The sequence below is a fragment of the Drechmeria coniospora genome, chromosome 01 (assembly GCF_001625195.1).
Source record: "Drechmeria coniospora strain ARSEF 6962 chromosome 01, whole genome shotgun sequence".
NCBI lineage: Eukaryota > Fungi > Ascomycota > Sordariomycetes > Hypocreales > Ophiocordycipitaceae > Drechmeria > Drechmeria coniospora.
In genome coordinates, this window is record NC_054389.1 from 11,077,177 (window position 1) to 11,571,663 (window position 494,487).

General features: G+C 57.1%; 130 protein-coding genes and 1 pseudogene across 130 annotated transcripts; 58 read left to right on the plus strand and 73 right to left on the minus strand.

The window, feature by feature from the left end:
* Positions 1-581: 581 nt before the first annotated feature.
* Positions 582-2,476, minus strand: DCS_02947 (uncharacterized protein; the record flags this gene model as incomplete). The annotated part of the gene is made up of 3 exons (XM_040800272.1): positions 582-1,536; positions 1,643-2,010; positions 2,072-2,476. The coding sequence occupies 3 exons, from the start codon at positions 2,474-2,476 to the stop codon at positions 582-584; spliced, it is 1,728 nt and encodes a 575-aa protein (XP_040661155.1).
* A 3,523-nt stretch (positions 2,477-5,999) lies between these two features.
* On the plus strand, positions 6,000-8,101 carry DCS_02948 (Mediator complex, subunit Med1; the record flags this gene model as incomplete). Its single annotated transcript, XM_040800273.1, has 2 exons — positions 6,000-6,383; positions 6,440-8,101. 2 exons carry the CDS (start codon positions 6,000-6,002, stop codon positions 8,099-8,101), a joined length of 2,046 nt encoding a protein of 681 aa, XP_040661156.1.
* Positions 8,102-8,594: 493 nt separating this feature from the next.
* DCS_02949 (uncharacterized protein) lies at positions 8,595-10,328 on the minus strand (the record flags this gene model as incomplete). The annotated part of the gene is made up of 5 exons (XM_040800274.1): positions 8,595-8,888; positions 9,078-9,603; positions 9,665-9,780; positions 9,882-9,952; positions 10,028-10,328. The coding sequence occupies 5 exons, from the start codon at positions 10,326-10,328 to the stop codon at positions 8,595-8,597; spliced, it is 1,308 nt and encodes a 435-aa protein (XP_040661157.1).
* Positions 10,329-10,814: 486 nt separating this feature from the next.
* DCS_02950 (uncharacterized protein) lies at positions 10,815-12,035 on the minus strand (the record flags this gene model as incomplete). Its single annotated transcript, XM_040800275.1, has 2 exons — positions 10,815-11,948; positions 12,015-12,035. 2 exons carry the CDS (start codon positions 12,033-12,035, stop codon positions 10,815-10,817), a joined length of 1,155 nt encoding a protein of 384 aa, XP_040661158.1.
* A 922-nt stretch (positions 12,036-12,957) lies between these two features.
* DCS_02951 (uncharacterized protein) lies at positions 12,958-15,425 on the minus strand (the record flags this gene model as incomplete). Its single annotated transcript, XM_040800276.1, has 2 exons — positions 12,958-15,028; positions 15,100-15,425. 2 exons carry the CDS (start codon positions 15,423-15,425, stop codon positions 12,958-12,960), a joined length of 2,397 nt encoding a protein of 798 aa, XP_040661159.1.
* Positions 15,426-21,283: 5,858 nt separating this feature from the next.
* DCS_02952 (uncharacterized protein) lies at positions 21,284-23,323 on the minus strand (the record flags this gene model as incomplete). Its single annotated transcript, XM_040800277.1, has 3 exons — positions 21,284-22,971; positions 23,046-23,153; positions 23,209-23,323. 3 exons carry the CDS (start codon positions 23,321-23,323, stop codon positions 21,284-21,286), a joined length of 1,911 nt encoding a protein of 636 aa, XP_040661160.1.
* A 7,708-nt stretch (positions 23,324-31,031) lies between these two features.
* Positions 31,032-33,479, plus strand: DCS_02953 (uncharacterized protein; the record flags this gene model as incomplete). The annotated part of the gene is made up of 8 exons (XM_040800278.1): positions 31,032-31,387; positions 31,460-31,881; positions 31,976-32,084; positions 32,159-32,521; positions 32,596-32,962; positions 33,022-33,160; positions 33,250-33,371; positions 33,432-33,479. The coding sequence occupies 8 exons, from the start codon at positions 31,032-31,034 to the stop codon at positions 33,477-33,479; spliced, it is 1,926 nt and encodes a 641-aa protein (XP_040661161.1).
* Positions 33,480-35,918: 2,439 nt separating this feature from the next.
* DCS_02954 (myo-inositol-phosphate synthase) lies at positions 35,919-37,636 on the plus strand (the record flags this gene model as incomplete). Its single annotated transcript, XM_040800279.1, has 2 exons — positions 35,919-37,240; positions 37,339-37,636. The coding sequence occupies 2 exons, from the start codon at positions 35,919-35,921 to the stop codon at positions 37,634-37,636; spliced, it is 1,620 nt and encodes a 539-aa protein (XP_040661162.1).
* A 1,134-nt stretch (positions 37,637-38,770) lies between these two features.
* DCS_02955 (uncharacterized protein) lies at positions 38,771-42,768 on the plus strand (the record flags this gene model as incomplete). The annotated part of the gene is made up of 2 exons (XM_040800280.1): positions 38,771-41,679; positions 41,745-42,768. The coding sequence occupies 2 exons, from the start codon at positions 38,771-38,773 to the stop codon at positions 42,766-42,768; spliced, it is 3,933 nt and encodes a 1,310-aa protein (XP_040661163.1).
* Positions 42,769-43,244: 476 nt separating this feature from the next.
* DCS_02956 (methyltransferase domain-containing protein) lies at positions 43,245-44,261 on the minus strand (the record flags this gene model as incomplete). The annotated part of the gene is made up of 1 exon (XM_040800281.1): positions 43,245-44,261. The coding sequence occupies one exon, from the start codon at positions 44,259-44,261 to the stop codon at positions 43,245-43,247; it is 1,017 nt and encodes a 338-aa protein (XP_040661164.1).
* Positions 44,262-48,209: 3,948 nt separating this feature from the next.
* DCS_02957 (phosphatidate cytidylyltransferase) lies at positions 48,210-50,603 on the minus strand (the record flags this gene model as incomplete). The annotated part of the gene is made up of 6 exons (XM_040800282.1): positions 48,210-48,251; positions 48,312-48,773; positions 48,855-49,201; positions 49,273-49,872; positions 49,999-50,382; positions 50,585-50,603. 6 exons carry the CDS (start codon positions 50,601-50,603, stop codon positions 48,210-48,212), a joined length of 1,854 nt encoding a protein of 617 aa, XP_040661165.1.
* Positions 50,604-52,590: 1,987 nt separating this feature from the next.
* Positions 52,591-55,031, plus strand: DCS_02958 (DNA repair protein Rad26; the record flags this gene model as incomplete). Its single annotated transcript, XM_040800283.1, has 2 exons — positions 52,591-53,715; positions 53,775-55,031. 2 exons carry the CDS (start codon positions 52,591-52,593, stop codon positions 55,029-55,031), a joined length of 2,382 nt encoding a protein of 793 aa, XP_040661166.1.
* A 404-nt stretch (positions 55,032-55,435) lies between these two features.
* On the minus strand, positions 55,436-56,194 carry DCS_02959 (uncharacterized protein; the record flags this gene model as incomplete). Its single annotated transcript, XM_040800284.1, has 1 exon — positions 55,436-56,194. One exon carries the CDS (start codon positions 56,192-56,194, stop codon positions 55,436-55,438), a length of 759 nt encoding a protein of 252 aa, XP_040661167.1.
* Positions 56,195-56,882: 688 nt separating this feature from the next.
* On the minus strand, positions 56,883-57,845 carry DCS_02960 (uncharacterized protein; the record flags this gene model as incomplete). The annotated part of the gene is made up of 1 exon (XM_040800285.1): positions 56,883-57,845. The coding sequence occupies one exon, from the start codon at positions 57,843-57,845 to the stop codon at positions 56,883-56,885; it is 963 nt and encodes a 320-aa protein (XP_040661168.1).
* A 948-nt stretch (positions 57,846-58,793) lies between these two features.
* On the minus strand, positions 58,794-61,019 carry DCS_02961 (UDP-glucose 6-dehydrogenase; the record flags this gene model as incomplete). The annotated part of the gene is made up of 3 exons (XM_040800286.1): positions 58,794-60,068; positions 60,143-60,621; positions 60,884-61,019. 3 exons carry the CDS (start codon positions 61,017-61,019, stop codon positions 58,794-58,796), a joined length of 1,890 nt encoding a protein of 629 aa, XP_040661169.1.
* Positions 61,020-65,661: 4,642 nt separating this feature from the next.
* On the minus strand, positions 65,662-66,846 carry DCS_02962 (uncharacterized protein; the record flags this gene model as incomplete). The annotated part of the gene is made up of 2 exons (XM_040800287.1): positions 65,662-66,040; positions 66,116-66,846. The coding sequence occupies 2 exons, from the start codon at positions 66,844-66,846 to the stop codon at positions 65,662-65,664; spliced, it is 1,110 nt and encodes a 369-aa protein (XP_040661170.1).
* Positions 66,847-72,108: 5,262 nt separating this feature from the next.
* DCS_02963 (membrane transporter) lies at positions 72,109-73,878 on the plus strand (the record flags this gene model as incomplete). Its single annotated transcript, XM_040800288.1, has 3 exons — positions 72,109-72,279; positions 72,365-73,645; positions 73,750-73,878. The coding sequence occupies 3 exons, from the start codon at positions 72,109-72,111 to the stop codon at positions 73,876-73,878; spliced, it is 1,581 nt and encodes a 526-aa protein (XP_040661171.1).
* Positions 73,879-74,361: 483 nt separating this feature from the next.
* On the plus strand, positions 74,362-76,877 carry DCS_02964 (5'-nucleotidase; the record flags this gene model as incomplete). Its single annotated transcript, XM_040800289.1, has 4 exons — positions 74,362-74,989; positions 75,049-75,104; positions 75,162-76,221; positions 76,285-76,877. 4 exons carry the CDS (start codon positions 74,362-74,364, stop codon positions 76,875-76,877), a joined length of 2,337 nt encoding a protein of 778 aa, XP_040661172.1.
* Positions 76,878-77,340: 463 nt separating this feature from the next.
* DCS_02965 (chitosanase) lies at positions 77,341-78,877 on the minus strand (the record flags this gene model as incomplete). The annotated part of the gene is made up of 3 exons (XM_040800290.1): positions 77,341-77,787; positions 78,049-78,386; positions 78,460-78,877. The coding sequence occupies 3 exons, from the start codon at positions 78,875-78,877 to the stop codon at positions 77,341-77,343; spliced, it is 1,203 nt and encodes a 400-aa protein (XP_040661173.1).
* Positions 78,878-81,937: 3,060 nt separating this feature from the next.
* Positions 81,938-84,446, plus strand: DCS_02966 (uncharacterized protein; the record flags this gene model as incomplete). The annotated part of the gene is made up of 5 exons (XM_040800291.1): positions 81,938-82,296; positions 82,361-82,383; positions 82,589-82,917; positions 82,976-83,300; positions 83,392-84,446. 5 exons carry the CDS (start codon positions 81,938-81,940, stop codon positions 84,444-84,446), a joined length of 2,091 nt encoding a protein of 696 aa, XP_040661174.1.
* Positions 84,447-86,950: 2,504 nt separating this feature from the next.
* DCS_02967 (uncharacterized protein) lies at positions 86,951-87,589 on the minus strand (the record flags this gene model as incomplete). Its single annotated transcript, XM_040800292.1, has 1 exon — positions 86,951-87,589. One exon carries the CDS (start codon positions 87,587-87,589, stop codon positions 86,951-86,953), a length of 639 nt encoding a protein of 212 aa, XP_040661175.1.
* A 1,989-nt stretch (positions 87,590-89,578) lies between these two features.
* DCS_02968 (Transcription factor) lies at positions 89,579-94,032 on the minus strand (the record flags this gene model as incomplete). The annotated part of the gene is made up of 7 exons (XM_040800293.1): positions 89,579-90,664; positions 90,735-91,119; positions 91,184-91,819; positions 91,902-92,640; positions 92,713-92,995; positions 93,036-93,311; positions 93,715-94,032. 7 exons carry the CDS (start codon positions 94,030-94,032, stop codon positions 89,579-89,581), a joined length of 3,723 nt encoding a protein of 1,240 aa, XP_040661176.1.
* A 4,591-nt stretch (positions 94,033-98,623) lies between these two features.
* On the plus strand, positions 98,624-100,360 carry DCS_02969 (26S proteasome subunit RPN7; the record flags this gene model as incomplete). The annotated part of the gene is made up of 4 exons (XM_040800294.1): positions 98,624-98,855; positions 98,918-99,198; positions 99,291-100,052; positions 100,115-100,360. 4 exons carry the CDS (start codon positions 98,624-98,626, stop codon positions 100,358-100,360), a joined length of 1,521 nt encoding a protein of 506 aa, XP_040661177.1.
* A 414-nt stretch (positions 100,361-100,774) lies between these two features.
* On the minus strand, positions 100,775-102,888 carry DCS_02970 (uncharacterized protein; the record flags this gene model as incomplete). Its single annotated transcript, XM_040800295.1, has 4 exons — positions 100,775-101,098; positions 101,156-101,883; positions 102,356-102,416; positions 102,493-102,888. 4 exons carry the CDS (start codon positions 102,886-102,888, stop codon positions 100,775-100,777), a joined length of 1,509 nt encoding a protein of 502 aa, XP_040661178.1.
* A 243-nt stretch (positions 102,889-103,131) lies between these two features.
* Positions 103,132-103,524, minus strand: DCS_02971 (NADH:ubiquinone oxidoreductase 6.6kD subunit; the record flags this gene model as incomplete). Its single annotated transcript, XM_040800296.1, has 4 exons — positions 103,132-103,185; positions 103,243-103,358; positions 103,422-103,457; positions 103,512-103,524. 4 exons carry the CDS (start codon positions 103,522-103,524, stop codon positions 103,132-103,134), a joined length of 219 nt encoding a protein of 72 aa, XP_040661179.1.
* Positions 103,525-104,342: 818 nt separating this feature from the next.
* DCS_02972 (pre-mRNA processing splicing factor 8) lies at positions 104,343-111,938 on the plus strand (the record flags this gene model as incomplete). The annotated part of the gene is made up of 1 exon (XM_040800297.1): positions 104,343-111,938. The coding sequence occupies one exon, from the start codon at positions 104,343-104,345 to the stop codon at positions 111,936-111,938; it is 7,596 nt and encodes a 2,531-aa protein (XP_040661180.1).
* Positions 111,939-121,561: 9,623 nt separating this feature from the next.
* On the plus strand, positions 121,562-123,234 carry DCS_02973 (MYB DNA-binding domain-containing protein; the record flags this gene model as incomplete). Its single annotated transcript, XM_040800298.1, has 3 exons — positions 121,562-121,601; positions 121,791-122,956; positions 123,019-123,234. The coding sequence occupies 3 exons, from the start codon at positions 121,562-121,564 to the stop codon at positions 123,232-123,234; spliced, it is 1,422 nt and encodes a 473-aa protein (XP_040661181.1).
* A 247-nt stretch (positions 123,235-123,481) lies between these two features.
* Positions 123,482-124,864, minus strand: DCS_02974 (ketoisovalerate reductase; the record flags this gene model as incomplete). The annotated part of the gene is made up of 1 exon (XM_040800299.1): positions 123,482-124,864. The coding sequence occupies one exon, from the start codon at positions 124,862-124,864 to the stop codon at positions 123,482-123,484; it is 1,383 nt and encodes a 460-aa protein (XP_040661182.1).
* A 1,390-nt stretch (positions 124,865-126,254) lies between these two features.
* On the plus strand, positions 126,255-126,778 carry DCS_02975 (uncharacterized protein; the record flags this gene model as incomplete). Its single annotated transcript, XM_040800300.1, has 2 exons — positions 126,255-126,498; positions 126,585-126,778. The coding sequence occupies 2 exons, from the start codon at positions 126,255-126,257 to the stop codon at positions 126,776-126,778; spliced, it is 438 nt and encodes a 145-aa protein (XP_040661183.1).
* A 282-nt stretch (positions 126,779-127,060) lies between these two features.
* On the minus strand, positions 127,061-129,795 carry DCS_02976 (uncharacterized protein; the record flags this gene model as incomplete). The annotated part of the gene is made up of 4 exons (XM_040800301.1): positions 127,061-128,581; positions 128,669-129,089; positions 129,318-129,567; positions 129,657-129,795. The coding sequence occupies 4 exons, from the start codon at positions 129,793-129,795 to the stop codon at positions 127,061-127,063; spliced, it is 2,331 nt and encodes a 776-aa protein (XP_040661184.1).
* A 679-nt stretch (positions 129,796-130,474) lies between these two features.
* On the minus strand, positions 130,475-132,950 carry DCS_02977 (microtubule associated protein; the record flags this gene model as incomplete). Its single annotated transcript, XM_040800302.1, has 3 exons — positions 130,475-132,484; positions 132,538-132,762; positions 132,837-132,950. 3 exons carry the CDS (start codon positions 132,948-132,950, stop codon positions 130,475-130,477), a joined length of 2,349 nt encoding a protein of 782 aa, XP_040661185.1.
* A 4,082-nt stretch (positions 132,951-137,032) lies between these two features.
* On the minus strand, positions 137,033-139,364 carry DCS_02978 (Rho GTPase; the record flags this gene model as incomplete). The annotated part of the gene is made up of 6 exons (XM_040800303.1): positions 137,033-137,209; positions 137,310-137,447; positions 137,504-137,701; positions 137,782-137,809; positions 137,891-138,757; positions 138,925-139,364. 6 exons carry the CDS (start codon positions 139,362-139,364, stop codon positions 137,033-137,035), a joined length of 1,848 nt encoding a protein of 615 aa, XP_040661186.1.
* A 1,862-nt stretch (positions 139,365-141,226) lies between these two features.
* Positions 141,227-143,143, minus strand: DCS_02979 (uncharacterized protein; the record flags this gene model as incomplete). Its single annotated transcript, XM_040800304.1, has 4 exons — positions 141,227-141,641; positions 141,692-141,801; positions 141,850-142,857; positions 143,015-143,143. 4 exons carry the CDS (start codon positions 143,141-143,143, stop codon positions 141,227-141,229), a joined length of 1,662 nt encoding a protein of 553 aa, XP_040661187.1.
* Positions 143,144-143,199: 56 nt separating this feature from the next.
* Positions 143,200-144,259, minus strand: DCS_02980 (uncharacterized protein; the record flags this gene model as incomplete). Its single annotated transcript, XM_040800305.1, has 3 exons — positions 143,200-143,392; positions 143,476-143,868; positions 144,102-144,259. 3 exons carry the CDS (start codon positions 144,257-144,259, stop codon positions 143,200-143,202), a joined length of 744 nt encoding a protein of 247 aa, XP_040661188.1.
* Positions 144,260-145,149: 890 nt separating this feature from the next.
* On the minus strand, positions 145,150-146,839 carry DCS_02981 (monocarboxylate permease; the record flags this gene model as incomplete). Its single annotated transcript, XM_040800306.1, has 4 exons — positions 145,150-145,317; positions 145,512-145,950; positions 146,039-146,299; positions 146,370-146,839. The coding sequence occupies 4 exons, from the start codon at positions 146,837-146,839 to the stop codon at positions 145,150-145,152; spliced, it is 1,338 nt and encodes a 445-aa protein (XP_040661189.1).
* A 981-nt stretch (positions 146,840-147,820) lies between these two features.
* DCS_02982 (Nucleic acid-binding, OB-fold-like protein) lies at positions 147,821-153,291 on the minus strand (the record flags this gene model as incomplete). Its single annotated transcript, XM_040800307.1, has 3 exons — positions 147,821-148,363; positions 148,422-152,804; positions 152,866-153,291. 3 exons carry the CDS (start codon positions 153,289-153,291, stop codon positions 147,821-147,823), a joined length of 5,352 nt encoding a protein of 1,783 aa, XP_040661190.1.
* Positions 153,292-154,152: 861 nt separating this feature from the next.
* On the plus strand, positions 154,153-156,784 carry DCS_02983 (uncharacterized protein; the record flags this gene model as incomplete). Its single annotated transcript, XM_040800308.1, has 3 exons — positions 154,153-154,353; positions 154,443-156,203; positions 156,272-156,784. The coding sequence occupies 3 exons, from the start codon at positions 154,153-154,155 to the stop codon at positions 156,782-156,784; spliced, it is 2,475 nt and encodes an 824-aa protein (XP_040661191.1).
* Positions 156,785-157,468: 684 nt separating this feature from the next.
* On the minus strand, positions 157,469-159,326 carry DCS_02984 (uncharacterized protein; the record flags this gene model as incomplete). Its single annotated transcript, XM_040800309.1, has 2 exons — positions 157,469-159,037; positions 159,189-159,326. The coding sequence occupies 2 exons, from the start codon at positions 159,324-159,326 to the stop codon at positions 157,469-157,471; spliced, it is 1,707 nt and encodes a 568-aa protein (XP_040661192.1).
* Positions 159,327-161,091: 1,765 nt separating this feature from the next.
* On the minus strand, positions 161,092-162,914 carry DCS_02985 (FHA domain containing protein; the record flags this gene model as incomplete). Its single annotated transcript, XM_040800310.1, has 3 exons — positions 161,092-161,700; positions 161,789-161,891; positions 161,947-162,914. 3 exons carry the CDS (start codon positions 162,912-162,914, stop codon positions 161,092-161,094), a joined length of 1,680 nt encoding a protein of 559 aa, XP_040661193.1.
* Positions 162,915-168,447: 5,533 nt separating this feature from the next.
* On the minus strand, positions 168,448-171,293 carry DCS_02986 (vacuolar sorting protein; the record flags this gene model as incomplete). The annotated part of the gene is made up of 6 exons (XM_040800311.1): positions 168,448-168,699; positions 168,761-168,842; positions 168,895-170,137; positions 170,189-170,736; positions 170,781-171,045; positions 171,152-171,293. The coding sequence occupies 6 exons, from the start codon at positions 171,291-171,293 to the stop codon at positions 168,448-168,450; spliced, it is 2,532 nt and encodes an 843-aa protein (XP_040661194.1).
* Positions 171,294-172,308: 1,015 nt separating this feature from the next.
* DCS_02987 (uncharacterized protein) lies at positions 172,309-173,018 on the plus strand (the record flags this gene model as incomplete). The annotated part of the gene is made up of 3 exons (XM_040800312.1): positions 172,309-172,393; positions 172,452-172,798; positions 172,854-173,018. 3 exons carry the CDS (start codon positions 172,309-172,311, stop codon positions 173,016-173,018), a joined length of 597 nt encoding a protein of 198 aa, XP_040661195.1.
* A 169-nt stretch (positions 173,019-173,187) lies between these two features.
* On the minus strand, positions 173,188-174,755 carry DCS_02988 (histone H3 methyltransferase; the record flags this gene model as incomplete). The annotated part of the gene is made up of 2 exons (XM_040800313.1): positions 173,188-174,115; positions 174,163-174,755. 2 exons carry the CDS (start codon positions 174,753-174,755, stop codon positions 173,188-173,190), a joined length of 1,521 nt encoding a protein of 506 aa, XP_040661196.1.
* A 3,127-nt stretch (positions 174,756-177,882) lies between these two features.
* DCS_02989 (uncharacterized protein) lies at positions 177,883-179,280 on the minus strand (the record flags this gene model as incomplete). The annotated part of the gene is made up of 1 exon (XM_040800314.1): positions 177,883-179,280. The coding sequence occupies one exon, from the start codon at positions 179,278-179,280 to the stop codon at positions 177,883-177,885; it is 1,398 nt and encodes a 465-aa protein (XP_040661197.1).
* Positions 179,281-179,361: 81 nt separating this feature from the next.
* Positions 179,362-179,858, minus strand: DCS_02990 (uncharacterized protein; the record flags this gene model as incomplete). The annotated part of the gene is made up of 2 exons (XM_040800315.1): positions 179,362-179,776; positions 179,842-179,858. The coding sequence occupies 2 exons, from the start codon at positions 179,856-179,858 to the stop codon at positions 179,362-179,364; spliced, it is 432 nt and encodes a 143-aa protein (XP_040661198.1).
* A 3,774-nt stretch (positions 179,859-183,632) lies between these two features.
* On the plus strand, positions 183,633-183,919 carry DCS_02991 (uncharacterized protein; the record flags this gene model as incomplete). The annotated part of the gene is made up of 2 exons (XM_040800316.1): positions 183,633-183,793; positions 183,880-183,919. The coding sequence occupies 2 exons, from the start codon at positions 183,633-183,635 to the stop codon at positions 183,917-183,919; spliced, it is 201 nt and encodes a 66-aa protein (XP_040661199.1).
* A 3,542-nt stretch (positions 183,920-187,461) lies between these two features.
* Positions 187,462-188,040, plus strand: DCS_02992 (uncharacterized protein; the record flags this gene model as incomplete). The annotated part of the gene is made up of 1 exon (XM_040800317.1): positions 187,462-188,040. The coding sequence occupies one exon, from the start codon at positions 187,462-187,464 to the stop codon at positions 188,038-188,040; it is 579 nt and encodes a 192-aa protein (XP_040661200.1).
* Positions 188,041-188,405: 365 nt separating this feature from the next.
* Positions 188,406-197,297, minus strand: DCS_02993 (uncharacterized protein; the record flags this gene model as incomplete). The annotated part of the gene is made up of 1 exon (XM_040800318.1): positions 188,406-197,297. One exon carries the CDS (start codon positions 197,295-197,297, stop codon positions 188,406-188,408), a length of 8,892 nt encoding a protein of 2,963 aa, XP_040661201.1.
* A 2,377-nt stretch (positions 197,298-199,674) lies between these two features.
* On the minus strand, positions 199,675-200,503 carry DCS_02994 (uncharacterized protein; the record flags this gene model as incomplete). Its single annotated transcript, XM_040800319.1, has 4 exons — positions 199,675-199,964; positions 200,024-200,140; positions 200,202-200,315; positions 200,377-200,503. The coding sequence occupies 4 exons, from the start codon at positions 200,501-200,503 to the stop codon at positions 199,675-199,677; spliced, it is 648 nt and encodes a 215-aa protein (XP_040661202.1).
* A 1,201-nt stretch (positions 200,504-201,704) lies between these two features.
* DCS_02995 (RNA recognition motif containing protein) lies at positions 201,705-203,888 on the plus strand (the record flags this gene model as incomplete). Its single annotated transcript, XM_040800320.1, has 7 exons — positions 201,705-201,708; positions 201,779-201,835; positions 201,991-202,035; positions 202,099-202,104; positions 202,181-202,252; positions 202,311-202,592; positions 202,645-203,888. 7 exons carry the CDS (start codon positions 201,705-201,707, stop codon positions 203,886-203,888), a joined length of 1,710 nt encoding a protein of 569 aa, XP_040661203.1.
* Positions 203,889-204,631: 743 nt separating this feature from the next.
* DCS_02996 (G-protein coupled receptor) lies at positions 204,632-206,272 on the minus strand (the record flags this gene model as incomplete). The annotated part of the gene is made up of 1 exon (XM_040800321.1): positions 204,632-206,272. One exon carries the CDS (start codon positions 206,270-206,272, stop codon positions 204,632-204,634), a length of 1,641 nt encoding a protein of 546 aa, XP_040661204.1.
* A 3,007-nt stretch (positions 206,273-209,279) lies between these two features.
* Positions 209,280-209,792, plus strand: DCS_02997 (uncharacterized protein; the record flags this gene model as incomplete). Its single annotated transcript, XM_040800322.1, has 1 exon — positions 209,280-209,792. One exon carries the CDS (start codon positions 209,280-209,282, stop codon positions 209,790-209,792), a length of 513 nt encoding a protein of 170 aa, XP_040661205.1.
* A 491-nt stretch (positions 209,793-210,283) lies between these two features.
* DCS_02998 (universal stress protein) lies at positions 210,284-215,040 on the minus strand (the record flags this gene model as incomplete). Its single annotated transcript, XM_040800323.1, has 6 exons — positions 210,284-210,576; positions 210,775-212,212; positions 212,290-212,998; positions 213,160-213,657; positions 214,595-214,782; positions 214,825-215,040. The coding sequence occupies 6 exons, from the start codon at positions 215,038-215,040 to the stop codon at positions 210,284-210,286; spliced, it is 3,342 nt and encodes a 1,113-aa protein (XP_040661206.1).
* A 2,882-nt stretch (positions 215,041-217,922) lies between these two features.
* Positions 217,923-219,563, minus strand: DCS_02999 (Serine hydroxymethyltransferase; the record flags this gene model as incomplete). Its single annotated transcript, XM_040800324.1, has 4 exons — positions 217,923-218,913; positions 218,974-219,338; positions 219,409-219,459; positions 219,525-219,563. The coding sequence occupies 4 exons, from the start codon at positions 219,561-219,563 to the stop codon at positions 217,923-217,925; spliced, it is 1,446 nt and encodes a 481-aa protein (XP_040661207.1).
* Positions 219,564-220,551: 988 nt separating this feature from the next.
* DCS_03000 (Eukaryotic translation initiation factor 3 subunit L) lies at positions 220,552-222,729 on the minus strand (the record flags this gene model as incomplete). The annotated part of the gene is made up of 4 exons (XM_040800325.1): positions 220,552-220,968; positions 221,032-221,058; positions 221,114-222,151; positions 222,238-222,729. 4 exons carry the CDS (start codon positions 222,727-222,729, stop codon positions 220,552-220,554), a joined length of 1,974 nt encoding a protein of 657 aa, XP_040661208.1.
* Positions 222,730-223,595: 866 nt separating this feature from the next.
* Positions 223,596-226,843, plus strand: DCS_03001 (Protein synthesis factor, GTP-binding protein; the record flags this gene model as incomplete). The annotated part of the gene is made up of 2 exons (XM_040800326.1): positions 223,596-223,658; positions 223,709-226,843. The coding sequence occupies 2 exons, from the start codon at positions 223,596-223,598 to the stop codon at positions 226,841-226,843; spliced, it is 3,198 nt and encodes a 1,065-aa protein (XP_040661209.1).
* Positions 226,844-227,337: 494 nt separating this feature from the next.
* Positions 227,338-228,101, minus strand: DCS_03002 (uncharacterized protein; the record flags this gene model as incomplete). Its single annotated transcript, XM_040800327.1, has 2 exons — positions 227,338-227,493; positions 227,562-228,101. The coding sequence occupies 2 exons, from the start codon at positions 228,099-228,101 to the stop codon at positions 227,338-227,340; spliced, it is 696 nt and encodes a 231-aa protein (XP_040661210.1).
* A 1,551-nt stretch (positions 228,102-229,652) lies between these two features.
* On the minus strand, positions 229,653-232,678 carry DCS_03003 (lectin family integral membrane protein; the record flags this gene model as incomplete). The annotated part of the gene is made up of 5 exons (XM_040800328.1): positions 229,653-229,934; positions 230,006-230,173; positions 230,275-230,455; positions 231,298-232,500; positions 232,569-232,678. The coding sequence occupies 5 exons, from the start codon at positions 232,676-232,678 to the stop codon at positions 229,653-229,655; spliced, it is 1,944 nt and encodes a 647-aa protein (XP_040661211.1).
* Positions 232,679-234,246: 1,568 nt separating this feature from the next.
* Positions 234,247-236,275, plus strand: DCS_03004 (dolichyl glycosyltransferase; the record flags this gene model as incomplete). The annotated part of the gene is made up of 4 exons (XM_040800329.1): positions 234,247-234,323; positions 234,390-235,156; positions 235,218-235,858; positions 236,039-236,275. 4 exons carry the CDS (start codon positions 234,247-234,249, stop codon positions 236,273-236,275), a joined length of 1,722 nt encoding a protein of 573 aa, XP_040661212.1.
* Positions 236,276-239,350: 3,075 nt separating this feature from the next.
* Positions 239,351-242,812, plus strand: DCS_03005 (DDT domain-containing protein; the record flags this gene model as incomplete). Its single annotated transcript, XM_040800330.1, has 4 exons — positions 239,351-239,395; positions 239,560-239,618; positions 239,677-241,671; positions 241,720-242,812. The coding sequence occupies 4 exons, from the start codon at positions 239,351-239,353 to the stop codon at positions 242,810-242,812; spliced, it is 3,192 nt and encodes a 1,063-aa protein (XP_040661213.1).
* Positions 242,813-244,403: 1,591 nt separating this feature from the next.
* Positions 244,404-245,350, plus strand: DCS_03006 (glutathione S-transferase; the record flags this gene model as incomplete). The annotated part of the gene is made up of 3 exons (XM_040800331.1): positions 244,404-244,459; positions 244,525-244,907; positions 244,983-245,350. The coding sequence occupies 3 exons, from the start codon at positions 244,404-244,406 to the stop codon at positions 245,348-245,350; spliced, it is 807 nt and encodes a 268-aa protein (XP_040661214.1).
* A 1,129-nt stretch (positions 245,351-246,479) lies between these two features.
* DCS_03007 (glutathione S-transferase) lies at positions 246,480-249,059 on the plus strand (the record flags this gene model as incomplete). Its single annotated transcript, XM_040800332.1, has 1 exon — positions 246,480-249,059. The coding sequence occupies one exon, from the start codon at positions 246,480-246,482 to the stop codon at positions 249,057-249,059; it is 2,580 nt and encodes an 859-aa protein (XP_040661215.1).
* A 333-nt stretch (positions 249,060-249,392) lies between these two features.
* DCS_03008 (uncharacterized protein) lies at positions 249,393-250,524 on the minus strand (the record flags this gene model as incomplete). The annotated part of the gene is made up of 2 exons (XM_040800333.1): positions 249,393-250,382; positions 250,462-250,524. The coding sequence occupies 2 exons, from the start codon at positions 250,522-250,524 to the stop codon at positions 249,393-249,395; spliced, it is 1,053 nt and encodes a 350-aa protein (XP_040661216.1).
* Positions 250,525-251,470: 946 nt separating this feature from the next.
* DCS_03009 (uncharacterized protein) lies at positions 251,471-252,879 on the plus strand (the record flags this gene model as incomplete). Its single annotated transcript, XM_040800334.1, has 3 exons — positions 251,471-251,546; positions 251,595-251,782; positions 251,836-252,879. 3 exons carry the CDS (start codon positions 251,471-251,473, stop codon positions 252,877-252,879), a joined length of 1,308 nt encoding a protein of 435 aa, XP_040661217.1.
* Positions 252,880-253,229: 350 nt separating this feature from the next.
* DCS_03010 (Translationally-controlled tumor protein) lies at positions 253,230-254,103 on the minus strand (the record flags this gene model as incomplete). The annotated part of the gene is made up of 5 exons (XM_040800335.1): positions 253,230-253,314; positions 253,368-253,530; positions 253,597-253,734; positions 253,814-253,925; positions 254,089-254,103. 5 exons carry the CDS (start codon positions 254,101-254,103, stop codon positions 253,230-253,232), a joined length of 513 nt encoding a protein of 170 aa, XP_040661218.1.
* Positions 254,104-256,729: 2,626 nt separating this feature from the next.
* On the plus strand, positions 256,730-257,939 carry DCS_03011 (sphinganine hydroxylase Sur2; the record flags this gene model as incomplete). The annotated part of the gene is made up of 2 exons (XM_040800336.1): positions 256,730-257,438; positions 257,509-257,939. The coding sequence occupies 2 exons, from the start codon at positions 256,730-256,732 to the stop codon at positions 257,937-257,939; spliced, it is 1,140 nt and encodes a 379-aa protein (XP_040661219.1).
* Positions 257,940-264,027: 6,088 nt separating this feature from the next.
* Positions 264,028-265,545, plus strand: DCS_03012 (uncharacterized protein; the record flags this gene model as incomplete). Its single annotated transcript, XM_040800337.1, has 1 exon — positions 264,028-265,545. The coding sequence occupies one exon, from the start codon at positions 264,028-264,030 to the stop codon at positions 265,543-265,545; it is 1,518 nt and encodes a 505-aa protein (XP_040661220.1).
* An 882-nt stretch (positions 265,546-266,427) lies between these two features.
* On the minus strand, positions 266,428-269,140 carry DCS_03013 (YL1 nuclear protein; the record flags this gene model as incomplete). The annotated part of the gene is made up of 3 exons (XM_040800338.1): positions 266,428-266,613; positions 266,681-267,150; positions 267,223-269,140. The coding sequence occupies 3 exons, from the start codon at positions 269,138-269,140 to the stop codon at positions 266,428-266,430; spliced, it is 2,574 nt and encodes an 857-aa protein (XP_040661221.1).
* Positions 269,141-270,143: 1,003 nt separating this feature from the next.
* DCS_03014 (autophagy lipase) lies at positions 270,144-272,062 on the minus strand (the record flags this gene model as incomplete). Its single annotated transcript, XM_040800339.1, has 2 exons — positions 270,144-270,600; positions 270,708-272,062. 2 exons carry the CDS (start codon positions 272,060-272,062, stop codon positions 270,144-270,146), a joined length of 1,812 nt encoding a protein of 603 aa, XP_040661222.1.
* A 1,427-nt stretch (positions 272,063-273,489) lies between these two features.
* Positions 273,490-275,465, plus strand: DCS_03015 (FACT complex subunit pob3; the record flags this gene model as incomplete). Its single annotated transcript, XM_040800340.1, has 4 exons — positions 273,490-273,500; positions 273,645-274,370; positions 274,426-274,797; positions 274,874-275,465. The coding sequence occupies 4 exons, from the start codon at positions 273,490-273,492 to the stop codon at positions 275,463-275,465; spliced, it is 1,701 nt and encodes a 566-aa protein (XP_040661223.1).
* Positions 275,466-276,523: 1,058 nt separating this feature from the next.
* DCS_03016 (uncharacterized protein) lies at positions 276,524-280,061 on the minus strand (the record flags this gene model as incomplete). The annotated part of the gene is made up of 2 exons (XM_040800341.1): positions 276,524-278,794; positions 279,903-280,061. 2 exons carry the CDS (start codon positions 280,059-280,061, stop codon positions 276,524-276,526), a joined length of 2,430 nt encoding a protein of 809 aa, XP_040661224.1.
* Positions 280,062-286,636: 6,575 nt separating this feature from the next.
* On the minus strand, positions 286,637-288,843 carry DCS_03017 (DUF803 domain membrane protein; the record flags this gene model as incomplete). The annotated part of the gene is made up of 2 exons (XM_040800342.1): positions 286,637-287,895; positions 287,964-288,843. 2 exons carry the CDS (start codon positions 288,841-288,843, stop codon positions 286,637-286,639), a joined length of 2,139 nt encoding a protein of 712 aa, XP_040661225.1.
* A 1,255-nt stretch (positions 288,844-290,098) lies between these two features.
* DCS_03018 (Pectin lyase fold/virulence factor) lies at positions 290,099-296,029 on the minus strand (the record flags this gene model as incomplete). Its single annotated transcript, XM_040800343.1, has 13 exons — positions 290,099-291,427; positions 291,502-291,775; positions 291,853-291,945; positions 292,009-292,341; positions 292,430-293,000; positions 293,130-293,805; positions 293,868-293,918; positions 293,975-294,020; positions 294,077-294,606; positions 294,732-295,066; positions 295,138-295,238; positions 295,322-295,774; positions 295,905-296,029. The coding sequence occupies 13 exons, from the start codon at positions 296,027-296,029 to the stop codon at positions 290,099-290,101; spliced, it is 4,917 nt and encodes a 1,638-aa protein (XP_040661226.1).
* Positions 296,030-298,817: 2,788 nt separating this feature from the next.
* Positions 298,818-300,565, plus strand: DCS_03019 (CFEM domain-containing protein; the record flags this gene model as incomplete). Its single annotated transcript, XM_040800344.1, has 4 exons — positions 298,818-299,216; positions 299,254-299,459; positions 299,535-299,888; positions 299,962-300,565. The coding sequence occupies 4 exons, from the start codon at positions 298,818-298,820 to the stop codon at positions 300,563-300,565; spliced, it is 1,563 nt and encodes a 520-aa protein (XP_040661227.1).
* A 159-nt stretch (positions 300,566-300,724) lies between these two features.
* DCS_03020 (uncharacterized protein) lies at positions 300,725-301,556 on the minus strand (the record flags this gene model as incomplete). Its single annotated transcript, XM_040800345.1, has 2 exons — positions 300,725-300,972; positions 301,031-301,556. The coding sequence occupies 2 exons, from the start codon at positions 301,554-301,556 to the stop codon at positions 300,725-300,727; spliced, it is 774 nt and encodes a 257-aa protein (XP_040661228.1).
* Positions 301,557-302,683: 1,127 nt separating this feature from the next.
* On the plus strand, positions 302,684-303,793 carry DCS_03021 (uncharacterized protein; the record flags this gene model as incomplete). Its single annotated transcript, XM_040800346.1, has 1 exon — positions 302,684-303,793. The coding sequence occupies one exon, from the start codon at positions 302,684-302,686 to the stop codon at positions 303,791-303,793; it is 1,110 nt and encodes a 369-aa protein (XP_040661229.1).
* A 224-nt stretch (positions 303,794-304,017) lies between these two features.
* Positions 304,018-306,183, minus strand: DCS_03022 (RNA recognition motif containing protein; the record flags this gene model as incomplete). The annotated part of the gene is made up of 1 exon (XM_040800347.1): positions 304,018-306,183. The coding sequence occupies one exon, from the start codon at positions 306,181-306,183 to the stop codon at positions 304,018-304,020; it is 2,166 nt and encodes a 721-aa protein (XP_040661230.1).
* Positions 306,184-321,365: 15,182 nt separating this feature from the next.
* DCS_03023 (uncharacterized protein) lies at positions 321,366-322,645 on the minus strand (the record flags this gene model as incomplete). The annotated part of the gene is made up of 2 exons (XM_040800348.1): positions 321,366-322,517; positions 322,583-322,645. 2 exons carry the CDS (start codon positions 322,643-322,645, stop codon positions 321,366-321,368), a joined length of 1,215 nt encoding a protein of 404 aa, XP_040661231.1.
* Positions 322,646-326,826: 4,181 nt separating this feature from the next.
* Positions 326,827-328,737, plus strand: DCS_03024 (uncharacterized protein; the record flags this gene model as incomplete). Its single annotated transcript, XM_040800349.1, has 1 exon — positions 326,827-328,737. The coding sequence occupies one exon, from the start codon at positions 326,827-326,829 to the stop codon at positions 328,735-328,737; it is 1,911 nt and encodes a 636-aa protein (XP_040661232.1).
* A 1,073-nt stretch (positions 328,738-329,810) lies between these two features.
* On the plus strand, positions 329,811-332,985 carry DCS_03025 (Armadillo-type fold protein; the record flags this gene model as incomplete). The annotated part of the gene is made up of 2 exons (XM_040800350.1): positions 329,811-332,514; positions 332,576-332,985. The coding sequence occupies 2 exons, from the start codon at positions 329,811-329,813 to the stop codon at positions 332,983-332,985; spliced, it is 3,114 nt and encodes a 1,037-aa protein (XP_040661233.1).
* Positions 332,986-333,236: 251 nt separating this feature from the next.
* Positions 333,237-336,161, minus strand: DCS_03026 (GPI ethanolamine phosphate transferase; the record flags this gene model as incomplete). The annotated part of the gene is made up of 7 exons (XM_040800351.1): positions 333,237-333,811; positions 333,868-334,319; positions 334,376-335,257; positions 335,308-335,435; positions 335,486-335,777; positions 335,846-335,890; positions 335,950-336,161. The coding sequence occupies 7 exons, from the start codon at positions 336,159-336,161 to the stop codon at positions 333,237-333,239; spliced, it is 2,586 nt and encodes an 861-aa protein (XP_040661234.1).
* A 1,097-nt stretch (positions 336,162-337,258) lies between these two features.
* Positions 337,259-337,767, minus strand: DCS_03027 (uncharacterized protein; the record flags this gene model as incomplete). Its single annotated transcript, XM_040800352.1, has 3 exons — positions 337,259-337,413; positions 337,480-337,545; positions 337,605-337,767. 3 exons carry the CDS (start codon positions 337,765-337,767, stop codon positions 337,259-337,261), a joined length of 384 nt encoding a protein of 127 aa, XP_040661235.1.
* Positions 337,768-338,570: 803 nt separating this feature from the next.
* DCS_03028 (zinc finger domain-containing protein) lies at positions 338,571-341,318 on the plus strand (the record flags this gene model as incomplete). The annotated part of the gene is made up of 7 exons (XM_040800353.1): positions 338,571-339,154; positions 339,212-339,513; positions 339,608-339,955; positions 340,035-340,342; positions 340,417-340,522; positions 340,583-340,808; positions 340,874-341,318. The coding sequence occupies 7 exons, from the start codon at positions 338,571-338,573 to the stop codon at positions 341,316-341,318; spliced, it is 2,319 nt and encodes a 772-aa protein (XP_040661236.1).
* Positions 341,319-342,388: 1,070 nt separating this feature from the next.
* Positions 342,389-343,306, plus strand: DCS_03029 (uncharacterized protein; the record flags this gene model as incomplete). Its single annotated transcript, XM_040800354.1, has 4 exons — positions 342,389-342,762; positions 342,850-342,967; positions 343,022-343,114; positions 343,175-343,306. The coding sequence occupies 4 exons, from the start codon at positions 342,389-342,391 to the stop codon at positions 343,304-343,306; spliced, it is 717 nt and encodes a 238-aa protein (XP_040661237.1).
* A 325-nt stretch (positions 343,307-343,631) lies between these two features.
* DCS_03030 (uncharacterized protein) lies at positions 343,632-345,072 on the minus strand (the record flags this gene model as incomplete). Its single annotated transcript, XM_040800355.1, has 7 exons — positions 343,632-343,772; positions 343,843-343,987; positions 344,051-344,513; positions 344,573-344,660; positions 344,728-344,838; positions 344,927-344,958; positions 345,060-345,072. 7 exons carry the CDS (start codon positions 345,070-345,072, stop codon positions 343,632-343,634), a joined length of 993 nt encoding a protein of 330 aa, XP_040661238.1.
* Positions 345,073-346,198: 1,126 nt separating this feature from the next.
* Positions 346,199-346,953, minus strand: DCS_03031 (uncharacterized protein; the record flags this gene model as incomplete). Its single annotated transcript, XM_040800356.1, has 4 exons — positions 346,199-346,370; positions 346,435-346,559; positions 346,629-346,652; positions 346,732-346,953. 4 exons carry the CDS (start codon positions 346,951-346,953, stop codon positions 346,199-346,201), a joined length of 543 nt encoding a protein of 180 aa, XP_040661239.1.
* A 1,290-nt stretch (positions 346,954-348,243) lies between these two features.
* Positions 348,244-348,630, plus strand: DCS_03032 (protein precursor; the record flags this gene model as incomplete). Its single annotated transcript, XM_040800357.1, has 1 exon — positions 348,244-348,630. One exon carries the CDS (start codon positions 348,244-348,246, stop codon positions 348,628-348,630), a length of 387 nt encoding a protein of 128 aa, XP_040661240.1.
* Positions 348,631-349,224: 594 nt separating this feature from the next.
* DCS_03033 (C-5 sterol desaturase) lies at positions 349,225-350,408 on the minus strand (the record flags this gene model as incomplete). Its single annotated transcript, XM_040800358.1, has 2 exons — positions 349,225-350,014; positions 350,155-350,408. 2 exons carry the CDS (start codon positions 350,406-350,408, stop codon positions 349,225-349,227), a joined length of 1,044 nt encoding a protein of 347 aa, XP_040661241.1.
* Positions 350,409-352,350: 1,942 nt separating this feature from the next.
* Positions 352,351-352,806, minus strand: DCS_03034 (uncharacterized protein; the record flags this gene model as incomplete). The annotated part of the gene is made up of 1 exon (XM_040800359.1): positions 352,351-352,806. One exon carries the CDS (start codon positions 352,804-352,806, stop codon positions 352,351-352,353), a length of 456 nt encoding a protein of 151 aa, XP_040661242.1.
* Positions 352,807-353,383: 577 nt separating this feature from the next.
* Positions 353,384-353,974, minus strand: DCS_03035 (annotated as a pseudogene).
* Positions 353,975-355,093: 1,119 nt separating this feature from the next.
* On the plus strand, positions 355,094-359,599 carry DCS_03036 (uncharacterized protein; the record flags this gene model as incomplete). Its single annotated transcript, XM_040800360.1, has 9 exons — positions 355,094-355,250; positions 355,379-355,805; positions 355,879-357,005; positions 357,054-357,506; positions 357,910-358,081; positions 358,580-358,698; positions 358,833-358,984; positions 359,044-359,122; positions 359,202-359,599. 9 exons carry the CDS (start codon positions 355,094-355,096, stop codon positions 359,597-359,599), a joined length of 3,084 nt encoding a protein of 1,027 aa, XP_040661243.1.
* A 45-nt stretch (positions 359,600-359,644) lies between these two features.
* On the minus strand, positions 359,645-360,074 carry DCS_03037 (uncharacterized protein; the record flags this gene model as incomplete). Its single annotated transcript, XM_040800361.1, has 2 exons — positions 359,645-359,806; positions 359,877-360,074. 2 exons carry the CDS (start codon positions 360,072-360,074, stop codon positions 359,645-359,647), a joined length of 360 nt encoding a protein of 119 aa, XP_040661244.1.
* Positions 360,075-361,924: 1,850 nt separating this feature from the next.
* Positions 361,925-363,842, plus strand: DCS_03038 (CorA family metal ion transporter; the record flags this gene model as incomplete). The annotated part of the gene is made up of 2 exons (XM_040800362.1): positions 361,925-363,177; positions 363,263-363,842. The coding sequence occupies 2 exons, from the start codon at positions 361,925-361,927 to the stop codon at positions 363,840-363,842; spliced, it is 1,833 nt and encodes a 610-aa protein (XP_040661245.1).
* A 579-nt stretch (positions 363,843-364,421) lies between these two features.
* Positions 364,422-364,933, plus strand: DCS_03039 (Zn-finger protein; the record flags this gene model as incomplete). The annotated part of the gene is made up of 2 exons (XM_040800363.1): positions 364,422-364,539; positions 364,770-364,933. 2 exons carry the CDS (start codon positions 364,422-364,424, stop codon positions 364,931-364,933), a joined length of 282 nt encoding a protein of 93 aa, XP_040661246.1.
* A 472-nt stretch (positions 364,934-365,405) lies between these two features.
* DCS_03040 (60S ribosomal protein L25) lies at positions 365,406-366,205 on the minus strand (the record flags this gene model as incomplete). The annotated part of the gene is made up of 4 exons (XM_040800364.1): positions 365,406-365,493; positions 365,579-365,871; positions 365,962-366,017; positions 366,169-366,205. 4 exons carry the CDS (start codon positions 366,203-366,205, stop codon positions 365,406-365,408), a joined length of 474 nt encoding a protein of 157 aa, XP_040661247.1.
* A 518-nt stretch (positions 366,206-366,723) lies between these two features.
* Positions 366,724-367,605, plus strand: DCS_03041 (uncharacterized protein; the record flags this gene model as incomplete). The annotated part of the gene is made up of 1 exon (XM_040800365.1): positions 366,724-367,605. One exon carries the CDS (start codon positions 366,724-366,726, stop codon positions 367,603-367,605), a length of 882 nt encoding a protein of 293 aa, XP_040661248.1.
* Positions 367,606-368,259: 654 nt separating this feature from the next.
* On the minus strand, positions 368,260-369,278 carry DCS_03042 (enolase-phosphatase; the record flags this gene model as incomplete). The annotated part of the gene is made up of 3 exons (XM_040800366.1): positions 368,260-368,925; positions 369,098-369,138; positions 369,227-369,278. The coding sequence occupies 3 exons, from the start codon at positions 369,276-369,278 to the stop codon at positions 368,260-368,262; spliced, it is 759 nt and encodes a 252-aa protein (XP_040661249.1).
* A 7,220-nt stretch (positions 369,279-376,498) lies between these two features.
* On the plus strand, positions 376,499-378,361 carry DCS_03043 (serine/threonine protein kinase; the record flags this gene model as incomplete). Its single annotated transcript, XM_040800367.1, has 1 exon — positions 376,499-378,361. One exon carries the CDS (start codon positions 376,499-376,501, stop codon positions 378,359-378,361), a length of 1,863 nt encoding a protein of 620 aa, XP_040661250.1.
* A 655-nt stretch (positions 378,362-379,016) lies between these two features.
* On the minus strand, positions 379,017-381,434 carry DCS_03044 (transporter; the record flags this gene model as incomplete). Its single annotated transcript, XM_040800368.1, has 5 exons — positions 379,017-379,592; positions 379,666-379,731; positions 379,789-379,949; positions 380,007-381,157; positions 381,217-381,434. 5 exons carry the CDS (start codon positions 381,432-381,434, stop codon positions 379,017-379,019), a joined length of 2,172 nt encoding a protein of 723 aa, XP_040661251.1.
* A 1,304-nt stretch (positions 381,435-382,738) lies between these two features.
* DCS_03045 (uncharacterized protein) lies at positions 382,739-383,529 on the plus strand (the record flags this gene model as incomplete). The annotated part of the gene is made up of 2 exons (XM_040800369.1): positions 382,739-383,061; positions 383,103-383,529. 2 exons carry the CDS (start codon positions 382,739-382,741, stop codon positions 383,527-383,529), a joined length of 750 nt encoding a protein of 249 aa, XP_040661252.1.
* Positions 383,530-383,931: 402 nt separating this feature from the next.
* Positions 383,932-385,973, minus strand: DCS_03046 (uncharacterized protein; the record flags this gene model as incomplete). Its single annotated transcript, XM_040800370.1, has 4 exons — positions 383,932-384,624; positions 384,717-385,611; positions 385,697-385,778; positions 385,865-385,973. The coding sequence occupies 4 exons, from the start codon at positions 385,971-385,973 to the stop codon at positions 383,932-383,934; spliced, it is 1,779 nt and encodes a 592-aa protein (XP_040661253.1).
* Positions 385,974-387,846: 1,873 nt separating this feature from the next.
* Positions 387,847-389,930, plus strand: DCS_03047 (tRNA uridine 5-carboxymethylaminomethyl modification enzyme gidA; the record flags this gene model as incomplete). Its single annotated transcript, XM_040800371.1, has 3 exons — positions 387,847-387,876; positions 387,923-388,213; positions 388,281-389,930. 3 exons carry the CDS (start codon positions 387,847-387,849, stop codon positions 389,928-389,930), a joined length of 1,971 nt encoding a protein of 656 aa, XP_040661254.1.
* A 460-nt stretch (positions 389,931-390,390) lies between these two features.
* DCS_03048 (uncharacterized protein) lies at positions 390,391-391,482 on the minus strand (the record flags this gene model as incomplete). Its single annotated transcript, XM_040800372.1, has 4 exons — positions 390,391-390,481; positions 390,546-390,792; positions 390,848-391,269; positions 391,313-391,482. The coding sequence occupies 4 exons, from the start codon at positions 391,480-391,482 to the stop codon at positions 390,391-390,393; spliced, it is 930 nt and encodes a 309-aa protein (XP_040661255.1).
* A 1,974-nt stretch (positions 391,483-393,456) lies between these two features.
* DCS_03049 (Gti1/Pac2 family protein) lies at positions 393,457-394,986 on the minus strand (the record flags this gene model as incomplete). Its single annotated transcript, XM_040800373.1, has 1 exon — positions 393,457-394,986. The coding sequence occupies one exon, from the start codon at positions 394,984-394,986 to the stop codon at positions 393,457-393,459; it is 1,530 nt and encodes a 509-aa protein (XP_040661256.1).
* Positions 394,987-404,238: 9,252 nt separating this feature from the next.
* On the plus strand, positions 404,239-405,408 carry DCS_03050 (uncharacterized protein; the record flags this gene model as incomplete). Its single annotated transcript, XM_040800374.1, has 1 exon — positions 404,239-405,408. The coding sequence occupies one exon, from the start codon at positions 404,239-404,241 to the stop codon at positions 405,406-405,408; it is 1,170 nt and encodes a 389-aa protein (XP_040661257.1).
* A 594-nt stretch (positions 405,409-406,002) lies between these two features.
* Positions 406,003-406,659, plus strand: DCS_03051 (uncharacterized protein; the record flags this gene model as incomplete). The annotated part of the gene is made up of 2 exons (XM_040800375.1): positions 406,003-406,095; positions 406,252-406,659. The coding sequence occupies 2 exons, from the start codon at positions 406,003-406,005 to the stop codon at positions 406,657-406,659; spliced, it is 501 nt and encodes a 166-aa protein (XP_040661258.1).
* A 424-nt stretch (positions 406,660-407,083) lies between these two features.
* DCS_03052 (uncharacterized protein) lies at positions 407,084-407,332 on the plus strand (the record flags this gene model as incomplete). Its single annotated transcript, XM_040800376.1, has 1 exon — positions 407,084-407,332. One exon carries the CDS (start codon positions 407,084-407,086, stop codon positions 407,330-407,332), a length of 249 nt encoding a protein of 82 aa, XP_040661259.1.
* Positions 407,333-408,641: 1,309 nt separating this feature from the next.
* Positions 408,642-413,904, plus strand: DCS_03053 (Sec7 domain-containing protein; the record flags this gene model as incomplete). The annotated part of the gene is made up of 8 exons (XM_040800377.1): positions 408,642-409,092; positions 409,174-411,707; positions 411,761-412,050; positions 412,111-412,453; positions 412,510-412,898; positions 412,959-413,409; positions 413,447-413,512; positions 413,569-413,904. 8 exons carry the CDS (start codon positions 408,642-408,644, stop codon positions 413,902-413,904), a joined length of 4,860 nt encoding a protein of 1,619 aa, XP_040661260.1.
* A 965-nt stretch (positions 413,905-414,869) lies between these two features.
* Positions 414,870-415,996, plus strand: DCS_03054 (putative CAAX prenyl protease 2; the record flags this gene model as incomplete). The annotated part of the gene is made up of 3 exons (XM_040800378.1): positions 414,870-414,929; positions 414,986-415,360; positions 415,517-415,996. 3 exons carry the CDS (start codon positions 414,870-414,872, stop codon positions 415,994-415,996), a joined length of 915 nt encoding a protein of 304 aa, XP_040661261.1.
* A 122-nt stretch (positions 415,997-416,118) lies between these two features.
* DCS_03055 (mitochondrial outer membrane protein MMM1) lies at positions 416,119-417,405 on the minus strand (the record flags this gene model as incomplete). Its single annotated transcript, XM_040800379.1, has 1 exon — positions 416,119-417,405. One exon carries the CDS (start codon positions 417,403-417,405, stop codon positions 416,119-416,121), a length of 1,287 nt encoding a protein of 428 aa, XP_040661262.1.
* Positions 417,406-418,233: 828 nt separating this feature from the next.
* Positions 418,234-420,025, minus strand: DCS_03056 (uncharacterized protein; the record flags this gene model as incomplete). Its single annotated transcript, XM_040800380.1, has 2 exons — positions 418,234-418,839; positions 418,895-420,025. 2 exons carry the CDS (start codon positions 420,023-420,025, stop codon positions 418,234-418,236), a joined length of 1,737 nt encoding a protein of 578 aa, XP_040661263.1.
* A 788-nt stretch (positions 420,026-420,813) lies between these two features.
* DCS_03057 (uncharacterized protein) lies at positions 420,814-422,582 on the plus strand (the record flags this gene model as incomplete). Its single annotated transcript, XM_040800381.1, has 5 exons — positions 420,814-420,985; positions 421,036-421,131; positions 421,203-421,609; positions 421,698-422,147; positions 422,199-422,582. The coding sequence occupies 5 exons, from the start codon at positions 420,814-420,816 to the stop codon at positions 422,580-422,582; spliced, it is 1,509 nt and encodes a 502-aa protein (XP_040661264.1).
* Positions 422,583-422,640: 58 nt separating this feature from the next.
* Positions 422,641-425,730, minus strand: DCS_03058 (uncharacterized protein; the record flags this gene model as incomplete). Its single annotated transcript, XM_040800382.1, has 3 exons — positions 422,641-424,530; positions 424,587-424,687; positions 424,770-425,730. The coding sequence occupies 3 exons, from the start codon at positions 425,728-425,730 to the stop codon at positions 422,641-422,643; spliced, it is 2,952 nt and encodes a 983-aa protein (XP_040661265.1).
* Positions 425,731-428,207: 2,477 nt separating this feature from the next.
* Positions 428,208-429,233, plus strand: DCS_03059 (uncharacterized protein; the record flags this gene model as incomplete). Its single annotated transcript, XM_040800383.1, has 2 exons — positions 428,208-428,948; positions 429,015-429,233. The coding sequence occupies 2 exons, from the start codon at positions 428,208-428,210 to the stop codon at positions 429,231-429,233; spliced, it is 960 nt and encodes a 319-aa protein (XP_040661266.1).
* A 1,271-nt stretch (positions 429,234-430,504) lies between these two features.
* Positions 430,505-431,962, plus strand: DCS_03060 (uncharacterized protein; the record flags this gene model as incomplete). The annotated part of the gene is made up of 2 exons (XM_040800384.1): positions 430,505-430,564; positions 430,628-431,962. The coding sequence occupies 2 exons, from the start codon at positions 430,505-430,507 to the stop codon at positions 431,960-431,962; spliced, it is 1,395 nt and encodes a 464-aa protein (XP_040661267.1).
* Positions 431,963-433,119: 1,157 nt separating this feature from the next.
* DCS_03061 (threonine aldolase) lies at positions 433,120-434,298 on the minus strand (the record flags this gene model as incomplete). Its single annotated transcript, XM_040800385.1, has 1 exon — positions 433,120-434,298. The coding sequence occupies one exon, from the start codon at positions 434,296-434,298 to the stop codon at positions 433,120-433,122; it is 1,179 nt and encodes a 392-aa protein (XP_040661268.1).
* Positions 434,299-434,402: 104 nt separating this feature from the next.
* DCS_03062 (uncharacterized protein) lies at positions 434,403-435,036 on the plus strand (the record flags this gene model as incomplete). The annotated part of the gene is made up of 3 exons (XM_040800386.1): positions 434,403-434,426; positions 434,496-434,843; positions 434,911-435,036. The coding sequence occupies 3 exons, from the start codon at positions 434,403-434,405 to the stop codon at positions 435,034-435,036; spliced, it is 498 nt and encodes a 165-aa protein (XP_040661269.1).
* Positions 435,037-436,528: 1,492 nt separating this feature from the next.
* DCS_03063 (uncharacterized protein) lies at positions 436,529-437,743 on the minus strand (the record flags this gene model as incomplete). The annotated part of the gene is made up of 1 exon (XM_040800387.1): positions 436,529-437,743. One exon carries the CDS (start codon positions 437,741-437,743, stop codon positions 436,529-436,531), a length of 1,215 nt encoding a protein of 404 aa, XP_040661270.1.
* A 759-nt stretch (positions 437,744-438,502) lies between these two features.
* Positions 438,503-439,437, minus strand: DCS_03064 (NAD-binding domain protein; the record flags this gene model as incomplete). Its single annotated transcript, XM_040800388.1, has 3 exons — positions 438,503-438,698; positions 438,775-439,256; positions 439,342-439,437. 3 exons carry the CDS (start codon positions 439,435-439,437, stop codon positions 438,503-438,505), a joined length of 774 nt encoding a protein of 257 aa, XP_040661271.1.
* Positions 439,438-440,320: 883 nt separating this feature from the next.
* On the plus strand, positions 440,321-442,441 carry DCS_03065 (vacuolar segregation protein; the record flags this gene model as incomplete). Its single annotated transcript, XM_040800389.1, has 2 exons — positions 440,321-440,596; positions 440,675-442,441. 2 exons carry the CDS (start codon positions 440,321-440,323, stop codon positions 442,439-442,441), a joined length of 2,043 nt encoding a protein of 680 aa, XP_040661272.1.
* A 765-nt stretch (positions 442,442-443,206) lies between these two features.
* DCS_03066 (Swi6) lies at positions 443,207-446,010 on the minus strand (the record flags this gene model as incomplete). The annotated part of the gene is made up of 3 exons (XM_040800390.1): positions 443,207-443,820; positions 443,891-445,595; positions 445,879-446,010. 3 exons carry the CDS (start codon positions 446,008-446,010, stop codon positions 443,207-443,209), a joined length of 2,451 nt encoding a protein of 816 aa, XP_040661273.1.
* Positions 446,011-451,506: 5,496 nt separating this feature from the next.
* Positions 451,507-452,599, plus strand: DCS_03067 (uncharacterized protein; the record flags this gene model as incomplete). The annotated part of the gene is made up of 3 exons (XM_040800391.1): positions 451,507-451,903; positions 451,972-452,214; positions 452,295-452,599. The coding sequence occupies 3 exons, from the start codon at positions 451,507-451,509 to the stop codon at positions 452,597-452,599; spliced, it is 945 nt and encodes a 314-aa protein (XP_040661274.1).
* Positions 452,600-454,097: 1,498 nt separating this feature from the next.
* On the plus strand, positions 454,098-455,231 carry DCS_03068 (uncharacterized protein; the record flags this gene model as incomplete). Its single annotated transcript, XM_040800392.1, has 1 exon — positions 454,098-455,231. One exon carries the CDS (start codon positions 454,098-454,100, stop codon positions 455,229-455,231), a length of 1,134 nt encoding a protein of 377 aa, XP_040661275.1.
* A 36-nt stretch (positions 455,232-455,267) lies between these two features.
* DCS_03069 (acetyltransferase) lies at positions 455,268-456,062 on the minus strand (the record flags this gene model as incomplete). Its single annotated transcript, XM_040800393.1, has 2 exons — positions 455,268-455,761; positions 455,837-456,062. 2 exons carry the CDS (start codon positions 456,060-456,062, stop codon positions 455,268-455,270), a joined length of 720 nt encoding a protein of 239 aa, XP_040661276.1.
* A 283-nt stretch (positions 456,063-456,345) lies between these two features.
* On the minus strand, positions 456,346-457,958 carry DCS_03070 (transporter-like protein; the record flags this gene model as incomplete). The annotated part of the gene is made up of 2 exons (XM_040800394.1): positions 456,346-457,646; positions 457,724-457,958. The coding sequence occupies 2 exons, from the start codon at positions 457,956-457,958 to the stop codon at positions 456,346-456,348; spliced, it is 1,536 nt and encodes a 511-aa protein (XP_040661277.1).
* Positions 457,959-460,178: 2,220 nt separating this feature from the next.
* Positions 460,179-462,223, plus strand: DCS_03071 (uncharacterized protein; the record flags this gene model as incomplete). Its single annotated transcript, XM_040800395.1, has 3 exons — positions 460,179-461,687; positions 461,987-462,073; positions 462,137-462,223. The coding sequence occupies 3 exons, from the start codon at positions 460,179-460,181 to the stop codon at positions 462,221-462,223; spliced, it is 1,683 nt and encodes a 560-aa protein (XP_040661278.1).
* A 322-nt stretch (positions 462,224-462,545) lies between these two features.
* On the minus strand, positions 462,546-464,299 carry DCS_03072 (putative methionine permease; the record flags this gene model as incomplete). Its single annotated transcript, XM_040800396.1, has 3 exons — positions 462,546-462,957; positions 463,034-464,126; positions 464,212-464,299. The coding sequence occupies 3 exons, from the start codon at positions 464,297-464,299 to the stop codon at positions 462,546-462,548; spliced, it is 1,593 nt and encodes a 530-aa protein (XP_040661279.1).
* A 3,326-nt stretch (positions 464,300-467,625) lies between these two features.
* Positions 467,626-468,985, minus strand: DCS_03073 (uncharacterized protein; the record flags this gene model as incomplete). Its single annotated transcript, XM_040800397.1, has 3 exons — positions 467,626-468,316; positions 468,395-468,740; positions 468,784-468,985. 3 exons carry the CDS (start codon positions 468,983-468,985, stop codon positions 467,626-467,628), a joined length of 1,239 nt encoding a protein of 412 aa, XP_040661280.1.
* Positions 468,986-472,409: 3,424 nt separating this feature from the next.
* DCS_03074 (uncharacterized protein) lies at positions 472,410-473,390 on the plus strand (the record flags this gene model as incomplete). Its single annotated transcript, XM_040800398.1, has 1 exon — positions 472,410-473,390. One exon carries the CDS (start codon positions 472,410-472,412, stop codon positions 473,388-473,390), a length of 981 nt encoding a protein of 326 aa, XP_040661281.1.
* Positions 473,391-475,468: 2,078 nt separating this feature from the next.
* On the plus strand, positions 475,469-476,195 carry DCS_03075 (uncharacterized protein; the record flags this gene model as incomplete). Its single annotated transcript, XM_040800399.1, has 2 exons — positions 475,469-475,564; positions 475,794-476,195. 2 exons carry the CDS (start codon positions 475,469-475,471, stop codon positions 476,193-476,195), a joined length of 498 nt encoding a protein of 165 aa, XP_040661282.1.
* Positions 476,196-476,327: 132 nt separating this feature from the next.
* On the plus strand, positions 476,328-476,567 carry DCS_03076 (uncharacterized protein; the record flags this gene model as incomplete). The annotated part of the gene is made up of 1 exon (XM_040800400.1): positions 476,328-476,567. The coding sequence occupies one exon, from the start codon at positions 476,328-476,330 to the stop codon at positions 476,565-476,567; it is 240 nt and encodes a 79-aa protein (XP_040661283.1).
* Positions 476,568-479,071: 2,504 nt separating this feature from the next.
* Positions 479,072-479,575, plus strand: DCS_03077 (uncharacterized protein; the record flags this gene model as incomplete). Its single annotated transcript, XM_040800401.1, has 1 exon — positions 479,072-479,575. The coding sequence occupies one exon, from the start codon at positions 479,072-479,074 to the stop codon at positions 479,573-479,575; it is 504 nt and encodes a 167-aa protein (XP_040661284.1).
* Positions 479,576-494,487: the final 14,912 nt, after the last annotated feature.

The following is a 494,487-nucleotide window of genomic DNA, read 5'->3' on the forward strand; positions in this document are numbered from 1 at the left end:
GCGGCCTCGACAAGCTGACCTTGATCTTTTCGCAAGCAAAGACGGGCCACCAGCGATGAGCGATCGGGCCAACCTCTGCGCAAAATGGTCAACTGTTGCAGAAGATCTGCTGGTCATCATCACTTGCGCCATGCGAGCATACATGCACGCGCGATCACGCTTCAAGTCAGCTCAGAAATACCGTTACACACAAACCCGACACTACCTACCCACTACCCACGATCTAATACATGTACGCAACCAAATGAGCAGGGAACCAGCTTCGGAAACTAGCCGAAAAGTCGCAATCGCTCGACCGGCCCGAGATTTGAATCAAAAAATGCTACCGCTGTAAAAGGATGGCTTCGAAAAAAGGCGCGCCCATGGTGTCGGCCGAGCCGACGTCCCTCGTTCTCATCGTGTTCCTTCCTCGCACCGGCACGCCGACGGGGGGGGCGAGAGAATGCGTTCAAGTCATGCGTGCCCCCTTTTTCTCGCCGTTGGGCATTTTCCGCCGCCCCACGACGCGCAGCAGCCCGTTGCCGTGCCTCCCTCGCTCGGCCGTGTTTCGCCCCGGAGCAGGCACATCCGCGCCACGCAGCCTAGTCGGCCGTCGGCCAGCCTGCGTGGTATGCTGGGTCCTCGTTCGAGGCACCGGCTTCCTGCGGCTTCCTCGCCATGACGGTCCGCGCCTTGACCAGCAGGCCCTTGGCCTTGACGGGGTCCTTGGCGAGCTGGGCCAGCTCGCGGGCGGCCTTTTCGCACGCGGCCTTGCACTTGTCGGGGTCCCAGCCCATGACCTGGGTCAGGAGGCGCAGGCAGTTGGCCTCGAGGGCGTCGAGGCAGGAGATGAGCCAGAGCTTGCCGGCCGACTTCTCGCCGACGCGCATGGGGATCGAGTGCTCCGTCACGCGGACGTCGACGAAGCCGGCCTCCATGAGGAGCTGGGGGTCCATGTGGGAGATGCCGCGCTTCCGGCCGATCTTCTCGGCCGCAATCTCCAAGTCGCCGGCCATGTCGAATATGGGCGAGCCCTCGGAGAAGGCGGTGAACCAGATCTTGACCGACTCGAGACTGTCAAAGTCGATCATCTCGATCCAGCCGCCCGGCTTGAGCGAGTTGTAGACCGAGTCGTACATGGACCGCCAGTCGCGGAAGGCGCCCTCGAGGCACCGGAAGTGGATGAGGTCGTAGTGGTCGGCCGGCCGCTCCCACTCCTCGGCGTCCTCGATCTCGAAGAAGACGTTGAGCGGCACCCGCTTGGTGTCGGCCATGGCCGAGATGTCGGTGCCGACGACCTCGCAGTCGGGGTACATCTCGGCCATGCGGATGGCCCACTCGCCCGTGCCGGTGCCGACGTCGAGGACGAAGGTGGGGTCGTTGAGCTCGACGCACGTCAGCTCGCCGTCGAGCAGGTGGAGGAAGACTTGGTGCTGGAGCGACAGGCGAAGCTGCTCGATCTCGTCGTTGGGCATGTAGTACTCTCGCGCGTAGCGGCGGCCGTGGATGTCGCGATAGTCGAGGTCGGGCACCCATATTGATCGGGTCGAGGCGGCGCTGGGGCAGCGGTCAGCAGGCGGCGGCGGCGGCGGCGGCGGCGTCGTCGTCGACGTCCTCGCCCGCCTCGAGGACGGGGCGGCAAAGGTGGAGGGCCCGGACGTACATGTCGGCGTTCGGGTCGTCTTGGTAGTAGTGCATGGCAGTCCCGCGCGGACTCGCCGCGCGGGGGTAGTGTGACGCCGGGTAGATGGTGGCGGCGTCGGTCCTGTCGCCGTCGTCCGAACCGTTCTCCGCCTGATCAGGAGGAGCGTTCATGCTGGACCTCTCGTCGGCATCGACGGCGCCCGCCGTGGCCGTCGCCGTGGCCGGGGGCGCACCGTGGCCGGAGGCGCCTTCGCGCAGTGTGTCGTCGCTCGAGGTCGACGTTCGAGCCTCGTTCGCCGTCGGCTCCGAGGAGGAGGAGGATGACGAATCGGCCGTCGTCGTCGTCGTGGGACCGCATTCGCGGGAGGAGGGTTTTCTATCGCAACGCTGGTCGTTACCGTCCGCTGCTCATCGACGGTCCCGAGTGCCGGCGGGCGGGCTTACTTACAGCAGAAGGGAGGGACGAAGTCGACCGATGAAAGGCGACATGGTAGGTAGGGCCCTTTCTTTGCCTTGGCCCGAGGAGACTTCGCCGTCGCGGCGAGCGGCGTTGGAGCTGCGGCGGATGCTGAACCTTATTTCCGCGCTTGCGGGAGAGGGATGACGACGGCGCCGGAGGATGGGGGAGGAGACGTAGGTGCGGGAGTTGGAGCGAGCGGGTGAGCGAACATGACAGGTCCCGGCGACGGCGAGGCAGGCTGGCGACGACGGTCTTGATCAAGGCCGACCGGGCTGCATCCGCGTCTGTCGCTCTCGGGATCGGCCGGGGCGTGGGCGGCGGGAGAGCAGGCTCGATGATGTTGGGGGCGAGTTGTCGAGAGCCGAAGCGGACATGGGAAGCGAGAGCGAGCATCAGCTTGACGACATGAGCTGAGAAGATCCGAGAGAGGAGGGGGGGGGGGGGGGGATACGGCAGGCGGATAGGATCCAAGGCAGTGGGCAGAGCCGGGAACGGGTCGCTGGGACAAGCGCTGTGGAGTTGGCGGGGATTGGCATTACTCGGTACGTCTAGCACGAAAGAGTCCCTAGCACGCCGCCAGCGTCTGCCTCTTCCCCTCACCTGCGTGGCCACTGGCCGCCAGCGATGGCCCTACCGGCCAGTGGAAGAGTGCTAGGACGATGTCAGTACTAGCAGGTATCCCAGGTACAAGGGTAAGTACAAGTACGTACCGCGAGCACACCACCCACAACGTGTCGTTGCCGCGCCCGACATGGAATGTGCACGGTATTAGAGTGCAAGTACTTACTTACTTCAGTGCGTGGGCGTTGTGCACTGTGCTTGTGCACTGTGCTTGTGCACCGTACTTGTGCACCTACTTACAACGTGCATGTACAGTACTTGCGGTGTCGCATGGTCACGTCCTTGGTGGCCAAGAGGAGTAAGAATGTGGCGACACTCCGTACTGCCGGAGAAACACTCCGCAGGTACTCCGTACTTGCTTGTCCAAGTGTACAAACCTCCAGCCTGGTCCCGAGGAGGAGGGTACAGTACTTGGTTGTACTGTACAGTAGTGTAGTACTTACTTACTTAAGTATTTGCATACCTGCTTGCGCGTGCTCACTTTTGCGTACCGTACATGTACGTACATGTACACCTACTCCGTATCCCGGACCGTATTTGCGACATGTACGGAGTACTCCGTACATACGATATGTACTTGCTTGCCACGACGATACCTGCTCTCCTTGCATACGAGTGCGAACGCGAACAGCGAGTATGTGCACGCCTAGGTACTCTTCGCATGCACACGGCATGCATACGCCGCACTGCTGCAAGAGTAGGACTACTGTAGGTAAAGTACGCATAGTAGGTAAAGTACGCATAGTCTTAAGGTAAGTATGATTAGTTACCAAGACTCTGGGATACTATGTACTTTAGTTACCACAACTACTAGTACAACCAAGTACAAGTACAGACTGTACTTAAGTAGTGGTTACCAGGTATCCGACCAAGAGGCAGGGCTGGTTCCGCAATTATGGCACCTGGCGTGTTCGCATTCCCCACCGCCGGTCGCAACACGTGGTAGGGTGGCCTAGCAGCCGCAGGTCGGGGGGGCATTGAAATTCAGCAAAGGGTACGGAGCGGTACTTACGTACAGCTACTCGCCCGTGGCGGTGTACCCACGCAGTACCCGAAACTGCCCGTCGCCGGAAGTGGTGCGGAAGTACCGGGCATGTACTCGGTGCCATCCGGCTAACCCCCTACTCTGCGTCTCCATGTACAGTACTTGCTCGGTATGCTCAGGACACCTCGCCCACGTTCTTGCGAACATTCCAGTCGAGCGGATGCCGAGCCCATCGAAATGGCCAGCAAGTACTAGCGTGCGGAATACTTAAAATAACTTTCAAGGCCCTCGTGCGGAGTATTATTCGTTTTCAGACCCTCTTGTTTCGGCACTGTTTGTCTCCGTCTCGTTGCCTCGGTGATCGGAGGGCGAGCGAGCGACTCATTCATTGTCCGGGATGTTCGTGGCACGCACTCGGCACACCATCAGTGATTGAGTCAGTGGACAGGCGCCCTCGAACAAGCTTATCGCCCTGACAGGAGAGAAAGGGAGACCGATGCGGTAAGGCACTTTTAAGCGGCATTGGTGCTGCTGGATGAGGCGGGCGCATCGTCGACGGCGCCGGCGGCGAGCGAATGAGCTTCAGTACCGGCATCTCGAGGTGCCGACGGACTCGTACGTGTATTACGTACTCTGTACTCCGTACTGCCTGCCGCCATTACCTGTACAGTAAGTATAAGTACTTTGGCACTACGAAGTGCAGTACTTACAGTACAACAACCACTGTACACCTACGCCGCATGTACTGTACTGAAGGCACTGTATGTGGAAGCATGTCCACGTCCGTGTTTCCATTGTAGCAACGCCATATTCCGCCGGGCGTCTAATTACTGAATGCATTTGCCCTGCAACTTCGGGGGCCCCAAGACCGATCTGATGTGCAGTGGTTGGTGGCCTCCAGGCATTGCTAGGTGCTAGGTGTGGTGGAATCCCATTGCCTGCCTGCCTGTGCTCGCCGACCGTGACAGAGCTCTTGCGCCGAACATCATTACCCTTGCACAAGACTACCACGCACATCGCTCGTCGATCGCATGCGGATGTCGGTGTGGAAGCATCTGCGAACATGGGCGGCCGTTCCCGTACTTTGTGTTGCCATTGCTCAGCGGTGAGAGTAGAATAGGGCGGTCAAGTACGGAGTACAAGTACAAGTGCTCCGTACTTGGGACTTGGTACTTAGTCCGTACAAGGTAATTACAAGTAATAACAAGACTTGTAATACTCCGTACTTGGTTGTAAAATCATGCCCGACTTGGTACTTACTCCGTACAAGGTAATTACAAGTAATAATAAGACTTGTAATACTCCGTACTTGGTTGGTTTTCTAGCAACATTGCAGAGCACGGCGGGTTCCACTATTTTCTCGCTGGGTGGTTGACGAGGCATTAATACTACCTAGTATGGAGTACGGAGTAATACTCCTCCGTTGTGGTTGTGCATACTTATACAAGTACTTCGTATTCGTACTGTATTTACTTGTACTTGTAATTATAAGTGCTCCGTACAGTAGGCATACTTCGTACAACCACATTTACTTCGTACAGTACGGAGTATGTGCGAGCTTGTTCTACGTACTTCGTACAGTACAGTACAGTGCAGTAAGTAACAGTTGGCTTGCTACAATGTGTACTGTAGTGTGCTTACTACGAAGTGTACTTAAAAACGGTAGTATTTACATGTACATCCCTGTAATTGTACTTGAACTGAGGGTTCTATGCACTAATACGAGCACCAAGGACATGCAAGTACTTACTTACAGTACTTACTTATAATACTTACTTACACTACTTATTACGTGCTGCCTTAATTCGAATGCTGCAAAACCATTCAAGACTGTTCTACTGCATTGCTTGTATTACTGCTCCCCAAAGGTACATGTCAGTAATTACTGCTCGGAGTGCTTACATGTGCATATACATGTACAATAGCTTGCAAGTACAAGTAAAGTACTCCGTACTGTAGGGTAGGCGTGATTGACACCGTACTGTACTCCGTACTTTCGGTGCCATTGCTGCTCTTTCGCACTAACCGCATTTCCTCAGCTGCCGCCTCCACTCCAATTCTCCTGCCTCCGCTGCAGCACACCATCACCAGCAATCAACACCGCCAACAGTCAACACCGCCAACAGTCAACAGCTTGCCCTGAGCTCCCACTCATCCGCCAATTGCCCGCGCTCCTCGTGCCCTCGGCCGTCTGAAAAATCGTCCAGCAACGTCCCGAATCGTCCACGGCCAGCGGATGCCTCTCTTCCCTTCGATGCTGAGCCGATAGTTGGCCTTCTCGCCGCTCGGCCGCCTCGACTTCTCGTCACCATGGCGACTCCTACGCCCATGAAGCATGCACCCTCCCAGCAGGGCCGCACGCCCTCGCAGCTGGCCGCCGCGACGCCCCCGGTCTCGACGCCCTTCTCCAACCCTGCCCAAGCTGCCTTCTCGCCCCGGGGACCCAAGTCGTCGCCTCAGCAGGTCAGGAAGTCGCCGGCCACGTCGTCGACGCTCCTGGCACCCCCGGCCCTCGGCGCCTTCAGCTTCGACAGCCCCTCGACCGCCGCGGCCATGGGTGCCTTGGGCATCGGATCGGCCTTCGACATGGGCCTCGACAACGTCGCCGTCGCCGGCCTCGACGGCCTCGGCGCCGCCCTGGCGAGCGAGGACGACAAGCTGAAGCGGCTCGACACCATCCTGAAGCTGCTGGCCGTGGGTGACGTCCGTCGACCGCAGCCGCCATGCCGTGCTAACGTCGAGAGTCGCAGGGAAAGAAGGGCTTCGTCAGCGAAGCCGGCCTCGAGCGGCTCGCCCAGCACATCGGACTCGAACTCCTCGCCGAGGAGCAGACGACGCCCGGCGGCCGCAAGACGCGCACCCTCGCCATTGCCGGATCCGCCATCGCCCTCGACATCGTCCTCGACAACAACATCGTTCTCGGCACCGCCCTGGCCTACCACGGATCCGCCCCTGCCGTGGCGAGACACATGGACGCCGCCGGCCGCATCCTTCTGCGGGATCTGCAGCTGCTCCCCGGCCAGAGCCCCCTGACCAAGACGCTCGCCAGCTTCGCCTCCAACTTTGAGCGGTTGGCCCTCTTGGACAAGCTGAGCATCGCGCCGGGCCTCGACTGCCACGAAGCCCTGGCCGGCATCTACGTCAGCTTGGAACGGCTCCATCGCTGGGACCTGTCCCGGCTGCGAGAGGACCCGAGTCTGGCGGGAAAGTCGGACGCGTATCTATCCGCCACGGCCATGTGCACCCGCCACGGCTTGCCCGCCATGCACGCCCGGGGCAAGGTCGGACTGGCCGTGCAGTACTGGAAGGAACTGCGCTTCGTGCCGCCCCCGACCGAGGCCCTGGCTGGCTACGCCGAGAAGCGCGAGAAGGTCTGGTCCCTTCTTCTCGGCTGCGCCGCCATCAACGGCGTCGGTCTCCCGCCCGTGAGGGTATCGGAGAGCTGGATCTCCGACAAGGTTGTCAAGGATGACCCGTCCCTGCCGCCCGGCGGCTTCTGCCTCGACTGGCAGGAGCCCGAGAACATTTCCCTGCCGCAGTCGGAGGAGAACAAGGACAGCGGCATGGACATGCTCCACCCCGATCTCTCGACCACCAGGGTGCCCCGCGTCATGTTCACCGTCACCTTTGACCCTCCCGTCGTGCTGCCGCAGAACGAATGGTCCCGCCTGCACATGCTCGCCAACGTCGATCCGCCGAGTCTCGAGCTGAACAGCGGCGGCAGCCCGCCCACCTTTGACGCCCTGCTCTTCCCCCACAACCCGGCGGAGGAAGGAGAGCAGAGAGAGCCACGGATGGTCTCCCGCCGGCGAGATGTTGTCGTCTTTGGTCAGGACCTTGGTCAAGGCCCGGAGCCCGTGACGAAGCAGCACAGGAACACGCTCTACGTGTACAAGCCGATATACGCACAGGTCTTGTCGGACATGGCCTTTTCCCACCCCCGACAGCTCATCGACATGATGCCTGTTCTCAGGCAGTATTCCTTCCTGTCCGTCCTTCTCGAGAACAGCTTCGGGGCCAAGACTCGACGAGCCTCGACGAGCCCGGCGGCTGGGGGCAAGACGGCGGACGGTCCCTCGTCGAGGGTGACGACGGTGGAGCATCAGCTTGGGAACTTTGTGGCGTCCGACGAGACTGCCGAGGAGGCGACCGACAGCACGTTGCTGAGCATCATCCTCTGGGTCCATCCGGCGCCCCATCTCCAGGTGGTGTTCCCCATGGGAGAGGCGACGGCAAACGTAACCATCAAGATCCTCGAAGGTGGCATCGTCGAGATTGTCGACGAGAACATCACGGGGTGCCGCAAGGCAGACGGGAAAGAGTTTACGCGCCTCACCCTGGCGAGCGCGCTGGAGCACTTGGAAGACCTCGGTCGGTGGGTTGAATGGATCCGGACGCGGTTGGCGGCTTGAAGGCTTGGCCCCCCCGAATGATACCCCTAAAACTGCATTTACGCCGAAGGCTTGGGACGACATGACAGGTCCCAAGTGGATAGTTTGCGTGTGTGAATAGCCATAAGCCTTCCGTTAACCTCCATGTCCGTCCTGAGACGCGACTCTTCTTAAAGTCGAGCTTCAACACCCCTCATTAATTTCTCTCGAGGGTTATATTATTAGGCTTTCGTCTCAATTTCATTTTTCGCGTCGATTCACCACCATCCGCGATTTTACTTTAATCCTTTTCGCTGCTGTTACTCCTTGTACTGTACTTGTAGCCGCCCCCATTCCGATAAGACCACAGACCTCGTTCATGACATCGTCATGACAAGGCGCGTAAAGGAAGGGGTGCCTTTCAAATGATGGGAGTCGCAACCGTCAAGGTTCGTTCTGCCTGGAATCTCCTTTGCCTCTTCCGAGTCGTTTTCTGGCTTGCTGCTTACCTCGCCGGCTGCCAATCGGGTTGTTCTCACCCTCTCCCCGCCGCCAAGATGAGAGAGAGGTCATCGCAGGACATGTCGATGGCAAGAGGCTTGATGAGGGCGGCGGACCGGAAAACAACGACGGGGATTAGCGCGATGGCCTTGCTAGGAGAAGTCGGTGATGGCGGCAGTGAATGGCTTGCCGGCCGCGCCGGACTTGTCGCTGGACGGTATGGGTCGGTGAGGGCGGCGGCGGCGGCGGCGGCGGCGATGCCAACGTCATAGCTGGTCTCTGCAGAAGGTGCAGGTTGTGACGGCATATGTCTGGCGAACACTTGCCCCTGTGCATGCATGATCTTGATCCATGTTCATGATTCGCTCCGATATCCCGCGCGCGGCGACGCCAGGAACGGCGCGAGCCCCTTTGCTGCATCCTGGTCCCTTTTCCCGTCGACCCGAACCCTGCGGACACGAAGCCAGCTACGGGCGGCCAAGTGCAGTGTGCAGGACCCATCGGTGCCCACGCGCACCGTCCTCTGCGTCCTGCGCCCGTCTCCGTGCGCAAAGGCGATGGAGTACTCCTCTCCAGCCGCGGTGGCCTCGGTGACCTCCTCGGCATCGAGGAAGAGGAGCCGCTTCTCCGCATGCCCGTCGGCGAGGACGGTGCGCGTCCAGACGGAGGAAAAGACGCGAATTCGACGGGCAAAGTCGCCCACAGACGCCCACGCGTCCCAGTCGACCTCGGAATCGGCCTTGGTGACCTTGGGTGCGTGCGTCAGCGGTAGTCCGGGGATCGACCTGCCGGCGACACTTTGATGAGGCGGGATGTGCAGGCCGTTGCGCAAGCCCTGGACAAGCATCTCGGCACCCGCGGCGGCGGCGTCGTCGATCACCTCGTGGAGAGACGCGCCTGGGTGGATGGGCAGGCCAGGCGCCGGCGTCTGCGCCAGCACGGTGCCGTGATCAAAGGCCTTGTCGTCAAGCGTCTGGAGGGATATGCCCACGTGCGAGTCTCCGCGAAGCATGGCATGGTGGATGGGTGCCGGCCCGCGAAGGCTGTACGCGGGTTGGCTTCGTTGGCAACTGGAACAAGGGGTAGGAGGATGGGCCGACGTACTCTGGTAGAAGCGAGGGATGGACGTTGACGCCGCCGTACTTGGCCGAGCGCAGTATCCGCGCCGGCACGAACAGGCCAAAGGAGACGACGACGACGAGATTCGTTCCGTCTGGGAGCTGCTCGCCACAGTCAGCGCCCGAGTCAGAGGGCGGTCAAGGCACCGGTCCCGACGACGGACGGGGAGAGGCATGGACCGCCAGGTGGTTCGCTCACTCACATCCCATTTCCGAAAAGTCTCCCTCTGATGCACCCGCAAGCCGAGCTCCTCTGCCACGGCTCGACAGGGGACTGCAACTCGCTTCGTCAGCCCAACCTGGAATTTCAGGCCATATCGGAAAGAAGGGCGTAGTGGCATCAACTCACCCTCACGCAGCTGCTTGAGACCCCGACCGGTCCTTCGGGGTGGCAGGACCATGACCTCGAGCGCTTCGACGAGCTTGCTATTCCGCGCATGTTCGCTGTGCAACGCTCTCAGAGAGGCGCAGCTGAAGGTGTCGGAGCCGCAGAAGAGGATTCGCAGCGGATCCGAGACGGCGCCGGCGAGGTCGATGGATGAAGAGTACCGTCGCAGGTTGTCAAGCGACTTGGTCAGCGTCGGCCGGCTGATGAGGTCGGGGGTGAATAGACTGCCGAGCGACCTGCTGAGGAGAGGAAAAGCCTTCATCGTGTGCACCTCAGGGGAGCTCAATCGCGCCAGTTCCTGCTTCTTGCCGGGGCGCCGCCGTCTCTTCTCGTAGATCACAACGGAGTTCAAACTCGAAATAGAAATCGAGATTGACTTTCTTGCATGATTTTTTGCACCGAGCACCGGATCGAAAAGTTCAATCTGCCGATGGTTGTTGGCTTGATTCTTGGTGTGAGGAGGTCGGCAGCGAGGTTGGCAGCGAGGTCGGCCGTGAAGTCGGACCGCGTCAACACCGCTTATGTGCATACGAGCTGGGCGGTGAACAGCAAGGCCTGACGTAACCGCAACCCAAACTTTCGCTCACCCTTCTTGACAACGACAAGCAGAATAAAAACAGGGAAAGGCAGAGGGAAAGCGAAAAAAATAATCAAATTAAATCGCAGGATGGGCGACTGTATCCAAGGTGACGCAGCAGGACGACAAGGGTGCGGCGCCAACATGGCACATGGCCGTACACATGCATCATCACGACACCACGTTCCAAGCACAGGCAACAGTCCAGACCTCTTCCTCCAAGCGAACCTCCCACACAGGTTGCCCAAGCGCAACGACGTTGCCCACCTCCAGCCTTGCTCTCCTCTCGAGCCCAGTAAGCTTGCCTTCGCCGGCCAGAATAAACCCTCTAGCTGGCCCCTCGGGAGCGACACGCCCTCTGGCCAAGTACATACGGCGTCCCGGCCGCACCTCGTCGATGGTGATGCTGTCACAGGCCTGCCGGTCGTATCCGCCATCGTCGTCGAACCCCTTCCACCCCTTCACCTCGGAGAGCCAGGCTTGCAATTCAGCTGCGAGACCGCCCGGCAGGTACCTCGTGCCGCGCCGCGGTGGGGAAAAGGCCGCCGGTATGCCGTCGGCAAGGTCCTGGTCCGCCTCGCTTGGCTTGAAGCGCGGTGCCGTCTGAAAAACGGGCTGCTCGTGCGCGGACCTGCCTCCTGCTCTGTTTGACGGCGAATTCCCGTCCCTGTCGTACCCTTGCGAGCCTCTGTCGTCACCCCCGATCCTCATGCCCGAGTCTGTGTCCGACCCGGTTTCCCATTCCCGTTCCAGTTCCCGCTCCCGCTTTCGTTCGGTCGGACCAGATTCTGAAGCAGGCGAGATGGATAGCATCTTTCTCTTCTTGGCCGTCCTTTGATCCAGCTCTGGGTCCGAGTCCGAGTTCGGAGACCACGGTGCATCGGTCGGATCGAACGAGTTGGCCTCAATGTCATCGTCCATGACCCCTTTGAAAGAGAGCATCGCATCGCTCGGTGTCACATCGTCCAGCGTCGAGGTCACCCCATCCGACGCAGCCTCAATCGAGTCCTGCAGGACGCATGCTTCCCTCCCCACAACCTCGCCATCTCGTCGAGTGTCGTCGTCGATGTCGTTGTCGTCTTCGTCTTCGTCTTCTTCTACTTCATCCACATCTTCCAAATCATATCCTCTCGCCTGTGTCGGCCGCGGCACCGAGGAGGACCCGAACCTCGGTGTGGACCGGAACTGGAACTGCGAATGGAACTGCGAATGGATCGCTGGCGTCTGCGAGGAAGGGGGCTTCCCGCTTGTGATGGTATCCTTCTTGGCGGGAAGAAATCGTCTCGGCGCAGGCGTCTGCGGAGTCTGCCCAGCATGTGTCAGCCTCTATCCCCGCGACGTCCAAGTAATTCTCTGTCTGGAGAGGCGTACCGAAGGCGGCGGAGGCCTCATGGCGATGCGTCACGGCGTGCGTAGGCCGACATCATGGCGCACTGCCTTGGCGTCACGCGTAGCAACAGCTTGCGCTCAAAAAAGACTTCTTCGCAACGCTGCCGTCCAGTCCTGCCGAGTCGAGCATGGCTGGAAGAACGTGACAGGTGATGCGATGGCCAAACCTGGCGGAGGGCGGACCCGAGGCGGGAATGATGGTGGATGGGAGAACGGCTCTGGCACAAACTCCACACTGTGCCCAAACGTGCCCAGGTGTGGGGGATAAATAGCTAGGTACCTCGTGGCACCACCTTGCACCATAATGTTCCGCAGTACCTGGATAACGCTTCGTCTCACCCACCCAGCGTGATACTACGTTCAATGCACAGGCAGGGAGACTTCATGCCATCGATTCACATTTCGAAATACGTTGGACTCTTTGGAAATTAAAGTACGATTAGCTGGCTTCTTGTTCGGCCACTTTGCCTCGTCTTTCTATTTATCAGATGGAGTGAAAACGGGGGGGAAATGGTCAGCAGTGCAGCGCCGGACCCGTCCTGCGGAGAAACGACGTCGCGTCACGGCGCGTCCTTTCATCCCTTGCGACCAGCGGCAAGTCGCGCAAATGGCGTGAGCAGGCAAAGACACCTCGGACAACAAACGCCGGGCTATGCATTTCGTCGGGGCCACCCCTCCTCCGCCGGGATGGCATCGGCCTCGAAGCAATCCAGTGGAAACACCAAAATAGGGAGACGAAAGGTCTGCTCGGCGCAAGGATCATCTCGGCATGGCCCGCCGAACATGCCAGAAGGCGGGCACGGCATGCTCGCGGATGAAGGCTGCCGCGGGAGGGGAGGGCACCCTCGAACAGACGACGCGGCCGGTGGGCCGGCAGGGGGGGCGGAGGCCCGGGCTGGGGAGGGTGGTCGGATCGCGTCTCGCCTCATCCAAAGTAAAGGTTGAAGCCGGAGGCGTGGTCGGCGTCGGTCGGCTCCGTGTTCTTCACCTGATGCAGCATGATGGAGGGAAGGCATGGTCGGCCGTGGTGCGCCTCCCACTTGGTCCCTCCGATTCCCGTGTCGGGCCAGCCCATCCAGTTGTTGAAGAGGCGGTTCGGCGGCTCGGCGCGATAGTACCAGGTCGTGCCCTGATACCTTCGCTCGCGGCCCCAACCCATGGGAGAGCCGCGTCCGCCGCACTCGCCGTTGGGCCCCGGGTTGAACCACTTGTTGACGAAGTCGCCGTGCCAGTCCCGGTCCATGAAGATGGGGTGGGGCGCGAAGACGGCCTTGAAGCCGTGGAGGAGGGCGACGGTTTGGGGCGACATCTCCGACGCCACGTGGTTGCCTCGCTTCTCCTCGACGTGCATGATGTCGAGGAGGCGCTTCGACAGGCGCGACTGGGTGACGATGGTGGCGCGTCGGGGCAGGTCTTCCTTCTTGTGATTGTCGTCGACGTACCCCCAGATGTGATGGCCCATGACCCACTGGCTGTTGAGCGGGTTGAATATGGGACTGACGGTGATCAAGTCGGCATCCTCGCCGACGCCCCATTCGTAGTTGTCGTCGACGTGCGAGCTCACCGGCGGCTTCGGCCCGACGGGGTGGATGAAGGGCAGGGGTGGGGGGTTCCAGACGGTGTTGTTGCCTTGCCGCTTGGCCACGTCCTCGCGGAAGGCCGTGTCATAGTCTCCGTGGAACTCGGGAATGTACCACCGCTCGTTCCTCTCCCAGAGGTACTTGCGCGGCTGCTTCCTCGCGAACTCGTCAATCTTACTCAAGAGGTCGTAGTGGTGACCAATGTAGCGAACGTCCATCTCCCAGTTCCAGATGAAGTCGAACTGCGGGTGGTCGTGGCTAAACTTTTGGACGGAGAGCCACTGGGCCATGTGGACGCTCCGCTCCTCGTCGTCGCGGAGCTCCGTGTAGATGCTCCAGACCTGCTCGTCGTTCCAGAGGACGGTGATGCCGTGGAACTCGGCCGGCACGTTGTTGCGGAGGACGGTCCGGTACGTCTCCGGGTCGTCAAAGATGCGGTCTTCCCTTTTCTTGGACTGGACGAGCAGGAAGACCTCGTACTGGCCGCCCGTCTTCAGGCTAAGCTCGGTGATGAGGGCGCGGATCGTCTGCATGTCGTTTTCCGTGTACTCGATGCCGGTGTACGAGCGCAGGAGGATGGCGGTGCGCGGCTCCTTGACGACTTTGTTGACGGCCTCTGTCTCGCCCCCCTCGACGGAGCGTCTTTGGATCTTGGCCGTACTGGGCGATGCGGTGACGGCCTCGTTGCCCTCTGTCTGCTCCTTTTGCTGCTGCCCCTGCTGCCCCTGCTGCTGTTGCTGCTTCTCGGCCTGCTGCTGGTCCTTCTGCTGCGGCTCCTGCTTCTGTAGCTCCTTCTGCTGTGGCTCCTGGTCCTGCGTCTTCTGCGTCTGCGCCTGCTGCTGCTGTTGCTGCTGCTGCTGTTGCTTCTGCTGCTGAGAGGGCTTTGCCAGCTTCGCCGTCTCAGGGTAGGCGCCGAGGTATTCGTTGGTCTTGCTGCGCTTCATGTCGAAGCGGGCGGAGTTGAGGCCGAGGCAGCGCAGCTGCAGATCGCCCCAGTTGACGTTGTCCCAGTCTACGGTCGCGTAGCCGCCGTCAATCTTCTTCTTCTGCTCGACCAATCCGTAAGGGCCCAGACGGGTCTCGCGCTCCCAGCAAATGTTGGGGTCCATGCCCAGGACGTCGTAGGATCCGAACTTGGGCGACGGCCATTCGTCGGGACGGCCCTTGAAGACGAGCAAATCTTGGACGATCTCGCCCGTGTGGCCCTTGCACGGGACGTAGGCCGCGTGCCCAGCCTTCTTCCAGTCGTCGCTGTTGTAGTCGGGGTACGGGTTGAAACGCACGGGCTTCTGACCGGTGAAGGGGACGTCGGATTTCGGAACTTCCGTCAGCTTTCTCGCGAAGCCTTCGGTGCGGTTGTCGTGGAGGACGAGCATCTCGAGCGTGTTGCCGTAGATGCGTTCCGACGACTTGAGACTGCAGGCGGGCCAGGTCAGCAAGCTTCGGCCTCGAGGGGGAGCCGGTCCGGGTGAAGGCGGGTGGCATACTTGGCCGTCGTCTTGTAGGCATACCGCCACATCTTGCGCAGGTCCTTTTCTTTCCGCAGGCGGGCCACGTCGCCGGTATCTCGCTCGACGCCATCGCCCTCGACGCCTTGCAGGACATCGTTGGGGTCCTCGTTGTCGTCGGGATCGCTCCAGTAGCGGAGGTCCTCGATGTCAATGTCCCAGTCCGCCTTGGCATCGGCGGAGGGCTCGCTCCCCGGCTTGATCAGCGGGTTCTTGATCTTGTTGTGCAGGTAAAAGACCCTGCGAAAGTGGGGGGAAGGACCGTTGGTGACGAGGAAGTAGATTGACACCGTCACCAGGGCCATGGCGAGAAAGTTTCTCGGTTTCGAGAGCGACAGGATGACGCGAAGGAGGCCATGTTGATGGCGCATCTTGCGAATGCCACCAGCTGACACCGGCGAGCGGTAGTCGGGCGGGGGGGGGGGGGGGGGGGGAGGGGGGCAGATCGGCTCGATTCGACTCGACTCGACTCGACAGGAGGTTCGCTTCAATCGAGAGGGTGCGGAGGGCGTCCGGGCAACGACGAGAGGAGGTGGCAGAGTCGGCAGTGCAAGAAGAAGAGTAAAAGGTAAAAAAAGAAAAAAGGAAGCTCAAGGCGGAGGGCGGAGGGCGGAGGGCGGCAGAGGGTGGAAGCTCTCACAGGCGCATGATGCGTCCGAGGCGGACTGGCGGCGAGGAAGCGACAAGGTGTCACGGTACGCGTTGGGCGAAACGCACAAGCGAGGACGGAGGCAGCTGTTGCCGACGGGTTTCCCTGATTTCCCCTCCTGACCTTGCTCGACTCGTGTGTCGCACCGAACCCGGGCAGCACGATCTCGGGGTGTCGTAAGCGCTCGGGCTCGGCGTGCCGGCGTGCGTGCCAGTGACGAATGTGGTGGGCAGCACCGAGCTGCACTGCCAAGGAGAGGCTCGTGGACGTGTCGATTGTTGCAAGTACAGTACGTACAATATATCTTTGCAAGCAGCCGTATGCGTACTTGGCGAGAGGAGCGGAAATGGTCGACGGTGGATGGAGAACGGAGAAGGGGGGACGGGGAGGTGAGAACAGGTCGAGCAAAGGTCGATGGCGATGGAGGGTCGAGTGCGAGCGGGATCGTCGAGTGCGAGCGGGATCGTCGTCGAACCTTTCGACTCTACTTAACATTCGGCTGGCAACGCTGCTGACTCTGTTGCTGTGACGAAGAGAGGGCCGAAGAGGATGCAAAATCAACGGCAGCGACAAACCGTACGAAGAGAGGCCTGGGCAGAGGTCAAGGGGCCAAGGAAGCTGCGGCAGGAAGTGTTTTTGTCGGAGCATGGACCGACCAGCTGATAATAGCCAATACTCCGTACTCGTACAAGTGTTCGCCTCAGGGGGGCCCGGGGGGGGGGGGGAGGGGCTGCCCCACGAAGACGGCACGGCACAATGAAGTGTACATCTACTTGTAGTTGTAGGTGTAGTTGTAGGTGTACGGCGCAGAGAACAGGGCGAGCTTCCCATTTGCTGCCGTCAGAGTACAAGTACTCTGTGCTGTAAATGCCCAAGTACAAGTACATGCTGCATCTTGGGATGGTTCTGCGTCAACCACCGATCAAATCCCTGCTTGGTGACGATGCTGGTAATGCCAGTGGGGGAATCGGGGTGGGATCGGGAGAGGGGGGGGGATCGGGGGAAGATTGCGGACTCCTACCACTCCTTAGGTACCCTATCTTGGTGCTGCGTAGGTACCTAGTACCTAATACCTACGCTGTATTACTGCACTTGCACCTAGGTACTAGGTACTTATTGCACTTGCTTCCCTGGCAGGTCAGTACCTAATTTGTGGTTATCAACTGCCACTGCGGAGTACAGAGTAGGCACTCCGTACTCTGTTACGCCTGCATGTACGAGCTTGCGGAGTCCTATGCTTGCTAGTATTCGGAGCTGCCCATGCTGTGCAACGTGGCTACCGTCCTGCATGCAGGTACTCGCTAGTACCTGCAGTACTTGCAATACTTGCTTCAGTACTGGTACACTTTCAAGTTACAGTGTGATGTACTCCGTACAGTACACCTACGTTGTGCATGTACTTGCATCTACATGTGCGTGTACATGCACACTAACTTGCACAAGGAAGGTAGATGGGCACTTGAGCTAGGAACTACTAGGTAGGTAGTTAGGTACTGGGTAGCTTAGTACCTACACCTAGGCAGTAAGTACGTTGTGGTACAAGCTGCAGCAAAGTACCTTGATTCGTACCTGCATGCACCAGCACTGCACATTGCACGGTGCACAAGTACAAACTGACGCGCAAGTCGGGGTACATGAACACTTGATTCCGTTGGGTCTGGTAATAGGTCTGGTAATACGGAACGCTACAGTACGAGTACAAGTACAGTAGTGCACCTACAGCCAGTCGTTTCATTCGTACCTACTATTAGTAGGTGTACTAGTAAGTGTAAGTAGGCACCTAGGAGGCACGGAGTACGGATCGATACCGGCTGCCGGCAATCAGGTACTTGCTGGTAGCAGCCACTTGTGCCGACTCCATGCTAGGCAAGAAACGGTAATCAATCAGCAGCATGCGGCAGAACGGAAGGCGCTTGCACTGTTGTTCGGAGTCTGCCGCCGGCGCACCTGGTCCGTATTCCGTCGTCCGTATCGCTCGGCGACCCAAAGGTTGGCCTCGGGAAGAGGAGGAATACCGAGGACCAAGGTAGTGGTGCCGGGTACCTCGTGCCTTTGTCGCCGCCCCCCTTTGGACGAGCTGCGACGGGGGGGGGGGAGAAGGGGTGTTGGCCGGATGGATGGCAGCGGCTCCTGCTGGATGCATGGCACGTTGTCGTCATTTCTCGTCGCAACTCCCAGTCGCCTCTCAAACGGTCGAGCACTTGCAAGTACGTACTTGCTCTGTACCTCCTGCAGGCGTGCGAGTGCTCAAGTACTTACATGCAAGTACCGTGCATGTTCTCCGTACTGTACAAGTACTTGCAGATGCTTGTACCCAATACTCCGTATCGCTTGCTTCCGCACCTCGACTATTAGCTGTCCATTCGGTGGTAGGAACCTTGGCAGTCTCTCGCTCGTTGCTTTCTTCCGCCTTTGCCTTCCGATCGTCGTCCGTCTCTGCCTCCCCCTTTCCTTCTCCCTCCTTTCCTCGTGTCGGCGCACGTCGGTGCCGTAAGTGCTCTCTGGCTGCGCCCTCGTTGATTCGTCGGCCACTCGTCGGCTGCTCCTCTCCGCGCCGAGCTCGGTTCTGTTCGGACCTCCCCACCCCACTGAGCGTTGGAATGCGGCCCAGCCTTTACGCTTCCTGGACTGCCGAGGCGGCCGAGCGCCAGCGGACTGTCCACGCAAGCCCAGGGCGACGCCGCGTGCGCCGCCCTCCAGCAGCCAGCGGCCGTCTCCTGGAGCCCATCTCGGCGGCGGTTTCGCCACCGCGCTCGACGCGCCTCTGCCGGTAGTGTCTTGGCGGTTTTGCCTTGAGCGCCTCGTCACCGTCGCCGTCGATTCAATGATTGCCTCCTGCTGCTGGTGGGGGACTCTTACGAAGCAACACTGGTGGCCATCTGCGCCATGTTCCTTCATAAGTACACGGTAGTGCAAAGCGTGGAAGTGTACTTGTGCATGTACTCTGTACCTACGAAGAATTCCTTGCTCAAGTCAGAGTACATGCAGTACGTTGTGCAATGCCCCTGTACAAGTACTTGAGCACATGTACTTACTCCGGACTGTACTGGTAGTAATTACTGTACACGTATTGCTTGCCATGCCTACTGTAATATTACTTTGCTCATTTTACCCTTCCCCACGCGCGGACACATGAACTCCAAGTGCACGTACGGTAATAGGGCACGTTTGAGGTCGAATGCATGTACAGAGTACGGAGCAGGGGGCTCAGCTACTACTTCCACAGCAAGGTACGCAAGTGCATGAGTATGGCGTACTTGCGTGCTAATGGACATGCACACTGCAAGCACGGAGTACAACTACTCTGGAACGTCAAATATTACGAGCGATACCTGGAAAATGCAATACTAATACATGTAGGTAGAAGCCGCAGGTGCCTGTACAGTATGTGCTGCATTTACTCGGTAGGTGCTTACTGTAGGAATATTTGCAAGTACCTTCTGCTCCGTACCTTGGTGCTTAAGTAAGTGCAGTTGGTACGTTGATGGTACGGAGAACATGTATTACTCCGTACTCCGTACAGTACGGCACAGTATTATTTGATGGTGCCCACCTTCGTATCGCCTCCCACGTGCCGACGCATCCTTCTTGGCCTGAACGGAGATGGCACGCCAAGGTCATACCCGCGAATTAGGGTTTCGCCGCCACACCGCGCCGTTGCCCATTGCTCTGCCGGTGCTTGTCGCAGGCACTTGTACGGATGGGCAGTGAAGGCCCGGCCGCCCAATCACCAAGGAGCACAGCCGCTCTCGCCTATGACGCAAGTACTTGCGCTAGTACCCGGACTACCAAAGTACGTCTATCGCGGCCATGACGCTGGGGCCAGCCTTGAAGGGGACATTGGAACTCGCACATCGGCCACTTGTACGGAGTACGGACTCCGTGCTGCGAACTCCGTGCTGCGTACTCTGTACTGCGTAAATAACTTGTAATACTGTACTTGTGCAGATACAGCTAATGTGCGAGTGCAAATGCTTGTCATAACGGGGTTACTTTTGTCTGCAATCAATCCACTCAAGTAATACATGTTCTTACTGTATGTGTGTACTGAAGTAAGTACTTGCTTGTACTGTATGTGTGTAGGTACTTTAGTACTGCAGGCACTTGCGCTGTAGGCACTCGTACTGCAGGTATCTGTGCCGCAGGTGCTTGTACTGTACTGCACAAGGTACTAGGTAAGTACTAGGCATGTACTAGTAGGTATGTACTGGATACCTAGGCACGGTACTTGGACAGACCCAACACAACTCGCTGAAACGAGATTCGCCAACGTTCTGAAACCCGCCTGGACATGAACATGCTCATTCTTCCACGTGTTCCCTTCCACCCGAACCAACGACCGCAAGTGCATGCAAACTGTGCATGGCTTTTCATCATGCCTGCCGTTTGACGGCAAGTTGCCATCAATGCTACCCTTAGGCAGGCAGACCGCCGAAGAATCAAGACCACCTACCTTGTAATACTTGTAGGTTCATTGTACCTCGGTACGGAGCAGTGCTTACGTCAGCCGCCTGAATTTGCATTTACAGTAATTACTCCATACTCCGTGATTACCGAGTATTACTCCGTATTCTATCCGTACTCCCTATTACAACGTACAACGTGTACTGCAAATAAAAGCACTTACACCCAAGCACGGAGTACAGTATTACTGGCTATGATTTCTGTTGGCGCCGTCCAAGTATTGCAAGTACTTGCATGTAACGCATGCCAAGTGTACTTGTATAACCACCTTTTCTAGCTGCTTGGTAATTAGCGCTACCTCGGTTGTTCAAGCAGTACTACGCAGCCGGACCGCGCAGAGGAACTCAACCACCACCATAAACGAGTGGTTCGTCCTGTGACCCTACCTGTACTGAGTACCGACTATTACTCCGTACAGGATTCAGGATTAGTTGCACCGTCAGGCGGCGCGAGGTGCAGGGACAGCACGTCCTCCCTGGTGGACGAATCACAATCACAAGAGTGTCACGTCACTGCTTGGTGTCTTGACCCTCTTGGCAGCGTCACCATCACATCGCTTCGTGGAGATTACGGGCAACAGACGAATGCTTGGCACTTGGCAATAAAAGGGGCGGCTTGGTGGCTGCGTGCAACAGTGTATTACCGTACATGTGCATGTAATTACACCTTCTCACCCGCTCTGGGGAGTGCACGCAGTAGACACTGAAAACAAGCGGTTGTACTGTAGTCGCTTACAAGTACTCATCAGAGTACGGCGCAGAGTTGCGTGGGAAGAATTACATTATTGTATTATTATTGGTTCCAGTGCCTCCAAGATTCCTGCTTTTCAACACCAGCACCGTCATGAGCACGCAATGCTCGCTTGCTAGGGTATAAGACCGATCGGGCTTCGTCGAAACCCCTCCCAAAATGATGATGATGACGCTTCAAAAGATCATATGACGTCGATGCTCCTCCGCGACAACCGAGGCTGTGCCACGATTCGTCTCCCGCCGCCACCCCCTGCGCTCTTGTCCTCCTTGCTCCAGCGCAGGCACGTCGTTCCTCGCCTCACATCTTTCCGAAGCGCGTCATGCGCTTGCTCAGTGCCGGCTTCTTGCTCGTTTCGGATCCGCCCGGACCGGCAAGACCGCCGTACGGCAGCGGGGGAATGCCCCGATGCTGGCCGCCCTTGGCCCGGGCCGAACCGTCGTCGGCTCGCGGCGGGCTCGGCGACCGGCCATCCGACGACGCCTGCGCCGCCCTGCGGTTGGCGTCTCGCTCGCAGTAGGACCTGCCGTCGACGTCGTAGTAGCCGTCGGACAGGGACCGGCCGCAGTCGAGGCATTGGAAGCATCCGACGTGATACTTGATCCTCTCCTCGTCCTCGAGGTACTGTCCCTCGATGCCCCGCCCGCAGCCTCCGCACAGGCTGCCGTTGATCCGGTGGTAGTGCAGCTCGCAGTAGGGGCGGTCGTCGAGGACGTAAAACTCGGCCGACGCAAAGGGCTCCGAGCAGCTGGTGCAGACGAAGCAAGCCTTGTGGTACTTGCCCGTCAGCCTGCCGTCGGCAGACGAGACGCTCTTGCCGTAAATGGCTTGCCCGCAGCCCTTGCAGTCTCCCCTCGACGGCGCTCTCGTCTGGTCCCGGGAGCGGTTCTGGTGCCGAGCCGGCGAGGCCGATTCGTCCCGCCGCCTCGAGAGCATGTAGTCGGCCTCTCGGTTCGGCGAGGTGCCGTACCGCGTCCGCGGCAGCGTGTACTCGTGCTCGCGCTGAGCCGAGGCGCTGTTCGGCGTCAACGGCAGCAGCTTCTGGTCCAGCCCGGGCTGGATGGCCGGGTCGACGCGCGCGTCGGCAAAGGGCAGCGGCGCGTGCCGGGGTGCGTGCGCCGCCTCGGCCGACCGGTGCACGTTCGGCCGCGAGACCTCGGCCCATCGCTCGTCGCCGTCGCGTCCGCCGTTGGTTCGGTACGACTGCGCCGACAGCGCCGGGCTCGTCCGCGAGCTCGGCTGGCTCGGCTGGCTCGAGGCCGAGTACCCGGACGATGTCGAGTTGGAAGGCGTGTGGTAGGGGTTTCCGACGCCAAACTCGGCCGCCAAATCGACGGTGCCCGAGTTCTTGGGCACGTGCTTGGCCAGCAGGCTCGTCGGGGGCGGAGGCCTCCTCGACGTGTCGGGGAGGAGTCTCCTCCCAGGGCTTCTCGACCTGTCGTTGCGCGCCGCGGGCCCGTGGGACGAGCCGGGCGGCGAGGTGCCGAGGGAGGCCGCCGTCTTGTGCTCGTACCGATCGGACGCGTTTGACGGTCGGCCGAAGCCTCCGTAACCATCCTTCCTCGGCGGCTGCGGCGGCGTCGCCTCGGCGCGACGGGAGGGGCTCGCCTCCGGTCGGGACTTGGTTCGAGCATGGCCCCATCCGGAGGGCCCATCGTGGGCCGCCAGCGAGTCCTTGCGTGCGGGGAAGGCATTTCGTGCGGGTTCCGGCCGGTAGCTGCCGTCGACAAAGTCGGACGTGGTGGCATTTGTGCGGTTCACGTATCCACCGGCAGCCTGGCCGCCCTGGCTGCCGCTCGCTTTCCGAAATTGGGTCCCGAAGCCGCCGTAGCCTCCGAGGTTGGGCGAGTGGATGGGCGAGGGAGCAAAGTAATCGTCGTCCCGCGCGATCGGACTGTAGCTCCCGTCGGCAGATATCGGCGATACGGGGCGAGAGGCGAGCGATGGCTTCCGTGCCGTCGGCGGGCCGCCGTGGAGAAAGGTTCGGTCTGTGACGGGGGAAAACTCGACGTTAGCGGTGCCGCGTCGCCGATGGCGGACCATGGACGGGGGCGAGACTCACCCGAGGCGGCATCGGTGCCTACCAGAGGCGACGTGCGATGGTATCGATCGTTTGGTGCTTCGCTGAATTGGATGTCAAACTTGGCGTAGGCGTCCGACGGAGACGATGCTGGCGGCGCCGGTCAGCAAGGAAGGGCGGTGCGGGACGAGACAATGAAACGTACTCTCGTCCGTCGGCATTCCGCAGAGGTGGTCTCCCATCCTCGAAATCTCGACTTGGTGGCCGCATATCGAACATTTGATGGTCGGCAGGAACGTCGACTCCCTCGGCAGAGCCATGGCCGGTACGATGGGCCAGCCTTGGCCAGGCCTGATCTGGGCTTCTCGATGCTGCACGGGCAGGTGGACGCTTTACATCGGGGGGGGGGGGGGGGGGGAGGTGGATCGTGCCGTTTGTTTTTCCCTCTTGATGCCGTCGGCGAACGCTTCACGAGTCGAGCGAGGCTGGTTCCCGCCAGATGGAGTCAGTCGCCGTGTCGTCCAAGAAGATTTGGTGCAAACGCAAGAGCCGTCGTGTCTGCGGAGAGGCGTCCGTAGGCGTCGGCGGATGTCTAGGCAGCAAGGTTAGATGAGCGTGCGGGCGGCTTGCTTGGATGTGCTCGCAATGGTTGGAAATGTTGTTGATGGGAAAAAACTTGTCGCTGGGCGGCGGTGGGGGATCGTGGGTAGATCAACGATCGCTAACCAGCCAGACGCAGCCAGCGCTTTCTTCAGGGTGTGAAACGGCGGCAAGGATATGGCAGGCCCAGTGTCAGCAGGAGAGGAGTACACATACTCGGAACATTTTACTCGATACTCTTCCGCTCATTCTCGTGCAATGGTGGTGGTGGTATAAGAAGACGGGGGAGGGAGAGGGCCGTTTGAAGTACAGTGTGTGGTCGCCGTACTTGGATGCCCTGTAAGTACGAAGTAGAGGTGCTGTTAGTGCGTTGCGGAATCTGTCTCGAATGTGGAGTGGAGGGTGGGGCGGCGGCCCAGTGGCGAGGGTTCCCCTGTCCGCCGTCTGTCGCTGGCGTCCCGGAGGGGAAAGGAGATGGCCAAGGTGGTGGGGGGGCGGCGGCTGGCTGGGCTAGGCGAGCGACTGACACCAAGCCCGATTTCGCCGCCCCGCCTCGTTCGTTTGTCTCACTTAGCGCACTTGTAGATGGAACGAATGGGCCTGGCCTGGCCATTGGCGGGGGGGGCACCCGTACTGTCTGTCTGTCTGTACGATAATTAGCTCCCTCCTCCGTATGCCATCATGTTTCCGCGTCTTAGGGGACGAGGCTTTCCCGAACCGAACGGATGGATGGTCGTGTTTGCTGTCAACGTACCTGCTCGTTTCCCTTTGCTTCGAATGCCGCCCGTGGTGCGGCCGATGTTCTCATCCGTGTGCCGTGCGAGTCCACGGTCGAGCAGGCGATGCCGCCGCAAGGATTACTTGCTGGGTTAGCGGGTTACACCGCTGTACGTTCCACGCCACGATTCCACAGCAGGATCGCACTGCTCTGTAACCTTGCAGGTCGTGTACTGTAGGTACCAAGTCGAAATGCTAGCGCATGAACCTAGGGCCCTCCGCGCCTGCACCGTGGGTGCTGGTTGGTGCCTCGCCGCTCGGCCGACGCAACGACGGCTTCTTGGTAGGTCCCATAACATTGGTAGGGCGGCTGGTCGCTATGCGATGCAGACGTGAACCATCTGAAAAAGAGTCTCGACCGAATTCCTCTTTCGCAACACGCTTGCAGCAAGCACGCATGTCCGTCCACGGTACATTTCAGGATGCGTTGGGTACTTGGCAACACGAGCGCTCGTGACCGTGCATGTACTGTACTTGCTGTATATGCACAACTACTCGTACAGTGCTCCGTACTCGTACCCGTACCGGCATGTACTTGCAGTGCTGTGCTCATGCAATAGGCGTCCAGTAATTAGGCCCTTGTTTTTTTGCGCCCGGGTCCTGCATGCCGACTTTATTTTGGGGGCCGCCAAGAAGCAGGGGTCAAAAGGAAGTCGATGGATGCCGTCTGGCTCGGCTCGCTTGCCTCTCCCTTGGGCCACGGTGCCGCTCGAGGGTCTCTCCAGGGCCTACCGGACGGCGATGACGGGAACAGGATTGGGTCCGCGCTTGCTCCTTGCCGTCTGTGATCCGTTCCGGCATCGTCGATCGAATGTGACGTGACATGATGCGATGGAGAACAGTGCGTGGCTGCGTGAATGCACGTTCCTTGCGCCCGGTCAGGGTCGATCGATCGCTCGGCCGTCGTTGTTCCGTGCCCGAGGGCGGCTTCGAGCAACTCGATCATCCATGGCGTGCCGACAATGGCGGCAGCATTTTGCAGCGGCATCAGGCACTCACTCTAGCTGCTTTCAGGGAACGAGCACCTCGTACCTACAGTACATGCGAAGGCTTCGCACACGTGGCCTTGGAGCGCAACCACTCGTGTTCGGTGGATTTTGCAAGCACGACGTACGGAGTAGTGCTGTAACCTTGCCGCAGCAATGCAAAGCGTGTCGGTACCGTACAGTACTCCGTCCTTGCTTGCCTTGGTACCAGTGCCTCGTAGGTACCTAAAAGTAGCACGGCTGGCCTGTTCTTTCATATCAATGGACAATCGCTGCCAATACTTGCACGCATTCCGTACAAGGCACTAGAATAATACTAGGTACACCTTCCTCGGTAGTAGTGTGGTGCACCTGCAACGACTTCAACAAACGAGCAAGGGCTACCAGTACCTTGGTAATTAGTACTCCGTACCTAGCACTTGTATGTATGTGCAAGCAAAGTAGGTAATACCTACTGTAGTGCACTGTGAATAAATCTCGCCGTTGTGGTGGTACTAGTACTCTTCAGGTACCAAGGCGGAAAATATGCTGCACATGTACTCGGTAAAGTGCAGTACGGAGTACCCGACATATGGACGAGGACGTAGGTGTACGGAATACGAGCGCCAGTATTGATACCTCATTTTCCCGAATGCCGGTGCTTATACTCCGTACATGTGTGCAAGTACTCGCCGTGCACTGTATTACTGCACGCGCCCATTTACACGTTCGGGCGTCTGATATCGCCAGCGATGACCGCCCCATGGCCCCCTCCAGCTCTCGTCGCAAGCGGGCCCGAGCGGGAGAAGTGTTAAAGGTGCGGACGGCTGTCAAGGCGCACCGCACCAAACAACGGCTCGGGCTACCGCAGTGGCTGCCTGCCAACGTTAGTACGGACGTTGGCAAGTGTGGATGTCATCCCTTGCGTCTGTGGGCATGGAGCAGAGGCACCGCCTCCATCGGTAGTAAATACTGTCAGTACTCTGTGCTAAATACCATCAATACCAACCTAAAACTAGGTCCTGGGCACGGCACCTACGTCCTCCATTACGTGCTTAGACTGCTGGGTAGATTCCGGACGCCACACTCCTGACGCAGATGCGGACCGGCGCTCCTCCGTTTTGCCATAACAGGTACCTTCCTTCACAGCCACATGCGCACTCATACCTTGGCCGACAATGCGGCGGCGGCGAATGGATCATCGCGATTTTACCCACATCACGTGCGCCGAGGTCTTCTCGCCAAGTCGCAGGACTCAAACATTCACCGCTTTATTCATCATGCCTACCTTTTCGTCGTCTTCACCCCATGCGTGCACATGGGTGCAGGGTGAGATGGATCGGTCAAACGTGTGCGGAGTGCAGGTTGGGGCGGCAGATGGATCATGGGGACTCTGCATACGGAAGCGCCAAAAGGACCACCTCGCCGCTGAATGTGCTGCCTGCGAACATGAACCTCCAAACGGCTAAACAGCCGCATCTCATGCAGGCGTGCCAACTGCTTGAGCCGAGTGCCCACTGGTACGCGGTGCGGGTACCTGGCCGTGGTTGTTGCCCTGCATGATGCTGCCACCACTGCTGGCAAGTATGCACGACCGACCGCTGCGGCCACGGCCACCGAGGGCATTCGCCACTAAACGACCAACTCCGGGCAGTTTGCGGGAGCCAGCCTTCCAGCGGAGAAGAGTACTGTTTCGTTTTCCCGAAACCGTGCTCGCAAAAGACTGCGTTTCGCCGTCGGCGTGTCCTGTTCCCGTCCGGCGAGGCGAAAAAGTCTTCCTCTTCTCCCTCAACGATTGTATCTGCGACGGGCAAAACGCAGGCCGCAACCGCCTCGCATTTCGGTTTGCGTTGACCTCGTTTCAGACAAGGAGCCCCACCCGCTCGCTGCCTGTGTTGGCCCAGGCAATGGTAGCCTGGTGTGTGAGCGGAGTGAGCGAGTGCTGTACATGCAGTTGTACTCTGTACATGCAAGTGTTCTGCTATGCGTACTAATCTACACTTTGATACTTGTACAAGTACAAGTACACCTACACCTACAAGTACACGTGCATTTCTCCGTACCCGTACGGTGCCAGTCAAGGTACGTACTACTTCCATAAGTGCACTAGGTATCCTAGTAGTAATACGAGGTACCTAGCAGCATATACCAAGGTGCTTGTAGAACTTTCGAGCTACGCTGCGGTGGTGCAGTAGGTACCTAGGTAAGTGTACTAGGTAGGTAGGAAGGTAATTAATTGCTGAGAATCACTGTACATTACGTGCACGCAATTGCTGTACATAAAGGTGCCGCATACGCCAACACAAACCTCATGCCGGCAATCGCCGGTTGGATCGAACCCGAATCGGTGGGGGCCAACCCGTTTGAGATTGACTAGGTCCCTAGGCGTGGTTCGCCATCACAATGAAACGGCCTGCGGCGCACGTGTTTCCTACCGGCAGTTTGATGCCATTGCATGCATGCGCCTTCTTTCAACCCACTTGTACCTTGTGCCTGCGCGGAATCCGCTCCGAAAGAAGGATTACGGACGCAAACGAAAGAAAAACCTGCCATCACGTGAACCCCTTCTCTGACGTGGATGCCATTGTTGCCGATGCCAGTGTCGCCGAGTATCGGCACGCTAGGTGAACGTTTGGTTACCATCCACCAACATCTCTATGGGCCTTCCCTGTGTGCACGTACAGTACCTGCACGAATAAGTGCCTCGGTGCAATCGTGCAATCGTAATACTCTGTACCATTATCCATTTTCCCACTGCCGTGATGCTGTACTTACTGCAAGTACAGTACTTGGACCGTAGCTCCACCTGCCCAGTTGTTAGACCCAAGTACAATGTACTTGTACATGGAGTGCTTGCGTCTGCTCGAGAGTGCTGGTAATTAGAGATTTACGAGAACACAAATCATCCTTTCCTCCCCGCCTCCCCAAGCTGACAACGGCCATGCTGCGATCCGTCCAGGTCCATTTCGTATCGGCACGCTCGAGCTTGGCCATCGCATATGTGCCCCTTTTGTAGCAAGGTACAACAAGTACTTTATTGCATTCTGCTCCCCGTATCTGAAATGAACCGCCGCCAAACGGCCTGCCTTGTCGTGCACCGCGTCTGAACAAAGTGTTCCGTAGTTTCTCCGACCTCACGATACCATCACGACGTGTGTGCTCTGAACGGCAAAGAAGCCCTTCTCCGTCCGTCTTCCCCCCCACCTCAAAGGATCCTTCCTCGCAAGACGTCGCCCTCCTGCCAATGCCACGCAAGCTCGGAAAGGAAGCAAGGGGCTGGGGAAGCCAAGCAATCTGCTTCGCCCTGACGAGATTCGTTCTTGGTACACGTAGGCACACAAACAGGAACAGGTACGCGTAAGCATACTCGTAGCCAGATTCTATTTGCCATGGTTGCTTTCCTGTTCCGCACAATCAACATGTAATAAATAGGTTTAGTTGGTCGTACTTCAGTCTACTTGCACAGAGTACTGTAAGTAAGTACAGCTGCGCCTCGTCGTGGGGGCTTGGTTAGTGTGGGTCTCTATGACGTATGCGATCGGTTCGGAAGAAAAGTAAAGTATTTCGGAGACTTTGCAATACCTACGGTAGGTGTATGTACCAGGAGAATACCTGTACTTGCCTAGGCACTTGGAGACGAGTGCAGTTGCGCATCCCAACTGGCCATGGGTACGGAGGACTTGTATTGCACAGTAATAGCACTGGCAGGCAGTTTTCGCAATAGCTCCCCGCATCGCCCTCCCTAGTACGGAGTACCAGTCCTAATTGCATATGCAGTATTCTGTCGGTGTACTCTGTAGGTAGTACCTACTATGGGTGCTCCGTACCAAACTTTGTATTTGCAAGAACATCAGGGGAGCAACTTGCAAGCCGTGCATGTACTGTAGTTGTACGCATCATTCGTATTGATACGAGTCCGTACTGCGAATGCCGAGCTTCTACGGAGTAGCTGCCGCTATGCAGGTACGTGCAACTACCCAATAATACGAGCAATAATCAGACAATGAACATGGATACATTTGTGTGTGCACAGTGCAGAATACGAGTAGGTAATGACGAAGCTCGGAATGAAAGATACCCAAGTACACACCCATACGCACCCACCCACTTGTACAGCAAGCACTGAAAAGTGCGCAGCAGACCAGTCGCATGCAACATGTTCAACCGACTAATAATACTGAAAATCCCCTTTCTACCACTGTGAGCGGCGAGATTGGTCCGCATTCGTGGTAGTGCACGCTGCACAGTAGTACTGGTTCTATAAACCTTAATACCCCGTACGTGTGCGGTTTTTTTTTTTTTTTTGTACACGTATCCGTACTTCGTACAGTAAGTACCTGCTGCCCGCACTGTACTTGCGGCAAGTGCAACTACATGTACCTACTTACATATAGTCCAGTATTAATACTGTGCCTGCCCGTACTGCAGACGTACAGCAAAGTACACGTACATACCTATATATAGTACAGTAACTTACAGTGCTGCAAGTACTTGCACACCCGCGCCCTTTGTAACTCGTCCTCGCCTTGCCGCAGCCGAGCTCGTACGTGGATTCCCCGACATCGCTCCACGTCATGTTGGCCAGGTTCTTGTGCCCTGCCGCAACTCCATAACTGCTCTCACCGCGCTGCTGCGCCATCCATGATCGAACGGCCCCTACCCGAGTGACGAGTGGCAATTGTGCCATGTGCATACAACTACATGCCCGGTCGTGTCGCCCTCAACTAGTCCGAATCTGGTAATCCTCGATGACTCAGCCTTGACGTGTCGGCCTGCTGCCACCGCCACCTGAACATGACGAGACATGACGAGCATTCATGAGCAGATTTAGATCCCGTCTCTTACTCTCGCAAGTGTCGACATCTACCCTCGTTTCCCCATATCTTACCCGATTATTCCGAACCATCTCCCATTTGCCGTCTTCGGCATACGGCATCCATCACAACGGAAACGCGAGACACAGGCGTTTCCCTCGACGCCGATCGCGAGAGAAGAAGTCGAGAGTTCAACCGTTCCTTGTCCCTCGCAGCACGCCCCAGTCGCCCTCATGTCGAGATCAAGTGGCGAGCTGCCAGGGGATGACGAAGCACCTCCTCCGTACGAGCTTCATTCGTCGAGTCCTCTCCTCGCAAGCTCGCTTGCCGTCAACAGTAGGGCCTCCGAACGTGCCAGTGTTGCGTGCCCGTAGATGAGAATATTCACTTACATGTGCCTCTGTCGCCTCAAGGGTACGGAAGCATCGATGTCACCTTCTCCTCGACTGCGCCCGAGGAGCTCGACCGCCTTCTACCACCATGGCCCGTCGCCGAGACGGCGCCGACTCCGTCTCAGCCGTGTCAGCCGTGTCCGCCCATGAGCATCGTCGTTCAAGTGGTCGGCAGTCGTGGTAAGCATCGCGCCATGCCGTCTCGAGGGCGGCCTTGAGAGTGCCGCCGATTGTTTGTTGACGGACGCAGGTGACGTCCAGCCGTTCATTGCCCTGGGAAATGAACTGCAGAAGCACGGCCATCGAGTCCGACTGGCCACGCACGGGGTTTTTGCCGATTTTGTTCGGTCGTCGAACCTCGAGTTCTTCGATGTAGGGGGGAACCCGGATGATTTGATGGCTGTGAGTCCCGCCGTTGAAAGCCCCCCCCCCCCCCCCCCCCAGTCCCGATCGACAACGTATTGATTCGACGACAAGTACATGGTAAAAAACCCTGGCCTTATTCCGTCACTCGAAAGCCTTCGCGGCGGCGATATTTCCAAAAAGCGCAAGATGATCAAGGACATGCTGCACGGCTTCTGGCTCTCCTGTGTCGAGCCGGATGAATTGTCTGGCCAGGCGTTCGTGGCCGACGCCATCATCGCCAACCCCCCGAGCTTCGCCCACGTCCATTGCGCCGAGGCGCTGGCCGTTCCCCTGCACATGATGTTCACCATGCCCTGGACAAGTACCCGTGCCTTTCCTCATCCTCTGGCAACCCTCAAGACGGACAACATAGAGCCCGGCACGGCCTACTACATGAGCTACGGCGTTGTTGATTTCATGACTTGGCAGGGGTTCGTCTCCCCGCCGCTTCCATCCTAGCCTTGCCCTTTCTCTCGCTGGGCCAACGCTCACCTGCCATGCAGATTGGGAGACATCATCAACAACTGGCGATCGAATGACCTGAATCTGGAAAAGGTCCCCGCCTGCGTTGGACCAGGTCTCCTCGACACGCTCAAGGTTCCGTGGACCTATTGCTGGTCTCCGACCCTGGTTCCCAAGCCACAAGACTGGCCTTCCTACATCGACGTCTGCGGCTTCTTCATGCGAGACGAGCCGGAATATGAGCCGCCCCGCGAGCTCGCCGACTTCCTCGAGTCGGGGCCCATGCCGGTCTACATTGGATTTGGCAGCATAGTTCTTGAAAACGCGCAAGAAATGACGCGCACCATTTTGCAGGGCTGCGAAAGAGCCGGCGTGAGAGCCGTCATCTCGCGCGGTTGGAGCAATCTGGGCGGTGACTCGCCCAACACCAAGGACGTGTTTTATCTAGGGGACTGTCCGCATGGTATGCACTCCTTCCCCCAGTCTCGTACCCGTAGCCTCTCGTTCCTAGGCCCTCGGCCCCGTCCTGTTCAGTCGGCCGCTGATGCTGGTCGCAGAGTGGCTCTTCAAGCGCGTTGCCGCCGTCGTGCACCATGGGGGTGCCGGGACGACGGCCTGCGGCCTGCTCAACGCTCGACCTACTTTCATCGTCCCCTTCTTCGGCGAGTGAGTTGATGCCAGCTTCCCCCACCATCTGTCAACCCCGGACGCAGTCGCTCACACGAATGCGACGTACCTAGCCAGCCGTTTTGGGGTAGCATCATCGCCTCCAAGGGCATCGGACCGGTTCCTATCCGGCATCAGGACCTGGACGCTGATAATTTGGCCTCCGCATTGCGCTTCTGCCTCGAGCCCGAGGTGCAGAAGTCGACGCAAGCAATGTCCGAGCTGATACGTTTAGAGCACGGCGTCAAGTCGGCCGTCGAATCCTTCCACGCTCGGCTACCCGCTGCGAACATCACCTGCGACCTGAGTCACAATCATCCGGCTCGCTGGTCCTACTCCTTGCCACAAGCGCGCGGGACACGCCAACTCAAGCTCTCGGACACAGCGCTGGCCATTTTACTCCAACGGAAACTGGTCAAGCCATCCGATGTGCAACCGTAAGATGACCGGAGGCCACTTGCAAGCGTGCTGCGGGCGTCGCGAGGGCTGACTGACGTTGGGACTCTTTTAGGCTGCGAGCGGTTCCTTATCATATTGACATCAATCACTGGGACCCCCTCACGGCAGGAGCCGCTTCGCTTTTCGGCACCGTGTCCAACTTCACCGTCGCCCTCGGCGGCACTTTCGTCGATCCATACAAAAAGTATCGGAGTGCCCTCTCGAGCGGGAAAGACAAAAAAACGGCGAGCCTCGCTTCAGCTGCAGCGGCCGGTAAGGGTCTCGGCCAGGCGAGCGGTTCCGTCGTGAAAGGGGCGTTGGTCGACATGCCGCTTGCCTTGGCCGAAGGGTTGCGGGCCACGCCGAAGCTGTATGGTGATACCGTCGAGGACCATGGAAAAGTGACTGACTGGAAGAGTGGCGGAGTCGTTGCGGGCAAGGTATATCCCCCCCTGCCCTACTTCACCACATCATGCGGTTCTAACGAATGCTCATCTAGTCCTTTGGGTTTGGCATGTACCGTGGCCTGACGGAATTCGTGACGAAGCCAATGGATGGAGCGAAAAAGGAGGGCTCCTTGGGCTTCATCAAAGGTGTCGGAAAGGGTTCCGTTGGCCTCATCGCCAAGCCAGGTGCTGGTGAGCTGCCATCTCTCCCTCTTCCTTGTGCATGGCATGGTGCCACGATGGAGACGATCAGCAAAAACATGGGCTAACCCGGTGAACAGCCATGGTTGGCCTCATCGCATACCCCGCCAAAGGGATCTACGAAAGCATCAAGGCGCTTAATCGCAGTGGTCTGAAACGATTGGATATGGCGAGAACAGCAAGGCTAGAGGCTGCTCGTGAGGTCGGTTGTTCAAAGAAGGAAGAGGAGTCTATCCTGCAAGGTTTTGAGCAGTTTTGACAGCTCGAGCTCGGTCCGGAGGCCGCTTTGCTTGCTCCCGGTGGTGAATAACAGATCCTTTATACATACATGTATTCATCTACTGGGCCACCAATTTTGGGGGGATTGGCACGATGTTTGTTCAACCTTTTCCGTCGAAAGGTTGCATCGGAGGATATCAGCGCAAGTCCCGAACGGTCCTGCTAGAATCGAGGGAACCGGAAAGGTGTCCCAAGTTGCCTGGCTTCATCCTGGTATGGATGTTTCCACCCTCCCTGGCAGGAGGCAACTGTAAGTACATGCGTGACCATGTATTAGTCCATGTCCATACAGATCAGAGTACATTACATGCACTTGAGAATTTTGATGGCAGAGCACGTACTTGCATCTGCATGTACAAAACACCTACACCAACACTACAGTACGAGCGAGTGCCGCAAAATGCCGAGTTTAATTAATATTCACGTACTTGCAGGGTTGACGTCCTTGCTCCGTCCTCCGCAAGTACAAGTACGTTGTACTTGCGACAATTACTTGGGTGTACTCCGTATTAATTACCGCGCAGATACTCCGTACCTACAAATATTAATTTAGCAAGTACTATTTGTACATTACGCGCAAAATAACGCGATAGCAGTACGGCGTACGGAGTAATAAGTACATGTAATTACTTACATATTAATACTCCGTACTCCGTGCTTGTAAGTCGTTTGAGTACTTACCCGCTGGTACAGTTGGTGGTCACGGTTCTCCGTCGCTGTATTGCTTACGTACTTGCGCGTACATGTAGTAATATCCTGTTGGTATCAAGTACATGCATGTCCAGAGTACTTGCACGGGAAGGGGAACGGTATTCTGTACTCATGTTAATACCTACAGCATACGGAATACCTACTGTATTATAGTGGCGCGAGTCATCAAGTGGATTGAAGCCCCTTAAGTAATTTACCGAGGTATCGGCTAGATTATACTCGCTGTAATATTATAACTATTTACTTGAAAGTACACCTGCCTTGTACTAGAGTACTTCTGGAATTACTACTTAGACGGCAGAAGTACAGATACAGATACAGTGACTCGACAAAAGTGACGATTCAGCTTTGGTGATGCTGCTCGTACAAGTTGAATCGACATTTTTGCCACCCCATTGTACTATGCCAGCATGTACTTACTGTACTTGTATTGTACAGTACTTACAAGTTCGCGTACGTGACCTGCTGTACTGTACTGGTTCGCATTGTACCTACTAGGTACTTACTTATAGTGGTCTGTCTGTACAGTACCTAGTCGGTACGCGTAGTGAAAGGGGCAAAATATGAAAACGTACTTTGTACGGCGTAAGTAAACATTTATTATGTACTGTACTTATCATAATACCGTGCAACCAGTAGTACACTTCATGTACAGCAAATACAGTTCTTGCATGTACTTAACGTACTTATACAAGCAGTACTGTACTTGCAAGACAGTTCAAACCGCACCGCACTGTATATGAACAGCAGTGCTTTCGGGTTTACGCAGCCAAGTCCTGTAATTAATTAGCACTTGCTGACAGCACTTGTAAGAAGACGGATAGCCTGGATAGATGGCACGATCGCGACCGTGATAGGTAAATACACTCACTACACTCACAAGTATGCACACGAACGAGCGTAGGTGCAGTTTCAAGTGGCGCACTACTACCTTTTACATGTACCTACAGTACTTGTACAATGCGTCGTTTACTGTACTTGCATGTACTTGCAGTAAGTAGAAGTAGGACTGTGCGAGCAAGTACTGGTACATGTAGTCTGTGCTCGGTGCAGCCATACAAGTACTGTAATGCAGCACTCGTGTTACGTACTAGTACCTAAATAACGTGCCGTCCATACTTGAACCTCCATTAGCCGCGCCCTTGCCACTAGTATGGCAAGGTGGCCTGCCCCTTTTGGTCACCGCCTGTCGTTGTCGTTGGCAGCACGAGTGGGGTGGGACCTCGGAGTCAGCTGCCTGCCCCTCCATCCCCTCCCTCCCAACTCCCCGTCCATTTCTTCACCCTCCAAACAACCATAGACCATTTCTTCCAAACAACAAGAACACAACAAGACTCCTTTCGAACTGAACATCGCGTCAATCCCCCCGAAATTAGTAGCCCAGTATTCTCTGGCATATTTGCTTACCCATTGATCTCTCGGTCAACGCAAACCGACCCCTCTCCAACAAGACAATTAACCTGGTAGATCGAGGCATTTGATCCTCGGTCACTCAGTCGTCAAGACGTTTTCCAATCTTCTCAACTCGTAATTACCCCCCCCCCCGCCCCCTCCCTTGGCCCTCCGACCCTCTGCTGGCCCAGCCTAGCCAGAAATGCTGACCTTGCCGCCAGTGTGCACCACCCGTTCGCAGGAGCCCGTTGCTCAGCCGATTCCGGAGGAGCATCGGACTCGACCGAAACCCAGTAAAGGTCGACAGCAAGAACAAGCAGCAGCTCCCTACCCAGCACTTTGACCGCGCGTCTCCGCCAAGTCAACCATGGCTCCTCACGCGCAAGTCAGCACGGGCTCCTCGAACGGGCCGACGCAAGCCAACGGGCACGACCAGGCCAACGCCAAGGCCGCCACCTTTGTCGTCCGCTCCCCCAACGTCAGCTACACCGACGACGAGATCAAGTCCAAGTACACCTACCGCACCACCAGTGTCGAGACCGACGTCGACGGCAACCATGTCGCCACCCCCAAGGAGGTCCTCTACGACTTCAAGGTCGACCGCAAGGTGCCCAAGCTCGGCATGATGCTCGTCGGCTGGGGCGGCAACAACGGCACCACCGTCACCGCCGGCATCCTCGCCAACCGCCGCCGCCTCGTCTGGGACACCAAGGAGGGCCCTCGCGAGGCCAACTACTACGGCTCCGTCGTCATGGGCTCCACCATGAAGCTCGGAACCGACGCCAAGACCAGCAAGGAGGTCAACATCCCCTTCCACAACGTCCTGCCCATGGTCCACCCCGACCATCTCGTCATCGGCGGCTGGGACATTAGCAGCATGAACCTGGCCAAGGCCATGGACCGCGCTCAGGTCCTCGAGCCTACCCTCAAGGCCCAGGTGAGGAAGGAGATGGCCGAGATGGTACCCCTGCCGTCCATCTACTACCCCGACTTCATCGCCGCCAACCAGGAGGACCGGGCCGACAACCTGCTCGAGGGCAGCCGAGCCTCGACGGCCCACGTCGAGAAGCTCCGCCAGGACATTCGCGACTTCAAGGCCGGCAACGATCTCGACAAGGTCATCGTCATGTGGACCGCCAACACGGAGCGATACGCCGACATCGTTCCCGGCGTCAACGACACGGCCGACAACTTGCTCGCGTCGATTGACCGAGGTCACGACGAGGTCTCGCCCTCGACCGTCTTCGCCGTCGCCTGCATCCTCGAGAAGACGCCCTTCATCAACGGCTCCCCCCAGAACACGTTCGTTCCCGGCGCCCTCGAGCTCGCCGAAAGGCACGACTCCTTCATCGGCGGCGACGACTTCAAGTCGGGCCAGACCAAGATGAAGTCGGCCCTCGTCGACTTCCTCATCAACGCCGGCATCAAGCTGACGTCGATTGCGAGCTACAATCACCTCGGCAATAACGACGGGAAGAACCTGAGCTCGCAGAAGCAGTTCCGCTCCAAGGAGATCTCCAAGTCCAACGTCGTCGACGACATGGTCGAGGCGAACACGGTGCTCTACAAGAAGGGCGAGCACCCGGACCACTGCGTCGTCATCAAGTACATGCCCGCCGTCGCCGACAACAAGCGCGCGCTGGACGAGTACTACGCCGAGATCTTCCTCGGCGGCCACCAGACCATCTCGTACGTCGCGATCCCTTGCCCTTTCTGTCGTCGCCTCCCTCTCCCACCCTATCCCCTCCGCCCCCTCCCCCACGCGATACCCCGACTGACCAAGCTAGCCTCTTCAACATCTGCGAGGACTCCCTGCTGGCCTCTCCTCTCATCATCGACCTCGTCATCCTTGCCGAGATGATGACTCGTATCCAGTGGAAGTCTTCCGGCGCCGAGGGCGGCTACAAGAACTTCCACAGCGTCCTGAGCGTCCTCAGCTACATGCTCAAGGCTCCCATGACCCCCCCGGGCACCCCCGTCGTCAACTCGCTTGCCAAGCAACGCGCCGCGCTGACCAACATCTTCCGCGCCTGCGTCGGCCTCGAGCCCGAGTCGGACATGACGCTCGAGCACAAGCTTTTCTAGACGCCTCGCCTCGTTTGAGTCGTCGAGCACGTTGCATTCTTCGTTGATGGGAGGAGATCTCCGTCCGGTCCTTACCGCCACCGCCCAACGGCAAGAAAACAAGAAATAAAATAGGCAGAAACGGCACCTGCACTCGGACTTGACGAGGATAGAGTGGCTGAACCAAACATGCCCGTTTCTCCAACATGTCGTTTACATGTATGCAACGTGCCTGTTTGTGCCCGGACCTAGGCGCGTAGGTGTACATGCTGTCGAGGTTTTGGGCGAGGCGCTGGTGAGCGTGTGACGATGTGCCTCGTAGTAGAGTGGCCGAGTGCAGGCCGCACACGTGGTTCTGCCCGTGCTAGCCCGTCACTGTTTTATGCTTTCATTCATGACGACACCAGGAGCACAATCTTGACTCTGCAATGGCCAACCTGTGCGAGTTGTGCGCAATGTGTCGTGGAGAGTGGGAGATGGATGGATGGCAGCGGTGGCTGAACGGTGAGTAAAGTTGGAAGTATTTGCAAGTACTCCGTACTCGGCACTACTTACGGAGTACACAATACCTGTTTTCATTAGCACAAGTAAAACATATCATGCAGTGTAGTTGTAAGTACGGAGTACATTTACAGGTAAACGTAAGAGTGCAAGTAGGGGTTCTCACCACTTACTTTTACACAGATGTAAGTGCTTACTCCGTACTCCGTACAGTGAGCAGTAATAGTGAGCAGTAATTACTCTGTAATACTCTGTACCTGGTGCAGTATTAGTTACGGAGTGCTTGCAATTAACGTACTCCGTACGGAGTACCAGGTAATACCTAGTAAGTATTACCAGGCACTGTCCTCACGTGCTCCGTAGTGTAAGTACAGTAAGTAATAAGTAAGTACTTTTTCCGTACAGTACGGAGCAAGTACTTCCCTGCAGATGCGCAAGTATCAATTAGCGAGAGTGGCGGTGCCTCGCGCCACATCGAGTCGCGTCGGCGCGTCAAGCTCCCCACTCACTTTACCAACTTGCCTTCCGCAGACATACCATCCTCATACCTTGCCCAGTGCAAGCCTTGAGCATGTCATCTGCCATCATTTTTAGTCTTTCATGTTAAAATCGACATTTCATTTAGGCCATCTACGCCGTTGATCGCTGACGAGAATGGCTTCGTCGCCATCGCCCTCCCCCGCCTCGCGAGGCCCATCTCCCGAGCGATTGACCCCCCGATCCAAGATCAAAGCCCTGCTCGCGACGGTGGGAAGCAGTGATGACGAGGACGGGCTGGTATCGTTGGCTCGAAGGGAGGGAAGCAGCTCTCGCCGATGCACACCAAAAGCACATGCCCAGGATGATTCGGAGGAATCCGACGTCACCCTTCGGCCTAGAGGGAAGCTCGCGTCCCGAATGCGAAGGAACTCGGCAGCCAAAGATTCCAATTCCATGGAGCCTGCGGCCGAGAAAGCGGCAAGGCGTGTCGAAGAATTTCGGGAACGTGAGCAAGCGGAGGCCGAACCCGAGGCAAGCGGTGGTGAGGCGGCAGACATTGACGATGACGACGACGAACTACCCGTCGCTCCTAGACGTTTGAAGCGACGGGCCACTCGGCAGTCCACACCAGGCGTCACGGAGAGGTCTGCCACTCGCTCTCCGAGTCCCGGACTCTTCGTTTCGTCTCCAGTGCGGCCTTGTCCGGAAACGAGCATCGAGCAGGGATCCGACTCCGACGCTGAACTGCCAGCCCTCAAGTCCGATCGCTTCAGGGCCCTTGTCGAACGCAAGAAACAAGAACGTCTGGCGCGTGAAGCAGCCGATGAAGCCCTGAAAGCCGAGAAACGAGCGCGACAGGAGAACCTTGCCTCAGAACTCGAACAGCTGGAATCGGACGACTCTGGCATCACCGACGACGAAGCCGGACGCAAGCTGACGCAAGGGGATCGACCGTCACGAAAGGCCAGCAAGAAGGCCATGGAAGATATTAATCGGGAGACGCAGCGTATGGCGAGAAACATGCAGCTCACCCACGAGGCGCGAACGAGGAAGAAGATCACCAAGGCCAGCCTATTTGCAAAGTTCAACTTTCGGCCTGCCAGCATCGCACCGGAACCCAAGAAGCACAGTTCCAGCCGGCCATCCTCACCAGTTTCCGACGTGGACATGAAGGATGTCGAAACGCCGCCAAGCTCCCCGCCCGCCGCGAAAGCTACGAGGCATTCGCCAGCTGAGCATGCCACCGATGCCAAAGAGCATAACTCTGACGAGGGGCTTCCCTGCCCAGATGATGTCGTGAACTCGTCACAGCCTTCGGACAAAGTGAAGGGCAAGAGCAAGGACACGGCTCCATCCATCGACCTTGACAAGCCTGCCACGAAACCCCAGCGGCGCGTTCGCGTTCAATTATGCATGGTGAATGCGAACAACAAGGTTACCACTGTCAGCTCTGACGAAGACCTTCTGGTTACTCGGACTACCAAAGAAAGGACCAACGCCGTCTTCGACCGCATTCCGGCCAACGTGGACAGAGAATCGCGCTCTTTGAAAGCCCTTCGAGCTCTGGCCCAAGTCAAATCGCCAGGGAAAAGCAGCCGTCGCGGTGATGACCACGCAACCATGACTTCAGGCGAGCTTCAAGCCCAGCTCTATCTGAAGGCCAGACAGCAGGCTAAGCTTGAGCGCGAGAACCGGCTTGATTTGCTCAAGGCTCAAGGAATCATTGTCCCGACTGCCGACGAGCGCGAACGCCAGGAGCAAGAAGTAGAAGACCTCGTTGCCAAGGCCAGAAAGGAGGCTGAGCAAATCATGCAACAAGAGCGGGCCGACGCCAAGAAGGACGGGCAGGCCAAGGGCGAGGTAGACCCTCTAGCTTGGGACGACAGCGAAGAGGATGAAGAGTACCAGGACTCGACCAACGAAGCGGATGTTGAGGAGTCTGCCATTGAACTCTCTGGTTCCGACGAAAGCGAGGATGAGGCCGAGGACGAGGAAGAGGCAACGGTGGATGATGTTAAAGTGCTTTTTGACGAGGACGCCGATTCGGTATGCTCCGAGGCCGAGCCGCAAACCAACCACGACAGCAAGGAGGATTCTGGCGGCGATGATGACGGTGAGCTCCCTGCTCTCAAACAAAGACGGCCTCGCAACCACACTGCCATCCTCTCCGACGACGAAGCGGAGGTTGAGGCAACGCCGCGACCCCCGAGAACGGTTTCCCACACGACCCCTGGAGCACCCAAAACGGTCTCACCGGCCGTTCCCACCTCGGTTCTTCGCTCAGCCAGGAAGACATTTATTCCTGGGCTACCTGTTCAAGGTGCCGCAGGTCTCGGCCTGACGCAAATATTTGCCGGAACTATGGATGACAGTCAACCTGGCTCCTTCTTGGCACCGACTCAGTCCATGATGCCCGACTTTGACCATTTCCCCGACTCCAACTTCTCGGCTACCGCGAACGAAGGTGGGGAAGACGTTATCATGAATTCGCAATGGGATATGACCCAAGGCGCGACACAAGCGCAAGAGAGCCGCTCAGTGCCGTCACCGTCTCAAAGGTGCGGCGTTGATGGCATGACTCCTGGCGACGCCAATACACAAACAACCGAGATGATGGACCTTTCCCAAGACGGTGGACTGGCGACGCATACTCCCATCAGGGACAGATTTGTCGAACCTCCGATTTCTACGGTTGAAACTGTAGCCGCTGATCAGAACGGCGACGCAACTCACGAATCGCCGCTTGTTCGCCGGGGACGACTCCGTCAAAAGATGGCGATGCTAGAGGTCGAGGAAACCACCTCTGCTGTTGCCGACAAGGCTGCGGATAACGCCTTCGGCGTCATGGCGGAGCACGCAAGGAAGGGGAAAGGAAAGCGGCTCGTCGACAACTTTGATCGGAAAAAGACCAAAGCCAAGGAAATGGTGGAGGAACAGGCCGACGAATCCGAAGACGAGTACGCCGGTCTTGGCGGTGCCGATGGCGAGGACAGTGACAATGAGTCGGAGGGGTCGGTGCAAGAAATCATCGACGACGAAGCCGGCAACGACGTTGATGAAGGCAAGCTGGCAGCCTTTTATGCGTAAGCTCCCTTCTCCCCTATGATACCACATTAGGTTGAAAGAGCGAAGCGATGCTAACAATTAGAAGTGACCGGGCGCGAGCCAGCGATGAAAAGGAGGTGGAAAAGCTATTCAAGGACATTACAACGGGTATGCTGCGTCGCAAGCGCGGCGCAGACTACGACCTCTCCGACTCGGACGACGGCGGCGAGGCGCGCAGGAGAATGAAGCGTCGGCAGTTTGCCAAGATGCAAAAGGCCCTATTCTCCGATGAGCGCGTCAAGAAGATGGCCGAAAACCCGGGCAACCAGGCCTTCCTCCGCACCATCGAGGACCACGGCAGCGACGACGACATGGACATGCTCCACGTCGTGGACGGAAACGTGGATCAGCCACAGTCGCAGGATGATACTTCGTCGCAGCCGTCACGGGTGACGACGACGATTCCTGACAGCCAGCCTACCGAGCACCGGGCTCTCGCCGCTTCCGGAGCGAACAGCAGACCCGCGGCGCACATGCGACGCACCAAGGATGGGAGGAAGCCGTCGAATATTGGCGAGGTGCGCGAGACGCTCTCCAACCTCCTCGAAGAGCGCGAGGGGTCCATCGTTCCGGCAACACAGGCTGGATCCGACAGCGAGAGCGAGGGTGAGGCTCTCCGCAGCGACAAGGAAAACACGACAGCAAGGGCCAAGTCCTCCGAGGCTGTGGTGGACCGCATAAGGCTCAAGCGCAACGGCTCGTCGGCCTCGTCGGCGTCAGGGTCGCGCCTCGCTTTTGCCGCCAGCGCAAGCAGCTCGTCGTTCAAGGTCCCCGCGCTGCTTCGACGGGCGACGACCAACTCGTCGCTCATGTCCGGGTCCGGCAACAGCAGCGGCAGCAACAGCCCGTCGACGGCAGGAACTACCACGGCTGGCGGCTTCGGCGACGAGGCCAAGATCAAGAAGGGCGCTGGGAAGAAGAGCGGCATCGGCGGTTTCCACCGCGAGACGGAGCAGCGGGCGATGATGAAGGAGAGCGAGCGAAGGAGAGAGCAGAAGAAGGTCAAGGGGGCAGTGAAGAGGGTCGGCATGGTCGGGGGGCTGCTGGGCAGGGGGTCTTTCGAGTGAGCAGCAGCCGCGGACAGCCGCGAAAGCATGATTCTCCACCGCACCGGTTATCATCATGGTTCGGACGGCGTTTGGCATGGGGTGTGCACACTACGTGGTGCGAGGACGGCAGGTTTGGCGTTTCGGCATGCTTACACTACTTTGAAGATCATCATCAAGGAATGGCATACTTCTTCAATGGATGAATAGAATCACCTCACAAGGATGGGCATGCCGTGGGCCCCATACCTGCACTACACGCTCAGACTCTGCTTGATCCGCGAATACAGCGCCATGGATTTTAATGGGCGCGAAGATGGAATACCTAGGTACCTCTTGACATTGCTCAATGAGGGGATATTCGTAAAGTGCCACACAACTCCCCAGGGCATTGGCCACTGCCGACGGTATTCATTTCGAACTCAAGCTCGCATCCGTCGTAAACGTCGTTATCCGAAGGCGGCCACGGCCAGCTCGGGCGTGGCGGTTCGGGTCCATTAAAGCGGCTTCTGTGCCGTCACGGCCAGCAGGTCAAATATGGGGTGGACGTCCTTGCGCCTCGAGGCGGCCCTCACGCGGGCGTTCATCATCTCGACGGCGGCCGGGGTCCAGCCAAGGACATCGCGCAGCAGGACGTTGGTGAAGGCATCGATGCCCTCGAAGAAGTTGCAGCTCATGAAGGCGCCAATCTCCTTCAAGCGCGGGTCCTTGGGCCAGATGCCGACGGGCAGCTTGAAGCGCTGCTCCTTGATGCGGACGAAGCCAACGTCGCGGGCCCAGCGGGTGAAGTTGGGGGCCGGGTCCATGGGGCGGCCGAGGCGGTCGCAGGCGGCGGCGGTGCAGCGCAGGAACTCGACGAGGGGGTTGTCCGGGTCGAGGCTGCCGTCCTCGGAGTACATGGCGTTGTCGGACTCGTGGAACTCGACCCAGCCGCCGGGCTTGAGGCTGTCGAAGATCTGGCGGAAGAGGCGCGGCCAGTCGCGAATGGAGGCGGCCATGTAGCGGACGTGGATGAAGTCGTAGTGCTCGGGGTGGCTCCAATCGAGCTCGACGTCGTCGACGATGAAGCGGACGTTGTTGGGGACCCAGGTGGGCTGGATGGGGCTGAGATCGTTGCCGGTGATGTCGGCGCCGGGGAAGCTGTCGCCCATGCAGATGGGCCAGATGCCGGTGCCGGTGCCGACGTCGAGGATGCGCAGGCGATTGGGGTCCGAGAGGGGGGCCACGAAGAGGCGTCTGTTCATGGCGAGGGTGAAGGCGTGGTGGACCATGTCGAGGCGGTCCTGCTCGCGCTCGTCGTTGGGGAAGGAGTAGGTGCCCGACTGGTAGCTGTGGTAGCGACGGCCATTCTTCCACTCATACTGGACGATGCTGCTGCGGAGCGAGGTCGTTGTCGAGGCGACGTCGGTCCCGTCACCCTCGTAGGCCGAGTCCACCTCGGCCGGGTCGATCTCGACACGGCCCTCGACGGAATCCACGACGGACGGGGGCGCCGCGTGGATCGGTTGGTCCATGTCGACAGGCTGGCTCAGCCGGAGCCGGAGCCGGAGCTCGAGCGGGAGCGGGAGCGGCAGGAGGCGAGCAGGTACGCAGAGGTACGCGTTGACAACTTGCACGGACGGTATGTAGCACAGCGGTGACGAGTCCGTGTCAGGCCGGCCGCGCTGCGTCGAGGCCGATCCTGAAAGAAGCAGCCATGCTGGCGAGGCGAGGGGGGGGACGGACGGTATAAGTACGGGACGCTCGACGGAGCGAGAAGCAGGGTCTGGCCGTGACAAGGAGACGGCTGGCCAAAGCGCTGTCGACGCCGCCCACCCGAGCTCGTCGTTTTGTGGATGGCCTGCACCAACTCCAGGGGGGAGGGAGGGGGGGGGGGTTCCTCAAGTGGTGTCAGGGTCGAAGTCCGCTGAGCGGCATGCGGCGTGGGGACCAGAGTTTTTGTTGGAGCTCGCGACAATGGCGACAATGGCGGCGGGGGAGGATGATGGATGTGAGGATGAGAAGCGCCCGTTCAGCACTAGCCAATGAGCAGGTGAGCCGGAGGGTGCGGTCGCACTTGCAGAAGCCGAGATGGGCTAGGGCACGGGCACGGCAAGAGCGAAGGGGAATCGGCAGGGAAGAGGGAAGGCGGAAGGCGGAGCGAGGATCGAGGACGGGGACGGGAAGGGGATGCCCACCTTCCCTGCTGACGGCAGGAACGGTACCCGTACGTACCTAGATGTAGGAGTACGGGCACGGAGCTCGGGAGCAAGGTCTCTTCACGGCTCTTCACGGGCAGGCGCATGTACATGGACAGCATTGTACCGCTCGGTACGCGCTGCTCGATGCGTCGCTCATGACGGGCAAGCACGGTGCGAGGATTACGCGACTTTGGCAGGTGGGAGAGAGGGTTGACTGCCAGCCGTCATGGATGGACGGAGCAGAGGCAAGCAAGTACGAGCGGGTGTACATGTACTTGCTGTACACGATCTTCTTGGGTCTGTACGGAGTATACAGTACTTACTTGCATGTACGTACATGCCATCACACGCACCGCAAGTGTCCAAGGACCTAAATAGTGGTTACGGAGTAGACGCCATGGGAATTACTTGTAGAGGCGAGGTATGAATGAATTCAAAAGGTAATTCATCAGTATTCCGTGCATGCAAGTACACCATATTGGCGCAAGTACTTTTGGGCGAGGTATGTGCAAGCAGCTGCCCTGCCTGGCCGTGCTCGCAATAAAGAGTGGGATCTCACAAATCACAATCCATGCTGGCACGGATGCACCTGTCGGGCAATTGTCTGACGGACGCTGAGACACGAATGCCCAGCTTCGCCTCGCGACAGGTCCGGGGAAGCAGGAGGCAGCGGCGAGGTCAGGCCGAATCTTGCTTGCGACCTGCTGCCGCTTCGTCCACGCGCCTGCGAGTATGCATTTTTTTCCCAGCTGCTCTGCCGCGCTGGCCGATGCGGCGGCCATCCAACGACCCGTCATCCAGCCCGGTCGCCGTCCGTGGTGCGCCGAGAACGATGGGTCGGATATCCCTCGCCGCTCGCCGCTCGCAGCCGGACTGGCATTCTGCGGTTGCTGGTCCTGCCGCCCATTCACCTTGACCACGGCCATGATGCTGTGGTTTCATTTATTTCGGGGGGGCTGCGACTTTATTTTCATGCAGCTTAGCTTCTTCGATCCGTGCACCCGCGGCGCCTGACCTGCCATGTTCCATCGTAGTCTCGACTCTTCCGCCGTACCGCCCATCACCGCTCATTTCACGACACGCAAGCAAGCATTCGCCGCCCTTTTGCAGTCGCGGCATCAAATTTCGGACACGGACGCACCGCGTCCAGTCTTCCTTCTCGCCGGCTGAGTCAAGTTCGAAATGAGATTCCTCCCATCGGGAGCCACATTTCCGCCGTTGGCCGAGGGGGCGGCGGAGGAGAGCCTACAGCTGCATGGAAGTGCATGCAGGGACGGAGCGAGCAAGGGAAAAATACAAAAGCACAAGTCGAGCAGAAAGACGGCTAGAAAATGCCATGCTGAACGTCCACGGCCTCGATACGGTCAAGGCCATTGGTGGTTATACGACGAAGATGAAGATGGGGAGAAGAAAAGGCAGAGGTTCGGGAAGAGTTGCGCCGTCACGAGTATCAAATCGCCCTAGCGGCCTACTTTGGCACCTAGCGCCCGCTAACATGTAAGTACAGGTACGTACGCCCCGGCAGCGGACAGCGTGCTTAGCGCCGATCGAATTACCTTATTCATGGCACCTCTGTGACGACCAAGGTGTAACGTAAGTACATGTACTTGCTGCACGGAGTGGGCGGTTGACCGTTGTACACCTACCGTGGGGGGCAAAATGTACATGTACTTACTTACAGCATAAGTAGCATACGGAGTATTACTGTATTATACTAGGTATTACTTGCTTGCCTACCTACAGTAGTAAGTATGTACTTACTAAGCAGGTATGTGTTATGACCCTCGTAGTATACCTGCACCAACCATATACTGGTACTTGGGCAGTGTTCGTCTGGTGCAAACGAGGGCGCCAGTTCAATATATCAACTCTCCATCGCCTACCTGTGCCCGTGTAGAGACCAAACGAAGGCTAGCTGAGCCAAAGAAGACAAAATCCGTACATGATTCGCCCGTATACACGGGGATTCGGTCAAGAAAAGAATGGTCATGACGGAATGAACAATCTTCGGGCTGGTTCCCCGCCAAGCCTCTCGCTGCTTCAAAAGGCATTCCTCGATGGAGATGGCTTCATCGCGATGCTGCATGCAGGTTCACACGTGCCGTGACAAGAGCCCCGTTCTCCTTTCTGCAACGTACTGTGCCTCTCGAGCATCCCGTCCCGTCGGCCAAGAAGATGCTGACGCTTCGCAAAACGTCGTCATCTGCCCAAACGCTCCGTGCTCTCCGCCGTGGCGGAAGCGTCATGGCGCAACCGACCAGCAGGCTCCCAATCGTCAGAGGCAGTACATGTACTCCGTACGCGGATGCAAAGACCGATACATGTGGTTTGAGACCAACACATGTGGTTTTGGATCAACGAATGTGGTGCTTTGGAACGAAAGAGTTGTCGCAATCAAACGGGGCATGTCGGACCGCTGCAGGCTGACCGACCCCCATCGCACGCACCCCCGCACCTCAGCTGCAGCCTACATGCCACGGCCACGGGCACTTGCTGCCGTCGTCACGTCACCCTGGCCTGCACGAGACCTGTCAAGGACTCGCGAGCGTCAGCAATCCGTTCTCGCATCCTACACGTAGCCGTGCTCGTCAGCTGCCGCGAGGCGGATGAGATGGGAGGGGGTGTTGGCCGCAGCCTCTTCCGGCATCCCCGCCGGCCTTCCGACCCGTCTTCCCGCCATGTTCAGCTGGCATGGCAGCGCAGTCGTATCAATCGTCATCAATCGTACATGTACATTGAATAAGCCTCCATCGCCGGTGGCGCAACTGAAATACACGTGGTCTCTAGCGTCGACGAATCTATATGCGAGGTCCATGTCGTGGCCCTGCCGAGCGGCGCACAAGAGCGGCCGCAGGGGAGGGGAAGGGGGAGGGGGAGGGTGCCTAATCCGTAATTCTTGCCCATCACTCCGACACGTCGAGAGACGACTGGAAACCAAGGACCGATCGGCGGCGACCAAGACGACGACGACGACGACGACAAGAATCTATGCCGGCGGCTCTCACCCTCACATCACCGCATGCGCGCGCGCAGGATACGAGCGACCCCTCCCATGCCGGAGCTGCCGGCACCGCCATGCCCTTGTCCGTCAACCCAGCCACGGATGCCGCTCGGCTGGCCGGTCCGGGCACCAGACATGCACGAGCGCCTAGGCACGAGCACGCGCATCTGAATCGAATCCCCACACAACGCATTTCGGCCGGGGGCGGCGACGACAGAAACGACGTAGAGGTGGCCGTGAATTGGCGGCCGCGGCAGGCAGGCCAGGGGGCGGCCGCAAGCTCATGTGCTGGAGATGATCGTCTTGTCGATGCAGTCGAGAAACTAGCAGCATGGTCAGGTTCGCTCGTCCCGGCGTCGCCGCCGTCAAGGTCTCGTCCTCACCTGCTCCGGCACGATGCCTTGGTTCCCGAGATAGCGGGCCATGCCCTTGACGAGCTCGATCTGCTCCTCGGGGTTGAGGCTCGTGATGGCCGTCTCCAGCACGGACCCCAGCGTCACCTTGTGCAGGGCGATGAAGGTGTGGTAGTACATGTAGGCGAAGAATCCCATGATGAACTGGCAGTCCATGCGGTCCGTCATGCCGCCGTGGCCGGGGATCGAGTGGCCAAAGTCCTTGATCTTGAAGGTCCGCTTGAGGCCGGAGGCGAAGAAGCCGCCAAAGGGAGCGATGAGGGAGGCAAAGGTGGCGAGCACGACGGCGTGCAGCTGCATGGGCGCGAACCGCAGGCTGATGTTTGTACCGGCCGGGAGGAAGAAGAAGTGCGAGGGCAGGTGGTAGGTGCGAGGGACGAACACGGGGTTCGGGTCGCACTCGAGACCCGTGAAGATGGTGGCGCCGAGGTCCTGTCGTCCCGCAGGTCGGGCGGTTAGTCGCCGTCGCCGTCGTCGTCGTCATACCTTGACGTGGAGGGTGCAGGCACTTACGTTGACGGGGCAGATAAAGTACTTGGAGCGAAGCATCAGGTTCACGAGCACCATGGCCCAGACGAGGGTCATGACCCAGGCGCCGACGAAGCCTTCGACCGTCTTCTTTGGCGAGAGCTTGATGAGCTGGGTGCGGCCAAAGGCGATGCCGCAGATGTAGGCGAAGATGTCGTTGGTGATGACGAGGGCGGCCGGCAGGAAGAACCAGATCATGCCCTCGAAAATGTTGTTCATGACGAAGTGGGCCTGGACGACGATGAGATAGAGGGCCATGTGCGTCCAGGCAAAGTTGGTAAACTGAAACTTGTAGTTGCCCGCCTTGAGGGTGGCGACAAAGGAGACGAAGCCTGGGCTCGTTAGCCGTCCGTCCACCAGGTCGGCCGCCGCGCAGGCCGGGGGAGGGGGAGGGGGGGGGTACCAAAAACGTAGAGGATGAAGCTGATGAAGCGGTGGTGCGTGGCCAGCGGCAGCAGGACGCGATCGACGAGGACGACATGCTTAAAGTAGTAGATGACGCTTTCGCCGTAGAGAAAATACATGGTGGTGGCGAGCCAGTACCAGTTGAGGCTCTTGGTCGACCGGATGGAGCGGGCGCGGCTGGGCACGTTGGCGATGGCGATGACCTCCTTGAAGGAGATGATCTGGACGGCCGTGATGATGGTGATGATGTAGATGTGGCCCATGAAGAGGGCGCCGAAGAAGATGGCGAGCATGCCCAAGGTCCAAAAGGTGCGCGTCATGAAGTTGGCCTTTTTCTTCCGATATTCTTCCTCGGGCGTCGGCGGCGTCTGTCGGGTCCGTGGCTCGTGGTTAGCGGCATCGTCGGACAACTCGACGGGTCGACGCCGAACAGGACGCACCTCCTCGACCGACTCCATCGGTGCGGGCGCCTTGGCCCTCGTGCTCGTGGGGGAGCCATCCTCGCTGCCGCTCAAGCTCGACCGACGACCGTCGGCGCCGCCGGACTGGCCGTTGGCGTGCGGGAAGCGAACTCCCCTCCTTGGCCTGGCCATGGTCGCTGGTGCGGTCGGGTCGACGTGTCGGTGCTTGTCAGGTTCGGAGGCACGGCTGGGCGCCTAGGTCGAGACCGAGCGAGGAGTTGCAGCGACCGCACAGGGTCGGCTTCGTGCCTTTCGGGGCCTACCGAGGTTGCGTAGCGGACGGGAAGAATGACGGCGAGAGGGGTCGAGGGTAGAAGTGTAGAGGCGAGGCAAAGAGGAGAGGCCTGGCAAGAGGAGAGGCGAGGCAAAGAGGAGAGGCGAGGCAAAGAGGAGGGGCGAGGCAAAGAAGAGAGGCGAGGCAAAGAGGAGAGGCGAGGCAAAGAGGAGGGGCGAGGCAAAGAGGAGGGACGAATCAAAGAGGAGGGGCGAGGCAAACAGGAGAGGCCAGGCAAAGAGGAGAGGCGAGGCGAAGAGGAGGAGAGGGGAGGGGAGGGGAGGGGAGGAGAGAGGGAAGGAGAGACGACGAGGGAAGTTTGGAGGAGAGAAGGCGGCGCAGCAAAGGATGGTGCGTGCGTCGGGCGAGATGGCTGCGATGAAGCGATGGTCGCGTCGTGCAGCAGGATGACCGAAAGGAGTCGAGGCGTGGACTCGCGGTCTTGACGTCGGTGGTGGTTGAAGGTTTTACTGCTGACCGAGTGGAGGAACCGTCCAACTTTCTGGGGGAGTTGCTGGGGTGGGAGCGGAGCGGGTGGTGGGAATTTTCCGCAAGGCTTCCACCAACATTCGTACCATTGTCGTCGCTACGCATGAGTGCATGTACTGTACGAGACCTTTAGGTGTAGGCGTAGTGACCTAATGCATGCAAGGCGAGCTACTCTAGTACTAGCCTACAAGGCAATGACTGTGCACTTGGCTGTGCCCTTGGTGCGGCGTGCTCCGCTACCGTCCATGTACTGTACTTACTTGCAAGCCTGTGGTCAGCCTGCACTCCTTGCACTTACGTCTTATGGTCGGTCGTATGGCTGACCGCCGGACTGGTGGGTGGCTTCGGGGGCAAGCGGGCGGCGGCGACGTAGCACCGAGTTCCATCTAATTACCTTGATTAATTACATGTAGAGTGCTGTATTAGGTCTTGTACTACCGCACCTACGACCGAAGATAGTAGTTGTAGTTGTAGGTGCCGAGTATTACTCGGTGGTACGGATTAGAGTGCCGCCATGAACACTGTGCACTGTTCTTCGTACTCCGTACTCCGTACTCTGCACATGTTACGGAGTACGTAAGTACCAACACCCTTTGGCCTAGCACCGAGGTATTACCATCGCATAGTAAGTACTCGGTACTTTTACTGCACTTTTCACAAGATCCAGCACAGCCTTTGGCCGAGGGCCGTCATGGCAAAATCGTTTGTCAAGGGGCCAAAGCTGCTTCTTTTGCAGAATGCACCGTGGAGACTGCCGCAGGAATGAGCGAGCTCTCCGGGCTGAGAGGAGAACCGAACTGCTACGCCGAAACTAATGTCGGCATGAGCTGTGCTTGCTTCCGGATGATGGGCTCGTTGCGATGATGCCAGCTGGGTCACTCAGCGGCCGCCAAGTTTTCTGCTGCCAAGAAGTATTACCGATCAGTACTCCGTACCTGATACTGCAATACTGCGTGCAAGCAGTATTAATGGTAACAAGCAGTGATTAATGGCAACACTCAGCTTTGTACCCAATACCTTGGCATCAAACGGCTTTCGTGTTGGCTGCCCTCTCCAGCAATACCTAAACCAGGCACCAAGAGTAGCATGTTATATGCTGCCGTATGTCCCGCAGAGGTGCAGAGCACTAGTATGTTGTGTCCGCTCATCCGTTCATGCCTACACGCAGGTACCTAGATCGACGGCGGAGTACAGCACGAATATGTTGCCATACGCGTCATGCCCCCTTCTGCGGCCAGCTGGTGCTGAGCGATATCTTCCCCTGCCAGCGGTGTCGGAGCGCTCCGCAGCAGACCCTTCATGAGAAACAGCGTCATTCAGGGCCAGCCTCGTGAAAGTCGAATGGCATGCGGCCGTCTCGCCGAAACAGAATGTAGCTCCAAGTCTGCGTGCACAGATGCAGAAGAAAGTCGACGGACCGTTGTCGCGGATCGTGAGGGCAGTCAATTCGATGCGTGTCCATTTGGCCAAACGGCCAGCCAGCCAACAAAATCGTCACAGTCACATGCGATTGTCCAAATGTCCTCGTCGCGCTGCGGCAGCCGAAAGGGGCCGGACGGATACGCGCCGAGACAGGCAAAGGATGAGCCACCAGGTGGTTCAGCCGCTAGCGGCATCAGCCACGGGACATGCACGCGTGTTTCCACCACAGTTATGCGTACCCTGCAATTATGAATAATGCAAACATAATTGTACACATGCACGTACAACATAGGTGCTTGTACTCCGTACTGTACCGTACCTAAGTACTCCGTACTGCACAGACTGTATAGTTGTACTTGCTTGTACGTGTAGATAAGTAGATGTACATGTACCAGTATTACTTGCACTTAAGTATAGTATACTGACTGTCATACTCAGTGCTCAGTAACATAAGTACTTAGTACGGAGTACAGTACAGTAATAATACAACAAGCAAGTACTCCGTACTTGTACTGTACTTGGTTGTATACACGGGCTGCAGTGTGGACTGGATCTGGAAGCAAATCATCGCGACGTCTTCCAACCGTCCCCCTTCCACACTGCCCCCAGGACCCTTCCCATTCGAACCTCCTGGGATCCGGTCCAATGTCGGCACGCTCGACCTCGAGTCATGGACCTCGACGAGTTCTCGGATGATGGATTCGACGACCTGACGGACAACGCTCTCCAGGAGCTCGAGCGGAATGCCGTCCGCCTCACCCAGGCTCCCCCGAGCGAGCCCAGGGTGCCGTCGCAAGACGCGCAACAACCGTACTCTGAGTATGGCTGGGACGGAGAGGACGACGACCTCGATACGACCGAAGTCACCAACGATGTCGGCGTTCCCATAGGGCGACCCGTCATCGACAATACCTTGCAGCGGCGGCAGCAGCGGCAGCAGCAGCAGCAGCAGGAGCAGAGGCAGAGGCAGCAAACCCAACAGGAGCGCCAGCAGCAAGTTCCACGACGACCCATCCCTCCGGTGCCGAACCCGCGATGGAATCCCGCCGTCGACCCTGCCACCAGACCCGGCCCTGGCGCTCGCCTCCCGCCGAACCAACCCTTCCTCGGCTCACAGAGGTTCCAGCCGCGACAGAGCCAAGGGCAGGCGAGCCAATTTGCCCGGCCGCTCCCTGCACCTCACTTCGGCCCGTCGCAGGCCCCCTCGGGAGATGTCGTCTCGGCGCTGCAGCAGCGGTTGCGGGCGCTCGAAGCCGAGCTCAACGTCGCGCGCGGCGAAGCGTCCATCATCCGAACCAACTCGACAAAGGCCCAGCAAGAGTACGACGCTCGGATCGCCCGTCTCACCAAGCTCAACCAGGAGCAGCTGGCGACGCAAGAGCGCCGAGTCGAGGCCGCCGTCGCCGCCGAGAGGACGGCGAGCACGGAGCTGCAGTTCCTGCAGAGGGACATGAAGGAGGTCAGCGACCGGGCTCGTCGGAAAGACACCGTCGCCGCGCCCTTGACGACGCCGAAGAAGGCGGCCAAGACGTGGGGCATAGCCGATGGCTTCGACGAAATGGACATTGCCGTCAGCCCCAGCAAAGGCCAAGGTCGAGGCAGGGGCTCCGGTTCCGTCGCCGCCCACGTTGGGGAGCGAACGCCGAGCAAAGGCAAGAGGAAACGACCGATGGCCGACAGCCCGATGGCGGCGCTCGAGATGGAAATGGACCATGTCGTCGGCATCGAAGATCGACCAGCCAGCCAGGCGCCCCAACCGGCCACCGTCTCGGCCGCCCCGACGGCCCCTTTCGAGGTACGAGTGATGCACCATCCCCCCCCCCCTGGCTCTCGACGCCTCTGACGAGCCATTAGTTTCTTCCCCTCGTCCTCGACCACGGGGGCCTGCACCAACAACCGCCGACCTTTGAGACCTTGCTGCGCTTCGCGTTCCCCTCCGACCCGACCGGTGCCTCGTTTGCGACGGCCATCTTCGAGAAGCTGCCGCTGATGGGCAATCCTGAGCGGCCGATGCAGCTCCTCGTCGACTTCTCCGAGCATCTTGTCGCCATGTGGACGAGATGCGTCGAGGAGGAGTACTGGGAGCCCATCAAGTACCTCGTCAGCCTCATCGCCTTCGCCTTTGACCTCCACGCCACGTCGGTCGCTCCGCTCGTCGTCGCAAACCTCGCCGCCATCGGGCAGTCGACCATCGCGCCCCTGGCCGAGGGCCGCCGCCGTCTGCCGGACGGCAACCTTTCCAGCAGCGACGAGTACGGCTTCCTGGAGGAGCACGTCGACACGACGCAGATCCTGTCGCTGCTGCACATGTCGGCGTTGGCCTGCGCGACGACGCCGAGCGCATCGGACGGCGGGTTCGAGTATACGGCCGCCGGCTTCTGGAGGCTCATGTCGCTGGATTTGGTCATTCTGCTCCTGACGGCGAAGCAAAAGCTGAGTGACGTGATTGGCATGCTGGACCTGCTGGCATCGTCCTCGCTGCCGTCGTCGATCGGGCCCATCACCGACGAGGCCGAGCCGGCCGTCATCGCCCGGGCCGTCATCGAACGAGTGTCGGCCAAGCTGACGGAGCCTGCGCGTTCTGCCATGACACCTTCGGAGCGTCGGAGGGTGCGTCTCGCGGCGCTGCGCACGCTCATCGCGTTTGCGAGGTATCCGTTTGGTGCGACGCAGCTTGCATCCCACGACAGCGCCCTGCCGCGTCTCGTCACCTGCCTGAGCGGATCGATAGACGACCTGTACGACCAAGCGACGCCTTCGAGCATGACGCCTCGGCTGCCGGACGTCACGACCTTGTCATCCCTCAAACTCCCGGAGTCGAGCGCGTGCGCGGACCTGCATCGCATCATCTCGCAGGCGGTGCTGCTCATTCACACGCTCGTCACGGACCCGGCCACGTCCAACGTGGCCGACATCAGCCGAAAGCTGTCCATGGCGCATGGCGGCAGTCAGCGGTACCTCCTCGCCCTCGGTCGACTTACCTTTGCCGAGGAGGACCTGGTCATCGAGGCGGGCATCGAAGGGGAGGTGGTGGAGGCAGCGCATGAGCTGCTCGAGATGGCCGTGACGCCGGATGAGGGGCAGGCTGTGAGTGAGGCCTTTGGCGCGTGATGGAGCCGGTGCCGGTCGACCAAGGCGTTTGGGTTATGGCCTGGCAAGCGACGGCGTAGCATGAGGTGGTAGGGATGGCATGGAGTGGCATCGCGGCGAATTGCATAGCATGGGCGGCGTTTGGGAAGCAGCCGGAAATCAAGGGATGTTCGGGGCGTTCAATGCATTGTGGGCAAGAAAAGTCTGCGCTGGCGTCTTCGGGGGGAGTGATATAGATGTATCGTGATACCAGGGCATGTGTGATACCATGGGCATGTATGCTGCGACAACACTTGACTACTTTCTGTGTTTGGTTGGATAACAACCTCTTCTCGCTTCCGTTCGTCCTATCCTCTGCCAAACGTGCTTGCGCCCCCCAGGTATCTATCATGTCCGTTGCTGCTGCTTAAAGATAATCCACCCCCTTACAAGCCCATTATCCTCCTGAATCCCACATTCTCCACCACCCACGACGGCCCCAGTTGAAAGGCACCGGGACCCTCGAGTTTGCCGTCGATTTGCCCCATGGCCATCTGTGTCATGAAGCGGCCGAGAGCATCGGTGGGCGAGTGCATGCCCTGAAACCCCTTGCGGATCACGGGGCCCAAGGCGGTGGTGAAAGTGCTGTAGAGCACCCCCGGCTGTGGAATGTACGACTTGACGGCCTCGTGGCTTGACGCGTCCACAAACGCCGGCCGGACCGAGTCGGCCCTCAGCGTCGGCATCTGCGCCGTCAGGTCTGCCAGAGCCTGTTCCGTCTCCCCCTTGACGCGCGCGAAGATGGCAGAGAAGCGACCGGGCGTCTGGGTCGCGCCCTCGCCGGAGACGTATACGAACCGGAACGGCCGGGATTCTGATGATGAGAGGGTGGAAAAGGCTTTGGCGGCGGCGAGGGTGTAGTCCTTTGTGATCTTGACGTACTCTTCTTTGCCGACCTTGGTCTGGCTGATGCCGAGGGCCCAGACGCAGCCGTCGGCCCCTCGGAGCTGCTCGAGCACCTTGGCGTCGTACGTCCCAAAATCGCTGTGGAGTATCACGTTGACCCGATCATCCGCTTTGTCCTGGGCCATCTGGACGGGTTTGCGGCTGAGAATGGATATTTTGCTCACGTCCTTGGCCTTGATCATGGCGTCGAGGACGGAGGAGCCGACGAGGCCGGTCGCACCGGTGAGGATGAGATGCATCGTGGCAGCAGGAGGAAGAAGGGCGACTGTGAATGCGAATGTAAAGTAGCGGGTTGGAAATGGCAAGGGAGGAGATTTTATGGCACAAACTTGCGGCTATATACCATGATACAATGGCCTGCCGCTGCTGTCGGCGTCGGGGGTAGGCGTCGGTCGCAAACGGCAGTCGTCCGGAATTAGCCGCATTTATGACCGGGGAGCGGCATCTCCGCCCCGTTGCGGGGCCGATAGGTCCGCTCGTCCTCAGCTCCGCTCAGCTCCGCTCAGCTCCGCACACTGTCTGCAGCGGCTGTCATTATACATGTATATACGTGCCCTGACAAAACGAGGCACGATAGAGTGATGGTTCTAGTATCGATGCCTTGTTTACAGTCTTGACCAAGAAAAAAAAAGCCTTCAGAACGTCCCCGACGATAGTGTTGAGCTCAAACTGTACATGAACACCTGTCTCACTCACCCCCTTGTTGCGGCATTCCAGTCCCGCGCAGTGGCTCGAACGCAGGCAGAGACAAGACGGGATGAATTCAAGTGAGACATGGGTAGATTGGGTGTGAATAAGTGCATTCGTATGCATGTGCATGCTCTGTTTGTTATACTCGTCGGATCGAGTCAACCGCGAGGCATTCATGTGCATGCGACGAACTATTGTACAGCCAGCCGGTCTCCTTGAACGGACAGCATCACAGGTTCAACCCTCGGAGGCAGACCACAAGGCAGAGCACAGCGACACAACACCTACCACGGCGCCCCCGACGCCTGATGTCCGCGATGCACGGCTCACGACGACTGCCGCCTCCACGACGGGCCTGGCAGCCTCGACCACCACGTTGTTGACTACGCCGTCCTTGTCGGGCGAATACGTCGTGCTTGAGAAGGTGCATACTTTCATGATGAGGTCCATGTCTTTCACCTGTGTCAGTACCGAGAGATGTCCCAGCGGAAGAGAAGGCAACGGAGGGTGGAGGATGTAGGATGGCATACTGTTCATCTCGTCCCCCGTCTGCTTAATGCAGCTCGCGCAGAGAGCGGCCACCCGAGGGACGTCAAAGCTGCGATTCATACACACGCACCTCTCCTCGGCGCTCAGGCCATTGCTGGCGCCGCCTACTACTGGAATAGACGACGTTGGCGTTGCCTGCGCCGGACCCCCCAACAGGCTACCCGTCGTGGCAGGCGTCGCAGCGGCAAGGGGGCGGTTGCTGCTGCTGCTGCTGCTGCCGCCGCCACTGCTGCTGCTTCTACTGGAAGCGATGGCCGAGGTCGTTGGTGTCGTCCTCTCCGGCGATCCCCACGCGCCCATGGCGATTCCGGGAGTTGCGCGAGACGGCGATGGAACCGGCTGCTGCCTCGGAGGTGCGGCCACCTTGCTTGTTGGCCGAGTCAAGTCCGCCGTGAGACTGTACGGAAACGACGTCGGCGCCGGCACGAGCGTGACAAAGTCTCGCTTCCTCGGCCATCCTTCCCTGCTCCTCCACCGCCGCTGGTCTCCACGCTTTAGGAGTTTGGGCGTGCTGCAGAGCGCCGTGAGCTCGACCATGGGACCGCATATGGTCGCGCATCGCATCGGGATGCTGTTGGGCGGCAGCGCCTCCGTCATGGCCAGCGCAGCGAAGCCGCATAGGACGGCTACGCTGACGGGAGTTGACTTCATCGTCGCGGTCGATGGGTCGATTGGATGGACAGCGTCGAGGCCCAAGGAGCGACGTCTGGTCGAGAAGGGTAGATGTTTTTCTTATCTTATTGCCCGTGAGCCATGGAAGGGTACAGCTTCTCAACCTGTGCTCTTCAACGTGACATTGAGGCTAGCTAGGGAACGGAAACATGCTAACTCGGAATCTTTCCCGCGCATTGGATCCAAAGAGGGCAGGGGTAGGTGGAAGTGGAGGAGGGAGGTAGGGGAGGGGGGGGGGGGGAGGGGGGGGAGGGTGCCTACTTTATGGCACTCAGGGGCTGGTTACGATACTTATGAGACCAGTTTGATCTCCCTCTCACGATCTAAGCATGCTCATCACCCGTTTGTTCATGTACCCCCGAAAGCGAGTGCGAGATGTGACTTTGGATTCTCGCCCTTTACAAAGCGTGGTTTGCCCGTCGTTTCTCCTGCTTGACACTGAGACGAGGTGCGTGTTTGGACCCATGGGCTGAAACGCGTCTCGCCTCGACCCACGAGCATATGCGTGCAGAGGCTGGTATCCGAGTCCAACTGCCGTCTAGAAGTCGTCGCGGATTGGCAATCTCCATCTTCGTGAAACAGGCACAAAGGACGCCGACTACGGAGTGCTGCCGTCTCCCGCCAATCACGTCGTCACCGCAACGGTCCAACTTCATGGCACATGGTGTGAAAGTGGTGCGTACATGGAGGCAAGCTCTTGTCGTCGCATCTAGATAAAATACAGCCGCCTCAGGCCGGCGGTAGTCGAGGCGGGAACGGCGGGCGCAGGTGTCACCTCCCAACGCCGGCCGCGGTCTCGATCGGTCCAATCTCATGATCGTCCATGCCTCGGGGAAAATAAGTGAAATGAAAAAAGGAGCCCTGCATCGGCGCGTCGTCGAGGCGACGGTGGATGAAAAGACAAAGGGCAATGGCGTGTTCAGCCCATCAGAAGCGGTGCTGGCGGCCGACGCTCTCCACCCTCACGCCCAGCGTCTCCATCTCGCGTGCGTCGATGACGCCGCGGCCGTCAAAGACCCAGCGCGGCTTCGCCATGGCGTCGGCGATGCGCTCCCAGTCGAGGCGTGCCTTTGGTTTGTACTCCTCGGCGCTGCTCATGCCGGTCGCGTGCCAGCTCTGCAGGCTCTCGCGCTCCTGGATGCAGTCGGGGCACTTGTCGTCGCACGACGGCTCCTTCGTGAAGCGCTCCAGCGGGTCGCTACCAACCTCGCCGGGACGCTGGACGAGGTGCTTGTGGAGCGCGAGCAGCTCGTTCTCCGTCGGCCTGTCCTTTTGCTTGAACGGTCGCGGGTCCGATCGGGGGTTGGGCTTGCGGCCGAGCATCTTGGAGGCTTTCTGCGACGACGGCTTGGCCGCCGGCTTGGCCGCCGGTTGGTTTCGGAACTCGTCAAACTCGGTGGCGATGACGACGGCGGTGCTGCCGGCGCAGGCGTCGTAGCCGTTGTCGTAGACGTGCACGTTCCGGCTGTCGAGGTCGCCGATCAAGGCCCTGATCTCCTCCTTGATGACGAAGGGGTTGCAGCAGGGGTCGAAGACGGCGACCTCCCTCGGGCGCTCCTCGAGCAGGGTCCGGATCATCTCGAGCGCGGGCGCCTCGCGCGTGTCGGACGTGTTCTTCTTGAAGGCGAAGCCGAGGATGGTCACCTTCTTGCCGACGAGGGTGTTGTTGAGGCACTTGATGACGCGGTTCGTGAAGCGGTCGCGGGCGTAGTCGTTCATCTTGACCACCTGGCGCCAGTACTCGCCCACCTCGGGCAGGCCCATGGTGTCGGCGAGGTAGACGAGGTTGAGGACGTCCTTTTTGAAGCAGCTGCCGCCGAAGCCGATGCCGGCCATGAGGAACTTGTTGCCGATGCGGGGATCGACGCCGATGGCGCTCGCCACCTCGTCGACGTCGGCGCCGGTCTGCTCGCAGACGGCCGAGATGGAGTTGATGCTGGAGATGCGCTGGGCGAGCATCGAGTTGGCGACGAGCTTGGCAAGCTCCGAGGACCAGACGTTGGTGGTCAGGATGCGCTCGCGGGGGACCCAGGCGGCGTAGACGGCGACCAAGGCCTCGGCGGCAATCTTCCCCGAAGGCGTCGGGGCCGAGCCGATGAGGATGCGGTCGGGGTAGAGCAGGTCGTTGACGGCGGTGCCGGCGGCCAGGAACTCGGGGTTGGAGAGGATCTCGAAGTGGACGCCGGGCCGGTGCATGGAGAGCTGAGCGAGAGCACGACGGGCCGTCAGTCGAGGACTTTGTGCCGCCGCTCGGGAGGGGAGGGAGAGAAACGCACCGTGTCGGCCACCAAGGCCGCCGTGCGGCACGGGACCGTGCTCTTCTCGACGATGATGGCGCCCTCGCGGGCGTGCTGGGCAACGACGCCGGTGACGGCCTCGAAGGCGCCCATGTCGGTGGCGCTTCCGGCGCCGACGCCGCGCTCCTTGGTGGGCGTGTTGACGGCCACGAGGACGAGGTCGGCACCGGCAATGCCGTTGGCCACGTCCGTGGTGAAGAAGAGGTTTCCGGGTCGGCTCGGCACCGGCGTCCGGCTGTCGTTTTCGACGGAAGAGTCCTCGTTGTCCGAGATGGGCTCGTTGGAGATGGACGTGTCGCGGCCGCCATCACGGGCGATGCGGATGATGTCATGGAGGCCGGGTTCGTAGATGGGCGGGTGGCGCGAGTTCCAGCGTCGGATCCGCGTCACATCTCTGTCGACGACCGTCACCTTGATCTGGGGATTCTGGAAGGCAATGATGGCCGCCGTCGGTCCGCCTGTTGGAAGGGGAAGGAGAGACTTTGAGTCAGCAAGGTGCAGCTTGGGGGAGAGGGGAGGGGAGAGGGCCAGGTTGAGAGGAGGCGGGAGGAATTCTCGGGGGACATAAAGACGAGGCAGCGGGAGGAGGCAGCGGGAGGAGGCAGCGGGAGGAGGCATCAGGACAAGCCATCAGGAGGAGGCATCAGGACAAGCCATCAGGAGGAGGCATCAGGACAAGCCATCGGGAGGAGGCACCAGGACGAGCCATCGAGAACATACCAACGTACCCAGCGCCGACGCAACATATGGTGCGAATCTTGACGCTGCTTTCGAAGCCTCCATTCGCGTACTCTATGGAGCCATTGAGGCCGAGCTTCCTGATGGATTCAAAGTTGGCGTCGTGCATGTTGACCATTCTGGGGGGAGGCGAGAACGGCGGGAGCCACAGGGCCAACACGTGCACGCCGCAGGCCGGAAACCGGTTCGGTGGGTTCGCGGCTGCAGAGAGCGTGGCGCAGCAGCTGCAGCAGCAAGTGCTGTGTGGTGCAAGCACGGCGCTGCAGAGAAAGGGGGGGGGGAACGTAGCGCAGGGCTTTGCAGTTATCGGCGGCGGTGGGAGCGAGAGTATGTGCTCGGCTGCGTCCGAGCAACAGCGGGCAAGTTGGGTGCGAGGAGGAAGCGAGCGTGCACTCTGTCGATTCGTCGACGATGATCGAGGGGAAAGGAGGACTGGGTCGACGACGAGGACACGTCGGATCGGATGAGATGGACGGGGACGGGAGGGGATGGATTCGAAGGATGGGAGGCACCCAGATGATGGATGCCACTGGAATAGGGGTCGAGCCACTAAATAGGCTTGCATGTACAGTGCTCTGAATGAGCAGCAACCTTTTCGGCATCCCCTCGTACTTGTGGCCCCAAGCACGAGCGCGAAACTAAGAATTATTCATTCGTGACAACAATGCAAGGCAAGACGAAAGCCGACGGCAATCGAGGTCAGCGGCGCTTTGCTCCCTCCTTCACCGTACTCGGACAAGTGCTTCGCTGCGCAGATGATGCCGACGCACAGCGTACTTACTTACTTGCATACGAATGAATTATGGGTCGCGGTGCCTGCTCCCGCACACTGCCAAGTCGCCAAGAGGAGGGGCGCATACGGAGCACGTTTCGAGGCGACGGTGCACAGTGCAAGCAAGCACTTGGATGCACGGAGGTGGACGGGGTACGGCGTACTCGCCCGCAGATGTACATGTACAAGCATCCCGAAAATGACAAAGGACGGAGTACGGAGTACGGAGTACAACTACAGAGTACAGTATGGAGTACAGTACGGAGTGCAGTACGGAGCAAGTACTCGCACAACCATTCGCGCACCCAAGGGTACATGTACGTCTACCGACAGCACTGCATGGTACGTGCGGCAATGCTCGTAGGTACCTAGCTGCTTCGTAGCAAGTACTCCATCCCATGTACTTGTACTTGAGCACTCAGTCTCTCGTCGCCGCGTCGCCAAGCTGCCATGCCGCTCCAGGTCCTTGCCGTGGAGGCCTGACATGGCGAGGGCTCGTAGGTAGGTGAGCATGTTTGTGTCTTGGTGCTGCCTGCAACGTTCCTTGTTGTACGGAGTGCCTGCAGAAAGGACAGGGCCAGGTCAGAAGCCACGTGAGGGATTTGTGCAGGTGGGCATGAAGTGGCATGCTGTTCATTACCGGGTCGTCCCCCGAAGCTAGAAGCCACGGCGAACAGAGGAGAGTGGCATCCCGTCTCCCGCGAATACTGAGAAGCAAGCAGGGCAGCGTACAGGTAGTAGTTGGCACCTAGTGGCAGCACTAAGTCGGTACTAGGTACCTAGGTTCTCGGGCACTACAGTAGTTGGGTACGTCGTCGCATGCGCATTACGTGGCTGCCCACGACGACTCTCCTCTGCTCTCCATACCAAGCAGGACAAGCACTGCACTTGCAACCTGCACAGTACACCCAGGCACGGTAATCCAGCAAGGGCAGTAATTGATTCATACGGAGTACGGAGTACTTGCTGAGAAACTCAAACTGTAGGTATGTATGTACCTGGTACTTTTCTTTGGACACAGAACCTCGCAAGTACTTGCTTGTACATGGTAGTTGTCAAAGTGCCTAGTACCTTGGGTACGCTCAAACACATGGATGCACGACCTTTGCACGCCGTACCCGTACCGTACGTGGATGTGCATGTAATCAAGTGCATGTAATAACAGCATGTGGTAATGTTGGTTCTTGTCCAAAGTACATTACATGCACATGTACTTGAGTAGATTCAACCCCCCCCCCGCGAATGAGTGGATATATTCGATTTCACAATCTCTTGGCGGATGATTCACCTATTACGGAGTACGGAGTACGGAGTACTCCGTACAACGTACTATAATACAACTACTCCGTACTACCTAGGTACTTACTTGCAGTACTTGTACACCTACATGTACGGAGTATAGGTACATGGTTATTGTTGGTGCTGCGGATACACGGCGCGAGTACGGAGTATTACCTTGCGCATGCTGTTTGTGCAAGCACTGTGGCATGTGACCATGCCATTGTCGCAATTGCTCACCATCCTCGGCATCGACAAAGATAAGCACTTGGCCTACGGAGTGCTTCCTGTACACTAGCACACATTCATGCATGCGGAAAGAGTACGGAGTACTACTAGCAGGTATGCATGTGCGTGTGCAAGTGTCATCTGGTTTGCTGTACGGAGTACGGAGTACCGAGCTCAGCACGATGTGCCCAGCGTGCCTCGCGACGGCTTGCTGAACAGGGACGGGACGGCTCCTAGTCTACAAGTCCGTGTACAGGTACACTCCACAGGTGCACAAGGTCTACGATTACAGCCAGATTCCGGCACTATTACTTACTTTGGCTCATGACCCTGTTGCTTGGCGATGTTGCGACCGCTTGATTCGGCAACCGCTGTGTTTGCTGGCCAAAGAATGACGAGTGACGACCGCTCCAATCCACTAAATGACCCAAATCCTTGGCGGCGGCATGCGACCTGTGATGCATGCCGAATAGCCGAGCGTCGACTGGGCAAGCACCGGCGAAGAGCAAGCCTACGGACGGACAGTCGCACTCATTCTCGCCCTCGCCATGGACGATTCATGTCCGTCCGAAACAATGCCTGTTGGTCCGGCCAGGGTCTGTGTGGGAGAAAGGTCTCTCGGCTACGAGTGCTCGCACAGTCGTGCGTGTGCTGAAGGCTCCGTACTTGACGCTCGTGCAAGTACAGTGGGGTGGCAAAAATGTGGATTCAATTTGTACGAGTAGCACCACCAAAGCTGATTCGTCACTTTTGTCGAGTCACTATTGGCGTACTTGTACACCTATGTAAGTACTTGCTCCGTACACAGAATACAGTAAGTATTACAGTTCAGACTACAAGCAAGTACATGGTAATACTCCATACCTAATACCTACTACTCCGTAATTACTCCATACTCAAAACCTATGTCAAGGAACCCAAGTGCTAAACTAGGTTAGCGACTTCGGACCTCACTAGGGCCCGCTGGAACCAAGATCCAGCATCTTTGGGCAGTGGGCCGATCATCGTCCGAGTACAGACTCCGAGCCATTCCCAACACTGTCATTCCCGGCCACCCAAGGCTTGCACTCGGCCCCAAGTGATGCCGCGCGATATGCCAGAACAAGAATCTCTGCGCCCTCAAGTACGGTCGCGCACGATAGAGGATACCATGCTGGCATGCTCGATGGAGTTTCTCGGCATCTGAACGCCGCTGCCCTGTACGACAGTTGAACGGAATCGTGTCGCTCCAAATCGTCACAAGGGCAGATTCGCCGAGGCTCGGTGGGAAGAAAAGGTTCAAAATATACACTTGCTCCGGCAGTACATGACGCCCATTATCTCATCTCAATGTTTTGCACCGTGACCATCTTCCATCGATCCCATGGAGCCGGCCGAGGCCATGAAATAGCTTGTCCGGCCCGCGTCCGGGGCGACCAAGGCACGCCGTAAACGGTTGTCCTACCATGCTGCGCACGCCGAGAGTGACGTGTGCACGGTGGTGCCTTGCAGGTATCGGCCATGCTCGACGAATGCGACCGCTTCAACCATCTTCACGGAAGCGAGCGCTGAATCTCGTTTAACGGTACGCCTCCGACCTGTCACACGTGGTCCCGCGAGTATGGGACGACGTGCCTGTGTTGCCACGTCCAGCAGGCTCCTGGAACCGCAGTCAAGTGACATGGCTTTCAAAGCCCACCTAACCAACGGATGGCCGCCAATTTCGAGACGATGCTGCGCGGCAAGGCTCCGGAAAGGGTCCAGGTGCCACACGCGTGCCGCAAACGATGCTCCAAGCATGCAAGGAACCGGCCAAGCGAGGGCGTAGAGTGACTCTTGGTTCGTCGCCGACTGCCATGGTGTCTTGATGCCGTGGTGCCTCGGTGCCTTGATGCCTTGGTGCCTTGATGCCTTGGTGCCTTGGTGCCTTAATGCCTTGGTGCCTCGGTGCCTTGGTGCCGTCATGGCCAGTGCTGCTCGGTCGTCGGTCATCAATCACCCTCGAGATCCGACGCCAACCCGCTCCGAGCGTTGCCTGTGATGGCGACTCCGACCGCCACTTGCGCTCTGGCTGCTCCTGGCAACACTTTCTTCGCGGCTCAAGAAACAAATCGAAAGCAGCCTACCCAAAAATGACTACTCGCCCTCGTCGCGACTTGGCCTTCGACTAGCATGCATCCTGCCTACACTTGGTGCCGAGACCAGGTTGTACCTTGCGCGTGGCGGGCACGGATGTCTACGTAGGACAACATGTACGCTCGGGATTCCCCATACTCGGACAAGACTTTGGCATCGTTCAGTCAACATGGTGTCGACGGGCGGGCTCGAATGGGTAAACCAACGACGCCAAAGCACGCGTGGGCCAGCGGGTGCAAATGGCTCGATGGCATGGCTGCCTGCTTCGGCCGAGAGGGAGGGGGGCGTGTGGAGGGAGGCCCATGTGCTGCTGCCGACTTTGGGCGGCAAAGGTGTCAACGGTCGACGAGACGGGTGCATCGTCGTCCTAGATGGTGCGGCCTTTGGGGGCGACCGACTGCAGCCTGCGCTTGTACATGTCGGCGTAGACGATGCGCTCAAAGGTGCCGATGGTGAAGGCGACGAGGCCGAGGAGGAGCCAGACGGAGGTGATGATGAGGCCGATGGGGAAGACCATCAGCTGGACGCCGGGCAGGACGAAGGCGACGGTGCCGTTGCGCAGGCCGGCGAGCTTGGCGTCGACGGCGGCCTGGGCGGCGCTGACGTCGGACATGATGACCTGGTTGGCGAAGACACCGGTGAGGAAGGCGGCCTCGTTGAGGGAGACGTTTGTCGAGATGTCGCCGCCGCTTCGCGTCGTGGCCGAGAGGGTAAAGGTGGGCATGACGACGGCCTCGAATGCTGCCCTGGGCGGTGAGCCGTGTCAGTGGCAAGCCGACGAAGGCGTGCGTCGGACGACGCGGGCAAAGGTGGCGGCTTACATGGACATGTTGGCGCTCATCCGCTGCTCGTCGATCTGGCCGACAAACATGTACGTGTGGACGAGCTGCGGCCCGCCGTCGTGGGCGCGAGGCTCGATGACGACGGTCCTGTTCCGGACCATGCCCATGCCCATGAGCTCCTCCTCGCTGATCGAACTGACCGACGCCCCGTTGAACTGGACGCCGACCTGGATGTGGCTCTGCCGGACGTCGGCAAAGGCGTCGCGGGCTTCCGAGACGCGGAACAGGCGCAGGTCGGCCTCGAAGATGCCCGTGACGCTGTCGAGCGAAGGCAGGTTGTAGCAGACGCAGGTGCCCGAAGGGTTGGTGCTGCGCAGGATGGCGCGGAGGGCGGCGACGCAGGCGGCGTTTGTCTCCAGGTCCCAGGCGGTGACGTTGAAGGAATCGTTTGGGCGGAGGCGAACGGCCGATGCCGCGGCCGAACCCGTCGCCGCCGCTCCCTTTGTCGCCGTGGCCGCCGCCGTGGCGACGGTCGTGGCCGTGCCCGTCGTGGCCGTCGTTGCCATCGACAGGGTGGGAGCCGGAGGGGCGTCGTCCCGACGAAGGAGGAGGTGACGCGGAGGATGGTCGATGGACGTCGAGTTGTAGGGCAGGGAGAGGACGTCGTCGGCGCCCAGTTGAGAGTCTCTGGGGCTGACAAAGGTGCGGCGAGGGGCCGCCAGGGTCGCGGCTGCCGCGGCGAGGACGACGGCGCGGATGGGAAGGCGCATTGGAGGCGGGTGTCGGCTCGCCTAATGTGCGAGCGATTTTCGAGAATGGCAGGCGCGAGCGTGCGTGAGGAGTGAGTGTGGGAAGGTGCGAACGGACCGGCTCGAGTCTCGTGGCGGACGCGAACAGAGTGGCCGACTCGCCAATACCATCCCCTCAAGGACCCGACCGGCTGTCCTCGGACTCGACGATGAATTCCCCGGCTGTGAATGTCGAGCCCGCCGCGGGGCCGTGGTGCCGTCGTCGGTGCTGCACCGTCCCCGTCGTTGGCGGAGGCTGCGTGTGAGTGGACGACGGCGGCAGGCCTCGACAGGGTACGTGGAATTCACTGGCCGATGACAATCTCTTCTGGCAGCGAGATCACGAACGAGTGAGTGAAAGGGAGCTAAAGAAGGACAGTGACGGAAAAAAATGGAGAGGGGAATAGACGAGTGACCAGCACGACAAGGAGGCACGGGAGGGCGGCGTGCCATGTCCTGGTAGTCATACGAAGACCATGGACGGGCAGGGAGGGGGAAGGCGAGGTTTAAGCGCCCTCCGTTGTCGTTCCCTGGTCCGCCGCATGCGCGACGTCCAATCTGCCCGGCCAAGGTTGCACCCTCCCACCTGCTGACGGGGCCGCGCACCCACCTGTCGTACGGTTCGACGCATCGACGGGGTGGACAACGGTCGGCGGTTCGTCGGCATCGTTTGCTGATTGGGGGACCGTGTGTTGATGGTGTGGTTGCCGCTCCTCGCCACCGCCGGTGAGATTTCCCCACCCCCCTCTCAGCGTCGCCCACCCGAACGGTCGACGACTTGGCGACGGCGACGGGTTACAGTCGTCGTGCCAGATGTCGTCGCAAGCGTGCATCGAGCCGGGTCCAGGCACGGCTGCTACGGAATGCGCTTCAACACCAGCAACTTGCCGCGACGGTGACTTTTCCCGACGTTTTGGGCGGCGTCGTGAGACAGGGGCCCTGTCGATCAGATGGGGGTGGCCTCGCGGCGCGCTGCACAGATGCGCATGCAACGGTACGCCTGCTGGGTATGAAGACGCTCGCATGTACGGAGCGCAGAGCATGAGAATTTAAAATTGCCCAGCAACGGGAAGACTGGGCACGAACGAGCAGGTGCGCAGCGACGGGGGCTTCGTCGTCGTCATGTGTGCCGGGGGCATCCATCTACACTCCTGGTGCCGAGCAGGGACTGGCTGTGCGGCGGCTCCGTCGTCGACTTGTCAACGATTTTCTTCCGAGCGCCTGTCCTGATGCTGCCGATGGCACCGAGTCCTCGAGTCCTGATCCTCCAGTCTTGGGACCACAGCCGACCGTTCACGCAAGGGAGGGCCTGCTAGGCGGAAAGCAGCGGTCCGTCGTCGGGAGTAGGTCACGACGAAGCAAAGAGGCGCGCATGGTACCATCTCTGCCCTCCCGGGCGCTGCACTGGACTCGATGACACTCTTGCACGTGCTCTCAGCACTCGTACGGTAGGCTTACACTTATCCTGTGCACTTATCCTGTGCACCTCGCAGCCTTTATCGGTGCATGTACGGAGACGGTGTTTGCACTCGACAGGTTCTGGCGGCCGCCGCGCCTGTCCATGTCGGCCTTGGAGCCAATCACCGCCGGCCTGGTTGAACTCGGAACTCTACAGGTCGGTCAACTGCCGAAGCGCCGCCTGCAGCGCGGTGGGTTCCACGTCCGTCTCACGCCGGCGTTGAAACATCGGCGGCCAATGGCAACACCGCAAGCCTGGCCGGACGGACCGTGCCAGGGGCCCAGGTCCCGGTCAGCACACGTGCGGATTTGGCGTTTCAGGCCGTGTGATTGACTTTCGATGGTCGCAGGCCTGCCTTGAAGCGTCGGCCGATGGATGGAGCATGATTCCAGCACGCCGTGCTCCGTGCTGCACCGACCTGGTTGTAGGTTCCTACTCTCGCTCCCTGTCGCAAGTGTTTGGTGGCCATGCACAACTGAGGCAGGACCAGCGGCCATTTATTTCATCTTCATCTCCTCAATCCTGGGCCCGTGGGCCGGCCTGCCAAGGTGACGCTCATGTGCCGCAGGTGTGCGTGTGCGTACCCAACTCGGCGCTTCCTCGTCAGGTCGGTCAGTTCCGTGCTATTCCTCCTCGTGCTGCGGCATCGGAACCCAGCCGGGAAGGACAGGACACGGTAGATGGCCGATTCGAGTAGAAAGTACGGAGTACAGCTACCCTGAAAAGGAAATACATGCGCAGGTGCCCGGTGCGAGGGTATTGCTTACAGGTACTCGGTTCCACCGCATAACGGGCAAACGGCTCATGGTCCCATCCCGCCGGCGCCCCGACGACTCCCCGACTTTCTTTTTTCTTTCGAGACCATTCCGGAGCGCTCTTTGCATCGTTTGCGTGCGTGGCGCGTCATGAAATGGGACTCTCTCGTGTGTCGGTTGGCAATGCGACGATGGCGAAACCGGCCAGTGGCTTGTGGATGGCATGGCACGCACATCTGCTGCTCGGCGAGACCAAGGGCGGCGCCAGACGGTGCTGGGGGAGGCAAGGGAGCCTTTCGCCTTGCGCTTGGCATTGTGGACGAGGGACGCCCTTGAGCGCCGACATCTTGCGCCAGCGAGCGGGAGGGAGAAGAAAGAAATCAAATACTCTGTGCTCGGTAAGGAGATTGGAGAAGGCGATGGCCAGCGGAACGCATCCAAGCACAGAGTACCAAGTACGGAGGAATAATAGATGATTGTGTTTACAGCAGTCCCAAGTCTTGACCCTGTCATGCATGAACTTGCACCTACAGTAGACGTACCGTACGCCGAAAAAAATGCACTGTAATACTGTGCACCTACGGAGTACGGAGTACAGTGCATCTACAGGTACGGAGCACAGTGCATCTACTGGTACGGAGTACAGTGCATCTACAGGTACGGAGTACAGTGCATCTACAGGTACAGAGTACAGTGCATCTACAGGTACAGAGTACAGTGCATCTACAGGTACGGAGTACAGTGCATCTACAGGTACAGAGTACAGTGCATCTACAGGTACGGAGTACAGTGCATCTACAGGTACAGAGTACAGTGCATCTACAGGTACGGAGTACAGTGCATCTACAGGTACGGAGTACAGTGCATCTACAGGTACAGAGTACAGTGCATCTACAGGTACGGAGTACAGTGCATCTACAGGTACAGAGTACAGTGCATCTACAGGTACAGAGTACAGTGCATCTACAGGTACAGAGTACAGTGCATCTACAGGTACAGAGTACAGTGCATCTACAGGTACGGAGTACCGTGCATCTACATGTACGGAGTACCGTCTACACTTACATGTACTGCACACTTACACCTATTGTGTGCTGTACACCTACACCTACAAGTACAAGTACACCTACGCCTACATGTACCGTACACCTACCTGTACATGTACTGTACATACACACCAACCTACAGTACTATACAGGTGCTGTTCACCTACACCACCAACACCTTGCTTGTACACACTTAGTGCTCCGGAAGCGGTCCCTGCCATTGTATATAGGTGCACATGTAGTGCCTCGGAAGCGGTACCTGACGGCACAACGGAAATGCGCTGCACCATGATACACGGTAGATGGCTGGTACTTGTCGTCGTGCTTGACTGACCCAGTCGGCGACGATTCAAATGGTAATGCACCTACCTACCTTGGGGCTCCTTGCCACCAAACGTCCGCCCATTTCGATGGGTCATATTCATCGTCGTATTCATCGTCGCCGCCGCGAAACTCCATGTGCCTGCCCGCTCGGGTTGCCGGTGGACATCTGGGCAAGAACTGAACGCAGCGTGTCCTGAGCGTCGGACAGGAGCACGAAAAGTACCACTCCGAGCACACCATAGGAGGCAATGCGGCACCAACGGCCGTTGCGGCACTTGCCACCATGGCACTTGGCAGCTCGTGCCCGTTCTCGCACCATCGACGGCGCGGTTCGGCCGTGTGGTGTGCACGCCCGGCCCAAGTACGTCATCTATATCGCTCATCGTCTCGGCGAGGTCGGCGAGTGCGCTGGGGAGGCCCCGTGGCGTGGGGGATAGGGCGTGGCCGAGCAGAGGGAGGAGTCGATGGGGAAAGCCGCTTCGTTCACTGGACGACGTCGGCATGGCGTGTTGCGCAGAGAGCCGCCTGCCGGCCGCAACCAAGGGCACGGCGCTCGCCGCTCGGTCTCGGTGACTTGAAAACAGCAGAGCGGGACACCGTGGTGGCCGATGGGGTGAATGACGGAGGCGGCATGGAGCGAATGTGTCGATGCGGGATGGTCGTTGACAGGTCCAAAGCCTCCCGAGCCGAACCTGCGGCGGAGGCTCCAGCATGATGACAGCAGGACGAGTGCCTGATGCCTTTGTGCTGCACTCTGCAGAACCCGTGACAGCACATGACCCAGATGACAGAGTACTGTACCGAGTACTTGTGCTTGCTTACAATGCGTGCGCAATTACAAGTACAAGTACGTACAAGACAGGTACGATCAAGACAAGCACCGCTAGCATGTGCGTGCCGCTGCCAAACGGAGCACTGGCCCTCTGCCAGGCACCGCATTTTCAGGTACCGCAGGCACCAGCAGCACGAACCCACCCGCTGAGATCCGCCGAAATGGCTCGCTGGAACAGGACGTCAGGCGAACCCGAGCCCGCTGGCGCGCCTCGTAGCCCGGCCCTGCCGCTGTCCCGCGAGCCAATGGGCGGCATCCGTTTCGCCTCGCCCGTCACCAAATTCCCGATGGCGCCATACCCCTGCGCCGCCTCGCCTTGCCTTGCCTCGTCGTCCAGCTCTTCCGACTCCCTCCTCTCCGCTTCCACCTCCACAACCGTGAGCTTCGTTGGCTCTCCTTGGCCGCACGACGTGGTACCGTGCATCCGGCCATCCTCATGCTACTGCTCGTCCGCACCTACGGAGCGGTGCACGCATCAAGGCGGAGCACCGGCAAGCGTGCATGTGCAACCCGTCCATTAGGGCTCGGTATATTTGCCTGCATGCACATGGTGGCAAGCTCGTGCATGCACCTACTTGCAGTACATATACGATGCAACCCCATCGCAGCACCACGTCGCGTGCGTCCCGTGGCCGCCGTCCCATGCCATCGTCCTTTGCCGTACCGAGTACCTTTGCCGTTTGACTTTGCCTTTGGCCGGCTTTGCCTTCGACTCCGCCTTTGACTTTGCTCTCGCCCGTCTCCTCCGCTCCGCGCCTTGCCCCTCGAGAACCCCCCCCCCCTCCCCCCACCCGCCTCACCGCCGTCCGAGGGCAGACGCGCGTCATCATGGGCATCGACGACGACCGCGAAGTGGACGAGGCCGCCCTGCCGGCCTACGTCGAGCAGGCCTACGGCGGCTACAGCAGCGGCGGCGAGGCGAGCGGCGAGGAGTCCATCCTCCCCAAGGGCGCCCTCGACCCCGTCTACGAGGCCAAGGCTCGGGTCCTGAACCGCGCGGTACGTCCTCGGCCGGCCACGGTCGGTCGGAGCAGGCAGCGGCGAGGCAAGGCGAGGCAAGGCTAACGACCGAACGGCTCGGCAGGTCGGCGACATCGGCATGGGATGGTACCAGTGGCAGCTCTTCGTCGTCGTCGGCTTCGGCTGGGCCAGCGACAACCTGTGGCCCATCGTCACCTCGCTCATCTTCACGCCCATCGCCAACGAGTTCGACCCCGCGCGGCCGCCGCTCTTCACCCTCGCCCAGAACATCGGCCTCCTCGCCGGCGCCGTCTTCTGGGGCTTCGGCTGCGACCTCTTCGGCCGCCGGTGGGCCTTCAACCTCACCCTCGGCCTCACCGCCCTCTGGGGTCTCGTCGCCGCGAGCGCGCCCACCTTTGCCGCCGCCGGCGTCTTCGCCGCCCTCTGGTCCTTTGGCGTCGGCGGCAACCTGCCCGTCGACTCGGCCATCTTCCTCGAGTTCCTGCCGCGCTCGCACCAGTACCTGCTGACGGTCCTGTCCATCGACTGGGCCCTCGCCCAGGTCGTCGCCAACCTCGTCGCCTGGCCGCTGCTCGGCAACCTCAGCTGCTCGCAGGCCGAGAAGCCGTGCGCGCGCGCCGACAACATGGGCTGGCGCTACTTCGTCCTCGCCATGGGCGGCCTGACCCTCGTCATGTTCCTCGCCCGCCTCGCCCTCTTCCGCATCTACGAGTCGCCCAAGTACCTCATGGGCAAGGGCCGCGACGACGAGGCCGTCGCCATCGTCCACGAGGTCGCCAGGCGCAACGGCAAGACCGTCGGCCTCTCCGTCGGCCATCTCCGCGCCTGCGAGCCCGACGGCTACGTCGCCCGCACCGACGCCGCCGCCGCCGCCAAGCGCCATCTCTCCAAGCTCGACGGCCACCAGGTCCGCGTCCTCTTCTCGACGCCGCGCCTCGCGCTGAGCACGAGCCTCGTCATGGCCATCTGGGCCTTCATCGGCCTCGGCTACCCGCTCTACAACGCCTTCCTGCCCTACATACAGGCGACGCGCGGCGCGAGGTTCGACGACGGCGGCACCTACGTCACCTACCGCAACAGCCTCATCATCTCCGTCCTCGGCATCCCCGGCGCCCTGCTCGGCGGCTTCCTCGTCGAGCTGCCTCGCCTCGGCCGCAAGGGCACCCTCTCCACCTTTACCCTCCTCACCGGCGTCTTCCTCTACTGCTCGACGACGGCCCTCGACAGCACGGCCCTGCTGGGCTGGAACTGCGCCTTCAACTTCTGCAGCAACGTCATGTACGCCGTCCTCTACGGCTACACCCCCGAGGTCTTTCCCACGCCCCAGCGCGGCACCGGCAACGCGCTGGCGGCGACGTGCAACCGCGTGTTTGGAATCATGGCTGTACGTACCCAAACCCGCCACGGCCTTGCCCGCCGGCGTCCCCCGGGGCGACGGCCTGTCGACCGGGCCGAGTACGCTTGACTGACTAATTTCGTTGCCGGCAGCCCATCGTCGCCATGTTTGCGAACCTCGAAACGTCGGCCCCCGTCTACACGAGCGGTGCCCTCTTCATCGTTGCCGGCCTTCTCGTTCTCATCCTGCCCTTTGAGTCGAGAGGAAAAGAGGCCCTGTGAATAAGTACATAGATGGGTCCGGGCGAAAGGCGTAACCGTCAAGGAACCGCTGGGGTGAAGAGAAAGAGAGAGAGAGAGCAGCAAGTTATGCCTGCATTTGCTGGACGCCCGTCGTGTCGCTGTACGCCGCGCACAGCTGCCTTTCGATACGCCGGAGCCTCTCCGTTCGTCGTCCCTTTGCCACCGAGACGTGCAAGTAGGTCGGATGCGTGAAATGGCCCCACGGTTGCCTCGATTCGCGACGTCTTGGAGAGTAAACTTGTCGTGACGTGCGGTGTGCGGCTGGCTGGAGACGGTATTGTCCGCCATCACGTGCTATCGCCGGGCACACTGATCGAGGCACCTTGGCCACAGCGGACAGGGGCCTACTAAAGCTCCCCCGACGGCCATCCCCACCCACTGTTCGTCGCTCCCCCTCCCTCTCTGGCCCCCCTGTGACCCCGCCCTAGCTTGGACGGACCCCCGCCAAGGTCAGCACCTGTGATGATTCGTTACAGCGCCATCTTGGTCTCGGTACAGGGGCGGCCCGGATTATCCCGCCCGGCCCACCAATCCGAGCCACGCCGATGGCAGCTTGGGTCAGCAGCTATCAACGGTACGACCAGCTTCGTACCACCTACGAGCTTCATACCACCTACGACAAACTTCGTACCGCCTAAACTTCGCACCACCTACGACAAAGTTCGCACCACCTACGACAAAACTTCCTACTACCACCCACGACGCTCAACGCTCCGTCCCATCCATGTCTACGTAATAGTAGCTTGCGAGCATCTTGCATCCTGCACCTCAACTAGACCGCCTGGCAACGTCGGAGCGAGACATCCATCGACCATGGGCCGTGACAAGGAAAAGCCCACGTCGACGCCCCAGCTCGTCTACTCCTCCTCGCCGGCCGCACAAGCAGCCGCTCCCGACGTGCGGATCCTTCACTACAACGACGTCTATCATGTCGACCACGCCAGCGCCGAGCCCGTCGGCGGCATCGCCCGCTTCATGACCGTCGTCAAGGAGTACCAGGAAGGCGGTCGCTTTGCCGGCCAGCCAAAGGCCTTGACCCTCTTCTCCGGCGACGCCTTCAACCCGAGCCTCGAGAGCAGCGTCACCAAGGGTCAGTTGCCACCGTCGGAGCGTCGATGAGCGAGACGAGGCCGATGCTGACGGGACAAGGCCGCCACATGGTCCCCGTTCTCAACGCCATCGGCACCGACTGCGCCTGCGTCGGGGTGAGCCGATCGTGCCGTCTCCGCGCTCCGCCGAGCTCCCGCTGACGGGCAGACCAGAACCATGATCTCGACTTTGGCGTCAAGCAGTTCGGCCATCTCGCCCAGCAGTGCTCCTTCCCCTGGCTCCTCGCCAACGTCCTCGATCCCGCCCTCGGCGAGGACGTGCCCCTCGGCAACGCCAAGCGGACGCACATGCTGACCACGTCCAACGGCGTCCGCGTCGGCCTCATCGGGCTCGGCGAACGCGAGTGGCTCGAAACCATCAACAGCCTGCCGCCGAACCTCATCTACAAGTCGGCCACCGCCACCGCCGCCGAGCTCGTTCCCAAGTTGCGCGAGCAGGGTGCCGAGATTGTCATCTGCCTCAGCCACATGCGCGAGCCCAACGACGACAAGCTCGCGCGGCAGACGAACGGCATCATGGACGTCATCCTCGGCGGCCACGACCACTACTACAGCCACAGCTTCATCAACGGCACCCACGTCCTCCGCTCCGGCTCCGACTTCAAGCAGCTGAGCTACCTCGAGGCCCGTCGCCGGCCCGAGGACCCGACGCGCTGGCATTTCGACATCTGGCGCCGCGACGTCACCTCGGACGTGCCGGAGCACGCGCCGGCCCTGCGCCTCGTCGACGAGCTCACGTCGAAGCTGCAAAAGTCGCTGTCGCGCCCCATCGGTTGGACGGCCACGCCCCTCGATGCCCGCTTCAGCACCGTCCGCATCCAGGAATCCAACGTCGGCAACTTTGTCTGCGACGTGATGCGCCAGTACCACAAGGCCGACTGCACCATCATGGCCGCCGGCACCATCCGCGGCGACCAGATCTACCCTCCGGGCGCCGTTCGCGTCAAGGACATCACCAGCTGCTTCCCCTTCGAGGACCCCGTCGTGCTGCTGAGGGCCACGGGGCAGGCCATCCGGGATGCCATCGAGAACGGCGTGTCGCTGTACCCGGCCCTCGAAGGCAGGTTTCCTCAGGTGTCCAACATTCGCTTCGAGTTCGATCCGAGGAGGCCGAGCGGGAAGCGGGTCTTGTCCTTGTCCATCGGCGGCAAGCCGTACGAGGCCGAGAGAAAGTATCTCCTGGCGACGAGGGGGTACATGGGCCGCGGAAAGGGTACCGTCCCCCCCCCCCCCCGGGCAGCATCCGGTCGTGACGGTGTGAGCTGACAAAGCGTAGACGGCTTCACGAGTTTGCTGGTGAAATCCGCCGGCGGCGAAGTGGAGGAGCTCGTCGACGAGGAGAACGGAATCCTCATCTCGGCCATGCTGCGGCAGTACTTCATGGCCCTGCGGACGCTCGGCCAGTGGAAGAAAATTTCGGCCCACTGGGTCGGCGTCGCCGAGGAAGCCGACGTTCCCCTGTCCCCGACGGCGGGACGCGACGGCGACGAGGCTGGCGACGAGAAAAGCCGCACGCTCGGCCTGCATAAGCCCCCGCGAAGCCCGCACGAAGCCAGCGGGGCCACATGGCGCGGCTTCCTGCGACAGCGGTTGGGCTTTGGCAAGAAGCCGCTGAACGAGAACGACGACGATGACGACGACGATGACGACGACGACCGCCTTGACCCGCAAAAGGACGCCGGCGCCGTCAGCGAGGACCGAATGGACGTCGAGGTGCTGCTGATGAGGAAGTTTTGGTCGCGCTGGGCGCGCAAGGCGGGCGTCAAGTCGTGCGTCTGTGATCCGCTCAAGGAGGGCGAGTGCACGGTCGACTGGACGAGGGTCATTGCGCCTTGCCTGGAGGGGAGAATCAAAATGGTGGCATCATAGAGGCGTCAAGTCGTGCGTGTTTGATCCGCTCGGGGAGTGCGAGTGTACGGTGGACTGGACGAGGGTCATTGCGCCTTGCCTGGAGGGGAGACCCAAAATAGTGGCATCATAGAGGCATCATGGACGTCGTGGCAATGCGCTGGGGGAGGGTGAGTGTACGGTGAACTGGACAAGGGTCATGGCGCCTTGCCTCGAGGGGAGCATCAACATGGCGGCATCATCGACGCCGTGGTGGGCCACGAGGCCGTCAAGTGACCGCCACGGCCAGAACGGTCGCCTGCACGATGGAAGCGCAAATTGCGGCGCGCGTCAAGTCGACGGTAGTTTCGCTGGGCACATGCACAGACAAGGCTTCCCCACGATGCGTTCTCTTGCTCCCCTTTTCGCCTCCTCAGCTCAGTAGACCGGTGCGGAGCACTTGCCCGTCTCGCATATGAGATCATCGGAACAGTCGTGTTCCGAATTACAAAATGCTCCTGCATCGACCCGCGCCCGTTAGCATTGTCTCGTGCTTTTTCAGGACGCCGAGAAGGTGGCCAGAGTTTGAAGGGGAAGGCGAGTGCCCACCTGCACAGTGTCCCTCCCACGAGCAACGGCCAGCATGGGTTGGAGAAGGTTCGCATGTGCTCTGGTTGGCACCGCCATCGCCGATGCGGGTGACAAGCCTGTCGCCAAGGTCTGCGATGCTACTTTCAAATTCGTCAAAATTCTGGGCGTTCCACTTGGCACCGTCGGCTCCCGGGACGGCCTCGTGGCCACGGAAGGCAATGTACAGGACGTCGGCGTCGCCATGGCCAGCGTTTCCGTTCATGGCTTGGCCGAAGCAAGCGGTGGCGAGGGCGATGGATGCTTCGCCGACGACGGCTTGGGGCCCATCGTCCCCGTTGGTGTCACCCCAGACGGCGAAAAACTGAGAGTCGGCCACTCGTCAGTCTCTTTGGGTCAGGGCGAGAGGGAGAGCGAGAGCGAGAGCGAGAGTTGGAGTAAGAGCGAGAGTTTGGAGTAAGAGTTAAAGTAAGAGTGAAGGAAAGTGAGAGTGCAAGCAAGGATAAGGATAAGTGGTAGAGCCCATAAGTGAGAGTGAGAGTGAGCGCGAGAGTGTTGAGAGTGAGAGAACCCGCGAGTGAGAGTGACAGTGAGTATGAAAGGAAAGGAAAGGGAGAGAGCCCACCAGCTTGTCTTTGCAAACGACGGCCACGACACTCAGGGGTTCGATGCCATGGTTGCGGGGGTCAAACGTCTTCCAGCCAGGCTTGGTGCCGTCGTTTCCGAGGACAACGTAGGCGTGAGCGTTGGGGTCGAGATCTGGCTGGCCAGTGCCGTAGCTTCGGACAGTTTCGGCAAAGGCCGTGATGGCCTGGATATCGGCCGAGCTGCGGCAGCGATGGTCGTCGGCGGGGCCGTTCTGGACGCCGTCGCAATCAATGTCCATGTCGGCGAGCGCACCGTCACGGCCTTGGAGGTAGAGGACGCCATAGTCATCCATATGGTCGCCGCAGTAGTCAAAGGCTGAACGGGTCAAGGGTCGTCAGCGAGCGGGTGCCGGAGCGGCGCTTTCGAAGGAAACGTTGGACGGACGCACTGCCAGAGCCGCGGGTATCGCCGTGGGAGGCGTGAAAGCCACCGGCGAGCACTTCGTTACACCTCTGCCGTGCGCGGATGCCATGGTAGAAGCTCTGGACGTTTGACGGTACTTTGCGGCCGGAGCCGAGGGTGCCGAGGACGGCGGCCGAGAAGAGCAGAGAGAGACGAAGAGAAAGCATGCCGGTTCCATCCAGGCGGGAGAGAGCGCGTGAGTGTGGGCGACGGCGACGGTGCGTGGGGACGAGAGGCCTAGGTAGGGGCTGGGTGGTGAGGAGCGGCTGCTCGCGGTGGCGGTTGGGCGTGCCCTTGAGCATCCCCATCGACCCCTTAATACTTGGTCGCGACGTCCGAGATTCACCAACTGTCGTCGCTCGAGCATCAACGGTGAGAATGGCTTGCTTCCTCGCCGTCGTCATGGCTTCTCATGCCGTCCCTTGTCACCAAACCAACGGCCGTCGCTTCGGCCGCTCCTTGGTTGGGCTCGGACGGTACCGGGGCAATGTGTTGTGGCGAGTGTGCGAGAGACGTCTGCCGACTCCTCCGCTCGATGCGATGGCCTATCGACTGCCTCGGTCAAGAATTTTCGAATGCATGGACGCGTAGGCATATCGAACGGCGGGCTCCCTCGAACAAATCCAAGGCAAATCCAAGGCAAATCCAAGGGTCACCGCCTCACGTCGATGCGCATGCAGCGAGGAGGAGTGGGAGGGAGAGCGGAAAGGTTGATTTCTCGCCTTGATGGATTCGGGGGCACAGCAACCGCAGCGCTCGGCAATCTCGCCATGGATTTATTGTCACCAACACGCCACACCTTTCCCACCAGGCCGAAACCGCAGCTTCATGGAGTTTTTGGCGATCCTACGGAGTGCCGTAAAGGGAAATACGAGTATTATTCGTACGCGTAATGTGCGAGGATGTCAAGTACGTTGAACGCTTGGCGGGACATGCCGGGGTAAGCTCTTGGCAAGGGCGGGTGCTGCCGTCAGATCCTCTCGGCGAGCGGCACTGGACAACGTTGAGCTTGTTTGTCCCAAGTACAAGTACTTACGGAGTGCGGTAAGCACAGTACTCGGAAGTTGTTGCACGCATCCGAGGGCATTCAGATCCAGGGCGGACGACAACATCGCCTTCCTTGGGACGTTTGTTTCCCCATTCCCCAGGAACGGGAAGGCGAAGGGTACGAGTAATGCAGTTGCACTGGAGTACAGCATGTACAAGAAGAGATGAAAGAAAAAATGACGGAAAAATCAAGTACGGAGTAGGTGTGCGGTAGGACTTGGTAGAGGGCGTGCGAGGTTGCGAGCAGAGGTACATGGACATGCGTGTATTCGGTGAACGTAGGGGATGGGGCATGGGAACGGATGGATGGGGCGGTGTGGAGGTTGCGTGCTGCCGCGCGTATGGGGAAATGTCTGTTGGGGACGTACGGAGTATACGTGCACAATTAAGTGCAAGCATACTCCGTACGGTGTGCGGTAACGAGCACGGAGTACACTGTACTTTACATGTACTTGAGATGATGCACAAGTACTGAGAATTACAGTACAATACCTGTCGTCAGTGCCTTCACCTTCTTGTGGAAACATGTACCATAGAGTAACATATACTTGCACCTTCTCGTTACACGTTAGGTGTACTCCGTTCAGGTAATAATACAATAATAATGAGCTCCGTACTTACACCGCTGGGCAGTATTAAACGCTACCCTTAAGCGAGGCTGAAGTACAGTACTTGCATGCATTGCTGTACAAGTACTTGCGCCGTACTCACGAGTGCACGGTACGGTGCTCTATAAGTACTACTTTGGTACTAGGTAGCTTGTATGTGCAGTACAGGTACACCGAATTACAAACCAAGTACTGTACTTACGGCAAGTACTGCGCACAGCAAGTACCGTGCACTTCATTCACACTTGACAATGGCATGAGGGAAGTTGGGCGGTGTGCAGCGTGCGTGCGAATGAGCCTCGAGGAGGAGGCAAGTTCCTTGGTGAGTCATTTCATCCCTCCATCTGCACGAATGAGGCATACCACCTGTAGACAAGTTCCAATTTGTTCGACCGAAGACGAGACGAACGAGACGACGCGTACTTGCGAGTAGGGGTAGGCATCTACAGTTGCGGACGGGTTTAGCGTGCCACAAGTACAAGTAGATGCATCTGCAGTACCTGTCCTGTACATGTACAGTACATGTATACAATGGCTTCAGTCGTCTGGAGCACGCAAGTACTGTGTGCATGTACTTGCTGTTATTAATATCCCGCCCTTGGGCGTAACGTGCCGTCGAGGATGCCTGAAGTAGGCGGATCACGAGATGAAAAGATCATGCACATGAAGCATTAGTTTCTTCTCGACATGAACATGTACCGGGCTAGCGTACGCGAACATGTAAATAGCATGTAATTCTTAGCACGGAGTACCGAGCAATCATTACGTGACTCCAACTCTAATTGAACAAACTACTAGCATTATTACTAGCTAACTATTCGGCCCATATAAGTACAGTAGGTACCGCTGTACTTGAATGTACAAGTGTTTCGTGCCTGTGCAAGTACTGGCCCCAACCAGGTGTGCAGGCAGCATAAGTACAAGTAAGTACAATATGAAGTGATACCAGTGTACGGTTCTTGCACAGAAGGGAAACCATGGCAATTGCAACCTGTACCCGAGTATCCGCATGCATGTACTGTACTGTAAGTACTTGTAATAAAGTAGGCGTACGGAGTACTCTGTACAATAATTACGGAGTACCGAGCAATATGCAAGTACATGCTTGCACCTTGCTACGCCTTCATATTAATAACAAGGCAATACACGACACAATACTACGTACACCTAGTTGTACTCCCGACAGTATTATCATACAGAGTAAGTGTATTTGCACTAAAGTACTTACTTACAGTACTTCATACCACGAGTAAGCACTGCCTGGTAGGCATCTCGGCGGAGTTCTCGTATACCGCAAGGACTCCGAAGCGGTGTTTGTGCGGCGACGTACGGAGTAGAGCAAGTAAGTACTTGCACTTGAATGGGTACATGTTGGCATGTACCAGCAGTAACTAATTATTCGTAGATTATTACTCCGTACTCCGTAATTACTCCATACATGTACTCCGTGAGCACAGTACTGCAAGTACATGTAAGTAAACCTCTGTAAGGACAAGTAGTTTTCCCAAGCACAAGTACAAGTAATTGCCTTAGGAATCAATTCTCCAACACGTACTACTCGAGTACTGTCGGTGTAGAGGTGCCAAGTACAGGTACTTGCTTTCACTCACAGCTCTGCGCCGACTGTGCCGTACATGTACGCATTACTGACAGTCGGTGAAGAAACTGGCAAGCGCAGCCATGGGAGGATCGGATCCACCCCCTCCCATAGAGAGACGGACTCAGCATCCCGTAACCTTTTCCATCCCCAGCAAGGGAAACAAAACAGCACATCGATGCGTTCAAGCACAAACAAAACGCGAGGCCAACATGGACGAATCCATCCATCCGTCGGCTCCATGGCAGCCGTCCGGGGCAACCTCCCGCGGCAGCCTTGCCCCGCCCCGCGTCGCCGACGGCATTGGATCGAGTGGACAGGCGAGGGCGAAAAAATGTTGCCGTCGCGTGAAGGTGGACTTGGACGACGACGCCCGCCACGACGCCCTTTTTTCAGCTTCAGGGACCGTCGTGCTTCCGGTCGACAAGCTGCCTTACTCGTGCTTGGACCCGTCCACTCGCCATGTGGACTCTGTGTGGAGAGTGGCCAATCGGTCCATCCCTGTCCCGCAGAGGCACATTGGACGAGAGGGCATCCTCGTCCACTTCGCAGAACGCACCTGGGGCGAGGCGTGAGTATGTATGGGGTATGGGGGGCCCACGAGTCTCGACAGGGTCCGAGAGGGTCGCAACCAGCCGAAGGATCGTGGATTCCATGGGTGAGTGCCGCACATGATTGACCAGTGCAGCTGGGCGGATGTGCGCAGATGCGACTGCGTGCTTGCCTGGCCATGGCCCTGTCCATGTGCTATATGCGCGTCCGCGAACGAGTTACGTTTACGGCACATGGGCTCGGTGCAGCGCGGTGCGTGTCGTTTGCTGCACTCGCACGAGCAGGCACGTTATGATGCACATATATATCAGGTCGCGCGTCGAAACCTGCCGTCGGACGAACCGTTCGCGCGTCCTCGGTCGAGTCGGAATATCAGGCCTCGAACTCGACAGCCTCATCCCTCTCTCGCTTCCCCCTCGAGCAGCCTGAGCAGCCGCCAACGAGCACCATGGAGCAAAAGGCAGGCGAGAACGAAAAGAGCATCGTGGCGGTGACGGCCGAGCAGGATGCCGCCGCAGGCCACGAGCTCGCCGTTCGCAGCAGCGTTCACCTCGATTCCGAGCCCGACGTCGACGCCGTCCCGGTCCAGGAGGTTGCGGTGAGGCGGAAGCGCGAGTCGCTGTCGGCCGTCTTCACCATCGTGCGTGCAACCAACCCCCCGACGACTAGATGCGTCGACTGACCCAAGACCGTGGCAGTTCTGCTCCGGCTTCGCCCTCGTCTCCGACGGGTACCAGAACCACCTGATGACCATGATTAACGTCCTCTTCCGGAGGGAGTACAGGGACGAGTACACGTCCTCGGTCAGCACGCGCGTCTCAAACGCGCTGCTCGTCGGCGAGATCCTCGGACAGGTCGTCATCGGCCTCACCTGCGACTACATGGGCCGCAAGGTGGCCATCATCACCACCACCCTGCTCATCGTCTTTGGCGGCATCCTCGCGACGGCCTCGCACGGCGTCACCATCAACGGCATGTTTTGGATGTTGACGGTCGCGAGGGGCATTGTCGGTTTCGGTGCCGGTACGCCTCCACCCCTTGCACTCTTTCCCCCCTTCCATCTCCCGAGCCCCGACTCTCGGCCTTGTTCGTGCTGACCTTTCCGGCGCGCAAGGCGGCGAGTACCCGGCCGCGAGCACGTCGACCTCGGAGGCGGCCAACGAGCACGCGCCGAGCAAGCGAGGGCCCATCTTCATCCTCGTCACCAACCTGCCCCTCTCCTTCGGCGGTCCCCTCGCCGTCTCGACCTTCCTCATCGTCCTCTCGGCCTTTGGTAACAACAACCTGACGGCCGTCTGGCGCGTCTGCTTCGGCATCGGCGTCGTCTTGCCCCTCACCATCTTCTACTTCCGCGTGCGGATGCTCAACTCGAAGCTCTACCGCAAGAGCGCCATCAAGCGCAAGGTCCCCTACGGTCTCGTCGGCCGCTTCTACTGGAGGAGGCTCATCGGCACCTGCGGCGCCTGGTTCCTCTACGACTTCGTCACCTACCCGAACGGCATCTTCTCCGGCACCATCATCTCGAGCGTCGTCAACACGGCGTCGGAGAACATGCTCCGCAACACGGCCGAGTGGCAGCTCCTCCTCGGCGCCATCTCCCTGCCCGGCGTCTTCCTCGGCGCCTTCCTCTGCGACCGTCTCGGCCGCAAGAACGTCATGATGCTCGGCTTCTCCGGCTACCTCGTCTTCGGCCTCGTCATCGGCCTCTCGTACGACAAGATCGTCACCATCACGCCCCTCTTCGTCATCTTCTACGGCCTCATGCAAAGCTCCGGAAACCTCGGCCCCGGCGACATGCTCGGCCTCATCTCGTCGGAGAGCTACGCGACCAGCGTCCGGGGCACCTGCTACGGCCTCAGCGCCGCCATCGGCAAGACGGGCGCCGCCGTCGGCACCCAGGCCTTCCGGCCGATCCAGGAAAACCTCGGCAAGCGGTGGACGTTTATCATCGCCGCCATCTGCGGCGTCGTCGGCGTCATCGTCACCTACTTCTTCATCCCGGCTCTGACGGGCGAGGATCTGAGCCACGAGGACGACCGCTTCCGCGCCTTCCTGGTCGAGAACGGCTGGGAGGGCGAGATGGGCCACAAGGACGAGGACGAGGAGCACGAGCTCGACGCCAAGGTCGTCAGCGACGACGCCGGAGAGAAGGGCGAGGTTGCCCAGTAGGGCTTGGGCGGCCGTCGGCGCGCCCAGGCACGACAGACGAGCGACGGAGAAGGGGGGCAGGCGGGTACGGCCCCGAGCGCGTGAGAATCACCTCTCTGCGCAGCACGATGGGGGGGGGTCGGGGGCCCGCGAAAAGGCAAGACGGACCTCTGGCCATGATGTAATCTTAATGAAGAAGAAGAGCAGTCGGGTCGTACGTTTACGTGCGCCGCCGATGCGGGGGTGACGCCAAGTCCGATCCGACGCGAACGAACTCGTCGATTATCTAGCCGGCCACTCCAGCATGGTCTAACCTGAGCTTTGTCGCATATCAGTGCATGATTAAGAAGGGAAGCGGGCAAGCACCAGTCAGGCTCGGGTTCACCTTTGGGCTGGGGCCTCCACCGTCAGTCCGTCGATGTCGGAATTCGCCACTTGGGAGCGAGTCGACGGTCCGACTCGCCGCATTCGCCTTGGACGTTCACCTTTGGCTTCGTCCCCTGCCAAACCGACTGGCGTGCTCGGCCAGGTCGGCATAGTGGTGGGCTGCAGCAACCGAGGCGGGCGACTCTTCATCGGGGACGCTTGGTCGCCGACGCCTGGCCAGCCAGTTCTTGCAGGTCTGGACAAGAAAGACAGCGGCGGCGATGAATACCGCCGTGGCGACAACCGACAATACGACGGTCGTACCGCCAGCCGTGTACTTGATTTGGCTCATCGTCGGCTCGGCTTTCGATGTCTTTGATCGATAGGAAGGGGCTCGGCTCACGCAGCAGAGCAGCAAGAGTATGGATGGATGAAAGGATGGATGGATAGTTGGATGGTTGGATAGATGGGTGAGTGGTTCGTGGTTCAAGTCGAATCGGGGATTGGCATGGCAGATGACTTACTATCCAGTCTTCTCAGGCAGCAGCATAGACGAGCTTTTCGCATGCAGCGTACCGCCATCTGCACATGCAAACGCTGAAAGTTGGCCATGGCGGAGCCATGCAGTTGATGCTACATGTATATATCTCCCATATATCTCATTCTCACGGCAGAGCCAGGTCTGGACTTTTAACTGCCGGTTTCTCATCATCTCGCCGTCCCTTTCTCTCGTGCATCTCTTTTGGTGCATCTCTGTCCAGGAATCCACGTCTTTCCGTCCATCATCCGTCGGTGCTTCCGGCGCGTGGCGGACGTTGTCATCCCAGCTTTCCTCGGAATTCCATGGTGCTGCGTCCAACATGATCGATTTGCTCCACCTCGTCCTTTGGCCTGCCGGCTAGAAGCACCCGATGGTAGAGACAAGATTCGAGGCAAATATGAAGGAGAATGCCAGATTCGAACTGGTGCCCACGGACGGTGAAGGATAGTCCCCGTCAACTCCGGCGCGTCGACCGACTGGAGAGGGCACATCAAGTCAGTCACAGCAGGCACGTCGAGTCGATGACGGTGCGTCGACCTGCTTGCAGTGGGCATCTTCACTGAGCTACAGCATGCGCGTCGAGTCGGTCGATTGCAGCGCATCGAGGTACTGGCAGAGGGTCTATTCATGCAGGCGCCGCGGGCGCATGAGTCGATTGCGGTGCCTCGGCCTACCTGCGGAGGGTACAGATGCCAGCTGCAGCTAATCACAATTACAGCGCATCCACCTATAGACAGAAGGCCTACTCATGCCGCCACAGTGGGCGCATGAGTCGATTGCAGCGCATCGACATACCTGCAGCCGGGTACGTGAAGCCAGCTACAGCGGGCGGGTCGAATCACAATTACAGCGCATCGACCTACTGGCAGGGAGCCTATTCATGCCGCTACAGCGGACGCATGAGTCGATTGCAGCGCATCGACCTACCTGCAGAGGGTACGTGAAATCAGCTACAGCGGGTGAGTCGAATCACAATTACAGCGCATTGACCGACCTGCAGAGGGTACATTCATTCAGCCGCAGCGGCGGCGTCGAGTCAATTACAGCGCATCGAGCTGCGCATGGCAGGTGCCGCAGTCAGCGTGTAATCGATCATGGCGCTTGACCATGGCGCATCGAGTTCATTACAGCGCATCAAGCTACCCGTGGCAGCTACCGCAGACAGCGTGTAGAATCCATCATAGCGCATAGCCATAGCGCCTCTCGTGCCGTTGCGGGCGACGTTCGTGGCGGGCGATGGCGGCCAGCGGGGGGACGCACTTGTTACGTGTGCATGTGCAGTACAGTACATTCAACACATGGACAAGGAAGTACAGTACTCCGCACGGTGTGCCGGTACCGAATAATTAAGTACTTCAGTACGGAGCACAGTAGTAATACAGCACAAGAGGTATGTATGCCTATTACTACATTGCTATCATTATTGTTCTGCTCTGCGGAAAAACTATGCGAACAAATATTGGACAGAATGCTGCAGTACAAGGAGGATTGACTCGGAACGAATGCCAATCCATCTGCCCAGTAAATACACACGTGCTGTGCATGTACAGTGCACGTTCTGTTCCCAAACGAGCGGCTGTACGAGCCGTGGCTCTGCCCACGACCGGCCCGTTCCTGCTCAGCTCTCTTGGATTGCTTCTGATCCTTCGCACGCCTTCTCAATACGCCCATAGCCTTGACCGAGAACTTTCAAAAGGGGCGTGGGGGAGTCGAGGACGGTTCTCTGGAGCGGTTCGGGTGAAAAATCAGAAAGAATGGCTGCGATGCCGCGGATTGTCGACTCAAGGGCGCTCAGCGAAGTCATGGTCTGGTCGCAAGCACCGCTCGTCACGATGGCCGATTTTGCATGGGTGAGAGCCGATAGAACTGAGTCGCCTGCTTTCTCGAAGCCCTTGAGGGTATCCGCAAAATCCTCGGCGTCCTCGACATGGGTATTGGCCAGCCGCAACCGCGAAGCCGCCCGCACAGCCGCCTTGCCCTTTTCACGGGCGCTCGTGAACCTCTGTTTGAGGAGGTCCTTTTTCAGAACCCTGTGGTACATGGGTTCGGCCACCTCCAGAAATGCTTGCTCGAAACTGGCCAGGGACACATGAGCATCTGCGATTATCTTATTGGAGACACGAAGGGCCTCTAGCGTTGCCGAATCCATCGTTGCATCCTCGAGTTCGACGGGGGCAGCGCGAATAGGTCTGGTTCGAATGCCATTGACGCTCGTGGCAGCAATGGCAATGAAAGAAATGGCCGTTGCCAACTTCATTGTGGAAGATGAGTATGAGAATGGATGAGAAGAGATGAGAATAGGAGTGTTTTTTTGCTGCGGGATGATGGATAGTAGCGAGGCAGGTAGGCTGGAGGCTTCACTTATATGAATCTTGTACCACGAGAGAACGACCATGTACATCTAAGTACACTCACCTTACGGCACATGTACCGTACTTGTACGGAGTACTGTAGGTGTGGCCTAAGTACTATATTATACAAGGGCCCAGTATATCCCCATGGGCTCTGTACTGTAAGTACTTGCTGCAAGCACATAATTAAGTACGTTATAAGTACATGTACAACTACATGTTCGTACTTACAAATTGCAAGTATTATTACTCCGCACCTGGTCGAAGAAAACTCCGAGAATATGGCAGTGCATGTACAAGTATTGCACTGTGCTGTACAAGTACGGAGTACTCCGTACAGGAGGACTTGATGCATCTTGACTGGTACTTGTATGTACATTATGCACAACTACAGTAGGAGCAGTTGACCTGCAAGTGCACGCAGATACAAGTACTTACTTGCTGCAAGAGTAGAAAACCTCGAAAATTGGAATAAACATGTACTGGTACATGTAAGTAGGAAGCACGGAGAACTCTGCAAGTACGTAATATTCATTACTTGAAATCATTCACTACCGAATAACCACGGTCGCCCCCCATGGCGCCCCGCAGCTGAAGCTCACAGTCGTGCGAGTCCAGTATAATAAGAGCGCTTGTCCCCTGTAATTAAGTACAACTCCATGCAGGTAATAAGTGTGCAAGTACGTACAAGTGAACGACGAGTACAGTACGCCTAGGTGCAAGTACTTGCTTGTAGAACAGGCAGCTAAAGGCCAAGAAGTTGCCTCATAGCACCGTACAGTATAGTATACTGTAAGCGAGTACTTGCACGTCATGCTTGCTCCTACTGTACAAGGATCACCCTTCTCTGTGGCCTCCCGGTCGCCCTCTTGTATTATGTCATCGCATCCTCGATTTTACGTCACGTGACGCATCATTGCTCGTCCATGTCATCGTCCTGCATTACGCATCACGAACTTGATTCTCTACTCTGCACGGAGAACACGAAGCACTGTGGCCCTTGGTCATCACAATACGTACCTGTACTTGTACGAGTCGTGCTCCCGCTCGAGTCGGCATGTATTACTTGGGTGCGACTAAGTACACTCGTGGCTATCGTCGTGGCCCACGACAAGTAAAAAGCTCCCGTACACCTACAGTACACTTACGCTCGGTCAAGGGCAGTTCAAAAAGTGTATCCTGGTCCTGGAAGCCTTCAAAATACTCATCTGCAAGGCCGTCCGCGTCCTCCTCGGAGAGATTGGCGAGCCCGCTTCTATAGCCTCGCACATGAGATGGAAGATGGCTTCCACCCAATGAGAAGCGGTTTGCCATTCCGCGCCTGCATAGACCTATTTGGAAACAGTAGTCCTGTTGCGAAGTTTTCCATGCTGTGATGCGTTCCGCGAGCCTCGTCTGGTGCCTGTCTGCGCACGTGACCATGCGTGTGCCTCATCCCTGCCGTCGTCGGCTTCTTACTCCGTAGTCTTGGCACAATGGCACCTTGATGTGGGAAAAGGCGCGGCGGCAAGCATCTGAATTGCATGTAGGCCTCGGCCAATCGTGGCCATGAGGTCAAGTCAACAGGCTCGTTCTAGCCGTGAGCGGCGGTCAAGGTCTACATTCATCGACGACCATGATAACAAATAGCAAGTATGAATGAATAGCAGCGCAGATGCAAACATAGACCCATCTACATCTGTATCCACGCAAATGTGTCATCTTTCCCGCCAACGCCATGCCATGCCATGTATACGCTCCACCCATGATATCCAAGATGCCAAGTCTTCGCGGCCGCAAATCCGACATGGCCCAGCTGCCCTCACCCGCCATTCCGCCGCTTCAGACGAGACCCCCAGACGCAAAATGCAGACGACGAATGAAAGATGGGTATCATGCGGTGGTGTGGTGGCCCGTCACATTCCCTGGAACCCGCCACGTCCAGAACCAAAGAAACTCCCCCAGTCGGGTTGCATGCCCTGCTGCGTAAATATCTGTTCTATCTGCCGTTCCTGCTGCCGGTCGGCCCGCTGTCGCCGGAAGCTCGAAAAGAAGCCCCCGATGCGATGCTGCGACGCCGCCTGCTGCGACTGTTGTAGCGGCTGTTGATGCTGCGGCTGTTGCTGTTGTAGTTGCTGCTGCTGCTGCTGCTGTTGTTGTTGTTGTTGCTGCTGCTGTTGCTGTTGCAGCTGTTGCTGCTGTTGCTGTTGTTGCTGCTGCTGTCGCTGCTGTTGCTGCTGCTGTTGCTGCTGCTGTTGTTGCTGCTGTTGCTGCTGTTGCTGTTGCTGTTGCTGCTGCTGCTGCTGCTGCTGCTGCTGTTGCTGCTGCTGTGCTGCGTGGATGGCCAAGAGGTTACTCGCGTCAAACGGATTTCCCGCCATCGTCAAGTGCTGATGCTGCATCATGTAAGGGGGGGGTTGGCTCAGCAGCTGATTTCCCATCTCGTCCATCGACGCACCAAAAAAGAATGTCGCGTCCTGCCCCGGCGCCACCGTCGTGACCGCGGACCCGCCCGCCTTGGGTTCGAAGCCGAGCTCCATCATCGGCTGGTTGGGGTACGCAAAGGGGTCCTCGGACGGGAACATGAGCGAGTCGAGCTTGTTGAACGGGTTGTGCACAGCCTGGACGCCCATCGGTTGCGAAGAGAACATGGGACGGCTCGAGCCCACCGTGCTCGTCGTGTCCGATGCCGCCTGCGATGAGAGGTCCAGGGACAGCATGTCGTGCATGCTGGCCGTGAAGCTGGCGTCGGAGAAGCCGAGGTCCGCCGCGTTTCCCAGCGCGTCAACCGATGCTCGCGAGCTTGGCGAGCCAAACGTCGTGCCCGCCATGGCGCCGTTGCGGAGGAAGTCGGATCCTCCCGGCGTCCACATGCCGGATGATGGCGCGGAAAGGTGCGCCAGAACGGCCGCCGTATTTGCCGCCGCCGCCGGCCGCTTCTTGGTCGCCACGGGCCGTGTCCTGACCTGGTCCAGCCGTTCGGGCAGCTGGTCGAAAAGGGGCTGCGGGTGCACGTCAGCACTCGACGAGCGTGGCACGCGAGGGGGCGGAGCACGGGACGGTCGCTTCTACCTTGAGCGCGTTCGTGACGCGGTCGGCGGACATGCTCTTGTCGGCCAAGTCGGCAATCATCTGTCGTCCCGCGCGCGCGTCGGCCAGCACTTCCGCCGACCCGGGCTTGTCCGGGTTCTCGAGCGCGTAGAAGACGAGGGACAGGACGGCGAAGAACTCGGTGTAGAGCATGAACCAGTAGGGTCCGCTCAGCACGCGCTGCTTCCGTATCTCGAGCCCGATGTGCACGATGTTGCGCGACACGCTGATGGCCGCCGCCGCGCAGGCGTACGACAGCTCGTCCACCTGAATCGCTTGGCTCAGCCGAGGCGAGATGTAGTGCAGGAAGGGTCGGTACAGGACCAGCTGCACGTGGGCGTAGGCGAAGCGAAGCAGATGCCGCACGCTGGCCTATGTTAGCTTGCACGCGGACGCATCATCCGCCCGAGCGGCTCGGGGGTTACACGTACCGAACCACCTCGACGGGACCGTCGGCGCTTGGCCGCCACATCTCCGGCAGTCTCTCGTACCAGCTCTGCAGATCCGTCTCAATCTCCCTGATTCGGGCGTAGCTGACGAGGTACGTCGGCGCCGGCTTGTCGCCCAACATGCCGCCGGCCTCGCCGCTCTGGCCCTGCAGCGGATAGACGTGCTTGGTGATCTTGCCCAGCACCTCCATCAATCGCGTCTGCGCGTTGAAGGCTTCGAAAAAGGACGGCGTCCCCGGCGGCGGCCGCAGGATGCCCGTGTTGGTGATGTACTCGTCGTCAATCTCCGACGGATACGGCTGATCGACGTCGTCGATGCTGAGCAGGAGCGGGAACCCGAGCATGGTGGAGACGTAAATGTCCATCTGCCGTATGACGTAAAAGACTCGCTTTCGCACCTCCTGCTCGACGGCCCCGATTTTCTCGTGCCTCAGATGGCGGTGAAGGCCGATGCGCAAGGCGGACCGAAGGGCGAGGCCGACGAAGGAGTAGCAGGCGTTCAGGTTGGACGTCGCTTGGAGGAAGAGAATCATGAAGAGCAGGGCTTGGAGGGAGACGATGTCACGGCACTCGGCCAGATCCTGCAGGAGAGTCCTGGCGGTGGAGTAATACTTGCGCCTGGAGAAGGGTCAGCTCGTCGTCCGCTCCCCTGGGCGAGCAGAGGCACAGGAGGGGGGGGGGGGGGGATGGTCAGGCCTACCCTTGATCCGCTGCCGACTTGTAGGCTCCGCTCTCGGCCTTGGCTTCGTCCAGGTTGTTGTACATGCAGCCGAGGGCGATGACGGCGTACACGAGTCCCATGAAGCGCGTGTCATCCATGTCGAGGGAATCGATGGGCCTGCCGTAGAGGCGGTCGAATCGTTCGTAAAAGGAGGGCACGTGGACGATGCGGACGAGGCAGGTGGCGCAGCTGAGCGAATAGTAGCACAGCTTGCGGGCGACCTCCTTCGGTGGAAGCTCCGCGTACTGGGAAACGGAGGACATGGGCGTGCCGGCCGGCGTGGGCGTGTCCAACGCCAGGAGACCCGGGGGCCGCTCGGGCCGGGGGAGAAAGGGGACCTTGGTGGGCGGGCCCATCATGCCTCGGAAGTGATCCTTCATGCGTCTCAGGAAGACGGCGCCGGAGGATGCGCCGTGAAAGTCCCAGCCGCCCTTGTCGTCGAGGTCGAGCTGGCCGATGGAGTCGATCATGGTCGTGAGCTGGGCATCGCCGGGGTCCGGCTCGCAGGGGGCACGCATCTTGGCGGCGGCCGAGCGGGCCTGCTCGCGGTTGTGAAACTCCTGCTGAATGGCAGGGTCGAGGCCGGGGTCGGTGAGGTCGACGTCGGGCATGAACTTGCGCAGGAGGGTCTCGGCGCGGTTCAGCCGACTCTCGAGCGCCTCGATGTACTGAGGAGCCGGGTTCCGCCTTCTGTTGGACGGTTTATCGTAGGTGCAATCTGCATCGAGTCAGCACGCGAGCGCAGGGTGGCGTTGGACGGTCCGAGGCGTCCGAGGCGTCCGAGGCGTACCGTAGCTATACACGGAGCAGTGGGTGCAGGGCTGCCTTCCATCGCACTTGATCTTCTTGCGACGACACTCGTCGCAGGCGCGCGTGACTCGTCGTCGCTTCTGGATCGGTTGCGAGGACGCGTGGGGGTCGCCGTTCTTGTCGTCGAGCTCCGTGTCGGATTTAACGCTGTCGGCCGGCGAAGGGGCATCGGGGAGCTGCCACTCGCCGGCCGACAGCGACCTAGCGTCGTCGTCGGACATGTCGCCAGCCATTCTGTTACCGTTCGCTGCGGGTGGTCGGAGCTAGGACGGTGTCGGCCTTGGGCCGTCGAGAGGGGCGTACGAGCGGTGATTGAATAGGAGCGATCATATGGAGGCACCCGGAGGCGGGGGTCGGTGTAGCCGTCGAGATGGTATTGCACTCGACGTTTACGTCGGCGTCGTCGTCGTCGTCGTCGTCGTATTCGTCGTTGTCGTCCACTTCGTTGTCGTCGTTGTCGTCGTCGTCGTCGTTTTCGTCGTCGTCGTCGAAGTCGAGGTCGAGATGCTTCTCGTGCAGGGCGGGTGATGGGTGCTCGAAGCGACTCTTCCGAGCGTCATCAAGGCGAAGACGGCGTTGCTTGCACGTCCCGGGGTGCGAAGCCAAGCGGCAGCGCAGGTCCCAATTGCCGCAAAGTCTGGCAACTCAACCTAGCAAGGCCATCAGACGAGCGCAGTCGATCTCCTCCTGGGTGTGGTGATGTGGACTGCAGGTGCGTGGCCGGTGCGATGGCGATGCGGGGAGTGAGAGATTTGATGGGAAGAGGAGGCGAGGCGAGGAGGTGCCAAAGCAGACAGAGCAGGGCAGGGCAGGGCAAAGCTGGACGGAGCGGAACACGACAGAAGGGACGGGAGCAAGGGGAACGAATCGAAGGCCAGCAGAGGTTCGGGCCGGGCGCTGGTCACTGGTCGCTGGGCACGGGGCGCTGGGAAATCAATCGCTGCGCACCGGGGCTATGGCCAGATGGACAGGTTGGACAGACAGGTTGGACAGGTTGGACCTCCTGGACGGTTGGATTGGACTCCTGGACAGCCGTGGGCGGCGAGCGAGTGGGTGTCGCTGCCAGCCGTCTCTCCACAACGGCGGTTGACCTAGGACGAGGCATGTACTCCGTACTCCGTACGGCAGGAATTTCTCGTACTGGTTCCAAGCTCTCCGTAGTACCGAGCACCATGACCATGCTACTGTTGCACTCGGTCAGTGCGGGCGAACAACAGGGGTCGAGCCGCGGGAATAACGGCGATGCGGCCAGCACAGCTCGGCGTTCGTCCACTGTGGGAACGAGCCTAGCTGGCTCCATAGTAGCGCAGCGCGTAGTACGATGGATAGTACGACGAAGCTAGCCGCTAAGCAACAAAAATTACCAGAAGGCATCCAACCCAGTGCGACGAGTTCAGGGAGACGGTCGCTAAAAAACAAAAGGGGAACAACTCGTATACGGATTATTACCTAACAAGCGGCACACATACCCGTACAGGATCTCGTACCCAGCATCACAGTGTGCGTCGCAACCGCGCAAACAAGCCCGACCAGGTTCGGTGCGCACTCGCGCAGTAATTAATACCTGCATACCTGTACCAACTTGGTATGTACGTGTTTGTGACATATTGGCACTACCAGGTGGAGGGAGCGCATATACACCTAGGTGGTAGTAGGTGGTAGTAGATAGTAGGTGGTAGGTGGTAGGTGGTAGGTGGTAGGTGGTAGGTGGTAGGTGGTAGATGGTAGATGGTAGGTGGTAGGTGGTAGATGGTAGGTGGTAGGAATCCGTTGGCCGTCCGCTGGAGGATTCGTGGCATTGCTGACGGCGTGCATTAAAAGTGAATACTGATATCGGTGCGCCGTTCTCCCTCCAAGGCGCTGCCATATCGGTACGCCCGTATGTTTGATGCGTCTCTGGATATTCCTACTCCAATCCATCCCTCCACCCACCCATCCATCCATCGTGAGGTGAGGCGGTCATGCTTGACATGGCTCTGGGTCGGATTCGTGACTTGCAGCACTCACACACAAACTCAAGATGGGACAGCCATTGGTAGCCGGGGGCGGGCCAAGGTGGAAGGAACTCGTCGACAATTCGACGCAGCGAGCGCAGTAGAAATAAACAAACACCTTCCTGGCATGGCGGCAAGGCGGCACGGCAGGTGGTCGACAGCATGGTGGTGGCAGTGTGCACAAGGCCTGCGGACGCCTTCGCTTTTGTTCCGTTCCACAACACAAGCGTGCAGCTGAATGAACAGATATCTATCTGCCTGCCGCTGCATCCCTTGGGGAGCAAGCGGGTGCGCTCGTACTTTTACATATTACTGAGCACCTCGAACACTTGCAGGTACTGTAAGTAGTATCCTTACATGTGCTGTGCTGTGGTATCCTCACTTGTGCTGTAGTATCCTTACATGTACTGCAGTATCCTTACATGTGCTGTAGCATCCTTAAGTACATGTGCTGTAGTATCCTCAAGTACATGTGCTGTAGTATCCTCAAGTACATGTGCTGTAGTATCCTTACAAGTGCTGTAGCATCCCTACACGTACAGTGACACGCTTGCATGCTGCACTGTACATACAACGATATTTTTTAACTTAATTCCTACCTTATTCGCAAGCACTTGATGGCAATGCTACGTCGACACGAGTTCGCGGGGGGGCGGTCAAGGGAGCAGCACGCACAGCACCGCCGAAAACGATAGCAGCCAACGATCCAATCCAACCCGACTTCTCGCAATAATTCTTGATGAACTACGAGGAAGGAAGAAAAATACGTCAAAGACGTCGCAGAAACTGAGCGACACCACGGTGAGGCTGCGCGGCGACTGGAGGGTGAATCTCACTGCCGCAAGAGGACGGGCGGAAATATTCCGGTGGGCCGTCGCTCTCCCAACTCACAAACTTGTCGTCATCAGTCATCAGTGGCATTCGGAGTTCTCCGTGCGGTCTACCATCAGCACGGTGGGCAGGCGCCAGTGCGGCACCCAGGGTCAGGACGGGTCCGATCCGACGCCGACTCTCAGCCACCACCGCCAAAGAGGCTCCATCCAAGCACACGTAGTCCGGAGTGCTTTGGGGGTTGCCGGTATTATTATTACATGACCCCCCGTATTGGAACTACTCAGTAAATACGGAGTACTCCGTACTTGAATAGTGATAGGCAATTGTAGGTAGGTAAATACATGCGCAAGTCCTGCGCATATGGCGGCGAGGTACTCCGCACTCCGCCAGGTACTAGTGTATACTTACTTACTGTACTCCGTATTAGTACTTGGGCAAGTTCTCCGTGCAATGCTCGTATTCGGACCAGTAATGTTTTTTCAAATGGCCCGTTTGGGGTAGTGGCATGGCCGCACCGCCACTGCCACTCAAGTACCTTGGTACCAAGGACGTACAGAGTGTGTGTATTCCGGAGTGCCTGTGCTGGTGCAGACGGCACTAGCGAGTACCTACAGTATTCCTCCCTCGCTCTCCTCGCCCCCGAGCAAAACTCCAAACGCCTCCAAAGGCTTGATGACGCACGCGCTGGCGCGTCACAAACAGACAAGTACCGACAGATACATACCAATCAATACCTTTCGCTTCCAAGCGAAGGACATGGTGGTCGCATTTCCCGAAGCCTTTCATGGCAGCTGGCTGGCAGATGAGCACAAAGACAAAGCAAGTTTCAAGGCAGCGATCCTTGCCTGTACGCATTATTGCAAGTAGGTGCACCACGAATACTGTGCTTCCCACCCTTGAGATCTTCGTCGTCGATACCCACGTAATAGTACAGTACATGTAGGTCACGCTCTCTCCCGCTTTCCACATCCCAGGAGTGTTGCTAGACTGAGTTCTAGTGACAGTGGCCAAATGGAGCTTTCCCATCGGTACGGGCAAAGGCCAAATGACCCAGCTCTCCTGTCCTCCGTCGAGTCTACTCGTTCACGCACGCCGTACGAGCGTGCAACGCAATGCAAGCTAGACGCATTCGAGCGTACGAGCACGTACATGTACGTGTGTGCAGGAGTGCAGAAGCTCGGAGATAACAAATCGGCCAGCTGTATCCTCCGTTCTTGCCCCCTCGGGAAAAAAAAGCCGTGGCGATTGGAACTCCTCCTCGTTTCAAGTGCACGGCTGGTCGACTGCGAGAGCCGAAGATGCCCGCTGCCGCGTGCTTGCGACAAACAGCAGCGATCCCTTCCTATCCCATCCATCCCATCCTCCTCAATCATTGAACCTAGGAGGCTGTGCAGCTGTGTCACCTCCCAGGTCTCTCTGTCTTACCTGCAGCGAAGTCTCTGGCAAGCCGAGCCTGCCATCTTTGGGGGGGAGGCGCCGGCGCAGGTGTAGGTCCAAAAGCCGTCAAAATGGACGCCCATCTGTCGAATCGAAACTTCCTACGCTCCAACGAACACGATTCCGTCGATTCGAGCGCTCGAGAGGGTGTGATCGGCAGCCGAGCCTCCGAATCCTGCCAGTGCCATCCGTCTGTCGGTCGTACAACGGACTCGTCCAGCGGGCGTTTTGGCTTACGGGAATGGCCCCAAGTACGGGACGAAGTTGCCGAGGCTTCGTCCGAGGTGCGACACTAGTCAGGACTTGGGCGCCGTCTCGCTCGTACGTTCCAGGTGCGCACCGCGTGGTTGGTAGCGACTAACCCGCTAGAGGTAGGTGCAAGGAATAGTACGTAGGTGGCCTCGAGAAACGGGCACAAGCTTTGTCCCTCCAGAGGGACGCTAGAAGCTCATGGGCGCCAACGTGAAGTCGGTCGATGGGAGGAACTGTTCGTGTTGCATTGGTGGGATTATCATCTGCTGTCCGTACGTGCAAGTGACGGAATGTGCACTGTACGGAGTACAGAGGGCACGAATAACAGCTCCATACTAGCAGCGCCTGTTCCATTAAACCAGCAAGTATTACTCCGTACCTGCTGCAGCACTTGCTTAAGTATTTGTATGGCGTATGCACCGAGGTACTGTACAGTACACACACGCCGTATTAATACTTCTACTTGAACACTTGCTGTGCTCCGTACTGATAGTCAGCCGCCTTGGTATTAGTATGGAGTACATGTATTATTAACAGGGCAATGAGTATATTAAATAATACCCATTGTCGTGCGAACAGCACAATGTACAACTTCATACGGAAGTAAGTATACATTACTATTACTGTACGGAGTACGGAGTACAGCATGAGTAATATTACTGCACATGTTGTGTTATGTGCACACCGAGTTGGGCAAGGCGGTGAAAGCCTCCGGCAGAAATATGATGTCCAAGGTCTTACTCCGTACTTGTACTTATTGCAGTGTACTTGTGTTAGTATCTGCAGTTACTTAATATTAGTACCCCGTACTTGCAGACAACATGTACAGTACTTGTGTACCAATGTCAAAGGCCTAATTCCCAGCATCACCGACGCCAAAGTTACGTGGAGTTCCATCGCAGTACCGGCTCGTCTGCTACCATTGGATACCCCTGGCTACTACGTTGGCCGTTGTCGACGTCCACCGACTTTGTTCATCGTCGTGAGAATCCATGTCGTTGGCATTGTGCTCTCTCGACGCCTACTTACTTACATCTTTGCCTACTGTTGGTGTGCTGTGCTTGGAACCCCGCGCGCCCCCGCCAAACTGGGCTCGGTAATAATTAATAGCTGCCCCTCGTTTTCGACCTTTGTGCACCTGTGACCTCACTTGCTGGCCGCCCGCAGTGCACCCGCTCCACGAATCCATGCAACTCAGTGCATCCATACATGATCGAACAAGTCCAGTGGCATCGCAGGCCGTCACGAGGCTGCCTCTACGCATGCTCGTAGCCGCATAGGTCCAGCTCCCACAGACTGGTGCCCAAGGCGGCGTCGATCGAGACATGGCTGCTTCCCAGTCCATCATCAACTTCATCGCCCAGGCGAACGAGCATGGCGGTGTCGTCGTCCAAGGCAAGTGCACGGCGGTTGCTTTCTGACTGTCTACCTACCTCCATTCCTCCTCAATGCTTCCCTGCCAACCACGCATGCAGGGACGGCGGCGGCAACAACACCTCTCCTGCCTCGTCTCACGCCTTGCTTCATCATTCCTCGCCGCTGACGCACATGCCTCGCCCAGCGCAGCCCAAGCTCGACATCGAGCTCTACATTCAAAACTACCTAGGTACGTTCGCCCGTCTCCCCTTCTCCACGCCGACCCGAGCTTACCCGTCTGCCCCATCCTAGGCCGCACCCGCTTCGACCGTCTCCTTTTCATCGGAAAGACCTGCGTGCCGCTCTGCGTCGAGGCCCTCAAGGCAGCCGTCGCCGAGGCCAAGAAGGCATCGAATATCGCACATTACCAGGAGGCATGGGAATCCATCAGGGCTGCGGCTCCTGACGAGCCCGAGGCTGCATGGGATGCCAGCTGGGTGGAACGAACCGAGGCGGACAACCGCGTCGAGACTGCCCGACTCGAGTCGGAGCTCAAACGGTACAAGAGCAACATGATCAAAGAGAGCATTCGGGTAAGTCCAGGCGCATATCTGGACCGCCGAGCCGAGCGCCTGGCCGACGTCCATCCCGTCACCGAACCACCTAGCTGACGACGGGACGGCAGATGGGCAACCAGGATCTCGGCAGACACCTCGAAAGCATCGGCAGGCTCACCGAAGCATCCGACGCCTACGCTCGCATGCGTCAGGATGCCACGTCGACCAAGCACATCGTCGACTGCGGCATACGCCTCGCCATCGTATCGCTCCAGCGCAAGGACTGGAACATGGTCATCTCCAACGTTTCCAAGATTCTCAACATACCCAACGCCGATGACAATGACTCCGCCAACGTCTATCCTAAAATCTTGTCCGGCATCGCCTACATGAGCATGGCCGCCTATGCCACCGCCGCGGAGCATCTTCTCCGCGCCGACTCGTCCACGTCGCCGGCCGTCTATGCCGAGGTTGCGAGCTCTAATGATGTCGCCATCTACGGTGCGCTGACCGCCCTCGCCACCATGGACAGGCGGGATCTGCAGCTGCGCGTCCTCGACAATCAAGGCTTCCGCATCTTTCTGGAGAACGAGCCCCACATCCGCAGAGCCGTAAGCTTCTTCGTCAATGGCCGTTACGCGAGCTGTCTGTCCATCCTCGACGCCGCTCGCCCGGACTACCTGCTCGACATACACCTGCACGACCACCTTCCCACCCTCTACTCCCGGATCCGGACCAAATGCATCATCCAGTACTTTGCACCCTTCTCCCGCGTCTCCATCGAGAGCCTCGAGGCTGCCTTTGGCCGGGACGGTGAGTCCATCGAGCCCGAGCTCATCGGCATGATCCGAGATGGGTCCTTGATGGCCCGCATCGACGCCAAGGACAGGGTTCGCGCCCCTTTCCCATGCCTCTAATCCGTGGCACCCGTCAGCTGACCTCGTTCCTCTAGCTTCTCGTCGCCGTTCGCCCCGACCAACGAGCCGAGATGCAAAAGGAGGCTCTCGAGGTCGCACGCGGGTACGAGGAAGAGGCCAAGGAGCGTCTGCGACGCATAAACCTCGTCGCCGCGGGCCTCGAAATCGTCGGCAAGGCTAACCATGACTACACGCTGGGCTTGCGTCCCAGCGATGCGTTGTTCGACGAGGACGGTCGCCCCCTGCCTGCAGAAGCCGGTGCCGTCGAAAGCTACGGTTGACGCCTGCGCGGTGCATGCGTAGTGTGGGCAACACTGCCACTCGACTGTCCGCCGAGTCTTGACCTTGGGCAGAGCTCGGCGTTGGCAGGATGGCCGAATCGAGCAGCGGCGAACCGACGGCATCTGCCTTTCAATTTCGACAATGGTGCATGGAAAAAGACAAAACACCCGGGGCGTGCGATGCTACGGCCGGATTTTATCCCCACCTGCCTGCACCGAAGCCACCGTTTCGGGCTTGCTCGAGCAGGGTGGCATGAATGCGCAATATGAAAATAGTGTCCTAGTTGGCGGGTATCTCGTCTCTCGTGCGGTCATCGTTCATCTCTACAGAGCAGAGCGCATGTGCTGCTGCGCGAACCATCGTACCAGCTGCCTCCTGCCCATGCCGCTCCAGAAATCGCCCCCATCCGTCTCTCATCCCATCAGCTGCCTCAAGTCCTCGGGTGGCCAGCGAACCTGGGCAAACGTGAGACAGCGCTTGATGCTCTGGAGAAATTTCCGCGTAACCTCGTCGCCCATGACGTGACCCTTGGCGCCGTCGTGCAGTTTCTCCCGCGCGCTACGTTCGTGAATGCCGACCATGGTTACGCCAATGGGCCAGGCCGCCTTGCCGATGCTGAGGCGCAGGTAACCGTTGTTGGCATCGACGTAGCGCCGCTGCTGTATCGCCTGGACGATTTCGACGATGGGCTCGATCAGCGTCTCGTCGAGGTCGCCGCTTTCGAATTTGCGAAAGAGCTGCCCATGGCCAAGTTAGCGAATGCTCGGGTGGCCGAAGAGAGAGTGCCGACCTACCGGCTTCATGTTTTCCCTCGTCTGCACCATGGCGTTGTATGCCGTCTTGCTAGCCGTCGTCTCATTTTTCTCCGCCTCCATCGCCCGCTCGTACGCGGTGAGGACCATCGTGAAGTAGCTTGCGAGCTGCCGGAACAGCCATTGGCGGCCCGTCAGGTCCGTCGGCACCTTGCCGTCGAGCAGCATGTCTTTTTCCTCGACAAGTATCAACGTCGTCGGTATGGGTCCCTTGGTTAAGATCGTCGTTAACTTCCTATACCGTCGCAGCCGCGCTGCGTGAGATTCTGCAAAGAGGATTGCCGGCTGCCCTAGCCCACGCAGACGGTCCACGAGCTCCTCGTCCGGTAAGTCTTCTCCGCCGGCGTCTGCGTCACCGCCTGCGTCGTCTTTCGACGTCTTCTTCAGCTCCGGTAGGCCGAGGCGCTTCCTCCGGGCGCGCTCCTCCTCGGCCTCCTGCTCTTCGCGGCGCCGTCGTGACTCCTCGGCGAGCCTACGGCGCCTCTCCTCGCGGGTTGCGTTCTCGGCCGCCGCTTCCTCCTCGCGCTTGCGCTTCGCCGCTGCTTTCGACTCACGCTCGGCCTCGAGAGCTTTTTGCTCGGTCGCGTAGGTCGCCTCGCGCTCAGCCTCGATTTCGGCGCGCTTGAGGAACTTTTTACCCGTTGCGGCCGGCGCCTTGGCCTTGGCGAGCTCTTTGCTCATGAGGGCGGCAAAATCCATGGCGGATATGCCTTTTCAGGCGCAGTGCGAGTGCAAGTATGGAAAAGTAGACAGTCTTCAGGCATGCATCGATAGGTAGATCGGTAGGCAGGTATTGGTTGGTACTGTTGGAGGCAAGCTGTCACTGATGATCTTAGAAAGTCGATCGCCGTGGGGGTACCGTAGCTATCGATTGCGGGTATATGCCGGAGAAACTATGCCAAAGCCAAGGCCGAGCTAACCTCGCTCGGGGCAACTTACAACCACCCGTCTCGATGCGTATCGTCTCGATGCGTATCATCTCCAAAGAGCACGCAGGCAGACAGAGCCCTGGAAAGATCTCAGGAATAAGGCTACAATAATGTCTTCCGACGCAGAGTACAGCGACCGCGAACCCCCCCCGCCGTTTCTCTTGCAACTCTTCTACCGAACGGGGGCCTTCCACCGGTAGCTTTCCACCTCTGTCCGACTGAAACGCATGCGGCGATGTTGGCTCGTACTTACACAAACCCTGAACCAGGCCCGAAGAGTTCGCATCGCCGTCCCTCCCTCCGCACGTCTCCATCTATACGTGGACCAACTGCACACTCAAAGAGCTCGCCATGGAGCTCGCCGCAGCGAACCCGTCGGCTCTTCCGTACCCGGCCGTTGGCACGAGGCTGGCCTTCCAGCTTGTCTATCCGGACCTTCGCGGCGCCCTGCCAAACACACCGGTCCGGTACGCGGTCAAGGACCTGGGTAGCATCATCATCGGCCACGGGGGCCCCGGGGCGGAGACGTCCGAGTTGGGGGACACGAGCGCGAGGGATGAAGTCGGGAGGACCTTGGGCGATGCCCGCTTCGTCATCGGCGACTTCGTCTCTTGCGCCGTCCTTCCGCCGCTGTCGGACGGGTCCGTAGCGCCCGCATCGGGCCTGAGGCGGACCAGCATGAGTACGGGTATCGGCATAGGCATGAGCATGGGAGACGGCCGCGCCCCTCGCAGCTTGCTCGGCCGTGGCGGCCGTGGTGGCCGAGTCACATGGAGGGAGGCACATGAAGACGCGTTGCTGACGGGGGAGTGGAAACGGGGTGAGACATTGCCCGGCGCGCCGGCAAAGAGGCCGAGGGGAGGCAGATGGTGATTTGAGATATTCCGACAATGAAAATCGACAGCGACAGCGTTTCAATATATACCCCAAGACCAGGCTTTTGTGGCGATACGAGGCGTACTGTGCTTTCACGAATTGATCCTATTCGCCGGCTGATATGTACAAAGCTTTCGCCTTCCTGCTCGTCATTCATCGCTCGTAGATGGTGTCTCCCTTTCGCTTGCCACGCAGATCCCACAACCCCTGAACAACCGTCGTCAGCTCCGAGTCCAATTCCACCACCAAAATACCGTCACTTACGTCTGTCTTGTACGCGACGTACCCGAAGATTGCCGGGATCACCGCCACGTACAGAATGGAGAGTCTAGCTGTTCGCGGCGTCCATCGGAAGTGGTGATGTCGGCTCTTGTTCATTGCTGCGTTGAGTTAGATGGCGCGGTCGTCCAAGATTCGGGGACAAAGTGAAGCAAAGCACCCACCCTGGAGCTTGAGGAGAGCCGGGTCCGGCTTGACGTCTGCCGTGGTATGTCAGCAATTGATCTTGATTCCCCGGATGGAGAGGGTCGTACTGAGGTGCGCCATGGTAACGGTGGCAGCTGGCGGCTGATGTGGTTTGGTGAAGACTCAGTCGTGATGCTGGCAATGAACCTTGGGATCTCCGTCGTGATTATGTAATGGCGGACTTCATGTCTATTGGCCGTACAGTACTCCGTAAACCTACCCTGGATTTCTTTCTGATTGACGGTTCCCTTATGACGCGACAAAATTCATATTGATATATTCTACTTTAAAAAAAAATTGCCTGAATTGGCGTGTAGTTATCTGCCACATTGTGTAATGAAATTGAAGCACTCTTTCATAGGACAGATGAGCCATGCATTTGGCAAACTTCCAAGTACGTACGGACCGTGCTCTACAACTCAGTCTTGGCTAGCTATACTTAGGCAGTTGATGTATGAATGAAAGCAAGCTTATCCACTTGGAAAACATGTACATACTGCACATAACAGAAAACATGAACTCATACGTACATTCAACAGGAGAAACTTAAAGAGGTAATCCCAATGCATACTTCCATTCTGTTTGATCATTCCTGACAGCTTCCTTTGGGAGCTGGTGATGATGCTGCTTGTCCGAACTCTCAGGGGAATCACGTGATGCAAAAGTGGATACACGAGGTGCCAACTTAAGCTGATCTTCGTCCGAACTTCAGAAAATTGTTGCCACCAAGTCACACTTGCTATCGCGTCTCCAACCCGGCTCTGGTCATCGCCGCGCGCTTTTGCGAGGGCGGATATGCTCTGGGCAAGAAAAATTTACTTCGACGAGGCTTGAATCTTGACTCGCCGGTTGCCTCCCTCGCCTTGGTCGCATCGCGAGATCACGCTTCGTGAGCCATCATGTCGCGTCCACCTCCACCACCTCCCCCGGGCTGGGGCCCTCCTCCTCCGCCGCCTCCTCCATCTTCATCGATACCCCCCCCTCCCTCGATGCCAGCACCTCTAGCTCCGCCACCGCCTGGCTATCACCCATCCTCCGATCCCCACATCGCAAAGTTTGCCCAGAAGAAGAAAGAATGGCTGCGGGAGCAGCGCAACAGATTTGGGGAGAAGCGGAAAGCCGGCTTTGTCCAGACACAGAAGGCTGACATGCCGCCGGAGCATCTTCGCAAGATTGTCAAAGACATCGGCGACGTCTCGCAGAAGAGGTTCACCAACGACAAACGGAGCTACCTGGGCGCCCTGAAGTTCATGCCGCACGCAGTCTTGAAGCTCCTCGAGAACATGCCGATGCCGTGGGAGTCGGCCCGCGAGGTCAAGGTGCTCTACCACGTCAACGGCTGCCTGACGCTCGTCAACGAGACTCCTCGAGTCATCGAACCTGTCTTCTTCGCCCAGTGGGCCATGATGTGGACCTTCATGCGCAAGGAAAAGGCCGACAGACGACTCTTCAAGCGCATGCGATTCCCGCCCTTCGACGACGAAGAACCGCCGCTGTCCTGGTCCGAAAACATCGAAGATGTCGAGCCCCTCGAGCCCATTCAAATGGAGCTCAACGAGGAAGAAGACGACGCCGTCTACGACTGGTTTTACGACCACCGCCCTCTGCTCGACACGCCTCATGTGAACGGTCCCAGCTACAAGGCCTGGAATCTCACCCTGCCCCAGATGGCTGCGCTGTTTCGACTCAGCCGACCGCTCATCTCCGACGTCGTCGACAAGAACTACTTTCACCTCTTCGACCTCAAGAGTTTCCTGACGGCCAAGGCCCTCAACGTCGCCCTCCCTGGCGGGCCGCGATTCGAGCCCCTGTACAAGGACATCAACCCAAATGACGAAGACTTTGGCGAATTCAATGCCATCGATCGCATCATCTTCCGGAATCCTATCCGCACCGAGTTCCGCGTCGCGTACCCCTTCCTCTACAACTCCTTACCCAGGAGCGTCCACCTCTCATGGCATTCCTCTCCCCAGGTTGTCTTCAACCGGGCCGACGACCCGGATCTGCCGACCTTCCACTTCGACCGCCGCATCAACCCCATCTCCTCGCGCACAGTGGCCCCGAAAAACGTTGAAATATCCCACGAAGACGAGTTGTTTGGACCCGGCAACAATGAAGAGCCCGAGGACGAATTGTTCGAGCTGCCGGCTGATGTCGAGCCCTTCTTCGAAGAGGAAGATCTTGAAAACTCGGACACATCATCCGCCATTGAGCTCTGGTGGGCGCCCTTCCCCTTCGACCGACGCTCCGGCAGGATGGTCCGAGCTCAGGATGTCGCCCTCGTGAAGCAGTGGTATCTAGAACACCCCCCTTCCGATCGGCCGCCCGTCAAGGTCAGAGTTTCGTACCAGAAGCTGCTCAAAAACTACGTGCTCAATGAGCTGCACAAAAAGACGCCCAAGGCGCATAACAAGCAGAACCTTCTCAAGTCTTTGAAGCAGACAAAGTTCTTCCAGCAGACCACCATTGATTGGGTCGAGGCCGGGCTCCAGGTGTGCCGTCAAGGTTTCAATATGTTGAACCTCTTGATCCACCGCAAAAACTTGACCTACCTCCACCTTGACTACAACTTCAACCTGAAGCCAGTCAAGACCCTCACCACCAAAGAGCGAAAGAAATCTCGATTCGGCAACGCCTTTCACCTGATGCGAGAGATCCTGAGGCTGACAAAGTTGATTGTCGATGCCCAAGTCCAGTACCGCCTCGGCAACATTGACGCCTTCCAGCTGGCAGACGGCATTCTCTACGCCTTCAACCACGTCGGACAGCTCACCGGCATGTATCGATACAAGTACAAGCTGATGCATCAGATTCGGACGTGCAAGGACCTGAAGCATCTCATCTACTACCGCTTCAACTCCGGCCCTGTCGGCAAAGGACCCGGCTGCGGCTTCTGGGCACCTGCCTGGAGAGTCTGGCTCTTTTTCCTGCGAGGCATCATCCCCCTTCTCGAGCGTTGGCTCGGCAACCTGCTCTCGCGACAGTTCGAGGGCCGACACAGCAAGGGCGTCGCAAAGACGGTGACCAAGCAGCGCGTCGAGTCGCACTTTGACCTCGAGCTGCGTGCCTCCGTCATGGCTGATCTGATGGACATGATGCCCGAGGGAATCAAGCAGAACAAGGTCAATACCGTCCTGCAACACTTGTCGGAGGCTTGGCGATGCTGGAAGAGCAACATTCCTTGGAAAGTTCCCGGCTTGCCCGCCCCCATCGAGAACATCATCCTGCGATACGTAAAGTCCAAGGCAGATTGGTGGATCTCCGTTGCCCACTACAACCGCGAGCGGATTCGACGCGGAGCCACCGTCGACAAGACGGTGGCCAAGAAGAATGTCGGTCGACTGACGCGGCTGTGGCTCAAAGCCGAGCAGGAGCGCCAGCACAACCACATGAAGGACGGTCCATACGTCTCTTCCGAGGAGGCCGTCGCCATATACACCACCACAGTCCACTGGCTTGAGTCGCGCAAGTTCTCGCCCATTCCGTTCCCCAGCGTCTCGTACAAGCATGACACCAAGATCCTCATCCTCGCCCTCGAGCGTTTGCGTGATGCGTATTCCGTCAAGGGCCGTCTCAACCAGAGCCAGCGTGAAGAGCTTGCACTGATCGAGCAGGCCTACGACAGCCCGGGCACGACGCTGGAGAGGATAAAGAGGTTTCTGCTCACGCAGCGGGCGTTCAAGGAAGTCAGCATCGACATGAATGACAACTACAACACCATAAACCCCGTTTATGACATTGAACCCATCGAGAAGATCAGCGACGCCTACTTGGACCAGTACCTCTGGTACCAAGCTGATCAGCGACACTTGTTCCCCGCCTGGATCAAGCCGTCCGACTCCGAGGTGCCACCCCTGCTGACCTACAAGTGGGCGCAAGGCATCAACAATCTAAGCCAGGTGTGGGAGACGGCGAATGGCGAGTGCAACGTCATGGTTGAGACGGAGCTGTCCAAGGTCTACGAGAAGATGGAGCTGACGCTGCTCAACTCCCTCCTGAGATTGATCATGGATCATAACTTGGCCGATTACATCACAGCCAAAAACAACGTACAGCTGACGTACAAGGACATGAACCACGTCAACAGCTACGGCATGATCCGTGGCCTTCAGTTCTCCGCATTTGTGTTCCAGTACTACGGCCTGGTCCTGGATCTGCTTCTCCTCGGCCCTCAGCGGGCGAGTGAGATTGCTGGCCCGCCCCAGAGCCCGAACGATTTCTTGCAGTTCCGAGACCAGGAAACGGAGACGAGACACCCGATCCGTCTCTACAGCCGTTACATCGACAAGATCTGGGTCTTCTTGCGCTTCTCTGCCGAAGAGTCCAGAGATCTCATTCAGCGGTTCCTCACGGAGCAGCCGGACCCTAACTTTGAGAACGTCATCGGCTACAAGAGCAAGAAGTGCTGGCCGAGAGACTCTCGCATGCGCCTCATGCGACACGACGTGAATCTGGGACGAGCCGTCTTCTGGGACCTGAAGAACCGACTTCCGCGATCCGTCACGACGATTGACTGGGATGACAGCTTCGTCAGCGTGTATAGTCGAGACAACCCGAACCTGCTCTTCTCAATGTGTGGCTTCGAAGTTCGCATCCTGCCCAAGATACGGAACAAGAACGAAGAGTTCCCGGTCAAGGACAGCGTCTGGTCCCTTGTGGACAATACGACCAAGGAGCGGACGGCTTACGCGTTCCTGCAAGTCACGCAGGAGGACATTCAAAAGTTCAACAACCGCATCCGCCAGATTCTCATGTCGTCTGGCTCGACCACCTTCACCAAGATTGCCAACAAGTGGAACACCGCGCTCATCGCGTTGTTCACCTACTACCGCGAGGCGGCCGTATCCACGGTCGACCTGCTGGACACGATCGTCAAGTGTGAGACCAAGATCCAGACCCGCGTCAAGATCGGACTGAACTCCAAGATGCCGTCGCGTTTCCCCCCTGCCGTCTTCTACACGCCCAAGGAGCTGGGTGGACTGGGCATGATTTCGGGCTCCCACATTCTGATTCCCGCCAGTGACAAGCGCTGGTCCAAGCAAACCGACACCGGCGTCACGCACTACCGTGCCGGCATGACTCACGATGAGGAGACTCTTATTCCCAACATCTTCCGCTACATTATTCCTTGGGAGGCCGAGTTCATCGACTCGCAACGCGTCTGGACCGAATATTCGCAGAAGCGCCAGGAGGCGAACCAGCAGAACCGTCGACTCACCCTGGAAGATCTCGAGGATAGCTGGGACCGTGGCCTTCCGAGAATCAACACGCTGTTCCAGAAGGATCGAAGCACGCTGAGCTTTGACAAGGGCTTTCGTGCGCGTTCGGAATTCAAGCTGTATCAGCTCATGAAGAGCAATCCTTTCTGGTGGACGAGCCAGAGGCACGATGGCAAGCTGTGGAACCTGAACGCCTACCGAACCGACGTCATCCAGGCCCTGGGTGGTGTCGAGACGATTCTTGAGCACACGCTCTTCAAGGCCACCGGCTTTCCGTCTTGGGAGGGTCTCTTTTGGGAAAAGGCCTGTCTTGCCAACGGCACGATGCTCCTTCGATACGACAAGACGCAGGTCGCAGTCGAGGATGTCAAGGAGGGCGATCTGCTTCTGGGCCCTGACGGAGGACCCCGACGAGCTTTCAACGTTGTCTCAGGAACCGACCGCCTCTATCGCATCGCCATCGGAGGTGGCAAGGAAGACCTCGTGGTTACGTCGAACCATATCCTCGTCCTGCACAAAGAATCTGCCTCGGCCGCTGACCTCTACGAAACGGTCGAAATGACGGCTGCAGAGTTTGCGAGCCTTGATCCGAAGGCGAGGAGCCAGCATAAATTGTTCACCTCGCCCAGCTTTGATCTTCTTGAAGAGTCGAGAATTGCCCAGACGCAGCGCTTCGCCGTGGCGGACATCGTCCAAGAATCAGAGCCGACGCCGTGGGCAGGTTTCCGCGTGGACAAGGACCAGCTGTACCTACGACATGACTGCCTCGTGCTCCACAACAGTGGTTTCGAGGAGAGCATGAAGTTTAAGAAGTTGACCAACGCGCAGAGGTCTGGTCTGAACCAGATCCCCAACCGTCGATTTACGCTTTGGTGGTCGCCAACCATCAACCGAGCCAACGTGTACGTTGGTTTCCAGGTGCAACTGGACCTGACCGGAATCTTCTTGCACGGAAAGATCCCCACGTTGAAGATTTCGCTCATCCAGATCTTCCGAGCCCATTTGTGGCAGAAGATTCATGAGTCCGTCGTCATGGACCTGTGCCAGGTGTTTGACCAGGAGCTGGAGGCGCTCGGCATCGAGACTGTGCAGAAGGAGACGATTCACCCGCGAAAATCGTACAAGATGAACAGCTCTTGTGCCGACATTCTTCTGTTCGCCAGCCACAAGTGGAACGTCACCCGGCCGTCGCAGCTGCACGACACCAAGGACGTCATCGAGCCGACGACGACCAACAAGTTCTGGATCGACGTTCAGCTGCGCTACGGCGACTACGACTCACACGACATCGAGCGCTACACGCGGGCCAAATACCTCGACTACACGACCGACAGCGCCAGCATCTACCCGTCGGCCACCGGCTTGATGATCGGCATCGACCTTGCGTACAATCTCTACGCGGCCTTTGGCATGTACTTCCCGGGTCTGAAGCTCCTGATCCAGCAGGCCATGGCCAAGATCATGAAGGCCAACCCTGCGCTGTACGTCTTGCGCGAGCGAATCCGCAAGGGTCTGCAGCTGTACGCGTCGGAAAGCAACCAGGAGTTCCTGAACTCGCAGAACTACTCGGAGCTCTTCAGCAACCAGACGCAGCTCTTCATCGACGACACCAACGTGTACCGTGTCACGATCCACAAGACGTTCGAAGGCAACTTGACGACGAAGCCGATCAACGGCGCCATCTTCATCTTCAACCCCCGGACGGGACAGCTGTTCTTGAAGATCATCCACACGAGCGTCTGGGCCGGGCAGAAGCGTCTCGGGCAGCTTGCCAAGTGGAAGACGGCCGAGGAAGTGGCGGCGCTGATCCGGTCGCTGCCGGTCGAGGAGCAGCCGAAGCAGCTGATCGTGACGCGCAAGGGCCTGCTGGACCCGCTCGAGGTGCAGCTCGTCGACTTCCCGAACATCTCGATCCGAGCGTCGGAGCTGCAGCTGCCGTTCCAGGCGGCGATGAAGGTGGAAAAGCTGGGCGACATGATCCTGCGGGCGACGGAGCCGCAGATGGTGCTGTTCAACCTGTACGACGAGTGGCTCAAGTCGATCTCGTCCTACACGGCCTTTTCCCGTCTCATCTTGATCCTGCGAGCGTTGCACGTCAACCCCGACAAGTCGAAGCTGATACTGCGACCGGACAGGACCATCGTCACGCTCGACCATCACATCTGGCCGTCGATGTCGGACGAGGACTGGATCAAGGTGGAGACGCAGCTGCGGGACCTCATTCTCAACGACTACGGAAAGAAGAACAGCGTCAACGTGTCGAGCCTGACGAGCAGCGAAGTGCGCGACATCATCCTGGGCATGGAGATTTCGGCGCCGTCGATGCAGAGGCAGCAGGCGGCCGAGATCGAGAAGCAGCAGCAGGAGCAGCAGCAGCAGCTGACGGCGGTGACGACCAAGACGCAGAACGTGCACGGCGAAGACATCATCGTGACGACGACGTCGCAGTTTGAGCAGCAGACGTTTGCGTCCAAGACGGAGTGGCGGACGCGAGCGCTCGCGACGTCGAACCTGCACAAGAGGACCAAGAACATCTACATCTCGTCGGTCGACACGGACACGGACGAGATGACGTACGTGATGCCGAACAACATCATCAAGAGGTTCATCACCATCGCGGACCTGAGGGTGCAGGTGGCCGGCTATCTGTACGGGGCGTCGCCGCCGGACAACGACCTGGTCAAGGAGATCCGGTGCATCGTGATGATGCCGCAGATCGGCGGGCTGCGCAACGTGCAGCTGCCGCAGCAGCTGCCGAGGTGCGAGTTCCTCGAGGACCTCGAGCCGCTGGGAATCATCCACACGGTGTCGGGCACGGAGCTGCCGTACATGTCTCCGTCGGACGTGACGGAGCACGCGCGGCTGCTCGACGCGCACGAGGCGTGGGACAAGACCAACACGGTGACGGTGTCGGTGTCCTTCATGCCCGGCAGCGTCTCCATGGCCGCATGGGGGCTCACGCCGCAGGGGTACAGATGGGGGGCGGAGAACAAGGACACGCAGAGCAACGAGCCGCAAGGGTTTGCGCATACGATGGGGGAGAAGCGGAAGATGCTGCTGAGCCCGAGGTTCCGAGGCTTCTTCCTCGTGCCCGACGACGGGCGGTGGAACTACAGCTTCCTCGGCAGCACGTTTGCGGGCATGGAGAAGAAGGCGGTGCACGTCAAGCTCGACACGCCGCTGCCGTTCTACAACGACCACCACCGGCCGGTGCACTTCCAGAGCTTCGCGGAGCTCGAAGACATTTGGGTCGACAGGGCGGACAACTTTGAGTAGGTCGGGTCCGACGACGCGGGCGGCAGGTAGCGGCGGGGCGAGGTGAGGTTCGCGACGATGAGACGGGCCCGCGCGTGCATGCCGGTGTGTTTTGGTTGGTATTCTTTCCGGCGTTGGGATCAATGGGGTCATGATGAGCATGCATATGCTTGGGCGGACATGTAGGGTAGATGATGGAAAGCCAGAAGACGCGTGCTGGGTTTCGTTGCGTCTCGTCATGCTCGTGCAGGCGTGCGCGTGTGCGTGCGCGTGCGTCGCGTGACGGCATTTGGGCGTTGTGTTTGCGGCGAGACGATGGAGCATGAGACAGTGGGTGAGAGACGCGGATCAGAACGGACTACAGGCACGCTACTCCTAGTCATGATGTTGATCCGGCCCTTTGAACAGGGAGAAGTAGACGAGGTGGTGAAAGCAGCGATGGATGAAAGCGGCATATGCGATGTTTTGGTACTAATTACCGACTCGTCTGGCTAGCAAGGTAATAATAGTTGGATAGATTGGACACTAAGTACTTGTTACTTGGCTGGAGTCAAAGTACCAAGTAGTACGGAGTACTTGCAGTACTTTATGAGTCTTGTGAGTACAGTACAACAACTACTTAAGTACCAAGTACAGTAGGCCAGTTGGGAGGGGCATGGAACTCTGCTCACGCTGCTCACGAAAGAGTACTGCAAGTATTACTGTGCTGTACATGTAAGCACGAGTATTTTTTTCGAGCCGACTTGATTCAGTTGGAGGGGGACGGGGGGGCGAAAACGAGCGAGTGCGGCACCTACGGGTAGGATGGCGATTGTTCAACTCCGAGGACATGGACGAGTGGTGCAACGCTGGGGAGGAAAAGTAATAATTACAACGTTTATGCGTTCTGGGCGGAGCCGGACCCACGAAACGGGCTTGTGATGCGTAGAAAGCTGCAGGAGGGTGAGGCATCTGTGCGTTGTACGGAGTACGGAGTACCAGTAATCAAGTACGAAGTACATGTACACGTAGACCGGCCTCCGCCAGCAGTACTTTCAGGTAGTTTGTACCTCGTAGTTTTTCGCAGCTACGAGAACATGTACGACAAGTCTACAGTATCCGTATTACATGTACGAGTACGAATACATGTAATATCGTCCTCCTTACTGTAATTAGATGAAAGTAGTGCATTTCCAGCAGTTTCGACATGCACTTGCAAGTACTGGCAAGTGTGGCTGTGGTAGAAGCAATACTTGCGTGTACAGTACTGTAAGCAGTACTCCATAAGTACAAGCACAAGTACTTATGGAGTAATATCAATACAACTACTCCGTACTCGTAAGTACTGTACAACTACTCCGTACTCGTAAGTACTGTACAACTACTCCGTACTCCGTACTTACATGTGCCTGGTACTGCAGGTATACAGCACTGTACTTGTACTTGGCTGTACTTGTCCACCCTCGTCCTTGCACGGTTCCTCGCTGTCTGCCAGGATGTCAATGCCTCGTAAGTACTGTACTTGCACTCCGTACTCGGTGCACCTTGCTGTATGTAAGTAAGTACTACCTGGTAGTTGTAAGTACGGGTATTCGTTCATAGGTACGGGGTACGGAGTAATTACAGCACACCTGCTACAGCTGCTTCCAGCACTTGCTGCAAGTACAGTACATGTACAGTGTGCAACGAGCTAATGCACCAATATCAAGTACTGACAGTAAATCCTTGTACTTATACATGCAGATATGTATGCTCGTCCCACAGCACACCTTCGTGCTTGTACTTGCACGTACAGTAGGTCTAGGAGGGGGACAATCAGTAACTCTCCGTGGGCTCAAGTACGTATCATGATAGATGGGCTGGGTGCAAAGTGCAGCGTTGGCGAGGGGAGACGGTGGATGAGCTGGCGATAAATGATGCCCATCGTACGACACACAATCGGCATCGGACGGTTGTGCGCACACGTGCACATTTCACTGTGGTGCACTGGTTATTTACGAGTCGCGGAGTACGATGATCCATCGGGCTGCTGGAATGGACGGAGTGGATGGGGACGCTAGGTGGTCACTTACAGTTCTACTACTACTAGCATACTAGTCTTTTACCCTCGTACTACGCGTTCCATACTAGTGCTCGACCAAGTCCTCCTGTACTCGGTACACCTGATGTACTTGCACGCGGTATGAATGCTTGTACGGAGAACTTGCAGGTATTGCTCACAACCAGATTCCTGTCTGCACAAGTACTGTACTTGCAGCACATTTAAACACAGGAGATTGGGTTGTTCAGTGTTTAGTTCCGTCGGTACGAAGTACAGTAGAACAGGTACTATACTTCCACCTACAGTACGTGTACTGAAGTACTTACTTGTAGGGAGTACTTTCTACTGCAAGTACCTATGCACTTGCTTACATGTACTCCGGACGACGAGTGCATGCGCATGTCCACGTAAGAGTACTCCGTACTGCACATGTACTTACTGTACTTACGTGCACTTACAAGAACTGTGCAATGTACTGTACAGGTACAAGCAGTACTAAGCACGGCATGGTCATATCACGGAGTACGGAGAAACACTGTTACATGCTTACGGTACACTGCACATGTACATGGACGTGACAGTTACGGAGGATATGTACTTGCACATGAACAGTATTTTCCAGCACAAAATTTGCTTGACCTGGTGGATGGACGAATGATGCGCTAGGTGTACAACGTACTTGTGTAAGTAGAAAAGTACAACTAAACATGTACACCTAAGCACTTGCACCAACTTGGACTCCGTACTGTACATGTGCTTGGGATGTGCGGCTCTGCTCCGGGATGTGGGCGTTGGATCGCTTCTGCAAGTACGGAGTAATTATTACTTACATGTCCAGTATGTACGTATTACATACTTGTACTGTAAGTAGTAATAATACTTGTACTTGTACGGAGTACTTGCTCCGTACCGGAGTACGGAGTGCTTACTACCAAGTATTACAGCAAGTACGTACTTATTTGCCGTAGAACACCATGCGGCACTAGGTGGGTGTTCGGAGTACTGTAGCATGACTAAGTTCTGTACCTCGAATCTGCGGGGACATGCAGCCAAGTACACTGGAAGGTGTACAAGTACAGTACTTGCAAGTCAGTACGAGCAAACCGGACATGTGATGAAGTGATTGCATGTACTTGCTTGCACCTACATGTCCAGGAAGTACTCCGTACAGTGTTGTGCTGTACAAGTTGGTGCAAGAGTGCAAGTTGTAGGTAAGCATGCACTCGTAGGTGGAAGTACTTACAACCACAGTACTCCGTACTCCGTACATGGATCCCTAAAAGTACATGCGCCGCACACCGACATAACACACAAGTACCAAGTACAAGATTTACGGTGTGGTGCCCCGTGCAAGCACATGCAAATAAACTTGTACTGTAGGTGCAAGTACATGTGCAGGCTGGATGCATGACTGACCGCCGACTGGCGTGTAGTCGTAAACCTAGGTGTACAACTAGCTACTCGTCATCATGGATGTGTTCAACCGGTGCACCGTCCAATGCCACCTCGGCTTGAACCCAGGAAGGATATACTTAGTATCGGTTGATATACAGTAGACGTGGCTGGGAGAGTCTTGGCCTCGGACCCTTCAAACGACGAGGACCAACCAGCGCGAATACCGGCATACCGTATCGCTTAAGAGCACAGCGCACCACTATCATGTGCAAGTAGTTGTGTACTAGGCATGTACGTACACTATATCTGTTCTTGTAAGCACTTGTACCAGGTCTAGGTACTAGGTACTTAAGTCAGGCACTTCAGTAGGCAAGTACTTACTTGCAACTGCAGTACAGAGTACTTGCCTAAGTACTCACTTTGTGGATGTGCTCTTGTACGTACACTGTACTTGCTGTACAATACTTGTAGCTGTACATGTACTGTAGGTGTACACTGTAGGTGTACATGTACATGTACTTATACTCGGACATGATGGTGCGTTTGGCTTTGGACAGATTGGTATCCATACTTACGAGCACTCCAGAATCTACTGTACAGCACCTTACCATGACTTACAGTACTTGCGTATTACAAGTAATACGACTACTCCGTACTTACTGTATAGGTGCATTCCCATTTATTGAGAACCAAAAGTTACTTACTCGTGCAAGCACGGAGCACTTGAAACGACGACGTGGGATGCACCTACGGAGGAGTACCTGGAATAATACCGGAAATGTACGGAGTACAGAGTACAGCTATTGGTATTTGTCCTGTACACCTACTTGGTGCATGAAGCAAGTACAGCAAGTACATGTACTTGTAGTGCGCTGAACGAGTAAGCATACATGTACACTACATGTACAAGTACTTGGGTATTTTGTACAAAGGTTGCGGACGACGAGATGAGATGATGCCTCGTGGCTCGACCGATCGGTCGGGGCTTCGGGATTTTTTTTCGTTGGTCCCACGGGTGCTGATGGGTGTGGCACGGCGAGGTGGAGGGTACTAGGTACTAGGTAAGTGGGAGCGAGGGTGCCAGTACTTAGGTACCGGTACCGCGCCGATGCCAGCAAGTACTCAAGTACAAGCAGTACGTACTTACTGTAATCGTACCTGTACAAGTACGAAAGGATGCATGTTCGTCCCGGCAAGGGTGTACATGCAAGAACTTGGGTACCTAGCACTTCGTACAAATGGGCATGCCGTACGTGCCAGGTGGTCACGCGCAGAGGGTAATGCTCATATGACTTGGCTTGTTTGCCTGTTTGATCAGGCAAGTGAACGAACGAGGGGGAGGGATCGATTAGGTAGATATCCGACACGGCCACAAGGATTGGAGGCACGAGAGCCTACCGTACTGTACATGTAATAAGTGCGGAGTACTGCTGTATTACAGTACTTGGTACAAGTACAAGTACTCCGAAATTTCTCCGTACACTACCTACTTACTGTGCTGCGCCTACTCCGTACATGTACTTCCATGCAGGTGTACATACAACTAAAAACATACTGCAAGTACGTTGTACTTTGGTGTAGGTGTACTGCAAAGTACTTGCTGTACAGCACCCAAGTACAGTAAGTGAGTAACTACGGAGTACATGTACACTAATTAATTAACTGATAGGTGCGGTGCAAGGACGCAGTGTTTGTGTCTGTCCTGTTCGCACCCCCACCAATAACATGGTACTTACCGACATGTACTCAAGTACTGTACTTACAAGGGAAGAGGAAGTACAAGTAAGTAGGTACTTGCAGGGACGAGCCGCATCAAGTACGTGTACTTTTGTGCCGCTGGGCCGGAGGGGAGGGGCAGGCCTAAATTGCACTGGTTGTGAAAGTAGGTGAAGCACTTTGGCAGTGTTCACCAGTCCGGCACTCCGTAGTTGCTCGGTAAATGCAACACATCTGCAGCGCTCGCAAGCAAGCTAGGTGGCGTGCGGAGTGGTGCTTGATGAAAATACTGGCAAATCCCGGTACGAAGTTCTGTAGATGCTCTGTACTGTAGTTGTAAAATACAGTATTGTTTAGGAACGGTGTACGCAAGTGCTTGGTACATGTTCAGGGCAAGTATTTGCATGTGCTGTATTTACCAACACTTGCTCCATTTTCCGTGCTGTATACTGACTGTAAATACATCCTACCAGTATGATTCACATGTTGAGTACATGTACGGAGTACTGTACCGAATCCTCCGTACCGACCGAGGACTTGTACATGTAGTATTACTTGCGGCCCGGAGTAGTGCACTGCACAATGATCTGAGCCATGCAGGGTAGGTGTACTTGTGCTCCGTGCATGGTAGGTAAGTATTAAGTATATTGCAGTTGTACTTTATGTGCGCTTGCAAAGCCGTAATACTCGAGTTCTAATCCTATGAACACAATGTCCTTGTTCCCTAGGTACATGTAAGTACTCCGACTTGCAAGTGCGTGCAAGTAAATGTGCTGTAAGTAAGTACATATCCTACCAGAGGAGTGACTGAACACGACACCCGCGAAAACATGTGCAAGTAGGTAAGTAGTTGTAATTACTTGCATGTGCTCTATTTCCCTCGGCACAGAGTACTGTATTCGTACAGTATTTCCAGAACCAATCTGTACCCAAGTAGATGATACTGGCAAGTCAAAATTTACGTGTACTTATTCCGTTTGTACGTTGCAGCAAACAAGTACTTGCTGTAGGTGCAAGTACGTTGTACATGTGCACCTGCTAAAGCAAAAATGTCTGTGCCTGCACTCGCATCATGGCCTAAGGCAACAACCGCCGCATCGGTGGCTTGATTCAACCTCCTTCCCCCCATGGCCTTGAGCGAAGGAACGAAAGGGAACGAGAACCTTGACAAAGCGACCGACGACCTTGAAGACGGCCTCGACAACGGAGCTTTGACAACGGATCATGACGACGGATCATGACGGATCTTGACAATGGACCTTACAACGGACCGATAGGTGATGGACAAAACAACGCGGCGTCTGCCCCGTCGAATGGGCCTATCGAATGCGAGCACGGCAAAATGGAAAGAGTTTTGCTCCCTGCGGGGGGAGAGAAGAGAGAGAGAGTTGGGAAGAGTCAGTCGATCCGTCTCCTCAGAGAGTCCTGCTGCTTGCTGCTGCCTGCCTCCCTGCCGCCCTGCTGCCCTGTCGCCGTCGTTGCTACGCTGCTCTTCCAGGTTCCTAGGAGGCCTTCAAGGTCGCCCGCGCCGCGTCCTCGCCACTCTCCCGGTCCCGGTCCCAGTCGGCCCTCGACTGGACTCGTGGCAGAGCTGCACCTTGCTGCGGCGGTGCTGCGGTGCTGCGCTGCTGGTGGGGATGCCTGCATCCACCCATCCTTGCCTGCCCTACCCTGCCCTGCCCTACCCCGCAGCGCTTGTCCCTCCATGTCGATTATCCCGCCCTCCCCCAATGACGGGGGGGAGAGGGGTGGAGAGGATTTTCGATGCAGCATTCATTTCATTTCACGCGAGGCCATCAGTTGATGGGCAAGAAGATGCGCGAGTAAGAGCAAGGTTGGTGCAATTTCGCCGTCCGTCCCGACCCGTCGCAGCCTCACCGCGCGGCCGACCGGATGCCGGACTTTGTTTTGAGGCTGTGCTCGGTTTCATGCCTCTCCGTCTCGAATTCGAGTTTCGAAACCTTCATGCCTTCCTGTTGCCGTGGATCCCGAACCGCCGCAGGGGCGCCTGCCTTCAAGATCGCTGCGACAATGCACCGCCCGGACTCTTGACGAATGTGTGCGATTGATGACGGAGACACGACACATCCGAAAACGGAGAATATCCCAAGGTGCGTATTACTTCCGGAGCAAGTACACCTACATGTACGGAGTCCAACTGCTGTAGGTGTACACGAACATTACGAGCACGAGTACGAGTATTGTTACTTGCTGTACGGCACAGTACTGTAAGTACTTACTTACGCTCATGGACGGCAACCAAGATACCGGAGCATCTCGACGGAACTTACCATTCCGGTGTCTCTTCCGTTTCTCACACTTCCGCCCCCCCCAGGCTAGGCAGGATGCCACTAAGCAGGGAAACCCTGCCTTATTGGGCGACGTCAGGAAGGCTGGCGTTGCTATTAGTTCGGTTGAGGCGCCGAGAGACATCCCCCCCTTTCCACCCCCTTACTCCCCCAGCAGCATGCTAGTCAGTCGCCTTCTCGCCGGTTGTGGCGCACGGCCCAACTCTTCTGGGCTCCGTCCGTCCTTGGAAGGAGTTGCAACTCCTTATTCGTTATGCCATTAATGAAGTGTGTGTGCTAATACTAGCAGCTACTAAGCATGATCGCAGCACTGCACTGGTAAGTAATTGTCAGTATTCCAGCATCCCACGACTCCGTTCTTGCTGATAATACTACTACTGCTACTACTGCCAGTAGTGCTGCTGCCGCTAATACTGCCACCCGCCATCTAGGTGTGTTTATCTATCTGATCGAACAAACCAACGAAATGCCTTGACTCAGGCATCACTCCTGGCCTTGTTTTTCCGAGCTCGGAGCTCTCAAGACGGCCTGTCTGGCGGCGGAGCCACTCCATACACACCTACTTTCTTAGATTGGGCCTGTCTGGCCGCCAGTGGGATACGCAGTCAGTCCAACGACGCGCGGGCCGCTGCCGATTTCTATCATGCACACCTCGTACTTACGTACGCCTTACGAAAAGCGCACACCCGAGTGTACCCTACGTCGATGGGATGCAGCGCGAATGACTGTATCAAGACATCACTTAGATGCACACCGACAAATACTTGCAAGTATTTGTCCACTCACTTACTCGTATGTCCATGTATTACTACAAAAATAGAACTGCACGGGTGCGAGCGAGCACCCGTCCTGAGACTCGGGTCGGTACCAGATATTCGATTCTCCCGCGAGGAGCCTTACTTGCACTACTTACTATAAGTAAGTACGCGTAAGAATACTTTACGTGGACATGTACACGTACATCGTTCGTGTGCAAAGGACGCTGCAGGTGCACACCGACGCTCCAACAACCGGCGTGGTGTTCTTGTATCTGTACTTGCCTGCTATCGGATAGTTACGATTCGAGTCGAATTACTTGCTGCCTTTAGCTCCGCGCTGCTGGGCCCTCTGCTGGACCCTCTGCTTGGTATGCCCCCCTCCACACCCCGGTTGCTATACCCCCTCTTCATGGTTCACCCTCCTTCTCTAGCCTGGAAGCCCCTGCCGGCCAGACTCGTCTCCACAGGCTCGCATCAGAATATCATAACGTTTAGACCCTACTAGTAGCTGGGCCCTGAGGGGAAGAAGGGGGGGGAGGGGCCAGCCTCATCACACGGCAGTCTCGGTCCATGGTGCTTCTGGCGCCTCGGCCCTGGTCGCTGTTCATCTGACTTGATGAATTTCTACACTTGCCCGCAGGTACTCGCACACCTACACCGGCGTCCTGCCGCTTCGGACATGAGATTGTCAAGTCATCGAGCCCCGGATTTCCCGCGAGAGCGGCGGGGTGACGCATGTCTGCCCGTTGAGCACCAGATCATGCAGCGCTCCTGATGCGCCTGCAGTGGGTGCCCAAGTAGGTGCACTCGTACCGTGATGGCAGGTGTGCGGTAAGTAGTTGTGCTTGCACACCTGCGGAAGCGAAGGAGAAAGATGCCTCCACTAAATGGAACAACTGATCAAGTCAGAACCTTGTCGTGTCGTGTGCCTCTATCTCCTCCAGACGGAGACCCTGCCAGGGAGATCCACACTGGCTCCGGCTCTTCTTTCGTGTCTCCATCGCTGCCACCTTCGTCAGGGAATCGGGTCACTAAGTACTGTCCAGCAAGTATTCGTACTTGTGCCAACAAGCGTCTCCTGTCCCGCTGGTGCAATTATCGACTTGGATCCCTGCACTATAGCCTAACTCCTGCTCCTTAGTATGACGAACCACCGACATATCCCGCACACACAACTGGTCCTCCCATCCCCCGTCTCTCTTTCCAGAACCTTGGCTGAGGAGCGGCGTCTAGACCGTCCGTGCTGGAACCAGTTATAACTGCCTCAGTCTTATTTGCCCAGCCCAACCCTGGTTCGTCGCCACAGCAGACGCCGGCCTTTGGAGCTCCTCCTACTGGACAATTGCACACCAGCGCTAAGGGAGCCCCATCAAGGCACACCGGCAGACGGAGCAGGCTTGTTGTGTGGGTGGGTGTGTGTTTGTGTGTTTGTGCGCGCGCGTGTGTATGAGCGAGACGGAAAGAGATAAAGGGGAGACAGGGCGTGGTGAGTGTGTGTGATCATTTACGTACAAGTATAAGCGTATGGAGGAAGTGTGGGCGTCTTGCATTCTGTCATCTATCAACCCGTTGCCTGCTTCCTTTCAACAACCAACTCTTGGCCCTTCCAGAACGCAAGCGCAAAGACAACAAACAGCAACAGACAGCAGAGCACTACGGTAGCATTCTCCTCCAGCCATCACGACGTCGATCCTACACTCGCCGTCGACGTCGACTTTGGAACAACGCCACTTCCCCGGTGACGACGCCCGAGGGGGCATCTTGGCCATTGAACCCGCAGTATCTCCCAGTCTGGAAGCCGTTCAGGGCCGCTCGCCCTGGCGGAACCCATGGGCCGAAGTCACGCTGGCGGACAACTATCGAGTCGGAGGTTACAATGTGGACTACGCTGGCCAAAGTTCACACACGAGCGGTCTGAGCCAGCTACAGCACGCGTACACCTCGCCAGTCCATCAACACAACCATCACCCACAGGCGGCGCAGCCGTCGCAGGCGCAACAACAGCAAACGCCCTACCAAGCACACCATAAGCAGCAGACGCAAAACCCCTATCAGCACCAGCACCGGAACTCCGTCCACCACCCCGGGCTGTCCCCCGTCGACGCCGGCACGCCGCCCGGCCAAGCGCATGGCCATATCCCGAGCCGACCGGTCATAGGCATCAGCCAGAAGCAACAACAGCAGCAATCGCAGTCGCAGCCGCAGTCGCAGCCGCAGCAGCCGGCGTCGCATAAGCCGCAGGTCCCGATGGATCCCTCACACCTGCACAACCACCGGCTCGGCCACGTCCACTTCGGCACGGCCAACTCCGTCTCGTCGCCACTGTACGGGGCCGTCTCGTCTCCCACCCAAGCGGCATACTCGTACAGCACGCCGAGCGCGAAGAGGCCACGGACGGACGACTTCGACCTCGGCGTTTCCGTCGTCGACCAATCCGGCATCGACAGCGTCCAGGCAACCTCGCTCGGGGCCGCGTACGACCAGGCAGCGGCAGCGGCGGCGGCGGCGGCGGCGACGACGCCCGACCACGGGCCCCAGATGCACCACCACCACCACCTCCCCGACCTCGGGCCTCCAGCCAAGTCGATGCGGCGGGAGGACATGGGCGGCGCGCCGAGCATGGTCGGCCAGGCGGGCATGCCGGAGCCGGCGCCGCGGCCGCGGGGACCGAAGCTCAAGTTCACGGCCGAGGACGACCAGCTGCTGATCGAGCTGAAGGAGCAGAAGAACCTTACGTGGAAGCAGATTGCCGACTTTTTCCCCGGGCGATCCTCGGGCACGCTGCAGGTGCGCTACTGCACCAAGCTCAAAGCCAAGACGACGCTCTGGACAGAGGAGATGGTAAGCGAATCGAGTGCGTCGTCCCACCGCCATGCCAGGCTAACCGGTACCCCCCCTCGCAGGACGACAAGCTTCGCAAGGCGCTGCAAGACTACGAGAACGAGAAATGGCGCATCGTGGCACACAAGGTCGGCTCGGGCTTCACGCCGGCCGCGTGCCGAGAGCGAGCCGGACAGCTGTCGGGCGACGAGCCGGAGCAGCTGTGGGAGTCCATGTCACCGAAGGCAGCGTCTCTGCCGGATTCGATGGAGATGCCGCAGACGCAGCGGCCATGGTGAAAAGATGATGATGAAGATGACGACGAAGACCATGACGGGCTGTGGGAGGATGGAAGAGCGGGAGTTAGGGTCGGGGGGGAGGTAGTGTCGGCTGTACGAGCGGGTACATTGCAGGGACTGTTGCAGATAATAAGTAGATACCCTCCATAATTTAATTTTCAAGATGCGGTCTTTATAGAGTCATGGCGACAAGGCGGGCGACGTGTGATCGGATGGTGAGAAAAAGAAAATAAAGCCAAACGGAGATTTACGTGGGAGATGTGAAATATGATACGTCTACTCCGTACTCGACCAGCAGATGGGCTACCAGCTCCTCTTTCGTCAACACGGTAGCACTGTCGACGAGGGCGACGAGTGCGCGGTGGGTGGGAACGACGAGTCCCTGCTGCAGCCGTTCGGCTGTTTCGACGATCCAGCCGTTGAAGTCATGCACCTCGGTCTGCTTGCCGGCACGCACGTCCTGCAGCATGGAGCTGTCGTTGTCGGCGACGGTGGCGCCGAAGTCGTAGAGGAGCTTGTGCAGGCGGACGGGCGCAAAGCGGTGGCTGAGCTGCTCCCTGAGCGACTCGAGGCTGCCAACGTCGGCCGTCTCGAGGATGGGGGTGCTGCTTTCGTCGCTGACGAGGGCTTGCAGGACGCTGCCAGTTTCGGCAAGCAGCCTCTCGATGACGGGGGAGAGGAGGTTGGCGGGCGGGTCCTCGAAGAGAGCACCGTTCTTGCAGCGCAGGACGGCAGTCAGGGGGTTGATGACGGAGTTGTAGACGAGCTTCTCGAGCTGGCGCAGCCACAGCTCCGTGGCGGAGACGGCGGTGCAGGCGAGCAGGGGCGCCGTGACTAGCTGGCGCGTCAGATAGTCAACGCTTGGCGCCCGGTGCCGCGATCTGTTCAGCAGGACGGGGCCGACGGTAGCGCTGGCTGGGGACGCGTGGACGCTTCGGAAGGGGCCGAGGGAGTAGAGGCCGTGACCGGTGACGCAGGCGAGGAAGTTGGGCGCGTCCCCGGCAGGGTATCGGCGCGTCACGTACGCGGGCCCGTGGGGGGGCCAGAGCTTGGTAATGCCATTCTGCGTAAAGGCCACGGTGCTTTCGCCATCGAGGTAGCGACGCAGTCGATCTGCCTGGGGCACGGCGGCGGATGCCTTGGTAGCGATGATGAGGTTGCGGAGAGCGGCGCCGTCGGCGACCTCGCGGACGGGACCGCACTCGGGGGGCGTCTCGGTCCAGTACTCGATGTCGAATGCCGTCTTGTTCCTCGTAGGGACGCCGTTCTGAATGAGCTCAAGGCCTTCGGCCGAGAGCCACTGGGCGAGGAGCTCCTCGCGGTGGACGACAAGCGTCAGGGGCGGGGTGGGGATGTGGCGCGCGAGGTGGCTGGCGTAAAGGCGGCCGATGTTACCGACGCCGAGGATGAAGATGCGACGGTCGAGATCGGCAGCGGGCCGGGCCGAGGGCGAGGACGATGGCGAGGACGAGGAGGGGGGCATGCACTCGTACGACCTCGGCGAGAGGTTGGCCGGAGTCCAGGCGAACAACTTCGGGGGAGGTGCCTGGTCCTCGAGGAGCGCTCTGAGCCAGGCTGGATGGGATGAGACGGCGGGGTTGGGTGGACGGAGGCGCGTCCGAAGGGTCATGTCGACGTACAGATATCGCGGGCGATGACGATGTCAGCTGGCGGGGATTCTACTCGGCTTGGAGTTGGAACTGTCGATGTTGGGGTGGACGTGGAGCAGCCGTGGAGGAGATTTTGATTGAGGGCGAAAGGCGGTAGCGGAAGGCGTCATCGAGTTGTTGCATTGAAAATGAAGACTTGTGGTGAAATGAGTAGCAGTCGCTACCCAGGAACGTAATCTCCGCACCATGATTGGTTGACGGTGCACTTGCAAGACCAACGACACTGGAGAGGAAGGAAGGAGAGATGAAAGGAAGGTAGGAAGGAGAAAAGGAAGAGAGGAGAAAAGGAAGGAAGGAAGGTAGGAAGGAAAGAAGGAGGGAGAAAGGACGGAAGGAATGCTGGAGGAGAGAAGGAGAGAAGGAAGGAAGGAGAGAGGAAGGAAGGAAAGAAGGAGGTGTTGGGGCGAGGCAGGGTCGGCGGCGACGTCGACCCGATTGCATTCCCAAATAGGAAATATTCGGGGGCCGATCGGCGACCTCACGGAAGCAAGTCAGGTCTCGATTGATAACCGCATTCGTCGAGGTCGATGGGCGGATTGGCAACCTCGATCGATTCGTCAACCGTCCACTGGCGAGCGAACAAATCAGGACGTGTAGCCTCCACGAGAGCGACACGTGGGGGTGGCTGGAGAGTCGCATCAAGGCATCGGCCTTTGGTGTTTTGATCGAAGGGCAGAGCCTCGAAGGGCGAGGAGGTTGGGCTCAGCTTCCACGCGCCGGGTCCGAGTCCCGGTGAAGCCGCCCAGATCAGCACGACAGCTCTCGACAGAAGGCCGCTCGCCACATGGATCGGTGGGTGCGTGGGTGGCCAGCCCCCCCTCCTCATCCCTCAAACAATGTCTGAGCCTAGCGCTCCGTAACTAGGCTTCCCGGCGACGCCATAGCGCGCAAAGCTGACCGATGACAGAAGCATCGATAACGATTCGTCAGGGAAGATGGGTTGTTGCGGCGGAGAGGTGCGTGGCCGTGCTTGCGGCAGTACACACGAATACATGCATATGCAGCAACGTGCCTCCATGGTCGGCGATGTCGCCCTGGCCTGGCCTGCCGCTGCTTACACCAGCCGATCCGAGAGCAAGTGTTTCAAGGTTTGGCCAGATCTAATAAACATGTCGCATCTCACTCCGTGAGACTGCCCCGTCCATTCCGTCCGTTCTCTATCCATCGCACGAATTGCGCATCGACGTAGATGCACGTCGCCTGCAGCTTATACACACACACACACACACACACACACACACACATCCACGCACCTTGGTGTTCACATCCGCGCACCATATATACGACCCATCAAAGGGTTGGGCTCATCAGAAACGTCCGGTCAAACGTCAACCGCCCATTCCCAGCAGCATGCGATCGCTCCTCTTCTCGCTCGCGACCCTGATCGGCCTCGTGAGCCTCGCCGTCGACGGCCGCATCACCGGCATCGCCATCCCCTCCACCATCCGACCGGGCGATGCCTTCAACGTCACGGTGTACAGCGAAAATTTCATACAGAGCGTCTTCGATGTCGCCCTCACCTTTGGCTACGCAGCAGGCAATGGCTATCCCGGGAGCCTCGGGACCGTCATCACAAGCGTTTGCCTCGGCAAGGGTGCGCTGGACCCGCTTCCCCCTTCACGCACTCGCATCGACACGGTAGACGGACTGCTAATGCGTCGGCGCTTTGTCCCGTCACAGATCAGTCGAACCAACCTCGCGACTTCACTAAGCTCATCACCATGCCCACCGATGCACCCCGGGGCAGGGCAGTCGTCAAGGCGAGCCTGACAAGCCTGATCGGCGTCGTGTCCTCGCCGCAGCAGATCATGTTCAACGTCAGCGTCACCTTGGGCGACCGCACGAGCAAAACGTACGTCTCGAGCCGCTGGTGAAGGGAGAGCGACGCGAGCGAGTGGATGTGTGTGTGCGTGTGCGAGCGCGGGAGATGAATGACGAGTAACGGCCGCATGTTGATAGTGACGTCTCCTTTTTTGATTCATGTATGCTCTTGCTAGTGATGCCATTAATACCTACTACTTTCCACTCGACTAGGCTGCGCTCCTCATGCTCAACTCCAAAATAGATCATTCCCGTTATTCAAGATCGAAGGTGCCCAAAAAGGCCGCCGGAAAATAAACGAGACCGGATGGGTAGGAACCGACGCAGCCCTCTGGCTACTTTCCTGTCCGACCCTTGGGCCTGGGCCGCCGCACGACCGTCACGCCGTTGGCGCTTCCCCAGACGCTGTCCGACACGCGCCGAGGGAGCTTCCGGCCGCGCAAGCGCTGGTCGATGAGCCACATGCCGACGACAAACTCCTGACGGCTGAGGCGGCCGCGCCGACCGTCGGCCTCGCCGCTCGCGACGAGGTCCCAAACCTCGGCGAGTTCGTCCTCGGGCAGGCGCGAGCGACGCCAGATCTCGCGCACCACCACGTTGGCAACGCAGTCGGTTTCGTCGCCGCGCTGCTCGAGGAGCCAGCCGCGGTTCGACGCCCAGACGGCTTCGTACCGTTTCCGCTCCCGCTCCGTCAGCTCGTCCCGCCACCTTCGGCGCGAGCCTTCGTGGTGGGCGTGCTTGCCGCGCTGGAGCTTGCTCCGGTGACCCTTGGGCTGCCGTTCCGCCTCCTCCTCCTTGGCCTGCGGCTGCCGGAGCGTCGGCAGGAGGCGAGGCGACGACCGGTGGTGCTTCGACAGGCCGGACGGAGGGAGCGTGTTGCCCGTGCTGTGCGGCGTCAGCCGCAGGGAGGCGAGAGAGCCTGCCATGATGGCGTCGGCGAGCGAGTCGAGGTGGAGGGGACCCTCGGGTGCGGCGGCAGCGTGTTGCCTGTAGAAGGCGTCTCGCACGGGCGACGACGACGCGCTCCCGGGCGCCGACCGGCCACGCTCGGCGAAGACGTAGGCGAGGGCGCGACTCCTCCCGCCGGGGGACGAGGGGATGACGACGGGCGCCGAGGGACCGACTTGGGCATCCGTGCTGGCTCGTCTCTGGCTTCGACTCGTCGTCGACGACCGGCCGACGACAAGCTTCTGGTTCCGAGCCTTTGGCGGCGTCGGCGGCTGCCCCTTGGACTTTGGGTGCGTCGGTGGGGCCACCCGTTTCTGGGGATCCCGCTCCGGGAGCATCGTCGAAGGCAGCTCGCCGCGGTCGGCACGAGGGGATGGGGCGACGGTCGGGGAGAGGGTCGGTCTTGCCAGGCGCACGGGTTTGGGGGAGTGCAGCTCGGGCGTCGACCGGATGACGGATGCTTCCAGCGGCTGCACCGCCCCAGAGGACCGCTTCCTCGGCTTCGAAGAAGGTTGCTCAGGCTGAGGGCTCGATGCCCGCGGGTCCGGTGCCGCTTGTGGAGGGGCCGTGCCGAGCGTCGGCTTCGGCTTCACATTCGGCTTCAGCTTCGGCTTCGGCTTCGGCTCCGTCTCCGTCTCCGAGGCCTTCGTCGCGTGCTGAGCCTGTGGAGCCTTCTGCCGCGTCGCAGGCAGAGGCGGAGGGAGACCTTGGACGGCATGCTCAGGGGCCACCTGCGTCTCAGGCCGCTCCCGCAAGGGCGTCGACTTGTATCGCCGGACGGGCGGTCGCTGGGCCGCCGGGCCACGGCCCAACGCCGGCTGCTCGTGGGAGCCCCGTTCGAACAGGGAGACGAGGGAGCCCGTGGGTGCGATGGATTCCGAGTCGACCGGCACGTGGTGAGCTTGAGCCTGATGCGGTGGTTGAGCGTTGGGATGAGGGCGTGGGTGAGGCCGAGGGAGGGAGCGAGGGCGGCCGGCATGAGGAGTCGGGCTCACGTTGCGACCGGCAGCGAGCGTCGCGGCGATGAAGCTCGGGCTCTGCGTATCCGCCATGGCTCCCATGGTCATGGCCATCGATGGTGACGAATTGCCGAGCTGGTGCGGCCGACCGAGCTGGTGGGCGGGGGACTCGGCCTCGGACGCAGCCGCGGCGGAAGCGGAAGCCGTGGCGGCCGTGAGGGCGACGCCGTTGGTGCTGCTGCTGCTGCCACCACCGCCGGCCGTAGTCGTCGTCGAGGCCGTCATCGACGCCGTCATGGTGGCCGCCGCCGTGGCCGTCATGGCCGCATTGGAGGACGGCGGTGACGGCTTCGCCGGAGCCTGCTGCTTCTGGAAGGCGAGCGAAGCGCCTCGCAGGGCCACGGCGGCCTTGTCGGGCGAGCCCGAGGACCGTGACGCGGCGGGATTCATCGCCGGCCTGCGCGGGGGCAGTCGTTGCCGTTACATGGGCGCCGTATCGGTGTCGAGTCAAGGACAATTGACGGTGAAAATGAAGGCTATGGGGAGAAATCCATTCCAAGGGCAAGTACGGAGCATGGAGTAGTCGTACGCAAGTAGGCGTAGGAAGGAGAGAGTGTCAAGGGGTCAAGGGGGGCTGCTTGCCGCATTCGGCTCATTGGCGTTTAGCTACCAGCAGCTGCAACACCAGCACCAACGCAGCAGCCACAGCGGCACGAGCAGCACCAGCGCCAGCGCCAGCAGCAGCAGCAGCAGCAGCAGCAGCACCAGCTTCAGCACCAGCGCCAGCGCCAGCAGCACCAGCACCAGCACCAGCACCAGCACCAGCTTCAGCACCAGCTTCAGCACCAGCTTCAGCACCAGCACCAGCACCCGCACCAGCACCCGCACCAGCACCAAAGCAGCACCAGCACGAATAACCAACCACCTACGGAGCACTAGCACGCCATATTACCATGTACTTACGCACTCCGTCCAGTGAGGCTCCCCTGCAGCAGCAGCCAGCACCTCAGCCACCAGCACCTACCATTCTCCAGTCCAGTGCCGCCATCACCACCGCCACCACCGCCACCACCAGCATCTCGCCAGAGTCTCGCCAGAGTCTCGCCAGAGTCTCGCCAGAGTCTCGCCAGAGTCTCGCCAGAGTCTCGCCAGCACCTCCCCATCCTTGCTCAACATCGAATCCTTGACGACTCTGCGACTAGAAGCAATCCGAATGCCCTCGAAAAGCCTCGCCACTTCGTCCCTCGCCGTCGACCGACGACACCGCCGTTCTCGTCGAGGTATGCACGAGAGCCAAACGCCAGGAGACGTCGGCGCCCGAGGAGGGAGGGCAATGATGAGGGATAAAGAATGCGAGAAAGCAAGCATCGGCTGTTCGCCAGCATCGGCTGTTCGCTAGCATCGGCTGTTCGCTACCTATTTTCTGCTCGCAGACCGTCAAAGGCTCCTCCATACATACACACATACACATATGCACACTGCAGTTGTCGCTCGATGCACAGAAAACAACGCCCCCAACCGAACGCCTCTCTCCCCTTCCCGCTGGCCTTCCCTTTCCCTTTCCCGCCGGCCATGGCAAGCAGGCACGGCATTCCAAGGTGCCAAGGCTCGTATGTCCAGGTGCCCCGTGCCATCTGGGTACTGTCAAAAGGGGACAACGCCGAAGCAATATGTAGGTACAGTCCGCCGCCCGAGACGCTCACCCCCCCACGTCACCGGCCGCAATAACGATGAGACGTGGAAACATGGTGGGCAAACGCAGAACCGAGGCCGGAGCGCTCGCGCTGCTTCGGCTCGCGCTGCGTGTCCGACGACGTGGTCATGCTGTGCACGCCGCGCGAATCAGAAAACTTCCTCGTCGGTCCACTCGCTGCCCGAGATGATCCGCTGGCCGTCGGGCTCGATCATGACGGGCCCGGCGTACCCTGGCGGCGGCGGGACCCCCCTCGCCCGCTTGGCTTGGCTGCCGGGCCGCGGGCACTGCTCCGGCTCGAACCGCTTTCCGCGCGCCGCCCGGACCCTCGCGTAGTACTCCTCGGACGCATCCGGCTCCGGCTCGCTCGCGTCCTCGTATGTCTCCCAGTTCTCGGAGCCGGCCGAGACGACGGTCGTGCCTCCCGAGACGACCGTCGACGTGTTCGATATTTGCCGGGACCCGGGCGCCGGCGCGTACCCTTGGAATCCCCTGGACCCGCCGACCTCGACGACGTCGTAGCGGCCGTCGCAAGGCCGCTGCTCGCCGTAGCCGCTCGCCTGCGTGCGGTACGACTGGTTCGAGTTGGAACGCGTCGTCCGCGTCGCGCCGTCGTCGTAGACGTCGTCGTCGGCCATGCACTGCTTCTGCTTCTTCGCCGGCGTCGGCGCCAGCTCCGGCACCGCCTCGAGGTCGCGCATCTTGGGCGGCGGCGCCCGCAGGGGCGCACCGGTCCGGTGCATCGCCGTCCTCGACTCGGCCCTCGACTCGGCCCTCGAGGCCGCCCTCGAGGCCGCCCTCGACTCGACGCGCGGCCGCTCGGGCGAGTTGTTGCCGTTCTTCATGTTCGACAGCGGCATGCGCGCCGGAATCTTGGACGGGCTGCCCTTGCCGAGGGCGACGAGGGAATTCTTCGTCAGCGTGCCGTGACCCGTGGTCGGCGCCTTGGCCGATGCCGACTTGGTGCTGTTGGCCCGGCTGTGGCCGCCGGCCCTGGAAGGGTTCGCGTTCGCGTGCGAGGGTGGCGGCCCGGCCGGCGTCTTGGACCGCGTCCCGGCGGCGGCGGCGGCGGCGGCGGCGGCCGGCTTGGGCGCCTCGGCCTCGAGCTCGTCGAGGTAGCGCTCGCCGAAGACGAGGAACGGCTTGCCGTACTCGTCCTCCCACTGCTCGAGCATCCGGCGCGCCTCGGCCGTCACCTTGGGCAGCTCCTTGGCGATCCGCTTCCGCATCTTCTCCTCCCGCAGCAGCTTCCCCGGGTCGCGCTTCTCCCCCTTTTGACCGCGCATCATGAGCCGCGAGGCGTCCTGGCTCGAGGCCGCCAGCTCGTCGCGGTCGCTGATGAGCGTCCGGTGCCTCTCGATGAGCGCCAGCGTCGGCGCCCGCTGTTCCTTGAGGGCCTCGAGCCGGCTCACCTCGCGCTCGTGCGCCTCGAGCAGGGCGTCGCTGTAGACGTCGGAGAAGGCGGGCGTGAAGTCGAGCATCTCGTCCTCGGACAGGTAGAGCGCGTCCCAGAGGTCCTGCAGCTTCACCCGGGCGTCCTCGACGAACAGGTGTAGGTTCTGTCGCTTCAGCTCGTGGAGCCGCGCGAGCTCGTCCTCGAACTCGTTGATCTGCCGCACGCCGCAGCCGCGGTTCTGGTTGAGGAACGTCTTGGTCTCGGCCGCCTCGACCCCGAGCTTGTCCCAGAGGTTCTCGACGGCGGCCCGGAGGTCGCGCAGCCGCCTCTCGCGGTTCTTCTTCTCGTCGGCGAGCCGGTCGCGCTTCGTCTGCAGGCGGGCAAGATCCTCGTCGTGCAGGCCGAGCTGCTCGGGCGCGTCGCGCGAGAACTGGACGATGGCGCCGTCCTGCTGCGCCTGCGGGATGCCGAGCTCGGCCCAGAGCTGGATGATGTCGTCCGACAGCGACTGGACGGTGGCGATGCGACGCGTGTACTCGTCGTAGACGCGCGTGAACTCGCCGTCGAGGCCGTCGACGTAGGCCGGGGACAGGTCAAAGGTCGGCGGGATCGATTGGTTCGGGCCCGTGGGGGGCAGCGCCATCCGGACGAAGCCGGGTTCGAGGTGGGACGAGTACGACTCGAGCGCCTCGACGAGCTCTGCGCGCACCCTCTCCGTTAGCGACGGACGGCAGCGGCACACGCTCGGCGGCGCCCTCTGCGGCTGGCTGTCTTACTCAGAACTTGCTCGCAACGCTCCCTGTGCAGCCGGCCGACCTGGCTGCTCTTCTCCTTCAGTGCCTGCAGGCAGCGGTTCAGCGGATATGTGATTTGGAACTCGTCGTCTTGGTCGTGCGATCGTCGGGGCCTCGAGCTGTCGAGCGAGGCCTCCATCTGGCGGATGCAGGTCATCGTCCTCCGCGCCTCGTCGACCATCTCCTTCTTCTCCGCCGTCACGATGCGGACCTGATTCTCGAGCGCTTCCGACAGGGCATTGAAGAGCTGCGGCACCCGCGTCAGCACCGAGACTCCCCCACTGCCGTCGGGCGCCGAAGCCGCCCCCCTCCGCCACTCACCTCTGCCTCGCGCGATTCGCGCTCATGGCTCGCCACGCCGATCTCGTCGAACAAGGCATGCAGCTGGTGAATGCTGTTGTTGACCTGTTGTGACAGGAAGCTGGTGTTGTTCATGGCGTCGGTTCGCACGCCCAGACGCGCACGCGGGGAGAGAGAAGCGAAAGGGAAAACGAGCGACGACCGTAGGCTGGTGTGCTCGAGTCGGTAGGGAACGTGGCCCGCTTGCTGAGGGAAAAGCACCGACCGACCAGCTGGCCTCGCTGGTATGCGCCGTGCGCTGGATTGCGGAACGGGGGGGGGGGGGGGGATATGGGGGACGGCGTCGGGTTTGGGGTCGGAGTTGGCGCCGCGAATGAATGGACGGGTCGATGGATCGCAAGATCTGTGACGAGGAAACGAGGGAGAGTGGGCGGGCGGGCGTGTGTTGTTTACATCTGACGGCGAGGGGGCGTGCGCGATGTCAGGAGCATTCTTTCCCTCCTCTCGCGACGCTCGTCTTCGTTTCTGTGCAGTCACGGCTCCGGTGGGTGACGTCTGTCAGTCGTGAGCTCGAGCTTGAGGTTCAGAGGAAAAAAAAGAGGTGGAATTGTGGGCGTGGGATCGTGGACGAAGCTGGAGGAGTTCAGAGCGGAAAGATACAGCTGTACATAAGATGCTTCTCCAGGGACTCCACCGACGGCCGGTGGGGATGCCATGTTGGGATGTTTGCATTGTCGGGAGCCGTCGGCCCGGCAACTGGCGCGACATTGTCTGTGCACGCCGCCCTTGAGGGCTGTTGGTTGGCCAGCTTCCAAGCTCCTTCCTCCCTTGACAGGTACGGATATGCAGGTACACTTCTACAAATAGGTACCAATCATACCACTTTGGTACGGAGTGCATGCATGTAGGTGCAAGTACATGTGTAAGTAATTGCAGTAAGTACATCTACACTTGAACCGCTCATTACAGTAGTTGTACTCCGTACTCCGTACATACATACACCTGAAGGCAAGCAGCTGTACGGAGTACTTACAGTACTTATCTACATGTACTATACTGTACTTTAAGTACTCCGTACAACACCTACGGAGTACTCCGTCTTTGTACTTTCAATACATAAACTCGAGAGCACCTGCATGTGTACTCCGCACTCCGCACAGTATTACTCCGTATACATGCACAAGTAGTCGTGAGAATGTACAGTATTCTGTACCTGTGCAAGCTCCTAGTTACTGCGGACCACTGCGTACCAAGTACGGAGTACTTGCGTTGATAATTGCGTATGTACGGAGTACTCCGTACTTGTCCACATATTAAATTGTACAGTACGGAGTACGGAGAACACCCAACAACGTACTTGTACCAATGCTGCAGGGTGCCTTAATGCGCGGGAGTATTCAATTAATTACTGTATGACTGCATGTAGGTACATGTGCGTAGTTGTATATTTCTTTGTGGTATCATCCTTCAAATTGGCATACGGAGTAATACGGCGTACGTTTACTTGTCCTCGTACTCCGTACTGCAGTTCTAGTTGCATTGCATTGATTCTTGCCATGTACAGTATTTCAGAGCAAGACTACATACAGTACGAGTGCAAAGTACACAAGTACAATTATTACTCTGTACGGAGTACTCCGTACTACAGTACTTATACGGAGTACATGTGAGCTCATACAGGACGAGTGCAAAGTAAGTACATACAACTACTCCGTACATACAGTACTTGTACAGAGTACATGTGAGCTCATACAGGACGAGTGCAAAGTAAGTACACACAACCAATCCGTGCATACAGCACTTGTACAGAGTACATGTGAGCTCATACAGGACGAGTGTAAAGTAAGTACATACAACCAATCCGTACATACAGCACTTGTACAGAGTACATGTGAGCTCATACAGTACGAGTGCAAAGTACGTACAACTACTCCGTACATACAGTGCTTGTACAGTAAGTACGGAGTACATGTGAGCTCCATTCATCATACTAGTTCATCTTGGTGAACACCTCCCAACGCAACTCCACACCCTCCCTCGCTTCGCTGCGGTAAATGCACGCAGCAACGGTGGTCGATGCGACAACCAACGATGCCGTCACAACCAACCCCGACCCCAGGCAACGGTCCCTGCATTATTAAGATTACACACTGCGGCAGTATTCGACCGTCCGCACATCCGCCTTCCTCCCTCAATAGTGGGGGGGCTTACTGAAACAATCGAGATTCGAATCATCGATCCGTCGACTCTGGTCTCAAACATACATACACACGCTTGTGTGTACTCCGTATTCTATACCAGAATACCCTCTCACGTCCCTGTCGAGGGCCCTCCCCACAGTATTCCCGGATACTGGGAAGCACTGTCACATCTGTCGTTCGTATCGCACCACCCATCATCGTACCCGTCCCCGTGCACGTAAGTATGCAGTAGTCTGGATACGCTCCATGGCAAAGGAACGAGGGCAGCTCCACGAGTACAGCCTGAACACGCCAAACTCTCGACCGCGAGAGAGCCGGGCCCCATCTTCTACCCTCGGATCAGGCTCCATGGCAATTCATCATCGACTTCAGCTCTCCCTTCTCGCCCCCATCCATCTTCCTGTCATCACAACTTTCGCCTTCCGATGACGATGCCGACCTTGAAGAAACACACTTCAACACAGTGACCAGGTTGATGTGACGGGAGATGTTGACGTTTCAGCACGCTCCATTCACCCCACCAGCACTCTACAAAAAAAACGCATCTGCCTTGGCCACGGGGGGTCCAACACGTTCAATTTCTCGCTAATTTCTCGCACCTTCAGAATGTCAAATATTTTATTTATGGGGTCGACAACGGTCATTCGCCGCGCTTCTCTCGGTGCCGACTGAGCCTACAGCCAGAAAACTTCCTTGTGATGGTCCCCCAGCCGCCTCTGCATGTATAGCAACGTCGTTTTCTCTCGGGTCCATTCGTGATGGACGCTAATACCGTGCGGACCTATCTATTTTGGGCCATTCTGTTCAGACTCCTGACTGTCCAGCGTCCCATCAGCTTCAACTCTCCACCGTCTTCCAGCCTACTCTCCACCACCTCGGATGTCCGGTTCGCAGACCGCTCCTCTCCTCGTAGGACTCTCATCCCATCCGCCATGCTGACACTCATTTTAAGGTCTGGTTTTGAACAGCTCAGCGGGAGCCGTCGGTCTCGGGGGCTTGTAAACACTAGGTCACAGCGCTTTGCCACCTGGAACATGCAGAATAATTTATTTCCATTCTGATGGCATTGGCACAGGGCGAGAGAGCTGCTGCCACTGCCGCTTTCCTCCACTGGAGTAGCCTCAGCATCGGGCCAGGTCCGGAGTACCTGGCGAGCTGTCGGTGTTTCCACAACCTTCGCGCCACTCCCTGAACCTCATTTTTTCCTGCAACGAGAAAGGAAATTGATTTGGCGTGATGGAAAATCGTTCCGCACCGTGGACATGCCGCATCAAGCTAGGATGGGTGTATCCAAAGTTCCGACTCTCCGTGGCGACATGGTGCCAATCGCCGTCTTCGCGCTCGTGTTGCCAATCAAGATGCCTTGGTTGGGGGAGAGGAAAGCTTGACGGTGGCCATGTCTCAGCTCATGTCTTTTATCCGAACATACCAAATCCAATGGGCTGATCAATACGAATCTTCCAGCAGAATGGGGGACACTCCATGGCGGGCCACGGTAACGTGAGGCAAAGACATCGAGTCGAACGGCCTATATTGGCAGTCGAGCAGAAAAATCCTCCGTATTCCACCAGCCACCACACACCTCCCTTAAAACCAACAGTGACTCAACCAAACTAGCAGTAGAACTTCACTCGGCATCAGGCGTTGTTCAAATGCTCCGCGTCGTTGCTACGCCTTGCTCCAAGATGCCTAATCCGGTAGGACGGGACGGGCCGGGTCCGTGTGGGGCCAGATGGGCACTAGTTGAAGTAGTCCTTCGTCCTCGTCACGCAACGGGGAGAGGGTGCCCTCCGTGTACATGTAAATGCATGGGCGGCGATGTCATCACACACGCCTTGTTCGAATCATGTCTCAAATGACAACATATGCCAAACTGTGGGGGATCTCGTCCATCCGCAAATGCCCGCCAGCTTGTCCATGACTCGTAAGGATCAAATAATTGTTGCCCTTGTCGCTTGCCCTTGGCTGCTCTTGATGGCAGATGCGGGCAGCTCACGGCTCGGATCAGATAAGCGACTACCAGAAAAGAGACCAGAATGAGCTCTTCTCTTGCACCGGCTGCCACTGAACTTCCTGCGTAACTCGAAAGTAGGACCTGAACATGCCTTCAAAGGCCTCTACCACACCCTCGCCCGTCTTGGCCGAGCACTCGAAATAGGCCTCTGCGCCAATTCTTTGTCGAATAGTCTCGGCCTGTCAAGGGGTCATGTTAGCCCAATGCTGGGGTCTCTTGGTGCGAAAGAATGAATGCCTCCCAAAGCCGGTCACGAGGTGAGGTCGAGGGTCATGCTACCTTGCTCGTCGAGATGGGGCTCCCTCCGTATTGCATCATTTCGCCAATCGTCCTGGGGTCATCCCGTAGGTCTTTCTTCAGGCCTAGCAAAAATATGGGGCACCTTTTGGAGTTGAACAATTCAATCTCCGTTATCCACTACGGGATCATCGTCAGCTTGAGCTAGGCGGCCAGTAGTGTTGTTCGTCTCGCACCTTTTCTGTGACATTCTCCAGGCTCGTGGGATCGTCGATGGTAAAGCAGATGCAGAAAATATCCGTGTCGGGGTACGAAAGTGGCCGCAGACGATCGTACTCCTCCTGGCCGGCCGTATCCCACAAGGCGACCTCGATGGACGTCGTGTCCATGACAAAATCGGCGAGATAATTCTCAAAGACGGTGGGGACGTATATCTGTCTGCGGTCAGCGCGTGCCGGGTATGGACATGGGGATCGGGCGGATTGTTTTGTGGGACCGCCGCCGTCCGTCTTACATGCGGCATGACTCCTTTGGATGCGCGACTAGCCGGTAGTTAGTACAGGCATGGTAAGTATTTGCTTGGGGGAGGGGGGAGGCAGAAATTGACAAGGGAGTCATCTCACACAAGGAAGCACGTCTTGCCGCATGCGCCGTCGCCGACAAAGACCATCTTGCGGCGAACAGACTGGTTTGTCCTGACACATCTCCTGTCGGTCACTTCTCTGGGCTCCTTGGGGCGGGGTGAGAAGAGGGCGGACAAGGAGAAGGATTTGCGTTTATGGTTTGACTGGCGCGGGACGAGGGTGTCTCTGGCGATTTCAGGCTGTGGTGCCGTCATTTCCATCGTCGTTTGCGGCAAGTCCACCTCCTCGTCAGCAGGGGAAGGAGTGGGCGTGACGATGCGTGGCACCTGTGCTGGCGGATCGTTCAGGTTCTGCGTTGGTCCATCCAGGCTGCGCCTCGGCGGCGGCGAGGGAAGTGGAAGCGGTATGGAGCGGTTCCCCCCTGCGGGAGCCTTTGCCGTGCCTCGGATCGACGACGACGCGTCTGGAGGTGGAAAGATGGCCAAGGCTGGAGGGGCCGAGGGAGTGCGGGTGGCGTTGGTGAGGGTGGATGAAAGGAGAGACTCTGACGTCTCGCCGCTGCTGTGGACCCAATTGAGGGTAAAGTCGGTGTCGAATCTCAGAAACTCGCCCAGCTCGGAGGCGAAATCGGGCATGTCGGGCAGAGTTGCGGCGCCTGGCTCGTTGGGCTCGTTGGCCATGACGGAGCTGGAGACGACACTGGCGGCGGAGCGGACGCAGTCGCGCAGGTTGACGACGGTGTCGAGGTCGGCCTCCCTCCGGCCGGCTCGGAAGAGAGCCTCGAGGCCGCAGAGCTTGACGTCAAGGTTGGTCGCCAGTCGACTGATGTCGCCATGCATGAGTTCAGCGTTGGCGAGAAGTTGGGTCGTATCCTCCTTGATGGAGACCTGGCCGAAGCTTTGTCGCCTTTCTGTCAGCGCCTCGACCGGAAGCAAAGGTGGAGGGAGGAAGATGGAAGAGGAAAGGGAAGGGAATGGAGGAGAAGGGAAGAAAAGAAAGGAAAGGAAAAGGAAAGGAAGAAGACGGAATGATAGGAATAGGGCGCGAGCAGAGACGACGTTGGCCAGACTCACACGGTGACGGTCTGAAGCGACAGCTGGAGGGCATCCTTGTAGGCCTGAACTTCCTGGCGATATGTCATGAGCTGGTCGGAGGCGTTCTTCAAGCGCAGGTGGCGACGTGCTGCATCCAGAACGGCCACTTCCCTGTTGACCTCGACCAGGAGGCGCTCGACCTTGCTCAGGCTGTTTCCGCCGTCCGACAGCGAGCGGCGTATGTGGGCGAGGTGGAGGCCGATGTGGCCCGTCGTCGGCGGACCCGTTGCGTCGAGCTCCTCGAACGACTCCTCGATGGAGATGAGGACGACGCGGAGCGAGTTGACGTCGGCCAACATGGCCGTCACCGTCGTGCCCACCTCCTTGGCCCCCTGCCGCAACTTCTTAAGCTCGACGCCGACCTTGAAGCAGACGGTGAGCAGGCCGACGACACCGGTGGTGATGGAAAAGGGATCCATGAGGGAGGAGACGCTTCTTTCTTCCACGCCCTTCTTTTTTTTTCTTTGTTCGTTTTTGGAAAGAGGCGGATGGGGGCACTCTTTCCCTTCAGCACGACCCTGTGGGTTGCTCCTGCTCTCGCACCTCTTTGGCTTTGTTTGCTCGTTCTCCAGGCTTCTTCGTTTCTTCGCTCTGCTTATTGCACCGCTCTGGTAGGCACGTCTCTGCTTCCTACTTTGGCGTCTACCGTCTATCAGATCGGTGACAGAGAGTGATGGAAATGGACAGAAAAAGGTGACGAGCGAAAGGATGCGGACAAGGTGACTGACCTCGTAGGAAATATATCACTTGGTTCCCGCTTATCCACCATGTCCTGTCCGCCTCACCGTGTGGCGGCGGCCTCAGCCGCAGCCTGGCCGGTTCTCAGCAGGCCAATCATGGGCGCGAGTCCGCAGTATGCACTGCTTGTACTCGTGCCCATCTGTACATGATGCATTGGATCATCTACTTGTACGGAGTACTTGGCTGCACGAAGCGAACGAGAGCGACGGACAAGTCTTTGGGTGTTCATTCTACCGTACGGAGTACTTGTTACATCCTCTCTCTCGGCTCGCCTAGGTTGAGAGAAGCTTTGTCCCATCATTACCCTGGACATGTATCTTGGGGACGCACATGCCGAACGACGACCTTGGCGAATGCTATCGAAAGGATGACTGACATCAACCCGCATCTCGTGGGGGAATCGGCACGGCAAGTCGGCAAAATGCGGCTCCTTGACGAATATTTGTCCATCCCAGCTGGCAGGTACTGAATAAGTCTTTGCAGACTTGCTTCGCATCGGCTGGTAAGCACACCAAGTGCGCAGTTCGCATCCCTCGCCGCCTCCCGCCGTGGCTGTACAGGCAGCCGCACCTCCCCCTGAACGGACTGTGTATTAGTATTACCGTGTAGGCATGCCACACCGCATTAGTAGCACACCCTCGACGTAGGTGGTCAGGCTCCCTCCCGCATCCTCCATCCAACATCCTCGCCCCGCCGAATCCGTGAGCACCCGTCTTGCTTCGGTATAGATTTGAGAGGTGAGAATCCACCCACGACCTAGTCCATGCGTGATATATTTAGCTATACATACACCGACATGTACTATTGATTCGTGCGGTTCGCCGCGTCGTATATGGCATCACGTCGTCTTCGCAGCAAGCACCGGCCTGGAAGCCACGACTTGGTTGCTCGAGCATGCGAGGCGCCTGTGGAATCCCTACCGTTTCGCCCCCGACGGACGCATAGGAGCATGTGCACTCCAGCCTACCCCCCCCCTCTCTGGTACGCTATCTGACTCATCTGGCCGCGCCGGACGCAGAGAGGCGGTGCTAGAGGTGACGGAAACTTCCTTTCCCACCGGCAGGCAGCCGTCGTCTCTTGATTTCGAGTCACCTGGGCATGCGGCAGCCAGTACCCAAAATCCGAGACTCGCCAGCAGGCGCCATCGTGTCGTTCAGGTCGCCATAGCCACAGTCCCCATCTCCATTACAAACCTGTCCGATTTGGCTTCCATGCTGCCGAAACCGTCATGGCGGCACGTCGGCATCCAATCTTCGGACCGTGCCGGCCCGCAACTCGAGGTCATCCGACAGCTCTCCCATGCATCCTTGTCAACAGGTGCGACGGTTCTTCGACGTCATATGTGACAAGTAGTGACAATGCAGACATTTTAACAGTGCTGCCCACGCTCGTCACCTGCCCATCGAGCTGCTCAGCCTGCGCCTGTTCGTCGTCTCGTCATCAGGCCCGTCCTGGTGGAGTTCGTGACGTTGGTCCGGCCGACGGCCCGCACCGAGATCCACCTCTGCCGAATGGCATGAGTGGGCCAGACGACGCGGCCTCACGACGGCGGCGCGGAATCGTCCATGTCTTCGTTGGACACGCCGCCGCCAATCTCCATGATGCCGTACATGTCCCATCGGAGAAAGCTTTGCAGATCGTCGAGGTCGAGGGCCCCGCACATGGGCAGCTGAGGCTGCTCGCTCGCCACCGGCATGATCCTCTGCGGCGGCGGCTGCATCGACGCCGGAACCGGCCGCTCGTGCTGCAGACTGCACCGCGGCGCCGTCACCTCCTGGTGCCGACCGACGAGCGCGACGCTGGTGCCATCGCCGGAGCCGTCGGCGCCGTTGGGGTTGACGGCGCTCCAGGACGAGGCGTCCGAGAGGGAATCGTCGCCGTGGCCTTTGCTGCCGTCGGGCGCCAAGGCGTGGAGCGGAGGGAGAAGATGCCCGGCATCTCGGGCGCCGTTGAGCCTGCACTGGTCAGCGGAACCTTCCTGCCGGGACGGTGTGTGCGAACGCACATCTGGGATCGATGGGCCTCCAAACGATGCTCCGACCGCAAGCTGCTGACGAGCTCCTCCTCGCTCGCCGTCTGCTGCATCTTCGAAAGCCAGCGCTCGATCGTCGTCGACTGTCGTCGTTAGCATCCACGAAGAGGGACCGGAGGGAGCCGACGCACCAGAGAGTGGGCGATGGGAAACAACGTCGACATGAGGCGCAGCACGCGGTTGTTGCTCTCGACGGCCTCGACGGCGGCCCGCATCGTCGCCTCGGCATCCGGCCGGTTCGGGTCCAACAGGCGGGCGACGTAGTACAGCATGACGCGGCTGCTGTCGTAGAGGAAAAAGGGCAGCAAGCTGTCGGAAAGGAGCCGGGTGCCGTGCTCGGCGGCGTCGGCGAGGAGGGCGGCGATCCGGGAGGCGTGGTGGAAGCAGCCGAGGCACATCGCCTGCAGGTGCTGCTGGTGCTCGGGCGGAAAGACGAACGGCCGCGGGAGCTTGAAGAGGTCGGGCATGGCCATCTTGTAGAGCTCGAGGTAGTTGTGGTGGTAGGTGCAGTGGACGAGGACGAGGGCGCCGAGCTGGTTGGAGTCGAGGCGGGCGTAGACAGTCTCGGTTGAGTACTCGACGAAGTCGGGCAGCTCGCGGCGCCAGAGGTGCAGGTCGGCGTCGAGCGCAGCCAGGGGGGATTCGGGCAGCCAGGGGGGCGGGCTGGCCTGCATGTGGTTGACGTAGCGGACGATGCGCTTCCACAAGGCGACGACGCGCACGTAGTAGGCCATGATGCCCATGTTGGCGGCCGGCCGGCGGGGCACGACGGCCGGCGGGAGGAACTGGAGGACGTGGCCGACGGCGAGCGTCTCGGTGATGGAGGGGATGCGCAGGCCAAAGTTGCGCTCGTTGGAGGGCAGCTGAATCTTGATGTCGCTCTCGCGGAGGAGCGTCAGCTGGTCGACGCCGCTGCCGGCCCAGGCGTCGAGCACGTAGCAGGCCCACATGAGGCGACGACGGCTCTCGCGCGAGGTGACGGTGGGTGCGGCGCCGTCGTGGTCGGCGCAGAGGACGTCGGCGTTGTGCTCGGCGTTGATCTTGAGCGCGTGGGCCATGCGGACGGCGAGGCCCGAGATCATGAGCGCCTGCCCGTACTCGCCGAGCCGGAAGTGGAAGTCGTGGAGGAGGATGGCCGTCTGCAGATGAAAAAAAATCCGTGTTAGCCACCGTCGTCTCGCGTGCCCCGTCAGGCTGTCGGGGTTCAGGCGTCAGGAGCGGGAGCTTGCCATGAGCCTCTGCACAGATATCCTGCCGAGGTTGGCGAGCATGGAGGACTCGGCGCGCTCAGCCCACCGGTTCCCGGCGGCGCCAAGGGCCGGGGAAGGTGCCACGGCGAGATCGTTGCTGGCGAGGACGAGGAATCTGCTCGTCCGAGTCAGCGGACAGGTTGGAGGCGGAGGCGGGGGCCGGGGCCGGGGCCATGATGGGGGACAAAGGAGAACAACGTCCATCTCGCCTCCAGTGGGCTCGGAGCAGACCTACTTGGCCCCGTGGGCGCAGATGACGTGCAAAAGGGCCGACTCGTCATCCGACGTAAATCCCCTGTCAAGCTGATGCATAAACGACGGCTTGTGGACAAAAGCAAAGCAGCGTAGGGGATGGACGTTGGAAAAGTACTGTTCGACCACCTTGCGGAGGTTGCGCGGGCTCGGGAGGTCGGGGGACAGCAACCTGCTGGCGTCAGCGCATGTCTGCTGCCTCGCCGCACGCCTCTGCCGAGAGGGATTCCAAAGGCCGAAAGGGAGGCACCGTACCACGACAGCGGGTGCTCGACGGCGTCGTGCTCGGGACTCGTTGCGGCATCGGATATGGGTGACGGCAAAACATGCTCGGCCCCGGCGGCTGCTGCAGGGCCCTGCGGCGACTTCTCCGCTTCCTCCACGCCGTTCATCTTCAAGGCCATGGCCGCCGCCGCCGCCGTCGTCGTCGTCAATTCCATCTTGCTCGTCCGCCTGAGGCTCCTCGTCCAACGCGGGGCCGATCCGCCGTCGTAGAGACACTCGGCGCCCTTGACCTCGCAGCGAGCGCATTTGGGTCTGCCGCCGTTGCACTTGGTCTTGCTCAGCCGACAGGCCTGGCAGCTGCGGTAGGTGCGGATCTTGCGAAGCGAGGCAGCCGTGATGGGCGACGACGGGGCATCGCCGTTGCTGCCGACGCAATCGAGCTGGAGGCGCTCGCAGTTGCGACAGCCTTCAGGGCGGTCGTCGCATTTGACCTTGATCGTTTCTCGCCGTCAGCTGCGATGAGTTCAAAACTTTCCCTTCCGTAACATCTCATGCTTTTTTTTTATCACGCTCCTCGCCGGCTGGTCGAGATGACGGCCTACGGACACAGGTCGGCGGCAGCTTTGCCTCTCGAAGCCTGAAGGCGGTTCACTCACCTTGCGCGCCCGACAAACGCGGCACCCCATGTCGCATTCGGAATCGTCTCGCGGGAGCCACCGAAAACGCCTGCGAGGGCAGACAACACGGAGACGGGTTGGTGTTGGTGCGAGGGTCCATGGTCCGACCAGGCAGAAATACACTCATATCGATTCATGGCGTAGCGTCATTACACGGCCGAGGAACCGAACGACGGCCGTTCAGCACGGATGGCGCTAACGAGGGTGCCGGTGACGTGCTCGGCGGCCGGCCAGAAGCGCCGTCATTGGCTTGCGGCCGAGCTCGACCTTGTTCGGCCATGTATTATATTACCTGGTGTCTCGTACCACGGCGGCAGAAATGGTGACACGGTGGTGAGGTTGCATAAGGAGTGCATGCGCCAGGCGAGCATCAGTGTACGAATACGTGCCGAGTAATTACGGAGGATACGTATACGTCTTACGTGTTCCACATACTCGTACCTGCACATGCATTATTACGTCCGCGACTTCCTTCACTTGGCCTCTTGTTGATGCCTGGATTGGATTGAGCAGACAGGAAGGTCCCCAGCCTTCATCGCACCTCCCTCCCTGGTACCTACGTCCTACCTTCGTTGATAGACGGAAGGTCCACCGACGGGCACCAAGTCCCAGTTCTGCCTACCTACCTATGTTGGTACGATGTAGGCAATAGGCAAGTACTCGGTACATACTTGTGCTACTATCTGTGATCTGCTCGAGGATATCCGCACCATGCACATCGACCATCTGTCCAGTGATGGCCTACTGGTACGCGATACATGCAATACAATATATCCATCCGTGGGTGTTCGTGTATATGTACATCTGTGCTATGCTTCACCTACACACTACCACTCCTATGTACTACCAGCAGCTATTATGAGGAGCCTGGTACATGTATGGTGGTAGGTGGTTACAACTGCTAATACCGATGCAAGTATGAGTGAGCAATGCTGGTACAAAGTACGCTGTTCAGGTCCAAACCCTGAACCGGTGTGCACAAATTCAAAAGAGTCCACGAATCCCCTCCTCCTCACTCCGCATTTCCTCACAGCCTCGCAAACACCTTTCCGGTTGCCCTGACCCGCGCCGCCGTCACCATGGCCGACGAAGCGAGCGCCAGTGAGCCCGCATACCACATGGCTGGTCGATAGGCCTGCAGGCCAGCACCGGCCCCCCCGTACGCCTCGAGCAGGTATCCGGCAATCGGGCTTCCCTTGTCCCCAGCGGTGATGTTAGTTACTGACTCTGAAAAGGTCCGACACCGGAACAGACGAGTGGGAAATCAAAGGACAACGGCAAATGGGAAAAGGGACTTGGAGCGTACGAAAAGGAAACGGGAATGGGTGAGAGTGAAGGGAAAGGGAAAGGAAAGGAAAAGGAAAGGAAAAGGACAAGGGAAAAGCCCACCATCAAGTACCCGCCGATCCATCCCGTCACCACCATGCTCATCGTCACGGCCATCCGCGCACTCCCGAATACGTTGCTCACGACGGTCGGCATCGTCGAGAAGAAGCCGCCGTTGCTCGCGCCGTTGATGACGACAAAGACGGTCAGCGGCCCCAGCGTCGTGCTCTCCGGCCACAGCGCCAGCATGCTCAGCGCCGTCAGCAGGCACGACATGCTCAGCGTGTTCAACGCCCCGAACCGGTCGCTCGCGAAGCCCGTGACGATCCGACCGGCCGCCGAAGAGAGGCTGAAGCCGGCGACGAGGCCCGCCCCCGTGCTCGAGCTCAGGCCGAGCGACTTGCTGTAGAGCGGCAGGAAAAAGGGCGCGACGAAGAGCGGAAAGGTGCCGATGACGCCGGCGAAGAAGACGAGGTTGAAGGTGAGCGACTTGAACAGCCTCCTGCATCGTCCACCGGTCAGCAACCCATCCATTCCGTTTCGCTCCGTCCCCATTCCACGCCGCGGTGCCGAAGAAGACGGATGCCTACCATTCCACCGTGCCCGGCGTCGTCTGCGTCAACGACGTACGCTCCTTCATCAGCCAGGCCGCTGGCAGGCCCGTCACCAGCGTCGCGAGCCCCAGCACGCGGTACGACCAAGCCGGGTCCAGCCGCTGGGTCAGCGCGTCCAAGCTGAAGCTGATGGCCGCCGCGCCGAAGCCACTGCCGGCAAATATGAGCCCGTTGGCGATGCCGCGTCGGTGGTGGAAATACTGCGCCGGGATCGTCGTCACCACGACGAAGCAGAGACTAGCCCCTCCACGTCAGCCCATCGGCCCATCGACCCATCCACGAGCCCGTGGAGGAGACGTCGACCTACCTTGCGGCGAATCCCATCATGACGCCGACCGTCACGAATAGCCCGCCAACGCTCTCCACGGCAAAGCTGCTCAGGATGGCGCTACCCCCCAAGAGTGCCATACCCAGCACCCCCGTCTTGCGCGCGCCCATCCTCCGCATGAGGCGTGTGTTGGCAACGGCAAACACGGACACGAGTGATGCGTACAGCGAGCCCACAAACGAGAGCACCGCCGGACCCGAAAGCCCTCGTTCCACCAGCGTGGCCTGAAAAACGCCCCAGGAGTAGGTGAGGCCGACGGACCACCATAGCATCGCCGCACCCGCCGCGACAACCACCCAACCGTAACCGCCGTCGGGCACAGTGGAGTCGGCTACCCGCGACTCCTGGAGGATAGCATCGTTCGTGAGCTGCAGCTGCGAGACAGGTTTGCTCCGGCTCGATACCGCCGGTACCGCCGCGAGCTCGATGGACGTTGTCGTCGTCGACATTCCTCTTCGCCCTCCTCTCGTTTCTATTCTTGTTACTTATCTTCTTCGTTGTCGTCTTTCAGTGTTCAGTCCCTTCCGCTCGCCGTGCGGATGGTATGCACGAGACGAGAGAGCTCGGTGCAGCGAGCATGACTTATAAGTAACAAAGCCGCTCTGTCAATCTGCTGTGGAGATTCACGACTTGGCATGGCATGGCGTCCCATCGCATCAGCCCCACGCCCGCAGGGCGTAGTTGACGACGCCCACATGTCGATGTCTTTAGAGTTTTGCAGCCAATCGAGTCGGCCTAAAGAGTCCACTGATGGAGAGTCCGCCGCAGCCGCGACCGGAGTCGCTCCGGGAAAAACGAAATGGATATCGCAAATGCTCATTCATGCCTTGTTGCCGTGCCGTCGCCGAGTAGCGAGCTAATTCCCCATCTCCCCCCCGCTTCCAGGGACCAAACTGACGGTGCCTCCTCCCAGCTGAACGGGGTGAAACCGAACAGGAGCACAATGGCGAAATGACTGTTCTTTCCGATGGCTTGGCGGGAAGAGCCTGTCTTCGTCAGCCTCGGCCCAGCTCCGCCGCTTGATTCATCTGCCAGCAGTGCCCAGCACCAGCCCAGAAATCAGCTACCATCCATACCAGCCAAGGATCCAGCTGGAGGTTCATGCCGTGCGTGAGGACGCCCGAGAAGCATCAGATGGTCGTGGCATGATGCCGACGTCCTTGAAACCAAATCTTGCTTTCCAAAAAGCAAGACGCTTCAAAATGAACCAGTTCAGGTCAATTTCTACGACGAACTAACTGTGTGCGGCAGCGTCTAGCAGACATTATTGGGTGGCAGCATCAACTCAACTTTCCCGCCAACTTCTCGCACGCGAGTTTCTCCCAGCAGTCTGGTTCTGGTCAACGCCAATCAGAAGAAAAGTAAAATAAAGTAGATAGACAAAAGCTGGTGTGGGCGCAAGCCGGCACTACCATGTAATCAACGCTCCTTTACTCTTCCATCTCATCCTCGGCGGCATCGGCCGCTTCGGCCTCTTTTCTCGCCTTGAACGTCGCCGCCCAATCCCGGGCCTTGGCCATCACCTTGTCCTTGCCCTTGGGGTCCTGCGACTCCTCCCAGGCGGCCCAGCGGCGAAACCACTTTTCTGCCTGCTGCGGCTTCAAGCCCTTGACTCGCGTCCGTCGCTCGAAGACGTCCCGGACCGCAGGCGCATCGGCGCCGATGCCCGTTTCGAGATCGAGCAGCTGGTTCCACAAATCTCCCTTCTTGGGGAAGGCGTCCAGGAGGGATTCGAAGATGGTTCGGCCACGCTCCGGCTCTCCGTTTGCCGATCGGAACTCGAGCGCCGCGAAGCGGCTGGTGATGGTCGCATGGTGCCGCTTCTCCAGCTGTTGCATCGCTCGCGGGAGCAGTGCCCGGGCCCGGTCCGGTTCCGCTTTGGTCTCATGCAGGAAGTGGGCGTAGTTGATCCAGACGTTGGGCGAGCGGGCACCAAACTTTTTGAGCATGGCCTCGAAGAGCTTGTCCGCGTGCTGCATTTGTACATGTTAGCATGGCAAAATGATCTCGGTCTCGGAACGGACAACGTACCACGAGCTTCTTGGACTGAATGAAGATGCTGGCCAACCGCTCGTGCACCTCTTGCGCGTCGTTGTACTGCAGCGCGCGCCTGAACACCTCCTCAATCGTCTGGTCGTTGCCGTAGGCTACCTCCAAGTTGAGGTAGGCCACCCAGACGTTGAGCTTTTCCGTCTCCTGTCGAATGTTGATGGTGCGGATGCCACGCTCGGCAACGTCCCGCGCCTTGCTCAGATCGCTCACCTGCATCTGCAGGGCCATGTACGCGATCCAAAGCTCCGACGAATCCGGCTGGCCCAGCAGTAGTCGTTCAAAGTCGCTCGAGGTCTGGGGGCCGTGGGCGTCGAGCTGGGCCGTCTTGTCTTCCTGAATCTCCGCCTTCCTCCGCTTCTTCTTCTTTTCCGGTTTCGCCGCTTCGTCCGACTCGGAGCCCGAGTCGTCGAAGGGGTCGGCCGACCACGCCGCCTTCTTTCCGACAGCCAGGCCGCGGGTTCGGGTCGCGTCCTGCATCACTTGGTCTTCGCCATCGCTCGCAGAGTGGTCGGAGCCCTCGCCGGCGTCCTCGTCGGAATCCTCGTCGGCATCGACATTGTCGGTCCCCAGAATCTCGATTGAGGCGCCGTCGTCCATGTCCACGTCGTCGTCGTCGTCGTCGTCGTCGTCGTCGCTGTCATCGACATTATCGAGAGCAGCACCTGCGTCGGAGCCGGAGTCACTGTCGTCATCGAACAGCGACGGCTTCAGACCCAAGGTCATCCTCCGCTTTTTGGCATCGACGTCGAGAACCCTAGCCTTGACGAGATCGCCTTCCTTGTAGAGCTTCGTCGCATCCTTGACAGCGTTGTCGGCCATCTGGCTGCGGTGGCACAGGCCGCTGACGTTGACGGAGCCGTCGACGAGAATGAAGGCGCCAAACTCCTCGACCTTGCGCACCTTGCCGGTGACCACCTGACCCACCTTGATGTCGTTGAAGGTGATCGGCGGCGTGTAGTCCTCGTCGACGACGGAAGCCTTGAGGCTCATCTCGATCTGGTTCACTGTCGGGTCGACGGCGATGACGCGACCCTTGACCATCTGGTCGATCTGGAACTGATCCTTCCACTCCTTGAGGAACCTGTCCGACAGGTTGGCAATCTTGACGAGGGCCGTCACCTGGCCGCCGAGCAGGACGAAGAGTCCCTTGTCGGACACGTTCTTGACAAAGCCCCGAATGACGTCGCCGTTGGACACCTGGGCCACGTTGCGGATCTCCCGGTCGGTCACGGGCAGCGTAGAACTCATGATGCGCGAAGGGCGCATGGATAGGCGCAACCTCTTGTTGGGCGCGTCCACTTCGACGATCGACGCGCGGACTATGTCGTTCTTCTTGTAGTCGAGCGTGTTGACGTCGTCATAGTTGTCGGCCAAGTCGGGGAGATGGACTGGCCCAGACACGTTCTCGCCGAACTGGATCAGAACCTGCCGTTCGTTCACCTTCGTGACTCGGCCCGGCAGGACCATGTTTGGCTTCAGGGCACTCCAGGTGACGGCGTCCACGGAGCTCGCCGAGCGAGCCGACAAGTCGAGGTGGTTGTTTTTGCTGTCGACGGCCGTCACCCGCACCTTGAGGGCCGAGCCGATGGGAAAGTTGGCGGCGAGATCGTTGAGCTGCGACAGGTCGTCCGAAGCCTCGACGGCGGCGACACGGCCGCGGACGCCAGGCGACAGGTTCACCCACAGGTACTGGGTCGTGATGTTGTTCACATACGCAACGTGCGTGTCGCCCACCTTGATGGAGTCCAGTGACAGCGGCGCGGGGTTTCCCTGGACATCACTCGGCTTCGCCGTCAGCTCGAGGACCGAGTGGGCGGACCTGTGCGAGATGGGCAAGAAACGGTGGTCCTTGGCGTCGTGGACGCCGATGACCTTGACGTCGAGCTCCTGCTTCCGGTGGAACGCCTTGAGCGGATTCTTGGGGTCGACAATGTCCTCCCACCTGTCAAACATCTGCGACACGTCGATGCGACCCTGCTGAGACTCGTTGTCGACGAGCTGAACGTTCAGCTGCGTCTCCTTGACGGACGTGATCCTGATCTTGACGAGGCTACCCTGGGTCAGACCGTCGGCGGGCGCCGCCGGCTTCTCCGTCTGCTTCCTGTCCGTCTCCGCATCGGCCGAGGAGGGAGCGACCAGCAGGCGGTGCAGGTCCGGCATGACGGCGACGACCTTGACCTCGATCGACTCGTGCTTGCGCATGCCAAAGTCTGGCTTTGCTTGCACGTCGGCCGGCAAGCGCGCCTTGGGCAGCAGGGCGCGCAGGGTGCCGGCGAACTGGACAAAGACGGCGGTCGCGGTAATGTTCTGGACGAAGCCGGGGGCGACGGTGCCGACCTTGACCTGGCCGAAGGCGGAGGGCAGCTTGCCGTCCTTGGCGGCCTGGAGGAGGCTCGGCTTCTTAGTGAGGATGATGGCGCGGCGCTGCTCGTGCTTTTCGAGCACGAGCAAGCCCGACAGCGTTTGGCCGGTTGAGATGCGTTTAAGGGCGAACTGGTTCTTGGACATGGACTTGTCGGTGAGGTGTCCCACGGGCAGGATGGCCTTGAGCTGGCCGTCGGCCAGCTCGACGAAGACGTGGTCCTCGGTCCTCTCGGTAACCTTGGCGGAGACGACATCGCCGACCTTGAGATTCTTCAGAGCCGTTTGCTTCTCCAGACCGAAGGCGCCGGGATCTTTGCAAGAGACAATCAGCCGCTTCTGGTCGGGTTCGACGTCGAGAACGTGGACGCTGACGACTTGGCCGACGCGGAAGTGCTCGGCGGGGTCGCGAATGTAGGCCTCGCTCATCTCCGACACTGGCAGGAAGCCCCTCAGGGGACCGTAGAACTTGATGTGGGCGCCTTTCGGCTGCAGCTTCACGATGGTTCCGGGCACCTGCATGCCGACGCTGACTTCGGCGTACGACTTGACGGTCGGCAGCTCCGAGTTGACCAGCGTCTTCTTCAGCGTCAGGCGCATCCTCTTCTTGGATGGGTTGGATGACAGGACGCGAGCCTTGACCTTCATGCCGGGGCGGAACTTCTTTTCGGGATGCTGCAGTCGAATGTCGGACAAGTGCCTCTCGGAGACGAGGCCGGTGATGCCTTCGGCAATCTTGAGGATCAGGCCGCCGACGCCGTCCTCCTTGACGATCAACTTTTCGACCTCGCAGGTGACGACGGCGCCAATCGGCACGTCTTCGAGCCGGATGTACTGCTGCTCGAGGATGGTCTTCTCAAACGAGATCTGGAAGAGGCCGTCCATCTCGCTGTAGCCGACGACGCGGCCCTTGTGGACGGAGCCATGCTGGTAGGGGCCGCTGGCCTGGTAGAGCGCGTCGACCTTGCCGTCCTTGACGCGCGAGATGTGGACGAAGCCGACGAGGCCGGCGACGGCAGTCTCGACGAAGAGGCCAATCTCATTTTCGACGTGACGGACGGTGCACTTCTCGACGAGGGACGAGATGGGCAGGACGGCCGTCGGGAGGTTGTGAGCGTCCTCGTCCGGATACATGCGGGTCAGGGATTGGAGGTGAGGAAGCAGCGAGATGCCCAACTTGGGATCCTTGGCGGTCGGAAAGTTGCAGATGACGCGGGCCTTGACCTTGGCGCCGACCTTGTACACCTCCTCGAGGTCCGTGTTTCTCGGACCGGCGCCGGAGTGAATGAGGTCAGCGGTGACGTCGAGGTGGCCCATGACCTTGCCGGCAAGGCCTCTTCGGTCGACGTTGGTGATCAGGACGTCGACGGCGGTGCCGGGCAGATATGTGTTGATGGTGGTGGCTTCGGACGGGACGGCCTTGACGTTGCCGAGCTTGTTCTGGAGCAGCGAGAGCTGGGCGACCTTGCCGCCGGCGTTCTTGGAGACGTGGCAGAGGAAGACGGCACCGGGCTGGAGGCGCTCCTGGTCGACCGAAGGATCGACCTCGGCCGTGGGGAGGAAGGCTCGCGAGCCAGGGATTCCGAGATCCATGACGCAGCCGTGGTCTTCGACGCTGACGACGGCTGCCATGACGGTGCTGTTCGGCACGACGTCGTCCTTGTTGAGGCCGGCGTTGGCCTCGGCAGGGCGCAGGGAGAGCTCGATGTGGCGCTTGCCCTTGCCGCTGGCAGATTCATCCACGGTGGAGATGACGTAGAGGCGTAGGTACTGGCCCGGGGTGAAGATGGACCTGAGTTGGACGACATCGCCGTCGGAGTCGTCGTCGGAGTCGTCGGAGTCGTCATCCTTGTCCGCATTTTTCTGTATCCTGCTGGTCAACTGGTCCGAGACGGCGACGATGGAGACGTGGCCGGTCAGGTTGTTGGGCAAGGCGACTTCGAGGTCGAGGCGGTTGACTCGCGTCACCTGGCCGAGGACGAGGGAACCCTTGACCAGTTTCTGAACGGATTGATCAGCAGGCTGGCCACGTGCGATGTAGGCAAGGTAGCGGATGACGTACCTTGAAGTTGAGACTCTCGACCCGAATGGCATCCTCGGCATCCTGCTTGCGGCCGGCCTTGCTCTCGCCCTTTTTCAACGACACCCGCCTCGTCTTCTTCTTTTGCGTCTTGGTGGCCGTTTCGAACTCGTCCTCGCGCAGGGCGTCGGCCTTGGCCTCCAGCTGGATCTGCTTCTGCTCGAGGGGCGTCAGGACACTGCCCCCCCCACGGGGGAAGATGGGCTCGTCGTCCTTGAGGAGGGAAACGACGGGGGCCTTTGGGCCGTCGGCGCGGGGCTTGGCCGTCTTGATCGGCTTGACCGTCTTGCCATCCTTGGCTTTGGGCAACTCCTTTTCGTTCTTGGATGGCCGGGCCTCCTTTGAGCCCTTGGCCGATTTGGCCGGCGGCTGGCCACCCGGGGCATCCTTTCGCTTGAGGTTGCTCATGGCGGTGCAGTCTGGGCAAAGACGTAGCCGTTAGGTTGCCTCTGCGAGTTTCTGACCTGATCGACAGAGCCAAGGTTCTCGATTTTTTTCTGCCCGCGGCGGGACGGAGGTGACTGATAAGGATTGATAAGGATTGATAAGGTTCGATAAGTGTTGATGGGGCAGGCATTCTTGCCCAGGTACGGAGCACTTAAGTACTTACAGTAAGTATTACTTGTACATGTACAGTACGTACTTGGTGAGTAGTGCTACAAGTAATGCAATGCTTAAGGGTACTGGTGCTGAAGTACTCCGTATAGGTACTCAGGTGCTCCGTAAGTACTTGGCAGCACGAATTGTTCCGGGCCCACTCTGATTGATATGGGCACCAGGTAATAATAGTGGTCAGTGGTCAAACCGGCTACAGTGGGGTGGCAAAAATAACGATTCAATTTGTAGGAGTAGCGCTAACAAAACTGAATCGTCACTTCTGTCAAGCGACTGTAGGCTGCCGTCACAGACGAACCCCGCCATGGAGCGTGGATCATTGGCCAACTACGGAGTACGGAGTATAAACAAGTTGCTTCACTGGTACGAAGTACATTCTAGTACCATGCGCGGCAATCATACAGCGTACAATACACCTACAGTACTTGCTTGCGGGAATACTGATAAGTACAGTACAGTACAGTGCTTACAGTACAGCAAGTAAGTACAGTACACCCGACATCGCCCCCTCCACCGTCATCCCTTTGCTTCCCTTCCTCCTACTTCTCTCCATAACAAGACGACGACGCTCCGGATGGTGCACGACGCCCGGTGACGTGGCGTCGACCGGTCTTGCTTTTTGCTTTGCTTTCTTCCGTCCCTTTGCATTTCATCATGCTTCCTCGGAAGAGACAGCGCCCCAACCCGGGAGACTCGACCTCCGCTCTGCGGCGGCCGAAACCGAGTCAAAGCACTACGTCACTGTCTCAAGGTGTCAGTGCAGCCGAAGCCGACTTGGCCCTCAGTCAACGGAGGCTACCCCCGCCTGCACCGTCGACGGCAGCCCAGCTGTTGGGAGCAAACGATCACAAGCAGGTGCGCGAGCCCTTCACATGAGCCTCCGCCTTCCTCGCTCGCCTCTCACCACCCGTGCCCGTCGTGGCTGCTAACTCCCACGTCCTCAGGTCCGGAAAGCCAAGAGTTGGTACGGCTCGTGGCCGAAGACGCCCGACAAGGCCTCGCCTTCCACCTCGGTCGCACGGGAGAACATTTTGGGAGGCACCGTCCGGTCCAATAAGGCGCCGGATCTGAGCCGCTTCGACCAGAGAAAGGCCGACGATTCCGCCAGCGTCCGCAGCAACGCAGCGGCACCATTGCTTTCGAAGGTGCCCGAGAACATGCCCCTTCCAAGCCGCGAGACGTCTTCCTCCACCCGAGAGGCACCGGAGCCCTCGACTGGCGAGGACGGCGCGTCTTCCCATCCGCCAGCACCCGCCAACAGCCCTCCGCGCCCCTCCTCGAGCTGGGCCGGCTGGTGGTCAACCCCCGTCGCCGACCCCGTCCAGACGCAACCTCCATCGGCAGAGGACTGTTCACAACGCCATAAAGAGGCAGACGACGGCAAGCCAGGTACGAGCAGTCAAAAGCAGGACGCGTCAGCTGCTCCGCACTCGGCGCCCGTGCCACCGGAAGCAACGGCGGCGACGTCCTGGTTCGGCTTCTTGTCCAGCACCGGTCCCAAGTTGGACCCAAAGCCAGATCTCCCCGAGGATGTGACGACGGACGTCAAAGATGCCGAGGACGTTGTGATGGAGGATGCACCACCACCTCGGCCGACGAAGCAAGCCGCCACACCAACGGCCGGCTCCACATGGGCCTTCTGGTCCAAGGACTCGCCCAAGAAGGATGGGAAGAGAGGAGAGGCCGAGTCTGGAGAGATGGCCATCATCGGCGAGGTCTCCGAAGCACACCCGACACCCATGGCCGAGGGAGATGTCGACGGTTCCAAGAATCAGCGCAACAAGGCGGATCAGGCGAAGAAAAAGTCGACGTGGCGGAGGAAGAGGGCCAGGCCACGCGAGTCGATGGAGTCGGACACGCGAACGCCTACGCCCACGCCGCCGCACGGCAAGGTCGATGAGGGCGCCGAGCCGGTGTCCCAGTCCGAGACGGAATCGAAAGCGCCTCAGGCAAGGACAGAGTCCTCGACCGAGTCCACCTCGGCGTCCAAGCTGCCGCCGAACCTCCTCCTCCCCTCCTTCACCAGCACGTACCGGATGAAGGAAAACCCGACGATTGTGCAGCAAATCGCGAGCTTCATCCTCCGTGCTTCGCCGGCGCCGCCAAGCCACGTTTTCCGCGTTCAGGATCCCCCCAAGGTCCGCAAGGCCATCGCCATCGGCGTCCACGGCTTCTTCCCCGCCACATACCTCCGGCCCATGATCGGTCAACCGACGGGCACATCCCTCCGGTTCGCCAACCTCTGCGCCGATGCCATCCGCCGCTGGACCGACGCCCACGACTGCGAGGGCTGCGAGATTGAAAAGGTGGCGCTCGAGGGCGAAGGCCGTATCGGCGAACGCGTCGGCAACTTGTGGAAGCTCCTGCTCAACTGGATCGACCACCTGCGCACCGCCGACCTCATCCTCGTCGCCTCTCACTCGCAGGGCGTCCCCGTCAGCGTCATGCTGCTCGAGAAGCTCATCGACCTCGGCATCGTCACCAACGCGCGCATCGGCGTCTGCGCCATGGCCGGGGTCGCCCTCGGTCCCTTTCCCGACTACAAGTCCAGCATCCTCATGGGCTCGGCCGCCGAGCTCTGGGAGTTTGGGAACCCTGAAAGCAGCATCTCGCAGCGATTCGAGTCCGCTCTCAAGCACGTGCTCGACTACGGCGCCCGCGTCACCTTTATCGGCAGCATCGACGACCAGCTGGTGCCCATGGAGGTACTTTCGCTCCCCCCTCCCCTCTTCCCTTTTTCTTCCCGCGGGGACTGCGAGCTGACAGACTTTAGTCGGCCGTGTACTCTCCCGCCAGCCATCCCTACATCTACCGGGCCGTCTTCATCGACGGCCGCATCCACGCCCCCGACTTCATCGCCCACCTGGTAGGCTTCGCCCTCAAGCTGCGCAACCTCGGCGTCTCGGACCACGGTCTCATCCGCGAACTGTCGGCTCCGCTCGCCGGCAGCCTCTACTCGGGCGAGGGCCACTCCCGCCTCTACTACGACGATGCCGTTTACGACCTCGCCATTGCGCACACGCTCGAGACGTCGTCCATGGCCAACCTCGCGCCGTGCGACGTCAAGCCCCCGGTCGCGCGACCCAACAACGCCGCCAACCCGGCGGCGGCCAACCCGTACGTTCTGCCGTGGATCATGCGCGGCATGCTCGAGGAGGACTTTGTGCGGACCGAGCTGAGCGCCGAAACGGAGGAGCTGCTGCGAAAGTTTGACGACTGGAAGCCTGCCAACAAGGCGCTGAGAGACGTCAAATATCGCCTGGAGGCGGTGCGTTCGAAGCTGTGACACCGTGACACCATTTCATTCATTGTCCTGTATTCTATCGTATCGTAGCCGCATCTCGGCCGACGGGGACTTTTTTTCTTCTTTGCATGCTGAACTAGACAGCGGGTCATGGCTAGATTATACACGCAACAGATGCGAATCAATAGATGGCAACCAAGCCACGGAACAAGAGCCATGGTGTCGTGTCGTAGGGCACCCATGCTGTGCACAGCCGCCGCCGTAGCACTCCCCCATCCTCTGAGCTTTCCCATGACCCTTGCCCTCGAGCTTCCTCCGGGTCCGGCCGCGTGTCCTCGTGACCGCCGCCACTCGCCCTGTATTGCGAACACAAATGGACAGCGGTACAAGTTGAAGGTGACGAGGCAGCAAGAAATAGGTCAGCCAGAACGCGCCAGGAGACGGTTTGGAAATTGGGTGCGCCGCCGAGGTGGCCCTCGCTACAAGTCTGCACCGCGGTTTTTCGGAGGAGGCCCTCAACGGGCCAATGTCGTGGTTTGTATGTAGAGGTAGGTGGTGAGTAGCTACTGTACAATCAAGTCGCCACCAAGGCGGGGGGCCATGGTTCGCACCAGCCATGCCGCGCCGCTGCTGCATCCCGGATCTGACGTGGGCTCTATATGGTACACTGTCTTGCGCCCCGGTTCGCTCACGGGCACGTAGGGCTTGCCGGGGGCGCAGGCTGGGCTAGGGCCGCTTTCCCAGCTTCCAGCCGTCGATGCGGTCCTGGATCTGATCCCAGGTCAAGCTGTGGCTCGTCAGTCCGTACGCCTGAGCCTCCTGGACGACGACGGTGGGCGCGCCGCTGCCACGGCCGGGGTTCGCGACGGCGCCGCCGACGACCATGGAGGCGACGCGACGCAGGTCGTGGACGGTGAGGGCCTCGATGCGGGCGCACATGTCGCGGACAGGCACCTTGCGGCCGTGAACCTGCACGCTGCGGCCGAGATCTTCGAGCTCGACCATGCGGCTCTCGAGGTTCATCAGCAGGCTGCTGCGAAGCTGGTTCTTGGCACGGGCCACCTCGCCGTCCTGCAGACGGGCGAAGCCCTTGTCGAGGGTGAGGGCGTGCAACTCCTGGCACATGACGTCGATCATGGCCGAGGTGTGGCCGGGGAGGCAAGAGGCGGAGATGCCGAAGAGGCCAGAGTCGGTGTAGGAGTGGTTGAAGGCGACGCACGACTCGACCCAGCCGTGCTGGTTGAGAACGTTGGTGTAGAGGCGCGAGTACATGCCCTTGCCCGGGCCGCCGGCGGAAAAGGAGCCGCCGCCGCCGAGGAGGGTCTGCAGGGTTGCGAGGGCGTAGATGTCGTCGGAGGCGACGGGCAGGCCTTCGAAGGCGAGGTGGATGTGGGTGAAGTTGGTGCCGGTGAGCGCCGGCGGCTGCGGTGGCAGCGAGAGGAAGCCGCCGGTGTACCGGGCGAGCTGGCCGTCGGCGGACTCGGGGGCGGCCGAGGTGGACATGTTTTTGAAAAAAGGCATCTTGGAGACGAGAGTGGGACGCGGTTGGTGATCCGAAGAGGATGGCGAGGCCGACGAGGCCGACGAGGAGCCGGACATTTCGCCGTCGGAGGCGCCGTCGCTCGTCTCGGAACCGGTCTTGATGCTCAAAGGTGACGTTGACGGCATGTCTCCGAAGTAGCGGTGGGCCAGGCCGACGGCCTCGCCGTGCTCGACGCCCGCAAAGGCCAGGACCATCCGCTCGGGTCGGTAGAAGAGGTCTCTGTAGGTCATGACGGAGCCGCGGTCGATGGCGGCGAGCCGCTCCTCGGGACACAGCAGCGGGTTGCCGAGGGTGTTGTCCTTGAAGGCGGCCGTGTGGACGAGCTCGGGCAGGATGAGCTCAGGCTTGGCCCAGATCTCGGCAATCTCGTAGCGGGCCGTCTCGATCTGCTGCGCGACCTCGTCCTCGGTGATGCGAGGGTCCCGGATGGTCTCGGCGAGGAGGCCGACGGTGGCGGGGACGGCGTTGTTGAAGGTGGCGGCCTGGTACATCATGGACTCGCGCGAGGAGGCGCACTGGATGTTGCCGCCGAGGGCCTCGACCTTTTCGAGCATGTCGTCGGCCGAGTGCGTCGACGTGGACTTGAAGGCGAGGCGGTCCATGATGTGAGAGACGCCGCGGAGGCTGCTGGTTTCGAATCGCGACCCGGCCTCGATGTAGACGCCGACACCGGAAAAGGACCCGGGGAGGGCCTCGGAGGCGACCCTCAGCCCGTTGGGCAGCGTCGTGATCCGGTCCAGCTCGGTCGGCTCCTGAAGGCGGACGGGGGCGGCGTCAGCAGGCTCGCGGGCAGCAGCGCGGAAGGAGGAGCAGCATGCGGATTGGTGCACGATGCATCATGGATGGTTCATGGACCCCGCCCGATGCATCACCGAACGAAGGGCGTGGGGATGCGTGACGAACCTTTGGTATCCCATCCACCGTCACGGTGGCGAGACATCGTCGCGAGGACGGGCTTGGCAGCCTTGACAGGATCGAGGGGCTCCTTGGTCGCAGCAGCCGGGCGCACGGCTGCAGCCGCGTGCTGAACTGTCGCAACATGCTGGCTCGGCTGGCTCTGCTGCCTGCAAGGTTGGCGAAAAGAGGTGTGGGAAGGACGAAGGCTTCACGGCGCCGTGCCTGCTGTACGACTTTGCGGCACCGTCGTGACCAGATTTCGGGCCGTCGTCCTCCGCGGCTCGCAGGCTTCGGTGCCTGGCCGGATCATCCCGCGCCGGAGTCCGACGGCACCCGCCACAGGTCGCGCCACTGGTACAGCATTACCTACTGCATGTACTGTATACACCTCCTGTATTATTACCAGAAGCAGTAATTAGTACCGTACTTGGACTAGTAGTACAGGTACTTGGTGCACAGTGTTAGTGTCGTAGGTGCATGTGTTTGCCAGATGTACGGATTACTTGCGGAGTACCCTTCATGTATGTACGTAGTACTGCATACTTGTGTGTACGCACATGTGGTGTCCATGTACTTGCTAGAGTTGACATTGTTATTCTTACACAAGTACTTGCACTTATTCCGTGGTTGTGCGAGTAATATACGGAGTAGCAACTACAAGTACTGGGCACCTTGGCCTTGTCTCACCCCGACCAAGAAGTACATGCACTGTACTGTACTCTGTACACCAAGCATATACAGATACTTGTAGGTACTAGGTACTTGATGTAAGTAAACTACGTAGTAGGTAGGAGATGCAATTAACACTTTATTACTTGTCTCTGTACTCCGTACTTACAGTACACCTACCTACTGTACGTACAACTACGTGAGCTTACTATGGCAGCAAGGATGAACTTACTTGCACAAATATCGCTTCACACATACTGTAAATCCCTGACCCTGTTGCTGGCGTCGGGCATATCCTTGAACGGCGATGAAGACTTGATAATAATATTTGTCGAATTTCCAGTTGTTATGCGGAGTACGTATGACGTCTACAACAGCATGTACGGAGTACTTGCAGCAAAGGGGAAAAATGTCTATATCGCCCGTCAAGTAACTGCCCCACATCAACACCATGGAAAGTGACTTCCAGAACGATAACCACTCGTTGCCCCCTGGTGTGCCTCTGCGCAGACCGAGACATCCAATGTCCATTCAAGTCACCACAGCACCATCGCTTCGTTTCGGCCTGAGACAGGTGTTCGCCACCAGCGCCCTACTGTTCTTGCAAACAAGTACAAGAACGGAGTGCAGGTATTAACACCCATGTGTCGCATGGTGGACAGCTTCAAAATCACCCGCTTGCTGCGAGGGCAGAGTAACGAGGGGGCATTCGACGGCGCCACGATGAGCGGCGGGCGAAATATACTACGTTACGTGCTTGTCGTCTCGGCGCGGAAGATCAGCGTGCTAGCAAGCAGCTTATGCACGCGCTCACTACCTAGTAATTAGTACCTACTGTATATGCAGTCAGGTAAAAGGTAGAGAATAAGCAGAGAACGGGTCGAGGCCCGCGATGCAAACAAAGCGTCTCCAGAATGTGCCCGGTGATGATTGATACCCAACTCGGCCAACGCCGTGGCAGAGGCCCATATGCGTCGTGTCGTTGCCAGAACTCGCAGCGGCGTCGCTTCCTTTGGCGCCGACTAGGGGTCTGCTCGCTATGCGTGTCCGTCCGTACGTGCACTCATACATTGTACATGACAAAAATCAACCAACCCTCGTCCCCTACGGTCCGTGGTCGAGCCCGTGCGCGATGGCGGTTTCATGCGCCGATGCCCTGCGCCGATGCCCTCCGTCGATGCCCTTGCGCCGATTCATGAGCGAAGCGTGCTGCACCCGCAGGTCCGAGTCGTCGTCGGCCTCAGCGGCTCGAGTCGTCGCTCGCGACGCCTCGACCGAGGTCCGGTCCGGCGGCGGCGTCGAGGCTTCGCATCTCGGGTGTCGCGTCGGGGGCTCGTTGGCCGGCGCTGCCGTCAAACACCCACGGGCCCGCGTTGTTCCGCGGCGTGATGGGTCCTTCGCCGTTGATGACGGGCGACGGAGACCGGTTCTCTCGCAGGTCGTCGACTCGACGGGCGCCCGACGAAGGGTTCCTGATGGGCAGGGGCTCCGTCGCGGCGTGCGGCAGGTTCGTCGCCGGGCCGCTCGGGCCGTCGAGGGCGGCCACGTTGACGGTGACGTCCATGCCGTCGGCGTCCTGGACAGTCAGGTCGGCGGCCGGCGTCGACGTCGACGCCGGCAGGCCGTGCGGCGGTTGGTCCTGGTCGGCGGCCTCCCGGTCGTCGCCGCAGAGCTCCTCGTCGAGCTGCTGCCACTCGCCGTCGGGCTCGTCGACGTCGGCCTCGAGATCGGCGCTGGCCCGGCAGTTGGGGCAGAAGAAGATGGGATACTGCGGCGACGACAGGAGCGAGCGCACGCACTTGAAGTGCCACGTGTGCGAGCAGGGAGCCACGAACAGGGATTGGCAAGGCTACGCGTGGCCGGCAAGGTCAGCGGCGCCGCGGCGGAAATTGGACGGCGAGGGAGAGGGGGGTTGGGGTGGGGGGGGGAGGACGAACGGCGATGGAGTTGAGGCAGATGGAGCAGTCCTGCGACGTTGAGCTGACCGTCGAGGCGGCGCCGTTGGACGCCATGGTGCGCAGTCGCTTGTGGGCGGCGACGCTGCGACGGTTAGCACGCGCTCCTCCTCTCGTCGGGCGACGGCGGCCGGACTCACTTGAACGTGTTGGGCTTATTCTGCCAGCCCCGGTTGAGCTCGAGCCTCATCTTGACGCATCGAAAGATCATCTCCTCGCCACCCTTGAAGTCGATGCCGAGCTGGACGATGTCGCCGTCGTTGACGGCATACGCCTTGCTCTCCTGCGACGGCGGGCTGAGGCGGATGTGGTTGAGAAAGGTGCCGGACGAGCTCTTGACGTCGCGGATGAACCACTTGCCGTCCTCGGACCAGAACTCGCAGTGACGGCGGCTGACAACCTTGCTCTTGAAGCCGACGGGCGCGGCCGAGGGCTGGTTGGCGGCCATGCCGGCCTGACCGTCGCGCTCCGAGTAGCGGCCGACGCGGATGACGTCGCCGCCGTGGGGCAGGGTGCGGGAGATGGGGGGGAACGAGAGCGACGGGCGCGTCGACCGCGGGTCGTAGTAGGCCGACAGACGTATCGAGGGCGCGTTGTCGGGGTTGGGGGCAGCCGTGTCGGCCGCCGTCGAGGTCCTCGTCCGCGTCGAGGCGGGCTGGTCGGCGACGTCGACGTCGGCGCCGGCGCCAGACCTCGTCCGCGTCGGCATCTCGGGGATGGGCGCTGGGGGGCTCGAGGAAGCGACGAGGGGCGTCGACCGCTGCGACGTCCGCGCGTGGGATTCGGTGCTGTCGGGCGTCGAGTTGACGAGAGTCAGCCGGTTCACGTTCTGGCCGGCCGGGATCGTCGTCGTCGTCGTCGTCGTCGTCGTCGAGGAAGAGACGGTGTAGCTCGCCGATCGGGTCAGGTTGCCGCCGGCGGCGATGCTCGAGTTCGAGGCCGAGGCCGAGGGAGAGGCCGAATGATGGCTGCCGTCGCGGGAGAGCAGGTGGCTGTGCGTGTAGTTTCGCAGGTAGCTGAGGCCACGGAGGCGGCTGGGACGGGAGGGGGACACGGGGCTGGACGCCTGATGCCCCGCGGGAGGTGAGGAGAGCGGCTGGGTGAACATGGGGGGCGGCGAGCAGCCTGCCGGGAGCGCTGCGGTTCCGGAGAAGGGACGGAAGGAAGCGGGGGAGGAGGTGGGATGAAAAGGTAGGAAGAAGGGTGATGGGGGGAGAGGCGGGAAGGGATCAACCGGTTCGAGGCGAGGCGACCGGCTGCCTTTGCTGCCCTGCTTCCGCTGGCGACGTCGAAGGGGTGGCTGGCGGCAAAGGCGCCGTCTGGACTTTGCTTGCTCGTGCGAGACTGCGTCGTCGGCGAAACAAAAGGGAAGAGCGGACGGTGCGGCTTGCTTTCCGTTCGGCCGATTCGAAAGGGCCGTCGACCGTGCCGTCTATGCGAGGCTGTTCGGCGGTGGACCAGGGGGGGAGGGGGGGGGGGAGGAGGTTGGCGGTGACGGCAAAGCAAGACGGCAGGATGGGCGACGATGGGGTGGCGTCGAGGGAGAGGACGCGGGCGAGGCAAGGCGAGTCGAGTCGAGGCAAGGCGAGTCGAGGCGAGGCGAGGCAGTGGCAAGGTTGCACGACGACGGGGTGGGATGGATGATGGATGATGGATGCTAGGTGGTGGTGGATGCTGCGTGCGGCGTCGAGGCTCGAGATGGACGGATGGAATCGAGACGGGTGGGGTTGGGGAGGGCCTGTTTTTGATGCCGTCGGCCGCGCTCGGGGGGGTCATGGGCGAGCAGACGGGCACAGATGGCACAGATGCAGGCGTACTTACAGCACTTGCGCCGTACCGTCCACTCGGCACGCCCCTACGGACGGCTTAGGCTGCCTGTGCCCCGTCCCTGGGGGTGGTGAAGGAGGCCTGAGGCTGGCTGGGACCCACCGATGCTAGCGCACCGCTAGCAGTCGACTGCTACCGTCCCCGTTGGCAGCCTCCAGCGCTGTGCTAGACCTACTTGGTACGTGCCGGTTCTGCTTGCACCACGGTAGGTGCCAGTGTTTGCACCGCGCATGTAGCGGCACAAGTTTACCAGCTGCTGCCGCAACGAAGCACGGAGCGTTTCGTCGGTACCTATGACCAAGGTGCCTACAAATACTAGGTACATACTACCTACTCCGTACTCCGTAATAATTTAGTACTTAGTACGCGAATCCGTACATGGCACGGAGTACAGAGCACTAGGCACTAAGTTCTAGGTACCAGGTTAGTACCTACCTAAGTACCTAGTACCTAGTAGTAAATAGTAGGGAAATGGAGTACCGGCTGCAGCATTGCTGAGGCGCCTCGGCGGATGCATGGATGCCACTCACAGTGCTTGATTGTATTGGGCGTATTCGTGCCAGAGGGCACGAGGAGGGCCGACGCCGTTCCACCATGTCCCTCCCCTTCTGCTCGCCTCGCTCGTCTCGGCAAGTACTGTTCGACGGGACGGCCATGGCATCCGTACGCACTCCGCACCCGGTGCCGCGTTGCCATGAACGCTTGGCCATGGGTCTCGGGGCCGCCGCCGCCCAGCCGGCCAGTGCCCAGGCGGTGCTTGCTTGGCTGCAGCCGGCGTCCAAGACAGCGTCAGCGTCAGTGCACAGGCCAATCTGGGCCCGAACGGTACTCTGCGCACTTGCATTCAGATAAAGTACTCGGCGCTGCGGAATACGTATCGAATCCGTGTACCAGCACGCGTGCATGTACGGAGTACTGTAGACGGCAGCGGCGCCATCTTACAGTGCGCCGTCACCAATACTAGGTACTTGCAACCACGCACATCTACGGCGACCTCCGTCCTCGGCCCGGAAGGACGGAGGTATCCCACGCGCACTCGGCCATGTGTGTCGCTGGAGCATGTGCTCCCACGTCGATGAATGGATTGCCGTGCTCGATTCTCGTCTTACGGGTATTAATACGGATTGGCGCTCAAAGGTGGTTGCCAACGTCGCCAATGCTTGGCACCTTGTCGGCCATGTGTGCTGCAAGTACCACTGTGCTCTTGTCCCGCCGTACGCCGTAGCTGCCTCTAACCTGGCGCCTCTGTATGGCAGTATTCCATCAACTACTAGGTACTAACTGGAGGTACCAAGTACGGAGCACTTGCGCGTACTGTGCTTGGGTACTAGAGGTACTGGGGTTACCTTGGGTATTAGGTGTTGCTAGTACTGTAGGTAACTGAGCAGTCGGGGGCTGACCTTGACCCCGGCTCTCTCGTCGCCCATCCCGCGCCGCCGAGACGCATGTGGATGGGCCATCGGAGCAGCGTCGCAGGGTGTCACGGACGGTCGGCCATCATCCTTGCGTCCCGTGGGCCGCAAAGGGCGGGAGGGTTGCGTCGACGGAGGGGGTCTCTCGCCTCTCCAGCGGTCCGCAGTGCGTCCTCCTGCGTTCTGGAAGGCCGAGGCAGCGTCATCCACCGCCGGCGCTTGCTCCTGCGACTCATGGCTCAGGGCCTGGCGGCACAGACGGTGCGAGCGTGCCGCGGCGGTTGAATGGACGGCAAGGCGAATCGATTTCCCGCCAACGGTCATTCAAGAAGCGCATGCGCGCCCGGTGGCCGGCCGGCCAGTGAGGCCTCGCGTTGCTTCAATCACCTGCCGATGCCAAGGCCCTCGTGCACGACTCATGAGACAGACGCGAAGCTGATGGCTTGGCGTCAAACGACCCGGGGGGGAGGTGGCTGCCGTCGTTGGGAGAGAAGACTTGATTCCCAGGCTCGCGGCCCTCCCGGCAATCGCTGCACTGCAAGTACAACTAGTAAGCACTGTAAGTACTGTAGGTGTACTCTGTAGGTGTTCACCTACAAGTGCTTGTGTGATTGCATCTACTTACACCAACCACACCAGTCGCACTACATGTACATGTGCAGGTAGCTGCAGAACCGCCGTTGGCCAAACACGTCCATATCAATGCATGTGCCTGCAATGCCGTGTCCTCGTGCATGGACGGAGCGTGTTGGCGATTCCGAACATGAAAAACAGCCGCAAGCCCTGTGGGCCGACGTCACCCAGCCGCCCATTCTCCGACCTCGAGCCCGGTGCGGCGGTCCCCTACGTGCGTGCACTTGCGAGACGGTTCCAGCGCTACCAGCAGCCGATGGGTGCTAGAGCAGCCAGCAAGCACCTGCTGGCACGCCCTTGTACTCGGTGCGCATGTCAGTACTTAGTACCGGTAGTACCTAGCGGGATCACACACCACGACCAGCCACAGGCCACTATCTAGTAGGTAGAACCTGTACTTGCTCCCACCGGAGCTGCTCGTACCCTACCGAGCCGACGCACCAGGACGAGGCTGATGATCTCTTGGGAGGCTGAGAATCCAAGGAGCGATGGCGAGTGCATTGGTAGGTGCGTGCCCAGGGCAGGTGCCGGTACCTCCTCGCTGGACGGCACCTTGCACGCACCTGTTTGGTCGTTGCGTAGCGCCCTGTGCCGTCCGACGCCTCGCGCACTTTGCCGCTTGCAGCGCAGCACTCGGTGGCCGTAGCCCGCACGCGTTCCTCCAGCCTGCCGTCGACGCTGGATGCGTAAGCTGCGGGCGAGAGTAAATTTAGCATGCTGCTCTGACGCGGCACCGACGCAATGTGCAGATGGGAGAAAGCGAGCAGCTGGTGACGTACTCGTACGTGTGCGCCTTGTCGCTCTACTCTCCACTCGCCCTTGTCCTCCTACTCGTCCTGTCCTCACCGAGCACAGGGCAGGGACGGTGTCGTGTCCCGAAGCCGGAGCCTCGGCATTCTGCGTGCGACGGACGGCAGAGCGCGCACCATCTTCGCCTCAGCTGACACGATCGGGGCTGGGAAGCCCTTCTCTCGACGTAATGACCATTCGATGGGTGCTGCGAGACGGACTGCTGACTGCTAACGCGCAGCGGCCTCGGTGGTGGCTCGCGAGCAAATCACATGGCGACCGCTGCGACCGCCGACAACCCGCTACGCCTGCAAGCCGACGCCACGAGCGATCGCTAGCCCGGGACCCGTGATGGCGATGGAAGAAGCCGCAGGCGATAACGTGACCTCGACTTGTCTGTGCACCCAGTGCCTTGCTCGTACGCGCACCCTGCCGTCACGCTTTCATGTACGACGGAGTGCGGAGCGCATGCGTACGCGATTTGCTAGTGTCGACTGCGGGAGGGCATTTGAAATTTCCGGGTGAGACCGATAATAGCAGCGGCAGGATCGGGCGTGGCACGACGCTGCCGCCATGCGACGCAATCAATCAATCCATGTCTCGAGAGTCCCGCCACGGCTGAACGATGCACATGCAGGTGCATTGCAAAATGAAACACCTACTGGTGCAGTACGCCGACTGGTGCAGTACACATGCTGGTGCAGTACTTGCACCTACTGGTGCGGTACACCTACTGGTGCAGTACACCAACTGGTGCAGTACGCTGGCCGGTGCAGTACACATGCTGGTGCAGTACCTACACCTACCTTAGTACCTTAGTACTAAGTACCTAGTAAGTACTGGTGCTACACCTACAGTTGCGGTACACCTGTTGATGCGGTACACCTACCGGTGCGGTACACCCATGACTCTGCGCCGAGGACAATTCCACCTACGTTCTACGGAGTGCGAGCGGTTTAATACCTACAGGCTACTGGCGCTGTGCACGTAATACTGGTGCTGTACACCTACAGGTACAAATTACAACACACGCACCTCCTGCGGAACTCCGCACAAGTACTTGGGCGTCCGGCACAAGTAGGTGTCCTGCTCATGTTGGTGTATAATACCTGTTGGTTTACATGTTATTGCTAGCACACTACTCAGGTACAGTGCCTAACACTTAAATGCGTACGTATTCACGGTTGGTACTCCGTCCTGCAAGAATACCAACAAAGGTGCCGCCGTTGTGGTTCACGCTTCGTACTCGGTGCTGGTCAACTGGCAAGTACCCGAGCGGTTCTTCTGCCTTCCTTGTGCTTCCATGCCTGTACGTACTTGGTTGAGAACCACCATTTGCAAGTACTTGAACAGAGTACATGTATTAATTATCGAGTGTTCCGTACGCCGTACCTGATTCTTCCATGATTCACCATCAACACCATCTCCCAACGTACACTCTCAAGTATTGTATGGGAATGAATGTGTGCCGCGACCCCTCTCACCACATCTACTTGTCAAGATGAATCTACATATGCCCGAGTCCACCCGCTCGACGGCTAGTTTGCCTTTGGAATTCGACTCCGACGCTCGTGGCCATGACAAATGAGTGCAGCTACCTGTCTGCCGCACGGCTCATGCCGACCAAGGCTCGTGGAGATTGTCGTTGAACAAGTGCCATGCGTACAAGTAAGTGCTGGGGTCTGGTGGTGGTGCTGCACAGGGCAGTCAGTCCAGTGTTGCTACTCCTGCACCTACCAGTACCAGGGAGGTATTTGTCATTCGACATGAGCAAGAAAACGACTGCCGTTGGCCATTGGCCGCTCGAGGCACTGCGTCACGGCGATACTCTCGACGTCCTCGGCCGCCATCAGCAGTGAGCGACTCCGTCATGATTCGACGACGAATATGCACCGTCCGGGTTCGAGCACCCGCAACGAGTGCAACGTCATACGTGCCCATTCGTAAACCTGCAGCCTGCACGCTCTGCCGTCGTCGTCGTCATTTCCGAAACACGGCGCTCCCGAGCCTCTCAATCTCTCGCCCCTCCTGCGATCCCTTGCCCGCGGCGTCGAGCAGCCGCTGCCACGCCTCGCCGTCCTTCAGTCGCACGGCCTCCTCGGCCGCCTTGATCCTCAGCCCGCACTTCTCGTACATGGTCACCGTCGCCCCGGCCTCGAGGCCCGCGCACTTGGCCACGAAGATGGACGCCAGCCGAGGGTTCCCCGCCTGGAGGGTGAGGTTGAAAAAGGGCTGCGCTCCCGTTAGCCTCGCCGTCGGCGCGTCCGGCGAAAGCGACTCGTCCGTCACTCACCTCCCACCCGATCGGGCTCTTCTTTGCCTTTGCAATCTCTTCAATCTCGCCCCATTCGCGCCTCGCCACGAGCGCCCGGAGCCTGTCCCGAGGTTAGCCGCGTCCAACTTCGGAGGGCCGCCCGCAACCCTTACCGGATCCACCAGGCAACCCTGTCGGGCACCCTGAATTCGCTCTGCATCTTCTTCGCCTGGCTCGAGTACCCCAGCCGCATCAGCTTGAACATGGTCTCGTTGACGCTGAGGCCCGTGAAGGTGTCCGTCAGGTCGCGGTCAAAGGCCTCCTGCATCCGCAGCAGCGCCCGCGTCTCCTTGAGCGCCTGGAGCTCGAGCTGGGCCTCCTTCGTGTCCGACAGCAGCTTGGCGGCGAGCGCGAGCTTGTCCGACGCCGTCCGGGCGTCGGGCTGCCGGAGCGACTCGCGCACGAAGACGTTGGCGCCGTCGACGCGCCGGTCGTCCTGGTAGTAGAGGTCCTTGAGCAGCCCGTTGTCGCCCTCGACGACGGCCGCGGCCTCGACCATGGCCGTCGCCGCCGGTCGCCTGCCGGCGGCGCGGAAGAAGGCGGCGAGCGGCAGCTTCCTCTTGAGGTGCCGCAGCACGAACAGGACGAGGTCCGAGTCGCCGCTCTCCACCGCCTTGTCCAGCGCGAGCTCGTCCTCCTCCATGTCCAGCAGCAGCGGCACCTGCCGCCCGCCGCGGGGCTCGTGGTTGAGCAGCTCCGTCGCGAGCCGGGACCGGCCCTCGTGGTGGGCGGCCCGGGCAATCTCCTCGAACGAGATGCCCGCCTTGCCCGAGAGCCTCTCCACCACCAGCCGGCACACGGCGTCGTCGTCGTCGGCGCTCACCCGCACCTTGGTCGAGGCCCAGTGGACGTAGATGCGGTCCGACGGGAGCTTCAGGTGCCCCGCGATCTTGAGGGCGAGGAGGTGATGGTGACGGCTGAGCAGCCGCCGCACGAGCTTCTCGGCCGTCAGGCGGTGGTACTGCTCGAAGGAGACGGGCATGCCGACCTCGTGGTGGCGGACCGCGTTGAGCACCCGCAGCGTCTCGCACATGTCGACAAAGTCGTCGCTGTTGTAGATGTCGAGCACCGACTTGCCAAACGAGGCGGCCTTGAGCAGCCTCTTCTGCCACCGGGCGTCAAACTCCCGGCCCGCCGCGTTGACGCACGTGTCCACCGCCTCCGTCAGGTTGGGCCTGATCAGCTGGATGTAGTCGTCGGCCTTTGGCGATTCCATCTCGAGCTGCCCGACGGCGTCGAGCAGGATCGACGCCGGCGACGACTCGGACGCGTGGCCAAAGACCTCGAGGCTGTCGGTCGGCACCCTCTCGAGGAACTCGCAGTAGTCGTTTGTGATGAGCCGGGCGCCATCGTGCTCTGCGGCGTGGCGTCGACGTTAGCGAGGCCGACGTCAGCGAGGCCACCGACGACCGACGGAGCGCGCGCGGGGGGGCGGGAGGGAGGAGGGGGCGTCGGCACCGGAAATGACGTGCACCCGGGTGCTGTCGTAGATGTAGGACAGGGACTGGTCGCCCGGCCCGATGATGTGCACCTCGTCCTCCCAGGCGATGAGGGCGTCGCCGCCGCACCACTCGACGTACTTGGGCGCCGTCCGCGAGCCCGAGTCGTGCTCGAAGAGCTTCTCCTGGAAGTCGCTCGATATCACGTGCGCCTTTCCGTCCTTGCCGTAGAGGTTGGCGTGCCGACCGTCGGGCGACACGCTGATGTGGCTGAAAGGCCCAATGTCGAGCATGCGATCCTCGCAGTCGGCCGCGTCGAGGACGTAGACGGTCGAGGCGACGCTGACCAGGACCTCGACGGACCTCGACAGCGTGTGATCCGGCGAGATGATGGCCCACGAGTGGATCTCGCCGTCGGGAGCGGCGGCCAGCAGCTTCGGGCGCGGCTCGGCGTACGACGAGACGGCGACGAACGAGTTGTTGCCCAGCAGCGCGACCATGCCCGTGTTGTAAAAGCTGGTCGGCATGAGCGCGGTCCGAGAGCCGGGACGAGCACCTACCGGCAGGATTCGACGCCGTAGTTGTCGGCGCCGTGGCCGAGGGAGAAGTTGCTAAAGTCACCTTGCAGGTCGTAGCAGCGCACGTTGCCCTCGGCCGTCACGACCAGCAGGGCCTCGTCCTCGGACCAGCCCAGACCCTTGATGGCCCCGTGGTCCCAGGGAATGCTCCGCAAGTTCTTGCCCGCGAGGCTGTGGATGTCTATCGCCGTCTTCGAGGACCTCCCAGGCTGAAGCGCCTGCAGCTTCGTCTCGTCGCGCCACAGCGCTGCTCGGGTCAGCACGGGGCTCGGGGCAAACGCGGGGGACCTCCTTTGTCCGCAGAAGCGTACGGACCGGCGGACGGGGCGGACGGGGCACGGCGCGGCGCATACCTATGGCACCAGCATAAGGGGCTCCGGCAAGGCGGCAGTCGAGGTCGAGGTCCTGATCAAAGACCTCGGCGTACTGCTGCGTCTTGCGGAACCACCGGCCTCCCAGGCTCTCCCAGTCCGCTCGTGCGTGCAAGGTATCCATGGCAGAAGCGTCATCTCATCATGGCATCGATGGTGGCGTTGGAGGCGAGAATGTTCCGAGCTCGGCCGTCGTGATGGAGCTCGGTCGTCGTGATGGAGCTTGTTCGGACGCTGATGGTGGAGAGAGATGAGAGCTCCATACCTGTGCTTACCGCAGGTACTAGGCGATACTAAGTAGAGGTACTTACCTGTACGTACCTCGGTGCTGCTCATCGCCGGGCCGAAGCAACTGAGAACGGGTAATCCTCGGCTGCCGCAGTGTGGGCTTGGGTCGTTGTATCTGCAATACTTAAGTACAGTACAGTAAGTATACCACCTAGTACTGTATGGAGTACGGAGTACTGCACTCAACTACAGTACAGGTACAGGTACTTGAACGGAGCATTGCACTGCTGTAGCTTGATGCTACTGGTGCGGCTACAACACAGAGTACTGCACGGAGTACGGAGTACAAGTAATTATTACCTACTAGTAGGTGTACAAATAAGTACAACTAGGTGCTAAGGAAGTAGTTGTACTTACCTACAGTATGTCCTATGTAATACTTGGTACTAGGTAGGTACAGTAGTACTTACAGTACAGTACAGTACTGCAGTCCGTACTCTGTACTAGGCAGGGGGTAATTACTTCAGAAGTACTCCGTACTTACTTGCAGAGTACACTGTACTCAAGTGCAAGGTCATACTCCGCACATGCGCAGAGTACCGAGTACTTGGAATCCCGTACCTTTGTCCCTATCATCCATCAATAGCCGTCTCAACTTCACAAGGGAGAGACAGACGTGCCCCCGCCACTGACATGTTGCGTACAGTGCACAACAAAGTTACCGAACCCCCCAAGGATTCCCTCCCTCTCTCTCCCTCGCTCTCTTCGGCTCTGCATGCAGGCCTACGAGCATACGTATAACACCCGAGGCGCTCCAGCGCCTGTCCACCTGCTCCGGATCCCTCGTTCGACTCGGCTCCCGTCCACGCATCGGAACGGCAGGCTGCCCCGGCTCGTGGGGACGCAGCAGGATGCCCGGCTGGAGAGACGAATACGCTTCTTCCCTGAGGGATGTCGAGCTCCAAAGGCCTGTCAACATGGAGCTCGTCGACGCATGTCAGCAAAAACGACACCCTCCCTCGGCCCCGACGATGCAAGCTAAACGCGCGTGCAGGCTCGCAGATGGCCGATCGGATATCCGGCCTCGAAGCGGAAAAGTTGGCGCTCGAATCCCACATCTCGTCGGGAGGCACGGTCAAGAGGCAAGGGCCGACGGTGGGCGAGGCAACGTCCAACGATGCCGTCATCGCGCAGCTCCGCGTCGACCTCGCCGAGTCCCTCCGAGCCAAGGGCGTGGCGGAGACGAGACTTCGGACGGCCGACGACGAGCTCGGCAGGCTGCGAGCTCGAACGAAGGAGGATGCGCGGGAGATGCGGCGGCTGACGTCGGATCGGCTGACGCTCTCGACGAGAGTCAAGGATCGGGAACACGAGCTGCGGGAGAAGCGGAAGCTGCTCGAGGTGGGTGGTGCGACGACGCAGGACCCGAGGGCGGAGCTGGCTAACGGGGTCGCAGCAAGTCCAGGATGAGATGATCACGTTGAACCTGCAAGTCTCGGTGGCCGAAAAGGAAAGGGACACGGTCAGGATGGAGAACAAGGAACTCGTCGACAGGTGGATGCGGCGGATGGCGCAAGAGGCCGACGCCATGAACCTCGCCAACGAGCCGGCGGGGTTTTGAAAACGGCCGGTAGGGCCGCGCTCACGGCTGCACGACGGACTACGACGGGCGGCGACCCCGGCCAAAGTGTCTGCGCATGCGTGTTGATGACGATGATGAAGATACGGCCGTTTATCCTGTACGCAACCTGGCCGGCCCCCCCCCCCCCTCGTGCGAGAGTCGGCCGACGCTACTTGCGCGTGGATATGAAATAGGGCCCTCCAGCGTTGGTCCAGCTGACGTATCCTTCGGGGTAGGCGCACTCCTCGACGTGGAGGATGGTGCTCCCCACGTCGTTGATGTTGTGGCTGCTCTTGGACTCGGCGACAAAGGACCGCAGCGAGACGACCTTGCAGCCGGGCTTGAGGTCGAGAAACATGCGGACGAGGCCGTCGTTGAGCTGCGAGGTGAAGGCCTTGTTGTTGACGAGGACGACGTCGGCACGCTTGAGGGCGTGGTGGATGTTGCTGTTCTTTCGGAAGTCGCCCGTCTCGAGCCGGACCTTGCCGGGCTTGACGCCCCAGAGCATGCACCGCGCGGCGAACTCGTCCAGCTGGTCCCGGGCCATGCTGCACGCGTTCTCCATCATCTCGCAGCCCCAGCTTTCGCATCCGATCTCGAGGGCGGCCTGCAGGCAGACGTTGCCGACGCCCGAGCCGAGGTCGACAAAGACTTGGTCGCACGACATGTTGGTCTTCTCGATGAGGATCTCGGAGACGAAGGGGTGGAGGAGCTCGCCGTAGACGTAATCCGTGCCGTTCTCGTACTTGGACAGCAGCTCGACGCGGGGCGCGACGGTGCGGTCGTAGATCTGGTCGAGGATGAAGGCGACGAGGTGGCGCGGCAGCTCCGTCAGGCTGTCGAGGTTCTTGGCGACGACGCCGTCCTCGACGAGCGCCAGGAGCGTCTCGTTGTACTCGTGCAGCGCCGCCTTGAAGCCGGCGAGATCCTGGACGTTGCGGTTCGACGCCTTCTCGAGCCGTCGTATGAGTCCCGTGTTTTGGTTGGTAAAGGGCTCGGCTTCCTCGTCCGTCAGGTACGTCTCGGCGACGTGACGAACGATGCGCACGCTCGCCTCGACGGCGTCGATCTTGTCCTTGCCCCAGACGAGCTCGTACCTGCCCCGACGGTCAGCGGGAGCGCCAAGGCGAACGGCCGGACGCACCTTTCCCTCGGCTGCAGGCTGGGGTACTGCAGCTCGATGGCCACCTCCTCCGGGGAGGCACCCATGATGGGCACGCACTGGCTCTCGAGCGAGGCGACCTGGACGGCGTGTATGAAGGCGAGGCTGTCGTTGCGGCCATCAAAGGCCCTCGCGTGGCGCAGCTTGCGGTTGGCATCGACGGACCGGCCGTCTCGGGTGCCTCTGCGCTGGCGCTTCCGCGTGTCGAGGTCCATCCAGCCATCGTCCTCGTTGTCGCTGTCCTTGTCGAAGGTGACTCGGTCACCGGCCGACGAGTGGCCGGGACCGGACGAGACGTCCCTCGGGGCCTTGCGCTTGCGCTCGGCCGGCCTCGACTCCGAGGACGAGGACGGGTTGGGCGAGCTGCTGCCGCTCTTGTGCCGTGCACCGGAGGGTCTGGCCGACGGGAGGAGGGCGGCGGGCGAGGAGCGGGCGGCGACGGCGGACGGGCGGCTTCGGTTCGGAGGCCTCGACGACGACTTTGGCGGAGGAGGACGCTCGACGACGACTTTGTCTATGCGGATCTTGGGGGGGTCGACCTTGAACTTGTTGCCCTTGCCGCCGAGGAGAGGCATGGCGGCGGAGGGTCAACGCCAGGAGGCGAATCTCGACGCTGACTCGGCCGAGGACGGACGGCGGGCGAGCGGACGGACGGTGCGGGCGGACGATGGACGGACGATGGACGGACGATGGGCGGACAGGGGATGCAGGGTCTCGCGGCTCAAGAGATTTGCCCATCCAACGGCCGTGATCGGTCGACGAGGGCCCCGTGGCGGGGGGAGGGGAGGATGGAGAAGACGGTACGCCGACTGTCGACTCGGCAGGAAAGAAGAGGTTGCAGATGTGCCATGCGCGTCACGGACAGAGAACGGCGTACGATAGGGGAATGGGAATAAAAAGTGAGGCGAATCGGGAAGCGTTGGCCAGGCTCTGGATCAAGCAAGTGGGCTGACTGGAGCCTGGTCGAACGTCCGCAACGGTTGTGAGAGGAGGGTGCACGAGGATGGCAGCCTACAGGTGGGCCGGGTAGGTTTTGTGGGTCTTTGTTTGATGTCAGTTTTTGCACTGATTCAGCAAACTAATAGTACAGTACTTGTACTCTGTACTACAAGCATAACTGAAAGCAAGTACGGAGTACGAGTATGGAGTACATGCAAGTACTTTCCTTGTAGCTCTACTTGTACGGGGCACTGTAGCTACCACTACAGTACCTAGTACTTACACATATTCAGAGTACTATACTTTATACTCTGTACCATCCGGTACTGTACAAGCAGTAGGTGTTGCAAGTACATGTAATAGGTGTGAGGAGTGTAAACGCAAGAACAAGTACTTACTCCGAGCTTGTAGATGTACTCCGTAGTACTTGATGATAATCAAATGTGCTCCGTTGAAGTTAGTGTCCAAGTACTCGGCGCTCAGGTTCTTGAAGCGATGAGCGACGACAAGGCGGGAAAACTGTCGGTCCGGCATTCACCGAGCGTTTCGCCATCTCAATGTCTCACGTGTCTCCGGCATCGGATCTACTGTACTTGGGTTGGGCTGTAATTATTACTTGAGTGATCCCTCTCGTAGGTGGAATCAAGTGTGCCATAGCATCCTCATAGCAGGTCCCTCGGGCCGTCGGAAGCCCATGCGCCATACAATGCGCCATGCAAAACCCCCCCTACAGGTACTGTACCGTAATTACTGTACCGTAATTACTGCACACGCACTTGGCTTAGTACTGATATATCCAGCGCCGAGCATGACTTGTTCTTCCACCACGTCCACGATGGCGCACATGACGGGGAAAATCATTCTTCCGGCGTACCTGATCAAGGTACCACAGTACTCCGCACTTTGCTAGGAATTTTACCATCGCCATCTCCCTCGTTCGTTTCCATGTCCACGCCAAGCTCCATGTCCGAACTCTTGGAGGAGCGGAGGTGGTACGGGGGAGGAGCGCAGACTGAGGGGTGAATGATGTATTTGTGTCATTGCCTGAAAATGGCTTCTGGCTTCGTCCACGTCGTTGGAAATGAACGGCGAGTTCGCGTCCCTGGTTGGAATGTCGTCGATCCTGTTCGGTCCCTGGGCTCACCAAATTCCCGGCCAAGATTTTATCATGCATGGATGATTTCGATTCAACCGGGGCAGGTGGCTGTTAATACCATGCGTGCGATTGTTGTTGTACAAATGCATGATATATGGCGTTTCGAGATTGAGCCTCCACGTGGTCGATGGTCTCTACCAGCTGACACATCCTCTGACCTGCTTCTGGCACTCACGCTCTCGTCGCCTGTCCCTCACTACTCTCACCATTGTCCTTTTGCTCTCTCACACGATCACACTCGACCTCCCACCCTCAACCTCACCCTCAACCTCACCCTCACCCTCCTCGTTGCCCATCCCTCACTCGCGTCACCGGACCAAGGGGAGCCCAATCAATCTCACGTCTGTCCATGGTGTCTGTCCTGCTCGACTCGCCCTAGACGAAAATTGCCGCTCCTTCGGGGCTTACGTGCATGAAGGAGAAGAGGCCCGATTTTCGCTCAGGTCAGGCTGCTGGTCGGTCCGTCCCTGACGGCGTCTCCTCCTCCGGTCGACCCTGAACAGGCATGCGCTCGCTCGCACCGGCTCCGTGTTGGGTCCTCGCACATCAAGCCGCCCAATCATGCCTTGCGATGATAAGCTTGCATCGTCGGGCAGCCGTGCATGCAGCCCCTGTGCCCGCCTACCCCTCCCAGCCTGGCAGGACACATCACCGCAGAAACGGCGTACGACGAGAGACGAATGCGGCGAGGAAATACGGCAAAGGTGCAAGAAACGATGCAAGTGGGTAGCTATCCTCGTGCGGTCTAGACCGCCTCTTGGTACGCAATGAGGATGGTGACGACGATGAATCTTGATGATGCTGTTGAAGAAAATGCAATGCCAGAGCGGTATTGCTCTGCTCTCCCGTCCCATCCTTTGCAGCGCAATGCGGCGAAACAACGGCTAATTCAAGCGCCGAAAGGAGACAGGGACATGATGCAGGTATATACAGGTATACAGTCATATATGCGAGTAAAAAGAAATGCAAGTATCCAAAGGCAGCGCCCGCCTTGACAAGTGCCCGCCGCAAAGCACGACGTTGCGTTGAATTTCCAGGGGATTCGCTCAGAACGGATCGGATCGAATCGAAAGAAAAAGTAACGGTGAAAGCGAATACCGAGGTGATTTGATTTTTTTGCGCCCAACCGCCGACGTAAGGTTGCATCGCCGCAGTCGTAGCACGCTTCCGGTGCCACCGTACCATATGACTGCTTGTTCATGTAGGTACTGCAGGCACCGTAGGTGGACTTGGTACAGCGTACAGTAGCATCGAAGCTGGGGTGCGCCCCCCCGACAGGGGGTGGGAGGATGGCAAAGGGTAAAAGGGTCCAAGCCAGGGTGCGCGCGGTGCGAGACGACACGGACACGTCACATGTCGCACGTCAGCGGCCACCCAACGGCGCCCCCATCAAGCAAGCCGGATGGACAGGATGAGACAGGACGGGACAGGGTTGGCCCGGGCTCGACTGTCCATGTCCGTCTGCCCCCCTCGACCCCCGGTAGATGACGCTGCGAGGGCGAAGCCGATGGGTCCATCGGTCGATGCCGGTAGGGTGATGGCGAAAGCGCTTCGTGTCGCTCCGGTGCGCCACGTGCCATGGCCCGAGCCGGCGTCCCGCTCGTCGCTCAGTAGCTGACCGAGGTCCATCGTGCGGGGATGCCGTTGGGCCGGATCTCGTACGGCGTCGTCGGCGGGCGTCTCGGGGGCAGCGTCCAGCGCGCTCGGCCCGGTCGCTGGTTGTCGAGCTTGCCCCGTCGGCGCATCGTCATCTCGAGGACGGCGATGCGGATAAAGTCGGAGTTCTCGCGCACCTCGCGCTGACGCATGCCCGGGACGGGCTGCGAGCTTCCCGGCCGCGTCGGCGGCTCGGCGGCGGCGGCGGCGGCGCTGGAAGGCGACTGGGGCGAAACGGACGGGTAGGCGCTCGTGTGGGGGAAGCGGGAGCGCTGCACCTTGTAGGTCTGCATCTGGATCGAGGCCGCGTAGAAGCGCGGGGGCTTCGGCTGGGCGTCGAAGAGGCTCGCCGTCGTCGGGTTGAGGTAGCGTCGCAGCTCCGGCGACGGCATCTCCTCCGAGACGGGCGGCCTGCGCTCGTCGGCGTAGGGCACGTTGGGGTCGATGGTGAGCATGGAGCGCGTCATCAGGTCGTCGGGCGGCATCGAGGGAAAGTGGAAGCTCGAGAAGGACTTTGCGGCCGACCGCAGGGCGCGAAAGGAGGCCGTGAGGTTGGACTTGAAGACGGAGCGCAGCGGCTTGAAGGACTCGAGGAACTGCAGCCGGCCCGCCTCCTCGTCGTCGTCGTCGCCCTCGTCGGGCCGCTCGCGGGGGAGGATGGCGACGAGCTCGTCCAAGGCGGCGGCGTCGGCGGCGAGCGGGTGTTCGACGGCGGCGTCGGTCGGGGCTCGCACGGGCTCCACGTGCTTCCGCACGGGGCTGCGCCGTCGTCTCCGGTCCGAGCAGCGGCTGTCGGGCGTCGCGACCGACGAGGAGGAGGGCGAGTCGGTGGCGACGGAGCCGCCGAGGGAGGGGACCGAGTCGGCCGACGTGGTCCTCACGAGGACGGATTCGGCACGTCCCTCGCTCGCACCGGTGCCGTCGTCGGCCTCGGCGTCTTCGTCGTCGTCGTCGTCGTGATCGTCGTCGTCGTCGTCGTCGGGGGGCGATAGGAGCACGTCCATGGGCGTCGGGCTCAGATCCTTCTCCGACTCGGAGACGAGACGGACGGGCACGTCACGGACGTGGCAGTCGGCCCTGCGGCGCGTCTGGCGCGGGATGTCGGTGACGGCGAGCAGGGCGGCGAGGGAGGGCGACAAGGAGTCGGGCGAGCGGGGGTGCCGGGCGTGCTTCCGTCTGCTGGTCGTCTGCCGCTTCCATCCATGGGCCGTCTCGCGGTTGCCGTGCTGAGGGATCTGGACGGGGCGCGTCGGCGTCGTCGGGCGGCAGAGGCACGTCGTCGTCCGGGGGGGGCTCGAGGGGGACAGGCTGCCGCCGGGCTCGCGCTCGACTCTCGCACGCTTGACCATGGTCACATGGACGTCGGGCAAGGCGAGGGGGGCCGGGGCAAGGGCCTACGGCGGACGATGGCGACGACGCAGGCTCGAGGGTCAAGGCAAGAGGTGCGTCGAGGTCGATGCCGCTGCCGCTGCCGTCGCTCCGTTGGTGTTTTTGTTGATGTTGGTGCTGCTGTGGGGAGTGGAGTGCGTGTTGACGTTGGTGTCGACGTTGGTGTCGACGTGCGTGCCGACGTGCGTGTTGAAGTGGATGTGCGTCGAAGTGGGTGTTGACGTGGGATCGGTGGTGTCGGTGTTGTTGTTATCGTCGTCTCCGTCGCTGCCGTCGCTCCGCTCGAGGGCATGCTCGTCCGGTCGTCGTGGTGGGCGTGTCGAGAAGGCAGCGCTGCTGCTGCTGGACGGGGAGGGGGGAGGGGGGCGAGGGTGACGAGGAAGCCGGAGGGTGATTGCTGGCGAGACGACGTGGAAGGGGAAAGAAGGGCGACGGCCATTCTCGAGGCGCTGGCCGCTGGGCGATAAGCATCAGCAGGGGGGGGGACGGGGGGGTTTCGGCATGGGCACGGGCGCGGGTACGGGTACGGGGCAGACATGCCTGGGGTTTGAACCACCGTAGCAGACGAGTGCCTGACAGGTGCATGTAAAAAAGTAAGTATCAAGTACATGTACGGTTCAGTCCACCGCCGCCGTCACGGCGCACTCGCAGGTGCTGCAAGTAAGTACAGGTGCAGCAAGTAGGTACTAGTACTTGCCTACGGTCATTGGCCCCCCGCGCTAGCAGCACAGTACAACACTAGCACCAGCGCACATGTGCTGCTGATACCACGCACCTATTCCGAAGCAGTGCCCCGACAGTGGGCATTTTTCCGACCTCGTCAAGGGACCACCAGCATGCCAGGGCGGGGCTTGGGGGGACTTGGGGCGCTTTTAGGGTCGGCGGCGTCCTGTGTCCTGCGTCCAGGTACACGTGCACCCCGCGTGCTCTGCGCGAGGCACCATCACCTTCATCCGTGCCACAAGCTACCGCCACTCCGCACAGCGGCAAGGATTGAACAGGTGCACCGCAGGCCGGGCTAGGTTCAGAATCCGACTCGATGCGGGGTGGAGTCGAGTTGTGTCGGGTCGGGGGGTTATCGGACGGTCGCGTGTCGAAGAAGGATGATGATTTCCAGATTCCCATTCGAGGCAGGACGGGTTGCCATGTTGCCATCGGCAGTGCCTTTGCATGTACATGTACTTGATGGTCGGGCGTCGGCACGGCTGCTCGTGCGGTAATTTCTCGGTATCAAGTGTACAGAGTACATCAGCACTTGGGTGTGTTATACATGCAACTGTACATGTAACAGTACATGCGACGGCACCTACCTGAAGGTGCTGGCTCCGTTCCGAGAAAGGAAAGCCCAGGCTTCGACAACCAGAAAGGGCAGGAGAGAATCGCAGGGGCGGCAGCGGCAAGCGGAATCGGCCACTGCGTCTGACGTGACCCTCGCAAGACCCTTTAATGCGATGCTGTGCTGTGCGGTGCGGTGCGGTGCTGTGCTGTGCTGTGCTGTGCTGTGCTGTGCTGTGCTGTGCTGTGCTGTGCTGTGCCGTACTGTGCTGTGCTGTGTTGTGCGGTGCTGTGCTGTGCTGTGCGGTGCGGTGCGGTGCTGTCCTGTACCGAACTGTGCTGTGCTGTGCCTTGCAGCGAAGCGACGCGACGATCGATGCACCAGAGGAAGTGCAGATAGAATACAAGTACGAATACGGAGCATATGTGCCTCCGTACGGGTAGATGGCGCCAATGCCTGTTGCCGCAGACTTTGAGCTTGGGCGAGGCGACCTTGACGGTACAAAGGCAACAGATACCTAGCATACAAACAAGTAGCTGCACAGTGGTGCTTGGGCAGGTAACCGCACAGAGGGTGCACGTAATACGGAGTAAGTACTGCTGGTGGAAAATATCGGCCATGCGTTGACTCGTCCGGGTAATTACAGAGGCAGCACCTCGGCAACATTCAGCAGTGATACAGGTGGGTGGGTAACAGTACGGGGGAATGCTGGCAATGGCAACACCGCCATCGCATCGACCACTCTTGTCCGCGAAGGAGGAGTGCGCGGGCAGATGGATGCAGGCAGCAGGCATCCGTGGGTACGAAGCAAATGTGCGCGCAGCCGGCGTGTGCGAACTTTGGATGTGCACGGCGAATGATGATGGATGGCATCCTGATCGGCGACCAGGAGAGCGGAGTGCAAAGGCAAGCCAGACGAGCCGGTGGTGCCAATTGCGTTTGCGGCAGAGGCGTGCCACCTCACCTCCACCGCAATACCTGCTAACCGCACCGGGGGCAAGTACATGTCACGCTGAAAGACTGCCATGGAGGTGCGCACTACAGTGCATTGGCCGCAGCCCGCTCACGCCTGTCGCACAACTACAGTAAATCTGGCCGGCGCTGGCTAGGTACTAGGGCTGGGAGGCTGCTGGCCAGGTCGAGGGCGTGCCTGGCAAGGCCAAATCCGATGACGCGCGAGCACTCTGCACGCACGTACTCCGTACGTCGCACAACACGGAGACGAGGGCGAGGGCGAGGGCGAGCAAGGCCACTGTCAACATGTCCACCGGCAACGCCTCCCCCGGGCAGGCTATCCGAGATGGCCCCAGACGACGACACGGCCGGCCGATTCGACACGGCGGCGCGTCGCCGTTTAGGAATCCGGGGTTAGGCTTCGTGGCTTGATCGCCACAAACCTCGCAAGTGCCACGCTTGGATGCGTGTGGCATGTGCAAACCTCCCGTGATGGGAGCGAGGCGAAAGGTTAATTTGGCGACATGGCTCCTCATGGCGGATGGGAATGTGCTCGAGTTGGACCGAAGCGAATGCTCAGCAAACGAGGATACGGCCAGCTAGTTCGATTAGTGCCTGCTAGGTACCCAGTAGACAACGGCTTCGAGGCTTCCGATGTGCAGTACGCCGTGCGAGTAGTCGCCGGTCCATCGGGGACCAAGCCACAAACCTGGCATGTGCAGCACCAGTTGCGTGCACTGTCAGAGTACATGCGCATGGATGCCATGTGGCTGACGAAGGACTCCCTCGCACCTTGTCATCTGCATCACACGTACGGTGCATCACTTGGGGTGCCGCACTCGACGCACTCGATGCACTTGGGTGAGCGGAAGACTTGGTAGGTGAGCTCAACGGGCACCGAGCACTGGCAAAAATGTCGATTCGATTTGCAGGAGCAGCGTCACCAAGATCGAAACGTCACTTTTGTCCGGCGACTAATGCTTAATTCCTGCCGTCCGAGAAGTACTTGCGTACATGTACGCAGCACCGAAGACAGAGTGCAACCAAGCACATGTACAGCGACGCTGCAGGTACGGAGTGCTGTAATACATGCAAGTACTGTTACAAGTACAGTACTCCGTGCTGCTACCATGGGTGGCACAGGTGTCGACTCAACGTATAGGTACAGTACAGTAGGACCAGTCACTTGACAAAAGTGACGATTCAGGTTTGGTGGCGCTACTCCTACAAATCGAATCGACATTTTTGTCACCCCACTGTACAGTAAGCAAGAACGCTTCGTACCCATGTACTCGGTACTCTGTCGTCCTTGCGCTCCGTAAACTGAATCGTCGCTGCAAGCGATGTCAAAGGACTTGCTATCCGTAGTCATGGTAGGCCGCCGTTTCAGGCGGACTCGCACACTCGCATGCGCATGGCAGGACTTGCGAGTAATGCAGAGTACACGGGTGTCATTACTTGGACCTGCTGTCATGCCGCACGCCTGCATTGGTCGCATGCCGCCGTGCAAGCCGCCGTGCAAGCATGGGGCACGACACGAGAGCCAGCACGTAGGACCAGGTAGGTACTTGCATACCCGGCGCTGCCACCTCGTACGGTGCGGGCGGGTGCCTGTGCACCCAAGTACAGTGTGTAATTAAGTACAGAGTACTCCGTACTTACTATTATCTACTACCTTACCTGGCCATGGCATGCACCGCCCGCCGCCATCCTCGTTGCATCTCCATTCGGCCTGCGGCTCCCCCTTGCCCATTTCCACCCATTTCCATGGCGAGCCTTGCTCATGCACGCGCACGATGCCGAGCAGATAGAGGCACGAGGCTCCTCCCCAGGCACCGTCGCCGCTCCGGCTCGCGAGTCGTGCACCCACGGCACCAACGCCGTGCCTCGTTCGCCCCGCAGGTTCGTGACGGGTGCCGCGCGGCCCTGCCTACCGTGGGCGTCATGGGTGACCGAGTGTCGACGACGGCTCCGACGCTGACGGGATATAAAACCCCCTCCGACGCCCCCGGTGCCTCGAGAGGCATCCTCTGACGAATCGCACCATCCGACGCTCTCGCCTTTCCAACCGTCATCGTCATCATGAAGTTTTCCCACGCCGCCGCCATTCTTTTCGCCGCCGTCGCTTCGGCCGGCGTTGCTGGCGACCGCCAACCCAAGTTGGAACCGGCGGAACCGGCCTACGACGAGTCGTCGGCGCTCGATCAGTCACCGTACGAGCCGCCGACATTCCTGCAGCCCTCGTACGTCGAACAGCCGCCACCTGTGGAGCCTGCCTAGCCTTCCTTTTCGCGGACGGGTCCGTCGGCAATCGATCGACTCGGTGCAGGCAGAGGCGGTTTCTCCATGCCAACTGGGCGAGTCGATGATTCGTACGACGCGAGCACCTGCCATCCGACGCCTGTCGATTCGACGGAGAGGAAGAAATGGCGAGCTCTACACCGGCGCGCACGCCCCCCTCTCTGCCAGCCGCGGACTGGGCGCCGCGGCGTGCGTTGCCCGATGGTGAGGCAAGTTTGATGTGGTCGAGGAGACGGGAATGCAACCGATCGGTGTAGTTGGTGCTTGGGCGACTGCTCGTTAGAATACAACTGCATGGCGAGGCGTTCGAGGCGTGCACGATGCGTGTGTGACAAGTCGCCTTCCATCCATCGGCAACGTCGTATCCAATGAAAGTACCCAGTGCTCGTGCAACCGCTCGTTTCTATCCCTTTCCAAGTTGAGACGCATTTCCGTCACGCCATGCCGTCATGGTAGGCAAGCCTTTGCGGCGGCAAGTCTACCGACGCAGCCTCGTCCACGGTCAACACCATCCGGCACTAGGACTAAACGTGCCTCGCAGTAGCCTTTTGCCCACGCAATGTTGGCATTCCGTACGCGGGTACTTGGGTAGACTTTCTTTGGCCAAATGCAAGACTAAAGGCGGCATCATCCTACTCGACCGTCTGACGAGTTGGTGTCATGGTTGTGGTTGTAGTTGTAGTGTTGACCGTTGTACGCATTGGCAAGCATGGAAGATGTTGCAAGTACGGATCCGGTATCACATGTACCTGCACCACACCATTCATGGCAGGGATGGTGCATGCGGTTTATTGCATAACGCACGTGACTGTGATTAACTGTATAAGTGCTGTACGGAGCACATGGCTCGACGACGACGAGAAAACAAGGCAGGGCTCGACGCGGAGCCAACCACGAACCGAGCAACGGGCAGCTGCCAATATGCCATGCCCGCAGCGTACGGCATTACTGCAATTGCCTCTCGGTTCTTCGGAGCAACCCAACGGCGTCACCATGTCCCGTCGGCCCCTCGCCTTTCTCGGGTGGCAAACCGGATTCCACCACCCACTCTGCGCCGGGCCTCCGGTGGTGACGACAGAATTTCCAAGCCAGTTCTTGGAACGAATACGTAAGCGCCGTACGGAGTACTTACTTACTTGGACTTGCTCGCACACTTGGCTTGGCAGCTAATGCTTACAGTAAGTACGCCCTCCTCATCGCCGACAACTGTTGATCTCGCCAGCCACGAACCATCCGCCCGGCCGGCCCAACCGCTCAAGTCCATGATGTACTTGGGGTCGCTTTCCGGGCAAAGCCAACGCTGTTCCTTTACGTGCCTCCATCCCTTGGAAGGCGAAGCGGCCCCCCTTTCGTTTGCGGGAGTGCAAGTGCAGTACGCGCGAGTACGTGCTCGGTTCGTCGACAGATGAGGCGGGCGGCCATGGCCATCTGCACTTGATGCGGCAAGGGTGCGCGAGGCAAGCAGCACTTGCATGCTCTCAATATTCAGCGCCATTACTGCGAGTGCTTGAGGCGAATGCCGCATCTAACCCTTGCGGAAAGACGACGTGGCCCGATCCATTGCCGCAACAGCATCTACAACAAGTACTGTAAGTACAGTACAGTACACGTACTTGAGTAAGTGGTTGTACTTGGAGCGAATGGCGTGACGAACCCTTACGTAAAGACGACGTAACGCCATCCGTTGTCGAGTATCGGTGGCCAAGTAATTATACTTGCACCTACAGTACGTGTGGTGCGTGGTGCTCCGGCTCATGAGTCGCGCACCCAAGCACTGCGCTTCGGTACTCTTGCGTACAGTACGCCGTCCCTGCGTAGCCCGAGGTGCCTTGCGGCCGAAGCCGATGAAGCAAGTGCTGTACAATGCTGAGGGGATGAAAAGTTCCTCCCTTGCATACTTCTACACTCAGTACCTCGTGACGAAAGGCCTCAAGACAACTACCATCCTCTACCATTTTCGGTCATTACAATACGCCAACGCTCTCGCTTTCCAACCACCAGCTTCCACCATGAAGTTTGCTGCCGCCACCACTCTGCTTCTTGCTACCGTTGCTTCTGCTGCGGTTGCTAGCAACCGGCAAGCTGGGTCAAAGCTGGCAGTAATAGAGCTCGATCCGCCTCCCAAGATGATGGATCCGTCGGAACTCGACGGTAAGCCATTAACAATAGATTGGGGTCTTGAGATGAAGAAGAAAAAGGCAAGAAGGTATCAGCAAACAGTGGACGCAATAAAGCGCATTACATCCTCCCTGCCTAGATTGTGGTCTAACACGCTCGATGTCAAGTCGCCATCTACAGAAAGGGGTCGCAAAATGGAATGGAAGGTTGCGAGATTGCGTCGATGAAGAGATGACATGAGACGCATCGCAACACCCTGACCTAGCTTGCGAACTAACGTGGCGAACCCACCAAGTCGACGGCGAGTCCCCTGCTAGCGTGCAAGGTCGACGACGCAAGACAGGAGGTATGCAGTATAGTAATCGACTCTCATTCAGCGATTGCTTTGCAGCTGCGACAAGTATTCGAGTCTACGGGCCATGCATAGGGACCTGTATATACTTACAATCCATCCTCCTCTCTAACTCTGAGTCGAGTGGGTTCTGGGTGCGTATGAGCAGCGTGACGGCTGAGCCACCCGTTCATGACGGTAAACGTCCGTCGCCGGATTCATTAGCCGCTGGCAAGCTAGTATCAATACCTGTGCGAGGCAATGGATGCTACGTTTTCCCGACTCGGAACCTTGGATGCTATGAAAAAAATCCGCATCGCTCGCAAGCTTGTCGTTGCCCTTGAGCACTTGCCCAAGCAGCCGAGGAAGGCCGGCGTGCCGCTGCGCAGGTTCTTATACTCATTGGATCGCGTACGTAGGTAGTAGGTAGGTATGTATGTATGTAGGTATGTATGTATGTATGTAGGTATGTATGTATGCATGTACGTACGTATGTATGTATGTATGTATGTATGTATGTATATATGTAGGCATGTATGTATGTATATATATATATATATATGTAGGCATGTATGTATGTATATATATATATATGTATGTATGTATGTATGTATATATGTATGTATATATGTATGTATAACAAATGTATGTACGTACGTACGTATGTATAATATATGTATGTACGTACGTACGTATGTATGTATGTGTCTATCTATCTATCTATCTATCTATCTATGGCGTATGCATCTTGACGTATTACGCCGAGTATTATGCTTGTACTCCGTACAGTACTGTAGGCGTCATCCGCCCTGCGAGTGCTGAAGCACAACTCCTGGCTGCATCCATGCTCAGTACTTCATTGCACTCTTCGCACGATAAAGCAAGTGCTTGTGCTCCGTACTGCATGACTTCTGGCATGAATATTTGCACGTATGAATACTTGCACTGTACACTACGTACGCGTACCAAGAACTCGTTAGGAACGGTGGTGAAAATCAAAACAGGGGACCCAGCGTCAGGGCGGAGCGAGCAGAGCTCATTTCGTCCCGACCCACGACCAGATATAACAGAAAAGCCTCGAGCGGCCCAGCACCTCCAAGACGAAAGGCTCGATGCGCAGCGGCCACTTCTCTGCTTGACCATCCCACCCAAACGTCTACGATGAATTATTCCACCGCCATCGCTATTCTGCTGGCTGCCATCGCTTCTGCCGGCAATGTCGGCCGCCAGCAAGCTCGATCGGATCCTTGTTCTCGTCTGCACGAGGCAACCAATGCCACCTTTACGCTGCTCAACACCTTCGACCCCACGGACAAGAAACGGGTGAATGAGGACATCGTTGCTAGCCTTCAAGCACTGGCTCAAGCAGCCAACGATTGCAATGCCTATGTCGCCCTCCCTGGTACGAAATTAAGTTCAAGCTCCGGCGCCATCTTCAACGTGGTAGCTAGCTCTGCCGAGAATATCGAAATGACCAGAATGGAAGCGTTTCGGTTAGCTGATGCGTGTGGAGTTACTCGCTACTACCTTTTCGCCGCTCGAGCTGCATTACTGTCGCTCGGCAAGGCGATACGCTATAACCTTGTCAGTACAGGAACAAATCATGACTCTGCCGAGGAGGCTTGCCAGTCCATGAGCGTTTCTACGAGGAAGTTGCTTGACACGCTATACAGCAGTCAGAAGTGCCGTGATCCTTTTAAACTCGTACCACTCTTAAACTTCGATAGAAAGTTTGAGTAAGGGGTGCTACGTAGTAGCCAGGTTTACCGTCAAAGGTTGGAATTGTAATTCTGCGGGCGGGTGCCTAGAAACGAAATGCCGTCCCGAGTGTGCACAGGCTCGAGTCGACATCATCCTGGCCATCGGGACGGGTGTGCAGCCCCGACGAGCGCAGGGGTGGTGCGGCGGTGTGTCGACGCCGACCGGCGTCTTGAAGGACAAGAAAAAGGTCGCTTTACTAGTAAACCTAAAGCTGTGGTGGGAATGCTCGGTATCCATGTTCCTTTCCCCTCCTCGTCGCCTCCATCTCTTCCCGCACCGGCCGATCCCCCTTTTTCGTGCGCCCGCCGAAATGGCACGCGCCCGTCATGGCGCCCTTGCTCGCCTCAGCTCGCCTTGCTGCGTCCTTGCGGCCAGCCGCGCCTGTTCCCGCGAGCCTTGGCCTCCCTCGCCTCCTCGTCGCCCGTCCGGCCGTCGTCGTCGCCGTTGCTGCCGCTCTCGCGGTTGTGCATCCGGTACGTCAGCGCGTTGAACTTGTCTCGCAGCCCGCTCCCCGTCGTTCGCCTCCGGTCGTCCGACTCGCCGCTTCCGGCGCCCGTCATGGCCGGCCTGCTGTCGGCCCCGCCGATCCTCCGCAGCGCGCGCCGGTGCGACGCCCCGACAACGCCGCCGCCGCTGCTCGACGGTCGCAGGAGGTCGATGCCCAGGCCCGTCCCGCCGCGGCCCTCGACCGGCGTCGGCGGCGTCATGGCGAGAAACGACGGCACGCCGGGGCCCGACTGCCCCGATCCCGTCCTGTACGACCTCGCGCTCGCGACGCTGCTGCTGCGGCTCGCCGACCGCGGTCCCGGGATGCTGCTAAAGGTGCTGCCGCTCGCCGACCGCGGCGGCGACCGCGAGTAGTCCACCGGCGACGTGCCGTACACGCTGTACGAGTCGTCGCTGTCGTTGATGCTGCCCGCGTAGTGCGTCGTCGCCCCGCCCGACGAGATGAGCACCGAGCTGCTCGCGAGCTCCCTCAGCTTGCTGCGCTGCTCCGCGTTCGGCCGGTGCTTGGAGAACTTGTTGCCGATGATGGCCCCCGTGTGGGAGATGAGGGCCTTGACGACCGCCTTCTTCAGCGCGAGCGCGAGGTCGAGGTTCGACCACGTCTTGTTCTGCCACTCGATCGTCGGCAGCCGGAACACAAAGTCGTGCACGTCCTCAAAGTTTCGCGAGTCCTTGCCCTTGTAGCTGAGGCAGAGCACGACCGACGGCATGCGGATGTGCGCAAACGTCATGAAGTTGCTCGCCCGCCGCATCATCTTGCTCAGGTCGTCCGACTTCTGCTGCTTGTCGTCGGCCTGCCCCTTGCCGCGCAGGCCGAAGCGGCCCTTCTTGATCTCGCCCACCTCCTTCATCGAGAAGCCCGTCGCCGAGCGGCCGAGGACGCCGGCGCGCGCCGTCGCGTTCGCCCGCAGCGAGTCGTGCGACGCGTTCTTGGACAGCATCGACTTGCCCGTGCCCGTCGACCGGAACAGCCGGAAGGGGTGGCCGTCGCCGCCGTTGACGCTGAGCGCCTTCTTCGGGCTGCGCTCCTGCGGCGTGTGCGACGAGAGCGTCGGTCGCAGCCGGAGCTCGAGCGACCCGGCCCGCGTCGAGAAGCCCGACGAGTCCCTGTCCGCCGCCGCCGGCGTGTCCAGCCGGCTGTTGTTCGAGCTCGGCAGGTCGCTGTCGTCGTCGTCCTGGCCCGCCTCGTTCGCTGCCGCGCCCTTCGTCCCCCCCGCCGCCGCCGCCGAGGCCTTGTCTCCGTCCATGCCGGGGAAGATGTACTCAAACATGCGCTTGCCGGCCTCGCGCTCGAGCTGCAGCTTCATCGGGAACAGGTCGACCTCGAACCGGTCCATGACGGGGATGCCCGCGATGGCCTCGAGCATGTACCAGTAGACCCGGATCATGTCCTTGTCCGGCCCCGGCGGCCCGCCGCCGGCCTTGTCGTCGCCGTGGTAGGGCGCGATGATCTCCGGGTACGTCGCATCCGGGAGCAGGTTCAGGCCGAGCACCTTGCCGACACGGACGAGGTTCATGTGCGACCCGTCCGAGTTGTCCGTCCGGTCGTACTCGACGTCCTTCAGCTGCAGCTCCACCAGCGGCTCGTTGGAGTCCTGCAGGAGGTGCCAGACAATCTCCCGCGCCGAGAGGCTCCACTTGACCAGCGCGTTCGTGTCCGAGTTGACGTCGTACTTTCGCTGCGACGTCGTGATGGCCTTCATGAGGAAGAACAGCTCGTCCTCGCACGCCGCGAGGTCCTTCTCCAGCGCCAGTCGGTCCTCCCATCCCCTCCTGTCGAGGAACTTGGAGTAGATCTGGAAGTGCGACTTGATCTCCTCGAGCTGCCGGATCCGCTCCTGCAGCTTCTGCACCATCTGCGGCGCGCCGCTGAGGTCGCTAAAGTCCGACGCCAGCATGATCTTCTCGAGCCGCTCGCTCCGCGTCTTCTCCAGCGGCTCGCTGTACATGAGGAGGTCGAGGACGATGACGTAGATTGCGTAGTACTGCGACGAGTTGCAGAGCGCCCGCGCCTGCGGAAACTCGACCCAGAGGCTGTCCGCCCGGCTCTCCGGCTCCGGCGGCGCCTCGCTGACGCCGTCGTCGGCGTTGACCACGTCGTCGTTGTACTTGAGCCGCAGGTTGTTGTACTTGTCGTACCGGAGCACCGCCGACGTCTTCTGCACGACGCGCTTGAAGCCGAAGGGATCCGTCGTAAAGTTGAACATGATCTCGATGGGCACCCACGGCGGCCACGAGGTGCCCACGGGCGTGCCGTACATGCTCCCGGCATACATGGAGACCAGGCTGGTCTGGAACCACTTCTGGTGCGTGACGAAGAACTGGGTGCTGTCCATGTTGAGGTGGAAGCGCCGCTGCACGAGGCCGCTGACGTTGTCCGATATCCTCGTCTTGTCCATGACCTCGAGCACCTTGAGCTCCATGCCCTTGGCCGTCACGATGACGACGTGCTTCCTGTTCTTGTCGCTCTGCAGCTGGATCTGCGGCGCGATCAGCCGCAGGTGGTAGCCCCTGTGGGGGCTGTAGTCCTGCGAGATGCCGCTCTCGAGGTCCTCGATGGCCGCGCAGGTGCCGTCTCCGTTGGTCCCGAAGCTGGCCCGCGCGTACTTGCGCTCCTCGCCCAGGATGCTCCTGATGCGATCCTCGAGGTTGTCAGCGCTCTTCGCCCCCTCCGCCGCGCCGCCGTCGGGAGGCGACGACGCGCCCGAGGGCTTGCCGCCGGCCTTGGCCCGGCTCTGCTCCTCGACAATGTCCAGGATGAACTTGACGGCCGGCCGCGACAGGTAGTAGACGAAGCCGCGCCGTTGGCTGTTCTGGTGAAAGTAACGAAGCACAATGTTGCGCAGCGTGTTGTTCCACTTGAGCTGCAGGTTGTGGATGACGAAGCGGTTGTTGAAGTCGCTCTCGAACTCGGCCGCCGCCGGAATGTCCAGCACGTTGTCGCTCTCGCTCGACGTTTCCGACCGCGGCACGGCCCCGCTCCCGTTGGCCTGGCCGTTGCCGTTGCCGTTGCCGTTGCCGTTGACCTGGCCCGGCGTCTTGGCCGTCATCTGCTCCAGCATCTTGGCCAAAAAGGCCTTCTTGTCCTTGAGGACGTTGGTGTGCTTGCGGAGAGCGTCCAGGTCGTCGACCGTCTCGGGCTCCTGGCTGCGGTTGGACTGGATCATCCTCAGCTCCGCCTCTCCGACGCTCCTCGAGTGTGCCAGCATCTGGACTTCGAGCTGGTCGAGCCGGTCCTGTATCAGCTGTCTCTGCACGTGCTTGGGGTCGTCGTCGTGCGCCATGCTGCAGAAATGCGTCGGCTCGTTGCCGAACGGACTCGACCGCGTGGGATCCCCGGCAATGGTCCCGCCAATGTCCGTCTGACGAAAGTACGTCAACCGCGGTGCAAAGGCCAGCGGCAGGATCTTGGTGTTCGGGTGAGGCTCCGTCGGCAGAATCCAGTCGAGCTCGACAAAGTCGTCCATGTCGATCCAGCTGAAATCGTTGTCCGGAATCGTAAACTTGGACAGGTCGGGCTTGTCGTCTTGGTCGGTGATGAGCGTCGACAGGCAGCCCCTCCTGATGGCGTCCGTCGTCGTTCCCTTGAGGCTCGCCGACACGGCTCGGATGTCGGCGCTCGCGAGGTCGAGCTGCGCGGCGTGGATCTTGATGCCCGACGTCCTGCTCTGCGTGTTCTTGCCCTTGCCGAGCGTGTTGAACTCTTCCCTCCGCTGGTGGAGGTCGAGCATGAAGCTGTCGAAGCGCACCTTGAGGCCCGTCGCCGAGACCGCGTTCTCCGGATAGTCTTCGGCGTCCTTGTGCTTGTATATGTGGCTGAGGAAGAGCGGCGAGAGCAGCAGGCTGTACTTGATGGTCGCCAGGTGCCGGCCAAACTTCTTGCTGTTCTTCTCGTGGCCGGGGAAGAGCCTGCCCTGCCGGATCGGCAGCGACATCGGCTGGCTGAACAGCCCCCACCAGGCGAAGAAGTGCGTGAAGAAGCGAGGGGTCAGGTGAACCGTGTTGTAGCTCCTCGACGGATCGGGGTTCGCCGACATCCAGTCGCGGTCCACCGGCGCTCGGATGGCGATGGACAGGTGGATGTGCCGGCTCCTGAAGCCTCGCATGGCGTCGTACGGCCGCCCGTCGTCGTCTGGCCTCGCGTGGATGGGGTTCTTCAAGACGACGTCGTAGTGAGGACGGAAGTCAAAGTTCCGCCGTCCGTCCTCGATGGCGCGCTCGAACATCAAGCCCGCCATCCACTGGACCTTGCCCGACAGCTTCATGACGACCTTCTTGAAGTTGGCGCCGGCCTTGGCGTTGTCCTCCATCAGGTGGCCGTCGTCGGCCTCGCGTTGGCGGGCCGCCTCCCGCACCAAGTGGCTGTAGTCGGGTATCGCGAGGATGTATTCGCCGCTGTCGATGGTCATGAACCGCTTGGGGTCGTCCTCGGCGTTGATGTTCCACTGCACGTCGTTGCGCCAGCACATGAGAAATCCCGCGCCGTTGCCCGTGACCTGGTACGGGTCGCGGGTCCCCTTGAGGGAGAGGTGCAGGTCGCCGTCTCCCTTCCAGGCGATGTGGACGCGCGAGTGCGTGTTGAGCCTGAGCTTGTCCCAGAAGCCGACCCTCTCCGACGGGTCGACCTGGGGCTTCGTGAAGGACTCGACGACCATCATCATGTCCTGGATGCACGGCTGGTAGCAGGGGCCCCAGGTGATCCGAGTGGGCAGGCCCGTGTTGATGTCCATGTAGACGTCCGAGAAGGACTTGACGGGGCCGATGGTCCTCCGCACCTCGATGGCGAAGCTGCCTTCGTTGGGCGACGCCGGATCGGTGCCTCGGGGCGGGACGATGTTGACTCGCACCCGCCGCGTGGATTCGAGGCCCCTGAATTCCTCGGCGAGGACGAAGTTGGCCTTGAGCTGCACCGACTGCATCCGCGACGACTGCCCCGTCTTCAGCCCCGGTATGTGCAGCAGGGGTAGCGGGTAGTCGCGCAAGGAGAGGCGAGCCTCGCCCATGATGATGCAGATGTGCATGGGCACCAGGAGACTGTACCTCATGTCCCTCGGCACGCCCTTTCCGACCTTGTGGATGAAGTCTGGCAGGTCCGGCAGAGCAAACGTCGGCTTATCGACGATGATGTGCAGGTCGGATATCATGGCCGACATGAGAGCCGGTCTCCGAGGCACCTCGAGAATGTTCTCCGTCTCCTCGACGTCTTCGGGCAGGTCGGTCGAGCCCCAGAACATGTCCCGCAGCTCGCTCGTGCTGGTCTGCGACACCTGGTAGGCACGCTCTATGCGCATCTTCCACGACTTGGCGTTGAACATGTCGAGGTGGGAACGCGCTTCGGTTTCGGACACCTTGGCATTCCCGCTGATGCCAAGGCTCTCGCCCTCGGGATTGTACCGGGGCATCGTGCCCTTTCCGAAGCCGTGGCTGTCCTGGTCATAGCCGTCCAAACTTCGACTTCGAAACCACGACGTCGTGGACTGATCGGATCGACCGCGGGCGAGGGCGGATCGAGATCGAATTTTGCTTCCCTTCCTCGATCCCTCCTCGCGGACCCGCTTCGACTTGACCCGGAACGCTTCTTCCCGAGCCAGCCTCTGCACCTGCTCGAGGCGGCCAGTGCGATAGATGATGCCCAGCTTCCACTCGAACGCGCCATCTTCCATCTCGAAGAGGAAGTTGCGCGTCCGCACCGACACCTTGGGCACCTTCTTCGGCGCCACGGGCCTCTTCTCCAAGATGTACTCGTTGGTGCCGGTCTTGAACCGATGGTGCAGCTGCTTGATCGATTTGATGACGTTGATGATGTTGTCGGTGATGCGGTTGACGAACACTTCGTGAGGGACCGCCACCCGGATCGCCTCGCAGACGATGTCGACCATCTTATCCTCGACGTAGGTACCGAGGGATGTCTTGTGCCTCGATTCGCGCAAGTCGACCCTGCCGTTCTTGACGCTGACCATCTTGGCCCAGACATTGCGCATCCGCGGGGGCTCCACGTAGTGACGTATGAGCTTGGAGGACATGAAGGGCGTCGACCACCTGTTTCGGCCCGTCTCCAGACCGTAGACGTGGAGCATCATGATCGGCTCGTGGGGCAGCTCCGCCTTGATCTGCAAAAGTGCTGCCTTGACGTCGACGGTCAGCAGCTCGGGGGAGACGGTGGACATGCCGCCGGAGGCTGCGGCGGAAGGGATGTCGTCGGGGCTGAGATAGGTGCTTTCCTGGCGCTTCCGGGGAACGTCTCGCCCGGTCCTCATGAAGGCTCTCCTCAGCGTCATCGTCGCGACGCCGACGGCGTAGTGTCGGTACAGGGAGTACTGCAGCATGATGGTCCGTATCGAGGACTGGACGTGGAACATGGGTCCCTGGCTGTCGCTGGACGTCGAGAAGGCGAGCTCCAAGCGCGGCACGTGGAGGAACGGTTCCGCCTCGAGTCGGTCGGCGGCCTCGACGATCTGGCCCTCCATGCCTCGTACGTGCACGGCGAGCCGACGGCCATCGCCGGCATTCTGCACCTTGCGCCTCGATTTGGGGGAGGTGGGGAAGAAGGGGATCGGGTCCGAGTCGGACTGGGTCATGGACCGACTGTGCGCCCGTCGGCGTGTCAGCCGTCGGCGCTGCAGCCCGTCGAGTCTCCGGGCGCGATACTCGGCAGTGAAGGTGTCGAGGTGGACCGAGACGCCTCGGACGTCGTCCGAGATTTCCTCGTCCACGCCGGCCACCTCGACGTTGAAGTCGGAGGCCTCGAAGTGGCACCGCACGAGCCATTCGGGCATCGATCGAAGGAAGCTCTGGTGCTTGGTCGATTTCGACGTCGCTCGCTTGTCCGGCTCGACGTCGACGCGCAGCTGACGAACGATCTGCCGCAGGCCATCCGTGATCTCCGGCCTCATCATGCTGATGGAGAAGGACTTGATGTCCCCGGTCACGTCGACGGCAACATCCGGCCTGGCGCCGAGGTGGGCCTTGACGTCGAAAGCCTCCGTCGTGATGAGGTTGAAGACTTCCCCGGAGCAGGTCTGGTAATACAGCCGGGGGGATTGCAGGCGCAGGGAGCCGTCGAGGAAGTAGTGCGAGTCCTCCAGCTGCGAATGGGAGGACTCGACGTCGAGCGAGACGGACGAGATGGACGAGATGATGAGATCAAAATCATCCTCGTCTTCCGTGTCCTGCAGCGGCTTCAGCCTGATGCGAATGACCGGCTCGTGCATGGAAAACTTGATGTTGGCTTTGGGGAGGAGGCGCGAGATGAGGTGGCTCGGCGTGTTGTGCTGCGCCTTGTGCGGCTTCGGTTTCGGCCGCATGAGGGCGATGAGGAGGGGGAGGTGGCAGGGATCCAGGTCGACGGCCGGCGAGGTCACGACGGAGCTGGCAAACAAGATGTTGGCGTTCTTCGCCTCGATGCTCCCGTCCCGGGCCAGCTCGACGGACTTGGACGGCAGCGTGGTGCGGACGGTGGTGGTCGCCATGGGCACGTACAGCAATCGCTGCGCATGTCCACGGCCATCATCCAATCCGACCGAGATGGACAGGGCAGCGGCGAGAGCCTCGTGGGCGATGTCCTTTGGGGAAAAGTACATTCTGTGGGCCGGAGACTTGGGGTCCAGGCGGTGCAGGTCGATGCCAACCTCCTTCATGGACGCCGTGAGCAGCATGGGACACGCCGCCGGCTTCACCGACGTGATCTTCCACGAGAGACCGACGAAGCTGACGGCAAACTGCACCTCCTTGATGCCCCTCAGTATGGAGCTGAAGAAATCTTTGGAGTCTGATACGGATCTCATGAGCTCGTCGACCGTGCTTCCCGGGTCTTCCGAGCTCGGCAGCGGCACCTGACGTTCGAGGACGATGTCGGGCGGCCGCTCCTCGGCGGCGGCGGAGTCGGCTTGTCGGCGCAGTTGCCGCAAGCGCGTGGCACAGAGCTCCATGTCGTCGTACGGAACCTGCACTCTACCGAGCTTGAGTGCGACGGTGGCGTCGCGTAACCCGTCCCTTGTCTCGTAGAGGAAGCCGTGGACGTTGAGGAGCGCATGATCGAGAATCTCGAGCGACTCGCCGCCGTCGGGCGTGAAGTGGACGCTCCGAAACGTCATGATCCACTCGGCCTGTTGCTGCTGCTGGCGCTGCGACGACGACTTCTGGAGGAAGCGCGCGCGGTCGGCCATCTTGCTCCTCGTGTCGACGGCGATGGTGATGCTGCCGACCTGGATGCTGCCGACGTTGACGACCTTGACTGTCGAGCTGGTCGCCACGACGTCGACCATCTGGAGCCACTTGATGTTCTTCTGCAGCTTTTTTATCCTATTCTTGAACCTCGTCAGTTTGCTCCAGGTCTCGCCGTGAACGGCGTGCGCATTGTGCGAGCTCATCCTGCGCAGCGGGACGGCGTCGTCGTCGCCGTCGGCCTCGGTCCCCGCATCCTCGTCCTCGTCCGCCGTCGTCTTCCGTGCCCGGAGCTCGCGGATGTCGACGGACACGGTCAGCTCGGTCAGGACGAGACTGATCCATGTCGGCTGGGCAAACGTGGGCCGGTGGATGTTGAGGCCGAGCCCACGAACCTCGATGGTGCAGCCGTCGCGCAACGTGTAGGCAAGTCGGCGAAGCGAGAGGTAGCCGACTCGCTGAACGGATATGCCGGTGAGGATCCGGATGACGGCAAAGAGGACAAAGGACGAGAGGTAGGCGACGAGGGCCAGTCCCAGGAGAAAGGTCGGGTTGAGAAGGGCCATGGCGGCGGCGGCGGCCAAGACAGCCGGCCAAGGCGATGTGCTATTTCACTAACAGAGGACCAGGGTCAGCCATCGAGTGCGTCCCGGGCAGGGAAGAGACGTACGGGACGCTTCCCGCAGATGGATATCATGGCCTGAGCATCAGAGATGCCTGCGAGCTAGGTGCGCCATTGCGTGTCCATGCAGAGCTGCGTTGGGCGTATACGATGCCTGGTGACGGCGCTCCGGACGAGTCGAGCCGCGCCGAGGCGCTGCCGAGGGCACAGTTCCAAACGTGACGTGAATCTGCGGACGTCGGAGACCAGACCTGGGTCGCGGTCAAGGCTCAAACAAACCCTTGACCAGTTCGTCGTCGGCAAGGCGGAGAAGGGGGGGGGAGATATGGAGAGGTTCCCGGCGACTCTCAGGGAGGGCGTGGCGTGAGGCGAGCGATCGGGGTTTGGATAATGAAGCTCTCTAAAAAGTGCGGCCAGGACGCATTGGAGATGCGGTTTTCGAGATGGCCGAGGGTAGTCGCGAGGATCGAAATAGATATGTGGCATACTCCGAGACGTCTTGACTCTGGGGGAATTTGGGGCGACGAGATGAGGGAGTCGCTAGCTCCAATACTCCATGCTTCGAACCCAGGAGCCTCAAGGGGAGCAGGACGGTCTCAGAGGTGGGCACTTGGGTACTTGGATACGACGCTGGTGTCAGTGGGTAGGTAGGGGTTGGCATCGAGGTCGGTGGGTAGCAGGTACTGGATACATGGGTACTTCAGGGGGGGAGGCTAGACAATCCGCGAGCAATTCGATACCGGAATACCTGCGGAATCTATGCGCAAACATAGGTCGCATAGGTTCCTTCCTATCAGCAGCTACTTGTAGGTGCCTGGCAAGGTGGGTTCCTTGGAGATGTCGGTGGAGGCACGTACATGTACTCTGTACCGGCTTCGCAACAGGCTACTCCACATACGTACAGGCGGTCCAACGCGCTGGCACTGCGTCGGCCGGCCCGGACTCGAGCATTCCAGCGGTGAAACATTTCGCTGAGGAGCAGGCCATGGATGACGGTGTTGAACGCCGCACACAGATGTTATTCTGCAGCAGCCTGGCATGCGCATGCTAGTACGGATACGTGTAGGCCTTTGCATTTTTCCTGCGTGGAATCGGCAGTTGCTTGTCCGAGTATGTTTACCTCGTCCAGAGTACTCCAGACGGAAGCCACAGGCATGCGTTGAGCGGGTGGAGGCATTCAACTCCTCAGAAAGCGGTAGGACAGGTACCTGAGTACCAACCATTTCGAGAAATACCACCTGCACGAAGGTATAGCTACTTGCCCTGCAGTATGCCGGAGTACCTGCGACCTCTGCTCGGCAGAACAAGAGCACCTAAAGGCTTGCTTGCAGGTATGACTGCGCAACACTACGACGCATGCGCAGTACGGTTTACGTGTAAGTGAGATGAAGCTGCACTCCGTACGCACTCGAGCAATAATCACTACCTAGCCGATGCACAAGCGGCAGTCTCATGCCGCGACCTACCACCCGTGCCCGATCCTTGCTCTCATGCCATGCAGCTTGCACCAACGCATCCAACCGATACATGATGACCAATCACAGTACGTACCTGCGGTAAGGTGGGCTGTTGCCAGTGCGTACTTTGGTACTGTACTTAATACCTAGTCGTACTTGTAGGTACATGTACTGCTTGTCCTGCACGGAGTAAGAACTCCGTGTTAGTCAACGTGTAATATTTCATGCAAGTTCTCCGTATGTAGTCCGTACAAGTATTAATACATGTAATTAATTACTTTAAGTTCTCGTAGTTGTACTCACATGTACTTACTGTACACAAACCTTCAGGACTTACGGAGTACAGTACAGTATTTACGTTGGCAGGGCGTTCCGCTCCCGATGTCCCGACTTACCCTAGAGGCAAAGTAGCCCATCCAACGACTGCAACTATCGGTCCCGTCCTCGCCGTGTCTGGTGATTCTGTCAGCTAGTTCATGGTTGTGGGATATCAATGTGCAGTACTTTGTAGTGTATAGGTTTCAAGGTATAGATGTAGTCTTTGTCGGTGTAACTTTTCATGCCAAGCGCCCGTCGGCTTACGGGCCTCTGTGGTCGGATGGTGCCCATCCCTTGATTCCATGGCCGTTGTGGCTGCCCTCATGCCCCCCCCCCCTTTACAGAATCCATGGCCAGCTTGCAGAAACCCGCCTGCACCCTACGCAGCGATATCATTTACACAACCCGAGGAATGAATCATCTCACGGCTTGAACCGTCCCGACTTGCCTGCGAACACTGGACGCAAAATTCGGCCGAGAGGTTGGTCGGTCATCGTCGGATACTGCCACAGCCGACCATTGTCATCATGAAGGAGAATAAAATGGTCATGAATTCCGAGAAAGGTCTTCAACCTTTGACTGCTCGGCTCGAAGCTCGGCGATCCGGTCATCGATGAGGGCAATGTCGGCCTCGACCTTTAATATCTTCTCCTCCATCATCTGGACGTACTCGCCATCCGACATCTTCTTCAATGGACTCCACCTACCACCAAGCCAGCTCCCCCGTTCATTCGCGGGCTTCGAATCTCTCGTGTTGATTCGGTTGGCGACCAGCTGACCGCCAGCCCCAAACACACCCCATAGCACCATGGCTGGCAGGATCTTGGGAGGACCTCCTGTAATGCAATCCATCAGCAGCCGCGAGGCTGCAAGCAGGCATGGGGGGGGAACCTACTCATCAAGCCGGCGATGGCGCCCGTCGCAGAACCGGCCACGGCGCTGGCCTGGACCCTGTCAACCGGTCGCAGTTGCTCATCGCCACCCAACGCCCTGATCGTGACGGTCCTCGCAACTGACGGCGAGTTAGCGGCGGCCGCGAATGGGGATGGGGTTCACCGGAAGCGCTTGCGTACACCAGTAGCTCGTCCCAAGAGTAAACCACTGCACACCGGATAGAACACCGCTGGCGAACGGATTTGTGTCGCGGGCGATGGCGCCTCCAACACCAGCCAGTATCCCGGCGGCGCCTGAGAGGGAAGAGTCAGCCGAGACGCAAGACGGAATATGCAGTGCCGGGGATGAGAATACCAGACCAGGTGCCAACCTTGACCGGCGGCAGCAGAAGCTCTACGACCTCGGGAGGCAGCAAGCCTCGTCGTTGCCTCGATGATGACACCGCTCGGGGGACGTCCCCGGCGTCATCTCGAATGGCCATCGTCGCTTGGATATCGAGATGACAGAGGGTCGGCAGCTGAATAAGCCGTATCAACGGGGAACCCGTTTGGCACAGTCGCCGATGCGGTTGCTACCTTGCTCGTCGCTGCGTCGTGGCTGGCATGTCGTCGACAGCCGTTTTGCACCGTGAGGTTGCACGTTGGATCCACTCAGGAACGCTGGAAATGCTTGTTCGTCCTCTGCAGCCTAGGCGGGCAAGGTGGTTGGTGTGCCAAGTACCTAGGACTTGCTCACTTGCGTACATGGTAGGTACCTAGTACTCAGGTAGGTACTGGACACGAATTGCACGTGGTACAAGAAAGTACAGTAAAGTACTCCGTACAGCACAGTACTCCGTACAGCACTCCGTACAGTACTCCGTATGGAGATTGTGCACAGAACTCCTACCCCGTACTTGTACGATGTACTTGATACGGTTGTACTGGCAAGTACTGAGGCACAGTGTACTCTGTACTCGTACAGTGGTTACACCGCTGAGGCACGCGTCGAGTCGCACAACAATTGCCCTCGGCCAACTCCGTCGAGGCTAGTTCCAACGCACTACAGGTGAATTACATGTACTTGCCAGGTGCCTTGCAGGTTTACGGATGAATACAACGGTCCTAGGACTGGTGGCACCGCAGTAGGTGCTGGTGCCAAGGTATCTCCCTATCTATTGGGGCTGGCCGCCAACCCATTAGGGGGTATGAGAGGTTACAGGTCAGAAGGTATGGAGTACGGAGTACTTGTTACAGCAATGGTACTCGTGTGCAAAGTATTCCTGTACTTACTATTCACTGTAGTTAAGCAGGCACTGAGGGGCGACACAAGCACAAGAATCGGATCAGAGGTTACAGCACCCAAAGAGGACTAGCGTCTCACACTCCCTCAATCCCTGCGAGTGAAAATTGAGGCAACCCTCACGACGACTTCATCTTTTTTCCCACGCCGAGCAAATTTCGACTCAACAACCCCAGACACGACAACTCTCGTCGGGGTCCAGCAAGCAGCACACACCGCCATCGCCGCCTCCACCCCCCCCGCGTCGAACCCTCACCCTCACCCTCGTCCTTCCGTCCGCCGTCGACCCCGGCATCCCCTGAGTGAGACTGAGGCTCTCGCTCCCCGTTCGATTCGATTCGATCCTCCTGCGCGCCTCGGTTGCAAGACCCGCGCGCGTGGCTTAGCCAACAAACGCAATCATGGGTATCTCGCCCCGCCCTCGGATCCCGCCCCCCTGCTGCGAGAAGAAGCCGCTGACGCGGTTCATCAATAGCTCCCAAGAAGAAGGAGCAGCAGAAGATGTCCCTGGGGGACTTTCTGACTGATTCAGGTCCGTCATCCCCGCTTCGCTTCGCTCCGATTCGATAACCCCGCCTCGGCCTCGTCTCGTCGTCACACGCGCTGGCCTCGATAAATCCCCATGCCTCCCTCCCTCCCTCCCTCATCCTCCCCGGACTGTCTTTGCGGCGTGCTGACTCCCTGCAGGTTTCGGTGGAGGCTCCTGGGCTGATGAGGTCGAGGAAACCTATGGTGAGTGACGTTCATCCGAGTTCACGGTTCATGACACGCCGGATGCTAACAGACGTGACGCAGTCACTGGTACGTCGGCTCATGCTGCATCTCCAGCTGCCGCGCCTTCTCCATCTTCACCTTGAGCCAAATCTGACTCCAATAGTTGGCACTCAGCAGCTACCCGCCAGCGATCGATCCCGTCCCGGTGGAACCCATTCGGCCTGGCAGGAACGAGGTCAGTCACCCAACCCAGCGGCCAGCTTTCCCACCTTTGTCTCTGCTGACCGTCCAAGGCTACTCCGTCCGAGAGGAGACTCCTCAGACGCTACCCACCAAGCCACCATTCACCGCACATCTCGGCAACCTGTCCTACGATGCCACCAGCGAAACCGTTACCGAGTTCTTCGAGGGCTGCAGCGTCGTCAGCGTCCGCATCATCGAGGACCGCGAGCTCATGCGCCCCAAGGGATTTGGCTATGTCGAGTTCGCCGACGTCGACGGCCTCAAGAAGGCGCTGACCCTTGATGGAGAGTCGTTCCAGGACCGCATGATTCGAATCAAGATCGCCGATCCTCGTACGTCGCCCCGTCGACGACCCGTTGAGAAGCGACGAACTAACTCTCGCAGCTCGCGGCGGTGACAGCCGAGGAGGAGAATCGACTCGTGACCTCAGTGATTGGAGTCGCAAGGGCCCGTTGCCCGACCTCCCCGGCCGAGGCAGCCGTCAGCCCTCTGATTTTGGCGAACGCCGTCCCCGAGACCCCGCCTTCTCGGAGAGCCGACCTGCCCGCGAGATCAACTGGGAGCGAAAGGGCCCTCTGGCGCCCATCCCCGGACAAGAGTACGCGCCCGGACCTCGCGACCGTAGCCGTTCGCGTGCCACCCCCGAGGGTATGGGCGACCGCAGCGAGCGCGGAAGCCGAAGCGGAGCCGGAGCCTGGGGCGAAGGCCGCCAGGAAGGCTCGCGCCCGCCTCGTCGAGACCAGCCCGAGCGCGCCGAGCGCGTCGTCACCGCCGCCGAGAAGGACTTCCAGTGGCGTGAGCGAATGCGCCCCGATGCCCCTGCCAAGCCGGAAGCGACGTCGCACGACGGCAGCGAGGCACCCCCATCGCCAGCACTGTCCACGGCCGCGCCCGCCCAGGGTGGCCGCCCTCGCCTGAACCTGGCCAAGCGAACGGTCTCCGAAGCGGCGAACGCGGCCGCGGCCGCACCCGCCGGCGACTCCAAGGCGAGCCCGTTTGGTGCCGCCCGCCCGATCGATACGGCGTCCAAGGAGAAGGAGATTGAGGAGAAGCGACTGCAGGTGCTGCAGGAGAAGCGCGAGGCGGAAGAGAAGGCCAAGGAGGAACGCCGGCTCGCCAAGCAGGCCGCCGCCGCCGCCGCCGAAGTTGATGCTCCCGCCAAGGTGGAAGAGGACGCCAAGGCTGAGGACAATGACAAGGCCGACGAGGGTGCCAAGGTGGACGAAAAGGTCGCCGAGGCCAAGGAGGGATCGGAGCCGGCAGAGAAGCAGAACGGCACGCCCGCAGAGCAAAAGGTGCCGATCCGAAGCCGGGAGCCCAAGGAGAACGCGCCGAGCTTCAAGTCGAGAGCGACGGAGGGCGGCAGCTGGCGGTCTGCCCCCAACGAGCAGCGGGCGAACCGCGGTGGTGGCCCTGGCGGTGCCCGTGGCGGTCGCGGCGGCGGCCGCGGCGACCGCGCCGACGGTGCCGGACGCGGCTCACGCAACGAAGGACGAGGCGCGCGCGCCAACGGCTCTCCCGGCCAGCAGCAGGCCCCGGCCCCGGCGGCGACCGACGCAGAGCCCTCGACGGACGCGGACGGATGGACGACGGTGCCGAACAAGAAGGGACGACAGGGTCGACCCTAGGCGTCACGAGGAGCACTAAAAGGGAAAAAGGAGCTTGTACATTTAGTCCCCGCTTTCGTCTTTATTCGGGTTTGCGACTATAGATGCCGTCGCAAGATGCGAAGCGCCGGGATCCGCCACGTTTGTCTTCCTTGGATAGGGTGCCGGACAGCGCCGTCCCGACGTCGTGTTCATGCGAGGGAGTTGTCGTCAACGGCGGCCTTGTCTGGGGCGCACGCGAGCGGTCCTTTTGCACGTACTGGTTTCGACAATGGACGAGAAACGAGGTGACGCGGGACGAAGTACACACACCAAGACGACGGATGGGATGGGATGATGGACGACAAAGGTGGCATTCTGTGCTCCCGGGGAATCATGGGCTTACTGCCTACGGGGGACTTGCGCGTACGACTTGCGTGGATGACGGATGTGGTTGTCTCTATTTATCGTTGAAGATAACAAAGTTTGCTTCGCACCTCTCGACTGCTCCAAATGCACCGTGCGGAGAAGGCTCGGCCGCGTTCGAGTGACCATTTTCATACTTTGTAAAAAAAGTGCAGCATGCGTGAGGCCCCTCTCCCCCTGGCCATGCCGTGCGAGCTTCCCACCGCGGACCATGCATCATGACATTGGGCGTGTGCTCGCTCCGGCTCGAAATCCGACATGAAGACGCGAGAAAGTGAAAAAAAAAGGCAGGAAAGAAAAAGAGACCACCAACGCCTGGCCGCAAAGACGACGCAGCTCGTCCATACGTGGACGATGAATCACATCCGCTTGGCACCCATGGCCTCAGCGCCGTACTCGTCCCAGTCGTCCCCCTCGAGCTTGCGGCCAACCCAGATGCCCAGTGCCGTCAGGGCGCTCCCGGCGAGGAACCAGCCCTCGAACCAGCCGTCGACAAAGTTCGGGCTCAGGGCACCCCTGAGGACGCCGCCGACGGCGGCACCGCCGGCGGCGGCGGGCAGCTGACTCCTCAGCAGCAAGCTCGAGGAGATGGTGTAGGTGGCGGCCAGCTGGCCGACGGCGAGAGCGAGATTCGCGCGGGCGTGCCGCAGCAGGCCGGGGGTCCACTTGGCGAAGAGGTGAAAGGTCTGGATGGCGCTGTTTCCGCTCGCGACGAGGATGACGCCGCTGAGGGCGAAGCTGATGGTGCGGGCCCAAGCGAGCTGGTCCAGCTTGGGGTCCCAGTGGCGGGCGAGGAGGCCGAGGAAACGGCTGACGGGATCGGTGCTCGAGAAGCTGGCCGACGGCGAGGAGGCGCGGCGGAGGGTCGTGAGGGCGGTGGCGACGATGCGGTACAGGCAGTAGAGGCTGAAGGCGTACGACGGCATGAGGAGGAGACGGCCGACGGGGGTCGAGGCACGCTCGGCGGCGGCGCGTCGGGTGCGCATCAGCGACAGGTTGGCCGACAGGTTGGCCTCCATGGTCTCGAGGCCGGCGACCTCGAGACGGAGGGCCCTCATCTCGGCCTCGACGCCCGACATGCCCCGGAGGGAGCCCAGGACCTTGCCCATGAGGCCGTCGGACTGCTGCGACGGCTCGGACGCCCGCTTCTCGAGGAACTGCAGCTTGTAGCGCTTGGCCGACAGCATCTCGTTGGTGGAGTCGAGCCCGACCTGCTTCCTGTTGACGTCGAAGTCGCTGACGGGCCTGCGCCTCTGGATGGCGGCATCGGTCAGCGTGTGCCACGGCGAGGAGACGGAGGCGAAGCCGGCGAGCATGGCCATGAGGGCGATGCCGACGACGCCGACCCTCTCGAGGCAGGCCCTCGTCAGCGTTTCCGACAGGTTCGGCCCCCGGAGGTCCGTGGGGGCGGCGGAGGAGGGGACGGCCTTGCCGACGAACCAGAAGGCGAACAGCCAGGCGGCGAAGAGCAGGAGCTGGAGGGCCCAAGCAAAGGTCGGCACCCGGCCCCTCGACTTGGTCCGGAAGCTCCAGCCGGCGCCGACGACGAGGGCCCGGCACTCGAGCCAGGGCACGACGGCGACGAGGAGGACGAGGAGGGCGGGCACGGCGACGGCGAGGGCGAGGTTCCTCGCCTTTGCATCGACGATCTCGATGATCTCGGTGAGGATGAGGAGCGCCAGGGTGGCGGCGAGGGCGACGGTGGCGCCAAAGGTCCAGGCGACGCCGCGCCGTCGCCAGCTCCGGTTGCCGTGGTCGTCGTGGGCCAGGCGCAGCTCGGCGGGCGCGTGCGAGGGCAGGACGTGGCCCTCGCCGTCCAAGGAGGCGTCGTGGGCGGCGTTGAGCTTCGGGTAGAGGTGGCGGACGACGACGAGGTTGACGACGACGAAGCAGGCGACAAAGGGCGCGAGGGAGAGCATCGTCGAGGCCGTCATGGCGTTGGGGTTCGGCGCCGCGCAGCCGTCGGCGGCATCGCAGTCGGCCGAGGAGAAAGGCCACATGGATGAAGCGGCGGATGGAGGGGCCGGCGTTTGCGTCCTCGTCTCCCTTGCCCCCTCACTGCGTGCGTGCGTGCGCGTGCGTGCGTGCTTGTTCGCAGTATCACGCTCTCTTTCTCTCCTGCAGGCACGTGTGCGTGTGCGTATATGCCGCTCTCCGTATCTCGCTCCGTACGTGTCCCGGCGTATGCAGGATGGCCGTGTGCGAATATGTCGCTCTCCGTAATCTCGCTCCGTACGTGTCCCGGCGTATGCAGGATGAACGTGTGCGAATATGTCGCTCTCCGTATCTCGCTCCGTACGTGTCCCGGCGTATGCAGGATGGCCGTGTGCTTCGTGTTTGTGGGGGCAACCCCGGTGGCTGGTGTGGCCGGCGAGTCGGGATCAGGCTGGCCGGCGACGTCGAGGCCTACCGTCGCAGGGCATCGGGCGGCAGCTGGCCGATTCGAGGAGCGGATGTGCGATGTGCAGTGTGCGATGTGCGTCGGCCCATGTGAGACGTGTCACCGACCGTCCTCGTTGGTGCTTGGGCGTGCAGGTATCTGTAGGATGGACCGCTTGCTGCTGACAGAGGGCCACGTACCGGCCATGGGCGGCGCGAAGAGCGATGGATGACGATGATGTCGAACGCCTGCTATGCCATTCTATCCGATCGATCTCTGCTCGGCCTGATGGGTCGCCGTGGGCGAGGAAGACGTGTGGTGCGTGCGGGAGAGCGTGGGTGCGCGTTGTGCGTGTGGCGCCGACTGGCAACAAGGTCGTCGTCCTCCCGTCCCGCGGATAGGATAGGTGTGCGGTTCGTGCTCGGCGTACAGACGGACATGGCAGTGCGGCGGCATGGCCGTTCGGTTGGCCGTGTGGGCTGGAGGTAAGGATTTGCACGCACGCCTCCGCCTCTCCCTCCACGTCTTAGTTGCGGAAGCCGGCTGCCACGCGGTGACGTCGGCTGGTCCGAAACCGGGACTAACGAATCCCATTCGTGCGGCTTCGTCTCGCAAATGCGTGGTAAGCGCGCAAGGGGTACCTGAGGGATACCCAGGCGGCTAGCCATTCCATGCGCTGCTGGCAAGTACCTCGATGTAGCCTCGCAAGCGCATTTTTTCCAACTAGTAGGGGTCAAGGAACTCTCCCTACCTCTGGCGCGTAACTTAGCTTGAGGCTACCTTTCAGTACATGTACAGTACTGTATACCTATGTAAGTACAGTACAGTACACCCTCGCACGGTAATAATAATTGCAAGTAAGTATTTGCATTAATAGAAGGACACATGCTTGGGCGTACAGAGTACGGCTACATCCGTACCGAGTACATGTACTCTGTACCTTGCGTACGGTACTCTTTATTGTGCTCCGTATTGTGCTCCGTATTCCGTACATGTACTGTACATGCAAGTACAGTAAATGTAAGTATGTAATTTATTCGCCCACGCCGTACTATCTGATCAAGTGCCATAATTACAGTTCTTACCTGCAAGGATTGCACGCACAAACTACGTGTACCTGCAAATACGACCAAGTGCTGTACTCCGACTAGAGCCAGGTACATGGACGGCCACGAGCAAACTAGTGACCAGCAAGGTATGGTTCCTCGTATTTATGTGGGTGCCAAGGGAGTGACTTCATGGCCTGACCACCGCTGCAAGTACTTGTACACACCTCTAAGTACTGTAGACACGGGGTACGGAGCAGGTCCTCCACAAGTGCAGGTACAGTGCTCCGGACACCCCTAAGTACACCACATGTCAAATCGTTGACATGCATCGAGGCTAAACTCTGCCCCTCGTACGAATGAATTGTCCCTTTTGCAAGTAAAAAGACACAGAGGAAGGCGACAGCAGGAGCCCAAAGTACTGCTACAAGTACGCCTTCTACTTGAAGGTACAGGACATGTACTCCGTACGCCGTACGCCGATAGTGCACCGGACTGCACAAGCATTTGCTTCGGCTCGGGCTGCACCCAAGTACCGCAATACGTGTACTCCGTAAGTACAGTGCAGAGTATTGCTGAACTCCGTACAGTGCAGAGTATTGCTGAACTCCGTACAGTGCAGAGAATTGCTAAACTCCGTACAGTACAGAGTGTAGCTGTGCTCCGTAAAGTGCAGAGTACCTAAAGTATAGCTATACTCCGTACAGTGCAGAGTTTAGCTGTGCTTCGTACAGTGCAGAGTATAATAGCTGTGCTTCGTAATTGCTGTACTCCGTACTCGGACGCAGAGCACAAAGTACGGAGCACACCTCCCCTGCTGTAAAGACAGGCAATTCGTGCTCGAGTGCCTGCCAAGATATATACATAAAAGTACGTGCCTGTTGCACACAAGTTATTCGTGCGTTGCGTCGTCCATCACCTGCAGCGCTCATCTGCACATGTCCTCGTGCGCTGCCTGCCATCCACTAGGCTGCCTTCTCGCATCCTTTGCTCGTGAGCAGGAGGCAGTCCCATCATCGCTCTTCCGTACGTGGGCGGCATTCGACGTCCTCATCGTATCCCTGATCAATCCATGGTTGCGGTACACCGGGATCCGCCCACCAGACTCGCTTCTAGCTGTGGTTGACCGACTGGTCTGCTGCCGAGGAACGTGGCACTCCCCATAGGTGCCGCCGTGGACGCCTGAATGGAATGCGTTTCCGCCGCAGCATGCCGTAGGCCGTCCGTACCTGGCATGCCCAAGTCAGCAGCCGTCGTACCTGTGACCCCAGACATACTGCAGGGCACAGCTACAAGTCCAGCACAGTAGTCGTGCTACTTAGTTGCACGTACGGAGTACAACTATTAACTACATACGGAGTACTCCGTACGGAGTACACATATACCCCTTCATGTACACCGCACAGCACGGAGTAAGTACTTCCAGCTGCTACAGTGGGTGGCAACGTGTCGGTCGATTCAATTCGTAGCGGTACGGAGTAGCGCTACCAAAATTGAACCGTCACTTTTGTCCAGTGACTGTAGTGCGCAGTACACCGATGTACCCGTACCTGCTCCTTGGTGTGCACCGCCATGTGCTTGATGCTGTGCAGGACATGCACGGTACACTGCTGTGCTGTATGCGTGCCAAATTCTGCACAAGATGCTCTACAGGATGCTCTACAGGATGCTCTACAGGATGCTCTACAGGATGCTCTACAGGATGCTCTACAAGATGCTCTACAGGATGATCTACAAGATGCTCTACAAGATGCTCTACAAGATGCTCTACAAGATGCTCTAGAAGATGCGCTACAGGATGCTCTACAAGATGCCCCACAAGATGCCCTACAAGATGCTCTACAAGATGCCCTACAAGATGCTCTACAAGATGCTCTACAAGATGCCCCACAAGATGCCCTACAAAATGCTCGACAAGATGCTCTACAAACTGCCCTACAAGATGCTCTCCAAAATGCTCTACAAAATGCTCACAAGTCTCCAAGATGCTCACAAGATGCCCACGAGATGCTCCACAAGATGCTCCAGCCATCTACAGATGCACTGTACTGTATAGTAATGGAATCACAAGGATTCGCGTCGCCATGCTGTTGACCTGTTCCGTCCACCAACTAGCCATTACTGCCCAAGCGTACAAACCGGCAAATGCCATCTCCCTCCACCACCCAGACGCAGCAGCCTCACTCGGCCTGCAGCGCCTTCTCGGCACGCTGTACAGGTGAGAGTTGTGCCGAAGCTTTGGCATAACCAAGCCTGCCACGCCGTGCTGTGCAGCAGCTCTGGCGAAGCCAAGCCCACCACGTCGTCGCCGTCGCGTCCGGGGCCGACCGCCACCTCGAGGGGTTCATGGAGAAGGCATCGTAGCGCCTCCCGACGCCGCCGCCGCCGTCGCTCTCGCTCGCCACCACCGCCGCCCCTTGGCTTCCCCCGGGAGCGCGAGGCTGCGACGGTGGCCGCGGGCTCGACGAAGACGTGCCTTCCATCGCCGCCACCTTCGCGGCTTGCAGGGAAGCGTCGGTCGACGGAGTAGGAGGCCGATGCTGTCGGCCGATGCTGCACCGTCGCTGCTTCATGGGCCGCCCAGCCTATTGGGCGGGCGTGCCGAAGACCGTGCTCCGCCGGAGCGGCTGGTCGGCGGCACCGCGCATCGACGCACCGTCCGTTTGGCCGCCCAAGGCAAGACGCCGCCGGGGCCTCTCCGCGTTCGCCGGCGACGGATCTCGTGACTCGCCGTGACCCTTGGTCGTCGTCGTCGTCGTCGTCGTCGTCGTCGGCTCGGTGGTGCCGTTGGCCCCGTCGACGGCCGTATCGTCCTCCGAATCACCCTCGGCGCCGTCATCGGCCGGTTCCTCCTCGATCGGCGCGAGCATCATCCCGACTGCCCGTCGGCCGAGGGCGCCCGTCGCCGGAGGGGCCCTGCCGTCGCACATCTGCTAGACGACGTAGGCTCCGCTGCCGCCGCGGCCCTCGTCTCCGCCCCCGTGGCCGCCTCGGCACGCGTCCGGCGGGAGGGACCGAGGCCAGCGAGCGTCCCTGCGGGCTCGAAGGCGGCCGGCGTGCATCTTCTAGGACGCACCCTTGGACTCCCGAGTCTCGACCGACTTCTCGCTGGACTCGTCCGTCTCGTCCTCGTCGACGCGCATCTTGAGCGCCGCCGCCTCGCCCACCTCCATCTTGTGCAGCTGGTCCATCTTCTGCTGCTGGTCCAGCGCCTTGCGCCCGTCGACCACGTCGAACTCGCCGTCGTCGTCGTCGTTCTCCTCGTCGCTGTCGCCCTCGCCCCTCTCGCTCGACGGCGACGCCTCGGCGGCGCGGCCGCGCTCGGCGAATTCCGACGCCGCCGGCTGCGGGCTGCTCGGCCGGGACCGAGGCGGCAGCAGGCTCGGGCTTATCGGCTTGATCGTCGGGTCAAACTTGGCCGGCAGGCCGAGCACCTTGGCCACCTGGTGCGCCTCCTCGTCGGGCGAGTTCTTGGTCTCGAGCTCGTAGGCGCCGCTCGCCTCGTTGTCGGCCTCGTGGCGGCCGCGCGTCGCCGACAGCATGCCGAGGTACGTCTGCCTCGTCGCGTCGTTGGCCCGCTTCGCCTTCTTCTTGATGCGCTTCTCCGTCGGCCGCACGACGACGACGGGCACGGGCGAGTACTGGAGGCAGTACTTGGAAAACGAGTTTCGAGAGTTGACGAGGCCCTGGATGCCGCCGAGGGAGCGACCCCTCGTGCCGACGATGAGCATGGCCGGCTGGTACATTTGAATCTGCAGTCCCGCGTCAGCTGCCTTGCCGCCGACCAACCGACCGACCGACCGACCGACCGACCGACCGAGGGAGGTGAGGAGAGGGCAGGGGACGGCGATGGCGCCGCATACCAGCTTCTGGAACGTCGCGTGCAGCTTGCCGACGGCGTACTCGAGGATGAAGCTTATCGCTCGGTTGGCGCCGTTCTTCTCGAGGATGCCGTCCATGACCTGGTTGGCGTCGTCTTGGTACTGCTTGTCGTTGTACCGAATCTCCTTCTCGATGACGCGCACGCAGACGATCTCGTCGCCGTCGTCGACGAGCTCGTCGAGGAGCCACTGGATGGCGTAGCCCGAGTACGAGTGCTCGTCGATGCCGACCATGAAGGTGCGCGACCGGCGACGGGCCTGGTAGCCCTTGTGCTTGACGTTGAGCGTCAGCGACAACGTGTTGTGCTTGGTCGCCTCGCCGTTCGGCACATTGTCGAAGCCGACGTGGTGCTGAAACCTATCATCCGACGTCTCCGTCAGCGCTGCCATCGTGCCGCGATTGCCGCCTCGTCGTGTCGCGCGTCGTCGTCCAAGGGCCAAATGCGGCGGCGATCCGGGGGGGCGCTCTTCAACGTGGCCGCTCGGCGAAGATTCTTCTGCGAAGACGGGAGGACGGGAGGAAAGGCGCACTGGCGGGGATGGATGTGAAGTTATGGACTTTTGCGAGGTCGGGGGCCCCCGGGCACTGCAGCTCGCGTGGCCGCGGGGGGGGGGACGAGTCGAGCTAGTGGGCTGCAACGAGTCATCGCCGTTTCCTCAGCAATACTCGCCCGCACTCGCTCGCGGCCACACCCAACAGCTTCTTGGACTTGAACCAAGTGGGCATGGCGGGGCACCATGTGCTGGGCTGACCGGCTGCTAGTGGGCAGTCTCGGTGGGGCCTCACGGAGCATGTGCCTCGTCAAGGGAAGCTCGGATGCGTGCCCGTGTGCGTTCATGGCCCAACGAGGAGAGGTGAGACGGCGCTCGGCGGAGCGAGGCAGAGCATCCCGCGATGACGCAGCCTCGACGCAGATGCACGTCGTCGCGCGCGAGCTGCCGACGCCGCTTCGGCAAGGGGAGAGGGGGGAGAGGGGATCGACAACGCATCCGTCGGTGCCACCTCCTCCTCGACCGGCATGGCTCATCATGAACCGGCCAAGGCGGTAAGCAGCCAGGAAGCCGACGCTGACGCCCGCCGCTCTTCCACAGGGCCAAAGCAGCGGCTGGGCGGGAGGGGTTGAGAGGGTGTGGGTTGGTTGACACCGCGCCGGCTCCCCGTCGTCCGACGTGGGCGTCACGGGCGCAGCAACGGCACGAGATAGCCGAGCTGGTGTGCCGTCCGCCGTCTGCAGAACCTCGTACTCATGCAGCATGCGGGCCGGCGGCGGCAACGTCGGGGACGAGGGCGACGGCGACGGAGAGGGGCTCAGCCGTCCATAAACAAGCGCACTCGCGCCATTCGGGGACTCTCCTGACGCTTCCGCTTCCGCTCCCGCTCGTCTCTTGCTGGTCCCTTGCTGGTCCTCCCTCGGCCACCTCGGCCTCGCTCTTCCAGGATGCCCAGGATGCGGACGCACGGACGATGGCGGGCGAGCACCGATGCCATGCGCATCACGGCATCACCTCAGGCGGAACCCAAAAAACTCGACGACACACCAATGGAGCGCAAGCAGAGGTTGGGGATGGGGCGGGCTTACCTTTCGGGAGGCGGGGAGCTCGCTCTCATGCGCGATCCGCTCGCACTCCTCGGGAAGCCTTGGCAATGGCGATGAAGGCTCACCGACGACATGGATCCCTTTCTGCCCCCTCCGGTGGAACCGTCCTCGCTCGTGGACGAATGGTCGGGCCTGGGGAGCTCCGCCGGGAACGAGACGCTCGCCTTGCGACATTCGGTCGTCTGCTGCTCTCCCTCCGGCGACGTCGCGGCAGAGGCTCCCGCGTCGGTTTCGACGCCGCAGCGAGGCGGCTCAGACGGCGTTTCGATCTTGGCCTCGGCCGAGAAGTAGTCGTCGCCGGCGCCGCCGGCCCGTTGAGCTGCCGACGTCGAGGGCACGACCGTCATCGGGGAGATGTCCGAGTCTCTGCGGGTTACATTTGGCGACGCCATGCTTGTCGTCGATGGTGGCCTCTGCTCGGACCGCCAGGCCTCCTTCCCACTGGAGACGAACGTGTCGGCCTCGGCGAGGAGTGACTGGCTGTGGTGATGAACGATGTCACCGCGTCGAAGAGAGAGAAAAAGGAACGGCGAAAGCAGGGAAGAGGAAAAAAAAAAGAGGGACGGATGACGTGGAGGAGATGAAGGAGTCAGAGGAGTCAGAGGAGTCAGAGGAGGCGGTGGAGGCGGTGGAGGCAGTGGAGGACAGGCCTAGGGAAAGGAAGGTATCCTCTTCCTCGGCGGCAGGCGTTCCTGCTCGACGTTTCGTTTCCTTCACCACTTCGTTGCCGGCGACGAAGAAACGTGGTCGGTACGTATTTCCCAGCCAAGACACGGCGAGACAGGACCCAAGACAAAGATCTGCCCGTGTCACAGATCGGCACAAAGTTGCCGGCTCGGGGTGCACAAACGACGACGAGGCGGGAAGGTGCAGAGGAAAATCGAACGACGAGCCGAAATGGCTCCGGGTCCACGATGTGCCTTGCCAGGGGCGACGGGCGGCAACGCTGGCTTGGTCGAGGACAAAGTCGAGCCGAGTAGAGCCAAGCAGGAGGAGGCGGCCGGCGATTTCTGCGCGGACGAGGCGGATTGATTCGAAACGAACCAACTATCGGATGCCGCACCGAGCTCGGGCAGCGACGGAAGCGATGGCCGATGGCCGAAAAAGGTCGAAATAAAGAATGGCGATGGCGATGGCGAGCTTCGAAAGGACAGAGAGAAGGCTCCCGAGGCAAGGCTGGAGACGGCGAGAGTTGGATGTCAAGACGAAGTGAAGGCGAGGCGATCGAGGCGAAAGTGGCGGCCGGCTTGATGGGGTGTGAGCGAGCGCTTCTTGTACTCGCTCGCCGGTGCCGTCGACTGGACGGACTCGGAACTGGACGGCACAAGTTCAGAGCGAGCGCTCGAGGGGAAGGGAATGGCGAGGAAAGGGAGCAGGAGGGGACAGGTCTCTCTACCCGCCGGGAGCATCGACCAACCAGCGGAGCTGCTGCTGTTGCTGCGACCTCGGCGGCTGCTGCTGCTGCTGCTGCTGCTGCGGCTGCGGCTGCGATGCGGCAATGGGAGGACCTTGTTGCTCTTCGTCGGCGCCCCGAACCAAGTCGTGAAAGTGAACCGGAGCCGTCAGGTACGAGGACTCGCGAGTGCACAAATGTGCACTAGGTTCCTACGGGTGGGGAGTAGATGCAGTGTCCGTATTGCCATGTACCGTCCAGACCAGGTGGTGCGGGCGGGAGGCAGCCTGCGAGGCCAAGTACGTACCGCAGACGCACGCCTTATCCGGACGCACGAAGCGCAGTGCTGGCGGCGTGCAAGTATCGGTAGGTACCTCGTGCGTGTGGTGGTACGGAGGTCGGGGGAATTCGGCGAGGGGGGGAGGCACTCGGCACTTGCAGTCGGTGCTCGCAGGTGCTCGCATGTACATGTGCGTGAATGCGCATGCACGAGGTACGGGGCACGGTAGGGGCCTGCAGGGCGATTACCCGCGTTCCCTCACCTATCCCCCAGCACCCTGTCCCGTTTGAGTTCGGCGACAGCGAGGCGAGGAATGCTGGCTGCCAGGTCGGTGCTCGCTCGGCCGGTGCGTGCTCTCTCGTTTGGTGCGTGCTCTCTCGTCCGGTGCTCTCGCTCGTCCGGTGCTCTCGCTCGTCGGATGCTTGACGCAGACTGCGAGTCGCCACCCGCCCAACCGTGGGTGGCGGTCCGTCGATTCGTTCGATGCCGGAGGCAAAGGCGGGTAGGCGAAGCCAAGGCTGGCTGGCAAGACCGACGACGGCCAACAGGCAGCGTTGGGTGCCGGGCTGACTGGGATGGGTTAGCCGAACAGGCGGGCTGCATGCACGCAAGCAGCCAGCTGGATAATACCGGCCGTCGTTTGCACAGCCCAAGTTCGTCGCCGCCCCGGTCGGACTCGGTTTGGATCGTCCGATGCCGACGAAATATGGTGTTTCTCGTCGACGTCACCACGGGAACAAGGCCCGGTGGACACGATGCGGTGCGGTGCGGTGCGACGAGTTGAATTGGTCCCGGCGTGTCGTGATCGTCCGATGACACAAGCTCGCAGAGCCGCCAGGGAAGACGATGGGTGGTGGGTGAGCGAATCGGCCAGTTGGGTCGGTAGGCGGGCGGCCGATGCGAGCTGTCGACGGGTGCTCACCGCTCAGCGTTGCGTGCTCGTGAAAGGATTGCGCACACCTCGACGGTCCCGAAAGGCTCGAGACGCAGCGGATGGATAGGAATACTACTACCTTGGCTGTCCTGGCCGTTGGTGGCGAGAAACCTGTACTTGCCGTAGCCTGTTGGTGACGGTCGGTGACCGTCGGTGCAAGTGCAGGGCGAGCGAGCCCGCCGAGGTGGAGCGAGGCGGAGCGTCCTAGTGGCCGCCAGCGCCTGCATGGGGCGGCCATCTTCCGCCGCGCAGCAGACCGTTCCAGAGGATGCGCTGGAGGTCCAGAAGCTTGGGCGACGTAGCCGCATTCGTACTAGATGCCAAGGTTCCCAAGGATGGTAGTACATGTACGGAGTACGGAACACACCTTGGTCTGTACAACTATTATCCGCAAGTACTTACAGTACAGCACTCCATACACCTACAGTACAACCACAAACTTGGAATCTTAAATCTTACACTTAATACAACTACGCCTACAACTAAGTAGGTACTAAAGTACGGAGTACGGAGTTCAAGTACACAGGTCAAGACTGCCCTAGAGTACTTGCAGGTACGGTACTGTGCAAGTATATACATGTAGGTGCTCTTGCTTGTACTACATGTAGGTGTACTTAAGTACTCTCTAGACTCGTACTCACATGTACTGTGCATGTGCTCCGTACTACTCCGTACTTGCGGAGTATTTCTTGCACTCACCAATGCCGACACCAACGCTGCTGCACACTGTGCCCTGGGGGTATAATTGCATGTATTTGTACACATGAAAGTACAGTAACTACACCTACATTAGTGCTACAAGTCTCCATAAGTTAAATCAATTCTAAATTCTATTTTTCTCGTGAGCCTGAACGGAGTGCTTTGAATCGCGATCCGTAATGCGAGTGCGAATACGGCAGACAAATGAAAGCATACAAATTGGTGTACGGAGTACAGAGTACTGTAAAAGTGATGATGGGTGGTCTCGTAGAGTCTGGCACACCGTATTGCAAGTGATTCCGTACTGGTACGGAGTGCATGTGCATGTATTACTTTCGTAGGTACCTAATTAGTACTGTAAGTACTCCGTACTGTAGGTTCTGAACCGTACAGGTACTTGCTCCATACACCTATATTATATTCTCAACCCTCACAAAGACCCGCCCACGCGACGGGCTGGGCCGGCGGTGCTTGCAAACTCACCGGTGTACTCCCTGTATTGCGTGCGGGGAATAATACAGCAATAACTCGCCTACGACGTCCATATCTGTCACGGCCACCCGCGTCGTTGTACGTTATACTTCGAATTCACAATGTACAGAGTTCAAGTCCATTCCATGTGTTACCGCCTGCACTGCCATGGCCATGACTGGAAGGATCCGCCAAGGCGTGAGCGCACTAGGCCTGGGCCGACATGCTTGCTTATTCAGGCACACGTACTCCGTACTAGGTACACCTACGGAGTACAGTACACTTACTTACTCCGTACTTGGTGCCCATATCTTGCCAGAAGCACACGAGAGGCACATGGCACATCTTCCTTGAGCTGCACCAACTCTGGCACAAAGTGCCGGCGTGGGCCCGTCTCCTTTGCCCATGACCCACAAACGTCGCAGCAGACCTCCTTCGTCGTCACCCTCGGATTCATGCCCTGCTGTCGATGCCATGACCGCGCCGACGCGTGCGGCGGGAAGCAAAGGATTGCGTCGGCGTCGAATGTCCCGCACGGCCATACGCAGCAGCCACGCGGGACGACCAAGTCGAAACGGAAGTGATGTATTCAAATACGTCAGTCAGTTTGTTGAAACTGGCCGCATCTGTTCGAGTGGCCGCGTTGAGCGCTCACTAATTCATGAACCGCCACGACGATACGACCCTGCTTGGCACGTCTCTTCTACTGCTCAAAGTCCACTAAACTCCCGTCCATCCCCCCCCACTGCGCTTGTCCAACGACGAAGAATGCCGAGAAAGCAAGGACGACGCTACCTGTGAAATGCATTTTGTTGAACATTGGCTGCTGCCTCATCCATGTTAAATGTCGCGGATGGAGAGCGGATCCTCGCCCCTTTTTCGCCTGCGAGCGGCAAGTCACGTCGGGCCTCGTTCGTCGACGGCTGATGCCCAATGTCGGACCTTGCCGCCATCGCCATCGCCGCCGCCTAGATGCCGGCATCCATGCGCCAGCCCTCGACGGGGAGGGGAAAGGCGCTGGTCCAGGCAGAAATCTCCTTCCTGAGCTCCGTGATTCGCGGAACCTGCCCGCTGGCCACCTTGGCCTTGAAGTCCTTGAGCTTGTTGGCCTCCTTGGGCAGCGAGGCTTGCACCTCCTTGCAGATCTTGATGCTCTCGTCGATGTAGGTGGCCACGCGCTCAAAGGCCTTCTCGTCAAAGCCACGGCTGGACATGGCGGGCGTGCCGATGCGGATGCCGCACGGCGTCAGCGCGCTCTTGTCGCCGGGGATCGAGTTCTTGTTGCAGGCGATGTTGATCTGCTCCAGGACCGCCTCGACGCGGGCGCCGTCCAGGCTGTGCTGGCGGAGGTCGAGAAGGAGCATGTGGCTGTCCGTGCCGTCGGCGACGAGCTTGTGGCCCAGCTCCTTGAACCTCTTCTCCAGAGCCTTGGCGTTGGAGACGACCTTTTCCTGGTACGCCTTGAAGTCGGCCGTCTGCGCCTGCTTGAGGGCGACGGCGAGCGCCGTGATGGTGTGGTTGTGGGGACCACCCTGGTGGCCGGGGAAGACGGAGAAGTTGATGGGGCCCTCGAGGTCGTACATGGTCTCCTTGCCCGACTTGCCATCCACCGAGCGAACTCCCTTGCGGAAGAAGATCATGGCGCCGCGAGGTCCGCGGAGAGACTTGTGCGTCGTCGTCGTCACGACGTCGGCGTACTTGAAGGGCGTGGGGATCACTTCGGCGGCGATGAGGCCGGAAATGTGCGCCATGTCGACGACGAGGTAAGCACCGACGAGGTCGGCAATCTTGCGCATGCGCTCGTAGTCGATGAGACGGCAGTAGGCCGAAGTGCCGGCGACGAGGATCTTTGGCCGGTACAGGACGGCATTCTTCTCGAGCTGGTCGTAGTCGATGATGCCGGTCTCGAGGTCGACACGATAAGGCAACGTCTCAAAGTAGGTGGACACGGCCGAGATTCTGGACCGCCGTTAGCCGTCAAGAGTCGGCAGGCAGCAGTTTCATCCTTTTGTTGCCTACTTTCGCTGGGGCGTCTGGTAACCGTGGCTCAAGTGACCGCCATGGGGAAGGTCAAGGCCCATGAGGCGGCCGTGAGGAGGCATGATGGCTTGGTACACCTGCAGGTTGGCAGGGCTGCCGGAGAGACATTGGACGTTGACGCCCCACTTCTCGGCGTCGAGGTGAAAGGCCTCGAGCGCACGCTTCTGGCAAAGAAGCTCTATCTGGTCGATGTGCTGGTTGCCACCGTAGTAGCGGGCGCCGGGGTAACCCTCGGAGTACTTGTTGGACATGGGAGAGCCAAGGGCGTCGAAGACGGCCCGGGAGGTGATGTTCTCCGAGGCGATGAGAACGATGGACTCGCGCTGGCGCTGAACCTCATCTTTCTGCGGCACGTGTCAGCAAAATCACCGCGGATGGCGGCAAAAGAGGCCGGGCCGTCATGCATCGACGTACCATAATGGAGGCGACCTCGGGGTCAGACTCGAGGAGGGACTTCTCGAGCATCTGTGGAAAGGCCGAATCGTTAGCATCGGGTGCTGAGAGAGCAGGCGGCGGGGCCGAGAACAAACCTCCTTGTGAGAAACTGGTAGAGCGTAGTTGGACGACATTGTGGAATACTGTGTTCTGAGGAGGGATTGAGGAAGCAGAGGGCGAGCACGACGGTTACTGTAAAGTGCTTCGAAAGGGAGGGAAAATTTTAGAGCGACTTGATGGACAATACATGAAGAATACGAACACAGGTTGTCGACGTCACGTGTCTGCTATTGATGCAAAGTTCAAGCGGATGCCCGTCACTCCGCTATGATATTTTGGCTGTCGATACTTTGCATCTTGGTGCTGTGTGGTGAGAATGTCAGGTACCAGCCTACCTTGCGTCGGTAGCCTCTCAGCCTCTCACCCTCACCGCTCACTCTCCTTACCCCTCCTACCCCTCCCTACCTAAGAGGTCCGAGTATGCCGGCATGGCAACCGTGCGGCAGGACAGGTACCGCACTGTACTAGGGAACGCCGAAGCCGCCGTCTCCAACAACTGCGCCCCGTGCGGGCTAGTGCCACAACACTTCAGGCACTGTGGCAAAGGCACCAGGTACCTCCGGGTTTGGCGCGCAACTGCAGTACGGAGTAGGTACGTACACACGTACATGTACACCGCACGGAGAACATGTACAGTACGTGCATTAATTCTGTACTGTAGGATGAAGATCTGGTCTGGCGGTAAGTCAGAGCTCTAGAGTACGGAGAACCTGCAAGTGCATCCTGCTCTTCTCGTGCATTATTACTGTCCACCATGTCTCGTGCTGGCACACACGTCCCTCGAGTCACCACATCATCCAGCCTGCAGTCGTGCTTCGCATCGTGGTGCTGCCTCACATGTTGAATATCTAGCATGTTCGGCCGTATGCTTCTGTCTACGCTCGAGCTTTGATGCGCTAGCATGATCTTGGACGGCCTCGATTCAGGGTTTCTACTCACGGGGGTTACGCACGTGATGACGCTCGACCGCATCGTAGCTTGATTGTTGCACGAGTCTTGTCGCTGCACGAAAAAGGCGGACATGCAATGTGGGAAAGATGAGAGAAAGAGAGTAGCTACCTGCTACGCATCGCACTGCACGAGGTGGACGACAACACCAAATTCTGGACGGCGTATCGCCCCTTTGCGCCCATCATCCCTCGCCCTCACGTTGCCTTGGGCGCGCATTCGCTGCTTGATCGAATCTTGCCCGCCAAACTGACGGGCTTCGTCCAGTCTTTTGCGACGGATGAGTGCGAAGCCCACTGCCGGGTCTGAGTCAACCCCCTTCTGGAGCCTCGTCTGGGCCCATCCTTCGTGCTTCTTTCGCTCAAGCGAGAATTGTCCCCAACTCCGTGACGCCGGTTCCATGCTGGCCTGTCGTCGGCCGTACAACAAACATCCCGTCGGTCCGCCGCCCGCTCTCGCCGCCGACCTCGGCACGGCGATGGCGACCTCCTTCGACGGCGGGCGGGTGGATGCTGCCTCGCTCCCAAACGGCTGGCGCTAGTTGTAGGTGCGCGACAGGTTGCGGAGGTACCAGTCCACCAGCTTACGGCCGACCTTGGCCTCGGAGATGTGAATCAGGTCCTGCGCATCGTTAGTCCGCCGCGCCGGCCGATGATGACGACGGGCCGTTGCTTACCCCTTGCAGTGCGTAGTCGAGGTCGCTGACGTTGACGACCTCGCCGTCGAGCAGGCCCTGGTCCTGGTACCGCAGCTGCTTCGTTCGCTGCTTCGTGACGAGCAGCCACGACTGCAGCTCCTCCGGCTTGACCTCGAGGAAGCCGGCGAGCTTGGTGAGGTCCATGGTGGTGTAGAGGCGGAGGTAGGACTTGATGGTCGGGCTCCACATGTTGGTCTTGACCTCGTCCATGAAGACCGACAGGTGGTGCTCGATGGGGTCGATGTTGGCCTCGGGGTTGTCAAAGTCCGGCGGCACGGGCGAGATGAACTTGGGGCAGGCGGTGCGGAAGAGCTCCTCGAAGATGGGCAGCGACTCGGGACCGCCTCGCTGCAGCTTGAGCAGCTGGTCGCCGTACTTCTCGCGCAGGGCGCTGTGGATGGTGTCGTCGAGCCTCGTCGGCTGGAAGGCGACGCAGATGGCGATGAGGGCGTACATCTGCTCGTTCTTCTTCGTGATCGAGTCGTACTGCGCGTTCTTCTGGAAGTTCTTGGTCCTCGAGACGTAGACGAGGATGTGGCTGAACATGCGGATGGCATCGGCGTACCGGTGCATCATCATGTACGAGAAGCCGACGTAGTAGTACGTCGTGAAGTGGGCGGCCATGACGCGGGCGAACATGGCCTTCTTGTTGAGCTCGATGTCGTCGAGCGTCTTGAGGGCGAGGGCGAAGTCGCCGAGCAGGCAGTGTACCCGCAGCAGGCCGATGATGGAAAAGTAACCCAGCATCTTATACAGGTTCTTGGATCCGTACTCTCCCGCGAGAGCCAGGGGATCCTCGTTGCGCTTCATGGCCGCCAGCTGCTCCGTGATCTGCGACCGCTGGATGAGGGAGTAGAGGACGTTGAGGACGCTGTAGCAGCCCCAGGTGTTGGGGTTCTCGCGCAGGATCTGGATCTCCTCCTCGTTGTTGGCCTGGCGGGCGATGCGCGATCGGTACGAGCAAAAGGAGTTGAACTGGTAGATGAACTCGTCGATGACGTCCCAGGCCCAGTAGTACTAGAGAGAGGGGGGGGGGAAGAGCCCACGTTAGTCGACGACGGCCTCGCGGGGGGGTTTTTTCATGCCGCCTCGCGCCGACATACCGAGGGTGGCTCGATATCCACGGGACCCTCCGAGTTGAGAATAAAGTGGAACAGGCTGCAGTACGAGTCGTAGCTCTGGAACTTGACCTCGAGAGGTGCGGAAAAGTCGAGCGGTTGCGCGGCCTGCACGAGGCGGGATTGGATGTCGTCGGTCTGCTGCAGCGACGTCGTCTGGCTCAGCTCGTCGCCGTCCTCGTACTGGACGTGCTCCTTGTACTCGGCCACCAGGGCCTCCTCCTCGACGTCGCTGTCGTCGTCGATGGCGCGGGCCGGAGCCATGCCGTTCTGGTATGTCGCCATGGTGCAAACGTCGACTTCTTCGTCACCGAGTTCGGAGCGTCGAGGTCGATGGCGGTCGATGGCGAGCGGGCGATGGACTGCAATTTTTCGTTTGCGGTGAGGGGCACGATGGCACGGCGAATTTTCGTGTCGCTTAGGGCTTGTGGTGCGGATATAGCCATAGCGCATGAGATGGGTTGGGTTACGCGCCATGATATGCATCTATCGGGCATCTCCATACGTAGTGGGGCACGAATGCCTGCTGCGGGGTGGAGAGAACAGAATGGACAGCAGCGGTTACAGGAACATGTCCTCGCCAAGGTAAGTGCAGTACCTACTTGACGCAAAATTGTATTAATTATTGCTGCAAGTCTTACTTTTCCCAAGTTGCTCATTCTCATAAGACATCTGTACTGTACTCTGTACTTGCACGTCTGTTGACGAACCAGTTGTAACCAGTAAGGGATTGGAAGCCGACTTTCTTGCTCGCACAAGTACAGTACTTACAGTACCAGTACAGTACTTACAGTGCCAGCACAGTACTTACAGTGCCAGCACAGTACTTACAGCACCAGTACAGTACCTACAGTGCCAGTACAGTACTTACAGTTGTACTTGTCAGCACTGTACTCCGTAATTTGCTCTGCGTCATTGGCGGTTTTTTTTTACTGCTGAGTCACAAGCATCGCACACCGACTACCAACTGCATCGTTCGTCGAGGAGCTGCCCGCCTGCTTGGTCGGTCCCTTTATGGATACCGTCGGTCCTTGGTCGACTTTGGAGGCCAAGTGGAGATTGAAGAGTCACGAACTATTCCTGCACTGTATTACATACTTGCACACCTACTGTTTGTGACTCTCACACATGCAGGTGATGACCAGCAAGCCGAGGCCGACTTTGAAGCGCCACCAGACGAACCTTGCTCGGAGCCTCTGACCTGACTGTCAAACGGGGACGGGAAGGAAAGCACATATATTCGCTCTCTGGAGCCGGAGAATTATCAAGCTGCATGAAAGTCATCATCATCGCCCTCCGTGCCCTCTCCGCTCGCTTTTCCTCTCCTACGAACAGTACTCGCAATGCCCGTCATTAGTCCGGAAAAGCTGGCTAGCCTGCAGCGGCAGTCCGGCGACGTCCGCAACGTAGGCGTCGTGAGCTTGTTGATACTCCTTCGTTGTGCTGACGCGGATAGATTTGCATCCTCGCTCACGTTGACCATGGCAAGACGTCGCTGACGGATGCCCTGCTAGCCACGAATGGCATCATCTCGCCCAAGCTGGCGGGCAAGATTCGATATCTAGACTCGAGGCCGGACGAACAGACTCGAGGCATCACCATGGAGTCGTCGGCCATCTCTCTCTACTTCTCCATGCTCCGGAGATCGGCGCCCGACGCCAAGGCCGAACCGAAGGAGTACCTCATCAACTTGATCGACTCCCCAGGCCACATCGATTTCAGCAGCGAAGTCTCGACTGCGTCCAGGCTCTGCGATGGCGCCGTCGTTCTCGTCGACGCCGTCGAGGGCGTTTGCAGCCAGACCGTCACCGTTCTCCGCCAAGCATGGATGGAAAAACTGAAGCCCTTGCTCGTCATCAACAAAATGGACCGGCTCGTGACGGAGCTGAAGATGACGCCGTCCGAGGCGTACGTGCACCTCAGCAAAGTTCTGGAGCAGGTCAACGCCGTTCTGGGGAGCTTCTTCCAAGGCGAACGAATGGAGGAGGATCTGAACTGGAGGGAGAAAATGGAGGACCGCGTCACCGCCGCTGCCGCCAAGGCATCGACGGCGGACGAGCAAATCAACGACGCCGGGGAGCTTCAGTTCGAGGAGAGGGACGACGAGGACATATATTTCGCGCCGGAGAAGAACAACGTCATCTTCAGCAGCGCCATCGACGGATGGGCATTCACTTGTCGGCAGTTCGCCAGCATATACGAGAGGAAGCTGGGCATCAAGCGCGGCGTCATGGAAAGGGTCCTCTGGGGCAACTTTTACCTCGACCCCAAGACCAAAAAGGTGCTTGGGCCGAAGCACCTCAAGGGTAGAAACCTCAAGCCCATGTTCGTTCAGCTCGTCCTCGAGCCCATATGGACTGTCTACCAGGCCACCTGCGGCGGGGACGGAAGCCGAGGCGATCCGACCCTGCTGGAGAAGGTGACAAGCTCGCTCGGCCTCACGATACCTCCGCACATCAAACGATCCCGTGACCCGAGGATGCTTCTGACGACCGTCTTTGCCTCCTGGCTGCCGTTGTCTACGGCGCTGCTGGTGTCTGTGGTTGAATCGCTGCCGTCGCCCCCGGCAGCACAGGCCGAGCGGCTCCCCGCCATGCTCGAGGAGTCGCCTGGGTCCGTGAGCATCGACAAGGAAGTCAGGGACGCCATGGTGTCCTTCAAGCTCGGGAAATCGGACCCTGTCGTCGCCTACGTCAGCAAGATGGTATCCGTCCCCGAGAGCGAGCTTCCGGAAAACAGGAGGAAGACGACCGGGCAGATGACCGGAGAGGAGGCTCGGGAACTGGCTCGGAAGAAACGAGCGGAGGCGGCGAGAGCGCAGGCGGCGCGCGAAATGAGCTCGGTAGACGGCTTGGCCGAGGCTCTCGATTCCACGACGATGGAGGACACGCAACCGACGGAGGAGGAGAGCGGCGAAAAGGAGGTCGTCGTGGAGCACCTGATTGGATTCGCCCGAATCTACTCTGGCGTTCTGTCGGTTGGCGACACGCTCTACGTCATCCCACCCAAGTGGTCTCCGGCGAACCCCGAGGCGGCCCCTCGACCGGAGCAGGTCACCGTGACGGCGTTGTACATGCTCATGGGCCGGCAGCTGGAAGCGCTCGACACCGTCCCCGCCGGTGTGGTGTTTGGCATCAGTGGCCTCGAGGGAAAGATTCTCAAGTCTGGAACACTCTGCAGCCGGCTCAAGGGCGCGGCCAACCTCGCAGGCGTGAGCATGGTTGGCAAGCCCATCGTCCGGGTCGCGCTCGAGCCAGCCAACCCGTCGGACCTGGACAAGATGATTCGGGGCCTGCATCTTCTCGTTCAGAGCGACCCCTGCGCCGAATACGAGCAGTTTGCCAGCGGAGAGCATGTGCTGCACACAGCCGGTGAGCTGCATCTTGAGCGCTGCCTCCTCGACCTCAAGGAGCGGTTTGCCCACTGCGACATTCATGCTGGTGCGCCGATCGTGCCTTACAGGGAGACTATTGTGCGCGCGGAGGAGATGCGGCCGCCGGTCAACAAGGAACTGGGACGCGGAGCGGCCGTTGCGGTCGCAAGCTCGAAGCAGGCCACGGTATCGCTTCGACTGAGGCCGCTGCCGGACAACGTGACGGATTTCCTGCTCAAGAACGGCCAGTCAATCAAGATGCTTTACTCTGAACGGCCGTCGACGGACGACGGATCGGATGAGGATGACAACATTGCGGCGGAGGCCGTCGCCTCCGCTGGCAATGTCCTCTCGGCCGCCGAGTTGAAGAAGCAGCTACAGCAGCACCTTGACGCTGGCAAAGGCCGTGACGTGTGGAAGAACCGAGCGGAGCAAGTCATCGCTTTCGGGCCGCGGCGGACCGGTCCGAACCTGCTCATCGACGCGACCAAGGACGGCATCCTGCCTCGGGTGTTTGCTGGGCAGAAAGGTCTCGACAGCGGACCTCGGGCCGGAGAGGCTCTGCGGGCAAGTCACCTGTCGGACAAGATTGCGTACGCATTCCAGCTGGCAACGGCGCAGGGACCGCTGTGCCATGAGCCGATGCAAGGCGTTGCCATCTTCGTCGAGGACGTCAGCCTAACCATGGCCGAAGGTGACGGCTCGGCTCGCGACCAGCTCGGCAGACTGACGGGCGAGGTGATCAAATCGTTCCAATCGTCGGTCCGCGCAGCCTTTCTCGACTGGTCGCCGCGACTCATGCTTGCCATGTACACGGTTGAGATACAGGCATCGACGGAAGTGCTCGGACGGGTGTACGACGTGCTGACTCGCCGGCGCGGTCGTGTGGTGGCCGAGATCATGAAGGAAGGCACGCCCTTCTTCACCATTCAGGCCCTGTTGCCCGTGGCCGAGAGCTTCGGGTTCGCCGACGAGATGCGCAAGCGCACGAGCGGCGCGGCGCAACCGCAGTTGATCTTTGCCGGCTACGAGATTTTGGACGAGGATCCGTTCTGGGTACCGTTCACGGAGGACGACCTCGAGGACCTCGGCGAGCTTGCGGACAAGGAGAACGTGGCGAAGAGGTACATGGATGGCGTGCGGAAGAAGAAGGGCCTTTTGGTCGAGGGCCGGAACGTGGCTACGGATGCGGAGAAGCAAAAGACGCTGAAGAGATAGACGCGGCATTGATGATTCGATGCGGCTAGCGATGAATGCCCGCGAGACATCATCCACATGCTTTGTCTGGCGAAAACAAAACGAAATAACTGACAGAACAGTCCGATATGGACTACGAAGCTGCTATCCCTTCCTTGAATATGTTGAATGATTTGACGCGCAAGAACAACCATGACACTCGTACACAAAACACAAACACACATGTGCATTCATTCTGCGAATTGTGTACGAAGAATACGAATGAAAACAGGGCCGGCCGGCGAGCCGGTACGAGGCTCCAACAGCCGGCGAGCGCACTATCAACCTGTTCGGTTGCATCAGCGGAGGTTTCCCAATAAACACTCATGGAATGGCCGCACGGCCCAACAACGTTCACGCGGCTGGCGGGTTGAGTGGTCTGTCGCCACACACAATCCATCAGCAATCCAAGGGTGGCCGGAACGAGCTCGTTGCCCTGTTGCCAATGAATGCGGTGCGGCTCCAATAGGAGCGGCTTAACATCGATCCGACGTCATGATCATATTCCAGTTGGTGCGGTGGAAGATTTGGCCTCCAACTCCCTTGTTAGAATTGTTGCTGCATCGCCTCCAGATCTCGTTGAGGGCTTTGAAAACGGTGTTCCAGGTATCTAGAAGCATCCGCCCAGGCATCTGGTTCCCACGTTAGCGCGGCATGCTTCCAGCGAGGAGCGCTCCGGAGGCGAACGGCAGGGACGCACATCGTTGCAGAGCCACAACGCCGTGTCCCAGGAGCAGCTGATGCGGCTGCAGACTTTCGGGCCCGGTGGCAGGTTTGGTCGCCCTTGCATGTTGTTGAAGCGAGCATAGGCATCATTGAAGCCTTTCGACTTGACGGAGCCGAACAGTTTCTTGGAGCAGATGATATCGGCGCCGGAAAAGTCGAGGCGCCTCTCCACGTCGCGTCCGGCGGCTGTGCGGTTGTGGAAATCGGCAGTTTTGTAGTTTGGATTGATTGCTATGAGCTGCCGCTCAACGTCTTGCACGGTGCCGTTGAGCGTCAAGGTTGGACCGTCGACAAAGGCCTGCACCTGCCACTCCATGGGCACTACGGCTGGAGTAAGGACACTCGCATCACCGCTGGGGAAAGCAGCGAGAGCGATGGTGATGAGGATGAAGAAGGGAATGAGCAGCATCATTAGCTTCAAGAAGTTCAAATCGAGAGGTGGAAAGGACACTCGTGAAACGAAGGGGAACGGGACTGGGGAGGTGAGGCCAGGGGGAGGCCAGGAGGGCTTCATCGCGTACAAGTACCCACCAGTCCGGCCGGTGGAAAGGAGGGAGGAGATGGGCTTCTCCGCGTTGCGTCGTCGTCAGCATGAGATATGATGCCATGGTCCATGGTCCATGCGTGCGGTTTGCCGCTGCAACCGGAGTTGTTCGATTGGTTGGATTGACTGATGCGAATTCGAGAGCCTCGTGTCCAGACGCTCACCAGATACGGACGACGATGGGCCATCACGATAAAGAAAGGTACCTACAATACAGTACCAAGCTACTATTTAACGTAGGTACTGTTTTTATTTAAATGCACAAGGCTGGCTGGCGAAACTAAACATGCCTCGTGCCTGCCTGCTCATGCGTGCAGACTCGTTCTTGCCCAGCAAGCATCCAGGTCGGACTCGGGAGGCAGGAGCTACCGCGCGCCACTCTTGCGTCGCGCAAGTGCGGCCCTGAACAACGTCAACGACGCCCAGGTGGTTTGTTCGAGCAACTGCGGCGCCTGGTCATCTCAACCTCCTAATCGGCTTCGACGACAGCTGCTCGTTGCCTGAAGGGTCACCCTCGGATCCGTTCGCAGGAGCCTGGCCTGTGCTTCCATTGTTGGCAAACGCCATCAATAGGCTGCCTCGACGTCGTCAGTACCAGGGTTTCAGAATCCACGCAACACGCCACTCCTCCCAACTCCGAGCTACAAATGAACCGCTGGGCACGGCAACACTCGTCATATCGCTCCGGCAGCTGACACGCATGGAGGCCTCGTTCTCGTATTGGAGCCATCGCCACCGTTCCCATTCCGTTCCCCGTATTTCGAGATCCATTCTTGCGCCATCCTCACACCGCTATCGACCGTACAAGTACTGTTTCTCTCGCGGAAACTGAGATATTGGCCTGCCCAGGACATGACTGATAAGAATGATTGCCATGCTACCGATGCCATCGCCGTATCGACCAGCTATTTTCGAGACAGCTACTTATCGTCTTGGTGGCTTTTTAGCGAACCCCCAAGAAAAAGAGTATGCTGAGACGTGTGGTGCGGTACAGCAGGAACCATGACTACAGTACGGTTCATACCACTATCAGGTCTCCGTCCACGTCAGGGAGCGAAGGGTGCGAGAGCAATCCTTCCCCTTGGAGACCGCTCATGGACAAGAGCAGGAACCGCCGTTGTGCTGCCTGCTCCCTGTTGGCCCATGCGAAAAATTACGGCCGAATATAACAAAGATGCCACAGCGCTCGATAGCAGTATTTCGGTTCATGTGCCACGTGGTTCAATCCGGCCCCTGTATTCGCTCACCCGAATCGGGACGGATGGCAGTGTGCTTCTGAGCAATGATCCCACGAGACTTCTTCGTTCCTGAGCCATGGCCAAACCTGGACCACAGCCAAGGCATGATGAATCTACGCTGATGACGGAACCTGAGTTGAGTGCCTGCGTCATGAATAGCATGCAGCCCGACTAGTGACCCTACCCCAAGGAGTATGCTTAAATCAGTCGATGGTGTCTGACGCAAAAATGCATCCATCTTGTCGCTGGCGACCGTTGTCTCAACAATGGATTTGCGAGTGCATCATTTATGGATACATGTGGCGCGGGTCCAGCCGTAGGACCTGTTTAATCTCCTACCGTGGCTTCTGACCACGGTAAAGGGGACCTTCACTAGAGGGTGCAGCTCGTGAAATTGGATGCGGCTTTGATCGAGTCCATCGACCCTCTGGAACTGCCAGACGGATCCGTACATCTTCTCTGCTGCGAAAATGTCCGTCGACGCCATGGCGTAGAGCAAGTCATTCCACGAAACCTTGCCCGGTGAGGACGTCAGCGTCGGGTCGAAGAACAGCGTTCGGAGCACCTTGAGAGCGCGCGTCCACCGTGACCGATTCGCGTTCGGGAACCACGACGACGTCACCATCGGCCTCTGACACCATCTGTCGCCTCTTCGGTGCCGCCGAGCCCCTTGTCTTTGTCTTTGTCTTTGTCTTGCTCTTGGTCGAATCGTTGATGTCGGCAGAAGACTGAGCTGCTGAGCCGGGCACGTTGAAATATAGTGTTCACCACCAGGTTGCTGGCGACACGCGCGCAGAGGGTATGCTAATGGACAGCTCTGTGCACGGGATGATCGCCGCCGTTGACTTGCTTGAGTATATCCTGCCGATGCTCTCTCAACTCGGCCAGGCATTTGGAAAGTGTACCGGATCCTCTCGCAGGGCCCGGACATCATCTTCCGCCGCCGGTCCCTTCACCCGGAGCAGGGCCTCGATTCGGCCGAGGTCCAGCTGGCCGGTGACCCTGTACGGAGCTTCAGCTGCCATGACAGCAAGGGATTCGAGCCCGTCCAGCTCTTTCTCACTCTTCAGCCCCGGTTGCTCAGGCCTACGGGCGGGTCGCTAAAGTCCATTTCGCCGACATCGAGGTGACTATCGCTTCATGGATCGACGAGCATACACCGTCGTCGGGTTGAAGATGGATGTGCGTATGATCCAAACGTGGACGCCGTGACGGTGTCTGCTTCGGAACTTGTTTGTGGGATCTACGATTGCGCGAAATTGGTTGGAAAGATAGCATCGTTTGCATGGCTCGTACTGCGGGAAATCGCGAGTGGATGGATGGACGTTGAATCAACAGGCCAGGCGAATCATGACGGTAGAAACTCGGCCCAGTCAACTCGACAATCCCGTTCTTGACCACCTTCAGTACTGATATTACCGTCATACTACGCAAACGTAATCGCATCTGTGGACACTTGCACGGGCATACTTGCGCATGATGTTCCAGAGGGATAATAAAGTCAATACAAGTACAGCCTGTCCCTCCCAACGCCCTGGGCAGATGAATTTTCTCCCTGACGTTCCCGAAGACCGCTCAACCAACTATCTATTTCACCGATATTGCTATACATCGTAAACATGAAAACACACATGGGGGGGGTTATAGTACTGCCGACAGGTGAAGAGGTGGTGAGGTGGTAGAGAAATGAATATCGAGTAAGTCAAACTCTTGTCGCAAAAATTCTTCGCTTTTTTTTTCACGGGGATGCCCTGGCTAATCTGAAGGCATCCAACTCCGTCTCTCCAGAACTTGCGCGACGCCAGGGATGCGCATGGCCGTCAAGGCCGAGCGCACATGATCGAAAGGGGCCAAGATGCAGGAACGGTCCGCCCGTGGGAAGGGTTCAATGTACAGCACGCTCACGAATGTCGAACCCTCCTCCTCACAGGAACTTCTTCATGTTGTTGTTGTTCTTCCGCTTCTTGTAGAGGATATAGGCGCCGACGACGGCCATCTGGGAACCGATGAGGAAGAAAATGACCTTGCCGTGTCCCGGAACGCTGTTGGCCACCACGTTCCGCAACGTCGCGTGATGATGGCTTAGGTAGCCCTGGAAGGACTCGTCATGGGCGTTGAACTTGGAGCCGAGATCGGTGCGCAGTCCGTGAACCTCCGACTCGAGATCCTTGATGCGGTTCAGCAAGAGGTCCGACTGCTGCAGGCGGAGGATTTGCGTCCGTAGGGCATCGATGGCTTGCTTGACGTCGAGGTGGTGCTGCTCTTCCTCCTGCTGCTTCTGCAGGACGGAGTCGTGGACGTCGGCGATCTGGTGCATGGCCGACTGCAGCCGGTTGTGCAGGTCCTCAAACTGCTCCTTGGACGACGTGAACTTTTCGGCCGGCTGGTCGGCGGGGACCTTGGCCGCGGCCTTGGCCATGTTCGGCTTGTTCGGCGTGACGGCCGGAGGTTGTTGCTGCTGAGTCGCGTACTTGACCGGGATGGGCTTGGCGTCGCCGTCGCCCGAGACGGTCGACTCGGACAGGACGACGAGCTTGAAGACCTCGATCGAGTCGGGGTTGTCGGCGCTGGCGCCGGTGATGCCGAAGAAGTTGCCGGCCGGAACGCTGACCTTGTTGGTCTCGAAGCAGAGCTTGCTGTCGATCTCGACCCGGAACGACTTGGGCGACTGAATAATCTTGACCTGGGATGGACGTCCGAGATTGCGGTACGCGTACTTGCACTGTCCAAAGGGCATGGCGTCGACGGTGGCGAGCCTGGAGTAGTCGATGCTGCCATCGTTCAGGAAGCCTCGAACCATGCCGCCGTGCCTCGCGCTCGAGTCGATGACGAGGGCGAAACCGTCAAACTTGCCGACGCTGTGGATGCTGTGGGTGCCGACCTCGACGCCGCCTTGGCGCGCGAGCCAGATGTTCAAGCTGCCGCCGCCTCGCTCCGGTCCGCTGACGCGGAAGTCGACGTCGGCGGACCAAGTCGAGCGCGTCAGGGGGTTCTCGGCCCAGACGGCACCTCGCTGGTTGCCGGGGGCGACGGGGGTCAGGATGACCTTGTTGGAGAGCAGCTCAGGCTGGATCGGCTTGCCCGAGAGGGCAAAGTTCTTTATCTTCCCGTGGGCGTCGGCGGAGCTCAATCTGAGGGGAGGGCGAGAGTCAGCATCGAGGGGACGGGTGGAAGGGGGGGTGGTCGGGGGTGAACGAACGTTCCGGCGTGTCCAAAGCTCATGTCGGTGACGAGGTACTGCGACTGCGCATCGGCAAGATTGGCGGCAAGCAGCGCCGCCAGAGTCGCGGGGAGTCCGAAGGCTCGCATTGTGAAGTCGTGCAGAAGCTGTGCCGGTCTTCGTCTGGTCCTCGTCTCGTCGGCTTGTAGTCTTGCGGTGTTGGAAAGGGGTCCGGTCCTGGTGTCTGATGGGGGATGCGAGATGGGAGGAAAGGCGATGGTGGTAAGTAGATCTGCCCAGCACGAGTTGCGCACGAGTTGTTCCTACACTTATACTTATCAATCGGCTTCTGCCCCTCGGTCAGCTGGTAGTCGCGAGGATAAAAAAAGATTATGCTCCCGGAACAGGAGAAGTGATTTGCCAATGTGAAACCCGACAGCAGAGCAAGAAAATGACGACGGGACGGCACCAAGACCAAGGGGCCAATTGGAAACTTGCCACAGCAAGGTACAACTACTTACTGCCGAACTCAGTAGCGTAGCGAGTGGATGTACTCGGTACTTGGCGGCCAAAGTCGACGATGTCAAGTAAGGAGAAGGTTCACGCAACGTGTGAAAATGGGCCGAGATCAAGACACGTAAATATATATGGAACTACGAGTATTATTACCTGCACGCACTTGTACGAGAGCGAGCTGTCGGCATCGGTTGCAATTACGAGCAAACCCGATTTACGAAGTTTTTCAGTCCGCCTTCTGGTTCTTGGGAGCTTGTACTGTACCTGTACATACATTTACAACTAGCAATTAAGTACTTGTACTTGCTGTATACCATAGCACCCCTCCACATGTACATGTAAGTACTTGTATACAATTATACCTGCGCAGTGCAGTACTGTACAAGCAGGTAGATGTACAACACCAGCATGTTACGTAGTTGTATGTGCAGTGCAGAGCAGTATTGATACTCGTGCAGTACCGTACATGTACATGTACAGATACGAGGATTTAAAAAGTACATGTAATTACTTACTGTACTTACTTACTTAAGCACAAGGTACCAGTAAGTTCTTCGTACTGTACTCCGTACAAGTGCCAAGAACACTTCATGCTCTGAGAGGAACTGCTTCATATCAGTACAAATACCGACCCACGGCTTACGTACCGAGTACTAAGATAGCATCGTACTACTCCGTACGGAGTACTCCGTACAATACCCCGTATTACAACTAATTACTGTGCAGTACGGAGTACAGTACTCAGTACTGTCAAGTAGAGCTCGGCCCGATGCGGATAGCGCCATACAGAATTTCGAGTCATTCGACTTGTAATCCGTTACGTACCTTGTCTGCAACAAGTGCCAGGTTAGCAAAGTACTAGGTACTTACCAGTATTAATCTCACGCAACTTGTGCGGAGTACATGTACTCTGTACTCATACCTATACGGTGCCCCCACGAGCTCCATACTTATGTAAGCACTCCGTACCACATGCTTAAGTAATTAAGTACTGTAATACCTACTTACATGTACGGAGTACAACTACAACCAAGAACGTGCACCTCGCCCACAGCACTGGACAAGTGCATGTACACGATACATGGATGCATCAACGCCGTGAGCCAGCCATCCCTTCCTAGCTCTCCTGCTTGCTCGTCGACAATTGAGGAGACGGAGTTTCGAAGAGCCGTGTCATGACGCAACGGCTGCCACGACAAGAATGGCCGAATCATACCCGACCCTGACACAGTGTGCCGTCGTCAGCACCGCCTTCAAGGTGCTGCTCTTCCCCGCATAGTAAGTCGTCGTCGTCGGGCTCCGCGTGCAACGGAGCGAGGATGACGAGCCAACCGACGGCAACAGCAAATCCACCGACTTCGAGGTCCATCGGAACTGGCTCGCCATCACCCACAGCCTCCCCGTGTCCGAGTGGTACTACGAGAAGACGTCGGAATGGACGCTCGACTACCCGCCCTTCTTCGCCTACTTCGAGTGGCTCCTCGCCCTCGTCGGCCGCCTCGTCGACCCGGCCATGGTGCGAATCTACAGCCTGCACCACGATAGCTGGCAGACGGTGTACTTTCAGCGGACGACGGTCATCCTGACGGAGCTGCTGCTGGCCTACGGGCTGCAAGCCTTCATAGACTCGACGCCGACGCCTTCTAGACGCGCCGCCCAGGTGGCTGCCCTCTCCATCTTCCTGTCGCCGGGCCTCCTGATCATCGACCACATTCACTTCCAATACAATGGCTTTATGTACGGCATCCTGGTCGTGTCCTTGGTCCTCGCCCGATGCAGCTCGACCCTCCTCCGGAGCGGGCTGGTCTTTGCGGCGCTGCTGTGCTTTAAGCACATCCATCTCTACCTCGCGCCCGCCTATTTCGTCTTCCTTCTGCGCAGATACTGCCTCTCGGCCCAGTCGATTTTCCGCATCCGGCCTCTCAACTGCATCAAGCTCGGCGGCGGCATCGGTGCCATATTCGCCGCGGCCTTTGGTCCCTTTGCCGCCATGGGGCAGATGCCGCAGCTCCTGAGTCGCCTGTTTCCCTTCTCGCGAGGCCTCTGCCACGCGTACTGGGCGCCCAACATTTGGGCGCTCTACTCGCTCGCCGATCGGGTCTTGATATACCGTGAGCGATCCGCGTGCCCCCGGAGCCCCAACGTCGGAAGCTGGTTGCTGACACCCTTCAGTCGCGCCGAGGCTGGGCCTCGCCGTGAAGTCGGCGGCGCTGCGGAGCGTCACCCGCGGCCTCGTGGGCGACACGGCGTTTGCGGTGCTTCCCGAAATCACGCCCAGGCTCTGCTTCGGATTGACGCTGCTCTTCCAATGCCTGCCCCTCGTGAAGCTGTTCGTCGAGCCCACCTGGGACAACTTTGTCGGCGCCATCACCCTGTGCGGCTACGCCTCGTTTCTCTTTGGCTGGCACGTGCACGAAAAGGCCATCCTGCTGGTCATGATACCCTTCAGCCTGATTGCCCTCAAGGACAGGCGACACCTCGGCGCGTTCCGCCCCCTCGCCGTCGCCGGCCACGTGTCCCTCTTTCCCCTCGTCTTCACGCCGGCCGAGTTTCCCGTCAAGACGATATACACCGTGTTCTGGCTCGTCTTGTTCCTGTCGGCCTTTGACCGGCTTGCGCCCGCGTCGAGCAAGCCGCGGTTTTTCCTGCTCGACCGCTTCAGCACGCTGTACATTGCCGTGAGCGTCCCGCTCATCGCCTACACTTCCCTCCTTCATCAGGTGGTGTTTGGGAAGAGTTACGAATTCTTGCCGCTCATGTTGACGAGCTCGTACACGGCGATAGGCGTCGTCGGGAGCTGGCTCGGATTCATGGTGGTTTATTTTACATGCTGACAAGGGACGTCGGGGTTGTCCTGCTCGACCGCTTCAGCACGCTGCACATTGCCGTAAGCATCCCGCTCATCACCTACACTTCTCTCCTTCATCAGGTAGCGTTTAGGAAGAGTTATGAATTCTCACCGCTCATGTTGACGAGCTCGTACGCGGCGATAGGCGTCGTCGGGAGCTGGCTCGGATTCATGGTGGCTTATTTTACATGCTGTACAGTACGTCAGGGACGGCGGTGTCGCTGCTGTAGCATTTCCTGCCATGTCCGAAAATGCCTTTCGTAGCATTTCTTCATCAAGGCATGATCAGATACTGATGGGCTCACGATCGGTCTTGGCCATGATTCTTCTGTGTGCGAATCCTGAGCGTAGGCACTGGCTTTGGGGGTTGATTGCTGATTGATTGTTGATTGATTGTTGATTGATTGTCCATCGAGGACATGCGGCGCAGTCTGGGCCATCGCTGCCGCTGAGTCAGCGCCAAAGGCCAGAAAAATGGGTCACTCCGCAACGATGAGACGTGGGTGGGAAGGACCAGATGAAAGAAAGGTGCCGTGCTCGTTTTGGTGCACGCCGTTTGGGTGCAGTGCAGACAGGAAAATGGGCGATAAATGGGTTATAGCTAGGGCTTCACGATGCGAATTGTGACCAGGCCAGAATCTCTACTGGGAGGAATTTGTACAAAAAGAGGATCACACAATAGCAACGGTGACCGTCCCAGGGCGAGGTGGGATGCCTCCAAGGCTGGGTCAAGGTGACATGGGGCAACGGAAATTCGAACCAATCGGTTTGCCTCACAGGCCTTGGGCCGGGCGAGCGGAGAATCTTTCATCGATGCAGGGACAAGTCGTCGAGGGCGCGGCGGACGAGAAGGCGACGGCTGCCCTCTTGAACGACGGGAGAGTTGGCAGGACGGGTCAGGGCAGGCAGGCAGGCAGGCAGGTCGAGAGCTACCGAAAGCCAGGCTCGGCGGCACGGCACGGAAGCGGCGGTAACTTCTTGGAACGTCGTCTTTCGGGCGTCGTTGGACTTTCCATCGATCCGGCGCGCGGCGGCGAGCAAAATGAATCCAGGAACGCGGGGGAAATGTGCCATGGCGGGCATGAGGCGGCGCGAAGGGGATCCGGCGGACAAAGGAGTCGTCGGACACGGTCGCGGCCGAAGATGAGTGGAGATGTGGGAGGCGAGTCGGGGAGAGGGCCTAAGAAGCGGTCTAACCCAAGAAGGAGTCGAGGGGGTGGTGCAGGCAAGGCGGGCGGGCGGGCGGCAGCGGGTACATTTGGTTGGAGGGAGGCACGCTGGTACGGCGCGCTGGTACTCCGTACGCAGTCGCAGCATAGCGTGCGACTGACTTCATGCTTACTTACAGCACCTAGTACAGTACACCTACACTGTTCTCCGTACTAACTTGTACACTTGATTAAGTGTTACTGACTAGCACTAGCACAGTACAGTACTATTTCTCTGTTGATGTGCAGTAATTACGGAGTACGGAGTACCTGGTTGCGAATTAATGTGTACCTAGTACCTAATAGTACTTACCGTAGGTGGTACCTAGCCCCCACCTCCGCCGTGTCTGAAGAGGATTGAACGCGCATTGCAAGTACTTAGTATGACTTGCAAAGTATCGTGTACTGTACTTAAGTACGTGCAGTACAAGTGGTAATATGGAGGGTACTTGTAGTATTCCGTATGGAGTATTACAGAGCAATACCAAGTACGCGCAGACTGGGTACGCTGTAAATAAGTACGGGGTACGGAGTACATGTAGTTGTACTGTAAGTACATGTAGGTGTACAGTAAGAACTTGTACTGTAGTTACGTACTTGTTGCGCACCAATTAACCCAAGTAATATTACTTTACTACCACCGTACGGAGTAATACTGTACTTACTCCATACTGTACATGTACAGTACTGTACTGTAAGTAAAGCAAAGTACTTGCGTTGCAAGTAGGTGTACTCCATAACACTCCGTATCCCGCCCGTATCGACTACATGTACATGCAATAACTAGTTTACCAAGCACCAACATGTACCGCCTACAAGTGCATTGCATTGGATTTGCTACCAGGGTACTCCGAACCCAGCGCAGCGACAACCTGTCGTGTCGTCGGTACTGCACCGCAAGTACACAGTTTGCACACTTGCTTTGGTACTTTGGCTCTCCGTGCCCCGTACTGTACATGTATATTACTAGGTATGCTCTGGCCCGCTCATCAATCGGAACGCGGAAGCGCATGCTTTGTCAACGGCCGGGGGCTGCCAAGAGAGTCGCAGAGTCCAAGGCTGATCCGCCTCCATGCCTCTACGGATTCTCGTCATGATCAATGGCGCCTTCCGCAGGCTTCGCTCTCCCGGCTCATGCTGCTTTGGCCCTGTTGGAATCTCGGTCGGGCGTCGAGAGGCGTGGAGCCCGGCGCCTTGGGTCGCGGCCGTGGCCATGTAGCCTAGCCCTCTGCCGGCCTCGACGGCGAGCGAGCGCACAGTACGTCAAGCACGTCGCGCACCTAGATCCGGATGACGGTCGGTGCAAGTGCTGGCAATGTGTAAGTAAGGTTGCACACTTGCTGCCATGATGCGACCAACGACTAACCTAGCATTAGCATGCCGGAGAGTACATGTACTTTGCTTGCTTGCAGGCGCCTGCTGGTACTCGTCCCTCCATACATGCCTCCTGTCTGGCGCCGAGGGCTATTTCGGTACCTGCGCTGGTCGCGGCTCCGAGGTACCATTTTGCGGTGCACGCGCCGGCCAGTGACCTCGCATCGCTAGGGGCACCCCGTTCCTTTCTCTGTCGTCCCCCCCACAGTTTTCCTTTACTTTCCTTCCTGGTCTCCGTTCACCTCCCGCCGACGCAATTCTTTTTCTCTTCTTCCACTTCCTTTCTCTCCCGTCGCGTCTTCCCTTCCTGCATCTTCCTCCCACGCCACCACCACGACGGGAACGCTCCCTACATCGACCCCCTGCATCGCCCGCTCTCGGGATATATCATCCAGCCATCGCACCCGGAGTCGCGTCTCCTCGGCCGCGTGCGTGTAAGTCGCTAGTCCGCGACGACGACCAAGGACGACGACGAGTCCACCACCCATCCGCCCCAGCCTGCCTGCCGACGGCTAGGCAGCGACCACGTCTACGCCTAGGCCTGAGCGGCATACTTTGCATTTTCGGAGACGACGACGACGACGACGACGACGGCCGCCGCTCACCCCCGCCCCGACGGCCATCCGGAACGTCAGGCAACGACGAGGCTCCCTGCCGGGCTTGGCTGTCATTTTCCCTGCCGCAGAGGCTGGCCCGTCGCAGCTCCGGCAAACACGGCCCCCCCAAACACGGCCTCCCTGTTCGTGGATGGGATCCCTCCGGCCTCAAAGGCCTCTCTTTCTCTCTCCGCCCCTCCCCCTCGGCCCTTCTGCCGCCACCCCGAGCCAGGGTTTTCGGCTGCGTAACTCTCGCCGACCGCTCAGGCATCATGGTAAATGGCCGACGGCGGCGCCCCTGGCATCCAACCCCACCGGCCGGTGGTACGAAGGCTAACACACTTCCCCCCCCCCCCCCAAAGGTTCTCTTCAAGCGAAAACCGGTGCGCTTCCTTGCCCCGCCCCGTCTCGGCGGCAATGACGCAGAGGTATTTATCCCGTCGACGGTTGCCCGCGAGGCAAGCTTGCTCACGTCGTCCCCTTCCCAGGTGTGGCATATCCCCCAGACGGGAGAGGTCTTTACTTCGTACGAGGCGTACTTGAAGCGGTATGTCTCGCCACTCGGGCCCCAAACTCGGCCGTTGCCTGCTGACCTCGACCGCCAGGATGGACTTTTACAAGCAGGTAACACACAAACGCCGCCCTGGACCCGGCACCCCGTGGGAGAGAGGAATGAAGGCTCACCGACCCCGTCAACAGCGCAGGTTCAACGACCAGATCACCGGCCATTCCGGATTGACCTTTTTCGAGGCTTTCTCCAGCGAGGTTCGCCGCTCCATCGTGCCCCCGTGCCCCCGTGTCCCCGTCCCCCGTCTGCCCGTCTTCCCGCCTCGGGGATGGCACTTGTTCGCCGCTGACCCTCCTGCTTCGCAGCTTGCCGGCGGTCGTGAGGTCGAGGCCGCCTTTCCAGAGGCTCTCAAGGGCCCCATCCTCCGCAAGGTCCAGTTCCAGATCGTTTCCCGGCTCGACAACCTCGTGGACATGATCTACGACGAATTCAAGCGCGACTTTTACCCGGGCGAGGAGGTTACCGTCACCATGGATGGCGGGGAGCGGGTCCACGGTCTCGTTCGAGACAAGACAACCTTTGGCCCCAGGATCCTCTCGGATGGCTCCCGATCCCAGCCGGTCACCCGCTATCACGTGAACCTCAAGGACACGGAGGATGAGAGCATGGTGACGGACGAGCACATCTGCCGCGACCGGGGCATCTTCACAAAGGCCATGCTGAGGTCCTTTATCAAGAAGACGGTCGCTCGGGAGGCGTGGAACGGCGCACCCTGGCTCGTCAAGCACGAATACGCGAACCAGTACCACATCGACACGAGGGTGCCCCCGCATCTCCGGCACGACACGAAGCTCCAGGAGCGTAAGCAGCTGCAGGCTCGGAAGCGTGCGGCGGCCCCGCCTGACGTCAACGGCCACGGGTCCCATCTGCAATCCGGTCCCGTCAGGCTACCCGAGCTCAAGCCGGCCCCCAAGAGCCAGAAGGGCAAGCATGGCCAGCATCCAAAGGCCATCAAGTGGCCGCTGGGCATGTCCGTCAACGGCGCCCACGCCGTCAACGGTGTCCACGCCGTCAACGGCGGCACGTACCCGCCCGGCCACTACCGAGACCACCGAGCCGCCGCGGATCCGACGCCGACGCCTCCGCCGCCGCCGCCGCCGCCGCCGCCCAAGTACCCGATAGAGGACCTGCAGCTGGAGCCCAGGGAGGGAAGCGTGCGGCCTCGACTCAGGTTCATGTGCCGGGACCCTCCGGTCGAGGTCGACGACGACGACGGCGCCGCGTCGGCCTACGGCAACATCGACATGGCCTCGGTCGGCTCGCTGCTGGAGACGTGGGACAGCCTCAACGTCTACTGCGAAATCTTCCAACTCGACTCCTTCACCTTTGACGACTTCGTCGAAGCGATGCAGGTGGCTTCGACCGAGGTCCCGGTTCAGCTGTTCGACGAGATCCACTGCTCCGTCCTGAAGATCCTCGTCGATTCGGAAAAGGACGGCGGCCGAGTGCGCATCACCCTTCCCGAGCTCGAGGAGGTCGACGCCGAGGCCGGCGACGACGACGACGACGACGACGCAGAGACGGCCGAGCCCGAGCCCGAGCCCGCGCCGAAGCCGAGCGGGCGCGCGACGAGGGGCAGCCTCGCCAAGCTCGAGGCCGAACGTCTCGCGGCCGAGGCGGCGGCGGCCGAGGAGGAGACGCTGCGGGCGGAGCTGGAGTCGAAGCACCGCGCCGACGAGCTGCTCAGGGGGTACGACTGGATCGAGCACCTTCGAAGACGAGACTTTGCCCGCGGTGGGTGGGAGCGAATCGTCGTCGGCCTCCTGCACCAGCTGTCCAAGCAGGAGCGCTACGAGACGGTGTGCGAGGAGCTCCTCCACCAGCTCGTCCCGCCCGGCACGGAGCCGACGCAGGAGGCGGTGCAGGAGAGGTACGGCGCGCTCGACGTCAACCACCGCGTCCGGGCGCTCCAGCTCCTGTGCATGCTCACGATGGAGACGAAGGCGGTCCGGGGCTTCATGGAGGACTGCAGCGAGACCATGACCAAGTACCGCAAGGAACGGATCGAGTGGCAGAGGCAGCGCAAGCAAGCGTAAGTGGACCGGCGGACGCGTCGCGAATCGGGCTAACGAGCGTCCAGGACCGAGGACCTGCGTCAGCTCAACGACGAGCGAAAGGCGCTGCTGCCCGAGGGCACGCCGTCGGAGGAGGCGGCCAAGGTCGACGAGGACGGCAAGGCGGCGGACCTCGAGGACTCTCAGCTCGAGAGGGACGACGAGGCCGAGGTCAGCAACGACGAACGAAAGGCGCACGCTCCGACGGGCCGCATCCGGCAGGCGGCGGAGAAGCAGCGCAGGCGCGAGGAGGAAAAGGAGCGGCTGGCCAAGGAGAAGAAGGAGCTGGCGGAAAAGGCGCGCAAGGAGGCGGTCAAGCTGCCGGGTCCGCAGATGAAGCAGTACAACAAGCTCCTCAAGGAGATTCAGAAGAAGGAGGGCATCATCAAGGAGTGCGAGGTCGAGATGGCCATCATCGAAAACGACCTGCGCGAGGCCGACTGCCCGAGGACGCGGGTGCTGGGCAAGGATCGGTTCTGGAACCGGTACTACTGGTTCGAGCGCAACGGCATGCCGTACGGCGGCCTGCCCAACAGCTCGACGGCCGACGCCGAGTACGCCAACGGGTGCCTCTGGGTGCAGGGTCCCGACGAGCTCGAGCGCGAGGGGTACATTGACGCGCCGGCCGAGCTGCAGGACGAGTACAGGGCTCGCTTCAAGATGACGATCCCGGAGCGCAAGGCGACGGAGGAGGGCGGGACGAGCGTCTTCAACGCGCGGCAGTGGGGCTACCTGTCGGAGGCCGAGGACGTCGAACGGCTGATCCACTGGCTCGACCCCCGCGGCTTCAACGAGCTCAAGCTCCGCAAGGAGCTGGTCCACTACAAGGAGAGGATCGCGACGCACATGAGGAATCGCGGCAGGTACCTCAAGGCCGAGGCCGAGGACGAGGTCAAGGAGGAGGCGGTGGTGAAGCGGACGAGCTCCCGGATCCGCGAGAGGACGCCGGAGGCGCGCAGCTACCGATGCGCGCGGTGGGTGAACACGATGGCGCTCGACGAGCTCGGCCACCTGCACAGCCATCCGCCGCCGCCGCCGCGGGCGAAGAAGCAGTCGAGGAAGCGGGAGGCGGCCGCCGAGCCGACGGGCAGGGGGGCGAACAAGGCGCGGCGCAAGTGAGGGGACGAGGCGAGGAACGATTCGCCGGCGGTGCCTCGGGAAGGGGGCCGGGCGGTGACGGGGGTTTGATTTTTGTCGCATAGCGAACGGGCGGCGCACGGATCGGTGGGCATGTTTACGAGTACGGCCTCCTCCTCGTGCTCACGCACACGACTCTCTCATGGCAAGCGGGATGGCTGGTTGATCTCTGGCTTTTCAGGTTGGGCATATCTCCGGATGGATAGAGGTTCCAGGACAGGGTGGCGACGAGCATAATGCAAGTTGTTTGTTTCATTACGCATCCCAAACCTGTGCGCAGGTCGCGGCGGGAAGCGGCCAGCGTGCGCGCGCGTACCGGACGTAGGATACGGCGTCTCGAGGGCGTCGCAGAGTTGGTTGGGTGCTGTTGGAGCGTGTGTTGGATGCTGCGACTTTGCACCAGCATTCTCCGTACACGTACCAAAGCAGCCCCTATTAATACTCTGCGTAATCCGTACCTCTGGAGTAATTAATTAATACTGCAACACACCAACATGCAATTTTCTGTACAGTACTTGTATGCAAGTCAGGCGAACAAATGGAAGCAGTTATCAGTTTGTCGTTGTACGTTGGTTTCGTCCCGGCGAGGCTAGAATGACGCCACAGGAGTATCCAATCAAGCAGCCAGATGGATATAGGCTCCCCACTCTTTTCATGTGGCTGGTGTGGGGGGCGACATGTAAGTATTTGTACTTCAGTACTTACGTACTCCATAGGTGTAAGTAAGTACTCCCCGTAAGTAGGTGTAGTAGGTACTCCGTAGGTGTGAGTAGGTACTCCGTAGGTGTAAGTAGGTTTTCCGAGGTGTAAGTAGGTAATACTCCGTAGGTGTAAGTAGGCATTCCGCACAAAGTGCAAGTACCTACCAAGACTGTGCATGTGCGAGTAGGCTCCCTGTTCTCTAATTACTTTGTATTCCGTATTACTTTTGTACTTACTGTACACCTGCCTACTTGCCTAGTACACTTGCTGTGCTTGCATCTACTTGCATACACATCTCCATGGACTTACCTGCACTGAAAAGTGTACATGTACACTAAATACTCACAAGTACAGTACATATACGTACAAACCTAGGAGGTACCTATTGGCCGTCGACACAACGCTGGCACAGAGTACACGGTACTTACAAGTACATGTAAATACATGTAGCGAGACTAACTGCTACAGCACGAAAACGTACTCCGTTTTCGGGATTATTTACTCCGTATTACTCCGTACCGATCCGTACTAAATGCTCCGTGCCACGCAGAGGTACTCCCCCATGTGTAAGTGTTAGTGTCTACATAGTAGATAGCAGGCAATGCTACCACCGGATGATTCGGACCCAACAGATGGCATGGGCACCGAGTATGCAGCAAACGGCAACATTACAAATCGTGCCTTACAGGCAGCAGTCAAGTGACTGCACAGCCTCGTTGCGCACCTACCATACACACCTACTGCAGCAAACACCGCGTCAAGGGCCTGCAAAGTCCCCTTTCCCAGGGTGTCAAACCTCCCGAGGCAGCACAGCAAGCAGGCAGGCAAGTCGGTGCACCCGTAGCAGGGAGCGAGTGACCAAGGGACGACGATGGCGGCCACGGCGACGACCAACGATGATGGGACGGCCAAGATAACGCTCTACTGGTAAGCGACGGAAATGGGGGGAGCAGCCGCCGCCGTGGCACGCTTCGGCTACGCTGACCGGCCAGGCTCAACAACTCGCGGGCACAGAGCATCATCTGGCTCCTCGAGGAGCTCAAGACGACGTACGAGCTCGAGATTTTCCACCGCAACAAGCAGTCGATGCTCGCGCCGCCCAGTCTCGACAAGATACATCCGCTCGGCAAGTCGCCCGTCGTCGGCATCGCCGCCCCCGGCCGCGAACCGATCCTCCTCGCCGAGAGCGGCCACATAACGCAGTACCTGTGCGAGCACCTGCCCGAGGGCAAATGGCTCACGCCGCCGCGTTGGAGGGACGGTCAGGAGGGCCGGCTGTGCGGCGAGACGGAGGCCTGGCTGCGCTTTCAGTACCTGCTGCACTACGTCGAGGGAAGCCTGATGCCCAACCTCGTCATGGCCCTCGTCCTCTCCCGTAAGCCTGCCTGCCGAGATTGCGCGACCGCGAGCATCGGGACACGATGGGCGTGACTGACGACGACGGACGCAGGCCTCAAATCCCCCCAGGTCCCCTTCTTCATGCGGCCCATCACCGGCGCGGCGGCCAACCGCATCTACTCGCTCTTCGTCTTCCCCAACGCCCAAAAGCACCTCGCACTCCTCGACGACTACCTCGCCTCCTCCGGCGGCAAGTACATCTGCGGCAACTCGCTGACGGCCGCCGACATTCTCCTGAGCTTCCCGCTCATCGTCGCCAAGGACCGCTGGGACGGCATGGGTCGATGGGAAGGGGGCAGCTGGGCCAAGGCGCACCCGCGCGTCGCCGCCTACGTGACGTTGCTGGAGACGGAGCCCGGCTACAAGGCAAGCCTCGACAAGGTGGCGAAGATGGACAGCACCGCTTCCGCTTCTCTCTAGGTCACAGCCAGAGGCGGACGAGGAGAGGAGGCTCGAGCAGGTGCAAGGGCGGATGCGCAACTGGGCATCGCAGCTAGGTCCGAGGACCGGTTGCTCAACGACAACGCAACGGGTGACGATGTGATGACGGGATGGATACATGTAACTGGAAGGCTTCGTCGTTGGCGAAGGAGGAGGTTGTTGAGAACTGCAGCCTGTTGTAATGAGCCGACGAGACCCTGCCATTGGCCAGGCGTGAGAATCCCCTGATGGTGACTCTATAGCCGCCAAGTATAGTAACACCACCGGTGCTGGCACCCAGATATAAATGCAAATTTAGGCGTACGGGGTACTTACGTACGGGATTATAGACGCCGAGTACACCTATAGTATTTCAAGTACAGCAGAAAGCAGAATGCAATCGGTAACGACTAGGTACTAATATGCCTGAGACTGTTGAAATGCTACGACTCCGTGCCTGTGCAAGTATTACATGTGTAGTACGGCTCACGGACGAGGACAGGTGGAACCTAGGTAGTGATTGTGATACATTGGCCTACAATACTCACATGCCCCCTATTTTTGCAATGCTAAAAGAAAAGTACTATATGGAAAAATTCCATAGAAATACTGATTCATCTGCTCGCAACGGAGCAGTCCTCGATCGGCTGTCAAATAGGAGCAAATGGATTGATATTACTGAGTAAACTGGATTCAGATGCATCTCGAATTCGGTGCTGTAGGGGTTGGCACTCTGTGCTACAAAGTACTGCATGCACTATGAAAGTTGAGGCACCTGAGTGCCCATACTTAGGTACCTGTAAAGACAGTGCCTAGTAGGTACAGTGCCTTGAATTACAGCACCACCATGGCACTAAAATCAAACGCCCAAGTACAAGTCCAGTGGCAGTTGGCTGCAACAATTTACTTGTACAGCACTCCGCACTCTGTATTAGGTACTTACATACGACGCAGTTAGTACCTTAGGAGGCAACTATACTGTATGTAATTACACTGTACGGCGCACCAGCATGTGCTCCAAGTCGACTCCAGAAAAAAAGTCCACCTCCATTCACGTCATCAACCAACCTCCTCCTCCTCCTCCTCCTGCATCCATCGCAGACAACGGCCGTCGGCGTGCAGCTGCGCCATGTACGCGCCAAGAACGATCTGCTCACGATGTGCCTCGCGCCTGCAGCCCGCCGTGACGGTGCGTCGATCAGCCGCCGCTCGCTTCTCCTCGCCGGCCGAGCCTTCGCCATCCGAGCACGAAGGCGGTGACCGACACGGCACGATCCCTCGCCGCGGCAGCCACCGCAATTCCTTTGGTGGGCAAAGATGCTCCAAGACGATGCAAAGGTCGGCCGTCGCCCTCTTCAACGACATCGTCAACAAGACGGAGGCCCATCCGCCCGTGGCCCACCGAGGCCTCGCCCCAAACGCCGCCCATCCGCCCTCCCTCGGCGAGTGGGAAATCGCGGCGAGGATGAAGGAGCTCTTGGATAGGCGTGCCGGCTCGCCCGAGGAGCTGCGGCTCTTCCGGACCGACATCTGGCCGCACGTGGCGGAGATGCGTGGCCAGATGCCCAAGCACCTCTACCTGGCCACCACCCAATTCCTCAGCCGCGCCTGCGATGCCGTCGCCGACGAGGGCGAGGCCGGAAACACCGTCGAGCTCTCGAGCATGTGCGCGAGGGTCGGCAAGTGGGATCTCGACCTGAGGAACGAACTCGTGCTGAGCCTGTGCCACGAGCTCATCGGCAGCAGGCACTCGTCGGCGAAGAGGACGGCGCTCGTCGACGAGCTCGTCGGCCTGTGGCAGCACATATCCCAGCTCAGGCGCAAGAGCCAGGGGGACGGCGGCGAGCTGCGGTTCGTCCTGCCCACCGTCGAGGAGGTCTTTGGCGACGCGGGGGCCGAGCCGCCCGAGCCGCGCCCGAGCGGCATGGCACCGACGACCAAGGCCTTGGCCAGCATCTTTGTCCAGTTTCGTCTCGAGCAATCCCGGGACCTGATTCCGGGCCTCCTGGCGACCGTCGCCATCCTGTCCGACCCGCGACTTGCGCGCCACGCCGCGCAGGTCAAGACGGCGCCCCTCCTGAACCTCGTCGCCGCCGCCCTCGAGCGGGGAGGCGCCGATCAGCGGTACGTCGACGACGCCTTCGGGGGCAAGACCCGCTACCCGCCCGCCAAGCTGCGCGAGGTCAGGGCCTACGTCGTCGAGCAGTGGCCGCGTGCGGAGGCGATGCTGTCCGGCGCTTCCGGCGCATCCTGGCGCCAGGGCCTCGACGACGCCCGGCCGGCAGCATCCCCGGCCGGCCTCGCCTCCTTCTCGAGGCAGCTCCGCGCCGCCTACCGGGCCCGCAACACGGGCGCCATCGTCTCCGTCTGGCAAGACCTCAAGGCCCGGCTCGGCCGGAAGCCGGATCTGGTCCGGCAGATGCGCGACGACCCCGAGTTTCTCGACTTTTGGATATTCGCCTGGTGCGCCGTGCGGCGGCCCGCGAAGCTGCAGGAGACGCTCGACCTCATGCGCGAGGTGCGGGTGCAGCCGACGGTCAAGACGTACACGTCCATGATGCACGGCTGGAAGATTTGCAAGGACGGCGACAAGATCGCCGCTCTGTGGGACAAGCTCGTCGAGTCGGGCCTGCGCCTCGACGCCGTCATCTGGACCGAACGCATCTCGGCCCTCATCGAGGCCGGCAGGCCCCAGGCCGGCATCGAGGCGCTGGCCGAGATGATGACGCTCTGGAAGCGCGCCCTGGCCAAGGCGGGACCCGACGCCGCCGCGAGGGTCGCTGTCCAACCCAACATCGAGGTCGTCAACGCCGCCTTCAAGGGCCTCGTCCATCTCGACCTCCAGGCCGCCAACGAGGTCCTCGCCTGGGCCGGCCGCGAGGGCATCGAGCCCAACATCCGCACCTTCAACATCCTCCTGCGCGAGAGCTTCCGCGGCGACGGCCCGGACGACGTTCCGTCCCTCCTCCGCACCATGAAGCGGCGGGGCATCGAGCCCGACGCGGCCACCTTTACCATCATCCTCGAGGAGGTCCTCGGCGTGCTCGACAGGGCCTCGGCTGCCGAGCAGGTCCAGGCCGTGCACCAGATCGTCGCCGACATCGAGGCGTCGGGCCTGCGCGCCAACCTCGAGACGTACGGCAAGATGCTCTACGCCGTCGCCTCGCTGGCCAACGGCGGCGCCGACGAGGCCGTGGCCGCCGTGCTGGGGCACATGCGCGCCGCCGGCCTCACGCCGACGCGGCACATCGTCACCATCCTCATCGAGCGGGCCCTCGCCCGCGACCCCCCGTCTCCCGGCGCCGTCAAGGCTCTGCTGCGGGAGCACAAGCTGACGAGCATCAACCAGGGGGATCAGACGCTCTGGGAGCGCGTCACGAGCGCCCACGCCGTCACGGGCGACGTCGAGTCCGCCATGGCCGTCTTCGGGGACCTCGCCCGCGCCGGCCGCCCCGTCACGTCGCTTCCCTGCCTCGCCGACCTTCTCTCGGCCCTCCTCGAGGCCGACCGGCTCGAGGACGCGCGCGGCGTCGTCGGCGTCGTCATCGGCCACAAGCTCGAGAGGGACGCGGCCGGCGGCGTCGAGGTCGAGCGCGACGCGCGGTACTGGCGCCATCACTTTTGGTACGTCGCCAACCAGCATGGACTGCTGGACGGCGACGACGTTCCCGCCGAGCTGCAGAGCAGATTCCGCGCGCAGGACAGGTAGGCGCATCGCATCGCGCACGCGTCCCCGTAGCATTCGTGCCATTGTGCCTGCACGCATTTTACGATCGATCATTCATTCATTCATTCATTCATTCAGTCATTCAGTCATTCATTCTTGTTCTATGCCGTGGCGTGCGCAACGGCGCAGGCGAGCCTGTCTGCCTGCTTCCCTTCCACTGTGCAAACCCAAGGGAGCGAGGTCCCAACTCCCGAGCCGGCTGGTTCTTTCCAGCCATTCCTACGCATGCAAATCGAATCGGCTCGTCTTTTGGTCGAGACGAAACCCCTTCGCGCATGCCATGTCGCATCCGTCGGGTCCGTCGGGGCCCGTCCGTCAGCCGGTCGACTCGTCCATGGCATCGTCGCCGCCCTGCCCCGCGATGGCCGCCGATGACGGGCCCTCCTTGTCCTTGCCGCTTCCCAGCAGCGAGGCCAGCCGCTCGAGGCCCTCGACCTCGGCCTTGTCTGCCTTGGTGCCCCGTCCGTCGCCCTGCCACTCGCCGTCGCGAAGCTCTCCGTGAGGGCCGAGCTCGAGTCCGGCGGCGCGCTCGAGGTACTTGCGCGACGAGGCTTCGATGTACTCGACCCGCTCGCGCCTCCACGACTTGCTGCCCTCGGCCAGCTGCTCCCCTTCGGCCGCCGTGCCCAGGTCGGGTTGGATGGTCCGCAGGGAGGCGGAGAGGGCGCGCAGGGCTTGGAGCTGGGAGAGAGCAAACTCGGCCGTCGTCGTGATCGGCCGATCCGCGCCGCCCTCTTCGAGCCCGCCCTTGTTGCGGAGGAAGGCGAAGGGGGTCGGGTCCGCCGCCGACTGCGCGCCGTCCTCCTTCTTCACCTCGGGCCCGTCGCCCATGCCGAGCGCGCTCCTGAGCTTGCCCAGCAGCGCATCGTTCCTCGTCCTCTCGGCCTCGAGGGCAACCTGCAGCCTCTGGCTCTGCTGCAGCTTCCTGCGGAGGGCCGTCACCGATTCGCTCGTCGGCCGATCGGGGTGCGAAGCAAAGTCCAAGCCCTCGTAGTGCGCGAGGCGCATGAACGGCCGGTCGTCGGGGCGGACGTTGAGGATGTTGCGCATCGTGTAGAGCTCGAAGAGGTCAAAGTTCTTGTCGATGGACGCATTCAGCAGCGTCTCGAGCTGGTGCGTGCCGTTTTCGATCTCGCGCTTGGCCGCCTCCTGCGCCGCCGACGCGTCATCTTCGGCCGCCTGCCTGGCGCCCTTTTTGGAGAAGCCGAGTTTCTGGGGAGGGATGGAGAGGAGGAGTCGCTCGACCGAATCGAGGGCGCGGTCGGCAAGGACGTTGACGGTGTTGATGATGTCGTCGATGAGGGCCTGGAGGCGGGGTTAGGAGGGGCACCGTCAGCGGTGATGACGATGACGGCACGGCACGCAGGGCGTCGACGCAACGTACGGCTGGTGGGTAGCTAAAGTGTTCCGTCAGGAGCTCATAGTCGGAGGCTGCAGGCGCCGACATTGTATGTCCCGACACGGGACCGTCTTTGCCGCAACGCGACAAGACGCGTCTTGCCAACGGCGGCTGGAAGCGCAGGGTTTGCGGGCGATTTCGTCGTCGGGGCCGCGTCACAATCTGCACGGAGGGGGGATATACGACGTGGATGGAGGAGGCTGTGGGATGGAGTATTGATGAGAGGGCCTTTGACAACCGTATCGCGAAGACGTACGCGGTGTGGTGGTGGACAGCTTGATAATATCAACTGTTATATCGGTACATGCGCGTTCTAGCAATTAGTATAGCATCTACATGTACTCCATACTCTGTACAGTACGGAGTAATATAGTTAATAGTTGCACTTGATTAGGCGCGTCTCGGAGTTTGCAGTACAGTACGTATCTGCCGCAGCGAATACTCCGTACTGTACGGAGTACTCCGTAAGTAATTACAGCGCAGTTTATTGTCTGCCCCGCCTTGCCCCGCGCCTGTACTTGGTCGCCCTCAGCGATCGTCGGGGGACAAGGAGCGCACTGGGGGCCCGCCGAAGCGCTGACGGCAGCGCCTCACACCCGTACCATGTCTTGCAGTGTACTTGCCGGTACTGAACTGTACACCTACTAGGTACTCATGTACTACTGGCGATTAATAGGAGGAGGGGTTCTACTGTACAGTATAAGTAGTAAGTACTTGACAGCGAGAACTCGCACAGTACACTATAGTACACTATAAGTACAAGTACAGCTGATAAGTACCTACTAGGTACCTAGTAGTAATAATACTGTACGCACACCTACAAGAATGGCGCTGCCGCTCGGCAATATGTACTGTAGCATGTGCTTGTAGTTGCGGTATAACTTATTCCAGTGGTACTACTAATGCCGCCCCAGTGGTAATAATGCCGCCCCCAGTGGTAATGCCGCCCAAGTGGTAATGCCGCCCACGTGGTGCCGCCCGACCTCCAGTCTGCATGTACGTCACCCCCCGCTCACGACGACTTCTACATTTCTTCCCTGTGCTTGAACGAAACTGCCTCCATGCCAGTAGTGGGTACAGCTGCATCGGATAAAAGCTCGGGCACGATCGTCCCGTAGCCCCTCGTACCCGACGAAAGCTCGTCATCTCGTCCTCGACTCTCCGTACCCAACGGAACCTCGTCAACTCCCCGGCCCCTCGTCCTCGGCTCCTCATCCTCGGCATCGCAGCCATGTCGCAGTTCAAAGATATCATTAAAAACGGGTGGCACCCGGAAAAGGAGGGCACGACGATACGGGGCCAGGTGGTAAATCTCTCTCCTCTCGCGGTGCCCGTTCCTCTCTAAAATTTGCATCGCAGAGCGGGCTCGTCGGACGCAAGTCGGCCGGCAACGACCGCTCCAACCACGTCTCCCGGCCACTCTCCGAACTCAAGGACGCCTCGACTTTTGCCCCCCCTCCGAGGAGGGTAGGGACACCTGGCGCCCCGTCTCCGAGCCCTCCCATCAGGAGCCCTCCGGCGACGAGCGCGAGCGCGAGCGGACGACAGCAAGGCTCCGCTGAGCCGCCGCCGCCGCCACCTCGCAGGCCTGGCGCGGTGCATGGAAATGACGGCGAATCCTCCTCCGACCCGGGCGGATCCGCTTCCCGCTCTCTGCCTCCACGGTTGCCGCCGAGGGAGAATGCATCGCCGGGCAGTGGCCATCTGCCTCGAGGAGCGGTGGACAGGTTGGGCGCCGCAGGCGTCTCCGTCCCCGGTCTCGGCATCGGGCGATCTGGACCTGCCAGTTCGACGCCGCCCAGTCTCCCGCCTCCGCCGCGAACCGTGGGCGCGTCTGCGGCGATGAAGGGCGGTCTCGGGAGTCTCGGCACGCAGGTGAACGCGCTGCAGTCCCGCCTCTCCACGGCGGACACGTCGACGGGCGCCAAGGGCGGCTCTGCGGGCACCACGGGCGGCTCTACGGGTGGAGGCACAACCTGGGCGCAGAAGCAGGCGGCGCTCAAGACAGCTTCGGCCATCCACAAGGACCCCTCGTCCGTCTCCTTCTCGGATGCAAAGGCGGCGGCCAGCACGGCCAACAACTTCCGCCAACGGCACGGCGACCAAGTGGCCGCCGGCATCAAGAGCGCGAGCGAACTCGACCAAAAGTACGGAGTCAGGGACAAGGTCGGTGCCTACGCGTCGGATGCGGGTCAGGATGCGGGTCAAGCTTCAGGTCAAGGCCGTGCTGGGTCGGAGTCGGCCACGGCGTCGCTGGCGACAACCCTCGCCGGCGCCGTGCCCGGCCTCGCGGGGAAGAAGAAGCCGCCGCCGCCTCCGCCGCCGAAGAGGGCTGGTGTGGCTGCGGCCGTCAACGGCGACACGGCTCCCCCAGTTCCAACATCGACGCGGCCGACGTATTGACCCTCGCGCGTGGTTGGCTGGTGCACGGAGGCCCCGCCGTCCTTGCTGCGCATCGTGCGTTGGTCGGCTTCCACGGTCTTGATACGCGCACACATGCATGCCACGGCAAAGAAAAACCCCGAGTTGAGCATCGGAGAGAGAGGGGGGGAGAGCGAGAGAGCGAGAGCGAGAGAACGAGAGCGAGAGAGCGAGAGAGATGATGTGGGCGCGCGAGACTCGGCATCGTATACTTTTCTCTAATCAAGCGGCGGGGCACCATGTCCGAGGCGCTCGGAAACGCCGGGTCCATGTTCGCTACTCCAGATCCCTGGGAAAGCATGCGCGCATCCGCAGCCAGTGCCGAGTTCGACTTAGACCTTGACCTCCTTGAGACCGTGCTTCCAGACGATGACGTAGGGGGTGACACCGTCCTCGCGGTAGTTGAGGAGAACGACGCTGGATGCTTGTCAGCGGTGCAAGGCGCCCGTGAGGGTTGCCGGAGTGCATACAGGCCGTCGGGGTTCATGGACTCGCCCGTGTAGAACTCGAGGTCCTTGAAGTTGGGCAGAAGCTTCTCCTTGACGTAGGTCTGGGCACCCTTCTCAAAGGCCGTGATGGTGTCGGCCGACGCACCGCTCTCCTGGAGAGCAGCCTTGACGGCCTTCATGTAGCCTGATGACTATTTAGCGACTGCCACCCACGCTCGGGCAGACGGCGACGGCGGTGGTGGGTGCGCACCCTTGAGGTAGGCCAGGTAGCCCTTCTTGTCGAACTGGGTGCTTTGGAGACGGAAGGAGTGGACGATGTTGTTGACCTTGATGGCCTGGTCCTCCATGGCCTCCTCACCATCCTCGGCGGAGGCGTTGGCACCGGTGTCTACACGTCGACGGGACCTCGTCAGCGCTTGGTCCTTTCGAGCACGGCGCCGGAATCCTTCTCTCCGTCGGCACCTTACCAACGCTGACGGCCTCCTCGGTGATCATGGCACAGTCGGCCTCGTACATGACGCCATCGACCTCCTTGAGGTCGTACGAGTCGGAGATGATCTCATCACCGGTGAGAATATCCTGTTGTGTTCGGCCTCCGTGTCAGCATGGGTGCGCACCGATTGCCTCGGACGAACATTGGCGGGGTAAAGCGAAAGAGGGTGGGGGAGGAGGGCCGGAGGAGAGAGCGGTGGGCGTCTGCGACGGAGACAAGGCGCCATGGCCCGCACCGGGACAAACGTACGTTGTAGATGAGCATTTTGGCGGTTGCGACGGGCGACGGGAAAGAAGAGGGCGGGACGAGAGAGGGAGGGAGAAGTTTGCGTGAGGTTTGGGATGGAGGTTTGGAGGTTTTGAGCTTTGTACGGAGGTTGTAGCGGGCCTGTGGAGGGGAAAAATCAACGGCATAAGATGGTTGGTGGGGGGATTGAGGCCTCGGCCAATCACATCGCAGAGAGGGTTGAGAGCTCGAGGGCCCCCGCCAAGGCCAAGGCTGGAGTGGAAAATCTCCACTGGTTACGCTGCTTACGTAATGCGCCTGTCTCCGGGCCATGGGCCATGCGCACTTGCTTGTACTTACAACTACCGTACAGCATGCCTTGGTGTTGGAGACAATGTCGTCGTTTGGAGCAAGGAAGCATGATGCATGTACATGCACAGCACGATGGACTACATGCATATGGTCAGGATTCATCCGCGCGTAGACGAAGCGGGGGCTGAAGTTTGCCCTTACCTTGCATGTCAATCCGTCATCGTCATGCTCGACTGCAAGACGCCCTCACGCATCCAGGTCAATCCACAGCAGACACATGTACACGCAGGGGATGCATCGACGAGCGAGAGGGAGTGGAGCACAGATGTGCAGAATGCATCAAGGCATGCAGACATGAGCAGGCTTGAACGCGGTGACAAGGTAATGGTAAAGTAGACGGCCTGCTGAACGTGAAGGATATCGCGAGGCGTCGTGGTGTCGGGTATAGGGTAGCCAGGACTGCCTGCTCTTGCACGGCGCAGCCAGTAGGTTGGATGTTGCGCACGACAGGCGACCGTTTTCACCGTCGTCTAGACTGCTCGTGAGCCGATAGAATGGTCGCGGTATGGTGGCGTTGCGGAACATATGCCGCCGTTTGCTCGCTCGAGGGACGGCGATGCACCCAGTCAGGGTGGGAGGGTCATCGACATGAGCCTGTTGGGGCAGAAAAGGTGCGGCGTCATGATGACGACGAGATGGCATTCGTATTGGACTGCCAGACTGATTGGGCGTAAGTACCCTAGGTGTAGGTACGAAGTCCATGTACTGTACTCCGTACTCCGTGCTTGGTCGGGTTACTGTATTATTACTGTAAGCACACCAAGTTGTAAGTACATGTACAGCACTGTGGCCAAAAAGGGCACTGAGGAGAGTACTAGGCACTAGGTATTAGTCCGTACCTCACTGCACTGCAAGTACCGTACCCCCTTACAGTGAAAGTACACCTGCTGTACTCCGTACTCCGTACTCTGTAACGTTCCGAGCATGTGCGTTCAACTGACAAGGTGACGGCATGGCACGGCGACAAGGTGCCGGCATGGCACGGCGACAAGATGACACGGCGACCAGGTGACATGACAGAGGACGGAAGACGTCTTCCGAGTGGGCTGATTGTTGGGGCTCAGCGCCTGATGGCGGATACCTGGCAGGTCCCTGGAAATTCCGTCCTGCACGAGCCGTGAAAGCCGGGAGTCTGGTGTTATTACTGCAAGTACTCTGTACTTACTCTGTACTCTGAACTTACTCTGTACCCTGTACTCCATACTTTCATGTACAGTACAACCACTGCAAGTACGTACCGGTACGCTGTTCATCGACCGGCCAGCCGGAAAATGTACTCATTAATACTTACTAGGTACCTAGTAGGTACTGTACTTAGGACGACTCGCACTGCCACCGTTGCTCGGCCCCCCACTGGCAAACCCGAGCCTCCGACAGCCCTGACTCTCCATCAGCCAACCAAGCAACCAAGCGACCGGCCAGTCAGCCAACCATTGCAAGGCAACGCCACCCTGCCCTCGTGACTTGGTCTGCAAGTGCGTGCATGCAAGTACTGTACATGCATGCCAGTGCTGCCAACGCAGCGTGGACAAGTACCCTTGCGTACCGCATGCATGTACATACATGTCCCGGTACGTCACGGTAGGTAGTCTAGAGTGGCATGACTGACCTGGCAGTCTCCTGGTGCTCCAAGTACTAGGTACCAGGTGCCAAGGTATACCCGGCCACCGTATACCACCGGTGGGTACTGCAAGCCAGGGTACTGTATACCGGCGCACTTGAGTTGGCGGCGTAACCGTCGGAGCGGTAGGCAAAAACCGCCGACTCCGTCCTCCGGTATAATACCTGCAACGACATGTACAGCTACGGCGCTATACCTCCTGGCTCCATCCGTTCTGCATATACTGTACGTACCCCGTAACCCGTACAGTAAGTCCGTACCAAAAAAAGCTTCCCCTTGGCCCCTGCTTCGTCCTCCTATCCTTCTCCTCCTCCTCCTCCTCCTCCTCCTCCTCCTCCTCCCCCCCCTCCTCCTCCCTCTCCGTCGCTCCCTTCGTCGTCTTCCGACAACGCATCTCCGTGATTAAGACGGCAAAGCCTGTCTGCTCGTGCGCACGACAGCCCCCCCGACCTCGAGAGAGTTGTACCGATTGTTCCTCGACGCGTGAGCGTGTCGTCGTCCACGCGTAACCGTCGTCGTCGGCCGCATCCATCGCCGCCTCATCCGACCGCCCGCCGCCATCGAGCCTCGGGCTGCTCGCCCGCCCGCCCGACAAGCCCACCGACTGCTCGGACGACGAGCCCCGACGGGGCCCCGGCCGCCATCCGCCCGCCGCCGCCGCAAAGGGCCGCCATGGTCAACCACACGTTCGGTCCCGCCACCGTCGCCGCCGCCATGGCCAACGACACCCTCCACGACCGGGGCCTGCCGCCGCTTCCCTCGTACAGCCTCGAGCCGACGGGCGACGTTTTCGGCTGGATCTCGGACTTTTGGCTCTCCCTGCTCCTCCCCGTCGTCGTCTACTGGGTCATGTCCCTCTTCTTCCACGCCATCGACGTGCTCGACCTCTTCCCCCAGTACCGCCTCCACACGCCCCAGGAGATCCTCAGCCGCAACCACGCGTCGCGCTACGAGGTGGCCCGCGACGTCATCGTCCAGCAGGTGATCCAGGTCTTCACCGGCGCCGCCCTCGCCTTCAGCGAGCCGGCCGAGATGCGCGGCAAGGCCGACTACGACGTGGCCGTCTGGGCCACCCGCCTGAGGCTCGCCCAGCGCGTGCTCCCCAGCCTGCTCGGCCTGCTCGGCCTCAACGCGACGGCCATCTCCAAGAGCGTGTCCGTTTCGCACCCGCTGCTGGCCGGGGCCCTGGCCGGCGGGTACTACCCCTTTGCCGCCGCTTCCGGGTCGTCGGCGCCGGCCTTTCTGCCCTGGGAGCTGCTGGCCGCGAGGGTCATCTACCACCTGCTCGTGCCGGCCCTGCAGTTCCTGGTCGCCATCTTCATCCTCGACACGTGGCAGTACTTTCTCCACCGGCTCATGCACACGAACCGCTGGATGTACAGTAAGTCGCCGCCGCCCACCGCCGAGGCGGCATCTCGCTCGCGTGCCTTTGCTGACCGACGGACGACTAGCCACTTTCCACTCGCGCCACCATCGCCTGTACGTGCCGTACGCCTACGGCGCCCTCTACAACCATCCCATCGAGGGTTTCCTCCTCGACACCCTCGGCGCCGGCATCGCCTTCAAGCTCACGAGGATGACGGTGCGCCAGGGCACCTGCTTCTTCGCCTTCTCCACCGTCAAGACCATCGACGACCACTGCGGCTACTCCTTTCCCTGGGACCCCCTCCAGCTCATCACGAGCAACAACGCGGCCTACCACGACGTCCACCACCAGACCTGGGGCATCAAGGCCAACTTTTCGCAGCCGTTCTTCACCTTTTGGGACACGCTCCTGGGAACAAAGTACAAGGGCCCCCGCGCCGACCGTCTCGCCGACAGGAAGCGGCGCGAAAAGGCGGTCGACGCGCGCGCCGAGAGTCGATCGAAGCAAACGACGTGACGTTGCGGATGCAGATGACATCTGCCAACCAACACCTTTGCTTTCCGCACCGGCACCCGTCATCCCGTGCGTGTACAACATGTAGCTGCTTGACTTTATCTATGCCGCAAACCTCTTTTTTTTTTTTTTTTTTTTAACTTTTTCGTTTCCACTTTGTTCTGCTGGCAGCGGAAAGCAGGAAAGCCCCGCTGCTCGGACCGGGAGGAGGCGCATCCGACAACGCCATCAAGAGCGGTTTTCATCGTGTTCCCTTTTGCATTTCCCCCACCCTCTCCGCTCGCTTCTTTTTCTTCAGAGACCGTCCAGCCGCCATCTGCGGCGGCCACGTCTACGGGGTTCATCTCACGCACGTCGCCCCTTTGACCGTCTCCCTGGCAGACGAACACGCTTTCTTTTTCTTCTCGCATGCATGTTGGGATGGGTCCCCTTATTTTCTGGTCCCCGGCGTCGGATACGATTAGGTGGGCACGTGGGTAATGTCTGGTGCCGTCATGAGGCGTGAAAGAAAACGGGAAGCAAGCCTGCCCGTTGTCCCCCCCGCCAGCCGAGGGGACGATTCGATTCGCGGCGGGGGTGTTCTCGTCACATGGGCAGGCCCGAAATATGTAATTCATCGGGCGGAAGGAGAGTGGAAAGCGGTAGAAGAGGGCGGAGCAGACGGCGGGAGGACGTTTCCCGCCGGCGCCGTGACGGACCAGGACGGGACGGGACAGGACAGGACAGGACAGGACAGGACAAGCCTGACCCGTCAAGCGTTCGGACTCGGGAGGCACGCCGCGCGGCACAGAATGTGACGGAGGAGCGCAGCAGCGTCGTCCTCATCTGCCGTCGGCGCCGTCGACATGCATGTTGCCTGCCAAGGCGGCGAATCCGGCTGACGCTGGGCCGAGTCCAGGTCGCTGCGTCGTTTCCACGGCATGCCATTCGATGGATGCCTCGGAGGTCCGATGGGATGGATTGGGCTGGCATGGGACGAGATGCGTCGCCTCCGCATCGCACAAGCGAGGCAAAGGGGCCGCAGGTCCGACCGACAGCATGTAACAACGCCTCACGTCGTGAGACTGCATGAGACATGTACGAGTGACGATAGATGTACAGAGAACAGATGCACGTACGGATCGACGAAGCATCCTGGCGTGCCGTGATGTGGCGTGGCAGATTGGGATGCAGAAGCTGTTCGGAGAGCGCGCGGTGCAGGCGGGCATCTTCGCTCAGAAGTGGAGGCAGCAGTGGCGGACAGGCGTCCGACTGCTGGGCTTGCATCTGCATCTAGGCGTAGATGCATCCACCAAGTTGAAAATGATGCATCGAAAGCATGCATGCCGTCGTTTTGGGCATGAGGCCTCGTGGGAGGGACCGGCTGGCCGTGGCGGAGGGTGTATCCCGGAACCCCTTGCCAGCAGCGTAGCGGCAAGACCATCGAGGGCGTGTTCTTTCTGGATGTGCTCGTGAATGTTCGGAGTACATGTACTTGCTGTAGTTTAGCAGATGCAAAAGTACATCTAGCTACCGGCCCAAGACGACTCGCCTGCCGGGACATGATGGGTGGTGGATGGTGGATGGTGGATGGTAGATGGTGGATGGTGGACGGTGGAAGACGGGTAGAAGACGGGAGAAGACGGTGGAAGACGGTGGAAGACGGTGGAAGACGGTGGAAGGTGGTGGAAGGTGGTGGAAGGTGGTGGAAGGTGGTGCTTGTGGATGGAGAGGCGAGGTCGTGCGTGGTTGTATGAAATTGGTCCCACGGCAGAGAGGGAAATGTCGTCCATACACCGTACAGTACAGTACAAATACGGAATTTGTGCTTTTCATAGCTACACCGACAGACATTTACGTACGAGGACCGAGACGGCGCATGAGCAAGGACCGATACGAGTACGACCCACGAGCAGAGCGCATGCGTGCCTCTTGCTCCGCCGCCGAGGAGCTGCAGGCTGTCGAGGCCCAAAGTCATGGCCAAGATGTCGGCGAGGGTACGGAATAAAAGGGGGATGCCTTGCGCATGCCAACACCAGCACCTGGACACGTACGCTTCGTCGCGCGTACGGAGCGTCATGCTATTCATTTACCACTCGTATTCGTCGGATGCGAGGTAAATGAAGGGCAGAGCATCGGCCGTGGTTGGTTCGGTGCGCTGCCGCCGTCGCTTGCTTTTTCCTGCAGCACCCCCTGGAGGGTGCATGGACAAGATGGATCGGCATGGATGCGCGCAAGAGCTTTGGTTGCTCGGTGGCCCGCGAGTTGCGCGTGCTGTACGGAGTACGGGGCACTCGTGCGCATACCGTACCGTTGCACCGTGACGCTGCACGATGCACGACAGGCCAGCCGTTGCTGCTGAAACCGACTGTACATGTAATAATAGCGTACGGAGTACTTGGAGGTGCTTGCTGTAGGTGCGGGATTCGAATCGCCGGCTTGGGTGGGCGGGCACCTATTAGTACATCCAAGTACGCATGGGTAAGTACTAGGAACTGCACGGAGTACAAGCACTGTCTGCATACTTACAAGCAAGTACGAGCACACTTCATACTCGTAGATACAGTACAGTCATGATACAGTACAGCCATGATACAGTACGGTCATGATGCAGTACAGTAATGGTACAGTACGGTCATAATACAGTACGGGCATGATATAGTACGGTCATGATACAGTACAGTCATGATGCAGTACATCCAGTCATGATACAGTTACATGTGTACTCCGTACGTACTTGAGTATGTCTCCGTCCTTGCATACTACCTACTAATTAGGCATGTATTACCTAGTACAGAGTACGGAGTACTGTACAGTGTACATGCAGCGGCCTTAAGTACTGCATACCTGCACATCCCAGGTACAACTACCAGCTGTTTGGTATTTATTCCATGGGTGTAATGTGTCCTGCTAGGTGCTAGTACTTTACATACTTACTATTACCTAGTATTACTTAGGATGATGCGATGTGGAAATGGCCACAACCTATTACTGTACATGTACGTTTTCCGTACAGTATGTACTTGGCATACCTGCTGGCACCAGCTTGAACGTGTGAGGGGGCGGCAGCAAGTGGCCTCCATTGCAGCGCACAGTACTCCGTACGAAGCACATGCACATGGACGTCCATGCTCCGTACGACCCTACGCGACAATCTACAGTGTCGTATGTGTGCTATGCCTGCACGTGCATCTACGGTACGGTGTACATTGCATGGCTCATATGTTTACATGCATGCATTCAAGTTCCTGCAAGTTCGAGTCCGCTGCCGACTCGGTACGTGCATGGTCTGTAAGCAGGTACTGACTGACTGTACTTTGGTATTTGATGCCGATGTTGGTGCCGATGGGTAACCGTGCTTGTTACGTGTACTCCGTACTCCGTATTACTTGTAATCAATACATTGATTTTAATATCATTACGGAGTAATTAATAACAATATCATTACTGCGTACCTCCTCATTCGTACTGTGCCTTCTCGCAGGCCCCCAATGTGGCAGAAGCGGCAGGTCAGCGGCAGAAGAAAGAACAGCAAGCGCCTTCAGAGGACCAATGCGCCCGTCTGACTGCCTGCTTACAGTATTACCTGGCCTGCCAGTCTTGGTTGGCCTGTCCATGAGATGCGCCTTGGAAATTTCCAAGCCCCGCTGCGTTTCATCAGCTCGTCTATGCGAGATGGAAACCATGTCGAACCAGAAAGAAGCTCCGAGGCCGCATGCGTGCCGGCACGATGCTCGAACACGTACGGCACTCGTTCCTCGCACCCCAGACACGGGCCAGGAGCCGCTGCCGCCCTCACGAGCGTGACTCGCGGGAGCCGTCCACGTCCGGCTCAGACGTGGCAGACGCACCGACGCCCATTGGGTAGTACGAGTGCATTTCGGCCGTGTGTCGCGCTGCACTGTAGATGGAACGAATGGAACTCAAAGGCCCGTATTGACCTTCCTTGCCGGCTTCCTTCGCGAGTGCTGCCGTACAAGTACAAGTCCTCGTCCGCGTGCGCACGCAAGCCGAGTACGGGCCTTGATTGCTTGCCTCGCCATCGCGAGCTCTTCATTGTGCAGACGAGCTCAGCTGGCGGTGTGCTAATACGCAAACGGTGTGCCGCCGACGACGAGGCAGCCGCGCCAGCCCTCCCTCCTTCCTCCTCACGCTCTCCCAAAGGCGAACCAGGGTGACTGAATCAAGGAGAGAAGGGGCAAGCGACAAAAGCGACAAATGGCAGCGCTCGCCAACGCGCGCGCCTTCCCGTTTCTCCGTTCACCGACATCAAAGCACGTAGGCAGGCAAGTACATTCGACTGTGCTCTTTCCTATCGTCTTGCCAGAATCCAGTACTCTACACCATCTGCAGCAACCCCCCCTCCCACCCCCTTTTTTGGTGTGCCAACACGCACCATGACACCCTCAATTACTTTGCGGATTCATCCATGCGTGCGAAAAGCAGGCACTTGTCTGCATCTGCCGTTCATTTCTTACCACGGCCGTCTAATTGCCAGGGCGCCTGGCTGCGACGACGCTTCATTCCTCCCCTCCTTCTCTCCGCCCCCCCTTCTCTATATGCATCCTTCTTTTTATTCACCCACTCCCTGACCTCTGGCCTCCCTCCACCCCCACCCCACCTCGGTCGTCGACGATGAATGAACGACCAGCGCCGGCGAGGCTCACCTCACACGAATAGCAGTGTCGAATAGGTGCAGACGCCCCGTGCCGAAGCAAACGCCCTCGACGAGGCCCACGCTACGGCGAAGACGGCCATCTGTGGGTGCCAACGGGACCCTCCAACGTCGCCTGCGTCTGCGAGGCATTCGACGTGCATGGTGGACAACGGCACGAGGCACCTAAGCTTCCGTCGTCTGCCACGACCTCGATACCATCCGCTCGAATCCATGATCCATCCTCCGGGCCCCGCCTACGCCCACGCTTCGTGAGCCTAGGGTCCTGCCTGAATGCTCGGCCCCGGCGTACGACCTCTCGCCTTCTCGAATGCTTCGCCTCGACAGGTGCATACCTATACGGATCCATACTCCTCCTGTACGTCGCGGTGTGAGTGCTGCTCTGTAGGCTGGCCTCCTTCACCATGGACCCTACAACCACTCTCGTCACCTTCCTTTTGTGAGTCCAAGCAACTTTCTTACTCGCCTCTTGCCTCGTCGTCAACTTTCCTCCGCCTTCGACCCGTCCCGTTTCTCGTCGTCCCTTGTTGCCTCGGGGCACCCGCCGAGTCCAGAGTCCTGATGCCTCAGCCCGTCATGACTCCCGACTCCCGAGTCCCGCATTCCCGACTCCTGAGAGACACCACGCCCTGTTCCAGGCTCCGAAACTCCTTTGGTGCCATATCACCCCCCCCCCCCCCCCCCCCCCCTACCCACTCACCTTGCTTGTCTCACCCAGGGATGGGGCGATGCCATGTACTAGCAGCATGTGTGGAGTACACCTGCTAGACTGACTGTCGGTACTCCCTGCCTACCCCCAATATCATGCCCATACGGCCGACGCACATGGTCCCCTTTGTTTTTTACCTTGGCCAGGGTCAATTCCGTGCAAGTGCTTCCACTCGGCGCCTGCGTTGCCTTTGTGCCGCAGGAATGCTGTCCATATACTCCTGCCTGGACATCATTGCGCCTAGACCTGCACGCATCCACAACGAGTGCCGAACACCCTCCCTACCACGCGGAACGAGCAAGCTACCTACCTGTACTCCGTACATGCACACGCATCGTCCGTCCACCAGCCAAGCCCACGACCCTGCAATGGCAGTGTAGACCCTTCATGGCAAGCATGCGACTCTGGTGTGCACCACTGTGTACACCTGCATGTACATGTGCACATGCCGACCGCAGGGCTGAGGGTGCGTGCAACTTGTATCCATACCGGTCCTAGCTCAGCGACTCGAGTGTGTGGTGACCCTTCTGCGGTGACTGCCCGGTTGGACGTGCACGCACACGCACGCGTCACGTACGCTTGCTCCCTATGCGTCGAGGCTGGCTCCCTACGCGCCGAGCACACGAACCGACCGACTGACTGAACTGACGCCTCGCAGTCAGACGGATCCCTCGGTCCGGTCCGTTCAACTCATTGGCTCCTGGGATCACTTTTCCTCGTGTTACACGATGAAACCTGATCCCCGCCGCGGCCGCGGCCAGTGGAGGGGCTGTTATTCTTTCAACGATATTGTTTGCGACGACAAGGCCGTGAATGGCTTGCGCAGGAATGGTGGCCTCAAGATGGGTGCCACCTACTATTACTATGTACGTGCATCTTCACCTACATACCTTGGCGCACCTTCCCCACGTCTACGCATAAGACCTCGACGCTGCCGCCCGCCAACGCTCGCTCCGACGACGCTGACGAGCTCGCCCCTTTCGCCCCGAACGCAGTACGAGATAGATGGCGCAACCGAGACGTACAACTCCGCCGAGCCGAGCACGACTGCCTGCCCCTTTCTCCCCGGCCAGACGGTCAACGCGCTGAGCGTTCCCGTCGAGCGGACGCCGCGTCTCCGCAGCGCCTCTCTCACCTCCCTTCGTCACGAGAGCTTCAGGACGATGAACCCCGACGCCAAGTTTACCACGCCGCGCCCGGCCCACGCCCCGATGCTGACCTTGACCGCCTCCCTCCGTCGCCTCGGCTCCGCCTCGTCCCTCCTGAACCTGAACCAGGATCCGTCGGCTCGCGCCCCCTCTCCCGGCCCCCGCTGGAAGCGCCTGTTCACCCGGAAGCCCCCAACCCATCATCCCGCCGCTCCGGATCAAGACACCGTCGAGCTGCCGACGCCGCCCTCCCCGCCGAGGCAACCGCCCGCCTCGACAGCTTCGCGAGGCCGCCGAGCGAGAGACATTTCGCACGAGTCTTTGCGTCGTTTCCTCTCGGAAGAACCGCCCGCGAGGTCCGAGCGGAGCCCGGCGAGAGAACCCACCGTTGCTGAGCCGATGCCGATGCCGGTGCCGGATGACGTCGTTGAGGAGGCCGACGACGACGACAATTTTGCCACCTCGGCCACGTCAGACCACCAGTTCTACGCCACTTCCCTATCGCCGCCCCCCTTTCAGCGTTCCGCATCGTCCATCGCCCTCTCGCTCTCCGGTACCGACGCCAAGAAATGCTTCGTCCCTGTCAAGACGCATCCATCAAACCAGCACGGCCTGGGAGCCGATACCGCTGTGCCTGCACCTCCGTCCGGCGGCCCCGCTCTTCCCAGTCTCGACACCGACTTCCGGCCGCGATGGTCCATATCGGCTCCCTCCACCGCATTGACCACCCCCGTGTCTCCGGCACTGGTCGACGAGGAGTGCCCTCCTCCCTTTGGCGACTCCAATGACGAAGATGAGGTCTTGTCTAGCCACGACGATGACAACTTCTCGAGCGGTCCTGTGCCGAGCCATGGTTCCCCTCGGGAGGCTTTCCCAGGCTACAGGCTTCCTACGCAGGGGGGCGAGGAGAAGAAGGCATCGCATTCGAGACCATCCACGTCGGCATTCAACGCTGCCCAGCTGCTCTCCGGGGGGCATGCCGGCATCGCCGTCGACGGAGAGAACTTCCTGGGCGCGCCCATCGACACAGGCTTGGATGATTTTGCGAACGAGCTGGGTTGGATAGCGGATGCCATCCGTCGCAAGCAGAACCACTGACACGTGTGCGCGCTGCTAGCCACGAGCTTTCCACGGCACGTGTCCGTCGCGGATATGGACCAAGCAACACCGACCCGAACTGGCAACCTGTAGGCGAGTGTGGAGCCTCGATGCGTTGCGAAGGAGCCGGCAAGCGAAGATGGCGGTGAATGGAGAGTGGTAGGAATTGCCGCCGGGAGGGCACGTCATGGTTTTGGTTTGAGCAAGCGGCTGCGAGTTGTTGCAGCAGCTGCAAGCCTCTTTTCACTCGGCGTCGGGCAGCGTTGCTTTCATTGTTGGAGACCTGCGGCTGATGGCTCGCACTGGTTGATGTAAATTTCAGCGATCATGTACGCCGGGAATGTCGCTAAAATACCTTGCTCCGTATTTAGTGTAATGCGTAGTATTTAGATGGCACGAAATAGATGGAACATTATCGTCCCAACGAAAGCGTTGCCGCGTCTCCATGTTATCAGGGGCCGCCGTTTCATGAGCAGATGATGGATGGACTCGTTGCATTGCAGCCTCGTTTTGACGCATGATCCAAGCTCAGCTATGAAAGTAAGAAAGGAACCGTTCTGCAAGGCGGCATTCGCGAATCTTTCCATTGCCTTCATACTCGGAAGCAATCGGTTTGATGGGCTCTCCTCCAGATGCAGCAACCGTCTTCGCGCTGATGTTTTGGGACCGTCGTGCATGCCAATCCGGAGTGGGAAGTAAGCTTTGATTCACACAGCGGGCCAAGAAACGAACCAGCACCTTGCCTCAGTACGTCTACTTGGTTCCATTCAAGGAGGAATGGAAGTACGCTGCAGCAGCTGCTCACCATGGGTTCTTTCAAAAGTCGTCAAGTTGCCTTGCTATTTTATTTTTATTTCGTTCCGCTCCCAATGCTTGACTCCTCTACTGGCTGAGGTGGTCCAGGATGCTGTGCTGCGCCCCCAATGCTTGACTCCTCTGCTGGCTGCGGTGGTCCAGGATGCTGCGCTGTATCCCTTGTGGGTTCATCAGCTTTAGCCGGCTCTCCTGTGGGTGTTGGTGCCAGAACATGAGGTGGTGCTGTGGGCTGCTGAGGTTTATCGTTTGCCACTGCCGCGAGCTTGGTCTCTTCAGCTGCCTTCCCCTCGTCCTCCGCCCTCAACCGTTCTTGGCGCACCTTTTCCTCTTCCTCTTCCTTGTTCTCCTCGTTCTTCCTGTTCTCTACCTCCTTCACCCTTTTCTCCTCTTCCTTCTTGCTCTCCCCCTCCTTCTTGCTCTCCGCCTCCTTGCTCTCTGCCTCCTCCTTGCTCTCCGCCTCCTTCTTGCTCTCCGCCTCCTTCTTGCTCTCCTCCTCCTCCTCCCTCTCCTCCTCCTTCCTCCTCTCCTCCTCTAGTCGCTTCTTCTCCTCTAGTCGCTTCTTGCGCTCCGATTCAGGCTCCGGCTTGAGGAACCGATCAGGGACGCCGCGGGCGGCGGTAGTCCCGGCCCCAACCCACGCACCGAGGAGTGCGCTAAAGTGATAATCACCTTGGTGCAAGCGCCTGATCTCGCGGTAGGCAGACACGTTGTGGAATGGCAGGCCCGTTTCAGGATCGCGGTAGCGACCAGACAGGCCCGTGATGACACAGAGAGGAGCGGCTGTTGGTTCTTGAGAGAACGAACAGGCGTTGGTCAGTTTCCACGCTGAGCTCGACAAGGGGGAGGGGGGGAGGTGCATACTAGGGAGCTTGGTCATTTTGCGGCCTAGAAGAATCATTGTTTGTACCGACTTGTCGCGAATGGCGTTCTCGTCAAAGTGCTGGTAGATGATGGCGTTTCGTGCCGTCGCTGGATTTAGGGACGGTGGCGCTGGTGCTGGGGATGGTGCTGGTGCTGGTGCTGGTGCTGGTGCTGGTGCTGGTGCTGGTGATGGCTGTTGAAGGGCTCGGGGTGGACTGGCACTGGCAGACTCGGTGGCGGCTGGCATATCGTCTGGTATAGGCTGGAAGTGAGCTTCACTGAGGGGCGGTATAGGGTCTAGCTTGACCGTCGGACCAGACGGTTCTGTTGTCGAAGCTTGTAGGCATGACGGGGCCGGCTGGGTGTTGGGCTGGGTGTTGGGTAGCGCGAGGACGTTGGACCTGGGACCGGTGCTCAACGGCGGTGGCCCGTTGCTGTTGATGTCGGATGGGAGTGCGAGCACTGGCGCGGCCAGGACACCAGATGATGGCCTCAATTCCTGGGGTCGAGACACGGGTTGTGGCGGCATCGTGGTCGCAAACGGATCGGGCGCTGGTGCTGCCAGTCCGCCATGGAGTGTGGGCGATGAAGCCGCCAGAGGTGGTGGTGTGGGCATCGGCACAGGCATCGACGTAGGCGTCGACGCGGGCATCGACATGGACTTGCGCTCCGGCCCTTCTTTCCCCTCATCCGGTTCCGGTTTCGGTTCCGGTTTCGCCACCGGAGAAGGCTGTGAGACGGGAGGGAGAGCGGGTGCGGTGGAAGGTTGCGCCACGGCGTGGTGTTGGTCATGTTGTTCGGCTTCGCTCTTGTCGTTTGTTGCCGATGCAGTCGCCACGACTGCCCGCGGCTCGCCCCCCCCGTTACCATCCGCGTCGTCGAGCTTCGGTGGCAACGGAGCCGTTGAGCGGGATTCTGGGATTTCGTTGGCGTCTCCAGTACTTGCCGCGCCCACCGCCTCGCCGGTCGTCGGCTTCTCCTCGGCCTGCTGCGGTTGACCCTTCTTGGCTTTCTCCCTCTTCTTCTTCGGCTTCTCCTCGACCATGGTAACATGCTGACCGAGGGCATCCTTCCAGGCCCTCACACCGCTCCAGAAGCTGATGACGGCGCCCTTTAGAGTCCTGCTGTTGAGGGCAGCCAGCTTGGCTCGCCTCTCCTCCTCCCGCTGCTTCTCTGCCTCCTCCCAGCGGTTCAGGCTCTTGCTGTTGCGCTCCTCGACGATGGCGGCCTCGGCGAGGCGCTGCTCCTGCGTCATCGGTGGCTTCTTCGACGCCTCGAGCTTGGCCGCTTTCTTCTGCATCTGTTCCAGCTGCTTGAGCCTCCGCTCCTCGCGCTCGACCATCTGCTGATGCAGCTGCTCCTTCGAGATCCGCGTGGTTTTGCGGGACGAGGCACGGGTCGGCATGTCGGCCGGCGACGGAAGCCAGGACGCCCGCTCCGATTTCTTCTTGGGTCTCGGCGCAGGGGCCGCTTGCGCGTTCGGAGCGATGCGCACCTTTTTCCTAAACTTGGCGGGGATGGCTTCTGGCGCCTTGCGCTTGCGTTTCTCCCTTGCCTGCCGTTCGAGCTCCTTTTCGCCTTCGAGGTCGTTGTCGCGGCCGTTGCCGTCTTCGTCGACGTCGTCGTCATCGTCGTCCGAGGATGAGGCCATCTGCAGATCGGAATCATCGTCGTCGACTTCCGAGAAACCTTGGTCGTTTTCGTCTTCGGCAAAGAGCAGCTCTAGGTCCGAGTCGGGTTCTTCGTTGGCGAGCATCGAGTTCATTCGATTGCCGGCCGTCGATCGCCGTTGGCGCGTTGTGGCGAGCCATTCCGTATGCTGGGCTTCCGTGTCGCTTCCGGAGCTGTCGAGAGAGTCGCTCTCGCTCGCAAGCCGCGAGCCGGCTCTGTCAGACGTGTTCGACTCGGGCTCCATCATGGATCCTGGATCATGGACAGGAGGCTAGGGACGGGCGAGGATGAGGATGCATCTCTGTCCAGTTGATGCCGAGACCGCAACCGGGTCACTTCCTCTTGCGTGTGCGCGCAGCGTGCGGATGACACGGGGGATGCGGCGTGCGAGGCGTGCGAGGTTGAGCCAAGCGAATGCGTTGCTGCAAGGTCTGCAGTGCTTGCGAGTATAAAATGATAAGAGTTTACGATGGTGACGCGGAAGGGAGCGGGCCGTGGGGGAACCAATTTATTTGATTGAGCAGCTAGTTAGTTCATTGGCTGCTGCCAACCGGTCTCTACTTGCTTAGGCGTGGTTGTAATATCGGAACACCAACAGACAACTTCACGTACTTGTACTCTGTACTCCGTAAAGTACTGCAAGTTCAAAGTGCAGTACTTACAAGTACATCAACTCGCTGTACGGAGTACACGTATATGCTATATGGAGTATAAGTACTGTACTTGTACTGGTTAAGTTCTCCCCATGCCCCTCCGCCGTATCCAGTACTTGTACTGAGTATATTCATCCACACCATTGCCGTCAACTTATCTTACGGGTGTACCAAAGAATACAGTATGCTATTTGATTTTGCACTTGAATTATTGCCATCACCATCCTACTAGCCACCAAGGTGATACGAAATCATGGCAATTCTTTCATTCAAAAAAAAAGGCATATCGAACCGTGCCAATCTATGCATGCACGCAGGTGTATGTGTGCTATATCAGTGCCATGTGGAATCCAACGAGCCTCGTCACGACCCGCCTGCGCCAAACCCAAAGCCGAAGCCAAAGACTAAATGAGACAAAATCCACCGCTGCTCGCAGGGCGACGCGCATTCAAGACGTCAAACAAAAAAGAAAACCGGCCGTACGTGCTGTGCACAGAGATCGGGGCTCTCTCTGCCAGTCGCTCAACTCGTCCGTTCCACCTCCCAGAGTGGACCAAATTGCCATTCTATATCTCGTCGGGGGAAAACTCGTCTTCTTCACCCCGATCCTTGCAGACTCCGAACCAGTTGCGGCGTCGACATTTGGGCGTCCCGGGAGCCCCCGCGCTTGATGTCGATGTGGCCTTTGTGCCCGAGGAAGTCCTCGCCGTCGCCGTTGCGCGAGGCAGGGTCGGCGTCTCGATCGTGCCCGGCTGCGCGGCACCTGTCGTCGTCGGCTCCCCGGGACCCCAGCAGCCCCAGAATCTCCTGGGAGTCTCGCAGGTTGTGGTGGAGGTGATGGAGGTGATGGAGGTGATGGAGGTGGTTTCCGTCGTCGACGTCACCTCTGTCGTCGTCGTCGTCTTGTCCTTGCACCAGAACCAGCCGGGTGTCTTGCAGGTCGAGGTGGATGTCGTTGGCGTCGTCGTCGTTGCCGTAGCCGTTGCCGTAGCCGTCGTCGTTGCCGTAGCCGTCGCCGTCGCCGTCGCCGTCTCGTCTCGACATCCCCACCAGCCTGGTGTTTCACATGTCGACGTCCAGGTCTGCGTTGCCGTCGACGTCGACGACATCGTCGTCGTCGTAACCGTAGTCGTCCTGCTTTCCGTTCCGTTGCTCTCGTACATCTTCCACTGGGCGCAATCTCGGCACTCGGGCGTATAGTGACACTCTGGCACGTCGTCGTACTTGAGGATGACGTCGTGGATGACGGCTCGAATCTTGTGCGTGCCGATGCCCACGCGCCAGCCCTTGTCGGCGACCACGTCCCAGACGCACTCCCGGCCCGTGTGGCAAGCCGTCTCGAGCGCGTAGCCGGCAAAGGAGCAGGAGGCGGCTGGGCCATTGCAGGTGCCGATGTAGATGGGGTCTGCCGTGTGGCCAAAGTGAAAGGAGCCGGTGTGCCTCCTCCCCTGAGGAGCCTTCGGGTCCGCGCCGGGAGGAACGGGGAGGCCGAGGCGGGAAGCGGGCAGGGCCTCGGGCACGGCCTCGAACGTCACGACCGGTATGCCGTACGTGAGGCCCAGCAGGGAGGAGACGGCGCCGCCGAGGGAGTGTCCCGACAGCCAGATGACCGAGTCGGGGTAGAGCTCGGTGATGTTGGAGTACAGCTCCCGGGCGGCGGCGTAGTACCGGTTCTCCTGCCGCAGCTCCTGGGCAACGCACGTGTTGTTGCACGAATACGTCCCCGTGGCGCAGTCGCAGACCTGGTGCCACGTCCACTGGCCCTGCTGGCCGCAGCAGCAGCTGAAGAACAAGTTGTCGTTGATCTTGTCGTTGGTCGTCGTGCCATCCCCGTCGAAGACGGCGGGCGACGTGCCCTTGAGGCCGATGACGATGGTCGAGTTGGTCTTGTCGGCCCAGATATGGCCTCGAAGGCCGTCCATCTGCCATCCAAAGTCGACGCTCCGGTTGAAGGGTTCGCCGACATCCTCCCAGTCCGCGCCCCGCTCGTCCTCGACGTATGCGTTGGCGGCCATGTATGCCAAGCTCAGAACCGTGTCCTTGTCGGTGATGTCGGGCGTCGGAACCTCGTCCATGGTCCAGGCGGAAGCGTCCATGGCGACGGCGTAGCCGTCGTCGCGGGACCGGGCGACCAGAGGGTCGACGACCGACGGTCTCCGGTCGACGAGACGCTCTATCGTCTCTGGTCTGCTCCTGGCCTCCAAGTGCAGCAAGTCGTGCTCGGGATAGTCGTCTTCCGCCGCCAGGTAGACGCGTGACGAGCGTTCGTCGTGATGGACATCCCGCTTCCGGTGCAGTCGAGGATGCCGGTCGGTGCCGTGATGGTAGATGTGTCGCAGCGTGAAAACGTGCTCTGCAGGTTGCGGAGGCCCAGGAATCGGTGGCAACAGCACCTCCTGCTTGGCCAACATGTCTTCATGGCCAGCGGAAGCCACGGCGAGGAACGACAAGAGCAGCCCCGCCGTCACTCTGCCGGCCGAGGTGCACTTGAGTCTAGACAACGTCATGGCCATCATCATGACTTGTGCCATCCGGCCATGAACGAGAGGGTGGCAGCAAGGGACGGATCGGGTGCGGTATATGAGGCAGAGAGGAGTGCTGATACTATGTGGGTACTTGGCTGTTGAAGAGATTCAAGATGAGAGTCTGACACCACGAGGGGGCCAGGCAGGCAAGGAAGGTATTGAGGTGATGATGTTGCAGTCATGGGCGCTGGTCCGGTGGCGCCCTTCGCCTCGTCATACCAAGCAAGTACAAGTACGGAGTAACGGTCCTGAGTCCTGTACTGTACTTGACCAGGTACGGGATTCCACAGAGACAAGCAGGTACTAGTACTACTTAGTACCTGGATACAAGCAGGTACTAGTACTACTTAGTACCTGGGTTGGTACTAAGGTATGCTGGTCGGGGTCGAGGGGTTACTTTACAGGTATTAGGTTTGGTGCCCAGGTGACTACTTGGTTAGTACAAGTACTTGCCAGGCAGCCGCATCGGGTGCTTACAGTAAGTACATGTACAAATGATACACCAACATCTACCACTGTACTGCGGAGAGCGTTAAGTACCAATTGTTCTCCGCACAGTTATAGTACAGTGTGCTGATGTACATTCCCAAGTGGGTGCCGGTACTTCATTATCGGTATATCTTGCCTGCAACGCACACCGAATTACCAAAGCATCTAAAGTATCTATATGTACGGAGTACTCCGTGCTCCGTCCTTGCAGAAGTGGGTGTAAGTACTCCGTACTGTGGTAAACATAGCCAACTGCTAGGTACGGAGTACAAGTAATTACTGTACAGTGACACTCGTACAGTGACACTCGTACAGTGACACTCTTGTACTCCGTACTGTACTTTCTCGTCCTACTACAACACAGGTAGGCGCATGTACATGTACTCCGTAATACTTGTACCGGCAGTTCCGTTCTCCAGAGTACGGAGTATCACAGCACTTTCTAGTACTCCGTATTACTAGCACGCCCCTTGGACACAGCGGCACTCCGTATTACTTTCTTGCAAGTACTTGTACTTTTGACTTGTACTTAAGTACGGAGGGCTGTGCACCAAAGTACATATACTTGGGTGTACTCGGAACGTGCAATACTGCCCACCACCCTCGCTCTCGCGGACAGTGCTAGCTATACTTATAATACAGTACACCTTCCCTTCACTACGTACCACGCCCTTCTGACTAAGCCAGCCGGATCACTTCGGCGCGTTTCCCGGCTCAGCGCAGTCGCGCGCGACGTGACGAAAGCTCCCCATCGAGTTTAATTTTATCCCCACCACCACTTTAACTCCATCCACCACCGAAACGCATCGCACATCACGCGCTCTCGAGTGCCCTTTGTCACCGGCACCGGAGCGAGGCACTGCCATTGCATTGCATCTCGCCGCGGCGGGCATAGTTTCTCCTTCTTTGCTTCTCTGCAAATCGCCATCATGACTGCAATGTGAGCCTGCCCTTCCCCGACACTTCCTGGAGCATCCCCCCATGCTTCACTTCATCTCGAGCCGCATGCCTCGCACTCGAATGGGCCGCTGGTTCCCTCGCCTTTCGCGCCCGCGCAGAAGCTAACGAACGCGATGATGAATAGCGAGAGCTTTGACAGCATCTATCTTGACCTCTCCAAGGAGAGCGGTAAATGCCGGTTTGCCGAGACGGGCTTCGGCTGGAAGCCTTCTGGCGGCGGCGAGACCTTCACCTTGGATCACAGCAACATCAGCGGTGCCCAGTGGAGTCGGGCGTCCAAAGGCTACGAGATCCGCATCCTGCACCGCAACTCGGGCATCATCCAGCTCGACGGTTTCCAGCAGGCCGACTACGACAGACTGAGCAGGGTCTTCAAGAACTGGTACAGCACCGTCCTCGAGGCCAAGGAGCACGCCCTCCGAGGATGGAATTGGGGCAAAGCCGAGTTCTCCAAGGCGGAGCTCACCTTCAACGTCCAGAACAAGCCCGCCTTTGAGGTTCCCTACTCGGAAATCGGCAACACCAACCTCGCTGGCCGCAACGAGGTCGCCGTCGAAATGTCGCTACCGCAGGACGCAAACGACACGGGCACGGACGGCCAAGGTGGTGCCCGAGGCAAAGGAAAGAAGGCCGGTGCTGGCCGAGATCAGCTCGTCGAGATGCGCTTCTACATCCCGGGCACGACGACGAAGAAGGAGACGGAGGGAGACGAGGGCGCCAGCGACGACGGTGGCGAGGAGCAGAATTCAGCCACCCTCTTCTACGACACCCTCATCGAGAAGGCAGAGATTGGAGAGATGGCCGGCGATACCATTGCTACCTTCCTCGATGTCTTGCATCTTACCCCTAGGTGCGTGTGCCCGACTGGTTTACCTGGTGGCCGAGCTGACCTCGCGCGATTGCAGAGGACGATTCGACATCGATATGTACGAAGCCTCATTTCGCCTTCGCGGCAAAACCTACGACTACAAGATCCAATATGACGCCATCAAGAAATTCATGGTACTTCCCAAACCCGACGACACCCATTGCATGCTCTGCATCGGCCTGGACCCACCGCTGCGGCAAGGCCAGACTCGCTATCCCTTTGTCGTGATGCAATTCAAGAAGGACGAGGAGGTGACCATCGACCTCAACCTTGAGGGAGAGGAACTCGAAGCCAAGTACAAGGACAAGCTGGAGGCCCACTACGAAGAACCACTGCACCACGTTGTGGCCAAGATCTTCCGCGGCCTCGCCAACAAGAAGATTTCATCGCCCGCCAAGGATTTCATCACGTACGTTGATGCCCCCCCCCCCCGGCTTTGCATGACTGCAACCCGCTTCTCCTTGTCGCTGACTTGATGCTCGCAGCCACCGAAGCCAGTACGGCATCAAATGCTCCATCAAGGCCAGCGAGGGCTTCCTCTACTGCCTGGAGAAGGCCTTCATGTTTGTTCCCAAGCCTGCGACGTACATTGCCTACGAGCAAACGCAGTCGGTCACCTTCTCCCGCGTCGGCGGTGCCGTCTCCACCTTGTCCACCTTTGACATTACCGTCGTTCTGAAGAACGGCGCCGGCTCCTCGCAGTTCAGTAACATTAATCGTGAAGACCTGAAAGCCCTAGAGACCTTCTTCAAGCTCAAGGGATTGAGGGTCAAGAATGAGATTGACGAGGACGCCAACATCCTCGCCGCCGCCCTGCGCGAACAGGACATGGATGAATCCGACGATGAAGTTGTCGCCAGCAAGATGGATCGAGGGTCGGCCGACGAAGACGAGGAGAGCGTCGACGAAGATTTCCAGGCAGACAGCGACAGCGACGTCGCCGAGGAGTTTGACAGCGACCACGACAGCTCCGGATCGGCTAGCGGTAGCGACGCGGAGAGCGACGTGGATGAGGACCAAGTGGATGATGAAGACGAGCCAGAGGAGCGCCCAAAGAAGAAGACGAAAACGGGTTAGATGTCGATTATGGTTGTCGACGACTTTGGCTGAATTATTGCAAGCCTGTTGGGTATGCTTGCTTGGTCCGCTTGGGAGGGGGGCCACCACCCTGTAAAGGGTGATGGCCCAGGGCGAACGAGGGACCTTTTACCTTGCTTCCCTCCTCCATGGCTTGGTTACGAGCGAGAAGTTGTAAAAAAGGACCATGGCTCCTATGACATGTAGTGTCGAGAGAGGAGTTGGTCCGCTGCAACAATGCAACCATACCATGTGCACTTTCAATGTTCAACCACACCCTCGCCAAGAATTGCCCTCCAGATGCTCTACGCAGCCATGTCGGAATCAAACCGGCTTTGGGCAAATAGCTCGGTGCTCGGAGCGAAGGAGTTACAGGAACCTCATCAAATATCGGTCGTTTGTTGTCAAGCATGTGTACTTTACCTACCTCCTGGCATATGCCGGAAAAATGACTGAAATTTAAGCAAGGGGAGAGTTGAATACCAGATGAAGACGAAGCAGGGTACATGTCACTTGGGCCAAGCTTCATGAAGAAGAGTTGATTTGACTCGCAAGCATGGCAGAATGTTAGGCTCTCGGGCCAGAGTCATGCCATGGACCTCGGACGAGACCGAACTTTGTCCTCGGCACTCGTTGCATTTAGAGCAAAGCAACTGGTGACTTTGATGAAGCATGTGCATCGTTCGTTCTATTCCCCTCAAAGCAACCAAAAACACCGACCCAGCGAAGAAAATTCATCACTGCAGTTCGCTATACTTTGAGCTTGTACAAGATCCTACCGAACGCCGTAAAAGAAAATGGGGCATAATCCGACTGTACAGGCCCCCGCTAGTAAACTCATAACCTTTTCTTTTTCATCCAATTCTACCGTGCGCGCCTTCTTCCCGTTCGTTGGCAGGAGCAAGTCGATGCAGTGTAACACGCCGTGGACATGGCAGGCCATATTCGTGGGAATAATGGACCGCCAGGCGATAATTGAAACAGACAGAAGGAGAAATACAAAGAGCTCGTGAGTATTCATCACCTGGGTCCTTCAAGTCGACGTGGACGCGCGGTGATTAGACAGATTGCTCAACAGGCTGGGCTTGAGAGCTCAGGCTGGTAGTTCTCGCGCGCTGTCTCCGCGGCCTGGGGAGGTCGTACAACTTGAAAGGAGGAGCCTCGCCGGATACTAGAGGCTCGCTGGCGTGGCTTTTGTGGCACGCATTCCTCATGTTCCCAGCAGAGGTGGCGGGGATTTGTTCGGGAATCACATGCCGTGCCGCCGACAGGTCCGGCTTGGCCGGCTTCGGCAGAACCGACAAGTTCGTGGTGGATGGACGCTCCTGCTCGTCGGCCCAGGTGGCTGCCAATTTGTTGAGAGACGTGTTGCTCGCGGTGTACCGCGTCAATGTCGTCTGCGATGAAGTCGTAGACATGTGCCGCTTTCCAGTCGAGTTTGAGCGAGATGTGGAAGCGGTCGTGGTCGTGGATGTGCTGTATCGCTGGTAAGAGGCGACCAGATTGTGCATTCGCGAATAATCGTCCTGACAGGAGGCCGATTGGTTACTCAAGTCCTGCGGTCCCTCGCCCTCATGCAGAACCAGCTGCTGCTGGTACTCGGGCGGTACGAACGAGGATGGAGACAAGGCAAAGACCTGTGATTCCCTGAAGCCGCAAGTTTCAGGCGTGCGGCATTCAAACTTTAACTCCATAGGCCACAGGCTCGTCTTGTCCCCGCGGGGAAGGGAAAAGTTGTTCGTCACGCCCATGCTGGACGTTGGTGTCACCACTTCGTGGCTGAGACCGATCGAGGTTTGGCTCGCAGGACTGAGGGAGGGCATGGCCTGCCGTGAAGGGCACGTCATGGCCGAAAATGTGAGAGCTAGGCCATCCGGCACCATCTCAGCTGAGCCTTCTTCCGCCGATGGCAGATGTGGGGAGGAAGCGGCATCGAACGAGGCTGCGTCGAAGGACGGCCGTCCCCATTCGTAGTCGCAGTTGGCCTCTGCTTCATGCTCGTAGCAGTAGTCGATGTCATCTTCCCAATTCTCCCTGAACGACGACAGCTCGGCTTCGATTCCGGACTGATGCCGCGAGTGGACCGTCCTGTCGGGTGGCGACATGTCGAGGCAGCCAAGGGTATCGGATGTGCCACTCATGGGACGATGCGAGGGCGGCATTGATCGCATCAGAGGAACCGATTGACTTGCTCGGAGCGAAGAGTTGTCGCTAATCAAGCTCAATCGCGAGCGCCGGCTCGGTCCGTGGCCCTCCTCCTCCTCGGGCACATCAGGTAGCGCCGGCAAGACGGCCGCATGTGACCCTTGGCCAGGAGAGGACAGCGGCCAGGCGACATCGTGAGAAGGTCCGGCCACAGCAGGAAGCTCCGTTTCGGATGGCGGCACGTCATCGTAGCTCGGACTGGACTTTGGCAGCTGCTCGGTAGATGCGAAAGGGGAGAACGGCTGTGGTCGACAGAAGCCACCAGTTGTTGGAGGGCGATCGGCTCGAGCCGACAGATCCAAGTCAAAAAACTCCCCGCACGCCGATTGCCGGCGAGAAAAACGCAGAGGAACGGAGGGGGACGAGGACGGGGTGATGGGCCTCGCAGAGGACGGCGGATGTTCGTGCAGGCGCAGGGCTCGAGGCGGACACGCTCTGTGTCGATTCTCGGAACGAGCGTGGTTGACGTATCGTGGAGGGCTCGCAGGCGAACTCATCTGACGCGGGACCAAGGGTGAAGGGGGAGGGCACGTTTGGCAGTGGTTGTCGTACCGATCCTCGGCTAAGGCCAACGGCAGGTGGGAGGTGCTCGGCGAGGGCGGCGCCATCCGGCTCGCGGTGGATGGTTCGGCGGCTCGTCGATGGGCGTAGGGACCGGGACACGTTGCCGGTTCCAAGCGGGCATGGCCATCGGCAGCAAGGTTGCGAGGGCTCGGCCTGTGTGCCAGATGCTGGAAGTTGAAGGGACCCGAGATCTGGAGCTTCCTCTGGGCGGCGGGCTCATCCCGCGACGGCTTCCGACGAGAGAAGATGGCGGGGATGAAGGATTCCTTGGGACTGGCGGGGCCGTTGTCAAGAGGATCATCGACCGAGTACACGGAGCTCGTCGACGAGCTCGGAGAGCTGCCTCCTCGCTTCGACCTCGCTCGTCGATGGAAGAAGGCCTTGCCGAAGTGTTCGAGACGATCTCGCGAGGGCGAGGTGCTCTCGTTGGATCGAAGCGAGGGCCGCCGGACGAGAGACAGGTTATCCAGGGTCACCTCCCACGTCGCCCCGTCGTTGGCCGTCATGGATCCCACGGACGACGACGATTCCGAGGAAGCGGCACGGTGGCCATGGCCATGCTGTCGGTGCAAGCGAGATACCCGCTTCATCTGCCTGTTCGATGATGGGCGCGTAGGAGGAGCATGCACATGTATTATCCGATTACATGCACTCGCAGATGGAATCAGGTGTCGGTGCGGGTGCGGGTGTAGGAGGGCGGTGGGTGCGGGTGCAGATATGGCGGCCTCCTTGGCTCGAGAGGCCTGTTCACCGCGGGTTCCGGGAAGCGGTCAACACTCGGACTCGGGACTCGGACGCGAACTCGAGAGAAGGTCAAGCGGCGAATGAGAAGGCTGGCCATGATCCGCAGAAGGAGCAGATGGTCGAGAGCTGGGAGTGCCGTCGGGGTCCTTTTTGAGAGCGGCTGTGGATACGGCAGAGTCGCAGCCAGAGGACGATTGCAGGGCCATGGCCGAGGCTGTCATCATGGTTCAATTATTATTAGTGGAGAAGAGGGCGAAGACGAGACAAATCCAGTCAATTCGTGCCCTCCTTCCTCCGCGTCCAGGGCCAGGACCAGGAGCCGGGATGAAAAACGAGGCAGGAGGCCAGGGTAGGAGTACTTGTGGGAGTACCTGCCTGTAGTGCGAGTGCACTGTAGGTAAGTACCTAGTACCTAGTACTCTGCACGGTAAGTGCAAGTAGCTGTACATGTAAATGTAAGTACAGCTACGGAGTACTCCGTACAGTACGCAGGATTACAGTGCTTACTACTTACTTGCTGTACTTTACTGTACAGTACTCTGTACATGAAGTTCTTGCGACTAATTACTACAGTATAAAATAAGTATGGAGTACAGTACTTGGGACCAGAACGTGGTGGCACACTGCACTGTGCTCGCCTGTTCGCCTCGGTGCGGGATGCAAGTACTTACTTGGATAATTGTTACTGCGCACGTACTCGGGTACTCCGCACTGCATTACAAGATCACTGCAAGTACAAGTACCAACTCACTGGCAGCACCTGCAGCACTTTGCTCCAGTGAGCAGCGGTTCGCTGTTATTCTTGCACGATGGAGGTACCCGAGACGAGCACATGTACATGTACTTGGTTGCGTGGCAGGCACCCGAGCCGGGACAAGGATGGGGCGATTGTTCTTCTCTTTTCCCCTGAGGCGATCTGCAGACCCACGCGTGTTGGTCGAGGAAAAGCCTCAGGGCCGTCGCCACTTGCCAGAGCTGACAGCCATCAAGGGGGGTTTGGGCTGGGAGACGGGTGTCGGTGTCGGCGTCGGTGTTGGCGTCGGTGTTGGTGTCGGGCAGAGGCTGTGGGACGGGGGCCAGCATGATGGGGCGGCCAATTTACGAGTGCAAGCACTGTAGGTGTTACTAGTAGTACGGAGCAGATGCACTCCGATTACAGTCACTTGACAAAAGTGACGATTCAGTTTTGGTAGCGCCACTCCTACAAATTGACTCGACATTTTTGCCACCCCACTGTACTGTACAGCCAGCCGGAGTACCAATCCATGTGCGGTACTCTTAGGTACCAGCTGTGCAGTGCATTTACGTACTTGCATGAAGTGTAGTTGTAGGTGTACTTGTACTTGTCAGTACAGTACAACTAAGCTGTCAATGACAAAGTAAGTACACGTAATTATTACCACTTACAAATGCTTGCAGACTACGGAGTACTAGTCGCGGAGAAGGGGCAAAGCCACCGGTCAAGGCTAGGAGGGGAAGCCAACGGGAGAGCTGGAGCAGCGCGGCGAGCCCAGGCCAGGGCGAGGGAGGGAGACCGGGGCCGGGTCCAGGAAGGGGTTGGTTACCGGAAAATGCGTCGGTGGGCTCGCGAAGGCGGCGTTGGATCCGGGGGTCGGCCCTCCGTAGCCCCTACATGCAAGGACCCAAGTACTGTCTGTACAGTACGTACTTGCTTGCAACACACGCAGGTGCATACGGCACGCACAGTGCCTACCTACCGTGCAGAGCAGGACAGTCATGAGTTGATGTGGTGGGCTTCGAGGGTCGAACCCCCCGACGGCTCGTGCCCTGATGATTCGGTACAAGAAAGGTGCAAGTAAGTACAAGTCTGGGAAGTCTTGGTCCGTTGGTACTCCGTACTGTGCAAGTAAAAGTACGCAAACTGTGCTCTCACCTTCGAGTACAGTACGGAGCACAGTTCGTCGATGCAACGGCGGACGCGGACTCGTGCCCCCCTTGATCCCGTGCGCGCACAGTGCATGCACCTCGAGCACCGGCACTGGCATGGAGCACGGAATCAGAGTCAACGATTCTGCCCATGTCGGCAGAGGCTGAAGAGGAGGGGTTTACTTGCAATACTCCTCGCCACGCCGAGTAGCTGAAAACGCCGAGCAGGGTCCCCCCACCGCGCGACTACCAGTATTACTTGTCACAGCTATAGTGGCAATGGTAGATGGCAGTGGTCGAGGAGGACGACGTGCATGCGTGGACGCCAATGGACGGGATGAGAAGCCATCATTGGCGCAGGGGACCTAGAAATGCAGGTTTCCATGTCCATCCAGCCATCAAGTTACGTACCACAAGTACTCGATACATTGCTCGTCCTAGGTAATACCGTACTACCGCAGATGGAATGATCGTCCCTCCTGTACGTCTGCTTACCACCTACCTACTAGTAGTACTCCGTACACCTACAGCAGGCACCTACTAATGCAGGTACGTACGGATCGTAGCACAGTACAAGCAAGTATTTGCACCGGTGGGGAGGGTTCAGAAAACGTAGCTGTAATTCCATGCACTTGTACTCCGTACACCTATGGGCTTTGCGTGCAGTCAAGCAAGATTCTCCACTAATACTTGTAGGGGCGTTGATCGTAGTAGTTCTAGCATTGTACAGAACCTCCGTGCTTGGTACGCACAGTACTAGGTTAGTAAGTAATACAACTACCCGTTGTACAGTAGGTACAGTAGGTGTTGTTAAATGTACAAACAAGTATGTACTGTACTTGTCCAGGGACTCGGCCTCGTTCTGGCGAGGATTTTCCTCGGTACTCCGTAGTATGAATGCACTATGGAGCACTCCGTACCAAGGTAGCACATCCTCCCACGCATGTAGTGGTAGGTACATGTACCCGCTGATTCCACGACGCCGGCGCCGGCTCAGACTCCAGTCCAAGTACGCGAGGACATGGTCACTGATGAGGATTACTGCTGACGCTGTGCTGTAGCGAGTACGGGGTACATTTACGGAATATTAGCCGTGCAGGCAGTGCAACCGTGTACATGCATGTACGGATACTCCGCGCTCGTAAGTATGCAATACGCTGCACAGCCTGGCCCGGAAGTGCTGGGGGGCGCCACCTTCCTGGAGCCTGGGGCGTTGCGGATGCCCATTCGTACCGGCAGCGCTCCCTCTCCCTGCAAGGTTCGAAAAGGCAACCCGCTCCCCCTACTCCCCTCGCCCGACGGCCCTCTCCCGACGACCCTCACTCTACGGCCCTCTCCCTTGTACCGAAAGGCGTACCGTCCTCCGTACTGCCCGGAGGCAGGTCGGAATACGAGGACGGATACGGAGCAAGCACACCTACAGTGGTGTGTACAGTCAGTTCTTGTGCGTGCAAGTATGCAAATAGGTGTACCCCGTACAAACACCTGTGGCCGCACAGCCGTGAATCCAGGCCGTGCTCCGTGCAAACTAGTACTCGCTCGCACTCGCACCCTCGACGCGAAATGCATTGGTCATCGAGCACCTTCTGGAAGAATTACTATCACGTACAGTACAACTAGTGCCGTGCACGCGTGCGTGTACAGTACGGAGTATTAATTAGTTACTATTACCTCTGCGAGCAGTTCCAGGGCGAATGGAGCAGGGAGGGGACCGACGACCCGACGAGACAACGCGACGCGAACCAAGGAGTGGACGGCGTTCAACTCATCCTTCCGTCCGTCGCGTCGGGTCGTCAGCCGACCCCTGCAGGTTCCGCCTCCGCTTGCCTTCCCTTGTTGCCTCGCTCGAGTGGGCGAATGGATTCGCTCGTCGATGCGGTTCGGGCCAAAAAGTCTGCTTCGGAGCGAGCTGCAAGCCTGCAAGCGTGCGTGCGGACGTGCATGCGAGCGCAGCAGCAGGCGAGGCACCAGCCACGCCGCAGAATAAATGCAGGAACGGCATGGTCGCGGGCGCCGTCCCAAACAGGCTGCTGGCTCTCGCCCTGGTCGCTGCCACATCGGGACGAGGGCAGGGCAAGGGCACACCCAATACTTGCCAACGCCAACATTGCACTGAAAACCATACAAGTATTAATATTACATGTCTGCTGTCCAAGTCGGACGGTGGTACGTAATTGCACGTGTTGGGCCGACGTAATAATACTGCAAGTAATCCATGTACGGAGCCGCAGCTTGGCGAGTTGGTGCCAAAAGGGTGATCCCTACTTACAGTACTTGCACGAACCAGGGCCCACCTCCTTCCACAGCCAACATATCCCTCAATAGGGCCTAAACAAGGGCCGCCTTGGCCCTGTCACCTTTGTCATTGCAAGTACTTAATTAATACAGTAATTAATACTTGCACGTGTGCTCGGCTCGGTACGCGGACTTGGCTGTTCACTGTAAGTATTACTTACTCCCTCCACCTACTTGTGGTACGCATCCCCAGGTATTACCAAGTGCAGGCCACCTTTTACTTGCATGTGCATGCCCTTGCATGTAATTACGCCAACATGGACAAGTCAGTATTTTTACCGTACTACTGTACATGTACTTAGTTGTAGTCGTGGCCCTACTCGTAACGGTTCGCGTCCGCGGATGACAAACGAAGCCCGTGCCACCGTCCCACAACAGGCCGGGGATGGGGAGGGAGGAGGCTGGTGGCCGGAGTTGCCCGACGACGACGATCCATGGAGAGCACGAGAAACTCCATCTCCTTCTAGAAGGTCGGCAGGTTGTCGAATGCTTCGGAACAAAGGCGGGAGTGCGACGGGAAGGGGGACAAGTCCGCTCCGCCCTGCCTCCCTAGCTCCTTTACTTTCTTTTTCGACGACGGATTCCACCAGTATCTGTCCAGCAATTACCAACCCATCTCGTACGTAGAGGTCTGCCAGAGCGAGACGTGATGGGCATCAGGCAAGGAATTCCGCCTGCGCCGGATGCAGGCGTGCCTGAGGCATACAGACACTTGTGTTGAGCGACTTATTACTGCAAGGACAATTACGGGGACAAGTTCACACGTGGAGTTGAATACTCCGTACTCCGTACAGTACTTACAGTACAAGTACTTTACAATACATGTACTGTACGGAGTACTCCGTGCACATGTACTTACTGTAGATTAGGCTTGGACGTAATACTTGTGCGCTGCTAGGCGAGTACATGCACACCCATGCGAAGCAGTGCTGCATTTGCACTCCGTTCGAGGCACCGTTTGCGTGCACAAACACTGTAATAGTAAGCAGACGTGAACGAGTAGTAGCAGCAAGTAATTCCAGGCAAGTAGGATACTAGGAAAGTACAACAAAGTAAGTGAAGTGGCACCGGCAAGGTGGTCCAAATACGTTGTTGCAGCACTCAAGTACAAGTACAGCATAACACTCACCTCCCGAACCTGCCATGTCGAGCGAGCGAGCTACCGACGTAGCACTCCGCACGCACAAGTACAGTACAAGTACTGCACAGTACTGTGCTGTAGAGTAATACATCTGCAGACTTGTATATGCAAGTACTGTACAGTACGTCGTAGGGCTCTGTACATGGATCTACACTACTCCATTCTTACTTGAACACGTACTTACTTACTAATTTACCTACACTTCATTACTTGCGTGCACCCAAGAACAGGTAGAATGTTGGCACATTGCACTCACGTCACCGAACCAATACTCGCCCCGCCCAACACCCTCCGCGGGCCAGAGGCGGCATCAATCAGGGACGCCCAACGAGCAACCCTCCTGCCTGCCCTTCACGGGCTCTCCGCTGCAGCCTTCCGACGAGCCGTCTCGTCTCGTTCCTGAATGGACGTGGCGGCGGTCCAAGGCACGCATCGCGCCGGCGTGGCGAAGCTGTTGGGTTGGCTCACCGACGCCGGCGACTTGGACAACCCACCCACGGGGTAGCAGAGTGTCGATACCGTGGGCACCTGTACCTGTACGTACGGGTAAGCAGGGCCGTACGCCGATTGCCATGGGGTTCTCTCGCCATGGCGTTTGAATCCATGCTGATACAGATCATGCATCGTATACCTAGGTGTCCTGGCCTCTCTGCTCAGCTGATGTCGAATCCGGGACGAGAATGCCCTCGTTTCACGGCTCGCAAAACACAGACGGGCAAACGAGAACGCATACGAGTCCATGTACGGAGTCGTATTCCTGACTGGATTCGACGGGTCATGTCAAGCAAGGCGAGTACGGAGTGCAGTAGGCGTAACTGTACTTACGGGAACAGTAGTTCCGTTACCGGCGGCGAGTGTGACTACAGTAAGTAAGTACTTACATGCACCGAGTACAAGCAAGCAAACAGGTAGCCGCGCCGCACACCTGTGCCGGGTCCTTGGAACGCCGTGGAAACATGCAGCTTGCGTCGCGGGCAGTCGCCAAAATTCTAGGCCAGAAAAGGAATGTCGTTGCCGTCGTTTCCAACACCCGGTCCCGGTCCCGGTCCTGGTCCTGGTCTCGGTCCTGGTCATGGCATGCACACCTACAGTCATCCAAGCACGGAGTACTCCGTACACCTACTTGTACGTCTTAAGCGAAGCGGATATGCCTTCTCCTGTTGTACTTGAATGTACGGAGTGCAGAGTGCCCAAGTACGTAAGTACCTAGTAAGTATGTATGTACAGTACATGTGCTCCGCACAGTATCTACAGTACTTGTACACTTACAGCACATCAAAGTCGGTGTGATGGGCTCCGTACGCAGTCCGGAGCGCCTGTATTCGTGCTGCAAGTTAGTACTTACTTGCCCCTACAGGTACGGGTGGTGCTTGTACACCTACATTATTATTGTATTGCACCTACAGCAAGTACATGTGCATGCACACCCTCAAGTACTTGCATACTTACACCTACTTTGAAGGACTTGCAAGTTGCCACCAACACACCTCCAGGACACGCACGCCGACTCTACCAACTGCTTCGTGCTGCCGACGGCTCGACGCTCGAATGCGCGACTCGACTCGGGCCATGACCGCTACTTCCGTCGCCCAGTCTCCTCTTGCAACGCCTCCGTCGAATCCGCCACGGTACCGACGGGGAGACCGACTGATGCCTTGTGCCTCGACGCCAACCCGAGGGCCAAGAAACGATCGTCGGCGGACCATTGTGCGAGCACATAAACGTACCCAGGTACTCCGTACAAAACAGTACGAGTACCCCGTACGTTTCCGCTGCAAGTACTTGCTGCACTCCGCAGTTGTAGGTGCCATCGCCGCATGGTGCCGTGCTCGGTGCCGGGCTGCTCGGACGCCCGCGGCCAGAGGTGACCCTGCGGCGAGCACCCCCCGTGCTGATCGTGGGCCAAATCAACGCACCGGATGGTCGTGGCAACCGAGCCCTGGACGGTGGGTGGTAATGCCAAAAGCAAGCAGGTAAATGAGCCGTGGTGCTAGCCAATGCGCGGCAACGCCAGTGCCGTGCGAGCATGGCGACAAACGGACGCACCACCTCCGCTCGACCTTGGCTTCGCTTGCTTCCACCGCGGTGTTGCTCGCCAGAATGAATCCGCGACGAGCGTGCCTGCATGTCCGATGGTGGCCGTGTCGCCGCGATGCCCCGGCGTGCAAGACCGTCGTCCTCTCCCCTTGCCGCAAGATCCAAAAAAAATGCACATCGCACCCCTCCACGGAACGCCCCGCGTACTTCCACGCCGCTACCCTAAATCCAAGAAGATCATGTCCAAGTCGTGCCGGCCTCGGCACCTTCCTCCCGGGCGATCCATGACTTGAGCATCCTATCGCGCTCGTGCTGCCGAGGAGGATGCCGACGAGCTGCCCGTCGATGCAACGTCGCTTTCCGTGTCGGGCTCGGCTCGTCTCCCCGTCGACTCCGACTTCTTTCTGGGCCGGAAGAAATCGCCCAGCACCTTGCTGAAGCTTTGTGACCTCTGACGGCCGGCGCCGGCCTCGTGCGGCTGGTCTCCGACGACGTCCCGTCTCGGCGGAGGATGCGGAATCTGCTCGTCGGAGATGGCAAGGCAGTACCGGCGACGCATGTCCTCGTCGTCGACGTCGACGTCGTCGTTGAAGAACAGGCTGGCTCGGATCGTCGATCGTATCCGTCTCAGCGACGACCCGGAAGTGGACGACTTGTCATGCTCCCGGAGAAAGGCATCCTTGACGACGGTCGTGACGGTGGATGCAAACGGAGACGGCGATATAAAGGTCTTGGCGCGCTGGTGGCTTGTCGTCCGCGACAAGGCCGAGCGCGGCGTCGCTTCGACCGCGTGATTCGGTGCAATGGAGGAGGCGACGGTTGGCGTCTGCGGCACGGAACTCATCGGCGAATACATAATCGCCGAGCCCGTCACGGCCGCGTCGGCCGACAATGTTCTGCTGCCGTGCTGAGGCGGTGCCGTCGGGCCCCACGATTGTCGCCAAGCGCTGCTCGACAGCGGCGACGACTCTCCTCCCGACCAGCCCGGGACACCCTCGACCCCCGAGAGCTGTGCCGTCGGGCTTCCGGCCACGTCGGACGGGGACATGGGCTTGACCGTGTCGGCGAAGCTGACCCGCGACAGCCTGCTCGACCTCCGCGACTGAGATTTGGGCGTCGCAACGACATGCTCCGGGGCCGATGCGTTGCTGTCGTGGTGCGTCAGGCCAATCGTCTCCTCGACGTCGTCGTCCGAGAACAGGCTTTCGTCGTCCTCGCCCTGCCCTCGCCTCCCGCTCGTGAGGAGGAAGACGCCGAAGAAGGTGAGCAGACAGCCGCCGACAAACTTGGCCGCCTGCTCGACCGTCGTCTTTTCAAAGTCGCGATAGAGGATGGCGCTGCCGAGGATGACGCAGAGCGTGAAGAGGACAAACTGGATGGGGATGACTTGCGTCGAGTCGAAGCGCTGCAGCGCCTTGTTGACGTAGCGGATCTGCATCACGGCCGTGACGAGCAGGATGAAGAAGAGGACGTAGGTGACGGGCGTGGTGAAGGCTCTCCAGAGCGTCGACGAAAGCATCGACGACACGCCCTTGGTGGCCAAGGCCGTGTACCCACCTGCCGTCGGGTCAGGTTAGCATGGCGGCGAGGACGAGGAACGGGAGCGAACTTTGTCGACGACGTACCGAAGAGGCCGACGAGGCCGAGGTCGATGAGGATGGTCCGCCGTCCGTAGACGCTGCTGGCCCACATGAGGGCGACGATGAGCGCCACGGTGACGGCCAGATATATTTCAAAGGCCAAGGTCGTGATGGCCCGCCAGACGTCGTGAGGCTCCAGCTTCGTCTCCTTGGTGTTTGCGCTCAGCACGACCGTCACGACACCGGCGACGGCGATGACGACGCCCCAAAAGTCTCGCAGCCGAAACCTCTCGTGGAACATGAGGGGTGCGATGATGCAGTTGGAGATGAGGGCGACGACGCCCAGTGGCGAGACGATGGATGCCGGCGCGAACCCGTAGGCAAGGAAGTTTCCCATTTCGCCGAGCGTGATGAGGATCTGGCCGAGCCACCAGTAGGGCGACTTGAGATAGGTCGAGGTGGCATCGCCAACGTCGTCGCCGTCGTCGTCGCCGTCGTCGTCGCCGTCGGCTGTTCCGTTCGATTGGTACGAGGCCGCCAGCGGGTCCGTCTCCCGGCCTCCATGGCTCTCGCCATCACCACCGTTCGCTCCCACGTGGCCCGTGTCTGTGCCGATGGTGCTCTGCCCGTCGGTTCCTCCATCGATGGTGCCGTACACTCCGGACGCGGCGCCCCTGCTCTGGCTCAGCAGCATGGCCGTGCGGGCTCTTTGTCGTATTCTCGCCCGTGCCTTTTGCAGTCGTGTGTGAGCATATCTCTGCACGTTGAGCGCCAGCGCGATGAGAACATTGCCAACGATGGCCGTGACGATGCCGATCAGCGACGACCAGTTCTTGAGCGAGTCGCCCGGCGTTTCCGCACCCCCAGTCAAGCGGGACGCGCCGGGAACCGCGGCCATCGACGGCCCGAACGCAGGTGCCGGCATGACCACCTTCGAGGGGGGGATGGTGAGGGGAAAGGGCCAAGTTCTGAAGCGATAGAAAGCTCGACGGAGCTGTCCCTGTTCGATGGCGGCGATGATATCATCGAGCTGCGAGGGATGCGAGCGAGGACGAAGGGATCGAATCGCCAGTTCGCAGTTGGACCGAGAGTCTGGACATGGCCGTCGACCTAGCCGTCGTCTCTGGTGGCCTCCCGAATGCGATGAACCTGCGCAGCGGTGCGGTCTTTGTACGCTGCGATGCCTGGGTAGTAGAGGAGACGAGGCGGGTGGAGTGGACAGTGAGCCTCGCCGCTTCGTTCCTGGGCATCCAAGCACGAAGCAAGCAGGTACCTGGTACCTGCAGGTCATCAGCGCTATTACGAACAACAGTACGGAGTACATGTACGGAGTACTTGCAAGTACTTGCACTTAGTACTTACAGTTCAGTACACTGACTCTGGGACTAGGGTAGTGATTATAGTTAGTTAACAATTTTGTTAGTTATTTATTTAGTTAAATATATTAACTAGCTATCTCTGGCAATTAACTAACGAACTAGTTATAATTATCCACTGACTATTTTTATATGGCAAGGCGCTAAGAGAAGAGGAGTACAGTACGGAGTACCAGGTAAGATATAGTATATTAGTAGGTAGAGGCAGAAAACGAAGGGTATTATAATTAGCATGCCCAAAGACTAGTCTTAGACAGCTATAAAAGGCAAAAGGCATAGAGTTACAGTAGGGAGATTGAAAGGAGGATTGCGATGAAAAGGGAGAGAGAGTTTAGGTAATATTGTTTAGAGTGCACTGCCTCCCATCTTGGCTGCTTTACTGACTCTATGCGTGCCGATGCCTTTCCTCTGCTGATTTACTCATAGTCCGATGCCCATGTTCGTCCGCCACATATTATATCGTCGTCCTCTCCTGTCTACTACCTACATCTCTTGTCGAGTTCGCCGCTCCTTTCGCCCACTTTCCTGACGCCCGTCCTGCCCTCTCCTCGCCCTCTCGCTCTGTTCCAGCTCCCCCTTTGCCGACGCATACTTTACCATGAATGCAACCAGCACGACAGGCACAACGACGGGCGGCGAATCTGCCTGGCCGGAATACATTTCGATGCTACCATACACTAATCTATTCCGAGACAAAATGGATATCCATCCCAAAGCAAGCAACTAATCCAAGCCAGATATGTATCCTGTCTATTGTAAAAAATATCAAAGCATCTACATGGGCCGCCGCCGGCCTGCATGCGTCTACAAGGCAAGCTCCGGGTCAATCCTCCATTTATAGCAGTTATTCTCCACCACACCTCCCTGCTTCCAATTGACACCGGCACAGTTGCAGCTATCTGTCGGCACAGAGAGGTACTTTTCGCACAAGCCCTGGTCGAAACGGGCAACGTCGTGGCCGCGAGGGTGCTCGGCGCTTATTTCGTAAAAGGTGCCAAAGCTGCAACGCGGCTTCACCTCGAGCGAGATGACAATTTCCACGCGGCCGATGCCGCCATTGTACGGGAATTTGAACCTATCCTCGTAAAAGAAGTTGGGGCCGAGCGTCTTGTCACTGATTCTTTGGCAGAAGCTCTTGGCCGCGTACCGCATGCGTTCGCCCTCGGTGTTTTCGCCCACATGGTAGCACTTGACCGAGTTGGTCCGCCCGTCGCCTTGTTCGTACGGCGACGTCATAGGTGGTGGTGGCTCCGTTGGCTCCGCGACCGCTGTGGTGGTGGTCGAGGTAGGGATCGGGCACCGAGTCTTGTCCCATAGGTTGTCAATGTCGCCGCCGCCGCCGCCGCCGCCGTCGTCGCTGGCACCGGTGACGTTGCCCCAGAACCACGGCTGTTGGACGCAACTGGGGTCCTCGAAGCTGAGAAAGGAGCACTCAGGCACCAGCGGGGACTCGTTGGGGCCCAAGACAACCTGAAGGTCGCGTTTGGGCCAGCTTCCGGACGGCGGCGCCGGAGCGCCCGGGCCGATGGACGGCGGAGGCGTGGGGAAGGGCCCGGTGGCCGACGTCGTCGTCGCCAAGCCGTCGGCACCGCGGTAGACGAAAGCAGGCCAGTACGGCGTCGTTGCGAGAACGGGCTGCACAGTCGCCGCTGCGCGCTTCCTGTTGCCGGCCGGGCCCTGGGTCACGGTGGCGGCCTCGAACATCCACTCGGAAATGGTCAGCGGTGGCTGCGTGACCGTGCTCGTCCACGATCCCTGGCTGACGGTGACGAGGGGATGGTCAACCGTGCTGGTTGCGCCGGTCCATGGCGGTATCTTGACGTTGCACGGCGGGGAGCAGGTGAATTGGGGCTCGTCCATGTCCCAGATCTTGGGGTCGAGCCAGATGTACTCGCGAAAGTTGGTGCCGTCGCTGCCGACATCGAGAACGCTAATCTGCGACCAGCTTGGATGCGTGTTGACGTTGAGGTTGTCGGCCGCCAGAATGCCCTTGCCCTCCATGACGGCCATGTACTTGGACCCGATTGTGATGAGGTTGGTGATGCGAACGTTTTCAAGGTTGCTCTTGAGGAGCACGAGTGCTTTTTGGCACTGTTGCGTATCGATACAGCTCTGACCATATGTCGAGAACCACTAGATGGATGGGCATTGAAGTTAGCAGAGAGCACCCAAGCCCTTCCCCTTTGCACTCTACGGATCCGACGTACCGAGTAGATGCCCGCAGCCGCCATGAATATGTTTCTCGAGCCCGTCATGACGATGGACCAGGATTCGTCGCAGCCGTTGAACTCGTCTCCTTTCGCGCACGAGTAGTCGGGGTCCCCGGCGAACTTGCCGACAACTTCGGTAAAGGGAGCCGGTGGCGGCGGCGTCGGCTGAAAGTAAGGCGATTCCGTCTGCAGCATACCGACGAATACGTTGGCCGCCGAGTGAAAGTTGTACTGGTAAAAGACGGCGTGTTCCGAGGCGGTGCCATACAGCCTGGTGCATCATCGTACACATCAGTCCGTGTGTCATTTCGCTGCCGAGCCGAGACTGTACTGGAACAGGAAGCTTACCATGTCGGATCTGTGCTTTCCACCAAAAGGCCACGAGCAACATAGATGGATGTCTGGGTCATTTCGTTTTTGGCATCGACATAGTCGGGGTCGCTATGTTTCGAAAAAGCCATCAGTCACTGCATCCGACAGGCATTATCCTCAGCAACAACCTACTCAATCATGTGGTCGGCTACCCAGAGCCACATGTTCTCAAAGTAGCCTGATGCCGACTTCCTCAGGTGCATCATCAGACTGGCAGCAGAGCATCCCGGGTTGATGCCGCTCGTGGCGGGAGGACACTCGGCGGGTGTCAGCTCTGTCCCAAGGGCGCCTCCCACTCGTACGTGGCAGTCCCAGAGGCCGGCGGCACCCGGAAACTGGGCTTTGATGTTCCATTCGACGAGGATGGCACCGGCGGTCGGGCCACGGGTTGTGAAAATGAGGTCCTGCATTTCTACAGTACCCGTCTGTCCTTGCTCTCCGACTTGAATCATGACTTTCGGGTTGCTGCAACACAACACATACAGCATCAGCCAACGAAACATTTTGGGGACTTGCCCTTCAATCATTTCAAAAACACATCGATTGCACGTACCTGGCATCCGAAAAGAACGGGCCCGACGCGGCCAACTGCGACCACGTCTCTCCCACAATCTTGGCACCTGACGGAATGATGACGGTCGAGGTGAGAATGTACGTTCCGGCGTCAACGAATAGAATACTACCCACGCTGGCATACAGAGCTGCCTGCAAAGCCGCCGTATCGTCGGTGGCGCCGTCACCCTTGCAGCCGAGGTCCTTGGTGTGCATGAACATTGACGCAGGCTGGTTCGCGTACTGTGGTCTCGCACGCTCAAAGTAATTGCCACGCTCGTCCAGGAGCGTCGAGTGCCTCCGATATTGTCCAATCTTGCCGCCGGAAGAAAAGCTCCGAGCAGTCGTCGAGCCCTCGTAGACGGGACCGACAACCCACTGGTCGATGTGGCCTGACGAAGCCAGAAGCGTTGCGCCAGTCGTGTCGGCAACAGCCACGCCGACTCCCGATAGGGCCACGTTCTCGAGGGATATTCCTGTGCTGCCCATGCCAGGGTCTGACTTGATGGGGTTAACGACGATGGCCTGGTTGGCGCCAGTAATGGACGAGTCGATAATGGAGACGGAGCCAACTAGGAGAAGGGGAGTTAGGACTGTGAAAAGAATCATGATGATAAACAGAAGGAAACGGGAAGAGCGTTTAGAACGAGCAAATGTAAAGGGTAAAACAAAAGAGTCAAAAAGAGTCGGAGAACACGTACTATTTCCAACACCGCCATCGCCGACAAGCTTAAAGCCAATGCCCACGTTGTTCATGGTAATCGACTTCCACACCCAGCCCCAGTCCCAAATGACTTGAATGCCAACATCGCAGCCGCTAAATGTGAGTCGTTGAGCTGTAAACTGCTGGCTGCCCGCCTTCAGGCCGACGCCGCCGCCGGTAAAGGTTACGTCGGTAAGGCTGCCACCGCTGCCGTTCTCGGCAAACATACCAATCTGCTCCGTGCCTGACTGGGCAATCAGCTCGACGTTTTGCGTGCTCGTGGCTTGGGCGACTTGGTAATGGATGCCTGTGATGATGGCTCCCTCCTGGACCTGTCTGACGTCTATTCTGATGTTGCGGATCTGGCGGTAAAAGTTGGCCGTGTTGACAAAGTACTGGGGGTCCTTGCCGTCGATTCCAACACCTTCCGCGCCCGTATACTCATCCGTCGACAGCACGCCCAGGCCGACAAACTTGGGAGAGGCCACGAGGGTCGGGCGATCGTTGGCGTCGCCAATGACCTGAGTGCCAAAGGGCATGGCAAGTGTGGAGGAGACGAGGTAGTTTCCGGGGGGGAAGTAGATGATGGCGTTTTTGGTCGTGGACCCGTTGCAGCCCCGGTCACAGCGGGTGCTGTTCGTTCCCATGGCCTTGTTGATGGCTTTGGTGTCATCCTATGAATGAGTCAGAACAAATCGACGTTGTTGACGTGGCCCTGGCATGGAGAAAGACTCACCGTGACACCGTCGCCTACGGCTCCGTAGTCCATGACGTTTCGGAAGACGATCTATATTTTTCCGTGAGTTGATGTCCGTGCAGCAAGTCTTGAACAAGTCGCCTTACATAGTTGGGATCGTCTCCCCAAGGCACAGTGCCTTTGCGGGCGATACTGTTGTGAAAGGTAGGTCAGGTCAGTCAGGCCAGTTTCGCAGTCAAGAAACGTACTGTTGCATCCAAAAGGTTCCCTTGCCCGCCGCCGGCGCCACAGCACGCTTCGTCCAGTTACCAGTTTTGGCGTGAAGGTCTGCCTCGGCCACCAGGGCGGCCGCTGCAGCAATTTCATCAGTAATGACCAGAAGCGGCGGCGGCGGCATGGTCTCGGCAGATCCGGCTTCCACGTTGGCCTCACGCGCGACTATGCCCCCCCCTGAGCCAGTGCTCCGTCTGTAGAAGTGTCGGTTGCGGAGCGGCCTCGCTACTCGGGCCATGTTGCGCTTGTTCGACTCGGCGCGAGCCTGGTCCACGATGCGCCGGGCCTCCTCCAGCTGCCAGGAGGTGGTGTTTCTCATGAGCGGCGCGCGCTTGCGGGGTCCTACGCCTCGGCCCTTCAGCTTTGGCGCCTCTGACACACTCCTGGGAAGCGTCGCATTGTCGCTCAGAACGAAGCCATCCAGCTGGTCCATGCCGGGCATGCCGCGCCTACTAAGCACGTCGCTCATGATCCTGTCTCGACGAGCCAGGTCTGGTTCGGAAACCTAGATGTAGGCATTAGCAAGGCTGGCAGGCACTGTTTGAGAATAGTCAAAGCCAACCGGGTAGGTGGGTGCTACGGAATCATGACAGAGAATTGGATTCGAAAAAGAGGCATCGATCGACGTACAGTCAGGTTTTCGTGGATCAGCGTTTCGTAACCCCTGCCTGCCCTAAGATGAGCCTTGAGCTCCTCGGCAGTCAGGCCCGGACCGGTCAGGCTCGTCAGGGTAGAATTGACGGCGGCTACACTGCGTTTTTGTTGGGGGATGACATTGTCGGAAATCAATTCATCGGAAGTGCCAATATCCTTCATAACTATGACACGGGCAGCAACATCATCCGCCCCGTCATTATTGAAAAGAAACCTGAAGAAGATGATGGACCTGGCTGGATTGTAGCCGGGATGGGTCCTGGCCAAGTTTTGAAGTTCAATACGCAATCTGCCGTGAGCTAATCCTTGCCCTATGTCGTCGAAATTGGTGAGCAAATCTGATCTTTTTGTTGAACTTGATTGATTGGGCAGAGATGCGTACAATTCTGTTCGGCCTTGACCCCTGTGGCGCCTTCACAGGCGATTGCAGCACATCGCGTGTTGGAAGGGGTATTTCTATCCCAACCATTCCCACCTTCAACCCTAATCGACAACATTAGTAGGGAAAGCTCAGATAGTAGGACTATTCCAGCATTCCGCAAAACATATGTGGATAGCATACGTACCAGGTAGCTGGCGGGAACTCATCGCACGAGTACCGGATGCTGGAGTTTCTGATGATATTGTTGTTACCATCACGCAGGTGCTGCAAATTGTTGACAGTCGTTCCCGGCTCCAGAGATGTTGTGAACCACTCGCCATTGCTTTTCATGGGCTTGCGCTGGTCTACTTCCGGGCAAGTATGGGTATCCTTCCAGCCTGGAGGACAAGATGCGTCACGACGATACTCTTGGCAAGACCTTGGCTCTCCCGTGGGAGCATCGCCCGTGTCCAGATCATAGCCATAGACATTGTTGTCGATTCCGCTTGCGGGGTGCAGGTTAAGGCCTCGCGCGGACGCCTGGAATAGCTCGGCATTCTTGCAGATGTCTCTCATGTAATGACAGTTGTAAGACAGGTAAACGGTGTGAGGGTGGACGTTAATAACGCGCATTGGAGCGACCTGCGGGACATGCTGGCTTGGGTCGTATTAGTCAGCGGATGTGCACTTGTGGCAGGGACTTGGGCTCTATGTGCATGTGGCTTTGCAGCCTCAATGTTTGGATGCGACGACTACGATGCCAAAGGACTGGTCAACTTTGGACTTACTATAGATAGCTGTCGGGCAGGGTAGTATCGGGCATATAGTCCTGGTAGAATTGGGCCTCAGCGAGGTGAGGGAACAAGAGAATGGAAGAGGGCGCTAGAAGCGCAACAAGTGGTAGCAAGACCATCTCATTGGGATGGCCAGGCCAGGAAAGTCAAAGTGTAGCGAGACACAATGCAGAAGAAGATGTGGCGAGAAGAGAATTGGAAGCGAAAGGAGCGTCAAGATATAGAAGGGAGAGAGCCTTACTTTATGCAGGCTCTGGCAAGGAATATGGCTGCTACGCTGTTCAAGGCTTCGAGCACACCGTAAGTATAACCAACTTGCTGTTTCTACCTTTGTTCGTCGTGGCCGTGACCCCTGCCCCCCAGCTTGACCAACATAAGCATGCGCCGTACGGATCACTCTAGCGGTGTTTTTTGGGGTAAAACCTCAACTAGCTAGCCAGATACTTGCATGATGAAAAAGGCTTTCCCCATCACCATAGCTATTACCCTGTGTGGAGAAGCAGAATATAAGAAAGTCTCATCACCACCGAGAACCTGCAAGTACATACACGTTCTTGACTGTTGGAGATGTCTCCACTCTATGAATGTATCACTCGCCGCATTGGCCGTTTCCGTACTTTCTGAGATCCATCTCCACGATTAAGTTCCTCCACAACAAGATCCGCAATCGTCCGTCCCACTGTCACTAGCACTAATAAGTTGGCATATAAGTACAGTACTTATATGTAATATAATCTTCGGGTATTGAGACGGCTTGAGACGGCCCAAGAGACACCCTGGGGAATATCGAGTAGTTATTCCTGGAAACAACCGACCTGGAAAAGCTCCTAGAGCTAGAGGATGACGTTTAGGACTGCGGTTGATGTAGTTGGGTTAATTTTTATATGTGTAACATCACCATACCTAATTGAAGAAGAAGCAGAAATGCGACTTCTGGCACAGTCAACTTCGTTTCGACCGGTTCCGTGTCGCGACGAATAGGCAAAGTGGCACACCCGAAAGTACGGTGCCTCAACAGGGTTGATTATCCCTAACCACGCATTTCTGTACTGGACAACTAGTGATTGGAGGGTCTTTTACCTCGAGATTTTGACAATTTTTACCTCGGGGCAACCCTAGTGGAGACATCAACTGATGGGCGGGCCTAAATCTCGGCCGCAGCCTCATGGAGCCTTTGGAGTACTATATTTGCACATTATATGGTCGATCCTATTCCCACGGCCTCTCGATGATGATCCCATGGCCTGTCGATGATGATCCCACGGCCTCCAGGTGATTATCCCACAGCCTCTGGGTGATGATCCCACAGCCTCTTGGTGATGATCCCACGGCCTCTTGGTGATGATCCCACGGCCTCTTGGTGATGATCCCACGGCCTCTCGGTGATGATTCGGTGATGATCCCACGGCCTTTGTAGCCCGACCCAAAAAGGGAAAATTAGGCTACTGCGCCGGTGGGCCCATTCATATGAGCATCGAAGGGCGTTGCCAAAATTTATCTTTCCGTGTAGCGCCTGCAAGGACTGTGTAGCCACTTGAATTGCATTGCAGCCTTGTGCTATGTGCTATGAGGCGTATTGTAATGCCCAAAGCAGCGGCGGTAGCTGCATCTGGGAGACTTGATGTGATGCCCGCATGGCTTGCTGGGAGGCCGCGTCGTTGCGATGCATACTGTCGATTGCAATCATCGCCGTATTGACGCGTTAGTGTAGCGGCATCCGTCGACTTAAAATGCGACGTATAAATAGTATATTATGTTCCTAGAACAATAGTCGAGACTCAAAGTCGCTGCCGTCTTGGGGGAGCTGGTTTTCCTTTATGGGCCTGGAGGCCGTGGGAGAATCAAGGTATTGAGTGGGGTTACCTTGCAAATAATATAGAAAATTAGCCTAGCAAATGCACAGTACTTACTTGGGCGTATATTGTAATATATTCATCTGCAGTACGAAGTAGTGCGGAATATCATGACCGGAAAAGCAATTCTGATTTTGCCATTTTACATGGACACCTACAGTACAGTAACTAACTAAGTAAACAAGGTAAAGTCAGTAAGCGAGGACTCGTGAGGCTGTGAACGATACCGACTGCCGCTGCCGTTGATAGTGTTTTTGCTGTATTATTTGAAGCTGTCGTGACGACTCTTCTAGTGCAGCGAGTGTTGCGGCCTCTCAACGTCATCAGACTAGGCAGCAATGCAAGGCGGATACTAACGGCCCCCCTACGCCGACCCCCAAAAGCAGGCATCTCCTTGAGAGATCCTATTCATCAGCAAAGCGAGACAAAATAATGATATTCGTGATGCGTCACCGGATTGACGATTCTAATTGGCCACAGGGAGCCAAGATGTCGGCTGTTGCCCCCCAACGTGGCGTAAAGCTGCCCAGCACTTCAACATCCCCCGTTCAACCGTTCAACCGTTTCTCGACAGTATTGACAGAAGGAGCAAAAAAGACGCATTATATTGTTAATCCCGGCATAGCAGGAAGTAGGCATAATGATTATTCGAAGATTGAAGAACGTTCGAGGCAACATAAGCACATCCCACTCTCGGCGTTTACCAGATGGAGCTTTAGAATCCACCTCCATGCATCAACTGCTCAGTCCTCCACCTCAACCTTATTGCGAGCCTTTGCCAAAGCCGAGTTTCCGTTCAAGTAGCCACAGGTTCAAAAGATGCCAGCTGAACCTGTCCTGAGAAGCCGAACCGAACTGCGTCCCACCTTGGTGGACGTTTGGAAGCCTGGCTAGACGAACGCACTTCTCCCCTTGGCGCTTTCTGATTTGTATGCCTCCGACGCCACAACCTTTTCCCCCGAGCAAGTCTCGCTCCTTTCTCATCGTTGCCCTCTTTTCAGACGCCTTTTTGTTCTTTTTTTTCTTTTTGGCTGTACCTTGAATCATGACCGCCATGAAGTTGCCCCAAAGAGCATCTTGGACGAGGCACTTCAACTCGCTGGCCGTTGTGCTCTGCTTGGCAGGTGTCGTCCAAGCCTCCAACGATTGCGCGCCGTCGGTATGGCAGCCGGGGCAGTTTACCGACATGAAGTTTAAACGCCAGGCTGCTGCCACCACCTCATCCTTGAATACAGGCACGGGCACCGTCAGCCCTAGCTCCGTGGCCGTCACGTCGATCCCCGTGCCCGTATCGATGAGCCCCCTCCTCTCCGGTGGCAACGTCACCACAGGCAAGATCAACTGTCGGTACACGACCAACACCAAGGGCATGGACATCAACTACTACACGTGCACGGCACTGGCGAACAGGTACCACATCAGCGTCGAGAAATTCTTCCAGCTGAATCCCACGGTACATGCCAACTGCGGAAATATCCAGGCGGATACAGACTATTGCGTGGCTGGCTGCAAGTCATTCCGCCATCTCCATACGTTGCCCCGAGTCTCGGACTGACCTTTTCAATCGCAATCCCATAGTTATTGAGCCTCTACGAGCCACAAAAGGACTCTGTGGTCCGCCCAACGGCAACGCAACTTGTCGCGGAACAGAGTTCCAGTGCTGCAATGCCAAGACGTTTACCTGCGGCAACTCTCTGTGAGTACTCCGTTATTTGCGTGCAAGACAAGCTCCTCGTCTTTGAGAAAAGTCCCAGCTAAACCGTCGTACCAGAGAGGACTGCGCAGACGGAACGTGCTACGAGGGGGCATGTGCCGGAGACTCCGTCTTCACCACCAACGGCGAGTGCGGTCGGCAGCATGGCTACAAGCAGTGCGCTGGCGTCTGGGGCGACTGCTGCAACGCCGAGGGCAAATGCGGTACCGGCGAGGCCTTTTGCGCGTACGGTAAATGCCAACTCGGCAACTGCACACTCATGGCCCAGCCTCAAAAGGTGCCGGTCGGGGGGGCCACCCCGGACGGCACCTGCGGCGGAACGAAGCAATACAAGTGCAAAGCCGCCTATGGAAAGTGCTGTAACAAGGATGGCAGGTGTGGCAGGCGGTCGGAGGACTGTGGAACAGGATGGTGAGTTTGAGCCGAGCCCCCTGCTGCGTTGCTTCTTCTGTGAAGCAAGAGTATGCTGACTCGACTCGGACAGCCAACCCCTATTCGGAGACTGTACAATCCGGCACACAAGCTTTTCATCCACCACCACCACCACCACCACCACCACCAAGGTTTCAACTCCATCCAGCACCCTAATCTCATCCAAGACACCCACGACCAAGACTCCTACTCTTAGCGCCCTGCCCTCGTGTGGTCAGACATGCTTCAATAACATGCTAGGCCAGTATTCCCAGTTGGGTTGCGCCAGTCCTGACGCGGACTGCTTGTGCGGCAAGGTCGACTTTCTCAACGGCATCCGCGACTGCAGTAACGGTGCCTGCGGAACGGATATCGGCAGTGCAGTCATTGCATTTGGAAAGGCCTACTGTTCCAGCTCGCCGGCGACTCACACGCCAACCGTGCCGAGCATTGACTCCCTGCCTTTGTGTGGTCAAACCTGCTTCAACAACATGCTGGCTCAGTACTCCCAGCTTGGCTGCGCGAGCCCTGATGCCGCCTGTCTTTGCAAAAAGGCCGACTTTGGGTACGGGCTGAGAGACTGCTCGAATCGAGCCTGTGGCGAGTCCGTTGCTTCCACGGTGATTGCGTACGGAAGATCGTGGTGCGCCTCCGCGACTGCGCCTGCGCGGGCTTGAGTTGCTGGGTGGCCATGGCAAAAGCCATTCTTTTTCCCCCTTTTTCGCAGAATACCAGTTCCATGCTGCCATATGACCGTCATGAATACATTTTGAACCCGTCTTTTCTTCCATTCTAGTTCCCTATCCAGCAAAAATACTCTGAACTGTAAAGACCAACTACTGAGGGTCAATTCTTGCCCCTGCTCTTTGCAACATGTTCCTGGTTGCAGCGCTCATGGGACGGGGCGGGCGATGAAACTCGAGCCATTCATCTTTGGTCATGACGACGTGTTCCGGCGCTACTATGGCGCTGACCATCCATTCCGTGGTGCTGGCAAGAGCCGGCACAACAACAGGCCCAGGGCGTGTGACGATTTTTGCTTGGATAATATCCTCGCGTAAACCCATTAGCCATGGATGCACGGCTAATAGTAAGATTCAGAAAGGTTTCGTTCAAGCGAAATGCTAGAGACAGAGACGTACCGCAGACGTAGTCATGTATACTGACAAAGTCTTTACCCGCAGAAGGGGTAACCTGTAGCTTTTGCCCTCTCGTCCTCAACGGCCTATCTTGACCGCAGCATCGGATGAGAAACTCGGTATCCGAGTCATCCTCCCAGCTACCATCCTCGTTTTGCTCAGATGCGTATGGTCGGTCTTCATCATCAAGGTCTCCGTACGTAACAAACTCGGCCGTCTCATGATTCTCGTGCCACGCTACCCAGTCAGATTCCCACTGGTCCAGGTCGCGGATCGAAGCCTCGATAGACGAGACTTTGGGCTCAGTCAAAGGTAGCGATGCGATGTCATGCCAGGTACCATCTGGCTGGCAGAAGGGTTCCCGCTCGTCCAAGCCGCCTCGGCGGGACTTCATGACGGATATGGTGGCAGGAAAGTCGCCTGCGAGAGGCCAGTAGAGGCGGTGGGCCGTGTCGGTGACATATGCGGCCTCCCCATTGCTCTTCACCTCCTTGAATGAAAGGAACGGGCTTGATTGCTCAGCTGCCATGATTTTTGTTGCGTCGAGATGATATCGTTGTATGCCAGGAGCCAACGTCGGAGATGGCCAGGTGTCAGTTTAGGGTTGCATCGGCGGGCAAGGTCAAACTTTTGACCGACTATGCAAAAGTACTGTATAGTAAAGTATGGACATCGGACTTTGCTGCCAGCCTTATTATTGCAGTGGCCACGTGCTATATAGCGAATCCCAAATTGAAGCTACTTGTATTATTCGTCCTTTGTGTCAAGAGTATATCCCTGCCGGCGTGTGGGACAAAGGCATGGAGTTGTATACTGTGAAGTACTCCTACTAGGGGGGTGCCTCAATTGGGGATCTAGAACCCTTGTGAAGATTTGCTCAAGGAAAAGATGCTGAACTATTAGGACAATATTGAAACAGCAGACTTGGAATAGTTGAATATCTCACCTTCCTTATATCTCGAAGACCAATCGCCGACATAATTTACGGCAAGAGTTCCAGGATTTGTAACTGTTCCCATGGTTCTTACAGTAGATTCTCCACGCCACCTTTGTCATTTTCTAGTACGTATTTCTGCATAAGACTCATGGTAATTGTTGCAAGCGCTATGAAGTCCCTGGATTTCATATCGGAGAAATCAGGTGAATTAATTTCATATCGTACTCCATTCCATATCTTGTCCGCTATATCTTCCAACAGCTGAGGATATAATATAGCACGCCTAGTGTACTGTCTAGGTACGTACATGGGTAGTGATATTTACTTGCAGAGTACGCAGTACTCCCTCCGTACATTCATATCATGTAGTAAGTAGCGTACGGTTGTTCCTACAAGTACAAAGTACAGCTGCAGTGGTACGGAGTACTTGCTTGTAAGTACTCGGGCATGCTCCCCACTCCTGTCCAAGGACGCTGCGCCGCACCAGAGGCGAGTCGCCACAACTCGGCCACAGAAGTGGAGCGGGATTTTCTTACAAGAGGCGTTGGTACTTCTTGTTCCTCTCTGTGCACCCAGAATAACTTCCTCACACCTCGACAGCCATCGTCATCGTTGCATCCCTGAAGCTGCTACGACGTATCCTGGTTTGAGTAGCTAATACCAATAATACATCTCTCCATTCCAGGAACTGCACTGGAGACCCGACCCGCTTCCCTGTCATGGGCCGTGACGGCGAAGATTCCAATAGCAACGTATTTGTTTCCTTCAAGCAGCATCTTGACGACAAAATCACTTCTGGGTTCAACACCATCTTGGGCTTGACAACTGTGACCCCGCACCGGCCCGAAAGCAGCACGTCCCCGCCGTCTACCTCGCCTCACACGATGGAACTCGAAGAGCGGCGACGGCACCAAGTCGGCTCCGACGTCTCCCGCCTCGTCACCTCTGCCGCCTACTCTCCAGTGACCCTTCGCCACCTCCCGCAGCCCATACCCAACGACATCCCCCACGAGCTTGACTCTGCCGTGTTCACCTTTGAGGATGCCTTCGAAGACCTACTAGTCGCATCGCAAGGCCTGCCGTTGCCGGACATCCGTACTCGACATGAGCAGCGAACGCTCCTCCGAAAGATGTTCCCCTCGGGCGAGCCCGCCTGGTTTTGGATTCGCAGGTTAGAATCCCAGGGACTCATCGCAGGTCCGATAAACGGCAACTACCCCGGGGACCGTCGCCCCGACTGGGAGAGCTTCCACCGAGAACTTGATAGGAGGGCTGGATATGTTTGGCGCCATGCCATGGGCGAAAACGAGAATGAGCCGCATGGTGTCTGGGATTTCTTCCGCGAGCTGGACAGACCGTTGAAACGGCTAGAGCAAACCTTCTCGGGCAGCACATCGTCTCGGGAGGGCGTCGACGCCAAAGCTGAAGTGCGTCAGCAAAGGGAGACGGAGACGTTCGATGACCTTTTCGAATCCGTCTCGTCTACACTGTCACGCGACCAAAAGTCCTGGGATGCATTCGTTAAGCAAATCCTGAACCAAAACGCTGGTCACGGAGAGCGCCCTGCTTTGAATGGGCAAGACGACACCAAGCAGGTCGAAACTCGCAGCGAACACGTCGACGAATACGGCTACCTGCACAGCACCGTGACCCGCAAGACGCTGGACAAGGATGACGTCGAAATTGGACGTCAGACCTTTGTCACCGTGCGTCCGGCCGAGAGCTCGGCTGACAAGAAGCCAGACAGCCACAAGCAGGAAGAGCTAGATAATGCGCAGGGCCATGGAGGCGACGATGCGAACAAAAAGTCTGGTTGGTTCTGGACCTAAGCTTGCATCCTTCACGGAGAGGCTTGGACCCTACTGGTCCTTGGCGGTCTATCACTGTGCTCGATACACGTCCACTGACCGTCAGAATGTTGGCTGGCTTGCATTGACCCAATCGCGACAGAACACGCCTCTCGATCAGTGCTACAACTCGGCTTACGTCGTCGTTTTGGCGGAGTGCTTTTGCTTGATTTGACGGCAGTAATCTCACATAGTAGTACCTCTCCCTAGCTTTTACCCCTCGAGCTCGCCTTCTTCTTCCGCATAAGTCTCTTTCGCCCAATGAGCTTCTGCTTCATCTCTTCCTTCTTATCGGCGCCCTTTGCAACGGTGACTTGACGCGCTTCGCCCTTGTTGCTTCGTCCTGCCTTTTTGCCCTTTGGTCGCTTTTCCGGCACCGAGTCTTTTGATTCGTCAACACGGCCGGCCGCGGTTGCGACCGCATCCTCCTTGGCCTTGGCTCCCTGCGCCGACTTCTCTTCGGCGGCGCGTCTCCTCTGCACCACCTGTGCGTTCTCGATGGCAAACTCGACAATCAGTCGCTGCTTCTGGCCATTGTGGTCCTCCACCTGATGGCCGTTGAGGTATCGCAAGCCCATCAAGGACCAGTGGTGCGACGTGTACTCGATGAATCCGTAGCCTCGGCTTTTCCCCGCCCCCGTGCTCTCCGACACCTTGGAGCCCTGGTTGGTCTCAAAGACAACCTTGGCTTGCCGGACGATGCCCTTTCCTTTCGACTTTCGCTGGCGTTCCCTCTCCTTGACATCCTTGTCGTCCCTGGCATTTTCCTCCTTGGAGAGGGGCTCACGTCGGCCCTCCCGGACATCCTGGGCGAAGCCGACGATGGCCTTTCTCGCAAGCTCCTTGAGCTCCTTGGACCCAACATTGCGGGGAATGTTGCGGACCGCAAGCCGGGTCAGACTGACATGCAAGCTCGGGTTGCTTTGGATCAATTTCTTTCGCTGCGCGGCGCTGGTTTGCCTCATCTGAATTTCGGACGGGGAGAGCAGTTGGGCCAGCGGCGAGCCACGGGGGATGGCGCCCTCGGGGAGGAGGTACAGTCGTCTCTTGTCCTTTTCCCTCCGCTTCGCCAACGAGCTGTCGGCCAGGGTGCTGGCCTCCTCTCTGTTGACGGCCTGGGCCACTTGGAGAAGCCGACCGTCGAGCGTGTATTTCCCGCTCGGGTCGACATTCTCGTCCAGAAGAAGCGAGGTTTTGGCACCAGGGATCGATGGTTTCGGCCGCGGCGCTTCCTTGAGACAAGATTTGGCATCGTCGAGGTTGAAAAAGCAAACGAAGCCCGTGCCGGCTGGCTTGGCGGTAAGCTTATCCATGACGACTCGGGCATAGCGGACCTTGCCAAAATTGTCAAAGAATCCTTTGAGTTGCTCGTCTGTTGTCGTAAAGGGCAGGTTTCGTACGAAGATGGTGGAAGAGTTGTCCGTGGACTGTTGACGTCGTGAAGGCGGGGTTTGGCCAGGGCCAGTGTCCAACCGCTCATCATCTTCCTCATCCTCGTCGTCGTCCTCGTCGTCGTCCTCATCTTCCATGTGCTGCATATGATTCTTCATGAAATTCTCGAGGTCGGCATTCAGCCCTTCCTCGACCGACGTCTTGGACGCATCCTCGTCGGATCCATCGGTCCCGTCGGCGGGCTTCGTCGGTGCTTCGTCGCTCTGCGCCTCGTCGCCCTCCTTCGCCTGCTGCTGATGCCACGTCTCCCTGTCGACGGCCCAATCGACAGCCAGCGTTCGACCATCGATTTGCTTCCCGTTGATGGCTTCCAACGCTCGCTCCGCATTTTTCTTGCCGCGAATGGTGACGAAGCCGAAGCCCTTCAGCTTTCCCTTGGACTGAGGCAAATCGGCAAATTTGATCTTTCCAAAGCTTCGGAAGAGGTGGGACAGCTGCTCGGAAGTCTTGATGCTCCAGGGCAGGTTTCGAATGATGAGCTTGGGTGCCTTCTCGAACTGGACCTTGCCAGGCTTCGGCGGCGCATCTGACGGCCCATCGGTTGCATTTCGCTGTCTGGGTTCCGCGACCTCGACGCGAATCCGTTTGCCGGCCCACTCGGCCTTGTCTAGGGTTTTTTTGGCCTCGGATGCGTCGTCGGCGTCGGCAAAGGTGACGAATCCGTACCCCTTCGACTCTTGGGTGTCGTGATCCATGACGACAACAGCATGCTTGACGGCAAAATGCTGCGAGAAAAATTCGGCCAGAGACTCGTTCGTTACCTTGGGCGGCAGCGAGCGAACGAAGAGAGACTTTTTGTCGTCGACTCGAGCTCGCTTCGTCGACGGAGCTGGGGCGACGTCTTGAGACTCCATTGCAGCGGCAACAGCCTCTTCCACTTCGGAGCGCTGTCGCTTGCGGTCATTCTGAGGGGCGCCCATGGCCGCTGTTTCCAGAGAGCCGAGGCGGATCGCGCGGTCACGGCTGCGGGATGATGCCAATTTCGAGTAGGCACTGGCACTGACTGGGCAAAGATTTCGCGAGGACCACGACGAAGCCGTTGACGTCGACGAGTATTTTTTTTTCCCCCACGGACAAGAAAAGTGGTACTGAAATAAGATCAAGTTGAAGTATCTGTACCTCGGGTGCAGCGTAAGTACGTGCTACTCGCACGTATATGTACATGCACGCCCGCTCCGGTGGGTAGCACCATGTCGAGGGGCACACACGCAGGCGCTACAGCCACTGGACAAAAGTGACGATTCGGTTTAGGTGGCGCCACTCCTACAAGTTGAATCGACAATTTTGCCACCCTAATGTACCACTTTCGACGTACTGTACTTGTTCGAGTATGCATCTCAGACGACCAAAGTTCGCGTACCTCAGTCGACCACACTAACGCTACAATAAAAAAAAACGGGTTACGGTATATAACCTTTTGCGTAAATACTTTTGGAAAATTAAAAGATACTTCCTAGGAACTGCGGCTCGAACTCCAACTTACATCCAAAAAATAGACTGTATACCTAGAAATTATAGTGCTTAGGAAAATACAGGGCATCCATTGCGCTAGGAACTAACTGCTAATTACAGTACGTCTACTGCGCTATGAATAACTTTAAGTTATAGTGCGTCTATTGCACTGTAAATAACTTTAAGTTACAGTACGTCTACTATATTGCGAATCAGTTATCGCTTAGAATCAGTTCCAAACTACTTCCTGTACGTTTTGGTAGAATTAATTCCGAACTACTTCGCTATACCTTATTGGAATTAATTCCGAACTACTTCGCCGTACCTTATTGGAATCGGTTCTAAACTACTTCGCTATACCTTATTGGAATCGGTTCCAAACCACTTTACCGTACCTTATTGGAATTAATTCCAACCACTTCGTATGCGTCTTAGTGGAATTAATTCCGACTACTTTACCGTACCTTATTGGAATCGGTTCCGAACTACTTCGCCGTACCTTATTAGGATTAATTTCGAACTACTTTGCCTTATCTTATTAGAATTAGTTCCAAACTACTTCGCTATACCTTATTGGAATTAATTCCAACCCACTTTACAGTATCTTATTAAAGTAAGAGATAGATCTAGTTCTATACCGCATTATTATAGATTCTAGTAGTTATATACTCTTATATTGCGAATAAATTATATAGGTATAGTACTTATCTCTATACTTTCTTTAAGAAATACCGCAAAAGGATTATAAGCTATTGCGCTAAGAGCTGTTTATGGATTGCTATAGTAAAGTTACTTACGTAAACATATCGTACGAATATATTGCTATTCTATTCTAAAACAATTCGTATTGCGTTTTAATATCGTTACGTTTGTATTTCTATATACTTTTACAATTATCGTACTGTTATTTTATTGCTAGTTTTACATTAAATTTGCAATCAATCCGTCCATTATATCGTACAAAAAGCATTAAGGATATCTTCGGTACCTTAACAAGGGCCGCCGCCTACCAGACGAAATAATACTACTACTAAAGTTAAACAATCGAGGGGAGGTAATTTTGGTACCGGGAGAAGTTTTTTGTTACTACTAAAGCGATATTGGGATTTGCATTATAGTAAGAACTTTATTGGAATTAATTCGTATTGGATTTAAACTAATAACTACTTAATTCTAGAATACTCAGTTTAGCAGTATATCGGTATTAAAAAACTACTATAAACGTATGCATAAAGTCGATACGGAAGAGCAACAGCCCGGGTTAAATACCTACGAGTTTAATACAATCGTTAATAGTAAAATTATTCCTTGCTCTATATTTTAATACTAGTTACTAATTAATTTAGGATAGTACGCCAATTTATCTACTAGTAATATACTGCAGTAGACACCGAGAAAGCCTACCAGAACGACAATACTAGTAACAGACAAGCGCCCCCCGATTCTCTAGTATAACAGTTTACAATAATACTAAAGTACTCCTTTATTAGGAAATAAAACACTAGGACGCAAAGCTGTACGGGCAAATACATAGTAAGCGCTATAACTTCGCAATATTCGTAGCGGCCCGGCTATAGTAAACTAAGTTATTGCAAACATAGAGTTACTTACAGTACGTATTGGAATTAATTCGAATATATATCTAAGTAATACTAATTGCCTTACTAGGAACTACCTATAAGTACGGCTATACGGGATAAGGTACGTAGATATTCTAAATATATCTCGAATTAGTTCCAGACTCGTTTACTAATTATATATAGACGGCCATAAGGCCGTTGTTTAAACTAATTCGTTAAATACTAGCATTATCTCCTATTACGCTAGTATCGTCCTCGCCCTACCCCCCCCCTAGAACTCCTCCGCAACCGGTAGTAGATCCGCAATAGGTAGTAGATTTACTATTTCCTTCGTTAAGCTTAGTGCACGAAAATCTTAAGCCCAAAGACAATATAGATATAGATTAGGTAAGATATTATATTGTATTCTAAGCAAGGTTGGAATTAATTTTGGTTTATTACTAACGAACTTACAGGATAATAGTATTAAAATTAGTAACGAAAGTCTTAAGCCCGAAGCCGAAATGGATATAGATAAGGTATAATATTATATTGTATTCTAAGCAAGGTTAGAATTAATTCTAGTTTATTGCTAACGAACTTATAGGATAATAGTAATAAAATTAGTAACGAAAGTCTCGAGCCCAAAGCCGATATAGATATAAATAATATATAATATTATATCGTATTCTAAGCAAGGTTGGAATTAATTCTAGTTTATTACTAACAAACTTACAGGATAATAGTAATAAAATTAGTAATAATAACGCTACCGATAAGATATAAAGCAAGATAGAAGAGTCCAGTAAGTCAAGTAACAATACGTCTAAGGATAAGGCTAGGCAGATTACAGAGAAGAAGGCCAGAAAGTAAGTACAGAAGGAGAAAAGAACCTAAAGAAAGGCAATAAAAAAGGCTAAAAAGAAAGTACAAAATAAGGCAAAAGTATTAAAAAAAGCAGTAAGGAGGGCTAGGAAGGTAAAGAAAAGGGCTACTACCTTATAGGTAGGTAACGTATAGAACCTAGAACTAGTTTGAAACTAATTTAAGCCAGTAAGCTAATAAACTCTTAGCAGGAAGATAATTACAATCGTTAATCCGCCTCTAATATTTATACTGCAACAACTAATTTAGATATAAGCTTGTCTAGGAGTTCCTCCTTTAGTGCAACGAAGATACATTAGCCAACTGTACGCCCTAAAGGAAAGGTATATTTTAAATCTAAATAAATCCAAAGTTATTCCGTATATATAACTAACGGATTAATAGGGCAAAAGTTCTTAGATAAGACCTAGTACTATAGTACTAAAGTAGATCCTAACGCATTATAAATTAGTTTAGTTCTACCTTTACTATATTTAATCGAACTTTAATTACTAATAATATATAGGAGACGGATAAGTCCTACTATAATAGGCTTTTTTCTAGCCTACTGTTTAAGTTTATCCCAAAGCTAGAGGCTCCTCTAAATAAGGCGGGCAATAGATATAATACAAAGGAAATATACAAAATATTATCGATACCGGACGATATAGATTTCCGCGCTAGTAAATATAAATACACGTATTACAAAGCAGTAAGCGGACGTAAGTAATTTGGAATTAATTCTATACGTCTTTCGAGTTAGTACTAATATATTTATAGGCTACTGTCTATTGCAACAATATACTTATAACTATTATATTTAGTCGAACTTCTACTTAACGTTAGAACGGGACCGCCGTAACGGTTAAGGATAGAGGACAAAGACTAAGGGGTTTTATTATATAAGTATTATAATATAGTAGTCCAAACAGATATAGTATTTCAATCGGACGTAATATTTCAACCGGAATTAATAATCTTACGAAACAATAATATATTTATAGTAAAAGTTTTTAAGATTTCGAAGTAATATCTCCTTTTAAGTTACCCCTAGATACCTTATACTCTCTCTTTCATTAGCCGTACTGTAATTCTAGCTTTAAACGAACTAACGACAAGACCGTTACCAAGATATAGTATTACTGTAACAGCTATACTATAACCCATATTATATACTACGAATTAATTCTAAGTTACAGTACGTATACCGTACTGCGTATTAATATTAGCGAATTTCCGAAATATAGTATATTGCATTACGAATGGATTCCAAACTATAGTATACATACCGTACTGTAGTATATTCCAAATTACAGTACATTATATTGCAAATTAATTCCAAGTTATAGCGCGCACTATACTACAGTATAATAGTAGAATGCATTCCGAATTAATTCCAAACTGCAGTATACACCATACTATAGTATAATTTTGGAATGTATTCCGAATTAATTCTAAGTTACAGCGCATACGCCGTACTACAGTATATTTCCAAATTACAATGCATTATACTACAAATTAATTCTAAGTTATAGCGTACATACCGCACTATAGTATATTTCCAAATTATAGCGTATTGCTTTACGAATTAATTCTAAGTTACAGTATATATACCGTACTACAGTATATTTCCAAATTACAGCGCATTGCACTACAAATTAATTCTAAGTTACAGCGCGCATACCGTACTACAGTATATTTCCAAATTACAGCGCATTGTACTACGAATTAATTCTAAGTTACAGTACGTACGCCTTACTATAGTATATTTCCAAATTACAGTACATTGCATTACAAATTAATTCCAAGTTACAGTACGCATACCGTACTACAGTATATTTCCAAATTATAGCGTATTGCTTTCGAATTAATTCTAAGTTATAGCATATATACCGTACTATAGTATATTTCCAAATTATAGCGCATTGTACTACGAATTAATTCCAAGTTACAGCGCATACACTGCACTACAGTATATTTCCAAATTACAGCGTATTGCATTACGAATTAATTCTAAGTTATAGCGCGTATATAGTACTACAAATTAATTCCATACTATATTTCGAATTAGTTCCAAACTACAGTACGTATAGCGTAATGTATATTATTCCAAATTACAGTTAGTACATTATACTCTGAATTAATTTATTATACCTTTCTAAAATAAAATACCTAAAGATATTACTAAGAATAAATTATTCTCTTCTAAATTATTAATTCTAGCTAATTAACTATATAATAAATTAGAATTATTGCAATAGATAATTAATTAGCTTTAATTGCATAAAGACTAGGAGTAAGTTAGAGTTTGAAATAAAGAGAAAAACCGTTTATAATTACTTTTAGAATCCGTTAAGATTTAATTCGTACTCCTAGCTTATCTTTATATTTACCGAACCTCTTGCTTTTTTACTATTATATATTAGTATAATTTCCAATATAGATTTTTTATTTATATACTATTTCGAATTATCTTATAATAGAACCTTTTAGTTAAGGAAGTATTGCAAAAGTTATTACTAATCCTATATTGCTTAAATCCAAAATAGGATATAATTTAGTTCCGGTTATATTCGGTAGACCTAAGTAAGTAAAGTAAGTAAAAGAAGTAAATAAAGTACTTTAAACGTAAAGATAACTTATAATTTAATATACTTTAGTAGTAATATATACCTCCTACTCTATCGATAGGAAATTTTATGCAAAACCTCTACTCTATTAGTATTTTTTAGAAACTTTTCCTAATTACTAAGTGCAATTTTACTGCAAAACCAATTTAGGCTAAATCGAATTATAGGATGTTTCTTGTATCTTACCTAATATTAAATAGAAGTAACCTCTATACTCTCGTTAGATTTAGTTTCGAATCGATTCTATATATAACTTACCTTTAAGTTTATTTATAATTAAGAGGTATATTTCTTCTAATTTAGCGTATAGTAAGCTTATTATCTTTTCAAAAAGGGACCCTAGGCCCTATAGTTTATACTTAGGTAATTATCGTTTAATATTGCGCTAAAAGTAAACTTAGCAAAACCGAACCAATCGTTAAGTATACCAGTCCTAAGAGCGTTTTTTAGAGTTAATACTATATAGATATAAGCTAAATCCTAAAATATTAGTACTAAAGATCTAGTATAATAAATATATATACCTTACCTTATAAGCATTTAATTTCCTAGTCTATAATAATACTAATTAATCTAGTACTATATAAATACTTCTATATAATTAAGATATAATAGTTATTATATATAATAGAAAATACCTTTTGAAATATAAATATAAAAAGCTCCTTAGTCTCTATATTTATATAGACATAAATAAGTAGAATAACTAAATATATATTAGCTTATCGTATTGCTTTCGAATGAATTTATACTTACTATTTCCAGTAGTTAGGCATTTCTAACCCTAAATAGCCTTAACTTTTTTATTTCCTAAGATATATTTATAATTTATATTAATCTTAAGTATTTCTAGGCTTAGCCTTATAAAAAGCTTTACTTACTGTTAAAGAAAGCAAATAACAATAAAAACATTACTATTATAATCCATAAATTGGATATACTAAACGATTAATAGTATACTTATATACTAGGAATATACTTACTTTATCTAGGTTATGTATTTTATTCTTTTACTTTATAAATACTACTAATTTTAATAAACCTATTGGATAGTATAATATTTTGTACTTCCTTAGGATTAATCGAATAATATTATAGTTCGATAAGCTTGTATAGATTTAGCTTAATATCTTACTCTTATAGGTTGCATAAAGCTCTTATATACTTAGTAAGGAAAGAAAAGGAACTATATAGAGATAAGTATAGGGTATAGGGAAAGGGAAAGTAAAATATATATAATATATTTTAAGGTTAGTTTATTTTCTATAGTAATTAAACGATATTTTCTATAATTGCTAATAGTATTTTTACTAGGGGTAGAAGCGGATATAAATAGATTCCGTAGCTAATAAGAATAACCAATAGAATTGAATTGTTAATTAGTATAAGGAATACTATTTTAATACTATAATTCCGATGGATAAGGGGAGATTAGCTAGAAATATAATCGAATACTTCTAGTACTTAGTATTTATTGTATATAGTTTTAGTAAGTATACTTACTATAGAATTGGTTTCGTTATAAATTATAGTAAAACTTAGAGCAGGTCTCTGTATATTTAATATCTTTACTGTATAGAGTTATATAAATATTGGAATAAAATAGCTAGAAATTAGGGCTATACTATTTAAAAAAGAAAGAACTTAGCGACCGATTTTTTAGTAGAGTATATCGAGAAGGAGGCGGATATATACTATAGTAATAGTATATAAAGGAACCTCCTACATTAGCCTATATTATTAGTAATATATAGCTAAAGGAAGATAGGATATATATATAGAATCGGTTATAAATCTTAGTATTAGTTAATAAGTACCTTTAGAAGAAAGGCAGGCTTTATTTATATTAAAGACTTTTTTAATTATACGTACTTAGCTAAGAAAATAATTAATTATATAATAGTATAGAACGAATTGTTTAGGTTATACCTTATAGCCTAAGTATAACGAATATTTAGGTAGGTAAGAAGGGATATACGTAATACTGCTCTTTCCTCCTCTATTTTAGCTGTTAATTCTTAGTAATACTACCTATTTGGAAGGAACTAGTATACTTTCCTGCTAGTATAATTATATATTGCCTGTATATATAGTTAATAGTTAAATAAGGTAGTTAAGCTTTGTTTCTAAGGATATTGTCTCTTTAAGCTATACTAAATCTAAGGTATTTTAGTATAAGGTATTAATTAAGATTAGAAACCTTTTATATTATGCTTTAATTTATTATTTATAAGATTAAAAATACTACTAGTAGGAATAATATATACTATACTATTCGGACTTATTATTGGGTATTTAGGAATATATAGAGAGTGGATAATTATTTTAGTATAGAGTGTATTTTGTTGACTTAAAGATAATAAGATAAGTAGTAATAGCTATAGCTGTACTAGCTCTTAGGGGGGGTCTTGGGGGGGCTCTTAGGGGGTAGGTAGAACTAAGTAAGTTCTAGATTACTGGACGAAATATTTATTAAGGATATCTTTAGAAGTTCTTAGAAAGGTAAACCTAGATTTAAAACTAGGGAATAAAGCTATATTCGAAATTGTTTCCTAAAGTATAGTAATAGAAAAAACAAGGAATAAAAGTAGAATAAATATTATTATATAATAATATTAGTACTGAATCCGTTTATAAGGAAGAAACGTATATAGATATAGAAGTATATTATATATACTCTATAATGTATATAGTTTGTTTTGCAAACTAGGTTAGAATTAATTCCTAACCGGTTTCTATTTTAGTTAGAATACAATTTTACAATTAATATAATAAAGAATAAGATATAGAAATAGAGAGTATATATAAGAAAAGGAAAGTTATTAAAGATAGAACAAATTAGGCTACTTAAGAGTTATAAAAAGAAGATATTTATAACTATATTTACTGCTATAATAGCGGTAATAATGTCTTTTTACTATTCTTTAAAAATCTAGCTATTATATATTATAAAATAAAGATATTTTATACTATGCTAAAAGGGATTTTAAAATTGTTTCTATATAGTATAATATAAATTATACTTTAACTTTAGTAGATATAACTACTTCTTTTCTTTATATTAGTAATATATACCCTTTATACTAGCAACTTCCTTTATCCTTTAGTATAAGATTTTACTATTTTTTGTTTACGGAACCTAAAGTAGCTTCCTTTTTACTCTGTAAGGTAGTAAGGGTATTATTAGAGTAGGAATTTTAGGTAGGGGTTGTTGGATTGGAATCTTAATAATTAAAGAAGGTTATAGAGGTATTGGTATAGAATCTTCTGTAAGCTTAAACTTATTAGTATATATAGTAGATAGCTAAAAGTAGATTTACTTATAGAAGGAACTGTTTATACTACTTAGTAGTATTAAGCTACCGTTTAAGTAGGGGGCAACCTATTGGATTTTGGTATATACTAATATTATATTATAGAAGATATTTTTTTAAATTCTATATTAAACTAAAGGGCGTATAAAAGGTATAGGAGATACTATTTATATTTTGGAAGTAATAGTACTTCTTGCCTGGGAAAAGTAAAAGTTTTCCCTAGGATAATATATTAGTAATAGATAAAGATATAAAGAACGTTACCTATATTAATTACTTTATACTTAGAAAGAGGGTTTATTCGGAAATCTACCTAAAGATACGCTTAGTATCCTAGTAAACTTTTGTAATTAAGCATTATAAAGAGATAGATTAAGCTAACGTTAGTAATAGCTAATGCCTAGCTGAAGTAGTATATAAGGACTACCTTTAACGTTATATATATTATTTGTATCCTGGAATTTAAAATCTTTACGGTATAAGTAATCCGTAAATGCTTAGGTATTTAATATCTTACTAATAGTACTAGTTACTGTATACTATATTCTATAATAATATTTATATAATGTATCTTTAATCTTAGGTACGAATATTAATCTACTACCTTAGAGTAATTAATTATATAAAATATACTTATATACTTAAATACTCTATATTTACGTAGATATATATAAAAAAAAATAGTACCCTACTGTAGAAAAAAACATTACTAAACGTAATACCTAACTTAATGTATTATATATATATATATATATATATACTATACCCTAAAGTATTTAAGTACTATAGTAATATATTTTCTTGCCTTAGAGTATTTAGCAAAATATATTAAATATCTTATATAGTATTGGAATGTTTTATGGAATAAACTTAAATAAGACATAATGTATTGCAACCTTGTTCTTTACTAGTATAGCTGGAATTAATTTAGAACTAGTTTTAGTCTGGTCTATAACGTAATTGTATATTACTGCTAAAGAATACTTAATATTGTTACTAAATATAATGCAATAATTTTATAATAATCTTAAAATATATTGTCCGATTAAAACTTTATATCTGCTTAAACTACTATATTATAGTACTTGTATAATAAAACTCCCTAATCTTAATCCTCCTAGTTTAACGGTACGACCTGCTACTGTTTTAGCGATAAGTAGAAGTTTGTCTAAATATAATAGCTATTTAAAAATTATTGTATTGGGTAGTAACTTATAAATATATTAAAACTGACTTAAAATACGCATAGAACTAATTCCAATCTGCTTACGTCTGCCTGCTGCTTTACAGTATGTATATTTATACTTACTAGTACGGAAATCTACGTTATTAGGCGTTAATAACAATTTGCGTATTGCTTTTGAGTTATACCTATTGCCTGCCTTATTTAGAGGAGCTTCTTATTTTAGTAGGAACTTAAATAGTAGGCTGGAAAACAATCTGTTGCGGTAGGACTTATCCGTCTCCTACGTATTGTTAGTAATTAAAGTTCGAATAAATATAGTAGAGTTAGAACTAAACTAATTCGCAATGCGTTAGGATCTCCTTCCGTACTATAGGTACTATAGTACTAGATATTGTTTAAGAACTTTTGCCCTATTAATCCGTAAGTTATACGTACGGAATGATTTTGGATTTATTTGTATTTAAAATATACCTCTCCTTTAGTGCTTGTAGCAGGGTTATATAATTCGGCTTGCTTTTTGGTAAGCGGTATTTGCGTATGCTATTATTTTCGCGGGTTATTACTCTAAGTAACTAATTTAAATACTATTTATTGCATACCTAGGAAATAGACTTATTTTGTTTCTTCCTCTTATTTATCCGCATTATCTATATTATCGTTCCGCTAGTAGGCTTGTTATTAATCTGCGTATATAATTATAAGTAAAATAGATATATAGTATAATGGAATTAGTATAGAATTAATTCTAGAAGCAACCTACTTTATTTTTAGCTATTGCGGCGGTAGACTTTGTCTTAGAGGTAATATAGGTAGGAGTTATAGTAGAGGAGCTTATAGTAGAGGAGCTACTTATAGACGAGCTAGAGTCCGAATTAGCCGTTGTATTGTAAAAGTTAGAGTTAAATAGATAATTGCAATTGTCCTTTTAGTAAGAGTTTATTAGCTTACCGACCTAAATTGGTTTAAAAGCGGTTCTAAAACAATAATACTAGTTTTATACTTTTACGTACCTATAAGGTAGCGGCCCTTATTGGTGCTTTATTCTGGGCATTTGCCTTACTTAGTACCCTAATCTTTAACTTTATTGTTGCTTTTTTTCGGGCGCCTTTTACCCTTTGTATATTTTGTTTCCCCTTCCTTTTTGCAATTTGTTTACGCTTATTTTCGGACGTAGTATTGCTTAACTCGTTCGACTTACTTAACTCGCTTTATATCTTATCGGTAGTATTATTATTATTAATTTTATTCCTTTTATCCTATAAGTTCGTTAGTAATAAGCTAGAATTAATTCCAACCTTATTTTAAATATAATATAATTACTATACCTTATCTAAGCCTATATTGTCTTCTATCTCGAAACTTTTGTATATTGAGCTTAGCGACGGGAATAGTAAAGCTACCCTCTATTGCAGAGGTACTCTTAGCTAGGGGCGTAGTACGCGCAATACTAGCGCAATAGGAGATCCTAGTATTCGACGAATTAATTTAAATAACGGCCTTATGGCCGTCTATATACAATTAGTAAACGAGTCTAGAACTAATTCGAAATATATTTAGAATATATACGTACCTCTCCTAGTATAGGCGTATTTATAAGTAGTTCCTAGTAAGGTAGTTAGTATTACTTAGATATATATTCGAATTAATTCCAATATATACCGCCAGTAACTCTATATTCGCAATAACTTAGTTTACTGTAGCGGGGCTGCTATAAATACTGCGAAGTCGTAGCGTTTGCTGTGTATTTATCTGTATTGCCCTAAGGAACTATACTTATGTATTGTATTGGACTGTTATATTGGAGTACAGAAGGGCGGTCGTTCGTTACTAGTATTATTGTCCTTGCAGGCTTTCTTAGTATCCACTGCGGTATATTACTAGTAGCAAAATCGTTATACTATCCTAAATTAATTAGCAGTAGTATTAAAATATAGAGCAAGAAAATATATTTACTGTTAACAATTATATTAAACTTAAACGTATTTAACCTAAATTATAGCTCCTCTAAATCGACCTTATATATGCGTTTATAGTAATGTTTTAATGATAATATACTGCTAAACTAATTATTTTAGAATTAGACGGCTGTTAGTTTAAATATAATACGAATTAATTTAAATAAAGTTTTTACTATAACGCAAAGCCCAATATTGCTTTAATAGTAATAAAATACTTCTCCTAGTACTAAAATTACCTCTCCTCGATTGTTTAATTGCAACGGCGGAATTATTTCGTCGAGTAGGCGGCGGCCCTTATTAAGGTACCGAAGATATCCTTAATGCGTTTTGTAGGACATAATGGACGGATTAATTGCAAATTTAACCTAATACTGGCAACAAGATAGTAGTACGCATAACGTAAAACAATTCGAAGATAGGTACGTAATAATAATATAAATGCAATACAAATTGGTTTGGAATAGAATAGCAATATATTCGTATAATGCGTTTACGTAAGTAACTTTGCTATAGCAACCTATAAATATAAATAGCTCTTAGCGCAATAGCTTATAATCCTTTCGCAGCGTTTCTTAAAGAAAATATAGAGACAGGCACCGTACCTATACAATTTATTTACAATACAATAAATTATAACTTTTAGAATCTATAATAATACGGTATGGAACTAGAACTATCTTTTACTTTAACAAGATACTGTAAAGTGGGTTGGAACCGATTCCAATAAGGTATAGCGAAATAGTTTGGAACTAATTCCAATAAGATACGGCAAAGTGGTTCGAAATTAATTCTAATAAGGTACGGTAAAGTAGTTCGGAATTAATTCCACTAAAATATATACGAAGTGGTTGGAATTAATTCCAATAAGGTACGGCGAAGTAGTTTGGAACCGATTCCAATAAGATACGGTAAAGTAGTTCGAAATTAATTCTAATAAGGTACGGCGAAGTGGTTCGGAATTGATTCTACCAAAACGTACATAAAGTGGTTGGAATTAATTCCAATAAGGTACGGCGAAGTAGTTTGGAACCGATTCCAATAAGATACGGCGAAATAGTTCGGAACCGATTCCAATAAGATAAGGCGAAGTAGTTCGAAATTAATTCTAATAAGGTACGGTAAAGTAGTTCGGAACCGATTCCAATAAGGTACGGCGAAGTAGTTTAGAACCAATTCCAATAAGGTACGGTAAAGTAGTTCGGAATTAATTCTACCAAGACGTACATAAAGTAGTTGGAACCGATTCTAATAAGGCACAGCGAAGTAGTTTGGAACCGATTCCAATAAGGTACGGCGAAGTAGTTTGGAACCGATTCCAATAAGGTACGGCGAAGTGGTTTGGAATTAATTCCACCAAGACGCATACGAAGTAGTTGGAACCGATTCCAATAAGGTACAGCGAAGTAGTTTAGAACCGATTCCAATAAGGTACGGTAAAGTGGTTTGGAACCAATTCCAATAAGGTACGGTAAAGTAGTTCGGAATTGATTCCACTAAAACGCATATAAAGTGGTTGGAATTAATTCCAATAAGGTATAGCGAAGTAGTTTGGAACCGATTCCAATAAGGCACGGCGAAGTAGTTTGGAACCGATTCCAATAAGGTACGGCGAAGTAGTTCGGAATTGATTCCACCAAGACGTATATAAAGTGGTTGGAATTGATTCCAATAAGGTACGGTAAAGTGGTTTGGAACCAATTCCAATAAGGCATAGCGAAGTGGTTTAGAACCGATTCCAATAAGGTACGGCAAAGTAGTTCGGAATTAATTCTACTAAAACGTATAGGAAGTAGTTTGGAACTAATTCTAAGCGATAACTGATTTGCAATATAGTAGACGTACTATAACTTAAAGTTGTTTACAGCGCAGTGGACGCACTATAACTTAAAGTTATTTACAGCGCAGTGGACGTACTGTAATTAGCAGTTAGTTCCTAGCGCAATGGATGCCCTGTATTTTCCTAAGTACTATAATTTCTAGGTATACAGTCTATTTTTTGGATGTAAGTTGGAGTTCGAGCCGTAGTTCCTAGGAAGTATCTTTTAATTTTCCAAAAGTATTTACGCGAAAGGTTATGTACCGTGACCCGTTTTTTTTTATTGTGGCGTTGGTGTAGTCGACTGAGGTACGCGAACTTTGGTCGTCTGAGATGCATACTCTACTTGTTCAAGTAGGGAGTAGGGAGTATGTTGCACCAAACCAGCCACAAAAAATGGGCGCCACAGTCATTGTGGACGTCAATGTGGACGTCAATGTGGACTTAATAATAATAATAGGTAGGTACTGTGTTGCACCAAACCAGCCACAAAAATTGGCGCCACAGTCAATGTGGACGTCAATGTGGACTTAATAGTAGGTACTGTAATATGATGCGACAGAGTACAGTACCTGCAGCAGTAATTAATACAGTACTTGCGCAAGTACGCCTGCAATCCTCCGTAGCAGTACAGTAGGCGTATTTGCAAGTGCAGCAATAGTGAAGCACATCTACAACCAAGTAAGTTGCTCCGTACTTTCTTGTAGGACGACATGAACTTCTGTAGGTGTACGGAGTACGTACACTAATGAGAATTGCAAGCAGTTGTAAGCATGTGCCTCCAACTGCAGAGACCAATTTCTACTATACTTGCTGCGCCTACCATCGTAGAACAATGTAGTCCGAAATACTCGGTATTACCGCATATCAGGCACCTGTACTTACTCACTCCGGAATCCGATAGTCCTTGTACTGTAGTATCGACAGAGTGATACCGTGCACCGCCAAGTAAGTACTCCGTACACCTAGGTGTACAGTACTTGCACGTGCTACCCCGTGCATGCATCAGCAGGTCATGAAAACACCGCACAACTACTACTGTTCAAAGGTACACGTTCACGTTTAATCACTACATGGACGAACATGACTTCACACGCATTTGTAGGCTCGCATGTTCGTGCCACTGGCGAGCCGTCGTTACCCTGCTCGTCAGCAAGTGGCCATGACGGGCATCCATTAGCCGCACAGATCCGGCCGTTTCGCTGCTTCGTCGACGCGGGAGTCGAGGCGGCGACGGATCTCAAGGGAGCATTTGCGTGACAGCAAGTGTCTTTGGCACTACTTGCACTTTCTTCTTCTATTTGCGTCGTGTCATTGCTAATTTCATGTACTAGCTAAGGCCTTGGAGGAGCTTTCGAGCCCTTGGACAACTTCATCAATGGTACCCATGACGACTGGACGCGACGCATTCAAGAACAAGGGAAGCCCGTCCTCGATAGCCTTGATGGTAGCGTTGGCCGTTGCATTCTCCTTCATAACCATCTGAATTGCGACGGTGAGCGCAAGGCTCGCCGCAGTGTCACGAACGTTTTTCTTGATGCCGGCCTTGACCAAGCTGAACAGATCTGCCGTCTGATTCCCAGGCCGCGGGCCACGTGCGGCGAAGCATGCCGCCGAGTTGGCATATTTCAGCCGCTGCCATTTCTGTTCGCACCACACGACGGTCCCGACGTCTTTCTCGGTCGCCGAAGCATCATGGACCTGGCCTGCGGCCGTGCCGTCGACGAGATACCAAGGAGCCCACTCTCGAGTGGCGAGGCAGTCTTGGCTGAGCGACGGTTGCACGTACGACATGCATGCCAACTCGGTTCCGACGCACTTTTCTTCCCTCGCGCGGGCGGGGCACGTCTCGTCTCGAGCCAGCCACTTGGTGAGCCCCAGCGGCGGAGGCCCTCGGCGCATGACGCACTTCTCTCGCGAGCCGTTGGCCTCTATCTCCTCTGGACGCTCGCACCATGCCTTTGTTCCCATGCAAGGCTCGGATACGGAGCCGTCGCAGCTTGGGGAGTAGACGTTGTGGAAGGCCAATCGCTTTTCAAGACAAGCCGATTCCGATCCATAAAGCTTTGCCTTCTTTTTGCACCATTTCACTGTGCCGTCGCATTCCTCCGTCTCCCACCCTTTGCCGCATTGCGTCGAGTTCGGTTGCAACCAGGGCCCTTTGGACCGAGCATTGAAGCACCCAGCCCTCCTTGCATCGTTGACGATTTTGCCGCAGGTGGCATCGGTTCCGATGCACCAGTCATTCTTCAGTCTGCACCGCTGTTGATGCCACACCTTGTCATCCGCCGGAAGATGCCATTGAAGGAGCGGGCGATTGCGGTCGCGCTCAAGACGGTCATCGAAGCACGCATCCTGGCTGGTATAATTCTCGGGCGTCTTGTCAAAGAAGAAGGCGCACTGGACGTCGGTTCCGAGGCATGATTCGAAAAAATCGTAGCAGTAGTCCGTCGGATCACTCCACTGATGTTTCGCCTTGAAGGAAGAAGGATGGTTAGATTTTTTGTCGTCGATCAAGAAGCGGAAGGCCGATGGCATACCTCTGCCGACGTGGCGGGTGCGCCAAGGAGGACGACGGCTATGGCTAGCGGCACGGGCAACATGATGTCGCGATACTATTGTACAGGTACGGGTAGGCGAAGCGCGGTGATGGGCGAGATTGCCGACGGGTTTGCGGCGGAGGATGAGTCGGTATTCATACGGAATTGCACGCGCACCCTGATCTCCATCCGCATGTGAGTGCGAGTATAGTAAGTAACTACGACATGTACTTACTCCGCAAGTACATGTGTACAAGCACAGAACACTTACGTACAGGTACATGTAATATTACATGCACATGTTAGCATTGTACAAGGACAACTAGGGAGTACAATACCAGCACGTGTAGGGTGCTCGTCCATGTAAGTACAACGTGCTGCAATACTCGTGCTTAAGTACAACGTACAGTAGGTGCAGTATACAGCTGCAGTACGATATACCAGTCCGAGTAAGTAGGTAAGTGTAGATATAATACATGTGCTTGCAAGAAAGTAATAATACTTGGTAGGGGAGACGAGCGGTTGTGGCATACCAGTGTTCATAGTCCCCTGCCGAGCCCATCTGGTCAAAGTACTTACCTGCAGGTGTACTTAGGTAAGTACACGCAAGCAGTACAGCTAAGTACTTACTTGCTTGCATGCACTCGTCCATCTCAGTTTCATGTGTTACGTACTAGGTACTGACTCTGTTGTACATGCAAAATGTACTTGCTATAAAATGCACTTGCTATACAAGTACCTACGTAAGTACTTCGTAGAGGTAGGTCATCGGTTGATGGCACTTGGGGATGTTCAATTAATTACAGTTCAAGTATGGATACGGAGCACGGAGTACCTACTCCGCACATGTACTAGTACAGTATTTGAGCGTACTCCGTGCAACTAGTATTGATACTTTGTATATGTACTTACTTGAACACCTACGGAGTACTTACAATTTGGTAAGTACTTAGTGTGTACTTGTACTTGTACTTAGGTACTTGTACTTACAGTAGTACTTGTACATGTGCAGCACAAGTACTGTGGGCGTATACAACTACTTACATAATAATATCATCATCCCTTGCGAGTATCATTGCGTTTTTGCTATGAAATAGTTACATATGCATGTGAGTAATTACTATTCTGGTTGTCTTTTGGTGTATTATTACTAATTACATCATGATACCGCAAGGGCCGCAAGGAGCTGAACTTGGCGCTAGCCGTTTTCCGCCGAGGCAGGCTACAGTATACTTGCTCTGTACATGTGAGTGCAAGCACATGTACTCTGTATATATGTTATGTATTATTATTACTATGAACTCACAACGGATCGCAAGATCGGGTAATAATAGTGCAAGGCTAGTCTGGCAGCTGGGGCCACCCGAATCCTACGGTGTCTTGGTGATAATCGCACGTGGTCATGACCGAACTTGGCACAAGCGACGTGAGCTGCATGTAAACTGTACTAGTACTTGAGTACTGTGCTTAATTAGGAACAACTATTAATATAGCGTCGGCAAATTTATCCAAGTTCAAGTACGGAGTGAGTACAGTATTATTCCATTCATCAACTTTACCGACAATAGCCGCGCTACATCATCGCTTTGACAAACTTGCGCAAATCCTCCGCAAAAGCTTGTACTTGCGCACCAAGATCAACGTCATCGTCAGTCAACGCTTTCCGTCCACAGTTCAACACTATCCTTTAAAATAAGCGATGCAGGCAGTAAAGGGCAATTGCGCAAGTATACAGTAGGTACGCTTGTCATGTCGGAAGCTGGGATAGCTTGCTGAATTAGGTCACGATGAAAACTACTTACTTACAGTCAGTACGTACTTGCAAGCTGGCGAATTGCGGGATTAGAATGGCCTGCAGCTACAGTAAAGTATGTCCGCTCCGTACAGTATGTCCACTCCGTACAGTATGTCCATTCCGTACAGTACTGTAATTGTACTTACAAGAACCTGCTTCAAGTAATTACCTTGATGCCCATTTTAGCGGGCATCAATGCACTACGCACATCACTTACCTAAGTACGGAGTACAACCCCTTAGGTTAGGTGCGTACATGTCTCCATATACTGTACTTACTGTACCAAGAATACCTACAGTACAGCACTCCGTACACTGACATGTATGTACTTCTTTGTAGCCATCTATCAGCAACCACTTCGTCCATTAGTACTAATATGGCTACTTCGATCCTGATCCTCCGGCAACTCCTGGGCTTAGCGCTGTAGGTCAGAAGACGCCAATTCGGTCTGACAAAAGTACTGCACGACAGTACTTGCAAGTACAAGTACAAGTACGGTTGGTACGAAGTATTATCAGTTGTCTTTTGCCTACTCCGTACTCCATCAGCACGGAATAAGTACTGCACTGTACACCTATAAGTACTCAAGTACTCGTAGTCCGTACATGAGGTAGAGTACAGTAGCCGTTCTATTACACAATCGATACTCCACCCCCCATACGAGTGCAGTACTTGTTCTTGCATACTTGTACTGCGTACTTGTACTTGCAGGTGTACATGCACTCCGTACTTGTACTTGTTAGGTGTACATGCACTCCGTACTTGTATACTTGTATGATATTAATTATTACTTCCCAATGTCCTCGCCAAACTTCCTGCAGGTACATTCAGGTGCTGCAAGTATAGCCAAGTGCAGATATTTGCCCGCACATTGATACGGTATTTGTATACTTCCACAGTACGAGCGCCCCTATCCGTACATGTTTCAGTCTTTGTGAGGTACTGTACGGAGTAGGCGTATAGTGCTTACAGGCAGAGAAAGGATTCAGCATCGTTCGTTCCCTACCATGGCATGTCCCCCGTGTGCGACCCTCTCGAGCCGGTCGTGCTCTCAAGGTCAGACGTCAAAGGAAGATGCGACGATGAGGGCCCGCTGTGGAAATGGCATGCAGAGCATGTATGCCATCTCTCCGTCGAAGAAACAAATGACGGCCGAGGCAGCTTGCACTTGCACTGCACTGTATGTTGTATCCAGCAGTTGATCAACCGTTTGCACGCAGTAATCATGCGCCGCGCAAGAGGTCAGCCAATCTCGACCTGTATCAACTCGAAACCGCACGCGACGAGTAATAATACTTAGTTATTCATATAATTTACATACTTCATTTACACAGGTAGTTAGCTCGTCATGCAGGGTACGGGCCGCATTAATACCAGGTGTTCAGGCACTTCCTTGGTATGTACACCAAAGTTTGCGCAAGTACATGCTAATAGTGTGCATGTACATGTTGGTATCGCACCAGTTGTAAGTAAGTACTCACTCTGTACTCCGTACATTTAACTGTACTTGATGCTTTTTACTTGTGCCTAGGTGTGCAACTACGGAGTTCTTGTGCAAGTACTGTGACTCCGTACATCACTTGTAGTTGTACTGTAGGTGTAAGTACTTATATCACCAAGTATTCCTGGCTTGTGCCGATTGGCATCGTGTTGGTTAACTAATACATTACGTATTCGTCCACATTTCGCCACCCATCGCGGTGATTTGAAGATTCAAGTTGTCATCTTTACGGAAAAGTACCAACAAGTACCACTGTAATATACATGTACTCTCAAGTCCATGCACATGCATGTACTTGCAAGCAATAATAGTCCGTCCGCAAGTACAGTTCCGCCAACAGTTGCAGTGCCGTCACATATCACTGCTCACCTATATTTGAGCACTCTCCAAGTGCAAGATGCAGCATACGTACTGTACGCCGAAGCAGGATCCATCCTGGAATATAATGCCATGAAATCCTCTCTAAATCACCCACCCTTTGGGCCGTATGACGACAAGTACTTGCGGTACAACATTATACTTACCCAACCAAGTACGTACGCTTGTACTCCCGAAATAATCCACAGGTGCCTACTGTAAGCATACCCATGATAATACTTAAAAGCACTTGCATGCAAGGTAAAGGTATCGCACCTACCTACAGTGCATTACTCGTCCGCACGCTGCTGGCAAGATCCGCCGTCGTCTGCTTGCAAGTACCAGTACTGCAAGCAAGTATTTACAAGTACCTGTACTATTGGGGAAAAGAAACGAGTTTGGGGCAGTCTAGGGGGTTGAGTGAATACTTACAAGTACATGTATTACGTGGATGACGGAGCAATGGATACAAATAGTTCCAAGGTATAAACCTCCCTTTCGCACAACCGTCTTCTTTTTGGCTTGCCCCTTTCACACCGTTTCGTTTCTTGTCCCCATTGGCACCCAACGCCGGCGCATCGTCCATCCGGCATGCATCTCCACTCGTCTCTGCTCAGCTTCGTGCTGCTGTTCCTTCAATCGACGAGTGTTGCCGTTGCCGCTTCCCCTAGCGCAGGCTCACCTCCAAAGACCTTCTATGTCGCAGTCAAACTCACTCCGGAGCAGATGATGGAAAGGGGAGGGATTCCATCTCGAGGCACTACGGAATTCCATCCGACAAGCCTTGAGGAGGGAAATCCGAACAGCGCCTATGTTCCTTTATACAAAACCTCGGCGCATGCCGAAGCTGTATTCGCTTGGGCTTCAGGCGGGACTCTGTTTGAGATTCAGGCGGCGCCATACTTTCTCAAGCATTTGGTCAAGTGGGCAGCTCCTTATGGTATCCCCATCGGGCTGATACGAAGATGGATGGTGCATGGTGTCAACGAGTGGGTGGACAATTTATATTACAACACCGACTTTGATTCGCTTGAAAGCCCAAGCAATGAAGTATCAAATCTGTCGAACGAGTCCCAGGTTCGAGTGTGGATGGACCGGACCGCCAAAGCCGTGGGGTGGAACGGCAGCCTGCCATTTCTTGAACTACCCTCGGTAGCACCCTCGGCAGCCTTGGCGGTAGCGAACGAGATTGCAAACGACGCTCAGAAAACTTTTCAAGCGGTCAAGGCGGTGGAGGATGCGGCCAACGATCACGATATGGCGAAAGGGTATGACGCAGCTGTCAGTGCCACGATCGCACAAGGGAAGATTCCGTCCAATCTCAGGGAGGTTGTCCGAATCATAAAACATTCTCCCTGGACCTCTCTATTAATTTTCACGCAGGCCTGGGAGAACGCTACCAAGGCCGAGTCGTCCCGCGCCTATGTCCAAGGGATGGCCTGGACAATACACGCCAAAAATATATCGGAAAGCATTCATGGCGACTGTGAAAAGGCAAAGAAGATCCAGCTGAATAAAGCTGCCACGGCCCTTGCGCATGCCACATCGGAAGCGGAGCGGATCGGGATCTGGACAAGGGTACTGCAGGCAAAAATCAACATGACGGCGACAAAGCATTCCTACTTGCAAGGGGTACTTGCAGGGAGAGATGCCGCCGAGATTGAGTCCGTTACGCTTGACTTCTGGCCCGGAAAAGTGTGCGAGTCTAAGCCGGAGGCAATTGAACGAGAAGCATTCCAAGCACGAAGGTTGAACGGCGTATACGAAGATCAATATAAAACGCTCAGCAATATACACCGAGAGGTTTTTGTCGCTTTAAAGAAGCTACAGATGCATCTTCAGGAACGAGGGGAAACGGAACCAATAACGCCAGAGTCGAAGCAAATCGTGGACACGGTATTGGAAGAGCCGCAGGAATTAACCGAGTCTGAGTTGGAACAAATCGAACATGAATTGGAGAAGGTAGAGACGCTCGTAGAGGTCATAAGGAGCAGCCCCGTTCTGAATCCCTTTGACATTATAAAACGAGTACTCCTTTGGGTATTTGTTGGTATGGTCTCGGCAGTATTAGCCGCAAGTACAGGCATGGTCGTCCAGGGTACAATAAGCCATGGATCGATTGCGCCATTGGCAGCCTCCTTGACTAACTTGGCCCCGGCTGCCGACACCTGGGCGCAGGGGACACAACTCATCAGGCGATTTTCGCGAAGAACGATGGACAGCGTACTGGAGCAGTTTCAGCGGATCGAGGGGCGGAGAAACATCCCCGGGCAGTACGAGCACCTGGAGAAGGTAAACAGAATGGAGATGGAGATGGCGCAAAGAAGGATTCAAGAAGGGAGGCTATTGGAAATCGAGACGGTGGATATTAGTGCGATATTGAAGGGAGCTTCGAACCGGGCGTTCGACGAAGCGACTGAAGAAATATTGGTACAGGGGATTCAGCAGCAAGCAAGTTTCTCAGGAGGGGAGGGTACATCCGCCATGGGGTTAATCACGTAACAGGTCCTGCGATATCAGGCGAGGAGACGGTCCCTCGCAAGAGAAAGTCGGGCTCCTCAAGACCACGGAAATACCCCTCAGCGGCGCTCTAATGTACAAGTAGCTGCTACGAGCACACTAGAAATTCACTGGGAAATCCATAGCAATGACATCACTAGGAAGTCGTCAGGAAACTCCCGGCTATGCTAGTATAGCCTTCCAAAACCACACACACGCACTCACACACTCGCACTCACATGCACTCACACATAGTAGATATGTTGCATGTATGGATGGGTTTCTGCTCGCGTGTGGGCTAGGAAACGATATCATGTGCCAACGCCAGTACTTGCAAGTGTACAGGCCTCTTGCTGCATGTGAGGAATAAAGGTGCTAGTGTCGACGATGAGGGTAGTTGCAGGGCCGTGATGAGGGCATGGACGATTCTCCATAGGTCATGAAACCTTGTTCCACACCGCCATAATACGAATTGCATCGACCAACGGAAAACGACAAACGGATGCTGAATATAATCGTCTTGCATTTTGCTGAATGGCGCGGCGAACAGTGGAATGACCAAGGCTTTGCCCTCCCGGGATCGACCCGTTACAATTCGATATTGACCAGAATTGATTTGGAAGTACTGTAGTTCCAAGTACTCACATTATTCATATCCATGGTCGAATTGAGAAGAAATAAATAGTACGGGTTTATTAACTGGACTGCCGTAGTTGCATTTAATACAACTACGATCACTCCGTATTATTAGTTGCGGTTGTACTTACGGAGTCCGCCGTACAGTAATAGAGCATTATTATTGCAACTTCGGGGCAATAATATTCCGATTCCGTGCCAAGTGCAAGTGCTCCCTCAATGAGTGCACAGTATTTGCACGTGATGGCGGGAGGGTCAGGGACGCTAATCCGTACTTGGCATATTGTTGACTTGCTCCTCAACACCGCCACTCGCGTTGCTGGAAATATGCCGCACGCGTGGCTTCCAAACAAAAGCCTCCAACTCCCAGCACGTCAACCACCGACCATCGCAGCAAGCCATCGGAGCAATCGCGGTAGGCGCCGCGAAGAATACCAAAGATGCCTGCACGAACATCGACTCGATTGTCGAGGCCGTCCTCCGCCATTTCGAAGAAGCCCTCGGCAACAACGCTCGGCTCCCGCGCATCAGGCGTCTCGCGCGCCTCGCTCGTGCCCGTCGAATATGTCGATACGCCAGGGAGCCCACTACGGACGCAGATCTGCACCGTCTTTCGTGATGCGCAGCGAACGACGGCGACGCACCGAAAGCTGGCCGTCACGTTGCGAAAGATGCACGAGTCTTGCAGCTACGAGCCGGCACATGCCCGCGCTTCGTCGACCGACTTGGACGACGAGGAGGCCTTCAACAGAGAATTCATTCGATGCGTTTTGAGAATAATGCCCGTGAAAAAGACGGAAAGCGTTGGCGAAAGGTCGATTCGATTCATCGGCTTCTACCTTCGCCATTCCGTCGACAAGGACAACGAGATGATGGAGAACCCCGAGGCGGACACGAGCTTGATGCCCGAGACGCCGAGCACACGCCTCACCTCGGAACTTCTCGAGGCCGTCCTGCCTTTGATGACGGCAAAGGACAAGTTTGTTCGCTTCCGATCGACGCAACTCATATCCCACATCATCAACTCTCTCGACGCCATCGACGATGACCTTTTTCTCAAGCTGCGCCACGGCCTGCTCAAGCGCATCCGCGACAAGGAGGCCATGGTCCGCTCCCAGGCCGTCCTCGGTCTCGGCCGTCTGGCCGGCAACCAGTCCGAGGGCTGCACCAACTCGGACGACAGCGACGATGACCAGGGCACTGACCTGCTGGACAAGCTGCTGGACGTGATGCAGAACGACCCAAGCGCCGACGTGCGAAGGTCACTCCTTGTCAACCTCCCCATCCTCCCCAACACGCTCCCCCATCTGTTGGAGCGAGCGCGGGACCAGGATCCGGCCACCCGACGGGCCGTCTACTCTCGCCTGCTCCCTGCCTTGGGGGACTTCCGCCATCTCTCGCTCTCCATGCGCGAGAAGCTTCTCCGCTGGGGCCTCCGAGATCGGGACGAGAACGTTCGCAAAGCCGCCGGCCGACTGTTCCGCGACCGATGGATCGCAGACTGTGCCGGCCTGTCCCAGCAAGAATCAAACGCTGAACCGGCGCCGCCCAGCTTTGATGCCCTCTTGGAGCTCTTGGAGCGAATCGACGTCATCAACTCCGGCGTCGAAAATGGAGTTGCCCTCGAGGCGATGAAGGGTTTCTGGGACGGCCGCCCCGACTATCGCGAGGCCGTATCGCTCGACGATAACTTCTGGGAGACGCTCTCTGCCGAATCCGTCTTCCTTGCTCGAAGTTTCAACGACTTTTGCCGGAGCGAGGGCAATGGCCGGTACGAGGCTCTCCTCGAGGAACGCCTGCCCGAGGTCACCAAGCTTGCCTTCTATCTCGAGCGCTACATCCACGTCCTGGCAGAGGCCCTCAGGAGGGTGGCGGAACGCGAGGCCGACGAGGACGACGAGGAAGACACGGTGGAGCAAGAGTTTATCGTCGAGCAGCTGCTCCATGTTGCCTCGACCCTAGACTACTCCGACGAGGTTGGGCGCCGCAAAATGTTCACCCTTCTCCGTCAGTCGATTTCCATCCCCGATCTGCCCGACGAGGTGACCAAGCTGTCCATCGAGGTCCTTCAGCACATCTGCGCTCCGGATGCCGCTGGCGAGCGGGAATTCTGCAGCGTTGTTCTCGAATCCGTCGCCGACGTCCACGACACCATCGTTGACGACCCACCCGCCAACGAGCCCGAGGACAGCTTCCACTCCGCTAGATCCGAGGTCAGCCGTGGAAGCACTCCGACGAGCGACGCGAAGCGGGCCGGCGCTGAAGACGCGGACGAGGAAGACGCTCGGGAGAAGGCTGTTAGGGAAATCGTCATCAACATGAAGTGTCTCCACATCGTCCAGTGCATGCTCACGCATGTGGCCGGCAATCTGAAGGACAACGCAGACCTCGTCTCCATGCTCAACAACCTCGTCGTTCCCGCAGTGCGCAGCCACGAGGCTCCCGTTCGTGAAAGGGGGTTGCTATGCTTGGGATTGTGCGCCCTCCTGGATCAATCGCTGGCCGAGGAGAACCTGGGCCTTTTTATCCATTTCTTCACCAAGGGCCATACGGCGCTGCAGATTACTGCCCTGCAGATTCTGACCGACATCCTCAACGTTCATGGGGCTCAGCTTCTCTCATCCACCCCTGGCTTGCTCAAGGTCTACCTCAAGGCCGTCAAGGGCGGTTCTAAAGCGCCCGAGGTTCAAGCCGCGGCCACGATAGCAGCATCGAAGCTTCTCTTGGGGCGCGTCGTTACTGACGAAGGAGCCTGCGAAGAGCTTCTCAAGTCCCTTGTCGTCGCTTACTTTGATCCTGCTTCTGTCTCGAACCAGACCGTCCGACAAGCCTTGAACTATTTCCTGCCAGTCTTTTGCTACTCACGTGCAGAGAACCAGGACCTCATGCGCTCCATCTCCCTCCCAGCGCTCCACTCCCTCTTAAACCTACGCGAAGGTTTGGAGGATGATGACGTGGACGTCGAAGAGGACATGGTCAGCATGACCAACATTGGTGCTTGCCTGGTGGACTGGACGGATCCTCGGAAGTGCTATGCTCATAGCTTCCAGCAACAGCTGGACGGAGAGAAGAAGAATGTCAACGGAGATGTCCATCTCGACTTCGGCCGAGACGTTTTGGAAAGGCTGCGGACCGGGATAAGCAGTGAGTGCGACCGGGTCACAGCCAAACCGTGGAACGAAGGATTACTAACGATGGTCATCAGAGGAAGAGAAAAAGATTGTCGCAGGCCTTCTTGGCAAGCTTCATATCTCGCCTGGGTCTTCCGAAGAAAAGATCCGCGCGCTGTACGAACAAGTCAGCGAGATGGTCGACGAAGGACTGATTGTAGATGCCACCAGCCGCAACGCCCTATACAAGGTCCACGTAAGCCTCGGCAAGATTGTCAACAACCTCGACGAGCAGCAGCTGCCGAACCGGCGTACCAGCCGCAGCGTGTCCATTCTTACAGACAGCAAGTCTGCCGAGGGCAGGACCATCATCGACGAGCCGACGATCGAAGAAGGGGACGAGGATAGCGGGGAGGGAACAATTGTCCCCAAGGAGGAAGAACGGGAGTCGCTCGTGAGCGAGTTGCTGTCAGACGAGGAAAATACTAGGATGAGTATCGTCTGATGTTATGTGGATGAGTGACGGACGTTTTACGAGCCAGGCTTTGGGAACGAGGTTATATCTGGGGCGAAATGGTGTTTCTTGTGTCTTTCGTGTCGAGAGACAACTCAACGTTAGTTCTTCGTACAATTCCTCTGCACATCATAAGTATCGTTACAATCAACAAGGCGATCCAATCCCTAAACCTTCGAGCGCCCTTTATTGTCGCTGAAAAGAAAGTAAAGCATGCTGCCAACCCATGCGATGCGTTGATGCTAGCCGCGCTGCTCTCGGGCTCCGAGCCAAAACAAAAAAGTGCCCAGGCCAATGTTGACGAGCAGATGCTGTCCCAAACTCCACGCCATGCAGTAGAGATATTTCGGAGAAAACACGGTCCAGATGAACAGATGCGTCCTCAGAGCCGTGCATGCCGCCATGACAAACGCCACGCTCATGGTGGCAAAGACCGTCAAGAGTGCAAGGTGATCGCGGAAGACGTTGCGCAGGCCCTGCCTTTGCTTTTGCAGGAGCAGAAGATTCGTGGCCGAGGTCCAGAATATGGGGCCTGCCCAGTTGCTGATGAATGTGAGCACGCCGACGGCGACAACATTGAAGCCACTGATGCCGTTGTAGGCGCTCGAGAGATCGATTGAAGAGATGGCGTTGGACCCGCCAAAGGCGAAGAAAGAGGCATGCTGGAAGAGGATGGACGAAATGGTGATGTCGGTGACGGTGAGGTCGACGGATGAGAGGGCGTAGAAGAGGATGGTGGATAGCAGAAACAGGGGAATGTTGACAGCTCGAGACTGGGTCATGGCCAGCAGGGTGTAGAGATGATGCAAGAGTTGGGCTGGTGGTTTTCGTTAGAGCACCGAAGTGCACATGTTGCCGAAGCCTTCAACATACCTGATGATTTGGAATAGCGTCCTCCCTTGGTTCCTTGAAAGACTGCAAAGCTTGCAATCAGTGCGATGACGGCGAAGACGACACGTGCCCTTGAGAGCAACGACTGTCCCTCAAATCGCTCAATGGCCGTCTTCAACCATCCAACGACGAGTTCGGGAGAATCCTCGACGGTAAAAGCCAGCTTGAAAGTGAACGCAGCCGAGGCGAGGATCGACGTCAGGGAGGTGGCAACAATGAACGGGAGGCCACTGAGGTTAGCGAGAACATGGAATGAGTCCAGGGCATACATGACGCCAGTCAGAACCCACAGAAGCTGGGGGAAAGGGACCAGAAACGTCTTGACAATGTCCGGCTCTCCTGCAAACTTCTGACCGGTCTGGTTCCAGCCCCTTGTCAACCGCAGGGCGAGAAGCGCCAGGATGTACGAGACAGCGGTTGAGATTCTCCCAGTACTATGTTCGGTTAGATTCACTTGATTGTGAGTGCACATGGATGAGGGCTTCGTTACCGTTGAATGGCCCTTGAGCCCAGATGCGCAACCCAAAAAGTCGAGGCCCAGTACCAAAAGTGCTGCTCCTCCTCGACGTAGCTGCTCGCAAACATCATCATCCCGTATGAGGAAAGTATTATCAAGGGCATGAAAAACTCGGTCTGACGACTGGCCGGAAGTCCTGCCACGACGATGCTGGCGATGGCTGCAGCAACAGCTAGGCCAAGGCCCAGACATAGCTTCCGCATGTCGTAGGTGGAGGCCATGCTGCTCATCAGGTCCTGGGCTTCGTGCAGCCAAAGGGAGGCTTCCGAAAGCCAGTTCTGGTCCATGTCGGAGGCCGATGCAACCGAATCGGCATGAAGGCTCATGCGGCGCCATCGACAGGCCAGTTCATGGACCCGAGTCGGTGGCATGGTGCAAGGGTCCGCGGAGCTTGCCATGTCGAACAGCTCGGTGCCGAAGGCGGCAGTAACAATGTTCAAGATTTGCCTTGCATTCCGCATCATGATTTGCGTCTTGTCGCGTGCCGTTGGCCAAAAGGATAAGAAGTCGGGAATAAAGGCGCCAAGGCTGTTTTTGGAAACGGGGAAGCCAAGCAGTGCGGCAAGCGTGGGGGCAATGTCAGACTGCTCAACGACCGTATAGTAATCGAACTCGTCCTTGGGATGCGTCGGCGCCGTCCGTTTGCCGGAGATGGGCTTCAGCTTGGGGGACATGAAGACGAGGGCTGGCGACGTCTCTCCGGGAGAGGAGGCGCCATGGTTTCCCGCATCGTTCATGCCGTGGTCGCCGCAAAGAACCAGCAGAGTGGATGCGAGATGTTCCTCCGACTCCATGGCGTGGTAAATACGCTCAACGATGGTGTCCATCTCGCGCTGCTTGGGCAGCATGTTGGAGCTGTGCAGGAGTCAGCAGATACCTTACGGAGAAGGATGCAGCGGCGCAACCTTTTAGGACCCGACTTGTGACCAATATGATCGAGGCCGAGATAATGCAACACCATCAGCCCCCAGTCGTCATTTTTTAGCTCGTGGGCAATGTTCCGGGTGACATTGTTGTCGACCTCGGTGAAGTCCTGGACGATGGTGAGTACCACCTTTGGCGGGCAGAGAGGCGACGACGTACGGAGACAAAAAAGCTCGAGGTCCCATCGTGACGATCAAACACGTCCGGGAAGAGCTTGAGCCATGTGTTGTCGCCGAACATGAGCAGCTTGCCCTTTCCGGATGCCTTGAGCTGGGCTAGCCAGGAGTCCTGAGCGGCCAGGGACGAGGAGTCGTCTCCTTCGTTGATGTTGAGAACCAAGTCAACAAAGGATGGAATGGAGCCGGTGGTGATTGATTTGAGCCTCGGCATCGTCACCGTCGGAGAGCGAGCATTGGCGGTAAAGGGGATGGCGGCGCCATCGCGGATGAGGCTGCATCAGATGCACGATTGAGCTATGCTGAGGGCGAGGAACGGAAATGGACGACGGCATGGACCAACCTCTGGGTAAACTGAAATCCCGAGTGCTGAGAGTAGACAAAATCGCTATCCGTCGTGTCAGCCGAGGCCAGCGAGGGATGGATGGGAGCGGGAGCGTCTTGGACCTTCGCAACGCATCCACGACCATGAAGACAAGCCTGTCGAAGGGGGGCTTCGGCGGTGGGCCGTACTCGAGAGCTTCATACTCGGCCAGGCCTGGGATGAAGGGCTTGTAAGGGAAGAATCCAGTGGCAAAGACGAGAATCGACAGGGGTATCAAGAGGTTGGCGATGGCAAGCAAGAGGGTGCAGCCGGGTGCCCCCTTCGTGGCCACCATGTCTTTTTTTCGTGTTTTCCGGAGACGCGGTGCGACAGGAAGGAGCAAGAACGTGCTTGGGCGCCACCGTGATGGGCAAGCAACAGTGGGTGGGATTTACAGTGCTGTAAGGAGTAAGTGTAAGTACTGTACAGTACTTGCATCTACTTACTAGGTAGTTTACTAGCAGTGACGTGGGGTATGTTGATGGCCCAGGCCGAACTGATTGTGTTTGTAGTTTTAATGCCTAGGGAGTAATACTGAGCAGTTGGTATATGCTAGTACCTAGGGAAGTACAGTCGGTCAGTAATTACTGTACGTTCCCTAGCAGTAGTACTTACTTCTGCAAGTGTACCTAGTACGCAAGTACGTACTCCGCGTTGCAATTGAAGTACTCCGTAATAATACTTGTATTCTCTGTACGGCGTACGGAGTAATACTTGGTAGGTAGTATTCTGCACGAACTATCGTTTACAGGGTATTGCTTTCCGTTATCCAAATGCCAATCTACCATGGCAGAGAGCGATTGCTGAAACACGTCACTAATTCTACTAATAGGCTCCGTACGGTACTCCGTACTGCAGTGAATATAATATCTGTATGCCTTGTACACCTGCTTGCAGGCACTGGGCTGGGTACCCGTCTTTCACCGTCAGTACTTATAAGTACTTGCTTACGATCGCAAATCAATACTCACCATGCGCAGGTACAACGACGGGTCTCCTCCTCAGCATCTTAACGTACTGCATGTCAGTATTGGTAATGACTTAACTTCAGCTATCTGAGGAGACTGTCAAGACTTTTTGTTCGTCGCCGAGTGATGCACCTTTGTTTTTGGGTTCGCATCCTCCTTGAAGCGTGCACAGTACTTTAGGCACTAGCAATGGCGGTTTTCAGCTGCTCAACTTTGATAGCACAACCAGACACACACGCACATACACTTTATACTTTGACCAACGTACGCGTGAGAATGAAAGAGGCGATTTGCGTCATGTTGTCACCAAGAATTATGAGGAAGTAAATGGTCAAATGTAAATGGAATGGCAATGAGCCTAGGTGACTAGTATGTACGAGAACGAATCAAAATCAGAAGACGTGACAAGCCATTCTCGTCGCCGTCATTCCCTCGTCGTCGTCCGCGAGCTACGCTTCGTCTTGGACACTCTGTCGCTGTACCGTGGGAAGACGATTTTGGACTTCTTCTGATTCCTCTTGGCGACACGCATCTTTTTCGTCTGTGTCTTGAAAGGCTTCTTGCCATCGAGCTCCATCACTACGACAGAACAGGGTGCGAATTAGCAAGGGAAATGTACGGGGCGCTCGCCATGGCAGGACCAACCGTTCGCATCGTCATCGGCATCGGCATCGCCGTCGTCCCCGTCGATGGTGGCGTCGCCATGGCTCCCTGGTGCGGATCAGCATGCAATGCAGAGTAGGAGTCGAAAGTGGCAGCAAGCAGCCTACCATCCATGTTGATATCTGCAGGCTCTGGCCTGGGCTGCTTAGCCAGCTCCAGAAGCTTGGCGGAGAGCCTTTCGTTCCGTGCAAGCTCTGCTGGGCCAAAGACCGACTCTGCCTTGCGCCGGTTGTTGGCCTTTTTCGTGCTTGATCGGGAACTTTTCGCCATTGTGACAGGACCGATGTGCAGGTCGTCGTGATTTGATCGTTTCCCGACGGATAGTTTGCGGAGCGATACGTCCAAAATGAAACCTGATCGTAATGCAGGCGGGAGGAAAACCCCAGAGCGCGAGCACACACGGTAGTACGAGCGAGGACGTTGATTGCGATCGGTGCCTGTCTCGAGATTTCGCAGGACCGACTAGAGATGAGAAGATCAGTTTGCTGTGGCGGTGGCCTGTGGCTTGGTCTTGCTGTGGCTGATCGATCATGCAGCCTGCTCCTTATTGCTTGATTGCCAGAGCGAAAAAAAAATAGGGCATTTTGCCGCTGTCAGGCTGGAACGGTCACTGGTAATTGTGGACACCAGTCGGCGCCAGTGAGTGAGTTCCGCATGCCTGTAAGTATATTACTAGTACTGTACCCCGTACGGAGTACTCCGTACCTACTTAGGTACTTATGTTAGTACCGACGGGCAGCCTTAGCCTTACAAGTACTGTACTTACTGTACTGAGTACTAGTACTTGGTAGGTACGGAGTAAGTACACACCAAATGCACATGTACTGTAAATACGGAGTACAGGACAGTACTCCGTACTTACATCTGCTTCGTAAGTACATTTGATGGACGTGCAGTAAGTGGAACGCTTACTAATGGTTTTTGTGCCCTGCAAGTACCGGGTACACGTGCAGTACTGAGCACTGTGACTTGGCGTTCGGGCCAGGTCTACTGTACTTACAGTAGGTGTAGTAAACTTCTTACTGTAAGTAAGCACTCAGTAGTAAGTACTGTACTGTACTATACTTACTTGCATGCTTGCGAAATCACTTCACCTCACTTTACCCGCCAGCTTCACTGCACGTCCCAAGAATTTGTATCCCAGCAAGAGCGACGACGACGACGACGACGACGACGACAACGACGCAACAACGACGACGAAGACAAACAGGCTTGACGGCACCCAGAGTAGTCTTCAAGCCGCCCTCCAATTGCAGGGTTGTGTCCTCTCTTCATCTGCTCCGTTGGGCCACCATCCACTCGAAACGGTCCGCGCATCCGTCCAGAATCACGAGCGAGCTTTCGACCTCCAGCAGCTCAGCATCCACGTCGACCTCCAGCGCCCGGATGCAGAAGAGCGTTCTCATAATCGTACACGACACCTACCGATATCCACGCAAACTACCTGGAGCGGAACGGCACCTTGCCTGACGGTCGGCGATCGACGATCGACGATAAACGAGAGCACAAACCACCCCCCTTCCTTCATACTGTTGCACGCGCCATCGCCTCCAACGTCCATCGAGCTGCTTTCACCCAGCCACGGGCCGGACCTCCACGCCCTCGCCCTGCGCTGGCCCGCCTGCTTTGATGCCTTGAAGGTCATGCCGTCGCGAACGTGGTGGTGCGAGAGCTAGGGCCCCACGTTGCCGCTCGCCTCGGCTTTTCCCATCAGACTGCCTCAAGCAACGACGACTTCGGCTCCTGCGCTTGCGCTTCGCCCGGCACCGCCTACTGCGACACCGCTCGTTTCCACCACCGCGATCACGCTGCCGTTGCCCCTGCCCCTGTCCCTGCCGGCCCCTGCCGCGAACATGCCGTCTCCCGCCAGCTCCATCTCGAGGAGCGAGGCGTCGGCTCTGATGCGGCAGGTGCAGGGCAACCAGCTGTTCAACCGCCAGCTGTCCTCGGTCTGCCAGGTAAACGGACTGAAGAGCACCGGCGTCAAGGCCGAGCTCCAGCGCCGCATACAGGATCGTGAGTCTCTGTGATTCGTTTGACCGCTTCCTCCATCCTTTTGTCCCCGTCGATGCTGTTTTCGCCCTGCTGACTGACCGTCGTGCGACGTCAGTCATTCAAGAAACCGTCAACGCCAACGACGTATCTCGCTTCCATCAGGTCCGTCAAAGCATCATCAATGCTGTCGCTCAGCGACCGAGCTCCTCGTCCAGGGGCTCCGCTGCCTATAGTGGCAACTCGGCCTCAACTCACGCCTCCTTGTCAGCCCCGTTTGCGGCCCCCATGGCCTCGTACAACTCGGGAAATGCGTACCAGCAACGAGGCTACCATGCGAGTGCCAACTCGGCCAACGGCGCCGTGCCCGGTGCCACCTACAATGCGCTCGCGCCGACTCTATCTTTTCGGTCAAGCCCATTCTATCAGATCGAGACCCAGATCAGCGCGATGCGAATTTGCGAAGGTAACGCAATGCCACCACCTGCACCGGTCCCCCTACACGTCCGTGTCTTGCCGCTGACACGCACGCCTTCTACCCTCAGTCATGTCGCAGCACAGAAGCTCCGTCACGATACCCGTCAAGCTCAGCGACAGCCCATTGCTGCAGCGCTGCGTAGACGACAAGTCATACAAGGTCATGATCTTCTGCGCCAGCGATCCGAACGGCGTTCAGGACGTCGCCTTCCCCCACCAGTCGGAGCTGAGGGTGAACGGCGGCGAGGTCAAGGCAAACCTGCGTGGCCTGAAGAACAAGCCGGGGTCGACGAGACCGGTTGAAATCACCGACAGGCTCCGCCTGCGTCCCAGCTATGTGAACAACGTCGAATTCACCTACGCACTGACGCAAAAGGTGAGCGCTCGCCACTGCTTCGAGCAGTCTCGTTTGTTCCGCCGGGAGCCCGACGCTGACGGCTACCGTCATAGAAATTCTACATCGCTGCCTATCTCTGCAAGACGAGCTCGGTGACCGAGTTGGTGTCGACCGTCTCTACGCGACGTCGTATTCCAAAAGCGTCCGTCGTGGCGGAGCGTACGTGCAGAACCGACCCGAGGATTCCGTCACGGATGACCTTTGCTGATCATCGGCCAGTGAACAAAAAGGCACAGGATCCTGATGTTGTCGCGACGTCGCAGGTGCTGTCGCTGAAATGCCCTCTGTCCTACATGCGGCTGGACATACCTTGTCGTAGCCTGAGCTGCACACACATCCAGTGTTTCGACGCAACGTCATACCTCCAGCTTCAAGAACAAGGGCCGCAGTGGATATGCCCAATATGCAGCAAGTCGGCGCCGTTCGACCAGCTTGCTGTGGATGAGTACGTGGAGAATGCCGATGTTGCGCCGCCGGTTCGTGACGGTATCGACTGACCACAAGCGTTAGGTATGTGAAGGACATACTCGACAACACTCCCAGTGGCCTGGAGGCCGTGACTATCGAGCCAAACGGGAGGTGGTCCCAGAATACGGCCCAGGATGACCACACGGGCGGAAGGAACGGTTCGTCGTTGGACGACGATGACCTCGTCGAGCTCGAGACCGCCACCGGGACCGGGTGGCGGGGTGAGACGCCCAAGCAGGCTACGACGCCCGGTGTCGGCACGCCAGCGTCGGGAGGCAGAGGGGATTCCACAGGTGCGCCGCGAGGCATTGCCTCGACAAGCGTCAAGCGGCCTGCACCTGCCGTCATTGATCTCACGGGAGACTCGGACGACGATGAGCCCATCCAACGACCGCGGAAAAGACAGGGCACGGCGGCCAATGGCGTCCGCGATGACAGCAGCTTGGGCTTCCTGAGCCAATCCCCGACTGGCTACCGGGACCTTTAGTCGGATGGAGGGATATCCCATAGGCAAGAAGACGAAGGAATGCGATGCCAGGTCGCCCCGTCAGCGAAACACAAAAAGGCTGGTCCGGTTGCTACAGGCTGAGTACCAAGAAGATCGGTGTTTGATTGTTCTTTTATTGTGCATATTGGCGAGGCTGCGTAGGCGTTGACGGCGGACGGAGGTAAAATTCAATACAGCGACTTGCCTTCTCGACTAGGTCATGGCTGCGTACAGCGATGCTCACGATCCACAGGCAGGCAACGGGGATTCTCACTTTCCTAATCAGTCAGAGATTCGGAGCATTTTGCGTGGAGAATACCTGCTGTTTTGCGCATGAACCCGAGGCTCTCCAATCCTTTGGTTCAAGCCGGTGTGGTTGATCGACGAGAGAAGCGACTATCTGACTTTGATGTCTGGTATGGCACCTACAGTACAGTGCGAGTAAGTGTACAAGTACTTGGTCCGCAGTACTGTACTTGTCCCTAAGTACAACATGTTCTCCGTGCTTTTACAGTACATGCATGGTTGGTTATAATACCTGCTTAGGCGTGCTGTATTACTGTATTACTCCGTAGCACTAGGTACTAGGTACGTTCCTACGGAGTACTCGTACACTTACTTGAGTACAGTGCTTATACTTACTAAGCTATCAGTTGGAATACCTACAGTACAGTAACACTTGATAGTATACCTACTGTAATGTCTACTGTACTTGTCGTTAAGTACAGCAAGTACACAGTAGCATGTACAGAGTACCAACTACTATTTAATACTTACTAACGTACGGAGTAGTATCAACACCAACTGTACTCCGTACTGTAATCAGAGCTCCTGGATAAAGGACGACATACTACTCCGTGCAGACACACACCCAACGACAGCCCTTCGTCACCTGGCCGCCGCCAACTCGGATTCCTTCGCATCTCCGTCTCAGTTCTCCCCCGATCAGTCCACTCTCCGCTCCGGCACGACAGAACACAGGCAGTCGACATTCCCCGTACCCAGCCCTCTCTCCATCGTCATTCTCCACCGCCGTTCTCCCAAGCCAGCCGACAACCCTTCGGATCATCATGTCTTTCGACCCGGTTATGCCCCCTTATAACTCGTCCGACCCGACCGCCACCTTTCTCTCCTCGTCGTGTCTCGACTTCCTCCTGATTGAGCTTGTCCCTCTCGCCTACCGCGTCACCCATGAGCGTGATCTGTCCCCCTCCTCGCCGTCGCCGCCGCCGCAAACCTCAGACGGCATTGCCATCGCCGGCTCTGGGCCAGCGACCTCGGCAGGAGGGTCCATGAGCAACCGCGCCGTCATATCGGACTCGGTCATGGCGGCATCAGCCTCCTCTGCGCCGCGCAAGCTCGACGAGGAGGACGAGGCCTTGGACTCGGTGCACTTTCGGCTCGAAAGCCTAGGCTACCGGGTTGGCCAAGGCCTTGCTGAACGGTGAGTCTGGTTGTGCTTTCCAGCCGTCCGCCTCGCACGCGTCGTCAGTCCCCTTCCGAGCTAACAGGATCGGGCTTCTCTCGTCAGCTTTTCGAGAGATAGGCCAAAGTTCAACGACACGCTCGACGTGGTCAAATTTCTGTGCAAAGACCTTTGGTCGCTCCTCTTTGGCAAGAACATCGATAATCTGAAAACAAACCACCGGGTATGTCATCACGTGTACCATGGCTCGGCGTTCGATCTGCATCTGACGCAACAGCAGGGAGTCTACGTGCTCACAGACAACGTCTTCCGCCCCTTTTCGAGAATGAGCACAGAAGCAGGCGGTCAGGCTGTTGTCCGCGCGCAACCAGTACGTTGAACCACAGCGACTCGACCTTTGCCAAATCATACTTACACACCAATCCTCTAGTTCTTGTGGTTTCCCTGCGGTGTCGTACGGGGAGCACTGACATCATTGGGAATCAATGCCACCGTTCAGGCGGAGATACACGAGCTTCCGGGCGCCGTCTTCCAGATCAAAACCATACTTTCCAAATCATAATTACCAAAGTTTACAGTCGTGCCCCCGTCGAGGCACTTTTGGCTCCCGTGTCCTCGGACTCGACCCCGTACGGCGCACGCACGTCTACCGGGAGCACCCGCATCACCGTCTGGGATGTCCCTACACGCCACCGTCACCACTACCAGCTCTTGGGCCACGGGCCACTAGGTTGAATGATGGGGGACTACTTCACAGCCTATGAAATGGAGGACAACATCAGCAACACGGCCCCCCAATAATATATTGAGCCTAGCGGTATAGCTATTGCCTTTCGGAGAAGCCACCATTCACTTGAAGTGCAGCTCGTTGGGAACGGGGTAGTGGTTCACTTTTGGGGCGGGCTGTGGGCGAAGTCGATGCCCTTGGTGATGTTGCCCCTGAGACCTTCGACGGCCTTGCTCAGAAGTGCCTTCTCCTTCGCCGTGATGCCCTCCAGGGGGTTGTTGGCCTTTTCAGCACCGTTGGGCTATCGAGCGGTTAGTCAGACGCTCCCGTCATGAATGGCAGGAGGGAAGGGGGGAGGGGGTTGGGCATACTCCAAGAGAGATGGGGACGGAGAAGAAATCGCAGCCTGTCTCCTTGGCAATGACGTCACCGCCAGGAACGCCAGGGAGGTAGACGTAGCTAGGCTCAACGAGGCCCTTTTCGCCCTTGACGGCGCGGAGGAGCTTCTCGGCGAAGCTGAGGGAAATCATCAGCAATTTTCCCCACGGGCGGGTATCAAATCATCCCGAGTAAACGCACCGGAAGCCGGCGTATGCCATCGAGAGTGTGGCCGAACCAGCGCCGTCCTTGGCCTTGACAACCTCATCACCACCGAACTGAACACGGTTGACGAGAGCATCATACTTGTCGTCGGGGATGTTGACGTTGGGAGAAGCTTTGCTGAAGAGAGGGACGATGGTCTCGCCAGAGTGACCGCCGATGACGGGAATCGTCAGCTTCTGTGGCTCGCACTGGCCGGTAATCTCGGCAACAAAGGTCTCGGCACGGACAATGTCGAGCGTGGTGACGCCGAAGAGACGCTGGGGGTTGAAGACCTTCTTGGCCTTCAGGACCTCGGCGGAGATGGGCACCGTCGAGTTGACGGGGTTGGAGATGACGAGGATGAAGGCCTTGGGGGCCACCTCGGCAGCAACCTCGATTAGGCCCTTGACGATGCCGGCGTTGATGTTGAAGAGATCATCACGCGTCATGCCAGGTTTGCCTACGAAATGAGTCGTCAGCCATCGTGCCAGCTCCGCACAATCATTCGGTTTGCCTCACGAGGAATGCCGGCGGGGATGACGATGATGTCGGCATTTTTGAAAGCAGCCTTCGCACCATCATTGGCAGGGAGGTAACCCGTTATTGTCTACGACAACCACTGTCAGCGATACCAGGGCCCGGACAAGCCATGCGTCGACCCAAGGCAAACGTACCGCGGGGGAGGAGATGTGAGAGAGGTCAGCAGCAACACCGGGGGTGTTGACGACATCGTAGAGGGCGAGCTCATCGATGTGAGGGCTGGTCTTGAGGAGCAGCGAGAGGGGCTGTCACGGAGGACGTGTTAGCCGAATGATTGAATCGATCCGAAGGAATTGCACAATAAAAATCCCAGTCAAGTTGGGCTCGACAAACCTGGCCAATGCCACCAGAGGCACCTGCAACAACTGCATCGAGAAGATGTATGTCAGTCCAGTCATGGAAGAGCTCCGACATCGCCAACGCAAGCGAACGGGAAGCGGGGTTGGACGGCAGGAAAGCTCCATACCAGCTTTGACCATTTTGACACTGGGTTGATCGAGAGCGTTTGGAATTTAGAACTGTCTTGCGGATAGCACAATACTGCGCGTGACGGTGAGGCAAGCGATGGGTTTTCTTCCCGCTTCAAGTAAATGACGACAAGCTGGAGGACGAAGGGTGAAGGAGGAGGAGGAGCTGAAGGGAAGATGAAAAATGAGGAAGAGCTGTTGCAGTGCGAGGTAACATTATGCCCGTGCTCGGTGTACTTATGGAGTACGGAGTACCCGTCGGGCGATTATGGAGGGGTAAGTTACCGGTAGTGCAATGATAAGTACAGTACGGAGTAGGTACGGCATTAGCGCAAGGACGGACGGACGGAGTACAGTACCTGTACTGTAGAGTACAAGTACGATACAGTACAAGTACGATAATAATACAAGGAGGGGGGCAGCATGGAACAAGCGACCGCCAATCGGAGGATGGAGATGAGGCAGAAGCGCGTCAGCAGCTTCCACCTGCCGGTAATTGCTCCATATACCCGAGAGCACGCAAGGACCAGAGACTCGATCACAGCCGAGTTTGTTCGAGGTACCAACAAGCCAAGGTTGGCATGTGCTTCTCCAGCGCTTACTTACGTGTAGGTCCCTCGCCCATGCTTCCCTCATCGTTGTGAACCTGGGCGTTTTGAGTCATTTCTGGAACACATGTTGAAGCTTCCGTTTGGAGCTCTGGATAGTTGCACATAGCCTCCGTACTTGCTCGCTGCTTGCTACCACTCAAGTCCAAGGACTACGGTAGCTCGGTGACCAGGTCCACGTCCTACTGTCGGTCGGTCGCGCTCGTCCTACAACAGCCTCTGGATTCTTCCGCGTCGCCTCGGCTCCACGGAAACCTGCCGAACCGCCATTGATGTACAGTACATATTGGAGACATATTTCTTTTCTATTCATACGCCTCGTAGGGCGTGATCACGACTCTTTTGCGGTAGAGATCGAGCTCGATTTGCAAAGGCCCGTCGCCATCAAGAGACCTGTTGACCCGGTCGACGCTCGAGACAAGCGTCTATCCCCCGTACCTAGGCGCGCGGTAGGTGGTGCCAGGCTACTGAGAGCGGTTGCACTTCCTCCGAGCACCCCCAACACCCTCCTCCCTGTCCACAATCGTCAGTTACGACGACTCGGCAGCCTTCTTGGCCTTGTTGCCTCGCAGCTTGGGCTCGGGGTCGGCCTTCACAGGCAGCTGGGTTCGGCGGATGGCGGAGACGCGCTCGACGGCGGCGGATCTCAGGTCGCTGCGGTAGCCAGACTTGGCGGCCTGGTTGGCAACGGCCTTGTAGCTCCTGAAGCGACACGGTAAGCGTCAAGAACGGCAAGCTGCAGCGATGGTGTCATTTGCCAACTCACTTGCGGTTGGACTTGTTGCCGCCATACGTGGCCTTGACAAAGGTCTGGGCGGGCCTCGTGGGGTTGGCCGTCTTCTTGCTGATCACGGTAACGCCACCCTTCTCATTGGCAACGACGCCGATGGCCTGGTCATTCACGATTTAGCATTCGTCCCCTCGCGTGTGAGATTTCCGCCGCCTCGGGTCGTGATCTACCTTGTCGTTGACGAAACCGGCATGCTGCACCCCTGAAAGTCAGCACATGGATCGCACAGGAGCCAAAATGAAACAGGTCGAAACAATGGACGGATTTCCATACCTTGCGGGAGTTCTTGTTGGTCAGGTTCAAGGGGTCCCGGGAGAACTGAACGCCGCCAGCGCAGTTGCTCTTGACGAGGAACGAGTTGTTGTTGCCTGCGCACGTTTCGCCATCAGCATTTGTCCGTCGCGTCCAAGCCTCCGGCTCAGCTGATGGGTTACACTCACGGACAATCTCCCAGATGAGGTCCGCAGAGATGTTGGGGAGTGCAGGGGAAGCCATTGTGTCTGGTTTCGGTGATTTGCGACGCCGTTTCAAGAATCTCACGATACTTCAGTTCGGAAAGGCCTTGAAATTGATAGAGGAGAAACCGGGAAGTGTGGGCTCGCTTAACTACCGCATTCCAGTTAGTGCATCAACTCTGTACTCGAGTTGTGCCTATTGGTGTTATGTGAATGGGCGTTGGTGGGTCACCGTCGATTGAATGTGCGCTGCGACAAGAGTAGGGTGAGCGAAGGTACAGGCTAGAAATGTGGAGCGTTAGTGAGTACGGAGTACTTGGCATCTAGTTGGCATCTAGTTGGTACTTACTTAAGTAGTACGAGTAGGAAGTACAGTATTTAGCACATGCTTCTACTGTACGGAGTACATTTCCTTAAATACTTACTACTGTAAATACAATACAGGGTCTTCCGTACGGAGTACAGAACTCCGTACCGGGTACATCTACTTGGTACTTACTTTCTGCACTTAGTATTTACTTGTACTGCAAGAGCAGTAATAATACAGTATAATTGCTTCCAGAACACCAAACTCCGTACGGTGTACATCTACTTGGTACGTACTGTACTTACTCACTTGTTGTTATGGAGTCACTAGTACTACCAGTATCTAGTGGTCGGAAATAGTTGTTAAGAAATCTACGGAACACTAACTCAAGGTACTAGGCATTGGAGTACTTATACTCCAATGCCTGCTTAGTCATAGGATAGAGTCACGTGCTACCGCACGTGACTCTATCCTAGGACATAGCTCTATTAGGCAAAGCCTAGTATCATAACACTTGTACTGTAAGTGCAGTACAGTATAATTACTTCCACCGAAGCAATACGTGCTTTTACATGTACATGTACCCAGTGTACACTTCTCCATCGATTCGATTCTGCATAGCACTTGTATTTATTATTGATAGTTAATTATTACTTGTCAGTTACTGCAGTTGTAGTGGTAGGGAGTGCGGAGTACAGTAAGTAGTTCCATGAAGTTGTACTTACCAAAGTACTTGTGCGGCGTACTGTTACCTGCACAAGTCATTACTTACGTATGCATGTACACGTACCACTGGCGGCGCAGCCTCTCCCCCAAACGTGTTCCGTGCCAACCCAAACGTGTGACCATCGCCATCATTCGCATCCCTCTCCGCTGTCCACCCTACAGTTGCAGGTTCCCTCCGGCAAACGGATGCTGGCGCAATCTTTCCCACGGTCGACGAGTATCACCTACCGGCGTTCGTGTCTATCATGAGCGGGTCTGCCCGTGTCTACGACGTCTAACCTATCCAGACGGCGAATCATGGCCTACATTCTAGCCAGCGTCGCACTGTTCTTCATCGTCACGGCGACGGCGCTCATCCTCACCCGAGCCTACTGGCGCCAGCATATCCCCAACGTGCACCTGCCCGGCGCGGGGTACATCTACTCGCGGCTCCCCGGCAGCTTCGCCGGCGATATCGAGTCGGGGCTGTCGAGCAGCAACTTCGACCTCAGCGGCAACGTCGAGGCAGGCGACAGCCGCGCAGGGCTGGATGATGCGAGCAAGGCGGAAATTCTCAAGATTATGAAGAAGAGGCGGATGACGTTTGATCAGGCCCGCAAGGCGTACATGGAGACTCGTTTCAAGCAGAACGGCATCGGGCCGGATGGGCGACCGCGGGATCCAAAGTTTGTCAGCTTCTCATGAGTGCGAAGGATGGACGTTTCTTATTTCCATGTTCTTGTTTTACTGCGTGCATTTCCGTGACACTGGCGGCGAGGCATGAGGCCGTTCACACCCGTTCGTTTCCTTCAACTTCTTTCCTTCACGAGGCATGGCAGGTTCATGCCGGCATGGTCCAGCTCCATACGAAACCGCCAACAGTACCCATTGCGCTTCCGTTTAGACCTGGATGCGCCACACTCGACCCCATCCTGGCCGCGGCGTTTCCCGGACCAGGATCGGGTAAAGGCAGAGAATGGCTTGAGTAGCCGACGGAGGATGTAACGATGTTGCTTCAGCAGGCGACCGGCCTTGCCTTGCGTTTGGAATATACAATTCATAACATCTCCATGATTCCCATCATCTCGTATCAACGCGCCGTCGTCCCGCTTCGACATCATTGAGTGGCAGGTTGCGACTCAAGGGGCGATAGTAATAAGTATAAGCACAGAAAGAATTGCATGCAGCCTTGCCCGCCTGTCGATGCCGATCGACGGTGGGAAAAGCGATCCACGTTCATGCTTCGTAACATGATAAACACGGCAACGGGCGCAAAGCAGACTCGCGCGTTCACGTTGCCTATTTCGTCTTCTTGGATGTCAGGTGCAGGTCGTAGGTGCGCTCGTCGTGACCCTCAATCTCCTTGACGAACGAATCGACCGTCTCGGATTCCTTCTTCCACTGCTTCTCCGACATTTTCTTCTCCTTCTCAAACATCCAGGCCTCGGGCATCCGGTAGGTTCCGCCAAGGCGATCAAAGGCGGTGAAGAATTGGCCGTAGTTGACCTCGAAACGGGAGTGGTGCAGCGAGTGGCAGGCGGCGCCGTTGATGACGGGGTTGTTGGTGAGGTACTCGCCGTCGTGGATGAGGATGGACCAAAAGTTGACGAAGACGAAGAGAACGACGTAGGCGAGCTTCTGGAGGGGGAAGATGAAGGGGAAGAGGTGGTAGGGAATCGATTGGGCGAAGCCGTCGAGCGGGTGGAAGGCGTGGCTCGCGTAGGGCGTGGGCATGATCCACTTGTGGTGAGGCTTGTGGAGGTGCTTGTAGACGAGGGGGTGGTGGAGATATCGGTGAATCCAGTAGATGCAGAAGTCGGTAAAGAGAAGGAAGAGGGGAAACTGAAGGAAGTTGTACCACAGCCCGGGGCCTTCGTCGGTGGTGTCGTAGAGGTTACCGTAGCCACGGACCTCGAGGAGGAAGAGCGGGGCGGTGCAGACGGCCATGAAGGGCATCGACTTGTTGGCCTGCTTGATCTCGAGCCATATCTGATTCTTGATGAACTTGGGGTGGTGGAGGGTGCGCTTGTCGAAGATGAGGTAGTAGGAGAGGGTTGCGAAGATGAAGTAAACGATGATGCCGAAGATCCTGAAGGCAGAGGAGTCGGGCGAGGTCAGCGCCGCTCCGTGAGACTTTTGCTCCATGCTCGCTCTCTCGCTCTCGCTCAATAAATGGCCAAGAAACGACGGCCGGGGGGGGGGGGGGGCGAGAGGGGAGAGAAGGCTTACCACGTGATGAAGAACAGCGTCACTACCTGGCGATAGGGGTCATCGCGGGGTAACGAGGTCATGTAGGCCGCCCGTGACGGCTGAAACTGAAGGAACTTGGTGGCGGGCGTGTAGACCCAGTTCGAGAAGGCCTCGGCCGAGGCATTGGCCGCCGCCGTCTGGGGGAAATCGTAGGGAGCCGGGCGGGCAGGGAAGAGGTACGCGTAGGCGTAGTCGGCCAGGAAAGTGTCGGTGAGCTCGAGGACGATATCCATGTTGAAGCGAACAGTTCAGCGCAGGCACCGAGTCGAGGAATGCTATGTTTGGACAGGACTGCTGCTCTTCTCAGCTCGGCGAGAGGCTGCGGACGCGATGGAACACGACGTGGTGCGAGGCAGCAGGACGGACGCGATACGTCGCGGTTCGGTGACGGCTTGGCTTTGCTCGTGTGGTGTATGTTTGGCGTGTCGTGGTGGGTTGCTGGACGTGGGGGGTTGCTGGTCGTGGGGGGTTGCCGGTCGTGGGGGGTTGCCGGTCGTGGGGGGTTGCTGGTCGTGGGGGGTTGCCGATCGTGTTGCGGTGTTCTGAAAATTCGCACCGCAAGCCACAGGTTTCGGCTTTCGCGACGAGGTTTGCTTCGCGAAGCCAAATGGTGTCTCTGGACAAGGACGGGCCCGGCTCGCAACGTCGGCGGATATCGACGTCGAGGGTGGAAGGTTGGAGGGCCACTCGCTAGTAGTAAGGCGCCAGACTAAAGAACATGCGGTGTGTACACTTGGACTTTGGTGCTCTACCGTGTACGTATGGTGTTGCGGCACAGGAGGGCGTACTGTATGGAGGAGCAAGCGCGAGCAAGTGTCCGGACGAGTACGGGGTGAAAGGATGAACGGGGCACCAGCACGGCGGACGAGCGTTCAGGGGAGAGGAGGAGGTAAATTGACGTGGTGGACGGAGATGTTTTTGGTCGAATTGTATGGACAAAACATGTACACAGCGGACGAGACGCGCGGCGATTAAATGCGACTACGGGTTCTCGTTCGACTCCTAGACCCGGCCTCCCATCATTAATGCATGCTACTAAGTACCTAGTAATAGTAATCCGTCTCTGCTAGGTCCGGAGCGACGGCGTTCCGATCGTACAGAATGGCATGATCCTTGCCCCAGCGTCATCGGACGAGCGACCTACGCCCGAGTACTTGTACTTTGTCTGGCAAGCATTTTTCGATGTATATTAATGCAAATGCCTTCTTCCTCGGGTAGGCTATCTGTGCGAGTACGGTCACGAGTACGGTTACGAGTACGAGTACGAGTACGAATACGGAGATTTGTAAGTAGGCAAATTCAGTCTCCGCTCCGTACTTTCGGAGTACTTACTCCGTACATGTACATGTATTGTTCTGACACGTGCGCATGTGCATGTTTCGCGTACTTGTATACGTACTTGTATGGAAGCCAATCTGTATTACTGTACAGAGTTCAGTACGTCAGGTGTAAGTACGTACATTACTTGCTTACTCCGTAAAAGTACCGAAGCACTCCGTGCATGCAATACTTGTACAGCCAAGTAATAATACAGTCTGTACGGAGTAAGAAGTAAGTATTTAATTGTTGGTGTACGGAGTACATTCACCTAGGTGTAAGTACATGTAGTGTGTTTAAGTAGTGAGTACGGGGTACATCGTACGCGACAACGCTTAGCGTCGAGTCTCCCCAGCTACGCATCATAATGGTTGAATGATGACAGACGCGTGCATGTGCTACTCCCGCCGAGAAGCTTAAACGCTACGAAGGGAGTTGCTGCTTTATATACCGAGTGCTGGTGATGCCTATACTATGGCACTTAGCTAGTACTTGAAAAGTGAGCCTGGCATGGACCAAAGTCAGTCCGTTCATGACGCATCATTTGTATCCATACGAATTCCCGCGAGACATTGGGACGCAAATGTTGCAATGCAAGCAATAATCCCCCAGTGCCGCCATGACTGTATACTGCACAGTACAAGTCCCTGCAGAAAATGACTGAGCATGAGCACTTGCACTTGCACCTACACCTACACATGAACAGGCAAGTGAAACGGTAGCGAGACCGCAAGCTGACATGGTTGACCAGCCAGGTTGATGCGCCATCAAGCTTGAAAACCCAAAAAGAAGGTTATCGCTTCCTCAGCTCGGCAACGTCCCACCCGACCGGTACTCGATTCTTTGATTCCTCCATTTTCAGTTGCACTCGCCAAGGTATTTCCGGTAGATGACATCAATGGCCCAGCTCTTTCTAGCGGCATGGTTGAGCCAGAAGTGACCGGTCGGCCAGCTCTCTCGCAAGTAGGTGGGAAGAAAGAAGCGGTGTCCGTCTCTTTCTCCGCCCTTCCATCGTCGAAAGTCATGTCGGTAGCCGGTTTCGCCCTTGTAGACGCCGGCACATGGCTGTCGTGTCAGGCAGCAACCACCGTGGCGGATGGAGGACGACTGTGTTGGTCCGGCGTGGGCAAATTCTCCGTCGATGAGCCCGAGAATATCGTCATCGTCATCCACGAAAACATTTCGGAGTAGCTGGCCGAAAATCATCGGACGGCTGTCGGAAGGAGGCGGGATTGTCTGGGGCCGGCATGGTCGCGCGAGCTTGCTGCCATTATCAGAAAATCCAAAGGTCACGAGCCCACCTTGCTTGGCCATCCACGGAAGAGTTGATCAGCGGCAATATTTCGTCTTGCAGTCATACTCGGACGATATGATATCGTTGTGCGGGAGAAGTAATACTGCACATGTGAAGTGGCGATTTGCATTGCAGTCAAAACCGTGCAAGTGTTTGCGGTAGTTGTACGGTAATAATAGCGGGGCCCGATCTCGGCAGAGTCCCGCTAGGTCCCGCTGCAACGATGGGATAATGGCCTCCAAGTTGGTCACCTAGCGTCTTCGTGTCCCCCATGTCCCCTGTGTCCCCTGTGTCCCCTGTGCAAGTACAGTACTTACTTGTAAGTTAACCTTGGCATCAACACCCGGTTATCAGCACTCACATCAGTCATCTCGGACCCAACCTCGTACCAGTGAGCAGAGCGTACCATCCACCTGCTGACTTACTCGTACTTCCCTTGGCAGATGTACTCCGTACAGTAGAAAGTATTCCGTGCGACACGTACGAAGTACTGACACCGACATTCGCTCTTCACTGCATCCCAAGGGGAGCAAATGCCGGTTATTCCCTCAGTCATCCTCCGTCTGGAGTGGTCCATGCATAGGCAGTTCCCCATACCTGCTACCTAGGTACTTGATAGTAAGTGCCCGAGCACCCTGTTGTCGGATGAATCGCCACGTCAAGGCTGACAAGAAGAAGTAATTTGCCTCCGCTGGAAACGATCGACGGTCAAGCCCAGTCCTCGGACGAGTGCATCCTTGAACGCGGCTCATCCTCGGTTGAGTCACGTGGAAGTCGTACGGCGGCTGCTGCACAGGGCCTTGGGGTCGGCGGCGCCATTCTTCCAGTGTTCTGCTTGCAGTTACTACTGCGAATATATTGCACTTCTTTGTGCACCGGTTGTACCCTAGGTCTGCGGCGGTGACGACGCCGTCGGCTGCTGGCAGCCTGCTGGTAGTCTGCTGGTACTCTTCGCTCTCGGGCCAAGGGGCATACGGTAGGTACATGTACAGGTAGGTTCGAGCCGTTGCAGGATCTAGTATTAATAATAGTGAACCTCCATGAGCTGTTGCTAAATGCCATCGTCCACCTTCATGACGACGTGGTTGTACCTATCAGTGCCTGCGAGATCTCGCATGTATGGTGAAGAGTGCCTTTCGGGAGATCTGGAGGCACACCTGTTCTCGTCGGCGCGCTGTCTAGAGTCATTGTAAGTGCATGTACCGTTTTGGCGCCAGCCTAAGGAATCATGCCCTGAAGATTGCATGCCATATAGCATGAGCGTGTTCCCGACGACAATTAGCGGTCACCTCATAGAGGAACGTAGTACAGTGGGGGCAAAAAGCACTAATTCATCTCCCCACTCACTGTCCCAAGTACAGTGATGCTTACTGCCAGAGGGGGGCTTCAAGAACGGCGATACAGATATATTCGCATATACTGGACGGAGTATTCGACCTGCTAACTTCTAGATCGAAGTACCAGCGAGGGTGCATACTTCAGTACACCTAGTAAGTAATTAGTGCTTGTGCGAGCATGCGTACGTTCACCTTTAGGCATCCGCGTGTGCATACCGAGCAAAGTGCTAGGTACGGATACTAGGTACCTAGGTAGTTTAATGGAATGAAGTGTACGGAGTGCTGGGCACCAAGTACAGAGCAAGTACTTACTTCCACAACTACCTAGGTAGTAATACAGTAGGCACCTACTTATGTAGGTATAAGTCCAACAGCAATACCGTACTAGGTACCTACTCGCAGTAATCAATTAGTACCTTCTCCGTACAGCGTAGTTGTACCTGCCGGTAGTTGGCAACTACAGACTGGGTAAAGCAAGTACGTGTGAACGAGGTGGGATGGTTTGGTTTATGCTGCTGCACGGTGCATGCCATCTGCACCAACATGTAGGTATTACCTCCGTCATGCAGAGACACGATCCTCTCCGACACTCCCTGGCCGAGCTGTGCCCCAACTACGCACCATGACCCGTTGGTGCAACAAGGTAGGCAGTGGGTGGGTGGGCTTTCCCGTGTGCAGTCGTCCGTCTGCTCATGCTCGCTCGAGTTACCAGCCAGTGCTTGGCCACGAGCCGAGTCCATTGCGCTCTTATCGGCACCGGCGAGTGATGAATTCATATATAGGCATGCGCCTACAAGTATTGGTTACGCCTTGAGACTACTTACTCTACGCCTGATCCGTTCTCGCAACCACCAAACGACAATCCCGCGTTTGTTCCCGTCTCCGCTGGTCGTCCGATGTTCGTGAAGCCATCTCGAACGTTGTCATCTGGCGGTGCTGTCCGAACGCGGGTCCCCTCGTTCCTTCGAATATGAGGCTTTCCTCTCTCGCCCTGCTTCTAAGCTCAGTCCTGGTCCTTCAGCATGCCGGCGCCAGCGTCATCGGGCACCAAGGTGACCCTGCCTCCCCCACGGTGGGGAAAAGGTCGTCTCAGAATCGCCACGCGGCCGCGAGGCGTTTCTGTAACGGTAAGCTCTTGCACCTCGGCACCGATCATGACTGCCATCATTGCACTGGCATGGTGCCTTTGCTCCTCACCCACATCGTTGTGGCCGTCGTAGAAAGGCATGGCTAACGTCCGTTGGGTACGATGTAGCGAAGCACAAGATCAAGCTCAACAGCCGCCGAAGTACGGAAAGCCCGCTACAGCCTCTGGAGGCGTACGAGATCTTCTGCTGGTTGCAGGATGCGGACGAAAAGGCTGCCTGCTTCTTCGTCACCGTTGCCCATCTTCTCAGCACTACACCCCAGGCCCTCGCCGATCGCATCGGCATTCCCCTGCCTCGCCGTGGAGAGGTTGGCATCTCCATAGACACCATGTTCTACGCTCTAGAGTTGCTCGGCGTGCGCTTCCGCATCGTAGCACTCCAGGGCACTCTGGAACAGCAGCGACCAGGCCCGATGCAGAATATCCGCTGCACCGGACGGGGCCTGCGCTGGCGTCATTCTCATCCGCCACCGGCTGTCATGGGCGTCGGTTTTTTTAACCGCAATCGTGACGGTGGTCATGTTGTCATCGTCAGGTTCGTATCTGTCCAGGCCTTGGTCTCGACAAAATCGGTGGACGACCGTCGCACGCTAACACGGTCCATGTAGGAACGCCGGAAACCCGCTACGGATTCGCTACTTGGATTTCCAAGATGATCCTAGGGGTACAGACATGACTGTGGAGGCAGAGAATTCCTGTCACGCCTTCTATTTTTATCTTGATCTCGAGGCCTCTTCCGGAGACCTCATGGACGAACTGCGGCCGTCCATCGACGCCATGATGGCCACCCCGAGCCTCGTCCCAGCGCTGCCGACCAGCCTGTTCCCGCCCGCCCTCCCCCTCCCATCCGATACAGCCGATAGATTCTTGGAGGAGGACGCTGTCGAGTTTATAAATTCTCTAAATGATTTTTGGGAGCCGTGGTCCGACGACGATTCAACCCGGTCGGGGCAAAGCTCCGACGGCGATTCAGACACCTCAATGGAGGGCCCCCCCACGCGAGAAAGGACAAGCACGCTTGCTCGGCTGCGGTACCATCAACAGCAGCAGCAGGGGACAACGACAGAGGGGCACTCGGAAGGCGCTCACACGCAGTTGCAGGCCCCCACTCGACATGATCCGGACGCTCCGGGGCCCTCCAGAATCGACGCTGCGGACCCTGAGACGCAGCTGCAGGCCCCCTCTCCGCATGTTGCAGGCCATCCCGGGCCCTCTAGAATCGACCCTGCAGAAGTCGACGTTGCAGTCGACGGCATCTTCCACCTGTCCGTCGAGGAGGAGTGCGCTCGACGCCTCGCGTCAAACACAGTCTCCTTCGTCATTCCGGACTCCAACGCTGCGCGAGGCGGGAGTAGGCTAGGCGCCAGCAGTATGAGAAAACGCGCGGAGACAGTCGGCGATACTACCAAGGACAGCTGTTCCAAGCTGAAACATGGAGTGGAAACGTTGCAAACCTGCAGAAAAATAAAGAGTCTCGAGATTGGCATCACCTTATCGAATGACTGGTTCGCGGGGACGTATGACTACATCTATGGAGCCATACGTGGCCCGGCTGGTAATTTTACAACGGAGCTTGCACCCCAGCCATCGGCAGGATACGAGAACTCGATAGCCGAAAGCGTGCAATCAGCCTTTGGTCTTGAGACGATGGATATTCGGAGCATCAATACTTTTGATCTCATTTCGCAGGGACTGAAATATACCTTCATTCGCAACGATCAGTGGAAGGTCAAAGGTATGACCCTGTGAGGGAGACGTTCTTCAAAGACTAATGGTAGCGTAGATATTGTGCTTCGCGCAAACTGTGATACACCAGGCTTGACGGTGCAATACGATAAGCTTCGGGCGCTTGATGCGTGGTACCAACATCCAGCGGCCAAAAGGGGGCGGGAGGGGGGCGTGCAGCCGTACGATCCAGGGGTTGTTGCCACATTTAACATCCGTTCTTCGGAATGGTACACAACGTCTTGCGTCATGATTAAGGAGCTTCGGTTTACCTTCAAGACGGCACGTGGTCTGTTTTCTGGATCTTACGATCAAGTATCCTTGACTTTCGGGTCAGGCATGCAAACAATCTTCCTCGTAAAAGAATTCTATGGAGGAGACAAGAAATCAGACACGGTCGATCTTCGTGCCATGTTCGGCACAGCGACGGTGGACCTACGACATATTCAACAGATGCTTCTGCAAGACACGTACTACTACAAGACTGATACAGACAAATGGATGTTTGCAGGTACGTTTTATCCACGCTATCCCGAGCTACATTCAGCATCATCGTCGCGAGCTAATCGAGTCCTCTTTCTTCAGGCATCGAACTTGAAGCGACGTGCGCGTATGGCTCAAGCAAAATGTACATGAGCAAATTTAGAACCGTGCATAAATGGCTCGCGAACCGCCGTTCCGAGAAGGAGACGGAAACCGTTTGGACTGGCGGTTTTACTTATGAAGACTGGAAATCGGAGCCTCCCAAGGATGAAATCTGGGATGCGCTGAGCCTGTTGGGAGGATGAGGAAACTGGACATGAAGAAATTCAACAACGTATTCTGATGGCTCGCGTTCCATCGTTCCGACACCGCTTGGACTGGCGATTGTATTTCCGCCAGTGGGAATATGGGCATGACCAGAGATGAAAAAGTGAAGCTTAAGACGAACTTCCATAGCCCGGTAGGATGCGGCTCGAGCTCCGTTGTTCGATCGATTGGCGGAGATGGAAAGAACGTCATGGCCATGAACGTCATGGCCATACAACGGATACGAGTCGGCGAGACCGATGTTTTGGGTGTATCATGCCACTATGGCCCTTCAATGTATGGCCCTTTAATTTGTATGGCCCCTCCAATAAACGTACCTCGCGGAGACCAGAGCATGTCGAAGTATGGAATTACTCTGCATGTTCAGTATAATATCAATAATCATTGGTACTAGTATTATGCACTGTTACTGGGCATTTTAAGGATTTTATGCAGAAACACACTCTTAACCAGGTTGCACGTCTACTTATTATACGGCTACAAGTATAGTTGTAAGTACGGAGTAAGTACAGTACTTGTAAAGTACGGAGTGCGGAGTGCATTGCTCAAGTACTCGTATTTAGCCGTACATGTACAGAGTACAATTGGAATATTGCGTAAGCTGGGTGAGAGGCCAGTCAAACACTGATACCTATATTAGAGACTCGTATTAATCAGCCAATGTTCCTCGTGCAGCGTACTGTGCACTTCCCTCATCTACTCTACCCTTGATTGACGACAGTGACGCTCCTCCACCGGCGTCAAGTGCACCTCAAGCTGTAACCCGGATCATAGCCTGATTCCCCCTCGTACGCCGCACTCGACATCTGCCGCCAGGCCCTTTTGCTTCGGAGCTAGGCTCGGCGTCGTCGACACAGCTGCTGCTCTTTATTCCTCACCATCAAGCCGCAAACGTGCGTGTCCTGTCAGGGCACTTGCTTTGGAAACGATCACGAGATACACACCTGCTTCCAAACAGTCAAAGACGCCTTCTGTCCGGTTGGCTTAATTTGGGCTCAATAGCACGATACCGACGACCATATTGCAGTTGGCGTCGCGAAAAGCCAGCGCCCCTCCCCTACCAAAGGGTCCCACAAGCGAACCGGCTCGCTTCCCATCGGGATGGCTGATGTTGAAATGAGCGACGCCCCCGCGGCAGCGAAGAAGGGCGAGGGCAAGAAGAAGTTTGAAGTCAAGAAGGTGAGTAAGACCTGACAGTCCCCCGACTGACATCACTGAGCGTTAACCAAAGTTGCTAGTGGAACGCCGTGGCGCTGTGGGCGTGGGACATTGTCGTGGACAACTGTGCCATCTGCCGAAACCACATCATGGATCTTTGTGCGTCCACCAGCTTTTGCGTCCTCCGGTGCCCGTGGGGGGTCAAGGAGAGGACAGTTCCTGCTGACTGGGTGACTAGGCATCGAGTGTCAGGCCAACCAGGCCTCGGCTACGAGCGAAGAGTGCACGGTGGCATGGGGCATCTGCAATGTGAAGCCGACCCCTCTCGCCTTCTTTCCCGATACCTGGGCTGACACGCCAGCAGCACGCTTTCCACTTCCATTGCATTTCACGATGGCTCAAGGCCAGATCAGTCTGTCCTTTGGACAACAGGGACTGGGAGTTTCAAAAATACGGTCGATGAAGGGGCACCCTCCGAACGGCAGTGCGAGTCGGCCCATGTGGACGCGAAATATTATGAGACGCCATGCACGACGGACAGGTCGCGCCACAGCATGTCAGCAGATGTGGCACTGCGGCGTTGGTGTTGAAAGGCCGTCAACGTATGGTTATGCGTGTGTTCGTTATTCAGTCTAGCCCTTGCTCTTTGGGAGCAGTATCCTTCCCGGAGAGTCCTCTGGCCTACTGCCATCCAGAGCCAGCGGGAAGCCATTTGACGGGATTTTTGTTGTAAAAAGGCCATGGCGGAGTGACGAGCAGGAACGTCAACAAAGTGCCTCCCAGCCCAATGAACACAGCCATCCGAATGTCTTGGTAGTAGTACCCAATGTTGAATGCCAAAAGCTGCGATATTGTACAGGGTTAGCGGACAAGGCTCGACTGAAGAATGACCACCTCGACGTTTCGGACGAACCCCAGATAAGGCGAGGAGCAGCGTAGCAAAGTTCTCGGCACGCCGTTGGCCATGGAAATCCTGGCGCATGTCAGCCAACTGCATAAGGAGAGTGGAAGGGCAGCCTCGCAGGGGGCGACGGCTTGTATTGCAGTCCGGAGGTCGTACAATCTGGCCCTCTACCACATCTCGGACCGTGTCAAGGATTTGCTCGGCCATGATGTTCGCCGGGAATGGGCACGTCCGAGAAGCGCAATGGCGAGGTACGACGGGTCGGCGGGTGGTTCGGTTCACGCAGCAAAAGTACAGTTCCGCCTCGGAGGGGGGAGGGGGGGAACGTGGGTTGCGGATAGAAAAGCGCTGAAAGTGTTTGATGCTCAATGTTGGCTGTCTTGTGGCCTCTGTTGGAGCGTGGCCGTTGATGACAGAACGAGACCCGGTTCGTACAGAACCGTCCGTACGGTAACGGTACTGTACAGTAAGTACGGAGTACTTACTGTAGTTCAGAGCTGGTGGTACTCCACTTTTCTGCGAGGTACAAGTGCTGGAATCTTGGTACAGACGGCGTCCAGGCGCTGCACATATACATGTACGTCTGCTGCTGCGGCAATTCCTTCCAACCGGCTGGTACCTTGTTATCCAACGGAGGAGGCAGCGTTCGGAGTCATCGTCATTGATTGGAGACCTACAGCAGGTGTACTGTAGTACTGATAATTACTTGTACAGTACGGAATACTTGTACTGTACGGAGTACTTGCAGTGCGGAATACTTGTGCTTGCAGTACGGAACACTTGTACTTGCAGTACGGAATAATTACTTGTGCTTCAGTGCGGAATACTTGTACTTGCTTCAGTGCGGAATACTTGTACAGTACTCCGTACATTCACTCAAAGTACCGAGTAAAATACTTGTATTCCATAAGGTAGGGAAGTACTCCGTACAAGTACTGTACTGTAATGCAGTACTTTTCCCTCACCGTACAGTACACCAAAGTAGTAGTCCAGGGGCCTAAGTAGTGCACCTGCACGAGTTCAAGTACAGGTGGATGCACGATTGCACAGGAGTAAGTGTACATTTATGAGCATTGGATGCCTCCAAGTATGTTAGTGCGCACTCGTCCGGCCTCGAGCCAGCAAACTTCACAGGCAAACTGGGAAAACAAGTGTCGCGTAGAAAGGGACAGCGTCGAGTGTGGCGATCCGAGGGCACAATGAATGGTACTAGTTGCTTTCGGGTGGGTCTAAAAACAACTAGTCGTCGGTTAGCACCAACAGTGTTGCAGTGGTTATTTGTTCGTTAATTAGCACGCACCACAGTAGGCGGAACCCCATCTCGCCGAGGGGAGTAGGTAGTTTGGCATTGCAACCGCCTACGAAAAGCCCTCGTAGAGATTTCGACGGAAAAAAAAAAACTTCCCCGTCCTTCAGACTCGGAGCACCTTTGACGATTCAGCATTGTATAACTTGACCAAAGATTGCCACGGAACCAGGCCAACGAGACATCGCCGGCATCCATTTCCTCGACCACGTTCATCTCGACAACGTCGCCGAGCCAGTGTCTGGGCCGGCTCCCTCCCGTCGTCTTTCGACACTCGTCTCTTTTCCGTGCCGTCTTCAAGTTGGCTCAACTCGCCGCCTCCGTCTTTCCGCCTCCTTCGCTCTTCGGCCCTGGCCTCTGGGTCTACAGCGGAGTCAACAGCAAGCCTCCATAACTGGGAGCCGTGGCCAACCGCCGACAGGTTCCGTGTCTCACAAAAAAGTCGCCTCCGCCGCCGAGCGTGCGTGCACTCCTCGTCGGGAGCGCCAGCTTCCTTTCGAGCAACGTTTTGCTCCCATCTAGCACTCGGCGCGCCTCGGCCGCGCCGGGTGCGTGAAGGAACCACTCGTCCGAGAGCAGATACTCGCCGGCGTGGACAAAGTATGATCTGCTCTCCTTGAGTCGTCGCTGTCGCCCTCAGCTCAGCATCCATCCCCTCTCCCGCCGACCGTGCATCTCGCTCGAGTCGTGCATGCCTTCCTTTCCCTTCTCACCGATTTGAGCATTTGCGCCTCGCGTCACGGCCGCCATCATGTCCGACCACGACGGTATGATGGCCGACACCGGATACGTGGCCCCGGTCCCAGAGCTCGACGACCACCGCCACCAGTCGACGCCGATGACGGGAGTGGATCGCCCCCGGAGGGGCACCTTTGATTCCCTGTACGGCACTCGCCTCGTCGACGCCGATCAGATGGCGCCCGCGATCCGCGTGCGTGACTTTGAGGAGGCCATCATCGACGAGGACGGCTTCGAGTCGCCCTCGGTCATCCGCCACAGCCGTCGTCTGACGGTGGAATCCGTCAACGATGGAAGGACCGTCTCGCCGCCGAACTCGGTCAAGGCTTTCGCCCAAGCCCGGCGCCGAGAGCGCGGCCTGTCCTTCTCGGATCAAAAGTGCGAGCACGAGGACGGCGTCGGTCGATCCATGTCCATCTCCAGCCGTCGCAGCCACCGGAGCAAGGCTCGCACCGTCGACAACGACTCCGGAAGCCTGCTGACGAACAAGGAGGCTGAGGAGGACGTCTGCTTCCCCCTCCAGGATGGCCATCGGAACCATGAGCTTCGCATCGACTTTGACTACCTCGAAAACTTCATCAGCGCCGAGCGGGCCGCCCACGTCGACGACCGCGAGGCCGCGATGCCGAAAACCTTTGACGACCTGCGACCGCAATGCACCGATGCGCGGAAGGCCCAGCTCGCCACCATCGACGGCGATCTTCTGGACATGCCGTCGGAAGAGTCCGTCGCCAACGAAAAGTCGCCTGCCGAGGCGACGACCAAGCCTTTGCACGCTCACGCCGTCGACAACAACCGCTTCAGCTTCTTCTCCTCCGCCTGGGAGTCGACAATCCACGCGGCCGAGATGGGCGACCTGGTCCTGCCCGGCGAAGATGTCCGCGGTCTCTTCGAGCTCCCCAAGGACGAGGCCGACGGCGTGTGGTGGCTGAACGTCAACCGTGCCACCAAGGAAGAGGTGCAAGGCATCTGCAAGGCCTTTGGCGTCCATCCCCTGACGGTCGAGGACATCATCACGCAGGAGGCCCGAGAGAAGATCGAGCTGTTCCCGGCCTACTACTTCGCCTGCTTCCGGTCCTTCAACGTCGTCGAGGAACCTGACGGGTTGGAGTACGAACCCTTCAACATCTACGTCCTCGTCTTCCGGCAAGGCACCCTCAGCTTCAGCTTTGCCCCGAACTCGCATGCCTCGCAGGTCCGCAAGAGGATCACGGCCCTGAAGGAATACGTTTCTCTCAGCAGCGATTGGATCTGCTACGCTCTGATGTAGGCTCCCCCCCCCCCCCCCCCCGCCGCCGCCGCTCGTCCCCGTTGCCGGAACGTGCCCTCGGCTAACCGAAATGACGTGCAGCGACAACATCGTCGATTGCTTCGCCCCGGTCATCCGGACCATCGAGCTCGAAGCCGACGCCATCGAGGACGAAGTCTTCGTCATGCGGCACGACGACTCGAGCTCCTTTCTCCGATCCATCGGCCGCGTGCGCAAGAACTGCATGGCGCTGCTGCGCCTTCTGGGCGGCAAGGCCGATGTTCTGCGCGGATTCACGAAGCGCTGCAACGAAAACTACCAGGTGACGCCGCACATGGACATTGGCATGTACCTCGGCGATATCCAGGACCACGTGGTGACCATGGCGACGAACCTCGGTCACTTTGAAAAGATGCTCTCGCGCGCTCACAGCAACTACCTGGCAACTCTTTCCATCAACAGCATCTCGCAGGGCACCGACACCAATCGTGTCCTGAGCAAGATCACCTTCCTGGCCTCGGTTCTGGTGCCCTTGAACCTTATCAGCGGTGTCTTCGGCATGAACGTGACGGTTCCCTTCGGGGCCAGCGGCCGACTGGAGCCATTCTTTGGCATCATCGGCTGCATGATTCTCATGTGCTCCCTCATCTTGGGCTGGGCACGATGGAAGCGCTACATCTGAGAGGTGACGGATCGAAGTCGTTGTGTGCTTTTATCTATGAAGGAGGTGGAAACGGTCTCTCGAATGCTTAATGAGGTGAATGGAAACTACAACTACGTACGCAGTCGCTTGCTACACACTTGCTTGGAGCACATGCACGCCATGCCCATGACCTGGTTTCCGTTTCGTCGTCATGCTCCCTCTCCACTCGCTCGGGTGCACGTAAAACAAATTCGAGTTGTTGAAGAGAAATATGATCAACTGTCTCTGCGATCTATTTATCTACACCGATTAGGCGAATAATCTTGGATAATCAAGCGTTTATTGTACGATGCCTGCTGGCCGACGTTGAACTCGACGGTCAAATTCCACTCGCGGGGGATGCACAGTAAAGGAAACAGTGGGCCTCGAAAATCTTTTGCGCTCTCCCATTCGTCAGGACGACCAAGGTAGAACCTGCAGCGTACACAGGTGCAAGACATCCGGTTTTGAAGCAGGAAATATCAGGCGAGCCATCTTGCGAGCCATCACAACTTTCGTTTTCTCCTCGTCCCTCTCGTTTTCCGAATCCCATCCCGCGTTCCAATCCATTCAACCATAATGAACGCGGCGCAGACAGGTGTCGAGAATCTCGACCTCGAGAAGCTCAACGACCAGGACAAAGCAGACCTCCGCCAGTTCCTCGCGAATGAGCAACAACGGTCACAGATCCAATCCCGTGAGTTGCCTCTCCCTCCAATTATATCTCTCGCAATTCCGTTGTGAGGATAAGCTTCATCATCGTCAGCTTCACTGCTACGAGACTCATCGACCCGCTTTCGTCGTTTGGCCCTTGGCACTCTCGTCGGCGACGATTGTCCCCTTCGCCCCTCGTCTCGTTCCTGCGTTGCTACCTCTGGCACCATTTGATACCAAGAATCATTGCTCACTCTCTTGCCAAATGCTTAGAAACACACAACCTAACACAAATCTGCTGGAAAAAGTGCATGCCGGGCAACGTCAAAAATTCGAAGCTGGACAAGTCCGAGGAGGGCTGTATCGTCAACTGCGTCGATCGCTTCCTGGACCTTAATTTCCTGACAATCAAACACCTCAACAACATGCGGTCATAAGGTTCGCTGCACGTCTCTCGACCAGCCATGGACGATGTATATATATATTTGGGCATAAGTTGGCTGCACCAACTACGACGACCGCCTTCCGTTCTGGCCGTTGGGAGGCAATTTCACGCTGAAGCCCGGCAAGGCCAGGGAGGGTACCATGCGAGTTGGGAAACATCGACATGCAAGTCGGACGAGCGAATACTACATGAATAGCGCATGTCGCTCATGCGTCCAAAATGAGCGTAATTGTTGCCCAAAGGCGTCTTTCCGTCTTTTGTCCAGGAGACTACGAGATATCACCCAAGTCTGCGGTTGCCCGGCGGCAGATGAAGTTGTGGCCTGATATGCCTGTATCGTCCATTTGCAATGTAGTTGCGTTTGTATCAAATGCGCCTTTTGATTTCCGACGTCCATGGGTCGGCACCCAATAACAGACCAACCCGAACCAAAGAAAATCTCGTCACTTCCAGGGGTAACAAGATTACACCAGAGACAGCTTGTTCGCGGCAATGTCCAAAGCATCAACGTCGGGGGTAAGACGGGCGTAGGCTTTCTTGGAACCATCGGGGCTGTTGCAGTGTCAGCGATCGAGTTGCATGCACCGGCCGGCCACGAGGCAAGGGTGATCGCGGGCCGGATGGAGGTGGAACGAACCGGATGAGGGTATTGATCTTGACGGTGTCGATGTCGTACAGCTTCTTCAGCGCCTGCTTGATCTGGGCCTTGTTGGCCTTGACGTCGACGATGAAGACGAGCGTGTTGTTCTCCTCCATCTTCTTCATGGCGCTCTCAGTGTTGAGGGGGTGGATGACGATCTTGTGCTCGTCGAGACGAGGCAGATGGGGAATCGACTTCCGGGGGTACTTGGGAGCGCGGGAGACGACTAGGGTCTTGGGTCGGTGGAAAGACGTGCTCAACCGGACCTTGCGCTGCTTGTGCGAGTGCGACTGTGGAGGGCATGACGGTTAGCGACGGTCGTCCGCATCCTCGAAGCCATCGATGACGAGAATCCGGATGGGAGGTTTGAGAAAACTTACGCCCTTGAGAGCAGCCTTGGCAGCAGCATTTGCCTGCTTGGTGCCCTTGGGGGCGGCTACAGTAGAAGTTGCATCAGCAATCGCTCTTTTTTCAGAACTCGCAAAATCTGCTGCTGCATGATGCGCGAACAATGTGGCGACGTTGTAGCTGGTGCTCCATGGACAAATATTGAAATCCAATTCATCGCCAGCGTCATTATCCCGTACCTTTCTTGCCTTTCGTGGTGTCCTTGCCGGCGGCCATTGTGTCGGTGGTCGTGTCGTGATGCGGAGGTTGTCGACGTCCAAGATCGCAGCGCAGAAACACCTTTTTCTCGCCGCTGTGGGCAAAATTGTCGCTTAGGGCTGCTGGGGCGTTCCCCACCTCCAAGCATGCTGCTGGTGGCAGTTTGGTGTGGATTCATGTCACGTGATATAATGCCTTCCTGCAGCATATGACGTACTAGTATTATACTTGGTAAGTACATTTTCGAGAACCAGTATTAAGTAGGTAAATGGATTTTGGAGGCTGTAAATTTAACCTCATGAGGCGGCTCCTACCTACTCATACATGACGTTTCAACACTCGCCAAAGTCAACATATGCCAGTCAATGTTGTTGTCTTTCCAAACCACTAGGTGCGCAGATTCTAAAGATGAGCTTGCTCGACGAGAGAGTGGTTGCTCTGCTGGCCTCGATTTCCCCACTGGACAATCTAGCCTGTTCTAACTATTGGAGAATTTCAAGTCTAGTTATTTGATCTACTTGTCGGCAAATGTTTCGATGGGAACCAAGAAGAGGAAATCGTTGAAGAGCCTCGCCGCAGGCAGGCCACCGATGGCTAGGTCGGCCCGGTCCATGTCCAGCAAAGCCAGCCGGACTCTCATCAACAACCATCACCAACTACAGAAGATGCGTTTTCAAGCAGCGGCCAATGGAGACAAGGATTTAGAAGCAGCCATCTCCACCGAGATTGCCTCACTAGGTGGCTTGAACCAATACCAACAGGCCAGTCTCCATGGGCAGAGTATCGAGAGGGGAGGCGACACGTCGAAGATTCTCCTGAAGTGGCTTTCGGCCGATGAGCTGGCCGGTCTGGGCCGCCGGCCCTCGATGCTCGAAGTTGGGTCGCTGAGTACGCGCAATGCGTGCTCGACCTGTGGCCTCTTTGACGTCGTTCATATCGACCTCAACAGCCAGGAGCCAAATATTCTACAGCAAGACTTCATGGCACGCCCACTGCCGGAATCCGAGGCGGACAAGTTTGACGTCATATCGCTGAGCCTGGTCCTGAACTTTGTTCCAGACGCCATGAACCGGGGCCAAATGCTCCTTCGAACTCTTTCGTTTCTCCGTGACAGTGGCAAGCCATCACGGGACACGGCCGGCGGCCTTCCATTCCCATTGCTCTTCCTAGTCCTACCTCGAAGCTGCCTGGACAACTCACGGTACATGACGGCGGGCAAGTTGGAGGAGCTCATGGGAACGTTGGGATACGAGCTGGTCAAGGCCAAGTCAACTCAGAAGTTGGCGTACGGTTTATGGGGGAAAGCACGCCCTCTACCCTCGGCTGCCATAGAGTTCACCAAACGAGAGATCAACCCGGGGCGGACCCGAAACAATTTTTCCATCACGCTGAAGCACCCACCTACGCAGTCAACCTGAACGGCGCAGCTCCCTACTACCTGGACAAGTCGCGCCCTGTCAATCGGCCAAGCCGTTCACCCAGACCAATGGCAAGCGAAGCTGAGGGTCCGCGACGCAATCTCTCATGCTTTGGTCACGGCTGAAGGACGTCGGGTACCAACGGTCTCGTCGGCCCAATCGAGATGCCCGGCATGACTGCTACGAGGCAGATCAGCCTACGGATGCACTCCACAAGTCTTGGGACGCAGGCACACCAGGCTTGGGTGCTGCTTCCCAATGAGCTATCCATGTATGTCTTGGTATATTTGTCCGATTTGGTTCATTTTTTTACTGACGTCGTCCAATGTGCAGCCACGCCTTTCGAGGCCATCCACGACTCTGTTCATTTCAAGACGGAGATGAATTCGCCGGCCAGTTTGGCACGCTCGCTCATTGAGAGATTATGGCAGGATCCAGCAGGCGGGGCCATCGACACCATGACAGCACCACCAAATTGCATACTACTTTGTGCTGTTGTGGCGGTCACGTGCCCAAGGCTCCGATCGGGTAGCTTTCGTCGATGGGCGCATGGCTTCAGCGCTCATGGCACAGCCTCACGTTCGTGTCCGAAATTCCCAGCCCCCCTATGTGGTGCGATGGCGCAGACGAGCGAGGATGGGGGGGGGGGTTCGGTCAAGGCCGCTGGTTCGGAGCGGCGAGTGACAGCCGAACCTGATGAGCAGCTTCAGGTCCGAAGCTGGAAATGGCAATCATGGACAGGGGGTTGCTCTCGGGCAAAGGCGGGTTGCCAGGTCGCGAGACCGGCAGACTCCGCATGCCAGCGGCGATGGCCGCGCCGACCTCGCCGAGATTGTCGCTCAGGAAGAGCCAGCGAGCGGGTGGGACGTTTGGGTGGCTGGAGAGGATGGCGGCGTAGCTGGCGGGATCCGTTTTGGGTCCAGCGTTGACGGTATCAAACCAACCATCGATCATGGGCGTGAGATTGGCAGGTTGGGCAGTTGTGTGAGCAAAGAATAGCTTCTGGGCCGCGACGGAGCCAGAAGAGTATATCAGTATTTTCTTGCCGCCGGCGTGAGCGGCCGAGATGACGGGTGCCACGTCGGGGAAGATGGGGGCTTTGAGTTTGCCGGATTCGTAGCCTGCCTGCCAGAGGTACCCTTGGAGCGCCTTCAAGTAGGGGGCTTTGACATCCCGCGCAACCAGATCGCGCACATGTGATTCAAAGGCGGCGCGATCCGCACGGAACTCCTCGGGGAAGGCGTCACGATACGGGGCAAAGCTGGGCAGCTGCCACTGACTGTCAAGGTGCGTGGTGAGCACGTCTAGCGCGTAGGGGAACTGGGGGTGCAGCGTGTCCTCGGGTCAGCTTTGGATGTGTCTGGACTGCCAGGGGATGAATATCAGGACATTGGCTCGCATCGCACTGGTAGCTGCAGGTGCCCTGGCCATGAAGTGTGCTCGCAGGACGCGAATGCTCGCACAAATGCTCGTACGCTGGGGCGAAACTCACCAGCACATCGTGAACGAATGAGATGGGACAGATGGTGCCCTCTGTACGGACGGTTTCAGGACGTCAACGGCACCGTTTCGACTCGGTGTCGGGTTTGCACTTTGCACGTCGGGAGGGGTGGCTACGAACCAATGTCAAAGACGAGCACGTCAAAGTCGGCAAAAGCCGCATCCGCCGCCATGTTGGAGATGCGTATCGATGGCCGCAGTTGAATCGCTCGAGTCAAGTCAGAATGGAGGATTGGTGAGAAGTGTTGAAGAAACCCGCCGCTGGTATTTGCGTACGAGGTGCGAGGAGGCGCTTGTGTGACTTTTTTTTCGGTTCGAGATGTTTTGCACATGTACTGTAAGTGTACTGTACTCGGAGGTGTATTATTACTTACTTACTACACGTACGACCATGTACAGTACTGCAAGTATACTGTACTCGGAGGTGTGCTGTACTTACTTACTACAGTACACGTACGACAACTAAAGTACAGGTACATGAGTAATACTCGAAACAAGTACGTGGAAGTACGGTAAGAACTTGGCTTATGTGTACAGATACATCGCGGAGTACAAGTTCGTACTGTACAGTAAGTACAGTACTTACTCCGCAACTTCGAGTCTCGACGTTCAAGTGATGGACCTACCCTGTACAAGTAATAATAGCTGCATGTACTTGACAGTACAGAGTACAGTAAATAAGTAAATACACTACTCCGTACACCTACAATAATTACAATGTACATGTAGTGTGCTCCGTACGTGTACAACTAATCCTATTAATACATTTGCATTGAATATCTGCCATTGTAAAGCACTAGCGCCAATGGGAGCGGCAAGACGAAAAGGGTTCTATGGGGAATATAATAGTGCGCTCAACAATGCCACCACGGCAGAGTGCTAGTGGTACATTAGGTTGCATTGGCCGAGGTACCTGACATTAGCCACAGGAACATCTGTCGGGCCCCAGCACCCAGCCAGCCACGCACACCACCCACCCGCCTCAACACCAAGTGACCACCAAGTTGGCTGCGACCATTGCGTTAGGATTACGAGTACAGCACAGAGTACGGAGCACTCGCGGAGGAAGATTCATCCAAGTACTGCACCTAGTGGGTTGGCAAGAAAGCCCATGTGCCTGTACTGTACACCTAAGCCCAAGCGAGTGCAGCACTTTGCTACATTTACAGTACTGTACGTGTACTCCGTCAACTTGCCTGGCAGAAACCCCCTCCACACCGACGGCAGAGACTCAGGTACAGGGTAGCAACGTTGGCGGTTCTCTCCTCGGCTTCCTGCGTCTTCAAAGCGACCGACGTCTGTTTCATTCATCCGGCTGATTTATTTCTACGGTGTCAACTGCGTGACAATGTCGCCGCGATCATGTCTCGTTCTGTTGGACTGCTGGGTCCGCGGAATGATCTAGCATCTTCTCCCGTCTTCTCGTCCACCTCGGCCGCCTCGCCTCCAACATGCATACAGTACGCAAAAGGCTACCCCTCCCCTCACACGCGCATGCATGCACATGCATGCCGATCTACTGCTGGGTGTGAGTGCATAGGTGTACGATGTATGTATGCTACTATACACGTAGTATTGCTCGTACTTGTGCTGCATGCACGCGTCGGTACACCGCATGCCGCTAAGACACGACTAGTAGGTGCCTTGGGTAGTGGCACGAGAAGAAGCCGGCAGACGACTGCCTACGACCGATAGTGCGTGCAGTAGCACCGCAGAAGTTCAAAACATGGCATCACCAAGAACCCCCCAAGTACACCGCGTACACGTACGCAGCATCTTCGCCCCAGAGGACATTGTCGTCGCATGCGGATCGCCCATTTTCCCATGCACAGAATAACCCGGATCCGAGGGTGCTTCTCCGCGGCTTACAAGTAATAGTACGTTTCTCCCGCGATAGGTCGGGGTGCGAAACCCTGGGGATTCACGAGTCGACTCGCCGCCGCAGGGTCAACAATAGGTATGCTCGAACGCATGAGCATCTCGTCAATGACGCAATGCATCCCGCCCTTTGTTTGTTCCGACGCATTGCGAAGACACATCACGGTGCACCTGGACGAATGATGCGACTCGATGGTATCGCCGTCGCCTGGCAACAAGGCATGGATTCCTGCCACCCCCACCACCCTATAGACGTCTGTGGTATGCGGAACAGGCGGTGGCGAGTCGGTCGATTCACGCACCAGGTTCCGTCATACATGGAATAATAGTACCGCATGCACTCCGTGTCGACGAGCCGTACGGAGTACAGCACGTGTATTGGCCACCTCGAACGCCGCCCTGGTCATGACGGTCTTGGTGAAACGCACCGTGTCAGGAGTGGGAGGCGACTGTACGACGACCAGGACACTGGTGCTAGGGGGGCAGCCAGGTGCAACCTGGATACGTGTTCCTGGCACTACCCGGACACACTCATCCCTGTGGCAGTCGAAATGCGGCCATCAGGCGACTATCGTTTCATCTTCTCTGCATAACACCAAGCACGCTCAGCCCGACCTACCCAGTGGCGAGAAGCAGACGCTCGCCATGCTGTGCGTACCGGGCCGAGCGACAGCCTTTTGGATGAAGTTGGGAGCAAAACAAACACCGGCAGTTCGACGTCGGGATGACACCAAGTCATGCTGCTTCTGCAGAATGTGCTGCATTCTAACGCCCAGGGGTTCCATGGACCACATGCGGGTATTTTACACTTGCTTTCCAGCATCGGTGCCTCGAGCTGTCTCGAATCTTCCATGAGCCACGGCGAGGTGGGCATATTCACCAGGTTTACGCCCCTGCCACTGCTTGTACTGTACAGTACATGGCAAGCACTGTACATGGTAAGCGCTGTACATGGCAAGTACTATGCCGTACTGCACCCCCCGTACAGGTGCATGCTAAGATACCTTGGGCAGTCTGCATGAGCAAGTACGCCTAGTACTTAATTACCTGCGCTCCGTGCCAAGGATGTGTAGGAGTATCCCAGGGAGTGATGCTCGAGATACGCACGGAGTACATGCAATACTTGCATCACAGCCATTGCTTGTGTATGTGTGAAGGGGAACATGTACGTACGAGTTACAAGTACGTGTATGCGTACGTGTACAACAAGTACGGCGTACTCCGTACAACTAGCAGTATTACTCCCGTACAGTACGGAGTACTAGTACAGGTACAGTGCTAGGGGCCGACTACCGCTTGTGGCCGAGGAAGGTACTCAAGTAAGTAATTACTAGGTAATATTAGTTGTGCTTGGCACTCACCAACTTAGGTGCACACCTCGCGTACAAGCAAGTTCGTGCACGTAATTCTAGTACTACTGCCTACTAGGTACGGAGTACTGAACTGTACAGTGCAAGCAACACACCCAAAGAGCAACCGACTCGTGCAGGAAGGTACACTGTGGGCACCCAACACTCCCACCCCAAGGGACAGTGGGCAATGTGCAGGCTAGACCGGCGATCCATGGCCTAAACACCACCGACGTACTCCGTACTGTACATGTACTTGGGTGCTTGGGAGGGCACCGGTGCCTGATGGGCTGTCACTGCACCGCACTGGAAGTACACGTACTTACTTGGGCCTACAGCACATGCAAGCACTCGTCGTATTCGTACCCGCAATCGTAGCCCCATCCCGGCCCCCCCAAAATACTACCATTAAGTAATACTAGACTACCTAGTAGGTAGTAGGTACGTGGCAATCCCCCGCGACATGTACAAGTTCACCACCAGCACCACGCCTAGTGCGCATGTACCTGAGCGTACAGTGTGCTACTGTTCATCCACGGCACGGTACAGCACGGACGCACCTACAAGTGCTTCCATGTAGGTGTGCTGTGCTGTGCTCGGCATCAGCTGAAGCCTGCTCGCATCTACTTACCTGTGTCATGTACGCCAATGTATGCACGTGTGCATAAGGAATGCACCCAACTCGAGATCGAGTGCTCGACAGTGCAATTGACGTGCTTGTGACTGTGTGTCTGGATGCATATCTGCCGTGTACATTCCATCAGGTCCAATCATGGAGCTCTCAATCCGAGACAGAAGGTCGGCACATTCGCGTTCCCCGTACGGAGCACGCCGTTCCCAGCGGCACCTCTACTTACTGTACGGACACCGTCCTGATGGTACTAATGCACTGCCAGCCGTACAGTGCGTCGCACGTGCAGCACCCACGGTACGTGCATGTTAGTACTCACACGTGCTGTAAGTACTTGCGTACGTACGTACGCTTCCAGTTCTGCAGAGCGCCGTTTGGTAATTAGTTGGGCACCCAAATGCGAGCAGGTATTCCGCGTTCCTGCTCCGCAAATGCCATGAGCAGTCGTCAGGTAGCCGCCTACGGAGCACGGAACTGATGCAACATCGGCACATCCATTCGTCAGCGACCGTCCGCAATGCAGTACTTGCTTATGAACGCTCGCTCCGTGCGAGTTCGCTCGAGTACAGTGTCCCGGTGCGAGGAACCGTCACTCGAGTGCGGAGTACAGTGCGGAGTGCCGAATGTCGCAATCGACGCACGGAGAACACGCCCGTGGTGACAGTACGGTCCGAACTCGGAGGTTTCCGTGTGGGCTGTCCGCTCCCCACAATGCCATGACAAAACAGTACCTGGGGATACATAAACGTAATGCACATGCACCCTGAAACTGTACCAGTTCATCGATTGGTGCCGGCGTAGTTGCACGGAGAGGTACCTGTAAGTGTAGGTACTTGCATCACGTAGGTGCATACGTGCTCGCGTACAGTGTACACCGTACGCACAGGTACAAGTGGCTGTCCTCGCTCGTCATGGCCGCACGTGCCCGACCAGCGCCCAGCGCCCTGCCTTACCATGTACCTATACAGTGCAATTACCGTGCGCGTGCCTGCCACGCCGAACTTGGCACCCACGATATTACGTCCCTTGCAGGTACAGGCACCTGGAACACCTTGTACCGCTACTCGCTTGTACTTGCAGGTAATAATACTGTACTCCTACAGGGCCGTATGGCAGGTGCTGCTTGTCACACCACTGGCCCTTGCACGAAGCTGGCTAGGCCAACCCACCCGCAGCGGCGTTGGCGGAATCTCCGCTGCTTGCAGCCAGCTGGCGCGCTGTATCAGCCAGCACTCCGTGTCGCCGCGCCGGTTGACACTGTCGGGTCACGATGGCTGCTCGTCATTTCTTGCGTGTGGAGGCGCCACCGGCCGTGCCAATCAGCAACCACTAGGCGCTGCTTCATTGGCAGCCTGGTCCCACCCTCGCATTCGCCATACCGTGTACCAAGTGCCATCCTGGACGGCCGCGCACCGTGCTGACTGGCTAGGCATCGACCAGGAGACCTTCCTCGGCACCCGAGGAGCAAGGCGGCCGGGCAGAGGGGAGCACGAGTAATGAGCCTGCAACGGTGAAGCCTGAAGGCATGAAGGCAGCCGCCGTATGAAACCCTGCGAACCGTTCTCCCTACGGAATACCTGTTTCCACCCGACTATTGCGGCTGCGGCTGCTGCTGCTGCTGCTCCTCGAGGGGGCCTGACGGCTATGACGGACCGATGGATACCTTACTGCTTGTACCTACATTAGTACTTGCACCATTACGGGGTGCCCGTACGGAGTACGTACTTGTACATGTAAACAACGCCCAAGGAGCCCGCACTGTGCAGATACGCTCACCCCTGCCACGTATCCGTTCTCGACTCCCAGCCAGGTGCCTTGCCGCCTCCGCCAATGCTGCCGGCTTTCGCACTGCGGATACGCCCCTTCGTCCTCTGCCAATCTTCGTCCGCCGTCATGCCACACCGCTCGGCACAGTGCCCCGGCACAGTGTACCCAGCACTGCCGCTAGCTCTCCGTTGCACCGCCCGCCCACCACCGTTGGGCTACCTGGTCGTTCGGCCCAGGTGAGTGACGCATTCCCCTTTCCGATTCTACATCGTTCCATCCCAGCCCAGCCCAGCCCAGCCCATCCTCCTCCACTCACTCCTCCACTCCTCATCAGTCATCACCGCCATTCCCTTCCTCGAATCGTCCGTCTCGTCGCCCTTTATTGTTTCGATTTCTTTACCGTCGCCATCCCCTCTTTCCGTCTCCCATCTCCTCCTTCAGCATCTTTCTTCCCATCATCAAGGCCAGGCTTGACCTTTCTTTCTTCCCAAGCCTGCTTCCGTTTCCCCTCCCCTCCCCTCCTCTCCCCTCGTCATCCCCGCCAGCGTTGCTCCTCGGTCCTCTCCATCCATCCATCCTACTGCACCACGTCCTCGCCTTTGGCCGGCGTCATCTCCATCCATCTCCCATCTCCCGCACCACCTGCAAGCCTTGGGATCCGACTAATCGACCCATTGCCATCGGTCCGCCAAGGTCTAGTGAAAAACGAGGGCGCCGCTCCTTGCCTCCGCCCATCGGTCCAACCACGTCCAAGTTCATCGGTCTCGCCTTTGTTACTGGTTCGAATCAATTGAGCGACGCACGCGAGCATCAGATCCTCGTCCACCGTCCGTACGCAAGTGTGCCACGCCTTCCGCACCCGTTGCTCCGCTCGGACGACCAGCTTCAACGTTTCCATCTCCTGCCACTCTCACTACTTCCCACCTGGCATCGGACCGCGGAATCGAGGCCAACACCCAACACACGAGCTACACCCGTTGGGTCGTCGGGGTCACCCCCTTTCGACATCTCCGCCATCGACACTCGAATTTGACTTGCATCACGCCGGCTCCCTCGTTCTGCAATCAAGCTTCCTTCCCGGCGAGCCAAGCCCTCCTCTTGGCTCCAGTTTGACTGGGCCGGATACCTCTCTGCATAGCACGCTGCCGCCTCATTCTATAGTGGTCTCGCCGCTCTAGCCACTCGACGACTCCGTCCCACGCCGTCGCTTCTCCGGTCAACTACTGCCGTCTCTTGTGAGGCATGCTTTTTGCCGACCAAAATTGAACGATCTCATGTCATTCTAACGATTTCCCTACTCTTCTCGCCCCCCTCGTCATCTGGCTCCCCAGCGCTCTACTCAACCCGTGTTCATACCTTCGTTTCCTTTGTTGGGTCCTGTTCACCATATATTAAATGAGCTGTTGAGTCTGCCCCTGGCAAGCTTGGTCTCCCCCCCCCCCCCTCGTCGGTTTTGGACGCCTCTACTACGCCTTGGACGCGTCCTACACCTGTACATTTCAACTACTTGTCTTCTCTCGTCACCATCACCTCTTTCGAACCAACTCCCCTGCTTATCTGAATTACACATCCCGGAAAACACATTCAAAAGCTACGCCGCCTCCCTGTACCGACGGCTGTACCCTGTCTTCAGCACGATCCCCGAGCATACCGACAAAGCGACCAAGTCTTGTAACATTCTTACCTTTCTACTTGCACCCCGCATCTCACTCTTTGATACCTTTCCTTTCCACTCTTTCTTCTCATTCTTCCTCCATCCTCCTCAGCTATGGAATGCTTGAGGGAGAAGTTTGTCGGAGGCGTCCTCCTTGATGGACGCTTCCAAACCATATCCCCGTTGAACCACGGCTCCTTCGGCATGGTTTTCATGGCTCAAGATCTCCTAACCAACCAGCCTGTGGCCATGAAGTGCGTCACCAAGAAATCGACGTCTGGCGAAGCCGGGCTCGACTTTGCCGTTGACGACAAATCCGAGGAGCTTGTTCTGCACCGGAGCCTTGGTTCGCACCCGAACATTGTCAACCTCATCCACCACTTTGAGACGGACGCCCATTTGTACCTGGTCATGGAGTTCTGTTCCCAAGGTGACCTCTACGAGGCAATCCGGCACGGCCACGGACCCTTGCAGACGGAGCATGTTCGCCAGTTCATGCTGGAACTCGTCGATGCCGTCTCCTACATTCACTCCAAGGGCATCTACCACCGCGACATCAAGCCGGAGAACATCTTCCTCACCCAGGACGGCGCCATGAAGCTCGGCGACTTCGGCTTGGCCACGACTGACAAATGGTCCTACGAGATGACGGTGGGCAGTGATCGTTACATGGCGCCGGAGCAGTTCGACTCCGCGGGGGCTGGGTATTCGCCTGCCTCTGCTGATATTTGGGCCATCGGCATCTGCTTGCTCAACATTCTCTTCTCGCGGAACCCCTTCACCACGCCGACGGAAGCCGACCCGCTGTTTCTCGACTTCTCGCGCGACAAGCAGAGCCTCTTCGACGTGTTTCCCGACATGTCGCAGGATACATACGAGGTGATTGTTCAGTGCATGAATCTGGACCCGAAGAAGCGATCTTTGGTCGGCGCGCGCGACGCCCTCCGCCGCGTCGTGAGCTTCACCACCGACGACGAGTCTCTTGACGACTTCTGCGGAGCCGAGAAGGCGACTGTGGCATCGGCCAACCGCGAGCCCCTCCGCACGCCATCCATCCAAAGCCCCCACCCCGATGCCGGGGCCTTCCCGTGGGCCAAGGCGTTGCGTGCGAGCTCCAACCACCCCGGCCGCAAGCTCAGTGCGATACCTGATGACGAGAGCTACACCGAGGACCTCTTCTCCAAGTCTGGCGGGACTGTCGATTGGTGCTCCGCCAGCGCACAGACTCCGTCGATGGCGTCGATTCCCGGTTCCCAGCTTGGCCTGGCCATGAAGTCTCTTGCGATCAATCCCCTTCGATTCCCCAAGGTCTCGCCGACGGCCGGGTCGCTACCCATCAACATGGGCAAGCCGCTCGCTCCATCCATGTCGATGATCTTTGGTCGTGGCAAGGATACCGTGTCCAAGAGCTGGAGTGACATGTGGGACGAGGATGAAGAACAGGAACTTGAGCGGCAGCTGGAGTCTCTCCAAGCGCTCAACTCGAGGACCTGGAGCCATGAGAGCCGAGAAGCTGTCAAGCAGGCGGACAAGCCGGAGCCCGAGTCTTCGCACAGGATCGAAGGCGACGTCGACGATGATTTGGTCGCCGACGGCTTCTTCTTCCAGGATGCCTCGAGCAAGAAATCCCCGCCTGCCACGCCTCGCTATTCACCGCCGCCAAGACGATTCCGGTTCGACAAGTGGGCAGCCCTCGGCGAGCGCCGCCGACGTCAAGCCTCGACGGTGGAGTCGGACGAAACTCTAGGCTTGAAAAGTCATCAAATTGGGTTTGGATATAAGTCGTACGACGCGGGCGTTTGGGATCAACCTTTCTCCCAGAAAACCAACAACAATAACTACAACAACCACCATTCAATCAAGGGCTCGGGCAGAGACCGAGCGAAGGAATGCCCCCGAAACCATGCAAGAGATTGGAACTGGCGCCGCAACAAGCGTCTCGATCTCGGGGATCTCGAGTGGGTTGGTGGATGGTAGAGTCTCATCTCTCTCTCCTCCAATCGTGGTCGAGGCCGTGATTTCCCAGTGCTGCGCGGCCTAGCTAGCTGGCGTCCGTGCCTGTTACGAGCAGCGTCAAGTTAGATTTGTCACTGGCCGTTCGTGCAAGTGTGCAGCATAGGGATTGACTGATGTATGCCTCGACTCGCTTTCTGAGTATCGGATTTTTTTGCAAACATAGTACAAAGAATACCAGAAGTTACCCACTCCAAATCAATTGTTCCCCCTTGAGCAAGGTGACAAGTTTGGCGACTTGTAGTGACGTTGTTTTCCACCCTACTGCATGATTCAGTGCACACCATACAACTACGTTCGTGTTGAGCTGATTTTCTCTACTCCTTTTTGAGCCATAGATGCTTCATGTGTCGTTTCAATTTTTAGTTTCAGGTATGTCGTTTTGTACAATTCTGATGTACCATCAAATTGATGTCCACGTCAACAGGACGTATACGACAATTCAGCTGTCATCTTGCCGTACCTCCCATCGACATTGGCAACGTCGTTCCTATGTGCGGCCGGCCAACTGCATGATCCTCCCCTGCTATGAGCACGGCCTTGATGCATACTACAGGACACATGATGCATCGTAGAGAAAGAACTTGTACATGAACTTGCCAACGAAAACCCGCCATCGTCAATGCATGCCACTTCCAGGCCCTGCACCGACGAGATGCCTTGGCAGAAAGGTCCAGATAGTGCCGATCATCCCCAACATCGAAAAGAAGCACAGAATAGCCCAGTAAGTGACACGCCCCCCCAGTGAGATGTCTTTCCAATATAGTTTCAAGTAGAAAGAAATGGGCAGAATAATCGATATGAGCGAGCACAGTGCTGCGCCGAGAAAAGCGCAGACCGAGTCAAAGGCGGGGAAGAGAATCGATATTGATAGGAGAGTCAGGACGACGACGACGCGAATCAGGCCCTTGGCACAAGCAATGATGATGGTCGATTGTCGATTTGCTTCAAGCCAGTTATGGCGATGGGGCCGACGGTCGTTGCTAACGCCACAAATGACGTCGGCGGTGGTAATGAGGGGACGGGCGTTGAGAGGGATCTTGGTTAGCGGGATGATGGTGATGGAGATGCACATCAGGATGTTCAAGGTTTTAGGGTACCCGTCTGTCCTGAGGAGGTTGGAGGTGATGGCATCTTCGATACCATCGCCAAACATCAAGATACCGATGACGGCCAAGCATGTGTCCAACGTGTACTTGTAAAGGTCAGTCAATGCAGACGCGGGAGGGAGAATCAGATACTCGGGCTGGAAGTGGGGAGGAGCGTACGGAAAAGGAGAACGTGATATTGACGCCCGTTTTCCACTTGCGAGGATGACGCATATCTCGATAGATCTATTCTCGTTCATTCAGCTCGGGCGCTCGTCTGTTTATGTAGGAACGGCCACATACCGAAGGGAAAACAGAGTGTGCACCCCATGGGCTAGCCATCAAACCGTACGCAAGTGGGAGAGCCAGCCAGTTTGAAGGAAAGAGATGAGTCGCGGCAGGCTCCCACAAGGAGCCTGGCGCGTGCTCCTTGACGAGTCCGTCAACGGCAACAATGCAAACGACTGGAGAGTGCGAGTCAGCGACAACGGGTCGCAGCGATACGCGCTGAAACAACTCACTGCAGAATGTAGAAAAGATGCCGATGACGCTCGTGTAACTTAACCAGCGCAGCGGTAAGGCGTTAAGGACCAAAATCAAGGCGGCGCAAACGCATTTCCAAACATCGACACTGGCGACACCGGGTAGGAGGAGATCGATGGAGTCGGCAAATAAGATGACGAGGGCAACACAGGCGGCGAGTAATTCGAGTGTAAACAAAGCCGAAACGACGACGCGGGCCCTGGTACCGAAGGAGACGTATGCCAGATCGGAATAGGTTATGACGCTGGCGTCGGCATTCATGCACCTCCCCAACAGCTTGGCGGTGTGCGCGGTGACAAGAGCCAGCAGCGTGAGGAGAGCGAGGCCAATGATCCAGCCGCTCATCTGGAAGGCCAAGGGCAGGCTCAGCAAGCCGACTCCAATGATGGCGTTTATAGAGTTAAAAACAGACTGAGGTAGGGTGCTCTGCCCCTCGACGGTAAGTACAACCTTGTCACCCTGCTTGATCTCCTTGACGAGTATCGGGCGCTCCTCGCCATGGGCAGCATCGTTCTCGTCGTCCCCTTCGAGGCCGTCGCCGTCGTGCTCCCCAAAGCGAGCCCGCCACCCACCCTCGAAGCTGAACGAGCCTCGTGGCGGCACGGTACCGATGGTTCCGTAGTGGGAACTTTTAAAGGACCCATAGCTTTCAATAACAGAGGGGGCGGCCAGGTGAGGAGGGATGGCGAACATGCTGGAGCTGGAGGGTGAACCGGCAGGCAGGACGCCGGCAGCCGTATCCGCATCGAACGCCTTGTGCTCCCTGTCGATGAAGCCGGCTGGGCCGGACGCTGCGCCGAAGCCGAGGCTGTGGCTCGGCCCGGGCCCGGGAGACGTAGCGGCTGAAGGCCAACCTCGAGTCGGGAGCGAGGACGGGTGGAACTGCTGGGCCAGGAGGCTTGTGCGAGAGGTTGGCCCATTGCTCGCGACGCTCTGATCGTACTGTAAACCGTCACCCCCCTCAGTCGGGTCCACGAGAGGTTGTATGTCGGGAGCCAGGATCAGGCTGGGTCGGCGAGGGATGACTTCGGCAAAGCTAGCGGCCCTCTGCAAGCTGCGGGCGAAGGATCTGAAGCTGTTGACACCGCCAATGTCGGCCACAGCGGCGAGGTTTCTAGCGAAAGAGCTCCTGGAAGAGCAGGCAGGTCAGTCAAAGATGGCTCGGATGTGAGTCTGCATCAAATTTACCGTCGACGTTCCAGCCGCGAGGAGAGGAAGCGTCCAAGTTCTTCATCAACATGACCAACACGATCATCGTCGTCGTCGTCGTCGTCGTCATCGTCGTCGTCGCCGTTGTCGAGCACTGCTTGTTCGAACGGGAAGCCCGCTGTTGAGGAACTCACTGAAGGCGACGGCTGACCCTGGTGGCCACCTCCTGAGTCCCGACTCTGGATCGAAGGCGTCATTTGATGTTGGGTTCTCCGGTGAACGCCGAGGTCGTCGGAGGCTGTGAGATGGTGAATAAATTGGAGGAGATTCACACTCGCTCTGGATGGCACATACGCGTCGAGGGTCGAGTATGGGCGGAAATGTCACACGATGGCGGTCAAGGCATGAACCCTGATCTCGGACAGATCCGCAGCATATGACACGCGGCCGTCAAGGAGGCAACGGGCTTTTCAAAACGACGAGGCCACAGGAGCGGCAGGGGGGGGATGGCGGAGGCCAGACGGACGACGGTCCGTGGACGAGCCTCGTGGTGTAGGTGTCGTTTGGAGGATTGCAGCAATCCCAATGACTTGGAGTACAACGCTATGACCGACCAGTTGTGCCGTGCGTACAGTACAAGTTAGTACTTAATCCTACAGTACTTGGAAACAGCAGACAGCGTCACCCATAACTACAGCACAGGCTCTGTCATGGTGTGGTGCCGCCCGGCGGACGGCCTACAGTGCTACTGTAGGTGCAGTAGACCTGCGGGGGTGGGGAGTGTTGGTGGGGGGAGGCGGGGTGATTTTGGGGACGTCATATGATATTATGAGCACTGTACATAAGTATACAGTACAGGTACAGGTACGTACAGTAATTACACTTCAGTAAGTACTAAGTAAGTACAGTACACGCTTGTCGGTGTTTATACTTACGGAGCATAAAAAAACGGAGTACTCCGTGCACGAAGCTTCATTGCTTCGAGACACGAATGCAGCATTTCAAATTGGTGGCTCCCGAGAGGGAAATGCCGAGGGATTTCTGTTTGATCATAGTTGCTCGTTTCTGATTTCTTGCGACCACGTGGGGGTACGAAGTTCCGTAGTTTTTGGTCGTAGATTTCAATAAAGCAATCTTTCGTACTGTCCGCGGTACCTGCAGGAGGACATGCAGTTAGTGTTTTACACCTACATGTACATCTACTTACATAGGAGGTGTACTGTACATGTACTTGCATGCGCATGCACAAACAAGTACGGAGTGCAGTGCATATGTCTCCGCACTGTATTCCGTAAGGAGTTCAACTACGCAGCACGGAGTACAGTACTGTACTTTAAATTATGTAGATACTCGTCCAGCCTGCACCCTGAACCGCAGGGGACGAATCAAACGCTAGTTTTACGGCGACCGACAACTTATCGGCCCTCAATTTAATACCTACGCGAATTCGTATGCCCGTCTGCCACGCTTCCCTCAACACGCAGCCAAGCCAAAGCACGGCGGCCGTCGAAATACCCGCATGCAGCCTTCACCTCATGTCTTCTAGTCATGTCAATTTGCGATGGCGAGCCCGGATAAAAAAGCTCTCGCTGCGTCGACGGCGTCCGCCCGTGACTCTCTCGCCGCCCTCCTGCCGTTCCTCCACGCCTTCAACCATCGGCATCACAACCAGCACCGCGTAACCCACTGGTGGAACTCCTTTAGCATCCTCCGTCGCTCTCTTCAGAGAATCGCCGATGGTCTGTCGGAGTCCAAGGAGCTCTCTGGCACTGCCTGTGCGGCCCGGCGCCGTGACCACACGCGTTGGACGAGAAGCATCGTCGTGCCCCGCGCTTACATGTTCGTTGACGATGACGGCCCCCTCCAGACATCTATACCCGGGAGGTGCGCCTCTGGCTAACGTCGTGTTTCATCTCCACTGGCAGTGCCTTCTCCCAACTAGCTGCCGACAACCAACACGCTCCGCTAGGGCTCATGCTTCTCGCCGTCCTCGCTCGTGCCGACACCATACTCGGCAGCCTTGTTCCGTCGCAGAAACCGCAGGCGCCACCATCGCCAACGGTTGGCGTTGATCCGAGACCAACCAAACTGGAAAAGCCGGCCGGCATAGCTGTACCTGCCGAATCCTCCGTCTCCGACCGCGGCGTCGCTGTCTCTCGCCAGGACATTGGACAGATCGAGCCCCCCGGCCGGACGGCGCACCCACCGTGCCGCACCGTCGATGAATCCAAGCGGAAGCATGGCCTCGGCAGCAAGCATCACGACATCCGCCCCAGCACCCGCGACAAGAAGGTGAAGAAGAGAAGGAAGGATGGCGATGCGTTGTCGAGCCTCTTCAGCTCCCTCACCTGATGCCGAGCATCACTTTCGCCACATGTACATACCCACTTTACGCAGCGTCATGGACAGCATGACTTCATACCAGGCGGCCTTGCCAGAACGCCGCATACTCGAGCATCTTGAACAACAATGAAAGACTTTGATAGAAACTATGGTCAGTTATTAGCTCCTGCGCGAGTACATGTCGGCCCGGCCCCTTGACGCCCCGGTGGTTTCTCCACTCCACCATGCCAACCAGGCCAGGCACCGTAGCGACATCCTCAACCTCGACGACAAATATCTTGAACCGTCTCGTGCCGTTTGAAAAGCCACCGCCTCCTCCGCCGATGGTGACCCCGAGACTGACCGTGACCCTGCTAACACGCTGGCGCTCTGCTATGTCGGTACATCGAGGCACTTGACGCTCCGACTCGTCTAGAATGGGCGATAAGACCAGATGCGAGCCTTCATGTCGCCGGATCCCGTCGCGAAGTAGCCGCCCTGGGGGCTCGGCGCCACCGAGATGACCGAGTTCTTGTGTCCCTGAAGCATCAGCTGCGTCGTGCCCGTCCGGGGGTCCCAGAACTGGACCCCACGGTCCTTGGAGCCGGACAGGACCCAGTTCGCGTCGGGCGTCAGCGCGACCGACAGGACAAAGTCCCTGTGACCCTCGAACGTCTTGACGCACTTGCCGCCCTTGGGGCCGTTGTTGCCGGGACCGCGGGGCGAGCTCAGCTCCCACATCTTGATGGTCCGGTCGAGACTGCCGCTGACGAGGTCCTTGCCGTTGGGCGAGAAGGCGACGGAATAGACCGAGTCCTTGTGTCCGTCGGGACCTTCCAGACGCTCGACGAGGAAGCCCGAATGAATGTCCCAGACGCGGACGCTCTTGTCGAGCGAGCCGGCAGCCACGTACTGCGTGTCGGGGGAGATGGCAACGGTGGTGACGCCGTCCTCGATGGTCAGCGTCAACGTGTTGGTGCCCTGCTCAATGTCCCAGAGTCGCACGGTTCGATCTCCGCTGCCGGATGCGATGGTGCGGCCGTCCCGAGCAAAGTCGAGCGAGTAGATGTCTTGCTCGTGGCCGGCGAAGTGGTTGCGGATCGTCCTGGATTGAATGTCCCACACCTGCATCGTCCAATCAGCCGACACGGTTCACGGCACGAACGGGCGAGGGGGAGACGAGGAGGGGGGGGGGGGGCGGGGCAGCGCAAACGTACGCGAATCAACTTGTCTTCGGCACCGGTCGCGAGATATCGACCGTCGGGACTGAAGCAGACGCTGCGGATGTACAGGTCGGCCGTCATGTCCTGGGCGTTGTGGTCCTCCAGAACGCACACCTTCTCGCCCGTCTGGACGTCAAAGATCTGGGCGGAGCGGTTGCAGCCCGTGGCCACGTACTTGCCGTCGTGGCTGAAGCGAACGCAGCACACGACGCTCTCGTGGGTGAGGGAGTGCACCAGATCGACGTCCAAGACACGCTGCACTTGCGGGTTGAATATGGCGTACCAGTCGCTGCCCGTCTTTTTGTTGTGGGGCGCGACGGTGTCGACCTCGAGGTCTCCCAGCGAATTGCCGACTGGCGGTGCTCGCGGACCACCCATGCGTGCGTGGTCGGGCGTCGGGTGGCTGACCTGGGGCGACTGCGCGTTTCCGGGGTACGGGACGGGCGTGTTGATCTGCGGCGTGGCCGGGCCGACGGCGTTTGGGGGCCGGCCGACGCCTCGCCTGCCGGGACCGGGCGACGCGGTGCTCTGCGGCGGCTGCGGTCCCATGCCGTTGGAGACGGGGCCCTGAGGATAGCCCTGCTGGTACGGAGGTTGCTGGGCGTTCGGGTGCGGCGGCGGGACGGGAAGCCCCGGGGGACCCTGCGCCATCTGATGCTGCGGTCCGACCTGCTGCTCCTGGGGAGGAGGAGGGTGCTGCTGGGGTGGCGCAAGGCCGGCTTGGTTCCCCCCGGCCATGATGCCGCTGAAGAGGCCGTTGCCGGGAGCGATGGCGGGAGGCTGCTGGGAAGGCCCGGCGTGCTGGGGAGGCCCGGGCATCGCCGACGGAGGTGCGCCTTTGCGGGCGGCCTCGAGCTGATGCCGAAGCATGCTGATCTCTTCTTCGTATCTGCCCATGGGGAAAAGAAAGGTCCGGTCAGCAAGCTCGTCAGGTCCGCGACTTCCGGCTCATGCTCGAGCCGAGGGCTCCTCACTTCTGCTTCAAAGTCATGTGGGTCTGCTCCATGGCGTAAACCTTTTCCCTCACGAGCTGCATCTCGCTCACTTGCGCCGAGACTGGGGGCAGGCAACATGTCAGCTCATCCAGTTCCGCCAGAGGCTTGCCCAGTCCAGGCGGGAATTCGGGCGACGGCACGACGTACTCTGATGCTCAAAGCCCTCGGCCTGGCGTAAATTCGTGTCGAACTCGACTCTGATCTGCTCCAGAAGCTCATTGAGGCGAGCAGACCCGCTGGGGGGAGCGCCCCCCATGCCTCGGTGCGAGTACATGGACATTTCTCGGTCAGTGCACGGCGGCACTGGACTGGGACTTTAACGACGACAGAATCCGGGCACTGGTCGATTCGTGTCGCGATCGTAGGCAGCCTTGCGGCGGTGCGAATACCCTTGGCGATGATGCCGCAGTCAATTGTTCGTGTGAAAATCCGTAGGGCAGCAGTTGCGGTGGCAACGAGATCGGGTGACGCCGCCGAGGGTGTGCTGCGAGAAACGGATCAACTTTGGCCGAGCCGAAGAAGCAGCGACGGTAGGTAACGGCGAGGCAGCCGAGGATGGGGAAATGAGACTGTGGGCGCTCGGTCGCGGAGGGGGGGGGGGGAGGGGTTGGAGGAGGTGGTGATGGTGGTGGTGGTGGTGGTGGTGGTTGATGGATGAGGGAAGAGGTGATGGATGAAGGTGATGGGTGACGAGCTGTCAACAAGTGGGCGGTTCGAGGCTGGTGGTGGAGATGGTGGGAAAGGGGAGGGAAAAAGGTGAAGGGAAAGAATGCTGGTAAGGCGGGCTAGGCTGCCTGGGGGGGGGAGGGTTAGAGAGAGTGGGTCCGGATGGTTGGCAGAAGCGCTGGCAAGTTTCTAGGCCATGGATTGGAGGCCCTGTTCGTGGTTGTACAGTAATACTTAATTGTAAGTAAGTGCAGTAATCTTGCACCTAGTCGGACAAAAATATACCCACCAGCAGCGAGCTTGGTGCAGAAATTGCAAGACTTTAGGCTCTACTTGCTACGACGATGTAAAATCGTATTAAACATCAGTGCAAGCACTCCGTATTATTTACGATTTTAAATCTTGGACTCAAAATCATGACTAAAATAATAAAAGTTGGAAAATTGTTTTGCAGTATGCATTATTCATATATTCTGAGCATGTATTTGGAGAATGTGGACGTAACTTGCACACTGATGCGATGCATTGGGTTCATGGCTTTGAAACTGAGATGACGGTTGACTACTCAGGCTCTAGGGGTTGGGCGACGAGAATTAACATGTACGGAATAATTACCAGCAGGGAATATTGCAGTGCAAGTATGGAGTACTTACTGTACATGTACATGTACGTGCAACCGATCCCATCACCTCAGTATTACATGTACTTGTACATTCACACCTGCAGGTGCTTGAGAAAGTACTGTAGTTGTACTGTACAGGCACTTGAATACAGGTACTCCGTACTCCGTACTTGGCACTTGCACATGTACCTAGTACTGCAGGTATTCACTGACCCGCTGCTGGTGCAGGTTTGGTGTAAGTACATGTCCGGAGTACTCTGTACATGTGCAAGTGCATCTACTTAAGTACAGTATACTCACGCCGGAAGTGTCAATGCCTGCTCCCAGGTACGGAGTAGTGGGTAGTTACGGAGCACTCCGTACTAGGTACCTAGTACTAGGTACTAATTATGCCGACTAGTACCTAGTACTGCAGAGGTAGGTGCACGGAGTATTACTGTAGGTGTACAGTAAGTACAGAGTATAATTACTAGGTACCTAGGTAGTATTAATACCAATACTTTGTGTAAGTACGGAGTACAGTAAGTAAGAAGTAAGTACTTACAGTACGTGCTTGCAAGTACATGTTACTCAAGTACAAGTACATGTACCTCCTAGTGCCCGTTGGCGTCAACTTTCTGCCTTCCGTTCACGGGCTGGCATGGTTGGTTAGCTTGACGTGCTTGACCCACCCAGCCGTGTTCAATAAACCTTTGCGGAAATTCTTACGTTCATCATCAGATGCAAATCGACGAACAAGACCGTCGAAGTGGACTCGTGCAAAGTCCAGCCATGCCATGCTTGCACCCACGCGTCAACGATGGCAATCATGGATGCGACGGCGTCCGTTTAGTACGCTGCGATGCCTGACGACGGCGTCAGACACGTTCAAGTAAGCCGTCCTTTCGCATCGTCGCTTCATGCCGCCAACCTCGTAGCTAACCTGGTTTCCTCCTCTTGTCAGGCCTTTCGATGTAATCGTCATCGGAGGCGGTCATGCTGGCACCGAGGCATGTGCCGCCGCGGCCCGAGCTGGCGCGAGAACGGCGCTTGTGACTCCCAAGATGGAGAATATCGGGACATGCTCCTGCAACCCAAGCTTCGGTGGCATTGGAAAGGGCACCATGATTCGGGAGATTGATGCCCTCGATGGCCTGGCGGGAAGGATCATCGACAAAGCTGGCGTTCAGTTCCACATGCTGAATCGGAAGAAAGGCCCGGCCGTCTGGGTGAGCGGACACTTTGGCTCGCCCCTCTTCCGCCAGGAAAAACTGACAGTCTCGTCCGACGCTTCAGGGTCCACGGGCCCAAATCGATCGAAAGCTGTACATGAAGCATATGCGGCACGAGCTCGAGTCATACCCGAACCTATCCATAGTCCTCGGCAGCGTGTCCGACGTTGTGCTCACCACCCTCGACGCCCCCACGCAGGACGGAGCGACAAGTGCCATTGCGGGCGTGCGCCTCGACGACGGCCAAGTGCTGCCGACCGGCAGGGTCGTCATCGCCACCGGCACCTTTCTCGAAGCCGAAATCCACATTGGTCTTCGGAGCTACTCGGCCGGTCGACTCGGTGAGGCGGCGACTTCTGGTCTGAGCAGGTCGCTGCGAGATGCTGGCTTTCGGCTGGGTCGCCTGAAGACGGGCACGCCGCCGCGGCTGGACCGGGCCAGCATCGACTTCCGGAAATTGGAACGCCAGCTGGGCGATGATCCGCCCGCGCCCTTCAGCTACCTCAACACGAGCGTCGCCGTCCAGGATCAGCTGACGTGCAGCATCACGTACACCAACGAGGCGACGCACAAGGTTGTGCGCGAAAACCTCGACAAGTCCATCCACATACGTGAATCTGTCAAGGGCCCCAGGTACTGCCCGTCGCTCGAATCCAAGATTATTCGTTTTGCGGACAAGGAGCGCCATATCGTCTGGCTAGAGCCCGAAGGCTTCGACAGCTCCATCATCTACCCCAACGGGCTGTCCATGACCATCCCGGCCGACGCGCAGGAGCAGGTTCTTCGGACCATCTCGGGCCTGGAGGAGGTCAAGATGCTACAGCCCGGTTACGGGGTCGAGTACGACTACGTCGACCCTCGCGGCTTGAAGCATTCGCTTGAGACCAAGGCCATCTCGGGCCTGTACCTGGCCGGACAGATCAATGGAACGACGGGATACGAGGAGGCCGCCGGCCAAGGCGTCGTTGCCGGCATCAACGCGGGACGGGCCGCCTTGGGTTTGCCAGGCGTCTCCGTCTCCAGATCCGATGGGTACATCGGCATCATGATTGACGATTTGATCACAAAGGGGGTGACGGAACCCTACAGGATGTTCACGTCACGGAGCGAGTTTCGCATGGCAGCGAGGGCCGACAACGCCGACGTCAGGCTCACGGCGAAGGGGAGGGAGTGGGGGGTCGTGACGGACGAGCGCTGGAGCGTCTTCTGCGACGAACGGCAGCAGATGGCCGACCTGACCAGGGCGCTAGAAACGGTGTCCCTGACGTCGGAGCAGTGGCAGCAAAGGGGATTCCGGCTAAGAAACGACTCGAGGCGCCGCAGTGGCATTGACATGCTGCGCTTGTCCAACGAGCGTTCTCGCGTCGACCTCGACCGGTTGCGCGCCGTGCTGCCCGACATTTCGTCCTACGAGCCTCGGGTGAGGGACCGCGTGGTTATCGAGGCTTCCTACGCGCCCTACGTGAAGATGCAGGCGGCCGAACGTGGACAGTTTGCTCACGAGGAGAGCGTTCGACTGCCGCTGGACCTCGAATATGATCGGATACCTGGCCTGTCTCTTTCGGAGAAGGAGGCGCTCAAAGCAACGCGGCCGCAGACATTGGCACAGGCCCGTCGCATCGAGGGCGTTACTCCGTCAGGAAGTCTTCGCCTCCTTGCTCACGTGCGCCAGCAACCCAGCGGTCACAAGCTAGCGTTTGCGGGACAAAACTGAGAACGACGGGATTCATCGAGGGAGAGCTTGAAAAGTTTTTGCCGTGGGCCAGGGAACCTATGACCAGGGAACCTATGGCCAGGGAACCCGAGGCCAGGGAACCCGAGGCCACTGGCTCCATTTGGAATTGTACATGATCCATGTGGGTGCGGTATATGGTGGTGCGTCAATAGACAAAATTGGCCGTGATTCACGCTCGGGCCCGTCCATGGAGGATTTGAAGGCGAAACGAAACACGGCCGGTCGATAACTGTGACGCAAGGACGTAAGGATCCACGGCTCTCGAACGAGCAGTCCATACAGCTACAGGCATCGCCATGGTGGACGCTCGTTTGCCGTGGCGGCACGAGGTGTTCGATGGTGTGCCCGAGAAAAAGACGGGGACACGCCTGCTGTTGGTACGGGAGAGAGCACGACGATAGGGAGGCCGATACGTGTGCAGGACGGGACGGTAAGCCCATCAAGGCCCCGACTGCTTGAGTATCTTCACGGCGTCCTTGGTGTAGACGTAGCTGGCACCACTCCATATTGTGGTGGCGACCACGATATATCTGTCTTCCGGTCAGCCGGCCTGTCCACGGGATGCCAACGGTGTCAAGTTTGGTTGGCCCTTACTGCAATGCCGTGAGGGTCGAGGACATGTCGGCCCCGATAACCGGCGCGGCGGTGGAGAGGCCGACGAGAGCTAGCTGAAGAACGGTGTTGCATTTGCTGATGGTCGTGGGGCGCACCTCGGCCGACGGCAGGGAAAAGTCCCAGTAGCGGGCAAAGGTCTTGGGGGCGGGCAGGGAGATCCAGCGGTAGTAAATGGCAGCGATGCCGAGACCAACATCTCTCCCGAGGATGATGGTAGCCACCCAGACTGATGGTGTTGTGCGTTAGCTAAGCTCGCCGACCCCCTCCGCAGGCATACGTACGTGGCAGAGCGCCCTTTATGGCGAGACAGACGGTCAGTATGGTCATGAGCGCCTTGTCGGCCATGGGGTCGATGACGGTGCCCACAACCGTCTTGCTATTCCATCGGCGGGCGATCCAGCCATCGAGCAGGTCGGTGACGCCGGCATAGGCAAACAAGCCGACAGCCCAGAGGTGCATGTCCTGCAGGACGAGATAGCCAACAATGGGCGCGGCAACGAGCCTCGTCGCCGTCAGGAAGTTGGGGATGGTGTAAATATTCTCGTGGAGGACGGCAGCGTTGGCAACTCGCGGCGTGCCCGATACGGCTTCTGGCTTTGGACCGGCCGTTCCCACTGCCGTTCCCATTGCCGCTCCTGGTGCCGCCCCTGCCTTCGCTGCAGGCTTGAGCGGTGTTGGATTCGCATTCCGAGGGACTTGAGAGCTGCAAGAAGGAGGATGGCACGTCAGCAACTGTGCTCGCAAACAGCCAGCCGGTAGCCCCGTAACAAAGAGGCATGCCCGCTTTACGGCATCGACGCATCGGGAGAGAGGAATAAGTGCTCAGCCTTACTGGTTCAACCTCAACTGCAGCAGCAAAGGGGGAGAGAATCGACTTGGTGATGAGGCCGGTATTGTCGACGCCTGGTCTCGACATGAAGCTCCATAGGAGCGGATTGACGGATGCCACAGAGGTACCGCTCGCAGGCGAGGAAACGGACAAGGAGGTGCCAGAAGTCGAGGCAGAGAGGCAGCGAGTCTGCTGTTGGTCCGTAAAGGCATCCGGATTTGCATGCTTCGCTTCGCTCTTGCGGCAACGCCGTCGGGTTTCCGCTCCGTTCTGTTTTTTTCCTACCCAGCTCTGCCCTCGCGATTGCTTCGTTCCGGTCGTCAAGCGGGGTGGGTATGAAGGAGGGTGCGCACGTGCCCCGAGACGACTTGAAGGGTAAGCAAGATCGATGGGTTCATTCAAGGATTCAAGGATGTTGTCGGTTGCTGACTCGTATCGTGCCACTGTGAGGTAATAGTTGGTCGTCAGTCTGTATACAGTAATAAGTATGTCTACTGTATGAATTCCGCAAAGTGAGCCAGAGCTCCAGTCCAATCGGTTGCAACCCATGCCTGCCAAGCGGTGGCTCCGTACCAGGTACTAGACCTAGGTGTAAGTTTGTACTAGGTACTGTACTGTAGTTACCGCACAGGTACTTGGCCGTACAGCATTACCACCTACATGTACAGTACTTGTACCGTGTGCGGAGTATTTGTAAGAATTGCACCTATCACTGGGTACTGGTGCTGCATTACAGCACTCGCAGGACCAGTAGAGCAGTAATTACTTTATGTGCTACGGAGTACATACCTATTAATTAGTACACATACAGATTTCTACAGTACACCTAGTTAGTACGGAGTACATTACAGTACATATAAATGCATACCAAGTACCTAGTGCCTACCTAGCAAGCACCTACAGTACATAGTACTCCGTACCTGTAAGCCAACTACTAACAGCAAGTACAAGGCACGGTACTACGCTGCGAGGTACCTCGTGCAGCCAACATGATGGCGTGGAGCGGCGATAATGCCTCTCGTGAAGCGCAGTATCAGTTGCTACCTCACCACCAACACCAGCACTTGTCGTAATCACCACACAAACAAACCATTGTGTCTGCGAAGTACCAGTCCGTCGGCAGTACCGTGCACGGGTAAAATTATTATAATTCTAGTACTTGAACACGCAAGTGCCCTAGGAACGGGGCCGCTACCAATTCCCAGCACTCCAGTTGCTTTGTCGTGCATGGCAGAAATGGCAACGGAGCATCACAAGCATCACAAGCATCACAAGCATCACAAAAATCACGCACGGTAGGGCATATGATGGCTTGCATATGAGCAACCTTTGGCACGAAAAACGAAGCGTACACATGAAGCGTACACATTACTCATTAAATAATGGACAGCGATACTAGCCAACAATGAACACCATGACTTGCCCCGTGACTCCTCGCGGATATAGTTAGCATTTTCCCCGTCAACTCCTCGCAGACAGGCGTCCTCTCGCAAGTCTCCTTCCGCAGCATGTTCCTGCCCCCCCCCCCCCCCCCCCCAAAAAAAACCCCCTTCCTTCATCTATATCAACTGAACGGACGGGAAGAAGGCGAGACAAACACAAAGGCGGCCGAAGCCCGTCGCGCTGCCATTCCACTTTCCTTTCCACTGACGGCATTGCGCTCCTCATCAAGGCGATGTGATGTGCAAGCCTGGGCAAGGCTGAGCAGCAACAAAGACCGTCAACGTCCTCATTCCTTCCTCGCAGTGGCCCCCTTGCATGACTTGAACTTGCGTGACTCTTTGCTCGTCCCCTTTGTTGCTCTCGCTGTCCGCCGCCGGCTTCCGTTTTCCCGCCTCCTTCATGATAGGCATGCCATTATCGGCATGCTCCTTCTGCTTCCTCTTTCTCGTCGTCACCTTGGTCATCTTGCTCTCCACTCCGATCAAGTATAGTATGTACATGCACATATCCAAGTACGTTGAAACATGCCGGGCAGCGCTTCGGCTCGGAGGAGGACGAGGATGAGGCGTCACATGATGGCAGAGCCACGGGGGCTCGGGCTCTTCGGAAGCGGCCACGTTAGCGGCTCATGCCGCTCGAGCTGCCGTTCCACTTGCCGTTCCACTTGCCGTTCCACGGTCCCGCGGCGCCGTTGGACTGCTCCCCAAAGTACTGCTGGTCCTGGGTGCCGTCGACGGGCTCAAAGGTCCAAGACTCGGACCCGTCGTCGAGGGCGTACTCCTGCGGTGCCGTCTCGCCGCCGGCAGCCTCGTCGGTTCCCTTGCTCGAGCGAGGCTCGGGGAAGATGTGGCCGTCCTGGCCGGCCAAGGGGGCGGCGGACCGCTGGGGCAGGAAGTAATGGGATTGCTGCGAGAGGTAGCCGGTCCCGCCGGCGGCGCCCGTCCTCGACTCGGCGATGGGACCGAGCGTCATGGGCGCCGACATGTCCGACGAGGGAGGGGCGCCCGGCTCAAAGGTCGAGTGGCGGCGCGGCGAGCCGTGGGCGGGCATGTGGCGGGGGAACTCGTGCGAGATGCTGGCGCTCGCGCCGTAGCGGTTCGGCCGGCTCGGGTCCAGCGTGTAGTTGCCCTGGCCTTGAGGCGTCGTCGCGTACGTCGTCATCGACGACGAGTCGGGCGGCGGCAGCGACAGCTGGGCCGGCGGCGTCATCGACGAGGGGAGGTGATGAGGGCCGGCCATGGGCGGCGGCGGCGGCATGCCGGTCGAGATGACCTGGTTGACCGACTCGTCGTACGCGTGAGGCTGGCCGTGTTGGTAGGGGTAGCCCGACTGGAGGGGGGGCGCGTAGGCCTGGGGCGAGGACTGGAGGCCGGCGGCGTGGGCCGTCGAGTTGGTCCACATGCGGTGCAGGACGCTGCCGCCGTTGCTGGGGAAGTCGGACGAGACGGAGAGGCCCTGCATGGCGAGGAAGTTGGGGTTGCCGTCCTGGCTGTACTCGACCTCGTCGATGGGCGAGCGGAAGTGCTGCTCCGAGAGGAGCTCGAGCCGGGGCACGATGCCGATCATGGCGGGATCCTTGGTCGGCGTCCGCAGGCGGCCCCGGGCCACGTCCTCGACGTTGTAGTAGCTCACGAGGTGGTGGGCGACGCCGCGGAAGAGGATGCTGATGGTCTTCTTGACGAGGCCATCCTGCTTGAAGGGGTACGAGTCGACGAGGGAGCCGACGAGGGCCCTCTCGGCGTCGCGGCTGCCGGCGTCGAAGCTGCCGCCGACGGGGTAGTCGGAGACGCTGCCGCGCGTCGACCGATCGTTCTTGGCCACGCCGCCCGACGGGCTCTTCTTCTTCTTCAGCGCCCGCTTCTTCTCGCCGGGCGGGAACGGCTTCTCGAGCTCGCGGTAGATGAGGAAGTTGCCGAGGATCCGGCTCGGGCTCCACGAGATGCCGTCGGTCCACCGTTTGATGCCCGAGGCGTGCTCCTCGTAGATGAAGACGCTGCCACTGCGGATGATGTCCTGCCTCTCGCGGTCGTGGGGACGACGAGGCACATGGCTGACGCGACCCTGGAAGCTGCTCTCGTACAGGACCAGCGCGTCCGACGTCGACCCGATGTAACCCTCCCAGGTCGGTTGAAGCGGTGGGCCTGCCATTGGAGCTTATCCGAGAGCCAAGACCAGGGTGCAGGAGGAAGCTCCTGCTACGCCTACGATGTGGGAATCGTGTCTTTGTCTCGGTGCGCGTCTCCCGCTCCGAGAGAGAGAGTTTGGGAGGGGCGGGCGGGCGGACGGGGGGAGGGGGGTGGGTGAGGAGGACAAGGCCGGAAGGTACGGGAGAGAACAGGTGGGAGAAGGAGAGAAGGATAGATAGAGTTGGGCGGGCAGGTACGGATAGAGTTGGATAGGTATGGATAGAGTTGGACGGAGAGGGAGAGAGTTGGCGGCCGGAGAGGAAGGAGAGAGTTGGAGCGAGAAGAGAGAGAGAGAGCTAGCGGAGAAGAAGCAAGGCAAGAAGAAAAGAATGAAGCGGGAAAGATGGGGAGACGTCGGGACGATGCGACGACTCCGGGCGGACGAGTGATGGGACCTCGTGGATTACTTCTTGCGTTGTATGGCAGCGTACGAGAAGCAGCCAAGGCGGACGGCGAGGAGAGACATATAAAAGGTAAAGGTTCGAGAGGCGAGGGGAGGCGTCAAAGATGCGGGAAGACGGGGGGAGATGTATGCCGCGTGGGAAGGTGGGAAGGGGGGGGGGGGGGGAGTGCGGTGGCAGTCTCCGAAGCGGGGACCAGGCGAGAATAGAGTTCACCAGACGCATAGGGCTGCCGGCGAGTCGGAAGCCATGAGATACAAGCGGCGGTGGTGTCGTCCATGGCCGCCGGCAGGAATTTCCAGTGCCATTGCCTGCCTGGCGGGCGGCGGGCGGTAGATGGTAGCAGGCGGACGTGGGTATCCAGATGGTCAGGACGTCGAGCGCGCGTGCGGCATTCGGATGCCGCATCGCCGTCATCGACAGAGCTGCAGGCTACAAGCGACCTAGCAGACCATCGCTGCAGGTACTAGCACTAGCGCCGACGCTCGCTCAGGTGGGCACGCACAACCACTAGGCAAGTACAGTACAAGCAGCAGTACAAGCAGCAGTACAAGCAGCAGTACAAGCAGCAGTAGCAGCAGCAGTCATGCACTGTAGCTGCAGTCTTGGGTACATGGTGTACTTGTCGGCCAAGTACCGTCAGGCTAACCACTCCTGTGCACGCGGTCGCCAATACCGACCAGGAACTAGTACCAATCGGACGGCGGCCCCCACGAGGCTTTCGCTTGCGATGGCGGCTGCTGGCTGCGCCGGCAAGGAAGCTTCGAGATGATTGGAAGTGGAAGAATTCGTCGTCGGTCTACTCGACTAGCAGGTGCCGTACCTAATTACCTGCGTGAGCGTGGCAGCTGTACGTCGAAATGCGCGGTGCTCTCCGTCGCCGAGCGAGCAGGTCGTCTCGGGGTCAACGAGCCTGGGTTAGGCAGGCAATTTCTCCTCTTCCGTTCGCTGCACGGCCGGTCCCTCGCCTCACCTCGCTCCCCTCACCTCACCTTCGTCTCACCTCGCCTCGCCTCAGCTCCCGTCCATGTGCATTAGTCCAATCGAGGCATGCCCATCCATCGCCCTCCATGCCCAATCCATCCACCGTCCGGCCCTGTCGGCCAGATCCAGCAACGGAAGCGGAGACGCCAGATGGGCGAATCTTGCGCCCCCCCATGCACCCTCTCGCTCGTTCGTGGCGAGTGGGAAAAGCCACGAGGACGCATGGCCCGCTCGCCATGTCACTAGGGACCCGTCGGTGCTCCAAGCAAGTACTTGCGTTCAGGTCAAGCTTGCCGCGCAAGTGGGGGTAGCAGCTCGGTCGAAGCACAGGCGCGATCTCCATGCTTGCCGTACGTTCTCGGACACGGCAGCAGCAGCTAACGACTGCCGCGGCTGCGCCAAGCACACGATGAACCGGAAGGCAGGCCGTACCTAGTGCGGAGCCCGGAGTGGAGCGCAGGTTCGACCCCCTATTAGCACTCTTAGTCCTCGCTTGTACTCCGTACTTGGCAGCTACCTAATTACTTGGGAACATGCAAGTGCTGTACTTGCACGTACGTGTACGGAGTCGACGCAAGTGCAGGCACGGAGAAAAGGAGCGGCACCGCATGCACGCTTGCACTGTGCTGTAAGCAGGTGTTCCGTCCCATCAAGGTACCTGGCAAGTACGGAGTACCTGCTTGCAGCATCCTGGGTGGGCATGCCGGAGTCCGTGCTGGAAACCAGAGGGAGGTCACCATGCATGGGCCCAACACATGAGCACTCCCACCGTCGTCACGCACCCGCGCACCCTGCGAGAGCACGGCATACCAGCACACAAATGTACATGGAATTGCAGCACACAAATGTACATGGAATTGCAGCACACAAATGTACATGGAAGTGCAGCACACAAATGTATATGGAAGTGCAGCACACAAATGTACATGGAATTGCAGCATACAAATGTACATGGAATTGCAGTATACTTACAAATGTACATGGAATTGCAGCATACAAATGTACTTGCATGGAATTGCAGCACGCACACGCGGAGTAAGACCTCCGGAGGACTAAGTACGTAAGTACAGTACGCCCAATGCCAAGGACTACTTGTTCTTGTATTCTGCCGCCCCAGGCCAAGTGCATGGTCCTACCAGCTGGAAGCGTACACCTACCGTTCACCTTTCTACGGGCAAGTCAGTACTTACGTGGATGGCGTGCAAGGTCAGCAGTGGCCTCCTGACCTCCTGTACTAGTATTTGCTCCACGCGCAGCTGTCCGAGGAAGACACCCAGCAGGCGCTCAAGAACCGGTGAGGACTCGTACGATCACAAGCACAACACAAGCAAGTGCCGCTACTTGTACTTGGCCAGTACTGGGTCCGTAGTTCAGGATGCCCTTGCACAAGTTGGTGTACATGCCCGGAGCACATCAACGCGATTCTGCAAGAACCACAAGTTGGGAGTCCGCGGACGAGCAAGTACACGTACCTGCAGATACGGCGTTCGCACCCCCATTTCCCGATCAGTCTAACCCCCTTTCCCCCCCCCCCCTCCTCCCTTTCCCCCTTTGGACGGCGCCCCCACCCAGCTCGTAGCGGATGCATGTGCACCTTGGAGTGCAGTAAGTACAGTACAACTACATGTACAAGTAGAGAGGTACCTACCTGCAAGTACAGTACGTGCACCCGCAAGCACGTGCACCTCCAGGTACGTGCACCTCCAAGTACGTAAGTACACCCGCAAGTATGCACAACTACAAGTACTTACTCTGCAGTGTTACTAAGCAGTATTATTACGGCCTGGCTTCTCTCGTGCAGAACATGTACAGTACTTGCATACTCCGTAATGCTGCGCACTTGCGTGCAAGTGCCGTTGCCGTTGCACCGAACAGTGAGTGTACCATGGACGTTCCGAACACGACCACACGTATGTGTGCTCGGATGCGCGAGCAGGCGTCCGTGTTCGCCGCGCCGACCGGCTACGGGCTCGGTCGAGTCGCAAAGGGAACGGCATGGCAGCGAGTCAAGCGTAGGGGCGAATCGGTCTCCGACGAGGGGAGTGCAAGGAGCATCGGGGGTCCTACAATGCCCGTTGGCCCCTTGGTTTGCCTCGGCCGCGTCATGCACATTTCTCTCCTTCATTCAATCGAGGTCACCATTCGTGCATGCATGCATCCGGCATGCACATCTGTCTACCTTCCCCCTCTGTTTACACGCACGCAGCGGTAGCCAGCCAGAACCCGCGCACTGCTACGACGACGACGCCGTCGGACCTGCAAGACGCGAGAGATGATGACGCCACGGCCGGCTCAGCTGGCAATGTGCCAATGCCAAACTCGGCGTCGACGCAGTCGAGTGAGTGATGCCTTTGTTGCTCCGTACCCTTCATCCATTGGTGCACCTGGATGCGCGGGGACGCTCGAGCGTGCAAGCAGCTGCACCCCTTGGCCCATGGCCAGCCATTAACTCACTGCGCCGAGCAGAGCACGTGTGCATTCCAAGGTGGTTACGGAGCACGGAGAGATATAATCCGGCGCCGAGTCCCGTCTTCTGTGCGCCTTTGCCTTTCCCGCGCGAGTTCCGACACATGACGACGCCCTTCCAAGTTGGTGTGCGTCGGTCGATACGAGGACCTAGGCGTCCTCTTGCACCGATACTAGTACGCACTCGTGCACCGACACGTCGACGCCGACGCCCCCATTCGACGATACTCGTGAGTGGGAGAATGTGCGGCACAATGCGAGCACTTAGTGGTTAGTGCCTTGCGTAGTGCCCGTACAAGCAACACAACCAGGTGTGCACCTGGGCGACTTGGGAGCGCCCCACAACGATGGTGCCTACGGCGACCTGGGTGGTTGGCTGGTGGCACGAATGCTAGTCCCGGTTCCGGTCTCGAGGGCCGCCAGATCATGGCCCGTCGTTTCCGGCGACCTTGGTCTGCGGGAGGCCAGCAGCTCCGCAAACACGGCAGCATCGTCACTGGCCCTTTGCCGACACGGCGCCGTCGGCCAGTCCGCCGAGCCGCGCCTCAGCTGTGGCGAGCAGATGCCGGCACCGCGAACGCTCGACGCAACTCGCACGCAGAATCACAAACGTCACCAGTCTCCTCGCATGGCGCAAGCGGAGCGGGCGAGCATCCTTGCTCTGCCAACCGGCGCCGCCCACTCTGCATGCACGCCGTGCATGGCATGTCGGATTGCGTGACGTCGTGCGCAAACATGCTACGCCGTGCGCCGTACACATGGATGCCCTACGTTTGGAACCGGGTACTTCCAGGTACGCGCAGATTACGCCTGGCACCGAGTGCTCGTGCATGTAACCATTTCGTCGCCGTGCCTATTACGACTCTGGCAGGTAATTGCAGGCGCTGGCCGGTGCTCGCACCCAGGCCCCGAGGCCCGCAGGCTTATGGCCATGTGCCGCCGCTCGAGGTGGGAGGTGCGCACGAGCACACGGACTGTAGGCAGTAATACCTGCCAGGTACGTGCACATGCACATGCATTTACTTGCTGGACGGGGTACAGTAAATGTACATGGCAGTTCCTGTGTCTGTCCCAAAATACTGGTGGCTGTCACTGCATGCACCCTGGCTCTTGTACCTGTTCTCGGCTGGTGGGCGCTCCAGCCTAAGCCTGTCTGGACCTGCTTGCCTCCTCGCCTGCATGCGTGAATACGCCGCCTCTGACGAGCACAATGTGCTCCGCAGGCATCTCGGTCGATCGCCCGGAACCTGCAAGGTACCAAACCTGGCTGCAAGCCAACTGCCATGAAATGCAAGCTCCGAGCAAGTCCCGTGCCGTGCGTTCATCCATTCATTCGACGGGTCGAGCGCCAGTCAGTACAGGTGCACGATACGGAGCGCCGAGGGTAAGCACTTACATGTGTAGTACGTAGGTACGTAGGTACCCAGGTGCCTGTATTAGTAGGTAGGTGTACATGTAGTTGTAAGCGCGTCGACAGAACCATGACGACTATTAGTGCGCCTGCAGCGTACAATTGTACAGATGCTGCACGGACGAGTGCAAGTATTAGGACCATCAGTGCGAGGACAAGCAGTAAAGTGAGAATGTACTCCGTACCGTAGCTCTGCTTGTCCAAGTACGCCAACTTGCCCCGTACGGAGGACTGGCGAGTAGGTGTACTGCACTTGGTACTGTAAGTACTGTGCTTACTCAGTAATACGCCAGTCGTACTAATACTTACCTGCAACGACTCCATACGGCCGCACGAACTCCTTGCTCTCCCTTGTCGCACCAGACCAGGGATTGCCCTGGCCCAGTTGTCGACTCATTCGCTCATTGCACGAGCACCCTGCTTGCACCCAGCGGTCCGAGCATTGGCTACTTGCTCCGTACAGTAAATGTAGATGGTTATAAAATACATACACGTACAAGCACTGCAAGTGTACAGAGTACAAGGTGTGCTCTTGCACCCAGGTACTTGCAGTACAAGCACAAGTACAAGTACATGCTGCTAAAGGGCCCTCGCCGTAGTATCTTCTAGTGCTCCGTTCCCGCACAGTAAGTGTACAATACTTACCTAGGTACCTAGTACTTAGGCACCTATACGTATTGCAGGTACATGTACGGAGTTCTCCGTACGGATTACTATTCTGTAGTACTTGTACCTATTGGACTTGGTGACCGCTTAGGCAGGCTGGCTTGCAAGGGCTCGTATGGCAAGCACGCAATGTTGGTGTAAAGCACATGTAGCTGAACAGAGCATGCGCAGAGATGATGCTGCAAGCCATAGCACGTCACATGGATGCCATGTCGTTACTACCTACTACCTAGATATGCAGGCAGCGACAGTGCTGGCAGGTTAGTACATGTACTCCGCATCGACAGTACTGTATTTACTCCGTGCTGTACAGCAAGTTCTTACTTCGATACCAACTGGCCTAGGTACTACGGCGTAGATACCAGGTACCTGGTACCTAGTAATGAAGTGCAATGGATGCCGACTAATGCAAGTACAAGGTCAAGCACACCTCTGCAGGGCGCCGTACTCACGATACGGGCGCATTTCGTCCACGTAATGATGTAAACGACAAGAGAGCCAGGCAGCGGGATGTGGTACGTAAGTTTGCTCATGCAGGAACCGCAAATTCGGTGCATGTGTGGGCGTGTGTCGTTCAACGACGTCCAAACCACGCCCGCTTCGCCCAGCAAAGCGGAAGCCAGGCGACCAGGGTGCCGGTACTCGGAAGCACGGCCATTGCTGTTCCATGATACTTCATCTTGTGTTTTGCGTGCAGGTACCTGTCGGCGTAACATTTGTACGTTGGTAGGTACTAGTAGGCACTGTAAGCAACCACACCGAAACGCTGCACCTCTTCGACCCCTTCCTTCCCTCGTTGGAACAAGTATTCTCTCGCCTCGCCATGTGACCAGAACAATCCCGCATCTCCGCAGTCCATCTACTTCGGAACGCAAACATGCTGCAAGAGACCTTCCTTTCCGCACCTCTCATCTCGATCAATCTTGCGGCCCGACGGGTCTCCAGCGTGGAAAGGACACACGATGACTCCCGCCGATACAAGCGCATTTACATGTAGCCCTAGGTGGACAGACCTACAGCCCTCCTCACGCTGCCCCCGTGGCTTTCTCTTGCTCGAAACGCGGGCAGGTCAAGAATCGGTCCTTTCCCGCACTGCTCAACTCAATACCCTCTCCCCCATCACATGAGCCACTTGGCCGATGAACGTCATGCAGGCCAAACCGAATCACGGAGACACGTGGCCTGCGATTCGTTCGAGACGATGACGGGCGTAGGCGATCCTGTCGAGCACGGCCGAACTCGGTCCCATCCCCCGCGGTGCCTCGGCATACGAAGCGAAGCGAACCTCTAGAGCGACACATGCCACGGGCAAATGGAATGCGCGGGAGGGCAAGTGAATGCCGGCCTAGGAGCGAATGAAGCACGAATGGTTTGCAAAGGATTCCAAGTTGACCGTGGCAGAGAGCACGTCGCCGGACCGAGAGTTTTTCGTCTTCCCCGTCGCCCCGGGAAGGTGTATCGATTCAGCTCAGCACCCGCCAACCGGCCAGACATGATCCATTCTCCTCATCCGCCTTCGTACTGGTCCCAGTTTCAAGGGAGAGCGGGCTCTGATTTTCTCGTCTTGTCCCGCAGCTCGACGGGATACCAGGAGGCTACCGACAAAGGGATCATTGTCGGTCGCCCCTTGCCATGGGCAGCATCCTCCTACCATGGACAGCCACCGATGCAGCATCCCGCTTGCCCGAGGGGTCAGTACTTTTGGCACTCGATTCACTGACCAGTCCCTCTGCAGGTCCCACTCACAGAAGCCTGCTCTTGACCCCTTCCACCATCGCTCGTGAATGGACGCCATGCTCTCACCGCTGCAGCCGTGTACCTCCTGCTACATGCATTATACCTACACACCTTCTTGCCGTCCGCAAACCGACCATGCGATCCCTCGACGCCGACCTCTTGTCAATGTCCCCGACCCTCTTGCACCCCCAACCCCCTACCGACGAGCTTGAACAAGTTGAATGTTGGATCGATCAAGGTCGTCATCGCGATGCAATTGGTCATGGCGCAGCTAGCACCCGCTTCTTTCCATGGTTGCTTCCAGCACAGTGCCCTGTACCGTGTTCGTTGGTAAGGGTTGACGACGAGAGTGAGCTCCTCGTCCTGGGCGGCTGCTTCTACTGATCGATGACGATGTAGCACTGCTGGCCCTTTAGTAGCGAAGCGCAGGTGGGAATGCACGCCTGCAAGCAAGAGCACCTCTTTATTTCCATCCGCACATCGAGTAGCCCTTCCGAGGAAAGCAAGCATGGGATTTGTCGCAGTCGACCATGGAACCCGCCGCAAACCTCGCAGACTCCATGATCCTACGATAATGTTTTCCGTATTCTTTTAAAAAATGCCACGAAACTAGTTGGCCGAGTATTTGAACCCTGCTAAACCGCAGAGCAAAGCACTTATGCATATGCCGCTTTGTTCATGTTCAGCAGTTCATGTCGACTCTGTACATGGAGGGGCAATACAACCAACCACTCCAGGTTACGACAGGCAATTCTATTCTTGTTTCACGATAAATCGAATAATATACACTAAACTTATGGTTATTCATCCGAGTACTCTCTACTGACACCCACGAGCATCATAATTATAGCGAGCATAAAGTACATGCTTACATTGCCAACCCAACTGATGCGTTTGGAGCCTTGTAAGTAATAAAGGACAGTATGACTAATATTATTTCTCCGTACGCCGTGCTCCGTACTCAGGTGTGATTTGGGGCTAGACCTACCAAGTACTGACGGAGGAAGACACGACTCTGTAATATTACAGCACATGAATGTGCCTGGAATGAATACAAGCGAGCAAGTACAGTACGACGTACTTACGGAGTAGATGCAGCGTAATTACTTACTCTGTGCGTACTTACATTATTACAGTACACCCAAGTATAGTAGTTGTACTTACTGTAAGTAGTAGCTGCAAGTAACAGTACAGTACTTTATGTACATGTACTTGTCCATGTTCACCGTTCCACTCACTCAGCCCAGATGCTCCGCTGTGCTCTCAAGCTTCCACTCCAACCAACTCCTTTCCCCACCTCCAATTCACCCGTGCGATTAGTATTCATTTCGTCATCAACCCCGACTTGTTTTGGACAGCATTCGAGCACACCAAACCGCAGCCGCCCTCATCGGAGACGTAGCATTTCAAGCCAATTTATTGCATCTATGCCGACTCCCCGCACACCATTCAAGCTCTGCGCAAATCTTCATCGTCCTTGACCTCTGGCCAGCCGTAAGGATCATCCATCACCTCCCGACGTGGCCAACCCTTCTTCGCTCTGCATGCCATGAACGACCTCTCGCCGCCGCCCAACAAAACGCCGGCACGCCGGAGAAACGGTCGAACCGACGGCAAGTCTGGCGCTCAAAAGGCCTACGCGTCCGAGAACGATGCGGCCACCCTGAATGCTCAGCGGCATCACCCGCAGAGGGTGGTGCCTCTCACCCCGAGCAAGGTCGGGGCAGGCTCGCCGGCTCGGACGGACGCCGCCACGGCGCAGGCGAGCTCCAAGCAGCGCAACAGGAACAAGGCCAAGGCCAGGAACACCCCTGTCTCGCCCGAATTGAATTCTCGCGGACGCCAGACGCCTCCCCACCGCTCCATACCCATACCCACGAAGTCCGCGACGGGCGCTGCCTTTGCCGGCGCGACCTTTCACGCATCTCCGGCGCCCTCGGCGCTGCCCATCCCCAGCTTCCTCGCCAAATCGTCCAACGAGTCCCCCGTCTTCGGAAACCGCACGGGCATCGTCCAGGAACTTTCACCGCCGGCCACCGACACGGATGCGCACACTCCCTTCCGTCCAGCTTCGGCCCCAAAGTCGACCGAGTCTCCGCTGGACTTCATGTTCCGCGCCCACCGCGAAGAGAGGGAGCGGCAGTTTCGCGACACATCCATGGGGCCGGACTCCAGCCCCTCTCGCCTGGCTTCGGCATCGGCCGTGCCTGTCAACGGCGGCCACGGCTCGTCGTACACGCCCACGGTGCCGTCCGGTCGCCGTGCCGGTTCCCGATACCCGCCTGCCGACTTCGGTGGCTCCGATCTGGACGCCAACTCGAGCCGTCCCTTGGGCCCGACCTTCTCGACGCCGTACCAGGAGCGAATCAAGGCTGCTCGGCTCGGTGCTTCCCCCTCGCAGCCAAGCCAGCTGTCGTCGGCGCAGCCTTACGCATCGACGCCTTCCGACGACCCCACCGATGCGCTGAAACGGTTTCTCTTTGGCGGAGGCGCTCTTGGAGGCGCGTCGTCGAACCCCGGCTGTCCAAGCACGATACTCTCGTCTGCCTCGGCTGCCGGCGAGACGACTCACAGCACGCCTCCGCCAGCCGCCCAAGCCGGTGTGCCGGAACAGGCTCGCAGCAACAATTTTCAGGCCATGGAGAATGATTTGCGAAGGATTCTGAAGTTGAATACGACAAAGGGCACGTCGCCGGATCGAGGCTTTGTCTCTCAGTGAGGTCGAATCAAGTCACCCGCGTCGCGCAGCCGCAGTCCCTTGGGCGATTGCCCTTTTCGCTCCTCCTCGATTCCTTGGGAGCATGGCGCCGCAGAAGACCCATGGACGACGGGGTGTTGCCGGCGGGCCTTGGTCGACGAGCCAACGTTCTCGCGTGCCCGTGCCCGGACATGGCTGTCGAGCACGCCCGGTGATTTGTTGATCTGCATTTCAAGTAGGTGCCTGGTTCTGGGAAGCATTTTGATCTAGATCTTGTTTGATGTGCAATTGGTCTTGAGGCAAGAGTCTGCACTGGTTGTGGCCTAGCTTACCGCCAAGATGGCTCAAGTTTCCTCGAGGTTGAAGGGTTCAGCGCACTGGTCCTTTGAAGTAGATTCAACATGATACATATCTTCCTTCAGCAGCTCATAATATATCCTGATATGAATCCACTCGAGGGCCCCTTGCCACGGAGCACTGCGTCCCCTGCGATGGGGGATAGTGGCATGGCGCCATGGCCAGGATGGTCGAAGAGTAGGCGCACCGGTCGAGCTGTCCAGGCTCTTGTTGACACCGGCAAATCTCAACAAGCAACCAGGGACAGTTGCTGGCACCATGCGTCGGGGTATGCCGACATCAATACTGGACGATACGGGCAAGCAAGGACGAGGATTACGTATCATCGAGCGAATGGAAGTGGCATGTAAAGTACGCACTGGACACTCCCATCATCTGCTTGTAGTAAACTCCATCAGTCATCACAGATTGTGCAAAGGGGATGCAGAAATTTGCCTCCTGGGCCGCGGCGGATGGAACGCTTTGTCGAATCGCCAGCCCAGCGAACCAACAAGTTGACGCACATAGCTGCAGCAACGTGACGAGGGTTGGGTCACCTCTCCTCTCCACACCACGCCACGCCACGCAGAAAACAGCACACATTCTCTTCCTCCACCGAGCCGAGATGGTATCAACGAGCCGTCCGACACTGTACTAACCAGGAGTGACGTGAAAGATCCAGCTGGTGAGGTGTTTCGCCGACCTAGTTTCGAGTGTCTTCTCAAACGACGTTTCTTCTACGCTGAATCTTTCGATGTTGACCGAACCTCAGCCAACCAGCTCGCCGACAACCGTGGCCTCTACGACTATGGCCCCCCAGGCTGTGCGTTACAGGCCAACATTGTCAACGAATGGCGGAATCATTTCGTCGTCGAGGAGAACATGATGGAACTGGACTGCACTGCCATCACCCCATCACCCCCGCAGCAGTCTTGAAAACCAGTGGCCATGTGGATAAATTTGCCGATTGAATGTGCAAGGACGTTGTTCGAGGCGACCATCTTCGTGCAGATCACCTCATCGAAACAGTGCTCGAGGAAAGGTTGATGAAGCACCGACACCGGGCGACTGGCTGGCAGGGCAAGGCAAGCGAACTACAAGATGCCATGGCACAGGAATACGAACAAGTTCTCGCCAAAGTATGCAGCTCCTAGGCCCCCCTTCCACCCCTCCCTCCCCTCCCTCCCCTCCTCTGTTCTATTAGTTGCTCCTCGAGCTGCGCAGCTTCCTTTCCTAACCCCAATTTTCGGTATCGATCGGCAACTATGATGGCGCCGAACTTGGCCAGCTTATCAAGCGATACGACATACGGAATCCCGATGGCAAAGGAGAGTTCTTAACCCCGGTGCCGTTCAATCTCATGTTCAAGACGACCATAGGACCAAGCGCGGCCGCTCTGGTCTATCTCAGACCCGAGACGGCTCAAGGCCAGTTTCTCAACTTCCGGAGGCTGCTGGAGTTTGGGCAAGGAGCAATACCGTTCGCATCGGCGACCATTGGAAAGTCGTACCGCAACGAGATCTCACCTCGTTCTGGATTGCTTCGAGTCAGAGTTCCTTATGGCCAAAGTCGAGCACTTTGTGGACCCGGGGACGAGCAAGAGCCATGAACGCTTTATTGAGGTCTCGCACATCGAGCTGTCCTTCTTTGACAGAGCCACGCAGCTTGCCGGCAAGACCACTGTGAAGACAATGACTATTGGGGACGCTGTCGACAATCGAATGGTCGATAACGAAACGCTCGGATACTTCCTCGCCGAATTCATCTCTTCCTTACAGTATACACAACACATATCGAATCATACCAAAAAAAAGGCATTACATATTACATCATGGACCTAGACATACTCGACCATGAACTTTGTACATGGCCATACCCGTGACATTGCTGATGGTGCAGTGTGCAACTAGAAACGGTATCCTGTTTACGAGAATCAATTCCCTATTAATAATTCCAAGCCCGAATACTGCAAGTTCAATCATACAAGTACTGTACTCTGGACATGTACCTACTGTATTGTAATGCTTGTATCGACCGCACCAAGACTTTGCTACCTAGCATTGTCGACATGGGCAGAACATATTTGAACCGAATCCCCAAGCACTACCTATATTTCTATCGAAACAAGTTGTTCTTAATCTCTTCTATTAAAGACATGCACCCACGTGTACTTTCTAAAGTACTTAGTATTAATACTGTACTGTACTAATACGGAGTGCAGTACGAACTAATTAATAAATTATACTTACAAGTACACATTTGTATACATATCAGGAGTACTCCGTAGTAAGGAATAATACGCAGTAATTATACATGTACTCCGTATTCCGTATAGATTTACTCCGTATTTCTATTTTATTAAGATTATGTTTTTCTAGTATTACTGGGGGCGGCCAACCGAGACAGCGACGGACTAGGGTTGCCCTATCATTGCGCGACATGCTTCCTTCCAGCCGCCTTTCCGCTTTAGTCATGTTCGCTGGCCAGTCGTTCAGACTCCTCATACTTACGTGTGAACAACCATCCAAGCCAGCTTCGCCAAAGCTCAGCAACTCGGCATAACACTCTCTCCCGTTGATCGAAATCAACACCTCCGCTCCGACCCGACCATTATCAACAGCGAATGAGTATCGCCACGTTTGATTACCCGCGTCACCAGCAATCAAGCCAGCACCCAGGCCAGCACCGTTATCCCCGTTCGATTCGACCACCTCCCCCAGTTCCGCGCATGCGTCTCACCGGCCTTGTATCCTCCTCCAGCCCCATCCTCTCGGAACAGGTTTCGCCAAGCCGAGGTGAGCCCTTCCATTCTCGAAAGCCATGGCTAGCCTTGATGCGTTGGCGTCCGGTGTTGCTTACCGGTGGCATTTGACGCGACATAGCATAGGCGTACTCCTCGATCCGATCAGCGACAGAACATGATCCGCGATGCCCATCTTTCTACGAGAGGGGGCTTCCCAATCTCCGAATCGACGATGCCCCTTCGAGAAAGCCAGGCGCAGGACCAGCCGAGGATGCGATACCGGAGCCGCCCCGTGTCCGTCGCCGTCGACCCCATCTCCTTGGTCATTTCCGAGTGCATATCCATCACCTCCGCCATCCAGAAGCATGCCCGGTCACCACACTCGTCCGTATCCGCCATTCTCGGCGGCAGCCCCAATCCCATCCATCTCGGCCCCCCGAGCCCTGCGGTGAAAGGGCGAAGCAGAAGTCCGTTGGCGGCCGCGGCCAGTGCCGAGGATAGTGGCTCCGACACCATCGTCGCCAACAGTCGTTGGGGTCTCCGCGGCCAGCGAGGCAAGAGCATGCAAGACAATCCCATGATAGCGGGCTTCGGAAAACTTCGTTACGAAATCGCCGTCATCAAGGGTGCGTCTTCACCCCGCCGCCCTTCGGGCGCAGGGTCCGCTCCGTCCCTCCCCCCCCGCGCATGACTGATGTTGCCTCTAGACATTCGCTCCTTCGACGCTCCCTCGCTCCTGGCGCCCTTCTTGCTCGTCATACAAGCAAAGGGTACGGCCGCACCCATAACGGTCCTCGCACTCGGCGCGCTGAGAAAGTTCCTCGCCTACGGCTTCGTCTGCTCGGAATCCCCTCGGTTCGCCTTGGCCATGCAGTCGCTCTCGGCCGCCGTGACGCACTGCCAGTTTGACGTGAGCGATTCTGCTCAGGGCGAGGTCGTCCTTCTCATGATCCTCAACCTCATGGAAGATATGATGTCGGGCCCTGGGGGCGACATCCTGAGTGACGAGAGCGTCTGCGACATGATGGGACGCGGCTTGGCCATCTGCTCCCAGCCTCGATTCTCGCCTGTTCTGCGACGAACGGCCGAAACATCCATGGTCAGAATGTGCCAGATCATCTTCGAGGATATCAAGCACCTCGAGGTCGAGGCCGGGGTCGGCAGCGACGATCTCGATCATCAAGTGCACAGCGACATGGGACGCATTCTGATGGAGGAGCCCCCCACCGGCAGCACCGGTGAGCCTGCCGGCACCGATGCCCCGACACCGCCCATCCGCAGCCCGTCGTCGTTGGAGTTGCCCGACGGCGAGCCGCCGACCGCATCCCTTCCGGAACCGGCCCAAGACGCGACGAGCGAGTCCAGCGAGACCGAGTCGCTTGATCTCAAACCATACTCGCTACCGTCCGTCAGGGAACTCTTCCGAGTGCTCGTCAATTTTCTGGACCCAAACGACCGTCAACGCACCGATACCATGAGGGTCATGGCCATGCGTATCCTCCATGTCGCCCTCGAGGTGTCTGGGCCGCTGGTGGCCCGGCACCCGGCACTTGCCATCATTGCCGAGGACCGTCTGTGCTGCTTCCTTTTCCAGCTCGTCAGGTCGGACAACATGGCCGTCCTGCAAGAGTCGCTGATCGTGGCCGGCACGCTGCTGGCGACCTGCCGAGGGGTTCTCAAGCTTCAGCAGGAGCTGTTCTTGTCGTACCTCGTCGCGTGCCTGCACCCGACGGTGCCGATACCCCGCGAGGCCGGCATCGAGCCCTCTCTGTACTCGGGAATCCCGGAGACGCCCAAGCTGGTCAAGCCGCCACCCTCGCAGCAGGGCAGCGGTAGATCCACGCCGGTGGCGGTCAAGGATAGGCAGAAGCTCGGCATGGAGGGCGGCGCTCGCAAGCCGGATGCTCGGCAGGCCATGGTCGAAAGCATCGGCGTCCTGTCGCGCATGCCGACCTTCGTCACCGAGCTTTTCGTCAACTACGACTGTGACGTGGATAGGGCCGATCTCTGCGAAGACATGATCGGTCTCCTTTCGCGCAACGCGCTGCCGGACTCGGCAACCTGGAGCACCACGAGCGTGCCTCCGCTGTGCTTGGATGCCTTGCTGCGATACATACAGTTCTTGGCGGAACGGCTGGAGGAGAAGCCGACGGGCGAAAACTACCCGGATCCCGCCCAGCTGAGAGAGCAACGACGACGGAAGAAGATCATTGTCAAGGGCACGAGCAATTTCAACGAAAAACCCAAGGCCGGCCTAAGCTACCTTGAGGCGCAAGGGATCATCGCCGACCCGAAGGATCCCGTCGAGGTGGCCAGGTTCCTCAAGGGCACCTCGCGCGTTTCCAAGTCCGTCTTGGGCGATTTTCTCTCCAAGAAGGGCAACGAGGCCATCTTGCAAGCCTTCATGGACGCCTTCGACTTTTCTGGCAAGCGCATCGACGAGGCTTTGAGAGTGCTGCTCGAGACATTCCGACTACCCGGAGAGGCACCGCTTATTGCTGCCATCGTGGAATCCTTCGCGGAAAAGTACTGCTCCGGCAGTACGCCTACGGATGTGGCCGACAAGGACGCCGTCTTCATCCTGACCTACGCCATCATCATCCTCAACACCGATCAGCACAATCCCAATCTCAAGTCGTCGAAGCGCATGACTTTTGAAGATTTCTCGCGGAACCTCCGCGGGCAAAACGGAGGGGTCGACTTTTCCATCGACTTCCTTCGGAGCATATTCGACTCGATCAAGCTGAACGAAATCATCTTGCCGGACGAGCACGACAACAAGCATGCTTTCGACTACGCCTGGAGGGAGCTGCTGCTGAAGACCGAGTCTGCCGGTAGCCTGGTAATCTGCAACACCAACATCTACGACGCCGACATGTTCGCCGCGACGTGGAGACCTATCGTTTCGACTCTGTCGTACGTCTTCATGTCCGCGACGGACGATGCCGTCTTTGCCAGAGTGGTCACCGGCTTCGACGAGTGTGCACGCGTGGCTGCCAAGTACGGCAACACGGAGGCCCTGGACCAAATCGTCTACTGTCTCAGCCACATGAGCACGTTGGCCACCGAGTTGCATGTCAACACCTCGCTGAATGCCGAAGTTCAGGTTGGTGAAGGATCCGTCATGGTGAGCGAGCTGGCCGTGAAGCTGGGACGGGACTTCCGGGCACAACTTGCCACGCTCGTGCTCTTCCGTGTCGTCACGGGCAACGAGGCTCTGATACAACGAAGTTGGGACCACGTACGTCCGGAGCTCCTCCTTGCATGACCTCGCTCATGAGCTGACTCGCACAGGTCATACAAATTTGGCGCAACCTATTCGTGAATTCGCTCATCCCGCATCCCCTTTCCACCAACTCCTCACCCTTGGAGATTGCCGACATTCCTTTGCAGACGTCGACTCAGGTAATCGACCGAGCCGCGCGCTCGGCAGACGCTGGTTTTTTCAGCGCCTTCACCTCCTACATCTCGAGCTACGCAGCAGACGACCCCCCGGAGCCGTCGGAGGAGGAGCTTGAGAGCACGCTCTGCGCCATCGACTGCGTCAAGTCGTGCAACATGGACGCTTGTTTTGATAATATTAGGTACGTCGTCGCCCATGCCCGGTGATGCGAGGAGCCCACGAGGTTGACCATGGCGGCCAGGCACCTACCGGCGTCGCAAACCACGACTCTGGTGCAGGCCATGTTGGACAAGATACCCGAGGAGGAACACGCGGGCGTCATCATCGTCAAGCAGGATTTGACCACTCTGCCCCCAGGCCCCAATCAGCCGAACCCGATAGCGTTGCCCAAGTATGACCCTGGCGCCGTGTACATCCTCGAATTCTGCACCGCCCTCGCCGTTCGCGACGCGGCATCGGTTGAGCGCATGGGCAAGCAGGTATTCGACGTCCTTCAACGGCTTCTGCGTGAGCCTGGACAGTGGCACTCGATCACGGTGACTCGAGCGGCATTCTATGCTCTGAGGATTCTCCGGAAGGGCTATGTAAGTGGCCGGCCGGCCGTCCACCCGAGTGCCTGTGGTGCTGACGATGGAATCAGGATCACGACTTTGTGAACGTACCATTCCTGCTTCACACAATCTCCAGCCTCCCGTACGACACGTTCGGGAACGCCTCCGACACCATTCTCAAGGGCCTGGCCGCCTGCACCTCGGAGCCCGGTCCGTTGCGAAGCGAGATGATGACGTCGCCCGATTTTTGGGCCGTTTTGCGCATCTTTTCGGGAGACCCAAAATCTGCGGCCCTTGTGTTTGACATTATCGAAAAGGCCAGTACCGGAAACCCGTCGGCCATCACGGCCGACAATTACGAAGCCGCCGTCGGTCTCCTCGATCTTTTCGCCTCCTCGGCGAGCCCGCAGGTGGCGTCGGAACATGGCGGCGAATCCACGCATCGTCCACGGGAGAGGCAGGTGAAGCATGGGAAAGCGTGAGTCGCCCTTCTCGAGGCCATGGTGATTCGAGTGCCGTCTGACCCTTCCCCGAACAGTGACGGCGAAACCGTGGCTCGCGCGTGCAGGGCAGTGAACGCGCTGCAGAGCATGACGGCTCGTATCCCCCAGCTCATGCAGCAGTCCCACCTGGAGAGCAGCGAAGGCGAGTGCAGAGCCGACGTTCCCTACTCTTCACCGCCAGGGAGCGCCGCTAACGTGACGAACAGCCTGGTCCTCCTACTGGCTCCCCATCTTTCAGGCCCTCACGACGCAGTGCACCAATCCTTGTCGCGACGTGCGTCAGTTGGCCTTTTCGACGTTGCAGCGGTCGCTTCTCTCACCCGAGTTTACGTGCACCGATCCGAGAGAGTGGACGTCGATATTCGAAAAGGTCTTGTTCCCCTTGATCCTGCGACTCCTGAAACCAGAGGTCTTCTCGTTGGACCGGGATGGCATGGGCGAGATGCGGGTGCAGTCCGCCTCGCTCATATGCAAAGTCTTTCTCCAGTACATGTTGATGATGTCTGAGTGGGACGGGATGCAGGCCCTTTGGTTGAAGATCATCGACGTCATGGATCGCCTCATGAACAGCGGACAGGGGGATAGCCTCGTAAGTTCTTCCGCCATCGTTTGCACGTGGAAGCTGGACTCGACGCTGATGTGAAGCTTTCTCAGGAGGAGGCCGTGCGAGAGAATTTGAAGAACGTGATGCTGTTCATGGCGAGCAGCGGATACTTGGTTCCGCCCACGCAGGATCCGACCAAGAAGGAGCTATGGGACGAGACATGGAAGCGCGTCGACCGTTTCCTGCCCGATCTGCGGAATGATTTGGTGCCAGAAGGCGAAAACGGATCGGCGGACGCACCCAGTGCCCCGGCGGAGGAAAAGGTCGAGGCCGAATCCAAAGGCGCGGAAGAGAAGGCGCCCGGCGACGACGCGGAGGAGACGGCGGAGGAAGAGGGAGGGCATGCAAACGCCGAGAAAGCCGAGGAAGAGCAATAGTCTTGACGGAAAGGCGAGGCTCGCAAGCGAAACACGCACGGCGCGTCGAAGAAAACGCAGGAATGAAGAGGTGCGGCACTGTTGCGCTCGCGAGGTTGTCGAATACCAGCCATGATTCACCACTCGATGGCTATCCATCAAGCGGATGGTGGAGAGGAAGGGAGATGCTGCTTGGTAGCAGCAACCAAGGCAACAAAACTCATTTGTATGCTGTACAGTATGGAAGCTTTGGAAAGGATGCGGCAAGGGTATCACGGCAGTGAAGTGGTGTATCACACTTGGTGTTGATGTGCCGTATTCAGCAGCACTCCTATCCCGTATCACACTGTCTCATATACTGTGCTCGCACGGCGTACTGCGTACAGGTACTGTACAGAGTACTATGGTATGGAGTTACTGTACGAAGGAATACACTGTATGCGCAAACACTTGCGGAGTACGGAGTTGAGTAAGTAATAATGATGCTGCGTGCACTCCATGCACCAACATCACGTCCTGTCCTGTAATACAGCATACGTATTGTTGGTAAGACTTTATCCATACGGAGTACTTGGTTGTGCATTATTAGTACAAGTACATGTGCATGCACAGTAATTTGACGTCGGGTAGCTTAGGTAATAAGCTATACATGCACTTCGTACAGTACTTATGCTTGTGCTGTAAGTATTCTATTACCGTAAGTGCTTAAGTACTCATATGTACCAGGTACATGTACTCAAGGTTCGGAGTGTCTTCCGATTGGAAGCTACTTACTCCGTACAGTACTCCTTTGTTGTCCATGTACAGTAGTTGTACATGCATGTACTGCTCCTGTGCCTAATTTCTTGTCATAAATATTAATATTAATATTATATATACTTACAAGTACTCCGTACTTACTAACATATACTTGCTAACATATAGCACCTTAATCGGGACGTTGGCCTTGTCGCCTCCTACATATTCCCACCCCCGTTGAACGAACAATGGACACGCCGTCGGCCTTGGAGCCGACTCTCACACAGGCTCAAGCCTTTGGTTTGCTCGTAAGAAGCGGCCGCCGCGCACCTTCAAGAGGACGAGCTGACGTATCACGCGGCAGATTGTCTACTGCTTCGTCTACATTCTGCCTCTCCACGCCTCGGCCGCCACGAGAGCATCAGCCAACCGTTCGAGGGATGCCCCGGAAGCGATCCGGGCGAGGATACGCTCCGTCTCCGTCTCCACCGCCTTGTGCTCCCTCGTCACACTGCTCGTCCTCGTCCGCTCCGGCTCGATCGACTCGGCCCTTCACCGCATGGGATACTGGCCCCTCGGCTTGACCGAAGCTGCCAAGGCCTTGCTTCTCACCGGTTTGCTCTTCGCCGGCCCGCTCTATGAATGTCTTCTCGTCGATGGCGTTTGGACCCAGTGGCTACGCCTCGAGCCCCTGCGGCAGGTCTGGGCTGAATGGCCGCCCTGGCGCAACATGGTCGCTGTACGTCTACAGTCCACGTCCACGTCCGAGTCCACGTCCGAGTCCACATCCGAGTCCACATCCGAGTCCACGTCCAGTCCACGTATCCGTCCACCGCCTGTTTTCCTCTCCCACAGCCGCCCGCCGTCGCTTGTCGCTTCTTGTTGACCGTCACAGGGACCCGTCACCGAGGAGTGCCTCTTCCGATCCGCCGCCGTTCCGTTGCTGCTCCTCGCCGGCACCACCGTCAGAGACATCGTCTTCTACTCTCCCCTCATATTTGGCCTCGCTCATCTTCACCACTTCTACGAGTTTCGCATCACGCATCCTCAAACGCCGCTCGCCGTCGCCATTGCCCGCTCGGTCCTGCAGCTCATGTACACGTCCATCTTTGGCGCGTACGCGACCTTCATCTTCCTGCGAACAGGTTCGCTGCTCGCTGCCATTTCCATCCACACGCTCTGCAATTGCATGGGCCTGCCCCGACTCTGGGGTGCTGTAGAGCCCTACTGGCTGACCCCCTCGATGCTGTCGCGTCCCGGATCGGTGTTGACATGGACCACCCTCTACTACGCCCTGCTCCTCGGAGGTTCAACGCTGTGGTGGCTCAATCTGTACTCTTTGACTCGGTCGCCCATGTCATTGATTGATTTCTAAATACAACTGCTCCGTGTGCATCCCACCATACCGGTCGCCCTCTCCCCTCCTCGGGCGCCAGGCCAACCGTCACCCATCAGCATACCGGCACAGAGGGGATGGGACGATTGGAGCGGGTTGCATCATCTGCCCATCTGCACGCCTGCGAGCGAGCCAGGCATGGGGAGGTCATCCTCGCCGGTTGCAATGTGGGGCCGGCGGTGCTTCAGCGTCGGTGCCGCGTCCATGATTTCCTCGTCAGTTGTGACATCTCGTCGCCGCGCCTCGTCCCGCAGCTCGCGGCCGAGTTCCTTGCCTTTGGCACGGCCTATGGAGCCGACCATCTCGGTCATCGTATCATCCGGGCCCCGCGTGTTCTTCTTTCTCGGCCAGAGGCTCGGGAGGGCAATTTCCTGGAAGCGGGGCTCGACGGCGCGCTCGTCGAACCACCGATGCAGGCGTGACTCGACCAGCTGAGCAATCTTGGGCACGTCTTGCAGCCTCGACCTGCTGCCCAGGAGGCTTCTGATGGAGAAATCGAGCCGATAGTCGTCGAGGAAGCTAAAGGTCATCATGGTCGGCGTCGACTGCGATGGGTTGCTCGGGATGAAGGAGACGGATAGCGTTCCGCTGAACCTGACGACCGACACCGACAGGGCAATCGGCAGCAGGGCCGAGTGCTTCTTCGGGTAGTTGAGGAGGAGCTTGGTCTCGAGCGCGAGCGTGAGGACGTCGCTCAGATCGACGTCCATGCGGGCCTGAAGGCGGCTGCCCTCCCTCGCGACCGTCGCCGCGTCAAACTTGAAGCCGTTTCCGACGGAAAGGCCGTCCTCGTTGACGGGAATGACGCGGCAGTTGCTGAAGATGGGAAAGTCCTCGCCCAAACTGAGCTCGGTGATGCGAATGTCGTCGATGAAATCCGGCCGCGTCGTGCCATTCAGCGCCTTGGTCAACGAGTCCAGAATGGCGTCGTCGTGCTGGGCGTCGCTACGGAACTGAGCTATCGTCTGGGCCACCAACACGTTGAACCAGTCGAGGCTTTCGGGCTGATGGCCATCCACGTTGTAATACGTCTTGCGGAGGATGGAGTCCGTCGTGAGCGCAGGCTGGTTCCGCAAAACGCTCGATTTCTTGCGCCCAAGCATCTGCCCTTGCGACTGTCGTTGTTTGGGCACGTCGAGACTTGGAAGCGAGTGCTTGTGAGCGAGGCTTCTAGCCCTCCGCTCGGCCGCCCTGATGGATGCCGTCACGTCGGGTGAGGGGGGGTCGCCGAAGATGAAAAACTTTATAAAGGCACCCAGGATCAGCATGACGGAGAGCTGGCCGATGATGAGTCCCTGGGTGAAGGAGAGCCTGTGATGAGGTGAGCATGCTGTGGCGAAATCGAGAGGTAGGCTCGTCCTCACGTCGGTTCGGCATTCTGCGCGCATGCAGACCCGTCGGATGTCATCCTTCAGCCCGTGCCATGCGCCGCCCTCCGAGCCGCTGGCGAGAGAGGAGGCGAGAGAGGAAAACGGGAGTGATATATCGCCTTGAATCCGGTGGCGTGCAGCTCGGGTGTTACTTGCGACCGCTGGCAAAGAGGAAGCAGATGCAGATGGCACGACGTCTCAACATGCTTTCGCACCATGCACCGCGAATGATGTCGCCGCTAGATTGGAAAAGGGTGATTGGATGTGCCGTGTCGTTTTGGACGAGTTCAAAGACGGCTCGAGGCAGACGCAAAAGAGCAGCAAGAGTACGTTGTATGTGAAGGCCGTAAACTTTGGCGCAAGGCCATGGGTTGTCGTTGGTGACATGACAAATTGTCGACCAGGTACTAGCGCGCGGTTGTGGAGGGACTTCGGGCAAGTTTCGGGACCAATCCTTTACAGTGTAAATACTCCGTATTATTACTTACTTGTACTGTAGTCAAGTTAGGCTGTGATGTATCAAATGGCACCGAGTTCATTCAAGGCACAGCCTGTTCATTGACGAACCAACCTCCAACCTAGGACACCTTGATTCATCATCTGATCGCTTGCACGATTGCTCTCAAAATTTTATATAGATAATGCAAGTTGAAAATTGTCACTTCGTCGAGGAAACGTGGTAGGAATCACTTCAACAGAAGGCACGGCAATCGCAACTGGTGGGCGGAATTCCTCGCACAGTAAGCACAGTGCAAGCAGTCATTCTGCGGCATTTCATCAGCAAAACCGCTCCCCATCATCGACGGGTAGCTCGAGAAATGAAGGAATCGAATCGTCACACCGTCACTATCTCCTCTCGTGTCTGTCGGGCCAAGAGTAAACGGCGTCCTCCACCTCCTCGAGGAACGTGGCCGCGTTGTGGATGGAGGTGCCGCCAAGAACGACGCGCACACCCGGCGTCGTTGCGTTGATGCTCGCAACCATCTTGGCCTCCTCGTACGTCGCGCCGCCGACCATGAAGACGATGATATCCTGCGGCTTGTCTCTCGTCGTCCCGCCTCCTTCAACGTAAGGGTACTGCTGTTCCCTGAGCCGTCCCTTGATCAGGTTCTGCAGCACCCCTTCCAGCTGGGCCGTGTGCTGCGTGTACACATTCTCAACCCCCTTCAGGCCCTTGAACCGGCTGGTGGCACCCGAAAAGATGCCGGCTGACTCGAAGATGTCCGTGATGCCGCTCTGCGACGGTGAGGAGTGAAGCGACGAGTGATATATCAATATCTTGTTCACCATCTCCGCCTGCCGAGGCGACACGCCGCCAACCGTGACGAGCAGGTCCATGAGCACCGGAAGCGCGTTGGATGGTTGCTTGTGGTATCGCAGCGCGTAGAGAGAGACCAGGCCAATCTTGGCTTCCACCGTCACGTTGGGGTTTTGTATCAGGTTTTGAATGTTCTGCGTCGATCGCATCAGCGGCTGGCAGGCAAACAAAATCGACAGAATCACGTACCTTGAGATCGGAATTATGATCTCCGTTGCAAGCAAGGCTTTGCTCCGTCTCGCTCACTTCAAGCAGGTTCTCGGCAGCCACGCGCCGGCTGAGCTCGGACATGAGCGTCACGTGCTTGCTCACGTTGCCCGAGAGCTTGCGGAACTCGGGATACTCCTCGATAAATCGCTTCATGTCCGTGATGGACTCGATGCTCGAGTTGTTCTTCGTCTTGGACTGATACTGCTCGACGTAGTCTTTGATGGTCCCGCCCAAGTCACCAAAGTTGAGATACATGTTGGCCTTGAAGAATGGGTCCTGGTCCTGGGACAAGACGATTTCTCGCAGCTCCGGCCTGATGTCCGGCACCTGGCTCATGTCGACCCTGCCGTTCTGGATGCCAAGCAGGTGGTGGACCATGGCCTGGTACGTCCACTGGGTGAGAATTGGCGTCACCGGATCGCCACGACGATCCATAATGAGCAGAATAGGTGGCGTGTCGACTTTTCGAAAGCTGAATAGAGTCTCTTCCTGCGTCATGTGATAGCCAACTTCCAGTGCCAGTTTCCGCGAGAGGGGACTGCTCTTTTCGTAGCGTATCAGAGCCTTCTTCTTGAGCGAGAGGAGGACCCCTACGAGGCCCTCGGCACACCTCTGGAGCGTCTCCGGATTCCACGTGTCGGGGCTGCCAGCCCAGATCCGCCACTGCGGCAGGTGGACACCTAGGGAGAACAAGTCTGGGTTGATGACTGTGTAGTCGCAAAAGTGCTCCTGCACCGACTTGACGATCTCGTGGTCGTCTGCCTCCGCTAGACGCTCCAGGAATGACTTCTTGGCGACGTTTGTAAAATAGATGTAATACTCTCCGTACTTGGGACTACGGAGTTCGTCGACAAGCAGCTGGATGCTCTCGGCAGAAGGCCGCACGAGACAGAGGCACCGGAGATGTCGCATCTTCTCGCGAGAAGCGTTGTCGAGGCGGTCGATGAGGTATATTTCGTGGTTTAGCAGCGACGACTGGGTGATGGCCGTCGACACGATGGAGACCGTCTCACGATCCAGCAGCAAGATCTTCATTTTGGCTGGCATGCCATCGCCAGGCATCATGACAATCTTGGAGATGTAGCCTGCCACGGCTTGAGAGACGTCCATGGTGACTGGAGGCTGGTGAACGGAGTCTGGACACCGCAAGGAACGGCGCCGAAAGCGTCTTCATGCCACAGCGAATCCAGAGGCACGCCACGAGTAAAGGTGGTTTGTCCAAAGTCCCGTTCAGCGAGCGAAGGACACGAGAAATGAGGAGGACGAGGTGAAGGTAGCTGTTTCGGAGAGCGGGCTGAGGATGCGTGTGACTGAATCGATAGTCGTGCTTGCGTTGGCAGCATGGACGATTTCGAAGATGGTTTGCGAACAGATGGTTGGAAGCTATCAGCAGCAGGGCAAGATTCTGGTACCAGATATGAAAGTAGTTGTCACTAGCAGAGCCTCGGCTAGCCACGTTATAGCGACTACAACTACGCCTACAGTTAGTACTTAGCAGCAACGGTATACTGTGCTTGTACTCACGGCATGCACAGTTAAATAAATGTACTTGTCGTGCGAGAGAAAGTTTTTATAAAATATTTAAAATTATATTAAAAAAGAGTTTGGATTTTATCAGTATTATATAATAACATTAAGCTGGAAAGAAATAATAATCAACTCTGCAGAAATTGGTTCAGAAATAGATCATTTCATGATACTATAGTATAGTAAGTAATATTAGTTAGCCTGCTCGCAGCGGTCCCACTGTAATAGTTAACACGCCTACCGGGTAGGCTGCAACCAAGCACTTTTATATCGATAAGCGTAATTTCGGCATGATGACGCCCTCAACCCATGATCTGAAAGTCCCCAACAGCTACTCCAACCGCACCTACAAACAGTGCTAGGTACCTGTTATGCAACAAATGGACGGGGTCACTCTGAGCCAGGCAAATACCGATCAACTGGATCTACTTGAAATTCCCACGGAGCGACTCGCTGGAAATGCTCTCCAAACGATAATCAGTACGCCAGATGAGTCGGTTCGTTCCCTCGTCATGATCATCACAGTTCAAGATGAACTAAGATGTTGGTGTCCCGGCAGAGCCGTTATGACGCTGCGTTGCTATTCTTTGCAGCCCTTCGGGCCAATAATCAAGAAAATGAATCAGCCAGCGCCGGAGCGGAAGCACAGAAGCTCGCCACGGCCATTCTCCCTTTCGGCGCCGTCGCAGGTATAGTTAGTTCCAGTGCTTCCATCGCAACCGCCGTGGCTGGCTGACTCAACTCCCCAAAATCAAAGCAGGAGCCACCATTGATGCTCTCACAGCCGAGCTAGTGCTCGCTTCGATCCATATCCTGAGTGCCTCATCCGACAGCTCCCTGGACGACCAAGCTCTGTTGTGCGTCATCGCGTACACCGACGTTCGCGATCCATGGACCACAGAAACTGCTTTTCAGCTGGCATCCCGCATCATTGCGGCCAACCTGCCCCCCAGCAGGCATGCGGAGTTCATCGTTGGCTCTATTCTCCAGACTTATATTCGACCCGTCCTTTCGGCATCATCGAGCGGCAAGTTAACTGGCTCGGGTAGGCCGTCTCACTTCCCCAGCGGTGTCAGTAATGCTTCGAAATCAGCTTTCGCCTCTTCTTGGAAGCAGAGTAATCCTCCGGTGACAACACTGTTTCACTGGGCAGTGAAGAATGCCGATGTTTGTCACCCCCTTGCTGGCTAATGTCCAACGGACGATCTATGCGTCACGATGTGTCGCGAGGTTGGCTAACAGTGTTGGCAAACAGAATCACACTGTCGCTAGTCAATGGCCGTTGTTCTTGCCGGTATTACTTGCGTTCGTCGAAGACCAAGAAACCAAAGTGAAGGAGACGGGCATGGAGGTGCTTGCTGTCTTCCTGCAGAAATGCACACTCAAGACGCTCAATTCTAGTGGAATTGGAAAACTCCTCGAAGACGCTGTTTTCCCTAATATTTTATCTCTCCCAAGTTTGACACCGGAAGAGGAGTCGGCCAGGCTGCTTCGGTTGGCCTACCCCGTCATGATACAATTGGCCAAGGCAGATCCGAACCCTTTTAGCACTCAAAGACGACGCGTGCTTGACAGGCTCATCCGAGAGGGAATAATGGCCAGCTACTTTCATGCTTCCCAGTACCCCATGATCGTCCAGATCTTGATGCGGAATGCTGCCGACGTCGTCGCATGCCTGGGTGTCTATTCCGTCAAGCATATCTCAGTATTTCCACCGACCCGTTCGTCAATGTTCAATGTTTGCTAATATCAACAGGGACTCCTCCAGATGGTTGAGTCTGTCATGGCAGACCCTTTCGCTGCCATATATCTGCCGTCGGTTTTGGCAGCCGCCGAAGCATTGCGTGTCATCATCTCGCATTGCTGGCCCAGAATACAGGAGACACACCATGCTGAGCACGTATTGAGCATCATCACAAAGTGTTGGCTCAACTGTTCTGTGGATGTGGAAGAGGAATCGAATGGAGGACCACTCAATCCCGACCGAAATCTCATTCTCCAGCAGCTCAAGCTGATGGCGAAGCTTCTCAACTCGACCTGGATGACAAGTACGAACCCACCGATGAAACAAATGATCACCGACGCCACGAACAGGGAACCCGAACTCGCACCCTTATTCCGGGACGGCACGAACAAATGACCAACTGGGTACCCGAGGCTAATAGGATGCGCCCCCCCCCTGCGAGGGACGAACTCTCCTAGTCGAGAGGTTGCTGCTTGAAGAAGGACTTACCTCGCAGCCACTTCCGATACGCCTTGTACCTCTTTTTGGAACCGTCTTCCTCCGTCACCGTGAGAGGGTTCTCGCCCACCTTCAATAGCTCGACATACACGTCCTGTTCTTCTTCGGTACCGGCCGCCATGAGGATCTGGTCATGCCAGACGCTGCAGAGGTAATCTTGATACTCGGAAGAATCAACGTCCAAAGGCGTGTCTGCCGAAACCACCAGAGGCAGATTCTGCGGATGGCGAATGTATCGCGCATAGTCTTCTGCTTCCTGCTCCCCCACGGATGGATTCAGCGAGTCATGGACGGCCTTTGAAAATGTCCACTGTGCCGCCTTGGACTTTTCGAGCGGTGTGGGTTTCGCCTTGTTTTGACCAAGGGATGCCGAACCGACCAGGTCAGGTAACGCTTGGTTTATGCCCAATTGGTTCATGCCGGGCGGAAACCCTACAACTTTGCCCTGAGCTGGCTGGAGCCAGCGCTGCAGAGCCATTCCTCTTGCCGTCGTATTGTCGGAGGTTACGGAGGAAATGTCATCGTCGGCCGCTCGCAGATGAGGCGAATCCGCGAGCCATGCGTATTCGGCGTCCCGTTTCGCCTTCTTCTCGGTATCGACCTCGCCGTCTGTGCGCATGCGGAAGGGGCTAAGGTCGTATCGTCCATCCTGAGTCGACTTCAGGGGGATGTACTTGATGGTCGAGTTCATCTTGTAGGCGAACATGTTGGGAAACGACGAGAGCGTGGCAGGTCGGTAGTACTCCAGCCAGTAGTCGTCAAACAACTCCACCGGCAACGCGACGGTCGGTTCGAGGAGCCGCAATCGAGGGGGGACGACCCTGTCCCGGAGATGAGATGCCGTGTACCATTCGATGTACTTGCTCGGCTTCGCCGCCGACCAGCTTCGTGGGTCGGCGTGGTGGAGGTAGTAGTCTGTCACGAGATCCCAGAGCATCGGCTGCCCCCGAGTGAAGGTGTAGTTGCCCAGGAATAGATTGTACGCCTCCTGCCGCTGACTGTCGAGGAAAGAGTTGTTGTAGTACCGCTTGAAGCTCTCGATCATGTCGCGCGAGTGACTCGTCCATTGGTTGATCTTGCGGTACGTTTCCATCGTGTTGACGAGTTGGGACCCGCCGTACTGCACGGCGATGGTGTCGCCGTGGTCATGCCACATGTGAGTGAAGAGGTTGACGGCATCCGAGTCATACTCGACCGTTGTATCCTCCAGAATACCGAGGGCATGAAGCTGGTGGCCGAGGGCGTGCTTCCCGATGACGAACTGGGCAGCGTTGGTTCGGTCCAGACAGTCGATGCAATTCGTGCGGGCCACGCCATTCTGGACCGTCACGAGGTTGGTCCGGCCGTCGCCGTTGTGGAAGAAACCGGTGGCGTTGAGGACCGATTCGGCGATGAGTTCCAAGTTTCCGATGACGTTCCCGTCGCGGACCTTGGAGGCGCGACTCATGTCCCACGCCTTGTGGATGATCTTTTTGTCGCGCGGCAGAAACTGATTGAGATAGACGAGTGCCTGGGTAAACTCCTCCAGCAGCTTAGATTCCCGGGGATGGCGTTCCTTGGACTTGATGAGGTTCACCACATAGATTGGCGCGCCGTATCGCTCGAAAAGGTTGTCGAAATGAAGGGCTGCCGCCCCGTAGAAGGGATCGACGAGGTTGAGCTCGATGGGAGGCTTGGGGGTGACTCCCGTGTTGTCCTGAGTCCAGTAGAGGGGGATGCTTCCACGATGCTGAACATAGGACGTGTACTGCGGGCTGCAGTAGAGCCGCGGGTTAGGACCGTGAAAGGAGGTGGTGAGAGACTCTGCCACGATTTGTTCCGTCTCCACGTCGTTGGCCACGTAGCCCTAGGCGAAGGTGTCAGGGTGCGAAGCGAACACGGGACGGCGGCGGCATGGCATACTAGATCGTTGGCACCACGCTTGAGAAAGCGAGCGCCGGCAAAATGGCGCGATCGGCGGGCGATGACGGTAATGTGCGCCGTCCGACCGTAAATGGAGAGGGCTATCGTCGCGTCAGTGCCCAGCACTCGGGTTGAGCGAGCGAGGCCGCGGAGTGGGCAACTTGCCTGCCTGGTCAATGTAACCGTGAATGATGGGTCGGCACCAGTCGTAGGCGTTTGGGAGAGCCTCGATGGCCGGTTGGAGGAGGTAGTCGTTCCACACAAACATGGAGTTGAAGTCGTGGCTCGAAGGTGGCGGACGGCCGCGAGCCAGCGCCGTCCTCTCCCTCGTGATGTTGTGCTGGAGGGTGTGGGTGACGTCGTAGGAGTAGCTGTAGTAGAATGACTTTGTGAGATCGAGATTGTTGAGGATGCCCAAGAATCTCTGCTCCTCCGTGTTCCGAGAGTCGGGCTTGGAACGGCCGGAGCCGAGGGGGACGAGCTCGGTGCCTTCGACCTGGTAGATGTAGTGACCGCCGACCATGGCGACGGTGCTCTTCTTGGTGATGAGGAGCATGTAGAAGGGCCCGGTGAATTTGATGAAGCCGAGGAGACCCCAAGTGCTGCAACGAAGCTTGATGCCGCCCGTGCCGCGATTGCCGTCGTCGATGGTGTCGAGGAGCTGGTTCATCTCGTCGAGGGAGTAGACGATTTTGTCGTCCGTCATGTTCAGCTCGGCGCCTTCGGTCATCTTGTCGATCTTGAGGATCCGATACTTGCTCTCGCTCACGTCGACACCGACAATGTAGTATCGGCTGGCAGTCTCGTAGAGACTAAACTTGTGCATCTTGTACAGGGAGTGATCGGCCGTTCTGCTGCTCATCGCGACATCGCTCACCGCGGCCGGCGGGGCAAGACGGGCGGCGGCATCCGGAAGGGACCTGCGGACACCAGGCTTCGCCGCGGCAGGTTCGTCGCCATCATTGGCCCCGTGATGCGCATCGGGAGCATCGGAAGATGGAGTCGCCGTCGGTTGATTGTTCTGGAGCGGTGTCGTCGGGGCCAAGCCTCTGCCCGCGAGGTTCGAGGAGCCTGGAGGCTGCGGCCGCTTGCTCGTCTGGGTCGCACCTGAAGGGTCGGGGCTCGTCGCACTTATGTCATGCATCATGTCGGTTCGAGGGCGGGTTACGACGATGCATCATGATTGGCCGCGATGTGCTCGTCTTCATGATACGATGGGAGGATGGACATGACAATGATTGGCGTCGTGCAGGTTGGTGACAGTTTGTGTGCTCTGGACGAGTGCACGGGCTACCCTCGGCCGCTAGAGCCGTTGGACCGGGGGGACCAGCAGCAGCCGGTAACCCCTGTGCCGTTATGAAACCGCGCGACGCCAGAAGGGTATTACAGCAGTCGTCACGCTACCATTACAGCAGTCGTCACGCTACCATTACAGCAGTCGTCACGCTGCCATTACAGCAGTCGTCACGCTGCCATTACAGCAGTCGTCACGCTACTACGCAACAGCGCATGTGCTAAACATGTATCCGTATCCGTACTTGCGGAGTACCAAACATGTGAGTACTTTGTACCACAAGTACGGAGTACGTGTACAAGTATAAGTACACCTATGTACTTGCTCTGTACTTGCAAGTACTTACAGTGGGCGAGCATGCGCTGATGCCCACTGAGCCGAATGACTCTAGTACCTAAGCTGCCAGCAGAGTCAATTGAAGACGCCGAGGAAAAGCACATGCGGAGCAATACTCCGTACCAGTACTCCGTAAGTAGTGCTCGGTATTTATTTCATACACACACCCAAGCATGGCAACAAACATGCAAGGGTTCTGCGACGTAACCATCTGGTACGGAGTACTTGGTCCAATATTCACAGGTACCTTCGTAGTAGATGTAAATGGTCACTGGCACAGCTAGTCTTCTGTAACAACACTGCTGCGGCACATTTACGTCGACCGGCACAAGGTCGATCATGAACTACTTCACGCCCCATGCAGGGGGGACATGTAGAATAACCAACAACAACTACAGTACAAGTATGAATCATCAATTCTCATGGACTTAGTTCCATGTAGCAGCACACGTACCCACAAACGCATACATACACGCATGTACCAACCTGCTCGATACGTTCTCCGTACTTGCACAGTACAAGTAAACCTGCTCCGTAGGGGCGGTGCAAGTACGGAGTACCTGTGACCAACAAGGCATCCCTAGGCACTTGCTGGGTTTGGTTGTACTGTATTACTGTTCTTACTGTACACCCAACGCGTGCACATGTACAGAGTACGGAGTAATACGGTACGGAGCACTGTACAAATACAGTACGGCTCACTTGGTGGATACATGTGCTCCGTACGGTGCACAGCCACACGAACGAACACTAGAGGCCGAAGGAGCATGGCAGATGGGGCTCAGTACCTGTTGCAAGTACCACAACAGTCGATAACAGCCTCTTTCAACCGTATACAGGATGGGAATACCACTATCAATACTATATGCAATGAATAACACACCAGGTCCTGCGAGATCATCGGTAGTGCATCCGCGCAAAAAAGGCCAGCCAAGCCGTTGGTTAGGAACTCTTAGTTTAGGGTTGGTATGACCTAGATTCTTTTTACCCATATATCTATGCCTTGTATCGTCTCACGTCCTGCCGGCAAGAAGCAGCGAGCTCCGGAAGGATTTCAGACCCAGCGCCAAGTCTAGGACCGTGCCATATCCGCAATGGCAAAAGGGTTAGGAAAAGGCATGGCCGACGCTAGGCTGTGCCGTACTGCAAGCCTTGGCTATGGAAAATATTTGGCCGTTGATCGAAAAGGTTCCGTGGTTGTTGGAGCTGCAACTACTTGTCGGAGTACAAGTCATCAAGCTCGAGACGACAACGACCGAGCCAACAGACAAGTCAAGTAGCAGCATGTATGCGTAGTCGCATGCATCTAACTGGCCGATTCTTAAGTAGAAAGATTTCCGTAGTTATGCGACGTCAAGGGACGGAGTTTAGGGGGAACAGCCTGCCAGGGTGCAGTGCAGGACAGACTAAGCGCGATGCTAAGAACGGGCGTTATGTAATACGGAGTACCGCTGCAGGAAATCCTTTTCTCGCCTTTGTGGCTGTGCAGGTGGGATGGCGTTAATGTCAGCTGGCGATGTGTTTTCATTACTCATTACGTCATACTACAAAGTACCATGGACTTTCTGGACCACCGACGGATGTATGCAAGTGCGGAGTAATTACAGGTACATGTACGGAGGAGTAACTGTGCTGTACGGAGTAGATCGATCTGCCTTGCCCGAACGAATGGAGGCCTCCCGAGCTGCCAACGGAATAATGATCGGAGCTACCATGACGGTTATATTAGCTTCTTGCCTTTGTCCCGCCACGTCGACACTTCTATTCCTGCTTTCGTGATCCTCCCCTCTCCCTGCCTCGCCCGTCCTCCTACGTCCCTCTTTCTCTCCGTCTCTATCTCTCTCTCTCTCTCTCTCTCTCTCTCTCTCTCTCTCTCTCTCTCTCCCTCCCTCCCCCCCTCTCTCTCTCTCCACCTCCGCGCAGCTCCCCCCTCTCTCTCCACCTCCCTCCCTCAGGTTCTGCCCAACGCAGCTCATCTCGCCGCGGCAGTCATGTCGTATCAACCGGCCGAGTACCCGCCGCAGCAGCCGCAGTATGCTCCTGCTGCCTCACAGCTGCCGCAACCGCAGTATGCCCCCCCTGCTTCGCAACAACAGCATCCGCCGCCGCCGCCTCCCCCTCTACCTCTTCACCCGCCGCAGCAGTCGCAGCAGCAGCAGCAATCGCAGCAGAAGCCTCAAGCTTCTCCTCTAGGCGGCCAACAGCCCCAGAACCAACCCCAGAACCAACCCCAGAACCAACCTCAGATCCAATCCCAGAACCAGCTGCGGCAGAGCGACAGCGGCACATTCCCGGGAGGCAGCTATGCCGTCACCCACCGCGACACCAACGCCGTCCTCGGCCTGGACCTGCAGCAAGGTGGCGTCGTGCGCTCCAAACCTGGCGCCATGATTCACATGTCGGCCACCGTTCAGCTTACGGGCAAGGTCAAGTTCTCCATGAGGAAGCTCTTCACCGGTGGCGAGATGTCCGAGTCGACTTACCTGGGCCCTGGACGCCTCGCCTTGGGTCCTACCCTCTTCGGTGACATCATCCCCCTGCACCTCGACGGTCGCCACAACTGGGTCATCGGCCGGGACGCCTTTCTCGCCTGCACCGCCGACGTGAGGAAGGAGTCCAAGGCCCAGGGCTTCAGCAAGTCCATGTTCTCGGGCGAGGACGTCTTCGTCTACCACATCTCCGGCCAAGGCATCATCTGGCTGACAAGCTTCGGTGCCGTCGACCGCATTGACGTGCGTCGCCCTCCCTCAATCGCTCCCCCTTGCGGACCGCCCTGCTGACACGTCCTCGCAACGCAGCTCCAACCTGGTGAGCAGCACATTGTCGACAACGGCCACCTCGTCGCCTGGAGCTGCGATTACAGGATGGAAAAGGCCGGAGGCGGCACGATGAACAGCATCAAGACCGGCGAGGGACTGGTCTGCCGCTTTACCGGCCCCGGCGCCGTTTTCGTCCAGACACGGAACAAGGATGAGTTTCAGTCTTTCATTCGCGCCTCTGCTGGCGCCGGCGGCTAGCTGATGTCCGGGGCAATGAAGCGGAACCACGTTGGTGTAAAGGTGAACGAACAAGCAGCCTGTCGAGGACAAGCCGCCCAAGCCTGCCATGCGTGTCTGGCCGGTAGTTGCTCAGCTCCAAGTAGTAAACCATTGTCTGCTGAACGAATTGTCCAACAAATTTGGTCGAATCATGTGTCTTCAGAAGAAAAGCATGACCGAGCTGGAAGGCCATTTCCGTACTGGCACTAAAGGACTGACAGCTGGCGACGACAAGTATTGTGCTCGATGCTGCCCCTTCTCTCTCCTCGTACCCGCTATTGCCATCCCTGACTGTTTTACGTACGAGTTGCGGTATGCTGAAAGAACGATAAGAATGACAAAGTTGCCAAGGGCGGTACGGCTTGGCATGGATGATGCCATGCCAAGGAGAGCTCTGGCATATCAGTGCCCAAATTCCACATGTGCATCCACTCAAGTTGCCGTTCCATCTTAACTACCCATGCGTCTGTCTGGCGGCTCCCAGTTCCTCCCAATTTCACCAGGGGACCGCGCCGGTAGCCCCTTCGCAGACCTCGTCTCTCAGAGCACAGAGAGGTAGCAAAAGTGTCGATTTAATTTGTATGAGTAGCCCTACCGATACTGAATCGTCATATTTGTCAAGTGACTGCTCGGTGCGTCCAGTCTCGCGTGCAAGCCGGGAGGATCAGTTGAAACGACGGCTGACATTCCGGCCCGATAAGTTGCCGGCAACAGGGAAGCAGATGTATCTGCATGTGTCGGATATATATGAATTTATATTTTATTCAGGCATCACGCCGTGTCAGATATATGGCGATATTTCATGCAGCTGATTGACGGCAGTGGCCTCCGCCAGTAACCACCGTTTTGCATGCATCAGCCATCAATCACAGTCGGGTGAAACCGCCGCACCTTGTGTTTGTTTGTCCTCATCATCGCCTGCCAGTCAATGGAAACTCCGTTTCGAAACTTGGGTGCAAGCTGCAACTGCCTGTGATTGAGATGCATTAACCGCATGCAAAACGGCATCAATCTGAGCATGAGGATGAGCGTGAAGCAGAACCAAGGACAAAGCCAACCAAGCATGTGTCAGCTGTATTTTGCAACAACCATCGTTCTCTTGATATTTGTAATCCGAATTTAATGGCGTTGGGACGTGAAGTTGCTGAGGGATAAGAAGTCGACACGCTCCAGGCCGATCGGGCTCAGCTCCTCTCCATTCGATCCATAAATGCACATATAAAAGCATTGCCTTTGGCTCTGTCGTCGCCATGAAGCATTTTGCAATCATCTTCAGCCTCGCATGGCTGGCCGTCACCGCTCCGTCACAGGTATGCCCTTGATGCACCGACGACCTCGTCGCTCCGCTCATTCATGAATGAACATGGAAATAGCACCGGAGACGCGGTCAAGTACAAAGAGACTGCGGTGACAGAGAGTCCATCGTGACGCAAGATCTTGCCACCTGCGCCGAGAGGGCTCGCGCCGCACAGCAGGCTGCCCGGGCGGGTTCCCCTCTGGTGCGGCTCTTCTTCAAGGCCGACGACGAGAACACTCGCAGCACAGTGGCCGATCTCCTCGGCAAGATTGCCAAAGAGTGCGCCTCGACAGGCGGCGGCGCCACCAGAATCACCTGCCATGACGCCGGAGGCGAATGCGGTCGGTCCGATGCACTGCCTGACCTAGGCGGTCCCAGGGTTCTCCTATGCGACAAGTATTTCAGGAACCCGAACGAGAAGAGCTGCGGTGGTCTCGACTCGGCGAGCGTGATGCTGCACGAGATGACACACGCCATGGGCGCCACCCATGACTTCAAGATATATGGCTTCAAGCAGGTCATGGGCCTGCATCCTTCCATGAACATTCAACACGCCGACACGTACGCAATCTTCGCCCACGCCGTGGCTCTCAACTGTACCAAGGAGGACTTGGAGAAGGAGGGATCTGCATGGCCTGGGGACACTGGACTTGCGAATGGAGACCTGACGGACTCTGGCGGTTCTCCAGATGGCGGCATCCTTCCTCCTTGGGGGGAAGACGACGGCACAACGACTGGTCCGAGTCCCCCATCTGATGGAAATGGGGACAGAAGCACCCGGAATCGCGCGCATCCTCCCCTTGGGGCCAACCAAGATGGGAATTCCCAGGATGGACCGTCTCCACTCTTGGGCGGAAACGAAGATGGCGGCCAACAAACAGGCCCTCTGCATCCCATTGGCGGTGACCAGGAAGGAGTTTTTCGAAATGGAAATCCAGAGTGTGATACCCGGAACGGCTCGTTCCCTCCTCTCGGAGGAAACCCCGGTGGCGATCCGCAGAACGGCCTATTCCCTCCTCTTGGAGGAAATCCCGGTGGCGATCCGCAGAACGGCCTATTCCCTCCTCTTGGAGGAAATCCCGGTGGTGATCCGCAGAACGACTTGTTCCCTCCTCTTGAAGGAAATCCAGGTGCCAGCCCCCAGGCTGGCCTGCTGCCCCCATTTGAAAGCGGCGAGGAGGGAAACGGTCAGTATGGTCCGTTCCAAACCTTGACGGAGAAAGGAAGCGAGACCGAATCTTATCCTCCCTTTGGAAGCAATGAGGAAGGAGGTGTTCAAACTGCCTCGCATCCTCCCCTTGACGACAGCGAGGTTGACGGAGCTCGATTTGGTCCCCCTTTGATGATTTCCAACCCCGCACTGGACGGAGACACCCGTGCAGGCATCGATTCTCCTTCACCTCAGAGGTGACTCAAGGACCGGCATGGAAAAATGACATTGATGACCTGCTGACGTGACTTGGAGGCAGCGGCGACATCAACGCTGCGGCGGTTGCTCCCTCGGCACCCACTGGGAAGCGCAGTCGGTGACGATGGCGGCCAACTTCTGGTCCTGTGGTGCGGTTTGGTACTGATTGCTGGCATGCTGGAAGCACAAAACGAGGCTGGTACCTTGTTCTGCTCTCTCTTCTTTTCACAGATAAGTACGTAGCCTTCCGCAACATGCTGCGGAGCGGTATGTATGAGGAGCGATATCGGACATTTCGGTATGCTGAATAGTATCTGATCATCTGTGGTGCAGTGTTGGCATGACTGGGTGAAAAACAGGCCGATTTGGCGCAACGTCATTCGGCATCGGAATCTGTATTACTCCGTAAATATACAGTACTCCGTAAGTACATGTATCGTATCAATACTGTACTTATTCAGTACCTGCAAGCCTACCTACATGTACATACTTGCAGGTGGTAGGTACTAGGTATACATGTACTTGCAAGTATCATCAAGTATGAGGTTTCGGTGGACGGAGTGTACTTACGGAGTACAGAACAACTCAATTGTATGCGTACACCTACTATACGCATAATTATGTACGGAGTAAGTAAGTATGTAATAATTATTGTACATGCATATAGAGGGCGAGTATTCCGTTCATGTACTCCGTACAACTCAAGTGCGCACAATAATACTATCAGGTGCACGCCGCCTTAATACCCTTGTAACCAACCAGTATTACGACTCGGCTTGTTCAAGCCATCTTCATGTCTCACCTTCGGTTTCACCCGTCCGAAACTCGGCCCGGGATTGTTGAGACTCGCATGAAGGAATAATCACGTGCAGAGACAACTACTGTTCGTATCCTGTTGGGGACCTCTTTCTCCCGCAGTTCCTCGTCCAGCAGCGCATCGGAGCGGCTGTTTGGCAGGTCGCCACCTGGATACCGTTTCCAGATGCGAGTGCATCTTGGCCAATTGCACCGTCGTCCAGAATGGAGGAAAAGAGGTACCTTTGTCTTGCATACATGAAAATATTGATCGATTATTTCCTTGCATGCTTGACCCTGACCTTGGGCCATGTAGGTGACGCAAGCGCGATCAACTCTTCCCCCCTCCGCCCCCCCTCTTCCACTCAGAAGCATCCATCGGCATCACCGTGGTCGGGCAAGGGTACCCAGCTCAAGACGGTGTTGTTAAACTTTTCCAGCTGGGCCGTGTCGGTGGCCCAGGTGGTCAGCAGGCGGACGACGGCCCAGTTGGCGCCGCACTTTTCCCAGACGTAAAAGACAAAGTCCTTCTGCAGCTCCTGGACGAGGCCGAGGGGAAGGATGGCGAACACCTGGTTCGTCTCGGTCTCGGCCCGCAGGGCGTAGCCGGCGCCGACGATGGACCGCGACAGCTTCTCGGCGGCGGCGTTGCCGCGGCGGGCGAGCTCAAAGTAGAGGTTCTCGCGGAAGAGCTCGGCGAACTCGACGCCCATGATGCGGCTCTTGGCGAGCAGCGAGCCGTGCTGCTTGACGTAAAAGGCAAAGTCGACGGCGAGGTCGGGGCTCTTGACGACGACGGCCTCGCCGAGGAGGGCGCCGTTCTTGGTACCGCCGATCCAGAAGATGTCGGTGAGGTCGAGCACGTCGCGGAGCGTCATGTCGCTCGTCGACGAGGTCAGGGCGGCGCCGATGCGGGCGCCGTCCATGAAGAGCAGCAGGCCCTTGAGCTCGCAGAGCTGCTTGATGGCGGCGAGCTCGGCCTTGGAGTAGACGGTGCCGACCTCGGTGGCGTGGGAGACGTAGACGAGCCGGGGCTTGGCCATGTGGGGGTAGTGCCAGTTGTCGTCGAGGGCCTTGCGGATGCTGTCGGGGGTGAGCTTGCCGTTGCAGGGCGCGACGTTGATGATCTTGTGGCCCGTCGCCTCGACGGCGCCCGTCTCGCGCGTGACGATGTGGCCGGTGCTGGCGGCGATGACGGCCTCGTGCGGCCGCAGGCAGGCGGCGATGGAGATGGCGTTGGCCGAGGTGCCGCTGGGGACGAAGAAGATGCCCACGTCATCGCGGCCGAGGTGGCGGCAGATGTGACGACGAGCCTCGTCGCTGTAACGGTCGTTGCCGTAGCCCGACTCCTGGGTGCCGTTGCTGGCGATGAGGGCCTCGAGCACCTGCGGGTGCGCGCCCTCGCTGTAGTCGTCGAGGAAGCTATACTTGGCCCTCGGGGGGTAGACGGCGGCGGCCTCGGGCATCGCGACCGTCGTTTGCACCTGGTCCGATTCGATGGGCAGGGCCGTCCTTGATGAGATGAGTTCGACGGCAACGGTCATTTCTCGATCGGCTTGCGCGTCGTACTTGTGGCCGTCGTGAGCTGGTGATGCGGCCAAGCGGTGATCGGAGTGTGGAGTGGCCGTCGTCGATCCGGTCCCGCGGAATGGACGGTGAGGCAGTCGAGCAGGTCAGGCTAGGGACGGATACAAGCAAGTAATATTAATTAAAAACACGGGAAATACGGGCCTGAATCCAGCTATGGGTCCGGACAAGGATATGTATCTTTGGCAACGGCAATGCGAGCAGCAATACGAATGGCGACAACACGTACTTGACCGTACGAGCAGGTGGTGGAGCCGAGAAGCAGGCTAGAGTCGAGAAGCAGGCTAGAGTCGAGAAGCAGGCCAGGGTCGAGAAGCAGGCCAGGGTCGAGAAGCAGGCCAGATTCGAGAAGCAGGCCAGATTCGAGAAGCAGGCCAGAGTCGGGAAGCAGGCCAGAGTCGAGAGGCCGGAGCGGACCGAGGAGGAATGTTGTTGGGTGTTGGGGGTGCGAAGTCGGACAAAGCAACGTGCCAAGCAAGGGCCCCAGCAGATCGATCGACCGGTCGGTCCGTCACGCCGGAGTCTCGGACCTCTCTGCGGCAACGGGTGTGAGGACTCTAACGAGGAAGAAGAAGGAGAAGAGGCGGGAGAAGGGCGAGGCGAGGATGAGCGGTTTTGTGGCCCGTCGGATGCCGACACAGGCCGACCTTGTTTTTGCTCGCCTGGACCGAACTTCTACTTGCGGGCGAGATTAAGTGGGTTTGGATGTGCAATTGGCTTCGTCTCCGTCCGTCGGCGGAGTCGCTGACCTCGTTGCTGACGTTGCTCTCGACTTGCTTGTCGACTTAAATGCTTACCGTGTCGCTACGAGCACTGTGGGCGTTTCGATAATAATCTCGCGATGGTGCTACTACTCCAAGATGGACCGAGAACGAGGGCCAGCCCTGGTGCGGTACTTCATGTCATCCCATCATCCTGTCTCGTTCGCTTTTGGTCTCTGTACCGTGCATGCACTTGGGATGTTGCAGCGGCGTGCTTGTGACTGGCGCAGAAAGAAGCGGCATCACCCGTCGTCTCGCGGCATCAACAAAAGCTCACCCCCATGTCGTGCAACGAGCAGGCCAGCCAACCAGACAACCAGCCTCGCCAGTGCGCCGACCAGTCCATGTCCGTGCCATGCTCGAACGGGTTCTGGTTCTGAGACAAGCAATCGCCGGCCTCCGATCGGCTGCACCGGACCGTCTTGGGGGCCGGGACTTTCGTCTGCCGAAGCCTGCATGCAGCTCGTTGCTTTCCCCCCTCTCGCTGAGCATTACCAGTAATGGTTGATGCATCGAGCACAAAGGACTCGACCGTGCTCTGGGCTCGTGCTCGAATCGTACCTTTGCGCAGGTTCGCCACGACCATTCACGACTCCGTACTTGTCAGTGGTTGTGGTCGTCCTCCGCATCACCAATCCCCGTCTTCAGGTGCCGTATCGGGCATCTCGACTCCCACCCCCGTCCTCCCCTCATGGCGGGAAGAAGTCAAGGCCATTTGGCATGGACGACTCGAGGTGGCAACGTTGCAGAGAAACAGCAAAATCCCCGGCCACGACAAGAGACACAGACAAACGTTGGGCCGGAACGGTGCCGGATGCCGATGAAACCGGTAGCCGGCCGCAACCCACGGCACACCTGGGTTCCTCGGGACCGTGGACATGGTTCGCTCGTTGGGGGAGGGGGGGGGATCCCATGCATCCGGCATCCTCATGGCATCCAATCATCCTCGGCCGCGCCGCACCGTGTCGAGCCGCGGACATGCACCGGTTGCTGCTCGTCATTGGCCGTATCGACACCATGTGCTGCCTGTGCCATGGCCGTGCCGACCCTTCTTCATGCACCCCGCATGCCCGTCAGATCGTCTGACCGCCTCGAGTTTCACGCCAACCATCCTTTCTGGTTCGACAGAATGCCACGCTGTCGAGGATGCCGGGGCGGATTGTTTGGGTCGTGGATCCTGTCGCATCTCCAGCTGCCAGGCTGAATCCCCGCGTCGCCGGCCCGTTGCATGTTGTCCTTGAACGCCGGAGGCCACTCTGCTCTTGCTCTCTCCGAGTTGAGATGCGCCGCGGAAGCCATTGTCGGATACTGAACACTGGGAGGGCACTCTGAAGTTGCTCTCTCCGAATCGACATGCGCGGTAGAGTCCGTTGCCAGATACTGACCATCATCATGCGCGACGGTGGAATGGCCATCGATGCGGTCGTCACCCCTTGACCAATGCGTCGTCCCGTACACGAGCGCCGAGCTGCGTCAGAAACATCCACGACGCTCGCACGAGATCGGCTGTGACATCGCCAAGCTTGACGAGCTTGAGCCGCGACTGCGCCAGCACAAAGGCGCCGCACGAGATCTGAACGACACGCACGCTTGGGTGGAAAAGGTTCAGCGCGAGATGGCGGTCGAGATAGCGTGCCAGCGCTTCCGTAAAGGGATGCTTCGGCGCCTCGTCGAGCGTACGCCAGGCCCAGCCGTCATCGACGTTGCCCCCCGCGAGCCTCCGTCGCTCGCGCCCGTCGCCGGCCCAGCTGGCAGAGGCGGCCCTGTCCAAACCGTTCAACGGGCCGTCCGCGTCCCCCGCCCGTAGGAAGCGTCGCAGGTCGGTGGGAGCCACCGTGACTTCGAGCGTCCGAAGACCATGCTCCGTTTCGGCCGTCGCGTCCTCGCCCGCAACGCGAGCCGGCGCTGCGTGGAAGGATAGGGTGAAGACAAAGTCGGGGCCCTTGCTCGACACTCCTGCCGTTTTGATCCAACTCTCCCACACGCCGACGAGCGTCTTCGTGCCGAGGACGAGCTTGCTTACGCGGCAATCAAACGTCGTCGCGAGCCAACCGCCCAGAACGGCCTTGAGCGCCTGCGGCATCCTCAGCAGCAGCAGTGGAAGCTCAACAAAGTGGCCCGCGTCGGCTGCTTCGTTTCCCTGCGGCATGGCCCATCTCGGCGTGGGTCTGACCTCGCTGTGAGCCGAGAAGCTAGGCAAAAGTATCGCCCTGTAGGAAGCGTTCTCATGCCGAAGTTCGATCGACAGGCCCTTTTGCTCAACGTCCGGGAGCTGATTGCCACCGTCGTCGCCGTCGAGAAATCCTTCCGCAGACCCAGCCATGACGAAGCTTGATGGCTGGAACCAGCGGATGGAGACGGATCGCAGGGTACCGACTTGGCCCATTGGCGTGTCTGATGCCTCGACGGCCACCTGGATACCGCGGACGACGTCACCGACGAGGGTGTCACGCAACCGATGTGCTAGCAGCTCGAGCCGAGCCGTTGTGAGCCCACCGGGACCGACGTACAGTGGCGACACGCGATGAGTCGAGAATGTGGTGTTGAAAACAGGCGGAACCGAGTCGTCGGAGTCTGCCTCGTCGTGGGTTGACGTTGCATCACCACCCCCCACCGCCGCGACGGCTCTGCGAGGTGCCATGGCTGTGACTGCACAGGATGGAAGGGGACGAGGGCCTCGTTCCAACTATCGGACGGACCGGTGGGTGTGGTCGTCGTGGCAGCAAGGAGCAGAGCAGCCGCAACTGCTGACCGCTGGTTGTGGTGCAAAAACGGCAGTAAGAAAATACACGGAAATGGTGCTGCAGATGGAAGCGCGACGGTGAGGTAGGTGGTAGGTATTAGTGCTGAGAGGTCTCGATTTGGCGCGTACCTGGTACCTGCGCGAAGGTGCACTGGTACCTGGGCACATAAGTACTTGCTACTGTAAGTACAGTACATGGCACCAAGCTCATTCGCTTGCTGGGCACCACTCAAGTGCATACTGTAATTACTAACGTATACTAACTTACAGCACTGCTCCCCGCCAGTGCCATGCCATGGCGTCAACGCATCCACTAATTAGCGATGGTGTTGCACTGTATTGTCACACACCTACAGTACAAGTAAAAGCAATTAATATACTAGTATACTTACCTAGTACATACTTGTAGGCACTGGACTAGGACCATACCTAGCAGTTAATACATCATGACATACGATTGCCGCTGCAAGAAAATGTCGCGAGAAAAAAAGGCTTGAATGACGCAAAGCCGTGCTTCTAAATGCTTAGCAGGGAGAAACGCAAGGCCAGGTCTGATTCATGTACAGTCGGCTGCGAGTCCAGATGATGGCATGTACACCTACAAAAAGAGCCGAGTGAAACAACCAGAGAACGATGCCAACGCTAAACCGACCACCTCTATGACCCAACGCAAAATCCAAAGGAGCCGTCGAATACGTCGAGCTTCTTCATCTCCGTGCCTCCCCGCAAAGCCATCAGAATGTCGACCGTCGGAACCTTGTTGGCGGGATAGAAGAGCAGCAGGTTCTCCATGTCTTCCGGCGTGAAGCTGCACATGTCCTCCCACGTGTACGAGTCGCTGACCTTGGACATCCTGCTCTCCGGTCAGCACACACGCACGCAGACACGCGTGGAAGCAACGCGGCTTGCGCCGGGGAGGCACCGCTCACCAACGCATCCGCTTCGGACCATCCTCGGCCTTGGGCGCCATCTTTCGCAGTCTCGTTCGCAGCTCGCCGAGGGATTCGATTGCGTTCCCCGCGTTCTTGGGCAGCTGGCCCGCGATGAAACGCCGAATGGTTGCCGCGAGTCGCGGGCCCTTGCCGTTGGTGCTGACCATGATCTGCAGCGGCCCGTCGCGGTGGATGCTGCCAAAGTAAAAGTCGCATTCCGCCGGCACGTCGGCGATGTTGGCCGGGATCCTCCTCTCCTTGCACAGCTTCCAGATGGCTGTCGATGCCGCGGCGTCGTCGACGGCGACCAGCACCATGTCTGCTCCGTCGAGGTCTGACGGCTCAAACACCCGGTCGATGTGCGTCACCTGCCGCTCCGACACTCGGTGCGCAACCTCATCGTTGAGGCCAGAAGCCGGACAGACGACCGTCACTCTCGCATCGGCGTTGAGGCAGTGTAGAACCCGGCCGGCGGCAACCTGCCCTGCCCGCATTAGTCGCTGGTATCCTGCTCATCGCCCGCCGGGCGCTCGCCACGAATGACGACGCTCTGGATCAATGTACTTCACCGCCGCCGACGACGAGGACCTTCTTGTCCTTGACTTGCCATGCGAGGATCAAGCTGCCCCCGGGCTGCACCTCGGGAAAGGACTTGGCCATGTACTCGTCGGTGGTAAACAGATGGCTGATGGACGGCAGAGAGAAGGTACAAGTATGGATGATGGCGAGCAGAATCCGACGAGTAGCCGTTGCGTTGCGGATGCTGCTCAGTAAGCCGATGGCGACATTGATAAGTTGGTGTACGGAGTACTCCGTACTGTCCAAGTAATAGTTGCAAGTACTGGTACAAGCAAGTACGTTGTAAGCAAGTACAGCAGGATAAATATGGATCCCGTGCCTCAAGTAGTACCTGGTTGTACATGTACTTGCAACTACGGTACAGTACACCTACAAGTGCCGCACATGTACAGTAGGTGCAGTTACCGGACATGTACAGTGGGTATAAGTGCTGTAAGTACAGAGTACTTGTGCTGTCCCGCAAGGCGTAGCAGAGGTGAGTATTCCAGGCACCGAGGCTTGTGACAACCTTGCCTATATTAACTGGCCAGCCGATAAGACAAGACCCGACAAAATGGGCTAGATAGAGGGGTACTCGGTTCCTGGCGGCACCCCGCACAGCAACCTCTGTACCTCTCTATGCCCAATTCTAGCCTGGCCCGTCATTCCTTCGAAACCCCCCCGGACTAGCCCGGCTGCCGTCCACGTAATTACAACACTCCGTACGAACGCTCGACTGCATTCGTACGCAACGACTCCGTTGCCAGACGACACGACACGCACGACCACGATACTGCTTTTCCTCGCCCATCCATCCATCCATCCATCCAACTACCTTCCTTCGCCGCTTCGGACGCAAGATATGCACCTCGGCTTGGCAGCGCAGCTCGAGGCGTAGCCCGACCTGGCCCGGTCGTCTCGTCCGCTCGAGCTGCTCCAGCAGTCTGCCCGTCACCCTCGCCCTTCCTGGCCGGCGCTCTCCATCATGTCTGGTCGAACGCTGGGCGGCGGCCGCATCCTCGGCAGCGGCAAGGGCCTCGCCCCGCCGACGCCGGCACCTTCCATCCCCCCTCCCTCCGGTAGCTCGCTGTCCTACTCGGAGAGCAGCAACTCTCTCGGGCCCTCCTCGCTGTCGCCGCCTGGCAGTGGCCTGACGGACCTCGGTCGAGACATTGGCGCGAGCATCAGCCTCGGGGCCCCGACGAAACGCAACGCCGCCGTCGCATCCCAGCTCGTGTGTCCCATCTGCAGCGAAGAAATGGTATGCCGCTTCCTGCCCCCCCCCCCTTGGCGAGAAGGGCCGAGTCGGATCGGCCGGGCTCGAGGCTGACGGACGCAGATGACCCTGCTCCAGCTGAATCGACACATTGACGATTTGCACCAAGAACTGGCCGAGGAGCAGCAGGACGAGGTCAAGACGTGGTTTGACAAGCAGGTCCTCAAGGCGAAGCGCTTCCAACCCCTTTCTCTCATCAACCAGAAGCTTCGAGGCTTGGACGTCTTCGAGTCCAACGAGTCGACGCCCGTGCCGACGCCAGCGGTGGCGAGCGGCGGCAAGGCCAACCTCGACGGACCCGTCGACCCGGACGAGCTCATAACACGAAGTCACTGGCAGCGATCGACGGCGTTTGATGCATGCACGGACCCTACCTGCGGCAAGAACCTCGGCCACATCAACGGCAGCATCAACTGCAGGAAATGCGGCCGCCTCTTCTGTGAAGACCACACCATGTACCAGATCAAGCTGAGCCGAAGCGCCAACCACGAACCGGTACGAGGTCACTGGGCGAGAGTGTGCGAGACCTGTTACAAGTCTAGGGAGGGCTACAACGACCACACCGGCGTCTCCGTCGACCACATGGGCGCCTTCTCCGACATCAGGCGGAAGAAGGTGGAGCGGCAGAATTTAGAAATTTCAAGGCTCGAGAAGCGCGTGACGAAACTCACGAGGCTGCTGGCCAACCAACCGGAGGCCATCGCCGGCTCCAACGGTTCCCTCCTGGGCCCCGTTTCCTCTCTCATGGGACAGAAGGACGCGCGAAAACTGCTGGAGCAATCGGTTGTGACCTGGGAGGAGGACGAATCCGTGCCCAAGTGCCCCTACTGCCTGCAGGAGTTTGGTTCCTGGACTTTCAGGCGGCATCATTGCCGCGTCTGCGGCCGCGTTGTCTGCGCGGACCCCCAAACAGCCTGCTCCTCCGAGGTGAGCTTGGATATTTCCACGGCCGCCGCTCCTCCTCCGCGGAGCCCTTCGGTGAATGGTGCGTCGCCGGAAAAAGCGCAGGCGAACGGTCTTGGCCATCTGCGGATGAGCGTGAGGATGTGCAGGGAGTGCAGCCACACCATCTTCTCCAGTCGCGACTTTGCCGCCTCGCTATTGTACAAACCGCCGGATCAGAGATCGTACGAAACCCTTCGCCAGTTCGAGCACGGCATACGCCAGCTGCTTCCGTCCTTTCACCGCGTCCTCGTCGCCCTGCAGCCGAGAAGGACGAGCACGGGCGAGACGGACCTGTCGAAACCGCCGGCGACGCATGCGCAGATCCAGGAGGCTGCCAAGATACGAAAGCGCCTGATTGACAGCTTCGGCAAGTACGCCGTGGCCGCCAAGAGGATGCGAAACCTTCACACCGACAGCTCGACCCGAAAGCGGCTGCAGGAGGCCGTCTACACCTACGCCAACGGATTCCTCCACACCAACATGCTGCCCCTCAAGAGCTTACCGCAGATTCTGAGGCACCAACCTGCCAACTCACCAGCGTCTCGCCTCCTTCCGACGCCGTCGCACTCGTCGTCGAGCCTGCGGCACACGGAACTTGCCGGTTCCGATGCGGGGTCTCAGGCGGCCAGCGAAACGAGCACGGCCGTCAGCCAGCTCGAGACGGAGGAAAAGGACATTCGGGAGCGACTCGCCGTCCTCGAGGAGCAGCAGTTCATGGTCAGGGACATGATGAAGATGGCGACGACCGCCCGCCGCTTCGAGGAAGTCACCGCCTTGGCGGGCAATCTGGACGAGCTCGACGGCGAGATTCAGCACCTCCGAAGGAGGGTCGGTGACGTCGAGCAGCGGTGGCATGGCGTCTACCGTGACAGCGCGCCCGTCTGAGCGAGGGCCGCCTCGTTGAGGGTCGGGCACGGTTGTTGTGTTGTTTCTGATTTGAATCGCGCGGTTTCGTCGCGTCGCGAAGCGTTGTTGTCGTTGCATTGCATGGCGTTGGAGGCGATTCATATTCATGACGACAAGTTGATGACGCCTTGGCTGCGTCGGGATCGAACCACGGAGTTGTACCATGGTTGGGAAGCGTTGGGAAGCGTTGTGAGGTAGCTACAAGGCCAAGTAGGCAAATTGAAACTCTATTAGACACCAATTTCACATGTCTGCTGTTACGCGAGAGAGGGTGGGCAACTGATGGTCAAAGATTTGGATACAAAGTCCATACAATTGTAAATTCGGTATCGTCTCCGTTTGGAACAGACAGACAGCGTGATACAGAAACGTTCCACTATAGAGTTTGCCTGCGGCTGCGGCTGCGGCAAGTCCGGACAAGAGAGGGTGTGCATCAACAATAACAAAATACAGTGACCGAGCGGGAAACACGAAGCACCGCCAAACCTAAACGCCGGCTCTCCCCGTCTCTTCGCTGGCCAGGCAGGAGGATCAGGGCGCATGCAAAAAATATGTACAGGACAGGAGGAAGGGCCAAAGGGTGGTGGACCAAGGAGAGATGAAAGACTGCACCAGGCTCGACGACGTCCGTACAGCCTGGGAGCCGCGTCGTAGTAGGGGGGGGAAGCAGGGGAGCGGAGGGGACAGGCCGTGAACCAACCAGGATGGATGGATCGAACCTTGCTGTGATGGCTGGCCGCGCTGCTAGTGAACGACGCCCTCGACGCCGCCGAGGAATCTCCTGACGCGGCCAATGTCGAGCTCGTCCCTCTCGCTCTCGACGGCCTTGAGGAGGCTGTCGACGACGGCGTCGACTTCCGACTCCTGCACGCCCGTGCAGAGGGCGACGACGCGGCGGTACTTGACCTCGACTTCCCGACTCTTTCCCTTGAGCGCCTGGACCATCTTGCGCGTCACGTCTCGACGGCCTTCCATGGCGCGGATGCGGGCGCGCAAGACGACGGACGAAGGCAGCATGTCCTCGAAGCCGCCGCCGGGACCCGACTCGACGGCAGCCTCGAGAATGGCGGCCAGCTCGGTCTCCCAGGAGGAGGACGGGTTCGGTTGCGAGGAGAGGGATTGCTCGTTCATGAGGCGAACCTGCTCGTCCTCGCGCGCGTGGGCGAGGTTGGCCACCATCTGGCGGGCGAGCTGCTGCTTCTTGACCGTCGCGGTGAGGTGCTCGAGGTTGCGACGGGCGTCGCCGAGCTGGGTGGACGTCGTTCGAAGAGTGGCGTGCAGGGTGTCGAGGGACGCCTGCTTCGCCTTCATCTCCTGCTGGAAGGCGGCGCCCGTTTCGCTCAGCAGGTGGGTGATGGCTGCAAGGGGTACGGTCAGCGGGCGCGCAAAGGGCGAGGGGGGCGGGGGGGCGAGGGTCGGGTCGCTCACAGGCTACGATCTCGTCGCTGCTTTCCCGGGTGCGCTGGCTCGACCCGGGCACGATCTTGTCGGCCGTGGCCTCCCCGTGGGCCTGCTCGTCGGGGTTGTCGCCGCCGATGCCGAAGTCGAGGGGCCGCAAGCCGACGCGATTGGCGATGTTGGGGTCGGCGCCGACCTCGAGCAGCTGGGAGATGATGCTTCGGTTTCCGATCCTCGCGGCGATGTTCAGGGCCGTGTCGCCGGAGCTGTCCTGGGCGTTGACGATCTCGCTCATGAAGCGGGCGATGCCCATCTTGGGCACGGCCGGCTGCGAGCCGCTCGGCAGGCCGTTGGGCGGCGCATTCTGGCTGCTGGGGACGCTGCCCTGGCGGACGACCCACTCGAGGAGGCTCTCGAGGTAGTAGCGGCTCGCGGCGTTGCGGCCCTTGACGGCGCTCGTGACGGCGATGTGGTGCAGCACGGTCCGTCCCTTCTGATCGCGGGCCTCGATGGTGCCGCCGAGAACCTCGAGCAGGTCGGGAAAGGAGCCTTGGTCCATCGAGTTGGTGACGAGGCAGGCGCGCATGAGGGCCGTCTCGCCCGAGGCGTTGACGCGATAGGGCGACGCGCCCGAGGCGATGAGGGCGCGGAGAAGGGGCATGCGGGCGAGGGTGGCGGCCCAGTGGAGCGCCGTGTGGCTCTGCGGGTCGATGGGCATGTCGAGCTCGTGAGGCGACAGGGTGCGGAGCATGTCGTGCTTGGAGACGTCGGCGGCGGCGGCGTCCATGAAGAGGGTCATGAGCATGCTGCGCTTCGTCTCGACGTCGGCCGACATGTCGTAGGGCAGAGGCGGGACGGGGCCGTGGCCGGCGTCGGCGGCTCCGGACCGGTCGTGGACGGTGCTCTGGGTGTACATGAAGGACTCGTTGGGCTCGGTCGGCGAGCCGGGATAGGCGGTGCCGTAGACGTCCATGGCGGGACCGTAGGCCCCGAAGCTGTCCGAGGGCGTCATGGCCACGCGCTGGCGCTTCCTCGGGGGCTCAGCCTCGGCCAGGACGGGCCCGCCGTTCCGCTGGGTCGAGTAGGTCGAGTCGGCCGGGTGGCCGCCGTCGGAGGCGTAGCTCTGCTGCGAGTCGGCCGGGTAGTACTCGGCCTGCTGCTGCTGCTGCTGCTGCTGATGCTGCATCGAGGACTGGCGGCTGAAGCTGGGCGGTCGGGTCGGGCCGTCGCGGTTCCTCGGCCCCGGAGAATCGAAGCGAGCCTTGCTGATGGCGGCGACGGCGTGCGAGGCGGTGCTCGAGATGTTCTTGAAGAAGGTGCCGGAGAGGCCGTTGGGCCGGCCGTCGACGGTCGAGTTGTAGAGACGCTTCCTCTGGGCGGCCATGGCCTGCTCCTTGGTGGGCGTGTTGAAGTCGCCCTGGCCGGCGACGCCGCCGTCCTGGCCCATGTCGTAGGTCAGGAGGGGTCGCAGGAGTTCCTCGACGCCGTACTGGCGGCAGACCTCGACGCCGCGCTCGAACTGGATCCAGGTGCCCTGGTACTTTCCGTAGCCGCCCTGGACCTTTTCGTGCTCGCCCGTCTGGATCTCCTTTTCGAGTATCTTGGTGCGCTTGCCCTTGTCGACGCCGGCCACCTTGAGGATCTGGGTGGCATTGAGCCAGGAATCTTGGCGACGGCGCATGACGGCGACGCTGTTGACCTCCATCTCGTAGACGTCGACGCCGGAATAGGAGGCCTAGATGGGGGAGGACACGGGTCAGCAGGCCATCGAACTCGACGCCGGCACGAGGCAGCCGAAGGATTCGGAGGGGGGGGGTTTGGAGGGGAGGGGAGATTCGGAGGGGAGGGGAGATTCGGAGGGGAGGGGAGATTCGGAGGGGAGGGGAGATTCGGAGGGGAGGGGAGATTCGGAGGGGAGGGGAGATTCGGAGGGGAGGGGAGATTCGGAGGGGAGGGGAGATTCGGAGGGGAGGGGAGATTCGGAGGGGAGGGGGAGTCGGAGGGGGAGGGGATCGTACCGAGTAGATCTGGGGCCCGTCGGTGGCGCCATGGAAGCTGGCGTGAAACGAGGCCGAGTGCCTCGGTTGCGATGGTTGGCTCATGCTCATCGAAAAGGACTGCTGCGAGGAGGGCAGGGCCGACGGGGTCATGGAGGGGATCGTTTGTGCTGGGCCGCACGAGCCGGAGCCGGTGGCGAGAGGAAAGCAGGAGAAGGCTCGTCGGGGAAAAAGGGCAGAGTGCCAAGGGGCACGATGGTTGGGCCAGGAGGCGATGCCAGCGTAGCGTCGACGTCGGGTGAGGCCAGGTCGAAGGCGATGCGGGTGCGGCAACGTCGGGCCTCGCGTCGGTTCAATGCGCTCCCGCGTCCTGTCGTCGTCGGCGGCTGCGTGCGACGGAAGCGGGTGGACGGGTGCGTCGGGGTTCGTCGGTCGGGTTGCGTTGTTGAATGAGGGAAGTGAAGGTTGGATGAAATGGCGGAGAGGAGGAGGCGCGCGTCAATTCTGGCGGGTGTCTTACGAAGCAGTCGGTATTAGCGTCCCTCTTTTTTTTTCTCGACGATGCAAGCACACCAATCTGTCCGCAGCCGTGCCAAGGGAGGGAGGGGCCGACCAGGGACGTGGCAAACGAAGGGGCTCCGCTCCCATCAGCTGGGGCGGCGGCAGGGCAGTCGAACGAAGCTCGGCATCAAGTCGAAAAGTATGTGCAATCGCTCGAGGACGTTTGTGCTTCTACGGAGTACTTCTCTGCTCATTCTCCATCGGTGCCGCACTTGTCCGACGACTCCTCCACGTCCCTCGACGAGGCTACGTACCCGGCAGATTCCCACCTCGGCCAGGGATTTACGCAGATTTATGGTGCATTCACGTTCGTGCCACGCATTATGGCTAGGTAGGCATTACATTCGCTCGCTCGCGATTGGCAGAGGACGCCGAGCATACAAGCCATCCGATGGACGAGCCGGTGGATGATGCATCTGGCCAGGGTGAGACCATGTACCTGGACAAGACAAGGCGAGGCTATCGAGATGAGGTGCGGAGACTGGCCTCATTGGCCGATGCAAAGGAAATCGTCAGACATGTGCCAGCCTTGGGTGTTGGCGGCTCAGGCTGCGGTGCAATATTAGCAGGAGAATAGTACGACGAGTGCGAGGGCGGAGGGCGCGTTGATGGAATGTCTCTCGACGGCGAGATCAATTACAGGAGACGTGTCGGTTTCGTGATGGGGACGTGTTGAGTTCGCGCGACCTGCATGAAATGGTCGCGTTGAGGGGTGCGCGCGGGGCTTTGGCCTGCGGGCATTGGATGGGATTGGATGGGAGCTGGCCATTCCCAGTGGCTCGTGCCTGTGCTGGTCGGGTCGAGGGCCAGTAAGTACAGTAGAGTACGGTAGAGTACAGCACCGTAGAGTACAGTAGAGTGCAGCACAGTACTAGTAGAGTGCAGCACAGTACAGTACAGCACAGTACAGCACAGTACAGCACAGCACAGCACAGCACAGCACAGCACAGCACAGCACAGTACTAGTAGAGTGCAGCACAGTACTACACAGCACAGCACAGCACAGCACAGCACAGCACAGCACAGCACAGCACAGCACAGCACAGCACAGCACAGCACAGTCCTAGTAGAGTGCAGCACAGTACAGCACAGCACAGTACAGCACAGTACAGCACAGCACAGCACAGTACTAGTAGAGTGCAGCACAGTACAGCACAGCACAGCACAGTACAGCACAGCACTGCACAGCACAGCACAGCACAGCACAGCAAAGTAGAGTACAGTAGAGTGCAGCACAGGAATTACAGTAACAGGTAGTAGAATGCAGCACAGTACTTGCAGTAGAGTGCAGTACAGTACTTGCAGTAGAGTGCAGTACAGTAGTGCAGTAGAGTGCAGCACAGTACTTACAGTAGAGTGCAGCACAGTACTTACACAGTAGAGTGCAGCACAACACAGTATTGTACAGAACGGTACAAGTGCAGCTACAGTACAGGTAACGATACTAGGTACTAGGTACCTACTAGTACCTACTACTTTCCAGTAGGCTAGTAGTTGTAGCAGCAAGTGCGGAGTGAGTGGACGCTCCCATTGCTACAAGGGACCATTATACGGGGACCATTGCACGGAGTACCTGCACTGTACTTGCAACCCTCGTATACACCTACAGAGGAGCTGCTCAGAACTATAATGATTACGGCGAACAAGTGCGTGCAAGTTCGTACCCTCTCGCGATATTATAAGCACTACTCCGTACCATGCTCAGAGACAAGCTCCCACTGTCTCATACCTCCAGTGTTCACGCACGCACACGCCCGCTGTACTTTCCACCCTCCTACAGAGGAGCTGCTCAGAACTATAATGATTACGGCGAACAAGTGCGTGCAAGTTCGTACCCTCTCGCGATATAAGCACCACTCCGTACAATGCTCAGAGACAAGCACCCACTGTCTCACGCCTCTAGTGTTGACGCACGCACACGCCCGTTCCCACTCCCTCACACACATTCTCTCCCCCACACACTCACACACTCTCCCCCACACACTCACATTCTCTCCCCCACACACTCACACTCTTCCCCCCCACACTCATTCACATTCTCTCCATTCTCTGCGATCGGAGACGAATAGCCCGGCAGGGCGAGTGCAGGGTTCCCGGCGCCTTGCCAAGGAGCAGGAGGGTTCGGTATTGTTCTTGCTTCCTCGTGCTAGTCAAAGCACGGAGCACTCGATACGCCATACCTGCGCACCACGTGCACGTACAGCAAGGCAAGCACCTAGCAGGCATTCCATGTTCTTTGAGCCTTCGGTATCGGTATTCCTCCGAACCAGCAGAAACCTGCCTTTGTTATGCATGCGCATGCCACGTGATTAATTATAGAGTTTATGTACCCCGAATATCGACGGGCGATTGGGGAGGGGAGAGAAAGAGGCAAGATCTGGTGGCGAGCGGCGTTGCTGGGCTGGGAGGAATTACATTACAGTACGGAGTACTCGCAGCCTTGATGCGGACAGGCTCGGCCATGCTCGTTAGCACTCCTCGCTCGCCTTGGTGCGCAGGCGCTAATACCCAGGCCCGTCCGCATGTGCAAGAGAATGCAGGACGAGGTGCACCGTCGGCGACGCGTCAGTGACCTTGGGGCGTGGCCCTTTGGCTGTTGCGTGCCGACATGCGACCTCTCAAGTCGTTGATCGTCTCCTCACCTGCCAAGTGGCGAACAACCAACTGTACGGACGGATACATCGGCGAGCTCTCGCACGTGCGATGCCGCCATGGGAGTCATGCGTCTTCGGCGCTCTCCGGGCGATGCACGCATGGCTCGCCACTCATGATGCATCCATCATCGATTCTTCCAACCCAAGTTGACGGTTGACGGTTGACGGTGGATCGGCCGCATGAGAAATAAATTCGGACGACAGGTTACAGTTACAGCCAGTTCATGGGTGGGACGACGTGGAGTATGCACATTCATTGCCGTCACAGCGCCAATCGTGCGCTGCCCAGCACACTCTAAGTACACCGCGGGACTGTTCCAGGTGTGCCGCACGCCGGATGGCCGTCAATAGTGGTGTGCCGTAAACTGCATGTGTAGCGTAACGTGCACTAGCAATGCCAAGCACCCGGGTGTTGATTCGGGGAGGGGCATCATGCTCATTCATGCCCGCCCGGGGCCTGTTTCAGAGCAGGAAAATCGAGCGACGAAATCTCAGCAACTGACTTGTACGGGTACTATTTTCGGGAGTGCTGAAATTATACGTCAGAGTGCCCCTGCAGGTCTACCTCGCCGCAGCATCTGCACACTCCTCGCCGCTCTCTCTCGTTTCTCACGAGTCCTGCGCATGGACGCCAGATGATGGCGGTGACGAGAGTGTCATGCTGCCATGGGAGGGGCGGGGCAGGATAACGGAGGAGCGGCGCAACGGAAGCAAGATCTGAATGACAGGACTGGCCGTGTCGGCGTTTCGTCCAACTACCTTTCCGAATACTGGCATGTTGGGGCGACGGCACGCACGGGCACATGCGCACCACGTGCACGCGCAGCACGAACATGCAGGTGAAGGATACGATGATCGGAAGATGGACGAAACGCCGACACGGGCAGCCGTTTACATGCACTGTAGGTATATGCAGTATATAGATGGGGTCCATACTGTGCTCTGTGCCTGACACATCCACTAATATTACTAGGTACTAGTATTACACACATAAGTACTGTACGGAGTACGTGCACATGAAATACGCACATACGTGTAGATTAAATACACACATACGTGTAGATAAAATACACACATACGTGTAGATAAAATACACACATACGTGTACATGAAATACACACATGCAGTACGTGTACAAGTGCATGGCCAACTGCAGAGTACACAGGCACACGATACACCTGTTACTCCGTACAAGGTTGTGTACTAGGTTAGTAGGCTGCGAAACACCATGCAGGGCCCTGCCCATTAATGTCCGTGCATGTTAGTGGCGCGTAGGAGTCAAGACACCCTCTACTACTTGCACGGAGTAGGTGTGCTCCGTATATTTCTCCGTAATACCGATTGCTGCACCGTTCCCCAGATGATGGGCCACTTGCCGCACCACCCATGGCCATGGCAATGCGCGGAAGACATGTACTTGCATGTACTTGTACGGAGTACGGAGTACATCTACACTGACTTGTGGGGTAGGTGTACAAGTGAGCAGGTACACCTACATGTAGCTACAGTAGAACTACAGAGTACAATACAACTATACAGCGCTGTACGGAGTATTATACTAGAGCACTTTCTAGGTGCAAGTAAGTATTGTACTACTGTATAGTTCTCAAGTACATGTACGGAGTGGTTGCAAATAAGTACATGTACGGAGTGGTTGCAAATAAGCACATGTACGAAGTGGTTGCAAATAAGTACAGGTACGGAGTGGTTGCAAGCAAGTGCAAGTGAAAAAGTACAAGCGAGCGCATGCAAGCAAGTACAACTACATGCAGTACGTGCACAGGTACATGTGTACCTCACCCGGCACCCTATTGGTCGCCGCCCTCGACTCGTACTAGCACGCTACCGACCTGCTTACTGTACACCACTCCGTGCTTTCAAGCCCATGGTGTTCAGTTCATCCTCCTCCACCATCACTCACCACCATTGCGGGCCCCCCCCTAGTCGTGCTCAGCGACCCTCAATCCCGCGAGGTACCCGCTCCCCTAGTTTCAGAATGACGAGTTCCTCGTACCCGTCAAGCATCCTCGGTAGGAGACAGCCCATGGTCCGTTCATGAAGTCTTGCGCATTAACCCTTCATTAGACTAATTCGTCGCCCTATCCGACCTCCGCCCGTTTGCTGTGCATGCGAGACGACGATGCATGGCATCACGACACGAGGTGCGACGAGCCTAACCGGCGAAGCAATCAAGTCCGTCGGTCGCCTCGTTGCAACCATGTACCGACCTCCCCTTGGCGGCATGCCTGCCGTCATGCAAGCGTGGAGTGAAGATGTTATATAAAGCAAGCACAGGGTGCCCACGCAACGTCGCAGCCCCCTTTCCCCCATCAGACACCGTCCGCAGCGAAGCCCTTTTTCTCCTTCGCAAAGTCAAGCAACGCAACCTCACCGCATCTACTCGACCCATCACGGACCGTCCAAAGTCTTCACCATGCGCTCCAACATCCTCGCACTCGCCGCCGCGCCCCTGATCCTGTTGGCTCAGGCAAACGGGCGCGACATGGGACCGACGAACAAGGCGCCCGCCAACGTCGACCCCAGCTTCAACGGCAACACCATCGACGTCGATCCCAGCGTCGCCCAAAACGGCCCCGGCGGCGTCCCCCCCCCCACGGCGGTCGATGAGGTCGACGCCATCGATGGCAACCAAATCAACTCCGTCCCCGCCCCCGGTGGCCCCGGCGTCGCTCCTCCCGCCGGCGGCCCGGGCGATGACACCAACGGCCAGCACATCCAACACGCTGGCCCCCCCGGCGGCCCCGTCCCCGTGCCTCCTCCCGCCGGCGGCCAGGTTGATGCCACCCATGGACAGCAGAACCCCCCCGCCGGTCCCCCGCCGGTCCCCCCGCTGGTCCCCCCGGCGGCCCCGACGTCGACATCTCTGGCCTGCCCAAAGCTTGCAAGGCCAGCTGCGGCGCCATCGCCGAGACCATCCAGGGCTGCATGAACAGCATCCAGGCGAATTCGCGCCAGGGCGCCCCGAGCCAGGTGGACGAGAGCCAACTGGAGGACTTGACGCACAAGGCGATGCAGTGCATCTGCAGCAATCCGGCCGCCGACCTGACCAAGTCCTTTACCCCCTGCGTCGAGTGCCTTCGCACCAACACGCCCGGCGCAGAGGCCGAGTCTATCGACCAAGGTTCGTGCTTCCCTTGACCCCCACGCGCATGCCCTTTCGCGTTGCATCTCTGCTAACCGGCCTTCCTTCGCCTCGAATAGTCATCCAGACTTTCCAGGCCCAGTGCCAAGCTCACAGCGGCTCGACCCAAGCCCCGCGGCCGGGCGAGAGCCAGGTCGTGCCGCCGCCGCCGGCTTCCACAAACACGCCGTACCCCGGAGAGTCTCCTGCCGAGAAGTACCCTGCCGACAGCTACCCCCCCGAGACTGGCGTCCACGGCGTCAACTCGACCCTCCGCGGCAACTCGACTGGCGTCACCGTCTCGCAAGCCGTCGGACGTCTCCCCGCCGCCGACGCTCTCCTGTACGCCGTCGGCCTCATCGCCACGGCATTTTTCATGCTCTAAGCGGATGGCCGTCGAAGTCGAGTCGGGCTCTCCGGTGCAGCATCCTGTCTGGTGTCCATTGCTGTTGTACTGCTTATTTACCCTTGGGTCGTTGCGTAATACGCTGAAGACGCCTGTTGAAAAGGAGTTTGATCAAAAGTAGTTGGGTAAAATGAAATCATGATTGCGGTTAGACAAGTTCATGACATGTACCGTGCATGGTTCACAATTGGATGAGCCATTGACACTGTGCGTCACGCACCAGTTACTGTACTGTATTCTTCCTCGTCCACAGTACGGAGTCATTCTACGGAGTACGGAATAATACAGACTCCGTAGGTACATGCACCGCTAGATCTACTGTACAGTGATTAATACCCCTACAGTATACCCGTAATTGATGCCTGCTTACTACTAGGTACCTAGTAGGTACGCACCCACCACCATAAGCGCCTCCCTTCCTCTACAGTAAGTGCTGTGATGCCTACGCCGTGCGACGTTCTTGTACAAGTACTTACGGATTACAGTACTTGGTTGTACTTGCACGTACTCCAACTACCCGTATAAGTACTGTGCTTCGTACAAGTACCGCATGTACCCACGGAGGAATACTCCGTGGGTACTCCGTAGTGTACGGAGCACTTACAAGCAAAGCAATTTCGTTGTACTTACGGATCATGATACAGTACGTAAAAATAGTATACTTCAGGTGGCATCATACGTACTGTAATTACAGTCCAGTCAGTGTGTACTGTAGGTGTACTTGAGTTCATGCAAGTCCTTGTTGGAAGTTGCACAGACTACGGAGTAATTACTTGCGGCGCACATGGACCTGTTGCACTAGTACTTGTACCTAAGTACAGCAAAGTACCCGGTACTGGCAAGCATCTTCTGCACTGTACGGAATACTGTTCCCGTACTTACGTAGTAATACGGAGGAGTGAGTGTAAGTAAGTACTCCGTATTCCGCATTACAAGGTACTGTACGGAGTAAAGCTGCGTACTAGGTACCTACTGTGCAACATGTATGTACCAACATGTACTTATGTACCAACATGCAAGTACGGAGTACTCCGTACAGTACGTTGCAATTACAGTACAGCAAGTACTTAGGTGCACTTGTACTTACAGCTCCAGCTCCACAGGGAGTACTTGCAGCTATTACTTAATATGCACACTTGTACTTAAGTAGTTATACGGAGTTCGGAGTAATACTCCGTACTTACATATGCATGTAAACCTAATGCAAGTACTCCGTACCGAGTGTGCTCTCCGTGCCTGGACTTCCTTCTCCGTACCCGTAGACAGCGTTTCTCCAAACCTCATTTGCTTGTTCCTCCAATGCCTACCTCAGGCGCCTCCTCCAATGCCTACCTCAGGCGCCTCAGTGCCTCGCCATTCTTCGGTGATGCCCCCTTGCCGTTTGTGATACCGCTCTTCCGCCGTCCGCGAGGGTCAGGCAGGTAACCAAGTCAATCATACCTGCAACCGAAACCCACCAGCCCCGACAACCATCACGATGGCCCCCCCAGCCGGCCCCGTGCCGTCCACGCTCTCGCCCGTCCACCTGTATCGGCACCTCCTCCGCGAGGTTTCCTACTTGCCTCCAGCTTTTCGTCCCGCCATCTCCTCCGTCATCCACGCCCGCTTCCACCGACATGGCACCGTGGACAAGAGGGCCAAGGCACATCTTGTTCGTGCCAGGAATGTGCTCCGCACCCTCCGCGCGGCCAACAGCGGCGACAAGGCGGCCATGGGCGGCCTCATGGCCCGGGCCTTTGGGAGATCCGGTCGTCGAAGGCGGGATCTCCTCCTTCAGTTCGCCAAATTCCAAGGTCCCGGCGACTGGGGAGCGCTGGAGGCCCTCTTGGACAAGACGCCCGCTTGCCAGGATGCGTCGACGACGTCGACGACGCCAACACGCCCAATCGACGAGCCGAGAGCTCCGGGGAAGCGCAGGCATCTCTTCCTCGAGAAGTGGGACCTGGAGAAACTGACGCAGTTCCTCCACTCGCAGAAGCAGCAGCAAGGACGCACCAAGTCCACGACGAGCTGGCTCGGCTCCGTCAAGAGCACCGATCAGAACCAGCTCATCCCTGAACGCAACATATGGGGCAAGCCGCCGGCCGAAAGCCTCGTCCGAACCAAGAGGGCCAAGTGGTGGAAGCGAACCGTCGACAAAATGATGCCGCCCCTCGGCAGAGGCGAATGGGACCTCCTCGCTCGGCTGAGCGACGGCGCGCAGGAAGAGAGGGAATGGGCCATTCCCGAGAGACGCCAGCCGGCGATGCCTCTCTCCCCGTCCGAGACGACATCGTCGTCGGCCTCTTTCCACTGGGAGCCGTGGGCCCGGCAGCCGGCCGCCGTCGTCGAACGGGAAAACTCTCTTCCCAGACAGCTTCGATCCGGCGGCAGGGCCCTCGGTCCCTACGGCGGCAAGAAGCACAAAACCCTCGTCTCCTCTCGATGGTTCCAAAGGGCCTACAACAGGATTTGGCAGCTGTCGCCGATCACGAGCCAAGACCCGAATACGCTCCGGTATTCTTTTCAGTGGGGGGCCGTGCAATCGAAGCTGCCCCGGCCGACCAAGGCACAGCTCGACATATTCCAAGGCGTGGACGCGCGAGGTCGCAAGATTGACGGCACGTCTTGAGGCCCCTTTAGATTCTCCGTACCTCTCACCCCTGGTCTAATCCAGGAGGTGAGCTAGCGTCTCCAGACGGGAGCCATCGACGCGCATTCCCAGCCACTCATCCTGGCTCTGGGCCCCGATGCTCCGGTAGAACTTGATGCTCGGCTCATTCCACTTGAGGACGGCCCACTCCAACCGACCGCCCTTCATGGCGATGACCTGCTTGGCGAGCTCGACGAGCAGCCGCTTGCCGTACCCCTTGCCTCGCGCCGCCGGCTGCACGAACAGGTCCTCGAGGTAGATGCCCGGTCGGGACCGCCAGGTGCTGTAATTGTAAAAGTACAGCGCCATGCCAACTGCCCTAGCCTCAGGCGAGAAGAGCAACAGGCAACGGGCAGGGCGCGCCGCCGATGTTGGCTCTAGCTCGGGGCCGCCGTTGGACGACGCAAACGCAATGGTACTCTCCAACGTCTCGACCGTGGCCTCGACGGCATCCGGCTCCTTTTCATAGTCGGCGAGACCCCGGATAAGCTCCAAGATGGCGGGGGCATCTGCGACAGTGAGCCGTCCGTTATATGGGGCGCCAACTCGTCGACGGCGGAGGAAGATGGGAGGCTGAAGCATACCTTTGCGAATGGCGTGTCGGACTGTAACGTCGGGAGACGACATGATCTGCTCAAACCGACTTTCAGCGAACAACAGATCGGGTATACCCCGTTGTTCAGAGAATGAGCCGCCGCAATGGACGGCAAAGGACTCGTGCTGGCTGGGTTCGGCAGAGTATCCTGCTCTTGTTGTCGTTTGCCATCCTTTTCTGCGTGAGGCGGTGTCGCCGCACGTCGGGGGGTTCATGATGCAATATGGCGGGGTAATATGGCGGGGCATGCAGCATGCGAGCCAAGAGTGCAATAATGGTGCAGTCTCGATGCCAAAAGGCTCACCTTGCACCCTACCCCCTACACCCCTACATGTGCATGAAAGTAGTCTGCGCATATCCATGTACGGCCCGGCATCATGTACTTTATGGCGACGAAATGACGCATTGCGCCCTCAGCAAAATATCAAAGCTCTCACGGCATGGACCGAGTGCATGCAGCCGCGCCGGCGGCCGTGACCTATCCAAAACGTCCATGCTCTACAGAAGATATCGATAGTCCGGAGACATGTCACCTAGATCCGTCTTCTCCTCCGCCGTCAACTCACGCGCCGCATCGCTTTTCCGGCGGCGGTCTCGGTTCGCTTTCCAGCAGGCCAAGCCGTAGACGACGCAGGCGACGACGGACACGACGGTAAAGCCCAGCGAGACGCCGAGACCCGGGACGAACCGGGGCCTGTCTCTCTTCCGGTAGATGAAGACGGCGACGATGCCGCCGAGGTTGCCGAAGCCGACCTGCCAGGCGCTTCCGACGGCACGGCGATGGTGGCCTCCGAGGTTCATGTTGAACCAGCAGACGATGATGGGCATGGCCGTGTAGGCGCCCATGGCGACGAGGAAGAGGGCGGCGTACTGGAGATTGCGGTTCTCGCCCGTGGCGACGAGGATGGAGAAGCCGGCGATGGCGAAGCAGGTGGCGAAGAGGGCAAAGGAGAAGCGGTGCCTCAGCCTGTCGGAGCAAAAGGCCACCGTCATGGAAAAGGCAAAGGCGGCGGCCCAGGGCGGCACGCTGTGGAGCTGCGTCTCGATGGCCGTGTAGCCGTAGCCGCTGATGATGAAGGGTGAGAAGTAGGCGTAGCCGTAGGCGGGGACGACGAGGCCGAGGTACATGAAGCCTCCGACGATGACCTTGTAGTCGCGGAACACGTCGACGACATCCCCGAGGGTGATTTTTCGCTCGCGGGCCGAGGCGCCCTGGTCGAGGCGCAGACGGGCGGCGACAAACGCCTTCTCGTCGTCGGACAGCCACTTGGACTCTTCGGGAAAGTCGGGCAGGAGGAAGTAGAAGAAGAAGCTGACAAAGACGGTGAGCCCGCCCTCGATGAGGAAGATCCAGCGCCAGCCGCTGTAGCCGCGCAGGCCGTCCATCTTGCCGATGGCGGCGGCCAGGAGGCCACCGAAGGCGCCGGCGAGGGTGGTGCTGTTGAAGAAGAAGGAGTAGCGCTTCTGGGCCTCGTGGCGGCGGTACCACATGCCGATGAGGTAGAAGGCGCCCGGGAACATGCCCGTCTCGAAGAGGCCGAGGAAGAAGCGCGTGGTGAGGAGGCCGCCGTAGCTGGAGACGAGGCCCTGCACCATGGTGGTGAAGCCGAAGAGGAACATGTTGAGCGAGAGCCAGACGTGGGGACGGAACTTTTTGAGCAGGATGTTGGAGGGGATCTCGAAGAGGCAGTACGGGACGAAGAAGATGACGAGGGCCGTGTTGAACTTGGTGCCCGCCGGGTCGAGGCCGAGATCGTGCGAGAGGTGGAAGAGGTCGGCGTTGGAGATGTTGACGCGGTCTTTTGAACATGCGTTAGACCAGACATCGATGGCCATCATGGCCACGCAGCCGACGCGAGGGTGGTGGGGTGCTCACCGAGAAAGGCCAACAGGTACATGATGCAGAGAAAGGGCATGACGTGGAGGTCGATTCGAGCGAGCAGCTTACGCTCCGTCGTGTTCGGCGGGCAGACGGGCCGTGCATCATCGTCCATGCGGGCGACGGGGACTTGCTGGTCAACAGGATGCTCGTCGTGGGAGCCTTCTTTGAAGCCTTTGCCCAAGCCTGGCAGCGATGGGCTGCTAATCTTTTCCTTTGGTGCGTCGGCCATGGCGGGCACCGACCTTTGCACCGCGTCTGTTGATTTTTGTCACACCGCGGGACAGTGATGTCGATATCCTGTACGGGACAAAGCTGGGTGCCGTTTGTCGTTTGCCGTTCTTCTCTGCCCAGTGCCCGTCCTGATGGGAGCGAGCTTGGGAGGGTGGTGTTTGTGTTGGAGTCTGGCCTTGCTGCTCCTTGCTGCTTCGCCGTCGTCTGCTGCTTGCCAGGTGGCGGCTTGTCTGTCTGTCCGTTTATCTGTCTCTCAGTCTCTCCGTGAGTCTCTCAGTCTCTCCGTGAGTCTCTCAGTCTCTCCGTCAGTCTCTCCGTCTCTCCGTCAGTCTCTCCGTCAGTCTCGTTGTCTCTCCGTCTGGTCTGTCTCTGTCTCTCAGAGTCAGTCAGTCTGCTCCGTGGCCTGAACGTCCACGACGGCTTCCGAGTCTGCTTTTGTCTGACACACGCCTTCCACATCTGGGTTCCTCGCGGGCACCTGCCGCCGATCGCGGCTTCTCGCTAAACCTGCCCAAGCGGGAATTTCTCATCTCACGCTCAGCAACGTAGCATCGGCGAGGGCAATATGGAGCACCCATTAAGCCGGGCGTTTTCAATATCAAGTACTCTGTAATACATCGATATGCAAGTATACTTGCACTTATATTTATTTACATGTACATGTATATTGGTAGTCGGACGTACATGTACCTAATACTCTGTAATGTCAATGGTATTGTTCAAGTATACTCCGTACATGTTATGTGTATATTTCAATTTTAAGTAAGTACTGGGCTCCGTACATGTACTTACTGTATACAGGCAAGTACTTATTTGGTACTCCATGCTCGGTACACGGGCGGCACGGTACTTGGCTCATAACCATGATCTACCTATGGAGTACATGTACAGTACGGAGTACTAACCTACAATAAGTATACGCACATATACATGTAAATACTTGCAGGTAGGTTTACAGTACACCGACCCTTGGTTCATGGTACTTGCTTCTACATGAACTTGTACTTGACGGTGTGCTTGCATCTTGTGTGCATGTGCGGTATTCGTCCATTCCGAGTGCACTTGCATCCTCATCCTGCACGTACAAGTACATCATGACCTCCGTATAGCTACATCTTTCTCATGTACTGTACTTTGCAGGATTAAACGCACACTTGAAGATACTTAGGGTCCTGCACGGCGTCGGACATTCCTTTATTCCCTTCCAAAGCTTCTCCGAGCCTTCCTTCGTCGACGACTCCACCTCCACCACGATCCCTGTCTTCACCGCAACCTGCACCACGGCAACGCTGCAACACCAAGACCCAAACAGCCCTCGGCAAGGTCAATCAGACGGCTGCGTTTGCATCGCCATTTCCGGACGCAAAGTATTTTCATGTTCAAGTCGTGAGGACAAGTCGTCCTCGACATGACATGATGGGGGGGCCTAAAACGCTCAACATGTCGACCCTCTCGTCGTAGCAGGCTGCTTCAACCCCGTTCATGCTCTCCGAGAGGTAATACTACTTGCAAGCGCAAATGAGTGCATTCTGATTAGTTCGGCGCCGATTCTTACAGACTCTGTACCCGGTAAATCGTCGTTGATCCTTACCGTTCGAGTAACCGCACCAGTCATGAGAGCCGTGAGGCGTCCAACGGGCCTTTTTGCGCACCTCTCGGATTCCAGATACGCACACCAGAGTTTGGTCAAAGTACCTCGTCCCTCACCTTATGCAGCACCGTCGTCAATTCGCCCATTTCCACAGAGGCCCTACGCCATCTGCTTGCGTCTTTTTCGCAGCGCCCTCCCTGCCTGCCCTGGTTCCGTGTTGCCCGGATACGGATGGAAACTCATACATGCACGCATGAGCATACACTACGGCATCTATCCGTAGGCCACCAGGCGAATCATGCCCGAATGCGAACCCTTCATTGAGAATGATGACACGAGTTACGGCGTCGACAGGTGCTCGCATGAAACACCGAGGTTATACCCGTTGCTGCCTCCGTCTGATTCTGCATTGTGCATCGGCATTCAAAGGCCATGGTGTTGATACAGAACCACAAACGCAGCAGGCCAAGGTAAAAACGGAACCAAATCTGCCAGCCCCTTACTTTTACTTGAGCCTGTGTAGTCGGTCCGTGCAAGCTTCGCCTCCTGCAGTCACCCGGCGAACAGCAGCCATTGATGGACCCCAGCAGATTGCTGTGTGCACGGTAACGGATTCCATTCTACGCCATGGCAGCTTTCTACCACCAAACTGCATGTCCAGCTCTGAATCTCTGCATCCTCATCACTCGCGCTCCTGTCTCGGATTTGCTGCACCGGCACGGCATCGAATTCACACATTGCTTGCTGCCAAGAGTGAGGCTACGCCATCTCCCTCTTCGATTCATCGACCTGTTCATTCCACACGTCCGAATCCCGCTCCCTTGGCTTGTCCGTTTCTTAATTACTATTCTTGAACGTATGGATGAGCGCAGGTACAAGAAAGGCCGTAGCGGCCAGCAATCTGATCCCTCCTTCGAGACCCCGAACCCGAACCAGGGCTGTTGTGCGCGCTCCTTGCTCGAGCTCGACCGTTGCGACCTTTTCCTCGCCCCATCAGTCTTCGTCGAGCATGTTCCACAGCACGTCCGTGAATCGCATACCTTGTTGGATGGGTCCGTGATCGACTGCGCCTGTGCCGTGGCCGGTCCGAACGGCGGCCTGATCGATCCCATGGAGTACAATGGCGAGTCGTTGTTCTCGAGTGATCCAATGTTGGCCAACGACGAGTATTCATCGCCCAGCCCGACTCCTTCTTCACTCTTCTCTTTTCCTTTCGCTCTCGCTGGTGCTGACATCCTTCGTTCGCCTTCTAGTTTCCTCGGTCGGATCGACGAAATAATGGGTGCCAACGCCGAGGAGCGATGGGACGACGAATACGCCCACCCGCACGCCCAGTTTCCGTCAACCGACGAGGTCGACCATGCTCATTCTGCGCGGAGCCGACGAAAGAAACGAGGACCTCAAACCGCTCCCGCCCAAACACCCCAAGCAAAATCCCGACGGCAGTCACTCGGCCATGACGCGGCATTTCACCTCCACGGAGACGAGGAACGCGTCATCACCGAACGAAACCAGCCCAATGCCGCCGTTGATGATGACGACTCATTCATCGCGAAAACCGTCACTCCAAACGACGTCGACGAGCAGGCGATCAAAGAAAAGCTGCGCGACTTTTGGAATCTCAGAGAGAATCCCATTTCGAAGCCACGCATCAAGGTGGAGGGCCTTGCCGGACACCACCACGACTTGGCCACCAAAGCCAAGGAGCTCCAGACTGGCACCTTCCAAGGCCTCTTCGTCGATGCCACGGCGGCGGAAAACGCCTTGATGGAGCTCGGCAACTTGTACCGCAAGCCGCTCCGGGACGTCACCGTGCCCGCCGAGGACGCCACCTTCCCCACGACGACTGATGAAATGACGGCCGTCGTGAAGAAGGTGTTTGACGCCATCATGGACTGGAGCTACATCCTCGAGTGGAAGGCGGCCGTCTCGCGCAACGACAAGCTCCGCATAATGAAGAGACTCACTTCCGCCGCCGGCGGTACTGACCATGGGCTCGACGTCGGCCCCGAAGGCCTGCGCCCCCCCGTCGAGGAGCTGCTGGCCATCCTCCCATCGGTGAAGTTGCAGCAGCAGAGGATCCTGGGACAGGTGCCCAGCGACCTCATCATCGAGCTGGTGTCGTGGGGCGTCGTGGTACGTGCGGCACTCTCTTTTCACCCTTCCGCAGGGATGGGGAGAAGAAACTGCGCTGACGAGAAGTTTGCAGCAAGCCGCCATCACGTCCCAGCAGGGCATCACTCAACTCCCATGCTGGTGTGAAGCGGACGGCCGCTAGGAGCCGTACCGTTCGTTTCACGATCGCATGGAAGCCGTTTGCTTCACATTGAGGGTATGATGCCGTCCTCGGTCCCATCGCCTCCTGCTGCTCGCCCCTCGCCGTCTACCGAATCCGCTCGCCCCTAGCGCCGAAGCGTTCCACTGACGGCGCGCAGCATTCGAAACAACTTGTCAAGTCTCTGCTCACCGCTGGCGACGGCTGGAAACTGCGAATCGTCAACTGCCCCCGAAAGGAGTTCCGAGTAGGTGCTCCCTAATCCTTGTCGAGGGTGGGACCGCTCGCTAACGCAAGCGTCGCGTCGCAGGCCAAGGGCAACAACCGACGGGTAAATGCCGCAAAAGAGCGTCAGTGGCACCGCATGAGCACCGCTCGAAGCGACGCAAGAGAGTAACCCGGCCGTCGTGAGGCCCGGATACGGTCGCGAATGCCGAGCAGCTGGGCTTTCCTCTGGTGGGGAATAGGGATAGCGCAATGGCTTGCCATGATTGTGGTGCTGCCTAGGCAGGCGAACGTGAGCAGCCATGATCATTTTGGGGCCTTTTGGCCCTTCGCAGCCATGGACGGCGAGAGCAGAGTAGAGAAAACAACTTGGGAGGGCATGCATGCACTGTATGTACTCGTTCACGGTCGACCAGGACAGAAGAAAGAATAAAATAAGGGAATTAAAATTGTGGTATCATTGCCGGAAAGGAAAAGACATGGACAGAATGCTACTATTCCGAGCCTGACTCGTCGTCGGACTTTGTCCCCAGAGGACGGGTATAAAACTGGGTGCGCTCCCAGCCATCCATCTCGTCCACCGTCGTCTCCCGAACGAGCTCGTAGCGGAAGATCTTGGGTAGGATCTTGGCCCAGACGAGCCAGTACAGGCCGCCGGCGAAGATGACGCCGAAGCCGACGACGCAGTGGATCCAGTACGGCAGCGTCTCGTACACGCTCTGGCCTTTCTCGGGGGGCACAAAGGGTGCGACGACGAGATAGACGTTGCTGAGGAGGAAGAAGACGGCGACGGGGAGGGAGGCCTTGAGCGGCGGGTTCCAGTTCCAGGCATCGCGATGGCGGTACAGGTGTATGAGAGCGCCGGCGACGAAGACGTTGATGATGGCGAGCGGGTACGAGATGAGGCTGTGGGAGAGAACGTTTCGTTAGCGGGACGTTCACGGGACGCGAGGGGACGACACGGCCAGGGTTGAATACGTACTTGAGGACAAAGTTGTAGGCATCTCCAGCCGGAGGGGCGACGATGGTGATGACGGTGACGATGTAGTGCTCGAAAAGACCGGCCAGGGGCGCGTTGAAGGGCCGGTTGCTGGCCCAGAATCGGGAAAAGGGCAGGATGCCCTCGCGACCGAGCTCCTGGACGAGACGACCCTGGGAGAAGATGACGCTCAGGACATTTCCAAAGGCCGAGAGGGCGACGAAGACGGACATGGCCCGCTCAGCCGACTCTCCAAACATGTTGCGGAAGAGAGAGGCGGCGACGAGGCGCTTGGACTCGAGGATCTCCTCCCTCGAGACGCCGGCAAAGTAGGAGACGTTGGCGAGCATGTAGAGGATGGTGATGCCGCCGAGGGCCAGGGGCGCGGCGATCTTGAGGGTGCGGGCGGGGTTCCTCGTCTCGCTCAGGGCGTAGTTGGCGTTGCTGTAGCCGACGAAGCTCCAGATGACGTTGTAGAGGGCCGTGACGACGCCGTAGGCGCTGCCGGTGGTGCCGGCAAAGGCGTCGTTGAAGCCGTCGATCTCGCGCACCTTGGGGAGGTTGACGAGCGGCGCGATGATGATGAGGACGATGACGAGGATCTTGAGGATGCCGAGCACGTTCTGCAGACGGATGCCCCACTTCAGGGCGGTGCCGTGGATGAGAAAGGCCGTGGTCAAGCAGGCGAGGGCGATGCCGCGCTTGTTCCACTCGGTGACCTCGACGCGGGCGGCGTGGAGGATGTACTCGCCGAACATGACGGCGTTGCCGGCGGCCCAGCCGAGGAGGATGACGTAGCCCGTGTACAGGCCCGTGGTGAGGAACTTGGGCTTCCGGTAGACGTACTCGAGGTAGTTCTTCTCGCCGCCGTTCTTGGGCAGGCCGGTGCCGAGCTCCATGTAGACGGCGGTGCCGGCGGCGGCGATGACGGCGCCGGCAATCCACATCAGGAGGGAGAGGCCGACGCTGCCGGAGAGGGCGAGGATGGTGCCCGGGGTGGCGAAGATGCCGGTGCCGATGATGCGGTTGAGGATGAGGAGAGAGGCCGAGGTGACGCCAATCTGCCGTTTGTTCTCGCGCGCGACTTCCAGGACGCCTACGCACGAAGCGTCAGCACGACAACCGGAGGGGCAGACGGGGGGCTTCGAGCCGCGCCGCACGGCGCCGGGAGGCACGCTTACCATCTACTTGGCCGGGAAGGACGGAGGCGGCTTCACTCGCCGGGGACGAGCCCTTGACATCGTCGTCGGTGTGGGTGGCGGGATCCATGGCGACGGCGCTCGTCGTGGCAGCAGCCGATGCAGCTCACTCACTCCGTTCCAGTCGGTCAAGCGCCGCGAGCAGAGGCACGAGCAGCACGGGGCCGATGGACGACGGCGTAGGTGAAAAGTATGCCGGTTTGGCGTGCGGGGAGAGCTTTCCGGAAAGACGAAGCGAAAGACGAGGAGAAAAAAATGGTGGGTTCGCGGGCAGTTGTATAAGTAAGTAGGTGGGTGCATGCACCCCCGTTTGTGTACACGCACACAAAGGGCATATGTACTTAAGTATGGTCTTGACGGCGGGAAACTTGGTTCGCGAAAGCAATGTCGCCATTGACTATGTGGGTCGAGGTGAAGTCGTCAAGACTCGGAAAACCCACCATATGGCGGGTCGCGACGATGGTGCCATCACACCCCTCGCGTGACGAAGGAGCATCAGCATCATCGGCATCGCGGGAGGGAAAGGTACCTGCACGTTGACGCCGGCACGCCATGCTCGCCGCGTCGGATGTCCGTTTCTCGCATGGCCGAGGAGAGGTGGACGGTGGCATGCTTTGGCCGGTTCGGTTGAAGGTGTTGTCGTAGGGGGGGTGGCGGTGAAAAGTCGAACGGGCAGAGACGAGGAGCAGTGGTGCGAGGAGCAGTGGTGCGAATGCAGGCACGCACTGTGTACATGTGCAGGAGCACCACTTGTAAGTACAAGTACTTTTACATGTATTGGCAGCAAACGCTCACAGTGGCAGTACTGTGGCAGTACTGTAATTACTTGCTTGTGTGTGTTCATACCTAGCACATACAGTGCAGTCGTGGTACGGTACCTACTTTCCTGCACTTAGGGGTGCTTAAGTACTTGTAGGTGTGCATGTACATGTCGTTGCAGGTGCAATTACTGTGAGTACAGTACTGGCACAAGCGGGTGTACTTGTACTTGGATGTATTAATTACTCGGTACTTGCGGAGTACTGTACTGTAGGTGTACTCCGCACTGCACGTACAGTACAACTAGGATGTGCTGAATATCCCAAGCAATTGTATACTGTACAAGTATACTTACCGCAGTAGTATTCTTTGCCACACTGTATTATTGTTTCTGCTTACGGAGTATTACTGCACGAACTTTTTGTCAACTTCAAGGAAACTTAACTCGCACTGTATTATTATTACTGATTACTGCACTAAATTTTCATGAAGTTGAAGGAAACTTTACAGCAGCAAGCCTTCCGATGACCGGCCCGAAGCCACCGACAGGGCCTGGCGAGGCCAAAGGAGGCATGGCGTCGACGGTCAAAGGTGGCATTCGAGCAAGTAGCGTCGCGCTACGCCGCATTTGGCTGGGCGTTGGGCCGACGGTGCTCCGATAACGCCCGCTTCGACGTCTTGGTCTCGATACAAGGCTGCGGCGAAGGCGTCTGCCAAAAGTGGGCCCCACGCTCTCTCATTCGCCCCGAGCCCATGACGCGATATCATGAAGCACACGGCTGCTCCCCCGAAGGAGCCAATCATCGGCCGAGACGAGGCAAAATTCAGGCACTTACGCCCCGACGCGACGACGATGCCAGCCATTGCGCTGTGCGCCCCCGATGATGTCCTGCCGAGCAGCTGTGTCGTCAGCGATCGCCGCCCTCGTTCGTTGCCGTATCCCTGACGGTGCATTCGACCGGGGATGGATGCACATGCACGATGTATGCAAGTGCAAGTACTGTACGCTGCTCGCTTGCGCCGGTGTTTGTCCAACGGGATGAAACGGCACACGAGTGCACGCGTACTTGCTTTGATGTTCCATTCTGGAACGTTGCCACGTGGCGCATGCTCGACTGCCGATCTGGCTCCTTTCTGCTCGCAAGCACTCGGTACGACGCTCATGCTTGTACTTGATGTGGAGGTGCACACGTACGAGCGAGCACGAGTAGATGTGCTTGTTGGCACGCACACGCATGCGGTGTGGGATGAAGCAAAAGGTGCACAGCATCCGTAGGAGCAAGTATGCCTGGTACAGGTGGACACTGTGCAGTACTGTAAGTACAGGTACAGAGTGGGCGGGCGTACTTGTACTGTACTGTACAGTAAGTACTTGCTGTATGCATCTGCCAAGTGCTTGTGCAAGTACTAGATGCACAGTATACTGCATACATGTACGTACTGTACTTGAGAAGGCGTACTGTACACTTACGGGTACTGTACGGAGTACTCCGTACTTATAAAACATTTAGAGGTCTGCATGAGTACATGCAAGAATACAACGTACGGCCCACGGAGCACAGAGTGCAGTCTTAACTTCGACTGTGTACTGTAAGCAAGTACGAGTACGAGTACGAGTACGAGGTCGAACCACTATTATTGCTCCAAGTAGTCCATGCTCTAACGCCTATACCACTGCTTACTCCATACATACAAGCACTCCGCATGTGTACTCCGTACAGTACATGCATGTACTGTAGTTGTAAGTGGTGGTACCTGGATACAAGAAAGTATTTGTAAGTAGTCCAAGTACGAGTACTATGTACTTACCCGCATGTCCACACACCGGTGCAAGAATTCAGTACAGAGTACGTACAGCGTGAGGTACGGAGTAAGTACGGAGTACATGTTGATTCCGACCCGCCTCCATCCCCTCCGCACGCGGGAAGCAATGCGTAAGTACGGAGTACAGAAGGAGTAATATTATGCAACTATGGAGTGCTTATTATTACGGAGTAAGTACTTACGGTGTACGGAGTAAGTACGTACAGATTGTAATATTCGTACAACTATTACAACCATCAAGTACTGCACTTGTAAGCAGTTGCATGTGCATTTACTTATGCGCAAGTGCATACTTCCCTCCGCTGTACTCTGTACATGTGTTGTACATGCGCAGTGTGCGGGACTACGTAAGCATTTACTTGCAGTATTCTTGACCTACAACCACACTTCTTACAACTGCTGTACTGTAATTACTCGTACAGACGACTGGGAGCCCGCTCACCGTCGAGCGGCCACCAGCACGGTCACCAGCACGGCATCACGTCGGGCCTCTTCCGTCCAAAGGCCAAGGCGCAACGTCACGGCAAGGGACATGGGTGCGTGCGGACTTGATGTGTATTTCCGCCTCCGTCTCCTGTCCTCGGACAAATCGTCGCCTCTACTTATATACGAGTGCGTTTTGATGGCGCGTCAAAAAGGAATGTCATCAATGTCGTGCGTCGTGAATGCCGTCCGCCTCATATCTCGCCGCCCCTTGCCGCCCCGGTACCCCTCCTCGCGGCCCTCGCGCCAAACGGCAGCCTTTGGGAAGGAAGAGATTATGATTTGCGTGCGAAGAAAAAAAAGGTCGTGTCGAGGGGTGCCGCGGGCCGCTCAAGCGACGCCGCTCATCTCCTTGATGGGCGCCTTGACCGTGACGCGAGCGCAGTTGACGGTGCGAGTCGAGTAGATCTCGCCCTTCTTCCACGCCGGGTTCTTGTAGTACGACTCGGAGCAGGCGAGCTTGAGCTTGGCGCCGCCCTTGGCGTTGAAGTGGCTGCCCTCGCCGGCGCAGGACCAGCTGTGGTCGAGCTTGAGCTCGCCCGTGGGACGGTCGAAGCTGAACGTGGCCTGGTCCCGGCTGCCGGGGATGGTGCACGAGTACTGCGTGGTGCCGTAGAAAAAGTCCGAGAGCTGGTTGGACTGGCCCGAGCACTGCGCCTTGTAGTTGACGGCCGGGTGCGTGAGCGTGAAGTTGACGTAGCCCCACGAGTTCTGGTGGGCGGGCGTCGAGAAGATGTACGACGAGTGGAAGTCAAAGTCGCCGACGGTCCACTCCTTGACCTTGGTCGACCGCGACGTGCACTTGTTGGCGTCGGCGTCGACCTCGGCGGCCGGCGCCGCCATGGCCGAGGCGGCGACGAGGAGCGTCGTGAGAACGTGGGAAATCATGGCCACACGGGTGTCAACGTTTCGGTCGAGGATGATGGGAGCGAGTGTGTGCTGGTGGAGGATGGTGGAAGCGAGTGTCGGTGTCGGGCGAGGCAGTGTGACGACGGCATCGACGTCGGGCGTGAGACGGTCTCTTTATACGTGCCGGGCTGGCCTGCGGCAGAGGGTACTACGCGGAGAAGGGACGACGAGAGACGAGGCGGATGCTCACCGACTGGCCCGGTCAACCAGAAGCAGCAGCAGGAGAGGCTGGTTGACGGCCGCGGCGAGGCGAGGTTGGCCGAGGCGAGAGCGCAGGGAAAGCGCAGTGCTTCGGACGTCGGTCGATTCGGTCCAGTCCATCGAGCCGGTCCATCGTGGCTTCCTCGGCTTCCTCTGCCGTCCGGGCCATGACGTAGCACGATTCTCGTATCGGTCGACGGGCCGGGCGAGGGGAAGGCGCGGGACGAGCCTGTCGATGTTGGGGGCCTCGGCCGCTTCCGTCACGTCGAGGCCGACGAGCATCACGAGAATCACGAGAATCACGTTGGCATCTCCCGGCCGTCGTGCAACTCCTCCTCACGAGGTGTCGGCTCGCGCGACTGCGAGAGATGCTGACACGAGGAGATGGCACCTCGTCCGGGATCAGGGATGCAAGGGAGGTAGGTCGCGGCTGCCGTCGAAGCACGGTGTGCTCCGGCACGCACTTGCCGTCGATGAAGGCGGCGGCCCTGGAGGAAGGTGAGATGGGCTGCGCCGGGGCGCGGAAGGACCGATGCGGCGGTTGCTGCGCCGAAGCGTCGAGGCACTTGTGCATCTGCATCGCATATTACCTGGTAGGTGGAAAGACGACGCATGCAACGACGACGACGGTCATTTTCAGGTCATACGAGTCGACCTGTCGGTCATCCAATGTACGTGCGGTTGCTGCGCCTATGCGATTGTGTGCATGGGTGGGTGTGTGGGTGTGTGTGTGTGTGCGCGTGTGTGCATGCAAGTACAGCACACCACACCCGCCTAGTTGTTGGTGTGCTGTTACATGTACGTGCGTCGTCAACGTTGCGGTCAAGCCCATGCTGGCCGAGAGCACAGCCTCGTGCTACCCACCAAAGTACCGTAGCGGTGCCGGCGTGACCGGCTCGCGCTGCCACGGGCTCACGCACCCGTGCCTTTACCCGCCCTCGTGCAACCAGCAGCGGCGGCGGCGGCGGCAGTAGGCCGATGCCATTCACCGGTGCGCGCTAGCCTGCATCGTCCTGAGGGTTCCTCGCGGCGGCAGGGGACGGGGAGGGGGATGCGGTGCATGTGGGAAAAAACTTCTCCGCTCTGCCGGCAGGGTTGCGGCCTTGATTCGAGCGAGACGCACGACGGCACCGAGGGGATGGCGCTGCCGCCAGCTTTCTCGCTTGCGTGCCTCGCTGGATGCGGTCCGACGGCCGGTGTAAGCCGCACTGGCCCTCACCAGCGCCGGTTGTCGGAACGGAACCCCCGCACGAATGCGACAAGGAAGCCCGAGCCGCCGTCGTTTTTTTCTTTTCTTCTTCGCCAGCGGGCGGCGCGTCCGCCATGGCCCTCCGAGGTGGCATTCGTCGTAAGCAAAGGCAGACCTGACTTTTTTCGTCGGAGCCTTTCTCGTTGTCTGTGCACGGGTGCCGCCGTCATGCTTGCACGCAAGTTCCTACATGTAGGCAGACTTGGAAGGCATTGGGTCCTCGCATCGGTCGGCTTGCACTCTGGGTTTTTTCAGACAACTAGCTGTGCATGTACGGATACGTTTGCGCTTGATGCCATTCCTAGTATGTATGAGGACTCCGGCTCGTATCGGTGAATGCCACCAATCGTATTATTAGCATGTTCTCCTATATGTGCAGAAGTGCTCCGGATATATTTAGTACCTAGTACACTAGGTATGCAGTGCTGCAGGTGCCAGTCGCAGTATAGTATAGTATGCACTAGGTATGTGAGTATTACAGTAGGTTGCATTAATGTGCATGTACATGTACATGTGCATGTACTTACTAGAGTGTATAATAATCCACCTACTGTAGGTACAAGTAATGTGCATGTACTTACTAGAGCGTATAATAATACACTTACTGTAAGTATAAGTAAGGAGTGCACTACATGTGCATGTACGGAGTACTACGGAGTAGAGTGTATTATACACCTACAAGTACATGTGCATGTGCATACTCCGTACTAGAGTGTATATTACACCTACTTACAGGTACAAGTAAATGTAATTGCATACTAGTCGGTGCGCTTACACGGACACCTTTTCCAGTAACAGTACTGCAAGTAGTAGCAGGTAATATACTTACTTGCTCTGCGGGTTGGTAAACCACAACGAGCACGAGTGCGTATTACTGTGCAACAAAGTAAGTAAGTACATATAGTCATGCGCAAGTACTCCGTACTGGTATTACTGTACGGAGTACTGTAATTAAGTAATACTTGTATTTAACTGTACTTGCTGCATTCGTCAAGACCCACCAAGACCCGTGGGGACGGAGCCCCGCACTGTAAGTACTGTATAAAGGACTACGTACCTACTTGAGTGCCTGCAGCGCAGAACTGACGTATTGCTGTGCTTACTCTACACCTCCATCACTACGAGTACCCGGACGACTCGGCAGCATGGCCAACTCCGCCGCGGCCCGACGTCTTTTAGGAACCGTCACAGCTCGCCCTGGACGGCACGGCAAGTACAGTGTAGGGACTGTGCACTAGGCATTACCCAAAGTCACTCTGCGCACAATCGCCTTCAACCCGCGCATCCGGGCGACTTTGGCAGGGTGAGCACATTCGAGCAAGAGAAGCGGAAGGATCCTTCTGTCACCTCGCCACGCCACCGACGCCACCGACGCAACCTCGGCTTCCGTGCGATGCAAGTACATGGACTACCGTCTGCTTCCACGAGAGTGCCAGCAGCGTACCAGGTGCATGTACATGTACAAGCAGCTGCACGCGTGGACCGATCAAATCCACCCTCTGGACCGCGCCGTGATGATACTTTGTTGTACATGCATGTCTGTGCGCGAATGCAGGCACTACATGTACTCTTACGTACCCGTACGGGCATCATCGCCTTGCGGCAAAATGCACTCCGCACGTGCATTCGTTCATCGACGTAAAGGCAGGCTTTTCCAACCGACGATGCGGGCGCGACGGCGGTGCCTGCGAGATGCGCGAGGTGGCACCACGCTCCGATGCGTGCTTGTTGGCGCAGTCGTCCGATGCAAGGATCCATCGTTTAGGCGTACAGTCGATGCCGTATTACTGTGCATTCTAAATACTTGGTACTTGCTGTACGAACAACGAATACTTGCAGTGAGTACTCCGTCCGTACAAGAACGGATTAAATCTCAACCATTACCGCCTGCGCACCTACTTAGGTACTAGGTACTTGTGGTAATGCTCGTACGGAGTACTCCGTGCTGTACACCTACTCCGTCCTCGTATTTCTGCTGCAGGCACAGGCACAGCACACCAGGTGCCAATCAACACTCGGAAGTGTGATATTTGGAGTGGTTGGCGGGCCGCCGGTGCAGCAACCGTACAGTACGCACGACGAAAAATGTTGTTCGGCAGCGGCGCAATGGCTGCCGGTGAGTGGGAAATGTCATCGTCTTGTATTCGTCGAGATTTAAAAATCTACCCTCCGGGGACTTGCTCCTTCATGCTGCGTTTTTTCGTCGACACCTGTTGACAGCCATGCGATAATGGTACGGAGGGCACGCGCACCTAATTAATACCGTACTTGCACGTACATGTGCTGAAGTACTTGGTACTTGCATAGTCTTTACCAACTTACTGCAAATGGTCATATACAAGTCCTTACTGTACTGTACATTGCAGTATTACAGAGTACGCCTAAGCACTTATTTGTACCAAAGTAAGTAATTACGTCCTCGGTACGGACTACGCCTTATCATCATCCCGTAGCAGTAACTCCCAATGGCGTTCGTTGGATGATGCCCAGGGCCCATTGGCAACGCATCAAAAAGGCGGAACGGCCGATGACGTAAGGTTCCCCCCCGGCCTAGCCGCCTGGCTGCCTCGTACGGGGCACATGTGCAGGGAATGATGAACGACTCATCTACGGAGCATTGCAATGACTTCGTGCACCGTGCACGCGGGATCCCTCCTTTGCAAATGATTTCTGCATCGACGCCCCCCTGTCGCGTCTATCCGTCCACGGCCCAGCTTCTCCCATAGGCCGGGCAAGGTTCGCTCGCTCGCTCGCCATGCCGATTCGGATCATCGGCGAACCCCATGTTGGGCCTCCGTCGCAGCAGAGCCTGCCACCGAGATTCGCCGCCAGGCTCCGTCGGGCGATGCGCAGGCTCGAGAGTTCGACGCAGAGGCCGGGATCCGAATCGGTCACGGCACCCGCAACCTGCAACGCCCACCGCGCCGTGACGGTGGTGTGCATTTCCGACACGCACAACACCACCCCCTCGCCGCTCCCCCCAGGCGACATCCTGCTGCATGCCGGAGACCTGTCGCAGTACGGCACCTTCCCCGAGATACAGGCGCAGCTGTCATGGCTCGCCGCCCAGCCGCACCCTCACAAGGTGGTCGTCGCCGGCAACCACGATCTGCTCCTCGATCCCGTCTTCGCCGCCGCGCACCCGGACCGAGAGCTGGACCTTCGCCCGGGCCAGCGCAGGGACGATCTGGTCTGGGGGGATGTGCGATATCTCGAGCGCGAGTCGCTCGACCTGCCCATCCAAGGCACGAACCGGACCGTCCGCCTGTTCGGCAGCCCGTGGACACCGCGGCACGGACATTGGGCGTTTCAGTACGGCAAAGATTCGACGACGCACCCGCTGGGGACGGCACCGTCCGAGACGGACGTCATCCTGACGCACGGCCCGCCCAAAGGGTACCTTGATGCTGCCGGTGGCGGTTGCGAGATGCTCCTCGCCGACGTCTGGAGGATCCGACCCAAGCTCCTGGTCTGCGGTCACATTCACTCGGGCAGGGGCGAGGAATGGCTGCGCTACGACGGCGTCGACAAGTGGTACGGAAACGTCATGCTTGGGAGGAGGCCGTGGCTCTCCATCGTCTGCCTAGCCTTGTACTATCCATGGTTGCTGCTCGCAACCGCGTTGCGTCTTGGGCCGCCTAGGGACCAGACTCGAGGGACCCATCTCGTCAATGCTGCCGTCGTGGGAGGGCGCGGGAACGTGGAGCGAAGGGAAGCTGTCGTTGCAACGATTTAAATGACCGAGCCTGCCGTGCGCGCGTAGAGCAAGATTGCAGATCCTGGCGAGCAAGGCGATGCCGACCGTTATGCCGTCCTGGCCTGCATACAACCTCACATCCCTCAGCTGACGACGTTGGATGATCCCATGGCCTGCCCGGCGTTCAAGAAGCGGAGCATTCTGGCCATCAAGCCTCACATTCACTTCATTTGATTCGTCCTTTCCAAGTGCCGTCGACGGCGAGCCGGAATGTCGCTGGCCAGCCCCCAAGGTTCACGTTCGGAATTTGCCATGGACGTCCGCTGCAATATGACGAGCAGGCTCGAAGAAGTTTATCGCTCGCTCGCTTATTCCGCGGTGCGGCCAAATATACGCGACAGTCAGATTCCATCGGCTCGCCTTTCGTCCATCTTCCTCCCCAATCTCGTTCGGCCGAACCGCTAATGGAAGTTGGGAGTCCGTCGCTGCCAGTTTCCCATCCGTGCACGGCGATTTGAAACAACCAAAGGTGGCTGCGTTCAAGACTTGCAGCCGATATCAGCATCAACACGGGGCAATCTTTGCTGGCAAGGACAGGTGCTGGTGTGCCGCGTTGATGGCGAATTTCTCAACCACCTGCTCATGCCATGTCTGCGAGACCGTTCGCATTCCGCGCCGAGGCTTGACGAGACGACGTTTCAGGCATGCTCGTCCAAGTCGACAGTCAAGTACGGCGCTGGGGGATTCCCAACGCAATGCATGTCTGCTTTCCGCAACACGGTGCCGGCCATCGTTCAAGCAACTACCTTGTAGACAGACATCAACAGGACCTCGGATGTGGCACAATAGGTTCCGAGGTTGGCGAAACATGATCATCCCATCTCTATCCCATCTCGCGCGTCCGGACAAATCATCATGGGTAACGGATCGAAACCATCAGCTGTATTTCACCTTCCGTCCGTCGAACGTGCCGAAAGGGCACCAAATGTCTCCATTTTCCCGCTTGACTGAGAGAAGCGAGCTGTGTGGTCCCTTTGCAACCGCGGTTGCTCTGTTTACCTCGCAATTGAATGCGTTCCAACCAGTACGCCGGTCTGGCTACGTTTGGGCCACTCGATCCGAGACAGCCTGGGAGTCCAACTCTTGCCGTCTTCCAGGGACGTGTCTCTGCAAACGCTGCAGTCTTGACATGTTTTAGGGGCATCAAGCATGTGCCTGCTCAATTCCGCCGCCCTCTTCCACTTGCTTCTACCACTACTTCGGCCTTTGGGTGAGCCATGAGCAGAAGAGGAATCGACACAATGGAAACTGCTCATGTCTCCTTTGGAAGCCGACGCACCATTTTCTTTGCAACAAACGACCTGCAACTAGCCTATTCCTACACGCTGGACTTTACATGTCAAGACCCGAGGTAGCAGCGCCGGCACTGCCCTGCGTCTCTGAGATTCCGTCCCCGCGTTGGCCATCGTTTCCGCCAATTCTCGTTTCCTCCGACCTTCCTCGCGCTTTCGCCGAGATTCTCGCGCTGCTTTGCGCATGCGGTCTTCTTCCTCTGCGGTGGGCAGCTTGATAAAATCGCCGCTGTCCGTCATGCTACCGCTCGAGCCGATGCTAGATGTGTCTCGGCGTGGATATGAATCGGCTGGAGAGGGTTAGCCATGATGCCACGAGGGGCGTCTCAGCCTGACGATATTCATACCACGGATGGAAGCGTTCAGCCCTGCCGCTCGGTATCCGAATCAAGTTCTCAACAAGCTCGCCGTGCGTAACGAGGAGCTTCACCATATATAGTCGCAACGTTACCATCGACTGCGCGTGCTTGCGAGCGGGGACCTCGTGAAGCTTGTGGCAACCGCGAGATGGATTTACGGCATCCTGCCCGACTTGATGCGTTTCGGGTGCCGCCCCGTACAACGAATCTGCTTCCTGAACTTTTCCATGCCAAGTCACAGTACGCGCCGGCTACGAACCATGGCCGTGGGAATCGACTCGACGCTGGTCAGCCATCCGAATGGAACAAGCCGCGAGCAGCCCTATACCGCCCTTGCAATGGCATGGGGCACTCGGCGCGTATCTGTGAATCTCCTCGCTAGCTCGATGCGTTCCGCTGAAACACCATGACCGAAGACGTGTCGTGTGTTCCGCTCACACAGCGACCCCCATACGCCCGTCTCGACGATTACCCGGCTACGTTGCTGCCTGCCATATCTGCTGTGCGGCATCGTACTTGAAACATGATGCGGCATATGATTTCAGTAAATTCCTCACCTCCCGTCGTTTGGTGCCTTTGGTGCTCGTCGGAGAGGGGACATGTGCCAACCAACTGTCGGCGCTACCGGCTGCATGTTGGTGGAAGCTTGGTGTCGTGCGCACCGTTCAGCGTGCTGGTAAAGCCAACGGTTGGCAACGTACTTGAACATTTACTGTGGCCTGACCTATCAGGCAGACCATTCTCCTGCTCGACGTCCTCTTGCTCAACATCTTCCTGCTCGACAACTTCCTGCTCGACATCTCTTGCTTGGCATCTTCCTTCTCGACATCTTCCTGCCCAACATCCTCCTGCTCAGCATATTCCTATTCGACCTCCTCTTGCTCGACATCGTTCTGCTCGACATCGTCCTGCTCGACATCGTCCTGCTCGACATCGTCCTGCTCGACAACCTGCTCGCCATTATTCTCTCCAACGCATGCACCCAACATGTTTACAAAGCTCCGCCATCAGCAAAGACGAGATCTCGACTGAGCGAGAAATCATACATCATCCCGCAGTTTGCCACCTCCTATCAAAACCATGACCGCTTTCAATGCCCTTTTGTGAGGCTTGTACACCACACGCAGGTGTAAATACACAAAGGAGCGAATGGAGGCATTCACGCACCCATGCATCCGTCGTCCATCTTGCCCAACGGACCGGATAGCTGTGGAAATGCAATGCAATCCTTCGAGCCCACCCTCGCCAGTTAGACGGCGAGATGGATGGCGCACTTGAATCGGGTCGAGTCCAAGGCAAAGAAGCTCCTGACACAATCCAAGGCCCAGCGCAGCAGCGTGCAGATCATAAAGGACGTGAGCTCTCTTAAACTCTACACCCAGTCGGCGGCTGCCATGCAGGGGGTTTCACAGAAGCGATCAAAGGCGAGCGTCACCGAGGAGATGGTTTCCGAAAGCACGTCCGAGCACGCGTGGTGTTGCCACGTTCGAGGAGGACGAGGTTGAAAATTTCTTGGACGAGATGCTCCAGTACCACTGCAAAGCACCTAGCACTCTCACCTCGCACGAGAGTGACCCTTGGGCCTCCCCCTGGCATGAAACCGTCTTTCAACCCCAAGACATGGTGCTCCAGCTGGCCGTCTTCCGTAACGTAGTGAGCGACAATGCCTAAGATGGCCAAAGAGTTGGGAGACGTCCAAAGATCGCAGCTGATATGGGTTCTTGACTTTGCCGACTGTATGCGCTGCTTGACCTTCTCCCTCTGAACTCCATACTGTCGCATAATCCATTTCCTGATGGTCTCGTGTGTGTCAGGAAGCCAAGTATCGACATCGGTGTTGAGATAGGCCAAGAGCGCTCGAAACTCTGGGCATTCTATGAGACGAAATGGTTCAAGTACGATGCCGCACAGCAGATATGGCAGGCAGCAACATAGCCGGGTAATCGTCGAGACGGGCGTATGGGGGTCGCTGTGTAAGCGGAACACACGATACGTCTTCGGTCATAGTGTTTCAGCGGAACGCACCGAGCTAGCGAGGAGATTCACAGATACACGCCGAGCGCCCTATGCCATTGCAAGGGCGGTATAGGGCTGCTCGCGGCTTGTTCCATTCGGATGGCTGACCAGCGTCGAGTCGATTCCTACGGCCATGGTTCGTGGCCGGCGCGTGGTTCGTGGCCGGCGCGTGGTTCGTGGCCGGCGCGTGCTGTAACTTGGCATGGAAAAGTTCAGGAAGCAGATTCGTCGTACGGCGGCACCCGAAACGCATCAAGTCGGGCACGATACCGTAAATCCATCTTGCGGTTGCCACGAGCTTCACGAGGTCCCCGCTCGCAAGCACGCGCAGTCGATGGCAACGTCGCGACTATATATGGTGAAGCTCCTCGTTACGCACGGCGAGCTTGTTGAGAACTTGATTCGGATACCGAGCGGTAGGGCTGAACGCTTCCATCCGTGGTATGAATATCGTCAGGCTGAGATGCCCCCGTAATGAATCGTACGTATAACCCCTCGAGCTGGTCTGGATCGATCGAATCTCCACATTGATCGTTGAGCCTACAGCGTTTTCGCGGATTCCCTTCGGCCGTAAGTCGAGTTTGTTCGAGAATAGTCCGGATGTTGGTGACCTTTGCTGTTCGTGGCGCACCTTTGGGTAGGCCGTGCCCGTCAGGAGGAGGGTCGGTCAGGTGCTTAGCCGGAGCCGCCGTTCCACCCGAACAGGAGTACGATTTGTCGCAATGTTTGCAACGCCATTCCTCTTTCCCGGTCCGTTGATTGTAGTATTTCGTTTCTATCTCCTCGTCTGGCATATGAGAGAAGACCCATGATGTTCTTGGCTTAGCACACGAAATTGTGTAGACCGTACGAAGTCGCGACGGTTGGCATGGGGTCGTTTGGCTCTCGTCTGGGTCGTGCAATTGGTGAGTGGAGGGTTCCGAAATTTCGTCTGATATTGACCTTTTTTCCCCCGCGGCGTAGCATACCAGTCGGTCAAACTGTCAACAAAAAATGGGACTTTTGCTTCACAGTGGTCATCCAATATAAACAATATATTGCCAGTATGGACATACCCGTATTGTATTGGTACAATATCGGGGAGTGCATATTATATCGCATATGTTGCAGTATATTGTTTTATTGTCATATTATTAGCAACACTGATATTCTCCAAGGCGAATCACGCATAACATATCTCAGCTTGTGCAGTGGCACACTAGTTGCCATAGCCACGGTCAAAACAATAGTTCGTAGTTAATGCGGGGGACTACAAATAATGTAAGGACTACTGACGACTTTGGCCTTCCCGGGGCGGCACTGCTTTGATCATCTCGACGACAGCTGCAATTTTTCAATTGTGCCCGTCTCACCAATCGTTGTTCCCATTAGGACCAAAGGACCTCATATGACCGGTCTCTCGATCTCTACCCGAGTTTACCCATCACCATTCACGAAAAATCACATCTCAGACATATTTGTAATAAATCTCGTCGGTATGGAAGTAGGAAACGCAGCATTTTGCATTTATGACTGGCAAATCTGCCATTCTCTGCACTCTTCTTGAGGATTGCAGAGCATCTCCAGCATCTCGTAGTAATTGATCCTGAGGTTTCGTCAGCTTATCCTCCCCTTCGAAGACCTCGGCCTCGGCATTCCTTTGCATTGTGATGGGAAGTGGCTGCCACCATTAATCCGGACTTCAAGAAAATAAAATCCGTTGTCAGCGCAAATTGAACTCCTTCGAGCGTCGCATCGGCCCCGATTGTTTCCGACCTCCACAGCCCTTTGCCGCGCTCTTGTGCCCTTCCATGTATACTCATGGCCTCTAAAGTCTTCAATGTCACTATACGATCCATCTTTTTTCTTGCCGTAGCTATAATTCAGCATGGTGTAGCAGTATGCTAGCCCCCGTCTTTACGGTGAGGCAGGCTATTAATTGGATTGCCAGCCTTGGCGCTAGCGCCGACGGCTCTGCACACCATAGTCCTACCCTATAGGGCCACTGGCCAAAATGCAAGCGAAAAGAGCGACGCGAGACGAGTTTCAAGCAAGATCAACGACGTTACGACTGCTGCTCAACGAACACGCTCGCGTTCGTCAGATCCCGGAAGGGGTTGGAAAGCATTCAAGGCGCATCGATAAGGCATTGCCGGGCAAGCACACCCGCAAGTTGTACGACGAGCTAACAAGAAAGGAATCCGAAGTGTTGATACAACTTCGAACTGGCAAATCGCCGCTGAAATGCTACCTCTGCAAAATCGGGGCGGTGGAATCGGATGAGTGCACTTGTGGGCAGTCTGCAGAAACGGTGGAGCATTTCCTCTTTCGATGCAGAAGATGGACGGTACAACGAGAGACCATGCTGCGATATGCGCGCGGAAAGGCGGGAGACTTGTCTTTCTTCCTAGGAGGCAAGGCAGAGTCAGGCGACGACAAGTGGCAACATGATAGTGGGGCTGTGCGTGCGACGATACAGTTCGCGTTGGCGACAAAACGCTTCAGTATGGACCGTTAACGGGCCATGTACTTGCTGATCAAGAACAACCATACTAACACAACAGCCTTCAACTTGGCAGACCGCGCCTCAGTCGCTGAAGGTAGGACGCTGAACACTTGGAGAAACTGACCTTCAAGCAGGCCTGTCATGTCACAGCGAACGAGGCTGGAAACAGATGGAAAGAAGCGTTGGGCTCTAGGTGAGAAGAAACCTTGTAGAATGCCAAGGTAGGTGGTCCCTCGAAGAGCGGTGCAATCGACCACTAGACTTTGTGCTCATGTTAAAACAGGTCAAATACGTGAACGACGCGCGTACGGTTAATTCTGTGCATAGGGGCTGGTGGGTTCTCTCGAAGTATAATGCGGAGAGTGATAAGAATCCCATATACGCCACGGCGTTGCTACTGCATCCAGAAAAGCGCCAGAGGTACCTTGACCGCCATTGGCCAGAGGAATGGCGACAGACCGTCATTGATGGTGCGCGGCGGCATTGGGCGAAATACAAGAACCGGCCGCTGGCGTCGGAGTCGACCGCTCGGTTGAGTAACGAACGACGAGAAGCAACACCGTACGAGCGTATCAACAATAAATACATATCAATATAGGGGCTTAACAATAAATACATATCAATATAGGGGCTTAACAATAAATACATAACAATATGCGATGTTTATTTATTTATTTATTATTGGCATGTCTGGACATATGATGATATTTATATCGCCTTTACCGACGAGAGACACATGGACCCGAAGGATCAGCGAGTCTACAAGATATTCGATTCACCTGGTCACGGCGAAGTAAACATGACAGAAATTGATGTTGCCCGCGTCTTCGGGGCCAAGGAAGTACCCGTCAGTGTGCTCGGCAAGGTGAATATATTGGCCATGATTCACCCCGGCTGACCAGCCATGCCTGGAGCAAATCTCTTTTGTGTTCGTAATGCTAACGTCTTCATTTTAGGCATAATTCTTCAAATCGAGCTTGTAGGATCAGGTGTGGTCATGGTAAACGAAAGACATAAAAACCTGAACATCAATCTCCCCGAGGCCTTGTTGAGTTAAATGAGGGCTTATTGACCTCGGTTTTGGACAGAAATGTCAATCTTGACGATTGGTACCACATAATTGAAAACAAGAAACGTAAGTCGCCCGCAGCTGCAGGCAGCCCGTTGCAACAAGCCACGCACAGAAGGCGTTTGCCACCCTGCTTCTGGCTGTCACATTTCGCGGTCTGGGCTATGCCAATACGAATTAGCCGACGTCGAAACCAAGGGGCTACTAACTTGTGTACGTTTTTTTTTTCAGCATCCCATAATGACTTCAATACTACGTTCACATTAGTAGCTAAGAGCTAACATGTTTTGGGTTTACATAGGCTGGCTCGGTATCATCGAACTCATTTTAATAACCAACTTAACCCGAATGCTAATGATACTTCCAGTCTGCTACGTGCAGAAGCGATAAGGAGGCCATCAAGGCTAAGTTTGAGAAGAATAAGAAGGTGGTGGAGATGGACGAGAATGGAAAAGTTATTGACTACTCCGTATTGAGTCCTGGAATAGCTAGCTACAGCCTGGCCGACAGGTCGCCTAGTGGAATGAAACCCTCTTACGGCTACGGGTACCCGTAGGCGGCCTTGATTGAACTCTATGTTCAATCTCCACCCCGCGCTTCCTTAGTTTCACGCACGGGATCATTAAATCCGATGGAAAACCCACTAGGTTCAGCCACCCTCTCACCCGTCACATAGTCAACGTTGGACCGGGTACCCGTATGACTTTACCGCTACGGGTACCCGTAGCCCTGTTGCGAGCTGGACTCTCCCGCCTGTCCTCCATCTTGATTGGACACTGTGTCAAATCTTCACCCCCGTTTCCTTAGTTTCACACACGGTACCAGTAAATATCACTAGTTGCACCGCCACCGTCTCGCTTGTCAACGCCGTCGATCTCCCTGGAAGCTTAATATTCGTTGGCACCAGCGGGAGCTTTGTTCCTTCTTTGACCCACCGCCGCCTTGAACCTGAAGAAATAGAGGACCCACTGGAACCGACAATGCAAGGAACACACAACTGGATAGTATCTCATGACTTTCTGCCGATCGATACACCAACAAGGCAGACCTTACTGACTCCCCATAGCTTCGTCACTATCATCACCGACGTCCCTACTGCTAGCAGCTGGTCCTTCCACCAGCTAGTCGGCCGTTTCAAGCACAGACTCCTACCGCAGGCTCCGGTTAACCGTCGGACAGCGCGCGTACTGTTCCAAGCTCTTTGGTTGTTACTGCCGCTAGCAGAAATCGGAATGTGGCGAATATTGCGTCGGGTGGATCAAGCATATTAGCATAAAATCAGCCCCATAGTGCGACGGCATTTTCCGTCTAGACTGCCATCCGATGCTAGCTAGGCGCAGGAACGGATGAAAATCACCGTCGTTAGCTAGGATAAATTTGATTTAGGCCACATGTCACGTTTATCAATCACAAAGACAGACCAAACCCTGTATAGCGGAGTGCTTCTTGGCTGAGAGGTTTATTTGCTCGGCTTATACGCGGCAAATTTACCGTATTCCCAAAGTCAAAATTGTAGATCTTGCTCTGATCGACGGCTTTGCCAGTTGTCCGGCGATCGGTAATTCCCGTTCCGTGAACATCTCGGTTACCGCTCTGACTGAATCCACGATGCAATGACGTCTGTCTTCTTGATCTATTATTCAATAAACGTCACATCTTTATACATGTTCAACATTTCTTCGCTGTCGACGGCGGATCTATTCCGTTCCTGCTCCTTCCTTTGGATGGCCGGCCGTCTGGATGATGCCGTCCGGATGATGCCGTCGGACAACGGGGTTGTATTTCACAGGAACGTGTAATCATATCTTTCGAACAAGATGTGACACGTTGCGTAAACTTTAAACTTTCCAGCCGACGGCGTTGATCTTCATGCGTTTGTGCTCCTTCCGGGTGATACGTTGAGTAAAATTTGAATTCTCCGGCCGATAGCGTTGATTTTTTCATGCGTTTGTGCTCCTTCCGGGTGAAACGTTGCGTCAACTTTAAACTCTCCGGCTGACGGCGTTGATTTTCATGCGTTTGTGCTCCTTCCGGATGACCGTTCAGATAATGCCGCCAGACAAGTTGTTTGGTTGCCTTGTCCATTCTATTCTGCAACTAGAGGCTCCAGAGAGTGCAGAAGCTGGGTGATCTTTTGGGTTATGATTGTTCTACAAACTTAGTTATATAGTATACCAAGTCCAAAGTATTATCTTCCTTCAACATTTTGTCAATCTACTTGGAAATACACTTTGAGTTCAGCTACTTCAACGCTTCAACCTGTTGTTTGTTCCTGGCGTGAGTCAACGGATTCATTTTACGATTGGAATTCAAACAGGATATGAACCTGCTGAAATAAAATTTATCAACCATGTTCAATTCACTCCTAAACTTATTTCTATTTTTGATTTTACATTTTAATTCAACTTGCGCAGCCGAACCACAATGCATCAATGCTACTGTTATAGTAGAGGCTCAGCCAATTGTTTACCAATGCTCTGGAAACATTACAGAAAATACATCAATCAGGTAAGATCCAAAACCAATTCGTTTAATCAACAACTTCTGTATTAATAACTCGTTCATAGAGAATACATATCATGTGCTGGAGGTCTAACACGCACGGTGGATAATACATCTACCATCAGTGTTGAACCAAACACGAGGACTAGAACCGGACTGAAAACTTCAACCATTACGCCAGTACAAAGTGACACGGACTCAACGCGCCGGGGTATTGTTGGATTTAGTACTTCCACAACCTTTGGGCCAATTGCTGGCACGAGTACCATTTCGCCTCCACCCGGCTGTACGGACAATTGCGTTACCATCGTCGTCGTTACTGCTACTGGTGGCTTCAGGACTTCGACGATATTTGGGCCAACTGCTGGCACGCTAACCATACCGCCTCCTGCTGGATGCAGAGTTGACTGTTTTACAAATATTATTGTGACAGTAGCTCCTCCCGGAGGTCCTATTACCGAAACAAAATTTGGTCCGACGGCTGGAACCAGCACGGTTCTACCATCACCTGGATGTGTTGGTGTCTGCCCTACAAGGGTTATCGTAACCGTTGGTACTACGGGTGTTATTACAGAGTCAACTTTTGGACAAACAGCCGGAACCAGTACTATTTTGCCGTCAGCTGGATGTATTGGAAACTGCCCTACAAGGGTGATTGTAACTCGTACGGGTGGTTTTATTACTTCGACGACATATGGACCGACGGCTGGAACAAGCACAATTCCACCACTACCTGGATGTACAGTTGACTGCTATACGCAAATCATTGTTACTGTTACAGGTGGCTTCAGTACTTTTACAACGTTTGGACCAACTGCTGGCACCAGTACAATTCCACCTCCTACTGGATGCACCGTCAACTGCTTTACAAGGATTATCGTCACTATCGTTGGCGGTCGTGTTACATCGACGACATTTGGACCAACAGCTGGAACTAGTACTATTCCGCCTCCACCCGGCTGCACTGGCAACTGTGTTACGACTGTCGTCGTTACTGCTACAGGTGGCTTCAGTACTTCCACGACATTTGGGCCAACAGCTGGCACGAGTACGATTCCACCTCCTGCTGGATGTACCGTGAACTGCTTCACCCGGATTATTGTTACTCTTACTGCCGGGGTTGTTACTTCAACGACGTTTGGACCGACGGCTGGAACCAGCACTATTCCGCCTCCACCCGGTTGTACTGATAATTGTATTACGACCGTTGTCGTCACTGCTACGGGAGGCTTCAGTACTTCAACGACCTTTGGAACAGCTGCTGGCACAAGTACCATACCGCCTCCTGCTGGATGTACCGTGAACTGCTTCACCCGGATTATTGTTACTCTTACTGCCGGGATTGTTACTTCAACGACGTTTGGACCGACGGCTGGAACCAGCACTATTCCGCCTCCACCCGGTTGTACTGATAATTGTATTACGACCGTTGTCGTCACTGCTACGGGAGGCTTCAGTACTTCAACGACCTTTGGAACAGCTGCTGGCACAAGTACCATACCGCCTCCTGCTGGATGTACCGTGAACTGCTTCACCCGGATTATTGTTACTCTTACTGCCGGGGTTGTTACTTCAACGACGTTTGGACCGACGGCTGGAACCAGCACTATTCCGCCTCCACCCGGTTGTACTGATAATTGTATTACGACCGTTGTCGTCACTGCTACGGGAGGCTTCAGTACTTCAACGACCTTTGGAACAGCTGCTGGCACAAGTACCATACCGCCTCCTGCTGGATGTACCGTGAACTGCTTTACCCAAATCATTGTAACTGTTACGGGCGGATTCAGTACTATTACGACATTTGGACCTACTGCTGGAACGAGTACGATTCCACCACCACCTGGATGTACAGTTGACTGCTATACACAAATTATTGTAACTGTAGCTCCGACTGGAGGTGTTACTACCGAAACTACTTTTGGACCTACGGCTGGGACAAGTACGATTCCACCACCAGCTGGATGTACAGTAAACTGCGTAACGCAAATTATTGTAACTGTTACCGGCGGATTCAGTACTATTACGACATTCGGACCTACTGCTGGAACTAGCACGATTCCACCACCACTTGGATGCACAGTCAACTGCTATACACAAATTATTGTAACTGTAGCTCCGACCGGAGGGGTTGTTACCGAAACTACTTTTGGACCCACGGCTGGGACAAGTACGATTCCACCACCAGCTGGATGTACAGTAAACTGCTATACGCAAATCATTGTTACTGTTACGGGCGGATTCAGTACTGTTACGACATTTGGACCTACTCCTGGAACGAGCACGATTCCACCACCACCTGGATGCACAGTCAACTGCTATACACAAATTATAGTTACTGTAGCTCCGACTGGAGGTGTTATTACCGAAACTACATTTGGACCCACGGCTGGAATAAGTACAATTCTACCACCAGCTGGATGTACAGCAAACTGCGTAACGCATATTATTGTTACTGTTACGGGCGGATTCAGTACTGTTACAACACTTGGACCTACTGCTGGAACGAGCACGATTCCACCACCACCTGGATGCACAGTCAACTGCTATACACAAATTATAGTTACTGTAGCTCCGACTGGAGGGGTTGTTACCGAAACTACTTTTGGACCCACGGCTGGGACAAGTACGATTCCACCACCAGCTGGATGTACAGTAAACTGCTATACGCAAATCATTGTTACTGTTACGGGCGGATTCAGTACTGTTACGACATTTGGACCTACTCCTGGAACGAGCACGATTCCACCACCACCTGGATGCACAGTCAACTGCTATACACAAATTATAGTTACTGTAGCTCCGACTGGAGGGGTTGTTACCGAAACTACTTTTGGACCCACGGCTGGAATAAGTACAATTCTACCACCAGCTGGATGTACAGCAAACTGCGTAACGCATATTATTGTTACTGTTACGGGCGGATTCAGTACTGTTACAACACTTGGACCTACTGCTGGAACGAGCACGATTCCACCACCACCTGGATGCACAGTCAACTGCTATACACAAATTATAGTTACTGTAGCTCCGACTGGAGGGGTTGTTACCGAAACTACTTTTGGACCCACGGCTGGGACAAGCACGATTCCACCACCGGCTGGATGTACAGTAAACTGCGTAACGCAAATCATTGTAACTGTTACGGGCGGATTCAGTACTATTACGACATTCGGACCTACTGCTGGAACTAGCACGATTCCACCACCACCTGGATGCACAGTCAACTGCTATACACAAATTATAGTTACTGTAGCTCCGACTGGAGGGGTTGTTACCGAAACTACTTTTGGACCCACGGCTGGGACAAGCACGATTCCACCACCGGCTGGATGTACAGTAAACTGCGTAACGCAAATCATTGTAACTGTTACCGGCGGATTCAGTACTATTACGACATTCGGACCTACTGCTGGAACTAGCACGATTCCACCACCACCTGGATGCACAGTCAACTGCTATACACAAATTATAGTTACTGTAGCTCCGACTGGAGGGGTTGTTACCGAAACTACTTTTGGACCCACGGCTGGGACAAGCACGATTCCACCACCGGCTGGATGTACAGTAAACTGCGTAACGCAAATTATTGTAACTGTTACCGGCGGATTCAGTACTATTACGACATTCGGACCTACTGCTGGAACTAGCACGATTCCACCACCACTTGGATGCACAGTTAACTGCTATACACAAATTATTGTAACTGTAGCTCCGACCGGAGGGGTTGTTACCGAAACTACTTTTGGACCCACGGCTGGGACAAGTACGATTCCACCACCAGCTGGATGTACAATAAACTGCTATACGCAAATCATTGTTACTGTTACGGGCGGATTCAGTACTGTTACGACATTTGGACCTACTGCTGGAACGAGCACGATTCCACCACCACCTGGATGTACAGTCAACTGCTATACACAAATTATAGTTACTGTAGCTCCGACTGGAGGTGTTATTACTCAAACTACATTTGGACCCACGGCTGGAATAAGTACAATTCTACCACCAGCTGGATGTACAGCAAACTGCGTAACGCATATTATTGTTACTGTTACGGGCGGATTCAGTACTGTTACAACATTTGGCCCGACTGCCGGTACAAGTACGATTCCACCACCAGCTGGTTGTACAGTTGACTGCTATACGCAAATCATTGTTACTGTTACGGGCGGATTCAGTACTATGACGACATTTGGACCTACTGCTGGTACTAGTACGATTCTACCGCTACCTGGATGCACAGTAAACTGCTTCACGCAAATCATCGTAACTGTTACTGGTAGTTTATTGACGCAAACCACCCTTGGACCAACGGCTGGTACCAGTACGATTCCACCACCAGCTGGGTGTACTGTTAATTGCATTACGACTGTTATTGTTACCGCTACAGGTGGCTTTAGTACTGTTACAACGTTGGGCCCCACTGCCGGTACAAGCACGATTCCACCACCAGCTGGTTGTACAGTTGACTGCTATACGCAAATCATTGTTACTGTTACGGGCGGATTTAGTACTATTACAACATTTGGACCTACTGCTGGTACTAGCACGGTTCCACCATCACCCGGATGCACGGTGAACTGTTTTACACAAATTATTGTGACAGAGGCTACTACAGGTGGCATTGTTACAATTACCACGACTGGACCGACGGCTGGAACAAGTACCGTATTGCCAACCAATTCTGAATGTCCCGATGCAGCCTTGATGCGCCGCAACGGCCTGGTTGTAAGAAATGAGAACTGCCCGACAACAATCATTGTAACTGTAGTTCCATCTGGTGGTTTAAGTACTGTTACCACGTTTGGGCCAACCGCCGGTACTAGTACAATTCCACCTCCCTCTGGATGTACAGTTAACTGTGTTACTACTATTATTGTTACTGCCACTGGAGGTTTCAGTACATCAACAACCTTTGGACCAACGGCTGGTACTAGCACAATCCCACCACCTCCTGGATGTACTGTGAACTGTTTTACTCAAATTATCGTAACCATAACAGGTAGTCTTATAACATCTACTACATTTGGGTCGATAGCAGGAACTAGCACTATCCCACCACCACCTGGCTGCACAGCTAATTGCGTTACTACTATTATTGTAACCGCAACAGGTGGTATTATTACTCAAATAACATTCGGTCCTACTGCTGGTACTAGCACTATTCCACCACCACCGGGCTGTACAGCTAATTGCGTTACTACGGTTGTCGTAACCGCAACAGGTGGTATTATTACTCAAACAACATTCGGTCCTACAGCTGGTTCTAGCACTATTCCACCACCACCTGGCTGTACAGCTAATTGCGTTACTACTATTATTGTAACCGCAACTGGTGGTATTATTACTCAAACAACATTCGGTCCTACTGCTGGTACTAGCACTATTCCACCACCACCTGGCTGTACAGCCAATTGCGTCACAACGATTATTGTAACAGCAACAGGTGGTATTACCACAGAAACAACATTCGGTCCTACCGCTGGTACTAGCACTATTCCACCACCACCTGGCTGCACAGCTAATTGCATTACTACCATTATCGTAACCGCAACTGGTGGTATTACTACAGAAACAACATTCGGTCCTACTGCTGGTACTAGTACTATCCTACCATCGCCTGGATGTACTGACAACTGCATTACCACTATTATCGTTACTGCAACAGGTGGGCTTGTCACGTCTACAACCTTTGGACCGACTGCTGGTACTAGCACCATCCAGCCACCGCCTGGCTGCACTGTCAATTGTGTGACTACTATTATTATTACTGCAACTGGAGGTATCACCACTCAAACGACATTCGGTCCTACCGCTGGTACTAGCACTGTACCACCTCCAACTGGCTGCACTGCTAATTGCATTACGACTATTATTGTTACAGCAACTGGTGGTATTACCACTGAAACAACATTCGGTCCAGTTGCTGGCACGAGCACTATCCCACCATCGCCAGGGTGTACTGCCAACTGCATAACCACTATTATCATTACTGCAACAGGTGGATTTGTTACGTCTACCACCTTTGGACCAACTGCTGGTACTAGCACCATACAGCCGCCACCTGGCTGCACAGCCAACTGCGTGACTACCATTGTTGTTACTGCGACTGGTGGTATTATTACCGAAACAACACTTGGCCCAACTGCTGGTTCTAGCACTATCCCGCCACAAACTGGCTGTACAGCCAATTGTGTCACCACTATTATTGTTACTGTAACTGGTGGTGTTATTACTCAAACAACATTCGGTCCTACTGCTGGTACTAGCACTATTTCACCACCACCTGGCTGTACAGCCAATTGCGTTACTACTGTTATTGTAACCGCAACAGGTGGTATTATTACTCAAACAACATTCGGTCCTACTGCTGGTACTAGCACTATTCCACCACCACCTGGCTGTACAGCTAATTGCGTTACTACTATTATTGTAACCGCAACTGGTGGTATTATTACTCAAACAACATTCGGTCCTACTGCTGGTACTAGCACTATTCCACCACCACCTGGCTGTACAGCTAATTGCGTTACTACTATTATTGTAACCGCAACAGGTGGTATTATTACTCAAACAACACTCGGTCCTACTGCTGGTACTAGCACTATCCCGCCACAAACTGGCTGTACAGCCAATTGTATTACCACTATTATTGTTACTGTAACTGGTGGTGTTATTACTCAAACAACATTCGGTCCTACTGCTGGTACTAGCACTATTCCACCACCACCTGGCTGCACAGCTAATTGCGTTACTACGGTTGTTGTAACCGCAACAGGTGGTATTATTACTCAAACAACATTCGGTCCTATTGCTGGTACTAGTACTATTCCACCACCACCTAGCTGCACAGCTAATTGCGTTACTACGATTATTGTAACCGCAACGGGTGGTATTACTACAGAAACAACATTCGGTCCTACTGCTGGTACTAGCACTATTTCACCACCACCTGGCTGTACGGCTAATTGCGTTACTACGATTATCGTAACCGCAACTGGTGGTGTTACTACAGAAACAACATTTGGTCCTACTGCTGGTACTAGCACTATTCCACCACCACCTGGCTGCACGGCTAATTGCGTTACTACGATTATCGTAACAGCAACTGGTGGTATTACTACTCAGACAACATTCGGTCCTACTGCTGGTACTAGCACTATTCCACCACCACCTGGCTGCACAGCTAATTGCGTTACTACTATTATTGTAACCGCAACTGGTGGTATTATTACTCAAACAACATTCGGTCCTACTGCTGGTACTAGCACTATTCCACCACCACCTGGCTGTACAGCTAATTGCGTTACTACTATTATTGTAACCGCAACAGGTGGTATTATCACTCAAACAACACTCGGTCCTACTGCTGGTACTAGCACTATTCCACCACCACCTGGCTGCACAGCTAATTGCGTTACTACGGTTGTCGTAACTGCAACAGGTGGTATTATTACTCAAACAACATTCGGTCCTACTGCTGGTACTAGCACTATTCCACCACCACCGGGCTGTACAGCTAATTGCGTTACTACGGTTGTCGTAACCGCAACAGGTGGTATTATTACTCAAACAACATTCGGTTCTACAGCTGGTACTAGCACTATTCCACCACCACCTGGCTGTACAGCTAATTGCATTACTACTATTATTGTAACCGCAACAGGTGGTATTATTACTCAAACAACACTCGGTCCTACTGCTGGTACTAGCACTATTCCACCACCATCTGGCTGCACAGCTAATTGCGTTACTACAATTATTGTAACCGCAACTGGTGGTATTACCACAGAAATAACATTCGGTCCTACTGCTGGTACTAGCACTATTCCACCACCACCTGGCTGCACAGCTAATTGCGTTACTACTATTATCGTAACCGCAACTGGTGGTATTACCACAGAAACAACATTCGGTCCTACTGCTGGTACTAGCACTATTCCACCACCACCTGGCTGTACAGCTAATTGCGTTACTACTATTATTGTAACCGCAACAGGTGGTATTATTACTCAAACAACACTCGGTCCTACTGCTGGTACTAGCACTATCCCGCCACAAACTGGCTGTACAGCCAATTGTATCACCACTATTATTGTTACTGTAACTGGTGGTGTTATTACTCAAACAACATTCGGTCCTACTGCTGGTACTAGCACTATTTCACCACCACCTGGCTGTACAGCCAATTGCGTTACTACTGTTATTGTAACCGCAACAGGTGGTATTATTACTCAAACAACATTCGGTCCTACTGCTGGTACTAGCACTATTCCACCACCACCTGGCTGCACAGCTAATTGCGTTACTACTATTATTGTAACCGCAACAGGTGGTATTATTACTCAAACAACACTCGGTCCTACTGCTGGTACTAGCACTATTCCACCACCACCTGGCTGCACAGCTAATTGCGTTACTACGGTTGTCGTAACCGCAACAGGTGGTATTATTACTCACACAACATTCGGTCCTACTGCTGGTACTAGTACTATTCCACCACCACCGGGCTGTACAGCTAATTGCGTTACTACGGTTGTCGTAACCGCAACAGGTGGTATTATTACTCAAACAACATTCGGTCCTACAGCTGGTACTAGCACTATTCCACCACCACCTGGCTGTACAGCTAATTGCGTTACTACTATTATTGTAACCGCAACAGGTGGTATTATTACTCAAACAACACTCGGTCCTACTGCTGGTACTAGCACTATTCCACCACCACCTGGCTGCACAGCTAATTGCGTTACTACAATTATTGTAACCGTAACTGGTGGTATTACTACAGAAACAACATTCGGTCCTACTGCTGGTACTAGCACTATTCCACCACCACCGGGCTGTACAGCTAATTGCGTTACTACTGTTGTCGTAACCGCAACAGGTGGTATTATTACTCAGACAACATTCGGTCCTACAGCTGGTACTAGCACTATTCCACCACCACCTGGCTGTACAGCTAATTGCGTTACTACTATTATTGTAACCGCAACAGGTGGTATTATTACTCAAACAACACTCGGTCCTACTGCTGGTACTAGCACTATTCCACCACCACCTGGCTGCACAGCTAATTGCGTTACTACAATTATTGTAACCGCAACTGGTGGTATTACCACAGAAACAACATTCGGTCCTACTGCTGGTACTAGCACTATTTCACCACCACCTGGCTGTACAGCCAATTGCGTTACTACTATTATTGTAACCGTAACAGGTGGTATTATTACTCAAACAACATTCGGTCCTACAGCTGGTACTAGCACTATTCCACCACCACCTGGCTGTACAGCTAATTGCGTTACTACTATTATTGTAACCGCAACAGGTGGTATTATTACTCAAACAACATTCGGTCCTACTGCTGGTACTAGCACTATTCCACCACCACCTGGCTGCACAGCTAATTGTATCACTACTATTATCGTAACTGCAACTGGTGGTATTACTACTCAGACAACTTTCGGTCCTACTGCTGGTACTAGCACTATTCCGCCACTACCTGGCTGCACAGCTAATTGTGTTACTACGATTATCGTAACTGCAACTGGTGGTATTACTACAGAAACAACATTCGGTCCTACTGCTGGTACTAGCACTATTCCACCACCACCTGGCTGCACAGCTAATTGTATCACTACTATTATCGTAACTGCAACTGGTGGTATTACTACTCAGACAACTTTCGGTCCTACTGCTGGTACTAGCACTATTCCGCCACTACCTGGCTGCACAGCTAATTGTATCACTACGATTATCGTAACTGCAACTGGTGGTATTACTACAGAAACAACATTCGGTCCTACTGCTGGTACTAGCACTATTCCACCACCACCTGGCTGCACAGCTAATTGTATCACTACTATTATCGTAACTGCAACTGGTGGTATTACTACAGAAACAACATTCGGTCCTACTGCTGGTACTAGCACTATTCCACCACCACCTGGCTGCACAGCTAATTGTATCACTACTATTATCGTAACGGCAACTGGTGGTATTACTACTCAGACAACATTCGGTCCTACTGCTGGTACTAGTACTATTCCACCACCACCTGGCTGCACAGCTAATTGTATCACTACTATTATCGTAACTGCAACTGGTGGTATTACTACTCAGACAACATTCGGTCCTACTGCTGGTACTAGTACTATTCCACCACCACCTGGCTGTACGGCAAATTGTATTACTACGATTATCGTAACCGCAACTGGTGGTATTACCACAGAAACAACATTCGGTCCTACTGCTGGTACTAGCACTATTCCACCACCACCTGGCTGTACAGCTAATTGCGTTACTACTATTATTGTAACCGCAACAGGTGGTATTATTACTCAAACTACATTCGGTCCTACTGCTGGTACTAGCACTATTCCACCACCACCGGGCTGTACAGCTAATTGCGTTACTACGGTTGTCGTAACCGCAACAGGTGGTATTACTACAGAAACAACATTCGGTCCTACTGCTGGTACTAGCACTATTCCACCACTACCTAGCTGCACAGCTAATTGTATCACTACTATTATCGTAACGGCAACTGGTGGTATTACTACTCAGACAACATTCGGTCCTACTGCTGGTACTAGCACTATTCCGCCACCACCTGGCTGCACAGCTAATTGTATCACTACTATTATCGTAACTGCAACTGGTGGTATTATTACTCAAACAACATTCGGTCCTACTGCTGGTACTAGCACTATTCCACCACCACCTGGCTGCACAGCTAATTGTATTACTACTATTATCGTAACTGCAACTGGTGGTATTATTACTCAAACAACATTCGGTCCTACTGCTGGTACTAGCACTATTCCACCACCACCTGGCTGTACAGCTAATTGTATCACTACTATTATCGTAACTGCAACTGGTGGTATTATTACTCAAACAACATTCGGTCCTACTGCTGGTACTAGCACTATTCCACCACCACCTGGCTGCACAGCTAATTGTATCACTACTATTATCGTAACTGCAACTGGTGGTATTACTACTCAGACAACATTCGGTCCTACTGCTGGTACTAGTACTATTCCGCCACTACCTGGCTGCACAGCTAATTGTGTTACTACGATTATCGTAACAGCAACTGGTGGTATTACTACTCAGACAACATTCGGTCCTACTGCTGGTACTAGCACTATTCCACCACCACCTGGCTGCACAGCTAATTGCATTACTACCATTATCGTAACCGCAACTGGTGGTATTACTACTCAAACAACATTCGGTCCTACTGCTGGTACCAGTACTATTCCACCACCTCCTGGCTGCATAGCTAATTGTATAACTACTATTATCGTAACCGCAACTGGTGGTATTACTACAGAAACAA